The 445,206-nt window shown below is 37.5% G+C and overlaps 72 protein-coding genes, 2 long non-coding RNA genes, 3 other non-coding genes and 5 pseudogenes across 118 annotated transcripts in view; 32 read left to right on the forward strand and 50 right to left on the reverse strand.

Annotated features, from left to right (window-relative positions):
- Window positions 1–3,119: 3,119 nt before the first annotated feature.
- On the reverse strand, window positions 3,120–5,064 carry LOC120005091 (DELLA protein SLN1-like). The gene has a single exon (XM_038854546.1). The coding sequence runs from the start codon at window positions 4,710–4,712 to the stop codon at window positions 3,150–3,152; it is 1,563 nt and encodes a 520-aa protein (XP_038710474.1). The 5' UTR covers window positions 4,713–5,064; the 3' UTR covers window positions 3,120–3,149.
- A 5,036-nt stretch (window positions 5,065–10,100) lies between these two features.
- Window positions 10,101–11,813, reverse strand: LOC120005128 (annotated as a pseudogene).
- Window positions 11,814–19,306: 7,493 nt separating this feature from the next.
- Window positions 19,307–23,975, reverse strand: LOC120006637 (serine-threonine kinase receptor-associated protein-like). Of its 2 annotated transcripts, XM_038856756.1 has the most exons (7): window positions 23,451–23,974; window positions 23,214–23,349; window positions 21,870–21,951; window positions 21,225–21,400; window positions 20,368–20,505; window positions 20,135–20,274; window positions 19,307–19,874 (listed from the first exon to the last, which is right to left on the reverse strand). In XM_038856756.1, exons 1-7 carry the CDS (start codon window positions 23,566–23,568, stop codon window positions 19,615–19,617), a joined length of 1,050 nt encoding a protein of 349 aa, XP_038712684.1. In that variant the 5' UTR covers window positions 23,569–23,974; the 3' UTR covers window positions 19,307–19,614. The 2 variants fall into 2 exon arrangements, with proteins under 2 accessions (XP_038712684.1, XP_038712685.1); XM_038856757.1 differs by lacking the exon at window positions 20,368–20,505 and having other exon boundaries at window positions 23,451–23,975.
- Window positions 23,976–28,658: 4,683 nt separating this feature from the next.
- LOC120005387 lies at window positions 28,659–29,931 on the reverse strand. Its single transcript, XM_038854995.1, has 2 exons — window positions 29,231–29,931; window positions 28,659–29,139 (listed from the first exon to the last, which is right to left on the reverse strand). The coding sequence occupies exons 1-2, from the start codon at window positions 29,929–29,931 to the stop codon at window positions 28,659–28,661; spliced, it is 1,182 nt and encodes a 393-aa protein (XP_038710923.1).
- Window positions 29,932–31,814: 1,883 nt separating this feature from the next.
- On the forward strand, window positions 31,815–38,339 carry LOC120006526 (26S proteasome regulatory subunit 8 homolog A-like). The gene is made up of 9 exons (XM_038856588.1): window positions 31,815–32,123; window positions 32,823–32,920; window positions 34,348–34,572; window positions 34,716–34,778; window positions 34,870–35,033; window positions 35,491–35,647; window positions 35,758–35,856; window positions 36,784–36,894; window positions 37,904–38,339. Exons 1-9 carry the CDS (start codon window positions 31,922–31,924, stop codon window positions 38,042–38,044), a joined length of 1,260 nt encoding a protein of 419 aa, XP_038712516.1. The 5' UTR covers window positions 31,815–31,921; the 3' UTR covers window positions 38,045–38,339.
- A 4,145-nt stretch (window positions 38,340–42,484) lies between these two features.
- Window positions 42,485–45,891, forward strand: LOC120005824 (annotated as a pseudogene).
- Window positions 45,892–46,166: 275 nt separating this feature from the next.
- Window positions 46,167–49,542, forward strand: LOC120005825 (GTP-binding nuclear protein Ran-A1-like). The gene is made up of 8 exons (XM_038855671.1): window positions 46,167–46,317; window positions 46,479–46,548; window positions 47,274–47,330; window positions 47,408–47,525; window positions 48,224–48,313; window positions 48,447–48,626; window positions 48,720–48,797; window positions 49,075–49,542. Exons 1-8 carry the CDS (start codon window positions 46,315–46,317, stop codon window positions 49,142–49,144), a joined length of 666 nt encoding a protein of 221 aa, XP_038711599.1. The 5' UTR covers window positions 46,167–46,314; the 3' UTR covers window positions 49,145–49,542.
- Window positions 49,543–56,885: 7,343 nt separating this feature from the next.
- Window positions 56,886–60,070, forward strand: LOC120005372 (cytochrome P450 734A1-like). Its single transcript, XM_038854974.1, has 4 exons — window positions 56,886–57,303; window positions 58,102–58,325; window positions 58,422–59,057; window positions 59,176–60,070. The coding sequence occupies exons 1-4, from the start codon at window positions 57,009–57,011 to the stop codon at window positions 59,629–59,631; spliced, it is 1,611 nt and encodes a 536-aa protein (XP_038710902.1). The 5' UTR covers window positions 56,886–57,008; the 3' UTR covers window positions 59,632–60,070.
- An 8,308-nt stretch (window positions 60,071–68,378) lies between these two features.
- On the reverse strand, window positions 68,379–71,964 carry LOC120006641 (annotated as a pseudogene).
- Window positions 71,965–83,067: 11,103 nt separating this feature from the next.
- Window positions 83,068–84,642, forward strand: LOC120005314 (probable receptor-like protein kinase At5g20050). Its single transcript, XM_038854889.1, has one exon. The coding sequence runs from the start codon at window positions 83,216–83,218 to the stop codon at window positions 84,578–84,580; it is 1,365 nt and encodes a 454-aa protein (XP_038710817.1). The 5' UTR covers window positions 83,068–83,215; the 3' UTR covers window positions 84,581–84,642.
- A 182-nt stretch (window positions 84,643–84,824) lies between these two features.
- On the reverse strand, window positions 84,825–87,828 carry LOC120005315. The gene is made up of 2 exons (XM_038854890.1): window positions 87,666–87,828; window positions 84,825–86,220 (listed from the first exon to the last, which is right to left on the reverse strand). Exon 2 carries the CDS (start codon window positions 86,163–86,165, stop codon window positions 85,143–85,145), a length of 1,023 nt encoding a protein of 340 aa, XP_038710818.1. The 5' UTR covers window positions 86,166–86,220; window positions 87,666–87,828; the 3' UTR covers window positions 84,825–85,142.
- Window positions 87,829–89,401: 1,573 nt separating this feature from the next.
- Window positions 89,402–90,510, reverse strand: LOC120005613 (protein BUNDLE SHEATH DEFECTIVE 2, chloroplastic). The gene is made up of 3 exons (XM_038855358.1): window positions 90,248–90,510; window positions 90,006–90,154; window positions 89,402–89,645 (listed from the first exon to the last, which is right to left on the reverse strand). The coding sequence occupies exons 1-3, from the start codon at window positions 90,371–90,373 to the stop codon at window positions 89,603–89,605; spliced, it is 318 nt and encodes a 105-aa protein (XP_038711286.1). The 5' UTR covers window positions 90,374–90,510; the 3' UTR covers window positions 89,402–89,602.
- A 233-nt stretch (window positions 90,511–90,743) lies between these two features.
- On the forward strand, window positions 90,744–95,945 carry LOC120005611 (organic cation/carnitine transporter 7-like). Of its 3 annotated transcripts, none has more exons than XM_038855351.1 (7): window positions 90,744–90,976; window positions 91,357–91,517; window positions 92,533–92,801; window positions 93,693–93,930; window positions 94,353–94,866; window positions 94,992–95,194; window positions 95,461–95,945. In XM_038855351.1, exons 3-7 carry the CDS (start codon window positions 92,533–92,535, stop codon window positions 95,698–95,700), a joined length of 1,464 nt encoding a protein of 487 aa, XP_038711279.1. In that variant the 5' UTR covers window positions 90,744–90,976; window positions 91,357–91,517; the 3' UTR covers window positions 95,701–95,945. The 3 variants fall into 3 exon arrangements, with proteins under 3 accessions (XP_038711279.1, XP_038711280.1, XP_038711278.1); XM_038855352.1 differs by having other exon boundaries at window positions 91,464–91,517; XM_038855350.1 differs by lacking the exon at window positions 91,357–91,517 and having other exon boundaries at window positions 90,745–90,976.
- Window positions 95,946–96,152: 207 nt separating this feature from the next.
- LOC120005612 (zinc finger CCCH domain-containing protein 39-like) lies at window positions 96,153–99,719 on the reverse strand. 4 transcript variants are annotated; one of them, XM_038855356.1, is made up of 3 exons: window positions 98,542–99,719; window positions 96,883–97,160; window positions 96,153–96,747 (listed from the first exon to the last, which is right to left on the reverse strand). In XM_038855356.1, exons 1-2 carry the CDS (start codon window positions 99,299–99,301, stop codon window positions 96,904–96,906), a joined length of 1,017 nt encoding a protein of 338 aa, XP_038711284.1. In that variant the 5' UTR covers window positions 99,302–99,719; the 3' UTR covers window positions 96,153–96,747; window positions 96,883–96,903. The 4 variants fall into 4 exon arrangements, 3 of the variants coding, with proteins under 3 accessions (XP_038711284.1, XP_038711283.1, XP_038711282.1); XR_005469856.1 differs by having other exon boundaries at window positions 96,154–96,747; window positions 96,845–97,160; XM_038855355.1 differs by having other exon boundaries at window positions 96,713–97,160; window positions 98,542–99,369; window positions 99,508–99,719.
- A 1,245-nt stretch (window positions 99,720–100,964) lies between these two features.
- LOC120006635 (uncharacterized RNA-binding protein C17H9.04c-like) lies at window positions 100,965–102,189 on the reverse strand. Of its 2 annotated transcripts, XM_038856754.1 has the most exons (4): window positions 102,059–102,189; window positions 101,600–101,942; window positions 101,341–101,415; window positions 100,965–101,236 (listed from the first exon to the last, which is right to left on the reverse strand). In XM_038856754.1, the coding sequence occupies exons 2-3, from the start codon at window positions 101,926–101,928 to the stop codon at window positions 101,346–101,348; spliced, it is 399 nt and encodes a 132-aa protein (XP_038712682.1). In that variant the 5' UTR covers window positions 101,929–101,942; window positions 102,059–102,189; the 3' UTR covers window positions 100,965–101,236; window positions 101,341–101,345. The 2 variants fall into 2 exon arrangements, with proteins under 2 accessions (XP_038712682.1, XP_038712683.1); XM_038856755.1 differs by lacking the exon at window positions 102,059–102,189 and having other exon boundaries at window positions 101,600–102,052.
- Window positions 102,190–104,799: 2,610 nt separating this feature from the next.
- LOC120005288 (early nodulin-93-like) lies at window positions 104,800–105,674 on the reverse strand. Its single transcript, XM_038854848.1, has 4 exons — window positions 105,501–105,674; window positions 105,343–105,404; window positions 105,194–105,269; window positions 104,800–105,109 (listed from the first exon to the last, which is right to left on the reverse strand). Exons 1-4 carry the CDS (start codon window positions 105,589–105,591, stop codon window positions 105,027–105,029), a joined length of 312 nt encoding a protein of 103 aa, XP_038710776.1. The 5' UTR covers window positions 105,592–105,674; the 3' UTR covers window positions 104,800–105,026.
- Window positions 105,675–107,779: 2,105 nt separating this feature from the next.
- On the reverse strand, window positions 107,780–109,459 carry LOC120005383 (protein kinase PINOID 2-like). The gene is made up of 2 exons (XM_038854991.1): window positions 108,868–109,459; window positions 107,780–108,756 (listed from the first exon to the last, which is right to left on the reverse strand). The coding sequence occupies exons 1-2, from the start codon at window positions 109,404–109,406 to the stop codon at window positions 107,868–107,870; spliced, it is 1,428 nt and encodes a 475-aa protein (XP_038710919.1). The 5' UTR covers window positions 109,407–109,459; the 3' UTR covers window positions 107,780–107,867.
- A 3,404-nt stretch (window positions 109,460–112,863) lies between these two features.
- Window positions 112,864–118,076, forward strand: LOC120006628 (NADH-cytochrome b5 reductase-like protein). 8 transcript variants are annotated; one of them, XM_038856742.1, is made up of 14 exons: window positions 112,864–113,126; window positions 113,629–113,671; window positions 113,947–114,022; window positions 114,796–114,855; window positions 114,969–115,019; window positions 115,347–115,401; window positions 115,529–115,599; window positions 115,658–115,727; window positions 116,147–116,224; window positions 116,501–116,590; window positions 116,684–116,797; window positions 116,932–117,000; window positions 117,134–117,222; window positions 117,309–118,076. In XM_038856742.1, exons 1-13 carry the CDS (start codon window positions 112,881–112,883, stop codon window positions 117,188–117,190), a joined length of 1,080 nt encoding a protein of 359 aa, XP_038712670.1. In that variant the 5' UTR covers window positions 112,864–112,880; the 3' UTR covers window positions 117,191–117,222; window positions 117,309–118,076. The 8 variants fall into 8 exon arrangements, 6 of the variants coding, with proteins under 6 accessions (XP_038712670.1, XP_038712669.1, XP_038712671.1 ...); XM_038856741.1 differs by having other exon boundaries at window positions 117,134–117,204; XM_038856743.1 differs by having other exon boundaries at window positions 115,676–115,727; window positions 117,134–117,204.
- Window positions 118,077–118,808: 732 nt separating this feature from the next.
- Window positions 118,809–119,863, reverse strand: LOC120006630. Its single transcript, XM_038856745.1, has 3 exons — window positions 119,584–119,863; window positions 119,369–119,474; window positions 118,809–119,270 (listed from the first exon to the last, which is right to left on the reverse strand). The coding sequence occupies exons 1-3, from the start codon at window positions 119,736–119,738 to the stop codon at window positions 118,941–118,943; spliced, it is 591 nt and encodes a 196-aa protein (XP_038712673.1). The 5' UTR covers window positions 119,739–119,863; the 3' UTR covers window positions 118,809–118,940.
- Window positions 119,864–121,228: 1,365 nt separating this feature from the next.
- On the forward strand, window positions 121,229–126,583 carry LOC120005777 (mediator of RNA polymerase II transcription subunit 17). Of its 2 annotated transcripts, XR_005469885.1 has the most exons (11): window positions 121,229–121,459; window positions 121,574–121,787; window positions 122,463–122,576; window positions 122,772–122,857; window positions 123,113–123,494; window positions 123,587–124,051; window positions 124,147–124,467; window positions 125,375–125,687; window positions 125,793–125,882; window positions 126,019–126,064; window positions 126,166–126,583. XR_005469885.1 is itself a non-coding variant. In XM_038855592.1 (10 exons), the coding sequence occupies exons 1-9, from the start codon at window positions 121,371–121,373 to the stop codon at window positions 125,843–125,845; spliced, it is 2,037 nt and encodes a 678-aa protein (XP_038711520.1). In that variant the 5' UTR covers window positions 121,229–121,370; the 3' UTR covers window positions 125,846–125,882; window positions 126,019–126,583. The 2 variants fall into 2 exon arrangements, 1 of the variants encoding a protein (XP_038711520.1); XM_038855592.1 differs by having other exon boundaries at window positions 126,019–126,583.
- A 508-nt stretch (window positions 126,584–127,091) lies between these two features.
- LOC120005215 (transmembrane protein 128-like) lies at window positions 127,092–130,863 on the forward strand. 2 transcript variants are annotated; one of them, XM_038854726.1, is made up of 4 exons: window positions 127,092–128,219; window positions 130,137–130,310; window positions 130,412–130,463; window positions 130,555–130,863. In XM_038854726.1, the coding sequence occupies exons 1-4, from the start codon at window positions 127,960–127,962 to the stop codon at window positions 130,642–130,644; spliced, it is 576 nt and encodes a 191-aa protein (XP_038710654.1). In that variant the 5' UTR covers window positions 127,092–127,959; the 3' UTR covers window positions 130,645–130,863. The 2 variants fall into 2 exon arrangements, with proteins under 2 accessions (XP_038710654.1, XP_038710655.1); XM_038854727.1 differs by having other exon boundaries at window positions 127,098–128,219; window positions 130,146–130,310.
- A 699-nt stretch (window positions 130,864–131,562) lies between these two features.
- Window positions 131,563–133,703, forward strand: LOC120005217 (uncharacterized protein At2g34160-like). Its single transcript, XM_038854730.1, has 5 exons — window positions 131,563–131,787; window positions 132,029–132,077; window positions 132,806–132,868; window positions 132,978–133,042; window positions 133,391–133,703. The coding sequence occupies exons 1-5, from the start codon at window positions 131,668–131,670 to the stop codon at window positions 133,478–133,480; spliced, it is 387 nt and encodes a 128-aa protein (XP_038710658.1). The 5' UTR covers window positions 131,563–131,667; the 3' UTR covers window positions 133,481–133,703.
- A 271-nt stretch (window positions 133,704–133,974) lies between these two features.
- On the forward strand, window positions 133,975–136,640 carry LOC120005213 (chaperone protein dnaJ 49-like). The gene is made up of 2 exons (XM_038854725.1): window positions 133,975–135,326; window positions 136,388–136,640. The coding sequence occupies exon 1, from the start codon at window positions 134,233–134,235 to the stop codon at window positions 135,310–135,312; it is 1,080 nt and encodes a 359-aa protein (XP_038710653.1). The 5' UTR covers window positions 133,975–134,232; the 3' UTR covers window positions 135,313–135,326; window positions 136,388–136,640.
- Window positions 136,641–137,233: 593 nt separating this feature from the next.
- LOC120005216 (NHP2-like protein 1) lies at window positions 137,234–139,140 on the forward strand. Of its 2 annotated transcripts, none has more exons than XM_038854729.1 (5): window positions 137,234–137,384; window positions 137,482–137,599; window positions 137,719–137,822; window positions 138,613–138,744; window positions 138,847–139,140. In XM_038854729.1, the coding sequence occupies exons 1-5, from the start codon at window positions 137,382–137,384 to the stop codon at window positions 138,871–138,873; spliced, it is 384 nt and encodes a 127-aa protein (XP_038710657.1). In that variant the 5' UTR covers window positions 137,234–137,381; the 3' UTR covers window positions 138,874–139,140. The 2 variants fall into 2 exon arrangements, with proteins under 2 accessions (XP_038710657.1, XP_038710656.1); XM_038854728.1 differs by having other exon boundaries at window positions 137,261–137,384; window positions 137,479–137,599.
- Window positions 139,141–139,313: 173 nt separating this feature from the next.
- On the forward strand, window positions 139,314–141,587 carry LOC120005212 (pentatricopeptide repeat-containing protein At5g48910-like). 2 transcript variants are annotated; one of them, XM_038854724.1, is made up of 2 exons: window positions 139,314–141,098; window positions 141,374–141,587. In XM_038854724.1, exons 1-2 carry the CDS (start codon window positions 139,526–139,528, stop codon window positions 141,376–141,378), a joined length of 1,578 nt encoding a protein of 525 aa, XP_038710652.1. In that variant the 5' UTR covers window positions 139,314–139,525; the 3' UTR covers window positions 141,379–141,587. The 2 variants fall into 2 exon arrangements, with proteins under 2 accessions (XP_038710652.1, XP_038710651.1); XM_038854723.1 differs by having other exon boundaries at window positions 139,314–141,240; window positions 141,374–141,584.
- A 13-nt stretch (window positions 141,588–141,600) lies between these two features.
- LOC120005396 (polygalacturonase-like) lies at window positions 141,601–144,117 on the reverse strand. The gene is made up of 11 exons (XM_038855016.1): window positions 143,997–144,117; window positions 143,647–143,765; window positions 143,423–143,554; window positions 143,192–143,329; window positions 142,944–143,114; window positions 142,831–142,857; window positions 142,533–142,740; window positions 142,375–142,456; window positions 142,142–142,250; window positions 141,948–142,064; window positions 141,601–141,858 (listed from the first exon to the last, which is right to left on the reverse strand). Exons 1-11 carry the CDS (start codon window positions 144,115–144,117, stop codon window positions 141,631–141,633), a joined length of 1,452 nt encoding a protein of 483 aa, XP_038710944.1. The 3' UTR covers window positions 141,601–141,630.
- On the forward strand, window positions 143,947–146,676 carry LOC120005214 (annotated as a pseudogene).
- Window positions 146,677–146,978: 302 nt separating this feature from the next.
- Window positions 146,979–149,893, reverse strand: LOC120005218. Of its 2 annotated transcripts, none has more exons than XM_038854732.1 (9): window positions 149,736–149,893; window positions 149,481–149,608; window positions 149,214–149,286; window positions 148,581–148,663; window positions 148,257–148,295; window positions 147,849–147,919; window positions 147,667–147,781; window positions 147,387–147,496; window positions 146,979–147,236 (listed from the first exon to the last, which is right to left on the reverse strand). In XM_038854732.1, the coding sequence occupies exons 1-8, from the start codon at window positions 149,785–149,787 to the stop codon at window positions 147,422–147,424; spliced, it is 636 nt and encodes a 211-aa protein (XP_038710660.1). In that variant the 5' UTR covers window positions 149,788–149,893; the 3' UTR covers window positions 146,979–147,236; window positions 147,387–147,421. The 2 variants fall into 2 exon arrangements, with proteins under 2 accessions (XP_038710660.1, XP_038710659.1); XM_038854731.1 differs by having other exon boundaries at window positions 148,581–148,684.
- A 96-nt stretch (window positions 149,894–149,989) lies between these two features.
- Window positions 149,990–151,964, forward strand: LOC120005220 (protein BUNDLE SHEATH DEFECTIVE 2, chloroplastic). The gene is made up of 5 exons (XM_038854733.1): window positions 149,990–150,160; window positions 150,241–150,338; window positions 150,423–150,486; window positions 150,931–151,027; window positions 151,603–151,964. The coding sequence occupies exons 1-5, from the start codon at window positions 150,103–150,105 to the stop codon at window positions 151,679–151,681; spliced, it is 396 nt and encodes a 131-aa protein (XP_038710661.1). The 5' UTR covers window positions 149,990–150,102; the 3' UTR covers window positions 151,682–151,964.
- Window positions 151,965–153,078: 1,114 nt separating this feature from the next.
- TRNAS-GCU lies at window positions 153,079–153,160 on the forward strand. The gene has a single exon. It is a non-coding gene; the product is annotated as a tRNA-Ser (tRNA).
- A 224-nt stretch (window positions 153,161–153,384) lies between these two features.
- Window positions 153,385–154,750, reverse strand: LOC120006251 (peroxidase 25). Of its 2 annotated transcripts, none has more exons than XM_038856217.1 (4): window positions 154,450–154,750; window positions 154,190–154,369; window positions 153,943–154,105; window positions 153,385–153,829 (listed from the first exon to the last, which is right to left on the reverse strand). In XM_038856217.1, the coding sequence occupies exons 1-4, from the start codon at window positions 154,654–154,656 to the stop codon at window positions 153,423–153,425; spliced, it is 957 nt and encodes a 318-aa protein (XP_038712145.1). In that variant the 5' UTR covers window positions 154,657–154,750; the 3' UTR covers window positions 153,385–153,422. The 2 variants fall into 2 exon arrangements, with proteins under 2 accessions (XP_038712145.1, XP_038712144.1); XM_038856216.1 differs by having other exon boundaries at window positions 153,385–153,844; window positions 154,450–154,738.
- Window positions 154,751–160,580: 5,830 nt separating this feature from the next.
- Window positions 160,581–162,237, reverse strand: LOC120006569 (vinorine synthase-like). Its single transcript, XM_038856640.1, has one exon. The coding sequence runs from the start codon at window positions 162,159–162,161 to the stop codon at window positions 160,764–160,766; it is 1,398 nt and encodes a 465-aa protein (XP_038712568.1). The 5' UTR covers window positions 162,162–162,237; the 3' UTR covers window positions 160,581–160,763.
- A 2,103-nt stretch (window positions 162,238–164,340) lies between these two features.
- Window positions 164,341–165,163, forward strand: LOC120006211. The gene is made up of 2 exons (XM_038856163.1): window positions 164,341–164,573; window positions 164,666–165,163. Exons 1-2 carry the CDS (start codon window positions 164,393–164,395, stop codon window positions 164,899–164,901), a joined length of 417 nt encoding a protein of 138 aa, XP_038712091.1. The 5' UTR covers window positions 164,341–164,392; the 3' UTR covers window positions 164,902–165,163.
- Window positions 165,164–167,074: 1,911 nt separating this feature from the next.
- LOC120006210 (CBL-interacting serine/threonine-protein kinase 24-like) lies at window positions 167,075–173,349 on the reverse strand. The gene is made up of 16 exons (XM_038856162.1): window positions 173,192–173,349; window positions 172,990–173,092; window positions 172,676–172,905; window positions 172,151–172,213; window positions 171,956–172,027; window positions 171,606–171,713; window positions 171,433–171,507; window positions 171,249–171,302; window positions 170,627–170,752; window positions 170,159–170,248; window positions 169,743–169,865; window positions 169,530–169,649; window positions 168,961–169,077; window positions 168,313–168,366; window positions 168,121–168,195; window positions 167,075–167,453 (listed from the first exon to the last, which is right to left on the reverse strand). The coding sequence occupies exons 3-16, from the start codon at window positions 172,844–172,846 to the stop codon at window positions 167,358–167,360; spliced, it is 1,344 nt and encodes a 447-aa protein (XP_038712090.1). The 5' UTR covers window positions 172,847–172,905; window positions 172,990–173,092; window positions 173,192–173,349; the 3' UTR covers window positions 167,075–167,357.
- Window positions 173,350–176,792: 3,443 nt separating this feature from the next.
- On the forward strand, window positions 176,793–178,019 carry LOC120005180. The gene is made up of 3 exons (XM_038854674.1): window positions 176,793–177,372; window positions 177,452–177,624; window positions 177,717–178,019. The coding sequence occupies exons 1-3, from the start codon at window positions 176,875–176,877 to the stop codon at window positions 177,853–177,855; spliced, it is 810 nt and encodes a 269-aa protein (XP_038710602.1). The 5' UTR covers window positions 176,793–176,874; the 3' UTR covers window positions 177,856–178,019.
- Window positions 178,020–178,161: 142 nt separating this feature from the next.
- On the reverse strand, window positions 178,162–179,715 carry LOC120005179 (equilibrative nucleotide transporter 8-like). The gene is made up of 2 exons (XM_038854673.1): window positions 179,082–179,715; window positions 178,162–178,975 (listed from the first exon to the last, which is right to left on the reverse strand). Exons 1-2 carry the CDS (start codon window positions 179,560–179,562, stop codon window positions 178,281–178,283), a joined length of 1,176 nt encoding a protein of 391 aa, XP_038710601.1. The 5' UTR covers window positions 179,563–179,715; the 3' UTR covers window positions 178,162–178,280.
- A 1,056-nt stretch (window positions 179,716–180,771) lies between these two features.
- LOC120004834 lies at window positions 180,772–186,765 on the forward strand (annotated as a pseudogene).
- Window positions 186,766–188,828: 2,063 nt separating this feature from the next.
- LOC120005087 (axial regulator YABBY 5-like) lies at window positions 188,829–192,183 on the reverse strand. 2 transcript variants are annotated; one of them, XM_038854540.1, is made up of 8 exons: window positions 191,736–192,179; window positions 190,906–191,031; window positions 190,239–190,253; window positions 189,988–190,114; window positions 189,833–189,881; window positions 189,666–189,741; window positions 189,436–189,507; window positions 188,829–189,057 (listed from the first exon to the last, which is right to left on the reverse strand). In XM_038854540.1, exons 1-8 carry the CDS (start codon window positions 191,817–191,819, stop codon window positions 189,010–189,012), a joined length of 597 nt encoding a protein of 198 aa, XP_038710468.1. In that variant the 5' UTR covers window positions 191,820–192,179; the 3' UTR covers window positions 188,829–189,009. The 2 variants fall into 2 exon arrangements, with proteins under 2 accessions (XP_038710468.1, XP_038710469.1); XM_038854541.1 differs by lacking the exon at window positions 190,239–190,253 and having other exon boundaries at window positions 191,736–192,183.
- A 2,851-nt stretch (window positions 192,184–195,034) lies between these two features.
- LOC120005086 (thylakoid lumenal 16.5 kDa protein, chloroplastic-like) lies at window positions 195,035–197,393 on the reverse strand. Its single transcript, XM_038854539.1, has 4 exons — window positions 196,684–197,393; window positions 195,976–196,115; window positions 195,790–195,862; window positions 195,035–195,687 (listed from the first exon to the last, which is right to left on the reverse strand). The coding sequence occupies exons 1-4, from the start codon at window positions 197,054–197,056 to the stop codon at window positions 195,578–195,580; spliced, it is 696 nt and encodes a 231-aa protein (XP_038710467.1). The 5' UTR covers window positions 197,057–197,393; the 3' UTR covers window positions 195,035–195,577.
- Window positions 197,394–197,847: 454 nt separating this feature from the next.
- On the forward strand, window positions 197,848–199,004 carry LOC120005397 (umecyanin-like). The gene is made up of 3 exons (XM_038855017.1): window positions 197,848–197,877; window positions 197,927–198,020; window positions 198,081–199,004. The coding sequence occupies exons 1-3, from the start codon at window positions 197,848–197,850 to the stop codon at window positions 198,395–198,397; spliced, it is 441 nt and encodes a 146-aa protein (XP_038710945.1). The 3' UTR covers window positions 198,398–199,004.
- A 750-nt stretch (window positions 199,005–199,754) lies between these two features.
- Window positions 199,755–200,811, forward strand: LOC120005574 (cucumber peeling cupredoxin-like). The gene is made up of 2 exons (XM_038855281.1): window positions 199,755–200,034; window positions 200,135–200,811. Exons 1-2 carry the CDS (start codon window positions 199,851–199,853, stop codon window positions 200,680–200,682), a joined length of 732 nt encoding a protein of 243 aa, XP_038711209.1. The 5' UTR covers window positions 199,755–199,850; the 3' UTR covers window positions 200,683–200,811.
- A 658-nt stretch (window positions 200,812–201,469) lies between these two features.
- Window positions 201,470–211,067, reverse strand: LOC120005572 (topless-related protein 4-like). Of its 4 annotated transcripts, none has more exons than XM_038855278.1 (26): window positions 210,910–211,066; window positions 210,593–210,686; window positions 210,321–210,500; window positions 210,121–210,234; window positions 209,872–210,030; window positions 209,599–209,779; window positions 209,384–209,513; window positions 208,735–208,847; window positions 207,621–207,780; window positions 207,375–207,484; window positions 207,199–207,268; window positions 206,988–207,052; window positions 206,783–206,878; window positions 206,618–206,713; window positions 206,159–206,286; window positions 205,817–206,057; window positions 205,564–205,728; window positions 205,409–205,501; window positions 205,068–205,214; window positions 204,276–204,380; window positions 204,001–204,183; window positions 203,445–203,573; window positions 203,267–203,362; window positions 202,746–202,934; window positions 202,208–202,374; window positions 201,470–202,120 (listed from the first exon to the last, which is right to left on the reverse strand). In XM_038855278.1, the coding sequence occupies exons 2-26, from the start codon at window positions 210,670–210,672 to the stop codon at window positions 201,928–201,930; spliced, it is 3,390 nt and encodes a 1,129-aa protein (XP_038711206.1). In that variant the 5' UTR covers window positions 210,673–210,686; window positions 210,910–211,066; the 3' UTR covers window positions 201,470–201,927. The 4 variants fall into 4 exon arrangements, with proteins under 4 accessions (XP_038711206.1, XP_038711205.1, XP_038711207.1 ...); XM_038855277.1 differs by having other exon boundaries at window positions 209,384–209,525; XM_038855279.1 differs by lacking the exon at window positions 204,001–204,183 and having other exon boundaries at window positions 209,384–209,525.
- Window positions 211,068–213,047: 1,980 nt separating this feature from the next.
- On the reverse strand, window positions 213,048–214,870 carry LOC120006461 (auxin-responsive protein IAA29-like). Of its 2 annotated transcripts, none has more exons than XM_038856513.1 (4): window positions 214,264–214,870; window positions 213,908–214,185; window positions 213,722–213,809; window positions 213,048–213,273 (listed from the first exon to the last, which is right to left on the reverse strand). In XM_038856513.1, the coding sequence occupies exons 1-4, from the start codon at window positions 214,506–214,508 to the stop codon at window positions 213,225–213,227; spliced, it is 660 nt and encodes a 219-aa protein (XP_038712441.1). In that variant the 5' UTR covers window positions 214,509–214,870; the 3' UTR covers window positions 213,048–213,224. The 2 variants fall into 2 exon arrangements, with proteins under 2 accessions (XP_038712441.1, XP_038712440.1); XM_038856512.1 differs by having other exon boundaries at window positions 213,722–213,824; window positions 214,264–214,869.
- A 1,537-nt stretch (window positions 214,871–216,407) lies between these two features.
- Window positions 216,408–225,193, reverse strand: LOC120006233 (TBC1 domain family member 15-like). Of its 3 annotated transcripts, none has more exons than XM_038856191.1 (15): window positions 225,007–225,193; window positions 224,675–224,848; window positions 224,491–224,542; window positions 224,292–224,399; window positions 223,468–223,552; window positions 223,049–223,103; window positions 222,271–222,669; window positions 222,028–222,087; window positions 221,101–221,199; window positions 220,870–220,980; window positions 219,968–220,039; window positions 219,760–219,876; window positions 218,984–219,133; window positions 217,791–217,891; window positions 216,408–216,919 (listed from the first exon to the last, which is right to left on the reverse strand). In XM_038856191.1, exons 1-15 carry the CDS (start codon window positions 225,067–225,069, stop codon window positions 216,595–216,597), a joined length of 1,971 nt encoding a protein of 656 aa, XP_038712119.1. In that variant the 5' UTR covers window positions 225,070–225,193; the 3' UTR covers window positions 216,408–216,594. The 3 variants fall into 3 exon arrangements, 2 of the variants coding, with proteins under 2 accessions (XP_038712119.1, XP_038712120.1); XM_038856192.1 differs by having other exon boundaries at window positions 224,675–224,895; window positions 225,007–225,144; XR_005469953.1 differs by having other exon boundaries at window positions 216,879–216,919; window positions 218,949–219,133.
- Window positions 225,194–226,363: 1,170 nt separating this feature from the next.
- Window positions 226,364–228,526, reverse strand: LOC120005281 (DNA-directed RNA polymerase III subunit RPC9-like). The gene is made up of 5 exons (XM_038854832.1): window positions 228,438–228,526; window positions 228,260–228,309; window positions 228,045–228,162; window positions 227,807–227,959; window positions 226,364–226,778 (listed from the first exon to the last, which is right to left on the reverse strand). Exons 2-5 carry the CDS (start codon window positions 228,265–228,267, stop codon window positions 226,575–226,577), a joined length of 483 nt encoding a protein of 160 aa, XP_038710760.1. The 5' UTR covers window positions 228,268–228,309; window positions 228,438–228,526; the 3' UTR covers window positions 226,364–226,574.
- A 723-nt stretch (window positions 228,527–229,249) lies between these two features.
- LOC120006653 (UDP-N-acetylglucosamine transporter UGNT1-like) lies at window positions 229,250–234,726 on the forward strand. Of its 2 annotated transcripts, XM_038856778.1 has the most exons (10): window positions 229,257–229,447; window positions 230,071–230,147; window positions 231,292–231,453; window positions 231,556–231,689; window positions 232,754–232,884; window positions 232,981–233,025; window positions 233,130–233,227; window positions 233,737–233,844; window positions 234,061–234,117; window positions 234,220–234,726. In XM_038856778.1, the coding sequence occupies exons 1-10, from the start codon at window positions 229,321–229,323 to the stop codon at window positions 234,292–234,294; spliced, it is 1,014 nt and encodes a 337-aa protein (XP_038712706.1). In that variant the 5' UTR covers window positions 229,257–229,320; the 3' UTR covers window positions 234,295–234,726. The 2 variants fall into 2 exon arrangements, with proteins under 2 accessions (XP_038712705.1, XP_038712706.1); XM_038856777.1 differs by having other exon boundaries at window positions 229,250–229,447; window positions 234,061–234,726.
- A 4,542-nt stretch (window positions 234,727–239,268) lies between these two features.
- LOC120006654 lies at window positions 239,269–240,640 on the forward strand. Its single transcript, XR_005470059.1, has 3 exons — window positions 239,269–239,333; window positions 239,436–239,535; window positions 239,818–240,640. It is a non-coding gene; the product is annotated as an uncharacterized LOC120006654 (long non-coding RNA).
- Window positions 240,641–241,272: 632 nt separating this feature from the next.
- Window positions 241,273–245,175, reverse strand: LOC120006655 (probable serine/threonine-protein kinase PIX7). The gene is made up of 6 exons (XM_038856779.1): window positions 244,594–245,175; window positions 243,720–244,036; window positions 243,475–243,610; window positions 242,517–242,650; window positions 242,307–242,430; window positions 241,273–242,059 (listed from the first exon to the last, which is right to left on the reverse strand). The coding sequence occupies exons 1-6, from the start codon at window positions 244,703–244,705 to the stop codon at window positions 241,608–241,610; spliced, it is 1,275 nt and encodes a 424-aa protein (XP_038712707.1). The 5' UTR covers window positions 244,706–245,175; the 3' UTR covers window positions 241,273–241,607.
- Window positions 245,176–247,430: 2,255 nt separating this feature from the next.
- LOC120006656 lies at window positions 247,431–250,803 on the forward strand. The gene is made up of 5 exons (XM_038856781.1): window positions 247,431–247,974; window positions 248,300–248,456; window positions 249,520–249,740; window positions 249,901–250,074; window positions 250,437–250,803. Exons 1-5 carry the CDS (start codon window positions 247,789–247,791, stop codon window positions 250,521–250,523), a joined length of 825 nt encoding a protein of 274 aa, XP_038712709.1. The 5' UTR covers window positions 247,431–247,788; the 3' UTR covers window positions 250,524–250,803.
- Window positions 250,804–251,482: 679 nt separating this feature from the next.
- Window positions 251,483–252,754, reverse strand: LOC120006657 (calmodulin-like protein 2). The gene has a single exon (XM_038856782.1). It carries the CDS (start codon window positions 252,465–252,467, stop codon window positions 251,781–251,783), a length of 687 nt encoding a protein of 228 aa, XP_038712710.1. The 5' UTR covers window positions 252,468–252,754; the 3' UTR covers window positions 251,483–251,780.
- Window positions 252,755–268,003: 15,249 nt separating this feature from the next.
- Window positions 268,004–271,124, reverse strand: LOC120006195 (probable galactinol--sucrose galactosyltransferase 6). 3 transcript variants are annotated; one of them, XM_038856137.1, is made up of 6 exons: window positions 270,874–271,124; window positions 270,716–270,756; window positions 269,238–270,610; window positions 268,938–269,147; window positions 268,721–268,855; window positions 268,004–268,601 (listed from the first exon to the last, which is right to left on the reverse strand). In XM_038856137.1, the coding sequence occupies exons 3-6, from the start codon at window positions 270,551–270,553 to the stop codon at window positions 268,004–268,006; spliced, it is 2,259 nt and encodes a 752-aa protein (XP_038712065.1). In that variant the 5' UTR covers window positions 270,554–270,610; window positions 270,716–270,756; window positions 270,874–271,124. The 3 variants fall into 3 exon arrangements, with proteins under 3 accessions (XP_038712065.1, XP_038712066.1, XP_038712067.1); XM_038856138.1 differs by having other exon boundaries at window positions 270,716–270,778; XM_038856139.1 differs by lacking the exon at window positions 270,874–271,124 and having other exon boundaries at window positions 270,716–270,861.
- Window positions 271,125–274,758: 3,634 nt separating this feature from the next.
- Window positions 274,759–293,204, reverse strand: LOC120004959 (60S ribosomal protein L7-4-like). Of its 2 annotated transcripts, none has more exons than XM_038854349.1 (5): window positions 293,077–293,204; window positions 292,792–292,988; window positions 275,985–276,066; window positions 275,837–275,894; window positions 274,759–275,369 (listed from the first exon to the last, which is right to left on the reverse strand). In XM_038854349.1, exons 2-5 carry the CDS (start codon window positions 292,979–292,981, stop codon window positions 275,166–275,168), a joined length of 534 nt encoding a protein of 177 aa, XP_038710277.1. In that variant the 5' UTR covers window positions 292,982–292,988; window positions 293,077–293,204; the 3' UTR covers window positions 274,759–275,165. The 2 variants fall into 2 exon arrangements, with proteins under 2 accessions (XP_038710277.1, XP_038710276.1); XM_038854348.1 differs by having other exon boundaries at window positions 292,792–292,985; window positions 293,077–293,187.
- A 2,377-nt stretch (window positions 293,205–295,581) lies between these two features.
- LOC120005406 lies at window positions 295,582–297,710 on the reverse strand. The gene is made up of 2 exons (XM_038855031.1): window positions 295,725–297,710; window positions 295,582–295,644 (listed from the first exon to the last, which is right to left on the reverse strand). Exons 1-2 carry the CDS (start codon window positions 297,564–297,566, stop codon window positions 295,582–295,584), a joined length of 1,905 nt encoding a protein of 634 aa, XP_038710959.1. The 5' UTR covers window positions 297,567–297,710.
- A 319-nt stretch (window positions 297,711–298,029) lies between these two features.
- LOC120006594 lies at window positions 298,030–300,180 on the forward strand. Its single transcript, XR_005470049.1, has 5 exons — window positions 298,030–298,343; window positions 298,476–298,543; window positions 299,168–299,317; window positions 299,516–299,669; window positions 299,763–300,180. It is a non-coding gene; the product is annotated as an uncharacterized LOC120006594 (long non-coding RNA).
- Window positions 300,181–300,303: 123 nt separating this feature from the next.
- On the forward strand, window positions 300,304–305,530 carry LOC120004793 (CCR4-NOT transcription complex subunit 10-like). 5 transcript variants are annotated; one of them, XM_038854096.1, is made up of 7 exons: window positions 300,304–300,822; window positions 301,628–301,714; window positions 302,159–302,320; window positions 302,444–302,530; window positions 302,612–302,683; window positions 303,292–304,734; window positions 304,854–304,994. In XM_038854096.1, exons 1-7 carry the CDS (start codon window positions 300,622–300,624, stop codon window positions 304,857–304,859), a joined length of 2,058 nt encoding a protein of 685 aa, XP_038710024.1. In that variant the 5' UTR covers window positions 300,304–300,621; the 3' UTR covers window positions 304,860–304,994. The 5 variants fall into 5 exon arrangements, with proteins under 5 accessions (XP_038710024.1, XP_038710020.1, XP_038710021.1 ...); XM_038854092.1 differs by having other exon boundaries at window positions 303,292–305,530; XM_038854093.1 differs by having other exon boundaries at window positions 300,686–300,822; window positions 301,628–301,802; window positions 303,292–305,530.
- Window positions 305,531–305,712: 182 nt separating this feature from the next.
- Window positions 305,713–306,837, reverse strand: LOC120004797 (36.4 kDa proline-rich protein). The gene is made up of 2 exons (XM_038854100.1): window positions 306,082–306,837; window positions 305,713–305,981 (listed from the first exon to the last, which is right to left on the reverse strand). The coding sequence occupies exon 1, from the start codon at window positions 306,695–306,697 to the stop codon at window positions 306,092–306,094; it is 606 nt and encodes a 201-aa protein (XP_038710028.1). The 5' UTR covers window positions 306,698–306,837; the 3' UTR covers window positions 305,713–305,981; window positions 306,082–306,091.
- A 1,124-nt stretch (window positions 306,838–307,961) lies between these two features.
- Window positions 307,962–310,558, forward strand: LOC120004796 (vesicle-associated membrane protein 711-like). Its single transcript, XM_038854099.1, has 4 exons — window positions 307,962–308,275; window positions 309,230–309,420; window positions 309,846–310,009; window positions 310,295–310,558. Exons 1-4 carry the CDS (start codon window positions 308,053–308,055, stop codon window positions 310,383–310,385), a joined length of 669 nt encoding a protein of 222 aa, XP_038710027.1. The 5' UTR covers window positions 307,962–308,052; the 3' UTR covers window positions 310,386–310,558.
- Window positions 310,559–310,699: 141 nt separating this feature from the next.
- LOC120004795 lies at window positions 310,700–313,754 on the reverse strand. The gene is made up of 3 exons (XM_038854097.1): window positions 313,105–313,754; window positions 312,620–312,804; window positions 310,700–311,446 (listed from the first exon to the last, which is right to left on the reverse strand). The coding sequence occupies exons 1-3, from the start codon at window positions 313,613–313,615 to the stop codon at window positions 310,871–310,873; spliced, it is 1,272 nt and encodes a 423-aa protein (XP_038710025.1). The 5' UTR covers window positions 313,616–313,754; the 3' UTR covers window positions 310,700–310,870.
- Window positions 313,755–314,285: 531 nt separating this feature from the next.
- On the reverse strand, window positions 314,286–320,316 carry LOC120005446 (putative clathrin assembly protein At5g35200). 2 transcript variants are annotated; one of them, XM_038855072.1, is made up of 16 exons: window positions 320,162–320,187; window positions 319,686–319,775; window positions 319,457–319,579; window positions 319,298–319,367; window positions 319,086–319,183; window positions 318,133–318,274; window positions 317,880–317,980; window positions 317,029–317,112; window positions 316,799–316,849; window positions 316,604–316,669; window positions 316,456–316,521; window positions 316,272–316,352; window positions 316,079–316,156; window positions 315,369–315,530; window positions 315,104–315,292; window positions 314,286–315,007 (listed from the first exon to the last, which is right to left on the reverse strand). In XM_038855072.1, the coding sequence occupies exons 3-16, from the start codon at window positions 319,553–319,555 to the stop codon at window positions 314,642–314,644; spliced, it is 1,653 nt and encodes a 550-aa protein (XP_038711000.1). In that variant the 5' UTR covers window positions 319,556–319,579; window positions 319,686–319,775; window positions 320,162–320,187; the 3' UTR covers window positions 314,286–314,641. The 2 variants fall into 2 exon arrangements, with proteins under 2 accessions (XP_038711000.1, XP_038710999.1); XM_038855071.1 differs by lacking the exon at window positions 319,686–319,775 and having other exon boundaries at window positions 320,162–320,316.
- Window positions 320,317–321,128: 812 nt separating this feature from the next.
- LOC120005445 (N-alpha-acetyltransferase 35, NatC auxiliary subunit-like) lies at window positions 321,129–331,233 on the reverse strand. The gene is made up of 16 exons (XM_038855070.1): window positions 330,991–331,233; window positions 329,953–330,020; window positions 329,041–329,196; window positions 328,320–328,487; window positions 327,678–327,828; window positions 327,003–327,082; window positions 326,066–326,338; window positions 325,820–325,963; window positions 324,812–324,946; window positions 324,418–324,516; window positions 323,254–323,310; window positions 322,708–322,912; window positions 322,274–322,392; window positions 321,945–322,013; window positions 321,539–321,637; window positions 321,129–321,455 (listed from the first exon to the last, which is right to left on the reverse strand). Exons 1-16 carry the CDS (start codon window positions 331,106–331,108, stop codon window positions 321,216–321,218), a joined length of 2,181 nt encoding a protein of 726 aa, XP_038710998.1. The 5' UTR covers window positions 331,109–331,233; the 3' UTR covers window positions 321,129–321,215.
- A 455-nt stretch (window positions 331,234–331,688) lies between these two features.
- Window positions 331,689–334,280, reverse strand: LOC120006311 (probable glycosyltransferase At5g20260). Its single transcript, XM_038856321.1, is given in 4 exon segments — window positions 331,689–332,469; window positions 332,963–333,084; window positions 333,087–333,316; window positions 334,145–334,280. Coding segments are annotated over 3 exon segments (1,017 nt in total). The 5' UTR covers window positions 333,304–333,316; window positions 334,145–334,280; the 3' UTR covers window positions 331,689–331,791.
- Window positions 334,141–334,682, reverse strand: LOC120005407 (probable glycosyltransferase At5g20260). The gene is made up of 2 exons (XM_038855032.1): window positions 334,413–334,682; window positions 334,141–334,308 (listed from the first exon to the last, which is right to left on the reverse strand). Exons 1-2 carry the CDS (start codon window positions 334,680–334,682, stop codon window positions 334,141–334,143), a joined length of 438 nt encoding a protein of 145 aa, XP_038710960.1.
- Window positions 334,683–335,679: 997 nt separating this feature from the next.
- Window positions 335,680–337,490, reverse strand: LOC120006472 (heptahelical transmembrane protein 1). Its single transcript, XM_038856524.1, has 3 exons — window positions 337,181–337,490; window positions 337,006–337,098; window positions 335,680–336,640 (listed from the first exon to the last, which is right to left on the reverse strand). Exons 1-3 carry the CDS (start codon window positions 337,411–337,413, stop codon window positions 335,917–335,919), a joined length of 1,050 nt encoding a protein of 349 aa, XP_038712452.1. The 5' UTR covers window positions 337,414–337,490; the 3' UTR covers window positions 335,680–335,916.
- A 934-nt stretch (window positions 337,491–338,424) lies between these two features.
- On the reverse strand, window positions 338,425–345,993 carry LOC120005548 (probable sucrose-phosphate synthase 1). The gene is made up of 13 exons (XM_038855236.1): window positions 345,666–345,993; window positions 345,422–345,511; window positions 344,372–344,613; window positions 343,838–343,901; window positions 343,021–343,719; window positions 342,495–342,611; window positions 342,253–342,384; window positions 341,988–342,164; window positions 341,157–341,210; window positions 340,980–341,042; window positions 339,938–340,876; window positions 339,604–339,731; window positions 338,425–339,006 (listed from the first exon to the last, which is right to left on the reverse strand). The coding sequence occupies exons 1-13, from the start codon at window positions 345,846–345,848 to the stop codon at window positions 338,727–338,729; spliced, it is 3,168 nt and encodes a 1,055-aa protein (XP_038711164.1). The 5' UTR covers window positions 345,849–345,993; the 3' UTR covers window positions 338,425–338,726.
- A 4,291-nt stretch (window positions 345,994–350,284) lies between these two features.
- Window positions 350,285–355,578, forward strand: LOC120005731 (calmodulin-binding receptor-like cytoplasmic kinase 3). 3 transcript variants are annotated; one of them, XM_038855525.1, is made up of 8 exons: window positions 350,285–350,423; window positions 350,599–351,521; window positions 351,657–351,911; window positions 352,207–352,481; window positions 353,041–353,206; window positions 353,295–353,384; window positions 354,345–354,640; window positions 355,216–355,578. In XM_038855525.1, exons 2-8 carry the CDS (start codon window positions 351,263–351,265, stop codon window positions 355,423–355,425), a joined length of 1,551 nt encoding a protein of 516 aa, XP_038711453.1. In that variant the 5' UTR covers window positions 350,285–350,423; window positions 350,599–351,262; the 3' UTR covers window positions 355,426–355,578. The 3 variants fall into 3 exon arrangements, with proteins under 3 accessions (XP_038711453.1, XP_038711452.1, XP_038711454.1); XM_038855524.1 differs by having other exon boundaries at window positions 350,333–351,521; XM_038855526.1 differs by having other exon boundaries at window positions 350,341–351,521; window positions 351,660–351,911.
- A 976-nt stretch (window positions 355,579–356,554) lies between these two features.
- Window positions 356,555–358,068, forward strand: LOC120005294. Its single transcript, XM_038854854.1, has one exon. It carries the CDS (start codon window positions 356,659–356,661, stop codon window positions 357,823–357,825), a length of 1,167 nt encoding a protein of 388 aa, XP_038710782.1. The 5' UTR covers window positions 356,555–356,658; the 3' UTR covers window positions 357,826–358,068.
- Window positions 358,069–358,709: 641 nt separating this feature from the next.
- On the reverse strand, window positions 358,710–362,924 carry LOC120005293 (ubiquitin C-terminal hydrolase 22-like). Its single transcript, XM_038854853.1, has 3 exons — window positions 361,846–362,924; window positions 361,394–361,518; window positions 358,710–360,004 (listed from the first exon to the last, which is right to left on the reverse strand). The coding sequence occupies exons 1-3, from the start codon at window positions 362,757–362,759 to the stop codon at window positions 359,232–359,234; spliced, it is 1,812 nt and encodes a 603-aa protein (XP_038710781.1). The 5' UTR covers window positions 362,760–362,924; the 3' UTR covers window positions 358,710–359,231.
- Window positions 362,925–364,299: 1,375 nt separating this feature from the next.
- Window positions 364,300–364,373, reverse strand: TRNAR-UCG. Its single transcript has one exon. It is a non-coding gene; the product is annotated as a tRNA-Arg (tRNA).
- A 280-nt stretch (window positions 364,374–364,653) lies between these two features.
- LOC120006645 lies at window positions 364,654–368,092 on the reverse strand. Of its 2 annotated transcripts, none has more exons than XM_038856767.1 (4): window positions 367,578–368,092; window positions 366,203–366,246; window positions 365,772–366,054; window positions 364,654–365,326 (listed from the first exon to the last, which is right to left on the reverse strand). In XM_038856767.1, exons 2-4 carry the CDS (start codon window positions 366,239–366,241, stop codon window positions 364,998–365,000), a joined length of 651 nt encoding a protein of 216 aa, XP_038712695.1. In that variant the 5' UTR covers window positions 366,242–366,246; window positions 367,578–368,092; the 3' UTR covers window positions 364,654–364,997. The 2 variants fall into 2 exon arrangements, with proteins under 2 accessions (XP_038712695.1, XP_038712694.1); XM_038856766.1 differs by having other exon boundaries at window positions 367,805–368,091.
- A 4,000-nt stretch (window positions 368,093–372,092) lies between these two features.
- LOC120004774 (pyrophosphate-energized vacuolar membrane proton pump) lies at window positions 372,093–377,082 on the forward strand. Its single transcript, XM_038854064.1, has 8 exons — window positions 372,093–372,523; window positions 373,859–374,433; window positions 374,615–374,994; window positions 375,089–375,175; window positions 375,263–375,593; window positions 375,777–376,187; window positions 376,393–376,452; window positions 376,554–377,082. The coding sequence occupies exons 1-8, from the start codon at window positions 372,274–372,276 to the stop codon at window positions 376,758–376,760; spliced, it is 2,301 nt and encodes a 766-aa protein (XP_038709992.1). The 5' UTR covers window positions 372,093–372,273; the 3' UTR covers window positions 376,761–377,082.
- Window positions 377,083–377,334: 252 nt separating this feature from the next.
- On the reverse strand, window positions 377,335–379,022 carry LOC120004775 (protein SRG1-like). The gene is made up of 4 exons (XM_038854065.1): window positions 378,608–379,022; window positions 378,209–378,456; window positions 377,807–378,134; window positions 377,335–377,712 (listed from the first exon to the last, which is right to left on the reverse strand). Exons 1-4 carry the CDS (start codon window positions 378,842–378,844, stop codon window positions 377,473–377,475), a joined length of 1,053 nt encoding a protein of 350 aa, XP_038709993.1. The 5' UTR covers window positions 378,845–379,022; the 3' UTR covers window positions 377,335–377,472.
- A 1,473-nt stretch (window positions 379,023–380,495) lies between these two features.
- On the reverse strand, window positions 380,496–383,444 carry LOC120005199 (phosphopantothenoylcysteine decarboxylase subunit VHS3-like). Its single transcript, XM_038854701.1, has 4 exons — window positions 383,336–383,444; window positions 383,113–383,237; window positions 381,160–381,206; window positions 380,496–381,062 (listed from the first exon to the last, which is right to left on the reverse strand). The coding sequence occupies exons 2-4, from the start codon at window positions 383,221–383,223 to the stop codon at window positions 380,720–380,722; spliced, it is 501 nt and encodes a 166-aa protein (XP_038710629.1). The 5' UTR covers window positions 383,224–383,237; window positions 383,336–383,444; the 3' UTR covers window positions 380,496–380,719.
- Window positions 383,445–385,262: 1,818 nt separating this feature from the next.
- On the reverse strand, window positions 385,263–389,262 carry LOC120005232 (protein PHOX1-like). 2 transcript variants are annotated; one of them, XM_038854746.1, is made up of 4 exons: window positions 389,185–389,257; window positions 386,449–389,089; window positions 386,080–386,324; window positions 385,263–385,579 (listed from the first exon to the last, which is right to left on the reverse strand). In XM_038854746.1, the coding sequence occupies exons 2-3, from the start codon at window positions 388,451–388,453 to the stop codon at window positions 386,176–386,178; spliced, it is 2,154 nt and encodes a 717-aa protein (XP_038710674.1). In that variant the 5' UTR covers window positions 388,454–389,089; window positions 389,185–389,257; the 3' UTR covers window positions 385,263–385,579; window positions 386,080–386,175. The 2 variants fall into 2 exon arrangements, with proteins under 2 accessions (XP_038710674.1, XP_038710673.1); XM_038854745.1 differs by having other exon boundaries at window positions 386,449–389,262.
- Window positions 389,263–389,641: 379 nt separating this feature from the next.
- On the forward strand, window positions 389,642–393,558 carry LOC120004885 (protein OS-9 homolog). Of its 2 annotated transcripts, none has more exons than XM_038854221.1 (8): window positions 389,642–389,847; window positions 390,293–390,372; window positions 391,244–391,447; window positions 391,651–391,722; window positions 392,090–392,205; window positions 392,306–392,372; window positions 392,456–392,562; window positions 393,207–393,558. In XM_038854221.1, exons 1-8 carry the CDS (start codon window positions 389,766–389,768, stop codon window positions 393,364–393,366), a joined length of 888 nt encoding a protein of 295 aa, XP_038710149.1. In that variant the 5' UTR covers window positions 389,642–389,765; the 3' UTR covers window positions 393,367–393,558. The 2 variants fall into 2 exon arrangements, with proteins under 2 accessions (XP_038710149.1, XP_038710150.1); XM_038854222.1 differs by having other exon boundaries at window positions 390,296–390,372.
- Window positions 393,559–393,875: 317 nt separating this feature from the next.
- LOC120004884 (calcium uptake protein, mitochondrial-like) lies at window positions 393,876–396,990 on the reverse strand. Its single transcript, XM_038854220.1, has 7 exons — window positions 396,533–396,990; window positions 396,273–396,340; window positions 395,556–395,779; window positions 395,382–395,465; window positions 394,940–395,153; window positions 394,503–394,799; window positions 393,876–394,423 (listed from the first exon to the last, which is right to left on the reverse strand). Exons 1-7 carry the CDS (start codon window positions 396,873–396,875, stop codon window positions 394,208–394,210), a joined length of 1,446 nt encoding a protein of 481 aa, XP_038710148.1. The 5' UTR covers window positions 396,876–396,990; the 3' UTR covers window positions 393,876–394,207.
- Window positions 396,991–407,053: 10,063 nt separating this feature from the next.
- Window positions 407,054–408,137, reverse strand: LOC120004814. Its single transcript, XM_038854124.1, has one exon. The coding sequence runs from the start codon at window positions 408,014–408,016 to the stop codon at window positions 407,405–407,407; it is 612 nt and encodes a 203-aa protein (XP_038710052.1). The 5' UTR covers window positions 408,017–408,137; the 3' UTR covers window positions 407,054–407,404.
- A 15,278-nt stretch (window positions 408,138–423,415) lies between these two features.
- Window positions 423,416–423,548, reverse strand: LOC120006763. Its single transcript, XR_005470101.1, has one exon. It is a non-coding gene; the product is annotated as a small nucleolar RNA Z247 (small nucleolar RNA).
- Window positions 423,549–426,718: 3,170 nt separating this feature from the next.
- Window positions 426,719–427,036, reverse strand: LOC120005412. Its single transcript, XM_038855038.1, has one exon. The coding sequence runs from the start codon at window positions 427,034–427,036 to the stop codon at window positions 426,719–426,721; it is 318 nt and encodes a 105-aa protein (XP_038710966.1).
- Window positions 427,037–427,885: 849 nt separating this feature from the next.
- On the reverse strand, window positions 427,886–431,491 carry LOC120006659. Its single transcript, XM_038856784.1, has 9 exons — window positions 431,238–431,491; window positions 430,924–431,114; window positions 430,100–430,281; window positions 429,712–429,996; window positions 429,558–429,616; window positions 429,420–429,456; window positions 429,237–429,308; window positions 428,577–428,901; window positions 427,886–428,482 (listed from the first exon to the last, which is right to left on the reverse strand). The coding sequence occupies exons 1-9, from the start codon at window positions 431,359–431,361 to the stop codon at window positions 428,111–428,113; spliced, it is 1,647 nt and encodes a 548-aa protein (XP_038712712.1). The 5' UTR covers window positions 431,362–431,491; the 3' UTR covers window positions 427,886–428,110.
- Window positions 431,492–434,104: 2,613 nt separating this feature from the next.
- Window positions 434,105–436,062, reverse strand: LOC120005413 (probable flavin-containing monooxygenase 1). Its single transcript, XM_038855039.1, has 5 exons — window positions 435,625–436,062; window positions 435,315–435,552; window positions 435,033–435,208; window positions 434,571–434,929; window positions 434,105–434,456 (listed from the first exon to the last, which is right to left on the reverse strand). The coding sequence occupies exons 1-5, from the start codon at window positions 436,060–436,062 to the stop codon at window positions 434,105–434,107; spliced, it is 1,563 nt and encodes a 520-aa protein (XP_038710967.1).
- A 1,477-nt stretch (window positions 436,063–437,539) lies between these two features.
- On the reverse strand, window positions 437,540–439,492 carry LOC120005414 (probable flavin-containing monooxygenase 1). Its single transcript, XM_038855040.1, has 5 exons — window positions 439,055–439,492; window positions 438,744–438,981; window positions 438,461–438,636; window positions 438,006–438,364; window positions 437,540–437,891 (listed from the first exon to the last, which is right to left on the reverse strand). The coding sequence occupies exons 1-5, from the start codon at window positions 439,490–439,492 to the stop codon at window positions 437,540–437,542; spliced, it is 1,563 nt and encodes a 520-aa protein (XP_038710968.1).
- Window positions 439,493–441,650: 2,158 nt separating this feature from the next.
- LOC120005416 (ubiquitin-like domain-containing protein CIP73) overlaps window positions 441,651–445,206 on the forward strand; it is an 8,122-nt gene continuing 4,566 nt past the window's right edge. Inside the window, exons 1-10 of the mRNA XM_038855042.1 lie at window positions 441,651–441,865; window positions 442,393–442,534; window positions 442,678–442,758; window positions 442,967–443,084; window positions 443,457–443,537; window positions 443,813–443,931; window positions 444,027–444,098; window positions 444,349–444,498; window positions 444,842–444,911; window positions 444,987–445,165. Coding sequence (XP_038710970.1) covers window positions 441,651–441,865; window positions 442,393–442,534; window positions 442,678–442,758; window positions 442,967–443,084; window positions 443,457–443,537; window positions 443,813–443,931; window positions 444,027–444,098; window positions 444,349–444,498; window positions 444,842–444,911; window positions 444,987–445,165 — 1,227 coding nt within the window. The remainder of the gene's footprint in view (window positions 441,866–442,392; window positions 442,535–442,677; window positions 442,759–442,966; window positions 443,085–443,456; window positions 443,538–443,812; window positions 443,932–444,026; window positions 444,099–444,348; window positions 444,499–444,841; window positions 444,912–444,986; window positions 445,166–445,206) is intronic.

Consider the following 445,206-nt stretch of genomic DNA (forward strand, 5'->3'; position numbering starts at 1 on the left):
AATAAAATTTTAATTAAACTAAACATCATTTTTTTACATGTATAGATACACATATATATATCACACGTGGCATATTTTCAGTAATCCTCAAAGCTGAGTTGGCAGCCTCCACCACTAAGCAAAGACTTCGTTTTTATATATGTATGTATAGATAGATAGATAATTGTGGAATTGAAAAGGTGGAGAGAAGTAAACATGCCCTAAGGCCTAAGATTTAAAAAATGAAATGTGGCCATAAAAAGTAAAAATGCAGCCTCCATCGGATTCCATATATGTTAAAAAAAAAATGTATGATACAATCACAAGGACATGAGTCAGGAGAGGAGAGAAGCATCGAGGATTTCTGTTGGATCATGTAGATGTGGGACCCTTGAGGTAGACGGTGGATTTTTAAGCATCCACTAATTCAATCGGATCGTCCAGAGCATAAATGAGATATCGCTATCGACACGTCAAGGTACTTTATTTTAGGGGGATTGAGTTTTAGAGTGTTTTGGAATTGAGGGATTAGAAAGAAAATAAAGAGAAAGGAAATGAAGCTTCTCTTCAATTTCTTTGTTTGAAAAGTTTAGGAAAAATTAAGGAAAAAGATTTGAAAGAAATAGGATTGAAGATTTCTTTAATTTTTTTGTTAAAATTTTTCCGCCAAAAATAGAGTCATGTCATTTGGAGGGAATGAATGATTTATCAAGCTGTTTATATGTTAAATATCTATTTTACTTTTGTATATAACACTCTAACATAAAAAATTAGAATAAATTAGTAAATTAAACTAATTTTCTTTCATTCTTTTTTTTTTATCTATCCAAACATGAGAGAGAAGAAAAATTATTATTCATTTACTTCTCTTCCCTCCTCTCTCATTCTCTCCAAATCCCTCAATCCAAATATACTCTAAAACTCAATCCCATGTTTTTAGGGGATTGGGTTTAGGTTTTAAACAACAGTCACATTCTAAAACTGTATACATGTGGCCCAACGAAGTTGAATGAATTTTCGTTGAGAAGCCCATTAATTTCGTATATGTAAAATGTTTTCGGATGATCCACTCTAATGTAGTCAAAAGTATTTAAAATATAATGCATTAATGTTATTCATTTTAGTTTTTTACATTTGACTGGATCTGTAGATATTTGCTTTATAGTGTGTCTGGATTTAGGGAAAGGGAGGAGAAGAAAAAGGGAAAGGGAGAGAATGAAATGGAAATGAAGGTAGAATACACTCTCTCATGTTTAGAGAGATAAAAAAATTAAAAAATTAACTTAATTTATTAATTTATCATTATTTTTATGTTAAAAGTATTATGTAAAATAGTAAAATAAGTTTTTAAATTATAAAAAACTTAATTAGTCATCAATTACCTTCAAATGGCTCCATTGTACAGAAGAAGTATTTTGACAAAAAATGTAATGAAATCTTCCCCCAATTCTCCTGAAATCCCTCCCTTTCATTTTTTTAAAACCATCAAAAGAAAAAAAATTGGAAAGAAATTTTATTTCTCTTCCCTTTCCTTCTACACAAATCTCTTAATCTAAACACACTCGTAATATGTGTTTGTGATGAATCATGGTTGCTAGAGCATCCATGCAGTTAATCCATATCAATTTAAGCACCAATAAATATTTCACCAACGCCCATCTTCTCTTCTGAATTTATTTTTCTTTAAGATTTAGGTTTTATGATTTAAGATTTAGGATTTAGAAAAAAAAAATTTCAAAATCAATTATATTTTATCATTATAAATATCAAAATACTTAATAACACATTTTAATTTATGATTTAATATGATTTTTGATTGAGAATTAGAGCTAAACTTAGGGAAAAGAATTAGAACCCCCAATTTTCATAGGAGTTATGAAAACATAATCCTAATTATATATGAATCACGAAAATGAATAGACATAATAAATTTTCGTTAATTTTCTAATAAATTCATATGGTGTACCTAAACTTTTGAGATAAAAATGTCGTCACACACATGACACACCACGATGGCAAATGACTGACATTGTAAAGCTGATTCAAATATCGCACATGGCCCATCATGTCAGTGAAAGGAAATACAAGGTCAGGCCCACCCGTGACCACATTTTTCTCTCTATCTCCGCCCTCCTCGTTTGCTTCGTTGCGTGCGGACAACCACTTGCACGCAAAACATACCTCATAATAAGTAATAACAAGATACTTAACTATTCATATTTCATTCATACTGTTTTTAACTTGGATGAACTAACTAATCTACTATTACCCAACTTTTGCTAACTTCACATTTGTGAGAGAGCTCATTCTCTTGTCGCAGGTTGCACCTCCAACACCCTTGTTGTAAAATGAACTGTACATTGAAATCATATATTGGCCTAGTTTGGTAAAGCTTTTTGAAAGTAGCAGATATATTAGTAGAAATGGTGGTAGTAGAAATGCTGGACAATTTTAATAGCAGATATGCTGCCTGAATGCTGGGTAGGTGTTTGGTTGAACTTTTACTGTTAACATTTGGGCTTTGTAGCATGTTGTGACAAATTACATGCAGGGGTATTTTATATATTAGTTGTATATGATGTATCCAAACATACAAATTAATTTATAAAATTAATATAATGAATTTAATTAAATTCAAGATGATAATAGATTATAAATTAATTAATCAATTATCAATTTAAATAAATTGAATTTATTTATTTAATGAGAATGATTTTAATAACAATTTATTTATTTAGGGTATTCTTGGCATATCAATAATTGATTGGGGATAAAATAAGAAAAAACTGGTTAAAATTTGTAAAATTGTAAAAAGTTGGAGCATTTTGTAACTAGTAAAAATGCTATGAAAAAGACTCTTGGATTTGGTGCCATGAAATTACTGTTTGGATAACTTAGTTTGGATAACTTACAGTATTTACATGCAGGGCTTTGAAACACGCACAGCGTTTGAAGAGCATTTATATCAGTCATCATGAATCTTACGGTGTCTTTTAACTTCTTCTTTTTCTTTTTTGTATTGTATTGATTTACTTTTCAACTCACCCATCAAGGAGTTACCCCATCCCTAAAAAATTATGTATGGCTTAAATCAAATTAGAAAATTATAGAAAATGTTGCGATTTAAAAAAAAAAAACTCCCAACACAAATTTACATAGCATTATTGTTACTACGTATTATTGTTAATGTCATTATTGCTCGTATCAGGAGTGGCTTGCCAAGCCGAAGCCGAAATGAGAGGCCGACTATGCCAGCCGAGGGTTAAGCACCCCTCCATCTCCTCTACTGAGTATCCTTCAGCAGAGAACAAGGTCAGTAGCATACTGGCTTGCTTGAAAGCATTGGACCCTAAATGCAATGGTCTCAACCCGGCTCCTCCGAGCCGCGCCCTCCACTTAGCCAGGGGCTCGTGCCTCTCCACCCTAGAAGATCCCTCGCAGCACACCACATTGCATATCTCTCTCTGTATGTACATTTCCGCCAAGGCCTTCGCCGGCTGAATCCTACACGATTCCAGCGAGTCAAAAATTGAGGAGTAGTAATACAGAGCCTCTGTGAACCGCTCCATGAACCCGGGTTGGTTATGGTTCGCTTCTTGCTCCACGACAGTCACGATATTTGGATTCAGGTTCCGGATCCAGTCCAGAACCACATCCACAGGGGAATTTCGGCTCAGGTCGGACCCGAGCAATTTGTGAAGCTGCATTACTGAGTTCACCGCCACGGCTTCTTTAGGACTAATCTGGAGCATCCACGGCTTGACGTCCTCCAACCTTGAAGCAGCAACGCCACGGAAGGCAAATCGAACGTTGACCGAACGGGCCAATTCGGCCAGTTTTAACCCGATTTCACGGAGGGAGTCGCGCCCATCCGGTGAGGGTGGGCCAATGCCGGTTAGACGGAGCAAGGGAGGCCCACCGGGACGAAGAGCAAGGGCCTGTATCAATGCCGGCCATTGTAATCCATGCATCAAATTGAAATCGACTACGTGGACGCATTCGTGACCGTCAAAAGCCTCCAGAATAGCCTGATTTGCGGTGAAGTGCGCGAATTTCAGGTAAGGGCATACCTCGTAGAAATGATGGTACAGGATCTCGTTTTCATAAGGGGACTCCCCACCTACGGAACAGCTCACCTGAGCGAAAATTCGGCGTCTCAGAGCGTCGATGAAGTAGCCGGCGACCTTCCCGATGCCGCAGCCGGTGTTGACGCGCCTAAGCAAGCCCTGCATATCCTCGATTAAGGATCTTGCCAATGCTAGCTCACCACGCTGCACCGATTCCGCACAAGTCATCAACGTGTGGACCAGCCTAATGCCAGAGTCCTCCTCCACGGTGGTAATAACCGTCAATTGCTGGTGACTGGCGCTGTCATAGGCCCAGGGGGTACTTATAGGGGTTTGATTGTGAATGAGATCGGGAAGATCAGGGAGATCGGAGGGGAGGGAGAGCGGAGGCTGTTGTTGGTTGAACTCGGAGAGCAGCGAGTCAACCCAGGAGGCAAGGTCTGAAGGGTTGTAAAGGACGGCTTCAGACGCGAGAAGGGAAAGTTCCGCAGGGGAGTTAACCATAGCAGTTTCGAGGCGCTCCATGCGCTGAGCTACTTGTCGGAGCTCCATTGAGCGGACCTTGTACCCGGCGCCGGCAAGTAGTCCATCGATATCAGGCGGCTTGGTTGTGGAGGAGGATGAGCTGCTGCTCCCTGCTGACGTGGATGTTCCGTAGGGCAACATATTGGAATCAAGAAGTGTCGGTCTGGTTATATGTGCTCCTGAATCATTGATGAGATTCAGATTTGAAGCAAATCAAGTTTTGTGGCCTCACCCTCGCCAATGGATTCCATATTCCGAATTCAGAGAGAGTGCGCGTGGCCAGTCTGAGAGTTAGAGATAGTGAGTGAGGTACGGTTAATGACTTAATGTGAGGGAAAGACAAGAAAAGGTGGATATTGAAGTGAGAGCAGAGGATGGCATGAAAGTAAGAAGAAAGGGGGCGTTTGAAAAAAAACAAAATAAAGGGCAATGGTTTTGCTTTCGTGTATGCATAAAAATTATCAGACCGTGTGTATGCTGATCTGGTTTTTTTATTTCCCTTTGTTCTTTTTTCCTGTTCATTCTCTTGTTTTTGAAATATCTCTTTTAATTTACGGTTTTACCACTTGTTCGAACTCAATAATTTAATTGAGCATTTTTAACTTTCTTATGATCTTTTTTTACAAAAGTTTTAAAAAAAGAAGAGAGAGACACTAATTAGTAATTTCCCTGTTTCTCAGTGGCATTGAACTTTCGGACATTAAAAATTACCAGAATCGGTGAGGAAATCATAAGTGGCTGGCAAGGTATTATAATCATAATGAAAATGTCATTCTCATTACACTTGCACAAATTTGTGAATTATAGAGATTGATTTATCCAATGAAATGACAACTTGTTTAACAAACTGCAAATAGTATAGCTCCAATTAAAATTTGTATGCAACAGAAACTTGGCATTTGATACTTTTATATATATATATTCACCTAATTGTAAATGAAATGTAATCTACTTGTGCCTATAGACAAGTGGGTGTTTCGGGACAACTATCCATGGCTTCTTTTAATTACAATTTATGTGTTGTTTTGTCAAGAATACAACATCGGTTTGGTAATAATAAATTGTGTGATATATATGTATGCTCATATCCCTACCACAATAAGAGGTCTTTTAATTTATTGGGCCTAGGTCTTATTGAGTGAGACGATCCAAGAAAAACAAACTCATGTAGACACAATGTATCCACGAAAATATGTTTAAATCCCCACAATAGACCCAATTTATCGTAGTGATTCGTGGTGTGGGTACGTTGTCTCATGTGAATTTTATGTAAAAAAATTAAGAGAATTATCTAAGAGAGAAGGTTTTTTTTAGATCGTGTGTCAATGGAAAAAACAGTAACTCCTAAACTATAAATTATGCATTCTCAAAGAAAAACCTAATGTAGTTGGTAGATTAAGAGTGTGTTTGGATTGAGGGATTTGGAGGGGAGGGAAGAGAAGGGAAATGGAGTTTTCTTCCAATTCCCTTGTTTGGATAGTTTATAAAAAATTGAGGGAATGGATTTGAGGGGATTTGGGAGGAAGATTTCATTAAATTTTTGTCAAAATTATTTCCTCCTAAAATGGAGTCATTTGGAGGGAAGAGGTTACTAATTAAGCTACTTATAAGTTTAAAACCTATTTTACCCTTGGACATAATATTTAAACATAAAAATTAAGGATAAACTAGTAAATTAAACTATTTTTCTTTCCTTTCTTTTTTTTATCTATCCAAACATGAGAGGGAAATGTATTTTCCCTTCCATTCCCTCCCCTCCAAATCCCTCAATCCAAACACACTCTAAGATTATATGTGGTGAAAAGAATACTGGTTCACAAGACATGTCTCGGGAAGATATTCAATAGCTGTCTCTGTTGCCGAATCAAATGACTAATTAGTAATTATCAACCGCTTATATAAATATTCAGTCAACATCAATGTATTGATGTAATGCAACTAGAGAATATACATCATCGTCTTCTTCAAAAAATAGGACTAAGAAAATGCGGAGATGGAATCAGAGATGCATAACCAGAGAAATAAGGCTAATTGTTACCTTCCTAGAAATGGAGAAAACGAAACCCTATTTTTTCTCTTATACTCCCTTTTTCTGTCCTCCGATTTTCTCCTTCTCCCTCTCTCTGTTTTTTTCCTTCCTTTTCTTTGTTCTCCCCTTTTCTCTGTTTTTTCTTTCTTTTTCTTTTGTGTGTTGTGCGGGCTGCATGTTCCGTCTTTAAGGTTTTTATTTATTATTTATTTAATTCCCCTATTTTTTAGATATTTTTTAGCGTTTTGTTTTTTTACAATTGGGTCAAAACTTAGGAAGTGGGCCTTAAATTTTGCATTTACGAGCCCACGGGTTTTTAAGCAAAAACACAAGTTTGAACTTCATTTTCCTTCCTTTAATTTTTATTTTGGATTTCATATCTTTATTTTTCTGTTATTACTATTTTTGGTCGGACGAAAACCGGTTACTACAAAAGTGGTATTAAAGTCATTTTCCAAAAATTATAAAAGATTCAAACTTTAAAATATAATTACATGACATATAAGATGAGGTGGGTCTAGTCCAATAGTAGATGACATGGAATTTGGGACCGTTCAAAGACCCAATAAGCCCGATTTAATTAAGCCTTGGGTTGGGTGTTGAAGTGGAGAGATGTGATTGCGAAACGTGTTAAATAGTGAGTCAGTCCGTGTGGATGTTGAATGAGTTGGGAATTGGGACCGAGAGAGAGACAGAATTGTTGTGTTTGGAACAGACACCTTTCATTTGCGTTTTTTCAGCTGACAGTACCACGTTATGAGCACCCTGTAATAATTTCATGATCTGCTCAGTATCTCTTGCCAATATGAATATTAATATATGCAATTTCAACTACAAAGGAACAGAATACAAGCAGCGCGGGAAACGAATTGGGCGGCTTGTTAGAGCATCCACAGTAGGAAAATAAATATCCAGCACTTCAAAACTATTCTCTCTTCTCCTCTCTACTATGTGACACAATTTAATTGGGTGAACGGGTCCCATAATAAATACCATTTATCAACATTTCAATACTCTATATTCATTTTCTCTATTTTCTCTCTCTTCATTTCCATCACCTCTCTCTTTCTTTTCATCACCTTTCTCTTAATATTCTCTCTCTTCCTTTTCATCATCTCTCTTCACTATTCATCAACTATATATATACTCTAAGAGCATCCACAGTGATGCTTGAAATATCAAGCACTTCAAAATTATTCTCTCTCTCCTCCTTTATCCTACGTGGCACAATTTAATTGGATGATTAAATCTCACAATATACACTATTCATCAACACTTCATACATTCCAACACTCCATACTCACTTTCTCTATTTTCTCTCTCTTCCTTTTTATCATCTCTTTCTTCCTTCTCATATCTCTCTCTTCCTTTTCATCTTCTCTTTCTTCCTTTTCATCTTCTCTTTCTTCCTTTTTATCATCTCTCTCTTCCTTTTCATCACCTCTTTCTTCCTTTTTATCATCTCTCTCTTCACTATTCATCAACTATATACATACTTCAACTCTCAAGTATCATTTTTCCACAACTAAATTTTCAAACGTCATTTTTCACCCATTGTGTGCATGTAGCGTTATACTTATCAAAAAAGTAACATTTCAAGTACTTAAAATACACTCCATTATATCCATTGTGAACATCTAGCACTTAACTTATCAAGAAAGTATCATATCAAGTACTTCAAAATCATCCCATTGTGGATGCTCTAACTCTCAAGTATCTTTTTTCCACAACTAAATTTTCAAGTGTCATTTTTAACTCATTGTGTGCATATAGCGCTACACTTAACAAAAAAATAACATTTCAAGTACTTGAAATACACTTCATTATACTCATTGTGAACATCTAGCACTTAACTTATCAAGAAAGTATCATCTTAAGTACTCCAAAATCATCCCATTGTAGACGCTCTAATAGTTTCTCGTTAAAATGGGATTGTTGGGCTTTCTATTTCAAGAACATAAAAAAGTTTAGCATTGGGCTTTGACTGAAAGCATGCAAGTAAAGATGAGATGAGTCTCTTTTTAACTTAGTCACTCTCATTTTAAATCTCAATATGATCATATTTCAGGCATCATCGATCACACCTGACACCGGAATAACATTTGTGGCACTTGGAGTGATGTCGTGGCTTTTTTTTGCTCAAAACATTTTTTTGAAGGTGATGTGGCAATCAAACGCATAAAATAAATCATCGCACTACTTAGCTTATTTTTAACAGCATTACAGAGACCATTAATATCACAGACACGGAGACCGCTTTAAAGTCTACAAATTACGACCCTCTTTGTATTCCCCCTAACTCACTATCCCACAACTCATCTATATCTCCAGCTCTATGAATCGAGCGAGACTACAAGAACAAGAATTTGCATCAGGAGGTTCTTGTCTATAATTCTATCCATTTATATATGATAGTCGAAGGATTCGCCCCTCCTTTGTTGCTGACTGCCTAATTTTCCCTTTTAATCCGTCTATCATTTCCATTAAAACAACAACCTGATCACAAGACGTGAAGCATCCATGATCCAACGACAAAAATATCATTTTGATTAGAATAACGTTGCTCTTATGATATAATCTATTAACACAACTCGGTATGACAAGATATATTAAAGTTCATAAAATAACTGTTAGAAGTAGAATCACAGGCAATACTACAAACAGTTTAATCAGATAAATCAATATCAACAGAGTTTTGGGTCAAAGTCTCTCCTTCATTCATTAGCAACTTACCTCAACTACGGCTGCTGTACAGCCTTTACAACCAAACCCTAGAAATAGGAAATTACTGAATAACCCCAACTACCAACACATAAGGCAAAGGGCTAAACAAGTAATAGTACACAAAATATTAGGACAACATAAAGAGACTTAATTAAAGCAGCTAACAGAGGATTAGATAACATAAGTGGTCAACCATGCAAGTCAACAACAATAACAGATACTTACACATGTAAGAAAACCAAAGTCATCTACTATCACCGTTAGGTAAAAAACTTTCAATATTTCTAGCAGGGGTTTGAGTACCAAGCAAACCATGGTAAGATATTGGAAAATCCAAAAGCCAACCACTGATGCAGCCAACCAATCACTCTTAGAAGTTATGAACTGTCTACTGAAGGCATTTGACTTTAAGAACTCATTTACACTCAATACTATGGCACGTACATTAGATGAAATTCTGCTTATGCTCCAAAGGATCGAGAAATGTAAACCCACGAGCAAAAAAGTGAAATTTCATGTTCTGATAACAGAAAACAAGGAAATTTCCTGTTGTTTCAGAAGTACGGGAAAAAATTGAATTCCGTACCACTAATGCAACCTCTTGGCTTAGCCACCGCTTAGGGCAGCAAAGTAAACCCCCGCCCCTATCATAGGCAAGGACAGTTGGATTCTAAGGCCGTATTCTAAAGTTAATGCGGAGGCCATATAGTGCTTTCTCTTTCCTTCCTCCTGGAGAATGGGGCTTTAGCTATGCTTTTGAATTTCCAGAAGAAAACTTCAAAGAAATATTGGTATTATTAGTCAGATCAAAGCCAATTGCGCAAAACAAACTTTCAACCATATAAAAGGCCAAAGCACCATGATACAACAATTTGCAAATAAATAAAGAAGAGTGCTCTAACAACTCAAGTTATAAAGGTAGCATACGTGAAGATCTCACACTAAATTGCTCAAATTGAAACAAGTTTATCAGTTGTGCCTTTCCCTTCACCCTCTTCCAAATCATCAGCCTCAAATTCACTGTCAGTCTCCTTATGTGCAGTGGACTCGCGTTGTGGGGGAGCACTTCCTCCTCTAATAACTGACTGCTGATAAAGAACACCTCCTGCAAGCGTGAAGAGGAGGCAAACCAAACCAAATGGTGTTGCATGCTTATCCCAAATCATAGCATTGATCACAACTGTAAGGAACTTATTAACCACACCAGTAACAGTAAATGCAGTCGCGGATACTGCCTTCCTGGCTCCGAACCCAAAGAAACTGATGAGCAAACCAAACACGCAGGACAAAGACACAGCTAAGAGAGCACTCATTTGAAACCAATTCCCAGAATTAGACCCCAAAGCAGCAAACACTTCAGAATACTCTCCCGTTAGCAACCAAAACAAAGGAGCCATCATCAAAGACAACAAATTGTTTTAGAACACAAGACCCCATGTGTTCAAACTAACATTTGTCACAATATGTTTAATATAAACCATCTCTGTCGTAATTGTTATCAAATAAGCAAATGCCCATGAGTAGGCAGTCAAAGTAAAAGCTGAATCTGTAGCAACATACCCAACAGCACCACCCAGAATGATCACCAATGACGCGAAGGTGAGCTTTGACGGCAGTGGTTGTTTCCTGAACACGGTATCAGCTATTGCGACCAAAAGGGGCGTCAAGGATCTGAACACTATAAATATCCACATTCGCGTGGCGCAAGAGATTGGTGTTGGTGAAAATCGCGAGATAGAACACGATTGCAGCAGGCAGAAACTTCTTAGCAGTTTCCAATGTGAAGGGATCGTGATGCAAAAACCCAAATTTGCCCAAAACCCAGACACCCAATGCAGAGGTTAGGTACTGTAAGGCAGTTAAGAGACCAGGGTAGTTGAATTTGGTGATGGCGTACTTGTTGATCACAGCAAGCAAGCTCGAACAGAGTGCATATCCCACCACGAGACTGCTCGTGGCATAGTACTGCTTGGTAGAATCAAATCGAACGGAAGACATGTCAGCGTTCCAACTCCTTTTACAGTGATCACTAGTACAATTTACTAGACCTACCTAACAAGCAATTAAAGAGACATTATTGAATGGATTTGAGATGTAATGAAGAAAAATGAAGAACTAAAGAGCCTCAAGTCGGATGTGAGATTGACCCGATCTGCATCTGCTGATTCAAAATCACGCAGAATAATATCCAATTAGACATGAAAGAGTAACTCATAGAATAAACCAGATCAGGAATCAAAGTTAACCGAGAAAGAGAAAGCAGATCTTGAAGGGGAAAAGAGAGAGATTTAAGCATGGAAAAAGACCTTTTGCACTTTCAGAATCAAAGTAAACGTAAATGGCGTGAGATGGAGCAACAAGAGCAAGTGAAGCGAACGCAGTGAAGAATCGAAAACACGAAGATTTCGTGAACGATGCGTCCAAGCGCTGGCCAATGACAGTCAACGACGAAGGGGAGCCAATTTATTGGCAAAAACGGGGGAGCTTCGTTTTGTAGAACGTACGTGGTTTTTTTGGGAAAGACCATTTATTTTGTCTCATATTTACGTTTTTGTCCAAAATATTTTATTATTATTTGATATTTACGTTATTTTATCATAAAAATATATTTTTTGTCCCTTAATTATAAATGTGATTTCATTTTTGTCTCTAAATTTTTTTTATCCCAATTTTTGGAAAGTACAACGGTTGTCCCTAAATTGATCGACGACGGAGAAGTCTGATGTGGCTTGTGAGATGGCTAAATTTGTACATATTGGAATGATATGTTAGAGTTCACATAGGACAACTATCCACGTGGCTAATGAGTTGAATGAAAAAAATCCTAATCCCCTAATTACTTCATTTTCATTCCTTCCCAACGCCTTCTTCATCTTCTCTAAAGAGTATCTCGCAGAAGTTATCTTCCCGAAAGAGCATCGATTAGCTCCTTGCAGCACCCGTCTTTCCTAGGGAGCACCTTGAAGCTTCGCTCCTCCAACCATAACCTCACTTCTTTAGAGTGCAACCAGAAGATATGGTTCTAGGGTTATGAGATTCGTTTCCCTTCTTCCTGGAATTTCCCTTTTCGCATTCATTTTCCCTTTCAATTTCTATTCAATAATTTAGGGTGGATTGCAGATGTCACCCTAAATTATTTTGGGTAAAAAATTATTTCGGATTTTTTTTATATTTACTATGTCAACTTGATTTAGTTTTAGTTTGGGGGAAGATTCTCCATGCTGCGAGACGATTTATCTTAAGATGCTAATTTTATGGTATAGGCATGGTTGGATCCGGTCAATTTGCCCTCAGAAAGGTTCTCTGCTTGTGATATATGTGGTGAACCTTTGCAATTCGTACTTCAGGTATCTACTAGGTTTGATTACATTCTGGAGGATTTTGAAAGAATTTTGATATAGGTTTGACTATATTCCATGACTTTTAGATACTAATGCATCCCTTTTTAGTTTTGTTCATCATGGATTGTTTTATATTTTGATATAGAACCAATCACTTTGGTTGATTGACATTCAAGAGGAAGTGGCAGAACAAGATAAAAGCAGAAGATAAGCCTTTTGACAAGCCCAACATTGTCACAGGAGCCAATGATTAGGTATGCTAGGAGAAATTGCCAAGGTGCTTTGAAGTGGAGCTCACTAATGGATACTATGTCATGGACCCTGCCAAAACTCTTGAAATGGTGGACTATGTCATGGATCCTACCAAAACTCTTGAAATGGTTGATGAGAACACCATTTGTGAAGCTCACTATTGTTCTTGGACTAGTTATGGAGAACTGATTTTACCGGCACGCACTTTGTTGTAGACTAGTTGTTGGACTTCTTGTTATAGTGTATTGGTTCCCTAAGTTTTACTGGGGCTTATTTTGTGGTTTGACATGTTTGCTTTTTGCAATATTTTGATGTATATATGCCTTGATGTGACAGGGACAACGCAGATATCAATCATCAATTTATATATATAAAATGGAGGCCTCAAGGATGTCTCTTCTTGAATTGTGGATAATAGTTAAAAGAGGGGTAAAAAGTTTTCCCTTAATTATAAGAAAACGATCAATACTAATAATAAAGACCCACAAAAAATTAAATAAACATTGAATTGTGGAGAATAGCTAAAAGAGGGGTAAAAAGCTTTCCCTTAATTATAGGAAAACCATCAATACTAATAATAAAAACCCACAAAAAATTAAATAAACATAATATTAAAGATGTTAATTATTGGAAAATCAATGCAATTTATATATATAAAATGGAGGCCTCAAGGATGTCTCTCCTTGAATTGTGGAGAATAGTTAAAAGAGGGGTAAAAAGCTTTCCCTTAATTATAAGAAAACGATCAATACTAATAATAAAGACCCACAAAAAATTAAATAAACATTGAATTGTGGAGAATAGCTAAAAGAGGGGTAAAAAGCTTTCCCTTAATTATAGGAAAACCATCAATACTAATAATAAAAACCCACAAAAAATTAAATAAACATAATATTAAAGATGTTAATTATTGGAAAATCAATGCTATTTCAATGATAACCAATTAAATGTGCATAAATACTATTAGGAACAAAAAAAAATGGTAAAAGATGTAAAATAATGAAAAGTAATGGCCAAACACCAATTAAATGTGCATAAATACTAATAGGAACAACAAAAAGTGATTAAAAAAGATAAAATAATGAAAAGTTACGGCTAAACAATTGAACAATCATAATCATATTTTACTACAGTCCCTACTATAGGCGGGGTAAACTTAAACAATGTGCCTATGCTATTACATATTGTGAGGATAGGTAATTGGATTAATACGAGAAGATTTTATATGAGTTTGAGGAGAACTCCTATTCTGTACTTGTTTTTATGTAAGGTTAGGGACGAAAAGTCTCAAACGTAAGACTAGTTTGGTACAAATTTTTTAGTATAAATGATGGTATTTAACCAAACAACCATTTACTAGCACATAGTCCAAGAGACTTTTATGGAACATTTTCATCCAACTTTCCAATGCTACTCTTGAAAAGCTTTTCTAGAACATTTCAAAATCATTCTCATTATTGTCCCCAATAATGTGATGTTATTCCAATAACACCCCCATTCAAAATCATTCTCATTATTGTCCCCAATAATGTGATGTTATTCCAATAACACCCCCATTTATCGCATAGGAGAGATGCAAGAACAGAGAGTTAGGGATTTCACTCTAAAAGCACCATCGCCGCGACTGCAGCAACTCCACCGCCTGTGACCTTCGCCGTTCGCGTTTACCTCAACTGTCGTCTCCGTGATTGAAGTAGCTCCACCGCCGTTGCAACGCCCACCGCAACCTACAGTTTCTTCTCCCGTTCGACAAACCAAGGTATTATTGCATCTCTCATTCTCATTAAATAAATTAATTAAATTAAATTGATAATTGATTATTATATTTAATTTATTTAAATTCATTATATTAATTTTATAAATTAATTTATATGTTTGGATACAGCGTATACAACTAATATGCATAATACCCATGTACATAATTTATAACAATATGCTACACAACACAAATGTTAACAACAAAAGTTCAACCAAACACCTACCCAGCATTTAGGCAACATATCTATTACTAAAATTGTCTAACATTTATGCTATCACCATTTCTATTAGCATATATGCTACTTTATAAATATTTTACCAAACTGACTCATAAATATTTCAAGGACATATTGTTCAATTTATGAATAACATGTTGGTCCATAAAAATACACCACTGCAAAGTAGCAACTGCTTCCCCAAGAATTAATGCTTTTAGAGCTACAAGTTTTTGTTTTTTTAGGTCCACTGAAAGAACAAGATCCAAGATGCCAAAGTGCCAAACAAACTAGGTCCATTGCTTTTGAAACTGTAAGAGCATCCACAATGGGATGATTTTGAAGTACTTGAGATGATACTTTCTTGATAAGTTAAGTGCTAGATGTTCACAATGGGTATAATGGAGTGTATTTCAAGTACTTGAAATGTTATTTTTTTGATAAATATAGCGCTACATGTACACAATGGTGAAAAATGACACTTGAAAATTTAGTTGTGGAAAAAGGATACTTGAGAGTTGGAGTATGTATATAGTTGATGAATAGTGTTTAGGGTTTAGGAGTAGGGATGGCAAAAAAAACCGACCCTAGCATTATCCATAGGGTACCCGATCCATTTAAAATCCGAAAACCGATCCTATAGGGTTTGGAAACGGTTTTGGTTTTGATTTTCAAACCCGTTATGGTTTAGGGTCGGGTTTGGTTTCTGATGTCGGGTTTAGGGTACCCGAACCGTTTAATTAAAAAAGTATATTATAGTAATAACATTATAAATCATTTATATAAAGATATCTTACTAGGATGCTAAATTTTAGCATGATGAAACATATTAAATAAAATAATATAATATAATTATATAGATATTACATTCAAACTATAACAACATGATAAGTCATATTATTTTTTAAAAAAATTGAGTTATACATTTATAGAAAAATAAAAATATTAAAAATTAGACGGTAAACGGGTACCCGATGGTAAACAGTTATGGAACGGTTCCGGTTTTGGAAATTTAAATGGTTTTTTAAACGGTTTTGGAACGGTTTTGGTATTGAGTAACTTAAATGGAAACGGTTTTGGTATTCACTAATTGGAAGGGTACCCGACCCGTTGCCATCCCTATTTAGGAGAGAGAGATGATGGAAAGGAAGAGAGATGTGATGAAAAGGAAGAGAGAGAAAATAGAGAAAGTGAGTATAGAATGTTGGAATGTATGAAGTGTTGATGAATAGTGTATATTGTGAGATTCACTCATCCAATTAAATTGTGCCACGTAGAATAAAGGAGAAGAGAGAGAATGGTTTTGAATTGCTTGATATTACAAGCACCACTGTGGATGCTCTAAGTTGCTCTTCATTGACCCACGGCGCACGCCATTGACATTGACCCATCTTTGGATTAAAGCTCAACCCATATTGTTTTAGAAAATAAAGTAGGCCCACAAAAATCTTACAAGGCCTATACATCATTTGTCTTGCGAGTTGCGATGTTCGTGTTGCCGTTTAAGAGGTGTGTCATGGCATTTTTCGCGGACCCGTCTCATGGAAGCCTGCGCTAAGCAGACAGTGTTCGATTGCACTCAAGACCCGTATATGCTTATATATAATCCCATGATAAAAACATTTTCCAAGAAGGGTCGCTTCAGGAAGGCACTTTCCGTGTTTGCAAAATTTAGCGGAGATCGTTTGTCACCCGATAATTTCACGTACCCGTTTGTTTTCAAAGCGACTGCGTGCTTAGGAGAGGTTTTATAGGGTGCAAAGGTTCATGGGTTCGTCATAAAACCCGGGCTTGAGTTTGATACCTATGTATGTAACTCGATTTAAGGATAGCATTGAGAACTGGGCGATATTGAGTGTACGAGAAGGTGTTTGAAGAAATGCGAGAGAGATGTAGTTTCGTTGATTGTGATGATTTCTGGGTATGTTAGGTGCGGGAGATTTGACAATGTTAATTTTTTTAGGCGGATGCATCAACACGGTTATTTAATATTTTTAGACAGTGTCCCACTTTATGGCGCCTTGCGTAGTGCTTGCAGAATCTATGGAAATGTTGCCATTGGGGAGTGTGCGGCGAAACAGTTGGTGAATTTAGGAGTGAAAGATTCCAGTTCTTACCCTTCTTGCCAATATATATGCCTCACTTGACAGATGGGAAGATGTAAGAAAGGCTAGAAGGAAAATGAAAGAACTCGAGTCAGAAAGTTTCCTGGATGTAGTCCTATTGAGACTAATGGAATAGTCCACGAGTTGCTCGTTGGAGATCTATCTCATCCAGAAAGTAGAGAAATATGGTCCATATTAGACAGAATAGCTAAACCATCATCGGGCACTGAATAGAATGAAATGGAAGATGAGAACTTATTTGCTATTGGATTTTTATGAAGAAAGCTTTCTTTCTGATACAAACAAGTGTTGACGTCTGTGGCCATCATAAATTGTCCAATTGTTGAAAATGGATTTTTTTGGTTCGACAACGTTTTTTGCAGCCATATTTATGGGAAGAAAGCACTCCACTACTATACTTTTTGTTCTATTGAAATGAGTATTGCAGATGAATTTGCGGAACTCCTCATCAAAACATTCTCCACGTAACAGGTTGTACCAAGGGGACTGCGTTTTATTTCCCTATAGTTATTACATAATAATGCCCATTCATTCTCGTTGAAATAATACATACTTTGAAGCATGCCATCAATGGTTAGTGTAGACAGTGACTAAAGGCAAACCATTGCTAGGTGCTTCTAACTAGGACAGAGGGTTGCAGATCCATTAACACTGTTATTACCATCTCATAACCTACAAAACTAGGGAACGTTAATCCCGTGATGGTTAAATAATCATTATACTGAAATCAAGAGTCAATAATCTATTTAAGCAGCTGGCGCATAGTCATAGCCGTCATCGTCATCATCTCCTTCTAAGCATGTGGCTGGGGCATAGTCACCATCATCATCTCCATCCACTTGCTTCTTGCACCATGAGGTAATAACCACCTTGGTTAAGAGAGACATTTTGTACTGTCTAGTTTTAGAGTGAAAGAAGGATATATATAGGAGCAATAACAATTTAAGTACTGGTTGTGTTTTTTTTGCTTGGACTGTGTTGCGGTACTTGGAGTGAAGCGGGTAGTGCTTTATATAGAGGTAAGAAAAGTTGGTGCATCCATTTTTGGCACAAGTGAACCATGTGGGGAGTGTGTAGTCGTGCTTGAAGGGTGTGGTTGACCTGATGCTTGTAATAGGTGATGCCATGTAGTCCAGCCAACTAGGAATCCAGGTGACAATTCAGCAGACACGTAGGTAGTGATAAGTTTTGATTGGTGGTAAAGGCATCTTCAGGTGCAGAGTGTGATCACAAAAAATGTGGGATTTTTTTTGGAGGAATGTCAAGTATTGTGGACGCCTTTTTCGTGTGTTAAAAAGTTGGGTTGAGAGATGCGTTATTATATATACAAACTATAATAAGGATTGAAATTCTCTGTTCTTTTTTTTTTACTCTGTTACCTCTTGGAATGTAAATTCGCCGTCTCTTATCCTTGCTGGTTGGGTGAAGGTTGAAAAGAGAAGTCTGAATTCTTGGTGACATGACAGCTTACGAGAAATCAAGCCACAAGATGTAAAATTAATAACAGGGAATTTGATTCTATATGCAAGGTGCAATATGGTGATTAGCTTATTGTTTTGTATGCTTGACATCTTTTAGTTCAATTAAGGAGCATCAAAGATATTTTTTAAATGATAAGGATGGCAGAAAATCGAGGTTATCATATTAAATTATTAATATCTAGCATGACTTTTTATTACGTCACCTTATAGCGTCATCGCCAATTATCAACTGCATAGAGAATCCAACCTTGAACCGCGATGGTCTCTATTATTATTGTTACATTGAATATGGTGATTAGCTAACTTATTGTTGTTTCTTGTTCTTTGTTTTTGGCTAGCAATGTAAGACAGGGAGAACCAGTCCTCGTGGACATAACTGTACATCCCAGTGTGAGGCAATTGCATAAGATAAATGGATGCATGACTATACTTTAGTACAAGGAAGTTTGAAAAAAGAAATCATGAGCCACGGTGAAGAGAAGTTGTTCTGACTAGAGCATCCATAAAGAAGTGCTCATGCGGAGTTTTGGAGCTACTCAGATGTTTTATTAACAAGTGATTTGTGAACATGAGGGTGAGGGATGTAACCACCCGAGCAGTGGTTCCTTCTGAGTAGGGCATCAAACTCTTCGTCGCCACGGATTGCAAGCTGCAGATGTCATTCAGATCTCTGTTTTATATATATAAACACCCACCCACACACACCTAAGTGACTATGTGCGCACATGTGTGAGTCTCTGTTTTTAAATATATAAACACACACCCACACGCTTGTCCACACACCTTGCCAAACAGGCGGTTAATCCCTGTAACTGTAAATATACGACGCTTATAACAATTTAATCCTTGTAACTCTAAATATCGAGAAAAATCCTTATCCAGTACAGATTTTACAATAAACACTTCTATAAATTCAATATAGAGGGTGCATCAACAAAAATTAAAACCTATCTAGAACTTACAAAGAAACATCTGGTCTCGCCTGTCCTACACTATTTAATGCGATGTTAATTGGGTACAAGAATTGGCTTAGGTGACCGTCTTTATGACAAGGCAGGATCTAAGCACAATGCATGCTGAAAGAGTGGCTGAGGGAACTTGCAGCTTCAATCAATATTCAATCCCTTGCTGCTTCTTTCTCTGTTGTCTTCCCCTCACCAACAATGTGGAAGCCCTCAACCTTGTGAGAAACCTCCTCAGCCATTACCTTGACCTTTCCACTTGACCCATTTGCACTGAACCCCTCAGAGTCATCGTGTGTCAATGGCCCAGTCTGCCATATTCTTATGGTCCCGTCCTCAGATCCAGAGGCATATGATTCCCCTCCTGGTGAGAACCGGAGGCAGTGTACAGGACCATGGTGACCCTTGTTGCACGCTGCAACCATATCCTTATAAATAACTATAGTATCAACTTGCAATTTACCAAAACAATTTAAACTTATTTCCACGACCAAACAGATGTGCTATCAGCCTAAAAGACATCAAGATACATTAAAATATTATCTTATCAGATTGAAGGATTGTACCATGAGATAAAGCACAGGAAATGCAATTGTGTTCAAATTTGAGCACTAAATTCGGTGAAACTCTGCCATGCAAAGTCATTTTGACTGATAAAAATGTAAAAGCATGTACCTATCTCTTCACCAGTATGGAAATCAAATACATGAATCCACATATCCTCGCCTCCCGCAATGAACTTATCCCCATACTTTGGCTCCAAGGAAGCTGATTCTACTGTGCATGGCATATTGTAGCTCTTCACAAGCCCAAAACTGGGAAAGAGAAAGAAAGTTGATAAAAATAGAGTAATCCCACTAAACAAGAAATCCTGGGAGTAACAACAGACCAAACAGTCTTGCACTCACTGGTTTGCATCCCAGAACTTCACAGTAGACCCATCTGTGGTTGTAATATAACGACCATCTTGACTCACTTCAGCACTGGTAACAGATGACTTGGTCTCAAGTGTTTGCACTATCTCACCACTTCTTACATCCCATAGTCTATACAGTGGCCATAAGCTTAGTAAGGCTTCACGAAGCATTAGCTAAACTTCAATTGATTGGCATATCTATAGCACATTTGAACAGAAGTGAAAAGCTTAACATTGGAAACCTATAAGCCATGCCCAAACTAGGAGATCCATCTCTCTCTCTCTCTCTCATACGACATAAGAACGTCCACACTGAAAAAATGAAATCCCCAATCTTCCTAGCTCCTGAGTCAGGTGACAGAATTATCATCATGACCAGTCTTCTCCTGAAATAGGTGCCCTTAGATCACTTCTAATAATGTATTGAGATTGTCCTATCTTTCATCTGAGAAGCGGCCGCTACAACATTTTCTTATAAACTGTCCGTAAATGGGCCACCTTGGTAAGTCAGGGCTTCTAAACTTCAGTAAATTAGGTCTTTTACTCAGAATTAAGTACTTGTGCACCAATTCAGTAACTTTTCGATAAAACATAAGGAGAAGTTTCATAAACTTGAGCAAATGGTACGATACTATTTTGAACAAAACATTACCACAGAAATTCACCTCATCTAAAGGACAACTCATTTTTCTACGGTAAAATGCTACGCCTTAAATGTCAAAACTATCGCATACACTTGTTCAAAATAACAACAAAAACCATAAGAAATGCACAAAAGAGGGAAAAAAATCTTTTAAACATAACAAGTCTAATTGTGGTTTTAAACGCTATCAATATGGACACATGTACCTGATTCCGCCCGTATCAGTGCAAGAACTTAATATTGTCTGATCACTATGGAGCCAAGCCACAGTTCTGACTGAACCAGGAGATTTGTCCACTTCTCTTGGAGGTGCATCTGGGCGATTCAAATCATATATGCGAAGTACTTTCTCAACTCCACCAGTAAGTAAGAGGTGTGCATCCTGTGCACAAATTTAAAACCTTTGATGCATAAGCAAGATGCTGAAAAAATGATAAACAGATAATAAATGATGTCAACCAACACCTGCTAACTCATTTCTCACAATAGTTTCATACAAAATGACCAGAACTATAAGGTATTCAGAGCACTTAATAAAAAAAACAGAAACAAAGTAACGGAAAAGGGCAATTTTAACCCAGCATAATTTCACAGCTCATCCGAAAACCACTGAACACATGCAACATCTTACAGCCCTAAAACATGGTGCACTGAAAGATTCCTAATGGCGAAAGCAAAATCAAAGTGGGGCATTGTCACTGGCTCTTAGATGATAGTCCGATACTTATTCCTCCTTTGAAGTTCCAGACTTCCAGTACCATTATTCATGACTGTGCCTGCATCTTGGACAACACATTTTAACTGGATTCAATAATTTATTATCCAACAAGGAAAAAAATATAACTGCTTACTTCTGAAAAGGCACACGCTCGAACAATATGCTTGTGTTCAAATGAGTGCAATTCATCCCCTGTCAATGCATCCCATACTTTCCTGCATATCAATGAAGCATATTAAGCATACAAACAAAGTCAACTTCTTACCTCCACAACTAAAAGGGGGAAAGAATAGTAAGTATTTAGGCGAGATGGTTCAGCTACACTGAGTTTTCAGAAAATTTAATTCGGCATCCCAAACAGGTAAAATATTTCTAGTAGGGGGGGATTTAAAGAAAAATTACAAATTTTAGGAGTAATTTTTATCTGATAATCAATTTTATGAGTAACTACCCAAACTATAGTCCAACTTCCATTGCCAACAACTTTTAGGAATCTGTCTAGATGATATCAAGCAACTCCATTAATAACAAAGAAAACATTATCTTTCCTCTCTGTTCAATTTTTTTTCTTTTTCTTTTTCCCTCTCTTTTTTTTCCCTTCTATGTTCAAGGGGGATGGGGATTCAAACCCCTGCCCTTGGGAAATGTTTTGGCTGGTGCTCCTCATGAAAACAAAATTGTCTTCCTATACAAAAGAAGAAAATGATAGGGAAAAGGGAACATGAAAGTTATTACAGTCGTCAATTTCCCTATTGTAAAAAACTTAACAGGAAAGCTCCTGCAAAAGCTCGAAAGAGTCACCAAAAAATCAAAAATCAACAGATTCATGCAGTCTTCAATTCCCCCAAAATGCTTAGACTTAGCAATAAAGTCACTACAAAAACAACATACAGCACTTCAAAATTAACCAGGGCAATACAAGTTTCTTAAGGAAGAATTGAAGAAATGAAATTTAGTTCTCGATATACTCCATACAGAATACAAAGGAACAATGCAAATTCATTGCACCCATGTGCATACCAAAGGTGTACCAGATAGACTCAAGAAGAGCATCATCATATCACCTTCATAATAGTGGGATGTGCATTGCAATCTAGTAAACACAAATACTGTAAAGATTAAAAAGTCATAACCTGTATATTGACTTGAGCAAATCACCTGAACTACCAGTGTACAAGGTACGCTACCCCTTCCCTTTCGCGCTTTTATTTTTCGCTAATTTATTACTTATCTAACAGAACCAAAGCATCTATCTATCCCAGGTGCAAGTCTCCAACTCAAAAGAATGAGTGACTAAAATATGAGCCGACCATCTTGATGAAAGCAAGGCCCTATTGAGTGTGCAACAACATCATAGAAAACAAGAATGTGATAAAGCAATAAACAAGCACGCACAGGCTAGAAAGACATGGCTAAATTCAGAATCAGTACAATCAAAAACAGAAAGATTAGAATAGAGAAAGTCAGGTCTATATACGCAGTAAAATCAGCAGAACCGGACGCAGCCCGCAAAGCATTAGTATCCAAACAGCAACTCCACACTGCACCCTTATGCCCCTCAAATGTTCCAATCCAATCTCCGCTCTCCCCATTTCTAAGCATAGGACTGGAATCTGAACAGAACAAGTAGGATATCTAAATTCAGTGAATATTAATTTTACCAAGATCCTATGATCATTTGTTAACAAATATTACGTAGGAAACAAAAGTGTACCCTTGCTAGCACTGATGAGAAAGAACCCATCGGACGTAACCGGACTGTAAAAGAGATCAACAACAGGCCGGGAATGGCCGTGACACACAAGTGGAACTGCCACCTTCTTCTTATCCATAACGCACAAATTAATTTAAAAAAAGCAAAAAATAAAATGTGATCTCCAATTGAACAAATCAAACGAACCCAATAACCCGACAAATCTACACACGATTGAACCAACAAGTAACAACAGAGGAATTTGAGTGATTTGTATACAAAATATTGGCGAACAATAAGCGGCGGTCTTGGGCACAGGTGTGTGGTACAAATTCCGGGGATTTTGCTATAATCCACACCTCCTAACCCTAGCAGGCTGTGTAGATATTAATTAAATTGTTAATACAGAAGTGTTTGTTTTGGATAAAGAAGTTGGAGCAGAGCTGTTGAAAAAAAGGGCTGGGTGCAAAAACAAAAGTACAAAACTGAGTGATGGATCTCATGCTCAAGAGGAAGAGAGCCTAATAGCCTACCAGAATTTGCGACTTTTGCGATTGCGAATCATTTTTTTTTTTTAAATACATAGGGGAGGGAAGGGGAGGTCGAAACTTGATACCTAATATCACATACAGATACACATACACGAGTTTCATCTGAGTTACTCGTGCTTCTTTACAAATTTAATTTTTACCCAAACTTGTATATTGAATTTCACTAATCTAATTTTAAAAATTTATATGGTAATTTTGAGGTGGTTAATATTCTAAGTGTGGCTTAGATAAATTCTTGAATCGGGTCCAACAACTTATAAATTAGACACATCAATGAAACATGGGTTCATTTAATAGACAATTTTGAGGATAGAATGAACATGCCTTTAATCGTTTGTGATTTTCATCAAACAACAAGAATTTGATCTAAGTGACAAGGTAATATGGTCGGTTCAATAATCAAATGAGGATAAATTGAGAAAGAAATGCTTCGTGCAATAATGGAAAATATGTTCTTTTTTTTTTTGGGAAAAAGAAACTTCATTACCTAGAAACACGAGTATAATCAGCAGAAACAATGAGGTTTAAAAAAACAGGACAAGCACCAGTCCAGGAAATACAATTAGAACAAGATAGAGCCTTCTTGGCTAACACATCAGCTGCTTGGTTAGCAGATCTCCTCACATGACAGCAACGAACAGAACCGAACGAAAACAACTCTTTGACTCCACTGATACATAGGTCAGATTCAGACAGACCAATATCTTCACTATTCAAGGCCGCAATGACCAACACTGCATCTCCTTCCAAATAACATGATCATAATTGAGACACCTGGCAAACATAATAACTTCCTTGGCAGCAATACACTCTGCAAAGAAAGGGTTAGAAGGCCCATAGCGCCAAATAGACCGAGAGGCAATGTGAGCACCTGTCTGATCTTTGGCTATCATCCCTAATCCAATCTTATGGGCCTTCAAAGCTGCATCAAAATTGATTTTCAAAACATTTGATGGAGGGGGGCTCCATCTAGCAACACATAAGATGGGAGCAACTAGATTACCAGCCTCAGTAACCTGAGCCTCCTTGTATTCAGCTTGCATCACATCTACTATAATACCCACCTCCTCCGGTTTGCCCATTCTGTTTTTATGGATAACTTGATTCCTCATGTTCCACACCTGCCAAATACAGAGAGAGAAGGAGACGATTGAAGGCCTCTCTACCAAGGGAATGAGTTAACAAAGGAGCAGCTCAGATTGGGTTTAGGGATATGGGATAAACCAGCTTTGAGGAAAGCTTGATGAACCCATCTACAGTCAGCAAACAGGTGGACCGCGGTCTCCCAATCTTCACCACAAAATAAGCACCCATCTTGGAGATTTATGGAGCGGGCCGAGAGGTTAGAAAAAGTCGGAAGAAAGCCTTTGCATAATCTCCAAATAAAAGACTTCACTTTAGGGGAATCTCAGCACCCCATATATATTTCCATATCTCCACATCAGAATTAGAACTTACCCCAGGCGCTCCCTTAGAATGTCTATGTCATTCCTCTAAAGCATGATATCCCCATTGACAGTATACTGACCCTTGTAGTCAAAACACCAACGCCTAACATCTTGAGCTAACACATTACCCAAAGGAATTTCCAAGATGGCTGAAACATCAATGGGGAGAAACATCAATTAGTTGACTCACCCTCAGATGACCCCACCTTGGATTAACCAGGGTAATGAGATTAAAATTCCAGGGTTTAGGAACCCACTTATGAAACCAGACTGAAATATTTTGACCACTACCAACCCTCCAAGTAAGACCTCTCTCCAGAACCACACGACCTTCACATAAGCTTCTCCAAGTCCAAGAAGGGTTGTGCACCACCCCAACCCTCATGAAATCACAAGAAGGAAAATATTTGACCTTCAACACTTTAAAACACAAAGACTTCTCGTTCGTTAATAGCCGCCACCCCTGCTTGGCTAACAATGCCAAGTTGAAGGACACCAGACTTCGAAACCCCACACCCCCAACCCTTTTGGCTTGCATAGAGACTGCCACTTAGACCAGCAAATACCCTTTCCCTCTTTGCTTCGCCACCAATATTTGGTCATAGCTACCATAAGATTCTCAAGAAAAGCATTTGGAAGACGAAAGACACTCATGGCATAAGTAGGAATTGACTGAGCAATGGCTTTGATTAGGACTTCTTTCCTAACATGAGACAACAACTTTTCTTTCCAACCACAAATTTGGGATAAGACCCTTTCCTTAATGATTGAAGGATCTTTGTTTCTCCCTCCCTATTAAGGAAGGCAAGCCTAAATATCTTTCAGGATTAGCTATAAGCCGAACTTCTTCAAGACTAGCAGATATCCTTTGCCTATCCAAATCCCCTGTATTTGAACTAAAATAAGCACCAGATTTGTCAAAGTTGATCTTTTGACCAAAAGCCAACTCATACACTTGTAAGAGGGACTGGATCACACCACATTCATACATGTTTGATTTACAAAACAACATGCTATCATCTGCGAAAAACAAGTGAGTCACCCTCGGCCCGAGACGACTCACGAAAACCCCACTAATGAGATTTTTCTTTTCAGCTTCAACAAGAATGGAGGAAAGGCCTTCAGTGCAAATGAGAAATAAAAAAGGAGATAAAGGGTCCCCTAGTGAAGCCCTCTACCAGGCCTGAACAAACCAAAAGAATTGCCATTAATAACATAAAACTGAACAGATGTTATACAACGCATAATCAGAGAGACCCAAGTAGTATGGAAACCAAGTTTAATCATCATTGCTTCAACAAATCGCCATTCCACCCTATCATAGGCTTTGCTCATGTCAAGCTTTAACGCACAGAACCCAGTCTTACCTTTACGCCTATTTTTCATAGAATGGAGCAACTCATAAGCTACCAGGATATTATCTGAAATGAGCCGGTTAGGAACAAAGGCACTCTGGGCCTTCGAAATGATAGATGGCAAAATACGCTTCAACCGATTAGTAAGGCACTTGGAGATTATCTTGTAAATAACATTGCATAAACTGATTGGTCTGAACTTGGTCATATCTTCCGGATTCCTCACTTTTGGAATGAGCACTATGTTGGTAAAATTGATATCATCCACTCGGCGCCCATTATTTAACACCTCCAAACAAAAGCCAACCACATCATCTTTAACAATTTCCCAGTGACGCTGATAAAACAAGGCATTTAGGCCATCCGGACCAGGGGCTTTAGAATGATGCATTTCAAAAAGACTTCGTTCAACTTCTTCTGAAGAAAAGAGCTTCACCAACTCCTCGTTCAACGAATCAGTAACAACTGGAGCCACAATGTCAGTAACCCTACCCATGTTCAGATCTGCCATGGGGGAAAATAAATTTTGGAAGTAGTCAATGGTCACTGAACCAATATCATCTTCCTTATGAACCCACTCCCCTCTTCTGTTCTAAATTTGTCGAATAAAATTCCTCTTCCGGCGCTCACTGGCTGATTTATGGAAAAACGAAGTGTTTCGATCCCCTAACTTGAGCCAATCAATGCGAGACCGCTGCCTCCAAGCCATTTCTTCCCTTAATTCAATTTCACTAATTTCTCGCTTCAGCTCCCTTTCCTTAGCAGCCACCCCATCTTGAGTCAAATTAGTCTGAACTCTAAGGAGCTCAGCATGTAACTTTTTAACTTTCCAATGATCAACCCAAAAGATAGCTCTACTCCAGTCGTTCAGATGAGCACAAGTCCGTCGAACTTTGCCCAAAAAGGTAGAATTATTAATGCCCCAGGCATTTCTAATAACTTCTTTACAATCTAGGGATCTCACCCACGATTCCTCAAATCTGAATTTGTTTTTCCTCCTTCTATGATCACAAACCTCAGCCCCCACCAAATTAACAATCACTGGGTTATGATCTGGGTTATGATCAGACTTGGAATAAGGGATAACTTGGACTTTACTCTGAGGGAAAGTCTGTCTCCACTCCATAGTAGCTACCGCTCTATCCAACCTAACCCTAATGTTATGAGGATCACTTCTACCATTAGACCACGTGAAAAGAGGTCCCACCGAATCCAGCGAGTCTAGGTTACAGACCGCCAGGGAATCATGAAATTGTTGCATCAAGGAAACCCCCATCTTTTCTGAATCGAACAAAATCTCATTAAAGTCTCCAGCACACAGCCAAGGCAAAGAAGCACTAGACGCCAAAGCTTGGAATGTTCTCCAAAAATTAAATCTTAACTTCGCAACCGACTTGCCATAAACCCCTGTAAACCGCCACTTGAAAACACCTCCCAAATTCTCCACATGAGCATCAATGTGGTATCGGGAGAAACTTTGAATTGAAACAACAACATCTTTCTGCCACATAATCGCTAAACCTCCCTTTCTCCCTGAACAGCTGACAGGAAAAGCAAAGGAGAAATTACACCGAACTCTGATTCTATCAAACTTCGAACTCGACAACTTAGTTTCACACAAGAACACAATATCAGGCTTCACTCTCCCTAGGAGGTTTTTGAAAGACTGAATTGCCGAGGAACCTCCCAAACCTTGACAATTCAGGCATAAGATGCTCATTGAGTTCGGCGGGCCTGGTTCCTACCGGTAGCCACCGATAAAAATAAACGTCCCTCGACTATCTCCTTCTCTGAACTTTTGCATTGTACCTCTGCATCATCCACCCCATCTGCTGAAAAGCTCCCACTCTGTTGGATGTTCCTTTTATTCATGATCTAGCTCTCCGTCTCCATAGCTTTTGCACTATCATGTCCACCCTTCTTCACCACCCTATTCCAAGTTCCCTTACGCTTTCCCCGTGACTTCCCTAGAGAATCGACAGGTTCCGTCCACCTTATTAGATCCCCGGAGTTCACATCATCTTCTGTTGTATCCGCCAAATTCATTCCTTCCTCCATCGCTCCCTTCTCTTCATCACCCCCACCCGAAGCTCCTATGGTAACAATGGATGATTCATCAGGACACTCCGTCCTTTCCACCCTTCCCAAAACACCCACACTCCCTTCTTGATTGACTGGGTAATCCATACCACCAGGTCCCCCTCTTTGTAAAGGCGTTGTTTCCTCTAGTCGGTAATTTTCTGCATCTGAAGAAACTCCCGGATTGGATCTCTCTTCCCCCTCTTTATACTGACCAGTTGCACCTCTATCAGTATCCTTAGATACCTCAGTTTTGGAAGTTGAGGAATCACCCCCCCTGCCGTGATGAGTGAGATTGTGATTTCATGTCTGGAGATTTCACCAGCCTTCGTCCACGGGGGGGAGAAGCCCGGAGCCACTCCCCATACTGTTTTGATTGAGATGAATCTGAGGAAACGCTCTCACAGTCTCTCTCCACATGCCCAATCATACCACAATGGTAGCAGAAGTTAGGAAGCTGTTCAAACTGGATCCCAACTCTTATAGCTTCCTCCCCTTCTTCTCCAGAAACCATTACCACCCTCTTCAAGGGTTTAGAGACATGAACATTAATACGAACCCTTAGGAATTCCCCCCACCCATACCCATTTCGGTCCAGATCTACACGCACGACCTCACCCATAGCTGCCCCAATCTGTAGCATTACTATTTCGTTCATCATTTTGAAAGGAATATTGTAAAATCTTACCCAGATCTGTAGCGTATCAAAGGCCACATCACACATCCGTAGGTTCCCATCATACTTCGTGAGCAGGAGAGGGTTTTTATCAAACGTCCACGAGGAACCCTCAATAACCTTGTTTAGATCCCCTTTGGCAAAGAATCTAAATAGGAAAAGATTTTCGCCCACTATGGATATCTCAAGCCCCTTCACAGGTTTCCAGATGGTTCGCATAGTATTGAAGAGAGCCTCCTGATTAAACGATCTGGATGAAAGGAGACGTCCCAGCAAACTGAACCGCACTCTCGAGTGTTGATCTCCGATTTGGCTATTTGGAACCACCACTTCCCTACTTTCATCAGTTGTCAAAGACAACCGACTCCAACGCTTCTCTAGCTCTTCCTCCATGAACCCAACCCCGAACACTCAAACAATTTACAGGATGAAGCACCACCGTGAACGGGACGCTACCAAACCCTTGTCTCAAACAAGGACAAAACCTCACATCAGCCCAAGGGTTGAGAGAGATGACAACATCTTGTTGTTAAGGGGTGGAAAATATCATTTTAACGAGTCATATTTTGTGACTCAGTTGGAAATGTTGATATCATCTTTTGCCACTCACCAAACATAATTTGTTACTTTCAAAGTTTCAATTCATTCTCTTTTTGATAAATTCGAAGACATCCTATTCCTATCTCTCTCGTATTCTCTCTTTTAAGTTTAACCTTTGAATATCGATTACCTTGCACATTTATAGTGTGTTTGGATTAAGGGATTTGGAGGAAAGGGAAGATAATGGAAAGGGAAGGAAGAGAAGGTGAAAAAAATGAAAGGAATAATACATTTCCCTCTCTCATGTTTAGATAGATAAAAAGGGAAATGAAAGAAAAGTGGTTTAATTTACTAGTTTATATTTACAATTTATGTTGAAGTATTATGTATAAGGGCAAAATAGGTTGTTAACTTATAAATAATTTAATTAGTCATCCGTTCTCTCCAAATAATTCCATTTTCCATTTTGGGAGGAATAATTTTGACAAAAATTTAATAAAATATTCCTCCCAAATCTCCTCAAATCCCTCCCTTTATTTTTTTATAAATCATCCAAACAAATGAAATGAAATGAAACTATCTTTCCATTTTCTTTCATTCCCTCCAAATTCCTCAATGCAAACACATTCTTAACCTCATCTCTTGTACCATTGTTACTGTTTCTTTCCTTTTTGTAAGGATGGTCGTGAATCTAGTCCTATTTTACACATGAGTTCATGTGTTTTTTAAGAGGATAAGAATTGAGATTGTAATTTTTAGCAAGGGAGGGAAATTTGTTAAAAATATTAGATGCGTTTTAAATATTCAAAATCATTGGCGAGACAACAACAAAAGTTCAAGTTAAAGAGAACCATAAACATATATTTCAATTCGATCCAGTGCTATGGAATGGATGAGATGATCCGCCAAAAAGTCTAACAATATTTCGAGCCTCAACTCCTCTTTCTGAACCGATGTCAATACCTTCTCCATAAACTCAACCATCTCGTTGTAGCACTCAGCCTGTTCAACCTCGTTCTCGTGTCATCACCATTGTTGAAATGTAGAGTCAAAGATTAAGAGAGAGATTAGATCGGGAGGAAAGAGGGTTGGGTTTATTTTGGAGAAAATTAGGGATTTTAGAGACATTAAGGTATTTTTGATATGAGAATAGGAGATAGCCTGATTGGTCAGGTTGTCTGCCCAGGACCTTGAGGTCCCGGGTTCTATTCTCACTAGGGGGTTTGGGATTTGGGTAGTTTTTCATCCGCAGTAGTGGCCTTCATGCCCCTCGGGCATGACTTAGCGTGTGTGTTGATCATTTGACACATAGTCTGGCCTTCATGCCCCTCGGGTATGACTTAGCGTGTGTGTGGCATATGGGCCTTTCAAAAAAAAAATTGACTTAGCGTGTGTGTTGATCATTTGACACATAGCCTTCATACCCTTCGGGTATGACTTAACGTGTGTGTGGCATATGGGCCTTTCAAAAAAAAAAAAGTATTTTTGATATATTGATCATTTGACACATAAGCACCATAGCACCATTTGTCACTTAGGACATGCTATTTGCCACATCAACAACTTAGTGATTCAAATTGACAAAATCTGACCGATGATCAATTTGAAACAAATTAAATATTAGAAGATCAAATTGGCACAATTTGATTTTGACGCATCAAATTGAAACATTTACTATATTTTATATTTCAGGACTACTCGTTCTATTAACCCAAAGGTGACTATATATATCTCGGGCCGCTTATCTCCCACTCCGGGTAAACCAAACTATACTCCCAAACTAGCTTGATTCGAAAGAAACATCCAGCCCTTGGAAGAGAAGGAGAATAAGGGTTCGCTGGCTATGGCAACTGGCGGAGTGGAGACGAAGCAACCGGAATCGGCGGTGCCAGAAGAGATGTGCTCTGCGAAGGGGGCCGCGAAGCAGGGTGAGGGGCTGAGGCAGTATTATCATCAACACAACCACGAGTTACAGCTTCTCCTCCGACAGAAGACACATAATCTGAATCGCCTTGAAGCACAGCGCAACGACCTTAATTCCAAAGGCAACCCCTAAGCCCTAGTTTGTTCATTTTCGGTGGATCTATATTTTGAAATTTTTTTGTTTTCCAGTTTTGTCTAATCAGGTTAGGGTTTGGATTTCAATTTCTCTGTCTGTTGTCTTTACGATTGTAAATATTGCTTAATGTTTTTTTTTTTTTAAAGTTTGTGGGGCTACAAAGTTTATGGGAAATTACGATGAAAGAGATACCAAAGCTTAATTAACTGCCATGATGGAGAAGTTCATATCCTCGACTACTGTTTTTCAGCTTCAATAATTCTTATCTTAAATGTATCTTGTTGACTGGAAACATTCTTACCTCGTTTCAAGATAGCCCTAATTCCATGCAATGGGTTGGGGGAAAATGTAGCAGCATACAGCTACTCTTATGGTTACGATTTTGCATGAACATGGATAGTTCGTTCTATCCCAAAACTTACATGAGGTTTTGGAATTTTTCCGCTTAACATGGATGTTGTTGAAGCCTCAGAACAAGATGGCTTGCACTTCATGTGTATTGATTTACTCACTCGGATTTACACTATCCTTTTCTGTTTTTGTTTTTTTAGAACTTGATCTGATGGTTAGTTGGAGTTAGAGCTATTGGGTCTAAACAGTTTGTTTTTCCATTATCGATTCCTTTTCCTTACTCCCTCGTTTTTCAATGGGCCATTGACATTTTTTGAATTTGCAACTTGGGCAGTGAGGATGCTTAGGGAAGAACTGCAGCTGCTCCAAGAGCCTGGATCATATGTTGGTGAAGTTGTCAAAGTAATGGGGAAAAACAAGGTTTTGGTTAAGGTACACTATCTTCAACCCATGTGCTGATGTTGACAAGTGCTGTAATTTGCATACATGATATGGATGTGTGTTTCACATATGTTTGGAGAGAATCAATGGATGGCTATGTAAGAAAGAAAAAATGAGGGTCAAGTGTTGATACGTGGTGGTTAACCAGGGAAAGGTGCACAAAACTGCGCATTTCTTCCCCTTCCCATCCAGCAATTATACCCTATGTCTTGACCTCTGTATTTTCACTAAACAATACAATTAGCAAGAAACTGAATCTGAGAAAAATTCCTGCTCTATTATATTCGTTTCATATGAGTAGTAATCATGGGGTGCAACCTAGAGGTCACATGTTCAATTTCTGGAAACAACATTCCCAGGTGTCATGTGGGGGTAAAGTCTGCGTACATCTTGACTATCCTTGACCCCACCCATTGTGGGAGCCTTGTGCATGAGCGTTGTTTACCTTGAGTAGTAATCATGGACCTAATTTGGTTAGGTGCTGGGCCTCCCATCTCACGTATGGATTGGTCTTCCTTGGGGTGGTGCCCCTACATAGGTAGATCTCCTTAGCACAACTTCCTTCAATTTATCTTTCGAATCAAATCCTATCCTTTTTAGTCCATAAAGTTTCTAGTTGTTTCTCAGGAGCCCTTTTCCTTGCACCATAAATTTAACCAACCAGTGAATGTACTTTAACATTCAAAGAAATACCCCCCCCCCCCGGTGAACGTATGAAGCCATGAATGTCCCAAGCATATTCATAATTTCTGAATACAAGATTTTAAAACTTTTGACACATTTTACTTACCAGGTCTTCTCCATTTACTGGTGCATTTTCACTGCCTTCTTCCATCTGTTAAACCGTGCTACCTTATTTTGTAGAATGAGAAGTTTAAATCTGTAAAGTTCAATTATATGACCGTGGCATAAAAATGCAGCGTTTATGTCGTAGAAATCAAGAACATGACAGTTGTAGTTATCCATATAACCCCTGTTGTTGGTTGTGTTGTTTTTGCTCATCTTCGTATTTGAGTCGTGCTGTGTCTCTGGTTTGTGTGACTATTCTCCGATGATTGGAACCAGTGACGTTGCACCCAATTATGAAAAGTGAAATGCTGCTGATGGGAACAATCGTTGTGTGAGAGGAAAGTTTCATTCGATAAAAGATTCTTTTAGTATTTTATTTTTTTGGCTGGTATTTGTTTGCTCAATCTACGTATGCCAGGCTCTATCACTGTTATCCTGTTCTGCTTTTGACAAACAATGGACCCAACTTAAGCAGTATAGGATTTGTATTCTATGATGATTTTGCAACTCTATTTTTGAAGATGGTGTGAGCTTGGTTCCTTCATCTTTGGATGTTTTATAGTTTTTATGGAGCCTATCACTGGTGTATAATACCTAGCTTATCCATCAATGTCCTTTTTTGCTTTCAGGTTCATCCAGAGGGGAAATATGTTGTTGATATTGATAAAAATATTGATATAACAACAATCACTCCATCAACAAGAGTTGCCCTCCGTAATGACAGCTATGTCCTTCATTTGATCTTGCCAAGCAAAGTCGATCCCTTGGTCAACCTTATGAAGGTTGAAAAAGTTCCAGATTCTACATATGACATGATTGGTGGTCTTGACCAGCAAATTAAAGAGATTAAAGAGGTTATGTTCTTTCAAATTCTTGTTTTAAATATGTTCTTCTGCATTTTGTGCTGTGGGTTTTCTTAATGTGGTATGATCCCTTCATTATAATTGTCATTGTTGATTGGACGTGTTCCTTATGTCATTCGCTACTAATTTTTCAGGTCATTGAGCTTCCAATTAAGCATCCTGAATTGTTTGAGAGTCTTGGGATAGCCCAACCAAAGGTGAGTTCTATGAACAACTTCATCTGCTGATTCATCTTCTTCTTCTTTTTTTTAAATTGCTTTAACTAGCTGCAGCTGTCTTGTGTGTTAGGGTGTGCTTTTATATGGCCCACCTGGTACAGGGAAGACGCTCTTGGCCAGGGCGGTGGCCCATCATACTGATTGTACTTTCATCAGGGTTTCTGGTTCTGAATTAGTCCAGAAGTACATTGGAGAAGGTTCAAGAATGGTTAGAGAACTTTTTGTTATGGCAAGGTTTGCTTCTTACTTTCAGCTGGTTTGTTGATATGTCAGTTCTTTGCTGATTATTTACTTTCCTATTCCCTCTAATATATATTTTGGTTGGTTCATTATCGGCATTGAGGTTCTATTTTTGGTTGACAATTTGGAAATGGGATTTGTTCATTCCGATAGTATTTTTTATTGACTATATCATCGAAGCTTGTGGCATATTATGATATTATGCTTATGACTTGAATGGGATAATAAATTAACCAGTTTCTGTTAGGAAGATATATTACAGGTGAATCTTTTTTGCTTTCCCCCCTCCCAAAAAAACCACCACAGGTGAACCTCAAAACCGGTTTGTTTTTAGTGGAATTTGAAGTTATTGCATGCTTTTATAATCTGCTGGTGCATTTGAAAAATTATGTTCTTATTTTGCAACATTGGTTAGATATGTACTGTAATTTATTTTCTCATTTTAACACAGAGAGCATGCTCCGTCAATTATTTTCATGGATGAAATAGACAGCATTGGATCTGCTAGAATGGAATCTGGAAGTGGCAATGGTGACAGTGAGGTGCAGCGAACTATGTTGGAGCTTCTCAATCAGCTGGATGGGTTTGAAGCTTCTAACAAGATCAAGGTATGCTAAATAGGCTAAATGTGTGTGTAATCTGAACTTTTGAACAATAGATCAGCCAAGTATGATTCTTCAAATCACTTGTTACCTACCATAAAACTTCTTCGTAACAGGTTTTGATGGCCACTAATCGGATTGATATTCTCGATCAAGCTCTCCTCAGGCCAGGGAGGATTGACAGAAAGATTGAATTTCCAAATCCTAATGAAGAGGTACATGCCTACACTCACGATGGTATCAGATCTTCTAAATAGGCTTGTTCTGCTGTTTTCTTGTTCTTATTTTTTTATTAACTGTTTTCTTGGTGCTTCAATTAAATTGATTAACCATTCAAAAGAAATTTAATTATCATAATTTTTCCCATGTTAATGACTTAATGTCACAACACAGAAGTATATGACCCATCAATTATGTGTCATTCAAACAGAAGTGTCTTTTAAAATTATGCATTGAACATGCAGCTTCAAAAATATGTGTGTGTATATATATATATATATCATATGCTGTATTATGTAGCTTCTACATGCTTTAGAGTAGTGTTGTATGGGGTTGTCTGTGAAAGAGTTTTGCAAACTAAAATTTGGGTTGGAAATGTCAAATGCTTTCTTACATGACTAAAGGTAAAGCGCTTAAGTGAGAGTATAATAGATTTGCTAGATTTTTTATTTTGAAGTACACACTGCTTCTTTTCAGTCTGCCTTTTTTCAACGACATTTTGAGGCTCGTGTATTCTTAGCACATTGTAAATGGTTCCTATTGATCAATCAAGAAAGGGGGTTGCATTTGAATGAATTTGATTGAACACGCGCCAAGTTGGTTCCAGAAGCACAGTATAGATGTGTAAAGTCACAAACTACCTCCTTTAAATTACAGTGATAACCTATGGACCCTTTAAACCAGAAAAGCAAATTGTAACACCAAGTGCAGTCAGTTTTACCTAAAGATGCTTCCTTCCCTTGAAAAACTCTAATGTCACTGTTGTCTTCACTGTGGTGAACTTTTCTCGATAAGAATTACATTTTGATGTGATGCATGATTCTATGTGTGGGATTTTATGGTAGTTGCTTTTTGATATCTTTTCTCGATAAGAATAGCTTTTTTATGTGATGCATGATTCGTTGGGTGGAATTTTGTTGCAGTCACGTTTCGATATCTTGAAAATTCATTCAAGAAGGATGAATTTAATGCGTGGGATTGATTTGAAGAAAATTGCAGAGAAGATGAATGGTGCATCTGGTGCAGAGCTCAAGGTATGTGTGACGTTGAATGGCCATATTCTCTCCTTGCTGTTAATTCTCTCAACCTTCTCAATCTATATCAATAATTGCTTGTAGAGTATGAAATTAAATTTTTGTTCATTTAGATTATTCATCCCAGAAAGCTTTTGATCTCTGTTTTTCCATCATGTTTTCAATTATTGGCTCCACTTTTTTGATTTTTGAAATATATGATTTTCAATTTGGAGTCATCTAAAAACCTGTTTGCATCAATATAATGGCGTCATTTTTTGTGTTGATTGCTGAGAAGTTGAGCTTGAAGTTCCATTTTTAACGACCTAGGTTGAACTTGTTTTAAGCTATCTCACAATTTTCTGAGAACTGAGTGGAAACAACTTAATTTTAGAACTGAACAGTGAATTGTATGGCTGACAATGATTGGAATTGACCATGAAATTTATTGGATTAAATTAGCTTCTTCGAAAAAAGTTCTTGGATCTAATTTGTTGGTGATGTAGCTTAGACATAGCTGCCCATGCCCATGTCAGGTTCTTGGATCTAATTTGTTTGAGTCATGTTTGACCTTACACCCAAAGCACGCACCTGTTTTTTTTTTATATGCATCTCAAAGTTTTTTGATATGCATCTCCTTTGATATGGAGGACTTGGTGGTGTTTTTTCAGTTGCTGTTTTGCTAGATCTATTTCAGTTGAAACCTGAATGATTAAGTTATTAGGGTGTACATGAGAGATGGCTGATATTTGCCTAGAAACACTAGTTTATGTAGCTGTGGCCTTTGGCCAAATTTGACTTGTGAATTCCATTTAGATTAGGGAATGGATCAATGATTGTACCTTACATAACTGTTTTTGTTTTGGGGTGGGGGGGGGGGGGGTGTTTTTGTTGTGTTCCATATTATGTTTCACTGTCCCGGGGGAAAAAAATAATTATGTTTCACTTTAGATTGATACAAGTTCCAGGCATTTTCCTTTATCCTGACTTGATTGACATGAACACGGGTTGCCCTTTTTCTACCTTGCAGGCAGTGTGCACCGAGGCAGGGATGTTTGCTTTAAGAGAGAGGAGGGTCCACGTGACGCAAGAAGACTTTGAGATGGCTGTGGCCAAAGTGATGAAAAAGGAGACAGAGAAGAACATGTCATTGCGGAAGCTCTGGAAGTAATTCGATCTGTGTATTTATCTTTGAAGTAAAACAACATCTGTATGGAAACACAGCACAATGCCCTTTCCTGATGATTGTGCTTCATTGGCAAGATTGTGGGGCCCCTTAAAATGGCTAATCATTTCAAAAAACGTTGGGTATCAATCGTCCAATATTTTCAAGATCATGTAGTTCCTGGCTGAGATATTTTGAACTGTTCTTATCGTTTGGATTATGTGACGCAGATGGCTATATTTTTACTTGAGCGAATGATGACAAGACTGGTTCTACTTTGTTTTGACCTGATTTGCTGTGATTGGTGATACTGTGTAAAAGATTTTTCATGGAAGGCATGATTCTCACATTTCGTGAGCTTCCTTGAAAGACGCCAAACATGATATTTTCCATCAGCAAATGAGTTTTCAAATTGGAGTTCTCAACCAATCTCTGTGAACATTATACAGTCAACTTGGATGGCTCAATTTTCCTAGACGCTTAACCGGATTGAGAAGATCTTTTCAATGGAATTTGCAGGATCAAATGATCAATCATGGTGTCCCATTGGCATTTTATGGGATGTTTTCGGGGAAATACAACTTTTGATCATTGAAATATCTGATCAGGTTCAACTTAGTTACTTATTTTTCGGGTTAATACCATTTTCGGTCACTGAAAGATTTTGCATTTTCCAATTTGGTAACTAAATGTTCAAATGTTTCAATTTGGTAACTAAAAGTTGTTTTTTGTTTCATTATAGTAACTCGGTCAGATTTTTGATATTTTGGTCAGTCAAAGTGTCTATGTGGTGCCTATGTGACACTTTGACCATCATCTCCAATTGATTTCTTGTTAGTGTGTCCCGACATTTGTCCACGTGGGAAAAGATTTTGAAATACAAATTTATTAACAAATGTTTTAACCAAAATAAAAATTAGAAAATCACCTCCCTGATGTCCTTTGTGCCCATTGCAGATTTCAACTCTCCAATGATACAAATAGGATCTTGCAGTTAAGGAACCCAACTATGGGTTTGTCTATGGCTTGTTCAATTCAGATTAATTGATTTAAAATTAGGTACTACCACTTCTTCGTTGTCCCTATCTTGCTCCCCTCTTTACCCACATGCTTGAAGCTTCAACCCAAGCAGTACTCAGGCCATGGACAAAGCATACAAAGAAGACAAAGAAGATCTACGAGCACTTCTAGAAGCTGTCATCAAAGCCTCAAAAGAACTTCATCAAGGCCCCATTTTTTCAACAAAGGATCCCCACTCGACAGTCAGAGATCTTTTCTCGATCTGGATTTGAAAGCCATACCTCCATGATAAAAGCTCCTTTGAAACGGATCGGAGAAGATTTTGTGGAGTTCTCATTTGAAACGGGCCGACGACGGCAACAGTAGATATACAAAAAATTGTGAGAAAATCGTATGATTTTTATGAGATTTTAGGGTTTAGGAGTTTGTGGGAATATCTTTCAATGCCACATCACCAATTTTAACTCAGTCATCTTTCCATCTAGCAAAGTCGTCAAAATTTAACAGTATTGTGGCACTCTGACTGACCGAAATATCATAAATCTGACCGAGTGATTATAATGAAACAAAAAAATACTTCTAGTTACCAAATTGAAACATTTGAATATTGAGTGACCAAATTGAAAAATGTAAAATCTTTCAGTGATCAAAAGTGGTATTAACCCCTTATTTTATTTTTCAAATGTTTCAATTTAGATATTCAAATTTCTAAATGGTCTCAAACAAGTCATATGAGTAGTTTTTAGCTATTTCAGACAGTTAAATTATCTACATGGCATAAAAAATAATAAAAAGCAGCTTATCTAGCGTTAAAAATTAAAACAAACATAAAATGTATCAATAAAACATCTTTGCTCTCCCAGCTTCTCATATTCTCTCTGGTAAAATCCACGAACCCTAACCAAGTTTTGGTGTCTCAACTTAGCAATTGACATCACTTGATGCTCGAAATCATTGAGTCTCTCCAGCCCTTGCTCTCCAATGCGACATGAACAAGTGACGAAAATACAAATAGCAGTTTGGCTATGAGCCTGTGTCCGGCGGCTAGAGAACAATTTGGGTTTTTTGAATTTTATTTTTTTATGTTTATTTTCTTAATATCCAAGTTATCAATTTGTCAGCCCACATAAGTAAAAATCAATTGAATTTGACTTTTGTCTTCCATATCACAAGTTTGACTGACTGAAATAGCTAAAGACTGCCCATGTGATCTGTTTGAAACAATTTAAAAATTTGAATACCAAAATTGAAACATTTGAAAAATGAATGACTAAGTTAAACTAGATCATATATTTCAATGACCAAAGATTATCTTCCCCCGGATGTTTTCATTTGTATGGATTTGGGTTAACGTTCCACTATTGACACCACCAGCAATGGTCCACAAGAAGGAGCCAAGAGACCTTGATTTTGAACCCAATTCATTTGCAGTGACACATGCCTCTACAAAGTACAATCAATCAAGATCAAGATAGGAGACTGAGACGACTTCTTTCCACTTTGCCTGGGCCCTTTCTGGATTTTTAATGTCCATTCGAATGCCAATTTGCATGGGCTGAAAACGGACTTGACCCAAATAGAGTTGGGCCCTTTTAGTATTCAGTCCATCACATAACCTTCTTGAAGATTGTCACTGTCAGTGATACTGTGAGGCAAAATGATATGTGTCCATAATTTTCCATAATCTAAGTGGTATGAGTAGAAGTGTGTGGGAGTATTTTGTATTAAATGGTCCCCACACTTCTTCTCATACCACCTAGATTATGGACAATTATGAACACCAAAATTATGGATATGTATACTTCTCCTCATACCACATAGATTATGGACAATTATGGACATATAGTGTCTCCGTACTGTGAGATGTAGGGTTTACCCGTTTGAGGTGTTTAGGGGTGTTGAGAAGGGTTGGGTTCGTCCCGAACACCTCCCAACCCTTGACTATTTCAGGCGGTCAGAACTGTTGAGATAAAACCTCTCTATATCTCAGAACAAATATCTATTTATACAAGGCTTCTCCGTGAATCTCGGGAAAAAACAGAGAATAAGAGAGAGTTTCCCTGTGAATTATGGGTAAAAATTGCCACGTAATATTTGACTCTAAGAAAACAGTAATTTTAACCAAGCAACACCCCCCCTATCTACGACATTTCGTCTTCGTCACAGTAGTTCCAGGGAATGTACACGTTCGACAGATTTCTCCTTCCCATTTTTTCAATAAGCTTTAGACAACCTCTCTCTTCTTCCCCGTCTCTCCATCTTCACTACCCAACGCTACTCCGGTGACCTTCGAACAAGAAAACAGATCCGCGACTCTAAGATCTAGGAGGAATCAACCCATAAAATGGATCTAGAGAATCGATACAGCCGCAGTCCCTGCTGCAAGTGCTTTCTCTTCTACCTCACTTTTTCATTCTAAAAAAACCGCTATACGGTAATTATTGTTCTTTGTGGATCGGGTTCTCAAATTCTAAGGATCTTTTGGGTTGGTTCATTCTATTTTATGAATTATGGGGCGCTCCTCTATCTCCTTTCTGAACTTTTATGTGGATTAATTAATTTTGTTATACTCCAACTATTTAATCTACCCTATGTTTTGAGTTTTGCTGAATTTCATTTTTTTTCATTTGATTATGATCTGCCCATGAAATGTAATTTAACGTCTGTTATTTTAATTCAAAGAATGCAGAGTTGTTGTGGCTGAGGTTGAGGCAATCCGATGTGAGGGAAAGCTTCTCCCTTAATTATAAGAAAATCATCAATGCTAATAATAAAGACATATCAAAAATTAAATAAACATAATATTAAAGATGTTAATTATGAAAAAATCAATGCTAATAATTGTCAAAAATTATTACAAAATACTGAAATGTTTTAGAAGTTGTCACATCTATTTCTGTATGGCTCAAACTTTTACTATATATAATAAAATAAAATTGGAGTTGTGTTAAGAAACATTTGCGATCATCACGCATTTTCCGTCTCATGTGATCAATCATATGTTATAATTTAATAATGTCATGTTATATATAACAGTGCTATTATCTTGCTACTGAATGTACTCGCATTATAATTAAAATCTTTGTGAAGTGTATTACACTTCAAACTTGATCACTTTTAAGAACATTTTAGTTTTAACTTTTAGTCGCGTGAATAAATGGGGACACATATTTTTCGCTCTGTTGACGCTATTGAGTACTCAGGTTTATAATGAGATTCATGATTTGTCCATTTACTACTATGTATAGAATGTTGTCCACACACACGTTTTTGATGACCTTTATCACTTTGGAGAAAAAAACAACGCAAACAAGAATTGTTAGACTCTGAACATATTTAAAAATCTCAACCCCTCCCAACCCAATACTTCAACATCCTGAACACCTCAAACCACGAACGTGTAGGTGTGCTCCACGCCAAGTCGCCAACTGGATAAGTGGGCTTTGATTTTCATATTTTTTTTATTATTTTAATAAAATTGAAGGGCTTCGCCTACTCTCTCTCTCCCTCCGAATTGATTTTGACGGGGGCTTTTTCTGCGTCAACCACGGTTGTGATCGTTTGGTATTCGGTGATTGAGATTTAATTATTGTTTTGTTTGTTTCAGTTAAGGCTTTTTTTGGGAGAGGTATCTGATTTGGATTATCCATGAAAGGCGAATTGCAGCTTGAACCATTACCTGAACCATCATTACCGGTAGGTGGTGGTGGTGGCGGTGATGAACGAGATCGTAATGAATCTGATCCTCTGCTGGAGAACCATCCTGATTCGCCTCCAAGAAGTTCAAGAGGGATAACACATGAGGACGACGTTGAGGGTGGTTCTATTCCATGTTGCCGCATTTGCCTCGAGTGTGATGGCGAATCAGGTTACGCTAGTTCTTTCCTTTTCCTGCCTTTTGAATTTCAAGAAATTGTAATTGTGTTTCATTTAGGGATTTTTTTAAAATTTTCAACGATTTTGCATATTGAACTAAGTGATGGTGCACGTTTCAAATAATTTGATGGGAAAGCAAAAGGGTCACTCATGAATCCGATATCTTTTTTTCCCCGAAAAGGAATTTTGGATACGCTTGGAAGACCGCCCGTTTACTTTTAGTACAAAAGAATTTGGGAACAAATTAGAACTAGTGTAGAGTTAAAAGAACATGATTGTAATCCTAACGAATTACTGACTTAGCTCCATTTTCACAATATGGTTTCTTGAGTAACCTTTTACTGATCCAAGAACTGGGAAAGCTTAATGCTTTAATGCTCTATTGGAACTCTTTTGTACTTTTCTCTCTGCCATTTATTCAAAGCTTGGCATAAATCTCTAGTTTGACATGGATTGTTGACAATTTTTGCTCCTTCTATAAATGTAGTTGAAAATTCAGACAACATACCATTGTAAAATGGTCCTTACTAATTTCAAACTTAAGGCATTTGCTTTTTTGATCCATGCGTTTCTCTAAATATTGCTTCTTTTGCTCTTCTGTGTCTTTTTGGTGCATCACATAGATCCTTGGGAGGCATATTGTGTTCAAGTTTTACTTTTCTTCTACATATTCCTGTTAATTGTGTGTAAATCTATTCTCTTTGATCTAATTGTTGTTTAATTTCGTAGATGATCAACTAATATCCCCATGCCTCTGTAAAGGCACCCAACAATTTGTTCACCGATCATGCCTCGATCATTGGCGTTCAGTAAAGGTACCAGTAACATTATTTTGTTTCTTTCGCAAGAAGGATGGTTAAAAATTCTCCAATGGATCTGATACGAAGTCCAACCCTCACCTTTCCTTTTTTGGGATCGACAGGAAGGTTTTGCTTTCTCTCATTGCACAACTTGCAAAGCTCAGTATCATCTCCGAGTTGAATTTTTTGAGGACAATTCTTGGCATAAGATAAAGCTCAGACTTTTTGTGCCAAGGGATGTTTTTCTTGTATTTTTGGCTGTACAAACGGTCAGTGATCTTGCTTTCTTCTCTGTCAACGAAATAATTCATTTTGAGGCTGTATACTTGCCAATCAATCAGATGTTCCTTACACAGTTACTCGTGCCTTGTTTTTACTTGTATTCATGTTTTATTGGAACAGTTTCGGTGCTAATGCCTTTTGTTTCCCGAGTTATGAAGGTTTTATGATAATAGGTTGTTGTGTGCTTGTATTATAGAATGCATATTGATGATGTTTTGCTTTCTGGCTGGATATCATTTTTTACATGTTTATTTATTCATATGTTTGTCGTTCTTGGAGGAAGCATTGTCTTATCATGTGCGAATGTTTTACTTATTTGTTGAATGGACTAGTTCTCCACTTCTCCCTAAGTTTTTCCGGTGTTTTGAATTTTCAAGTATCTTTGAGCCTGAAATTATGTCTTCTTTCCTATTTGAAGTGTTTATTTTAAATTGGTGGTTTTCTTTGTTTTCCAGGCTATTTCTGCAATTGGTGGCTTTGCATATGTCATGGATAAAGATGGAACCTTTAGGAACTCATCCAGTGATGAATGGGATCACATACTGTCAAAACATCCTATCCCATTTTATTACTGTATAGGTAAGCTTTTATTGGTGTTTGTGTTTGTTGTCCTGCTGAAATTGAATTTCAAATGCTTACAACAACCGTCTGATTAACGAATGCTTTTCCCGAAAATTATTTGCAATCTGCATAGTTAAATAGAAGCAGGAATACATATGCAACATGTGTGGGGGACATTGTTCTACACTTCTGACTGTAACATTTGGGCTATAAGTGGCCATTTCAGGTGTTAGGTTCTTTGAATCTTTGGGAAAGTTGGCACTTGTGTCTGTTGTATTACCCTATTTTAATATGTTGAATTTTGTCTCCATTTTTTGAGTTCGAAAATGTTACTGGTGAAGTAATATGAGACCCCCATAGGTGTATATTTTCTATTCTCGTATCTTTCCCTGCAATGACTTGTGCTGATACTCCCATAGTTTTCTGAGAGCACCCCTTGCCCCCTTCCAATATGGTGTGTCTCTGAGTTTTTTTCTGGTGAGAATTTGTTTCAGCTACCTTGTTTTTTTGTTTCCCGTTGAAAAAATAAAATCCTACCTTTGTTTCGAGTAACTTTCCCATTGATTGTTTTCCCCGTCATTTTGGAAGGAGCGCCCTTTCTTCGTCCGATTGTATTGTAGAAATCACATTCTTTCTGTTTACATGAACTATCCCAGGGGTACTGGCCTTCTTTGTGCTGCTTGGTTTTTTCGGGCTTATGGTACATTGCTCTTCCCTCAATAATAATGATCCACGGATGGCTGGCTGCTAAAACTGCTGTTACGGATGGGGTATTTTGGATTGTTTCCCTGCATCTATGGAGGCATGCTTTGCCTTGGTTATTGCCATTCTGGGCATATGCTGCGACAATGGCAATCCAGAGGATTTGGCAGAGACACTATCACATCCTCACTAAAAGGGAGCTTACGAAGGTAAAGTTTATCAACAGTGTGTGTTAATTGTCTCTAAAACTTAGTCACATTGAATTATAGTGTAATGAGTAAGCCAATAGGGTTGAAGACTTGTGTGGAATGCTCATTCGGGTAATATGTTGCAGGAGTACATAGTGGAAGATCTTCATGTGTGTTATACTCCACCCAAATTGGATGCGGAGCATGAAGAACGTCTGAAACTGTTACAGCTGTTGTAGTAATGTTGGATGTATGACTGTAAGTGTGATAACAAGAGCATCTCCTTCCCACAGCCCGATGCCCCCACGGTCCCGAATTCCTGATGCTTGCAACGGAGTTGTACTAATTTACAAAAAATGCACACTGGGAACTCTTTAACCTCCTCCAACTGACTGTGACCTGAAATTTCAGGATTATTCTCAAACCAGATGCCGTTGTCATTTTCAACACAACACCTGAAACAAATATTTGTTAAACTAATGTAGGGAGTGATAACTAATAGTGTAATAGTAACAAATTTCTAGTTGTCTGCCAATTTGGAATTAACACTCACTAGGAATTTGTGGTCATTGTTCCATTTAAGTCAAAAACAGTACTCATAATTCAGTCACTTAAATCAAATTTATAACATTTTGGTAACTCAACAATTTACCAAATTTCGTTTGATGTGGCGGGTTGACTATAGTAAAATATGATCGACGGTCCAGCTTACTGCGTCATATCAAAGCCAGGTTCAAAAACCTGGAGTACTCCCATTTAAAACCCTTCGCCTTCCTTGCCGTCTCCTTCACCTTACTGCTCTCTTTCTTCACTCGCATTTTCTATCTCGAGCTTTATCGCAAAAGCCATGGTATATCTCCTTCTCTCTCTATTGTTGATCTTTTATCTTCATTTCGCTTTTGTACGCAGCGGCTAACTTTAGGGTTAGGGTTTGGGTTTATGGGTGGTGATCTCTAGACGTTGATGATTAATTGGAAATATATATTTTTTATTTTAATTTTATTTTCGCAGGCTTTACCTGGTCAACAAGCTGTCGATTACCCTAATTTCAAGCTCGTGATCGTTGGTGATGGAGGCACCGGTAATTCTAATTATTCTCCTCCTTTATTTTTTGCCTTCTGTTGTTTGATATTGTTTTCGTTTTTTTGCTTCTCTCTGATTGGTTATGTTATTCAGATTTTGATTTTTTTGCATGTCCTAGTAATAGAATGTGCGTATGCTCTGATTGTTTATATTACTGATTGGGAGATTTTTTAGTTATCCTTATTAGAGATCTTGTTGTCACTAGATGAATTGCTTTGAAATATGTTGTTGTGAATGATTTACTATAAGACATTGGGATAGGTTGGTGAAACCATTACCTCGAATTTACTTGAATTTTGTTTCACTTGACGAAGAAAGGAGAATGTTTATGCTAGAATCAACATATCCTCAGGGAGCTTTCCGAATTTACTTGAATTTCGCTTCACTTGACAAAAAAACGAGAACAGTTATGCTAGAATCAACATATCCTCTGGGAACTTTGTATCTCATATTTAATTCATTGGATGGCTTCTTTTTAGGATGTTACATGTTGCTAGTTATTCCTTAATTATAAGTTTTTCAGGTAGCTTGGTTATAATTGATTTATTATGTTGAACTGAGAATTTAAACTGTATTAGTATTATGTTATATATTGACACAAGAAATCCATTCAAGAGCCTATATTTTCTTGTTAAAGTGAGCAGGTTGTTAGGATATATTATTTTGTATTTTCATGCCAAATGATTTGATTTGAGTTGAGTTGTATGACCTGGGTTGGTGCAGGAAAGACAACTTTTGTGAAGAGGCATCTTACCGGGGAGTTTGAGAAGAAATATGAACGTGAGCGTCTGCCAAAATCTTGTCTGTTTGGTTTTCTGTCCACTGTACTTTTGTTGATTTTTATTTGCAACGTGCAGCAACTATTGGTGTGGAAGTTCATCCTCTGGACTTCTTCACCAACTGTGGGAAAATTCGATTTTACTGTTGGGATACTGCTGGGCAAGAAAAGTTTGGTGGTCTTAGAGATGGTTACTAGTAAGTAAATTTTAAGCAACTGTGCTTCTTGTTGATGCATGGATTTTTGAGGATATTTGGACTTGTTGCTTTGATTGAGTTCAGGGTTCTGTTTCCAACGAATCAGCAAATTGTTGGTGTACTTTTGATAATTGATAATTTGATTTTTTTTCATCCTTGTTCATGTCTTCGTTTGGTCGTCATTCATTGTTCTCATGAAGTGATTTTTTTTGAAACTGATGTGCATTGTATAGATGAAAATGTGTGGAAGTCATTGCGAAGACATTTAGTACTTATTAATTATTACAATAGTTGCAAATTTTGTTTTGGGCTTTTAGTGAATTATTTATTGTTGAAACAGTTTAATTGATGCTGCTTATGTTACTAGATCCTTCAAAGTCTAATAGTTTTGTACTGTTTTTTTTTTATTAAAATTTTGACCGTGTCTTTTTTTAGCTGTTTCATAGGACGTGTATATTTATGCGAGAATTTTGGACTGATTTTAAGCTATTTGGTTCAGTAGTTTGTAGCTTTGATTGATTCCAAGGTATTCAATTGTGCATGATTTTAACGTAGTATTTTCCTTTTTGTTTTCCCCCATTTGCTTCCCTTCTTTTCTATTGAAATATTTCAGCATGAATGTCTTTTTGTGAGGATTTCCTGTCACATCATACCCCCTGCGAGCTGTTTTCTTATTCGAAATTCTTAATTGGTTGCAGTATCCATGGACAATGTGCCATCATCATGTTTGATGTCACCGCTCGTTTGACATACAAGAATGTCCCTACATGGCACCGTGATCTATGTCGGTATGTGATTCAACATATTGTATGCTATGAACTCACTTTGGGGCTTTATAATGTTAGTATTTGCTTTTGGACTTCAAAATGTTCCGGCGGATTCTTCTTTTTTTGTTTTTGTAACAATTGATCACTGTCATAGGGTGTGTGAGAATATCCCAATTGTTCTATGCGGGAACAAGGTTGATGTGAAGAACAGGCAGGTCAAGGCAAAACAGGTGACATTCCACAGGAAGAAGAATCTGCAATACTATGAGATATCTGCCAAGAGCAACTACAATTTTGAGAAACCATTTTTGTACCTTGCTCGTAAGCTTGCAGGGTATGGAATGGTGCCTTATTTCTCTGATTTGTAGTCTGATTCATGGATTCTGTTAAAGTTATTTGAAATTTGCAATCGCTTTGGTGGTTTTAGGGACCCAAATCTTCATTTCGTGGAGTCTCCTGCTCTTGCTCCGCCAGAAGTTCTTATTGATATGGCAGCACAACAACAGTAAGTATTTTGTGAAGTGTGTTCATGGTAGATAGCCCAAATTGATATCAGTTGCTCATAGTTAATTGATTGTTAGCTTGTATAGTATAAGTCTTCTTTGACATTTTTTTTTACTGGAATTGATGGTTGTCAGGCTGTATCAATCTTATTTGACAGCATTCAATTCTTTTTCTCTTGACTAGCTGGCAAGAAGCTTGATATAATGTTTCTATCTGAACATTTATTGTGTTTTGAATTAATCAGCTCCCCAGTCTAAATGTGATTTTTCTTCCTGCAGGCATGAGGCTGAACTTATAGCTGCTGCTAGTCAACCTTTGCCAGATGACGATGATGATACAATTGAGTAGAGGTTTATAATTGTGGGGCGGCTTTTTTGTGTTGTTTAAGTTCCTCTCTAGTCTCTATTCTGTTTCCAGTATTTACTATTTGGTTATTGAGATGGGGACTAAGGATTGAGAACCATGTTAGGGTTCCTACCATTACTTTCTGAGTCAATATTGTGCTTTGTTTATGATGGAGCTTGTTATTCCTGGGCTCTACACGTTTTCTGTGCGTGAAATTTTGGTGTTTACAATTACTGGGATTTGAATGTTCGCCACCCTCTGTGTAGGCATACATGATGCATGTCGACTGTTACGGTGTTACCTCTCCCCATATGTAGATGTGATGGTTGGTTTGGACTATATGTATCCCCAGATTAAACATCAATATTTATGGTTTATATGAGTATCACTTTTAAGATTTATTCTCATTTTATGGTTGTGAGAACGTTAAAGATGGTGACTGAAATATTTGCCAGCTTGAGTGGAGCCGGACTTTGTTGTTTCTGGATCATTCAGGGAAGATAGGTTTTTTTTTTTGCCTTTTTTTGCTATTGGGCTTGGACGGTAATGTGTGGTGTATTGTTTGTGGGCTGTTTTTGTATAAGTTAATGGGTATCTTCTTTAGGGAGCTGGCTTAATATGAATACTTGATCGTTTTCAAGTTTCAACCACTAGGGGAGTGGGTAATTATTTATTAAGTGACCGTCTTTCTACACTTGTGAATCTAAACATATTTGAAACGATAGGTTTAGTTTTTATGCTGCTTGTCCTCGAGAGCTTGTGTTCCACTGGACGAATTTTGGTGTTCTGAGCCCATATCAAAGTGGTTTTTTGTAATCTAGATCTAAGGTGGTGTGAAGATTCTGCTGACTACAGGGGTTTGGTGATTAAATGTTTGCACCATTTTACAAACCCATAATCTACACAAGCGTTGAAATTCTCTCGCGCTAGCCATTGCTTCTGTTGTGCGCAAGTAGTAGGGTTTGTTATCGAATAGTAAAGCACTAGGGAAATATTCAATCGTAAACGTCCCAGTGAATCCCGTCCCAGCCGTCCGAGTAACATCGAATACCCAAAATTGCCTCATCATAACATGTGAAATTCACATGCCAACAAGGCTCCCTAAATTGCACACCCACTAGGCCCACCGTTCCCTGATCACATTAATTGGGCCCCCACCCAAAGTCCCCATTGGTATCGTTTCAAGCCTCGTCCACTAGGCCCATTTGGCATTTCTCACCGTGGACTGAATTCACTGTTGAATGCCCACTATGTTATCCACATCACTCCAACTCTATAGTGGGCCCATTTAAAGCCTGGTTCTTTTACGGAGACCAAGGTGGGGGGTGAGTGGGTGACAATTGTCCTGATTTTGAGGGACCAATGACAAGTTTTAGGCAGAAAGGAATTGGGTGGGTTTCAAATGTCGGTGGGTGGTCGGATATTGTGGTTGGGCAATATAGATTAGTGACCCAAAGGGCCTTACACCCATTTCCTTTTTGGAAAAAGTCACCTTGTGTCAATATGTTAAATTGCTAATACTAATACAATTTTATGAGCCTTGTTTCTCTGGCATGACCCTCCAGTCCTTCTATTTTTTTGGTTGAGTTGGCTATTCGATCTTAAGATCACTCTTTTAATTAGTACGATGGTACCCCGAATTACATATATATATATATATATATATATATATATATATATATATATATATATATATATATATAATTATATATGAGGAGACAAAAATCAGAGTAACATTTGTGAATGCACCAAAATGCTTTTTAGTAGTTAGTGGCTTAGTGCTGCTGTCTTGTTATCATTAACGATCGATCCCTATTTTCTACTTTTGTTCACAAATTATGAAGATGAAAGGTATTAATTATAAGTAGTAATAATTTGTGAATTGTGTAGCATGCATGACAGGAAAGCACATGACATGTAGCACAGTTTTAAATGTGGTCCATCCTCGTATTTATTTGTGACATGAATATGCATGGTTCTTAATCGATCGATGTATGTTGCAACCAAGGAAGATTATATATTAACTCATTTATTCATTCATTCGGAGGTAAAATGGACTGTATAACTAGTTGATCGATGCACATTTTATTTATTTATGATGTTGACATGCATGCAGATTGTGACCTCTCATATATCACATATATGGCCCATGCCATCATCATGCATCATCAATTGATTCATTGATTTTATAACTAAAAAAGCCCATGTAAGAAAACATGCATGTAGAAGGTAGCAATGGTAGGGCAGGGCATGGAAGCCCTGTAATGTAAGGGGTTTTCGAAGGAACATGACATGTTGTGGAATAGGAACATTTATAAATGGTGGGAGGTAGAGGAGAGGAAGCAACTGTCACTATCTTAATTTCCCATAATAAATATATATTATTATTTTTTTGGAATTAATACCCCAAACCCTGAATTTATTGCACAACCCCATTAATCATTAATGTTGTTGGAGCCTACACATTTCTCTCTCTGATCTCTCTGCTGGGATGATCTGGATCCCCTACACACACACACACACATATATATATATATATCAATTAATCTTATACCAGATATTTTGGGCTGCGGTAACTTTTCGCAGGTGATAATGTTTGCATATATTTTGCTTCTAGGTTTGAAGATTGTTGATACAGCTGGGGTACCACAATAATAACCATAGATCGATATCATGACATAACTTCAAAGATTCGTATGTCGAAATTCTTCCTTGTGGTCATGATTCCTCGCATTGACAATCTCTCTCTCTCTCTCTCTCTCCATATATATATATATATATATATATATATATATATATATATATTAATGTAGATTTCTATCTACAATGCCAGTTTCAATAACAGTTGAGAGAAATCTGAACATAAATTCAATGATGTCCAATGGGTTTACATAAAAGTGGAATGTGTTAATCATGACACAGTTCAATATTTTCAAAGAGCATCTCTCTCTCTCTCGGGTGATACCATTCAAGTTCCATTTGACTATATGGGCTTCTGGGCCTTGAACAGATGGATCATGTAAAATATAAGTACATTCTGCTTTGTTTTATTTATTTATTTATGGCCATTTAGAAGGTTGAGACACACTATCCCATGATTGTAAAACCAAAAGAAAAGGAGTAAATAAAAATGTCTAAAAGGAAAAAAGTGGCATAAAATCATGTTTTAAAACTTGGCGTTAACCTTTAAAAAGTGGGTATATACATACCATATTAATTGGGGAAGTGAAGAAAGGGAATTAGATTGGGCGTTGGGTTAGAGAGAGACATGGAAAGACAAGGATGGTTTTCAAGGAACCGGACAAAACATGTGCCATCAAATGGACCCTGTGTTTTAGTTCCTCCCTTGAACATTCAACATTATAAAACTAATTAAAAGAGAACATATCTATATAGGAAAATGTTTTTGTTTCCAAATTTTTACCCCCAATCATATTGGATAGGGAGAGCTACATTTGTGTAATAAATAAAACCAAAGTGAAAAAACCCTGCCAGAGTCTTGTTAATACTTGTATTCCTCCACAACTGACAACCCCAAGACCCCCTCCCCGTCTAAATGCTTTATTGATGCATGTGAATATCTGATTGCCAAGTATTGGGTTTTCCGATTATGACCTTTTGACAGCTTTTTCCCTCCCCCAATACCTATTTCTAGTATAATTAATCCAGTTAGTTGAAAGTGTTGCTTATTATTATTATAAATAAATACAATTAAATAGAAAAAGAGGAGAGGGTAATAAGGTAATTAAAGAGAAAAAGGAGACAGAGAAGTGAGACTGCAAAGTGCAATGGCTGGCAGGGGTCGCAGGCTTTGTTGAGTAGATGTAACAGGAAAGGAGAGTTCGAATGTGGACAAAACAGGAAAGAGGTGCCACGTGGCGATACTTGATTTGACTTGGCTATGAGGATAGACAGAAGACAGAAATGTCCCGTCACACCGTTAGATTGCGTGGACGAAAACTCGTTATTCTCTCTCATCACACGCACGACGATATTCGTTCCTTATATGATACCATATCTTATCTCTTCTTTTTTCTTCAACAAAAGTTTAGACAAAGTCGAAAATCAAATGTGGAATTTGAATTTGTAAAAAAAATGATTGGATTAGTTCAAAAAAAAGTTGGATTATTCGTAGCTAGCTAGGTCAAATGTAAAAAGAGGATCATCCACTTAAATAATTAAATATGTAAAAAAACAAAGAAATTGAGCCTTTTTGTGGATATGATATGGTATGCTCAAAAAACGCATTCATTCTTAATGAAAATGCATGTCATAATAAAAGGGAAAGATCCTCCACCTATATCTATATATACATATATAACAAACTGCTCTTTTGGATAAATAATCATGCGCAATCGATCACATGCACTAATTTTAAACTGTGAAAATTGATGTTTGCACCCAAATCTGCATTCGATCTTCCAAACCATAATTAATGTTTAACATTAAACAAATAATTAATGTGGAATTATTACATTGAAGACCATTAGAATGTCAACTCTCCTTCATATTAATCCTTCATATTAATGGATTTGTCACTTGAGTACTAGCCATGGATGATCCGTGCAGCTTTCACCATTAAGGTCAATAACTTTTTTTCATCTTCTGGTCAATTATGCCATAAATAGAAGCATACGTACTTGGGCACACACTCTATGAAGACAAGGGTTTGTGGTTAATTATGCCATAAATAGAAGGGTTAATTTTGAGGACACATACCCTGAAAATTAACTGGCAGATCCTTGTTTATGGGATGAATTTTGGGAGAATATGATGAAGGTATGGTGGATGTAGCTATGTAGGTTGTGTGCAGTGCATATCCCTAGTTTTGCTCTCTGAAGCTTGTCTTTACCTACTAAATATTCATTCATTCTAATGATCATCACTTTGAAAAGCTTCTCTTCTCTAATCTCTCTTACATATATTACATTACATGCTCGTGACTAGAAAAATAAAACAATTAGAAAATGTGTGGTCCAATTATTGTCAATTATTTCCATCTCATATGAGTCCAAGTTTTTTATCATTGGAACTCAATAATTCGATTCCAGAAAGTTGTCAGCATTTAATGGTTTAGGGAAATGAATAAATAAAAACTGCCTACATCATTGTTATTTAATCTACCTATATATTATATGTTTTCATGACATTAAAAAAAAAAAGACAACCTATTAATCCATATATATTTATCTATTCTCTATTTCTAGAAGAGTAGTGCACGTAAATGGGTTTACAGAATAATTACCACCATGGAATTTCATACCTACCAAGCAAAGGAACCAAAAAAATAGCATACAATAATAATACCTTGATACAACAAATTTATTATAAGTATATTTACATATGTAACTACAATGCAAGATATAGAAAAACCGCAAATGAGAGTGTAATCAATGCACATTGCAAAAACTGATAATCTATAAACCCATTTCTTTCAGTAACTGCAATTGGATTGGCAGCTTTTACGTCTCATCAAAAATCATTATAAAAACAGTCCCAAATTATATGTCAATATATATATATATATATACACACATAAATTCTCCTATGTGGGCCAAAAGTGTGGATTAAGTTTGTGAACTTGTATTTCAACCGTAGATGTGGTGGGTCCCATAACAAATGTGTGGCCCCCACTTATGTTGTGTTTTATTACAACCATTGGATTTTAGTCCATAAACTTGGTCCATACTTTTTGGTCCACATAGGAGAATTCCTATATATGTGTGTAAAAAGCTACAAAATTTTTGCTAATAAAGTTGGCGCATAAGATGCGGGCTTTTCTTGGGTGGGATTATTTTGGTAATTTTCGAAAAGTCCAGGGAGGCCTTGATCAATACAGATTTCATGTCTTTTTTTAAAAAAAAGAAAAGAAAAGAAGAAGATGAAGAAAAACAACGTTTTGAGAGAGAAAAAACATTGAAGGTTCGAATGGTGAAAGTGCAAGTCGTAGACTAGTGCTAGCCTCCTAGGCCTCACTGTCTTTATGTTTTTCTCCTCTCTAAAGTTTCTTTTGTTTATGAGTAAAAGCCCATAAAATCTAACTAAAGTTAAGACAAGTGAAGTGCACTCAAAGAACCATATGCACACTCAAGATCTTCCTTGAAATATTCAAATCCATGAAATTAAAGTCACCAAATCTCACAATTGCTTGTGGAGGTCTTTTCTTTTTTACTTTTCAACTATGGATTTCCAAGATCATGTACTCACTTTAAAAAGTTAATTGGGAGGGCGTTGATCATATGTTTCATTATCACTGTAAAATGGGATGTCACACTCATAAGATTGGGACAGAAAGACTAGTGCACCCTGATTCAATGACACATAACAGTAATACATATTTGTTCACATGAAGTGTGAAAATGGGATGTTTATTCTGGAAAATTGTCTTATATATATATACACGCACATATACATTGAGATTAAACACCAAATTTTATGTCGAAAATATGAAGGGGCCAGGGGACCCAAGAAGGGGGCACGTGGCCCCAACATGTCTTGGGTGTATTACGACAAGACTAGAGGAAGGTTGGGGTTTGGGTGGGTGCCCCCATTGTTGGGTCAACTAGAGCATATTTCCCTACCTAAACCCCACCTTCCCTCCCAAAACTAGCCCTTCAAGTAGACACCCTTGAGTCCCATGTGCACTAATTTAAGTGCAACATTCCAAAAAACACAACATATATCTTTTGTGCTCCCAAACCCATTAATATTTTCAATCTTTCAAATTACAAAAAAAAAAAAAAAAATCCATCCCCTTTCACATTCATGTCAAAAATATTTTAGTCGCTTATATATTTGAAACCAAGTGGGAAGCTCGCCCGATCAACAACCAAAGAAAATGACATAAAAAGGTTTCATAAGAAAGCACATCTTGTGTTGTCATTAAGTCATGAATTTGGGTTTGATTGTATACCAATATAATTGGTTTGTTATTCCATTTTGTTAGATTGGAATATATATTGAAAACACATGAAGGTGGTACCTAACTTTCAATTCCTTTTTTCATATTCTCTTTAAGAATGTGTTTAGATTCCAATGAGAATCATATTCTTAACCGTATTTAAAAAAAAAAGAAAAGAAGGAATAGTATTATACCTTCCATTCCTTTCTCTTATCTTCCCCAAATCTCTCAATCCAAACATACTCTAAAAGATTTTGGGAAACACATTACAACATAGCAACACGCATAATTGAATTAGAGAACAAAAAATCAATAGAGAAATAGATATCATCCACACCTCATGCTCCTCTCCATCACCCTCCAATCATGCCGTAATTTTGAAAAACTTAATTTAGAATGCTCAAATGAATGAATGAATTATGAATGCCGATTGCACTATACTCCTTTATTTTAAGGCTTGCACTTTCCCATATTAGAATCCGCATGTTCCTCTACTTTTAAATACATTCCTTAACACATGCTAATCTTTATCCACCTTAATTATCTATCTTCATGATTGGAAATCAAATTCTAATTTTCAATTTCCTATTGTCCAAGTAGAGCACACAAAAGACAAAAACAAGAGTAAAAAATAAATAAACAAATAAGATAAGGGTAAGTTAGTCTTTTCGTATAAAGAGCACACCTCATTCGTTGACCCTTAGAATTCCAATGGCGGCCCCTACGCCGTTGGTCTTGCTTACCTTTCTGTCTCTACAAAATTCAAGTATTAAAGAGCCAGCCAGCCAGGCCAAGCCAACAACATAAGCAAAGAAGATAAGAAGAGAAAAATAAAAATAGAAAAGGCTGCTCCCCACTATATATATATACACACACACACACATATATAAGGAGCAGCAGATACAGAGAGAGAGACAGAGACTCTGTTTTGTTGGAGTGTGAAAGGAAAATCTAGCTAGCTCTCTCATGGTGATGGAGGAGCCTGTTGGTTTGTTTTATGGGTGGTTTAAGATATTAGTCATCAGTTTTGTGGGCTTATTGCTAGTGTTAAAGTTGATAGAGTTGGTATGGTGGAGACCCAGAAAGATTGAAGAGCATTTCTCAAAGCAAGGAATCAGAGGGCCCTCATATCACTTATTCGTAGGCAATGTGAAGGAGCTTGTGGGGATGATGACAAATGCCTCCTCTCAACCCATGTCTTTCTCTCACAACATTCTTCCCAGAGTCCTTCCTTTCTACCCTCATTGGAAGAAAATCTATGGTACTCATCATTATTAATATTTGTCTCTCTAGTTACCTGTTTCTGGTTTAATCAATTTTGGCTGCATTAATTGATTGAGTGACTGAACGGCAATGTAGTTTAAATTTTTGGGGTTTTGACAACTTTTGATTAAAGTTGATCTGTTTGTTTCTTTTGCTTTTGTTGTTGTCATTGTTGTTTGTGATCATCCATATCCTCCAAGATTTATGACTTTAGAGGCCTTGTTTTTCTGAGTTTCAGGTACTTCTTTTCACAACTTTTTCAGACTTTTTTTTTTTTGGTGCTATGTTTTCTCTTTGATTCTACTAAAGTTAAGAGTTTGGACTGTTCCCTCTTCTGTCTTCTCTTCCTTTGTTATCAAAATTGAAACTTTGGCTAATTTTCATTAAACCCCGGTGCCCCAATCTACTTTTTATGATGTAAGTTAGTTGAGCTTGTTGTGTGTTTTTGCACTATCTTCTGATCAGTTACAGACTGAACAATCAGCTGTCATTTACTCTTTTTTTCTGCTATCTTTATTAAGAGCTTTTGTTTTCTCTTGATAATGAAGTTGGGTTGTGTTTGGTATAGAGTAACAACTAGCAACAGTTCTGAGTTGTCTTGTTCCTGTGTCTCTCTCTCTGTATTGTAGGGTCTACACCACATCCATGTTATTGTTCTCTCTGAATTAGTGGTTGTCATCTTCACTTTTCATAAACTTAGAATGCTTCCCTTCTCGATCGGTGTAAAACCCTCTACATTAGTATATGGTTTCTTAATTACTAGTTGATATAATTGTTTTTCCATGGTTGATTGAAGGTGCAACATTTCTGATATGGTTTGGTCCCAATGTCCGGCTGGCTGTTTCTGATCCGGATCTCATCAGAGAAGTCTTCACTTCCAAGTCGGAATTCTTTGAGAAAATTGAGGCACACCCACTTGTCAAACAGCTTGAAGGCGATGGACTCTTGAGCCTCAAAGGTGAAAAATGGGCTCACCACAAAAAAATCCTTGCTCCCACTTTTCACATGGAGAATCTCAAAGTAATTAATTATAGTCCTCACCATAAAAAACTCTTTTAAGCATTAATTGGAGCTAATTAATTAATTAGAGATTTTTTTTTATTGGTTGATATATAGTTGTTGGTGCCGGTGGTGGCGAAGAGTGTTATCAATTTGTTGGACAATTCTCTACCAATGTCGTCCTCGGCAGAAGTGGAGATTGAAGTGTCGGAGTGGTTCCAGACTTTAACGGAAGATGTAATTACTCGTACAACATTTGGGAACAGCCATGAAGATGGAAAAGCCATTTTCAAGCTCCAAGCTCAGCAAATGGAGCTCGCAGCCGATGCTTTCCAGAAAGTGTTGATTCCTTATTTCAGCAGGTTTTTCCCAACAAAGAGAAACATCAATTCATGGAGGCTGGACAAGGAGATAAAGAAATCATTGATAAAGCTGATAGATTGCAGGAAGCAGCGGCAGCGGCAGCGGCAGAAAACCCAAATAGACAAAGAGGGACCCATTCCCATCCCCATTCCCAAGGACTTGCTGGGACTGATGATTCAGGCCTCCAACATAACAGTGCACGACATCGTTGAAGAGTGTAAGGGGTTTTTCTTCGCAGGCAAACAGACGACATCCAATCTTCTGACGTGGACCACCGTCCTGCTAGCTATGCACCCACACTGGCAGGTGCTAGCACGTGACGAGGTTCTCAGTGTGTGCGGATCACGTGACTTACCACCCTCCAAAGATGATCTTGTCAAGCTCAAAACGGTAAACCACCCTCCCCACCTTTCATTTCCTTTCCTTTCTTTTCTTCAATATGGCAATCTTGTCCAACTTTTTTGTTTGTTTGTTTGATGTTGTGGTGAATTATCAACTATTGCTGCAGCTGTCCATGATTCTCAATGAATCCCTGAGGCTTTACCCTCCTATTATTGCCATGATCAGACGCGCCAAATCTGACGTGGAGTTGGGGACCCACAAGGTCCCACGTGGGACCGAGCTTTTGATGCCGATCTTGGCCCTTCATCATGATCAGAGCATATGGGGCAACGATGCGAAGGAATTCAATCCTGGGCGTTTCTCCAAGGGGGTGACCGGAGCAGTGAAGCATCAGGCGGGGTTCATACCGTTTGGGCTTGGTGGGCGGACTTGCATAGGACAAAGTCTAGCAATTTTGCAAGCCAAGTTAGCACTAGCCATCCTACTTCAACGCTCCTCCTTCCGATTAGCTCCAACATATCAACATGCCCCAGCAGTCCAAATGCTACTCCACCCACAATATGGTGCCCCCCTCATTTTTCGTCGTCTGCCCCACCCCAACCCCCCACACGATTCATCATAATATTGGTTAGCTAGCTCCTGATTCGATTCATGTACCATCTTGTGTGCCTACCTACCTTACTAAATTGATCGAGTGACCAAAAAAACAAAAAATAAATATTACCTTGTCATCTCGGTCGATCTTCATTATGCAGCTAGCCTAGTCAGCGAATTAAGCAAGACACCGTTCTTAATCCGGCCTGTAAGAATGGAGCCCTGAATTGGAGTGTTTCGGATGGATGATCAATATTAATTGGTTTTTGCACCAAGATTAACATTTAGGAATATTGGTATTTACCAAAGTTAATTTCTTATCTCTTTTTTTTTTTTTAATTTCTTTTCACTTGGCATGTAATTTTGAAGTTAGGGACTCTAGTGAATGGCTAACAACTAGGTAGAGCTTTAATTTCCTTGGCATGTAATGTAAATTAATATATGTATATTCGCATAATTTTCACCAACTTGAGGCCTTTTTTGGAAAAAAAAAAATCATGCATTTCTGCATTAATCTCTTTGTCCATGTCTCTCTCTTTCTCTCACATATTAATTAAAGACATACAGTTGCCTTGGCTTGAATGAACTGGAAATGGGGGTTGTGATCATTTTCGTGATATATACTCCTCTAAAGTCTAATCAATGCAAATTGTACAGTTGGGCCAATTATTTAAATTTGTAGATCAAATCACGCGAGAAGATGTTTCATATACATATATTCAAATGGTTGTGTTATTTCGCAGACAATTAAGATTGGGAAACCCCATGGAAGTTGCTACTCATATCATATCATAGATATATACATATCGCTGTCATACATAGTCTTATATTCTTATATATGTTAAAACCAAGCAATCTAAACAAGTCAATTTTAGCACATTTTGTTACGTCGGTTGTACTTCATGGGCTTTTAAAACAAGTAGAATGGGAAATAGATGGTGTTTCAGTCTAAGTTTTGAAATATTAACGTTAATTGCAATTGAATTCAACTTCTCATATCCAATAACAAAGCCTGTAAGTCTTACAACAATTTTCATTTTTAAAAAAAATTAAAAACAAATTTATATTTATATTTCCTTGCAACAATTTTCGTGTCACATATCCAAACATTCTTTAGATAATTAAACAATTCCTTAATTAAAGAAAGAGATAATTAAACAAATGATTTTCATGGGAAATTGCAATGGAAAGAGAAGTTTCGTTCCCCTTTTCTAAGGGGTACTGGGGGGGAAGGTGGTCCTAAAAGGAAGAGGGCACCCAAATCAGCGAGCATTGTGTTACTACAAACTACGTTTTTTTCTTTGTTACCCAAAATTAAAAGGACAATTGCAGTACCCAATACACATGAAAAATGATATTAATTATTAAACACTTATCCATCTTTTGAAGCAAACAAAGTTGTACCCTAATGTAATCCAGCATGCAAATGGAAACATTAACTCTTATATATATATATATATATATATATATCATGCTCTGATGCTCATGACTCTTAGGGCAAATGCAATGGTGAAGTGGTATTGGGCCAACAAAGATGTTGTCTTTTGTTGATGTGGCTGTATTGTAAAATGTGTTTTGCTTATGTGGCTGTATTGGGATAAGTGTTTTGTTGATGTGGATGTATTGATATTTGATGTTTTGGTGTAGTTTTGTTGTGGATAATATGGAGGAATGAAATGTTGTTGGGTTGGGTGGAAAGAGAAAGTGTGTGGGAAGAGAAAGTGTATAGAAATTTGTGTTTTGCTGATGTGGCTGTATTAGAATACGTGTTTGACTTGACTTTTTATGTAATAGAGGTGGGATCGAGCCAACAAAAATATTGGCCCATCAAATCAATTCCCATTACATTTGCCCTTACTAAGCGGAACCCCGCGCGTACCCTAATCAAGGAGGGGCACTTTAATGGTCCCGGAAGAAAGGCATGCATGTGAATGTGAGCTGATCTCTCTCTTTCCTAATCTCTTGTTCATTTTTAGCTTTTAATTAATTTGTCAAAGGAATCAAAAGGCAGAGCATGCCATGCCATGTGATTGTATCCTTAATTACTATCTTACCGGCCAACCCTGTTTTTATATATTCTTCCTTATCACGGCATCGGCATGCAAGTCCATTCATCTTGGATATCGTGTCATCATCATCTTCATTACATTAATTATATAATGTAGGAGTAGTAAGAAATAAGTACAGCCCAGCTTTGAGCCTTTGATGTACTACTCATGATCGATCCCTTCATGCACCAATATTAATTTCTCTTCCTTTAATAAGCTTCCTATTTATTTATTAATCAATTAATACAGTAATGTATGTCCTAATTAATCTTAGCCTTTACTACTATTATACTAATAACACCAAGGCATTCGTTGTCTCCCTTACCTTACTAGACGACAAAATAAAACATTCCAATACACAACTAGCTACGTGCGTGCATTTCAAAATTTGATTGTAATCCCACTACCACTTATATTCAATTATTATCTATTACAGTATTCATGTGATTAAAATCCTACCGTACGTTGATATATATTTAATCTTTTGGCTTTAAGGTAAATCCAAACAAATTAACTTATTAGTAATTTGCATATACGTACTCATATTTGTATGTATACATGCAGATGCAGGAGGAAAAAAAAGAGAGAATTAAATACAGAGATTAATCTTAAAACGGAGTTCTAGTGTTCATGATCAAAACAACAATCTACTTTTGGGCTTCAAATAATAGAAGAAACACATGTCAATTATTTGTGCACAAGTCAATGACTCAAATACTAGAGGAGCCACGAACTCCCAACTTGTTTTTAATTAATTTAGATAGATCGATATATATATATATATACACACATAGAATAGATGCCACATATTGAGACAAATAATAACATATGGTTGAGGATCACATGATGATGTGTCGCATGCAATTTTTTCTTTGAGTTTATATTTATGTGTGTGAACAAACAAAGAAATCCTGTTTTGAATTAGCGTATGTATACACTCACTGTCTTGCTTGATTTTCTTTGAGAAAAATCCCAAACTCATTTACATGGGATTATATATATGCGAGTAGGATCACAGACTAAATCTATGCATACACAATTTACATAGGAGTATTAATTAACTTGATTATATATTTTGAATTCAGAATTAGCATTATTAATGTCCAGCTAATTAACATATAGGAGTATAACAAAATAGTAGTGCCGACAAAGAATTCAAGTTGGACAACTAGCTCATATGATATACTATTAAAATAGGTTATATATAAGTGTGTATAGATGATTAATATATAGGGTAGTAGATGTATATTCAAGACCCTGGATTAATTAATTTCATTATGTCTCCTATTTATGCACTCATGCCAAAGCTATTGAGCTGGCCAATGTCTGCCCTTGATAAAATCAACACAGCTCTCTCTTTCGCTCTCTCTTAATACGATTTGCTAATTTATTTTTCATAACTTAATCAGCGCATGCCATGCATGGCAGCACTATACTTGATTGGCTGTATACTCATCTGCATGTGCATGTGTATCCTATATATGTGGGGATGTATATGATCAATATCGATCTCAGTTTGTGCAAGTGCAATCTTGATTACCTTACGATTACTCAGAGATATGATTCAAAAGGAATAATATAAGTTATTATAATATATATATATATATATACACATATAATTAGTTTTGAAGGCTAGGTAGGAAAGGGGATTTTATAAGTCTGAAATTGAATTGATTGAAAACAAACAATGTATAGGCAGATTAAAGTGAGTCAAAACATCTTGAAGCACATCATATGGTGACATGGGGCTCTTGTCTTACAAATCAGGACCAACTCATGATAAGACATGTCTAAGAGTTCTAAATGTCTCAAACACTTATATAAATCAATACAACGACATATTTGAGACTTTGATTTTGATATACATGCATGTAGGGTTTACTTCATTGCCCTGTCTTTTCTGTAAACACTACTCCTTCCTTCCTTCATACCACTATACATTAAAATTAAAACCCAAATGACAAGTTACTCAGTACTCCAATATTGTGATCTACTAATCCTCATCAGTTCACTTTAGCTGGGCATGACAAAGTTGAAGTTCTAATTAAGGGTACCCATTTCATGTATAACACAGATCGAGACTAGCAAATACTAATTTTTTGAACATAAATAGGAAAAATAAAGAAGTTTTAAAAGTAAATTATGAACAATTGATATGAGGGGGGTCCAAGACAAAAAACCTAAAGAAGGGTCGGTCTCCTCTCTCAAGAAGAGGCATCATCACATGGGAGTAGCAATCATGAAGAGATGCAAATGAGACAAATGGCAGAGGATTTGGTGGAGCCACTTAAATTCACAACTCATTCTGTATGGGGGCTTCCCTCTCCTCTCCTATCTATAATATATCACCCACCGGCATGTTCTTCTGCTTATTCTTATTAATTGGAAAGTGAAAACTCGATCGATGAAATCAAAATAAAAACAGGGGAACAACATTTATTTATTTGTGAGGAAACTGCAGTGCGGAAGCAGCAGCTGTAGGCTACTCTGAGCAGGGGAATGACATCTTGGAACAAGGGAATGACATCTTGGAAGTTTGTTCTAAACCCTAACCTTAGTGACAACAACCCCACCTGTCTCTCTTGCCTTTCTGTTTTTTATTAATGTTTTTCTTCTTCAAGATTTTATATTATGAAGGAAAAAACAAGAATCTTCCAATGTCATGTGCCATAGTTTTTCTTATATCTCAAAAAACAACCCATCATTTCCACATCGAGAGAAAGGTATGGACTTGGGCCCATCAAGGCATGAAATATTGGGCTTACTTTGAGGCCGCAGCTAAGCAAATGCCCAACTACAATAGGGCCAGTCTCCTCTCCTCTCCTGCTGCCTGCTGAGACTGAGCAGTGAGCACAACATAAAGAGCATAAAAATTGGGGAACGTACTACTATAAACAAAGCCTCTCATGACTCCGCATATAAAGTCATCCACAAGATTCTTGTCTTACGTTCTTCGGCACAAGAGGCTCACAAGGCCTGAAAGCGAAGAATGCAGCATCAATATAACACAGGAAATATTACTTGATCATCATCATCGAACCTCTAAAACAACCACATTATTGTCAACACCAAAAATTAGATGGACGGCAAACCACATTTGGAAGCAATGTGTTCGAGCTTCCAGCTTCAGCCCTGCATAACGCAGGGGTAGCATCAGCAATGTCCCCAAATGGATGATATGGAGAATATCACGTTAAACCAGTATAAGGTCCACGAGATAATCATATAAAGAAAAGAAAGCATCAAACAGCTCTCTCACTGCTCAGTGATTACGAAAAACTCTCTGAACAAAAAGAGAAAAATGCATAGAAGACAATCATCACGGTGTTATAAACTACAGTAACCTGATGCCTCCACGCCTCCAGAAACAAAAGCATTCAAGGTCTCGAGGGTTCAAATACCAATAGAAAGTCAGAAAGTAACGAATTGAACGATACCTTATTCTGCATCTTACAAATGGAATTTAGTTGTTAAAAAATGCTTACCAAACTGTTAAAACTCCTAGAATACCAGCTTTATCAGTAACATAAAACAGCAGATATTCCAGCATAAACCAAACACTTGCTAGACTAAAGACAAAGACCTGCTTTTTACTGTAAGAAGAACAAAGGGAGCAAAGCTTTTTTCTGTAAGAGAGTTTTTCATTAACTTGAATATTCGACAAAGACAAGGCTTAAAGCCAGGGAACAAAGCAGAGTCTAGAAGACTCTAAAACAAGCACAAAAAAACACCTGGCACAAGAAGAATCACTAAATACAACACATGCAAAAAACTATATAAAGTTGTAGTCAAACATAGACTTAGAAAATACAAAGTAGTCAACAATAACTTGCAACAGACAGAACATAAACTGCATTTATCCAAGCTCTGGATCAGCTCCAACAAACTCCTCCTTGATGCTGAGCTTGGAAATACCAAGTAAGCTTCTCAAATACTCAAATCTGCTCCTAGGAAGAGCTTTAGTGAAAATGTCTGCAAGTTGCATTTCAGACTTACAATGCTTCAGCTTAACAAAACCATTTTTCTGAGCTTCTCTTATAGAATGAAACTTCACATTAATATGCTTAGTTCTTCCATGATGGACTGGGTTTTCAGCTATGGCAATAGCAGACTTGCTATCACACTTTAACTCAATAGCATTCACCTGATCACACCCCAAATCAGCAAGTAATTTTCTCAACCATATGGCATGATTTGAAGTAGCAGCAGCAGCTATATACTCTGCTTCTATTGTGGATTGTGCAACAACCTCTTGCTTTTTAGAATTCCAGGAGAAAGCACCTGAACCAAATGAGAACATATAACCAGTAGTGCTCTTATAATCAGTAGTACCACCTGCCCAGTCACTATCAACATATCCACCAAGAACACCACCAACTCCTTTCCATTGTCAGACCTTATACTTCTAATCTTCATTCTACTCTGAGCTTCAACCAAGCTTCTGAATTTTTTAAACACTGAGAACACTTGAACTTTACTAGAGATGAAGTAAACCCAAGTCATTCTAGTGAAATCATCTATAAAGAGAATGAAATATTTATTCTGGCTCAAAGATGGAACACTCATGGGTCCACACACATCAGTGTGGATCAGCTGCAATTTTTCAGTAGCTCTCCAAGAAGAATTTGCTGGAAAAGAGTGCTTGTGCAACTTCCCAAGCATACATGCATCACAAACTTCATCTGTGACTTGAGATACTGTCAAATCTCTAATTAGATTGTGATCACAAGCAAACTTCAGAGACCTTAAATTGTAATGTCCATATCTGTTATGCCAAAGTCTAGAATCATCTGCCTTCATAGTGTATGCACCATCATAACTAACAGACTTTGCACAAAGTGGGAAATAATTTTCAACCATCTTTACTTTAGCAATTTCAGTACCAGTAGGAGAAATAATAATACAGCAGCAATCAGCAAAGTGCAAAGAATAACCCTTTTTCAGCATTTTTGAGACACTAAGCAGGTTATGATGTAATTGAGGAATTAATAACACTTCAGAAATTATTTTTGTACCTTGCTTCGTGCTAATAGCCACAGAACCCCTACCTTCAGCCTGAACAACATTTCCATTGCCCATAGTCACCTTAGTTCTGATAGATCTATCCAAGCTTGAAAACAAAGAAGTATCCTTGGCCATATGACTGGTACAACCACTGTCAATGAGCCAAATGCCATCATCAAGAATCTCTGAACTTCCAATTGCCATAAACAGGTGATCTTGAGCTGTTTGTTTATCATCAGAATAATTAGCTTCATGAGAGGCTGAACTTCCAGAGTTACCTTGATTTTGCTTAGCTTTACAATTCTTTTCAATATGTCCAAGTTTCTTACAAAACCTGCACTGAGGCTTCCCATATTTCTGCCAACAGTACCTTTCAGGATGATTGGTTCTGTTGCAGTGGGGACATGGTGGAAATTTTACTTGTCCCTTCTTGGACTGGTCTCCAGCACTTGAATTTTCTACCGATTTGCCCTTTCCACCACCTTTGTCTTGAAAATTTTTCTTCCCATCTTTAAAACCACCTGGCTGCTTCCCTTTTTGTTTCATTTGAAAGGCACCTTCAGTCACCTCTTCTGACTTCCTGGTAAATCTCAACTCTTGAGCTTGTAGCTTACTACAAAGCTCAGTGATAGAAAGCTCATTCAGATTGCAAGACTCTTCAATAGCTGAAATTTTGGCTTCAAATCTGTCAGGTAGACTGATGAGAATCTTCTCAACTACTTTATAATCAGTAACTTGCTCCCCATATAGCTTTATTTGATTAACAATCTTCATAAGTTTTGCTGAATACTCTTTCACTGTCTCAGAATCTTTCATCTTCAACAGTTCAAATTCTCTTTTAAGAGTCAACAATCTTTGTTGTCTAACCCTTTCACTTCCTTGAAATTCCTCCTGCAGCTTACTCCAAGCTGCCTTGACAGTTTTAATGCCCACAATCCTTGGGAAAATAGAATCATCAATTGCAGAATATAAAAAGGTTAAAGCTTTGAAGTTTTTCTGCTACCTTTCATTGAAATCCTTTATGGCTTGGACAGAAGGATTTTCAGAAAGTGAGGAGGGATCAAACCCATCTTCTATCATACTCCACAGTCCATGGGCCATGAAGAAGGCTTCCATTCTGACTGCCCAGAAATCGTAGTTCTCCCCTTTGAAAATGGGAGGAGCTGGTAGAGATGATTGAGACATGATAATTAGATAACAAGAACACTTACTTCAGCTTGAAATCACCACAGATCCCTCAAGAAAACTACCGCTTCGATACCAGTGTTAAAACTCCTAGAATACCAGCTTTATCAGTAACATAAAACAGCAGATATTCCAACATAAACCAAACGCTTGCTAGACTAAAGACAAAGACCTGCTTTTTACTGTAAGAAGAACAAAGGGAGCAAAGCTTTTTTCTGTAAGAGAGTTTTTCATTAACTTGAATATTCGACAAAGACAAGAATTAAAGCCAGGGAACAAAGCAGAGTCTAGAAGACTCTAAAACAAGCACAAAAAAACACCTGGCACAAGAAGAACCACTAAATACAACACATGCAAAAAACTATATAAAGTTGTAGTCAAACATAGACTTAGAAAATACAAACTAGTCAACAATAACTTGCAACAGACAGAACATAAACTGCATTTATCCAAGCTCTGGATCAGCTCCAACACAAACTCTACACTACAATTAAACAATGCAGTGAAAAGGGCAAAAATCCGGGGGTCCAGTGTCCTGTCATCTACTAGGAATGATTTTATCCCCAGAAACCAAATTTCTAAGCTCCATCATATGTTCATCATTTGATATGTGAAGTGAAAGACGAAGATCTATAACTAATTCTTCCTGTTCCCAACTTAAAGGTCCCTGTGCATGTAAAGAGCCTCTATAGTGCAACGTTAGGCATGCAACTCTAACCTATGGATTTCAGCTGCTACTTCCTCATTTCCTAACTGGCAAGAAGATTCAGCATCACTACTCAGAAAATCAACATCTTCAGTAAAACCTGCAAATTCACGATGAGGAAACTTATAGGAACTATTGCTAGTGATGCTACAACTACCAACAGAGCAAGTAATACTATATATCAGCGTCAATTGATTCTAGGTTAACAGCAAATGAACACCCAGTAGTGCCAGCTGGGTTTCCCCTCACAGGATCTACTTCAGAAATCCCAGTTGTTCTCTTGTCAAAGGAAGAAAGCATGCATTTCTCATCCAACATTTCTCTAGGGAAAGCAACTGTCTCTAGATTTGCATGTAATGCGGGTTGAGTTATGCAGGCCAATCGGTACAACCTGCATTCTTGCTCAATTGTCTAAATTTTTGAGCAGCTCCTCCAAGTGGTTCGGTTTGGGAATAGCGGGGAGGTGACCTTCTCTTCAGAGATTTGCATGACGCAATATTATTATCCTCAAAATTTACTTCGTTGTTGTTATGGAAATGATCATCTTTTGTATGTGCATTTGCTCTTGCCTGCGTCTTCTGAACTCGGGCACTCAAATTAGGATTTTTTGCAAGAGGTACAGTATCGTTATGTTTCCCATCTTCACAATTTCCATAACCCTGAAGGAACATACAAAATAAATGTAAGTGCTATGAACAAAACCAACATAAAGAACATTCAGTAGAACTATTGTCATGCATGCACGTTTGCATATGCACAAGAGCTTTGAAAAACTACAATGAGTTTCACACATACATGACTGGAAAGATAAGAAAAAGGCACTGTAAATGCAGTGAAGTTAGACAGAGAGCTACCTTTCCGATTAAAATCCATTTGTTATTTTGGCAAGATTGTCTCGTCTGGATTGCCAATTTGCCAACTTTTAATTCCAGAGGGGATCCAAGTAGCCTGACCAAATAATTAGTTTTCCCCAAAACCCTTGAAACTGTTGCCATTTTCCAGGAAAATTTGTCAAGCACTTCTACGACGTCGCCAGGAAGCAGACTTTGTGAAACCTTCAACAGAGGAGGGCAAGGCCTACTGACGTCCCTTGATAGCCTCTCCATAGTAATGTTGGACCTAGGTTACACAAGAGTGGGGTGAATTGTGTCCCCAAATTCTGAATAGGAATCCCCTTATATCAATTTCACAAATCAAACACCACACCAAGCACACAAAGTGAGTCTTACTAATATAATTTTCCTAATTTATTTCCAAGCAAACTTGTAACTTAAGTATATGATGCGTCTAGATGCAAAATCCTATCAATTTAATCAATGGTAAAGTATAGTTGCACACAAATGGACCTATATGAACAACATGAATAAATTGCACAATAGGAACCAATTAAAGCAAAACTTCTAACAAGATAAGCACTAGAAAGTACTTAACTTGCAATTTTACAGGACAATAGTAATATGAACATAATAAACAATAATATCAAGTAAATAAAATAAAGCAAGCTATGTTAGATTAGAAGAGTTAATGAAAGTTGTAAAAGTAAAGCAAATAAAGAGCACATAAGTAATTTATAGTAGTTCGGAGACCCTTCTCCTACGTCTACTACATAGGTTCACCACCTAGGATTTTCCAACCTCCACTAAGGTGTGGCTTTTCAAGAGCTCTACAAAAACTCTTACACAAGGGTTTCAAAATTAGCCCAACTCTTCCACAATCTCACAAAATATAGTACTCACTTTGGGTTTTACAAAGATAGACTCAATGATTCACTCACTCAGTGTTTGCACTCAATAAACTAGGAGGAACTCTCAAGATATTTTAAAGTGAGGCTCACGGATAGAAAATAGGATTTGAGTTTAGAAGAGCTCACAAGAAGAGAAGATTCTTCACACCTGGAATTGCAATAGCAATCGGTGAAGATGAACAATAAAGATTTAGTTCTTCACACCTGTGTTTGCACTAAGCAAACGGTGAAGCAAGATAGAAGAATATTATATGAGCTTGGGTGAGAAATTGAGAGCAAATAGCTTGGATAATTCTAACACTTTCTTGTATCTTTGATGGCGTACCAAGAGCTCCTTTTATAGTCCACAAGGACTCCTTGATTGCCTCTTGATCTTCGGTGATTTGATTCTTGAAATAATAGCTTTGATTTGCTCCTTCAATTACTTCCATTTGATTCAACAATTAACCCCACGTTTAGCTCTTTCAAATAGGAAATGATAATCTTCACTTTTACTTTGATTAGGTTCCATAGAGAATAGGAAACCTTTCTTGATTTACTTCCTTTAATAACCAAAGTCTGATTCACCTTCTTAACATAGAAACTTAGCTTCTTAAAGAGCATATGCTTCAAAGATCTTTCTTTTTGTCGAAGACTAATTCACCTCTATGTAGATTAGGAAACTTCTTGATTTGTTTCCTTCTTAGATCAGACTTGACATGCATCATATAAAACTTGATATCATTCTTCATAATTCTTGGCTTAGTGGCTTCAAATATGGTAAGTCTTTCTTCATTTAAAATCACATGCCGGCCAACTATCTTTCCATTTAGTCTCTGTAATTTGGCAGCACAAGCAGGAGATTTCCTTTATGAGATATTGACCTCCAGCTCTCCATGATTTCGGACAACAAATAAGGAAAGTAAACCTTTTGCTTTTAATCTTCAAAATATCACCAAGTCAAAAATTTCTCATGGAATTAAACTGAATCATCCTCTTTAATATAGATCACACGTCTTGTATATGTAACGAAACATTTTATAATGAACTCTCGATGAAGTCCCTCTCAACTTTCCTGAAAATTTGCTTGTAAACTCATTTGAGTTTCATGCTTGAACCATAGGTTAATTGAGATTAAATAATTAAAATCTAAGCATATAATATCATAACATATATAGAATAATGTGCATGTAAGTTTCCAGCTCAAATAAATATTATATAGTCATATAATAAGTCACATAAATCAATCGGATAATAATTTTGCGCAGCAATTTCGGACAGATATTTGGGCAACGATTTTGAGCAAGAAAAAGCCAAAATTTCTTAATCATGTCTTCATGAAAAATGTTTATTATAATGTAAATAATGTCTCTACCAAATTTCAGCTTAATCCGAATTTATTTGATATAAAAATGATCAGTGAGTTCACAATTAGGTTTAAACCAACGTCAAATTCAATCTTAAATTCATCACATAGTGCATGTAATCAAATAGCACAATAATATTAGATCATCAAAATTAAAATGTAGGACCTTTGATCCAACAAGTAATTGCATCAGCAGCCCCCGCATGGCCATCATACCTCGCTGTGTAATTTTTGCCATTACCATCAATTATTTCAGCTCATTTCCAGGAGCCTAGTGGCACATCCTTTTTGCTCTATACTTCCACTTTAGTTCATTTCTTAAATCTCATTGTTGGTATCTGATGTGCCAAATATATACATACATTTGTGCCTCATTTACACATAAGTTCATCCCATTTTGAGTTGATTAGGCGTTGATATTGCCTAAGAAAACTATATTTGCATATTGTAGGTGCCAAAGCAAGAAATGGAGGAAAAGAGTGCAAAATAAAGATTTGGAGTCCAAAACTGATTTCCGATCGATCGGAGCCATTCCCGATCGATCGGACCTGCTAAAACACCCAAGAATTCATGGAGACAGATCGCATTTCCGATCGATCGGGAATATGGTACTATTCACAGCACAGTAAATTTCACGAAAAAACTCCGAATTCAAATGGGTTGAAACCAAAACGACCCCAACTTGTATGAGAAATGACATAAGAGTTTAGGGAAGTATAAATAGATAGTTTTTAGGGTTTTAGGGGACTCTCACACATTCTTACACATTCTACCACCATGGGAGAGCTTGGAGCCACCATTGGAGCTTGAAGAAGAAGAGGGTCTACAATGAGGTTTTCTCTCTCCTTTTCTATCCTAGTTTCTATGGTTGATTTCCTTTGTTTAATGATGTATTTTGTTTCTATGGTTGATTTCCTTGATTTCATACTTGTGTTTGATTTGTCTTTAAATGAAATAATCAACATATGAAATAAATTGGAACAAGATGCCAATGTGTGGGTGTTTGACCGGAGCTTGAAATCACTAGTTGAGTTCATTTTTATCTCTTGAACCTCTGCTTGGTTGCTGAGAAAATGGAAGAAAAGGAAGGGAATTTTTCGGTTTCTGTGTTCTCTATATATTGGGTTTGCTTGTTTTGATTTTTGAAGGAGGATTAAAAGAGGGGAAAAGGATTGAGATGAAAGAGAAGAAATTGAACTAGGTAACGAAATTGCATTTAGATTATTAGATCTTGTTCTGTTAGAAACGTACAAAAAACAGCATGGCTTATTATCTGATTTGTGTCTTGTTCCTGCGTTTTCTTAGTAACAAAACATGCTTTTGTCGGATGATTATTGTATGGTTGCATCTGCAAATGATTTCTTGATTTGACGTCCTTTATGTCTTATTGACATCAACATTTTCAGGATTACCATGTAAATCAATAGCTTCACTTGACTGAATCCGGCTGTGCGACATAATTGATATGTTTTTCCTTTCCTATTTACTGGAATTCGGTCCAATCAATCATTCTCAAATTTTCTTTTCTACCAAATAAATGGCCTTGATAGGCCTTCTGATAATGTGATATGCAGATGCTTAATTAATTCCTATTTCATATTACATTTCTTCTGAATTAGTTTTTCCAATTTCCCGTAGATTACCTTTTGTTTACCGAACTTTTGTTTCCAACAAATGACAGAGAAATGTTGTTTCTTGCTTCATTTCTCACTCCCCCCCCCCCCTCCTTTCGCGTCATAAGAAGCTCTTCGATATAAAATTTCCGTCCAACAATATAATAAATTGAACCAAAACTTAACGCGTAATCACAAGAGTATTGCTCTTTGTATACACAACACACATACATACCCAACCCAACCATGGTAAATTCTTCATATTTTAACAAGACTCACTTCTTCTATTTCTTGATTAGTATTATTATTATTATAATTAAGAGTCGCTTCTTACTTCTTACGTACCTAGCGATAAATGTGATCAGCTCACATATAAAAGATGATAAAGTAATACTACAGATCTCTCAAATATGATCCATGTTTTATCCCTAAATATAAATAATCAACGATTATAAATACATATATAAGACTTATTTAACATGAAGGACTTTACATTGATTGGGACAAAATAAGAATCATTTATTTGTGTGGGAAGCATTATTCAAGATGATAACATTTGTGTATTCTCTTGAATTCAAAACGTTTAATCGGATAAAGACACACATCCTTTAAAAATAGGAATAAGAAAAAGTAAGTCGTTGATAATACCAACCACTCATCAATAGAGAGACCTTTCAACATGAAATGAAAGTGATCACGCATTTTATGTTATTTTTTCTTTAAAAAGAAGAAGTTCTCTTAGTTAATTGCCACCCCTAAAATCGATTGTGCTCAGCCATTGTTGTGAAATATTCGCAAGCGGACAAAATCGCACAAGTAATAAAGAGTGAATAGAGTATCGTCCCTGATGATGTCTAAAACAGGTCTACCCTATCAGACAAATCAGCCAAGTCAGACTGAGCTGGAATAACTAATTTCTCCTTTGCTGGTATGTGATCTCTTCTTTCCTTCCTGCACAAGAAGCGAAAGTAAGCTTCGGTAGGGCCCCGAGGGTGTACTCGGGGGGACCTCTCCGACGCTCAAGTCAGTACAGTACTAAACTTGGGAGGATGGCTCGTTGCTTCGAGCGTTGCCTCTTGCTCAGTAAGTATTTTAGAGTGCAGGAGTTAGATAGCTTACCTGAGAGTAGAGGTTCCCCTTTTATATGAGTTTGAAGTGTTTAAGTTGTAGTAGGAGTCAGACTCTCTCTCATTGGCTTTCCAGAGGGTTTCTCGGATGGTAAATTCCATCCGTATCCCTCTCCAAAGGGGAGTAGGACTCTACCTAGAATTGGCGTGCTATGAGGACTCTTCATTAGTTGAAGCTTCGTGCGTACATGCTTCTGTAGTACGGTTACCGAAGTGCGGTCTTCGGTCTGATAGTGCAGAGGTATACACTTCGGTCAAGAACCGAAGTGTACCCTTCGGTACGTCACCCACATTGTCCTCACTGGAACTTACTCTACCACGTGGCCTTCTCCCATTAGAGGGGGTATTTTGGGAATATCAGTCCCACAAGGATGTTTTGGCAATTTCAAATTAATGATAAAATAAGCAATTAGCACACTAAAATGGCTAGCGAAATTGTTGATTTGGTTTTTTACCTAATGCTAAACAAGTGAATTGAAAGAGAACTAAGTAAATGACACTTAAATGATTAACAAAGCAACCAATCAGAAATTTTGTTTCAAGCAAAGTAAACACTAAGGTTCCTAATTTCACCACTTCTTATCCAACTAAACTCCATTGGTTCATTAATTCTCACTTCTCAATTTAGTTGTTGACAATAGATTTCCCAAATTATCCAATGTTCTATTCCTAGATACACTGAAAGTAATTTCAATAGAATCCCTGTTATTCCTAACATTCGGTTTCATATCAAAATCCCTTAAGCATAATGGAAATCAATTAATGATTGCATAAGTTTTGAACCTATATTCCTATGGTTCATACAACCTATGTCTTCTATGGACTCTTGCAACCCTAGGTTTATCCTTCCGGTTTCAACCTAGACTAGACATCATTCAAATGGTGATCAAGTATTTGAAAGCAATAAGCATATCCACAGAAAATCAACAACATAAAAATAGATTCAAGAACAAGAACCAATTTCATTTAATATTCAAAGAAGGGTTCCATTAGGACCCTTAGTTAGAGGATTAGTTCCTCATAACTAAGGAATACAATACAAAATCAGAAATGGCAGTCATTAAAATACAAGAATAAAGATAAAAGAAGGAAAAACCCCTTAACCCCCTTGCGCTTGCAGCAATGGCTGCTGTAGAGAGGTCTCCCCCAAACCCTAGGTTTTTGCTCCAAAGGTAAAAGTCCCCTCAAACCCTAGAAATATAAGCTTATATACCCTCATAACTCTTCAGTCGTTCTATCTAATAAGTCTATGCCGTTTTGAGTGGGACCATTTGGATTTAGAGTGAGATTGTTATTTTACAAATCTTCAGAATCCTTGCGCGATTCTGGCCGATCGATCGGACTTTTCTTCTGTCTGATTCTGCTTTCTTGACGTCCGATCGATCGGACTGTAGTCCCGATCGAACGGATTTTCTCTCTGTCTTCACTTCTTGGCTCTTTTCTCTTCAACTTGCTCCTTTTCTTCCATATTCGCCCTTACACCTGAATTACACAATTAAACACTCTTTAGGCAGAAATAATCCAAAATAACTCTAGAACAATGCAAGATTTCATGTAAAATGATGCACAATTATATGAATATAATTGGCATATCAGCCATCTTTGTTGCTTCCACAGGCCACAACGTAAACCTTCCTTGCACCTGCTTGTGCCGACCAGATTGCCAGAATCCCACTTCCTGATCCTACATACAGTACAGTCTTCACCACAGGTTCACAGAATTAGTCCACAGTAACCAAAACAAAAGCTAATGTACAGACAAACTAAATCAAAGTAACAACCTAGAAACCATACAGACAAAAAAATAAATATCTGTCAAAGTTTTTAGCCCTCAGATGCAAAGATACTAGTTATTAAAGTAAGTTCCTGAACTTCTAAGAACCTAGATTCCTGATCCATCTACCATTGATTTCTTACTTTACGAGCATAGCCAATCGCAATAATACATTCAAAGTTCAAAACTTTACTACAAGAAAAAAAAACACTTTTAGTTGTCCATGCTCAGTGGCCTAAGCTTCCAGATAAATAAGTTGAATCGTGTTAGAATATTTGATTATGGTATTTATGGTATGTGTAATATTCCCTGTAATTATAGTATACATAGTTTAGGGAACAAATTTCTCTCTTTCTAAGTATAGCAGATTTGTGTATATTATATATATTTCCTCCAATAGTGAGAAGAATACAATTGAATTCATTCTCCAATTTGAGTTGGTATCGGAGCAATTTTCTTCTACCCTACTACACCAGCCGTACCTACTAACCTTTTGGAACCGACTGTTCCAACCAAACCGATCTCACAAGCCTTAAATCTACCTCTCCGGAACCGATTGTTCCAGCCAGACTCTAACCACCTACTGCAGCCTACTGCTCCAGTAAACCAGACCGGCCGTAACCTACGACTTCACTTGAAGACTCAAGTATCACACTAGTTTCCACTGCCCTTACAAATGCACCCGTGATGATGACAACCCAAGAACCGACCTCAATACCTTATGGGATCAAACTGGATGGTTCTAGTTTCACTCTTTGGTCCCAAGTGGTTACTATGTTTGTTGCAGGCCGAGGAAAGATGAAATATCTCAACGGTACGAAACCTAAACCTACTGTTGTTGACCCCACATATAACAAGTCGATGACCATTGTGAAGGGATGGCTTATTGGCTCCATGGATGCCAAAATAATGAATCTCTTTATCCAATTACCTACTGCGAATGATGTTTGGAATGATGTGTCTCAAACATATTATGAAGGGGCTGATAGGTCTATTTTGTATGATTTATCTCGAAGAGCTATGGTGACTAAAAAGGCAGGGCGACCCATGTTAGTTTATTATTCGGATCTTAAGGTTATTTGGTAGGAGCTTGATCACCGTCATCCAATAACCTTCACTCAAGCAGATGTGATTAAGACTTGTATGGCCAAAATTGATGAAGACCAAATATATCAGTTCTTAGCCGGACTAGATGATATATATGACTTTATTCGTGGAGATGTTCTTTGTACTAATCCTCTTCCCAGCCTTGATTTGGCCTTCTCAACTTTGAGACGTGAAGAACTTCGTCGGAATACTATGATGTCTACCGAAGCCCCTCAGATGGCGATGGTAATTAAGAAATTTGGAACTCATACTGCTCCATTGTCACCGGCTGTATGAACTGACAATGGTCCATGCACTCATTGTGGAAGCATCAAACATACTATGGATACTTGCTTTAAGAAACATGGATATCCTGATTGGTGGCAGACTGACTAAGAGAGACTGTAGGCTCGGAAAGGAGGTAAAATTGCCTTGTGTGTTTCTCAATCATCCCAGGCCGTGCAATCTGTAGACCCGATGGCACCTCCTTCTTCCTCACTGGACAACACTACTCCCACTGATGTCGCTCACTCGATGGTAGATCCTACTCTACTCCAACAATCAGGTAGTGTTGGTCTAGCCCTACTTGCAACTAATTATGAAAAAGACCATGGTTGGATTCTTGATTCGGGTGCAACAAACTATATGACCTTTGATGCATCATTACTACATGATATATGTTCGCCTAATTGTTCTACTGTCACCAATGCGAATGGTGTCTCCTATCCTGTTACTGGAGCTGGACGGGTTGACTTAACCTCTTTTTTACCCTTGGAGCACACGTTATTAATTCCTGCTCTCTCTAATAACCTTTTATCTGTACCACAAGTTACTACACAATTAAATTGTTTAGTATTAATATATTCGAATTTATGCCTTCTCCAGGATCTCTGCAGCGGGGAGATAATTGGGCTTGGTACTAAGAGAGAGGGATTGTATTATGTGGGCGACGTGTGCATGGGTCGATCATTATCAGCAAAAGGATCCTCTCGAGCATCAGAAGACCAAATTTGGTTATGGCATAACCTTTGGGTCATGTCTCTTTTGGTTATTTGAAGTATTTGTTTCCAGTTTTATTTTCTATATGTGAACCTTCAGATTTTCAGTGTGACACATGTGTTTTGGCGAAGAGTCATCGTACTACTTATTTGGATAGTTCTAATAAAAGAAATATGCCATTTTCCTTGGTGCATTTTGATGTTTGGGGACATGCCACTGTTACTAACTCTACTGGTTTTCGATGGTTTGTTCTATTTATTGATGATTGTACCCGTATGACTTGGCTTTATTTGATGGTCATAAGAGTGATGTCGCTTCGTGTTTCCGTACATTTCATACTATGATCAAGACCCAGTTCTCCGCTAATTTACAAGTTTTTCGATCTGATAATGGTGGCGAATTTGTTAATCAGGAATTGCAAGATTACTTTCGGGCTAATGGAATTGTGAATGAAACTACCTGTCCTTACACACCACAACAGAATGGTGTTGCTGAACGTCGAAACAGACAAATCTTGGAAATTACACGTGCTGCTTTAATTGGAGCCCACATGACACCACGTTTTTGGGAAGAAGCCGTTACCACCGCTGTGTATCTTTTGAACCGTGTGCCCACTAGTGTATTGGACTTTCAAACACCTCTTAGTGCCTTGGCTTCCCATATGTCCTTGACATCCCACCTCACACTCCCTCCTCGGGTGTTTGGTTGTGTTGCTTTTGTCCATGTACAAAAACATTTGCGCATGAAATTTGATCTATGTGCTCTCAAGTGTGTCTTTGTAGGCTATCATCCTTCACAAAAGGGCTACCGATGTTACCATCTCTCTACCAGTAAGTTTTTTGTTACTATGGATGTCACTTTTTCTGAACATGAGATGTGTTTTACTTCGACCAATTCCTCGCTTCTGGGGCCGAGTAATAATGTTTTGGAAGCATCGAATTGGATGGAATTATTCCCTGATCCCAATGAAGATGGCACCGATGTAGTTACTACTGTGGAACCAGTTGATGATATCACTACTCTTACTCCTGTTGCTGTGGAAACCTTAGATGATGCTCCCTCTCTCTCAGCATCACCAGTACCCACTCCCAGTGCTCCTTGTGCAGACACTCCTGAAGTAAGTACAAATTTTGATATTAATACTGACAATATTTGTGATGCTACTTGTGTGCCACATGAAAGTGACAGGTAATGCTTCCACCAAGGAAGAACCGTGGGCCACCACCAGAGAGGTTTTCACTAGAATCTGTGAAGAAGGTGAAATATCCAATTGCCCATTATGCTTCTACCCATCGATTATTAAAATAGTGTCAAAGCTTTGTTGGTAATATGAATGCTATAAATATTCCCAAGAAGGTGCAAGAGGCCTTATCTGATCCAAAATGGGCTAATGCAATGACTGAAGAGATGACAGCGCTTGAAAAAAATAAAACGTGGGAATTAGTGGCGTTGCCTGAAGGAAAGAAAACGGTTGGCTGCAGATGGGTATATACTGTCAAGTGTAAACGTGATGGCTCGATTGAAAGGTATAAAGCCAGGCTGGTGGCTAAGGGATTTACCCAGACATATGGGATTGATTATCAAGATACCTTTGCCCCGGTTGCAAAACTTAATACAATTCGAGTCTTGATATCGTTGGCTACAAATTTCGCTTGGCCTCTGTAGCAATATGATATGAAAAATGCCTTTCTGCATGGTGATTTGCAGGAAGAAGTCTATATGTCTCTGCCACCAGGATATGATGCACCAGGTGATCCGAATGTTGTGTGTAAATTGAAGAAGACGTTATATGGCTTGAAGCAGTCACCCCGAGCTTGGTTTGGTCGATTTCGACTTGCTATGAGGAAGTTTGGATATAGACAAAATAATGTTGATCATACGTTGTTCTTGAAAAGAGAAGGTAATAAATTAACAGCTTTAATCATTTATGTTGATGACATGGTAGTAATAAGAAATGATCCTGAAGAAACACGCAAGCTAAAGGACTATTTGTCAACTGAATTTGACATGAAAGACTTGGGTGGACTGAAATATTTTTTAGGTATTGAAGTGATTCGTTCTGAACAAGGCATATTTTTGTCTCAACAAAAATATGTGCTTGATCTATTGAATGAAACTGGCATGCTTGGGTGTCAACCGATTGGGTCACCTATGGAACAAAATCATGACTTAGAAGAATTCTCTAAGCAAACTCCAACAGACAGAGTACGATATCAAAGGTTAGTTGGACGTTTAATTTATTTGTCTCATACTAGGCCTGATATTGCATACGTTGTTAGTGTTGTTTGTATATTTATGCACAATCCTGGTAAGCAACATATGGATGCATTTGTAAGGATCCTAAGGTACTTGAAGTCTGCACCGGGTAAGGACTTGATGTTCTCTAGACATGGGCATGCAAATGTATGGGGATATACAGACTCTGATTGGGCTGGTAAGGGAGACCGAAGGAGATCCATATCCGGTGCTTTACTTTTGTTGGAGGGAACCTGGTTACTTGGCGAAGTAAAAGGCAAAAGGTTGTCTCATTATCTAGTACGGAAGCAGAATATCGAGCAATGGTGAAAGGTATTTGTGAGTTGTTATGGTTAAAGCGACTTATGGGGGAGTTGGGCCTGCCTATTGAACAACCTATGCAGCTGTATTGTGACAATCAATCGGCAATTAAAATTGCTGAGAACCAAGTTCAACATGATCGGACTAAGCATGTGGAGATTGACAGGAACTTTGTGTATGAAAAATTGGAGGGAAAAATTGTTGAAGCGCCATATATGAAGACTGCAGATCAGTTAGCCGATGTATTGACAAAAGTTGTGTCAAGTAAAGTATTCAACGATTCCTTTGTCAAGTTGGGCATGTGTGATGTCTATGCACCACCTTGAGGGGGAGAGTTGAATCGTGTTAGAATATTTGATTATGGTATTTATGGTATGTGTAATATTCCCTGTAATTATAGTATACATAGTTTAGGGAACAAATTTCTCTCTTTCTAAGTATAGCAGATTTGTGTATATTATACACATTTCCTCCAATAGTGAGAAGAATACAATTGAATTCATTCTCCAATTTGAGTAAATACTCCGAAGTTCTAGCCAGAGCACGCATGTATTGTGCATAAAGATGTGGACAGGTACCTTGCCCTGGAAGTGGTGTTTGTTCTTGAAGAGTGAAGACGGCATCGAAGTAAGCGTCCATGCGAACCCGATCAGAAAGCATCTCCTTCTGGTGGTAGAGGAAGGCGTAGGTGCAAAAAATATTGCGCGAAATCGACTTCCTTATCAACCGCAGCAGCCGAGCCGAGCCCCCATTGCTATTCCTAAATCCCAAGTGATTGCGACGCACCGTCTCGTCTCGATTAGGGCAGCATTGCCTTGACAAGTGGAATGGAGGGTGGGGTTCACCTCAGCTGTGCAACGAGTTTGCAAAAGCTTTTTATAGCTCTCACTCACCAATAAGTAATGCCAAACACCCCCGCTGCAACTAAGCAAAAGCCTACTGAAACCTGAAGATATGACAATCGACGTATTCTTATTCAAGTTGGTTATTAAGGTCTGGTCTCCATGTTAGAGCCCGTTTACCCGATCAACGTGCAAAGCCAGGAAACAGAAATGCCCAACTCGGTCCAGCTGGTTTGCACCCGTAGTCCGTAGAGAGACAGAGTAGTGAGAAATTACAACTTTACGTACTCCACTAATTATTTTTTTTTATTAAGCTGGGCTTAATGCTTATGCCTGGCCGGCTGGGATTATAATTTATAGAACTTTTATTCTCCAGGACTGATTACATTATATTTATATTCACAAATTGTTCTTACAAATTAGGCTTAGTCCAGGACCTTTGGCGCATTGGCTGTTCTTTTCCGTGACATCCCAATTCCCATGTGAGTTTTCTTGTGTTCCTTTGAATATTTGATGGCAAAACATGGGAGACTTGGTCTTCATTTTATGAAATCAACACCTTCCAATGAACACAGATGATTTGGAATCACTGGACTACATTATACAATAATAATAATAATAGTAGTAGTAGTAGTAGTAGGCCATTATATAAATGCGACATTAGATCAAAGTCGATTATATCAATGTAAGACATTTGCTTGTCTTTGACGTTTGAATAAATTATCATTAATAAGGTTTGAATGAGCAACATCTCCGTGGATCTCACAGTGGGAAGTTAGCCAAGTTTTTTTACATGACGAATTGCGACTGACTTATTTACCCAAATATTACGTCAATCAAACTTAAGTATTTATCTCCAATGCAATTCTTATAGATCCATACAGAAAAAATATTTAATCTTAACGAAAATGATATGTAACACATCAGTTTGGTAGCCAAACAGATTTATTCCACTCTTTTATCTCATAAGTCATTATACAAAATTTATTATTTTAATATAGATTTCATTATTTTTTAAAGCACAATATAGAATTCATTGTTTAAAAAAAAACCCAATGGAATTAGGATCCACCAGATAAAACTCATCGACAATGGATCTTATTAGAAAGAGTTTATGCGTTGATTCCGAATATGTAATTTTTTTTGTAAAATTTAATATGTATTTTGAGAGTTAAAACATTTTAAAATTTTGTTTAAAAGACTTAGGTTCCAGCTACAACTATATGGGCTAGCTAGTATTCTTAAATCCAATAATTTGTTCATCAAAATTTTAAAACTTCTATTTGCCACCTCTTATCAATATTAGTGGATTATCGATAATTACTTTTGTTTCCCTATCAATTTTTTGCAAACCGTTGACTTGAGAAAAAAAGAAAAAGGATATAATTTGGTGAGCTTCTCACTTACATTGTCTCTTCAATCTGGCGATAATATTTAATTCAATGAACCTTTTTAATTTATCTAACTTGATTGATCAAAACAGGGATTATACTCTCTTTTTTTTTTTTTTCTCTGTAAATTATCACCATTAACAAAGAACATAACAACTCTGCAGCCCAAGAGATCGCAATGAAGCTCCTCTAATGGAGGATAAACGCGTAAACCTCATCGCTGCTTCCACAATCATTTCTCTTATAATCATTGTAGTTGTTTCTCGAGTCATTTTGAAGCTCTCCAGAGCTTTCTTTCTCATTGCCGGAGCAGATGGCGCCGTCATCTTCGCCGTCTTCGCTTGGCTCCTGATAAGAAGACGATACAACGATAGAAGAAAAATCTTAGAGACCCAGTTGGTCTCCGAAGGCAGAGAGCTCCGTATCGAGTACAGTTTCCTCCGGAAAGTCGCTGGAGTGCCGACCAAGTTCCGTTACAAAGAAATCGAGGAAGCCACTGATAGTTTCCAGGCTTTAGTTGGAAGAGGCGCATCGGCTTCAGTCTTCCAAGGCATCCTAATTGATGGTACCTCCATTGCCGTGAAGAGAATAGAAGGAGAAGAACGCGGGGAGAAGGAGTTCCGATCTGAAGTAGCGGCCATTGCTAGTGTTCAACATGTCAATCTTGTTCGCCTAATCGGGTACTGTTGTGTTCAGGGAGGCCCTCGTTTTCTTGTCTATGAATTTATCCGAAATGGGTCATTGGATTCCTGGATTTTCCCGAGAAAAGAAAGCGAGAATCGTAATCAACAACGTCGTCCCGGCGGTTGTTTGTCTTGGGGTCAGAGATACAGAGTCGCCCTTGACGTGGCCAAAGCACTCTCTTATCTCCACCACGATTGCCGTTCAAGGATTCTACACCTCGACGTGAAGCCCGAAAACATTCTTCTGGACGAGAATTACAGAGCGATTGTTGCCGATTTCGGGCTATCAAAATTATTGGGAAAAGACGAGAGTAGATGTATAACAACAATCAGAGGAACCAGAGGTTACTTAGCTCCAGAGTGGCTCCTTGAACAGGGTGTTTCCGAGAAATGTGACATCTACAGCTATGGAATGGTGCTTCTAGAGATGATCGGCGGCCGGAGAAATGTGTGCTTGATGAAGGAAAAACCAAGCAAGAAATGGAATTACTTTCCGAAGATTGTGAAAGAGAAATTGAGAGAAGGTAAGATTTTGGAAGTGGTGGATCAGAGGGTGATTGTGGGTGGAGGCGTTGATGAAAGGGAAGTGAAGAGAATGGCTTGTGTTGGTTTATGGTGTATACAAGAGAGGGTTAGACTCAGACCAAGCATGACTCGAGTGTTGGAGATGCTTGAAGGTAGAGTGGCAGTGGAAGAGCCACCTGATACAGATATGATTGCGATAGATTTGTTGTCAATTGATGAAGAAGAAGCAGTAGATGGTCATCCTAACAGAGCAAGAGTTGCTCCCTTAATGGTGGAAGGAGTCAACAGAGAAACTGTTCGGACCACTTCCATAAATTCCTTTGCCATGTCTGATATCTCACCTCGGTAGCTTTCTTCTCTTGTGAACCAAAAAAATAATGTCACAGAAAGGCATGATTGCTAGCTTGAGTTGATTGTGGGTCTTTTTTTCTTCTTCCTCTGCTTCTTCAACAGTCAACACAACATTAACATACCAATGATCCATAAGAAGGTAGAGTTGTAATGTTTATTTCCCCCTAAATAATTATGTTCATTTCCATTTCATAGGTTGTTATCATCAGAATCTTGAAGTGTGCGTGACAACTGATAAGATAAAGAACCAAGCTGCCCCTTTTTAAAGGATGTATAGATTAATCACAAGTCTCTCTCAAGTTTACAATCTTTTTGTTGTTCACTTCTATGATCACATGCCATCAATTCCATGCATAATTGTTCAACTTCGGGTCGAACAGATTCCAATGCTCCAGCAACATAACTTCCACTCCTGTTCCAACTGAGATAAAAATCAGCACAAGTTGGGCTTTTTAGACAAGCCTTCCAACAATCACCACACCGATGGACAAATGGCTTGCAGGACTTGCAGTTGAAAAATTAAAACCACAATCAATCAAACAGAACCCATGTATCACACATCAAGGCTGGTCCGGCAATATCCTCCGTCGTCGGATACGCTCACTTCCCCTCCTAGGGCCTGAACTCCCATCTGACGACTCATTGTCCTCATCTCTGGAAGAAGATACGGTTTCCCCATCATAGCTCTCTCCCCATAGTTGGGTAGGTCTCCTTCTAATACTCAGTTGTGCTCTGGTTCTTGAGCTACCAGACCAGCTGCTGCTCCTCGGACTGGACCCAGGTCGAAAAACACGAATAAGCAAGTAGACAGTAAGCCAGCCCCCATCATCAATGGGCAAAATGCTGTCATCACTCCTCTCCTCACCAAATGAAGATTGTAGAGTGCTTAGCAAGTCCCCGAGGTCCCTCTGCCGCTCCAACCTCCTCCAACTACGTTGCCGTTCTGGGTCAGCCTCAGATGGTCGCACAAGGGGATGCTCAAGCCTCGCATGCTTCCTGAGATCAGTATAGCTACCAATAAAATCACACGTCTCACAGGCACAGCTTCTAGATTTGGCATTCATGAAACGTCGAGCAGGGTCCACAGCAATCCAGTCTTTGATCTCCCCACGGCAAAGGGGACATACTAGCTTTGTTTGCGTCTTGCTCTCAATAGTAGTAGGAGTGGTCAAAGACATTCCCTCACTTCTTTCTTCTTGTTGCAAATCAGTAGTTGTTGCCTCTAAAGGTATAATTTCAGATAAATTGACGGCTGGGAGCTGGGTTTCATCTGCTAACGGTGGTGTGGACGAGCCTTCTGCAAATGACTTGCGAAACTGGTCAAGACAGTTGGAGTGACGATAGCTGGTGTCGCACATGTAAGGGCGGCAGCCTTTCTCATGGGAAGAACATATAAGTAAAACTGCATTGTGAGGATGCTCCATGCAGACAGGGCACCTAGCTTCTTCCCATTCCTTGAAATTCTCTTCAGTTTCTGAAGGAATTTGGGCCGAAGATCGTATGGCATGACTTGAACCGCAAGGATAAGGAGATGTCTGGAATCTATCAAAAGACACAGAACGATCTCTTCTCTCCTTTGGCATGTTTAGTAATCAAAAACAAACACAAACACAGTACTTCAATGCTTCCACTAGGCAACTGAAGAACATTGCATCCAGGAGGAATCAAGGCAACATTAGAAATTATTCAGAAACGTACTTCAAAAACTTAAGTGTTGGATTTATATCAGCACAACTGGATTTAACTAAAACATTTCAAGGGTGTAATAATACAGAAAATTTTCACCCATTACAAGCACCAAGATATCAAGTAAAGTCAGTAACTATCAGATATGAACACACTCATTGAAAATTTGTTGACAGAAAACAGGATCTAAAGCAAAACCAATCTGCTGAAATATTCTACCAAGTACCAACTATATACAATACACTTCCCGATGCAACATGATAAGATTTTACCGCAAGCACAACGGAAAATGAGTTGTGAGAACAAACCAACTTCATAGCATCCACTTCAAAGAGCAGCACTCAATACAAATAAATGGGAATTTGTTGGGAGGGCAGAAATGACAGAATAAACAGTAAATTTTTGCGACAAATGGCTGCTGTCCGGAAAAAGCAGACGTGGCGCAGCATTACCGCAACATTTGAGGTGAGATTGTTTCATGGACTTGAACCATGACACCCACATTGCAGTGAAGCAACTGTTACAATAAGCCAACTCTCACCCTTGCTCGACCACTATCAAAATACTACACCATTAAGCATGTGATACAAGACCATCGTCTAATGTTCAACACTACAAAATCATCCTCTGGCATTAATATACGTATTAAGTCCTGAATAACAAGACTCGTCATCATTATGCACATGTAGTTGCTCATTCAAGACAAGAACAATTACCTACTCAACAGGAAAATACAAGTGAAAGAAACGAAATCCTATCTTATCCCACATTCCTCTTACGTTTCTGCAAATCATATAAAAAAAACTGATTATGGGATACATATGGCTATCTATACTTTACCAGGATGTGTTTAAGACTTTTGGGGTCACAGGATTTATAATTAGAAAAGAAAAATCCTTACTTCCTAGCAAAAGAAGCTCATTCCAGCTAATATCAAGGTGTTTAGGATACAGGTATACTCAGCTATTGGCACTAACTCCAAGGCTTATGCCAACTGATTCATACATGCAATCGGAGTATCTCTAACTCAACACAACACCAAAAGCTAGTAATACCTATTTTTAAAAGAGGAAACGCAAAAGCAAAACAAGAAGCCCCGTCCAGGTACTCATTTCCACGATTTGCACTTCCATTAAGCAAACAGAAAATAAAATAGGAAGAACCATGATAAAAAGAGAGAAGAACCAGCTCAACAGACCAAAGTTATTCCCAAAAAAAAAGTTCTTTATGTAACTATTTCACGCATCAACCTAAATATCAAGATAAAACAGAAACCCAAAATCAATCTGCCAGCACCGAAAAACACCAATCGGTGCAAGCAGGACAGCCCTACAGAAAGATCGGTCACAGATCCAGCTATAATCGGGTAAAAAACTAATTTCGATGGAAGATTTTACCGGAAGTATGTCGAAGAATCGAAATCTCTCCCTCAACACGAAAATTCGCTCGCCTGAATGTTTGGGTTCGGCAATTATCTTCGGAGAGTGGGGAGAGGGAGAGGGAGAGGGAGAGGGAGAGGGCAGCTCGTCTAGGGCTTTTTCAGTTCACGACAGAAAGAAGGAAGGAGGGGGGCGTCTCGTATATAGGCTTGAGCTGACGTGGAAGCTTCCCTCATGTTATTTTAATTAATTTTGGTATTTATTTTTGGTTTTTAAAATTTTAAATAATTGGAGTGTGAGTCGGCGCCGTTAAATAATTTTGGTCTGAGTGTCTGTCTTATTGGCGCGTACTTTATACATTCCATGTAAGACTGTCTTCGTGCGTTTCACACTCCTTCTTGGAGAGTATGAAGTTGTAATATGTAATAACCCATCTGGTGGATCCAATATCATGGGCCTAAACTCGTCGATACTCGAGAAGGCCAGGCCTGAAAAGAGGGTCAAATCCGGCCTAAATCAACAATACACGCTATTGGCTTTTAGATAGAAATAATTTTAATGAATAATGCTTGAGATCCTAAAAAAATGACCCCAAAAGACTCCCATTTAATTTGGAGTGTTGGATGTGAAATGGATCCCACATGTGTGTTTTTAATCAATGGTTATTTTAATGCCACATAAATTTGGGGGAGTTTTGGGATGATATTTTGAGGGTCTCAAGCATTGCCTTAATTTTAACTCTTTCCAAATTTGTATACCACTACAAGCATTTGATCCATACTTTCTACCCAGTTTATTGAAAAACATGTTATGAGAGAGACAGAGATTAGCATGAGAGTAGAAAAGTAAAAAAAAAAAAACTGCTCATTAGAAGAAAACTTGCCTCAAATAAGGCAAATCGATCTAACAGAACGGGAACACAAAAAAATAGATAGCTCAAGAGAGTACAGAATCCAAGGATGAAGTTAAGACCAATTCCAGAGCTTGCCAACCACAAAACTGTTCTCTTTCCCACACCTTTCAATTCTTTAGTTTACTCGCAAAACCTCCACAATCAGAGACTTGAAAGAATGTCAGTAATATTTTATTGGATATATTGCGATCCACAAATCAAATACCAAACACAGTGTATGAGAGACAGAGTAAGCTGAGTATTCTTCATGGAAATTTTTTTTTACCATTGTTGAAACAGCAGGGACATACCAAAGCGCTATGACCATGACAACTTCAAGTACTTGTATCAGATCCAAGGAGTAAGGTTACATGCCAAGATGGAACATCAATTCTACACAATGTTTTACCAACCATAACTTCTGAGAGTTCGAGTTCTTCGGTACTTCCATCAAGTGTCGTCAATCCAACCATAAAATGAGGGTATGAGAGATGTATGATGGGGAAATCAGGCCTTTAGTTACTGACGATGAACCATGAAATGTTTTTCTAATTGATAACTAAACCAAGAAAGGATGAAAGCCTACAGCCAATTAAGATTAACTGATGCAGAAATGTAACACAAGAAGGAAAGTAAAAATAATATAAGCAACATACTACCATAATGTTGAGCTCCGTGCTACCGCACCGCGTCTTGGAAATAAGTTGTTTGAAGCAATGGGCCATCGAGGCTAAACCAATTTATGCAAACACGGAACACTTAGCCAATTCGTGAATTAACAGACGAAGAAAATCAATGCACATCATAAGTTTGGGTTATGTTAAACTTGTACCCTCCCAAAATGGAATAAGATTAAGCGATATGAAGACAAATCAGAGCCAAGAGTTACCTAGATGAAGCATAAAACATTTATCCAATTGGTGACTATGGAACCAAAATGAACAAATCCCATATGTAATAATCAAAGATTCATAAGCATAAGCAGAGATGAAGCTGTGATTTACATAATTAGTTACAAGTTTAGACAAAGAAAGTAAGAGACTGGAGTTGTGCTTCTAACAAGTCAAGTGTAGCCCTTCCCAAGGCAATTTAAACAGCGTTGTACCCTGCATAATACAATGAAGAAGCATCAATAAGATGCACAATAGGTTAGTAAGTCAGAAAACATTCAAGGGAAAGCAACATTAAAGCTTTAACTGAATAGCTACAGACTAAGAAAACAGAACTTTTGATGCAGAAAAGTATGCCGGTTTTGGGTGCTCCATGATCTAGATGATAATTCAGTATTATTGTAATTGAAGTGCATTACTTCAAAAGGGGAAAAAAAATCAGTGAGGCCCACTTAAAACGTTTCCATATGCCTTGCAATTTTCGTTTCAAGCAGTCTTCTTGTCAATATTATCAAAAAAAAACCCGACGAAATTATAGCTACTAGCTAGTCTGTAAGGGATTGGCACTGAACTAACCTGTTACCGTCACAAGTAGGGCAGAGACAAGGATTCATTGCAACGGGATCATAGAGAGGCGACCACTCAATGGTTGCATTGCCTTTGCACAGCTTGCATAGATAAAAGCCTTTCCCTTTACAAAGCATACAAGGCAACGCAAGCTTTCGCTACAAAGACAGTTCCTAACAAGTCAATTTCGGGTAAATAGACGAAGAACCGCAGATTACCAGAGAAGGGGTTATTGTCGGGTTTTTTTTTACCCGTTTTGACTCGGTGGCGGCGCGAAGGGCGCTAACACAGACGGCTGAAGTGACATTGAGAACAACTAGGCCACCCAGGATAATCGCCGTTCCGGTAGCAAAGATTCTCAGCGGCCTCGGAATCATCTTGTCAGTAATTTGAGTCCTTCACTGGCATTTCTTCGAACAGCTGCAGTGCGTTACAAAAGCCAAACATCCAAGCCTCAGCTTCTGCGGATGATTTTAGACGGGCTGGATTAGCTGTACTGGGCTTTCCTTGGGCCGAAGACATACCTCCAACCCAAAACAGCTAAAAAAAATAGAAAACCTAATAAAAAAACCACATATGACATGTCTGTGTGACTGTGTCTGTGGAAAATTAAAAAAGAAAAAAAGAAAAAAGAAAGCACATTAATCCCGAAATGCACTCAATGTACTTTTCTGGTAACTGTATGAAGTTATAAACACGTCATAAAAAAAAAAAAAAAGAGTATAAACACGTGAATTGGGGGGGACCAGTGTCCTATTAGCAATCAGGAAGAAATCTCTACTAAAGAAAAGACTTCAATTCATAGCGTATAGAATAGAAAGAGCTCGAAGAGGTTCCAAGAAAATGGAAGTTGAGGGGTAGTGTTTATTGGTCTTCTATCCCCCAAATATTGACGCGTTGCTTGCCTTTTTTGTATTATCGCAGGAACAGCAGAAGCATTAATTTTGTGGAGGAAGGAAAGAGACTCGACTCGATAATTGGTTTGTAGTTCCTTCTCGTCTTCTCTCTTCCAACTTGTGTGTTTGACCAACTGTTGCATCTGTGTGCTCTTATCTTTTCCGTTTTCTCACCTTCAACAGCACCTTAAACTAGAGAAAGACATGGCCTTTTAATTCTCCTTTTTGGCCCACTTTTTTCTTTTCTTGTCACAAAACTTTTGCCTTGATTTAGCCAATCTTACTTTAGGAATCATGTCATATGTGTTTCTGTTGATAATCAGATACTGTATGAGTCCAGTTATTTCCTTTTAATGTGGTTATTACGATTGGACATATCAGGGGGGATGTGGATTTTCCCATTTCTCAATAATGATTTCATTTTTTCATTTGTGGTTTCATCGTATTCTATGTTTTCCTGTCAGTGCCCTTTGTTCGCAATGAACTGAAGGACTAATGTGCTGAGAAGTGTTTTTCTCTCATCGAATAAACACTAAAACACTACACTACAAATTCTTGGTGTTTCTTGTAGAGGCAACTTCAACTATATATAGCTGAATACATCCATATATATACCCAGTTCTAGGTGATTATCTCAACTCCGATGAAATTGTTCCACTTTGTGCTTTGTTTTGTTCTTAATTTAATATGAGTTTGATAACCATAGACTTTTGAAAAAGATAAAAAAAAGTTTTCTTACTGGGGAAATATATGAGGATCAATAATCCAATCAGTCGGTTTCAATTTATTGCTCAGTCAGTCATGAGGTGGAATTGTTGATATAGAATAGAACATGTCGCATAAAGGTTTTTTTTTTTTAATACCTTTTGGATCATCTGAAATCCAAAATTGTCTAGTAGAAATTAAAAGCTGAAACCTCGGGATTGCGTGAAACTTGGTGGGTTAAGGGTTAACTCAAAACGTCGATTTGCACCGGTCCAGTGTTTTGTCATTGGCCCCACCACTTTTTGGCCAAATTTAGTCTTTTAGGCCTTCAATTTGGTGCTTTTGCCATTTTTAGGAGAGTTTCTTTTCTTTTATATTTTTAATTAAAAGTCCAAATAACGTTTCATCATTCTGGCTTGTTTCGGATTATTATGAGTAGTCATTTGTGGGCGTAACTCGATTTTGCCATTTTTTACATATTCATGAAATAAAATAAGTGTGTTTTCAAAGTTTTCTGTGTTTATTCTTTCTTTGAGGTATTGATGCAATTCATACCTTTATTCTTTATCCGTTCTGTGTTAATTGTATCTAACTTATTCATCATTTCATTTTCATTCAATTTGCACTTGTAATATAAACATGTGAAAATGCAGAAATGCCATGCCTCTTAGGAGTTTGCATGTTTTTTTTACTGCACAAATGATGAAGGGTATGAATTTCTTATTGCCATTTCAAGTTATTACGGGGCCCATTTGACTGCACATGCTAGTAGTCATTGTATGCTTCTGGATCCTAAGAGGTGAAGCACATACTGGAAGAAGAATTATAGACTTTCTATATGTGAATGAAAGAGTATAATCTTGCTTCTTGGTTTGTGATCATTACATATTGTGCTTGATAAAAGATCGTAATATATCTTTTTTTGGGTTCCCTAGATGGAAGATCATAGCCTTGTTTACACGCTAGATGAAAAGCTTGGTGCTGTCAGATTTGGGACATTCCAATGCCTTGTGCTTGTCTATGCTGGACTTGGCTGGTTTGCAGAAGCAATGGAGATTATGATTCTCTCTTTTGTAGGACCTGTAGTAAAGTCAGAGTGGGGACTCTCCTTGAATGAAGAGAGCCTCATAACAACTGTCGTTTTTGCTGGTGTGATGATTGGATCATATTCATGGGGTCTTCTATCAGATAATTACGGAAGAAGGCAAGCCATTTTCCCAACTATGTCTTATACTGTTATACATCTCTTTGGCTTATCATTGATCTCCTGTACTTTAATATAAATTCTGAGCATGCTCGAGAATGTTTGTTTGCTAGAACAAGCGAGCTGTATCTTCTATCATCCTTTTGGTCCTTCTACTTGGGTTAAAATGGTTTACTATGAACTCTCATTATATTTTCCTGATTTCATTTTGGATCTACTGTTGTTTTGAATAACCTACATGTGTCTAATATTTTGCAATTAACCTGCTATGTAATGGGCACCTTGGGCCCATGGAATTGCGTATCTTGTGAACTCTAACTAGTTAATGACAGAGATTTTGAACCAAGTTATGCAGATGTTCTTTTATTAGTCTTGTTTATTTCGTGTGAAGCTCACATATATATTAAAGTTAAGCTCTAGTTTCGTAAATGAGTGAGCTTTGAGTCTTCAGGTATGCTGTTTCGATTAAGATGAGTCTGTATGAGAACAAATATATATATGTTCTTAATATTACGATAATCTTTTTGTCAAATGATCTTATTGCTACATCTCAATTCTCAGATGGAGAACTCGTTCTGTATGACTGTGAGATGACAAGCTGCTATTGTGTCTTACATATTCTGGTAGATTTTCTTGTTTGGGTTTCTCGTGGATTACGAGTTTTAAGTCATTTTCATTATTTCTAATCGCTATCCATTTCGTAAATAGCCTCATTATGGTCACATGAGTGCGCAAATGACAGAAACATAAATTTTATGCAAATGCTTTGTGACGTGGGATATGTTATTCATTTGTCTTTGTCGCTGAGATCACCTTATCTTTAGCTGGTAATTGTTTGTTAGACATAATCTGTTGCTAAACAAACAAATATTGTGTTTAAGTTCTTTCCAGGAAGGGTTTTCTATTCGCAAGCTTGATCACTAGTGTAGCTGGGCTATTAAGTGCTTTCTCCCCAAGTTATAGAACACTGGTGGCTCTTCGTTTTTTGGTTGGTATTGGCCTGGGAGGTGGATCTGTTTTCCTATCCTGGTTTCTAGAGTTTGTTCCTGCTCACAACCGAGGCATGTGGACGGTTGTCTTTACTACCTTTTGGACTTTTGGAACAATTTTTGAAGCTTCACTTGCATGGGTGTGTTTATTCTTATTCAATTATCTGAAGTAAGCCACAAACATGCATGCTCAGCCGCGTGCATGCATTAGTACGAGAATTATTCCCAATTTCCAACTCAAGGATTAGAGATAAACAATTAAACATTGATATGAATGAAGAGATTTATTGTACAGAACATTGCCTTTTCTTGTCGATAGCAGTTGTTTAACTGCTTTTGAGTGTTGAAAATGTCTACACTAAACTAGAGTTTGTTTGAACAAATTCTTCACTCGTACTGAAGTATTCTTGTGAAAACAATGTACATAAAACTTGTCAAATTTTAGAACTTCAAGTATGAAGTCTTAATTTGTATGGGAAGTACATTCTTGATAATTTTTACAAACTATTGGTGTGCTCTGTTATCATATAAAACTTCAATATAATGTCACTATTTTTGGCAGATTGTGATGCCCAGACTGAACTGGAGGTGGTTACTTGCATTGTCTTCTGTACCATCATTTGCACTGCTTCTCTTTTATGGTTTTGTGCCAGAATCTCCACGTTATTTATGTATGAAAGGTCAGATAGCTGATGCCAATCAAATTCTGGAGACGATAGCTGTGGTCAACAAAGTGGAGCTCCCTCCCGGCAAGCTTGTTTTTTATGGAAATGTCATAGAGGACGAAGAATCAGTGCCACTGGAGGGTAGCCCTTTATTGTCCTCAACTAGAAAACGGATCATGAAATGCAACTCATTCTTCTCATCATTCTTTATGCTTTTCTCCCGAAAACTAATTTGGACAACACTTCTTCTATGGATTTTGTTCTTTGGAAGTACTTTCACGTATTATGGTATCATTCTGCTAACCTCTGAGCTAAGTATTGAACAAAGCAAATGTCGCTCCATTATCTTACATGAAGGAAAATCTCAGGATAATAGCATCTATATAGATGCATTTATCACCAGTTTGGCAGGTACTCAAATTCTCTTGTCCCGTGTTCTTTTGCTTCATATTGAAAGTCTTTTGTTCACTATGACTTGATTATTTTTAATAGACAGAGATGATTGGGTAAAAATGTTCTCAAATTTGCATTTGCAGAGCTTCCTGGTCTACTTTTATCAGCTGTACTTGTGGACAGAGTTGGCCGCAAAATTTCCATGGCGATTATGTTTGTCTTAGCTTTTGTTTTCCTTCTTCCGCTGCTTTTACATCAGTCTTCTGTCGTCACGACAGGGTTATTGTTTGGAGCTCGCATGTGTGCTATAGGATCCTTCACAGTTGCCTGCATATATGCCCCAGAGGTAACCCTTGGAAATTTTTATTTACCTTGAAAGGCTATTTGACTTTGGCAGTAGGTTGCCTTTCGAGGCTATTAATCTTCAGGTTAAAGTACTCTTTTGAGCATCACCAAGATTTACAATTTCTGCTTAATAATGTGGTTGAATATCTTTTAATATTTCCCTTAATTTCCTGTAGGTGTTATTGGTAACCTTCTTTTCATGCCAACAAGGGCAGTTTGATTGGATTTCTCATGATTTCTAATTTTTTTTCTCCCCGTCCCTTTCAGATATATCCTACGTCTGTGAGGGCAACTGGTGCTGGGGTTGCCAGTTCGTTTGGTAGAATTGGTGGGATGGTATGCCCTCTTGTAGCAATTTCACTTATATCTGGTTGTGAGGAAATGACTGCTATCATTGTGTTTGAGATTGTCATTGCTATTACGGTGGTCTGCATCTTTTTCTTCCCATTTGACACCATGGGAAAAGAGTTGATAGATGATGTAGATATATCGAACTCGAGCAATTAGAGTTCGGTAGTAGTAGAGTAGCTGTAGCAGTTTGTCAAATATTATTCAATGTCTTAATTACTGTTCCATCTTCCTGAAATATTATTCAATGTCGTACCGTTACATCTCCCTGACTATTTCTGTACCATGCATCATTTGACAAATTGTGGGTATGTAAACGGTTTAAATGGCTTGGTAATTTGTTCATGTTGATTGTACAACTATATAAGGAAGAAAGCAATGCTTTTTCATCGCAAGTCTTCTGATGATTAGGGTTTTTGTTTTTTTGGAAGGATTTGATGATACAGATTGTACTGTAATTTTACTTTTGGAAGCGATGCTTCACTCTTTCATCATCTTTTTGTGCGATTCATTTTTGAAGAGTCCTGAGTTATGTCGAGTCTTCTTTAGTTCTTCAACTATACCTTAACAACCAAACAAACCATAGAGAGTGGTCCATTGTGCATGTAGAGACTTGTTTTGGTACAGAAAAATCATCTTTGGTTGAAGGGAATTTACCACCCATTTCACTATATTCTGCTTCATTTGTTGGATAAATAGTCGAGTAATTCAGAGTCATGAAATGACAAGTTTAATGGCCTATAAATTTGACAGCATTTCTTTTCTTTTCTTGTTGAAGAGCTGCTGTTACTGTTAGTGTTAGGGGAACATTTTCTATCTAGTACTGCCAAAGCTGTCATGGGTGCCAGCACTTCTTGTCATATTTGTCAGCAAATGATAATTAAAATGATTAGGGCCAAGGTATCAATCAAATGTTCGTCTTTATGTGCATAAATGGATTTAGGGTCTCATTAATTCCTGTTTTTACACATATCAGCTTTTTAAATAGGGGAGACTGGAGAGTAATGCAGTAACAGAACCAAGTTGGTCAGGATGACAATAATTTAGATTCCTTCCAAACTTTCATGACTGGTCATTCAATTCCCAAACCAAAGTTGGAGGATCATGTCCTATTATGCCTTGAGGATTCTACAAATTCAGTTGACGAATGGCAGTAAATGAAATAGACAAATTCAGGTAAGGTCTTTCTTTGTATGCATTGTGATCCTGCAGCGAACACAAACAGTATGTCAAACTCCCTACATCTTCTACATCAAGGATATAAAGCAAAAAATGAAACAAGAGATCAAGAAATCCTATTGACCGAAACTTTTGACATGTTGCAGCTGAAGTTCACTGCACCTCATGACTTCCTACACAAACTCAGCTCTCAATTCTGCTTGGCAAACTCTGCACTGACGGCAGATCATCCAGCCAGTCCGCATAAATCCGATTGATTTTCTTAGCTCCTTTCCACTTGAACAAGCACTTCTTCCCTTGCCCTTCTTCGGTAAAAGCAGGGGCACCAACCATCATACTACCAGATGCATCAATAACAGGAAGAATGGACTGAGGTTTAGTCCACATGGAGCTTGAATTCCCTTCCTCCACTTCAATTCCTCCACCCGGAAACTGTAACTCTGATTTTAATAAGCATTATAATGAGAGAAAAAGTCAGTCTCGGACCAGTCTTTCAATACATTCTGTCAAAGAAACATGTGTGCATATTAACAGCTGCAGCAACTCATGGGAGAAAATAGAAAATTACATAAACTCAAAGAAAGATAAGACTATAGACATATAGGGCATACAGGCTGTAAGAGAGCACCCTCTCAGACATGTAAGAATTTGACTGCGGAGAATTGGCACTAGCTTTAACCTACTCACTTCAGTTTTAACTTAATTTAGGTCATGAAAGCAAAATTAGTGTATATGATGGAAATTTCACTGATATATTATTCTTTCATGGGCATTTACTGATAAGAAGCAACAATATGGGTGCACAAGAAAATGCTACATCTTATTTAGCACAGTAATTTTGCCAATTATGTAGTCACAAAATCGACGCGATCTACCTCTCTTTTACAAATAACTTGAGAGAATCAATTATTGCCAAAATTAACTTAAAGAGATGAACGCAACTGCCAATAGGAAGGTGATTTTGTTCAACAACCCAAACAATCCAGGGAAGCTTGTAAGAAACTTGACATTTTATTAGTATACAAATGAAGTAGGGAGAAGGAATCTATGAAGCTGATACTTCATACAAATTGGAAGGATATTTGCTCTACATTGCAGAGTAAAGAAGATGTTGAGCTTAGACTAAAGAATATCCAGCCAAGAGGGACCATTCTGAAGTACAGAAATTCCCATGCCGTGACATAGATGATAGAACCCAGCTAGCAAAACTCTAAGTAGGGATTTTCCACAACCCAATAAAATTTAAAAGTGAAAGAAATCATGCTCCACTCCTGAATTTTTCTACTTTCTTATACTACAAAAAAAATTCGATAAAACCCAGTACTACTCGAATGGATCATCAGGATTATCATGATTCCAAGATGAAGATCATCATCATCATCATTGGAGCCTTCATCCCAAAAGTTTGAGGTCGGCTGCATGAGTCTATCGGAAAATCAACAGGATCTACCTCACATATTTGTTTCTGCCATTCATTCCTATCTAAAATCATACTTTCATCAACTCCTATTGAGTCCATATCCATTCGTACTATTTCAAGTCATATCTTTTTAGGTCTTCCTCTTCGCTTCCTACTATTTACTATACAAATACATTGCTCACCACCGCATTGCTATCTCTGTGTTGTACATGCCTATACAATCTTAAACGGTCTTCTCGATTCTCCTATTGACTTCCAAGATGAAGGTGAAGACTAGAAATATCATGAGGACAAAATCCAAGTATAGAGAAAACAATGGCAGAAATTTGCAAGGAACCATAGAAATCGGGCAACTTAATACAGAAATGCAACTTCTATAAAGAAAAAAAAATAAATTATACCTGCTTGCCCATGAGCGAAGTGACATTTCTCACCAAAACTGCACGTTCCTGTTGTCTCCCATTTTATACATAACCTTGTTTTCCAATACACAGGCTTAGTATTTACTTGAAAGGAATCTGGGCCAGCGCTGTCCATAGACCAAATACCATCACTATGACTAAAACCACCTCCATGCACCACCGGTTGGCCTGTAGTGCCAATGCTTATTGCAGAGCTTTCCCTAAATCTTCCTGAATCATCCCTGAACTTAGACGGCACTTCATGGAGAAAATTACACCTATCACCATAAGGACACTCCTCTCCATTATAGTATTTCTTGCACAATTTCATCTTATGAATTATCTTCATATCATCTTCCCAGTTGCACGGTGGCTGTGGTGGCCTATCCTCATCTCGTCCACCAACAAGATCTTGCCAATTGGTTGGAGGCTGCCTCAAATCATCCAAGCCATGAGCAAAGTTGCAGTTTTCACCATTGCGACAAGTCCCATTCCTAAATTTAGCACACATTCTGGTCTTGAAGAAAATGTTGGATATTCCTTTATTTACAGAAATGCTTTGTGGGGGCGTCCTAGAATTCATGGATTGGTTATCCTCAGAGTTTCTGAGTCTTTTGAAAGGAGGCTGCCGTTCAAACTGTGAATGTGGATCAAATTGTTCATTGTTCTGAAACGTGGGCCACACACCAATGGCAATGGCATCACTTGCTCCAGAAAATGGACGAAAAGGAGGGACAGGATCGGGGGCCGGAAAACTCATATTGGGAAAATGGAAGTCTCGAAATCGAACGCAATTCAATTATAATTGACGAACAAGTGCAATAAAACCTAACAAAAATTAAGTCAATATAAGCACCAACGGACTGTCAAAGAAAATCGAAAATTTTGTAACCTGATTGCGTAGAACTAAATCAACAGACAAAATTTTCAATTTAACCAGATGAGATGAGATTGAAGACTACTGACAAAAATATTGATAAGCTTCAAACTTGGCAAAAATCAAATAAGAATTTCTTCTTATAAGTTGTAGTAATGTTTAGCGCTAGAAAGAACCGACAAGAAACAAGTATATATCATATACAGAAAAAGGGGGGGGGGGGCCTCAACAGCAGTAGCTGCCAGAAGGCAAAATTTGTAAAAATCCTGTTCGCGGCGGGAGTTGAAAACCCTAAGCTCTAGTCCGCGGAACAAAGTTGGGAGACAATGACTTGAATTAATATTTTATTTATTTATTGATCTTCGGGCACTCGGCCCAGCCCAACCTGATGAAATGAGTGACAACAAAACAAACCATGGGTTTTTTGGGTCTCGGAGACTGAGAGCATGATCAAACTTTAGAAATACCTTGGGCTTGGGCACGTGATTCCATCAGCAGTTTTATCGATGAACACAGTCTGATGTCATGGCTTGCCTTGCCAATTGCCATTGCGAAAAGTTAGAAAGGCCCGCTTCCATTACTAACAACAGAGCAAGATGAAAGTAGTCCAACTTAAGACTTATTTATCGACTCTCTTGATTATGTGCAAGAGAATCTATTGGAATCTTTTTATATGCTATAATGCAAGAGGTAAAGGGACTATCTTTAGATCCTAGACTAAAGTGGAAACATATATAGCTTAAATTGTGATATGAAAAGCAACACAAAAGGATGAATGCTGCTAGTGATCATGGTAGCTGTATGGACCCCCCACATCAGATATGCTGTGGCCTGTGGGGAACAAGTTCACATGAAACTCTGTGTGTATATATATATATATATATATATATTCGATCTTTAAGAAGCTAAATAATGGAGTCTGAGTAAGACAGACCAAGGAGAACCTCAAACGAACCAGATACATATGCAAATCAACTCCTTCTAAGCTTACTTTGGAACAAGTAATATTCTTTCCCAATTTTAGTAATATTATTGCAGATTTAACCTGAGTGTGGTTACTTAATCATCAACTGAAAGCGATGAGAGGAAGCAAATTAAAAGGTTGCATGTTGACTCAACACTTTGGTGCTTCATTGGTATATATATAAGGTTAATTAGCATATATACTTTGAAAGCAATTGGAAGCAGGATCCGGTTCTTATCTGCATATAATATTTATATGTAGTTGGTGTATGGAGATTTGATGTCTAAAGTGTTCATAAATTATCTCTCTGAGAGAGAGGGCCGTCTTTTATGTAAACTTGTCATATTATTTATATATATATATATATATATATAGGGATTCCCTTGAATCTTATGCAGCAATAATTTGAATGGAAGCTCCATTTGGGTATGGTCCATTTTTAGTCTCACGAGCTAGCCCCTTCAAAACATTCCTCGGACCCCACTACCAGGTCCATGTTTCACTAAACCAGAGATGATGATTTTGCTCATAAGAAGTACTGAAGAAGAGTAGTGGTTTGATAAATTTAACTAATTCCATATCTGAACGTCCACATTCACCATTTGATCAGAAAAGCAGTAGAAAATTCCCAATGCAAATACAAGGCAAGATTTGATTTTGCAAGCAGGTCTTCGACCATGGTCAATTAACCTAAAGCTTATTTTATCTCCTATAAAAAGGAAAAACAAAAACGAAGAGTACTAGTCTATAATTAAACCAAAGTTGGGGTTTCTATTTCTGATATTGCAAGACAGAATCTTTCTGTAGCCAACCGATTATCTTCTCGAATTGCCACCTTCTTCTGACTGCACCACCTGAAGTAATATGAATGGGAAGAACTATTAAAACAATATTCAGAGAAAGATAAATTTTATATAACGCCAAAAATTATAAGAAAAATGCAGATTTTCTTTATTACCGGAGTTACTCCCTTGGTGTTTTGCATTTGTAGCATTCTGCCTTGCTCGCATAATTGTGCCCTCCACATCCAATTCTGTCCAAAACAAGTCCAGATCATCGCCATATTACGTTTCAAATTACTAATTTTTACTTAGCCAAACAATGCAGCCTATTTCCATAATTTTTGGGTATTAATTAATGAACACAGCTTTAATGCATGCAATTATAACCAAAAAAAAAAACAGAACATTTCTAATTAATTAGAATCTTAAGCTCACCTGTTGCAAATCCAGTCGCCGGACTTCCATCCAGGCGGGCCACTTCCATCGGATCCATATGCTCCGGTGTTCATCATGTTCCCCTCATACCCACAATTGTAACCAGTTTTCATTGCACCACATTGATAGCAATTCGAACGACTGGCGAAATTGTGAGCTCCACAAGTGCAGTACCAGTCTCCGGCCAAAACCGCGGTCCGATTATACAAATATGTGGAGACGTCAGGGCCGTCATATTTGGGGTATCCGCAACGTTGGCAAGCTTCCCTTTTCTTGAAGTTCTGGTACTGGCATGCGGCGCACATCCAGTCTCCTCCTGCCCAGCTCATATTTTTCTTGTATCCTATGTATATGATCGACAATTAATAAATTAATAATATAACCCCCACACGACACGACTTATAAAAAAACACAAAAGATTGAAGAATTGTAATGGGGGGAGGGATTGATGATGGAGACCTTGAAAAATATGAAGAGGCCTTAATTGACAAGTGTAGTGTCAAGTGTGTTTATCCTGCGATGGTTGAAGATTTAATGTTAACGAAGAGAAGTTGGTGATTATCGCAAATGGGGATTGAGAGGCTTTTATATACATGTTGAAGTGGGACCCTCACACACAAGTGCCTTTTTATATTCAGATGGTTTGTCAAGATGGGGATTCCAAAAGCACAATTCTTTCTTCTTCTTCTCTTCTTCTTCCTTTCGTTCTTGTTTTTTTTTTTTTTTTCTTTTCCTGAGAAAAATAGATAAACCTACCCGCTGTCTCCTCGTCTCTTCTATGTATGCTTAATTGCTTATGTTAGTCAGTAATCATGTACACACTCTGTTTTTTGCATACAAATGAAAAAGATTTTCTCAACTTACACTCCTTTACGCGATTCCTCTCTCATTATTGTACTAAAAAAAAACACTTTTCAAGTATTCATATTCTCTTCGATATATCCATTTTTCTGTCGTTGAAGGTGTTATGAGGGGAAGGCCGTTATTTGTTAAAGTGATCGCACGTGCAAGATCCGAGGTGGACGTGGAAGTGGATGCATGCAAACGTGTGAGTCATACAAATAAACCCTCCCCCTCCCCCTAGGCAATATGTAGATAGTCAAGGTCCACATCATCACGTGGAGTGGACGTAAAACACAGATAATTGAATTGGAGTATTTTATTATTATTTTTTTCACTCTCGATCTCTGATCTCTTTGGGAAATGAATTTATTCCATGAGAATTGACAATGAATGCAAAATTCTTTTCTTCCATTCCATTCCATGCTATGTTGTTTTGATTCCTCTTCTTTATATAATTTTGTTTCCAATATATACAATAATTCAAAAGCTCTATAGCTATAGGATTCATTTCCAACTGCCAATCTGCCATGCAGGAATAATTTCAACTTTTTTTATTTAAATATATATATATTGGATATGCATTTGAAAGTAGTCCTAAAAAATTCCAATATATTGTGTGACCTGATCACCAACTTGTCTGTGGTCACAACTTCAATCACATAACGCACAACATGATGTGCTCACGTCCATCGTGGAGGAGGAGAATTAATCAAAATTAAGCCAATTAAATATCTAAGAAAAACCCTTTTTAGTTTATTTAATAATATATAATATATATTTACTTTAAAAATAAGAATAAGAATTGCGGCGAACCGACGCTGACCATGATGAACATTAGGCTTATTTGGTGAAGGATTCATGAACTCTCTGATGCACCATGACTTAATTAATAATATGTTTTGCTGACATGGCATCAAAGATATTCAACGCCAGGTAAGCATGCATGCAGTGACTGGGAACATATGCTTAATTTGCATGCCATGCGTACGTGTGTGTTGAGGTGGAGTTTGATAAGGAGGAATCCTAATCATCATTTTGATCTTTTTTTCTTTTTTATTTTTTTATAATGAATGATCGATCAGCCAATGAGGAATCCCCATCCCCATCTTCATTCCTTACCCCGACTCTTTATTCTCAATATGTGACTGCCTTAAAAAGAAACTATATTATCCCAATTCCCATGCTATCTCTCTTCAATAATACTAGGAGAATCCACATCCTCTTCTTCTTCGATCAAAACAAAATATGGCTGGCATAGTGGCTTTGATTTCTTTGCATATTCCCTTCGTCCTGGCACTGGGTGCATGAATTGATATCTCTTTATGAGTTGGTAGCACATTTTAAACCTTTTCTATATATACGTGAGTTTTAGGTTCTAACTGAACTAGATGCTGCTCCCCCATTTGAATTAAAATCAACCTTGGAGTTGGATAGTAAAGCTAAGTTCAAGTTGTAATCATTTTGCTCACGTTACATGCATGCCTTAATTACTTTATGATACGTGTATCAGAGAATTAGTGTTGATTAACAGAGCATTTGGGATCTGCATGTCTCGATAAAACATACTGTAATGATTTAAAACATACATCAAAATATTGATTTAGTGCTTGTACAAATTCAGGACTAAATAACAGTGTGTTTTTTTACTCCAAATTAAATTTTTAATTAAGATTACCTCCTGCTTTTAACTACAAATATATTTTCAAAGCTTCAATAATTCGCAACTTTCATTTTCAAAGTGCAAAATTCTATGGGGTTTTCTTTAGTTTAGAATTTTTTGATTTGACCATTGATTTCCTTCTTCCACACAGAATATATTACGGAATTAATCCCAACGCCCATATATTTTTGGCTGGTGTGTCAAATATAAAAATAACAGCCAACAAAAATTGATCAAATCATGACCACTCCTTATCGATTTCTCAGCCTCCACGACAAAAAAAGCTCCTCGAGATGCTCCCATATCTGACCCTTCTCTCCCGGCCCGTTGCAAAAGCATCGAACATCTCAAGCAAATCCACTCCCAGATTATCAAAACTGGCCTCCACCATGACCAAGCCCATCCATTTTTGTGCTTAATTGCGCCATTTCTTCCTTGGGAAATATTTCTTATGCAATCTCCACTGTTTGCTTACTGTCCTTTCAGCTTGTGTTCATAGGGACTCCCTTGAACTGGGCAATTGGGTTCATTCCTGGTTAGATAACCATGGAGTCAGTTCAAGCCTTAGGCAGAGTACACCCCAAGTGCAAGATATCTACAAATTGTTGGATGAAATAGATGGGCTATTAGAGAAGGCTGGGTTTGTGCCTGATACATCAGTGGTGCTCTACGGTATGGATGAAGAGTGAAAAGAAGGTGCATTAAGTCATCACAGCGATATTTTTCATTCAAATAAGCTGATTTTGCAGGTACAAATTGCTCCAATGCTCTTAGAAATGAAAAAGTAACCATCTTTATTTATACAAACATAGATCATGGGTTTAGAAACTAAATTGCTTCTGAGGTAGGAATGGACTACAGCCGAATTAAGTTAAAATAAGTCCATATTGTAGTGCTTTATGCTTTCAGACTTCAGTTTCAGTGCTAACCGAGGTGCCTGAAGGAGTTCCTCCTTGCAGAGGCCAAAACTGTCTTGTCTGCCACAATGAAATATGTTGCTCCAGCCACTGCAATTAATTGTACATCATATTCTCAGTTTTTAACAAAGAAAAAGAAAGAAACTGTAAGGGTATATCATATATGGTAATCACCTGTGGAGATAATTAGAGCTTGAGCAGTATGATTAAGATGGGCTCTTGCCCATGGCAGCATCCTCACACTAGTCAACTGCATTTAAGGAAACGAAAATTTAATTAGTAACTCAATTGTAAAGAAAGGTTAAAATATAAAGAAGACTCACAGTAGGTACAGCAGCAGCAATGCTGGCAACAATGGCTGCCTTAGCTCCTGCAACAACGCCCTCTGTTGACCAATTTCAAAGGCAAACAATTAATTTGTGAGATTTATTAAATTAAAAAAAAAACCAGAAACCAAATTTGATAGAGAAATTAAGGGTACCATGAGAGCAGCGCTTTGCCATGGCTAGCTTCTGATCAAGAGAGGCTAAGCTAGTCCTCTCAAGTGGACACTCAACCATATTTTCTGTCATTCTAAATGTCTTAATAAACGGAGGAAGTAACAGTTAAGAATTGGGTTTTTGAAGATTTGCTTCGACCCTGAAGAGTAAAGTGAGATTGCAAGTGTTGAGTATTTATAAGGGTTTTCTTTGGATTAGATTATAAGAAGGAAAATGCCTCAGGTATTGGGGGAAGTGAAGTGGAGTTTGATGGTTTCATTTGAATACTAACGACACAGACACTTGTTTTGGCCTAGGTTTCTGTTAATGGTTGGTTGATTCTTCTGTTATGTCCCTGGTTTAACAGTAGCTATATCTGGTGGGTGAGAGAAAAAGACACACATTCAAGGTTGGATAAATTAGTTGGGACTTGGGAATGAATTCTTCTAGTTGAGACTTGAGAACACAAGGTCTGTGAAAATTGGCAATTACCTATGTTTCTATATAAAATAAAATTAAAAAAAAAAAACTAAATTACTATTGTATTTCTTGTTGTTGATTCACATTCATTTATATATGAATTGTTTTATGCATGATAGCAAAAATATAAATGTCAACAAGAAATAACTTCATAGAGAGATCGATCAAAGAAAGGTGTCGCTGTGATTTTGGAGAAAATAAAATGGCATTGGGATCTGCTCATTTTTACCACTCTTTTGTTTCAAACCTTTTTGACACATAAACCAACGGAATATTAATTGATCTAACGTTTTCTTCTGTAGTTACATAGATAGAGATATATATATATATATATACACACTGTAGATTGGTGAAGCCAACGGTTTGGTCCAGACCAGAGCTGCCTTAAAAGTTAAAACCATGGGTACCACCACCTCGGCTCAAAGTCACGTGCTTTTGAGTGAGTGGGAAACCTGCAACACTTTGAGAGAACTGTGACACGTGTTCCAAATGAAGGGCTGCGATTGATGGGCTGGCTAATAAGAAAGTAGATCGAGACAGTTCACGGTTTGTGCAGCTTTTAACTCATGGGCTTTGTGCGTCTTGAGGCTTTTGGCTGCTAGGGAGTCCTGGTTTGGTCACTTTCAACTGCGTCTTTTAACACCTTTTGCCTCTTCTGCCTAATCTTAATGGAAATTATTTATTAGCATAATATATATGACACCTACTTTTAACTTTTAAGTCCATGGTATAGCCTTAAGCCTTGTAGAAGAAGTAGTTAAAGGCTTAATTTGGTTATGGTGGGAGTAGTCTTGTTTTCATTCACTTTTTCTGTACTCTATTCTTGTGTATAAATAAAAGCATACAATGAATCGATAGGTACATATAAATAAATATAATCACTTTCTTGGTAAGTGGGGACGAGAGCATAAGAAAAGAAAAACTCGCGTGCCCTGACTTTCTCAGTCCAAGAAACCATCAATGGATCGGATCACCCAATTTGGCTTCTTTTACATATTTATTTATCATCACTATATCTATATATTTAATTTGTTTAAAAAGAAAGCTTACATTCAAATTCACTTACCTTTCCACGTCGTTGACCACGATCTATCAAATATAACATATCACATGACAACATGTTTTGTTTATATATATATATATATATAACGCATCATTAATTAGCAAGTTAATTAAATTTTATCCAAAAGAATTCGGTGCATTAATATTTGTGTGTATATATATATATATATATGAATGTGCGTAAAAATAAAAATGTTCTAAAATCTAGAAATACAAATTTTGTCCTTTATAGGAATGACAACCTAATTTCAATTGCATTGTTGTCCTAAATTTCTTTTGTTATGGTGCTTGGATATGTACTATTCATGATTATGTCAATTTCTTTTCCATACATGATCTCTGCCTTAGTCCCCTCATTGACATCATTTCTATACCCCACAATTCCAAGCTAAGTCCCATTTATCTATGCAATAATACCATTAGCAACTTCATTGATTATAGTTATGACTCTCAAGTGGATCATCCAATATCGGATTTGATATTCTTTCATTATTAATTATTTTTTTTAAGTATTATTCGATCTTACCATCATTTGATCTGCACAAGTGTCATTATTATCACCACATGAAGTTCATACATTTCCACGAGAATCACAATGGGGCAATTATGGGTCCTCCCACTTTTACACCCAAGCAAACACATTTAATATATTACATAACGGACCAAAAGGAGAGGAACCCAATAACACAAAACATTATAATAAATTGAAAATCATCTAAGTAATTAATATCTCATCAATTAGAATTTAGAATCATCGAAAACCCATAGAAAACACACAACTTTTGTTTGCATATAAACTATATTTACATGAAAAAATTAGTAATACATTAGAAGTAATCGAAATAGTAAGGGATTTGATAAGGCTCCTCTCTCTCTTTCTTGCTTAGCTTGGGAATGTAATTAGCTCTATTGATCTTGCAAAGACTACCATTTTTGGGTACCTCAGGAGGTCTAACTGACCTAATCAAAGCCCAATTCACTCCTCTGAAAAAGTCATGCCTCTTGATCTCAACTGAACCCTTTAAGCTTCCAATCCGCTTCTTTGGATTCTTCACCAAAAGCTTGCTTATAAGGTCTTGAACTTTGACCATCTCTTCAACTTCTCTGCTGCTGCTAAAACTTGATGATGGTATTCTTTGGAAGGTCAATGGTTTCTTGAGGATGTTAATTAGCGTTTTCTCATTGTTCTCACCTTTGAATGGTGTCCTTCCGTACAACATTTCATACAAGAACACACCAAAAGTCCACCAATCCACTGCGCTCCCATGGCCTTGTCCCGAAATCACCTCCGGTGCTAAGTACTCGTGGGTCCCAACGAATGACTTTGATTTTGCATTGATGGGTTCCGCCACTAATTCTGGATCATAATCATCATCATGATCAGCATGTTCCGTGATTGTTGTAGTGATTGTGGTTCTCTTTTTCTTGGCCGAGAAACAAGAGAGAACAGGCTGCATGGGAGTAGTATAGCCAGCACAAGAAGGAGTTGAACACTTGATCATGGTATGCTTAATGTCACTAATGATGGCTTCATCCATCCTGGTTCTCGACCTTAGTAGCTTCGGAACGACGTCGCATTTGAAAGAGAGATCAAAATCTGTAAGCATGATGTGCCCATCTTCTCTAACCAACACATTCTCTGGCTTAAGGTCTCTATAAACAATCCCCATCATGTGAAGATACTCTAATGCTAATAACGTCTCCGCAGCATAAAACCTGCAAGTACACACATACATATATACATGAGATACCAACTACCACTGAGATCTTTTATCATTTTCGTAAATTTTTAGGATAAACGGTTTTTCATAGCGAGTTTATACTTACTTAGCAGAAGGGATACTGAAACGCTTGCCAGGCTGGCGCTGACGAGCGGCGTACAAGTCACCACCAGGACAATACTCCATAACCAAGCAAGAGTAGTGAGAAGCATCAAACTCGGCATACAAAGTGGGAAGAAAAGGGTGGTCTAGCATACCAAGAATCTCCTTCTCCATCGCAGCTCTCTGAAGCTTCTTGCTCACAGCGAGAGCCTCTCTGTCCACAACTTTCATGGCGTAGAAGCACTGAGGCAACCCCACCATTTGGTTCCTTATCTGGCAAAGATAGACGTTTCCTATGTCTCCGCTTCCTAGACGGCGAATGAGCCGAAAATGGTCGAGGCCGAGATGGCCTCTGGCTAAGCGGAGTCGCTTGATGGCCTCCCACGCGGCTTGGTTTGCTTTGTGTGGCTTGTTGGTGGTTTCAGCCAGAGACAGTGAGCTGCTGAAGCTGAGGTTGCTCATCCAGCTCCGGCTGGAGTCTGGGACGGTTATGGAGGAGGAGCTGCTATCGTAGTCGGATTCATCTCTGGCCATGGATGTCATTGTTGTGCTTGGGGACACAGGTAATGCTGTTAGAGAAGAAGGAAGAGGGTTTGGCTTTTTAAGGCTTAAAAGCAAGGAAGGTTACAAAGTGATACTTTTGTCAACTTTAATATACACAAAAAGGACTCTCGTTTTATGTGGCCCGCAACCATGCCCCTACTTTCATATTTTATGACAAAATTGCCACTATCACTTTATTTATGCATCCAAAAGTATTTTATTAACAAATATTGGGTTTATTCAAAAATGAGGAGTAAATGATTTGAAACTATAGGCGTTATTATGTTCATGGTAATTTGCACTCTCGAATATGTCAAAAAAACATAGAATGTAGTAGCATTTATGTTATATATTGGGTGTGGCTGAAGCACTGAAATCAACAAAACTAAAAGGTGTATGATATTTTCATAGAGTATATATTTAGACTGACATGCTAACTCAAGCTGACACAACCATTACATTTTGTTCTTTCACAACTCAACTCAGTGACGGCCTCCACTCCAGTAAGGAATGTCTAACCATGTAAATGTAAGTAACACAATCTTGCATCAACGATTTTGAAAAAAAATAAATTACTAAAAAGTGTCATATATTGATTAGCATATGTTTTTTCTTTCATAGGAGGACATTTTTGTCGAAGCGATTGACTGAATTCAAAGCAGTTTTACGTCCAGGCGACAATACAAATTCAACTTCACTCCTTAAGTCTTCCTGGTCAAACTCAAGGGCGATTTTAGTCATTTTACAGCTGAAGTCTATGGGTCACCCATCCAAGCTAGGTGGAGGGTGCACGTATCGCCCGTGCCCCCATACTTATTGGCACCTACAAGGAATTTAATTAATTAGTTGCCCTCCAATAATATTTAATTATTTATGATTTTTTATTTATTTTTACCATTTGGTTGTGCCAGGTAAATTTGTTGGGCTTACGTACTGACCCATAAACTATGCATGTCAAGTAAATCTATAAAAAAATTATGTGTGAATGCATGCCACCAAAGAAAATCATTGAACCAACATGACTAATATGCATCTTACCACCATATCAATACGATGGTTGGCTATTTATGATATCCTTGTTATACATGTGAATATCTTTGTAGGGATCTAAGTACGTAGTCAAAGACAAACCGCTCCTCACTCACCTTGCCAACTTGATTAATTTAGCATTACCACGGAGACCCCATCACCATGTTATCTCTCTCTATATTTAGCATTATATTCATTTGTACGTGTACCCTCAAATCTTGTTCCCATGGTTGATGGGATATGGAGATATTGTATTTATATATATACACTAGATTACATTCAGTGTTCCACTTTTTTTCTGCAAGATGAGATGTTATCAAATTTCACTTTTGGTTGCAAATTCAGGCAGCAGACCCAGCAAAAGTTGCAGTAGTGCAGACTAGGCAAACATATAGGAAGACTCAAAGCTCCATCACTTGCCCCATACATTCTTCCCCCAACCACCCACGCCTTTCAATTCATTATTTGCCTATCAATTATTTTCCATCCTTTTCTTTTATTTTCCATCCTTTTCTTTTATTTTCTTTCTTTTCTCGTTTAATAACTTAGAGCATCTAAATGTAAAATGACCACCAGAAACAGGCAAACTAATATGGAGAAAAAGAATAAAGTGAGCATATATATATAAGATGGCCAAGCTGACAAGTCCACAAACACAACACAACCCATATGGTTACTGCATGCAGACACGTACATTATTCAAAGAATAAGTATAAACTTGAGTGAAATCAATTGACCAATATGTAGACAAAATTGGATTTGGATGCATATATATATATATATAAGATGGCTAAGCTGACAAGTCCACAAACACAACACAACCCATATGGTTACTGCATGCAGACACGTACATTATTCAAAGAATAAGTATAAACTTGAGTGAAATCAATTGACCAATATGTAGACAAAATTGGATTTGGATGCATATATATATATATATAAGATGGCCAAGCTGACAAGTCCACAAACACAACACAACCCATATGGTTACTGCATGCAGACACGTACATTATTCAAAGAATAAGTATAAACTTGAGTGAAATCAATTGACCAATATGTAGACAAAATTGGATTTGGATGCATATATATATATATAAGATGGCCAAGCTGACAAGTCCACAAACACAACACAACCCATATGGTTACTGCATGCAGACACGTACATTATTCAAAGAATAAGTATAAACTTGAGTGAAATCAATTGACCAATATGTAGACAAAATTGGATTTGGATGCATATGAATGTTTTTGAGAAACTTATTTTGAACCTTTTCTGTTCTCAATATGTTTGACTGTATTGGAACATATCGTCATGGGCATGCAGCTCCAAGACACCTTTTTATGTTATCTCACTCTCTTTTTTTTCTTCTTCTTTAATGCTATGTAAATAGGATAATGACGCTCTAGTCTTAACCAGCGTAAATGGGCCGGGCTGAGTGATTTGTTGGGGTCTGATATTTGGGTTTGGTTTCAATAAAAGGGCAACTTTAGTCACACTTTGTGACTCTCGTTTTTACTAAATACACCCTTTGTGTAATAATAACCCATGAAAACTCTAAATTTTTATAAATACACACGAACTACATAAATCTGAGACATTTTATAAACACAACCCATAATCAGATATGTCATTGCCGGTCATATTGTTGTAGGGTCATTCTCGAGTTGAAGCTTGTCGGAAACGTGAAATTCAGGCTCGTAGTTATCCCAGAGTCGGTATTCGAGACCAAAATCGTCCAAAAATGCCTTGTTTGGGATCAAACTCGGGTTGTCAATTTCCGACAGCGTCTTGATCGGAAAATGGGTGGAATGGAAGCGCCTTGTCACGAGGAGTCCAAAGGTGGTGTCAATTTCCTCCAACAGTAGTCAGATTGTTATGCTCTTATGGCTTTTCTCACGGTGGTCATGGACTTTGGAACGTGATTTCGACGATTAAGGTGGACGAAACTCATCGGGGTTGATCAGGTTTAGTTCGTGGTGGCTTTGAGCTTCAATTTGATGGTAGTGGTTATTGGATTGGTGCTCGAACGGCAAAGACACCATGATTGGTCGCGTGTGCTCGTGAGGAAGAAGAAAGAGATGGTGAGGGGGTGGGGTGTAAAGAGTTTATGTCTTAAAAAATACAAAATCAAAGCAAAGTCAACAAAGTCGGGTCCACTTGATAAAAATCAGGGTGTTATTAGAGCTCCCCCTTCAATAAATGAGTTTGGAAAAAAGACTCGAGCATTACTTATATGATCTATTGAGAAGGCCGAGCTCTAAACTCATGATCTGCATGGCCCATTTAGATTACTCTTAACATAACATTGTAGCCGGGTTTCACTTTCTGCGGGCAGCCATTCAAACCTTCAGTTATCGGCCCACGTTGTACACAAAGCAGCGACCACTCTAACTCCTCCACGTCAGAGGGTCTAGGCGCTTTATTTTAGTCTCGATCAGTCGATCATGCGAGCCGCGACGCAACATTTCTTGTTTTCTGGGGTGGAAGAGATTCTCTCTCAGTATCTGTTCTTTGCTTCTCCATTCAAAATGGCCACTACTTTCTTCAAGAGACTTGCTAAGGCAACGCCGATTGTTTTCAGCAATGCATTTGGATGCCAATCCAGTTCCACTTTCACCGTTCCCTTTGGAGCAATGGCAGCACTCTCTGGTGGGATCTCCTTTTTCTACTACTTTTCCTCTCCGACTGTGGTAAATTCTCTAATCTGACTTTATCTCGCTTTCGTTCTTCTTGATAGTTTGTGCAATGCGGACTAGCGGTTGTTATTTTCCTGGAAAGTGGAATACTCAACTTGGCTTATTAAATTTCTTGGCTTTTATTTGATGTTTTCGAGTATTTTGTGAGGTTTCCGATTCGTAGTATCGATTAAGTATTTTGTTTTAATATCGTTGGACATGTGATAAGATTGTTATTTAGCATACATGTTGATGATCAAATGCTGCATTTGAGTAGATCGATTTTTTAAGTTTGAATATGCTTGATCTGATTAGTTATTTCTACACGCAGTTTGGAATAAATTTTTTTTATTTGGGTTGGGCAGTAAATGGCCAAACAAATTTGTTAGAGCATGTTAATTCCTGAACAAAACATTTAAGAAAATAAATGTACAGTTTGATTTATCTGTCTATATGGCAGTTTGATTAAACATATAATAGCTCAAAACAAAAGTTTTTTTTTTGTTTTCTATCACAGGTTCATCTAGATCAAATCAATGAACATCCAGGCCCAAAAATTGGTGAGTCCCCCCTCTCTATCTCAAGAAAATAAAAGGTATCAAGGGAAATCATTAATAAATCTAATCATCAGACTACATGAACAGTTAAATTTTATTATTCATGGATACGATATTGGGAAAACAACAAATAAGATAGAAAGTTGTATATTATTTGGACATTTGCTATCTTAAATTACTTGCAACTTGAGAGCTTGCTTATTTTATTGTTCATCCATACTTTATATCACTTTAGATTCATAATAACATAATCTTATGGTATTTTCATGTATCTCCAGCTCTCAATTCAGATAAATGGATTGAATTTAAACTACAAGACACTGCAAGGGTTAGTCACAATACTCAGTTGTTCAGGTATACTCTCTGTGCCTCATTTGTTTTCTGTTGTGTATCAGTCTGTAAAACTTGCATGTCTGATGTCTCTCATAAACTTTCTAGGGTTGTAACAAACCAAGTTTCAAGAACTTAACATTCACTTCTCTGTGTTGCCTTTTAAAATTTCAGAACCTTACACTCATAAGGGAAATTTTCTGGAGAAAATGCTATCTAATATGCTATGCTCATTTATGAAAATTGGAAATGAACTCCACTTCTAGCATTTGTGTGGCTTTTGACTTGGAAGAATGACCAGTATGTATTTTCCTTTCAAGGGTATTCGTTTTTGCTCCTGAAATCACATTATTAAGTTATTAAGTAGATATACGAAATGATACAGAATATGTAGTGACAGATAGTTCTAGAAGAAAAAGGAAATGGATTTGGCAAAAAGTATTTATTGTTTCTCCTAAAAGGTTATGTATGCAAGAAAATAGTTGCTCGGACCTATTTTCCACCATTCTAAATCTACTGTATTTCTCATAGTATTACAACACTAATTTATCATGTGAATGGGGAAATTATCTTTGAACTACTGAAACCTTATAGATGAAATTATATTTAAATAGAGAGGAATTTCTTGTATTCCTTGTTGAGAATACCCCTTTAATTCTTTCAAATGCACAATGAAATAATTTCAATTTAGGATTGATTGAAGTACTTGTCAAGTGCTCGGTTAGAAATGCTAACTTTCCACATAAGTTTCAATAATGTTTTTCAGAGTGACTTACGTGCAATTTTGCTCCTTGCAGATTTTCATTTGATCCCACTGCCAAGTTGGGTTTAGACATTGCTTCGTGCATCCTTACACGGTATATTCTTCATGGAGAAGCTTGCTACTTTAGTGAAGATTTTGGTTTGTGGAATTATAATTGCTTGACAATTTTGCTGCTACACTGATTTTTTTTTGTGCTCTTGATTGCAGGGCTCCTATGGCACAAGATACTGAAGGAAAAACAAAATATATCATACGCCCGTGAGTGTTTTTGTTCATATTCTAAATGCTCAATCAATAACATTGGTCCTTTTTTTTTTTTTTCCCTCTATGCTACTTGATAATGCTGTTGAAGTTGTTTTGTTCTTTCGATTGTATTCTTATATGGTGAGGGATAGTTTCCTTGGATCTTGTCCACTTTCTACTTTACATACTTCCATACCCTGTATTTGGTTGCTAACTAGACATAATTTGTTTTTATAGTGCGTTCATTATTTTTTGTTTTCTGTTTTTTTTTTCAACTACGATGTCCTGCATTCTCCAAACCCTAAACCTGAAGTGATCACTCGATGCCTCCTTTACATGCAGATATACTCCTATATCTGATCCAGATGCTAAGGGATACTTTGACTTTCTAATTAAGGTATTGTTGTCATTAGAAACCCAACTTCTTGTTCTCTGTTATGTCTTTTACATAAAGACCTTCTTTCATTAGGTACTGCTCGTCACAGTTGAATTTCTTTTGTCCGTTCGGATCAAAACTATTTCAGGTGTATCCAGAAGGGAAAATGAGTCAACATTTTGCCAGCTTAAAGCCTGGCAACGTTGTTGAAGTGAAAGGGTATATTAACGCACAAGTATCAATGGTGATGGTATTCTATACTATCATAAGCATTTAGTTCATTTACTTCTTTCAGGCCCATCGAGAAGCTAAGATACTCTCCAAATATGAACAAACACATAGGCATGGTAAGAGCTTATGCTTATCGTTGAAATCAAACCTAATATGTAGGGGACAATGAAGTAAAACGAGACAGTGACGATTAGACATAGTATGCAGGTAGCTATATGCTTTTTTTAAAAATAAAAAATAAAAATGGAACTGCAATTTTATTAATACCCATCCTTTTTGCCATGTACCATCGTCGGTCAATGGCATCGCAAAGATGTGCTTTTAAGATTAGTGGTTTCTTTCACTTTCTATGGACATATCATCTTACTTATTTGCTTGGCACTCCTTGACTAGTATATTTGCTGTCTTCAATTTCTACCTTGAACATATTGTAATTTATTTGGAAGATTAGTTGTCATAGCACATTACCTTGTCCTATTTTAACCCATTCTATGTCAGCTTTATCTAAAGCATACTTGTGTATTCTATCACTCAGATTGCCGGAGGCTCAGGCATTACTCCAATGCTTAAGGTGGTTGAGGCCATATTGAAGAATCAGGATGACGACACTCAGGTAACTTTTATCTTAATGTATTCTCAAAAAAGAGGTTTGAGAATCAGCCTCTTATATTTGCACGATGAATTTTCCATTATTTGTCTACGACTAATGAGTGGCCCAAACTTAAATGTCATTTGCATTTGTGTCCTATTCTTTTAATTGACATATATGGACCTTTGTTGCAAATGCAAATAAAATGTCAATTTTTGTCGTCGAACTACGTGTGATAGTTGTTGATGATACTTTCTCAAAATAAAAGAGCGTAATTCTTTGAAACTTATCTTATAACAGGTGTCGTTGCTTTATGCCAATGTCTCTCCGGATGACATACTGCTTAAACAGAAACTCGACTCACTTGCTGTCAGCCATCCAAATTTTAAGGTACTATTTATCTCAGCATTTAAACACTGAGCTTTGTTGAAAGGACTTTTTGTTCAGATGGTAACGACATATTTTACCTGAGAAAAAAACCAGGTATTTTACACTGTGGACAATCCGTCAAAGAACTGGAGAGGAGGCGCAGGTTACATATCAAAGGATATGGTTGTGAAAGGCTTACCAAGTCCTAGTGATGATACCCTTATCCTAGTAAGTACTGACTTTATTTTTTGTTACATCTCAAATTTTGGCGCAAATGTTCAATATTTGCTGAAGAAATATGAGCGTTTGTCCTGATTTAACTCAATTTGATCCTTACTTTCTTTTCTATCCAACCTGCTCAGGTCTGTGGTCCTCCTGGGATGATGAAGCATGTATCCGGTGACAAGGCTGAAGACCGGTCCCAAGGGGAGGTGTTGAACAGCATCTACTGTGATCCCTTTGGTTTTAAAGGATTACATTTGAATTGGAACTGCATTACCTGTTATGTTCATTGATTTGACTATGAAAATGTCAATAAATTCTTAATGTTTTGTTTTGTTGCAGCTCACAGGCACGCTTAAAGAAGTCGGTTATACGGAGCAAATGGTTTACAAATTCTGATTGGCAGAAGCAATGTCAGTGGTTAAATTCAAGTAAAATTTTTGTGCAATGAAGGATTTTACTTGAAATCCAGAATATCGAGCACTTTCTTTCTGATATGTATTCATTTCCTCAGTAGGAGAAACATACCCATAAGTTTCGTGTTACAGCACCCGTGTTGGGGAGATTATTTTAGAAGAATCTTCCCCCTTAGTTGGCAGCTCCGTGGAAGATTGGGATCAGAGGTGGGACAGAATTGTGCTGTATCACTTGAAGTTTCCGGACCTCTTTCAAATGATGACAATCATCATGGCTTTCGCAGGCATTCAATGCAGAATAGGTTGAGGCAGCGTTATGAGGCAAAAATTAATGCCAAACTGCGGTATCCTGCATCTGAAATCTCAAGGAAAGAATTTACTAGTGAGAGGATATCAACTCAGGCATCTAGTGTGTTTTCAGGACCAAAAACCCTTTCACAGATCAGAGGAGAGGAGAAAAACTGAAGAAAACAGTGATTGCTGTAGACAACTGGAACATTCTAATACAAGTGCATCAGCAGATTTCGAGGGCCCAAAACTTCTGAGTGAGATCCTAAAGAATAAAAGGAGGCTATGTTCTGTTGTAGATGGTGAGATTAGCAGCGGCTAAGTGAAGATGTGTAGTGTACGTATAGGAATTAGGAGTATTCAGTTTCAAGTGCTATTTTTTACTGGGATGACGATGAAAACTGAGTGAAGGATTGAAGGAAAGAGCCTCTTGGGTGGTAGACTGATACTAGTGATATCCTTGAATGGAATGGGATCGTGTTCTTTCCTGATTCCTGCCTATTTGTCTAGTATTCTTGTACGGAGTGAGTTTATCATGAATATTACAATCCGAGCAATGCATCGGCATTGAAATTTCAATATGGTTGCGTTGTCTGTAGTTTGTAGAAGATTGGTTTTTCTTTGGGCTGGTTACACATCTACCCAGTGCTTGTCTGCATAATAACGTACTGCATCTGCTGAGCTTTCTAATTTTGGGATTTCCGAAAAATAAATATGGAGCAATATTGAGTCAAATATTCCTTTATCTAAAACAAGACGAAAGATTCATGACAAGCCTTAATTTCCAATGCATGAAATCAAGTTGAATTACTCATGTAGATTATGTATATTTAAATATTCAATCAATCTGGCATTTATGAAGTTGCTAATTTTGTATCAATTTTTTAGGAATCTAAATAAGTTGTTCCAATTTATGATGTTTGTCCTCTCACTCGCTCCAGTCTCTTCCCATACATATTTACAGAGGTATCACTGGACGACCAACCCAAAGTCGAGTATAGACAACTTGGGGCATCACATAGTGTTGGATCCATCACGACCTCGTGACCAGTGTCTCCAAGAACCTCCTACCTAGATCCTACTTTGTTTTGATTTTTGTTTCATCAATTATGAATACACATTCGATTATATTAATAAATCTTAGAAGCCGGTTGAGCTGTGGTAAGGCCTTTAATTTCTGAACCTGAAAAGGGCAAAACCCAAACTTGAATTTCTAGTTTGACCTACCTAGCTATATTCAGGGCAAACTTCTGTTCTCCAATGGCCAAAATCATATTTCCCAGCACAAATCCTATAGCTACTGAAGAAGTTAGTTTTATAAGATCCATCTTATGAAATATCAGTTGCCTAATTAATGCCTCTAGTACACATAGATTGCAAACTCAACATTACAAATGGGAATTTACAATTGAAACTTAAATCTGCTTGTGATCAGATGAAACTGATCACACACAAGGAAGATAATCTTCCTGTATGTGATTAAGAGAAGGAAGGGATGATTTCAGATTTTCGTTATCCGTGCTTCTTGTATATGTTTGTTGCTGTTGTTCTTGGAGATTGCAGGTGATGCTAGAGCATGATCGGACAGCAGCAGAGTCTCCGGCAGCCAATGGAATCACAGGTAGATTGTCACAGTTGCATATCTCGATCATGCATCCATCTGGGTCATGGAAGAAGAGTTGATCAACATAAACGCCACCTTCCTCCACTCTGCTCTTCGCATACTCTACCTTCATCTCGTTCAATTTTCTCTCCACTGTTGACATGCTCTCACACTGCCAACCCAAAATAACCATTTGGTCACATTCCGGATACCCAATATTTTCTCTGTTTGTATAGACAGAAAGAAAAAAGGATAGCAAGAGAAATAGACCTGGAAGGATATGTGATTGTCCTTGGGATTGATTTGGGTGATGTTGGGCATGCTCTCAGGGTCTTCTGATTGTAGGAGGTGTATGCCAATGCCATAATTGAATAGCCTGTTCATCACCAAAGCCAAAAATCAATATCAAAATTAAAGGTGGTGGTTTTTTTTTGTTTTTTTTTTATGCATTTCTTTGTGTATATCTATCTATATCATGTATATACCATGCACCATCAAATGCGAAGGAACCAGACCTCCTGATGGGAAAGAAGCCAAGAAGGTTTTGGTAGAAACCAAGAGATTTCTCAACTGATCTGCAGACAATGGAGATGTGATTCAAGGACTTAAAATTGAGAGGATTCTTGGCGTTTTCCTTCATTTTCAAATTTTCTTGTATGTATATTTGAAGATACCTTAATGGTTATATATCAGAAGAAGCACAAGGAATGTATGGGATTGAAGTGTGAGAGAGAGAGGGGAGTCTTACATTACTACAGCTGTGGTTTGGAGATTATATATATACACGACTAGAAATGGAAGAGAGTTGCATGCGTACGTAAAATTAATTAATAGTCGAGTGGTTTTTGCATGTGTTATTTGAATTTCAGTTTCAGGTGTCAGCTTAAGATTGACAAATAATGCATATGATCAGATACGGTACTACTATTAGAATTTAGATGGATGGATGGATGGATGGATAGGCTCTTTTTTAATTTTCTTGTGGATTGATTAGGTGTTTTCTTTTGCTTGGCTTTTACCATGAAAGCTCACGACTTGGTCCAACGCATGCAGATGAAGATAATGTAGACTTGTAACTGTATGCAAAAACACAAGTTTGAATGCTATTGATAGAGGAGTATTTGATTTGATTTGTAAGTTAGTATAAAATCTTACTACTTGGAAGTTGGAACATATATGATGATCAATTCTCATTTGATTTGCTCAAGCTAGCTGCATTGAAAATTATTAATGTTCACTGATTGCGAGGTTGCCCTAGCTATCACCCTCAAGCCTAGTTGTCCTGACTGTGACCTCGACATTGAATTGAAAATCAGCAACAAAAAAGTTTTACCATGCATGCCATAAGAATTCTCTCTCTAGGATTACATGACATGATTTAGAGAATTCAAACCCAAACACGTCAAAAGAAAATTGTCATTACACGATTTAAACAATTAGATTGACTTTGATGTTTGTAGTGATCCCATTTCATGTGGTCAGGAACACATGCCTGTAATAAGTAGGAATTACAATGAAGCAAAATAGAATTCCAATTCTATCTCTGGAGTGGAGGAACAGATATATCAAACTGACAAAAGTAAAAAATACGGTGAAGATGACAGACAAGTAAGGGCGTTTTGGCTTCTTTTAGTTTAGGGGAGGTCAATTCAATTGTGGTGGCCGGCTGCTGGTAATGCTATACATATATTCTATATACAAAATCTATAATGGTCTTCCTCTTCTCAATCTATCTATAATGGTCTTCCTCAAAAAGCTTTACTCTTTAATTTAGAAGAGTGATCATAGCCTGAGCCTCATAGGTAAGGTAAGGTCACAATTGCCAATTGGTGTTAATGTTTACCTGGGCTGGGATAGGAAGCCCATAACCAGCCACTGCATTCTGAGGAAGGATGTTAACCCAACTAACTAAACTACCCATTGCAAGGAAAAGAAATTTACAATTAATGCCCACTAACACGGCCCATTGGACCAATAGTGAAACGGACCTCGGCCCAGCTCAGCTTGGACTTCCTTAGCAAATCCACCATTTGAGGGCCTTGAGCCCTTGAGCATATACTACAAAGTGGGCTTGACACTTACAAAGTTGGCCCACTTCCTAGTTTAAATTTCAAGCCTCATCTTCCTGTCCACTCGAGAGACAAACAAGTCAACAACCCCCGAATTTTGCCTCGTGAAATTGCCGAGCTTCGTCCACTTGGATTCCCTTTCTCACTCTTCCTTTGTGCCTGCCCTTCCCTTCCCATCCCAATAAATTTTCCGGGAACTGAAAATGGAGGAAAATCTACTAATATCCCTTGACAAGCTTCCAGTTAAGCGCTTAGAAGCCATCGAGGAAAACGGCCTCGAACGCTTTCCTGCGTACGTATTTCTCGTTCCATTTTTTTGATCATCGAGATTTAAGCCCTAATTTGTTTCATTGATTTTCTTCTTTTTTTAATGAATTGATATTTTCATGAGTATTCATTCATGTAGTGATGTAGGGTACGACGAGAAGCGAGTGTCGCTGATTCGGCGAATAGACTTTGCTTGGGCGGTGGAGAAAGAAAGCGAGGAGGGGGAGGAGAAGAAAAAAAAGAAGAAGCAGAAGAAAGAGAGCGCGTCTACGCCATGGCCGTGGCAGAGCATGCTCGAGAATCTGCAGTTCGCTCAACAAGAGCTCTCTGTCATCATAGATCTCATAAACACTGTGAGGCTCTTACCGATTTTGAATTTGTTTCTTAAGTTCTCCGTCAAAATGGGTGTCACTTTTTGTTAGAAATTAGAATGACAATCAAATAATTCCATTGCTTGGTTACACACCAATTTAACTAGAAATTGGAAGTGTATTGAGACCCTGCATGAAGCATTTTGTATCAATTGAATGTATTTTTGGCTATATTGTTATCTCTAACTGTGGAAATGCAAATCACTTAGAATTATGATTGTTATGGTATTCATTTGTAGCTGTTGTTCCCTGACAAGCAATGGTTTACTCCACTGAGAGTCTTAGGCTAAGCAAGCTAACTGACTTGTGGATGGAGACAATATACTTGAGACCTAACTTTAATTTTCCGCTGTATTCCCTGTTGTCTCTGGAGTCAGCTATAGAAGCTTGAAATTTTGAGGAACTTGAGGGATTTTCTTGTTCTCTCCTGAATTTTGTCGTCACTATTGAGTTAATTGGTTTAACAAAATTTTGATTAGCATCTCCATTGTGCTTTTGTTTGGTTTCTTGCTTGATGTTATGATTATGAATTCATTAGCTTTATTTAAAACTCTTTCCAAAAGGGCTACTGCTGCTGTGACTGTGAGTTCAAAATTGTTGAATCTGAATTCTGAAATGGGTTTGTTTTGTGATTCTACTTTTGCTTTTTTTGGGTAGGTGGAAGCTAACGATGCTGTAACAGTGGCTAGTATGACTAGGCCAAAGCCTTTGCCTAACGAAGTTCTTTCTGACCTTGCTGTATCTGTAGCCACCAAGTTACAATGCTACCGGGTATCATTATTTCGTTCTTTGTTCATTTTATTGCTTCCTTTTCCTTTGGGTGAGTGCCGTAGCTTTGATGAGCTTATTTTCCCTCAAGTGAATATGAAATTTGTTGGACATTAGCTTATCTTGCTTACTGAAATTATGGGTGGACAACTGTTATTTTCTATCATTATTTTCTTATGTCATTTCATATCTTCACAGCATCTTGGTAAATACTTTAAGCAGTCTGCCAAAGCGTTGGAACAGCAGGTTGCTAGGGAAGCAAGATTTTATGGTGCTCTAATAAGGTGAGTCTCCCTTATTTACTTTTTTATTCACCAATTGATGCTTATCAATTCAAAGCAGTTAGTTTGTGTCAAAATATAATTGGTTATGAAATTGTGATAGTCAAGAGAGGTTTCTTCTATATGGGTACATATATTGTAAATTATTCTTGTACTGTAGATTTTCTTAATTAGTTGCGTCTGTAATTAGTTGATTCTTTAAGTGCTGATCTCTTCAGCAACATTCCCCATCTATTTATATCCTTGACAAACTGATAGGTTGCAGCAAAACTGGAAAGTCAAACGGCAACGATTGGCAGCTTCAGTTCCTAGCAACGAAGGATTTATCTTTGATCTCTTTGACAGTTCATTATATGATTCAGCAGCTGTACTTCGGCCTTCTAATCTATCTACTATTCGTGTTGACCATGACCCAGCCGGCATGTTGGCTATAAATGTACCCCCAAATTCATGTCACCGTCTTCATTTTGGTTTTCTTGGGATAGATTTGGGCAGTAGTCTGAAGGAATCCAGTAAGATTAGTTGGTTGCACGAGAAGCAACTTAGAGAAACTGAACGAGAATCTGCAAGTGAGGATGAATGTATCAAAGAAGCGCATTCACTCCTTCGAGAAGCTCATCAAGCAATTTTTTATGAGCAGGTGGATATTCTCTTGTTTTTTCTCAACAAATTTATATCCCCTGTTGTTTCATTGTAGCATTGTAGTTTAACCTTTTGTTATTGTGGTTATAGGTATTTGACATGGTGAACCGTGAGGCATTTAATCAATCATTAGGAGTTAATGTTACTGGAATACGGGAAAATCTTTTGCAATTAAGCATAGGAACAGTGGCCTCTGTGTTCATTTCACTTGTGCCATCCCGTCATGGCAATCAAGCAGTTGATAGTACACATACTCAGAGTTTGGAGTCAGGAGGTTTACCTGTAGATTCATCTGATGGAGTGAAGTCGGCAGATGCAAAACATGACACTATTATAAAGAAGCGTGGTTTCCCTAATCGCAGTAGTTATGAAATTTATCTGCAACAGATTTTCCACGAGCATGTATTAGTAAGACCACGGGAGAAACCCGTGTCCAGTGGTACTCGAATATCTAGTCAACTTGTAAAAGAAGCTTCCAGTCTGCTTGGCCATTTCTGCATGTCTCTAGCTCATAGGATATTTTCAACCAAAGTACTTATGGAGCTGGAAAATGTGGTATTGCCTGCTTGTCATTGGACATAGAATGATAGAATAATGACAATTCTGCATGATTGAACGTTTCCTCAGCAAATATTCTTTAACTTGTGTAGGTACTTGGAATCCCATATCTTCATTTGGTAACACATCCAACTTGGCATTCTCGGACATCTTCGTGGACTATCTGCATGAAGGTTCCTCAGTCCATTCTTCATGCAGACTCTCAACACCGAATCACAGATCCCCATAGCATCAAGAATGCCATTAAGGCAGAGTATCATACTAAGGTCATTGTCAGTGACGATTGCATCAGTGTCAAAGCAGAAGGAGCTCCCAATGTCGTTGGTCTGTTTAAGGGAAGTTCTGAAAACATGTGTTCTACAAACAAATATGATTGCGACTTGGCAGATCTTCCTGTGATAGTCCTACAGCAGGTAGGCCACTACATTAATAGATTCCTAGAATTTTTTTTTATATCCATATCTTGAAATTTTTTGATGGTTGGGTCTTGGGATTGGTGCAACTTGTGCGGTTATTTTAAGTAGTGAAGCCCTTAGGAGGTGAAACAACGTTGCTACGAGGCAAACAGCTTGCCCTTACTGCAGCACTGGTGAAGCATTAAGAAACTGCTTATATTTTTTAAATTTTTTTCTTGCCTTTGGGTAGCTGTAATGAAGCATAAACTGCTTATATGCTTGCATTAAGAAATTTCTGATTACTGTATCTGGGAGTCGCAAGATCAAGGTTGTTGGACAAAGATAATAAAATTGAGTCGCCTTTGTACTAAAGGAAATAAAAGAATGTTAGGAGATAGAATACAGAGTGGAAAACCATAACGGAAGAAATTATTTCCCAGTTAGGGTATTACGGAGTTCATAGATCTTGATGGACTATATGCCTAACGAAATTAGTCTAAACGAACTTGGAAGGCATTACTCTTGTAATTTGGATGCTGTGGAAGCCTTATGTGGCCTTTTACAATGCTTTGGGAATGAGATGCCTTGTGTTCTGTGGTGGTTCCTGTAGTAGTGCAGATTGCAGATGGCATTTACTCTTTAGGCCTGAGCCTAATTTTTGGAAGGCATGCTAAGGCCAATAACCGGGCTTGGCGGATTATATTGTTGTCTTTGTGAAGCGTCACACATGACTTTTAACTTGGCCAGAAGCCAGTGCACTTTAGTTACTATGTTGTATGGTATCAATCTATTGAACTGTTCAATTTGTTGCCTTTACTGAAAAACAAAGAAAGAATCATCCTGCATCCTCTCTATTGTTTATCGCAGTTCCTTTTGAGTTGCAATCAGGAAGTGCAATTAACATTGCTGTTGATTTTGGTCGTAGGTTGCAAGCCAAGTTGTACTTTGGCTTGGCGAGGAAGCGCTTAGGGTGGGAATAAAAGCAAATCGTGACTTCTTGTGCTTGTCCTTTGAACTAGAGCAAGGTGAGCTCCTCAGTTTAGTGGCACATGTGGACCCAGAAGATACTCAAGGGTGTATCTCCTGGTGGTTGGTGATGGAGGATGGTTTTGCCGAGGAACAGAAACTTCACATGGACACTGTAGATTGTCAGTCTGAATATAGAAGGTTCTTAGGGCATCTATCTCTTGAAGTTCTACATTCAACACTTATTGACTTGGTTAGTTTGTGTAATGGAGGTGGGAGCCATTGACCGTGTGCAATTTTGTAGTGTTTCAATTTTTGAAGCTAATTACCGTTTTGTTCTAACTCTTGGGCTTATTTTACTGATTTTCTTTCAACAGGTACTAATTGTATAGGTGCAGGAACATCGGATATTAGTTCAAGAAGTATATGATAGTGGATGATCGCTAAATTAACCAGTATATTATGTGGTAACCTAATAGACTAAAACAGTGTAACTGTGTCCTTTTTTTGTGTGGCTAAATCAACCTGAACTGTTGTATGATTAAATTTTTCTGGGCAAATTCTCTGATGATGTAATTGTTTTTTTGCTTTTAATTTTTGTAGTTATTCTCGGTTGGTTTCCCGGTGAAGTTTAAGGTGGCCAGAGAAGGTAATGATACCAAACTCTGAGAACAAACCTGTTCACTTCATTTCAAAGTTGAAACTAGTGTTGAGTAGAAAGAGAATGAGATTGTTTTCTAATGTGTTTAGTTATGTAGAAGGAAGGTAATTATACCAGGACTTGGAAGATGATGATGCCCGCCTGGGAATTATGTTAGTGGTGAGTTGTACTCTCAATTTTATGCCAAGTGAAGGAAATGCTAGTAGACGTAGGCTCTTAGCCATTTTTAGGCAGAAAGCATGTGAAATTATCAGAATATATAAGTTGGCTATCATTTTCATCAATCTCTGGTGACCATGAAAATTAGGCAAACTTCCTTGACATTCCAAGGTGAGGCGCATGCCAAGTAATTTGTATACAATTCTTGTATTGCCTGCTGAGCTTGAAAAGCAGTATAGCCTTTTTGTTGTATTTTTTGGGTGGAGAGCTTTGAGTTGGAAGATAATAAGCAATAGAGTGGTGACCAAGCATTCCCTCCAATCCATAAAGATCAAGCTTTCCTCTTTAGTCTTTACCATCCTAAATTCCAATCATATTTAATTTGACGCGTGCTTATTTCATTTGATTGTACACAGAAATTTAGAAACGGAAGTTTCCAATTCCATTCACACAAACATTCTATCCGAAAGCTACACGTGACGAGCCCCATCAATCAAAATCAAAGTCAAAGTGAATATCTTTTTTTATTTTTCATAAACGATCTGTTTAATTGGCGCAGCGGATCAGTTCCAAAAAATAAGCTTTTGTAGGACAATAATGCGTTCTTTTTTTTTTTTCTATAATGATGTGGGGTCCAGTTTTTATACATAGCCTTTTTATTAATTTTTTTTTAAAAAAAAACATGGACCCCAATTTTTAATACTTAACATTTTTATTAATTTTTTTAAGAAACTAAACATGGACTCCACATTTTATTTAATAAACTAATTATTTTGGGTAACAATTTTTATTAGTTTTACTTAAAAATATAATTTATACAATTATTCCCACTTGTAAAATATTATAATATTTAATTAATAAAAAATATACTTAAAATTAATTTAAATAAGAATTATATTTATTATAAATTTTTAATATAAAAATAAAAAATCTAATATCATAATATTTTATTTCTAACAGTTTTTCCAGACTATCAAACGGACGACTCCAGAGGATGACGCTGACGACGACGACGACAGGATGGTAAGCCAGGAGGGTTGGAATGTCTTAGAATTTCCCCATCCCTTTTGTAACAAGCAGCCTTGCCCAAGGAGGAAAAGAAAACACACACACGAGATCCCCCTCGTCACCCCCTCAGTTCCTCACAAGAATTACGGCCACTGTGCTTTCTCTTGCTCTCATGCGCAGTCAATCTGAAATACTAAACTACCCTTCTATTTCCTCACTTATTACTTGCCTTCCCTCCGTTGGTGACCGTGACTGGAATCGAGGGAACCGAAACCAACTGCTGCTTGGGTATCGAAGGAATTCAAATCTGAATGAGAGTTCGTTGTCATGTTCTCGTTTCTATCTATTCCTTAACATTTTTCTGAGCTGGCTCTTTTCTGAATTGTCGATTTTTCATATGTGGGGTTTTGGAGATTGGCAAGCAAACATTGGTGGCTTCTAGAATCACATTCGTACACGCAAATGATAATTATGTAGTTATTTGAATTCTTCTCTGGTTTACCTATTTTGCGGATTCAATTATTGGAGATTTATTTGAGCATGAGTTTTTAGGTGACCCTGACAATTAGTAGGGATTTTGAGTGGCGTACAATTCTTTTAGAGGACTAAATTTCACTTGCATGTTCTGAATTTGGAGAGTTTTTGTTGGTTCTGAGGCGATATTCTTCTGTTGTTGATTGGTTGTTTGGTAACATCAACTTTTTTGGTGTGGAATTATGTCTGGTGGGACACCGGTTGGAGGTGGATATATGAGGCAGAGACATAGCCAAGGCTATGCCACGAGTGGTGATGACCTCGAAGATGATGCTTGCTCTAGGCCACAGTCCTTTTCACCACCGAGTCCTCCGAGAGCTCGGTCTTGGCTTGAGATTGTTGAAAATGTGCTTTGGGTTGCCTCAGCAGTTTTTATTGTGTACTTTGGTGACAGGAAGTCCAATTTCTTTTATCTTTTGTGGCATGATGACCGAATCAGAAGGTAAATTACACTTCATTTCAAGTGCTTTCACTTTGTAATGTTCAATGATGTTTTTTTGGTATGAGGGATATTCATTTTGTTTGATATTTATGCCAAGAGAAAATAGAATAGACTGGGTGATATTGTTGTTAGTTGATGGAAAAGCCACGAAAAAATCGTGAGCCCTAAAATTTATATGAATGCGATTGAAGGATAACCTTGTTCTTGTATAGTTTTAGAGACTATGATCGGTTGTTCAGTTGTCCATCCTATGAGATTTTTTTCAATTGTATGATTGTTGTCTCGTTATGGTCCTCTAGAAGGTTAAAATTTCTTGTTTGTACTTTGTTTAGGAACATGTGTGAGCATAATTTCAGTGGCTAAAAACTTGGGAGTTGCTGGGAATCAAGAAAGATATATTGGCTACACATGTAGATGCTTAACTCAGCCTTATAGAAGGTTTCGTTCTGTAGAACCTGAAAGCGAGTTTGTTCCTTTTTGTTTCGTCCTTGACCCCATTCCTTTTCTCTGGCTTGTAGAACTGTGTATGTGTACGACATATACATGTATGCACAGGCTCCACCGCTCCAATGGTGATGCAAGCCAGATAAAACTTTGTTGCACATTATATAAAGTTTTGTGCAATACCTTTGAGAAGTATAAGATGTTGTTGCAATGGAAGTAACATTATTGCTTGCTGGTTTTACTGTTTTCTTGTATCCCTTGAAAGCGATTGTACTCCTTTTCCTTTTGTCTTCGACACCTTTCCTTTTCTTAAGCTTATTAAAGCATGCATGTGCATGGTATCTACATATAGATATGGGCTACAATAGTGGTTTTATGTGTGTTTGTGTGTGCGTTCTTGAAATTGTCTTACCATAATCACAGAAGGGCATTTATATGCAAATAATTCAATGTTGCTAATGCCCAAGATAAAGCATAAACGAATGAGGTTAAAGATTGTGAGACAGGTATAGTCAACTCGTGCAGGTGTTGTTAGAGCTTGACTATAATCATTTAGGGTAAATTAAAGTGGCAAAGATGAACATGTCTATAAATGGGTAATCGAGATGCTTAGTACGGAGCGAAAAGGGTTGCTAGCCTTCCTTAAGAAATTGATTAGAGTCTTTTGAAACCATGATTTTTCATGTGTGTGAGGTAGTTTACTGAGATTTGATGATGATACATATGACAAACTCGTTATTAACACCTTAGAGTACGGACTGATATTTTGTTATTCTGTTCATTACTTCAATTTGTTACTGGATATTTGTAATACCTTCACACCCAGGGCACATATGTGCCCACCGTTGATGGTGCATGAGTAGCATAACTAATAAGTGAAACTCCATGACCTTTCTTCAGAGATCTGCGCATGCTACAAAACAAGAGTACATTAGCTTGAAGAAATAGGTTTATAAGTTTCACTCTATTCTGTGTTTGGATTTATATGCCATCAGGTTTTTGGGGAAGACCAAGGAATAGCCTTAAGGTATTCAGATTAAGTTTTCAATCCGGGTTTTCTTCCTTGAATTAGACTTTTCAAGGTTGCAGTTATTGTAGCAACAAAATTGTTAACTGAGACCAATGATACATTTTAAATTTGAAAAATCTTCTATTTGTCTTGCATTATCCTATTCATGTGCTTATGGTTTTGCTAAATGAATATGTATATTAATTGGATGAACTTGTTTGCAAAATTTGCCATGGTGATATCTCGTGGTTGTGGTGGAATATCGATATCTAAAGAAATTTTCCAAATTTTTATTCTCAGAAATTGGAGGGTTCATGAGACAGATTTTGCACTTAGGCTATGAGAAGATTTGCCATGAGGAGGGAATGGTCGTCTACATATTTACTTTAGCTTAAGATTGACATATTTTGTGAAAATTGATGAGAATGCTTTGATTTATTGAATCTGATATTATTTTGAGAAAGCTTATGCAGAATGCCTCTGTATTTTGGAATGGCTTGTGTTGGTGTGAACGTTGTCATCTTCTTTTATACGAGCATGTTGTCTTGGAGTTTGAGGAGGTTTGATGAGAAATGGGAATTGTTAAGCACATCTGCTTTGCCATTTGTTACCCTACTGGGGCTTGTTTCCTTCTGCTTGTAAGAGAAACTGTTTTCTCGTATCTTCTTGAATTCATATTCACTGTCATTACCATCGTGTTTAGGCTGCTTCATAGTTTGGTAAATTTCTGTTTGTGTAGGTTATCCTTTGCTTTGTGGCCTATCTGGAGTTTCTTGACCCTTCCTCTTATGGTACATCTTACACACTTTCCTTTTCATTATTTCTCTGCTCCCTGTGATATTTTAATGCATAACTTCCTAGTTACTCCATGTGATGCTGCAGTTCACGCTGTTTATGGCTTGCATGGTTATCTTCCCGCATTTTGTGATGGAGAATTTCAGGTCACCCAGTGACTCGTTCCGCATAGATTAAGCTTCGTGGGTGACAAGCAAGAAACATACTATCTTAGATGAAAATAGTTTGTAGCCAAACATGGATGTTTGGTAAGATTAGCAGTAAATATAAGGTTTATGTTTCCCTGTGGCTGCCTTCTGCTTTGTTGTCTGGCGTATCAGTGCTAACCACAACTGCTCATGTTCTTTTAATCATTCGGATTTCATTCTTACATGTCCGTAACCTGATATCCCGGAACAGCACATCTTGGATTTCTATTGTTATGATCAGTTGCACAGGTTTGGTGGGACTGGAGGCAGAGGCAGAGGCAGAGGCTGAGGCTGACGCTGAGGAATCAATAAGTCATATAGAGATGTTCATTCTTTTGTATTGAGTGTGCTTTTATTGGTTCTGGAATTGGTGGTTTGGAATGAGAAGGGCCTTATGGGTGTTTGTTCCTGTCCACTGTGCTTGTACACTGTTATTTATACCGAGTGAAGGAAGCTGTTCCATGCAAAAAGGTTGTAAATTTGAAACAGCCACAGGAGTTTTAGGCCAAAACTTGGTCGGAGCACTGATTTGTTCTTAGGGATTGAACCGGGAGCAGGATACTGGTTTTTGCTCTCAAGTACTCCCTACTCCTAAGCCCAGCCTCATCCTTTCGCGTTTTGAAACAAATACAATTTGGTCAATACTATAACCAGGAGCGTGTGTGTGTTTGTGTGTGTCAATTAGATTAGATTGATCACTTGTCATTAAAAAAGTAAAGAGTGGTTCAATTAGCATTGATAAACCATTTACTGCTGTTGCTGTTCTGTACAGTGGACTGCTGCATGCGTTGTATTATAATTTATAAGAAAGTATTATTCTATTATATTTCTAATTCTATTCCGCTGTTTCCTATCAAATTACTGAAAAAGCCCTACGTATTATAAAAGGAAAAGCCTAAACTAAACTCAGATTAAGGTCTAGTTTTCCTTTCCCCTTATAAAAATCGAGGGCGAACGATAGAGGGAGAGAGAGTGACGCAGAGGGAGTTTAGGGTTTTATCATTCGCGTTCAATGGAAGAAATTACAGAGGGAGTGAACAACATCAACATAGGCGTAGAGCCTTACAAGAAGAACCGGATTCAGGTCTCCAACACCAAGAAGCCCTTGTTCTTCTATGTTAATCTCGCTAAGGTATATGTGTATCTTATTATTTGCTTTATGCAAAATTGATCCAATCCGGAATTTTATGGAATTTGTGTTTCGGGGACGACACCCTCTGCATATCTCTACATCAAAGTCTTTGTATTTTCTCTGTAACCGTTCGGTATCTCTGAATCTAAATACCTGTCAAGGTTTGGGATTTTTGTTGGTAGCTGTGCTATATGTTTTGACTCTTACAAACCCTAATCCCTATTCGTTCTGGTGATGTCAGAGGTATATGCAGCAGTACAATGAGGTGGAGCTTTCTGCCCTCGGAATGGGTACTACTACTGTTTTACTTCGCAATTTTTGTGTCATAAGCTCTCTTATGCTTCTGACATCATTGAAAATTTGATCTTTTTTTCAAAATTTATATTTTTTTTGTTGCCAATTGACTTTTGAGGGATGGGTTTGAACTTTTATACATGTGTACGAGAGAACTATTGATTTCTGAAAACAGCCAGTTATTCCTTTGTATGTTGAGGTTCCTTAAGTTTTTCCAACTTGCTACTTTCCTTTTCTTCTTCCTGCTTTTACTCTAGCGAATGAACAGGACCCTATAAGTATATGATGTCGGTTGCTTTGTAGAGGATACTCTTCCTTGATATTTTAGTGTGGATTGCAATCTCTTGGATGTACTGAAGGTGGACATACCTGAAAGTATTTACTGATGATAAATCTTGGTGACACAAGGGTTTATCATTAGCCTTTGGATTTGTTATTGTGACCAAGTGAATTGTTGTTCGGTTTGCAAAAGTTGTCTAGTCTAAATGTTTGTTCTTCTTGTTTTGGTTTACTGTCATGTAGTCTTTTGGGATGCTCAATCTCATTATTATCTAATCGTATCTTAGCATTTGTGGGCTTATTTAAGGTGCCGAAGTTCTTTCCTTGTGGATAACCTTATGCATGCATCATTTGTGGATGTGGCTTGTATTTTATTATGTGCTCTTGTGATTCTGATCAATCTTAAGGCCTTGTAATTAATGTGGTTGTTCCGCTGTATTTGCAGCTATTGCCACAGTTGTCACTGTTGCTGAAATTCTGAAAAACAACGGATTGGCTGTTGAAAAGAGTAAGATTTTCTAGCTTCTATTATTATTCATATGGAAAAAACGGAGAAAGGAAGTATAAGTGTATAACTATATCATATATTTGTGGCAATTAATGTTTGTTTTCTGCAGAGATCATGACCTCTACAGTTGATATAAAGGATGAATCAAGAATGCGGCCAGTTCAAAAAGCCAAGGTAACCTAATGCAACATGTGCTTATTCAGTCTGTTAGGTTATAGAGTGGGATTGTCATAATATCTCTCTTATACAATCATTTTTGCGGCAAAATAGCTGAATTGGGTGTTTTCATGTGTTGCCCTTTTTCAATCCTTCCCCCACCTCTGAATTTAGTGAGTCCTTGATAGGTAGTTTAGAAATTTTCCAACTTATGTTCTACCTTTATTGTATCATTGGATGAGGTGTTCTTACGTGTTCATTGACGAAACAGTGCGGTTTGTAATCATGGTAAATAACACTACAAGCGAAACTGGGCATAATGTTGGTATTTATTTTTTTTTTTAATTTTTTATTTCTCTCTCTCAGATTGAGATAGTGTTGGGGAAGACTGAAAACTTCGATGACTTGATGGCTGCTGCTGCAGAGGAGAAGGAATTTGGTGTTGCTGAAGAGTAGAGCTAAAAGAAAAAGTATGGGGATTTCTTGCAAATAGTGTTGAATGGACTTTGTATTAGTTAACTCTTGAGTTATTTTGTTGTTTATTGGGTTAGCTAGTCGTGAATTTTATTGTAGAATCGTATCAATCTCTTTCATTACCAGATTCTTTGGTTTCTAATATCCTCATTGTTGTTTAACATTATGAATTATTATTATTATTGTTATTGATTTGAGTCTTGTATTTCTTTCTAATGTAATCATGGAATCGAGTTTGCTTCTTTTTTTGTGGTCTGCGATTTGGCACTAGGAACGACAGCTGCACCATCTGCTTCAAGATCCTTGGGATTAATTGCCCTTCTTCGATGATGCTAATACTCGCTCTGACTGCACTGCCACTCAACAGGCAGAAACTAAAGAAAAGAGGCTGTGAAACCGTCTTCGACAAAAGCTAATACTGGCCCAAGATTTTCAGGCAGCCCAAGCCCATTCAGATATCTCGGTCTCTCTTGTCTTGTAACTCCTAATCGCTTGCTTATATTGGAGGGGGAATCAAAACCTAATCTCCAGATGAGGCAATACTAAATTGACTCGCAATCAAATTCTTCTTCTTTCCAATTCCCTTTCCTATTGGGGAATCAGTTCCGAGATTCAGACATATATGAATTCGATTTCATAAATCGATCACTCTTATCCTCCGCAGTTGCCTTGATTCCCTAGAATTTCTCTCTAGGGTTTTTGTTTTTCCTTAACATATTGGGAATTCTGCAGGCATGGAGGGAAATAAAGATGACGCTCTCAAGTGCTTGAAGATCGGTAAGGAAGCCATCGATTCCGGTGATCGAGCTCGAGCGGTGAAGTTTCTCAACAAAGCTCGCCGGCTCGATCCCAGTCTCCCCATCGACGATCTTCTATCAAAGGTCGAGAATCAGTCGTCTGATGCCGAATCCGCAAATTCTGCTGGACCCAAAGTCGATACTTCGACCAAACCTTCCGATCAGCCATCTGTTCGATATCGTGGAACTTCGAATGCCACATCAGCTTCCTCTTCTTCGTCCTCGGCAGTGTACACTGAGGAGCAGATCGCAATTGTGAGGCAGATTAAGAAAAAGAAGGATTACTACGAGATCTTAGGGCTCGAGAGGACTTGCTCTGTTGAGGATGTTCGAAAAGCCTATAGGAAACTATCCCTCAAGGTTCATCCCGATAAAAATCAAGCTCCCGGATCCGATGAGGCATTTAAGTTGGTGTCAAAGGCGTTTCAATGCCTCAGCAATGAGGAAAACAGAAGGAAATACGATGTAACTGGATCTGAAGAGCCTGTTTTTCAGAGACGCACAACTAGGCACGCCGGGCAGGGTTACAACGGATTTTACGACACTGACTTTGATGCTGATGAGATATTTAGGAACTTCTTCGGTGGAATGGCTCCTGCAACAGCTCAGTTCAGGACCTTCAACTTCGGGGGAGGTATGGGGCATAGGACTGGCGATCAGGGATCCGGTGGTTTCAATATGCGCGCTCTTATTCAGTTGCTGCCGGTGATACTGATTTTGTTGCTGAACTTTTTGCCATCCTCGGAACCTATCTACTCTCTCTCAAGGGTGTATCCATACGAGTACAAGGTCACCACGGAGCGGGCAGTTAATTTCTATGTTAAGTCGACTAAGTTCGAGCAGGATTACCCTCTTGGGACTGCAGAACGTGCGAAACTTGAGAGAAGAGTGGAGAGGGATTATGTTTCTGCTTTGGCACAGAACTGTAGGTACGAGATGCAGAGGCAGCAGTGGGGATTCATAAAGGAGACTCCTCATTGTAACATGTTGCAGCAATTTCAGTCAGCTGGTGCTTGAAGACTGCGGTTGAGGTGGAATTTACATTTATGATTTTTTATATTCGATGTTACTTTATATGTCTTACGAATATTGAAGATGAGATGTAAAATTTTGGTCTTCTCTTGATTGGGTCAGCCTAATAAGTCTAGTATACCATTTTGTTCTTAGACCTATGATAGGATATATATTTGCATTTGACATGGAAGAGCTATGTATTTTGGTTTTAGATACCCTAGACATTTTCTGCTTTGTTTTCAGTAAGTCATTTACAAAATACAATTGATACAATTGATATGCTGATGGGGTTTATGTCTATATTTGTTGCACACGTCCTTCTGAATGCTTAAGTTCATTTCATATTACATTCTGGATTCTGCATATGCATTATTTGTGTACCAGGGAAAGAGATTGCTGTGGTTTTTAAATTGCCTGTGTAGTCAGCAGGTAATTTTCTGTGTGTAATCACACTTCATCTTGTTGAATGCTTAGAAGCTTGTGTTCAGACTCTTTTTTTTTTTCAACTTTTGCATAGTGCGTGTGCGATATATGATCTTTTGGGAGAGCACGTGAAGGATATACAATTGCACCAAGGGATGAAGGATGATAGTTAATGGTTCCTTGATATATCATGGATTTTCTTTTTACCTTCATCCATTTAGCATTTAATTTTGTTCTAGAAACTTGGTGTGTTATAGGTGCACTGAGAATTTTTGCAGGATTATTTATATAACTGTGTTAAATATCTGATGCCATATGCATGAGTGGGAATGCATCTAACGGTAGCTACAGAATTTATACTTGTGTCAATTGTTGTTCATGTGAGTATGGCCATGACGTCCTCTGCTATTATGTATAAACTGATATTGTTTTCAGATTCAGTACGAATTTATACTTGTGTCAATTGTTGTTCATGTGAGTATGGCCATGACGTCTTCTGCTATTATGTATAAACTGATAGTGTTTTCAGATTCAGTAGTGCCTCGATCGAGGTATTTACATTTGTCTTTCGCTGGTGGTCTTGTCGCTGAGTGACATTGTTGCTAACTTTCTATGAGATGGTCTGTAGGATGAGTAAAGCTTTTGTCATGTACAGATAAATTGAGGCGTGTACAGGTGAATGAGAGGAAGGAGAGTTAATCGGAAAGGCTCTCCTGCACTTGTTTGAGGGTGTTTCTGAGATGGGATGGGCCAAATGGTATGATTGTTCCTTGTTGGATGTTAGAAATGGGAAATGGGAGGGGCTCTCCTCGCCCTCCCCCAACGCGCTTTCAATTGGAAGATGGATGGTATAATTGTTTTTCTTGCTGGTTGATTACTTGTTCTATCTAGGCAAATTTTGTTGGTCTTGATCATGTTACTTGAGGGATTATATGATTTATTTATGATATGTGGGTCGCGTGTGGTGTGATGGTCCCATGGAGAAGAGAAAATCACATTTGTCCTTGGATGCTCATGCTTACTAATATTTCAAGTTAAATCACAGCTTGAAAGGGACTTCCTAGCCGCCGGGGGGGGGGGGGGGGGGGGGGGGGAAGGACAAACGGCAGTAAACTTCACCTAGTCCTATTTTTGGACCAAGGAAAAACGCAAGGCACTTGAACCCAATTTTATACTAATTAACAGAGACTCTGCGTGTAATCAATCACCTAATATCAAATTATTCATTCCAATAATCGAAAAGATGTATGTATACTTTTGAATTTGATCTTGAAAAACTGTATGTTGTGATTGAGCTTGTCTAACTTATATCTTTCAAACACTTGAACCGCTAATTGAGTGATAAGGATGGTGTCTATATCATTTTGATGATCGGGGTTGGAATCTTCTCTCTCCCGATTTAAAAAAGAAAAAGAAAAGAGTTTGTATCTTTCAAGATTCGGATGAATTCAAGTGTATCTCGGTTCGTGTCGCTTCGAATGATATTGAGATACGTGTAACCCGGTGGGCCCTCGTAGTATGCCAAACGACGCAGTTTGAAAAAGTCGACCTGGTCTCTTGTTCCTCTTAAACCCTGAGATTGGTGGGTTAAAAACCCTAGCCTCCCCTTTCCCTCTTTCGTCTACTCTCTTCGTTTGAGATCAACAACAATGGTACCCAATTCTCTTATCCTCTCACACTCTCTGTTGAAATTTATTGTTATTGAATCCATTAATCGATTGTATTGATGTTTATGGTTCTGTTTAGCAGACAGAAGTAGTGAACCCTAAGGCGTATCCTCTTGCTGATGCGCAGCTCTCCATAACAATTTTGGATCTTGTTCAACAAGCCGCTAACTACAAGCAGCTCAAAAAGGGCGCTAATGAAGGTATGGATATTCAGCTGCATATACGTCTACTTGTGTAGTTAATTCCTCTGTTACGTTGGGGCGTTGTCAGTCTAATTTATGTGGCTTTTTTTTTTTTTTGTTGATGATTGGGTTTATAGCCACTAAAACCCTGAACAGGGGTATCTCTGAGTTTGTGGTAATGGCTGCCGATACTGAGCCACTTGAGATTCTTCTCCATCTTCCCTTACTCGCCGAGGATAAGGTAATTGATATTTTTCATGAAAAGTATTGGGATTATTTAAAGTTCAAAGCTTTGTATTGATGGAATATTGTGTTAGTTTCATATATTTTTTCAGTTTACTATAACTCGCCTTTTTCTTTCATAATGCACTTCATTTATTCTGTTAAACATTTGGTTTGTCGTTGTTCTTCATCTAGTTTTTGCTATCGTCAACAATTCTAGGTTGAATTTTCACAACCTATATATCTATCCACTGTCCTAACTTGATTTTCACAACCTTTATATATGAGTCACTGAATGCTGGATCCAAATCAATGTGAGTTAGATAGCAAGATAATGAGCCAATTGTTTTGAGATTACTCCTTGCAACCCTAATTATGCCTGTTGGATGTGAGTGACTTGTTTGGATCCCTTTTCCCTAGTCGAAACAAGCAACAATCAGTGGATTAGCCAAGTTGGGTCAGGCTTCCCCAAGCCCTTGCTTGGCTCATTCCTCAGGCCTTTTAGGGCTGCTCGTGATTTGTGAACCACTGAACCTCCATAGTAAATAAGTTCTATGCTACCCCCTAGCTTGGCTTGTTTATAAGCAAACGGAGCCCAAGCCGAGCCCATATAGAGGCCATTGCAAGCTGCTCATAAGCAGCTCTGCCTGTTTACATCCATATCCATGATTTTCTACTACCAAAATCCAAAATGATATTTTCTTATGGTTGAGTGTTGGGTTTTTCTCGCCTCTGCATATTTTTTTCAATTGTTTTCTAATGTACTAGTATCAGCTATAAAACTAGATTTTTTGTTTTGTATTTGGCAGAATGTACCCTATGTATTTGTTCCTTCAAAGCAAGCACTTGGCCGTGCATGCGGCGTCACAAGACCTGTTATTGCCTGTTCTGTGACCTCTAATGAGGGTAGCCAATTGAAACCCCAAATACAACAGCTCAAGGTAATTTATTATGGAAAGTTCCTTTATAGGCATTACTCATTAGATACCTTTATTATAGATTGCATGTCTAAGCTTTTTCCCCCATTCCTATGGCATTTGCAGGAAGCCATTGAGAGACTCTTGATCTAGACTTGTGTATTGGTGATCGGTGTGACGGGCCTCTTGGATTGTGATTGTTGCTCCTTTGGAGAGGCTTTGACTGACGAAGTTGTGCTCAAGAAGAGAACATGAATTGTTGACTGCTATTAATATTTTCCTCTTATGTACTATTGGAACAATACTTGACAAGCGTTGGACGAAGTATGCTATAATTTTCAAGTTAAAGCTTGTTTGAAACTTTGATACGATTCAGTACTTTTTTGGTTGGAGTGAATATAGGTTTTTTTCCCCTGAGCATATTACTCTAGTTATTGGCCTTGAGTTTTTTTTCGAGGTGTTGAGCTCCCATTTTGAAAGCAACGCATATTATGAAAGTTGTGTACAAAAGAATCAAAGTTCAAAGATTTTTTGTGATTGATCATGTGAATATGTATGAAGAGTTCCTTTCAAGAATATGTGAACTCCTCCACAGTTGTAAGATTCTGCCACTCGAAGACATTTCAGATGGGGTGGAGAACATATCCTCTTCTTTTGTCGGACTGTTTTTAGGTCATGGCATTGGAGAGAAGATTGATTATTAGAATTGCAGATCAACCCTTTGTCTATAGTACAAGTCATTCTCCACATTCTCAAATCTCAATGTAGGAATTTTGAGGTTTGGGCTTGTGATTCTGTAGCAGTAATGCTCGCTTTGGATCAAAGCTTAATGGGACCGTTAAAAAAGCCGCCATGTTTTCAAATGATCCAAAGAACCGTTGCGACCTCCAAAGAAATCACTCTCCTTTCAAAGAACTGCAAAACTGTACACCAACTCAAGCAGCTTCACGCCCATCTCCTTGAAACCAACCAACCCAGAAACCTGTTTGCGATTGCCCCGCTCCTTAATGCAGCTGCAACGTCTAACAATGCTTCTTTCTTCTCCTACGCTCGGTGGGTTTTCGGTCGACTTTGTCACCGCAATACATTCATATACAATTCCATGGTCAGAGGTTATATGCAAATGAATCTGCCGACAGATGCCGTGTTTTGTTATTTAGACATGTTGAATTGTGGATTTGAAGCTAATAATTATACGTTTCCACCATTGATTAAAGCTTGTAAGATTCTTGTTTCTAGTGCTTCGTGTGTAAAGAACAGTATCGGTCATGTAGTGCATGGCCATGCTGTTAAATTTGGATTTGGTTGCGACCCTTTTGTTCTTAGTGCGTTGATTGAGCTATACTCTTCCGTTCATGAGATTGAAACTGCACGGAAGCTGTTTGATAGTAGTTTCGAGAGGGATGTGGTGGTGTGGACAGCGATGGTTGATGGGTATGGAAAAGTGGGGAATGTTGAGAGTGCACGGAAATTGTTTGAGAAAATGCCTGAGAGGAACACAATATCCTGGAGTGCTATGATGGCTGCATATTCTCGGGATAGCAACTTCAATGAGGTGCTTTGTTTGTTTAGGCGAATGCAAGAAGTTGGCACAAGGCCTAATGAGTCTGCGCTTGTCAGTGTTCTCACTGCCTGCGCTCATCTCGGCACTGTCACACAAGGATGGTGGGTTCATTCCTATGCTAAGTGCTATAGACTCGTCTCAAACCCAATCTTGGCTACTGCACTGGTTGATATGTACTCAAAATGTGGTTATGTGGATTCAGCCTGCTCCGTTTTTGATGGTATTTATGACAAGGATGCTGGGGCCTGGAATGCCATGATATCTGGTGTTGCAATGAATGGTGATGCAAGAAAATCGCTTGAATTGTTCAATCAAATGATTGCAAGTGGTACTCAACCTACAGAAACCACATTTGTTGCTCTACTCACTGCATGCACACATGCAAGGATGGTCAAAGAGGGCGTCAAGTTATTTGAAGAAATGGGTTCGGTGTATGGAGTTGAACCTAAATTGGAGCACTATGCATGTGTTGTTGATCTTCTGGCTAGAGCAGGTTTGGTAGAGGAAGCTGAAAAGTTTATAGAGGAGAAGATAGGAGGATTTGAAGGAGGAGATGCAAACGTATGGGGAGCACTTCTGGGGGCATGTAGAATTTACGGGAATGTTGAGTTTGGAAACAGAGTTTGGAAAAAACTAGCTGATATGGGAATAGCTGATTATGGTACTCATCTGCTCTCTTACAATATATATAGAGAAGCAGGCTGGGATACAGAGGCAAAGAGAGTCAGAAAATTGATATCAGAGGTTGGAATGAAGAAGAAACCTGGCTGCAGTGTTATAGAAGTGAATGGTGCTGTAGAAGAGTTCCTCGCAGGTGATTTTTACCATCCACAAGCACCAGAAATATACAAGATGCTGGATTCCTTTTCCAAACTTGTTAATTTGGAGGAACTTTTGCAGTTCTATACAATATCTCTAGCCAAAATATCTTAAACATAAAATTCACCAATTTGGAAGGATGTATTTGTTACCCAGGAACTCATATGTGGTGCTGCTCTCTTTAGCTGTTTCTTTAAGTGATCAATTGTTCATGGTTTGCTCAGTTTTCAGTTATTTACTTGTTATGATTAATGTTGCTTGTCTTCTCAGGATAAGTATGCTACAATCTGAAGGTGTTCAAGAGACTTGTAATGTAACTTCACTTGAACAAACGACAATACTAAAGCTGGCCGTATGAGATGACTTCAGCAGTAAAAATTCATTATCCAGTGTGAAATTTAATTTGAGAAATTTTTGAGTTTTACTTATGGAAGAATAATGTAGGAATTTTCTAGTATGAATCTTTTGAAATACAATCTGGACTAACGTATGTTCTGGATTATATAAGTAACTACAGTTGAGTTAGATCAACTAAGACAGGATGGTGGCTCAACCATTCCAATAGCATTCCCGTGGGCATTTGTGCAAGAGGAAGTGACTCTCTTTCCAGTCATGGCAGATGTCAGCTTTATGGACTGTAAAATGATTCCAGTGCAACCTACAGCCCAGCTGCAATTGAGACTGATTGCCACATCCGTTGTCGATGTTCCAGAGAAATTATCAAAGGTAACATTGCTTATATGCACTCCAGTTTTCTTTTGCCAAGAAAGAAAAATCTTTGTTAGATTCATATATAGAGTATCCAACATAAGTCAAACTGAAGAAAAGAGGTATATAGTGTTACCATTTCCTTGCAAGCATCCCCTTTGAGACAGTAATTTTGATCAATTATTATCGGGTAATTCACTGAGTCGAATTTGCAGTTCTTATATGAGATGTCTCGAACGTAGCCCCTCCCAGCCTTGAAGCATAGCATCGCTGATATAATTCTCATACACAATGCATAATATATGAATAGATGTGGTTGTGATCACATACCTGCCAAGTTTTTATCCTAGCTCCATTGGTAGTGTTGGTGAAACTTACATTTGTCACATGAATGTTCTCTACCTGCACTACATTGCCATCCTTCCCCAAGCTTCCAATACTGTTATCAAATATAGCGGATAGAGAATCATGTTATCAATATTGAAACAAGTTTCTCAGATATTGTGTTTGTTGTTTCAGGTTTCATTGACCTAACAAAGTCTACTGAATGCCGCATTACTTGCCTTATTCCATGGCCAGGTCCGCATTCTACGTCTGAGATCCTAATGTTGGAAGTGTAGTCACCAATTGAAACACAGTCATCACCTGTTTTATGTTCAAGTCAAGTGATTTCTTGAATTAGAACTTAGGATATACATACATTGACAAGAGTAAATGTTACCGGAGCCTATAATGGAGTTTGTGATGGAAATGTTTTGAGCTGCTTGGATGTGGATGCCATCAGTGTTAGGGCTGTTTCCAGGAGAGTCGATCAAGATACTGTCAATGTCAATTCCGGATGAGCCGTATATTAGGACATGCACTTGTGGGCTGTTGATGAAGTGAACATTACTGAGAGTAATGTTATTGCATAGTTGGAAACTCAATGCCTGTGGTTCAATGTATGTATGAATCAGTTTCTCTTGGGAAGTTATGATCAATTAAAAAGTACACTATAAAGTGAATGAAGGAGTACTTACAGTTGGTGCCAATGAAGTGCAGCCTTTCTGGAAAATATGGAGAAACATGAGAACCAGAATCATGTTAAGTTTTTATGGACATGATGAGTAGCTTTTGCTAGATTTTATATTACCAGGCCTTGGTGATCTCTACATGATTGATCCCACCAACCCTCTCCCCGGCCATCAAATCCACCACAACCGGCTATGCTAAGGCCGGTCACCCCTCTAAATGTCAGCCATCTCCCTGGATCAAACCTGCTCCATGTTTTTGGTGAGCTCGGTGCTGCAATTACTCCTAGTATCTGTGGATCGACCAATCAAAACTAATGATGCTATGCAAATACTATAATTTTAGAAAACAGTGAATATATTTTCGCACTCGAAGTGTGAGGTGCTTAGGCTTGCATGGACCGTTAAAGACAACTGGATTTAACAAGAAGGTCTTGCCAGGTGGAACAGTCAATACAGGATCTTCGGTGGTGGTATTACAGAAATCATTCCATGCCCTTAGGAATGCCTGTCAAAGAGGCCAAACCAAATTGATGTGAGAAACAGTTCCAACTAGTGTTACTTTAACTAATTATAGAAGAAAGTAAAGAAAAACTACTACATGTGAACTATCTTCAGTGGTGCCAGGAAGAGCTCCATAGTCCAGGACATTGAACTGGCTTCGATTTGGTTTGGCAAATGAGAAGATTGTTGTAGAAACCAATACAAAAATACGTAGAAAAACAAACTTATCCTGCGATGAAGAATCAGTAGTGCATTAGTAGCAGTCAGTCTATGAAGTGTGAAAAGTTCAATTGAAGAGCATAATTGTGATTGAGTTCTTACCATGGCGATGGCGATGGCGATGGCGATGGCGATGGCGTTTTTTGTGTTTTGGGTCTTACCATCGCGTTTGATGAACTGAAGAATGTCTTTAGGAAACTGAAAAGTAGGACAATAAAGAGCTTATACAAACATGTAACCTGTTAAATGTAACGTTAAATCTATTGAAATGTATATTAATAAGCTAGAAAGTGATCATTATTCGCCTTCTCCCCAACAAATGTTCTACTGAACTGCCACATTGAAGACGTTGAGAGTTGAGACTTGTGCTTTTCCACTCTTTTTATATTTTATATTTAAAGAAAATCAACTTGAGCAAGGGCTACATGTGTCGCAAAGATATTGGGATGTACTGTTAGTCAAAGCAGCAGATGCCACCGCTTCATTCCTCACTGGATACCATCCCAGTATGCTTCTAAACTTCGGAAGTGAAGTGAAACTCTCCCTCTCTCTATTGAGATCCAAATCCTTCATTTTCCTGGAAAAATTGGTACTTTCCCGGGAAATCATATGCTTCTATTTCCATGGCAAAGGCCTGGAAAAGAATCAACAACTACAAACAATCAAACCTCTCGTGGTTCAAGGCCCTAACCATTGTCCTCTTCACCTCTCTCTCCCTCCTATTAACCTTCCTCTTCCTCACCTCCAAGACCACCACCCCAAACACAACCGCCCACCTCTCTCTGACTCCCAATGGCTTCCCAATACCTCCGTTCAACTGCCAAAACTGCCCTCAATCTCACCCCGTCATCGCCAATATCGTTGAGAACGTCCGGTACCCTTTCCTCTACTCCCTCGCCGACTTTGGAAATTTACCCGACCAGCCCCACAAGAACATCGTGCGCCTCCTCAAAGGAAAGCTCTTTCGAAAGTCAGACATTTCCATTACAATTCAGGAGGTTCTGGAGAAGATGCGGGGTCAGAAGGGTGGGAGTGTTGATGGTGGCTTTGTGGTTGACGTTGGAGCTAATGTGGGGATGGCGAGCTTTGCCGCAGCCGCAATGGGGTTCAGGGTTTTGGCATTCGATCCAGCTTTCGAGAATCTGCAGCGGATTTGTGATGGGATTTGGTTCAATAGGGTTGCCGAATAAGTTACTGTGTTTGAGGCCGCCGCTTCTGATCAGACCGGGAATATTACTTTTTATAAGGTAAAAATGATGTTGTCTGAACATTTTTTTTTCCAGCAATTTTGATTGTTGAGTAGTGATGGTTTTAGGTTCTTCATTTTGCATTGATAGATAATTACATGTGATAAAGGATGTGCTTTTGGGATTTAAGCAGGTAACCGACTATTCTGCAGTGATGAATAGACTGAATTTTTGGTTTCTGTATGGTGAGATAATTGATATCTATGCCAGTTTGAACTTAGGAAGTATGACCAATTGACAACCAATGATAACAGATGGTGCAGATTGGCTTAGATGTTGCTATTCTTTTTCTGCAATTAACTTAGTAGTGATAAAGTTTAATTAGGAGCTTTAAATTGTTAGTGTAAGATATACAAGAATTCATAATGGATCCAATTAACTTGTTTCTTTTGCTGGGTAAGTAGTCATTTGTTGGAAACATGGTGTTTTGTCTGGCGGAGGTAATGTTGAAGTTATTAGTGGTCCAAGAACAAAGCCGGCACGAGTCAGTAAAACCATTATGAAGTCCGAACAATCTGGCATTTAAGGGCCGATTTTTTTCTTTGAAGTTTACACTCAGTATCATTTAATATGCTGAACAGTGAATGCTTCAGGATCAAATTGTGCCTTGCTGTTCTCTGTGGTTTTCTTGATCTAGAAAAAAACTCATGTTTATTCTCAGTTTGAAGCTACGCAACTATATGATAACATGATAGGTGGCCTGTTTAAGTCTGCATTTTAGTTGCTCTGTGTTGAGGTTCTTGTGGATGCATGGAGTAACTTCTGTGTTGAGAGTTTCTTTTAGGTCAGCTCTGATTTTCACGTTCATCTATGTGCCATGTGAAATCTCCCTCTAGTTGCTTCTCCTTGGTTACGCCTCTGAATAAATTTCTTTTGCGTTCCAGAAAAGCTATATGGCATTTGAATTTTCCCCATATAACTATCATCTGCAACCTTCATAGTTAGAGTTAGAGTTAGATTATAGTTTTCCACCCTTAAAACCCATACTTGGAGATAATTCATGAACTTAAATGGCCTATTTTTTGTTCCTACTAACAAAGTTATGAAACATGTCTTCCTCCTCCTCATTTATCAAAAGGGTACCTAATCCTTTGTGAATTTCTGATTCATGATTTCTCTTCAACAGTTGGTGGGTCGACTTGACAATAGTGCTGGTTCAGCCACTGGTGCAAAATTGGCGTTCAAATCCAATGAAGAAGTAGCAGTTCAAGTAAGGACCATCCCTCTAGATGATGTAGTTCCTGAATCAGAGCCTGTGCTTCTGCTTAAAATAGATGTTCAAGGGTGGGAATACCATGTATTGAAGGGAGCCAAAAAGTTACTATCAAGGAAAAAAAGTGAAGCCCCATACATAATCTATGAGGAGGATGAGCGATTGTTGGGCGCCAGCAACAGCAGCACCAAAGAAATTCGGGAATTCCTCCGTAGCGTTGGCTACAACCATTGCACCCAACGTGGTACAGATGCCCATTGCACCAAGGACTGGTGAGGCATGCCAAATTCATCGTGGTAATCAGAAACTATCTGCAATGTGGAGCCTTCTTTTGGGCAATGAAATGCAAGCTGGTGGTTCTTACTGACATTGATTGCTTAACTTCTCATATAACAAAGAACGGTTCAAAAATTGTTAATAGAATGAAATGCCCTGCAATTCAGTTGCTTCCTGCTTACCAATAGAGTGCACTAGAGGTTGACATTCTTGTTTCGTAGCTGATGAATTTAATTGATTTAAGTGATCGTGTGGGATGGAGACTTGGGGTTCCATTTTGAGCCAGAACATTGTACTCTGCGCTCTGCGGTTGGTTTGCATGCTTTGTAGTCATTTATCTGTTTGATTATATTACCTTACTCGTGTCAAACTTTGTTCCCTGAGTTTGATATGTAAGAACATTTTTTCAAAAGCATTTTCAGTCGAACTTTCTTGCATCTTTTCATGCATGAAAGTGCAGTCCGTTGTATTCTTTTGATTGAAAGATTCAAATCCAATGCCCCTACAAATCCAGTTTGCATCTAGACTGGAAAAACAAGGAAAAAAAAAAGAATAAATGCTTGACACCCTTAAAAAATGATCCCAAAAGCCTTCCAGTTAATATGGAGTGTTAGATGTGAAGTGTGTCATATATGTGTATTTTTAATCAATGGCTATTTTAATGTCTAAATTTGAGGGACTTTTGGGGGTCTCTAGCATTGTCCAAAAAATAATCCACCTTTTGCACCATTATGTGCAAAGTAATTATACAGCCTCTCATGTTGACTGGAATGAACACAGTTTCTTAAACAAATAACCTGAACATGCGAGGAATAAGGGCTATACAGTAGTATAATATAACATCTGTATTTACAAACCATCATCTCATAGTTTGTCTGATTCATACACTAGCTACTCCAGAGGAAATATTCATGTACTCCATCTACCTTGTGTTGACATACACAATGTTCATTGGCCTGCAAGAGACATTAACACATGCAAGTCAGAGAGATAGCAAACCAAATTGGAAGATGTAATCCATCTGCCATTCAAAAACATTTGCAAACTTCAAATAGAAACATTTGAATAAACAAAATTGGTGGCCTAAGATTAGTAACCTTTCATACCTCATGGCACTAATATTTCCGTGAAGCTCAAGCCTTTAGGGCATCTTGGGTCCACTGGTCTTTGAAGGGCCGGCTCTCTCCACCATGACATCATAAAGTTGCTTCCCATTCTATAGAATAAATATATGGCATAGGTTACACAATTAAAAAAAAAAAAAACAGTGAACAATATCCATTTCTTAATTTCAAACCTTCAATGGAACAAACCAGAAAAAAAAAAAAAGATTTTTACTCAGTTCCCTAAAACAATCTAAATTGATTCTTTGAAAGCAATACTTACAAAAATTACTGGGAAGAAGTGTACTTGTCCTTCAGGCTTTGTTTGCATCTCCTTAAAATACACTAGAATGGGGAAATTAGGCCACCAGAGCTCCCAATTAACAAATGTTGAATACCTGTATTGAAATGTATTGATGAGTTGCCTTCCCATACTGAACTCAGAAGGGAGTATGGAGTACTTACTTCCAGCGGTTTTTCCCTCCTACAAAGACATTTTCACCCGATTCCTGGAGCTCGTTGCCAACTTTAACTTCCTAAGATCACAAATACTTTTATCATATGAAGTGCAAGCAACTCTGCAGACAATGCAAACACAGCATGACACCTTGGATGGCATGCTGACTCATGTATGTAAGCAAACATTTCCCTGAATCTTAAAACCAAAATTCCCTCTATCTAAAGCACCTAATTTATCAGCTAAAAGATTGTCTACTCTATATGTTGCAATTCAAAGTATAATGTCACTTTATGACCTGATGAAAACAGGATCTGTGGGGGGGTGGTGGGGGTGAGGAGAAGGGAGGGCAGTTATCTTTCTCTTTCAAATTTATTAGAAATAGTATAAATGTCAGCCAGAATAAGTGAACTAACCAGAGCCTCATCATCAAAGACAAATCTCACTCTCGTAGTCTGTAATTACGAAACAAATAGTTAGCTTGTTCCAGACTAACATATACAAGACAAGAACGAAATGATAGCCAGCTCAGTAAATCAGGTAAGATGTAAATCATAAAAGAAAAATAAAATCCTTGCCTACTTTATCATTATGAGATGATCTTACAGATGAGGCATCTAAAATCACTGCTTTACAGGCTAAAACTAAAGAGCCATTAAACTTAAAGGTTTATATTAGTTGTCTTCAAATAAATGAAAATGGGGAAATATTCTCAAAGCGTACTTTTAAGAAACCATTACCTGGAACAATAAGAGTAATCCAAGGAGACCAAGTGGGGCAGCTGGTAACAGATTATCAGTGTAAGCCAATCCACCAGTCATACCTGCTTTAACAGATTTGTATTCTAATGTAATTAACAAAGATAGATGGTGATCAGCTATGCCATGCAAGGCTGTGAACAAACAGCAAGATAGCATAAGTACTCAAACACAGCCCCAAATGTGCCCTGTGGATGTTAAGAGCTAGGCAAAAAAATTCGTTGGAATCAGTTGCTCAGCCTCTTAAATGCAAGTTAAGTATGCAAATATTTCTAACAAAGCTTCAAAAAAACTCAAGCACCATATTATCCACTTTTTGATACAAAAACACCGTGTTCACATTTTTCAAGGACCATATTATCACCACCATGCATCATATGCATGATGTTACAGATGATCCTTTCCACTAATATCATATAAACTTCCTTTTAATCCACAACTATAACCGGATGACGTAAAGATCAGAAAACATTCACCGCAATAACCCAAGAGCAACTCATGTCTTCACTCACTGTCACTTATTATATAGTTATCAACTTATCATAGTAAGCCGCGTTGCTTTCAAAATTCCAATCTGACCCAAATCCATGCAAAAGTTAAATACTGTTTACTCACCAAGTAAGACAATTGGTATTCGATAATCAGGGTCAGGAATCACAGTCTCCCTCTTCTGGATCTTCCGCCCCAACTGCCCAAATGTGAAGATAAACACATAAAGTCCAACTACATAGAAACTAAATACAACCATTGTCAATGTGCATCCATATTCTGTATCGCTATAAAATCAATGCAATCAAAGTTCTTGTGATTGCGCGACATTAATAACAGTCATTCAACATCTCAGGAAATCACAAAGAGCTGAAAAATGTTTGTATCGCTTACAACAGAGTTAGTCGCAAAGGGGCCTCCTCGGCTTCTATCTAGAAACCCTCGTACAGAACATTGGTTGAGTATCAGTTCTCCATAAAGTGAGCTTCTCAAATTCATTACACATCTACCCACTTGCTTATCTGCGTGTAAATAGGATTAATAAGAGTCTTCCCAATTTTCTTTATCCAGTATCAAATTCAGCACAGAAACGCATTCATATACGCATAAACAGATATCTAAATACATGTATAAGAAAAAGTTACTTACTTTGCAAAAAGAGAAGAGAAGGAGAGGCCGATAAGAGAGCAGCGCTGGCCATTCTCGATTTCTTCTTCTGATGCCTGCTATTTCTCTGTTTTTTGTGTTCTTCATAAGCTAGAAATGAGAGTATGAATTTACATTAAACCCCCGCATGGCCTATCCCATAACCCGCTGTAGCATTGGATAACGACGCCGTTTTCGATAAGACATTGGTAAATTCAGTCTACATTTTTTGGGGATAGAAGGCCTTATCTGGTTCTACTACCTCTTGTCTCTTTATCACCAACGATCAACACGAAGCGGGCACTCTCTCCAGACCCCATATCTACTTGCGAGTCTAATTGTCTTGAAAAAGTAGAAAAACTTGCTTCGAATGGCTAACTCGCTGTGTTTATCACCTATTTGTTCCTTTCAACCCCTAAACAAGCCAGGTACGTCATTCTCCATTCCCAATTTAGATTTTGTTTTACTGACAAAACTATTTTTGAACTGAAATTTGATGCTTAGCCAGGTACGGTTACTGGGTTTTCAATTGAGAGAAAGAGTCTTCAAGTAAATGAGTTGTCTAAGCACTCTAGAACTACAAAGTTTCAGACTTTGGAGGTTAAGGTATTTTTGTCATAATTATCGGTTGATGCTTAACTTAGTTCATTTTTGGATGAAACTAAACCTGCTTTGATCTGGCTTCGATAGGCTACAAATAGTAATCAAACTTCCAAGCCAAATAGCATAGTTTGCGCAGATTGTGATGGAAATGGTAAGTGAAAATTTGTATTGTTGTTCTTTTTCTTCTTCTCTTCGTCCATTTTTAGTCAGTTTTTTTCCTATCGACGAAACTGAAATAATTTTATATTGTAGAGTAAACTTAATTTGCTTTTTCCCTCAAGTTCTCTGATTCCAGAAAGTCGTTCCTTATTCTACTAGAAGTAGATTTTTCTTCAAACTAAACTTGGATGTTAAGTCATTGTTTGTGACTTGTGAGGCTATGCACGAGTCAGTGTCATTTTGTCCTTGCTTTTAGTATTTCTGTTTGTGATTGTATCCTATTAACTGTTTGTTAGGTTCATTAATATGTCTAGTGAAGTAATTCTTTTCAAAGTGAGCTGATGAAACTACTTGGTTGAAATTTTATTTTCTTTGTCAAATGCTACACATTATCGCTTGAGCTCATAGTTTCTTATCATGAAACCCGAAACACCAGGTGCTGTGCTATGTTCTCAGTGCAAAGGTAATGGAGTAAATTCAGTCGACCACTTCAATGGACAGTTTAAAGCTGGTGGACTGTGTTGGCTTTGCAGGTCTGCACATTAAACTGCCCTTCCCACATAACTGGGACTTTTTCTTTTATTTTCTCTTGGGTCCAACTTTGAGCTAGTGGAAGTGTGTAACATCATACCATTTAGGTTTGAATGTTATGCTGACGGTGATATTTTTCATCACCGTCTGCGTAACATTCAAACCTACATGCATGTATTAGCATTCATGTTGGATTTAAGGTTAGGATTTAGGAACATCACATAGGCCGAGTACGAAAACCATCAAAGCCAATTTCTCATTTCCTACCTTGTGCACAGGATTTGTAGAAGACTTTTTTGATAATTAGAAGGAAAATTTTAAAAAAATTCTCATACTGCATGCTACCACTTAAATAAGCATCATAAGAATATGCCATAACATCCATCTTCTCTCATCTTCAGTACCAATCATTTTGTCTGCTTAAAGAGAGAATGAAGAAGAAAAAAAAAAACCCAAACACCTTATGCCATAAATATAAAGTTTGAGAGGGTTTTAAACGCACAGTAGGAGTGGGGGAAGATCTACTGGTTTCTTTTTATACGGGTCATGATATCATGATATATGCTCTTCTGTGCAGAGGTAAGAAGGACATTCTGTGTGGAAATTGTAATGGAGCTGGCTTTGTTGGTGGATTCATGAGCACTCACGATGATTGACATTTTTAAGAACAGGATCTTCGAAGACATGTTTTACGTCATGTTTTGCATGCTCTCTCATCTAAATTGAGGTGCATCTCTTTGTTTTTGCAACAAATGATATTTGTTAAAAATTTTAGAAGAACTTTATGAAAAGCTACTATTGTGGTTATCCTTGTGTGTTTCTAGTTTCTACTTTCTAGGAGCAGCTAGGGGTATGCTTTCTGAAGTTGGCTTTTGAATATTGTCTAGTTTAACTTTCTATATTTTCTCACATTTCTTATCAAAAGAACAAATCTTTCTATATCTTGGTTGCAATGATTTCAAGTAGACTTTACTGAGAAAATATTGGCTAAGAAGGAATTGGAAGACAAGCCACATTGGTGAACACAGAGAGATTATTGTAGAAGAGTAAGGTACCACTTGTGGAATGTTCGTCTCTTGAGAAAGGATTTGCTCCCTATGGTTTAGAGCATAGTTTTTAAACCCGACCCGCGCATCGAACCTTCAAGGCTGAAGGGTTAAGGGTTTCGAGGTTCAACCATTACGATGGAGGTTGAACCTCGGATTTTAATAAATAATAAATATTTATACTTTAATAGTTCTATACTATATAACAAATTAGAGGAGCATATTTGTACAATTCAGCCTTAATTTTTATGCAAAATTTTACCAAATTCTATAGCAATAAACAATTCATAAACCAAACACAAAATCCAAATTCATTAACAAAAATAAAATGTTTTTACATATTTGGCCTCACAATTCATTAAAAAAAATAAAATATTCTTTCTTTTTAAGTCATTTTACAACACATGCGGGTTTTTGTTTAACCCGTCGGGTGACGGGTTGTCGGGTTTTCCGGGTTGACCCGCGGTTTGACACGGGTTAATGCACAAACGATCTTTTTCTAACAAAAAAATCATGGAGACCGTCGGTTCGTGGGTTTCATGGTCCGACCAGCGGGTCGGTCCGGGTTTAAAAACTATGGTTTAGAGGTATGTTGACCTATGATACTAAAATTGTAGTTGCTAAATGTGATTTGAGGTAAGCACCTAATAGATACAACAATTGTTGAGTCAAAACAGATATTTAGAATCCCAAACCAAATCAATGCTTATCACCAATATGCGAATAGATTAGCCATCCAAAAGTTGGCAGTCAATCCTTTTATCTGGATCCATATTTGCAAAGGACGGACTGACTGCAACTTTTGGATGACTAATCTATAGGAAGTTATTAATTTTGGTTGGTTTGTGTCCCCTTCTGCTACAATACACAAATAAAACTAGTTTATATTTTTATTATCATGTTTAAATTTTGTCTTTGCTCTTCAACGCTTATAGCAGGAGACGACGTCGTTTGAGTATATTAGTCAACAAATATTATAATACGTTATAGTAGCTCAACGTTAAAGTGACGCTTTGGCCGAGTGGTTAAGGCGTGTGCCTGCTAAGTACATGGGGTTTCCCCGCGAGAGTTCGAATCTCTCAGGCGTCGCTTCATTTTTCTAATTTTTTTATAAAATAATTTATTTTCTTTCTTATTGTAATTTTTTTATAAAATAATATTGCAATTTATAAATTTTTTATAAAATAATTTATTTTTTCTAATTTTTTTATAAAATAATTTATTTTCTTTCTTATTGTAATTTTTTTATAAAATAATTTTCTGACAAGTTAGAGAGTTCGAGTCGCTTGATTTTTTAAAATTTTTTATTGCAATTTTTTTATAAAATAATTTTCTGGCAAGTTGACTTTATTCAATTGAACTTTGAACATACTTTTCTAATCTCTCCTTGTGTACCAGTCTTAACTTCAATGCTACTCATCTGAACCATAGCTTTTGGAAACTCGAAATCGAACCTAAACCCAAGCAACCCTCTGAATGTTCCACCATATTTCTGCACAATATTACGTGTTGCTGCATCATCCCACAGTCTTTGATCAGACTCCAAAACTCCATTCCCATCTCTTACATTCTTGAAATAGCTCACATCAAACTTGTTCTGGCTGTCTCTGTCCAACGCTATCCGGTTCAATCCGTCCCCGTCTTTAGGACAAACCGCTTGAAGTTGTGCCAAGAATGACTGCTTTATTGTTGGGTCTGAATTGCCTGTTGCTGTGAAGTTGTATAGACGGTATTTGATGAATCTGCACTCTGTTTGGCCTATTGTGTGTGCCCCTGCCATGTATTGATTAATTATGTTAGGACTTACCATATATAATAATTATACATTAAGTTAGGAGAGATGAAGATATATGATGATTATGTATATATACCAACTAGAGTGACGAGATCATGATCATCAAGTCCTTTAGCTGCAAATTTCTGTCTTTGGGCAGTAATTGACTCCAGAGGGGAAGGTAAGCTTGTGGCTTGCGATGATAATGAAATCCTGCCATCTCTTCTACCTGTTGGTACTGACCAACTTGGACCGTCACTCTGAAACAAGTTGCCAAAAATATATACCCTTTGATTAGAATTTAGAATCACATCATTCCTAAGTAGACTCGAGGCATTTTTTACCAGGTCTACGGCATCTCGGGCAGCCAAGGCTAGAATATCAGCACAAGAGACAACACCAGGGCACAAGGACTCCAATTGTGATTTTGCATCATCAATCACTTCGAATCCTCTTAGTCCAAGGTTTTGTGGTGCATTCCTCTCTGCAGAAGGCCCAATAATCAACACTGACCCATCACAACCCTGTCAAACAGAAGACAAAATCATATGTTAGTTTCAGGTTTTGTAAATGAGAGAAAAGATTGAAGAATTAGTGGAGAGACCTGAACAAAGCAATCGTGGAAGTGAAGCCTGAGCAAGCCAGCTGCGATGGTTGGATCCATTTTGAAGTGTGATTCAACAGTGGCTCTGATTATGGCCTCTGCCTTTGGACATGAAGAAGAATAAAACCCAGTTTGCAATTGGCTCTCTACAGAAAAACCCATCACCAAAATCAGTAGTAAATGTAAAACCATTAGGGTGGCCTCCATTGTTAGCACCAATGACAAAGTATTGTTAATTTCTTCGCTCCCTCTTCTTACTGGTGGTGGACATTAATCGTGAGACTAACTTGGAATTTATATGACGCTTAAAGCTACTTTTTGGGTGAAGGCAAGTGGCACTGAGAAATATTGAATATTGCGATGGTTCTCTTTTGGATTTTGTTTGTTTGTTTGTACAAATACTAGTGGTATGTCCATAGGTCTCTCACCTTTAATTTTTCTATATATTCATTCCTCAACGCGTTTTCCTTCTTTTTTATTTTCTTCTCTTGGCTCTCGTCATTGCATTCACATTAGCTTTTTTTTGTCGAAAAGATGTATATGATTGTATTCATCATTTTCTTCTTCAAGTAGATATGATTGATCAAAAGCAACTTGGTTAATTTGAGGAAGAGTGGGGACTCTCTGATTCTGATTGCGAGTACAGTAAGTACATCATATATCCACAATCGGATTGTTTACGTCTGATATCTTTACAGAATAAAATATTTGGTATGTAAGTAAATATACTGAGTCTGAGGTGGGCAATGTTTGGCTGGCATGATTTAGAGGCCGGTAGTGATAGTGGGTTTGGACGGGATAATATTGAATACTTACGATTTATGAGCGCAAGTTTCACATGCTTTTAAATGGAATAAAATGCAATGCATGATTATGGATATGTCACTAACAAGTTGCTTGATGACTTGGCGTTCACTTATGTATGCTCTGGAGTCTGCTCTCCCAAAGAGAAGTTTGAGGGACTCCTCTCCTCTGTTCCCAATTGATTTGGAAAAAGAAAACATCATGAGACTACATGGGCCTCTCAATCAACCAACATTTGTATGAGTTGGGCTTACGCACCCTGACGATTGGGCCCTGGAGAAACTATAGTCAATTTACCATCCAACATAACGGTCCCCCTTGAGTCCAGAAAATGTAAAACCAAATTTGGTGTGAAGATGATCTAGTTTCAATTTCAATGAAGAGCAGAGCAGAGCAGAAACTCTTATCATACACACCATCATCTAATCTAATTTAATTTACATCCGTCTTAATACTATCTAAGACATGCATAACTTCACTGTACCCTAGTTGTCCCCATACCTATATGACTTATTTTGAATCGATATAACTCACTACACTATACATATTGACCTTATTGATATCCTCAAATTATGGAACCTTTGTTCCATAATTTGCTCCTCAAATTATGGAACAAATTATGGAACCTTTTTCCCATAATTTGCTCATCAAATTATGGAACAAATTATGGAACCTTTGTCCCACAATTTGCTCCTCAAATTATGGAACCTTTGTTCCATAAATTGCTCCTCAAATTATGGAACATTTGTCTTAGGGTGTAATGTTTGATCCCTATATATATGAGATTGTAATTGTAATGTTTCATCAATATACATACACATCAAATATTGCCTCTATTCTTCTCTACAATTGCTCCTATTTTTCTACATGGTATCGAAGCAGGTCATGCTGTAGAAACATTACAGGGAAATATGGTAAATTATACCTCAAATCCAATTTCCCTTATAAATGAGTTTGCAACTTATCTTCAGGAGAAGGGAAGAGTAAATTGCACCTCAAATTCAATACATGGAGCTTCTGGTATAGGAAACTCTAATTCCACAACCCTCCTTGGTAAGTTTGGTGGGTTCTTATCAAACTCGGGACATCAATCCAATGACAATTTTGAAGGTATTTTCAGTGCATTCTCTACTGCTATAGAATTTAATACCGTGCATGATTTTTGGATTGTTGATTCTGGTGCCACCGATCATATGACAAATAAATTAACCAATTTGTCTGACTTCAAAAAATTTTCTACTCCATCCCATGTGTCAATTGCCAATGGGAATGGTGTTCCTGTTCTTGGTGAAGGTAAACTTAAATTGTTGTCTAAAGATGTGACTTCAATGGCTTTATATGTTCCATCTTTTCCAGTCAAGTTACTTTCGGTTAGAAAACTCACTCAAGCTTTAAATTGTTGTGTTATATTTCTTCCTCATGAGGTACTTTTTCAAGATCTTGTCACTAAGAAGATCATTGGTAGAGGATTTTTTCTACAAGGTCTTTACTACATCTCAGGAAATTTTCAACCTAGCAAAAGTACTCAAGTCTCGTTTTTTCCTTCTTCCTCGGCAGATCATGTTCTCTGGCATCAGCGTTTAGCACATCCTTCAGATAATATTCTCACTAAATTGTTGCCAAATGTTGATACCAATTATTTTTCTTGTGAAATTTGCCATTTGTCAAAATCTACTAGATTACCTTTTGTGTCTTCTTCTTCTAGAACTACTAGAATGTTTGAACTTGTTCACTCCGATGTTTGGGGACCTACTCTTGAATCAATTGATGGTTTTAAATACTTTGTTACATTTATTGATGATTTCTCACGTGTTACTTGGGTGTACTTGTTGAGATCAAAAAGTGAAGTTATGAATATCTTCAAAGATTTTCATATGCTTGTTCAGACTCAATTTTCCTCTAAAATTCAAACACTTCGTTCTGATAATGACACAGAATTCATGTCTAAAAATATGACACAGTATTTATATTCTCATGGCATTGTGCATCAGACTAGTTGTGTTGGTACTCCTCAACAGAACGGAGTAGCAGAACGCAAAAATAGAGACTTGTTGGAAAAAACTCGTGCTTTGATGCTTCACATGCATGTTCCAAAAGTTTTTTGGTCTTATGGAGTATTAGCAGCAGTTTATATCATTAATCGGCTTCCGAGCCGAGTGCTGTCTTTTAAATCTCCCCTTGAAGTTTTGTAGGGGAAAACTATTGATGTGTCTCACTTGAAAGTATTTGGTTGCACTTGCTTTGTGCATATACAAGCAGCTCATCGTGATAAGCTTGATGCCCGAGCTGCTAAGTGTATTTTTCTGGGGTATTCTTCGACCCAGAAAGGGTATAAATGTTATCATCCTGATTCTCAAAGATTATTTGTCTCCAGAGATGTTATGTTTGAAGAAGCAACACCTTATTATACAAATTCTCAAGATGATTTAGAGGACGTGTTTCCCTTGCCTATATCCGAGATTATTTCTGAAGGGGTTCCTCACAAGCCTAATATTGCTGAGTTTGTTCCGCACCAGGCCACTGAAAATCCTCCAACTGGACAAGCTGAACTCCTTCCAAATGTGCTAGCTGAAAATTTGGTTGAAAATCCTCCAGTCGAACAGCCCGAGAATCTCCAAGATGTGCATGTGCTTGCTTCCACTAATAATCATGAGGTTTCACCGTCATTGGTTCGACGGAATCCTACTCGAAATCGCGTCCCTCCAACAAAACTTCAAGATTATGTCACTTTTTCTGCCTGCCATCCTCTCTCCAAGTATGTCACTTATCATCGTCTTTCCTCAGCTCATGTGGCATTTCTCACCGCTATTTCTACTGTTCATGAACCTAAGAATTTCAAGGAAGCAAATTCTCAGGAAATATGGCGACAAGCTATGGGTGAAGAGCTTCAAGCTCTTGCTGAAAATCAAACTTGGAGTGTTGTTAAACTTCCTCCTGGAAAACAACCAGTGGGGAGCCGCTGGGTATATAAAACTAAATTTCACTCGGATGGCACCATTGATAGACATAAAGCTCGCCTTGTGGCCCAGGGATTTACTCAAACCTTTGGTGTAGATTACAAAGAGACGTTTGCTCCTGTTGCTAAGATGAATACAGTGCGTACTCTCCTCTCAGTTGCCGTAAATTGTGGATGGTATATGAGTCAAATGGACGTCAAAAATGCTTTCCTTCATGGGGATCTTGAAGAAGAAGTCTATATGAAACTACCTCCAGGACATCCACAGAGTTCAGATTCTTCCTTGGTTTGCCACCTACACAAATCAATCTATGGGTTGAAACAATCTCCGCGTGCTTGGCACGCCAAGTTAGGTACCGTTCTTCAAGAGGTTGGTTTCTCTCGCAGTACAGCTGATTCTTCCTTGTTCATTCGTCATTCTTCCAATACTATAGTGGTAGTCCTAATTTATGTTGATGATCTTATTATTGCTGGGAATAGTATTGATGCTATTTCTCAACTCAAAACCACTCTTCGATCTCGATTTCCTATTAAGGATCTTGGTTCCTTAAATTACTTTCTTGGCATTGAAATGGCAGTTTCCAGCAAAGGTTTATTTCTAAATCAAAGGAAGTATATTCTTGATTTGCTAGAGGAAACCGAAATGATGAATTCAAAGCCAGCATCCACTCCACTGGATAGCAAATTAAATCTTGATACAGCCAGTGAACCTTTACAAGGAGTTAGTGATTACCAACGGTTGGTTGGTAAGCTCATTTATCTCACTATTACTCGACCTGACATTGCTTATGGTGTAAGTCTTGTTAGCCAGTTCATGCACGCTCCTACTCTTTTCCATTTGGGCATTGTCAAACGAATCTTACGTTATCTCAAGGGTTCTATTGGTCGTGGCATAGTTCTAGCTAAGCACGGTCACTTATGGATTACAGGATATAGTGATTCTGATTGGGCTGGAAATGCCCTTGATCGAAAGTCCACTTCCGGCTATTGTATGTTTGTTGGTGGAAATCTTGTTTCTTGGCGTAGCAAAAAACAACATGTGGTTGCTCGTTCTAGTGCTGAAGCTGAATATCGTGCAATGGCATCCAGTGCATGTGAGCTAATATGGCTTAAGAGTTTGCTCGCAGATTTGGGTTTTCCAAGTAGTCTTCCTATGACTCTCTTTTGTGATAATCAGGCTGCTATGCATATTGCTGCTAATCCCGTGTTTCATGAACGCACAAAACATATTGAAGTTGATTGTCATTTTATTCGTCATCAAGTTCAGAATCAAGTTATTCAAACAATTTACACTCGAAGTCATGATCAACTTGCTGATGTTTTTACAAAGGTTTTGTCTTCTGGTCATTTTCACCGATTATTGTCCAAGCTTGGCTCAATCAATCCCCTTGATTCAGCTTGAGGGGGAGTATTGACCTTATTGATATCCTCAAATTATGGAACCTTTGTTCCATAATTTGAGGAGCAAATTATGGAACAAATTATGGTACTTTTGTCCCATAATTTGCTCCTCAAATTATGGAACAAATTATGGAACCTTTGTCCCACAATTTGCTCCTCAAATTATGGAACCTTTGTTCCATAAATTGCTCCTCAAATTATGGAACATTTGTCTTAGGGTGTAATGTTTGATCCCTATATATATGAGATTGTAATTGTAATGTTTCATCAATATACATACACATCAAATATTGCCTCTATTCTTCTCTACAATTGCTCCTATTTTTCTACAATACACAACTTGCTATAGATGTATAGATAGATATATCTAATTTCCCTTTGTAATAATTAGTCTATGCATGAAATTATGATTTAACCTAACCTACTTATGACTCAATAATCTTTAGACAAGTGGAAGATACCTTGATTTAATGGAATCAACCGTGCGTGATTTCAAATTTGTTTGCATGTACACACTATATTATTGAGTCATTTGATGCCAGTCATATATAGTAACCGATGTACATATCTAACCCAATCAAGGATAGTACATGCAGTTGTATATACTACATAAACATGCATGAGAATGAGAATGAGAGAGTCAGAGACTCAATTGTCCGGGATTTACTACACAGGGTTAGATCTAAATTAAGTAGGTACACTGTCAGCGTGTGTGTTGTCTAATTAGTAAGTTAATGGTAGAGGCCTTTTACTGTGAGGGTTGTTTTGTAAATCATGTGGGCTTTCTAGTTGGGCCCAAACACAGGAGGCTTCAAAATCTGACGTGGCGTTAACGAACAGATCAGTCAATGTCAAAGTCAAACCTTCGTTTTGGTCAACAAAACCCACCAGTCCAAATCGTCCCATTTTGATTTTTGGATGAGAAGCGGTCTGACCTCGAGTGAGTACCTATGCGATTTTAGTTAAAATTTGTTTAGCTCGATCCACTAGTCGACTTCCCCATGTGAATCACAAGTTTCAAACAAATTAAAGGAAAATAAGTATTGTTGATAATGAATATTGAAGAAAGCAATATGAAATTCTTGCTTAGCAACTAATTCAAAGCAATCATGGAGATAACTTCTCGATCTTCTTCTTCCTAGGCAAGCTTTAATTAGAGTCTTGAATTCTTATTTCCAGCGCATATGTTGACATCAAGGATATTAGGGCTCAAAGTAGCAGAGGCAAGTAGTTCTTCATTACGTTCAAAAACAGCCATCTCCTCTTCACTCAAGCAAACCAAGGCTTCAATTCCATCACCATCTCTTGTATCCACTAAATAAGCAACATTTGGTTTCTTTATATTGCTAAGGCACATCCATATAGGCTTTCCCCACCCAAAATCAGCCTCATATACTTCCATTCCACATACAGAACTACAAAAAAAGAAATGAACATTCTCCTTTCTTATCAAATTTCCAATTTCCTTCTTGTTAGTTTCACTTTCACCTAACAACAAATCTTGACCTTCAAGATCATCTACCTTAAACTCTTGTCTACCTTTCCTTAGCTGACAAACTGATGACGTCAAATCAATCTCCATTTCCTCATCCATCATTTTCTTGGGAGTGACCAATAACCCCACGAGATTGCCAAATGTAAATTCTGACAAGGGCGGGGTAAACCTGCTTCGTAAATTTATGCGACGAAAACATAAAGATTTGCTTGAAAACCCCTGTACTAACCTTGATGTGGTCATTGCACATTTCCAAAGTAGTGCCGTCACTGCTTCCGCTCTTGTGGGTTGTTGCACGCTTGCACTAGCGGTTTTAGCCTTCAGCTTCGCGATACTAGTAGAATTGAAAACAAACCTCTTCCTTACACACTTGCCTCGACTAAAATCAAGCGGAGGCAATAAAGAATTTTGTGGAGGAAGAAAATCTGATCGGAAGAAAAATTCAGGATTATGCATTGCTGGAAATGACGACTCTCTAGCCGTGGAGAACCAACTCTTGACGAATGTGAAAAATGAGACTGCATCAGCTACCTTGTGGGAAAGGCATATGGAAATAGCTATGCTGCCACAAACAAAAAAGTTGGCTTGAACTTGAAGCAAACTACCTGTTGTAGCGCCCATTGATTCGGCCTCAACGGGTAGTAATTCTTCAGGTTGTTCGGCATCATGGTTTTGGAGTAGGTGAGATAAAACACAGTTGATTCGAGCTTCCACAAAGTCAACACCTTCATCGCTGCATTCAATGGAACTACGGTCTTTGAATCTTCCTGCGAATGGGTAGTAGAGAGTGAGAATATTCGTTAAAGATGCCTTGAGAAGCTGCAGTGTTTTGGCTTGGACACCAGAGGCATGGTGGTGAGGACTAACATTGGCATTTGCAGGATAGAAGTAAATTGCTCGAGAGTAGTTTGAGGGAGCAAGTTGATCAAGAAGAGAGAGCTTGAAAATCTTGAGTTGTTGGGGAGTTGGAGAGGATGGTTTGATGGTTTCTCTCGAAACAATCTCGACCTTCATCGTCAAAACAACTCTCTCAACATAATAATATTTGTTGAACATGCATCAACCAACCGAATTTAAAATGTATTTGCAATTGGTAAAATGTCATTTCTTTTTTTTCTTTTTTAAATCTGGAGGTAAAATGTCATTTCATGCTCAAGAAAAATCTACAACAACATGTGGTCATATTTGAACTAATCTCCCACATACTAGTACGTACGGTTGTGTGTGCCTATCATTAATTTTGTAAAAAAGAAAATAAGTTTTGCTCGACTTCAACTCAACATTATTACAGTAGCTGCAATTTAAATTATATCCACGTACCTTAGCAATTGATCACATATCAGTTGCAGTTGTTGTGTAATTGTCCACTGTTCTAGATAGACGTCTTGAAAGTTGAAATGAAATCATATCTTCTACCCAACTCCCTCACATGTAAAAGTTCCTACAAACCCAGCTATCATTATTTGGTGGTTTACTACACCCACCACCAAATGCTTGTATTATTTTTGAGAAGCATTGTATTGTATGACCTCAGTCAACCTAGATAGAAGGCATTTTTTGCAGTCAGAACCCAAATATGCTTCAACATAGCATAATAGCAGCTTTATTCTATTCCACCAATTAAGCCCTAGCCTTCTTCATGTGCAAACCCTTTAGTCACTAACCTAGCCTTAAACCTTGTACCACCTGACTTAGAAGAAGCTTCTTTTTTTCTTGTACACCCACTTACAACCTATAGCTTTCTTCTTCTTGGGGAATGAAACTACATCTCAACTATGGTTCTTCTGAAGTGATTCCATCTCTTCCTGCATAGCAATCATCCAACTCTAACTAATTTAATCACGGATAGCCTTTTTATAGCTAATCGATTCATCATCCTTCACCGAGAATGCATATGTAACCAAATTTGTCTGTCCATAATGTTTCAGAGGTTCGCCCTACCCAAATTTTTGAACTAGCTTGTATGTCCTTTTTGGCCTAGTGGAAGCCAAAGAACTCGTCTACACTTGTTGTTCGTGGCCCTGTATACTTTAATTATGATGAGCTTGAACACACCGAGAATGAGCAAGTGGTTGGCACAAAGTGACATATTGGATCCGTTTGATAGATAATTTTAATAGTAGCATATATATATTGTGGTAGCATATATTAATGAAGGAAAATCTACAATAATATGTGGTCATAGCTGAAGTAGTCTCCGACATACTAATGAATGTGAATGTGAATGTGTATGTGTAAGACGAAGCGTGTTTGTACAAGTAATTTTGTAATAAAGAAAATAAGTATTGTGTTATTGAATCTTCAAAGCACGCAATTTGAAAGTTTTGATCGATCCGATGGTTCAAATCAACAACACTTTGATTTAATCTCAGAAGAAGCGAAAAAAAAATTCATCTATTTGAATCATTCTAATCACATGAGTTGAAAGTTTTTCAGTTAGTTCCATTAAGATGGCTAAAAGATACCAATTATATATATATATATATATATGAGTTTTCTCTCCTGCGGACGCATTATGCGGACAGTCTTGTAGACCGTCTGATCCAGTAAAGGGCTCAGATCAAATTTTTGGAAAAAATCATGAAATGAATTAGTCAACAAGTTGAGAGTTATAGGACAATTCCTTCATTATAGGACAATTCCTTCATCTTGATGTGTGGTGATTAAAGTGGTGGCAATATCTAATCTATTATGTTAGTTTATGAGTGCATTGGTTGCATTAATTTTAGTCACTTCACTTCATTTCAATGATAATAATTAATACTTGAATGAATTAATAATTATTAATGTTCAAAGTTCAAACAGCCCTCTCACTTATCGGTTACCTCACTCCACGCGCCACCAATGAAAGTGGTTGGTGTCAAAAAATGACAATAGGATATTCCCTCTGTATCTTCCTCACCCAACAAGAAACTGACATCATCAAACCAGAAACCAAACTGTTTTCTTTTCTTTTTTTTAATCTCTTTCGTCACTGCCAAAGAAGAAGTCATGAGCTCTCACACCAACGGCTGGTCCCTCCCCTTCATTCCACCAATAATAAATATCTATAAACTCCCAAGAAAATACCTTTGGTAAGTTGTGCTTGTTCCCAGCTAGAACAAGGATCATTTTCAGCCAACTCATCCGATCATCATCTTCGCTTGAGTATATATATAATATATATATATATATATTTCCAATCGGGATAAAATATTAAAATATATTCTCATTCACGTTATTTTATGCTTTCCCACTCTGTTTTTGACTATCTTCCAACTTCATCTCTCTTCTTCACCTACCCAATTATGTCATCCTCCTCCTCCTCCTCCTCCTCCTCTTCTTCTTCAATGTTGACCTCACAAGGTATGGTCTTCGCCACTTCCATGGCGGTTTTCGGCACCGTAATTCTCCTCGCTCTCCGACTCCAGAAGTCTCTCCCCATCGACCAAATCCCTCAGCAATCTCTTCGATCCTGTCTCTCTCCAGGTATGCAAAATTAATTCTTCAACTAAACAACAACAAACACAGAGACACAGCTTTTTATAGATATGTGAAGTTTTTAGTGTGTCGAATTTCAGAGGGGGAGAAAAAGAAGAAGAAGAAAAAGAAAAAGAGGGTGCACTTTGCAGAGGATGTGATGGAGCCCAGAGGGAATATCGGAAGCAATTCGTCTTCATCGATCAAGTTTAAGAAGACGAGCTATGGTGGAGCTAAAGCTAAAGACAGAGGAGCAATGCCAGAGAACAGAGTGGCTCTGTACAATGGGATTCTCAGAGATCGAGTCGTTCACCGTTTCTCTTACTCCTGCTATTGATTTTCCTTTACTTTCATGTACAGTAGTAGTGCAGAATTTCAGTTAAAATCATTTAATTTCTCTGTAATTGAAGTAAGTCCATGTTTGTACAAAGTCTTCTCTTCTTTTTTTCTTTTATATTTTCTGGGAAAATTTGGTGAGAAAAAAAGAAGAGAAGTATAGGAAAAAAGAAAGATGTCTGGCTAAATTTGTGTATGTTTCCTTTATCTAACTAGATGAACAGAGTAATTCAAGAATTAATTGATTCCCCTGTTTTTTCTCTCTTTTTTTGTGCAAGTGAGATATAATTTCTTTGTTTTAATTTCAACATAATTCAAATTTTTTGAAGATGTATGTGATTGAGAGACAAGGAAATGATAAATTTCTTCGCGTGCAGGTTTAACAGTTCAAGTTTAGACCTATATCGAATATACAAAGAAAAAAGTGATATGATGTAGTTATCGTTTAAAATAGCCTTATATCATTGAGTCAATTGCAATGACATGATGCAAGAAATCATTATGTTAAGAACTAACTAAAAATTTCAAAAGATTTTGTGGAAGTAACACAGACGAATATAATTGTTATTTTGCTAAAAATGAGAAGACAATGAAATGGGGTTTCTAGAATTGTTGTAAGAGATTTTTATTTAAGGTAGAAAAACATGGACCTCTAAATAAACTAAATCAGTATGGGCAACTGTCCCCTGCATTGATTTTGGAACAGAATCTTTATACGGGTGTTGTTTTGTCTCATATTTCCTTTTTTCCATTTGTTTGTTATATACCCTTTTTATTTCCCAGTCACCCAAACCAATCACAATGAGGAAAGCTAGGTAGCAACAACATGATCTGGGTTTTGATTGGACATTCCATGTGAGTTTCTCTGTCTTTCATTTCTAGGACAGGAACATTAAAATTTTATTTTTAATTGAGAAAGATTCTTTCTTTCTTTTTTTTCTTTTTTTGCTTGAACAAATACTCACATTTTAGTCCTTTTACAGTATCAGCACTATATTAGTAGATAATAACAGTTCAAGAGAAAGCCCACATGTATGTATACCTACAAAAATGTGGATATGATTGATTGATATATATGGTGAAGGCTACTCTTCATCATGTTATGTGATTGGGACTCAAAAACTATTTCTGTGGTTTCAATTCAAAGAAAAAAAAATATTCCAAGTTTTGAGTAACCAGAAGACTCAATTGGTGGATTTGGGTAAAAATGGAACTCACAACTCTTGAAGAGGTCAGATCAGACTCCATCCTAATTTACATTAGAAAATTTTATTTATAAATTTTTATTGCAGTAGTCCACAGGGACAGGGTTTTCTGGTATATATATATATATATATGGGGAGGGTGATAATTGCGTTTTCCAAAAAAATAAAAATAAAAATAAAAATAAAATGAAGTTGGTCATAATTAGACTCCAAAAGGTAGAAGTGGAACATTACACATCCATGCACAAATGAGTTCAATATTGTCACCACCCACATGAAGAAAAAAAAAATTAAAAGGTAGATGACATGCATTTGCATATCTTATATTTAGATGCTTCTTAGATGCAATACCAATACATGACCTCACCCATATTACAATTTTTTATTCTTTAGACAAAGAGAGGAGAGAGTGGGGGAGGTGGTTTTTACACTTTTTAGTTAGAAAACATATATAGGGTTCTTCATAAGTGGTCCATCAATGTCATCATAAATCATCTCTCCATTTTGGTCAATAAAAGAGACTATGCTTTCGCTTAATTATCAATAATCAACAAAGTAAACCCACCCATGTTTAATTTGTTGATTGGCTAGCTTTGTGTCTCCATTATTGATGTTGAAAGAGGAAAAAAAAAGAGTTTGTAAAGCAAAACCAAGCATGACAGGGCAGTATCATGACTCATGATTAATTACTTTGAGAGTCGAATCTTTTTTATCTTTTACAAGTTATAAACGGTAAGACGCTACTACTTATTGAAATGGAGACAACGATTAGTGATGTAAACCTTTGATTTTATTAACACAAACCCATTGCACTTGCACACCACCAATCATTGGCTTCATGTTTGCATCATTGATGGAAACCCACCCATGAAAAAATATTCATTTTGCAATTTCCAACTCAAAACCAAGCAATGAATATGTACTTTCTTTCTCTCTCTAATGTCAACTATCAATCTTCTTGGTGTACAATTGGCATGAAATCCAGAATATTTCCTTTCTTATTTATTTATTTGGACTGAAATTGCAAGTTTTATATCATAGATTCAGAGTTTATGTGGCCTCCCAACTCCCCAGGGAAACAACATATACGGGGTTGGGGTACCTGGTAGTTGGTTTAATCTCAGCTTCTGCAATATTATTACTTCAAACCTAACATATGCAACATTCACTTGGTACCTATACTGCCACCAAGACGCTTTTTCACTGAGCCATTTGTCTGTTCACTGATTTGCCTCACACCCATGAAACTGGATCAGCAAGTCCTTGTTCTAAGCAGATTGGAGTCTCCAAGACCATCCGCTGGCTTCCAAATGATATTCTCCAATTTAGCACAGAAACCCTTGTAGAACTGCAAAAGGGTCCAGAACGAAGGTCTCAAGAATAGTTCAAAAAATACAAAGTGAAAGCATAACAGATGTTAAATGCTCATCAATTGCAATGGCAGACAACAAAAAATGGAAATAAATAATGAAAATGACCTACAGCAACACTAAGTTGTGCCATGCAATGCTTTCTCTTTCCTACACTCTTTTATTCTGGGGCAAGGTTGGTGGTTATGGGAGGTTGTCATGGAAAACCCCATTATGCAGAATTTCCTTTGCATGGTTACAAGGATAAATTTTCAGAGAGGCCATCAAGGCAGGTAAATTAGCTCAGAATTTCACTGATGGTAATTGTGCTTTGTCAAATGTTACTAGACATACTTTGACAAATATAACTCACCAAAACCCTCATGACTTGTGAGCAAATTTAGCAGAAAGTGACACTGATAACCAAACCCCATCTGAATCGAATGTACCATGTAATTTATATTATGAAGAAAAATGTATGTATGAGATATACAACTCTTCGAAGTAAGCAATGTTACAAGAGATGCAATATTCATGGCCCTATACAAATGTTAGGTTACTTCAAGGACTAGAAAATTTTACATCGTTGGTCCATCTAGTTAGATATATTTTTTCAAGAAAGTTTGTCAGCAAGCTTGCAACAAATTGCGCAAGCAAAGTACTAACCTTGTGATATTCAAGCGTTTCTCCAGAAGCCTTATGGACATCTACCATGAAAAGTGATGGTGCAACTTCGAAAACCTATACAAAAGTGAAGGGATGAAAAAACAAATTAAGAAAATATTATATCGCTAATGATAGAATGAGCAGGGCAGAAACAAATAGAGAGAGCGAGGCATAAACTACTATAGGAATCACCTCTAGCACTACCGCAAGTTTTCCATTATTTGTAGAGATCCCTTCGAGTCTTGTCTGCAAGAATACATGACAAGCATCAACTCAGCACAATCTAAAGATAAATGCATCTAATTTCACTAAGACGTGACTATTTAGCCAACACTGACAGTAAACTCTGGATTACCGAAATAGGAAAATATGAGAACATAAATTACCTATAAAAAAGAAAAGAAAAGAAAGAACACGTGCTTATGTTTTACAACACAGTCGTAGAGAATAATCATGAAATGTAAATGAAGACCAACAAGAAGGAAAGGAAAAACTGAAGCGATGAAAACAGCAACTTAAGACCAATCCTAAATCATTGCCAAATGGTAGAGAGGAATATTACATCAAGGATTTCCCCACACATGGAAGATTTCTGTGTGAATTTCACCACTATCAGCAAAATATGCCCTACCACCAGTTTCTTGCATATCAAAGCAAAATCATCAAACCTAATCTAAAATTTGAAGAAAAGGTATACATATCACTTTGTGTCTAATGTACGTTTTTTTCTTCATTTATTCTAACTTAGAAATTAAAGGTTGGAAGTGCTTCTCGTGTCAAGGAGCTACAACTCATTGAAGCAAGCGATCTCTCAAGTCAAGGCGCACTATTTTACCATACCTTATAATTGCGTGTCTGAACCTTGAGGCACATGGCCCCTGCAACAGCTTCAATAGTTGAAATTATAACTTTTGCTGGTTTTCGAGAAACAAAACGAGTATGCCTTTTTACGAAATCCTGCCCAGAAAACAACATGGCAACACAGTCACATTTGAGGCATGAAGATATCAATAACACACACCTAGGCAAGGAATACTTGGTCCAACAATATTGCTCCCAGGAATGATAGGGAAAACAGAGAGGAAACAGATGCATACACACAAAAGGGGCCCCAATTAATATTCCCATCCACATGATAGATATATTTAACAATCGCATCATAACCTTGCATGTCTTGGGGCAAGTGCAGAGAGGAAACTTTCCACAAAATTTAGAAACCAACATTCAGGGTAAAGAAAATTAAGTTACAGATAACTAAGCTACAGCCTACATACAGGTAAAATGTGCCGCCTCTCCAGGCAAACGGTCAAATATCAAATCGGACGATACCCTGTCACGACTTTTGATTGTAGAATTATCAGAGGCACAGAAAAGTTTGAAGTAATGATTCTGAACAATTATAATTGTACCTGCCGTCTGTCAAACAACGCTGATAGATTCAATCCTTGAGACAGGGTAATCATCTCAAATGCATTCATCATCAAAGGCCCCTTCTCGTTTTTTCCCGAATGCTCAGCTACAAAACGATCCTGAAAAATACATAAATCACCAAGTATTAAAAATTAGAAAATCATTTCGAGAAGACAAGCAGCGATAAAGAAAAGAAAGGATCAAGGGTCAACCTCGATGTCATCAAAAACTGCACAAACATCATCCAAATTCACATCATCTTCTACTTTATGTCTGACAGGCACATAATTTTTCCTGAACCATGACTGCTTTCTGATTCCTTCAATTTGGATACGCTGCAGCAATCCTAAAATGAATTAGACAAATTGAACAGAAAAAAAGATGACAATTCCAAGTAATTCTCTTTGCCATCTTTGGTCCCAGCTAAGTGAACTCAGCTGGCACTTAGTTTAGAACATAGAAATGGGACCAAATCCAAACTTTAATAGGAGCATGAAGGGGGGAATAACTAATAATCCAGATAAATCAAAAGAACTCCTTTTTTTTTTTCAAAACATAAAGCAGCAATTAGTGTCACTGTATCAAGTTTCAAAGACTAATCAACAGGATAAACTAAAGGAAGACTCACAGTTTTGGGATTGGGGTCAAGTATATTGTCTATCAACGACTTAGCCCCAGGAGAAAACCAATACGGACAAGAATATTCTGCAGCAATTATCTAGACATGACAAGAGGAACAATTAGAATCTAAACAATCTAAATTGCTCACATAGTATAACTTTAAGTCGAACAACAAAAGTTTGATGCAAATATACAAGATAACGAAACCATCATAAGTGTGTGCTGCTCAAATTTAAAGCCTCTTTTGGCAAAAATCTCCACGGTTATGAAGTTTAATGCAGCTTTGAGAACAAACAAAAATAACAACATTTAAAAAAACAGCCATTTAGAAAAGCAAAAATTAGTGCTTTATGAGTCCACGAACAACTTCATAGAAAGAGAAGACAGTGTGTGTTAATTTATTAGTCACTAGCATAGATGACTTTTTGAATCCACAAATTTTAATTTTCTTCAAAGCAAATTTATGGCAAATAACCTTTTGGTACAATGTTGGGAGGTCTGTCTCATAAAATGGGAGATACCCAGCCATCAGAACGAAGAGTATGACGCCACATGACCAGACATCAGCAGCTGCCCCATTGTAACCCTGGTTTCTCAGCACCTGATAGGCAACCACAGCCCATAAGAACCCAAGAATGCTTCCAATTTCATCAAAAAAGGAAATAAAAAAGAAGTTTCAACCAAGAAACAAGAGAGACGCAGCCCAACTATAAGTTGTCACTAACAGTCAGACGATCAAGAACTATTGATTTATAAATGAAATATTGTATCTATTCTTAGTAAGTCAATTATATCAAGGAGCAATATGCTGAATTACTAACGATGCTTCCAGAAGAGGCATTCAGCTTCAATGGCTGAATAGATTATCACCCATGCAAGAAGTCCTATGGTCCGATCCTAGAACAACAAATGACTCGGACAGCATTATTTGCTCATTGCTAAGCCTAAGCATGCACGGAAATAAAAAATAAAAAGAAAAAAGGTTTTTAACTGCATCAGCATAATCTTTCCGGCAGTTGAAATTCCAAATAGGAGGCATCCATTTGCACATTTAGGGCGGAAAAGGCAGAGACTTACATAAGATACTGATAGGTTACCTCAGGTGCAACGTAATTCGGTGTTCCACATACAGTGTGAAGAAGATCAACGCCCTGCTCATATATAAAAGATAACCAGGGAGGGAGGAGGGAGAGAGAGAGGGGGAGAGAGAGAAAGAGATAACCAATATTAAACAGCAAAAAAAGGTCACTGTCAGTTAACAGGAAATGAAATCATGCTTACTTGCTGGAGCAATGCACTAAGTCCAAAGTCGGACACCTTTAAATTAGCATTAGCATCAAGAAGAAGATTTTCAGGCTGCACCATACAAGAGATGAGAACTAATTATTAAGAAATATATCATGCAATCACAAATGCTAGAATAAGTAGAACATGATGAAATTATCTTTCTGAACCTTAAGGTCTCTGTGGTATACACCCCTACTATGACAATGAGCAACTGCATCTATTAGCTGTTGAAAATATCTCCTACATTCATTTTCAGGAAGCCTTCCTTGGTGGACCTTCACATAAATATCAAGCCCAAAATACTTCAGTTAAAAGAAATTATCCATCAATTTATTTGTCGTAAAGCTAAGAGTAGTATATGGAGAACTCTTGTTATTGTCAAACCAAAAAAAAAAAAGGAAGAGAAAAAGAGAGAGAGACTTGTCAATGAGCAAATGGCAATACAAAACGTTCTTCATGCAAGTTAAAGAAAGAGACTTCAACAATCTCTACACATTAAAGGAGAAAGTAAGCTTACAATTTTATCAAATAGCTCTCCTCCAGTTACAAACTCGAGAATAATATAGATCTTCGTTTGGCTAGCCAAAACCTACAAACATTTAGAAAAATAAACTTCAATATTCATAGCAAAAGGGAAGTAGAATATCACTGAACTCCAACTACGTAAAGAAAATTGCTGTCATGGGGTGCTCCGTGAAGTGTGAGAACATACCTCATGCAACCTAACTATGTTTGGATGCCTTACAATCTTCATGATCGATATCTCTCTTTTAATCTGGGGAGCCAACTCAAACAAGTAATTCGGTTAATGCGCACAAACAGGAAATAAAATAAAACCAAGCCTATGCAGATCATGTTTGTGCAAAGGATTTCATAACTATTTATGCAGGTTTCAGTATATACTGAAAAGTTATTATTTTTTCCTTCATTGGATAACTTTCACTAATCAGGGAATCCATATGGTGATGGTGCATGTCAAAATTACTGGAATTGCTCGTCAAGAATCAAGATAGCCATTGCAGCACTTCCATTCAAAGAATTCGTTAAGATAGTCTCACAAAATTAATAACTCACTAGATTCGCAAGAAAGTTACATTCTTTTCATTGTGTAACTTGCAGTATAGCTTGAGCCGCAGTTAACAGTTTTAAGCCTTCATAATTTTCTTTTTAACTTCCATGCATCTCAAGCAATCGCAAAAGCTTAAAAAATATCAGAAAATAATATAAATTTAGTCACCTGATCAACCATTCTGTGCTTAAGAATGGTGCTTTTGGCCATAATTTTCATGGCCACGCTCTGGCCCGTCTCCGTATGCTGCGCAAACTTGACTTTGGCGAAGGTTCCTTGGCCGATGGTTCTGCCCACCTCATACTTACCCAACCTTCTTGTAACCGTTACCCTTTTCATGGCTCCTTCAAGCTCATTTCCGACACAACACACCTTAAATTTACGGAAACTCGGAGCTTCTAAATCATCCAAAAATAACGAAATTAAGCTCCAATTTAGCAGAAATCTTAAAATAAAATAAAATTAATGATCTGTTTGTCTACCAATAAATTGAAGGAAAACGACAACAAAGATCACAATCTCGCAACCAGCATTCCAGTCCCCAACACGTTACCCGATCCCTCAAGTTATCGTTTTTCCTCCCACCTTTAATCAGGAACCAAACAGTGACTTAAAATTGGCATTCGAGAATGAAAGAGAAAAGGCACAATTATGATGCAACGCTAAATCCAACGCAATGCTAACCCGAATGATCGCAAAATCTAGCCGATAGTTGGTCGGAGAGTTACGAATACGAAATCCCGACCACCGGGCTGTGCGTGGAGCGCGACAGCTATATTCAGCTCCAGCGACGGAGTAAACGGAAGAGCGGAGAGAGAAGTTATTAAATGACGACGTTAATGCCTTTGGTTTGGACTAAAAATTTAAAATATATTTATTTTATTCTGTAATTTTTTTCGTTAAGAAACAAATAATAAGACATTATTATTGAAACTACTATTACATAATAAAGGATCTTATTCCTAGTTTGATAATTATTTGTCAGAAATTAGGCAGTTGAGTAAAAATTGTATCAGTCTAATATTAAATCATTAACTAGGACACATGATGGCTTGTCAGTTTGGTTTACACGGGGGAAGAACCTTTTTTAAAAAAAAAAAAGAAAAGAGAGAGATGATCGTGTGTTTATGGAGGAAAAAAAAGAATTGATAAATTTTAGTAAATAAAAAAAATATAAGATGGAGATAATTTTTTTAAAACGATAACATCACAGAACTTTGACTTTGTGTAGTGGATACATGTATCACAACATAGTCATGTGTTGGTTTGAGTGTGAAAATAAAAACGGAAACACTAAATATCCATAAACTTAAATAAATATGCGAAAGGTTTATTATGTGATTTCTTTAATAAAATTTTTTTCTTTTCTTTTTAATCCATGTGACATGCCTATCTGGTTTGTCATCTAAATTATGTAGTAAGTTTATGGATGGAAAAATTATAGACATATATATCATTTTGAAAATAAGAATAAGTATTTCCTTTAGTTATGCTAAACCAACACCTGGAAGCCCGGCCCGAGTGGCCAGGGCAGGGCAGAGTTTGGGCTGACGGTAAGCAAGTGTAAGTAGTGATCTAGATGGTTGGGCTAATATCTGTTATGCAACAAGGAATGAATCAATGAGATTAGTATGTCCCTCAGTCACTTTCTGGCCAAATTCAAGTTTTTGTGTTCACTATTATGTTGATAGATATATATATGACAGGAGGTTTTGTATTTGTTGATAATGAGATTGACTGAATGAATCTGATTGGAGGAACTAAAGAGAGGTCTTGAATTTGATATGCACTTCACAATTGGTGATCATTTGTCTCTTTATTATCCATGGAAAAAAAATGCATACCTCAAATCTCATTCATATCCCATTTCTACTTTCTTTCATTTTTTAAACTAAAATAAATATGTGTATTGCATGATAGATACCTTCTCTCCACTCTTGATAGGTCCATTACTATTACTAGTCTCATCATATGCCTCTTCCTTTCTTCTTTTTCTACATAAACCATTGTTTCTGCAAATTTAATTCGACTTCCTCTTCTCTTCCCTTCCCTTCCATATTGTAACTCAACTAATTAAATAGCCTTGCACACTCAAAACCTTTCCTGGAATGGGATTGGGACCCCTAAATATCTTTGGTCTTTGCCTCTCCCTCTTTGGATTTTATCAAAACCCAAAGCTATGGCACCCGCCTAACCCTTGAATCAACCCATGGGCTCCACACTATGGGACGGACCCAAACTCAGTCACCCATACTATTACTCCATGGCAAAATCGTTAAATCATGGGTTGGGCTTTTCTGTACACGTAAAGTCTTAGAAAAAAAAAAAAACCAGCCCCTATCGCTCTCACAGCGGTCTCAATGCCTAATCGGACTGTCTTGATGGGTCCCTACTCACGTGATGGTGTTCAGTGGGACCTACTGTGGTGGACGTCCACCGTGTACTTTGCATGTGGGAAGAAGATGAAAAGCCCAATCCAATTTGGAGTTTTACTAAGAGGCGTGTTTGGATGTGATTTGTAAGTTAAAAAGGCAGTATTATGCTATTATTATCAAGAGTATTATGAAGATTCATTACTAAACAAGATTGTGTTCCTGAACAATGATGAGATCATTGAAAGAACTTCTTAGCCGGAGTTGATGGCTTCCCTAATTGACTTAGATATTATGATTAATGTAGTCGGTGTATATTCAGGTTACATTTGGTTGGTGTACGGAATGAGAATTACTATTATAATGATACGTTTGGTTGCATCAATGAATTATGATAGTAATGATGAATTACAATGTTTGGTATGCTATGTCGAGCTATGTTATGTTATGCCAAGCTTTGCTATGGGGGGTTCGAGGTTGTGCTCGAGGGACCTCTCTGACGCTCAAGTCAGTACTTAGACAAAAAGGAAGAGTGCTCGGTTTTTGGAGCTCTCTTCTCTCAAATTGATATTAAGTGTGCAAGGGTGGGGAAATAACAAGTATGTTTACCTGTGATCGAAGCTAGAAGGTCCCATTTTATACTGGTTAGGAAGTGACGATTATGAGCGATTATGGAAGATCGTGGGTATCCTATTAACTCCGTATGAGAACATGGATGAGGACGTGGATCCATCATTTACTCCTCTTATAACCGTTTCTCTTATGAAGTATAGTACCAGGGTATGTCATCCTATGGAATCGAGCATGTATGCTCGGTGGGATACCGAGGGTGATCCTATGGTCATGCCAGAAACTTTTCTCCTCACCTTCTTAAATATTCACAAATCTATGTCAGGTGTTAGGACATGTGACATGTTTTTAGTGGAGGTTATTTTTGGTATTATAACCATTATAATGAAAATAATAAGAGTGCGTTTGGTTTGACTGTTTTCCATGTATTTTCTATTTTCCTTTTTCAGAAAACAGAAAATGGTCTGAAATTATGTTTGGTTAACAAATTTAGAAAAAAATAGAAATGGAAAATGACTGGAAATTAGAAAACATAAAAAAAGTCGTTTTCTAATTTTAGAAAACACGGGATTCATAATTGTCGTTGCTATTCCGTCTTCGTATTCACGGAGATCACAGAAAGAAGCACATTGTGCTCGGTTTTTTGTGCACAATTTATTTTTTGTTGGTGGTTGCATTTACAATTAAAGAACTTGTAGGACCTACTTATACGTGTGTGTATTTATATATGGGACCTACTTCTGGATTTATTCCTTTTTAATTGACTTCTCTTTTGCTAGTGTGTGTGGGTGTATATATATATATATATTAATGTACTTTATTTTTAAGCAAGCATTTTAGAAAATGTTTTGTATGTGAACATTGTACAATGATTCATATTATTAATAACAAATGGTATTTATGTTAGAGAGAAAATTCCTTCTATAAATTATATTTAGTGAAAAATTATATGATTAATAGAAGGTGAAAACAGAAAATAGAAAATAGTTTTCAGTATTTTAAACCAAACATATTTTCCATTGTTAGAAAATAAAAACGGAAAATAAAAAATAGAAAACAGAAAATGAAAATTAAAAATAAAAAATAGAAACCAAACCAAACCAAACCAAACGTACTCTAAATTTCCAAGCTTTGTCTCGTTGGTTGAAGTGTATATGAAAAAAAAAAAAAAACACCCTTAGGAATCTAATCTTTCACATTAAAAAAATCTAAGCTCCAAAAAAAAAAAAACAAAAATCTAAGCTGCAAACAGGCACTAAAGATCCCGATTCCGTATAAACCAAGTGCGACTCACACTAGTATATTTTGATCAACGGTCCACATTGCATCTTACTTGTCCTTCAATCCTACCTATAAAAAAACCCCCTCGTCCTCTGCGTCATCTGCACTGAAAATCTGGTTCTCTGATTCACTCTATACGAAGCAATGCTTCTTCGAAGTGCATCGACGCCAATTCTCAATTCATGCTTCCCTCACTCTACTAAAGACTCCTCGCCCGAACCCGATATTCTGCCCCAGATCCCTAGAACCTGTTCGATCTCATTATCGGTCTCTTCTTCGAGCCCGTTCTCGTCTTCTTCTCACGAAGATTCAATCAAGAAAATGATAAGAGCATTGTCCGAGTCCGATCTCAGGGAGTTGGCGGTACAGCAGAAGAGACCGTTCGGGAGGACTTTGAATGGGATTTTATTGGAGGAGGAGATCGAAGAGGAGACCTCAACGGCGTCGTTGTGGAATGAGAAGGAGTGCGAGGTTGGGGGTGGGATTGGCGGTGCTGGTGGAAAGATCTGTGGCGGCGGATCCGACTGCGGAGATTCAAGCAATAATGGGAATGATAGTATGGATGCTTTCTATCAGAGAATGATCGAGGCCAATCCGAGGAATGGGTTGCTGCTTGGGAACTACGTGAGGTTCTTGAAAGAGGTATTTCCTCAAACACAACGCGTGCACGAGTTTGATGTGGTTAAAGTTCGGATTTTCATGTTGTTTTTGACTTGAATAGATCCGAGGAGATTTTGAGAAAGCTGAAGAGTACTGTGCCAGAGCAATCTTGGCGAACCCGAACGACGGGGAGGTTCTGTCGATGTACGGTGACTTGGTGTGGCAGAAGCACAAGGACCCTGTTCGTGCAGAGACCTATTACGATCGAGCAGCCAAAGCTTCACCTGATGATTGGTAAGAATCAATGAAAAAGTACAAAAGTTCCTTTTATCTGTGAAATTTAAACGATGTATCTGATTATTTGATTTTGGAATTGGTGGGTGCAGTCATGTAATGGCTTCTTATGCTCGGTTTCTCTGGGATGCTGAAGAAGAAGAAGAAGAAGGAGAGGCAATGAAGGAAGCTTCACGGCCATGTTACTTCAATGGAGCTCACTGTTCTCCTCCTTTGGCTGCTGCTTCTTAGACTCTTTCTTCTGCTCACTTTTTGTATGATATTCTAGATATGATATTAACTTTCTAACCTTTTATGTTATCTTCATGTTTATAGCTATTTTAAATGTGTTAGCTTTTTTCGGAGATGAGTTGTAAAAATGAAAATAATAGATGGAATGATTTTTTTTAGTGTCTTGTCTTCATGCTTTGTCCTGTTCTTAATGACGGATGATCATTTTTGATGGATGTCAAAATCTTTGATATGGTTTTATTACCCTGCTCCTTTTCGTCATACTCATGTTTTTGTTTAGTATAAGAGAAACATAGAAGGAAAAAAAGAGGGAAGGAAGACTAGTTTCATTTATACTCGAGTGACTGATAGGAATATGCTTATACTTTATACTAACTTTTTTTAAAAATAAATCTGCAGATAACATATTTGCATAGTTTTATGGTTTATATGACCCAAATCCAGCCAAGAACTGAGCCTAAAACCAACCCTACTCCCAAAAACACAACCATAACAATTGCACACAACTCTGCTTCCGAAGCAGGCACTGTTTTTGGTGTGAGAATCATGAGAACGCTTGTCAGATATCCATTTGTCAGTCCAAGCATAAATGTCAGAACAACAACTGGTACTTCTGTTCCCAACCACTTGGGTCCATGGAGACATGCTGCAAAGAATGGATAAAACATAAGTCTAGCAATGCAACCCCATGCAGCTTTGTTAATACTCTTCACAACATACAGTGCTGTCAAAGCCTTCCCAATGAAATCTGCAACATTGTAGGTTGTTATCAGCAGAACAGGGTACCAATCTTGGAGTAGCTTTGATGAGAGATTTTCAGCTAGGAATCCAGGGAAAATCGACAGGGTCACAACATAAATTATCATAATCCCAAATGCTGGCCATTTGATTTTCCTCGCCAGGATGAAAAACGTCGGCTTTTTATAGGGGGAATCATCTTCAAGATCTTTGTAATGCAGCTGCATAACAGGTAACTTGTACAACAAGTTGCAACAAAGGGTGCAACACAGCAAGATTATCGTGCTGATTAATAAGTAGAAGTGAGCACTTGTTCGAAGCCCTTGTTGTGTCCGTGGAAGTGATGCCTTTGTTATGATTCTCAGCAGAGAAACCAGAACTCCTGTTAGTGAATATAAGTAGTAGTCAGGACTCAGGACACTTGAGAGTATGAGAAATCAAAAGAAGAAGAAGAGATCTGTGAATGGGCAACTTAATTAATATCTTACCTGAAGAGGCAGTTCCAGCAAAAACAGCCTGCATATACTGTTTCGGTAGTTTTCCAGCTGATCCAATCAAACTTCCTCCTATCAAGCCGTCAGCCAAACCACAGAAGACAACTGATGCCACTGTCACAGCATAGGCTCCGTTCCATCTCTCCTTTGAAACCCAGTCAATAAACGGAGCTACCATCATAGAGAGAACAAACAGGCTGAATCCCAGGTTCATTCTCAATCTGTAACTCAGCCTCTTGCTCCATCCACCAGAACTCATTACCACAACAAGAACAAATACTGAAGAACTCATGTAGGCAACAGAGAAGACCTTTTCGATGTTCTTATTTGGATACAGATTGCCAAAGTAATCGATAGCAGTGATGAAAGCATTCCAGGGAAGCAAGTTGCCAGCTCCAAGCAAGAAATGGATGATATAAGCAATTCTGTATGTGTCTCTCGGCTCAGCCGGATGATCTCCAAGAATAGCCTTCATGGTTCCCCTGCAGTTTCTGCATTATTGCTGCAGTCGTTGCACGAATTTAAGCAATTCGAGTAAGTGGCAGTTGGACATTGTGAAGTGTCTTGTTGATTAGAAAGGCATAAAAAAAAGAGTGAGCTAATAGAGTGCGTAATTGACAGCTCTGGTTGATCAAGAGATGTGATTGATTGGAAATCAATGGAGCTGAAGCAAGTAGAAAACTTTGTGGTGGTGTGGGGACTAAAATGGATGGGTTATGTTGAAGTACCTTTTTGTTGTACTGCTACAAATGGCTTAAGCTAAGCCTATTCTACATATTCTGACATTCTCAAGTAACCAGAATCTTCTTTACTATTCTAACTCATCAAGACAAGTACATCTAATGAATGGCCACATAGTTTCCATTGCTGTAAAGTCTTCATTCTGCAGAAGTGACCAGAATCTTTGTCTTATATTTCAGAAAATTAAATATTATTATGTGAGGGTTTTTGAGAAACTACATGGTATAATTAGGACGTGTGCAGTATTTTGAAGACCCAACCCAACCCAACCCAAACTGGTCCAGCCAATGAGTGGAACTGCAAAATGATAGGAAAGCCTAAAGTTGAGTTGATCAACAATGCGCATGCAGAGCTTGATTCCCTTCTTTCATGTCCAAGGGGGAAAAAGAATCTCAACAGAGAGAGAGATTGTTTATGATTTACGACTGAGATCTTTCCTGTCAACTTTCTTTTTTTTTTTTACTTTATATCGTTAATTTGACAGTTTAGTTATTAGCAACCCACCATTGTGCCTGTAATTTTCTGCCACTGCTCAAATACTGCAAAGTAGCAAAAGCAAACCTTTTTTTTCTTCTTCTTCTGAAACACTCTTTAATTTGTAGAAAGATATGTGCTCTACATTATATTCATCATTAGGACTCCATCTTGTCAAAGAATATTATTGCAATTGGTTTTGTCAATATATACTTGAAGAAGGCAGTACTAATTTTCAATGACAAAATGGAACAATCCACAGAAGAAAATGAAAAAGGAAGAAAAGTCTTGTCACAATTGGCCCAGAAGTCATTATGGGCTATTCATCTGGATAAGCTCCACCAAATCATTGGACATTTGGACTCCTCAATAGTTGTTGCGCTAAGAGGCCCAATAGGAGCCCAAGTTCATGCATATGATATGAAGCCAATTAAATAATTAACGAACGACCAAACGACGAAAACGACTGGACTCAAAAAGCGCGCTTCCGAGAGAGTGCGACACTTCAGTCAGTAAATGGGATAGGAGTTAGGAAAAGATGGGGAGGGACGCCGCGACTACGTCGTCAGGACCTGACGTGATAGAGGAAGCTAGAGGAGCCGGCGGAAAGCTAAAGCGGCCACTGGCAAGGAGACAGTCGTCCACACCGTACGCCAGGCCACGGGATAATGGCGGACAGCGTGGTCAGTGGCTCTCTAAGCTGGTGGATCCGGCTCGGCGGATCATCGCCGGTGGCGCCACCTTTATCTTTCCTTCGCTTTTCTCCAATTCGGAATCTCTGGCTACTCTCCCCGTCTCCAGTAGCCAACACCATCATGGTCAGTTATCTCTTGGGCTTGTTACTATGACGACGTCGTCTTTTTGCTCGAATGTGATGGATTGGGGTTTTGATTTGGGAATGCAAATTGTGCCTTTTATGTTGTCGCTCAATTGCTTGTATCAGAGTGGTAGATTACGCATCGTGGTGTGCCTAAGATGCTTGTTTGGGGTAGAAAATTATAGTCTTGTGGGGGGAAGTAAGGAACAGCTAAATATCGAGAGTACTAATCGAAATTTAATGGAGTTGATGATTTTTTCGTTATTATCCTTAACTTAATGATTCTTTTTCTTTCCTTCTTTTTGGGTGAACATTCGTGTTTAATGTCTATACTCTATAGCAATGTCTGTTCAATTTTTATGATTTCCTGTTCATATATTCAAGTCATGAGTTCTTTTTTGTGACAGATGACACGGACATGGACATGGAACAAAATGCTAACGAGGACAATCACTATTCAAATAGAGCAGCAGAAAGATCAAAGAGTAGCTCTCACTTTGAAAGGCTTGAACAAGGCAGAAAGAGTAACCTGTCTGATGATAACGGGCTTTCTGAAATTGAACAGCTGATGGAGGATAAAAACTTTTCTAGGTAAGTTATGGGAATTGTGGCTTTGACTACATTTTTACTTGTACTGTTAGTTTATAATCTCCCGAAATACATAGATATTTTCCCCCACAGTAGAAGATTGACAAGCATGATCAGGATTTTGCAGTCACTTGTTGATAGGAAAAGTTGAAAGGAGCAAGAGGTTAAATGAATGGCAAACTACGAAAATTTGAAACACAAACATCGAAATTCTCTTTTGAGAGGGAGTGAGAGACAAAAGGCTGGTGAAACTAAAAGAAAGAGTAGATGTTTGCCTAGTCAAGATGTTTGTTAGACCTATAAATTATATTGCTAATGACTATATCCTAGTCAAGATGTTTGCCTACGACCTGAAGGTGAGTGTCCATGGAAGTTACCTTACCTGGGAGTAAAGCCCTGTATGAGTGCTTTGCAACATCTCAATGCTGAGCGCTTGGCTTGCGTTTACAGCACAAATTTGGTCATATCTCTACATATAAATAATTTATTATACACCCAAATTAGTGTTACTTGAGTTTTTACCTATCACTTTATGGAGTATCATCATTATTATTGCTTTTTGGAAGTAGCTATCGCTTATTTTTTGTATGATACTGTGCAGAGATGAGATTAATCGCTTGATCGAAATAATAAACTCAAGGGCTGTTGATCTCCCTCTTGCTAAGCAAGAAATAAAATCTTCAAGCATGGCTGCAGAACAAGAAGCTGAGGGGACTCCAGTTGACCTCGAAAATGCTGGAACTTCCAGTGAAGAGAATCTGGAAAATTTGAATAAAGCTCCCTGGATTACATCGACTCCTCGTCCCCAGTCTACTGTGAGTACAAATTGCAATAATATATGTTTGGGAAAACTTATCCCATTGAATGGCAAAAATTCATATGAATTCTTTCATTCCCCAATCATCCTGCTAAAGTATAGTATACAAGAGCTGGGAAGTTCAATTCAGAAGCGTCTAGTCGTGTGGAATGGTATAAATTATAGTATAGAATTTTCAATGAAGTTCATGCACATGTACTCTAGAATATTAAACATTGAAAGTGAAGAATAATTTTAATAAATTAAGGACCTAGACTGAAATAGAAGGAATTGTGCCCTAACACAGTTGACATCAGTGGGGAATGTTTTCAACTTTAACATTGCAATGAGAATTTCTGATATCTTTCTTTTTCTTTTTTCTCAATTATCCTTTTTTCCCCAGGTTGAGTAGCCCACAAGTATACATCATTAGTATATTGAAAGTTTTCTTCAATTTTTTAAAAAAGTTTTCTTTAATTTCAACTTGTGCCTTTCCATCTGTATTTACTTATGTTCAGTCTGATTATTGTGTAAAATTTTGTAGTTGAAAGATGAAGTTGGTGCTTCTCCAATTGATATTGCTAGAGCATATATGGAAAAACGAACTTCAGGAAACAACTTATTTAAAAAAGACGGAAATGCACAACCACATAGTGATGAATTTGCATTGAGACCATACAGTCCTCATTTCCCAAATCCATCACCTTACTGGCCAGGTGCTAGAGTACAGGATCAGCGTGATTATGCGACACCAAGAAGTCAACAAGGCAGATTTGGGCTTCAAAGTTTTCCCCGAACCCCCTATCCAAGAACTATCTATTCCAAATCCAGGTCCAAGGTAGTTAAAAGATTTTTATTTTGTGCTCAGAGGCTTTTAGACTGAGTCATATGGTGTAATACCTTGCTCCTCGCATCTCATCAGCTGATGCAGTTACCAGGTGATTGCAATAGGCAGATAAACATGCCATCAACGCCCTTGCAGCAATCACAGACTCCTATTTATGGGCAGGTATCTACTTTTTTTCTTTTTCATTCTTTTCTTTTGTTTTTTCATGCCTTATTACCGGTCCTCCAAGTATTTGGTTCCTTGATATCCTTGTTCTTCATTTTCTCCATCGTGCTCCTTTAATTCTTGTCTTTCTTGTTTGAATTTCTTGAAATATATTCAAGCTTTCCTTGGTGTTTTCTCTTCCAGAGTGGCTAATTTAAGTCGTTATAAAGTAGTCATTTTCCATTCCTTTATGAAGTGGCTTTCCAAACCCTCAACGTAAGTGGCTCTATGCCTCTACCGAGCCACTAAGCTGTAAAGGCAATGAGTTTGGCAGTGAGTTGAAGCTGTTTGTGGTAAATGGATGAAATAATGAGGTTCCGGAGGCTCTGGCCCTGTCATTTATCTTAATAGAAGCCATGACACTTCGAAGAGTCATCTCGAGTGAAGTGAGGTTCTACGAAGTTGTGAACAAGTCATCTTTCCACATTGAAAAGACAATGAGAAGTCAAATTTCTTGAAGTTGTAAACGTGTCATCCATTGGGATTGAGAATTTGAGATGCAATAGGAATAAGATGACACAATGCCTCTAATTATCTCCCTCTTTTTTTGTCTTTTCTACAAATCTGTGGGGAAGGCAGTTCTTTCTCTTTTTCTGCTTGCTCATCAGAAATCTCATCCTTTAACACAATCAAACTTGATCTCTTCTGGCCAGTTATTTAAGCAGGCTGGGTTAGCTTGTCTTTTTTTTTCGTTCTTTTTTTTTTCCCCCTTTGTCTATATATTAATGTGTATATATGACCTTTTCATTATGAACAATTTTGGCCAAAAGCTATTTTAACTTGTAAAATGTGTACATTTGGGGCCTTGAGATCACGTTGCACGTATGTATTTGCATTTACAGGGCTGATAATGTTAACATCGAGCATAATACTACTAATAATGTAAACCCTTTTAAGGTACTGCACATGCCTACTTGACTCAAACAAAACACGAACAATGATGTGAGCCTTTTTCAAGGCTGAGTATTATGTTGAATCATGAGTGTGTCATGCTACTGACTTTGAGATTTAATATATTATTAAGAGTTCTGGTACACTTCCTGATTGCTTTTTCATCCAAATCCCTAGTTGCAGTCCAGGAACAATGACTTGGTTGATGGGCATGAACCAGTGGGACCCATTTGCAGGACTCTGGGTAAATTTGCTACAGCTGCTTGTCCTAAATCTTCTATTGGTGGTCCTTTACAGGTTGAGAACTACCATTTTTCTGACGCCATCTTCCCTACTGTCAAACGTACTATGGAAACAGAAGAGAAAATTGGCGCTTCAAAATTTCAATTGACAGACAGGAAGGCCTCAATGCTCTGAAGTGGATGCTGCAGTTGTTCATCCACATTCCAGTCAGATGGCTAAGAAAATATTGGAGCACCTTGACAGAAACCCGGCCACTCCTAAAGATAAGTCTGCTGAGATACAGCGAGTTACTACTTGGAAGAAACAACAGTCCTCTGATGTAACAGCTGTCATCCCAAATGAGCGTAGTGGCTCAATGCGCTTGGGTGGTTTTGATTTTTCTGGAGACACACAACAAGTTTTCAAAGAGAACTCTGCTCATTGGAGTGAAAATATAGGGGGCTCTCTTTTTAAGGTTCCTCCTCGAGACGCTTATAATGAAGTTACTTGTGCTGTTAAACTAAAAACTTCAGCTTCAGAAATGAAAGATGGTACTGCTGTTACAAATCACAGTGGTGATGCACAGCCATCACAAGAATTCTGGAGAACTCAGGATTCTCAAGTAAGAAGTGCAGCTGAGGTAACTCATTATCCCATCTTTGACTATTGGTATGCACATGAATGTTAATTAGTTGTGTAATTTGGAGATATAATTGATATGAACATGTCTTCTAGGCCTCAATATTGAGGCCTTCAGATAGGTGATGTCTTCAGGCATTGGTGAAATGGCAGGCATCATACACTTTTAGGCAAACATGTAGGTGTGGTAGGTCATTACTGGTTTGTCTCTGGTGGGGCAAAGGGAAGGGTTGAGCTGGAGTTGGTTATTTGTGAGTTTGTGGTTAGGGAGCATTATATTAGGTGATTGCTTCCAAGCCTAGCAGAGCACTTTGCAGATTGTGTCTTCGGTTTGGTTTCGGTGCCGAACCAAGTGGCCCAAATTTTTTTGCTCCAAAAGTAAAATAATTGAACCAGACTGAAATGTAAAATGGAACCAACTTTCAGTTCTTCAAGTCAATGTGCCAATTGCCAAGTAATTGGCTAGAGATTTAGATTAGATGACTAATTAGTAATTAGTTTGATATTTTGTCAAAACTAGCCAAGGCGGGAATTAGCATTCATGATGATTTTCTCTTCGTGTGGTGTTTAGATTTTTTGGATGTACTTGAAATGAATACTTTTGCTATCATGTTTATGGGCAGGATATTTCAAGGATTGCTTCAAATGCTGCTAGCTCTGAGGTCCTAAATGTAGGGAACTCTATTTCCCAGCCTTCAAGAGCAGGTTCTAAATCAGTTCTACCTTCAATTTCTGTCACAAAACCTGGACAGCAATGGATGCTTTCTTCAGATAATTGTTCAGGGTTTACATTCCCCGTATCTTCTTCGCATGGGACAATCTCCGAACCACCAACCCCATCTGTGATGCCATCGTCCACAGCCAGTGGCCAGCTTCTGCCAAAGGAGGGATCCTCAGTTCCTTCATATATTTTTGGCACAAAGAAATCTGGTCCTGCCCTTGTATTTTCTTTCCCATCTACAAGCAATGCCTCTGCAGTACATGATGTTTCTCCAAATCTTCAGTTCAACTTTGGATCCGAAAGGTCAGCAAGGATATCGTTGAGTTCATTTGGTAAAGATGCTCTCTGCCATTAACTACACTGGTTAGTTCCCAGACACTGGCCACCTATTGGAGTGGCGCACATGTTGATTTTTTTTTTTTTAACATTCTTCGCAAGTTGGTTCTTGTCCTCCTGACATGGTATTTGTTGGGGCAAAGTGAGCTTGAAATTGTTATCTTGAAGCATAAGTTAGCTGAAGAGCTCTTTGAACAGCCTCAGAAAGTTAAAAGTTTCCATGGCTTGTAAAATGTGTGTACTTTATTTCGAATCCTCTACAATAATTTTCACATAGCAAGTTGTAATGGATCATTGCAGGAATACATCCGACCCTTCTAATTTAGTTAAGCTAGAGATGTTGATTTTGGAAGACAACCTGGAGAATATTGCAATAAGAACTTTTGTGTAATTGTTCTCTTAGTCTTATCTTTATCAAAGCTTCTCCTTCAAATTTGCTTTCTTGATACCAAACATTATAAATACTAAATACCCTTGGTCTGCCTCTGGTGATTCTATTAGAGTAAAGACGTAGCTTGGTTGCTCTTCACATACTGAAGAGAAGAACCTGCAAGGAAGGAACATGATGCCATGGGAATCACATGTATGCTCGTCCATAGTAGGACCCCATCACCAATTTTATTTTATTTTTTTTGAGGAAGGACCCCATCACCAATTTAGAGAGAGCATCAAATTGTAATGGGTGGAACCCACTTGGTCCTGGTGGAAGAACACCTTCAGGATTCAGATGACACCCAACATTCATTCATTCCTTGATCCTTCCGAGAGAGAGAGAGAGAGAGAGAGTGAGAGTGAGTGAGTCTAGACTCCAAACTCCAATGTGGGTGTGAATGGTTAATGAAATGACATCTGATGAAATGGGTAATGAATGCATTGAGCAGACATGAAATTGACGTTTCAGATTCTAAGTGTCAGAAAATGAAATGGGTTGGTGTCAGACTTTGTTGCCAGAACAGAATAGCTTAGCTTAGCTTAGCTTTTTATTTTCTTCTTTCCAATAGGCAAGTGGGGGAATCCATACCCATAGACATAGTAAACACACACGAGAGGAGCCGTACGTAGTTTCAAGGTCGCGTGAGAGGAGTTTAGCAGGTGCAGCAGCAGCCGACTAAAGCCGCATTCAGCATCACTTACTTACATAAAGCTAACTTCTTTCACTTTAATTATGAATATTTAAATCGAGTCAAAAAAAAAAAAAAAGAAGCAAAAATCCAAAAAGAAATCCCAGCTTGTTATCTACTAACTATCCACTTTCATTCCATCCTCAACTTTTTTGTCCTCATCTTTTCTCTCATGTTGTTGGATGAGTGTGTGTGAGAGTGAGATATATTGTATCTGTCTTCAATCCCGTCTACTATGTACTACAAGAGTGAATTATTTACCTTTAGCTCTATATCTTACACCTACTTTTACTTTTATTTATGAAGAATTCTCTCTCAACTATGTTGTTGCTAAGGAAAATAAAGAGAGGGAGACCCTAAAAATTAAATGGTGGTCCACAAGTTTCCTTTTGTCACACATTTGGTCTGTGTATATATGGATTAATTAACATTTATGCCCTTTTGACAGATAAAAGTCTTTTCTCAGATATATCTACTTTTGATAAGAAAAAGTGATTAAGCTGCTTTTCTCACAAAATATATCCCATTTTATTGTGTATCGATCCCACTAAATTGTAAATTCTCTCAATTGGCCTGAACCAACGCCCTCCAAACCAAACCAAACCAAAGGACAAGGAGAAGTTGATATTTCTCCCCTCACAAGCTCGTATGGAAACTTTACCTAAATTATGCAAATCTTGAGGAAATTACATGGGTGACACCTAATAGTACTCATCAACGAAAGTTTCAATTAATGTGCATATAAATATACAGACATATATATGGTGTTCATATATGTTGTGCTCATCATTTTATTTTGTTTGATTTTGATTGCATGCACATCTGGAAATTAGTGGAATAAAAATCATTTCCTTTATGCTTATTTCTAATTAAGGTCTACTTAAATGTCAATCGAAGAAATTAATGCAAAAAATTAATTTCTTTGGACAAGATCTTATGTTTTTTTAAAGAAAAAAACAATTAAGAGATTTTGACAACCGAGAAGTGAAGGATCATTATCATCTATTTTAATTAGTTTGAATATGTATATATATGTGGGAATATTTTTTGGCCATGAACACATATATAGAATGTCTCACACAAAGAAAAAGCAATACACTAGAAGATCCCACTAATGATATATATAATCAACTCAAAGATATTGAATTTCTTTGCAAGATATTTCTCAATACATGCTCGACTTATATGTATAAATACCTAATGGTACATCAAGTGCCATATTTATTTAAGACTTAGCCAAATTCATTAAAAAAAAAACATTAGGTATTGTGTATCATTGCGGGTTGGCATTTCTAAAAGAAGAAATATAAATGCTTTATACATAATTAAGAACAACATCAGAAATACAGAATTAGGAAATTTATTTAGATGATGTATTGATCATTAAGTCCGAAAGCATGCAATAAAGCTTTACTTCAAGCGAAGTAAATTATAAATAAATATTCTTGGTACATATAGAAGTAGGAATATATATATATAGGTAGATAGATTCATGTCAAATCTTGTATTTGAAAATTAAGAAGCATCACTTCTTTTGTTGTGCTGCCCTATTCACAAGAAGATTCCCGGATGCCTACATAAAATCAAAACAAAAAAATTATCACATTGAAATGGATTGATTAGGCATTAATTATTAGCTTCATCTTTAGTAATTACAAACTGAGTACATCACATCACTAAAACTAACTCTGTGTGTTAGGGTTAATTATATATGAATATTTGTATTATTTAAACACACTATATATATATATATATCTTATGCAAATGCATGAGCTTCTAGGTGGAAAAAAAATATCAGATCCACAACTAATTAATGAATCAAACCTAGCTAGCTATGGATTGAGTGCAAACAAAGTGTCATTGAGAAAACGAATTAATACTTGAACAAACAGAAGGAATATAAACCAAAACGAGAGGAAGATGAAGTAATTGCTGATTTTGAATTACTTACATTGTCCAGCTTAGGTTGGTTATTGTTGGTCTCCAGCATCAATCCAAAGTGAATATGAGGGAAATGTGCCCACTGCCGCAATTGTTCAACCAAAATTTCATACTCAATACACATATATAGTAAATCAACTAATAATATATATATATATATATATATATATATATATATATATATATATATATATATATATATATATATAAGTAGTACGTAGAGTCATTGCACATATATACATTTTTGGCTGCAGTACTGAATGCTTCTCTATGGCTGATATCTGGATTATTGGCTTTGATCCTCTGAATCTCCTCCCTGCACATCTCATTGCATACACAATATACTCATAAGTGATGGTAATTTTTTTTAGACAAGTAGAATAAAAGAAGATGAATTGATACTTTACTTTATGAATTGATTATATGCAGAAGGTACTCGCTGCCTCTTCTCTGGAGCTGAAATATGAAATGTAGCAAGCACATGAATTATGCACATTAAATTGGGGAACAAAAGGGGAGGGAAGAGAACAATTTTATTTTATTTTTTTTTAAATTAACTCACGGCGATTCACAGTCCTCTCCTCAGAGGAGACATTGGTGGGTGGTGCTTGTCTCATTGAGTGCTTGTTGGGTTTAGAAGAGGAACCCAAATGATCAATTCTGTAATCTGGTGCCATATAATTGGGTACCTATGAAATAACTTTCATGAATTTAATTAGAAATAGAGATTCAATAATAAAATTAATTTTGGATTTGCTTCTTCAAGAGTGAAAGTGCATGAATAAAGAATTATTTCTTCCTCCATTATTTCACCTTAGTATTAGCCACCTGAGAAAATAAGATCAGTTACAAATTAGTTCATTTAGTTTTCTACTTAAGGCATTGACGATCAATAATAATTGGAGAGAGAGAAGTGGCCATGGAAGAGTAGTGGAGTAATTGAAATGTTGTTTGTTTTTTCCCTTTTAAGTAATGAAGAGAAAAAAAAAAAAAAAAAAAGGCACATTGAAGTGACTGAATTGATAGCAGAGAAAACCCAGATCGCCCATGTGTTGAATGAAACAACAATGGCCTTAACCAAAACAAAACAAGAAAAAAAAAATCCATTTTCTTGAGAATGGTTCAGTAAATGACAGACATCATAGAAGAAAAGGAAAATCAATAAATATTGAAATCTAGGAACCCTAACATCAATCAAATCAACAAAGGTGGGAACTTTAATTTGTACAGGAAAAAAGTGAATGCCCTATATAAAACCTTTAGCCGCAAAATCCAGCTATATAAAAAAAAAAAGGACTAGGGTTAGGGTTAGGGTTGACAGTAGAGTGAACTCCGAACAGATTCATTGGAAGACTCGAAATTTCCTCAAAAGAAGCTAAACCCAGAAAGAAACCCTAATAAAAAAAGCTGATCCAAGAAGAATTGATGATAGTGTAGGTCGGAGAATTGAATGCTATAAAAAAAAACTTAAATGAAAGACCTGAACAACATCTTGATGCCATGAGAGTGACTGAAAGGCGGCAGCCATGTTGACAGACCACAGATTGGTGCAGTGCCCGCATCGGACCGTCACTATGTCCATCAAGCTGCTGCATGGTACACTTACCTGCACAGCACACACCAATATATATATATATATATATATATATATATATATATAAGCATTAATTCTTCAAATTCAAAGAATGTTAGATCTAGCGCGCACACACATAAAAGAGAGGTTATTTTGCAATAGATGAAGGATAATTAAATCAGAAGCATATATATGTAAATATAGTGGGTTTTATTCATCAAGATCTTGATATATATGCAAGTCATGATAGCAGAGAAAGAGAACTGATGAAACAGATAAAGAAGGTGTGTTGTCCTCATCATGCATATATATATATATATATATATATATATATATATATATATATGTATTACTTAAATAAATCTCTTGAGGGGTTTTAGAGATATAAAAATAAACACAACACCATTATCTGGATCGATCTCTCATCATCATCAGCTGCTCTCTCTGATATATGACTTGTCTTTGAGTGCAAAAAGAAAAGAGGTAGAGTAAAAAAAGTCCAAACGATGGAGACTTGACTGTGTGTGAAGTGAAACAATAAAACAAATTCAAAACCAAACAAATCCAACCAATCCCCTGCAGCAGCCCGATGATGATGATGAGAGATATATAGAGATACCCACACACAACGCTAGCCTTTTTTCATCAGGATCTATAAAAACAGCAAGCTAAGATTGAAATAACTAAAAGAAATTAAGCAAAACAGACAAAAGAAAAGGCAGATCCTGAGATTATACCGCGAGGACTATATTGCAGAAGTTGCAAGGGATGTAGCACAGTTGCTCTGATGATGATGATGACACATCTATGCAGCTTGACATCTTCTTCCTCTTCCTCTTTTTCTTCTTCTTAATTTCTTAGTTTTTCTTAGCTCAACAAGCTCAAATGATCAGAAAGAAAGCAAAACTAATTATCTTATATAGGAAGAGAAAAGGGGATTTTCAATTATTCCAACCCCAAAAATCCTTAGCTTCCAGACAGGGCTAGCAATGTGTTGTATCACACCATTACATATACAAATATAAATAGAATCCCAAGAAATAATTACTAGTGAGAGAAAAGTAAAGAAAAAGAAAGAGTGGTATATTGAGGAGTTGATGATGCTTATTAATTGGGTCGACCGTCATGAAAGGTTATATTTGGGTTTCAATGGGTTCACTTATTTAGGTTAAATCAGGCTAGCTAGTGTTAGAGAGAGAGAGAGAGAGAGAGAGAGAGAGAAGCATTTGGAAGGATCTGCCACAACATGAATAATAATAGCTAGAGAGATAAATATCATTATGATCAGATGAATTGGACCACTACCGTACTACCGCCACTATCCACAGCGGACGAGGGGGGCTATAATTTTTCATTCTATCTTTTTCTTTTTTTAAAAATATTTTAATTCACTATTATATGTTTATATATGTGTGTGGATATGGTTCAACGAATGGATGCTTCAACGTATAGCAATTTTTGCACACAACTGAAAATTAAGTAAAACTTTGAATTTAAACAGTGAAATGTGAATGTCATATTATAACAAAATCTACAACCCTGGACCTCAAGGTCCTAGGCAGACAACCTGACCAACCAGGCTATCTCCTATTATGTACTTAGCAAAGATGAAAATGCCATATTATTGATATTTTCACTAATTAAAATAGAAATTAATACCAAATACTGAATTAGCTCATTAAATGTTTATTTATATACTCAGATTTATAAAAAAAAATAAAAAAATATAGGAGAATAGATAACATTTTGGGAAACATATAAAATTTCAACATATCCAAAATAGATAACATATAAACATATGCATCATAATCAAAACTAGAAAGGAAAAAAATACAGAAAAGGAAGAAATGTGATACACCTTTTCATATATAATATCAGTATATCCAAAACATATAACATTCCGAAAGACCCAAACACATATGTAATATCAACATATTCAATTTCATATTTTCTCTCTCTTCATGTAGATCTTATTAAAGAATAAATATCTAGAGGAAAGAGATCGGCAGAGGAAAAAGAAGAAGAAGTATTGATCTCTTTCGCAACCAAAGGAAGAAGAAGGAGAAGCATGCGAAGAAAGAGATTGACAAAGGAACTGTTAAGTTGACGTTTGCAAAAGCGTCATGAGTGTAGAAGGAGAGGTGTAATGGGTTCTGAAATCTAGCATTGCAGAAGCTATTCCTTTTGCGCGTATGAGATAACGAAGGAGAAGGTAAGTTTAGGGGTATTTTAGTAAGTTAATAACATTTGTCATTTTTTTGAAAGTTTTTACCAGGTTGTCCTTCTTAGGATATAAATGTTCCATTTTGTCTAATTTTCCCATTTATATATTTGACTATCTATAAATATATTTTTATTGTAGAATTTAGGTTCTACGTAGACACATCTTATCTTACTGTCAAACAAAATGAAATAAATAGCATTTTGAAGAGGTCCAAATTTCTATGTAAAACATATATGCATTGTCACTTTCCCTTAGCTTTCATGTCTTGTTTGTTTCAAATTTTGTAGTGAAATAAAAGGGTACGTAACAAAGATAGACAATTCCAAACTTTTTACAAACAATGACATTTCACATGTAACATCTAACAATGCAAAGAATAAAATGTAAATGTTTCTGTATGTGCGAGTGAGTAGTATGTGTGTTTAATATTAAGTATGATTAGTCTAAGGTTCGAGAAAAAGCAGGATCATTATTGGGATGTTTTGTGTGTTGTGATAACGGACCCTTGTATATGCTTCAGTCCCTCTCCATGTCTCTTGTGTAATTATTATATCAGACATCCGAGACCATGCATGGCTCCTATATTATTTGTTCACATCCACTACTTTAATTTGGTCCACTCAAAATACATATATGTACTCGTATACACACACACACACACATATATATATAGTTTTCATTATCAAGAGTTTACTCTCCCACGGTCGGCTGTAAATATCATATATATGTGTACACACACACACATATAAAGAGAGAAAGAGAGGGGTACTGTGGAGAAAACTTCATGTATGTGTGGACTAGTACTGTTCATTTTGAAGGTCAAATGTACGTTTGATATAGATAGATCCTCAAAAGAGAGAGGCTTTCACTAGCCAACGAATAGAGAAAAGTTTGAAAAAGAAAGAATGATACACATGATATGTTTGATGTTTCTTGTCCATTTGATTAATTACTTAAATATCAAAAGCTTTCAATAATTATATAATGATCCAATTCAATGTCATCACCTCGATCTAGCTAGCTTATTCAATACTTCATTGTAAGGAAACCCCATTAGGAAACTGTTTTGATCATAACAGTACTGTCTGTCGCTAATTAGGAGGTTTGTTTAATTATATATGGCCAAATTAAAAAAAAAAAAAAAAACTTTAACACAAATTTTACTTGGAATCCACCTAATTAATCTAAGGAAATTAATTAGGACTAATATTTATTAGCTTTGTCACTTGAAAATCGATCCACATAGCATTATGAAGAAACTTAATCAAGGTTGCCACTTAAAATTTCTTAATTAGTATAGTTTAGGTACATGTTATGTAGACAGTGACATACCAACATGTGCTTTTTGTTTCTTGTGAGATACATAATAACATCAAAATTTGCTGATGTGCTTGGTTTGATCAATTAAAGGCAAATGCCTTGGCATGTTTATTTATATTAACTCTCTGGGCCTTTTCAAGGCCCAATAAGGAGGGGGGAAATCATAAATTCCGCTTTTCATGCTTTACTACACATTAGCCCACCCACAAGAGCTAGAGTCTGTTGTACAACTTTCTATGCATATATGGGCCTTTGAAAATAGCCCACTTGGGGGCGTTTGCCGATTACCATACCAGTCTATGTAAGCTGGGGGGCCCAATTGAAGTGGTGTGAGGGGCGGCCCATGTAAAGACCTCTTTAATTAAAGTCCCTTGTATTAAAAAGAAAGAAATGATGGAGGAAACACAAAAGGAAGTTATTACTTATTACCGGATATGCGCTTACCGACATAGAGTTTTCGACAGCAAGATCATAACCGTCCCTAATAAGGAAAAAGAGACACGCCAATTCTACAGGCAACCGTCACGGTGTTAAGATACTCGACACTACTATCGAAGGAGAAAATCGCCAATGTTTTCAGGGATAGAAAATTGAGCCCACACAATTGTGTGATAACTCCAGTACAAGAAGAGCAAATTCACAGATAAAGACTACATCTTTCGACATACCCAGTTAACATTATAGGTATATGAGTGTATGTATATGTGTATAGAAAGGGAGGGGAAATGCTAATTAGGCTTTGTTGTTTGTACTGTCTGAAACCCAGAAGTTGGCGACAGAAATGTATCTGTATGGTTAATTACAGTAGCAAGAGCCAAGAGGTCTTTCTGTTAACAACCCGCTCTATGGACCACAACAAAATTTTATGGTCACAGCAAATTGTGCACTACAAGAATGTTGAGGCAAATTTAGCCTGTTGATCTCTGACTGTAGAGACCACTCATAAACTACAAGGAAAGACTAAGCAATGGAACTCCAAATTTTGATATGAACAAGTTCAGTACAATTAAACACAATGGACTCCCTGCGACTCTATTAGAGCCCCTTAAGTTGTTCAACAAACCCAGACAAGACACTCCATTTCTCAAGTGCAGTGGCTGATAACACAAAAGCAGTTTTGGAGGAATCTATGTCTTTCCTTGTAACTGCAAACCAACGGCAAGTCGTGATATTAACTACACATTCGATCTAATAAAGTGTGATGTGTCTACATTCATCATGACTATTTGCAGACAGGACTAACAAACCTGATGATATTAGCGAAGCAAGCGAGGAATTGAAGGCTTCAACCTGAGTTTTCTCCTCAGGACTGGAGCTTAGCTGTTGAGAAGGATTACAAAAACTCTCAGTTGATATGAATAAGCAAATGTAGACTAATCTGATGTGCACTGATTCTTTCATGGAGTCATTAAGAAAACCCTTCTTCCAGATACCTTGGTGAAGGCTATATTAGCCTTTTGGACCCAATCTGTAGCAGTACTGCTCCCAAGAACCGAACTGGCTGCAGACAGATCGTTATTGTCGATGGCTTGGCCTACTTTGCTCAACTGGAACACAGCTTCCTGCAAGTAATCTGCAACAGATTGTTTTCTCAAGTAAGGTCAAGGCCTTTGATAGCAGCAACAAATTAAGCAAAAGATTGAAAGCCTGAATAGATGACTCCACATAAGCAAACAATTGACTGTTTCGTTGCACGGTTGCAGAAGGTAAAAGGGCCAGATAGAACAAATAACCTGGACTCCAGAGCACTGAATTCAACAAAATAAAAAAACGACCAAGAATGTCTAACAAAAGCAGACTAACAAGAATGAATGTCCTAGGGTTTGAACTTCGAAATTGTTACTGCATAAGAACGATTATCAGGTAGCAGAACAAACCATATTCTGAAATCTTCCAATATTGAACAAAGAAATTAATCAACTTCCCCTTGACAATCCTCCTGGCTGAGCAGATATACAAGCAAATCTTGCAGTGGTTTAAGTGGAATCAAATGTAGCATATACACACCACTTCAAATGGGTTTCCCCGACATATACCTAGCTCAATGTCAATTGAACCCTAAAGAAAACATGAATTTTCTGCCAAATCAAACAAATTTGTGAAGTCAGCCTCCCTCTCTCTATATAAACAAGAAATTTGACCTTTTTCTTTGTTAGATGAATTGATGACTCCTTGCCTTTCAAGCCTCTTCTTCCTGTCCTTCTTCACTTTCTCCATGAGCTCTTCATCGTCATCAGCTTCTAAAATTGCTGCCTTGGCACTACCCAATGAGAAGAATAAGCTGCTGATGAAGCAAGTGGAGAACCCTCTTTTTGTTAAAATCACTGGAGAAGACGAAGGTTCTGAGTCACACATTAATGCCTTGCAAAGTCTGAATTTTCTCTTCCCATCTGGACAACCTAATGCGGTAGTTGTGTAAGGAGAAGAAGAGGAGGAGGGGGAGGAACATGTTGAAGAAGATGATAAAGTGGAGTGGAGGAATGTGTTTGCAGTTGAGAGAAATGTTGATGCCATTCCTGAATTCCTTGATTTCTTTTTCCTGGTAATTTTGGTGGGAAAATCTAGCAAGGTTTGCTGCAGGTTTTTGTATCAGAAGAGGATAAGGTTGCTGGAATCTGTAAGCTGATCCAGTCATTTTTCAAATACTCAGGGGGCTTATAGGCATTTCATTCTATATACCTCTCACTCACTTCAACCCATTCCACCAAAGAATGAAGAAATCTACTCAAGCGCATGGATATATGACTCTAGTTATTCTGAATTTTGAAATGCTTCTTCAATACTCCTTGTTGCTTCATGACATTGATGGAAAGAGCAGCCATCTTCGAATGTTATTACTGTTAATTCATTTGTTGACGTGTTTTGATTTCCAATTATAGGGTTTAAATTGAATAGATCGAGTACTTTTTCCCTGTTTCCACGTGGGTTCCCTCCTATTAAATCAATTTCCCAGAGTAATTGGTCCACATGTAAAAGGGGCCAATGCAGAATTGTAATCTTTTACAAATCTTCCAATTCTGGCTTTCACAAACCAAGATGGACGGACAGAGTATAAAAGAGTAGTTGTTGTACAAGTCATTTTCATTGTTTGCCGTGAACTTGAAAAGTAAAAGTCAATTTGGCCCCCACAAATGCCTATTCAACAACCACTCCACTCCATTGGCCTCCATTTCTTGACCTTCAAATACTCTTCATAAACTAAACATAGACTGATAAACAAACCCCACAAACCGTTCCTACCAACAAAATTAGAGCTAGTTAGCAGGGGCGACCTGAGACACAAGAACACAAGAAACAGAGCAGATATGGCAGCACTACTTGCTTTGTTCTTGTTGGTGGCAGGGTCCATTGTAGGAAGTTCACAAGCAGTAGAGTATGTTGTAGGAGATTCGACTGGCTGGAGGGTTCCTTCCTTCTTCCAACACTTGCTACTCCACCTGGGCTTCTGGCAAAAACTTCACCGTTGGTGATGTTCTAGGTGAGTGATTCGCTTACTTAATCATCCTTGATGAATTATAATGTTTCACTTTGTTTGTAGTCTTCAACTTTGCTACCGGAGCACATGATGTGGCTATAGTGACAGAGGATGCTTGTGAGAACTGCAACACAGCAAACCCCATCAACCAAACAAACACCGGACCGGCAAGAATCACCCTCACCAATGACACTGACAACTACTTCATTTGCACCACTGCGCCGGCGGACAGAAATTGGAGGTTGATGTCGATGCAACAACCAACCCTGCCCCACCCTCACCCTCACCCAGCTCACCACCCGGCACTGCACCCCCACCATCGCCTTCCAGTGCGGCCTCCTCTCTTGTTGCTGCACTCTTCGTCTCCTTGTCGTCCATAGCCATCAGTTTCTTGTATTGATTAGTTTATTTACAAATTACGACTCCTTAAACAGAGTAATGAAGAAAAATTCCACACCAAAAATAATACATCATTTCAGCTGCAGCAAACTGTAAACGGATTCAATACTTGTATTCAATTACAATATGAATATGATTGCGAACCAATAAAGAAACAAGTTTGAATACAACGGTCACCAATCAATAAATAAATAATATAAGAATAGATTTGTATGATTGGAGTTTAAAAACCTTGACTGAGCTGGGCAGAGATGCTGTTTGAAGAACCAGAACCAGAACCAGACATTCATTCTAACATCCCCTGAAGCTGATCATGATAATTACTCAACATGCATCTTCAGCTTGCTAATCAGATACTTTAGACGTTGAAGTGAGTGGGGTTTATATACTGTCTTTTGTTCATCCAGGAAACGTTCTTCTAATAATAATTTTAATGTGTCCCATAGCATGATCTTGCAATATCAGTGACGCGCAATGAGTGCGTGGTGCTAAATTAGCGCAGCAGGGATATATATGAAGGGACTCGACATCTATCATTCTTTCAAAAAGTTAAACAGCTTGAATTGTTTTGAATTCCCAATCCTAATAAGATTGTATTGAGTAGTTGTCTCGTGTAAATATATTCCTGATCTGTCAATTTCAACCATCAATTGCTATCACTTGTTGTTTCTACTGTAGATTATGCTGTCATTTTTGTATGATCAAGCAGAACCAATGAAACGTATAACACGCTTTAGACTTTAGAGTCTTACATTGTTCTTTGTCTTAAACCAATTCCACAAAAAAAATAAAAAATAAAAAATCATTATTTTTTATGAAATTTAAACACAAAGTTGAAAAACAAGAGTTTGACCAATTCCTTTTGTTCACACCTCTCATTCCCTACTATTTCCCATTAGACTTGTTTGGTCATGGTCCCCTTCATCAGTCACTTTTATGTATTTATTCTTTAACGTGTAGAAAGGGTCAATGCATAGGGATTCCAGACTGTTAACTAATAACAAAAATCTGTGCATCTCTCTACATACATTACGACATGTATGCATAAATCAGTGAAAGCATCAAGTGTTGTACAAATCAACTCAGTCAAAATTTTGATTAAATGAAATGAATTAAAGCAAAAGCCTTTTGTCATTAATTTGAAGAAATTATTAACAAACAGGGCATTGACTCAGTAAACGCATGTAGTCAATAAGTTTGGTCTCAGCTTCTCACACGTTAAAGTTACTAGAAGTCCCATTTCTCGGCTGGGGCGGCCAACTAAAAAAAACATCGAACGGTCCACATTTGATCAAAATTATCAGTGGGTACGTAGTCTCACTATATATATTGAGAAAGAGAGGCAGAGAAAAACATAGCTACACTTTGAACACAAAAACACAGAATAAAACAGGGGAAAACAGGGGCGACCTGACCTTAGAGAACGCAAAAGCAATGGCAAGAATATCTAACATGTTTTTTCTTGTAGCAATATTAGTTGCAGCTCTTCTTAAGAGCTCGGCAGCTCAGACAACCCATGTCGTCGGAGACACGTTGGGCTGGACCGTGCCTGCATCCGGTGCCTCAGCTTACACAACATGGGCAGCAAACAAGACTTTCAACATTGGAGACATTCTTGGTAAGCAAGTAGTCTAGTTTCATATATTTGAGATCCAATTTCAGTTTTTGACAAATTTTTAAGCTAACTATTTATTGGTTTTGGTTTTGGTTTTGGGTAGTGTTTAATTTCGCAATTGGGGCGCACGATGCGGCGGAGGTGAGAAAGGCTGAATTCGATGCTTGCAACCCTGCAAATCCAATTTCTCTGCTAACAACGAGTCCAGCAAATGTTACAATTAATAGCAGTGGAGAACACTATTTCATTTGCACATTCACAGGCCATTGTAGTGGTGGTCAAAAATTAGCTATCAATGTTAGTTCTTCTTCTGGTCCTTCCCCTGCGCCACAACCTGCAGTTCCTTCTCCAGCACCACAAACAAGCCCTCCTACAACAACACCAACCCCTGCTCCTGCACCTCAATCTACCAGTCCTACACCAACCACTGCTCCCGCACCTCAATCTAGCAGTCCTACACCAACCTCTGCTCCCGCACCTCAACCTAGCAGTCCCACACCAACTTCTGCCCCATCACCGTCTCCTCCGTCCCCCTCTGCCCCTTCAGCCCCATCTCCAGCGACACCTCCTAGCCCACCTGGAAACTCCGGAACTTCTCTTGGTGTCACATGCCTTACCTTAGTGTCCATTGTCCTGGCTATTTTGTACTAGACGTATGATTTGAGCTTTATATAGATTGAAGAGTGTGATTCATTTTTGTACTGAATAAATCTGTGTTTATTTTTCTTGTATTAAATTGGGCTTGCATTAGTTTATCAAATTGTCAAGATTTCACTATCAGTTTTGTGTTGGTCTGGACCAACGGATTGTGGATACGAAACTTGTGTTATTTTAAGTTGACACGTACGTTACCAATAATTCTTATCTTATCATCTGCAGTCAACCATGGATGAATTATTATGAGCCTAATCAATTGGACTATATGAAATAAGCAGGTGACCCAGCTCAAGTCTCAAGATTTAAGTTAAATTCATAATTTGTCTTCCACATTTAATGGTGGTTGAAAACGGGGCCTAGCAGTTCACTTGCACGTGCTTCTCGAGCCAACTAGTGGATGGCCTTTTTTTCTAGTTAATTTTAAAGATTGATTACGTAGCTATTATGATCTAATTAGGTCACCGGCATAGCTATTAAGAAAATATTGTTTGGTTGGAAGAAGATATATATAATTTATTGGCCTTGACCTTTTAGATTGCGTTAGGTAAGGTAAGCTTACATTTTTCATTTGTCTAGCTAACAATTAATTTTGGTGGGGGGTACGTGTCCCTCTTCTTCTTGCCCTTCTAGGCTTTTTTTATGTTTTATGGGCAACTCAAGATGGGATGAATGTCATTACTCAGTGAATTTGAAAGTTAGCTCGTTAAAAGTTCGATAAATCCAGGTCAAATATTCAACACCACGTCAACATCGTTTTCGTAGAATGGACTGGTTTAATCCAAAACGCAAAGTAGAGAGATTTGTTTAATCTGAAAATTTTTACAAAGTACAAATACTTTATATATATATATATACATTTTGTCTGGCATACTTTTTCTATTCTTATCGCTAAAGTCATAATTATTCTCCCCTAGTGGAAAAGAAAAGAAAAAAAAAGAAAAGGAAAGAATATACTACCAGGCAGCACGCCAAATCAATTCTACCATCTCCTCCCAAGTTGCTTTCCATACTCCTACTTTAGTTTATACCTTATTCTTCTGATGCATCAGCTTCCGTAACTCGCAATCTAACTTCTTTCAACTCCAATTACCAGGGAGGAGGAAAGGCCAATTCCAGACATGTCTCTGCCCAAAAATGGTTGCACCTCAAGAATTCTAAAACTAGAGTATTATTTACTATTTACATTTCGCAGCTTCTCCTAAAAAATTACATAATTATGGCTGGACCATAGCAGAATCGTCACCTCTGGGCTTGTTCTGGACCACCTGTGCCAGGAGTGGCGTTTGGCCCGAAACTGTTTTCGATCGGGCCGGCGGTTCCCCATTTTCCTTCTGCTTCCGATGGCTCAAGTACATGTACTCCGCCATCCGATAGTCCTAGTGCAAACTGATTGGGATCAGAAGGATGTGCCGCAATGACGACAGGATATGTCCTGTAATGGTAAGAATCACACCATCAGATTTGCTGAAGTTTGAGAAACAAAGAAAATTTTGCTAACATGTAATTAAGAAAAACCAACTTTGGAGTAGAAGTCATATAGGCAGCAGCACTTATACGGCATCTTAATCTGAGTGTTGAGGCAGTGAGAGCACCAATACTTCCATCCTTGAAGCACACATATATGGATTGACTATCACAAGAATATGAAGCATGTGAGATTGGACCACTTGCCTCCCGAGGGAACCACTGTTTGAGGACATAATTTCTATTGTCAGAATGCAAGCAGCCATTAAAATAAAGCTAAATCAAAGTTCTAATAGGAGGCAAGGGGAAAGACTGCTAAATTCAAATGATTACTGCTGGTTCAGTTTTGCATCTGTAATTGGCTAATTGCTCTAGGCATGCAAGAGATTAATGCTATAATCATATGATATGTTGTCTATTGATCATATTGCGATGCTTTTTCTCTTCTAAGAAAATGTCCCTTAATGATAACTCATACAAAGAACACGAGTAAAAACCTGATGTAAACTTAATTTTTGAGCCGTAGAAAATATAGCTCTCTCTCTAACGTATCCATGCACACGTGTATATATATATTATGCAAGAGGGCAAACCTGCTTAAGGCATCCCAATTTTGGAGCTTCATATAAGGCTATCTGAGTTTCATGAACTGCAAGCAGATGGATCTGATCATTGTGAAATTGAACACGGGTGTCTGCATGAGGATTTGTGGGTCGCCCAGTTGGAAGTTGCAAGAACCCGCTGGTATGCTTCTCCCACACATCTGTGCTCCAAACACAAAGCTACATAAACATAAATGTGAAAGTTATTTCCATACTGCATCAATTTGGCAATGCATAAAGGCTCTTCTACACAAAGCACAAACAAAAAAGATAAGATGAACATGAGCCTTATTATATGGGATAAAGCCTCGTTCTAATAGGCATTGGGAAAACCCTCAACTGAACAGAGATTTTTTCTAGTTAAAGAAATTTTAGAAAATCGATCACCTGAGATACGAAGCTTATAATGCCAAAATGTTGCTGTTAAGCATTTGAAATATTTCTTAATTGTCATCAAATAACAAGAATGCCTTTGATGCATAAGCACAGCAGTACAATTAAAAACTACTTACCTGGTTGTCAGCTCCTGAAGAAACGAGTACATTTAAAAAGTTAGAGAATGCAAGGCCAGTAATCCTTCTCTGATGACCATTTAATTTGGTCTTGACCTGTTAAATGGAACATAAAAAATGTCAATAATTAGAACTCCTTTTTTGAAATGTTCCAGATTCAGATGGATAGGAGTAAGACCTCATCAACCCGAACGTTGTAGATTTGGATAGAAGAATCCTCCATGCCTATAGCAATGATATTATTATCTTGAGGATGAAAAGCCAGAAATGTTGCTGCTGGTGGAGGGGACATGAATGTTGTCATTGTCTGCAGTCAAGTGAGTATCAGGAATTGTAGTGGTACAGGAAAAAAAAGTACCACAAATATGGATGGAGATGTACTGATAACCCCAAAGGCCGACAAAAATTCTTTCTTAGCTTGTGCCCAAGAAATTTGTTTCAACAATTTCATATCTTAAAATATTTAAACTGAATCATGCATTTGAGATATAATATATATTTCGGATACCAGCATGCAGAGAATCACAATAAAAATGCATGCAATTAAAGCAACATTCAAGCATCTAAAGTCCAGATGGAAAATGAATTCTGTAATTTTCTGGAAAACAACCCTGAAGTGTCAAAAATCCTCAAGACAATTCATTTACATTATTCCTCACAAAACAAATCAACCACGGTCCACAGACATTGAATAAGTCCAAATCGACAAAGGAAAGAAGGGAAGAGCCCCTTACCTTAAATGTCAGCATATTAAAAAGAGAGATCTTCCCCCCTGATGCGGACATAACATAAGAGTCATTTTTCGAAAGTGCAAAGCATGAAACGTCTTCGGCGAGGAGGTTTGGGGAGGGCAAATCATTAGTCATCAATATTCCGCTAGAATGTTGCCATAACTGTGGTACAATACTAGCAGTGGCCTATACAGACAGAACTTTTGGACGCTGTAAGTTCATAGATACCAATGTAACAAGAAAAATCAAATAATAACAATCAAAAGAGGGTTTAATACCTTTATCATTCGATCATTTTTCTGCCATTTCCAGAGCTTGTGCATTCCATTAGAAGCTAATGCCAGTATGCAAAGTCCTGAATTTGTATAAATCAATCGGCAAACCTGAACCATTCAAGAAAACTTAAGGGAAAACTAAGAATACAAACTTAAGCGAAAACTTTCAATGAGTAAGAAGAAAACAAATACGCATCATAACTATTCAACTTAAAAGTATCTCATGCTTCAAAAGTAAAGTCCACTTATTAATTTTTTAAGCATGCCGGAAGCCTTTTTTTTTTTTTCCAATTTTTGTGGAGAATGTGGAATCTATCCGAGGTTGAGTCACATTGGAACCACCCATGCAAAGAAAACCCTGCATACTAGCGATCACCTATCAACCAAGCATTGAAGAACAACCTGTCCCCTATCCATGGATTGTTCCTTTGAATGCTAAAACATGATAATCTGTGCCTTTCACTTGTGATCAGCTTCACTGACCAATTGTGAAAATCTGTTAAGTCATCGGTAAACTGGAATATTCAAACTACAATTTCCTGTTCATTAAAGTACACATCCTTTTTCGCAACAAAAGATGATGCGCAAGTAATGTCAATGTAAGAAAAGAGGGACGACTAAATAGATGATACGGCACAGAAGGAAACAGATATACAAAGCAGAAGCTACTTATGTATGGTATTAGTATATCATCAATATTATCCAGAAGCGTATCAGTTTTTTTCAGAAGTCGATGAAATTGAACAATGGTTCAAAAATTAACTCTCAGGTGAACTTGAATACGAAGGACCATACCTTTGCAGGTTGCAAATTATCAGGGAGCCTTAGGGAGCGGCACTGTGATGGTTCATTGACTTCTGTCAGTTTCCAGAACCTTGATTTTTCTACTGACTCATCAGCAATTCTTGGCTTCACATTGTTGAAACTTCTATCATCATTGTTCTGCAGAAAATCAGATGGGAAAATATAAATAATAGGATGTTAGATGTATAACTAATTCATTAAATACAACAAAAAAAAATACGTAATACAACATAATTGAGACTCAAACAAGCCAAAATGCACCAACAATACTGATAATTATGGATAAATTCTATAATATCTTGATTATACCCACCAATGATAAAAACACTCACCATACCAACCACAGCTGCCCCTGAACCAGCTTTATCCCCAATGGTTGGTCCAGCAGTTGAGTTGGCAGAACCAAATGTGCCTGTAGCCGAAGCCTGCATACAATTTTGTCAGACAAACTAACCTCTAAAATCTAAAGCATTTTCAACACCTTTACCTTCACAACAGCTGCAGAAGCAGCTCTAGAAGCATCAAAAGTGCGATTTTCCACTATTCGTAGGAGCCTTATCCCATCTGCATTAGCTAAAATTTTAACACCATTATCGTTTGTTGACACTGCAAGCAGTATTCCATCCTTGTTGAATCTAATACAAGGAGAAGCCTGCAATTTCATACAAACAGAACTATTAGGCAGGTAATGATTGCATTGGAATTAGAAATAAGAAGAGTGATACACATCTTATGATTACCGGTAGACCACCATCTGCATCAGTGCTCGTCAGTTGGTTATCATTGTCCATATCCCAGAATTTGATCGTGAACTCATCACCAGCAGCCAGGAACCGATTCTTGGTTGTATCAAATTGCACAACTTCCGCAGATCTCTTCCCAAGACCGATGTAAGTACGCTTAACTTCACCTTTACTTTCATTCCATTCCACCAAGTACGACTCACCTTCCTTATTTGTGCCACATGAGAATAACCTAAATCTTTCCATATATCATATATTTCAGTCCTGTTAACAGAAAATAGCAAAGTTCCCAAACTAAAATAGTACATTATCAAGATGCTAGTGGAAGAGTAGACAAACCTTTTTCCATCACCACTGTACGCCATTTTAGTAGATGAATGGCCCGGAGCATCATAGTCAACTCTCGAACCCGGAGTATCATACAACCATGCTTTTATTTTTCCATCTACATCCGTTGAAAAAATAAACTGGGTGGGAAAAAATGGAGATAGATATTAGAAAAGGCGTAAGAAATCTTATTGTAATTATTACGGGGAAACAAAATATAAAAATGGCAGGAGTAATACAGAACTAATAGGAGCAAAATACTTTAAAGGGTGATAGAAGATGGCACGACATTATTCTTTTTCTTGATTACTCAATGGGACGGAGATTCCATTTGACCTAGTGGTGCTCCTCAATGGGCACACACTGCTCTTTTCCAGTGCATTAGAAAAATGAGTTTCTTACCAACCTAGCCAGCCACATGCTGGAATTGCAATACTATCCGAAAACTCCACAAATTTGATGGTCAATCACCTGAATATTTTTCTGGTAATGTGGACATACAGAATAAACAATCGCTTCATGACCTTCGAACGTATATTGGTTAACACCTGTATCTGCATCCCACACCTGCATGATTTAAAATCTTTTAAATGTTATCCAATTCATACAACCCCATAAACAAAATGCCATTGTTACCTTGATGGCCCTATCATCGCCACAAGTGACGATGCACAGTTGCTTGTTTGGATATGAGAAAGCAAGATCATTAACGCTCCCGACATGAGCCTCAATCTAAAAAACAGAAAATCATTTGAATATGCACCACATAATTAAAACCCTGCATTGGATAAATATGGAGAGAGAGTAAACTAACTCAAACAAAATTTACAGTGGCACAAACCTCCAGGTGATTCTGTAGATCATCACCATGGTACGTGTGAACAATGTGCTTAGAATATGCAATTCCTGAAACAAGAACAAGAGAATTTCATGTCTATCAACAAGCTCAATTTTGTCCCCGTGTGCAAAGCACCAAAATGTATAGACTGGTTCTTGGAGTGTTATTACATCAAAAAGAAGAAAAAAAAGAAGAGGAAATCATTCAAACAAACCAACATAAGCTCCATCAGGACTCCAGATCACTCGGTTAACTGATGCAGTATAATCATTGGCCAAGGATTCCTATCAAAAAAACAAAATTGAAGATTAACTAAATGTAATAACACTCTGAGAACCATCAGATAATTATATTGTGTTAAAGAATTATGTTTTCAACTGAAAGCCAAACCTGAAGAACCATTGAGCATGCTCCAAGATCCCGCACCTTAAAGTTTTTCAGAGCAATCTTTTCCTGGCTAACCAATTCCCATACCATGACATCACCCTTGTTCGTTCCAACTGAAATCATAACTCATAAATAAGCATAGAAGGAAAAAATAATAGTAGACGTTTGGCATCCTCAATCTATTATAGTTAAACTCTAAAATTAAATCCACAAGCACACTTTTTGTTCTTTCTGGAGGGTAGAACTCACCAATAAGTAAATTTGGTTTCAGTGGATGAAAATCCATACTCTTGACAGGCGAACCCTGATTTAATGACATAACAACAGTTTTGGGCAGGCCATCAGAAGAGGAACCCTGACCGCGGCTGGCATAATCATTGGGCAAAATGTTGACAGGCAGATTGTTGACCTGATAATCAAACCGTAAATTCACATCCACTAGAAAAATTCATGATTTAAAATTTAGCCTGAGGCTAGAGATGAACAATGGCCTGACAACAGACGTTATCTGGCGGAATTTCTCCATGGTGAGAAAGAAACATGTGCATGGGTGGAGATGGGGGTAAGAGAGGGAGCAACTGCCCCCAACCCACCCAAAAATAAGGAAAAACCTAAAAGACTTGTGATTATTTCCAAGTTTTTCCCCCACATGTACTGGTTTGTAACGACCATATAATGTACTAGAAAACCGAGAAAAAAAAAAGCGGGATTTAGTTGATCGGAACTGGAGATAGAGAGAAACAAGGAATTTGAGAAAGGAAACAAGTATGATATTATGTAATATTTTGAACCATTCAAGGAAGTTCATCTTCCAAAATAAACTAAAAAAAGAACTAGCAAAATAACTATTTGTATGCCTAAACTCCTATTTATTTAATTACTAAGTGATTAAAGTTCCCTTTTTAGCATAAACCAACGAAAAGATAACTAGCAGACACTGAGTAATATCATTATACTAGCAAAAATGCATTGTCAGTGTTGAGTAGATCGTAACTATTCATAATGTTTATACCTAAGATTATTAATGAACCACGTTCAAAACTTGACTACAGTAGCTTTTCAATAAAAACTTTGCCCCCACTTAGCAAAATTCCTAACTCCGACATTTTTACATGCACACAATATAGACATGGACACACACAGAAGAAAAAACAGAGACAGATGGGGGGTGAGAGAGACCTGTTCCTTTGCATTCCCCCCCCCCCCCCCCCCCCCCCTCATTTGTTAGAGGGAACAGCTAATGACAGTGGAAATCAATAGACATAATTAAAATCAGATTAGCAAAAGCTTCAAAGTTTATACATAGTACTTGATCTCGTAATCTTTCCCTTAGTAAATTATTTACAAGTTCAAAAGTGTCTACCTCATCAGATATTCCAAAAGGTCTTGATCTCTTCAACATGTGACTAGTGTCTTCCGTTTGGTAGTCCATAGCAGGTTTGTTAGTAGGAGGAGTCCTAGGACGCTTCAATATAGCTGCCATCAAGATAAAGGTATCCACAAAAGGCAAAAGAATAACATTAAAACGGATTATTTAAAAGTTTATAAATCAAGCCAGAGAATCTGAGGGACTTAAAAGGGACTTTCACACTAGAAAAATAAGTGGGAAATAAAAATGAAATGCTGACCAATGACGACCTATTGATCAAATCTTCATACTTCTCTAAGTTTGCAAATCTTATGCAAATACAAAAATGCGAACAAAATTTTAATTTAATAAAACTGAAAATATAGAAAATTCCAGATTCCCTATTCTGCATCACAAATCCTAGTAACATATCATGAAAACATTTTCCTTACTTGTTTATTTCTCCAACCCCTCCCCTTTTTTCTTTTCTGTTAGCTTTTCAAGTAAGATCGCCAACGCTCTACTAACCCATGGTATGAGGCTAGTGACGCTTCAATGCCCTCAGTGATATTTTTGTTTTTCATTAACATTAGAAATTCCAGGCTGTGCAAAACTTTGTTAGGCATACTCAGAAAATATGTTTAAATGATTTGTTCAAATCTACCTGCATCTGCATTATTTGTCACTGTCAGACCTATGGGTCCAGAAGAGGCTGTAGGGTGAGACACTGGAGATGGATTAGCCATCCATCCAACAAGAGATGTTGGAAGAGCAGCAGGTGCAGGCTGAAATGGCTGCAAACATGCCTACCAAAATTGTCAAAAGCTTTATCATTTCATAACTAGCTATAAACAGGGTAACTTTATGCTTATCACTCACATTATGAGTACTGAGTGATGGAAAACCCCCGGCTGCCTTAGGGACAACACCCATTAAGGTATTCGTAACTGGAGACGGGGCCCGTGCACCATTTAGCTGTCCACAAATGTGGTCCACAAATAGCGTCTTTATGTCGGGATTTGGCCTGGGGTTCTTACAAAGCTGATGCTGCCAATTTAAACTGCATTTCAACATTAAATAAAACTTAATGCGCTAAGCAGGAAAACCAAGCACAAGTAAAAAACGCAACAAAGGAAATAATTTCTAGAGAACCTTTGGTTGATCAGCATTCGCAATCTTGAACTCTTCAACTCTGGAAACTGAAGTTTATCACGGAAAATAGGGTTTGCTTCGATCAACTTCTTGAGTTCAACAACCATTATAGCGCGAGCCGACTTAGTATCTTCATACTTAGATAACTGTTCATTATTTCTATAAACCAACAAACACCCAAATATTCTGATTAGTTAATAAATCTTAGATAGAAATAAATCAACCAACACAGATGATAATAATCCATACCTAAAGTTTTCCAACGTCATTAGCTGCGTGATTTCTTTGAAAAGCTCTTCATTAAAAGCAGAAAACACTTTTAAGTCCTTGACTAAAATATCCACAGCTTTAGCCCGATCCCGTCTAAATATTTGAAAATTTCCAAGCAAATTCGTAAGTTTGTCAAACATACCGCAAATAATTAGTATCAATGAAATACGTGCACACACCTGTCCAAAGCTTCAAGGTACTTCTGCTTTCTGATCTCAAAAAATATCTTCATGGAATATCTGTTATCATCAACTTTTGTGAACCCAGATAGATACTTCTCCAGCTGCTCCCATTCCCCAATTTTCACCAAATCCTCAAAATACCCAATATTGAAGAAAAAACCCGAGTCTTGCTCCAACCTAACCACCCCAGAATTATGAATAAACCAAAAAAGAGAGTCTAATACAAACTGAATGAAATGAGAATTAGAAAAAGATAAGTAAAAGCCTACACGTGAACAGTCTCTTTGAACTTCTCTTCATCCAGAAACTGAAGTATGAGAAACACGAGTTCTCTGCTGAGCGATGCCATGATTAAAGCTCTATCTGCAAAATATTCCAACAAAAGCAGCGCATCAAGACCTGACCAGACCTCTCACACAACAAAACCCACTAAATAATTTTGCCATAAACACGCCAATATGTAATAAAACTTTAACTCGGTTTCAGAGAAATGGAAATAAAGAAGAACACCAAAATCATGTCAATAATAAGCGAATAACAAACAAAATTACAGAAGCAAGTGAGTTCAGCACGTGATTACTTCTACCTTTGTATTGCTTTCAGAGATCTGTAACTCCTTTCTCTTGCTTTCTCTCTCCTTTTTTTTTTTTATATATTTATATTTATATTTTCTCTCTTGAGAGTCTGCTTGCTAGGGATTTGAAGAGAGAGGGGAATCAGACAGATTTATCTGGCGAGACGACAGGATACGAGATGGACGGTTGTGAAGTCAGTGATAATAGAGTGATAAGTACGCGCACATATGATTGATGAACAGTTATTACTTGTCGTTATTTGATAAGTTCTCGCGCGCTTTTCAGAGTATTGTTAATTATTATTTATTATCATATAATTAGTGGAATATCTATTTATTTATGTGGAGGAGAGAGTAAACTGAATATTAGGCCTTAATTAATATCACTAAAAACATAGAATAAGTCAATATGATTTGAATCCAAAAACAAAATGTAACAATTTTTAACATTTCAAGGAAGTAGAATTTTATGTTGGATAATTGTCACCAATTGAAACTAAACCATTTCGTGATAATGTTTTATAAAAAAATAAAAAGCGATAATATATCGTATGACGCCTAAAGAAGAACCTTATTGTATGTGTTTGGCAATGTGTTTGCACTGCGTTCAGGTGCATCTTACCTCACAGTACCACAGTTTTTTGTGACACGCCAAACGCTTTTACAATAGAACTCATCTCACAGCACTATAGCACCTCACCGCACCTCACCGCACTCCCAAACGCTTACAATATATATTGAAGTATTCCACGTAATGAAATTAGGTAAATTATTTTATTTTAGATTAAAGTACAATGTAAACGTTAAGTGATTTTATATTAATATTATTAGTCATCTAATATAATCGTAATTTAGATACGCCAAACACATCTCACAGTACCGCACCACAGTTTTAAAACTCACATCACCGCACAACACTTCACAGTAGTTGACAATACTCTCAAACAGGCCCATTAGTAGTTATTTTTAAAAAAATTTATTCACGTCTGTCTTTGCATTAAATATATAAAGTGAAGGGCAAGTAAGCCATTAATTGAACGAAAATCACTTTGCATATTATAAGGGATCACTCATCTATTAGGTTGTGAATTCGAATCGTATCCCCTACCTAATATCGTATGGCGCCTATCGACCAACCATCACACTAATACATGGTGGCGATTGACGCTCGACAATTTAAACGGTTACGAACTTTTTTAACTTCCTTTTTTCTATATATATATATATATATCTAGAAAGAAATATAAGTTATTATCAGGTGCCGACTCTTCATGTGTTATTATGGTGTGTGGACCAATAAGATCTCAAGAACTTCAAAAAAAATATCTATTATTATGGATTCTATGTTTACGGCAATAGAACATTCCATTTATCATAAAAGCAACAAGCATTTAATTAGAATATTAAATATGGGAGGAAAATAATTTTTAAAAATATATCATTTTTATTGGATATTTTCCCTATTGTTTATAACTTTCTAAAAATGAAGTAAACTAAGGATTAGGTAAGTGAATACTTTTAGTTCAGCATGAATTTCTAGGTAATTATTTAAAAGCAAACCTGGAAACTGATTGCAAGCCTGAAGCATATATATATATATATATATATATATATATAGAATTAAAATACATACAAACATAAGAAAAAATGAGCTTGAAATTACCGAATGCGACACAACTTTCTTGTCCCTGCAAGTTTCCAGGAAACTTTCCAATTTTCCTCCAGCTTCACTTTCATGTATTTCATTTTTCTATGTGCATAACAGTCAACGAACAGCAATAATATAGATATATATATATATATTGGTCAAGTTATTCCCAGCTCAGCTAACTCAAAACCTTCATTTTGGTTGGGCCTACTAACAAAGGAGAATGGATTGAATAATTGACCAGAAACAGCTAAAAGTCCACCAAATAGCCCAATTGCTACTGCTCAATAGTTGTTGGGCCTAGTTCATGTGAGCCCACTACAGAAGGCAGTGGCCAAAGGCCCCAACAATTTTGAAAGTAGTATTAATATGTCATTTTCCATTAGATTTTCCAGCTTACACAATATCATCGATGTTCTTCGTCCACAGCATTATCATCCACAAACGACATTGAAATATATATCAAAACTGATTATATATATATATATATATATGCAACAAATACAACAATGAACATAAACAAGCCACCATATATAGAAAAACGTAACCAAATCTGATCATACACTAGTTAACTTAATTAATTAGCTCCGGTCATGAGACACGATCGAACTACATATTTAATTATAATCATCTTAAGTTGATCATGAAAGCATATAACAGAAACCCCACATAATATTGTCTATTCTCTCCTCACCAATTTGAGACGTTGCACTGACCCAACAAAAGTCCTGCGATATTGAAACAAATTCATAAGCTCTCTTAGATTGTGCACAATTCATATCCACCCACGTTTAGTTTAGGGTATGATCGACAGGGCCGTTCATGGGCGTTGGGCGTTGGGGAGGAGAGGGTTTGGAAACGTTCCAATAAAAAAATAGACGTTTCCTGTATTGAAATGCTAAAGAACCCTCCGTCCCTAATATAATTCACAACTTTTGGTCACTAAAAGATTTTTCATTTTTCACTGGAAGTTTAAATGTTTGAACTTAGTTACGCGAAGTTGAGATTTGTTTCATTATAGTAACTCGGTCATATTTCCATGTTTTCGATCATCTCCACTCAACTAGTGACCAAAAGTTGCATTAATCCATCTGCAAACACCCTTGCTAAGCATAAGTAACCCGTGAACGCCCCTGCCAAGCATAGCCTTAGTTAGTTATATTAGTATCAACGTACCTCCAAGGAACATGTTCATCATCAACAAGCAACCAGTCACCTTCCTTGTCCTGATAAGCAAGCATATAATTTCTTGAATTCTCATCACCTGCAATTCCAAACACTACCAATAAACAAATTAATACGGGCAATCACTAGTTTTAACTTGTTAGTATCTTAAATGAGAAGTTGCTAGCGAACACTTACATATATCAAACATGCTAAGCAGAGCGTCTGTAAGTGTTTGATAAGAACGGTGAAGGCTTAGATCAATTTTTCTAGCTATGCCCACTCCCTCCAGCTTCACCTTCACGTACATAGAGTTCGAGTGTAATCTACCATTGAAACTGTCACTGCCATTGGTCTCCTGTGTTATTGGATTAATCTCCTCAACTTCTATGCCATGATTGTTGCGGGTAAGCTTTTTCTTCTTCCAACACTTGATGGGTGGCCACCCCACTAGGCTTCCTCCATCTCCATCATCACTAAACAATCAAATTATCCAATTCATTAGCTTTTTTAATATATATATATATATATAGAGAGAGAGAGAGAGAGAGTACTTGTTGTTGGTTACACAAGAGGTCTCCTCGGTGTCTTTGGGAGCATCATCATCGTCATCCTTATTCGAGCTGTCATTCCAGTCCAGAAGCTGCAGAGTTCGAGGCATTTCCTTATGAAAAGCACCATCAAAAGTGCGTTTCCTGTAGTTAGAATCACTAACAATACGATTACTGGAGAAAGATGGATCCAATTCAAGCATATTAGTGGGATTTCCCGGAAGAGCAAGACCCAATTGAAGCTCCATTGCGCAATCCAACAGGAAGAGAGTATGCAGGAAAAAAAAAAGAGAGAAGAAAGTTCGGGGAGAATATGCAGACAAGGTGTTCGCGAAATTGAGTGTGAGAGAGAAAAAAGGAGAGAGTTGTGGTATTTAAGCAATGTGGGTGTCTTGGTATTTAATAGTTAGAGAGGAAAGAGGGAAGTAGTAGTGCGTGGAGGTAAAAGAGACAATGTGTAGGCAACGAAGGTTGAGGTGTCGATGTCCATACCAATACCGACCCAGTTGTCGCTGGATGTTCCCCTTTCGCTGTCTTTTCCATGCACTATTTCAACGCGCGTCCACGTTGTGATTATTTGACTCGTGGGGTGGGAAGCCTACCTATCCTACAGGCCCCCCGTGCAGCGCTGAAAAGGTCATTTTGTGAATGAGTAATATTACTTCTCAAAATTAATGTGACTCAAAACTATGAGTCATTCAAATAGTCATTAATTATCAACATATATTATAAAATCATCTAACATTCAATACTCCATAATAATTTGGGGTTTTTGGGATTTCAAGTATTTTCCTTTGTTAATTTCTCTATGTGCGCGTGTCCTACAAGGACATCCTTTTTCTTATTATTATTTTGCATTTGAAGAGGCAGAAACAGTCTTATTATGAAGTTGAACTGTAAAAAAAATTAAATTTAAATATAACATACTATTAACTTTTTATGATTTCGAAATGAATTATTCAAAATTTTGCAACTATAATAAATATATGTCAATAAGGAAACACCAAAGCAACAGATTTGGCCCTCCCGGTCCCTGATCAGCTCCATATGGCTAGAAGACAAAGCATACTTAAAATTGGACCATAATTCTATATTATATAGTGTAGTGTCACACAGAGATGCATATATATATATATGTGTGGTTCTTGAACATAATTGCCTACAACTACAAGGGGGACATATACTGTACAAAATTATTTATATGAATTAATTAGAATTAGTAGGTCTTTTTGTCCAGTGTAGTCAGGAGAGGGAGAGAGATGAGCCTGGACAATGCAACTGACAACACAGATTTCCCAAATACTACTAATATTAAATAATAATATTTTGTAAATATTAGCGGTTATATATAATACAGAATCAACAAAATACATGTTCCCTAGCTGCTATATGTCCCCATGCCTTGTGGTGTGCCTCCTCAATTAGGTATAGTGTAGTCCCAATAAATTAATTGGGGTGGGGGATGAATCTTCCATATGTATACCTGTTATGTAGGTTTGATTCTAGGCCACCTGTGTGCATGGGAACTTGGGAATTTTCGACAGATTTTGAGAATAATCAATTTCCAAAATAAAAACGAGAGTTGATTCTCGTTTTGGATTTACCTTCATGAGAGTTGGAGGATAATCAATTTCCCAAACACAAGAAAGACTTGGACCCTTGGTTGCTAGTTGTGACCTTCAAGTCTCATTGTCGTACTAGGGTTTGGGTTTGCCCACAATTGTCGAGAAATACAAAAGCATCTTCTGACGGACGAGACCACCTCTCACCCCATCTAAACTCTCACACGGGAGGGAGGGAGGGATGAAGGTGTCTCATTTTTGTCTTTTTCTTAGCTCTACTTTTTGGATTCTTGTATTACCATGACCATCTTGTCCTCTCTCCCAGCTTGTAAGAATCCGATTTAATGTTGATTCTTTCATTAATGGAGTGTTTGCACGGTGAGAAGCAATAAAAACTGGGCCAAGACCAAGAGGACCTTCGAACTCAAGTCTTGCCAAGATTTGGTCCCCATGCTTGCTGCGGGCTGTCGCCTGTGTGGTTTGGCCGTGTTGGTCCAGGGTAGGGTGGACTAGGCTTGACCCATCATCGGTCCATTGCCAGATTAGACTTTAAAAATTGGCTTCTAAACTAAACTTACAACTTGCTTGACTAGCTAGAAATAATAACGTTGAGCTGACTAGAAGGAAAGAAAGAAAACAGAAAATGCCGTTGCTCATGTTGTTACCTGGATACAGTATTCAATGGCAAGGACAGTAAATGATAATTTGACCACTAAACTTGCTTGTGTTACCGATAGTGCCTGGTGACAATAATACAAGGCAAATAAACCATTCACAGCACTTCATCATCTTGTTGATATAGAAAACCGTCATCAGCAGGCAATGAAGGTGGAGTTCCAGGTGGTATGCAAGCCACACCATTCTCACCAGCGCTTAGGCACAGAGCTTCTGCGTCCTTGAGAATTGCATCAACGTCAATCTGACAACTCAGCTCGTTGATGAACTTCAAGAGTGTATCGAAGTCCATCTGCTCCCCCATTATCTTGTTGCGGTAGCGCTTCAAGATTGCTACACATACGTACAAGTGCATATGCTCAGACAAATAATGCGTCCATAACACTTCCCATAAACGCATTGTTTTCTCGTACTCAAATTCCCTGAGAAATGTAATAAAATTACATCAAGAAAAATAAACAGAGCAATAAAAATAGGCACAGTTTTCTTGGTTCACATCATCAAAGAATAAATTTACTGAAACTGAAACTGAAAATGAAAATGATAAAAAAAAAAAAAAAAGAAGAAGAAGAAGAAAGAAGAGGTTAAATCTCAAATGAATGAATGCATAACAAGACGCTTTCAGATTTCAGGGACTGTAACAAGCAGAGGGTTCATTTATGAAACAATCACATTAATTGACCAGGTGAGCCAGATTTATGTCTGCAACAATGTATTTGTGCAAGATCCATTTTGGTTGGTGATTCAAAGTTTCAGGGAGAAAGAAAAGTCGTATGGTTCCAGATTTAATTCTATCCCATATCCTATTTCTTCGAGAAATCAGATGGTTAAGAAATACATTTAAATACACACACATTAACAAGCTAACATGAAAATGTTTGTTGCACGTGCAAGCATGTCCCTCTCGGTCACTAATGTAAATTGTCTACATAATTGTAATAGACTTCTGGAAATTTCACATTTATAGTCAAGAATCAAATATCAAGTTCTAAAGAAAGAAAGAAACGAAGTAAACCTCATGTTCATTTTACCATGTAGAACTTTTGTAACGTTTAGTTTCATTCCAGCCTCTCCAAATTAGAGAGGCTGTTTGGGAGGTTCGACAAATATCAAGTATTGTGGCAGAAAATTATACATTTTCCCATGCAGGATAAACTAAAAGGGAATTGAAAATTGAAGGCATATCAGAATAGCATGCGCAGCATTCTCGAAGAAATAATCACCTAATGAGGAATCAAAACAATCAAAACATCGACCACGAAACAAAGTAACAAAGAAATATGTTAATCTAACCTCTTAAATTGAATTAGAACCCAGCGGAAGCAAAAGAAGTAATTTAAGCAATCATTCTGCTTGAAATAGTTATGCAACGGGACGTCTAGAAACTCCACTAGCTGCAACGCAAAAAAGGAGAACTAGAAGAGTAAGGACTTGTTATTTCCAATTAGCAGAACAGCTTGTATAAAAACAAAGCAGAAAACCAAACCTTTGTTCCACATAAAAGAGAGTCAAGAGACATCAAGACATTCAAAAGTAGTACAATAGTTATGAATATGAAAATTCAGAATGGAATATAATGAACCTACGAAGCAAATAGGGAGCTCGTTTCCTGTCTTTGGCTGGTAGTCCACCAACAAGAACATAGAACATCGGTCATAAAGACATAGAAGAATGCTTGAGTGCACTTACAAATTATAGTTGAACCAAAACGGCTTGTGCTACAATGTTAGAATCAAACCAGTTTTAATGGTCACTAAGATAAATATAAGGACTATGCAATGGACTGATCTAAATAGCCATCCTTAGTACAACCGGGAAGTGGTCCTTTCTCTTTTGATTGTATGACTAGAAGAGTTATGAGCTGAAGGGGCATATATACTTGTAAAAAGATGACAATGTGATGGATCCTATATCTCTCTACCATTCTCGACTAGCATGGAGGAAAGAAAAAGAGTGGTAAGTTTCCTATCTTGACCAGAAGAAAAGTACAGCTTCTTCTGTTTTAATGACTGCAATATTAAGCAGAATAGTAATTTTCATGATTTTGTGGATTTTTTTTGTCTTATATATGAGTTTTTCAGATTGGTTACCAACCCATTATGCCCTTTAAAAATTTATTTGAAAAGCCATCCAAAAATGGGACGCCTTCGATCTTCACTGAATGACAAAAGATTTATTTGAAGTCATGGAATGAAGAAGAAGTATCCTCCTTTTTATAAGTATCCAAAATTAACTATCATCAACACATTATTGCCACAACCCAAAAAACATGTGTAAGAATGCATCCCTCGTGTTAGAAAAACTAATTTGCCCCCTTTAAAAGTTCTATCATCTTTAAACTTTTGATATTCGTAAGGAGAAAAGCACAATGAAATCAAGCATCTAATTGGAAATATATTAAAAAATCCTGAAATTGTATATCTAGCATTTCTTAAAGGGAAGCAAACTTACTAAATTGCATGTGAAAGAGAGAGAGAGAGAGAGACCTTGGATAATGCAAAAAGTTGAGTATGCATGCCATTTTGGTCACGATTAAAATTGGGTCCAAGACGCTCCATTAATGCCACAAAACACCAAAATGCTTCTGGTTCATCCTCCATCACAAACAGAATTGGGGATAATAGATCGCTCATACCCTATAAGACATAGGACAAAGGTTTAAAAGAAAAAATATAAGATATTATATCCAACTGCACACACTTGTTTTTGTAAAATAATTGGTGGGGTATTTTAACATCAAACCTACCCAGGTTCATTTTTGAAAAATCTGATTTTTGGTTTAACTATATGCCTCAACAGATATGCCATGTTCAACGCAAAGCAGTGCAATTGAGCCTAACAGGGTCTTTTTTCCCCCATTCAGAAAACAAGGAGTTACAATTCCCAATGATACTCTCTCCATGTCCACAAACTCGCGAGTTTGTTTGTGCACATGCCTAAGCATGCACAAATGGCCATAGATACATACATATATACGAATGTTCCACCGATGGACAGGTTGGTGAGGGCGTTGACCACTTGAACTAGTGGTCTCCTCTCAATCAGTTGTATAGGTAGCATATGTTGGCATCTGAATAGGGAAGTTCCATATATACGAATGTTTCTGTATGTTTCCAAGGTAGCAATCCCTTTCTTGGGTATATTATGTATAAGAATAATATAGTCATTTAACTTCACTAACCAACACTAGGTAGATCTTTTTGGGGGTTGCAGGTAATCAATTTAAACACTTCAGTAAAACCAGTGCATGAGAAGCAATTACCTGACAGTACCCCAGGTTGAAGTTGTAAAAGGAGTATGTCAAAAGAATATCACGTAAAATATCCACATTTCGATTATCATCACCTTCGTAGAATGGGACTGATCTATCAGTCCTAACCTGCATGAAATATATAGAAACTAAACTCAAATTCTCATCTTAGATTTAATTATTTACACTAAACAGTGGTGAAACTTCACATCACATGTACCACATCTTTCTCTATAAGTCCTTTCCTTTCCCTAAATTTCGTAAATTTTCTTGCCTGTTCATTCGAGATACTCTGCACAACAAAGCCAGACAAATATATCAAACCTTGCATAGAAAATCTTACAGATATAAATCTAACCGCAGATGAGCACAGAATCATCAAGCAGTGTCACATATTTTATAAGTCTAACCGCAGAAGACCATTGGCAAATGGTAAATTTTCCTGATCTGGGCAATCCTGGCACTTACATTTTTATATCCAGCATACAATTTGCTGGGATCTTTAGTAAGGCATCGACATGTCTTTGATAAGGCCTTGAAAAGTTATAAAAGGAAATGACATTTCAATTGGTTAACAAACAAAAAGGACACTACTAATATGACTTACCAAATACCTAAATACCCTTATTTTCAGTAGCAAAAATAAGATCTTCACCGGAAAGACCAACGAACAAAGTACTGCTAAAATTTTATTATTTTCCCTCATACTCTCACAGTCAAATCTACACACTGTTCTAAAGTTCAATTTTGTCTCCAAACATCGCTGAAGAGTTTTACATGCTTTTAACTTTTAAGCTAAACTAATCACGTCCCATGTCACACCAAGAACATTAATGCAAGGAACTTGTCATGCTGCCAAGTTACCATCTCGTTACAAATCATGTTCAGGTGGTTGTTTTATCGATCAAGTTTATTTTTGCTCTAAGAACATCGATTTAACAGGCCCTACAAGGCCACACCTCCCAATTAGCAGAGACCAGTTGGGAGTGCTAGCCAATGGTTTTCATGCAATGAGAAAGAAGATAGAAAAATGGTTGCATAGAAAATTTTCAAAGCAATTGGACTCCACCTAACTGAATCCCAGTAGAAATTCAATGAAATTCACTGAGATTCATCACAAACCTGCCACTGGTGTTTTATGGTCTCGTACTCCGACTTTTTAACTGATCGAAGATATTCCCTTTCTGCATATGTCGAATCATACGAGTGGTATCCCAACAAAAATGCCCAAATCTGCAATCAAAATTTTCAAAGGTTCTCTGACTAGTGAATAATAATCATAAACTTTTCAGTAGCAAAAAACGAATCCCTAATTTTTTAAAGCATCTTTTTTACTTGAAATTACATATGCACCTCTTGTCGTAGATTGTGTTCAACTCCCCCATAGAATATTCTTTTTCTCAAGGCTTTTGAATCCATCACTCGCCCTTCAGAATCCAAGAAAGTAGCCCACTGCAAAGACAGTCAAAATATGTTGAAAATAACATAACGACACTCATGAAGACTCAAGCATCGAGATGAAAATAACATAACACTCTTCAAGAAGACTCAAGCGTCAAGACATATACACTAAGGAAAAACTTCCTCATAATAACAGAGTTACATCCACAGCTACTCAAAAGACCTCTGTGATGGCTGAAGATGTGTTTCAGGCGGGATCTATGACCCATGAACTCAAAGATGATAGCCTTTGTATTCGAGAGACCAATTGGCAGGCATAACTTATGCTGCGTAAAGGAAGAATATCACGTACAAGTACACAGGCCGGGATATACATCATACTTAGCCCCTAAACTTGATGGTGAACTAGTGGGTAAAATCAGGGCTGGAGACTTCAATTCCTGAGAAGTAAGAATTGTAATACAGGACTACCAAATTCAGCAAGGGAACATGTTCTTCAAGATGTTATGCAACATGGTTCATTCACTTTTATTTTTTCTTTCTTTTTCCTGTACCTGAATTGATAAGCTAATATCATGTAATGAGTATTAACTATTAAGGAATAGAATATGCACATTAATCTCTATGTTGAACTAACTTAATAACTGACATTGACAGCAAGATATCACCACCTGAATAAACCCATCCGTAAAATTACTCCAATAAATGGAAGGTTAGAACTCCAGAAAATGAATAGAACATTAATAAATAACTTTTGCAGTGACAAAACAGAAGTGATAGAATATTCTTTTCAAAAGGCTAATTCATTGTATGTTTTGCAACACACACTTCATAATTGATAAAAGAATCATTTGCACTTATCCGCAAAAAACACAATACCTCTTCTGATCCCAGTGGTGGCTGTCGCGGTTTCCCCCATGCTAGTGAGAGTTTATCAAACTGCATACAAATGATTACAAATCACAACAATTACACATAGAATCTATCAGCAATTGTTGGCAGGATAAACAAGAAATAATGATAAATATAAATTCGAAAACAGATTGGAACTACTTCTGCCTCAAACCCCCTCCCGCAAACAACAACCCAAAAAGAGAGAGAGACAGAGAAGAGGAAGATTACATCAAAAGGATCAGGAGTAACAAGGATTTCATTCAGAACTTCATCTACAGTGATGGATGCCTTGTGCGGGAGATCAATTGGTGTACTGTTGTGAGTTCTCCTTTCAACATCACTAAAGCCATTGCTAGAACTGTCACTAAATAGTTGTGAAGTTGTTTCGCGGGCAAATTTGGTCACAAAAGAGAATTTCTCCAACACATTGATTGAGATATCCCAGGCAGGATCATGATTTCTTTGCCTCTGCCTTCCATTGTATCGGGAAAAACTAGCACTTTCATCACGAGCATCCCCACCACTGTCCTGGTTCTCATGTGAAGGAGATTCACCCACTGGAGTGACTGCTGATTGTCCAGTTGTGACAGAAACTGCTCTAGGCAGCTCTAAAGAAGACAAAGTTCTCTGCCGAAAGCAACTTAGGTATGAGAAGGAAAAGCAGTTTCAGAACAATTTTTAATCACAGATACAAAAGTAGATCAGTAAAAGACAAATGAAAAAAACAACATTGACCAAATAATATATCTAAGATAATTCAAGGAATAAGCCACGAAACTTAGCTTCTGAGTTAGTAGTTTTCTTTCTCTCAAAACCATGGGAAAAAAAGAACATAAATGAGGTTGTGCATGTGGAAGTCTGCATAACACTTTATTTGATAGAAAATATTCTTTTGACATCAAATATTGAATTAAAAATGCTAAAGAATAAGATGGTGTAACAATTACTGAAAGTGATTATGACTAACTAGGGAACAAACAAATGAATACGAGATTACAGCACACACCTGCAGAGGATTTTGAAAATCGTTCACAAGAAATATGTTTGCATCTTCTGCCGACCTGGAAGAAAGCATAGCAAAATAAGAACATTACAAGGACTGGACAAACTAAGAAGAACATTAATCAATAACCTAAACTTTACATTGATTACCTGTTCCTGCTTATTTCTAGCACAAAATCAGTGTTACTAAAATTAAAAACACACATGGATGCAGTCAAGGAAAGAAAAATATAAATGAATTGATGCATTTGGGTACAGAAAGATAGAGCTCAATCACCATCTCTTATGCAATTAGGAACATTCTTCATATTTGAATTGTTGCAACTCGCAAGGAAGGAAAACGCGTTGCAAGAAAGTGGAGAGAAGGGAATGCTTGTATGCATAAATAAATGTGCAACTTGGGGAAGGAAAAAGGCAACCAACCTCACAAGAAAAACATGTTGCTTTATTGCTGCAAGGAATTCTTTTACTCCTCCATTGTAGAAATACAGAGGAGGAAATGCAAGTCCTGCAAAACACCAACATTCTGACTATACATATAACCACAAACATATGCACCCAGTTTCAATCCCAAAATACTCAATCCATGAAGTCAGTCATACCAAGCTTATACGGCCACCTAGTGATAGAAGTAATCACTTAACTACCAGAAATATCATCACAATTTAAATGTTTTACAAGGACTAAAATGGATATCACAATACAATTATTAGTAACTAAAAGGTAAGTCAACAAACAAAGAAAGTACATAGACACGCAACAACAAAATAATACTCTGATAGGCAAGACCATAGGGGAGAGACAAAAAGGAAAGGGTGAAATGGGATCAACAGATCTAGAAGGGTATGGAAGCTCTCTATCCATTTCTGTCACTTGGCAGGAAGGAAAAGGAAAAGGAAAAAATGATATAGGTTTCAATATGTAAACCATCTGGAGAGATTTTCAAACGCTTTGGAAGCAACTTTCAAAATCCAACTTCCTTGCTAACAAACAGCAGAAGGGAATCCCTCACTTCCTTTTTCCCTATCCCCTTTACATTACCTCTTACCAACCAACTTTCTCTTACCAAATGAAGTGTTTGATGAACAAAAAGTGGATGTTAGAAAGAGAATCAAAAGATTAATAGCTGTATATTTACGTTTATTACTACCAAAGCATGAATGAAGAGTCAACTACACTGCCGAGTAAGAACATTAAATGGCCAGAAATTTGTGTACTGTCACAAACAAAAAGATTTAGAAATCTACCTGCTGACAATACGACTATTATATACTGCCATCCAAAAGCTGGAGTGTGTCGACGAATAGAACGCACATCCGTGAACGGCAATGCCCTAATAGTATATAGATTTCTATCTGCAGAGACGGTGCAACAGAATAATAATGAAAAAACGTGTTTATTCTACATATGCAAATAATTTTATAAATTTAGTCCGAGGCTAACAACCTTTCTCAGACAGCTTCATATTTGAGTTCTGCCCTTTGTAAGGAATCCAAGTCTACCATGGAAAAAAAATAAACACTTAATAATCACAGCCTCAGCCAAGCAACACGCATAGACATCTCCAAGCAATATCGAAAAATAAGTGGAAGAAATTCGAGCAAAAAAACAAAGAAGAAGTAATTGTTACCATAAACAGAGAGGAGCCTTGCTTAATCAACTTCAATCTTCCACTAATCCTCCCAGACGCGAATTGAGTAGGGTGAATTGTAACATTATCCTTTGTGTACAGAGCTTCCGCGCCATCAGGTTCGCTAGACGAGCTTTGCTTGCCGCTATCGCACCTCATCATGCTCGCCGAACCCTAACACAGTTGAAATCGCACAAAGCAAAACAATCAACGAAGATTTCCTACAAAGCCGGTTAAATCCAAATTCAAGAAAACATTGACATGAAATTCGTTTATTTATAAAAATAAAAGAAAATTCGAAGCAATCGTTGAATGTGATGTTGAGTGATTACTTGCAGTTGAGACGCGGCGTAATCTGCGTCGTCAGATAAATCGTGGAGCTCCGTTTCTAGCATGACTAGGGGTGGTTTGTTGTAGAGGGAATCAAGAAGGAGGTATATAAAAATTTTCCTTCGAGACGAAGTAAGTGACGGAAGAGGGAAGAAGAGGACTAATTTCCAGAATTAGGAAAAGGAGAGACCCGAATGGGCAGTTTCGGGCCAAATCAATTTTATAAGTAAGGGCAACTGCAATGGTTTGGTATTTACTGGGCCAACAAAAATATTGACCCGGTATCACTTCTATTAGTTAAGTCAAACACATATTCTAATATAACCACATCAACAAAACAAATCTTCCAATACAATCACATCAGTAAAACACAAATTTCTACACAATTTCTCTTCCCACCCTATATGGAGGCTAACAACATTCCATTCCTCCATATTATCCATAACAAAATTATATCAAAACATCAAATACCAATACATCCGCATCAGTAAAACACATATCACAATATAACAATATAAGCAAAACACATTTTACAATACGGCCACATCAGCAAAAGATAACATCTTTGTTGTTGCAAGTGTCAAAGGTCATAACCCTTGGGCCTTGGCCTTTCCTTTATTTCCAGATTTTAGCTAGTAATTTTAAAAAAAAAAATTCTCCCAAACCCAGTCATCCTTAAGGGCGGTGTTTGGTTCGTTAGGTTTATATGTCTGTCTCTACTCAAATGAGTATTCAAAAACTAAATTCGTTTGGTCCCGGTGTGTTTGAAAGAGTCTTGCATTATTCGCTTTAGTTTACTTGAGGAGGAAATTCCCTCACATCAGTTGTTTCTTGTGTGTGTAGTATATAAGTCTAGTAAACCAAACATCTTTTTGCCCTAAAGGAAAGTGTTTGGTTCACTAGGTTTATATGTTTGTCTCTACTCAAATGAGTAATCAAAAAAACTAAATTCGTTTGGTCCCTGAGTGTTTGGAAGAGTCTTTCATTGTTCGCTTTAGTTTACTAGAGGAGGAAATTCCTCCACATTGGTTGTTTCTTTTGCGTGTAGTATACAAATCTAATTAACCAAACATCTTTTTGCCCTTAAAGGCGGTGTTTGGTACGCTAGGTTTATATGTTTGTCTCTACTCAAATGAGTATTCAAAAAAAAAATTGTCTTATCCTTCGGGTGGATAGTGATAAATCCATAGGACCACTTGGAATAAGAATTTGGGCGACAACCTCTACATCTACATTCATAGGAGAACCATTGGGAAGTCAGAACCTCCACAAGTGGAAATTGTGCATTGGTCCATATTGGTCCTGCAAGAAAGCGGAGTAACTAGACTTCTCAGCCATTGGATATGAGGACAAAAAATGAACTTGGAAATATTGGTTTTCTTTCAACCAAAAGTCCATAACTACCTCATAAGTTGCCAAAAGTTTATTTTTGCTGTTTAAAACCAAATGGTAAATAAATTCACTTACTGATTCACTAATCAGAAACGTTATCATCTGGACATCTTTTGTTCCTAAGGAAAAATTGTATCCCCTCTTAACTTTTTATTTAAGATCTGACCATCGACAGTCTTTAACTTAATTCCATTTGATTCCTCTGAGCAGTTTCGTCTTTATCTTCCCCATTGTTTTGGTCATTCGCAGTGTCTTCGCCCTCCTTAGTCCCTTCTTCTTCAGGTGGTGTGGGCGGCACTGGAGGAGGAGGCAACACCTCTAAGATCGTCTGTTTTAACTCTTCAATCCTATCTCCCAATCGATCATCGCATAGTTCTACAATCTGTTAAACACCAGAGAAACTATCTATGAATATATCAGCTTAAAGCCTCCTACTTCGTGTGAAAATAGAGGGAAACAAAAAAAGAAGAACAATATTTTACAGTATCTTTCAAATGCAAAGCATCCAATATAGTTAGATGTATACCTATACATTTGTACATAAAGACGAGAAACATCAGGCTTAGCAAACAAATGCAGATCACTAGATCCCAAACGAAACATAACAAACATTCTTCTAGTAGTGATTGAAAACGTTTAGTGAGTCCAATATATATCATTGGCCCGACAAAATCATGATGTAAATAGAGGTGATCAAGAAAAATCCCCATAATTTAGAGGACATAAACAAGCAGGGGTTTCCCAGCCTACACTCTGCTATCGTTTGATAAACGGGTTTCAAAGTAGTGCCTGGGCTCAGATTGTTCGAAAACGAGTCAGGTCCCTTGCAGGATCTTATAGGACCACCCTCAGGCTTTCTATCTAAATTCTAAACAAACTCTGTCTTACAGTCCAGGCTCATGCTCTCCTACTAAGAAGCTAGGCGCTTCTCTGCCTTGGTCATAGGCACCCCTATCCACTTCAGCTTGGTTGAGCAGGACTTTTTCCATAGCGACAGACAATTGTCCCTGTCGTTGAATACCCTGGTGAGAAATCGAAGTAAAAGGCCTGAAATTATCTACTGTTGCCGAGTCTATGCATGTTGTGTTAAGCTGTAAATTTGTATTATTCAAAAGTTGTAAGTTTATAATTGAAGAACCAAAAAAGGGGAAATTACTTCTCACATGCTTTACAAGTTTAAGATATGTTAAGTTTGGTTGGTTATTTGTTTGTTTTTAATGAGTAAAAAACAGCAAGATAACCTTTCAATTCAGTAATATGCATCCAATTTAGCTCAAGCGTACTAATCTCAACAAGCAGATCAATAAACAAGAAAGTGAATCAATTGCACAAGTAACAGATAATATCCACAAGACAATATCGCTTCCGAGTGGTGCATAAGTTAAAGATAGGATTTCTCATAAAAATTACCGGATAGATATAAACCAAATCAGAGGGCCTTGTGTTCATGATATTAAGCACCTCAGCTTTCGCAAGGTTAAACGGTCTACATTTTTCCAAGAAATCATTGATGACTTCTCTAGTCTGATTGCAAGCAGGACTTTCAACCAAATAATCGTAGACCTACAGCAGGCACAAAGCAAAACCTTAACCCAGTAAAGAAAAACTATTAGTTAAAATTATGTTAGAAACAGAACACAAATCAAACCTTCAACTCCGATGGTGCTGTATTAGGGACAAGACGCGTAGAATCCCCTACAGCACCCCTTGATCTTAGAAAGTCCAGTACTTCGAAATTGGTAAGTGCACCAGCATTGGCATTTAAGCTGCAATGACAAATTTTTGAAAAAAAAATATAACGAACTACACACAAACATTCATGCAAATTCGCATTGCAATAAGGTGATGAGAAAAGGAACATACATCTTCATAGAGGAATTTCCACAAGCAGGTTGCGGGCAGATTTTGTTTTGCTATTTAAGATACAAGAGAGGCTGAGAATCACTGAGAAATCATATTGAAATAACTGAAAATGTAGATATCAATCAACCAATCATGTCTATGGAAGTTGCAGTGAGTGATCTTAGTCGCTGTTATGAACCTGTTTTGCGAAAGAGAGGGAGGTCCGTCAATCGTCAAGAGGCCTTGGGGTTTGAAAGAAAAATTTTCGGGCTTGCCCGTTTGAAGAGGGAAACCGTCCAATAGGCAAATAGCATATGTAAGTCGACAGCGGTCAGCGGGTATAAACTAATTAACTGTACAAGGCTTTTGAGGGCCCAAGTTGATGGGCCAAGCCTAGTTCTTAGATCATTTATGGGAAGCCCAAATGAAATCACGGTATTATTTTAGCATTATCGAACAAAATATAGAAAGATTTACACTTTACATGAACACATTCGGGGTAAGATTTAATCAAAACATATTATATTTTGATTGATAATACAATATTTATAATATTCTTATGTTGAAAGCCACGAGTAACTTAGATGACACTAACGCATGTGATATCTTATAGAGTCTCGAGTTGAAGAGAATGAATATGCTACTAATAGTCTTAGTATTAGCGTAATACACATAACAAAAAAAATATGAGGTTTTATCCAAATGTATTGACTTTTTTATTCATTAAATGACTATGTTGCCACTGAAATGAATGGCTATATTATTGCACATTTATTCTATTTAAATTTTTATAGCATATTCATTCTCTTAAATACGTTATATGGTCCAAAACAGTACAATAAAACTTTTATAAAGAAAATGTTAATTTAAAAAATAAAAACAAAAGTAAAGGAGTGTGAATAATCTACATAGTGTACGTGTCAAAGCACGATCGGGCGCAACCCCACTCAAAAGCAACATTCTTTTCCCTCTCTGTCTACATCCACTGTTCGCTCAAGTGCTCAACCGCTTTGCCTCTGTAGGACTATAGCTCTCCACACCATCAACGACGGAGAGCGAGAGAGAGAGAGAGATTTTACGATATGGACTCCGTCAAGAATGTAGCGCTGCCGGTGAGCGATCCTTCAAAGGTCAGAGAGAACTGGAAAGGTCGGTCGGGAATGACCAGAAGAGGAGCCTATGCCGCCGCCTCGTACATGGCCAGTGCAGGTTCTTTCTCAAATCTCAACGCTTCGTTTTTCCTTTTCCTTGCTTATATATTATTTTCATTTTTTGGCAAATTTTGTTGTGCGAGTTATCGTTGCTTCCACCTGCAACTACCGCGTTGCTTTTTGCATGTCTTTTTGTGTGTGTTCGCTTGCATGCGTCTGTGTGTAGTTTCGGTTTTGAGTGGATCTTATTTGGATTTTATATTCGCCAAAACTTACATATTAGAATTTTGATTCATAGGACCATAGCGGAAGAAAGTTACCACGCGAATTGCATAATGGAATTTTGGGGTTTAGTAGGGAGAGAATGAATTGTTTCTCGCGATTAACTGCTAAATGTTAACTGAATTTCCAATGAAAAGCATGAATTTCTGAAAATTTTGAACTCAAATAGCGTGATAAATAATCTCTGTAAGAAGTATGTCTTACTCTAATACTTTTTTTTCATGTGAAGAAGACCACAAAGAAAGTTGGCCTCTGTAATCAATGTTGCTAATGCTAATCTATAGTTTAAGCTGATAGATTAGTATCATAAAGTAATGTAAATGTGAACTAATTACATGTATGAAACCGATAGCTATGTTTTCTTCACTACTCTGATGTTTTTTTCCCTCAATCCTGCAGTCCTATTGGTAATGTTCAATAAAGCTGCCCTTTCTTCCTACAGTTTCCCCTACGCAAATGTCATTACACTTTTTCAGGTAGCTCATTTTCTAAGTTGAAATGCATGGATTAGCTTATATCTTTGTTTTGTGTTTATTAGATGCTTGTGGGAGCAATAACTTCCTGATAAGTTTTCAAAATCTAGATTTACGACATAAGGAAGAGCCTGTTATTGTGGCAACCTTTAGGCCCTAAAGTGATTGTTAAAGAATACACCATATCCACAAGAGAAATGTAGCCTAATTAAAAGGAGAAAGTTCTACAAAATTTGTCTTCTGCAGTTTCAATGCTCATTCCTCAAAAGAAAATACCTCATTGGAATCAATGGCAGGCTTGAATGTTCTAAAATTCAATATGGAGCCCTTGAAAATTTTCATTTGGAGAAGATCAATTGATATTTATTAATTGTAAATATTGTTACCAATAAAATCGTTACTTTTTGGAAGTATATGTTTACAACACTTCAGAACCATCTTTATCTCTCTATCCTTCCTTGTTATTGCCGTTTTTCTTTTGACATGCTTCTTGATTTATTATGAATAACTCTGTGTTTCTTTGGCATATAGCTAGTACTTCCTGTCTTGATCTTCATTTCTCTATATTTTTTCTAAGATTTAAAGAATTTATGTCAATGTTAAGTTAAAGAGAAAAAATTTCTCATGGCCGACCCCAAACTTTTGGGATAAAGGCTATGATGATGATGATAGATGGACAATGTAATAAAAGTATCAGTGGCTTTTAAAGTTGAAACAGTCGGAAACTTCAATTCTTCTGATTCATTTGCTGTTTTAACAAAAAGATATAAACCACCTATGGAATTATAGGTTGATTGAAGAATTGAAAAGAGTATTTTATAGTTAAGCTTTGGTGCATAGGGTGTGCAATCTATTTAACAATATCATAGGTACGGGGGCAGGAAAATTGATTCTTTCTTTTCAAGTCCCTCTATCTTTTCTATCGAGCTGGCCTGCTATGCAATACATCTGCAATATTACATCATATTAGGATCTCATTTGTAAATGTATCGAGAATGACATGCCACGTACCACTTGCTTGTTGAATACAGCGCGTTTTCTTAGTCAAACTAGGAGATTTTTTATGTCGATTCAAGTACTGTTTTGTAAACTGGTTCTCGTTCTTCTTCATACTAAATTATGGCATTTTATCTCTTGTGTTTTTTAGATGATATTTTCGTGTTCACTTCTCTATGTGCTGAAACACTACAAGATCATATCTTTCACAGCTGAGGAACCACATGGTACGGATGATAAACCAACAACATTGGTATCATATAAGGCATTGGTTCACACCCTTCCTCTGGCAGTATCATATCTGCTTTACATGGTTTGTGATTGATAATATATGTTTATTCACTTTTTTCCTCCTTATGGAAGCTTAAAGTTTCTTCTTAGTATTCCCTCTAATTTTCTTCTTCTCTTGCAAAAGCTGGTCACAATGGAATCAGTGCGTGGCATAAATATTCCCATGTACACTGCCCTTAGGAGGACTACTGTGGCTGTTACGATGATTGTGGAGTATCTTTTGACTGGAAAGAAACATTCATTACCTGTTGTTGGGAGGTACGCAAAGTCGCAAACCACTGATTCATTTTCTTCCCATTCTTTGTATTTCGTCACAATCAGGATAACCTTTTCCTTTCTATTTTCTGGCCTGTTAATATGCTTGCATGCTTGGTTGGCTATGTATCAATATGACAACAGGTCTGGTTTTCAGTGAAGTGTTGACGAAGAATTTCATGATATCATCGAAAAGAAAGATTTTCAGTGGCCTAATAGTCTAATACTGTAACCGCTAACTCAAATTCCTGCATGGTAATGTTTAAATGAAAAAAGAAAAAAAGTGAGCATGGACAAAGCTTATGAAATCGTAGATCTTGTTACTTCAAACACACCACTATTTTCATACATAACGTCTAATGGTATGTTAAAATAACGTTTAACTTCTTGATAAAAGTGAGAAATTTAAGAACCGAGTATAATTAGATGAATATGTTTTTCCAGGTGTATGAAGACAAGAGGAAGGCCCAAAAGAATGTGTTTTTTAATCAACAAGTACATGATACAGATTGATTTAATGGGTTTCAGCTGAACTTAGTAGTTGGGTGCTCACATGGAATCATATTTTGTATGGGAAGTGTTGCTATGGTTGGCCTTTTGCTATGGAATCCTTCCTCAACTTTATTTTCTTTTTTTTTCCAATTATATCTTTTGACACGCTTTTGTGTTTGTGCCTATCAGATAAATGTGGTAGGGAATGATTATATGGGCTTTGTAAACCTTCAGAATCCTTTGTATGTCTTGAAATGCACATTAGCACTTAATGCTAGATCTCACCCTGTCGCTGTGCTTATTATGAATTCCAAAATTACAAGTGTGACAGATATGCAGAAACTGATATTGTCGATTGTGGTATGCAAATCTGTTCCAGGTGTAGATGAACATAATACCATGTTGGACATATGTTTAAAAGCGAGAATAGACTGTAAAATGAAGAAGCATGACAAATGAGTCATTTAGTTAATATATCCGAGTAATATCCGAGTAATACCAAGATATGACATTGTTATTGTTTTTGTTGTCCTTGTTGCTAATACCCTTCTAATGGAATAAATCAAGGATTGCAGTGTTGGGATAATATTACTTGGTGCATTTATTGCTGGAGCTCGGGACCTGTCATTTGACGCTTATGGCTATGCTGTTGTGTTCATGGCAAACCTCTGTACAGCAATATATCTTGCTTTAATTGCTCGTATCGGTACTACTTTACTCTTACCTCTTCTTTCTCTAGTTCACTATCGGATTGTTTGAAACTTGGTTTAATTTACATAAAATTATTTCTAAATCCTTTCAGGTAAATCCAGTGGCCTCAATAGCTTTGGGCTTATGTGGTGTAATGGTAAGATAAGTGGACTAATGAAATAGTAATCATTGACCTTCATGTTATGTTTCTTGAAAGAAAGATACGTTAGGCTCGTCCTATCTTAGCTCAGCCATTTACAGGAATAATATGTGGACCTATGTTGCTGTTTTGGACATCAGTCAGAGGTGACCTGGGAGCGATAATGAAATTTCCATATCTATTCTTACCAGGATTTCAGGTGCTTTCTTTCACAATGTCACTCTTCAGTTAAAGCTGCTAAGTGCATGCATGATAGCTTTGTTGCAATGTGTTGTGGTTCTCTTAATTGGTTAGCAGAATTGTTCCCCACCCTCGATTGACATGCTTAAGACTGTACCTTCATGTTGCATGGGGAAATCAAGTTGGTCCATTTGTGTGGCACTCACCTTTAGTTACTGAATGCATTAGTAGTTGCATTTGTGAGTCACAATGTATTTTTCACCGAGATTGAGGTTGACCATTATGCTTTTGGTGGCAGTCTCTGAAAAAAAAATACAGAATCGATGACAAATGCAGTATTCAATTCAGTTTACAGGATTTTCTTGAACTAAAAGTAATTATATGACATAAGCTAGAAAATCAAAAGTAATATAGCACATCCAATCATCTCCCATAGTCAAATATTCACTTATTATTTGTGGTATATCTGACAGGCTGTCAGCATTTGACATATATAATCTAAATGTTCACCATTGGATTGTTTTGCAGGCTGTCATGTTACTTTCTTGTATCATGGCGTTCGCTATAAATTATTTTGTATTTTTAAATACAACCCTTAATTCAGCTCTCACACAGACGATCTGCGGCAACTTGAAGGTACGTAATCCTATTTTAAACATTTTGTTATACGTAAATCCTATTTTAAACCTTTTGTTATATTATTCCAAAAACATGCAGACATTAGCCTGATTACCAGATTTATCATCCTTTCAAATAGTGCGCATACATTCACAGTTAAATGTCTGCATGTTATCACAATTTTTATGGCCCATCCATTTACTTATTTCTGTGACAACTAAAATTGTGTAATAGGATCTTTTTACGATCTCACTTGGTTGGCTACTGTTTGGCGGGCTTCCATTTGATTTGGTGAGCCTAAAGTACTCCTACCAGTCATGTCTTGTCACTTTGCTGTATTTTAGTCACACTTCAGGTCATATTCTGATTATAATAGTTATCTTTTTCCCCCAGCTGAATACCGTCGGCCAATTTCTCGCCTTTCTTGGGTCCTGTTTGTATGCCTACTATAAACTCCTAGGGAAATAAGTACCAAGCTGCTGCACGAGGACATTATACCAAAGTTAAATTAATCGAGTGACTGACTGTTGCCACCATGATCAGCTTATAGAGCTTTGACAAATTGATGACCGACTTCAAAGAACTAAGACATAAACCTCGGTAAGAAAATATTGGCGTGTAGGTAAGCTTCTATGATATTTTGAGAAGATGACGGGCTCTGTATCTGCTCAACTGTTCTATTTACTTGGAATTGTTAGATTGAACATGAAACCTATATGCATGGCTTTTCTTTTTCAGGGTAATTTAGAAAAATGCTAGATTGCCGCTACACACTTAATGATATGGGTGGCTGAAAAAGTTTGTCCACCATTTTTGTTCAAAATCTGCCTTTCATTTCTTGGGCTTGTTGTCTTAAAACTTTTTACATAATTTTATTTCAAGTAAGATATTGGACACTTATTCCTTTCTGTCTGTGAAATCAGTTGAATTACAACCCCTCATCATGCGTCTTGTATTCACTTAATTGGTTGCCCGCTGACATGTGACAACACATTTGGTGGGAGACAATTCCATTAGTTGATGTTGTGATACTGGATTAGTGGTTTATACTGTGCCATCCTAATGGTATATATCTTTTTATCGCATGCATGATATTTAGATGAATATTGTGGGTATTTGATCTCATTCTCCTTCACGAGTACTGTTTTTAACACTGATTTTCTGGTGACTTGAAGTTGATGGGCCATGAGAATTGTTTGTGCTCATTGCCTGCACTGCATGTGTCTAATATTGGTAAAGTTGTTGTAATAGATCACTCTGATGTGTTTGGTGCCCTTCGGAAAGAAAGCTTCAAGTGGAATTATGTCCCCCTAAACCTTACACCCCCCACAAAAGAGGGTCAAAAAAAGAAAAAGACGAAGTTATAGTACTTATACAGTACCCCCCATTTGTGAGTCAAATCTTTTGAAAAAGTGAAAAAGGCTTCTTCTTCTGCGGAGAAAACTTTTGGGCGGTTCTAGGAGTTGAGAGAGAGAGAGAGAGAACAACTGGAGTTCGTGGAGAGGAAGGTGCCTTTCTTGTCTCCACAAGAGGACAAGTGACTTTAGCCTAATTGAGAATGCTTCAACTTCACTTGTACACGTTCTCTCTTTCGATTTCGTGATCCATATTTCGCGCTAAATAAATCAGAGAAGATCTAAGACCCAGCAATCTGGTATCATTTGTAGTTTTGACTCCTATCTACCACTCCTGAGACAATATCAAAGAAAAAGACCCACAGGAAGTTATCTGATAATGCACAGATGGTGTACTAATTGGAAAAATTAGAAAAGAAAAACAGAATGCTTTGCTGCATTACTTCACTGCTGCGAAGAATTGAAGATCAAGAACACACTGTAAAGAACTAATAAAATAAACATAAAAAAAAAAAAAAAAAGTAGGAAAGTCTTTCACACGCATATTCTAGTCAAACAGAGATATTGAGCAAAGTATGTTTGCTTTCCTGATTAAGAAAAGCCCCACCAGAAATAAAAAGAAAAAAAAGGTTAGGAATTGAACATGGATGTCTCCTTGTCCTCCCCTCCAATCAATAAATAGTTTCGGAGGGAGACCATATAATTTCACCCTAAAAATCTTTGTTTTACTATTCACTCAACTGTTTCTCAATACCCATACATCCTTGTACATAAATATTGACTTTGCAGACACTAAATTGCATTCCCATTAATTTTCAATTGTGACATAGTAAATGTGTAAGTTCATAGTCTTTCTTTTAGAGAAAAACAAAATGGGAGAGGGGAAAAAAAAAAGTGTCAAAGTCCTAGGATCTGGTGAGAAAAGAAGGGAGAATGGGGTTTAAGGCGTGGGGAATCTGTTTGGTTAGTGGCACGCCAACTTATTATCCCCCAAAATCATGAGAGTGTGCAAAAAGAACCCCCTTTGTTATCATAAAAGGGTCTTTTACACTTCCCAAAGATTTTCAATTAAAATAAATTTTTTTTAAAAAGTGGGGGGTTAAATAAGCAAAGCCCAAGAAGAGTGTCTCCTAATGCAGGCCCAAGGCAGGCCTCCTTTACCGCCGGTGTCTCCGCTATGTGGCTTTGGGTTATTTTTTCCATTTTTTTTTTTTCATGTGTTTTGTGAAATCTTTTGTACGTACACGAAGCTTCTTTAGTTTCTAGACAATCACTTCGCTGACATTCTGCATTGCTGTTCCCAAAGACTCCTCTCTCTCTCTCTTCAATTTGACCACAATTGATGGTTTTACCAAAGGCCATCGATAATGTCTCTAACAAATAACATAGTGCAATGCATGTATATAATTGTTAAGGATAATAACCAAAACTAGCTTCAATAACATGATTCATGTGTAATTTGTAATATTAGATTTTGATACTACTTAGTTTTCTTTATTAATGTACCAAAAATATTCCAATTCCTAAATGGGTTTTCAACAATATGAATTAAGGATTAATTTAAATTTATGTAATAATGGCGGGGATGCAAATAAAGCCAACCATGTTATTCTCTTTTTGGTATAATGGCTTAAATAAAAACGGAAGCATGATATGAAAAAGGTTGGGGGAGAGGGGGGTATTAAAACAATAGTAATAACTAATAAAGATAATTAATAGACAGGAGGGAGAGAGAGCTAGGCACATAATAATTAATATGAAAAGGAGGAGATGTTGTGTTTTTGGTGGAGCAAGCTAGGAATATTTACAGGGTGCATGCGCAAGAGAAGAAGAGAAAGGCAAGAGAAGAGAGAGTCCAAGCTAATTGAGTAGAAACTAAGCATGACAAAACCCTAAAAAGTATGTTCTTTGTGCTCCCTCCTTGACATCATTCCCCTCACCAGCTTCTCTTCACTCTTCTCATATATCCCGAGGCATCTCCCCCTCCCCCCAACCTGTATATTACGCACCACTTGTTCTCTCTTCCTCTTACCTCTTCAATCCAATCCAATATCCCTTCATCCCCCCCCCCCCCTCCTCCTCCTCCTCCTTCTTCTTATACTTGTTGAAGATTAGTTCTTGCTAGTGTGTTTTTATTTTCATTTGATAATTGAACACTTCATCTTTGAACCCTAGCCCTCTATTGCACAGCTCTTCTATTCTTGAATTGAATCAAAACTGAGCAACATATATACACCCTTTTGGTAGTCTTGTTTCTATATGCTTTAATTTGTTTAACATATATATGAAAGTTTGTGGTCTCTTCTTTATTCTTGAAACCCATTTTTGTAGTATCTTTTCTTCATTTTTCTGTGTTATGCATTCAGTTAATTGGTTGTGATTGAATTATATGATTTTTGTTGGGGTGACATGAAGTGTGTTAATTTTGTTCTTTACTTTTCTAAAAGTATACATAATTGCACCCAAAAGTAGGGATGTTAATTGACTGCATTAATAGAATATAAATCATGATTTGGGACATACATATGTATATATATATATCCGCACTTCAACCACTATCATTTATCCGGCCAGAAATGTATATCATGCATATCTTCTTTTTGATCATATTATTGTTCATTTGGTGTCAAAATGGGACCAATGTGTCGTCCATGGTTCTTTATTTAAATACCTTTTGGTGCATGTTGACCCTCCAAGTTTTTGATGGTGATATTGAAAATCCAGTGTTGTTGAAGAAGAGAATTTGCAGGAAGCAAAAAAACTAAGGAAAGCGATATTGGTGAGGTTCAATCCGAAGACGGATTTACGAAGGGAAAATGTATTGCGTAACATACGATCTCAGATTGAGCCGCGCCAATATCACTTTCCATAACTCTCTCAATTCATTCATTGTTTTCCTTATCCATTCTCTGTATACAGACTAATATATGTGTGTGTGTTTTCTTTTGTCGAAGTTATAGCTGTATTGTTTTTCTAGGTTAATTAATCAAAAAGTAGCTAGCTCTATCTGCAGCAAAAGGTATTGGACGCACTCTCTCTTTGACTCTCTAGCTAAGGTAGCTCTGACTTTGTTACTTTCACATAGATGGAATGCATATCCCTCTAATATGGATTATATATGCCACTTGAAATTGGTTATGCTGTTCAATTTCTAGCTACTATATATTGTGATAAGAATATATGTATATGTGTGTGTGTATAGTACATCACTTTCAAATATGCATATATGGAACAAAATAAACATCTCCATTCACTCTTGATTTCGATATATGTTGATCAAAATGAAGTAATGAACTAAGTTCTAACGAATTATATTGTTTGTATGGGGTGCTTATATATATGTGTGTCTATATATATATATATAAATAATCACCGACATCTTAATTTGGGAGGGCTAATCAACTAGTGGCTCGGGTATACTTAACTTTTGAATATTAATATCAAACGTATATAGGTCATTAAAAGATGTGAACTTTTTTCTAAACATAACGTATATCAACTAATAAAAATGTTGTATCGTTAGTGTCGCTGTATGGTTGAATTTTGTTTTAGTTTGAAGAGAAATAAATGGCAGAATGTAGCCGTTAAGTGGCGCCAGAACAAGTGCAAAAGAGTAACAACTTTTTAAAATATAAAAAACGGTAAGTACTTGCGCGCGTTGACCGTACGGATCGTCGCCTTAAAAGCCGAGCCAACCAACAAAAACAGAAACCCCCACCTGCTCTGTCTGAATCTCCTCCTAAAAGACGTTCATGTTTTCCAGAGATCAATCTGCTTCATCAATTGACTTTGAAGGGGCAATTAGGGTTTTTAAGAACAAGAAGAATAAAACAATAATGCAGGAGTTGGAGCCGGATTTTCCAGACTCCTGCACTTGCTGTGCAACACCCCTCTCTCCTTACAAAAGGCTCCCTCAACAGCTCCTCCGCCTATCTGTTCTCAAACTCGACGGCTCTCGATTTGGTAATTGATTAAATATTCCTTCAAAAAAGTTTAAATTTTCTTTCAATATTGAATTATATGATGGAATGTTTTAAAAAAGTTGGAATTAATGAATATGCAGAGGTGAAAGTATCGAAGATGGCCAATGTGGCTGAACTGAAAGGAGGTCTTCAGCCGGGCACCACTTGATCGGCATATCAAGATTTCATGGTATGCATAACTTGGGACCCTAAAAAATTCAAAACTTTTCTTCTTCAATATTAGAAGTTTGAGTTCATGAATTTGTTTCTTCTTGTTGAATTGATGGTGCAGGTCCCATGTATGGGGTCATTTTTATTTATGCCACAAAGGTCAGAAACTAGTCAATAACAAGGCGCCTCTACGATTATACGCCATCAAGGATGAAGATCAGGTATATCTGTTTTTTCCGATATTGTTCTGTTGAACTTAATTAGTTTTTGAACCAATTTTGTCTTTTTTGATTTCTAATTGTTAAGGAAGAATCTGTCGAAAACTTTGCATTTCTGAATGGAAATTTCAGAAACGACAATCGATATGTTGCTGATCTTCAATGCATAAATGGATGTAATACCAAACTGTCTAGGGTGAATTTTTTTTATTTTTTTTTGTTGTTGTTGTTTAAGCCTGTTTTGTACAGTATGCTAATAATAACCCTTCTCATGATACACACCAGCTTCAGTTTGTCCAGAATCAATCATCAACAAACCAGCCGGACAAACGAAGGGATGGCATGCTTCTTATCGACAGCTTGTGACATAAGGTTATTTGTCCTTGAACAGATGATGATGGAGGAGAGTCACTGGAAACTGCGCTGAAAGAGAGAAACTCGAGATGTTTTAAACCCTCAGGTTCACAATTTTATGGTAGGTTGTAAAGGAAAATCCGAACCTTCAAAGTGCTCAGGGGATTTTGTGTAGGCCAAAGATGAGTTTAGCCGTGTAAAGTTTCATGAACTGAAAACCATTTTTTATGAATTCAATTTTCTGTTTTGAATCAGAGCGGCAGAATACAAGTTTCTACTGCATCTAGGACGGCAAATATATTCCGTCTCATGTTCTCGTTACGCCAAAGATTCAATTAACCTTACATAGCAGATAGAACATGAGGTGCAGGGGAAGCTCATTCTCTCTGGCAAAAAATGCTCAATTTCACAATTTGTCAAGGCAAAATAAGTAGTAAAGAAATCTGCTTGTCTTGAGCATATACAACAAAGAAATTCCCTGGCTGAGACCTGTGAAGGAAGAAAATTTGTATCGCTCAGATTTTGATTCGAGTAAAGAATCAACAGCTTCACAGCCGCAACAGAACTTTCATGTGTGATGGCAAACATATTCTGGAGGAGTTACTGGTATCACTACGCCGATGCTTTCCACATACATGAACCAGTAAAACTACTTCACTGTACCCTTTCATGGGAATTATTTGCAGAATAAGTATATCAGGTAAGATTTTATTCGCGTTTAAAGGCAGTGAAAATATGGAATATATGACGATATGTAAATGAAACCAGAGATGTTTTACGACAGAATATGCTAAAGCTAGATTAGATTCTGGGTTGAATGCTAAGGATGACGGTAATTTTTTTTCAAGCAGCCCCCACTGTAATTCCATAAGGGAACTTAAAATTTTTAAAAAAAATCTGAAAAATTATATTGATATTATGATCGGTGTTATGAATCCAACGGTATATTTTTTATTTGAAACAAAAATCAAATTCAACATGAAAGGTGCATGACAATCTTGAACCGTTGGATATAAATCGAAAACATTATATACATTTTTCATGTTGAATTTGATTTTTGTTTCAAACAAAAAATATGTCATTAGATTCGTAAAGCCAATCAAAATACAAATATAATTTAAAAAAAAAAAATGTTTAGACACTCATATTGATTGGCACCCGAATGGTAACTGCAGACTTCAGCACTTTATGCTCCAAAAGATGAGAATATATGTCTGCTTTGAATCTCTGTCAGAAGCATATGTGCTGTTTTCACTGAAAACACACTGTTTGGTAAAAGATCACCTAGAGCTATGTCATGTCTTTTTAGGCCAAACAGGTATCAGCCAATGTGCCTGATATATACACTTTACTTCTGAAAGATTCACAGAAAGTTCCAAATCACAATGAGATCAAAGAGAGTTTGGTTCATAATACCCAAAACCCAAAAGAGAACAGAATTCAGGCAACAAAAACTAACAATATTGGGATGGAAGTTTTAATCTAATTACAAGACATATCTCAGTTACAATAACTTCAAATCGCAACGAGTGGTTCAGGTTGATGCTTAGCTCTCGAGTGTAAGACTGGAAAACGAGGAAACAGATTTCCTCTTCCATTTTCCTTATGGCTCAAACAAAGTTTAATACTCGATATTATGCCACAAGATTGACATATTATCTTCAAACACGCCAATCATTTTGATAGTTGAGCCAATCGAGAGGACCTGGTTGATACATGCATCATTTGCAATGCTGCTTGCCAGTATTCAAAGGAGAATCTCTGATGCTTCTGGAATGATTTGCAATCTGATGAGTTCCATCTGCCTTCTTCTTACGTCTGCCTTGTTGTGATAGACGCGAGTGATGAGATAAGATGGCAAAGTCATTGAGATCTTGCAGGGCAGTGAGAACCTTCACAACTTCATCCATTGTAGACCTGGATTTTGGGTCCCTGCTGAGGCAGTTGCAAGCTAATTGAGAAACTTTCTGCACCCCTTTAATGGAGTAATTCAGCTCCAAGCGAGGATCCACCAACTGGTAAAGCTTTCTCTTGTCAGCTAAGTAAGGTCGTGCCCATGTAACGAGATTCTGTTCTCCACTGGGACGCTTCTTGTCCATTGATCTTCTGCCCGTCAGTATCTCGAGTAGCACGACACCAAAGCTGTAAACATCACTCTTTGATGTTAAATGTCCTGGGTAGACAAGGAGCCACAATTTTAGAATTCATTGTCTCAAAATTTTCAAGCTAGAAAAGAGAATTGCATACGAAATTTCTGAATACAATAATCTTAAACTGTTCATCTTATGGCTTATAGCTTCAAAGTGGATGAACCATAAGTTTTCATTGTGTAAAGGGCAAAAAAAAAGTACCAGTTTTAAGTTGGAAATTATCGAAATGTTTAAAGCAGTTCAAACCATCTACTCCATCTTTCTTCTTACCTGTCATCACATACTCTGGAGCAGCATAGCCGTATGTGCCAACAACCCTGGTAGAAACATGTGTTTTGTCTCCTTGAGGCCCAGCTTTTGCTAGACCAAAATCTGAAAGCTTTGCATTATAGTCCTATAAAAAGGATTTTCACGTTAAGGATTGAGTTGAGAGAGAAATGTAGCTGATATAATGATTTATGAGTATCAGTTATTGCATACCGAATCAAGCAATATATTAGAGGTCTTAAAATCCCTGTAAATAACTGGCTTTCGACTTCCATGGAGAAAGGCCAATCCTTTGGCAGCTCCTAGAGCAATCTTAATCCTATTGGACCATGGAAGAGGTATGGTCCCTTCACAATTTTGACAATATCAGTATTTGTTTTGCAAACAAAAATATGAATTCATAAACTCATAAGAGCAAAAGCAAAGTCATCAAAAAGAGCTAAAAGAAAACATATACCATTAGACTACAGAGCATCATGCACAAAATTTAGTTTCTATTAAAACTTAATGTACAAGATAGACTGGGGAAAACAGGTTGGTGTGTTCCAGAAGCATATCAAGAACGTGCTTGTGAACTTTTGATAACATGTACAAAATGATCCACCTGAGGCCTGTTTACAGTTTCTGAAACTTGAAGGCAATCTTTTTTTCATAAAATTCTATTGGTTTTAAGACGGTTCCTTTCATTGTTATGCATTCAGTAGTTTGGAAGAAAATCTGACATGACCTGGAATAATCTTGTCGCTCATTTAAATTCAGTCTCTACTGCCCATTAACTAGTTTTGTCTCTCATGAAATCAGCAACATTGTATTTATAAATTCCAGAATCTCATGTGCTGGCTAAAAAACAGTAAGTATAACTGTATTATGTATGCATAAATGGCATGCCTTCACTGAACATCAAGTGATAAATAGTTACAACCCAAGATGGTCCGAACCGCTATGCAAAACAGTGAAGAAACCTTTTCTTGGGTTGGTAACAAGAATCATATGTATAAGGACAGATATAGACTAATTCCACTTAGATAAAGCGGAGAAGCAGAGGAGATGTCATCAGTTATTTCTACAGGAAAACATATTTAATCAGAAGTGAGTACATGCTAAGTGATTTTGCAATATGGCGAGGAAATAAAGTAACTGCATCTTTTTCCTTTAAAGTTACAGGACTTACTTCTGAAAAGATGATTTTCAAGACTTCCGCGTGTCATAAATTCGTATACGAGAAGCCTCTGATCATCCTCAATACAGTATCCAATAAGCTTCACAAGATTAGGATGGTGCAGCTGGCCAAGAAAATCCACTTCAGCCTGCAATTAGAACTCTCATATGTTAATACTCCAATTTCTAGCATCTCAGGGATCAATGCGACATTGACAATGATATTACTAACCCAAAGCACACATATATTCTACTAACCACCCATTCTCTATGGCCCTGAAGACCATCTGGCTTCAAGCTTTTGACGGCAACTGTAACCCCTGATCCGGGTTTTGCTGGTGCCGTCCCATTTTCTTCTATCCATCCTTTGAATACATATCCAAATCCTCCCTCCCCCAGAATGCTATCAGGCCTAAAGTTCCCAGTCGCAGATTTTAGCTCCTGAAATGTGAACTCGAGCAACTGACGTTGTGGCTTGTTATCTGACGGTGATAGATCAGGATTATCGGAGGATAATTGAGCCTCATTAGCACACAACTCCCGGTTGCTAGCGTTTAGGTATCTTGTCTCAGTAGCTGCATAAACAGCATGAACCTTAAAACAAATTTCAACTCTTCAAACTAGAAGAAGGAACAAGAGAACTCAAATCTTGTATACACCAGGAGTGTAAAGAATTAGCTACAGGAGAATTCACCCCCATTTTGGATTTCTAATCAAGTGAATCAAAAACAAAAAGGAACAGCATTTCCTTGTGGTAAAAATCAACGAAAAATTATGGCCTGTTGTCAGCCAAAAAAAAAACCCAATTTGACTATTTGAGATCTGTTGTCTCAATACCTATGAAGTATCTTACAAGAGCCGTATTCACCCTCTCGTACTGAATCGTACAAACTGTATTGAAAATTGTTCCAAAAATCAGAAAGAACTCGTGTACTCATAAGAATATATCAGATTCACATAGAAGCATAGAGAGAGAACCAAATTCACAAGCTTGAATTATCTATAACCTGATTCAAGATCAGAAATTTGAAACCCAGAAAAAAAATAAATCAAAAACCCAAATTTAAATTTTGAAAAATAGTCAATGAGTGAAGTAATAAACTAATCGGAACCTATTAATCTCCATCTATACCTGCATCATAAACAAGACTAGTACGAGGGATAATGTTAGCAGAGTCTCTGGAGGCAGAGGACTTGCAAACCCCACGTTTGAGAAGAGCCCAACAACCGCACTTCTTCTCCATACTTGGTTGTTTTTAATTCAGTGGCAAGAACTCTGATATTTCATGAAGCGCCATTAAAACAGCATGAGATTCGGTGATTGAGAGGCAATAAGAGATTGGTCATGGTGGTAATTGTGAAAAAGAAAAAGCAATAGACAACAATAACAGAGGAGAAGACATAATATAGAGAGAGAGAGAGAGAGAGGTCCTGTTGGAGAATGCAGGCATCATCATCGCCATCATTCCCAGTGTGTACAAAAAGAGCTTTTTTCACACCACCTTTTATGTGGGGATGGGTGAATGGGCATGTGGGGCTTTTTTTCTCTAAAATTGTTGATAAATTATTTTTAAAAATCTAAAAAAATCATTTACGAAAGGTTTGTAAAGATTTTAACAGTTAGATGTGTCGTTGGATATTTTGCAGAGTTTGTAAAAAAATCATTTAAGGCTTGGAGGAAGACAAAGCATGAGGTTAAAGAAACCATGAACCAATCACCCAATCACTCCAAGGATTTCCTAAATCCTAATAAGTGTCAAATTAAGGTTTCTATATTATTGGGTGGTCAAAGCTATTATTAGAAAGATAGTGAGATAATCAAGAGCATATTTGACTGCGATCCTATCGAACACAATATCTCATTCTCTCTCGTCTCTAGGCAAGACAACCAGGGTTGTAGATATATATATATATATATATTCCTGTATGTATTCACATATACACACACATATGTGAAGTTCATAATAAGTGGGGTTATCTCTTTTTTAAATTATTTTTTTTTTTAAGGGGTGCTTGGTGAGGAGTCATTTCATGAACAATCAAATAAACAAAATGGTATTCTATCTATGATGCTTTGAGGTAGAAAAAGCAAAATATAAGATCCCTATTCTTTCTTTTTTTCCTTATACACTGTACTTGCAAGTTGCAACTTGAGAAGGTGATACCCACTATCCCCATTTAGTATAAAAACATATATATATATACACACATACTCACACAGGGGCGTAGCTAGTCAAGGACCAGGGTGGGCACGTGCCCCACCTCAAAATTTTTTTAAAATATATATATATTTTGATAGAGGGATACAATCGTCGAAATGTAAAATGTCCCCTCATAGAGATTATTTGCGCAACTGCATGGAAGATCAATTTTTGAATGATTGTTTACTTATCTACATTGTAAGGAATGTGTCTACATTGAAAAGAATGTGTTTAATGATATTAGCAATGCGACTATTATTTAATGTTTTCAAAAATTGAGGAATCGTTGTGACCGATTGCGATATAGGTATAGTATTAATTTGATGCATTGACTGTAATACATTTATTGTATTATTTTGGTGAATATGAAAACTTGTACAAAACAATTATGATAATTAAAGATGTATTGTTTATTGCTTGTAACTATTACGGGTGATTATATCCGTGCCATATAAATAATCTCAAAAAGATTTCCGAGAATTACTTGACTACGCCACTGTATATATATAATAGTTTTCGAGAGAATGACTTGACTAGCGTAGCCCCCTCCCTCAGCGTCGTCATATGCAGCAAAACAAAACATCATATTCTGTTGTTCAAATAAAATCTATTTATTTTGTTGGAAAATATTATAAGATCTTGTATTATTGCCTCCCAAAAAGCAAAGTTAGCAAAATGAATTAAGCATAATTATGAGTTATGAGTGAAGATTAACAACATTTACAGGGACAAGACGAAGGATTTGACATTACATGGGCTCCTCCTCCTCCTCCTCCTCCTCTCATGATTTGTTGATTATTTGCAAAGCAAAGTAGGGCAATACATTATGATGTTTGCTAATCTAAACATGTTCTTAACTTTTGGAATAATGGTTGAACATGGAGAGTGGTTCAGGGTGAGTTTAGTGATGTGAATGATGTTGCAAATCTCAACTCATTTATGTTAAGGATATTGTCCCCTTTAAATTTATCGGTTCTCGTGAATACAGACATCGCTTTGTCATTGGGCCTGTTTGGGAGTGTTGTCAACTGCTATGAGGTGTGGTAAGGTGCTGTAAGGTTAAAAACTGTGATGCTGTGAGATGAGTTGGAACGCAAAAAGCTGTTTGGCGTATCATTTTTAAAACTGTGGTGCGGTGCTGTGAGGTGCGTTTGACGTATCTAAATTACGATTATATTAGATGATTAATAATATTAATATAAAATCACTTAACGTTTACCTTGTACATTAATCTAAAATAAAATAATTGACCTAATTTGATTACCTAGGACAATTCAACATATATTGTAAGCGTTTGGGAGTGCTGTGAGGTGTGGTGAGGTGCTGTGAGGTAAAAAACTGTGGTGCTGTGAGGTGAGTTGGAACGCAAAAACTGTTTGGCGTGTCACAAAAAACTGTGGTGCTATGAGGTGCGGTGCAACTGCACGCAGTTGAAACACACTACCAAACATATACCTTATCAATCCTTTTTCTTCTTCAGGTTTACCTCAGATATCTATTACACTCCTATGTTTGGCTTAATAATAAGTCTACAGTCTACATTGATGTCTGATGATGATTCCTTCTTCGTATTTCTTCCATCAGTTGTAGAAGGAGGATTGATACGACACCGTCTCAAGTTCTTTGCGGACAAGTTATCCCAGTCGCATATTCTTTCAAAGCTCCAATCCTACGGCTCTCGCGCATAGCCTTGCCACGTGTCAAAGAAGATTAAAAAAAGTGCAGAGAGAAAACCAATCATAACCAACCACGTTTCGGTCACCCGTGTCATGTTATACCGCCTCCTCACCCAACCGTCACCTTTGTTCTTCCTCCACCAGTACATCCGCTCATGGTCGCCGAGGTGGAAGATGAATATATCGTAATAAAAGGAAAGATATCATTGAGAAACACAGAGAAAGCGATAAAATCTTGTTGATTCTCGATTTCTTTGAATCGGAAGGAAACGGAGTAACTTTGTTTCGATAGGATTCAGAGGTCATCGATCGGTCGATCGATAATCGAAATCGTTGCATGATTGAGACAGAGAGGGATCGAGTAGTAGTTTACGGCTTATAGAGGATAGAGGTTAGAGGGTTGAGAGAGGAGGAGAAAGAGAGGGCCAAAGGAGGCTACTTTGAGAAACTATGTCTGCCATAGTGTGCGGGAAGAGATCTCTGTTCGAGGACTATCCTGCTACTTCGCCTCCCGTCTCCAAGAGAATCCGTTGTTCTTCTTCCTCTCCTGTTCGTTTCTCTCCGCCTAGATCCATCTCCAATCGCTCTGCGCTTATTGACCATCTCCTGGCAAATTTTCCTGAAATGGACAAACAGGTTTTCAACTTTACTTTATTAAATTCGGAATCAATTGTTACATGTCTTGTACTTATCAAATTTCGATGTTTGTAACTCTATGTGGTTGTTTCTGGAGCAATCGTTATTTGTTTGATTGAGAATACGATATCAATGTATTTGTAATTCTGTTTGATTTTCTGGTGTTAATATATAGATTTATTTGGATTGTGTTAGGAGTTCCTTGGTGAAGGTCAATTATTGTTTGCTGAGAGATGTATGCGTTACCAGATTTTGATTGTGTTCAATTGATAATATATTGTAAATTACTGACCTTTTGTGAAAAAAAAAAAAAAAATCGTTATAGCTCATTGAGAAAGCTCTTGAAGAATGCGGAGATGACTTGGATTCGGCTATCAGAAGTTTAACTGAACTTCGTTTGGGATCTGCTGATAGAAGTTTGGGTACTTTGGCTAGCAAACCTGAAATATCTCAAGAGGCGAATGCTCAACTTCAAGCACAAGGTATGCCATTTGCATGAGGAATTGGTTGGATTTACGGGCTACATAAAATTATTGTATGACTTGGTGTATTTTTTTACATGTTGGAATTCTATCATGCTGATTCTCTGGAATTGACATAGTTTCTTCTTCTTTTTCCTCTCTTGCGTCACTTCCCTAGCGTTTAATCAATCTTGTATAATTGTGATGATTGAACATTACGAGTTTCTAATGTCGCTGTGGTACAAGTACTTGTTTTGGGGAAAACGATTCATATGGGCTATCAACCTTTGCATTACTAAGTGTAATGTCTATCATTTCTTCCTCGCATTACACAATATAAATGTTGGTGAATAAGGCAATAAGCACAATAATACTTTGGGGTTGACATTGTACCTTTTGAACAACTTATTGCTGAATAATAATTTTTTCATCACTTCATTCATTGTTTCAATCTGTTTTACAATGTTGTCTTCTCCTGTGAATGAATGATTCTTTAATGTGCAACAATGTCTGCCATCTCGAAGAGGATCTGCTATTATCTGAATGAGTGTTGATATTTTCTCTCCTTTTACATGGGTATCTTTGTTATCGTCTTTCGTTCTAGCTTCCTACATGTTTCTCATGAATTTTATGAATGTCTCTTGTCACCTGCATTCTTGGGTTTTTGTTTATGGGTTATACTCAAGGGTCCATTACAGAGTATGTCAGTAAGTGATTTCAGGGAGTGTGTGTGTGAGACCTTATTCTTTTGCGTTATTCAATAATAACAACAATATTTCATGCCCTGTAAATTTGGTACTTGGTGGCTTCAGAGGGTGCTACACTCATTCGATATTCTTTTTGGTATACCTTCTAATATTGAGCATTTACTTCACGGATTTATGTCCTTTTTCCTTTTGGATATGTTTTGAGGTGCTTATCTTGATTATATTTATTTTAAAAGCTTGTGTGCTCTTCCTTTTAAACCATTTTCCCCCTTCTTCCACGGGATGATAGTCAAATAAATATATAATTGGTATTGCTATTACAATTATTATTTCTGGAAAGTGGGGATGCTTCATAATGTTAAGGGTTTTTCTTGCAGGTGTTGTAAATGCTAATGGAGAGGTTCCTGTGGCTGAGGATCCATCAGCTCCATTAAACTTACAAATGGAAGGTGCAGAATGGGTGGAACTTTTTGTTAGAGAAATGATGAGTGCCTCTAATATTGATGATGCTAGAGCTCGTGCGTCTAGAGCACTGGAAGTACTGGAGAAATCAATCCAATCATGCGCAGAAGCAGAGGCTGCCCGAAACTTTCACCAGGTTTCTTAGTTACTGCTCTAGAGTTTGCTTTTATCTTCCTTTCCTTTTGGCGGATGAGGTTAATAGGAAAAACTTGTAATGGTATAAAGTTAACTTGTAATATTTATAATGGTTGCTCACTTTGTCGTTTGGCGTTGTGCTTATGTTTGTACTGTTGTAGGAAAATATGGTGTTGAAGGAGCAAGTGGAAGCACTGATCCATGAGAACACAATTCTCAAGCGAGCTGTGGCCATACAGCATGAGCGTCAGAAAGAGATTGAAGATAGGAGTCAGGAGTTGCAGCAACTGAAGCAACTGTTATCCCAGTATCAAGAGCAGTTGAGGACCTTGGAGGTTTAGCTCATGACCCCTAACTGCTAATTTTTTTCTGTGATGTACCTTTTCCATGGTACTTTATACAATTCAAATGTCTTTTGTGAAGCAGGTTGAGAAGTATGCTCTTTGATACTCCCAAACAACCTAATCCTCCTTCAAGAAAATGTTTTCTTTATATTTTAGATTAGTTTGTGAACTATGCCTGTGGGTCTTCCCTGTTCTCTGATTCTCAGCCCCCTCCATCCCACTTTCATTCCTAGGAACCTATATAGGTAGTGCTGATATATCCACTTCTTTCTTCTGATGACAAGAGTGGATCATCAATTTTAGCTGTTCCTTACAATGACAACTAAGGAGTGTTTTTTGTGATATCTTATCAGGTTAACAATTATGCATTGACAATGCACCTGAAGCAAGCTCAGCAAAGCAACTCTATCCCTGGGCATTTTCACCCTGATGTTTTCTAGTGGTCGTGAATGTGTTAATACCGCTTGGAGAATGGATCATATGTATGTGTAATCTCGTAATCAGAGCAAACCTGAAAAGCCGGCCACATTTTGTAGGCACTTACATATATGTTTGTTGCCCAACCTGGCAGGGTTTTCTTTCTATGTCCAAATGGTTGACTGTTAGTTATTGACATATTGACTGCATTCAAAATTTCAAATACTGATACAGTATTATCTTCTAAATATTCAAGCTTAATCGTCAATGGTTTGCAAGCCGTGCCTTCTTTTCCTTTCTCCATTCCTTGATTGTGTGATGTTATTGACTCTTGATTATATGTACCCTATTTGATTGCTCGCAAAGCTGGAACTCTTTAGCTTTCTGTAGCCCAGTAAGAATCAGAAGATGGTAGTTGGTCTTCCTTTATTGTGGATCTACGTATCTTGCCTTTTCAATTTTCATGCTTGAGCAGTTGAGTCTCAAAATACCCTCCAGCACAAGATAGTTACATCATTAGGTGTGCGGGGCAGACAGGGAATGAACAAGTCAACGTAATGTAGAACACTAACATTACTATCTAATTTCGTAGATGAACATTATTTGAACCCTATTTTTTATTAAATATATCCCATTAATCTTTTAAAAACACACTAGAGTGTGTTGTATTTAATAAAAAATAAGGTGTAAATAATGTTTATCAATCTCGTTTTCTTTTAGTCATATAATTTAACAACGTAATATAGAACACTAACATTAATAGCTAATATCGTTGATGAACATTATTTGCACCCCATTTTTTATCAAGTACATCCCATTAACTTTTTAAAAACACACTAAAATGGGGTATACTTAATAAAAAATGGGGTGCAAATAATGTTCATTAATCTCGTTTTCTTTTAGTCATATAATTTAATAGTGATGCTCAAAAGGCTTACCCAAACTTATGTATGAGTAATGAATTGTCAACAAAGCTCGTAGGTTGACAAGAAAGAAAACTCATCCATCTGCTGCAAATATGTATGTATTCATACATGAAAACATGATATCTAGTTCCTCTACTATAAAGATCTTCCTAATGTGCACCATCAGAGATCTGAGAAGAAACATGAGCTGGGGTCTGGAGTGCAATTTCTACTGAAAACATACATGTGTATGTGTGTGTCCTAGTGATGTATATACAATTTTTAATTGTGAAATGAAGATATGAAAATCTTATTATGCATTGCATCCATGGAGATAATTGTCTTCTGGGTGTGGTCTTGAAAGACTGAATGGCCTTAGAAGACTGAAACAAGCCTGCTGCCTCCACTTCTCATCATCATCATCTTGAACTCATCAAAGTTGACCATTCCATCACCATCCATATCTACTTTCCTTATCATCTCCTGACAGTCCTCGATCTTCCTTCCTTCCTTCAACCCAAGAGAATCCAAAACAGAACCCAACTCTTCCACTGAAATCAACCCATCTTTGTCCTTATCAAACACATCAAATGCCTCCTTCAAATCTCCTTCTCCTCCTCCTTTTTGATCTCCACTTTCTTTCCCCAGAAAAGAAGACTCATCACACAAAATACAGAACTCATCAAAATCAATCAATCCATCTCCATTAGAATCCACTTTTGTGACCAATTCTTCAACCTCATGTTCTGACACCATGATCCTCAAATTCTTCAGTGATTCTTTGAGCTCCTTCTTTGTTATAAACCCATCTCCATCCTTGTCAAAAGTTGCGAAAACCCTCTTCAGCTCACTAGTACTACTGCTCCTTTCTTTGTCTGAGATTACTTGACTAGTAGTATTGGTGATTGAAACAGGGGATGTTGATGCTGTTGATGAAGATGAAGAACATTTGGGGACTAAAAAATGAAGCCAATCATTGAATTTCTTGGTGGGTTTGCAGAAGTATATTTTAAGAAGGCCACCAATGAAGAGAAGTGCCAATAACAATAACGTTATTTCCATTTTTCTTTGTTATCAGAAGAAGGGGAAAAAAAAAGCAGGGGATGAGGACAACAACAGAGGGCAGATGTTGTTGTATGTATTAAGTGATTTGAAAAGGTCGTTGCTTTGAAGTAGTGGAAGAAGAAGAAGAAGAAGAAAACGCGGTTCTTGGTGTAACTTCGATCCCACAAAACGCGTGAAGTGTAATAACTTCAAAATTAAAGAAAAGCGAGAGGTTCTAATGGAGTATGGTTGGTCGCAGAGAAAGCTATTCTGCTTGGTTTTCTGTGGAACATTTGTTGAGATTGGATTGGATGAATCCTAAGTTTTTATTGGAGTAGACTGAATCCTATGTTGGAATGCCTTTTTTTTGGGCAAGATTTCATTAAATTAATAACTTTTTACATAGTCAATTACAAGTAAGAAAGAACATTATCAGTCAAAAATACGTCTTTCTTTTCAGTGGACAATAGCATTTCACACCACTAGCACTAATTTATTCCTTTGAAAAGGGGGGAAAAATGGATGCTTTCCTCTCAAGGTGGGAACCTACATGCTTGGAACACAACATAGAGGCATGAATCACCTGATGTAACATTACTATGCTCACACACATACACCAACACAAAAACAAACTTCTTCTTCTTCTTCTTTTAATTATTTCAAAACAAATTAGATTGATGTGAAGGATTGGAAACAACATTGGTGACAGACAGGCTAACTACTTGTTAATTAAACCTAAATTCTTGTCCTCAAAAAGGAGAGAGAGCCAATTATTGAGTATTTTTGGACATTTTCTATGAAGCTAAACGACACCCAAAGTTCAACAGCATAGGATACTTCGGCTTTTGTTGTTTATTTTATTAGCCCACTTCAAAGAAATGTCCTTTATTAAGATAATCTCCTTCTTTACTCTCTCTTTCTTGGGCAAGAAAAGCAAAAGGTGAAGATGCTTTAGTTGCCCTTTCCGTCTCGTGTGAGTTTTGCGTGTACGGGCTTTAAATCTACTAACACTATTTCGGAAATCATGCAGGTAGGCCCATATAAGTCCAATAGGTTGCTATAGCCCACCTGAGGTCCGCTTTCATAGGAAATGGGCTCTTGCAACCTTAACATGCTTAAAGCCTCATTGTAACGGCCCTTTCCTATACACACTATGAAGATTGAAGCATAAAGCCCTTTGGGCATGGTTTTGTGGTAACCCTCATACGAATACAAATTAAAACACCCCATTCAAGGCAGCCCAAGTTAGTGAATCAATCAAGAATGTGGTCATTTTTGTTTTTGTTTTTATTTTTGGTAATCAAGAATGACATTATACGATTTTGCCCTTTGAACATTTGATATAGACATAACCTCGAATCATCATGTCTGCGAGCACAAAATTTTTCCACATGATAAGTTTGATCAAAGTTTAGTGCGTGGTCACACAAATACTGCTCCCATTAAAATCTATACGGTTTAGTCCGAGATAGATTCACCAATGACGGTCATTTCCACGAACATGGATGAACCAATAGATAAATTCATAAATAAATCTACCATTGTTATAATTAGGGAGGCTTAAAAAAGTGGTGCATCCATGATCCCTGTGATGGAATAGATGATAATAGAGAGGATTGGGCCCATCTCTAAGAGAGGTGCTGTTTGTTGGGGGCCCATCGATCGAAGGGGCATTACCGGCCCATCCCCCACCACGTCCCTCTCTTTCATTGTGGACAAAACAACTGCACAGTGCTTCATATGAATGAAAAGTAAACAGGATGTTAAATGGGCCCACACGCACTATTCGTTGTCCCGTCCCGTCCCGTTTTACCCAATCTTCTTGTTTATACATGATGTGGTAAAGAGAGTGATCCGTACATGGTACTAACAGCATATCACCAGTTCAGATGCTCTCGTGTGCACTTGACTAGTCATGAATCCAAAATAATATGAACATTCAATCAGATCTGACGGACAGATTTGGATTTTTTTGATGGTGGGTCCCTACCAATAATCAGAATGATTGCTGCCACACGCTTGCGTTTGGAGTTGTGAACTGTGGATCCATCAATGCATCCAGTCTCGCTTAGCTGCAGCCTCTGCAGTTTTTTCCTGATGATTCAGTCTTCACGGAAACAGCTTTATTCATTACACTACGACTTAATAAGGACAATGAATCCACTGTTCTGTACTTTTAATCATTTTCATTTTCAGTTCCCCATATATATATATATATATACTATTGCCTTTACCATTTAAAAGTTTTAGAATTACGCTTATGTGATTAGTGTTGAGATTTTCAACATAATATTAGTCTCTACCTATCCATTTATTAAGTTTGGCATACAGACATAATTCAATCTACAAATACGGGAGTATGTTAAATATTTCACATTTCTTGAATAACCCAAGTTTATACCACTCAATGATACTTTTTCGGATCTAAATACCATTAAGTGAAACAACTCATGAAGAATAAAGCCGTGCATATCCGATGTATTCATTAAAACTGATAAATTCAAAAGCGGACAAATGCAAATTTTAAATTTCTATAATATGTCAACATTCTGTATCATTTCTTGAGCACATGATGAAGAAGAAAAGATGGATAAGAAGTACTTCAAAACTGAAAGCCAGACGACGTGAACTTTAATAGTAAGCAACAGAGACGTCACATAAAAGCTAACCTGCTTCAATGAATCATCTTTACGGCACCGTTTCCTCAGCGCCTGAGAGAGAGGTGGGCCGGTGAGGCTTAAAAGCCTTAAAGTGCGCCGGCCCGAGGAATCAATGACCACGTGATCATATACGACGTCGTACTCCCGCATGACTCCGGACTGCAGTCGAACGTCTGTATGAAGAACAGTGTCAGCTAATTTTTGTTTGATAATTATGTGGCACTTGACAATCCCTTTGCGTTCCGTTACTATCACTTCCAGTTGTACCGTACTTCAAAACTTCTAATCTTCTATGCTTCACGTCAGCCTCTCTCTAAGTGTGTTATCTCATAAAAATCTTGAGTTCGAGTCTCCCAATCCCGGTCGTCTTTATTCAAAACAAATCAGTCTCACTTTATGTTAAGAATTTTTTTTTTGTTGATTTGAACAAAATCCAAACCTAATTATTTCGATATATAATAATGCATCATAATTATTTTTATGGTAGCCTTTTCATATTGTCGGAGAATGACACCGTTATCTGTCAATGGGCCATGATCTAAAACTTAGGCCCAATATAGGTAGGGTCCAGGTTGCCCAGGCCTCCAATAAAGCTTGTCACTCACTTTGTATTATCCGACCCATGGACATAGACACTCGCCCAATCAGTATAAATAGTCGGCTCCCAGTTCTCGACGTGACGCAGACAATTGTCCCGCAATACTACTTACTCTTCATGATAAAATACCTTTTCTTTTAAGGGGAAGAAAAACCCAAAAAGGAATCAATTGTTAGCATAACTAGTTAGGAGTAATCCCTCAATCTTTAGAAGTTGTAGGTTGGATTCCTACAGAATCCGTATATGGAATTATTATCTACTTAACTAACATATGTGGCTTGACGAATTAATACGCTTATACGTAGGTTCACAGGTTTGCCCAATACACACCCGAAAGATAGTGGTTGTTAATTCTCATATCACCGATATATGTATTTGTAGTATCTATTTAACTAACATAAGTGGTTTACGGACTAGTCCACCTGCATAAGAATATAAGATAAGCTCTCTTTGATTCATTGATTAAATTCATAAAACACCTGTGAATTATATAAGAATATTTCAATATTCATAATTTTTAAAGTCCACTTGCGCCGTACATTATGGTACCAAACAAAACAAACTAATAATTACACCGATAATTACAGGTTTTTTTTACAGAGGTGGACCTGATTGTAACGGGTCTTGTGACTGTGAGTCTCACTATTCCCTTATTGTTTTCAAGGGGCCCATGGGCCTGTTGGGATGATGGGGCCGACAACCCCGTACTTATGAACATATAATATAATATAAATATATATAATTCTGTGATACATATAGTATCTTATGTTATCCCAATATGTATCTACATAAATATTTGTTACCAACTGCGTGATACGCCATAACCGAAAAACACGTATATGGCCCAGTTTGTTAAGGCTCTTTTCACGGCTGGTCACTGTTTCAAGTCTCGTGTGATGCGTCCTATAGTTGTGGTTCAAAACTCAACGTTACCTAAAGAATGGGTACTCTCGTAATCATGCTTAGGGGATTACTACACTAGTTACGCCACCCACCTTTTTAAAAAATATATGTGTGCGCTCCAACAAATATATAATAAAAGTAATTATTGTAATAAAAAGTCATGTGCAAATATGTCCCATTAGGTCCCTCATCCCATCATCATCACAAAACATAAAAATGAAATGATTGCATATATCATTATCGATCTCTTTTAATTTTCCCCAAAATATATATGTTTTTCGCCCTCTTTTTGTGAGTTGATTTGATGGTCTCTTCATATGTATTTATGCATCACAAGTACTCATAAGATAGAAACAAATTAAAGTAGTAAATACAATATATGTGTCCAATATTCGATTCCAATGAAAAATATATTTCTTAGTGGTATTTCAAAAAAATAAATAAATACAAGACAAGACAAAATTATAACATATTGAAAATACATTAGAGTTATATATAATTACAGAAAATTTTCATGAAATAAATAAAACTACATGCAATAATCGGTATCATTTTAGTGATCACATATTTTATGGAAGAATTAATTTTAATGAATTCAATTAAAAAAAATAGGAGAAAGAATATAAAGATTGGGGACCATAAGCAACCCATACCATTTTTTAATTTGAAAAAAAATAAAGATATTGTGATAATATGACATGGCACATGTGAGGGTGAGGGGGGATGATCACTAGCCTAGTTCTTTTCCTAATTTTCTTCAAAGTTATTTATAATTATATATTTTACTTATGCTAAAATCTGATTGGGTACGTACTGATCCGACGGTTTTGTAAAGTACCCCCCACAACGCACTCACATAAGTAAAGTTAAAGTATTTTTTTATGCGCAAAGGTTCTCTCCCTTCTCCCTTCTCCCTTCTCCTTTCTCTCTATAAAGCTGATACCCGAAGAAGATTATATATGCTAGAGTGGTCCACGATAACCTTCGTATGGACCTGCCCTATCTCTCAATGTTCTGTCTCTCTCTCTCTCTCTTTCTCTGTGTGTCTGTGAACATTATCATGGAAGAAGAAGCTGTGAGTGTGAGAGATCTGAAGAGGTAGAGATGTGAAATTAATTCTATGGAGGGGAAGTCCTGGTCATGCTTTTCCACAGCTTTCTTGAACTTCGATGGCCATTATTTGATTTTTAACATTGCAAGCTCAAGAAAGCTGTGGGAGAACATGACAAGTTCAGGACTTTAATTGTATGGATTCCACGGTCGAGATCTATCGAATTCCGGGCAATTCAAAATCAACGGCTGGAGCCGCTATCATAACGGGTAATTCTTCACAATTTCTGTTGGAATTTTTATTTTTTTGGAGTAATGATAGGAATCCATTGATATCTCAGTTATCCTATCTATGTACGCACAGGATTTGATATTTATCATTTTTTGTTTTTTTTTTTTTTAAAGATTATCACCTTGAATTATGGGAATTATGTTTAAATTCTTACTTTTTTTACTGCAACACGTTTGGCCCATGCATGGAAGTACACCTAGAATGTGTTACATTAAATTAATATTTTATTGGTGTCAGTACATTTATTTGAATTTTCAATTAATATACAGAATTTTTAGAAATTGTTATTGAAGCAAATTTGGGGAGAAATTACATGCATGCATTTCCATTTCATTTTTCCAAAAAAGACTGGTAGTAGGACCGCAGACAAGATTCTCTCTGTATCATCACAGTTCTTCCGATGGGGTTTTTTTGCATTCTCCAACATTTATGTGAAAAAGCTATTTACCATTTGTCACTTTCTGACGTCATTTTTAACACCTCTTTCTCAATGTTATTACATCACTATTTTCTTATTCTCATTTTTCTTTGGCATTTTCACCCTTCTCACTCCTCTCTCCCCCTCTCTCTCTAATGGTAATTGTCCCTTTTTTTTTTGGCGGGCTGCACCTCCATTCTTAATTGACAACGTTGACATAACTAAATGACATATAATTCTCATAATTAGTCCTTCATAATTTTCATAACTGTGAATTTGACACTCTATATTCTTAATTATCTTCAGATTTTGGTGGAAAATTAAAATTATTTTTGATGGGTTTGATGAAATAATTTGTGGCTTTCACTGGAGCAATAGTGCCAATTTTGTCTGTGCCATATATGGTGTTTGGATTTTTATGACCAGATGGGTGTGCAAATAGCAGAGCAGGGGCAAGCAATTGGACAATAACATCCAAATATAAGAATTAAAGGTTAATTGGGCTCACTCACTATAAGCAAGCAAGCAATCAATCCCCCAGTTAATTGTTTCAACTACTTTTAATTTCTCTCTTTGTTTTCTTCTTACTAGGTTTTCCATGGAGTGTCCAATGATGTCCTCAGAAGTGGAATATTATGCATTATTGAAGTGTAAATTAGGAGGTCTTTACCCAATAAAAAGGGAACAAGTGAAAGCAAAAGAACTTTAAATGTTTATAAGCCAAGTGAATGCAACAGTAGTAATGAAATGTAGGGCAGACAGAGGGGCATGGCAAATCTGTCCACTTTTATATAAATAATGGCAATTATTGCTAATATAAGAAGCTAAATTATTCATCTAGTCTCTTCAGTTTATTGACCAAAACTTATACATGCCTTTCTTGGATGCCAATCAAGTCTATCAATTCAAAATGTATCTCAATAATGTTTAGTTTCAATATCTATGAGAATCATGTCTATTGATTTTACTGAAATGCATGGTGTATCCATTATATGACAGACAGGTATGCATATATATAGTTTCCTTATATATATATATTATCATTCCTTAATTTGTTCAATCAGTCTAATGTATATGGAAGGTGAAAGATATGATGTAAAATGCCATTTTCAAAATAGTAGGACACAAAGAATTCAACTGTGGACCTTCATTGAGGAGCAAGCATGAAGGTCCACAGTAGTAGTTAATTTAATATATGGGCTTGAAGATCTATAACTCAATTTCTATCAGGTCTTATTAACTGGAACTTGGACCTTCTTCACACAAGAACAGCATATGTAATTACCGGATTGAAATATATTTATATACACAAGGCTAAGTGAGGTGCGTACCTTTACACAGAACATGGACAATTGCAAAGCAAACACCCCATATATGTGCGTGCGCGCGTTCGTGTGTGTGTGTATATATTGTATGATAAACCATACAAATATACAACAACAGCAAACAACATTAACGTCTTAATATACAATTTTGGGGTCTACTTTACAGTGAAGACACACACACACACATATACAAAAGCCTCATGAAAGTGAAGTAGCAAGAGAACCCCCATGTGTGTTTGGGAGAAGTGGGACAGTCAAGTCGCTACCTGATACAAACCACACTATTTGGCTATTTGCACAACCATATTGCATTGCACCCCCCCCCCCCCCTCCCCCCCTTAAATTTCCTGATTGATCTGAGGGTGCATGCAAACAAACGATAAATGGCAACTTTGTTGACCTTTTCATGGCTAGCAATCACGAATATGCAAAAGAAGCACTAGTAGTGTATGAATTAATATAAACACTATCAATTTTTTTCATGAATGTATGTAGAAAAAAAAGAGAGAAGTCACAGAAAAGCTGAAAAGCTTGGTTTTGCAAATAAGAGGAAAGGAAAGTGCATTGAAAAGTTAATATGTCTTTGCTTTATGTTCCTCTATATGATATGTAGACTTCCCTCTATTTCATAACATACACCCATTTGTAGGAACTATCGTCTATGCTGCCCAGAAAAATTACCCAAACAACAAAGACTAATAAAATAATGTAGAGAGAATTTTTGAAGTGAAACTTTCAAAGCATTGAGGCTCTAAATTAGCATTCAAAAAAGTAAATTAGTGCTTCACATAGATATAGAAGTACAGTAGATGTCGATTGAAGATTTGACAATAATATATTTCATAAGTTTAAAGCAACAAGACAAAGCAAGAGTACTAATATTGCAATACGAGACTGGAATGTGAATCAGCTTTTATTGATAATAAACAATTGTTACCCATCTCACTTTTCAGTTTTTAACACATACATATATATACAGTATACATATATTCACATACACAAAGCACAAGAAAATCTCAACTTTTTAACCCTAATCTCTCCCCCCAAAAGGTTAACCTATTCAAAAAACTAAACAGAGAAACAAATGCTACCCTTTTTGACTTTTGTATGAGTGGAAAACCATTTCTGATAATAAAATGTATAATTAATCCCATTTGTTTAACTTTTAGTTAACACTAGTAGTGGAGATAAAAGGCTAGCCTTTAAAGCAATCCAGCATAATGTATGTAGAAATTAACACTAAAAGAATCCCAGATCATGAAAGAAGCTTCACAAAACCCAGTTGGATAAAAAAAATAAAGTATATATACTTTTGATCCTTTCATTAGTTGGCATCATTAAGAAACTCATCCACATAGTAAAAACAGCTGTTAAAGAACAAAAAAGATGGGTGTTATTAATTTCATAGATTCCAGTCCTCGAGATTGCGTTCTGAATCCAGCTAAGTTTGTCACAAAAACAAAAGGCCAACTCTTTCATAAGAGTTATGAACTTGAATGTCAGCCAATATAGAGCTTTGTAGGACACATTACGCTCACAAAGTTGTTAACTTTGGCGTTCAAGATTTAGTCTTGTAGATTCAAAGAAGGAAGCTTTATTGTTTTTACTATCAAAGAAGAAGGGGCATAGGAGCACTACAATCTTATAAAAAAACTCTAATTTTCTTCTACAAGATTGTGGTTTCTTATGCCTGTTATCTCCATCGATCATCGATCGCCACTTCACCTAACCAATTCAATTTTGAGAACCCAGTTCTATAATTCAGTGTAGCTAGGCTATGCTCGTGGTCCATGTCCACAGTCATAGTTAAAGCTTGAGATCGATCTATATAAAGTGTGAAATAATTGTTTCAATGTAAAACAAAAAACACAGCGAAACAGAACATGACATATAGACAAAGTGGTACCAGAAATTGAATATGGAATGGTGAATCAGAATAAAGTTTCCATGGAATCTATTGGCTGGGAGTATGTATATAAAATGATAGAATTAACTATCCCTGTGGACCGACACAGTATAAATACAGACCAAAATGGACCCATTAGCTTATGGTTTTTACAAAATATCAAAGCTATCGACATAGTTTGATCCACAGAAGCATTTATATATATGTAGTTTTCAGAAGACAAGACAACCAAACAGACAATAAATGTCATCTAATTATCAAAAGAATTCCCACCAAAAAACTAGTGTTGATTAATGTTTGGTAGTTTCACTGACTTATTCTTCACGAAAAAAAGTACAAATCAAAGGACACACAACAGAAGCTCAACTCCAGGAGAAAACAGGAGCATATATCTTTATAAATTTGTAAACAAGTAGAGCACATCAACATGAATTGCACACTACACATCCGGACTCAGTAGGGTTAGGTATACAAAAATAAAATAAAATCAATTAAAATTGTGCAATTATAGTCTAAACATGAACTACAAGAATGGATCCAAAAGCCAAGAGCAATTCAACCCCAGAAGAGAATTCGAAAAACCCAAAAAGAATATACCTTTTGAACATTTATATCGATCGGATCCGGATCTCGAATTATATATATACACTGACCATGTCTGTATCTTCCCACAGCTTTATTGAACCGCAAAGCAATGAATTTTGTGTGACAACAATCAACAATCGATTCTAACAGATGCAGTTCAAGAAAGCTGTGGAAGAATACAAAGAGAGTCAAACTTGGTGAAATGCACAGCATATGATACTATATGCCGTAGAACGGTAGAAGCTTCAACTTCCATTAGAAACCCTAAAAAAAGGGAAAGCACTAGAAGAGAGACAGTGAGAGTGAGAGTGAGAGTGAGAGTGAGAGTGGGGCTGCTGTGTATAAAGAGGGAGTTTTAAAGGGTATTTATAGGAGAATTGAAGGTCTTCTCACCACCAATCCCAAGAAGAATATTGAGGGTTATGAAGAATTGAATATTAGTGAACAAACCACTAGTCTTTTTCTTCTTTTCGTACCCTCCAACTACGTATATATATTATACGAATGCATGTCAAAATCCAACGTGTAACCACAAAGATATTATTCTTAATAGATATCCAACTCAAAATTTTATGAATTCATACAGCTTGACTCTTCATCATTAGACTATCACCAAAATAGTTTTAACATTTTATATGAATATTTCTGGCTTTCCACATTAACACTTTATGACTTAGAAAGGGTGGCCCATACACATAACTTATACGATGAATTTAAAGGCCCATGACTGATCGTGTCGTTAAAAAAAAAAAAACTAGTTGTAAATTGTTGTTGAAAAGTCATAAGTATACGTGGCGTTATGATGCAATCTTCCGGATCTGACGGTGGCAGTTACCCTAGTGGGATGCAAAACATGGGACCCACTTGTTAGATCTGTCCACTTAGAAGTTAGAAGAAGAAAAAAAGTCTGAAGCTTACGCGCTGTGTAGGAAGTGGACTCTAATGTTTCCACGATGACTATTAATTGGTGTTTTATATATTTGAAATCATGGAATAAATAATTGAAGACAACTATGCGTTTCATTTTACTAGAAAATTTGCGAATAATTGTGACTTTCAATTCTTATCATTAACTAGTTGCATGCTCGAGCTTCGCGCGACACATAATTAATTTAAAAAATAAAGATTTTTGATAATTTTTAGATACTTTGTTACTATGATGAACAACAGAGCTTGGATTATAGAAAATGAAGATAATTGTGAGATGAATAAATAACTACAATACATTTTTCTTAATATGTTAAGAAATAATTTTCTAAGAGAGAGCGAAAAATTTGATGAATAAGGAAAAAATATGCTCAGAGTTTAACAATTATTGTTCGCGTTGGTTTTTTGAACAAAGTTATAAAATAACTAAAAAACATCTCATAAATTCTAAATTCTAAATTTTATAGAAAATATAGCGCACCTCTTTTGTCTCATAGTTTTTACATCTCATTTATTATTGCTTTTTATGTCAACAAGCCACAATTTTTTCATACTATGTCAATAAGCATATATAATATATAATTTGTTGTACTCTGTGTTTCACATTTGATTAAATTCCTCATTTGTACGATCATCCACTAAGGGATTATCTTATACGGGATTATCGGGATCATCCTCTATGAAATCTCCTAAGAATGCATCCTAAATTGGATCTTTTTCATCATCAAGGTTTATTGAATTGTATAATTTGGTTGTTGTTTGACAACTAATTCCATGATTTGTAGGGTCATATCGTTAGGAATTTTGTTGAAATTGTTCATTTTTTCCATGAAGTTTTTGTAGTATCTTTTAGAACTTTATTGTGATCTTGTATGTTTTTGTATATTATTTTATATCTATATTGTGAATATGTTTCATTTAAGCTTTTATCTTTTTGTTTTTCTATGCAATTAATAGGTGATAATTGATATGACTATTTATTGTATTATTAAATATGATTTTAAAATTATTTGTATATTATTAACTGTATGTGCTTGTGGGTCTTATACCTATATTGTGAATATGTTTCATTTAAGCTTTTATCTTTTTGTTTTTCTATGCAATTAATATGTGATAATTGATATGACTATTTATTGTATTATTAAATATGATTTTAAAATTATTTGTATATTATTTATCTTTTTATTTTTTGTGTAGGTTTTTTTTAGAAGCATCCACGTGGCACCAAGGAGAAGCCTTTTGGATCCTCCGTTATATATATATAGATTGATGATGATATGGGATATGGAATTTTATGACAATTTTAATGTTTTGTGATTGCTAGGAAAAATTAGAGTTTTTTTTTTAAAAATATCATTGAGAAATATGACTCTCATTGAAATCGAATTTTTTACATACATATGCCTAACTATCTAACCCAGTCGATTACCAACCGAGTCATCTTTTGTTGGTGAAAAAATTTGAGTTATTGTGAATTGTTGACCTCTATTAGTATAGTAGTATTAATATGATTAAAATTTTTATCTTGATATGTAAATTCAGGATGAAATTCTACTATGCTATTCTTTTAACAAACCAAACGATGAGATATTAATTAGGTTGTATTCAATATTCTAATATACATATATCATAATATAGTCACAAAATCCCTGATTTTATCTTAGCTAGATATTCAAATAACTTAATTACAACATAATTATCGTAACCCCTTGGGTGATAGTCTAATCATGAATCTTTATGGGGTCAAAATCCTATGCACTCATAAGGTCTTGATTCTCTTGTCCCACATCCCCTGGACAATGTGATTAAGACAAATCGTATGAATTCACAACGTTCTAGTCTCTTGGTCACATTGTCACTCGTTAGTTCATCTAGCATCACCAACCTTGATATTGCAAAAGCTTGTTGCCCTTGTGACTCTAGCTAGGTGATATAGAAATAATATATGGAATGTGAGATACAAACAGTAAGAATTGCAATTGGGGCTTCAACCCATCCACCATCAAATATAAAAAATGTAAATACAAAAATGAAATTAATCAAAGTCCAAATGAAGGATTTGGAGCATTTTGAAAGACATATCCCGTTCCCGTTCACATGGCAGCATGTGGGGGGAGACCCCACCGTTAGGAAGGGTGTGACCAGTGACATTACACCCCCTTTTTCCCGGGACGGAGGTCTTTTTGTCGGGGCACCTGTGTTTGTTATCAAAATATTACCTCGTTACAGCGAGGGGGTGCGCACGTTAATGGCAAGAGAAGCCCACGATGGGTGCTCACGTTAAGGCAAGAAGAAACATGGATACGAAACACAGATCTTTCACCTTTCCCCCACATCATCGAGATCAAGGGTTTGAGGCACGGAGGCGTTAATGCCAGGCGAACAAAAACCTGCATCAACAGCACTCACTAATCAAACTTATTTTGCCCACATCTTTCCACTAACTAAACCTTTAATCATTTTGATTTGAACTAGTAATTCATTACTTTTCATATTCTCCTCTCTCTCTCTCTTATAATGAAGCCGACAGTGTTTCTGTGCATAAAGTTTTTTGCTTAACCATGCATGCATGGTCTCCCTTCATAAATTCTAAATTCAATTTATTGCAAACAACAAAGAATCCCACTAAACTATGCTATGCCGCGTTTAACTATGGTGGTCAATACTCATATAGTACTACTCCGAGAACGTCTAAAATATCATTTTTTATACGTAATCAGGAGTAGGGAAAAGGAAAACATGTAAGATCTTTATGTGGAGTTTCTCGTTACTCCACATTAATTGATTTTGAAAGTAATGATGTGTCCTGTCCCTAAACCTCTTTCATGTAATTTTGAAATGATGTGCGTCTCTTGTATGATTACCCTTCCTCTACTTCCTGCGTATATAAATTTTTATTTTTCTAAAATAAAAACCCTAAGTTGGCAGGCTGATTTTGAGCCCATAATATTGGGCCTCTGACCCAAATGGACCCAATCTAGTATTTTATATGAATTATTCAACAAAGTGGGCATAGAAGTTGTCCTCCCTATAGATTCAAGGTAATTTTGGCACATAGAAAGAAAGAAAGAAATAAAGAGAGGGAGAGGTAATATATTAATTTTGAGAAAGAACATTCGAAAAGCAGTATTTTAACTTCTGCAAGAACCCATTCGCAGGTTGATTAACACAATCACATTGACCTTAGTTAATAAGAGAATGATAAACATGCATAATATTTCCATAGCTCGACAAATGCATGGAAATGCATACACACTCTTTTGTCAGCATATCACTGACACCACACCTCTGTACCCACCACACACACACACACACACATGCTGACATGATCCGACAGGATTGAAAGAAGAATTTTTATTTTACCCACGACTTTGTCTCTCCTTCCTCCTTTCCCAATTTGTAGCCTCTCTCTATGTGTTCCATCAATTTTAAAACTTAATTAATCATTTATTTAATTACAATTCACTGTCATGGCCAGCGAAGTGGAGTTGGACTTGTTTTTTAGGACAACTAATGCTAGTGCACAAACCATGTATGTGGCCCATGAATGTGCTGTTACTCCGATTAGTTTCAATCATTTTCATGTGCTGTGGCCAGGTTGGTTTACTAAGTTACTCGGAGATTCTAGTTGTGGGTGAGGTTATCTGTGATAACTTTTTGGAAATGCAAATGGTTGCAAGTTAATAAGTCAAGAGGCTGGCTAATAAGTAAAAAGAGGGTGTTGGGTTGCATATACAGTTAATGACAAACATACAGGGCCCAGTGGCCCAACACAGACTAGACCAGCCCGGTGGTCTAGTTAGTATGATGAGGACCATCTTGGACTTGGAAAAAGAATGTTTATAGCCCAGTAACGGGCCCACGTTGATCATGGTCAACATGTACACTTCTCCAAAAAATGGGCTAAAATGGGTCAAAAGAGAGAAACCAGATCTAGGGTAATCGTACTTGGGCTTGATTCATGGAGAAAGACACCTAAAATAAGCCCATATGACCACAAACAAAATTATCACAAAACCCACTAAACAAATATATTAACTTTTCTTGTTAACTGGAACTGCTGCCATTGTTTTGATGGTTATATAACTTTTATTCTATGAAAAGATAGATTAACTTAGTGTGCTCTTTTTTAAATTGGTCGTCAGTGGAGAGTCGAATGAATTCTTAATATTATCATCCCTTTTTGCTTGGTGGTTTAGCAAATTTCCACGATTTTTTTTTTATTGTGTGGTGCTAATTAAGTTGCTACTTTAGGAGTGGAAGATGAATGATCATAATGAAATGCTGGTTTTCCAAGCTCTGTTTCTTTAAGTATTTGATTCTTAAAAAACTCAGATTCTCTTCTTTTTTGCCTACTTAGCCTCCATTATTATCCATTAACTGTTTTTTAAATCACTTACCCTCAATTTTTAGTACTTGGATGAGTGGACGGGATTAACTCTTGCAAAAACTTTTTGCAAGAGATTCTAGGTTCAACTTTCAAATCTTGTAAATTTCTGTGGAGCAACCCCATGGACTGAATATCTTGTAATTGTCTGGTGTGTATGGGACGGGGGTCCAATGTGACCGTGTCTTAAATGAGTTGTTTGTCAAAAAAAAACAAGAATATATATAAACTGTAGCAGGGATTTTATAACTGAAATTGTTACATTAAAAGGATGAAAGTTTTTATTACACCAGGAGAAATAACAGGATAGGCTTGGACTAGAGTTCTTTCTGCGTGTATAAAAGCAGAAGGATTAGACATTGTTTAAAATTTCCCCTACCAACTACATAGCAGTACTCTAGATGACAACAGCTAATTTAAAGAGAGAATTATTGTGGAATCTCCTTACATAAAATGCCCTAGGAGACCTGCATTCTAAAGTCTTAACATTCATCATATATATGCTACTCTACTACAACTACATGTTTCTTGCCCTCCTCGGGCATACTGTCCAAGTTGAATTTCACCAACCCGGACGATGAATCATACTCAAATTCCACATCAATGGAATCCACAATGACCCGTTTCGGCTGAGCTGATGAGTAAGCACCAAACTTTCCACACCCTTTAGCCTCCATTGAAACTTTGAAAGTTCCATCTTTGAGTTGGTATTCAAGCCCATCAATGGCACCACCAGCATTGAGCATATTGATCAGTCCCAAAGGTGCAAAGCTGAAGCCAGGAGCTACCACTTTGATCGGTGTCACAGTGAAAATTTCATGCTCAAGGACCTTAAGTGACACTGGCAATGATGCATTGTAAGGCAAGATCACAACTTCGCCTGTCCGATAACAGTAAACAACACAATCACCGTTCCAGTCAGGGTCGGTGGCAGCTTCAGCAATGAGATGGACATCTCGAGCCCGGATGGCACCGGTTAAGGCCTCACTTCCAGTTTGGTGGAAGGTGTTCTTCCTTTCAACACTGTTCCATGCTGCTCCTTGGCAGTTGTAGACTCCCAGCACCCCACTGTACTTGTTCATGTTCCATATTTTCAACAGGCTGAAATCAAACACAATTTTCAATTTGGTAAGAAAATGTCTATGACATAATAACATATATAAAACCTTAAACCTTAAGAGGACACTTCTTGTTGAGAACCCTAGGAGGAAAATCTTTACCTAACACCATCACGGGCTGGGTCAGTGAATAAACAATCTTTAGTGGGCCGGCCAGGTAAACGGGCCCTAAGAATTGACCCATCAGGCAGGACCAGCTTCTTTAGCAGCTCAAAGTTGTGCTTTCCAGGCGCATCACTGCAGAGACAGATCACCACATCAGCACGTCACAACCTATTTATCTACGATGAGTAGGAAATTGACGGCAGTGGTTCATTACCTAACGTAGACGGGCCCACCGCTGATGGCTCTGGCAGATGCGTGGTATTCACCCGCTGGATGGAGAGAGTGAAACATGTCCCAGTCAGGTTGCATGAACTCTCCTAGGAACACACTGTTGTATGCAACGGCAGCTATGTGAATGGTGTGAGAAGTAGGATCACGAGGATAGAAATCATCCGATCCTCTCACCACCGCCGTCTGTTTGGAGCTGCACCATAAAACCCAATGAACCACGCCCCATCAGAAGAAAAATTATTGAAAGAAACAAAACAAAATGACAATGAGACGTGTAACGTACCAATAGAGTGCATCAGTATTGTGGCTCATGCAAGCGATGCAACCATTGTCAGAGAAATTCCTTGCAACCGACGCATCAAGGGCTTGATGGTATTGCCTGGTCAACTCGACCCGGCCACCAAACCCAGCTCCGAGAGTCTCCAATAGGCACTGCACGTCCACTTTAACACCATCTATGCCTGCAGACGCCAGATAACTGTGAAGCTCGTTGTAGAATTTGTAAACCTTTCTGGGGTTCACTACCCCGACTCCCTGAACCGCTATTGCGTCGTTCTTCCACGTCGGCTCGTTCTCGACAACACCTTTGGTCAGCATCGGGTACTTCAACGACGAATCATATTCCTCCATCTCCTTCACTCCGGGTCGGACTCCGCCCCAGTATCCAGTAATCGCGTGCCACACGTACACGTACAGCAAACCGTGCTTCTCCTTTGCTATGTTCACGATGTTCTTGATCCCGACTGTTGGATCGTCCTTCTTTTGAAACTTGGAGTTTTCCTTGATCCCGGTCAACCTCAGCAACGGAGAAGGTTTGTTCTCCTGATTACTGGTATCTTCTTCTCGTGGATCGCCGCTGACTGATTGCCATCCGTCGTCTATGATCACGAACTTCGGCGGAATACCACCTGCGGAGAGGCTGTCGAGGCCGGATTCGACGCCTTCCTGTGTCACATCTTGGTAAAAGGCGTCCCAGGTGCACCAACCGAAGTAATCAACGATTGCAGGCAATTTTTTCTCATGACGCTGCCTGAAAGTCTTCAAGTGGAGCTTGACGGCTTTGACTGCCTCCTGAATTGTGAGGAAAGGGTCGGTCCCGGCGTATATGAAGAGAGGGTGCTGAAAGGACGACGCTTTGGTGTCGTTGTCGCCACTCTCGAGGCAAAGCTCGAGCTCGTCGTTGACATTGCCCTGAAGGCAAGCCCGGAAAGATCCTTCGATCAGAGGGAGGAAAACAGTGTAGACGATCTGATTCTCCTCGTTTCCGTCGTCGGATTCAAGGTGGGTCCCATCTTTAGTTTCCACGAGAAGGAATTGAGTCTCGAGAGGAATTTCTCTCCCTTGGTCGCCCATTTTTTGGGCCATCCACCATAGCTTGAACCGGAAGCAAGCCATGAACCGCACTTCACGCAAAGTGCCTAACCGGATCACTTGCTTGTAGTTCTCCTCCTCAAACGCTGCGCCGAGGAACATTCCCTCCACAGGTCCGGAGGCTGAACCAGACGTGGCGATCACATTGTCTGGTACTCCCGTCAGAATCGTCCTGTCTTTGACGATTAGCTTCCGTTCGGAGATTTTTACAACCGGTTTGATCGTCATCTCTTCTTTCTTTTCTTCCTCCTGGTCCCTCTTTAACGGTGCAGTAAGTTCGCCTTTCTGCAAATCCAAATTTCAACATATCGTTCATCTAGCACATTCAAACATATTCAACGTACGTATAAAATACAGATAAACATGGGTAAACATCAATCACTTACGTACCTTAGAAAGGAAAACACGAAAATTCTTGCTTCGAAGATTCCCTGCATGAACCCAGAAAGCAGACTGAAGCAAAGACCAAAAAAAGAAAAGGAAAAGAAATCGATCGTTTTCTAAAAAGGCAAACAGAAAATCTGAAAAGGGCAGGAAAATAAAATTACCAGAAGCAACACTAGAGCGCTTTGAAATGTAATGACGATACGCAGATCGCAAAGCCAATGGTGCTCGTAGATGAAAGCGAGAGACTATATTTATAGTGGGGGATCGATCGGATACTGTGATGCCAAGTACACCATCGTCAGTTCTTTAGTCTATACACCTCCTCCTCCGGTAAAGGAGGATCAATCGTGTCGTGTACTCATCCAACGACGCCAAAAATCTCCCTTGGTTAGGCCATTAATCCTAACGGCAGATCACGTTGCCACGTCAGATCCACGCTGCACCAATCAACTAATTCCTGTCATATTTCTCCCCGTCAGATACCAAACTTCGTTTACATCATACTGAGGCTTCCAAATGGATACGTGTACGGCGATAAGTGACCGTGGATTCTTCACCTATCACTGATTCGTGCTAAAACTGCTATGATCTTCACACGTGGCTCATGGAAAACACGTGGTTCCCACCATAAAAGAGACTGGTTTGGGTGTATAATTATTAACTAGTGCTAATGATTCCCACCATAAAAAGTGAATCAATGATTGTTGTCTACAAGTGGCGAAAGTAAAGTATCTTTGCCATGGGATTGGACCAAGCAAATAACAACAGCTACCGAACCACATGGGGGAACCTGGCAAAGTGGCATCTTTTTGCATAAATGTTCTTTGAAGTTTTGTTTTTGTATTATTTATCGTTTCAATTATTGACATTAATTATTGTTTGCTTCATACCTTTTCGATATGATGTGCATGAATTCTTCTAGCCTGTTTTTTTTTTTTTTTAATAAGAACATGAGTAACATCAATGAATAGTAAATTTGATTGGAAATCTAATGTTCTATGATTTAATAACTTATTTATGCCAATGATTTAGGTTTCGAGTTGTAAAAGTACATAGACAAGTGTTTATTTTTCTAGTTTTATTGAACTCATCACAATCAACGTTCCATACCAAAATAAAAAAAATATATTTCAAAATCCAAGTTATTCAAGTTTTTGTACACAATCACGTGGTTGATAGTCAAATGATGATTTTTTTTATTTTATTGTGGAGCAATGAGACAACGTAGCCTCGCAGCCTGATCATAGTACATTAATAATCAAGAAACAAACAATGGTCAAAACCAATCTTCTCCCGTCCTCTCTTCTCTTGCCAAATGCTTTGGACATTCAAGTCGAGACAAAACTTCTGAAACATCGTTTTCCATTCCTAATAGATGTTTAGTGGCACCACGTAATTTGTCTTATCTCCATCGGATTTTCCTAATTAGCCCCCAACAACTTTACTTATCTACCACATACGTGTGAAGATATCATAGGCCAATAAAAAGACCATGGCACGTGCAAAAAAGTTGAGACATTTTTGCAGCACAAGAATATCTTAATTCAGTGTTTCAGACACGACTCTCAATACGACAATGAGTGTTCAAATACGACGTCCCGCATGAGGACAGCCTCCTAAGCCGTTCGATAAGACAAAAGCCAATATAACCGTACACGTCATTTAGCGAGTAGATAAAAAAGAATGATGAGCATGTATCCTATTTTTAATTAAGTATACCTCATTAATCCTTTAAAAATATATTAATATTAGAATAGAGTGTTTTTAGTTAAAAATGTGATGCATATATGTAGTGCCCATCAAAAGAATACTCGTTGATCTTCAAGTAAAAATTGAACACCCAGTGACGGACTTGTCCGCCACATGGAATCTTTAGATAGCGAGTATTTAATTTCGAATACCCGAGAAGAGTGATTGAGTGGGTCCCTCACAATTAGGGGTGACAAAACTCTATCAATTACGAATGATCGAATTTGTCTTATTTGGATTAAACCAAGTTTGAACATACGTTATATGTCCGAAATTCTGGTCTAAACACAAATTTTATATCCGATTTAAAACCAAATCTGGGTCCAAACATATAAATATTGTCCGAACCCTAACCTGAATTAGATAATTGTTCAGATTTAAACCAATTAGAATTTCGTCAATTAAGTATGTCCGAAATCCAATCCAATTTAGGGTCCAGACATATAAATATTTCTTAAACATGGGTTATTATCCGACGCATAATTGACTTGAAATCGAATTTTTGCCACCTAGACTCGCAATGCTTGAAGGTCAATGATGTTGCATTGATGAAGGGCGTGGATTGGTTTGGAAAGTGAGAAGTAGGTTGTATTAAGGACAATGTTAGAGACCCCTAAAATTTAATCTGTAAAAGTTTCCCAAATCTATGTGGCATTAAAATAGTCATTGATTAAAAACACATATATAGGGTCCACTTCACATTCAACCCTCCACATTAAATGAGGTTTTTTGGGATTATTTTTTGGGGTTTCAAGCAATATTCAATTCTTTCAGGTCTCGAGAATATGCTTTTGTTTGTGGGGATTTTGCTTTTCTTTGACTACCCACTTCGGAGACATGCCTATCTGGAAAGTATGGAAGTATGCAATTTTCGACGGCCGGATTGTGAATGGTAGGGTAAATATGAATTGCAAACTTTGATAATTCAAAGAAAGAGTGGGGATAAAGTTATCCATAATTGTAGATCACATCATTACTGTTAAGATGAAATGTCCACGTCCGAAAGTTGAAGAAATCAAACTCCCTTATAATTTAATCGTAGAAAGCTCTTTAAAGATGAAACTGTGAGTGCCTAAATGACTAAAGCAGATAACACATTTATAAATTATTTTATGTTGAATGTTTTTACAATTACATGTTCTTAGTTTTTTCTCTTTTTTCCCTAATTGGGAGTGGTTGGTATAGAATTTTGTTTTTGTTTTTGTTTTTTTACATAAAACAATTACTCAGGGTTTTACCATGAGAGTACTCACTCACCGTGAAATATTCGGTTTAAGTCATAACTAATGTTGAAAGAGCGAGTCCATCACCGCAATCTCACCAAAATGCAAAGTAAGGGAAGCATCTTCCTCCGGACATGTGCTTGGTGTAAAATTTTGATTCATCTATAGACTATAAGAAGTAATGTGATATAATGTCATATTGACTGTAAATAAACTGATTATATATCAAGACAGTACTTGATGAAATATGAGACTTCGTGGCCCGTTACATAATGGGTTACTCTTTTTCTTAAGAGATTTGAATTCATGCATGGTCTTGATTATGGGCTTTGGTATAGAATGTTTAAGGAGCATCATTCCCATTCCTATTCTTATGTCCTATTTCTACAAACAACCAAACGAGCTGTTACTTGGATACCTTTTACTTACTTCAAAAAAAGTGTAGGTCTACATTAATTAAGACAGATGTTTGTTCAAGAATGACCTTAAAAAGGCTTAACTCAATTTCAGTTTATTCATAAAAATTAATTAAGATAAAGTTTAATATAATTGCTGATGAAAGACCAATTCTAAAATGGTTCATTACCAGACAAGTCAAATTATAACTCAGAACTGGGGTCTAGACCTTGACAAAATACTGATGCAAAACGTTAACATTGAGGAAGATTTATAAATTTCAACGAAAGCAATGCTAACTCATCTCTATCAGTTATTTAATGTTTTGATACACGCAACAAGGGTTTAAATGCATGGGAACTAGCTACTCGGGTTCTTGGTTTAAATGAGAATTACTCAGGGGTCATCTCTCCACGTAATCAGTACAAAAAGGCTGCTTTGTTCTTTCCAAAATTTGGATTAATGCGAGTCTTATTTTGATTTCAGTGCGGCACTGGTCTTCAAGTGCTTGGGATTCATGATTTACCATCCGTCAATTGTTGCTGCCATTTCAGGTATATGAAGCTGCGAATTAGTTATTAAAAGAAAATGATTTTTGTTGCTTAATTCCCTATGCCATGTTGTGGCTCGATTTGGATTATAATACGTGATACGGGCAATTCAATAAGTAGACAACAGTTGATCAAATTCAGCCAATAAAAGAAACGGAGATAGGGACACTACAAACTACCCCTCAACAGAGGTGGTTAAGGCATATAATCAATTCGGTGGTACTCAAGTTTGAATCCCACATCCCGCTTATTTTACAAAAAAAAAAAGAAAGAAAAAAAAAAGAGACAGGGACACTCATTTCTATATTACTTCAATAAAAGAAGCAGCACAATCATTCATGAAGAAAGCAGAATCCAACTCTTTAAAGAACACAGACTTTGCACATTGGATTGTGACTGTTGTTAGCTCGTTGCTGTTCATATTATGTGCATGTTTCCTATAGGAGGAGGAGGTATTCTATTGTTAATGGATTGTGCAATGGAAGCTTAGACCATCAAAACACAAAACTTCAAACAAGGAGATGCTGCAGAAGCCTAGTTCATCCTTCTGATGAGCTCGTTGATGTAATCTTCACGGTTTCCTGCATCACCACCTTCAACATATTGGCTTCTCTTCTTCTTCAAGCCACCCAATGGTGCCTTGAGCTTGAAGGGCCATAGGAAGTTGTTTGCCTCCTTGAAGTGAGGACCAACAGTCATAATCTCGTGGATGAGATCTTCCATGCAGATAATTCCATGCTGAAAAATAAACTCCATTGTAATGGCTCCAAATCATAAATGTCAAATTCTTTCGAATAGCAGTATAACCAGGAGAAGGTAGTTACCAAAGGCAGTTCTAAAACAGTCAACCTTCAGATTATTTATAGCCTTTGCATTGCAAGAAATACAAATGTAGTGGTAAGCACAGCACTATTGGAACAGAAATAAAACTAATATGAACACCTCGGGCGCAACAAAATAATTAAATCTGAATTCAACCAAACCAAACTGCTATGAAATTTCGCTTCAAAAAAAGCATTTGAAGCTCTCATTATCATCAATGCTGTCTCTTCCCTTAATTTCAAAAGCACAGTAGCTCAACCCCAAATTTGTCAACACTATCAAATTACACCACTAATTATCTGATTCACAAGGAAAGTCTCAGACTTTTAATGTCTATTTTTCATAACAAATTAAATGGCAATAATACATCAAGAAGTCGTTACCTGTCTCAACCGGAGAAGCTGCGAAATTTTCCTTGTCTTTGGATCAATGGCATCGATACTGAAATACATAAAAACAAATAAAATAAACGATAATTAAGATTCAAGTTTCAAGGAACAACAGCGGCAATTACGAATAAAATTAATATACCCACGAATCCTGACGAGGAACAGGAGCTTAGCTTCTGGTTTGACGTACAATCCACACATAAGCATAGCCTCAAGCTTCAAATTATAGAAACCAATGGTCAAAGCAAACCTAACTCAGACAATGACAAGTCCAAGCTCTCATGACACGTATCTCTATCTACTTAGTCTATCTCTGATGTACAACCATTGCTCTATAATTATTACAATGTTACCGTTAGTTCAACGGTCAAAGCAAACATTTCTCTATAATTGTTACAATGTTACCGTTAGTTCAACGGTCATATAGCTTGTGTATATATATATAAATGTCTCTGTAAAGTTTCTGCAATGAAATACAAAAAGACAAAATACAAACAATCTCAACAAGTCTTTTATGATATCGAAGCAGGTTCGAGAACTACTCCAAACAACTGAATCATCTTCTACCTCCATGGCTACAGTCACATCTGGACTTAATGGGGATGGTGCATCTACAGCGCAGGTAGCTACAGAGAAACCAGTCATCGCCATTAATGCGAGCTCACAACTAACGGTGAAGCTCAAGACTACTAACTTCACAGCCTGGCGATTGCAGCTTGTAAGTGTTCTGAGAGGATACAAGCTCTTGGGATATGTGGATGGAAGTCTTACCTGTCCACCCGACACTGAAGATGAACAAAAGGAACACTGGAAATGCCAAGACAGCATGTTGGTGAATGCAATAGTTGCTTCATTACATGAAACTACTCTTCCACTATTGGGGGATGTTACGTCCAGTCATCAAGCATGGACAAAACTTCATAGTCTTTTTGCTAACAAGTCAAGATCTAGAATCATTCAACTCAAACAAAATCTGGTCAATATGCACAGAGGTAGCAAGAAGATTGAAGAATACTTAAGTGAGGTAAAACATATATCTGATGAGCTTGCCTTAACTGGAAATCCAATCGAGGAGGAAGATCTCGTCATTTTCATACTCAATGGCCTAGGAGCTGAATACAAAGGAACAATTGAATCTGTAAATGGGAGAGAAAATCCCATTTCCTATGAGGCCCTCAGATCGTTGCTCCTAAGTCAAGAAGCTTATCAGCAGCGACTTGAACAACAACAATCACAACTGCTAGCCACTGCTAACCTTGCTCAAAACCAAACTCCTCAACAGTATAGGAACTATGGAAACAATCAAAGAGGGCCCAACTCCAGGTCTCAAGGTCACTATAGATACAGTAATAGAGGAAATCGTCCACCTTCTTCCTCATATCAGAACAACCATTACTCAACCAATGGACCATCTGGATACTCCAACTATGCTGGCAACTGTCCAAGGCCAAGGATTTTCTGTCAAATCTGTGAAAAACCAGGACACTCAGCTCGTACATGCAGGAAGCTCAAGGCTTATGCATCCGAAAATCCACCCCAAGCCAACTATGCTTCCAGTCACCACGGATCCAACAACACTGATAGGTGTGATAATACCTATGGTTTTTGGTAGGAATCTCCCCCTCTTAAGCTTCCTTTAAATAAATAATGAGTGTATTTATGTTTTGATTTGTATTTTGATAGGTTGATTGCGGTTCGGATGAAAAGTGATGAAAAAAAGGGCTGAACTGAAGAAAATGTCCACCGACCTTCGTGTGTTCAAATACTTATAACTTTTTGTCACGTTATCGGAATCAAGCGAAATAAAAGGCATTGGAAACTAGACATCTCAAGCTTTCCGTAGACGCTAAAATCGTGCAAATCGGACGTCGTATGGAGATTTTGGAATCATTCCACGCCTAGGCGCAATATTTGTGCACGCCCAGGATCACTCCTGCACGCCTAGTCCAGTGAAGTTGGGGCTTGAATTTGAAGTTGTGCACGCCTAGGCGTGGATACAACGCGCCTAGGCGCACAAGACAGTTTTTTTGAGATGTTTTAATTCGCGAACTGGCCGAGCCGCAACACACTTTTTAACCTAGAACTGATTTTCTGGGGAGAAAACCAGAGGGGGAAGGCGATTCTTGGAGCTAGGAGGAGAGATTCTTCAGCTCAACTTGGATCTACTCAACTAATTGGGTTTATTCATGATTTTCTCATCTCTCCTTTTGTGTTTTTCTCTCATTATGTGTAACTAAATCTCTTGTGCCAAGGCTAGATTGAAGCCTTGGGTTTGATGACTTTGTTTATGACTTGATTTACATACATATGAGTTGATTTGGGTATAAATCTTGTGTTTCTATGTTTGATTGCAATTTATTCATGCTTGTGGTGTTTGGCCAACACTTTAGGTTTTTGGATGAAATTGTTTGGAGAATTTGCTTAGACAATAATATGTCAAGTAGATTATGCTCCTTGAAACACTTGATTATGAATGTGTCTCCCTTTAATTAGGTGACAATTTGTATGAATCCTAATCTCCATAGAACTCCATGAATTCCTATGCATGTTTAGACCAATAAGATGGCTAGAATGTATTTAGGAATATCCGACCTAGACCAATAAGATGGCTAGTAATCGATTTTAGGGAGATTTGGCTTAGGTGCGCTAAAACCGACTTAGGTACGGATTCGTTATGCCCGAATTAGCAAATATGTGTGTAAATTTATGTCATTCCAAGTCATTTCCCAAGGGGGATTCCGAAGCCTTGGTGTTCATCTCATATTTGTTAAATCATCTCATTTGCATTAGTTGCATCCTAATTCTAAGAAAATACCAAAAACACTTTGCTCTTTGCTTGTTTTAGTTGAATTACCAAACCAAACAATCTTGAGTTGAATTTTACTTTTGATTGCATTGTCCATATATACATGCAAATATACATTTGGATTAAACATAACACCGTCCCTGTGGATTCGACCCTTGCTTATCATTGTGCTGTAGTCGCCGACTAGTACACTTGCTAGTAAGGTTAATTTAGACCCAACAAGTTTATGGCGCCGTTGCCGGGGACGGTTGCTTATATTTGATCCATTCTTGTTTATATACATAGATACTTACATACTTAGTTTAGCTCTTTCTTACTGGATAATTAGTGATCCTTATACTTGTCTTTCTTGTTTGTAGTTCATGCAAGGAAGACGTTCTCAAGATACAGAAATTCTTCCTGTCGATCTAGACTTGGAACGTGCACGAAGGAACAAGAGAGACAAGGATTTTCTTGAGGAGAAATCTTCCAGCTCTAGTTCATCTAGTGACAACATTTTGGGAGAACATTCTGAACAGGAGAGCATGGCTGAAAATCGTGAGGAAGTTGGCAATAATGCCAACAATGCAAATGCTCCGGTCACCATCATGGACTACTCTATGCCACAATTCTCTACTAGACAATCTTGCATCATATTACCAACCATTCCGCCAAATCTATCTTATGAGCTTAAATGTCATGTGATTAACATGCTCCCATCATTCTCAGGAGCTGAAAATCAAGATGCTAGTGATCACATTGATAATTTTCTGGAAATTTGTGGCACTCAAAAAATTCAAGGTATATCTGAAGAATTCATACGGTTGAAGCTTTTTCCTTTTTCTCTTAAGGAAAGTGCTAAGATCTGGTTCAAGACTTTGCCACCAAATTCTATCACTTCTTGGGATCAACTTTCTGCTAAGTTTATTCAGAAGTTCTATACTCAGTCAAGGACACAGAGGCTTCGGGATCAGATTTTCCATTTCAGGCAGAACAAGGGAGAACCACTTTTTAAGGCTTGGGAGCGATATAAAACTTTATTGATTGGTTGCCCACATCATCAATTCTTGCCATGGCAGATTATATCATACTTTTACCAACATCTGGCTGATGAATGCCGCCATAGGTTAGATGCAGCTGCTGGAGGAAATATTATGGCTAAGGAACCGACTGAAGCCAATGAAATTATTGAGACTGTGGTAGCAAATTCCTCACAATGGGATAATCGTGATCTTGATGCGCCTAGACACATGGTTTATGAGGCAAGTGCTTCAAATTCAGAGATGGCGTCTGTGGCTAGGAAATTGGATGCGGTAGTAACTTTGCTGAGCAGAAATTTGGAGCCTTGTGGAATTTGTGGAGGCACAGATCATCCTACTCATGTATGTTCTAGAAGTGGGACATTTCCTGAAGCTGAAGTTAATGCAGTTCAACCCTTTCATAGGCAGCAGAATGATCCATTTTCTCACACATATAACCCAGGATGGAAGAATCACCCAAATTTCTCCTATGCTTCATCCCAGAATTTCAATCAAGGGCCCAGACCTTGGCAAGCTCCACGACAAGGACCACCCTCTCAAGACGCAAAGAAGTCTGCTATGGAGGACCTTATCACCCAACTTGCTCAATCACAAGTCACAATGCAGCATTCCCAAGCAGAGATGAGCAATTCAATGACTCAGTTGCAACAAACTGTTTCCAGTAATACTCAGTCCATCGCAAAGCTTGAAATGCAAGTAGGACAACTTGCTCAGGCTTTAAGTGAAAGACAACCGGGAAAGCTTCCAAGTCAACCTGAGGTAAATCCTAAACAGCATGAAGATGCTAATGCTATTACTGTCTTGCGAAGTGGGAAAAGGGTGGATAAAAAGATTGAATATAAAGGGCTTGATGGTGAGAGTCATGATGAACCTACAGTGATGGAACCGAGTACCACCACCACACCTCATGTTGAGAAGGAAAAACCGGAAGAAGTGGTTGTTCCAACAGTGCCTTTTCCATCTCGTCTTGCACCGGCTAAGAAAAACAAGTATAATCGGGACATTTTTGAAGTTTTGAAGAAAGTAGAGATTAATATTCCACTTATTGAGGCAATTAAGTCTATTCCTGCATATGCAAAATTTTTGAAGGAGTTGTGCACTAACAAAAGAAAGATTGGTGATCATGAAGAAGTATATCTCTCCGAAGAGACAAGTGCTATTTTACAAAAGAAGCTCCCACCCAAATTAAAAGATCCGGGTAGCTTTACCATTCCTTGTATAATTGGAGAGAAAGAAATTGAAAAAGCCTTGATGGATCTTGGTGCGAGTGTGAATATCATGCCTTATTCTGTTTACACTACATTGAAGATCGGTGAGTTGAAACCAACATCAGTCACTCTCCAATTAGCGGATCGCTCTTTAGTGCATCCTTTTGGGCTAGTTGAAGATGTTCTAGTGAAGGTGGGAGAGTTCGTTATTCCGGTGGATTTTCTAGTGCTTGATATGGAGGGTGAACCTAATCCGGGAAAAGATGTACCAATCATTCTAGGCCGCGGTTTTATGGCAACCACCAACACCATCATTGATGTCAAGATGGGAGTTCTCACTATGACAGTTTTTGATAAAACTATTCAGTTTCGGCTGTTTGAGGCCATGAGACATTCTAATGATTCAAAGACTTGTTTTTGGGTGGATGTGGTGGATAGAAGAGTCGACATGGAGCTGCATAGAAATGATAAAACCATTGCTTTGGAAGCTTTTCTAGTGGGAGATATTGAGAGGACTCTGGACAATGATACTCAAGAAGTTGTAAACATGTTTGAGGCTTCTCCTAGTTATCAACACAAGTGGCGTCCGACCTTTGAAAATTTGAGGGACTCCCCAAATCTTGAGAAGCTAGTACCATCTATAGTGAGTCCGCCAGAGCTAGAGTTGAAGCTTTTGCCCGCACACTTGCGATATGCATTCTTAGGTAACTCTAAAACTCTTCCTGTTATTATTTCTTCTAATCTTTCTCTCTTGGAAGAAGAGAAATTGCTCCATGTTCTCAGGGAATACAAGAGTGCAATTGGGTGGACCATTGCGGATATTCGTGGCATTAGCCCCTCTGTTTGCATGCATCGCATTTTGATGGAGGACGGAACTAAAGCCACTAGAGAGGGACAAAGAAGATTAAATCCAAATATGAAAGAAGTTGTCCGGAGTGAGATTTTGAAGCTCTTGGATGTTGGCGTTATTTATCCTATTTCTGATTCCAAATGGGTGAGTCCAGTCCATCTTGTGCCGAAGAAATCTGGGATTACTGTCGAAGCCAATGAGAACAATGTGCTTATTCCTACTCGGAAGGTCACGGGATGGCGAGTTTGTATTGATTATCGGAAACTGAATTTAGCTACCCGAAAAGATCACTTCCCATTACCTTTTGTTGATCAGATGCTTGAGAGACTGGCAGGGCATGAGTATTATTGCTTCCTGGATGGTTATTCTGGTTATAACCAAATTGCCATTGATCCCGAAGATCAAGACAAGACTACTTTCACTTGTCCATTTGGAACATTTGCTTACCGTCGGATGCCTTTTGGCTTATGCAATGCTCCTGCAACATTTCAGCGTTGCATGATAAGCATCTTCTCTGACATGGTGGAGCGTGTTATTGAGATATTTATGGATGATTTTTCTGTCTTTGGGTCAAGTTTTGACAATTGCCTTCAAAATCTATCTATTGTGTTGAGGAGATGTGAAGAAACCAATTTGGTGCTAAATTGGGAAAAATGCCACTTTATGGTGCAACGAGGAAATGTGTTGGGGCATATTATCTCCAAAAATGGGATTGAAGTTGATCCGGCAAAGATTGAGCTTATATCGAAGCTTCCTCCTCCGATTAATGTGAAAGGAATTCGTTCTTTTCTTGGACATGCAGGGTTCTATAGGAGGTTCATTCAAGATTTTTCTAAAATTGCTAGGCCTTTATGCAACCTTTTGGCCAAAGATGCAGTTTTTCTATTCGATGAAGCTTGTATGAGGGCGTTCGATTTGTTGAAAGAGAAACTTACTACCGCTCCGATTATGATGCCTCCGGATTTTTCTTTGCCATTTGAAATTATGTGCGATGCTTCTGACTTTGCCATTGGAGCGGTGCTTTGTCAACGAGTTGACAAGAAGTCTCATGTTATATATTATTCAAGCCAAACACTAAATGATGCTCAAGTTAATTATACCACTACCGAGAAAGAGTTGTTGGCCATTGTCTTTGCCTTGGACAAGTTTCGTCAATATTTAGCATGCTCTAAAGTGATTGTCTACTCTGACCATGCAGCATTGCGGTATTTATTGTCAAAGAAAGACTCCAAGCCACGGCTCATTCGTTGGGTACTGCTTCTCCAAGAGTTTGATTTGGAGATTCGGGATAAAAAGGGGTGTGAGAATGTAGTTGCTGATCATCTCTCTCGGCTCGCTATCAAGGAAAACGGTGAAAGAGATATGGATTTCAATGAGACCTTTCCAGATGAGCATTTATTTGAGGTCGAGGAAGTTCCTTGGTATGCAGATATCGTTAATTATCTGGTAAGCCGGAAATTACCTCCGGGTATGACCACACATGAGAAAAACAAGTTTCTATCCTCCATCAAATATTACTATTGGGATGATCCTTATTTATTCAGATGTTGTCCTGATCAGATTATCAGACGATGTATTCCGGTTAATGAGCAAGAAAGTGTTCTTCACTTTTGCCACTCTCATGTGTGTGGAGGGCATTTTGGGGGGAAGAAAACTTCTGCCAAGGTACTTCAATGTGGATTTTATTGGCCCTCTTTGTTCAAAGATGCTCATTCTTTCTGTTTGACGTGTGATCGATGCCAACGAACCGGGAATATTTCAGCAAAAGATCAAATGCCATTGAACAACATATTGACTATTGAGTTATTTGATGTGTGGGGGATTGACTTCATGGGTCCATTCCCCAATTCCCATGGAAATCTATATATTTTGGTGGCGGTTGATTATGTGAGTAAATGGGTTGAAGCTCTACCGTGCAAAACCAACGATCATGGTGTGGTTTTGCATTTCTTGAAAAATATGATCTTTGCAAGGTTTGGAACTCCAAGAGCTATTATTAGTGACGGTGGATCACATTTTTGCAACAAGTACTTTGAGAAGTTGATGAAAAAATGTGGGGTAACTCATAAGGTTTCTACACCTTACCACCCGCAAACGAGTGGTCAGGTGGAGATATCGAACCGGGAGATCAAACATATTCTTGAGAAAACGGTTTCTTCTAGTAGAAAGGACTGGAGTATTAAGCTTAATGATGCTCTTTGGGCTTATCAGACCGCTTTTAAAACTCCTATTGGCATGTCTCCATACCGGTTAGTCTTTGGGAAGCCTTGTCATTTACCGGTAGAGCTGCAACATCGAGCATACTGGGCAATCAAGGTTTTGAACTTTGATCTCCAGGAAGCTGGCAATATGAGGAAGCTCCAACTTAATGAGCTTGATGAGCTGCGGAATGACTCCTATGAGAATGCTAAAATCTACAAGGAAAAGACCAAACTCTTTCATGATCAACATATCTCAAGGAAGGTATTTGAACCAGGTCAAAAAGTCTTGCTGTATAATGCTCGCCTTCGATTTTTTCCGGGGAAGCTTCGATCAAGGTGGAGTGGTCCGTATGAGGTGATTAAAGTTCTTCCTTATGGCTCTGTATTTATCAAGGACCCTCGCACAAGTTTTGAGCAGCAAGTAAATGGTCACCGCCTCAAGCCCTATTTTGAGACCTCTTTTGATATGGAAAAGTACAAGTTACGCTTGGAAGATCCTCCATCCCTTTGAAGATCTTAGCACCGCCACGTCTGGCTGAAGACATTAAACTTAGCGCTATTTGGGAGGCAACCCAATGCAGTATATCCTTTTGTGTATCCTTTTCTTCTTTATCATTCTATTTTTTTTATTGGCAAAAAAAAAAAAAAAAAAAAATTTTGTGTGGATGTTAGTTTGGATGTGCTGAAATCTGGCTGTAGGAAAATTGAAATTTCTGGGCAATATGTTACAGCCAGACCACGCCTAGGCGTGCATATCCACGCCTAGGCGCAACTTATCACCACGCCTAGGCGTGGCCAATCCACGCCTGGGCGTGTCTATTTAAAAAAAAAAAAAAAAAAAAAAAAAAAAAAAAAAACTTATCACCACGCCTAGGCGTGGCCAATCCACGCCTGGGTGTGTCTATATACCACACAACCTGTACACTCACTCACATACCCACGCCGAGCTCTCTCTTTACCGCGTGCCTAGGCGCACCTCTCCCATCCTCGCCTAAGCGACAGTCTAAGCGCGTCAGGTACGTAATAGTTTCTTCCACATCTGGTCGTTTGTGATCTTTGAGTTCTAAGCTTGCTCTCTTCCAAGCATGATTTGAAGGGAGAGAATTGCCCAGCTTGGCAATGGCATATCCTAATTCTTGGAGTTTAGGGCTAAAGTAAGGGATATCTTGGTTGATTCTATCATTCTGAGTCATGTAGGACATATAGGTTGCCTGATCTGCTGTTTTTGTCTACAAGTTGTGGGATTTGGAGCTTGAAGCTCGGGTTGCCATGGCAACCCGTGCGTGTTGGGGAAGAAGGGACCACGCCTAGGCGCGGTTCTCTCACGCCTAGGCGTGACATCGCCTAGGCGCGGTTTCCTCACGCCTAGGCGTGAATTCACCTTTCATTATTCCATCATTTTCATCCTTCTGTGCAGTAATGCGTTTATGATTATACCTGCTATTCTTAATTGTTGTACATTGCTTTTGCAGGAATTATGCCGCGGCAAAAGATATTGGCAACCATGCGCAAGAAGCGCACTTCTCAGTTCACAACACCTCAGCCACCTCCTGCAACAGAGGGGTCTACTTCCGGAGCTGCCACTGATTACTTTGACATTGCTACTCTTGTGCCGGAGGTATATTTATCTGCTGATCTGTTGAACAAGGTTGGGGTAAGAAGTGAGCCTTTCGGCCGGCTCCGCCACTTTTGTTCTTTCATTGCTACCCCGGATGTTTCTTCTGCTGCTGATGTTCCGGTCTATCCCAGCCTGGTGCGTGCATTCTATCGCACCGTGGAAGCAACAGGGCCTGGCCTCTACCAAGCTATATTGCCTTCCGGGATGATTACTTTTTCTGCTGCTGATGTTAGTGCCAGTATTGGACATCCTACTTCCCAGCCTCCTGATAGTGGTTTCCAGCCACCTATTCCTTCTGCCCAGCTGGAGGATCATGAGTGGATGGTCCAACATTTTACTGGTCGACGGGGAAAATTTGTTCGGAAATCTGCTCTTCCGCAGGTTATGTATCTTGTGGACCGGCTAGTGCATGGTAACTTATGGCCAACTGGGCACCAGAGTGAGAGGAGGGAGGAGGCATTGGAGATTCTTTATTGTATCTGGACTGGTACTTGGTTTGATCTTGGCCACTATTATATTCAGTCCTTTTTGGCTATCCGTAGGAGCGTGGAGAACACCAAAGTCAAGGTGAAGAGGCTCTTTCTGCCGCGGATCATCACTCGCTTGCTGACATATCTCCAGGTGCTACCTCTGACTCTGCAGTCTGTCTCTCTTCCCATGGAGGCGTATGATTTGAGCAACTGGCGTATTAGTATATCTCGTATTCGCTCTGCCCCTGCTGGGAGAGCTCGATATGCTCCGGGTGTGCAGCAGTTTGCGGAGGAGGACGAGGATGACGAGGAGGAGGATATCGCTCCGAGTGATGCCGATGCTGCTGATCATGATACTCGGATCAAGGAGATGAGTGACCAGCTGACTCGTCTTGAGCACACTTTCCAGTATCATGCTGAGTATGTCTAGCAGCAGTTCCAGACTCAGGGTCAGCAGATTACTGATGTCCTATCCATGCTCCAGGAGATGCGGCGCGACAAAAATCTCACCTATGTTCGCCGCAAGACCTCTGGTGGACCCACTCAGTAGTTTCCCCTGCAGGTTGTATTGTTCTACGCTTGTCCTCCATTATATTTTGTCCCGATTCTTCGTATCTTATGCTTTGAGGACAAAGCTTGTTCTAACAGTGGGGTGGTTGGGTAGTCTTATTTTATGCTACTGTTATTAAGGTCAAGTACTATGGATGATGCCCTCTTATTTTCTGTAAATCTGTACGTGGATGGACTCCTTTATGTTTCATATTTAAGTTGCGAACCCATCTTATCCCCTTATATGCTTGAGGAATCATTGATGCCTACTTGATTATTTATGAAATTGATTCACTTGCATTGAAATGTAGTGGGGTATGACTTGGTTGGATATATGTGTTGAATGTGGATTTTCTCTTAGATGAGCTAGAACATCATTTCAGTAATATCATTGGCACTAGTTATTTGTATACAATTAAAAAAAAAAAAAAAAAAAAAAAAAGAGAGAAAAAAAAAAAGAAGAAGAAGAAAGCTTGAAAATGATGAAAATCATGTTCCGCTCATGTGTTTTTGCTGAGTAACCGGGGCTCTTGTCTAACCAACTTGAGTTTCGCGTAAAAAGGTGAGGCAGTCATGATGAACATACTAGGCCTGCTTAACTTCGAAACCTTGTCAACTCGAGAAATTGATCCGAGGGGTGCTTTGACACCTAATGCCCTAAACCAGCTGGTTGGGAGTCATTGGTTGAGAACTCGCTACATGGGTTGACTAGAAAGTTTAATGGAGTGAGCATTGCACGGTCCTAGTTAAAAAAAAGAGAAGACATTTAGATAGAGTAGTATGTATATAAATAATGTGCCTTGATATTATTGCTTGGTTGTTCTTGGGAGTCTTGGAATGTGACTATGTTAGCATGTATAAACTCTTGAAAGCCACATTTTTTATGCATTTCCTCTTAGCACTGCATGCCATCTAAAAAAAAATATTTAATTGAGTAGGCTGAAAATTTTCCATGAGTATATCGTGCGGATGAAGTGTGGGGTGCTTGATATCTTGAGACTGAAACGTTTGTGGGTGTCGTTCTTGTAAGCCCTCAGGAGACACAACTCCTCCACTAGGGACACCTAGGGGTTTAAAGGCTTGTTGCATATGCTAAATGCAACCGCGATTCCTGCGTTAGTGAGTTAAGATGTTAGTGGTACATGTACTTAATCTAGCTTTACTTGAGGACAAGTAAGGTTTAAGTGTGGGGTGTTTGATAGGTGTGATAATACCTATGGTTTTTGGTAGGAATCTCCCCCTCTTAAGCTTCCTTTAAATAAATAATGAGTGTATTTATGTTTTGATTTGTATTTTGATAGGTTGATTGCGGTTCGGATGAAAAGTGATGAAAAAAAGGGCTGAACTGAAGAAAATGTCCACCGACCTTCGTGTGTTCAAATACTTATAACTTTTTGTCACGTTATCGGAATCAAGCGAAATAAAAGGCATTGGAAACTAGACATCTCAAGCTTTCCGTAGACGCTAAAATCGTGCAAATCGGACGTCGTATGGAGATTTTGGAATCATTCCACGCCTAGGCGCAATATTTGTGCACGCCCAGGATCACTCCTGCACGCCTAGTCCAGTGAAGTTGGGGCTTGAATTTGAAGTTGTGCACGCCTAGGCGTGGATACAACGCGCCTAGGCGCATAAGACAGTTTTTTTGAGATGTTTTAATTCGCGAACTGGCCGAGCCGCAACACACTTTTTAACCTAGAACTGATTTTCTGGGGAGAAAACCAGAGGGGGAAGGCGATTCTTGGAGCTAGGAGGAGAGATTCTTCAGCTCAACTTGGATCTACTCAACTAATTGGGTTTATTCATGATTTTCTCATCTCTCCTTTTGTGTTTTTCTCTCATTATGTGTAACTAAATCTCTTGTGCCAAGGCTAGGTTGAAGCCTTGGGTTTGATGACTTTGTTTATGACTTGATTTACATACATATGAGTTGATTTGGGTATAAATCTTGTGTTTCTATGTTTGATTGCAATTTATTCATGCTTGTGGTGTTTGGCCAACACTTTAGGTTTTTGGATGAAATTGTTTGGAGAATTTGCTTAGACAATAATATGTCAAGTAGATTATGCTCCTTGAAACACTTGATTATGAATGTGTCTCCCTTTAATTAGGTGACAATTTGTATGAATCCTAATCTCCATAGAACTCCATGAATTCCTATGCATGTTTAGACCAATAAGATGGCTAGAATGTATTTAGGAATATCCGACCTAGACCAATAAGATGGCTAGTAATCGATTTTAGGGAGATTTGGCTTAGGTGCGCTAAAACCGACTTAGGTACGGATTCGTTATGCCCGAATTAGCAAATATGTGTGTAAATTTATGTCATTCCAAGTCATTTCCCAAGGGGGATTCCGAAGCCTTGGTGTTCATCTCATATTTGTTAAATCATCTCATTTGCATTAGTTGCATCCTAATTCTAAGAAAATACCAAAAACACTTTGCTCTTTGCTTGTTTTAGTTGAATTACCAAACCAAACAATCTTGAGTTGAATTTTACTTTTGATTGCATTGTCCATATATACATGCAAATATACATTTGGATTAAACATAACACCGTCCCTGTGGATTCGACCCTTGCTTATCATTGTGCTGTAGTCGCCGACTAGTACACTTGCTAGTAAGGTTAATTTAGACCCAACAAACACCAATGTTCAACCTTGGCTTGTTGACTCAGGAGCCAGTCATCATATGACCTCAGATCTTGGCAATCTCTCCCTCAACTCTGAATATGGAGGCACAGATGAAGTCAAGATAGAAGATGGCTCAGGTTTGCAAGTCACACATCACGGCACTTGTCACTTACACACACCCACTAAGACATTCACTCTTGAAAATACATTATGTGTTCCTCATATTCAACGTAATCTGCTCTCTGTTCATCAGTTTACTAAAACTAACAATGTGTTAATTGAATTTCATCCTAACTGTTTTGTCATTAAGGATTTGAAGTCGGGAAATGTTCTGGCTCGGGGTCCATGCGTTGAAGGCACCTATCAGTTTGGTTCAGTGCAGCACAAGTCAGCCATGGTGGCTCACAAGTCCAGTCTTGATACTTGGCATCAACGATTGGGCCATCCCAACTCAGTACTACTATCTTATTTGTTAAAATCTGCAAACTTATGCCCTCTTGTTTCTACTTCTACTCCTGTTTTATGCAACTCTTGTGACATTAATAAAGTTCACAAATTTCCATTTGGCATGTCTTCAGTTCACACCACTCGTCCACTACAAGTTATATATTCAGATGTATGGGGGCCTAGTTCTCCAGCATCCATATTAGGACACAAATATTATGTGATATTTATAGACCACTTTACACGTTACACCTGGTTCTATCCTTTGTTCCATAAGTATGATGTTCTGAATATATTTTTACAGTTCCAAAGACTAGTTGAAAGACAATTTGATGCAAAGATCAAAACATTATATACAGACAATGGAGGAGAATATGTCAAACTTCAAACAACTTTGAACCAGCTAGGCATCTCCTGGAAACAATCACCACCCTATACTCCGCAACATGTAGGCCTGGCAGAGAGGAAGCACCGACATATTGTGGAGACTGGGAAGACCTTACTTGCACATGCCCACCTTCCTCCCCAATTTTGGTCTTTTGCCTTTGAGACAGCTGTGTATCTCTTAAACCGTCTTCCTTTAACTACTATCAAACCATACTCTCCTTTTCAGTTACTTTTTCAAACTCCACCTAACTATTTAAAACTTAGGCCTTTTGGTTGCCTATGCTATCCTTGGTTAAAACCCTATACCAATAGTAAACTTGATCCCAAATCCTCCCCTTGCATCTTTCTCGGATACACAACCTCCCAAAGCTCCTTTAAATGTTATGACCCTAGTACTGGCAAACTTTATCTTTCTAGACATGTGCTTTTTAGAGAACATCTTTTTCCTGGATTGTCTTATCCTACTTTTGAGCAGCCCATCCCTACAGCCACCAATTATGACCCAGTGCAAGGTCCTTTACCTACTCCTCCCAATGTTTCTTTTTCTACTCCTAACGTCTCTATTTCACCTACCCTTGACTTACCTACAGCCACCAATTCTGACCCAGTGCAAGGCCCTTTACCTATTCCTCCCAATGTCTCCTTTTCTACTCCTAACGTCTCTATTTCACCTACCATTGACTTACCTGTTGCGTCTCACCCATCTCATTCCACCAATCCTTCACCTCAACATGACATGTGTCCAGCTCTCATGTCTCCCAATTCCAACATATCAGATTCCTCACAACTCCCTTCACTTACACCCTCTCTTTCCTCGAACACTCCTCCTCGCACACACAAAATGGTCACAAGGTCTATGAACAATATTTACAAGCCTAAAACCCTTAATCACACTACTTTACATCCGCTGCTTGCTTCCCCTGCACCTCACACAGTTTATGAAGCCCTTAAGTCTCCTCATTGGCATCAAGCCATGGTCGAAGAACTCAATGCTCTTCACCATCACTCCACCTGGACACTCGTACCACCCTCTCCATCTCACAAACCCATTGGTTCTAAATGGATCTTTCGAATCAAACGCAATCCCGACGGCACTATCCACCGCTACAAAGCCCGTCTTGTCGCTCAAGGTTATCTTCAAAAGCCTGGCTTAGACTACCAACAAACATTTAGTCCGGTAGTAAAACCTACCACCATTAGGCTTGTTCTCTCCTTGGCTGTCATGCATCACTGGCCGCTGAAGCAACTCGACGTTAACAATGCTTTTCTACATGGTTCTCTCACTGAAACAGTTCTCATGAAACAGCCCCCTGGCTTCATTGATCAACAACATCCTAAACACTTGTGTCTGCTTCACAAATCTATATATGGGCTCAAGCAAGCCCCTCGGGCATGGTTCACCGCCCTTCGCGCTGCTCTTCTTCACCTTGGGTTTATTAACTCTAGAGCTGACACTTCTTTGTTTATTTACAAATCCCCTACTGTAATTGCTTATGTTCTTGTATATGTTGATGATCTTATATTAACTGGCTCTGATCTCTCCTTTATACACAGAATCACCGCTGCCTTGGGGTCCAAGTTTTCACTTAAAGACTTAGGTGATCTCTCATATTTCCTTGGTATAGAGGCTATCCGCACCAAAGACACCTTATTTCTCTGTCAACATAAGTATATTCGGGAACTTCTAGAACGTGCGACTATGGCTGCCTCTAAACCTGTTGATACACCTCTTCCATCCTCGTTCAATCTGTCTCAGCACAGTGGCTCTAAGCTCTCTGACGTCACTCTCTACCGTCAACTTGTGGGCAGTCTCCAGTATCTGTCTCTTACACGTCCAGACCTCAGTTTCGCTGTCAATCATTTAGCTCAGTATCTTCAGCATCCCACAACAAGCCATTGGCACACTCTCAAACGTCTACTTCGCTATCTCAAAGGAACCATTCATCACGACATTCTTTTTCGTGCCAATACTTCCCACAGTCTACGTGGCTACTCCGACTCTGATTGGGCTGGGAACCCCGACGATCGATCATCTATCACTTCATACATTATCTTTCTAGGTTGCAATCCCATTTCTTGGAGATCTCGAAAACAAAAAGCCATAGCCCGGTCTTCCACTGAGGCTGAATATCGCTCACTTGCCGCCACTGCTTCTGAGGTTGTATGGATCACTCATCTTCTGCGTGAATTGCATATCTCTCTTATTCACAGACCGCTGCTGCTTTGTGATAATTTGGGTGCAACTCATTTAAGTCACAATCCTGTTCTTCACTCCAAAATGAAACATATCGCCATTGATATACACTTTATTAGAGACCTTGTTCAAAAAGGTATCCTTGCAGTTCGTCACCTCTCCACTGTGCATCAACTTGTTGATATTCTCACCAAATCATTACCTCGTCAACGCTTTCTTGATTTACGTGCCAAGATCAATCTCCACGATGGGACCCTGATCTTGCGGGGGCGTATAGAAACCAATGGTCAAAGCAAACCTAACTCAGACAATGACAAGTCCAAGCTCTCATGACACGTATCTCTATCTACTTAGTCTATCTCTGATGTACAACCATTGCTCTATAATTATTACAATGTTACCGTTAGTTCAACGGTCAAAGCAAACCTTTCTCTATAATTGTTACAATGTTACCGTTAGTTCAACGGTCATATAGCTTGTGTATATATATATAAATGTCTCTGTAAAGTTTCTGCAATGAAATACAAAAAGACAAAATACAAACAATCTCAACAAGTCTTTTACAAATAAATGTGTTCCTTTTGCTCTTCCTCGTACTCTTTAGCGTACTGTTTGGCTCTGTTGTAAATAAGCTTCCGGGTCTCAGCCTTCTTCTTCTTCGCTGCTTCCACCTCTTGCTTCTTCGTCAATGCCCATTCCTCCTCTCGCTTATTCTTCTTCAACACCGACTCGGGAACAAAAACGGCTGTTTCACACATCTCTCTGCTTCAAATTAAAAAAAAAAAAAAACAAATTAAAGCCAATTTGAAGCGACGCTAGTGAGTGGAGAAAATTGAAGCAGAAAGAGAGTTACTTGTTGTTCAAGGTCTTTCAGTTCTATCTTCACGGAGGAGTTCTGGCTTCGCTGCTCGTTTCTGAGAAATAAAAGTGACTCCAAGTTTTTCGTTGCTTACGAAAATGAACATCAGCCCTTGATGTGGACTAAATGTCTAAATTCTCCTTGCGGCTTTATGAACTCTTATAACTAGGGAAATAAGTCAATAACAGTACCAGAGCCACAATGTTTTTAATTTCCATTCCATTGTTTCATAAATTATAAACTGTTTAAACGATGAACACTAAATTCCTATTTTGATGAAGAAAAAGATACTAAAGTATTATTTTCTCCAAGATCAAAGACGACTTTCTTACAAGGCATTTGATTGACATCTTGAGGAGGGAATGAGACGAGCCGAGGGTGAGAATCACTTACTCTCTAGTTTTGTTGAGTTTGGGACACCCTCATTCCCTCCTTATGGAGATTAACCAAGCTCACTAAAATGGTGAGATTAGAAAAGACTATTATACCCCTTATTAAGAAGTAAACAAAACCATTAAATTAATATATTTTTATGTACAAATTGGGTGATATGAAAATTGTATAATTAAAATTCTAACAACTCTTCATTTTATACAAAATATGGTAATGTTCTTCTCACACTCATTCGCATAGGCAAGCCAGTTTCCTCAGACGGCATGCCACTGCCTCAAGGCTTGTTTTCATCTTTATTATCAGTGTATAAGTCCATGAGAAGTGGTCTTTGTACAAATAGTAAAAGTGTAAGTCAAATTGTTTCAGTTCAATTTTTCCCCTTTCTGTTCTTTTGATAAAATTACAAGTTGTTCATTAGAGATTTTGTATGAATCTAAGAGCTGGATTTGGAATACATGGCCCCACTTGTCTTGTCATTTCACTTATCTAAAGGAAGGAAATAACATATATAGAGACCCGAACTGTTCACCTCATGTTTGGAAGACTCCCTGTATGGAGAGACAAAACGTTTTCCTCGAAAAGTCATTTTACCATCAAGCCAAAGGCCCGCGCGGGTAGCAGTAGCCGCATTGTTATCGAGACACATTGAGCAAATAAATCTTCCCAACAAGAAACCGATACACATATGACAAGAATAAGCAACGTGTGCATTGCATGCTTACTTACTATTAGAAGATGCCAATATTGCAAGAGGTTATCCAAATTCACCAAGATGACGACTATCATAAAATTCAGCATGCAGTTGCTAACATCAAACTCATTATCATATATTTTTTAACTCCAATATTCCTAAAGAAAAAAAAAAGTAAAGTTGCTATCGAGTCAAGATTTTTTTAACGGCCTATATATATCTGTAATATTCTCAAAGGCCAAAGCTATCTTCATCCTTACATCACGGATCCGTCCTCTAATTATCATTGCCATGTTGGCAACATGAGATAAGCAGCTTGTTGTATGGGAACTGAAGCAAAAGTACATCGCAGTTAGCACATAAATTTTGAAGTCTTTAACTAAAATGAGTGACAATCTCTACTCTTATCAGAAAAAAAGCTTAAATAATACCGTAACATTATAACTAAGACCATTCTATTTATTCAATCAGCTTTTCATAACATTGTGCTTTAACGATTCAAATGGCAAAAGATCTCTAAGAGATTAACTGCATTCATTTAACAAACTAATTGCAAATACTGAGAAAATATAGAGTTAAAATTTTTTCCCCTGAATTCAATGGAGTAAGTATTTTCAAGACAAGAATGGTAAATCTGAGACACATAAAGAGAAATTGAATTTATATGCCAGCGTGGTAAAATGATTTTCACTGCATACGCAACAAATATGTTTCTTAAAACATATAAAAGGCTAGCATTGTGGGTTATAACAAGTAAGAGGAACTCAATACATTTCTTCCAAAACTGCAGTTATTGAGTACAATCAATTTGTCAATATAATTCAGTCATCAAAAAGTTAAAAAGGATTTTGAAATCAATTAAAACCCAATCAGGAAAAACAATGGTGAATTCATAATAGGAACAACATGTGGATTTTTGTTTGCTAATTACTCGAACTCACTAATAACTTTAGAAGAATTGATCTTAACTGGTTACCAAAACTGGATCACATTCAGTTAAGATTCAATGATTTAATGACCACCTGTTCGAGATCAAAACTGCTAAGCAAGTAGATCACATTGAGTTTAATAGGTTAAGCAACTCTAGAATTTTAAACCCTTGACACAAAGTTATTCTCAAATACTCAATCTAAGGTTACCCAGAAATGAGAATCGCAGCATAAACTTCAAAAGATTGGATACAAAACTAGTGAACAAGAAAAGTATTGAAAATAATCAGAGATAAAATACCTTCATTACTATTTGTGGGACTTGGTCTTCTTCTTGTTATTTCCCTTACCATCAGAACTTTTACTTTTCTCATCTTCAACTGTAAGCTCCTTTGAAATCACATCCACCTTGTGCTTCTCCAACAGAGGTTCAAAGCGTTGCTACAAATAGTAAATATTAGTAGAAACGTCAAAGCATTGAAAATTTTAGAAAAGGGAACATAGTATGTAACCTGCACTCTGCAAGATTATTGCATTCTTAATAACCATCTGCAAAGGGAACATAGTCAGACCAGAAATAAGAATATGTGGAATTCAAATAGAACAAGTTGTAGTAATTCTTGGATCACCTGTTGACGCACAATCTCTAATGCTAATCTTATGTTATTGTACATTTGAATCGGGAACCCCTCCTGCGATTTCACTTCATAATCTATACTGCATTCTCCAAATCCAGACTGATTCGAACTTGGACCTGCTTGAGCGAGAGCTGATTGTTCTTTCAAAACATCAGATATAACTTCTGACTCGATTAAACTATCAATATCTTCTTTTCCTTGTAGGTCTTCATGCCTCTTCCTCAAAAAAGTGACACAATCTTCTTCTTCCTGTTTTGGACTTTTTCCCCCATTTTCATTCTCTTCAACATATCTGTCAACAACCTGAATTGCTTTAATTTTGCGCTGCATTTTGGATATTTCATCATCTCTACATGTTTTTTTCAAATGTAAACACTCCTTTTCAAGTATTTGATAGACTTCTTTTGCTTTTTTTCTTTGAGAGTCTCTTAGACATTCCCATGACTTGAAATCCTCCCCAATCACACTCCCATATAACCATGATATGAAATCATCACTTTCAGGAGATATAACCTTTTGACCAATATTGAGCGAAAATGGTGTGGCAGAAGCATTATCTGCAGTGGCATCAATGTCAGTAGCAACATTAAACTCTCTTCCCCATGAACGTAGATCCACAAGGAGACCTGAAAAGTGTGTATTAAAAACAACTCTCTCTTTGATTTTTAAGTCCAGATCATCACTTAAATAGCAATCCAAGTAGCTTCCCTTTTCAACTAAATCATCCGAATCAGCCAGCTCATTGTTACAAACAATTTCAGAGGCTGATTTCCATTGACTGAATATACATGGTGTTGCCATATCAGAATCCAGAGGTCTCCACTCACCTTTCAAATATTCCGTAATCCATTTGTTACAAACATATATTTCCTCCTTCAAAAACATAAGAATCGGTCCATGTGTTTTCCTGAAATGGTCCTTGTACAAATTACAGTCCTCGAACTTCTTACCACAAAAACACTCCCAATATTTCCAAATCTTGTATTCCTTAGCCCAGCTTATGGCTTCTAAAAGCTCTCGGGCCACATCACCATCTAACGAATTAAAGTACATTTCAAGATCTTTTAGGTTCACCGATCTAATTTCCTTTTTCTTCTTCTCAGTCAATGAATGGCTCCATAAATCCTTACACTTATTTTCTTCTTCATCATCTTTTCCCTTCTCTTTCAATACACTAAATTGACTCGCTCTCTGTTTCTTGAGAATCCAGTCCCCAACAATGGCTTTCATACGTTCCATCCTCACCTCCATTTTTGCCGCATCAGCCTTAATTAGATGCTGGCAAGCATGTAAATACAATCTAATTTGTCTCTCAGTATTCTCAATTCTTGCTTCCTTACTTGAATTCTGCATTTCATCCTCTCCAAGAAACCTATCAACTCCTGGATCAGTGGAATTTTCGATAAGTAGGGCACACTTGCATTGTCTAATCACAGTATCCCATCCTTCTTGTGTCACCTCTGCCGTCTGATACAGTGCATCAATAGACAGCAAAGCAAAATAAAGAGAGTTCGGCAACATATCCATGGCAAATTTGGCCGATTGAACCGCCCTATTTAATTGCTTGAGTTTCATATTAAAATCATCTACTAGTTTTTCAGCAGCAAGCTTGCGGTTGAGTGCATCAATAGCGTGAAGATGTGGTGAATCTTTATAATTAGACATAGACTGTCGGATTCTAAGCAATGCATGGAGGTACTGACCTTTTTTAATTTCCCGGAAAGCAACCAAGCCTTCACGCAAGATCTCCGGAGATAGCGATTCAACTGCTGGGGTTGGTGGATCGACGGGGGTGGTGAGTGGCAGCGATGGTGGTTGTGTTCCAGAGGACATCTCTTCTTTTGTTGAAATTGTTTTTTACGAGATTAGAAATTATGATAGTTGTTAGTAAGATAAGAGGAAAGGAATGAAAGTATATTGCAATGTTTGTTTGGTTTAGGGTTTTAGGGTATGAGACATGATAGAACAAATATGGGATTACATTGCCTATAAACATCATCTACACTACACGCCTATGCATTATGCCCCTTAAGAATCCTTTTGAGACCGGATTCTCTGTTCCGTTGTTAATTTCTTCGGATACACCAGCACCTGTAGCATGTAAGAGTGACGGACAGAAGGGTAAGATGGTAATTTTATTTGAACTTATGCATTGGCGGGAAAGGAGGGGCGATTATAGATATTTTTAACCAGAAAAACAAAAATTAAACTATTTGATTGTAGATTTAAACCAATTGAGCGTAATTTCAATTTGTTTAGCACACCTGTAAGTGTGTAACATAGGCATTTCTAACAAGCCACACAGAGCCTTCGTACCCGCCACACAAGCACAAGGTTTTGCGCCAAAAAAACCCCTCAAATTAGGGTTTCGTCTCGTAAGATTTTTCACCTCATCCTCTAAATCCGTGCAACAATGCCCAAATTCTCTGATCAGCTCTAATTCGTTCACAATCGAGTTCGGACAAGACTTTTGCTTGATAGACTCTGCAGCTACGCCTCCAATAACATTCAAGTAACGATCAGTCTTCAATCGTAGTACACTAGCCGATGGAGCTCACACGCTCTTATCTCGTTGATAGTTGTGGATATAGCAGATGATGATGAGGAAATGTGAGTTGTGCATCAATTTTATGTTGATTTAATTGTTTGTGTCAATTGGGGTTTCTTCTCTGCATGTAATCAATACAAAAAGGTTTTGTTCTTTCCACAATTGAATTAATGTGAGTCTTAGTTTGATTTCAGTGCTGCACTGGCCTTGAACTGCTTGGGATTCATGATGTATCATCCGTCCATTGTTGCTGCCCTTTCAGGTATATGAAGCTGCGAATTAGTTATTAAAAGAAAATGATTTTTGTTCGTTAATTCCCTATGCCATGTTGTGGCTTGATTTGGATAATGATACCTGATATGGGCAATTCGTGGAGGTCTGTTGTATAAGCTGCAGTTTCTTTCTAGGCCAGAATACTTGCTAGTCGTGCATCCTAATCTGATATTTGCTGCTGTTGAGAGTTTTTTTTTTTTTATCAACAAGATAAGTAGACAACAGTTAATCAAATTCAGCCAAGAAAAGAGAAGGAGAAAGGGACACTCAATTCTACATTAGTTCGATAAAAGAAGCAGCACAATCATTCATGAAGAAAAAGAGTTGCACTGTTTAAAGAACATAGACTTTGCACATTGGATTACGACTGTTGTTGGCTCGTTGTTGTTCATATGATGTGCATGTTTGCTATAGGAGGTGTTCTATTGTTAATGAATTCAATTTTTTTTTATCGTGCTGTAGTGGATGATGTAAATTTAGTTCTCCAATCATTGGCTAAACTCACCACATACACGAAAATGAAGGCGCATGTCTATTAACTTAGCAGTGCTTTTCAATATTTTTTGACGTTCTCTTTTACCATTGGCTGTGTATGTTTGTTGTTTCACTGCAGATCATTTAGAATTTGGGCATTTGGTGTATATCTGTCCAGCAAATCAATGCATCATTTCTGTCAGCTCATTTTCATTTGCTCTTGCGGGCATTTGTTCATGCCCTTGACAATCCTATTGGCTCCTTATCTATAACATTTTAGGCCACTCAGGTATAGCCTACAATTTAAAGTTTTTATATAACCATTAGATTTGTTTCCGTCCTGATACTCATTCGCGCAAATTAATTGTTTGCTTATCATTGCTAGATCTTTTTAAGCTGATGTATTGTGTAATTGATTATGGTGACGTGGGAAGTTGAGAGGCTGCTTTTTTGCATTTGTGCCTAATCTTATGATACTATTTTATAGGCTGTAACGAAGTTGGCATCTCAAGTAAGTGAGAATATGAGAGAATCATCACATTTATGGGCTCCTCCAATATACAGAAGGCTTCTCAGTGCTGACAAGAGAGGGCGGGAAGATAAGATTTATGATATTTCCTCCTCCACCATATCTCTCCAAGGTACTGAAGCTTTCAACTTCCGCTATAATGTGCAAATGCAGTCATATTAAAACCACTACTTAATACGGTATTCAAATGTATTTTTATTGTCAGGCACTTGCAGAAGATATCGAGAGAAAATTGCTGGATGGGATGAAAGAACTGCTAGATCAAGGTAGGAAACTTCAGATTATGCAAGCCTGGGGATGGTTTATTCGCCTATTAGGACAACGTGCTTTGAAGAACATGCATTTAATTAACGATATGCTAAAGATACCAGAGCAGACATTTTTGGATCAAAATCCGCAAGTCGAGTTTGTCTACAGCGAGTCCATGCTTTTTTTAAGAGCATACTATTTTTATATGATTCTCTGGAAATTCTTTCTGCAGCTGTTGGTCTATTTTATAAATACTGGGATTTGGCTATATGTGTGGATCTGAAGCACTTAAAGATTGCCTAGATGTTGCGGAGAATCTCTCTGTTGAAAGTGCAGTGTGATATGTAGCTCTGTTTATCTTACTTTGTGCCATGTCTTATCGTATCCATTTGTTAGACGTCAGTTCTTTTGGGCTTTACCTAACCTAGATGGGCCCAGAGAGGACTTCAAGGGTCCACTAACATAACATTGCTAGCTCGACTCATTTCAGGCTTTCAGCTGCTCCATGTTAACTGACCTTGGACTCGGTAACCCAGCAACCCGAACTCAAATTCTCTCTTTATCCGTCTCTCTCCCCCCAAATTGGTCTCGCTATCTCTCGCTCTGCAAGTCAGACACATCTGAATTCTGTAGGAGAAACGACGTTCATGCTCTCTCCAAAACCCAAGGGCTTTAACTTCGATTTTGAATGAAGTTCAAATTGCGCGCTTCATTCCTATCGAGATTTCGGTGAAAGAGAGAGCTAGGGTTTTTTCCATATCTGCATTCGGATATACAACTAGGGGTTCGATACGAGTACTATTCTCGAGCTGATCATGGATTCGCGAGATTCTTCTTTTCAATTTCCGGCGGTGAATAGAGACGGGCCCTCCTCTGGCGCCGCTGATGATGATACCGTCTTTTCCGCTGCTGCTGCTTTTGCCAAGGAAGCTTACCTCCACTTCCAGGCTCGTCGGTATGTGGAGTGCCTTGAGGTCTTGAATCAATTATTGCAGAAGAGGCCCGACGATCCCAAGGTAGTTAAAAACATACATAACTCGTCCTGTGCTGATGTTTGTCCAAGCTCCGAATTATACATTTGAGAATTTGACCTGAGTCCTTTATTTTTTTTAGGTAGGTTCAAGCTTTCTTTTTAAGGATGTTCTCTGTGAGCTATCAAACATGCAAATAGCATTACAACATTTGATATATATTTAGCCATTCAAAATTTTTGATATTTTCTTCATCAAAGTTTATATTTGTGGGCAGCAAAAGAGTGGCTTTATTTACAATACTGAGATTTTCTGCCACTAAAGTGCCTGTAGTCTGTAGGGTCAGTAAGCACTGCCATGAACAGATCAGGAGATTTGATCGACTCCAGCTGTGATATTGATTCTTTTCATTGAATGATTTGGCATAAGTCTTGATCTTTGAGACTCACATTAGCCGCTGCATCTTTGATGATAATTTTGTTTTGAACAGCAAATGGGGGTTCATTTAACTTGATGTTTGTGACTCAATTGAAGTTAAATGGCGTCCAAATTATGCTGTAGTCCGTGTCTTCATGTTATGTTTCTGAATGATTTCTGAATGAACGTTGATGCTCTAGTCTCTTCTTGACATAGCAGTTGTTGAGTTCAAATTATATTATAGTCCGTGTTTTCATGTTATGTTTCTGGTTGATTTCTGAATGAATATAGATGTTCTAGGCTCTACTTGACATTGCAGTTGTTGAGTTCTCATTTCTTAAGCTGCAGTAAATTAATTTTCTGATATTTTCCCTTTTTAATCTTTTTGATATTCTTCTAAGTTATATCATTTTTTTGCTGGTGAATGTTCCAGGTTATTCATAACATTGCAATTGCAGAATTCTGTCGCGATGGTTGTTCTGATCCAAAGAAGTTGCTTGAAGCACTTGATGATGTCAAGGTATAAGAAAAATTTTCACCCTCCCCAAGTCTATTGTGATGCAAGCTACATCATCATTCATCAACACAGTGAAACATGTTGTGCCATGGTACACCTATTATTTATATACTGCATTGAGATATTACATGGATTTTTCTTTGGAAAACTAATGGTTTGTAACATTGTAATTTCTAATACAATCGGAATGGTTGTTCTTTCTGAATAAGTTTCTTGAAACATGGATGTCAAGGCGTGAGAAAATGTTTGACCTAAGGATGCATGTGAGCACATCATCCCGCAACCCAAGGAAAACGCTTTGTTATGCTATACCTAGTTCATATACTCAATCAAAACATTTTGGGTTATTCTGCTTTACAAAATTTTGATGGTTCTAGTATCTTGCTGTGAAATCTTTTCGTTTTTGTTAAAAATTCTTCTCATCTCCTTTTGTTGGTGTTGACTCAGAAGAGAAGCAAAAAGCTTGCTCAAGATTCTGAAGAGCAGTTGGATCTTGGAAATAAAGTTAACTCCATGGCTAAAGGAAGTGGTGATCAATATGGTGCTGGAAGTAGTGCAAGTGTTGGTTATGTGGATGAATTTGATACTTCCGTGGCTTCGCTAAACATGGTATATTCCCTTTGTCCCTTTCTAGTTAGTATGTTAATGATACTGTTTAAGTTATTCAATTATTGATTTTTTTTTTAATTTTCTGGTTTGATTGATGCATCTGTTCTATATTGGATCTTTTAGGCAGTTGTTTTGTTCCATCTTCATGAATATCCAAAGGCATTAGCACTTCTGGAACCTTTGTTTCAAAATATTGAGCCCATAGATGAGGTCTGTAATCTTGAGCTGGAATACTTTTAGTTTGGTGATTACAGTGTCCTGCTAACTTCTTCTCCATTTGTTTATCTACAGACAACAGCTTTTCATGTTTGCTTCCTGTTTCTGGATGTGTTGCTTGCTTGCAATGATGCACTGAAATCTACTGTAAGTTGGCATATTGTAATTAAGTGTCTGTCTCCCCTGCTGGAAAGCGGGATTAACCTATTAGCATTTCTGCTTTATTGTCAGTGTTGTGGTTGTGAGTGATGGGGTTGGCCTCCTCATTCCATTTGTACCTATTAAAGTGGGCTTTATGTCGTGTTTATTGCTTTTACCTTTCTCGTAATTTTTGCAAGACCATATGGTGAGAGGGAGTTAAGACCATAGAAAAGATGTGTACAATACAGAGCTGTACTTTTTGTGTGCATAAAGCATATTTCTTTGGGATCATGGGTATTGTTACTGTCCAGCTATTGTTCTTTGGTGATAAGAACCTAGATGGAACCTGACAAATCCTGTTGGTTTTTCTTTTTTTTCCTCTTCTTGAAATAAATATTGTATTATTCATTATTAACCTCTTTTTTTTTTTTACTTTTTGTGCAACTTTTTTGAGATGTGTTCCTTATGTTAGGTATACTTGTTATGAAGTTTATGGCACCATGAGTTTAATGCTTGGTGGTTTGACTTACTGTGTTTTTTTTTTTTGGAAACTGTGTTTATCGGCTTAATGCTAAATGGTTCTAGTTTTGATTTTATTTTATCTTTTTCTTTAGAATGTGCTGCTATATCTCGAAAAAACATATGGGGTTGGTTGTCTGAGCCAAAGTGACAACGGAAGCGTGGGACTGCAGCAAGCTGCAAACCTTGTCACAAAATCATCTTCTGTCCCAACCAGTGCATCTGTGACGGATGCTGCTAGTTCAGATTTGGCTTCTGGTGTAAATACCACAGAGAATCCTTTATTGAGAACTTTGTCAGAGGAGACACTAGAGTATGATTCCATGTTTTCGCTTGATATTGGTGGACAGAACTTGCAAAGGCCAGCTGGTGTTTCACCTTCAAATGATTTCTCAAGGATTCAAGCTGATAGGTCTATCATGAATGTAGATATCAAGCTCAAGTTGCAACTTTACAAGGTTAGGTTTCTGCTTTTCACTGGGAACCTAAAGCAAGCAAAGCGTGAAGTTAAGCATGCTATGAACATTGCACGTGGAAGGGATTCTTCCATGGCTCTATCCTTGAAGGCTCAGCTTGAATATGCTCGTGGAAACCACCGTAAAGCCATCAAGTTGTTGATGGCATCAGGCAACCGCACAGAAACAGGGAGTATGAGCATGTTTCACAATAATCTTGGATGCATTTATTATCAGCTTGGGAAATGCCACATGTCATCCATATTCTTTTCCAAGGCTTTGAGTAATAGCTCGTCTCTTGGGAAAGAGAAGCCTCTGAAGCTGTTGACTTTCTCACAGGATAAATCACTCCTTATAACTTATAACTGCGGTGTGCGGTATTTGGTTTGTGGAAAACCCTTACTTGCCGCTCGCTGTTTCCAGAAGGCAAGTGTAATGTTCTATAATCGACCTCTCCTGTGGCTTCGATTCGCTGAATGCTGTTTGATTGCATTTGTTAAGGGATTGCTAAAGGTTAATCAGGCTGGGCTAGACATTAAAATTCATGTTATTGGCAAGGGTAGGTGGAGACAGCTTGCAGTGGAAAATGGAAGCAGTAACACAAGAAATGGACATGTAGATTCTATTGGAAAGAACAATTTGGTTTTGGGAAGTGACGGGCAGCCCAAACTCTCTCTGCCACTTGCACGGCAGTGTCTTTTTAATGCTTTGCACATACTAAACTCTTCTGAGCCAACTTATTTGGAGTCCAGTTTGCCCTCTAGTATCTCCTTGGAGGAAAACGAATTGAGTGAAACATCTTTCAAAAACTCTAATCACAAGAAGTTACCTAGTGCCAATTTGAAGGCGTCCGGTATATCGACAAGCTTGGGTCAGATTGATGCGAACGGGGATTCAAAAGAGCAAAAGACATTAACAAGTCGGGATATTATTCAGAATTCCATTTCCTATTATGAAGATGTTGAAAGAAGGGAAAATCAGATGATTAAGCAAGCTCTTCTTGCCAATTTGGCTTATATTGAGTTGGAACTAAAAAACCCTTTGAAAGCCTTGTCGACGGCAGGATCCCTTCTGGAACTTGCGGTATGTTCAAAGATTTATATTTTTCTAGGTCATGTGTATGCAGCAGAGGCTCTCTGCATGTTGAACAAGCCAAAGGAAGCGGCTGACCATTTGTTGGTTTATTTGTCTGGAGGAAACAGCTTTGAAATGCCGTTCAGCAAAGAGGACTACGAGCAACTGCGAGTTGAGAGAACAGTGGATTGTGAAGAGTTGAATGGAGTATTTGGGTCTGGCAAGAGTGCCCCTCAAGAGGAAACGGGAGGTTCTCCCTTCCTCAAGCCAGACAAGGCCCGCAGAACACTTTCTGCAAATTTTGCTGCATTGTCTGCAATGCAAGGAGAATTTGATCAAGCCCGCCATTTTGTGACTGAAGCATTGTCCCTGATGCCGAATAATCCGCAAGCGACTTTAACTGCAGTTTACCTGGATCTTATGCTTGGTAAGTCTGGAGAAGCTCTTGCCAAGTTAAAAGAATGTAGTCAGGTCAGGTTTCTTCCCAGCACTATACGAGTGAATAAATCTTGTTGATGGCCATCCTCAATTCTCAATTTTAGTTTAGTTAGTGGTTAGCTCACCAGTCCTTGTAGAGGATTTGTAACATAAGTACAGTCCAATTTTTGTTTTATCATTTTTTTTTTCCTGTTCTCACCCATAACTTAGGGTTGGTTAATCGGTGGTGCGGCTGAGTGTATTTGTTTAGAGCAAAATACCCATTTCCCAAAGTTGAGATGTAATTCTCGTTTCCATGTTTCGTTGGCTAAATCATTTGCCATTCAAGAATGGATATATATATCATTTACTTTTCTTGGTTTTGTAATTCTATGATTGAGAGCCCATTCCCATTGGAAGTCCAAAACCAATTTCTTTTACCTCTCTTTCACTGTTTCTAAATTGGAATGAATCATTGGTTTCTATAATTCAAGGTCCTCAATTTAGCATTAATTCAAGCCTCAACCTTTGAATCAATTTATAATCAAGAAGAGAGAGAGAGAGGAGAAGTGAACATGAAAACTGAATTCAACAAAGTCATCCTGGACTGTTTCCCTAATCAAGGACAAAAACAAAGCAAGCGCTAAACATTAAACATTCCCAATAAAAACAAATGATTGTGCAATTAAAACATAATTAACACACCAGCAATAATAATAATTCCAATCGTCAATTGAAAACCCATAGAAGGGAAGAGAAGAGAGGGAGATAAAAGCAGGCTCGATCGATCGACATCCTCTCATGTCGATATCAACTTTTCATCCATGAAATCTAACAACCTGCAAAAGCAAAACCCATGAATCATGACATCTTATTAGCCAAACCACACACACACACACTCTGTATATATACAATTACGTGAAGCAATTGAGTAACTAACTTTGATCATCTAGAGAGAGCAAGTGTAGCCAGGAGGAGGAGTCTTCCCACAAGTGATAAGAAGCTGAAGAGCAATTGGAACATAGATAGCAAGGTTGAGTGCCTTGACTTTAAGAGTTGTGCACAAGCACACTGCAGCTTCTACCTCAGCAAGTCCTTGAAGAACTGGACAGCATTGGTTCACAGCAGGGTCTCCAACCCCAATATGCACTAAACCTCCAAGAAGATCCACACAAGCACCCAATTTCAATGTGTCAATTGGACAAGTATCCTTTTTTGCTGGTGGTGGTGGGCATGATTTTCCCTTTGATGGTGGATTAGTCACTGGAGGAATTGGGATTTTAGGAACCGGCGGAATGGTCACCGGGGGAGTAATCACTGGAGGAATTGGGATTTTTGGAACCGGCGGAACAGTCACCGGAGGAGTAGTCACTGGAGGAATTGGCACTGGCAGTGGAGGCAAGTGGACTGGAGGGAGTATAATAGGACCCTTTTTAGGTGAGTGTTTGTGTTTTGGTGGTGCCTTTCCACATGAACCACAACCAAGAATTGGAGTGGTAGAGGAAATGAAAAGCATGAAAATGAGGAGAAGTGCTGACACTTTGGAGGACTCCATTAATTCTTTTTTCTTGGGTTTGTTGAATGAATAACAGTGAGAGGGGTTTTATAGGGAGAGTGAGGATTGAGGAAGGAAAGAAATAAAACCCTAGAGAGCATGTCACGTGAAGATTGGTTTGCAAGTAAGGCAAATGCCAAATTATGCTAGTTGGCAACATGCCCTAAAAGTGATTGAATACATTTTACTTTCATCAAAGATGCTCTAATGTCCTTATTGTTTTGTACATGTACTATCAATTACTTTTCTTTGATTAGCTTGCTTTACAAGAAGAGCTTTGACATGATGGGTTTAATTTGATCAAAAGTACAAGACGTATATGTAAAAACTAGCTGGAATATTGATCGTCTTGTGCATGCAAATACAGAATTACAGATACCGAATTGTACTTTTTTTTGTCCTCATTTCTGCCTCCTTTTAATTTGCTTCTTAGCATAGTTACAATATCAATGTGTCTAGAGGTAAATACATATATTAGGCTACATGGGTAACTTTAGGAATACAAGAAAGATGGTTAACTAGTGAAATATAATCTGATTACATAAACGGATCTATATGGAATTCCATGGTTAATTATGTTTTGAAAGTATTAATTGTCCCACATGGAAGGAGACCAATCAATCAACCAATCGAAATGGGCAAACATATACGATCATGTGTACATGGAGTGGGCATTCATGTATATATAATGACTAGACATTCTTCTGTGCATATCCATCTTCAATTGGATCAATACCTATTATGCTCAAATAATGTTGTTTGGGATACCATTGTGTGGGCTATCCCTGCACATGCATTCAGCCATTCACATTAATAATTGAATGGATGCAATATATATATATATATATATATATATATCGATTATATATAATGGAATGTTGAATGATTTTTTACTTGTGTTTATAGAGTGAAATTAATTTATAGGTAACTAAGAGCGAGCATGAATAATTGTAAATTCCACACTAGTGTTTCGTATTATGGATTGAGTCCAAAGCGAAGGATTGAAGCTTTATATATCAGTTTCCGGCTCACTGCAAAATCACCTTCTCCTCCACTAACTGGCTTCTTGGGCTATGGCTAAGACCCATCCTCCCATGGGTTTGGGTTGTTATAGGGCTTTTTTTTTTTGTCTATGTCAGTCCAGTTTGTTTTCCCATCAACACTAATGGATTTATGGATTTGTTTCCTTACAACTTTAACAACCATTTGTTGCTATTCGTCCACGTGTTCCCCTACACTTCTTTCCCGCTGAATTCGCGTGAATCAAGAGACAGACTTATCGTTTTCCTTTCCCTAAAACGGAGAGGAGAAAAACAGAGGGAATGGAGAGCGGAGAGAATCGTAAGTAGCGATCGATGGGGATATTGTACGGGATGGTGGCGAGGGGCCAGGTGGTGCTGGCGGAGTTCAGCGCCACCACGTACACCACAGCCGGCGCTGTCGCCAGGCAGATACTTGACAAGTCTTTGCCTGGGAATAGCGACAGCAATTCCTCTTTTTCCCAAGATCGCTACATCTTTCACGTTAAGAGAACCGATGGTCTCACCGTTCTCTGTATGACCGATGACGCCTCTGAAAGTACGTAAACATTCTCTCTCTCCGTCTCTTTGAGTATATGATTTGCCTCGTAACCTTATATTTACAAAAAGTGCGTTGGTGTTGATAGTGCGGTGGCTATGGATTGAATTGATTCCGGGAAGTTTAATGTAATTTTTTGCCCTAAATATGGGAATTGCCTCACCAAGATACCTGGAATGGCGTATATAATGTTATTTTCTCTATTTCTCAAAGCCCCTAGCTCATTGAATCGCTATTTCGTTCCCTTAATTTAGGCTTTAAGTACTGTGTTGCAGGTGACATTTTGATTTGATTCATGAACCCTAGCTTTTTAGGACGTTAAGCACATTTTTTGCAGAATTTAGACTATCAAGATTCAGGATTAATCATCTCAAGTAATGGGATTAGATTAGCAGTTGTTTCACCTTTTGTTTCCGATAACGTATTTGTCAAACAACAGTGTTCTGCTTGAATGGAAAATAAAAGCCACACTAGATGGATGATTCCAGGCTTAGAAGCACGAATTTTACGAATTTTCATGCATGGTTAAGAAAGACTTCAGGAAGTATGTTATCTATTCTATAGACTACATCGCATATGCTCGAAATGAAGGGTGCGAGGGTTTGATTTGTTACAAATAAAAGTTCAACAGCTCTCGTGCATAAGGCTCACACAGTGAACGGGGTCAGAGATTTGCTGGATGTACGTAGAACGTATCTCCACATAATATGTGGAGATGCTATTTCTAGGAATTGAACTTGTAACTTCTAGTTTGCATCCTTGTAACTCTTATCACTGAACGACATGCTCGCATGTAGGCATTCAAAGGTAAACAACTCTTGCGCACAACCTTCCGCAATGGGTGGGGTTGGGACAGGTAGAATGCACGTGGGCCTTACCCTACATAATATGTGTAGAGACTTGTTATAAATATGATGAAAAAAAATGATCACGTCCTCTTGGAATTGTGTGCAGGGAGAACACCTTTTGCATTTCTTGAAGATATTCATCAGAAGTTTGTGAGAACTTACGGTCGTGCCATTCATTCGGCTCCTGCATATGCTATGAATGATGAATTCTCAAGGGTGCTAAGCCAAGAGATGGACCATTATTCAAACGACCCAAATGCCGATAGATTAAACAGATTGAAGGGCGAAATGAGTCAGGTACTTCTGTTTCCTCGCTTCCAATACCATGAAGTTCAATGTTCTTAAATTCTTATAGACTTGCAACTGCGGTTATACAATCAAGTTCTTTCATTTGATCAACCATTTAGTAATAGCCGATTCTATGGCAGACCTCAAGGTAACTGGATGGCTGCTCAACAGTAATTATGAAATTGGATTTAAAAAGTATAAATAATCGACGTGCAATGCATGCCAACACTACATACATACATATGTAGATATACACACATTTTCCAAACCTTGCAATAGGAGAGCTTTGTGTGCAACTTGGCTTGTTCTGTTTCACTAAATCCACTACTCTTAGGTGCATAAACAGTCTCTGTACAGCATAGAGTAAGTGTGCATAAATCTGACAATATTTTTTCATAAATCTTACAATGGCATGTCATGAATCACGATGATAGGTGAGGAGTGTGATGATAGACAACATTGAGAAAGTGTTGGAAAGGGGTGAACGCTTGGCGCTGCTAGTAGAGAAAACTTCCACTCTGCAAGGGAATACTCTTCGTTTCAAAAGGCAGGCTCGTCGTTATAAAAATACTGTATGGTGGAGGAATTTCAAGCTCACGTAAGTAAATCAACAGAGCGTCAACACTTTACTGCTAGATCTGATGTTTAAATCTCGCCTGCTGAATGATTCACATTTGAGAATGATTGTTGACAGCCATTGGAGTCCTTATAGCCTATGATTTCATATAACACCACCTTTTAAGCTCATTTCTTCCTTCTTCTAACCAAGTTTATATTTTTGTTCATTTGGATTCGTATGATTTAGTTTCTTCTGTTTAAAAGTGTTTAAAAGTGTTATTGTCTATTTACTTGGACTAACTAATGCTAACATTTAAATTTGCAGGTTTGCGTTGATGCTATTCATCTTGGTCGCCATTTATGTTCTGCTCACTTTCACTTGTCATGGTCTCTCACTGCCTAGCTGCTTGAAGTGATATTTATGTACTCTCAAATATCAATCCATTGATCTCTTTTTGGCCCCTGGTAAGAATTTTGAAATTCTTATAGCCCATTACACATCTTTGAGCTGATAATTCGAGCATTTATACATATACATACAAGGCAAGATAGATTTTTATACATCATGGTGGGTTACAGCCTTCGAAAATCCAGCTATTTTGCATCAGTAAATTGATGGGAATACTAGACCGTGGACCCCCTGCAGCCCATTACAACATGGGCTTAAATTGGCCTGCCAATGTTCACAGCCTTGTCAAAAACATCAAAACCAGTAAAATACAAGTAGGGCTACAGAAAAATTTTCGACTTGGAATAATATTGACTTAGTATATACAAAGATTAAATATAGCAGTATAAATTTTTTGTCGGCCGGAATCCAAGGAATTATTGATTTAAAATAAGATAGATAACAAACGGCAACTCTACAGCAAAAATAGTAAGCAACCAAACAGCCATGAAGCTAATCAAAATCATCCACTGTAAGCCAGTCATTTGCCGCATCCTCCGAGTCTTTATCTTCAGAAGTTGAACAGCTCCCTTTCTGCACTTCACGCAAAGCTCCAGACCTTTCATTTAGCTGGACCCAGTCACTTGATCTTGTTGGTGAAGAGCTAGTGCCCTGTACTGGCCTCAGAGCTGATGATCTGGTGGGAAGGTCATTTTCATCGTCTTCCAAATCACTGAACGAGACATCCTCATCATACTCAAGCTTTTTCACAACGTTGATGCCAGTGCCTGAATAAGTAGCTGCTTCTTCTAACCTCTCCCCACTCTTCCCTTGATTATCAATTTCTACCCTTTCAGTCCCACTCACAATTTCTACAAGCTCCTTTTCCTCAGAGTCGATACGTTGCTGACTCTCACCCTCCTCGACAATTTCTACAAGCTCCCTTTCCTCAGAGCCAATATGTTGCTGAGTCTCACCCTCCTTGGTATCCTCTAGAGACGTAAGATTTCTAGAGTCGCCTGAGCTCACAGCTTCTGCATTCCTCTTGTTCTTGATATTCTGGAGAAGTATGTTTCTTGTTTCAACTATCTGCAAAGACAGAAGACTTCAGTAATGCAATCCCCAAAAGAGAGGATAAATATTCTCCTAGAGTGTTGGAATGCGTTTTAAAATTTTCCTGGGAGCCCAAAATAATTCTCAATGTCTAATTATTCCAAGCAGTTATTGAACGGAAAACCTTCAGGGCAAACAACAAAATGGTTTCTAAATGCAAATCCCCTTAACCTTCCCCCAAAACAAAACAATAATTAAAAAAAGGGAAACCAGTAGAAAAACTCCGGCTGTTGATGCAGCCAATCATAAGTTTGGATAAAGGATGAAGGTTGTGCTGGGTCCCCACTCCCCATCCAATGTAAAATTTGCCAAACTTCATGAACATGAATCCAAATGAGAAGTTTGTTAGGGTATCCCCCACTTGTCATGTGGGTGAAGGAGTATTCATATCTCTAATTTCTCATATAGATTCATGTAGATGATGATGAATGGTGGAAGACAGAAGCATTAGAAACTTCGAAATCAGCAAAAAGGAGAGAGGCATTCTATCAGTACACAGACAGAACAAAGCAGCTCATTTAGAAGCTGACAGTTGGTCCATTCATCCTCTCCACAAATTTAGTCACGTTATTAGCTGTTTCATACAAACCACAACAAATCTCATTGCGAACAGAGAAGTGGGATCTAAAGCCTCCAGAACGGAATTACCCAAAAATAAAGAAGCTGTACTTGGAAAACTCTACTGAAGAAATGTAAACAATAAATAAGGCCATATATATACCAATCCAATAATATACCTATACATGCTTCATGTACTTCAAATCAAAACAGCTAAAGATGACCCCCTTTCTATCTTTTTAATCCCAAGCCACACATATGAGGCTACCGACTTCCTCTTCCTAGAACAAATAATAGTAATCTGATACTCAGTATAACATTGTGACCAAATTAGTGAAGTATAAAAAAAATTAGTGACCGTCTGCTAGACATATAATAAAGAAAAAATTTCACAGAAAGCCACAAGTGAAAAACCCAACCACCAATCTCAGTATCCTTTCTCTGTTTGAATCCTTATTTAAGAAAAAAACACAAGAACCAGAAGAGAAGTTTGTCCATTTATTTTGGAAAGCAGAGTGTAAAGTTTCGGGCATTACCACAAAAACAAAACAAATAGAGAGAGAGTATTGAGAATTGACAAAAAGATCTTGCCTCGGGGGATGACAGTAGCTCGAAATCATGTTCATTCAGTCTTGGAAGCAGCAGTATAAAATATATAATCCAAAATTGTTCCTCTCCCATAAAACGTTGAAGATTAATTCTAAGAGCTGTGAAACTTGGAACCAAACTTTCAACAGCAGAGACATGCTCCCTTTGAGCATCAGACATTCTAAAACCTGCAAAATAACATGCCATGAATCAAGACCCAAAGGCACAGTAATGTAAGCCATACACCGCCATCTTCCTACAGGTATCAAGAAAGGTAAAAGAGGTAAAATGGAATAATGGATGATAAAATGCCAAAAGGTTCGTATGCAAGTTGTAATGTAGTAGTATTAAATGGAAAAGCAACCTACTTTTGCTTCCTCAATACAACAAAAACAACAAAAGGGACGTTGAAAGACGATGTTAAATTCGCACTTGTATTGGGTATTAACAATTATACATCCTTAAGTTAACTTAAGAGTTGCAATTACCATTATCATCCAGTGGTAAAGGAAAATCGGTCCAACACTCAGGCCGCACAGATATCTCCTTCACAAACTCAATAACTTCATCTGTGACCCCCGGAACATAATCATCATCTCCATCTTCTTCTTCTTCTTCTTGGATCTGGAACTGCAATAAATCAGAGGCAAACTTAGAGATCCCAGTAACCGCTTTGTTGCTCGAGAGAAGCGACAACCCGCTCTTGAAGCTGCCGCCGATCTCAGCGAGATCGTCACGGATCCCAAGCAGAGCCTGCCGCGATGATTCTTGCGGTTGTTCTCCCTCTTGTTCGGAAGGCAATAACGACGGTGGAGGAGCAAGGAAGGCGGCCACTCCCCGCAACTGGCGACCGATCGTCTCGCTGATGACCGACAGGTCCTCTTTCATACCCCCGCGATTCGAGGGACTACCTTCTCCGTCGTCTTGTTGTTGCTCCGGCTGTGCGGAGGAATCCGACTCCTCAGATTGAAATTGAAGAGATTTGAAGAGCCAAGACATTGTTTTTGGAGATTTTAGGGTATTGGCTTATTGAATTGGGGATTTTGGAGATTGGAACGGAGACATGACGAAGTAGTGGAAGCCTCTCTGCGCTTCGTTGGCCTTGGCTTCGGCTTCTTTCACTCGCTCTCTATCTACTTTGAGATGAACACTTCAGTTAAGTAATGATTATTTGCGGCAGGTGGTGTGTGTATGTTCACGCCACGTCAGCCAGTCTTTTACTTAAATTTTATAATAATGCTACCTAATCGTCCAATTTGGCACTGAACCCAAAATTAATTAGACCCCAAATTGTTATTTTGAATTCCTAAAAACTGTGGATGCGATTTTTTGCATTCAAGATTGTCCCTCGGACTTTTACGGACATTCCCTCACAATACTTGGATAATTTCCTAGAATAAAACCGATGATAGGGTAAGGATGCATGCAAGTACAAGTATCGGAGTGGATAATCCTGATGCAAAAAATGGCATCGCAATAACTTTGAAAAAAAAGTGACCACATTCGATTCTCCAGTCTCATCTGCTGGTAAAATTGTACTTGGCACCACTCCTGCCACATAACTGATTAGTACATGAGAATAATTAAAAAAACAAAACAAAAAACCCCTCAAACCTGAAACTCATTTAGACAACCAGAGACAAGATCACAAGAGAGAGAGAGAGCGCTCTGTTGATTCCATAAATGAGAAAAATGCAATAACAGAAGATTAAAACAACTTTATATTATCTGAATACATGAGTGGCAACGTATGAAGTTCCTGCTTAACCATCATCAACAAACGAGCAGGTTCGAAAAAATAACATAAATATCCACAACCTCAACAAAATCAACAATCCCTGCCTTCTTTGCTAATTATTTGATAAAGAATCTCCTTCTCTAGCTGTATCCTGCACATACACAAAGATATGATACACAATTGTCTGTCTGGTCTTCAAATCCGCAAAGCCGAGTCCAACTGATGGTTCTCCCATTTCTTTTCTTTTTTTGTCGGAAAAAAGAAGCGGTCATGGCAAAAAAAATCATCTACATGAGCCCAGTATAGGGATTGTAGGCTTGAACGGGCATACCTGCACCGTGAGGGTACATACCGGGTCCATATGGATTACCAAACGGATTTACGGGCAGCTGTTGTTGCGGACCCATCATCATCATCTGGGACTGTTGTTGCATCATGAAACCCTGTTGCTGGTTAGACATCATTGCCATCTGAACAGATGGTGGCGCGGCTACTGTGTTGGAGGCATAGAAAGGATCGTGTGCAGTTTGTTGCATCGGTAGACCGGCCATTGGCGCTGGCTCCCAGGGACTGTAGCTCGTGGTATGTTGGTTTGTTCTTCTGATTGCATCGTCGTAGAGGCTATCCAGCGTAAGCTTGTCTAAGCCTCCAGCCTTTTTTAATTCAACACCAGTTGACATCAATAAAACAGGATAAAAAGTAAGTTGTGTGTGAGAACTATGAGATGCCTAGGGAAATAGAACTTGTACCAATTTGCTGGCTGCAGCGGCACCATCATTGGAGCTTGGAGCAGTAACCAGTGCCAATTCCCAGCCTGTAGTTCCATTTGCTTGGACCAAAGGAGCATTGGTTGGTTGATCAGCTGGAACAATAGCCAGAGCCCAGGCATTTTTCTCATCTAATTCTGATGCAGCAACAGGAGCTGGATCATCCAAGCTCTGCAAAATAGTGAAGTTAAAATAGGAAATAATCTACGAGTTCAAGGAAGAAACAAAGACTGATCATAAGCATTACCAACAAATCAGTTGGTTCAGCAACAGGAGCAGGAGCAGGAGCTTCTACTTTCACCGGCTCAGGAGGTGGTGGTGATGGTGGATGTTCCTCCTGCACCTCTGGGACCTTTTTGTACTCTATAGCCAAGACTTCCTTGGGTGAAGAAATTTTATTGTCGACAACCTGCTTAGTTGAAATTGATCAGGTAATAATTGTTGCAGGGTACTCTCCATGACAATCAAGTAGATATAAAATGGACACTGAAGTTAAAAAAAGGAAGCCGCAAAGATCATTGCAGAGAATCACAAAGAATGGCAGAATATCGCTGCAAAGAGTTGCATACTTCAAAACGATATGAAAAGAGAAATTCAACAAAGAAGTCAATACGGAGAGCCATGCAGGATTTGACTCCAAAACATAACATGCTGGTGATGCAACTCTAACGGATGTACATTAGCAACCTTGACTGGAAAAAAAGAGATTTAGATGTGTATACTCTTGCTTAATCATCTCAAAGTTGATTCATAATAGTTTTACAATGCATGAGAACTTCAGAATATTCTGCCCGGGCTCATTCACAATTAACTAATTCAAAAAAGTGTTCTTGTTGTGCCGATAAACCACATTCCTTAAGTCCATTAAAGCTGTTGACATTCAATGGTATCCGAAGTTCTTGATTTTCCATTATGCACCACTCAAGAAGCAATTTTAATAGAGCGAATCAGCATTACCTGACCCTTACGAGCAGTTGACATCCGTGGAGCTTCTCTTACATACTCTTCCATGGCTTGTAAGAATGATGCAGGGGGCTACATTATAGACAAAAAAAAAAATCAGCCAAGGAGAACATTAAAGAGAATGATAATAAAAACTAGAAAGAAAGTAAAATTAGTTCCAAATGACAACATATGCGGTAACTCGGACCTGCTCAATCTTAATAAATCTTTCCCCACGTCCAACATCAAAATTCTTACATATTTCATAAAATTCCGACAGTCTCTCAGCCTGAAAGTGAAAAATATCGTAAGAGTTTTCCATTATATACAAATTTTCAGCATTAAATGGAACATAAACAGTCACCAAAACAATTAGGCCAAAATGGAATTACCTGCTGTCCAGCCCTCCTGTATATATCCAGTGCCCTCATAGCATCATTGCGTTGCATCTCAAAGAACTGTCATCATCAATAGTTATCATATGTATTGATCAGTAGAATAGTGAAGCTTCTAATTATATAAATAAAGAGAGGTCGTTACCTTGTCAACCAAATTAATTGTGCCATCACTTATGGCTTGATAGATTTTGATGCTTTCAGAAGCAACCTATATGAATTAATAATTGACCAACACACAAAATAAAACAATCAGCAAGAAGTGATCAAATAACACTATCTCCACATGCATTCAGCTGATATCATGGAAAAACATGATGTATTATAAAGCTTCAATTACCATTGACAACGCTAACTGAATAACAATGTTATTTACTGCTGCCCCTTGCGGCTGCACACATATCATGAATGTTTCCCACATAAGGAAAAAAAATCCACAAAAAGAAAAAAGTTCATTAAAAATTTGCTATTAGTTGATAAGTAACAGGATTATTGTGAACTACAACAATCAGGAACCATTAGTGGGACAAAAGGCCTCTCCACCAAAATGTGACAAATAAAACAAACTACCTGACAACCAAGAACACGGAAAAGGAGCTGTTGCAAAGCTGGTAAATGCTCCAGAAGTTCAGCAGTATCCAGATCTTTGGTTCTCTGCATCAAGCTTTCACCAATCACTTGTCTGTACTATTAGACTTTTTAAACTATAATGGTACTGTGATCACTTGTCTGTACTATTATAATGGTACTATAATGGTACTTATGCTAGTGAAAGTGGAAAAAGACCAATGAAGGCTTAACATCAAAACTTCGCCGAAACAATTGGGAATTGTGACTTTGAGAGAGTAAGATAAACAACTCTCATGCACAAGGCTCTTGCAGTGGGAGGGGTCGGGGACATATATGATGTATGCAGACCTTACCCCTGCAACTCTACCATTAGGTCACATGTTTACTTGTGGGAATTGTGAGAGTGCTTAATCAAATTAACAATTAAGGAGATAGGGGGCAGTCTTAGAATCCACAACTCTAGCAAAGGAAAGGTTCTGATAGGGATACAAAGTTATCAGAACAACTTCGAAAGAGTATCATACTAAGACGTTAACTACATCCATAGCAAGCCAAGAGTAAGTTGCCTTTTTGACAGAGAAGAAATTGATATAGAAGACACCTATCCATATAAGTGGCTAGCCAAAGAAAATTTGACGCGGCATCACTCCTTCCAAGATGTAACTTGTTTCTCTTAGCCTTCTACTTTCTTGGACGCATTGGAACTCAACCAACACGATTGGAATCCAACACATATTTGATGCCAATACTCCAAAAAATTTCCACCATAAGATTGAAAGTAGATATCAACATTTCAAATTCAAAAGCCAAAAGCCAAAAGAAGCATGAAAGTAAAAGAGTAAAGTTCTTACTGGCCGGTCCATCTCAACATCATACTTCAACACACGAAAGCATTCCAGCCTTTCCTCCAAAAATAGGGCATATGTACGAACCCAGGCAGAATAATCCCATGCTGAGCAGCATATGACAAGAAATGTCGTTAAAAAAAACTCCTCATTCTGACAAAAAACTTTGTTTGGCCAAAGAGAATATAAGATGTCATTATAGCTTCACCAATATTCATCCCCACATAAAAGGTGTTCCTCCTAAAAGAAATTTAAGTACCATTAGGGCCAGAATCATCCTTGAAATGAGCCATATTAAGTATGTGACTTCTGCTTCTTCCGTAGTTAATGATCTCTTCATGGAATGTGGGGTCCACTTCCCTCAGAGCACGATGAATTACAATCATTGTTTTCAATGCAACCTAAAAACAAATGAACAATCAATCAAAGTCTCAAACAACTCCTAGAAAAGCAACACACGCACATCACCACCCACATAAACACACACCAATGCACAAATCTTATATGCATATGAAACCTCTCAAAGCATCAATTTCTTAAACTACTGACTGGCCGACAATTCATCATGAATCCCGCCCAGGGCCACCAAGTCAACTGTGCTATTTATTCAGAAAGGAAATGGAACCAGGTCATCACTGTTGTGAATTCCTAATATCATGTGGGAGGGTATAAAACAGCTTATATTCAAAAGAAAAACCACCCTAATGAACTGTACGGTAAATACTAACAGAACAGTGGATGAGAATAATTCTATTATGTAAATTCGTATTTGACCAGAAGCGCAAAATTATTATCCTGGACCCCTCCTTTCCCATGTTGTTCTCATGAATAGTCAAAAATGGATAGAAAATTAAAGGAAACAAACACACATAACATGCCAAAGGTGAGCATGAACTGCTACAATGAGAAATTTCTTAAAATCTCTAATGAGAATACCATTAGCCACAAAAACTACTGGCTAATATCTTGTTTTTTAACTAACCAATGCATTGATGATGCAGAAGGTAGGGAATATTTTACATCCAGAATCTCCTTTCCTGTCTATGTAGCTCAATAGTTGTTATTACTTATTAGTACATAGGATCTTAATGAAGTAAAGTAAAGTGCAGTCTCTCATTGATTTTAGTTAAGTTAACAAAGCTTATTTCTATAAATGCAAGGGAGACACTAATAATTATTCTGTTAAATACATTTTTTGTTCCAAACACATACCGCCCAATTATGTGTCTTTGATAACCGTCTGGCAAGTGCATGGATGCAATAGGCCACATCAGCACGAGGTCTAGTAGCTGAAATAGCAGCAAAAATAGCTGAAAAGAGAAATAGATACAATGTCATAAGTTGTCCCTTATTCATTGTCAACTTCGACGGGAATACCGCATTAATTACAATAATAGAATTGAATACTGTCATAGACCACCCACCTCTAATGTGTTTTTCTCTTGCAGGGCGCTCATAGTGATTTGTAGCCTTCACTATAGCAATATCCAATTCCTGCAAAGTTAAATACCACGGCAATAAAGATCCAAACATATAGATGGTCGAAGTAACCATCAAAAGAATTACATTTAAGCTGCTTATACCTTGTAATCACTATTAACTTTAGCCAATGAAACAGTCGTTGTGTCTTTGAGGGCACCAAGTGCCTTCCGTATACTATTCTGAGTACCACCTCCAGACATTCTCTCTCCCTCAGCCACAACAGTCTAGAATTACTCATCAAGAAAATGATGTTATTTCCAAGTTCATAAACTAAGCACATTACACAACAAAATCCCATAAAGAATACAATCTAAACCCATTTAAGTTGACCTGGAGTAGCAATATAAGTATATATCAATTAAGATCCAGGAGTTTGGGCATCCAATTACTGCACGCTGAGCATCGTCAATACTCAATACTCTGAAGCAGCAATCAAAGTAAACAGAAATAACTGAAGATTCAAAAGTCAATCAATACAGAGCCTTGATTTCTATCAATCTCGGCAAAGATACAAAACAAAAGGCATGAAATAATTCAAGCAAATCAGCTCAAAGTCGGATGTAAATAACACACGGTGATCAAAACCAAAAAAAAAAAAAAAGAACATACCCTTCTGACTTATATGAATAAAAGATCTATCCCTAATGAAAACAGAGCACAATCACCCTTAATCAAAATAGCACATTTACCGTCAAAATAGGAAATTTCGAAAACAACCCAACAACATACACATAGGTACATACATGTATGTGAAGAATATGTGTCTGTATGTATAGATAAAAACTAGATCAGAGAGTTGGGTATACCCGAAGCAGAGAATCCCAGAGAGAGAGAGAAGGGAACGGTCGGTGGAGTCTGGTCACGTCTCTGCGAGCAAAAGGAAAAAGAAAAGTCGAACCAGAAAATTTGAGCTGTGAATGAGTTCGGTTTGGTTGGGTCGTCGGCGTCGTAGACAATTACTTGTTTAATTAATTAATTTAATAATTAAATATGGTTGTAATTACTCTCTGTCTCTCCTGTGTCCCTGTCCGTGGCATCAGAATACGGCATTGTAAGAACATATACATACATGCACTACTGCACTCCTCCAATGAATTCTTGACACGTCATCATTTTTGTCAGTTTTCTATACCAGAGAGATCAAGTAAAATTACTGCTCTTATAATGACAGGGAATTCACTTGAATCCATGTTCGTTCAACTCTGAGTTACTAATTATTGGATCTTTTATCATATTCGTCAAAGGAATGGTATCGACCTTCATTAAGGGTGATTTGCATTGGTTAATGCAACACACCATCAATGGATGGCCAGCTGAAATTGAATATTAACGGCACTTTGTTCCATGAGTGTAATGCTCTAGGGGTAGGGGCGTGCTAGAGCAACTGCAATGAATGTTTTTTGCTGGAGCAACAAAAATATATGGGATGATAGCAGAGCAGGCTCTCAAGTCATTACTAGGGCGCCCCATGCATGTCACAATGGATAAGAGCGTATCAAATTTGTACTGGAGGTGGACTCCAACTACTACAGTTATAGCACTAACAAGCAAGAAGTATGACGAGTCCCTTATGAGTCACTTTATTCAACAAGCCAAACCGTTTTGTCCACGTTGGGGGTTAGGAAAAGGGCAAAAATGAAGGCAAACTAGAGGGGGGGGGGGGAATGCAACACAAACCTACCTGCTTTATTGTTTTTATTTTTCTTAGAACAGTTTATTATACGAGTATTAAGTTTAAATCATTAAACGAAATTAATATGTTACAGTTGCTATAACCCCCCCCCCCCCCCCCCCCCCCAATCAATCGCATCCGAAGCCTATAATGCTTTCAAAATTGGGGAGGATCACGAAGATAAACTTTCAAGATCTCTTGATAACGGCAGTAGCGAGATACGGATGGTGGATGAACTCAAAGGAAAGCTTTAGTGATGGGTCAAGAGTTCCTTCCCTGCAAATGATGTTCAAGGCGATGCCATTGTGCTCTGCCACTTGCTCTAGTCTCTTGAGTTCTGCTAATTTTTCTGGGTCATTTGAAAAACTGCTTCTGACCTCTTTTGCTATCCTATGAGCATCTTTAAAGTAGTTGTACCTGACGAGGGTCTGGAGATTTGACAGACAAGCCGACTCAGTGTCAGAAGGTCACCGAATAAGAAAACATTAGCAATGTGACATGGGATACTCACGGACAAGCGCACGTATGATGTGGATTCTTGGAATGATGAGTATGAGATGTGATCAGGAACGCAAGATTTCAGTAGAAGCTCGAAATGTTGAATGAATCTCTGAACAACACAAAAGGCATGAGTCTGAGCAGGCTGAAATAATTTAATCAAACTGTAAACTTAAAACTAAAATTTGTAGACAACTGAATGGCTTTCGGGTTTAAGAATCCACCATAAAAGATATTATTTTAGGCTATACACTATTACACTATTCTCCTAGGTCGCTCGGCCGGCATCAATTCATCCACATACCAGGGACTAGGAGCTTAAAGGAAAATTGCATCTCTGCTTAAAAATATAACCACCAAAGTTTACACCATTGCAAATAGACCTTAAAAATACTAAAGTTACAACAGATGTAATGTACCTCTTGCTCAGAATTAAAAGGGCTTCGACTCTGTAAAAGCATTCGTTCATTCCTCAAAGCAGCAAACATCTAGAATGACAGACAAATAAAATGAGAGTGAGTTGAACAATACTGAAGCAGAACCTTTAAAATGAGATCGTGGGATATATTTTACATAACAAAATGTTCATTTAAACATTAGGAACAAAAAAAAAAAGGCTGTTTCAAAATCTCGAACTATGCCCGACTTACAAATGCACAAGTATATCAACAGGCAGGAACATAAAACCTATGTGTGCCACATCATAATGGTATTACTGAACAACATAATCATCGTTTAAAAAACTTACCATGGAGAGCCCTTCGGCAAGCAATATATGGCACTGTAGAAACAAGACAGCTGGTGGGATATGAGCTTCCCTTGCCACAACCTTTGGTGAATCCTTTTTTTTCTTTCCTTTTCGTTTAGCTGATGAAATGAAGTACACGAAGATATCAATGCGCTCTCACAAGCCTTATATCTGGTGTCTCCAATGGAGAAACAACCAAATGTAGGTCTAAGGAAAAGTTTCAATTCTAATAAACAGCTTCTGGGTGTCCATGCATGGAGCCCAATCAGGAAAAGTTATTTGTAGCCTACTTAGAGGCTGCATGAATCAAACAGTCAGAAAAATCTATTGCTGTTGTTATTCATTTTTTCAGTGTTTTGGATGCTACTCGAGTGTGAATTTGAAAATGATCATTATCAGCCTCGAAAAATGACCAGCAAATTGGATGTACTTACTGGTGCAATAACTCGCCGTCATCTTAAGATGTGTTTTCTCGGCAAGCTTGATCAAGACAACATATAGATACCAGTATACCATGCAGTATTCACTAGGGGAATAGAGTTCTAACTCGAAACCCAGAATGATAAAACGACAAGCAATCCAGTATGTTTGTTCTTCTACCCAAACGAGGATGTGTTTCAATATTTTCACACATGCATTCTGCAAAACCAATAAAATTTTAGTAACCCAAGTACTACACCAATAAAAGAAAGGACATGAAATATTCAGAAAGCAGAATAACGAGGGAAAAAAATGAAACTAAAGGGAAAAGCAACACTAACATGTATATAATAGATAACTTCCAACTCTCCACATTACCATATTATGAATTAATATTGCAATATTAATTCAATATTGGATTATTGGAATTATAACAATATTGGAATTCTAAAAGTCGACGGATCCATACTTATCAAGGACAGTGCTAGCAAGATCATGTCTGCTTTATGTTTCATTAAGTTGTCTGTTGTGCGTACTATAATAACTGGCAAGTAACATACCTCATCACTTGAAATTTTTGAGCCTTCCTCCAGCTCCTTTCTGAGAGCAAGCTCTACCTGGTAGACAATGAAAACGGGGGCATAAATACATGAAAATAAGTCCTGGTGTCTGTGCCTATAAAGTCCAAACAGAACTTCAATCCATTTGACACATTATGCCACCCGTATGGGACAATTACATTGATTAATAAAGGATTAGTTAGCTCCTTGAGATCAATGTCGTAAGGATTGACAGGCTAACTCAAATGAAAACCAAGTAATCTATTTCATAATTTTACAGGAAAACTGAATCTCCATGGGAAAAATTAGAGTTCCAAATAGATACAGGATGGGGATGGGGTTTGAATTATGTGAATTAAATATAATCACATAAACACTCAAAATATGGTAATTTCAGTATTACAAAAAAAAAATGAAACCAGAATTAATTTCACAAATTGATTGCAAACTAGAAGGGTTGAGGCATCCAAAAATATTTTCACAGAAGACAGAAAGAGGTAAATTCAGTATTTCAATCTCACTGACGGCACATCAAAGAATTAATTTCCAATGAAAACTAATGACAAAAGTGAACTCCATATATCAAGGAAGGGTGATCAATGATTTCACAGACTAGTCTTCTCCGTAAAGAATCTTTCCAATGCATAAGCACTAGAAGATACCCACTTGGAATATTATGAAAGTAGTATTTAAAAGGAGCCACTGAGGAAAAAAGTTCCAAAAATTGCAATAGTTTCTTCTAGCAGCTTAGAGGGGCTTACCAATCAATAAATTAAACAGTGTCACATTGTGGACTAGCAGCATTTTATGGGCTTACCAATCAATAAACTAAACAGTGTCACATTGTGGACTAGGCGACTAGCAGCTTTTATGGTTTACCAATCAATAAACTAAACAGCTTCTTTTTCAAAATAAAGACATTTATCGTGAAATTTACCTTTGACAAAATGGAAAATGTCCAACAGTAAAACAAAGAATGTAGAGAAACGGTTCAAACACACACACAAACAACTCTCGTGCACAAGACTCCCGCAGTGGGTGGGGTCGGGGATAGGCAGGATGTAAGCAGACCTTACCCTATGTAATATGTCGAAAAGGGTTCAAAACTAAAGAAAAAAAAATTCATGACATTCAGATTGTAAATATCAGACAAACGTTACAAACCTGCATATATATAACACGCCAATCCTGCAAAATTTTTCCAAGCTTACGCCTTTGCCAGGCGGCATTTGTACAAAGAATCTTGAGCATATTGATCACTAACTGCATCACAAAATGGTATTACAGACATATTAGATGACGTGCTATCTGTGAGATGCCACAAGAATACTAAAAGCTATTATCCGTGCTGTAAATTGTAAAAGCACCATGTCAAACATAAGTTAGATTACAACAGGATGTATCCCTGTTGGGATGGACTTTTATTGCGTTGCGCATTCCAACTAAAACCAACTAGCAGAAACAACAAAAAGAGATGAAATAAAATAAGAATGTTATCATACAAGTACACTAGAAACAGAAAATTAAAGATAGCATTATGACAAAGGGTAATTGATACCTGTCCAAGTTGTACAATGCATTCATTTTTTTGAACATGATGATTCTTCATTACTTCAGGCAATGCTGAAGATTTAGTAATTACAGCAAAGATAGGATCACGGCCATAGAGTTTTCCATCTTGAACCAGGAGCACCTGTTTGTAAGTCACCAACAATTAGGATGCTGAAAACATGGTTGCATAAACCAATTTCATGCCAATGGGAACAAAATGAACAACACGATGAACCAAAGAATTTTATTATGCAATCACTAAGCACAACAAAGAGGTATTTACTTCAAATAAAGAAAACTTCAGGTGCTATAGCAGCTCTAGCACTGTGTTCTTTCTACTGCAAAGAAATCCAATTTCAACGGGATGCATCACACTATAGTGAACTAATTTATTGATTCTCTAGTTATAGGTCTTAGTTTTCCTCTTTTCATACAAAATTTCCTACCATGAGGCATATGTTGACAAAGAACAATCATCAGTCTAGGGACAGTGACACCTCCATGCACAAAAGTCTGTAGTTTTTCTCCTTCACAGGCATTGCCATTCACCTCCTCCCACATTTAATTACCATCTAAGTGCTACAATATTCACATCCACATGACAAGTGACTAGCTAAAGCTCTCCCGAAAAACGAAAGACCAAGGGGGAAAATTACCATTTCAACCAATGAGCTCAAGCAGTAAATCATGGTACAAACTATAAAATTACCTGTAAGTTCGTATCAAAGCATATAGGGACTTGGAGTGAAATTATTTCAAAAGTCCTTTCCTTCAGTACTTTTTTATAAGTTATGCTATCAAGCTTTCGCAGTTGACAGCACATAACAATTTGTTTAACAGTTATTTTATTTCAAAATTTTGAAACAATGACATCAAAATGAATGCTCCATTAACAGGAACCAACTAGAAGCATCTACCATATAGACATAACAAACATTAAAAATGGGTGAACAAGTGTAAAGAAGGGAGAATATTGATCAATTCATGAAAACAAGGGAAAGAAGAAGAAGTAAACCTGGAGATGAGCTCTTGCAACCAAATCTGGTTGTGATTTTTGGAACTGAACCACAAAACGCAAAACATCTTCTAAAACCGGGTCCAATGCATATGAACATATAACATTAAGATCATGGAGAAGTTTCTCAAAATATTCAGTAGCCTGGCAAATGGTAACGAAAAAATGTTATAACCTCTTCTTTTTTTTGCAGGACCTATAAAAAGAATTCAAATAGCTGGATGTATCAAATTTAAAAATTCTCACCTTTTTCCAAGTAAGAATTTTAATAGCACGAGGAGGTGTTGGGGCAGATAACCTGCTGTTTAAACTAGCATCAAATCCAATTGGTTTAAGACCAGAGGCAGTCGTATTATTTTCTATCCTGTCTTCACAAGTCCCATGAGCACTAGCCCTAAGGTATTCAGCCGATTTACGCATGCATTCTAATTCTGACATGCAGAAGGCTATATGTTTTCTTGCCAACTCCAAGCCTCTTCCTTGAGGTCGTCTCATACATGTAAGAAGATGGAAAAAATGCTGAAAGGAAAGGAAAAAAACAGTTATAATACTATCTAAACAAACAAAAATTATTTTTACTACGCCTAATGGGAAATTTTCTGTTTTAAATAATACAGAATGCCACAAACAAGAAATAAACATATTTGGTAACTGGCGCATAAAGTACAAGATTACTAGAACAATACAGAAATTAAAATGGAAGGAAATAAAAAGCAAGTGCAGAAAATGGAACTAAACCCTCGCCTGATAATTAGAAGTATTGACTAAGTAACAACAAAGAAAAAGTAATTTCGAAGTTGAAGAACAGATACCCCTTAATTATTTTTAATTATAGCAATAGATGCATGTTGACAAAGTTATGGCTATCATATATATGTTTGGAATGCAATATTATGAAATACATGTTTGTTGTACCATAGGCTTTAAAATCTTATTGACACAATAATCTTATGCGACTGAAGATAGGCTCCATGGATGACCAAAAAAAAAAAGTTGAGGAGTGCATATGCCTGCTTCAGTTGTAAGAGTCACATGCAAGCAAGATCTAGTCCGACCTTTTTATCAAGACCATGATCACCATGTAAAGAGATAAAACATTCATGGAGTTTTCTGAAAGTGGATAAAACAAATAATTATGAACAGGCGACACAGACCACATAATGGAGTAAACATAGGCTAAGACCTTACGAAAGCGTAAGCGGCATAACAAAGCTTTGCAATAGCCTTCTTCCAAATCAAGATTATTCTGTAATGGCTCTATATCTGCATCAAAGTAGCCACACAATAGGCAAGAAAAATGTTATAATACATCTTTCATGTTGTCTTAAAATGGTACTGGCAGCAATGTGAAGGAAAAAATGTCCAACAAAAGTGCCATAAATGAACATAAAATAAATCATTCAAGAAAACATACACCAGCAACTATACAGAAATTAGTTTATTTCATCTCTTACCAGTAACTAGTGGAAACAAGAATGGCATGATTATCTTTTTTAAGTGGCAAAAGGAAATCATGCATAGTTAGTAAAGCAACTAGTAACTTCACTTAAAATTTTTGCCAGCATCAATTAATAAGCCTTTTGAAGCCAGATATATTCTTTGAAATTACTCATGGTACCATGAATGGAAACAAAACACCACTAAATTTCATGATACACAGTTTACTGATAATATAATATAAGGTTTTATTCTTTACGTAATTTAAATTGCAATGCTTCCAATACGTAAATCGTAAACACTTATGCGAATATGATTTGGTAATATTGAATTTCATCTAAATCCAAATATGACCCTTGGCACATTTGAAACAAAACAAATTAGGAAGAAAACAATATGGTTCAAAATGACAGAAAAATACTCTCAATGTCTCTCTTTTTCGATGATGAGGCTTTAGAGGCACGCAATTGGCGCGAAGTTGTTTCTTCAACAGCATTTAACATTGACAAACACTTCTCATCTCCATCCCCATTCAAAGGAAGACCATATGACATTGTAAAGATATCCTCTTCCTACCAACAAAAGTTAGAAAATCAGAAAATGGTTTCATCCCTTAATTTTCATTGCAGTACTGATGAAACTCAATGAAATTCATAACAATTTTCTCTTAACTATTCTGGGTAAGAGAAAGAAAATTGCCGACATAACAAGCCATTTTGCCAACAAGCAAAAAGGAAATTACATGAAAAACAAATTTGTATAAATTTCTGACTTTTTTGTTTGTTTTTTCCTTTATCGTTCAGACCAAGAAAATGTTGTGATTGAGGAGAAAATTGGTGTTCTTAGGCAGGAACGTTCTTCTCTTAATATCAGAGTTGATAACAGCTTGCTTAATTTAATCCGTAACTAGTCTCTTTTTTTTTACTGCAGATCCACAAATAGCCAAAAAAAAAAACGAACACTGCTCGAAGCTAATAAGTTTCAGGCTTTCAGTAAAAGTAAACAGGCATTAAGTCATTACTAAAAACAAAATTGAGTTGATAGAGCTGTTTGAATACTTTACTTCATGTGTTCGTGCATCTGAAACAACTGAAACAACTGCCTTGCATGTTGCTCGTATGACTTTGCAATAAGAATGTAACAAGGCATGTGAAGCTGTCCTGTCAGGTCGCAGAAGATAGATGCAAGCAAAGACAGTTTGTGCCAATGAGTGACCCTTGTGCCATGTGGCCTACCATAAAAGATGGTTATTCAGACAGATACAAAAGAATCAGTAAGATCTATCAGTCACAACAAAGACACAGAACACAAATTAACAGGACACACTGACAATAAACCAACAAAACAAATGAAGATATATATATATATATATATATATATATATATATATATATATGTGCAAGGTTACACACACATATATCTATGCTAGTTTACATATACAATCAATTATCCAAACAGCATACAATATTTTCTTCACCAAAACCTTACACTTAAATATATTCATGGAAATTTTTACAGAAAAAAATTCTAACAAAAGATATAAGTGAAAGGCTGAAAGCATTATCCTAGTAAACTGCATAGAGAAATTCAAACTAGAATTAAGGGAAATGGATTCCTAAGGGTGAGATTGAGTGCGAAAAACAAAAAAGAGAATGAAACTACTTTGTTAATTGATTATCATCCTTATTCTTTACAACTTCTAATTACAAATATGAATAAATTAAAGTAACTTGTACACTGCCGAAAAATAGTGAATTTACATTGTAATTCAGTACTGAAAATACCTCACATGCTAGAAGATGGTCCATGATGTCAATTGTGCACTGCACATCAACAGTCTTGTCATTGCTTATAGGAATTGGAGCAGCACCATTTTGAATGGCTTCATCTACAGAGTAGTATTTGAAAACAATACCCGAATCCATCTTTGGGTCCATTATCTAATAATATTGCAAGCACAAACTAGAAAGAATCAATTAAAAAGATCAAATCTTACCAGGCAAGTACAGAACGAACAGATAGCATAGATGAAGTACAGAACTACTGCTACTGACTATGCTAGAAGAAATATGTACTCTTTGCATCCAAATCCAATATATGGAAAATCACCCAGTGGTAACCATAAAGTATGAAACAGAAATATGAGATCTATGTAATTTGAAAAAAACGAATGAAACCTATAAAACCACAAGCCGATAAAGTCTACAGACAAGGTTTACTCACTGTGCTGGAACTCTCAATTATCACTTGTGCATACCATGAAAAATGCTGTTGGAGAGTTTGAGCAATGCACTATGCATTGCGAAAACTCTCTTCAAGCAAGGTAGAACTTCCCAACAATGCCTATATGAAGGAAAATACTCCAGAAAGATATATGCAGCAGAAAGATATATGCAGCAGATATATCAGTCCTAAATCACTTAGACTGGATGCAGCATCAGTGTTACAGAGTCAAACTTCAGAATTTACTTTAATCGATAAATCCAGGTTGAGAATATGGAACCTCTCCCAGGTTGGGCCGCATTGGACCCACCCCTTTAGAGTAAACCCCAGATAATCATTATTTATACACTGCAGACTCTGCCTACACTTAGAGGCACTTAAACTGGGTGTTCTTCCCTTTATTACCTTCTTTTTCTTAGACTGAAATGTAATAGGAAAGCCAGCACACGTAATCAAGATACAGGATCAAATACCTCTAAAGCAGACATTGCAGCAAAAAGATTGAAGTTTTCTCCACGAACAAGCTCACCATCTTGAAGATCTGTAACCAATCAGTCAAAAGTTGTGTGAGTTGAACCTGAATCTAACTAAGTAATTACTCATATATCAGAGTGGCAAGCCAGCGAACAAGATACCAGACTCAATACCAAGAATCAAGCAGCATCAAGTATGCTTTAAAATCCATGTTTGCATCACAAATTTCATATGAATAAGAAACTCAGAGCTGGAAACAAAAGTATATGAATAAAAACCAACAAATTGAAAGCATAACCCTCTAATTTAATAGTACAGATATGTAAACAAAGAAATTTATTCCCCTCCCTCCCACGTTGAAAACTCCATAGCAAGGTGGAGGTCAAAAAATTTCCCCGCCCCCTCGAATTTATAAAAACTACAAAACTTTCCGTTTCAAACTCCAAGTACGGCCTTAAGGACCATTGTTATCATCCCGCAATCCCAATTCCCACACCCATCATAGAGGTACATTGATGTGGCCATGGCCTACCTCATTCTAGGCAACTAGCTTTTGGGGATAGTTTTTCTTGTGTGTTGTACCAATGGTATTAGAACATTCTCCAAGTTCCAAGTTTCACTACTAGATTAGGACAACTAACAGAGGACTTGGAGAGAAATGAGAACTGACAGACAAAGAGATGGGCTTCCTGGCGTCCAGTGGGCAACCACTGATAATGGAATTTTGTGATCCCATAGGCCCACATCAACTATGTGAGTTCTCCGAATCTTTCTACCAATCGTATAGCCAACATTTCCCAGTGTTAGGTTTACAAATTACCATCCTTCTTTCCTCCAATGATATCATGCAAATCATCATTGAGAAAATAATCCAATTACACATTCAAGCTTCTCTAATCAGATTTCGAACTGAAGCTAATCAAAAAAAACTAGTACGCTAGCTCAGAAATCTCATTATCCATCACTTGCTTCCTTTTCTCAAAACTAACAATAATAAAAAGAAGAAGAAGAAGAAGAGCGAGTTAGGGAGGATCGACCTTTACAAGCTGCATCGAGAAGAGGAGAACAGTCGACCCACACGGTATTCTCGCTGGCGGGGATGGAGGAGTTCTGGAGAACGTCAGGCTCCACGGATGCCTCCTCCCCTGTAACCATTGTTAAACTGTATGGAGTCTCCGTCTTCACTTTTCAGAGACTCGTAAACTTATTGGTCTTTTGGTGGATGCTCTGCTTCCTAGTCGGAACCCCATTATATGGGCCCGAGGGGTTTACGGTACCTTATGGATCTGACGAGGAACCATGTGTCTGGTATATGTAACGGAATTAAAGTTTACATATTATAATTTATTGGTAAGTGTACATTGTAATTTAGTGGTAATGTCAGCTGAGTTGAAACCGGTTTCTGAATGACTTGGATGATAGTTTAGTGAGTGAATTCTCTAGAGTCAAACCGTATAGACTTGAGAAAGTCGAGCTTAGAACACTACCCTTATAGCCACATAGTCAGTAAGACTAAGACAGAAGGGAGATACAAATCCAGGTCAAATTCAAGCATATTTAACACTACTAGATATCAAGTGGCAGATGGGAGATACAAATCCAGGTCAAATTCAAGCGTATTTAACACTACAAGATATCACACTTGATACGAATCTGCAAAAAAAAATCACAAAATTTGTATGTAAATTGTTACATATTGGACTTCCCAAAAAAACCCCAGCTTAATCCTCTTTATATTTAAATATATTTCAATATAGAAAACAACTGAAATTACATGTAGTGGGTGGGTTTCAATCCCAATCTGTCTAAAGTGTCATTATATATCATACATAAGTGTGTCATGAAGCCATTAAAGATGGGAGTCTAAAGTTTAGCCTCCTCAGCCAAACAGAGTGAAGCATCATATGAATAACATCAAAAGGCTGGGCTGGTCTATTCACCACAAAATGCCTACTCACTTGTCTCACCCTCTTTTGCATCTTCAGATAGTCCTGATGAGGAATCCCTTCCAAAATTGTCCTAATTTCTGGTATTTTCGCGGACGGAATGTGTATTGAGAACTTACTCCAATCAAGAACATCACTGAATGGCAATGCATAATTATCAGAGATTATCACAGGAACACAACCCACTTTCATTGCTGTGACCACTCTAGGACTAGCTACTTCATACCCACTTGGGGACAAACAATACTTGCTTTGTGCCATTGACTTGAAATAGTCCTTTTTGTTCTTAAGGTACTCATGGACCTGAATTTCACTGTCATTTTCCTTCCAGTGATCTAATAAAACCTTCCTTATATACCCATGGGCCCCTCCAGCGAAGAACGCCAAGATCGTACGATTGTTGGGGCTCAGACCTTTCTCACCGGCAGGGGTTAGCTTTCCGCGAGGGAGGTTGATTTCTGGTATTGAGACATCTCTCTGGGGCTCAAAACCTTCTGTTGTGTTGGCATTGCACAGAGCTCTAATGAAATGCTTGTACTTCTCAGGATTAGCCTTTGAAATATCTGGTGCCTGAATCATAAAAGAAAGACGTTAGTGGGTCATGTGCAGATTGAATGCTAAATATTAACACTAAACTCTTCGCATACTAGCAGTATGAAATCTTACTATGACGACTCGTCGACTTCTGCCACGAACGTTAAGAGTGGGCTAGTTTCAAGGAAAATAACCATTCAAACACCTAAAAATCTACGCGAAACTAAAGACATACGATTATCTAACTAAAAACAACTTCTTTCCAAACCATAAACTTCTGGGATAGAGTGTGGTGATTGCAGCCCACTACGATCCTATTCAAATGGCCGGATGGTAAGATGGCTTAGTAGATTTTCATGGGTAAGGCCGACAATGGGACGGGGAGGGGCGGTAAATTCGAACTCTTGAGGAGAGGGGAGTGGACCAAGTGATTATCCCTTACCTTCACTTTGACATTTAATCAAACACTTTGTCTTCACACGAGAACATCACATTAACTAACAGTAAAAGAAGAATATTGTGTACATACCCAATCATGACAAGAAAGAAGGAAATGATCAGCACCACTGCTTCTGTTCCAATAAGGATACTTCGCAGCAACAACATCAACATAATCAGAAACCACGCGCTGCAGCTGGTCTCGTTTGTAGTGACAAGAGGCTTGTAAAGGTAGCTAATGATATTGACGACACTAATTGGGATCAAGAAAGCATGCGCCTCGTCAGGATTACGAGCAATGAAGCGGCTGTTCTCACTCTCCATCTCGCTCATGAACTGCCCTTCAATACTGTAGATGTCGTTCGTCGGACCACCGTGGGCCAACGGCAGCTCTCCTTCCCTGTACACCCACACCTTGAATCTCTTCTCCATCTCTATATGACTCCTTTAATTATCATGTCAAAAAAATCACTTGAATTAGTATTTTGTAAATGCATGCGTAATTATCTTACTTATAATGATGGACTAAGCAAACCTTCTCTTTAGCTCGGAATTCTCTATAGTTTTCAATTCATATATAATGGCATAAGTAAAGTACAAAAATTTTTAAAATGAAAAAAAAAATCGTAAACTTTCTACATTTTAAACGAAATACAAATCACTCCAAGAAATTTCTTGGATGTAGATTATCATACTCTATCAAAACATCTTGGTAGGTCGTAGGGTGTTAAATCGTAGAGTATTAATGTGCATAATTAAATTTTGAGATGATTAAGCGGATTCATCTCCAGCCAATTCTACGAGGATTAGAATCGATCCTCTCCAAATGCCCCCACATATCATAAAGTGTGAATATAACATGTTGAACTATATACAAATAGAAAAGTCAATGAATTAATTCTCATTAAGTGGAAAATTGGTGCATTATTTGGAATAATAAATGGAAGTAAATAAGTAATTAAGAGTTCATTGCCTGTTGAATACTCAACCAGGATTTAGAGGTCCTAATGGCTTTCCAGCAGAATCTACACTAGCTAGTGAGTATTAGGATTTAAGACCATAGACATTAATTAACAAAACCCAATTAATTTGCACAACTTAGAGGTATTGATTTCTATTACATTTAACTTATCAAAGCAAATTAATATAATTAACGTCTCTCATTTATGCATTAATTAAAAGAGACATAAAACAAACAACACAATACAACAGTAACCAATTTAAAAAAGAGAAAAAAAATATATATATATATATTAAAAAATTCAAAACTTACTGATGAAAAGCATATGGATTCCTGTAAATTGATCCTCTAGGAAAATAAACATGTTGTTTCTCCCATGTATAGTTATAGTTCTTCTTTATCAAAGAAGCTTCGACTATCGCTGCACGAGCTCTGGCTAATCCTTCTTCAATCCTCTCCACACTATTCTTCTCCTTCTAATCAATCAAAACCCACGAAAAATAAATAAAATGTACACAAATATATATATATATATATATATATAATCAAAAATTATCTAAAAACAAATTTCCACACTCACTTTCTTAGACTCATCGAGGTTTTTGAAACTGGTGCCATTAGTGATGCTATTACTAATAGAAGTTGGCGGCATGGGAAGAGGAGATGACGATGATGGAGAGGATGATGATATGAAGAAGTTGGTGACAAGAGTATTGTATATGTTTTGGTTCAAAGAAGGTAAGTAGAAGAGAAGAAATAGAGCAAGAAGGAATGTTAAAATTATGGAAGCAAACCCTACAAAACTCATTGATGATGATGATGATGATCGAGAAGCAGAAGTTGCTGCCATGGAATATTTTGATTAGTTTTTGGCATTCAAGGTTTGGTATGTTAAAGAGACGCACGTTAAGAGAGAGTTATAAATGGATTCAATATTTGTGACCAACTTAAATTCTATGTTTACTAGTATACCCTATCCTTACCCATATAGGACCTATACATAATATCGGATTAATTCACTGAAAATAATAAAATCTTTGGGATTATTTTATAGATAATATTCGTCACTTGGGTTTAATTGCTTTTCTTTTTGGAGGATTTAATTATGATAATTTAATAAGTAATTAAGGTGCAATGCTGTAATTTTACTAGTTTTTATATGAAAAGGAGACGATTTTAATTAATTAATTCCTTTAATTTGAGCCGGATTAATGTGATTTAATGGCATATTGACTTGGGACTAATTGACTAAATTTATTAATAGTGCATCGACTCTAGCCTTATATCTTAATCCTCCTCCCCCTAATAAATATAATTATTGGATTAAATTTAATTTTATGTGGATTGCTGATTCTAAAAGAATTTAAACAAGCATATGTGGTGTTTTCTTTCAAGAGTATATGACATGTTCTCTTATTAATTTATTAATGATAAAATAGAAAGATTAGTACGTATGCAACCTAATGTGATGTGTTCTCCCTAAGGATTTCTATTGCAAACTTTAGCATTCTAAGGCTACTTAATTGCCATTAATGTGAGATCATAAATAGTATGTACATACACATTCACTATATTGCATGTCTTGAGACTTTTAGTCCTTCCATTTCCACAGCTGTGCCCAGCTGATGATATATATAGTTAAGTTATCAACATTTCGTGTCTTAGTTCATGTGAGATGCATCATATATTCTGTATAGTGTACAGTTCAACTTCTCATGTCGTTGGATGAGAAATTTATGTGCGCGTAGGCTGGACAGTCCAAGTTTAGACTAATGTTAACTATTCAAATGGCAAATTTATCTTGTGTTGTTCTAAGTTATCAAAAAAAAAAAAAAGTATAATCGTCATATATAATTTGTTCATGGCATTGAAAGATTTGATGTAAATACAATCAAAAGAGCCTTATAAATTATTGAAATCACATCTCTATATTTGTAAGTGATTTGGTTTTTAGTGATACAAAATATAACCATGCATTCACTTATTATATAAAAAAAATATTTGGAAAAAAAAAATCCAAACTCCGGCTTCTCATACACTAAAAACATGGGCCTGGTCCAACATAGAGGCCCAACCCACCGGGCCTAGCTTTGACAGCCCATACGGTCTCTCCACTCCAAGAACACAAGCGTGGCCCCATAATGCGCCAAAGCACCAAACACAACGAACACATGAAAAATCTGATGACTATGTCCAGCAAGATCAAACCATCCCGGCTTCAACCTTTCCGGAATCCGACTGACGTAAAACCCAGTTCCACCCAAGTAAAACAGAGCCATGGCGGATTCATACGCCAGCGTAGTATTTCTCTTAGGATTATCCCAATTAACCACCGTAGCATGAACAGCAGGAAAAACCCCAAACAATCCCATTGAACAAAACAACGCCGCCCGAAAAGCTCTGAACTTTCCGGACGATAGAGAAGGCGAAAGCAGAGTGATTATTGTGAAAATCCCCATCAACGTGATCCCGCCGAGATAGATGAAATGCCAATGTGGGTGATCACATTGGAAGATATAGTAGATTGGAGGGAAAAACGAGGTGATGATCATGACTGTGATTCCTACGTAGTCGATTCGGAGTAATCGGAGGTTTAGTTGGTGAGAATGGCAACAGAAAAGGTGGCAAATGCTGCTTGAGAGGAGGCAGAACATTGAGCCGGATAAGAAGACGTAGAATGGCCATCTCGTGGTGGGTGTGATTGGGGAGGTTGAAGGATCAATTGATGATGGTGGTGGAATGTGGTTTGAACTGTAGAGATTTAGCACAGATGTGTTTGTTGCGTCTCTGTTTTTATGACTAATTGGCCTGCAAATGAACAAGCATTTAGAATTAGCCCTGTTTGATTGCTATTCAGAAACAGTTATGATAAGAATAGCAGCTGTTATTCAAGTTGAGTTATAGGGGTTAGGGGGGCTGGAATTAGTCCAGCTAATTCCATCAAATCACCACCATTCAATGTATGAATGCATTGGGTTTGACAACACAATATCTCACCATTCAATGGTACAGATTTGATGGAATTGATGGAATAATTCCAGCCAATCTATTTCCGAGTTATAGACTCAGGATTTCATGTATCATGTATGTGAAACATGTAGACTTGACAACTGTGCTCTGATTTTTATCATTTTCGTTTCAGAAAAACTAAATTGAGGAAATGTTCAAGAAACCTGGGAAATAAGCCAAGCAGATCCACTAACTGAGGAACTTCCACAACATTCGCCAGAGTCAATCCCAGAAACAGCAAAAATCCAATTAAATGCCTACACAATCAACACAAAATTAACCCAAAACCCACATAAAAAAATTAAATAATCAAAATTTACTACAAAAATATTCACTTACGTCCAAACATTAAGCGTCTCGTTGTGCCACCGGAACACACTGAACAGAGCTTCCTTGAGAGACCACTCGGCTCTGTAATACGTCAATATGAACTCATTGTCCTTCATATACTCCGGCAGCTCCCAAAACGACACCAAATTCCGTCTTTTCACTGACTTCTTCTGCTGATCTTTAATCTGGGTGTGTTCCATTTTCCTCTGTTTTCTTCTATGCCAAACAGGTTTAGAGCTCATGATCTATCTGTCTTTACGGTTTCAATCCTGACGGGTTGGGGTTAGAGACGTGTTTGGTTGGTTAATATATAGGGAATTGTGATATTTGTCTTGCGTCTCTGTTTGTGAGCCTTATTAAATGCAGGATATTGGGCAACTGCAACAACCAACTGTACCTATTTAATTGAAGAGAGACTGCTGCTGTCTCCGTCCATTCATTGCTTGCAAAGAATTCCAGTTGTCATTTAGCTGTTAGGTTATCAATAAATTTTGAGTGTGGGCACATACCAAGTAATACATGAATTATTTCAAAAGGTGAATTTGTTAAGAAATCCATACAGATATTGTGCCAAGATCCACATTTCTTTGTTTTTCTTGACCGTCACCCTTATTACTTAAGCCCAGAAAACGCCTTAATGGATATTTGTAATATTATCCTCTCACACGATAATATTATCTGCTCTAGGGTTCCAATCATTGTAGATACATCGCGCCACTTTGACTACCCTGCAGACTCTTTTTGATGGGTCTAAGTACCATGTACGATGATCCATGAAGAACAAATTCATGCGAGCCTGTGACTCAGAACGGATAATATCTTGAATGTGTTCGGGTTGTGAATTTCAACATAATTAAATATATTTTAGTTTATGATGTTTCATAAAAAAAAATGTGCAATTTAGATGGTTGAATATGAGTGATGTTTTCCCATCTTGTGGGATGAGTAGACAACCTTATACATGCATTTGGGTGCATTTGGGTTTTCCTTTTGATTTCGTCAGTTTGGGAAAAGCGAGAGTAGGTAACCATACTTGGTGGAGCACCGGCCAACCACCAGAGGAATGCACTTGTAATTGTTTACACACTTTGTCCATGCTTTTGTATGTATGATGAGAAGCTTTGAGAAGCAAAGAATTTATGGGAAATCAATGAGAGCCTCCCAACAAACACACGGTGGGTGTCATTGGTGACTCAGATAACTCATCTCTGAAAGATTGTCTTAATCTGCAAGGTCCTGATACTGTCTCACAAAAGAAGTTTCAGGAGAAAATACTCTCTTCAACTGGCTTTTGTATAGAGGACCATATGCCAAAACCACATAAAAGATGTACAGAAGCCATGTAAAATAGTCTATATATGATGGTTTTCATTGAGAAAGGCCAAAAGGAGCCATTTCTGCAGGGGAAAACAATCCAAAAGAAGGTTTTAAAATGGGAAATGCTTTCTGGGTTTTTCTTTATCCAGACGATCAGGATGATTATTAACGATAGCGAAATAGACGAAAAGATCCTGAATGGATTCAAACATAGGGGTAGGGTCATGGTTGTGACATTTCAGCCCTTGAGGAGTCCCAATGACTCCACAGCATCACGAATATCAGAACTGCTCCAATCTTCAGGTGTCTGAACAACATTGGGGCTATCGAGTGAGATCACATCTGACAAAGGGTAGCTTCTGTTAGCATGCAATTCCTTACTAGCATTGTTACAAACTCCCTTCAATATAATGCTTTTGTGCATCCCGCCAAGTAACCCTTCGTAATCTGTGTCCCCACATTCTCCGACAAAAACCACCATCTTTGCCAACTCCACGCCCCATCTCACATATAGGTACCTGAAAAATCATCAAATTTCATCACCTGGCATAGACAATCGATTCATTGGTCTTAAAAGGTTCAAATATACATGAGTAATAGTTCGTACTTTTTAGGACCAAGAGATAAAAATGGTTACTCTTGGGAGTTCTCTGGAAGAGGAAGATATTAGAAGTAATTTTTGATTCAAAACAACAAAGTACTATGAGATGCCAATTATGTTGTGCTCAAATAGATCCATAACACTATATGGCATATTTTCATTTTTTTTAGAAAGAGAATGAAAATGGGGAGTTTACAGGGAGGAAAGCATGTCGAATCTCAAACCTTCTGAATTTTCATGTTCCACTGCTTATCAACAGTATCATGCCAGCCCAAACATATTAACAAACATGTTGAATTACACAAGAAGGGGAAGTTTTACAGTTGCTATAGAATAATATTCGACCATGAAATTTTAATTACAGATTACCTGGCTGGCTCTTCCGTTGGATAAACTAGTTCTAAGTAATGATGCTTGAATATATAAAGATAGATAGTTATTGTGAGAATTGAGCACAACATTTAAGCTAATAAATTAAATAAATAAGGAAACATTGAGAAAAAGAACAATATACCTGAGGGCTTGAGAGCGAGATGATAATACAGGAATCACATTCATCCTTGTCCCATTCTGGCAATATATTACATGGCAACGCAAAGCTTGAATTCTCAGCAACTTGCGGAGTTCTTTAACAGTAGGAACCTGAAAAGAAAAGAGACCTGGCTCCATTACACCTTCCTGGGGAAGTTAGTACATATTGCTAAATACTATATATCTGCCTCAAAAGCTAGTACATATTGCTAAATACTGTATATCTGCTTCAAAAGCTTCCCCTCTATATGCAAGCCAACTATATGCCAATTCAAGAGGAAGCATACAGTTCTAAACCGAAGTAAAAGAAATTTTACCAGTCCCGGTTTATGCACATTGAAAGCATAACAGTAATTAGCTGAAAGTTGTTCAGCAGCAGTAATAACCCTCTCGTTATTGACAGCCTTTTTATCATTCACCGAAGCTGCCCACCGAACCAAAGTCTTCCTCAACCCTTCTCCACCCCATCGGTATTCAATGTGTGAGTGGTAATAGAAATCAATAACACTACGACCATCCTCTAGATTAGTTGGATAGTAGAGATCGCTACCACTATTGCAAATAAAAGCATCGAAATCACAAGGGGTGAACCCCCCAGAGACAAGAAATGACTGTATCTCAGAAATGGTCAAGGACGTTGACAATATGAACCCTATGGAGCCTTCAGTCCTTTCCTTTTCCACCGACCCAAAAATCTTTTTAGTGGCTTCAATAAGGCCTTCAATGGTGTCACAATCTGCAGCAATGACAAATAGATTTTTCCTCCTCCTCAAGGCCGGAAACTTACCACTGTTGGTATTTGAATCAGCTTTATCTGGGGACCCAGCCTTCCGGTTATCCTTTTGAATGCCCTTTGACCATGCCAAAACAGCATTCTCCAATTTAGTCTTTTTATCGGTAGAATTTCCTTCAGATTCAGAATTATCATTTCCACTAGCTCCACTTTTGTCTCCATCCAATGAAAAGTTCAAGTTCAAAGACATATCCTGTATGTCTCTCAAAGAATCACCAGGTGAATCTGATTCTGAATTTTCTTCTCCATCGTCACTTCTTTGCCATTGTGGATACCTAGGTTTACAACTGGCGATTCGAGATAAGTAAGTTTTGCAGTGCTCTGGCCATGAAAATAGGTGAATATTCTTCAAACCGTTCTGCCTACATCTTGCCCAAAGCTGCTTATCAGCAACAAGCTTTAGGAGAGCATCAGCTATGGATTGCTGATCATGAGGATCAATCAGAAGCCCATTGTCAAGTACCTGAAAGAATATCTCCAATAAACTAAGAAAATTGTAGTAGAAGTTACTCCAATCAATAATAGATTGTACTTCCTAATCAATATGCTACACCAACAAAGCATACCCGATGTATATCAACAGGACCTCCATTTTTTGTGGCAACAATAGGCAAACCATAAGCAGCTGCCTATTCAATCAAAAAAAAAATGGTTTAGATCAAGTTTTGGAATTTAATAATAATACAAAATAAACAATATAAAGTAAGCTGGACAAGGAGAGTTCATTAGTATAGAAGGTGTACCTCGATTAAGGTGAGCCCAAATGGCTCGATGAAAGCTGGGTTAATGAAAACACCCTGTAGAAAGGTAGGTTAAGAGTGAGAACTAACAAGAAAACCTGAATCTATGTATATATATATATAGAGAGAGAGAGAGGGAGGGAGGGAGAGATTCAAACGGTTAGCACACCACAATACCTGTTAAGTGTTAAGTGAAGTGAATTAAATCAAAATTAGAACTAAACTAGTGGACATATGACCACCGAGACTGAACAAATATAATATAACTACACATCAAAAGAAATTGTAAGAAAGCATTGGTCATCCTCTGCCCTAGGTCACATATCAGTTAAAATAAAACCGAATGTCAAGAATATGTCAATATGGTTTAACAATTATGGAGGAACAATATAATAAATTGTTTACTAGAATAACTGGATGTGCCAGCCGAATGTTGAATTCTCAACAGATCACCAAGATTAAGGGGGAAAAAGATCACTGTTATAAAATCTTATCATGCAAGTAACAAGTGACTCAACATTTATCATTAGCGGACACCCATTATATCAAACTTCTGCTTTCACGAGCTGGATCATCGTACCAATAATAAACAGTATGGACAATTTATTACAAAAAGGTGTTACAAGAGTAGAGCAATTGACATTAGAAGCTGGCACTGAGACGATAAAGAGGAAATGAAATTAAAAGAAGAAAATGAAGGCAGCTAAATCCAAATTACAGAAGGGAATGAACATTGAACAGTTATGATTCTTTAATATTTTACCATTTTTTCCTATGTGAATCTCAATCAAGGAAATCATCAATGTTCAACCTGACACGAACAATGTAACATACCTTTGTCTTTGCTGCTAGGCGGTAGATGTCTGGAACATCAGATTGTTTGTGATGTTTAGGGTACGCCACATGCCCATACAGATCATATTTGTCAATAAGCTTTAGTACTGAAAGAAGCACAGAAGAATTTGTGCTAGACATTTCATCAATTCCATCTCGATTACCCATAATGAGTGTCTGCAACAAAATATATAACCAACAGTCTATGTCAACAACACTGATTATATGCAGGTGCTTCAAGTGAATATTAGAAGATTAAACATACAAGGTTGGCAAGATCTCTCAAAGGGCGGCATTCTCCAAATGCCTTGACCAAAGTCATTATGTTCTTTTTGGGATCTGGCCTAGCAAGGGCAAGTATCATTGGCTTGCGAGGATTGGTAAAGAATCGCATTATCTGCAGAACAAAAAAATTGAAAATTGGCATCAGTATAGCACCTCAAAAGATGTGGTTTTTAAACAGAAAACTAAGAGCAGCAGGCTTGATGCATTAGGGAAAACTAAAACCTCAGCCCAGATGAGGGGATCTGGAGAAGTAGGGTGGTCTTCATTCCATTCTGTTTCACCGTCCATATCACCTTCTTGTGGAACAATATGATGAAACTCCATTCCAGGGGGAATAACCTGAAATGAACTAATTAGTAAAATAGGGTCTCAGAAGTACTAAGGAATTTTCTTAGTATGTCGTCTTCAAACTGACAGGCACAAAGTTCGACAAAGTATAAAAGGTGACTTGAACACTGTTACAAATCCTAAGAACGATGTTGCAGGTCATTTTATTACAATGGCAGGATGTCAAATTTTTCCACCACAGCAACCAGTTTTAGACAGGCACTATCAATAAACCAAGATCAATGCAAACCCCAATCCATCCTGATTGGTTCAACCATAAAAACACGTAAAGACACAAGAGGTCCTCTGATCAATGGAAGTTGAGGACAGGGCAGATTTACTCAAGACCTTTCCACCCCATTTCAAACACCAATAAGTGCAACAAAAGCATCAAACAGGAAAAAAAAAAAAAACTACTTACAGCCATACGAGGCATGAACCTTCCATAAGAGCTCACATTGCGCCTGATTCTTGCTCGTATTTTACGCTCCAGTATTGGATCAAAACCATCGTACAGTCTCCATTGCTCATCTATCTCCTGTCTGGTGCTAGTTATGACAATTTCAGAGGAGTCAAGGGATAACTCTTCAGCCTCTATTCTGCGCATTATTTTGTATGTTGTGTTTATTTCATCCCTAGATAATCGACCTTGTTTCAGAAGTTGTTCCAATTTATCTCGGCCAAGAGAGTGGCCGGTGAAAAGCATAGGCACATTCAAGGCACCAGAAAGAAGAGCAACAGAGTCGCCTGCATCTGCATAATGCCCATGGATGGCAACAGGCCACACTGCTTTCCCACCACCAATTTGCTCCCCCAGGACTTTGGACATCTGTATGATGTGGTTAAGTGCACCATCTACGAACTCAGGGATGTGAGGCCAGAGGAATTCCTTAGCAATATACTTATCTCTAGGCCCAAATGGTATACGAACAATATAAGCACCACTACTCTCCCCCATCTCCTCATCGAAATCTTCCGAGTTTCTTAAGGTCAGCATCTCTGTTGGTTCACCATAGCTCCAATCCACTTCTGGCGATGATACTTGCCTGGTTAGCAAATCAACTCGATACACTCCTGGCATTAACGCCAATGCCCTTGCAAGTTCAACAACATATTTCACCTAAGAATTACAAAACGCTTAGGATATTTAGTTATGAATAACCAAAACAAATTGCATAATACAAATTGACAGGGAGAATATATAAACATTAAATAAATGAGCTACTACTAAATATTACCTGACCTCCCGTATCAGAATCACGACCAAGCTCCATATTTTCACCCCGAATCAGGCCATGGATGCTGCATGGATACTAAATGTCAAAAATAAATAAAGAAAATCGTGCAAGACAGAGAAGTTTATTCTGTACAGCCTAACACTGAGGTATACATACACACATCAGTAATTATCTGAACATGTTTTATTTGCAAATATTTCCATACAAACTGTGCATAGTCATTGCAATATGTCAACAGGTAAAAGGTAAACAATTCTCGTGCACAGACTCCTGCAGTGGGTGGGGTCGGAGTCAAGCAAGATGTGCGCACCCATATACTATGTGGAGAGATTCTTTCCAGGAATTGAACCTATGACCTCTAGGTTGCATCCCTACAACTCTACCACGGTGCCACATGCAATATGTCAAAACGATATAAAAAAGCATGGATTTTTGAAAATTTTAGAATAAAATGTAATAACACAACACCAATTAATCACCTTAAAGTTTTCATGATCATAGTTAAAAGCTAGAGCACTAAAGTTCAATTCATGCCTTATTAGTACAATGTACAGTTTTTTCCCCTTCTGCTGACTAGCCCACATCTCCATTGCTTCGACAGAATTATGACGGGGCAATCTGCCTCTATTGCTCTCACCATGAGCCGATACATCACTTACTAGATCGCCTTTCTCTCCTTCTGATAAGTCTTCAGACATATCCGCAGTCGCTTCTCTACGGCCTCTTTCGCGTTCAATACAACGTTTAGCATTCCTTTGGGCTAGCTCTCCCTCAAGCTATACAAGAAACTCAAATTCTGTTAATAAAAATTCATATAAAGTAGGCAAACATTATGGAATTTAAGTAGGAAAACAACATTAAGAGGCTTGGTTGATTAGAAAGTAAAGACGCAGTGCAGCAGACACCATGTGATGGTAAAGACGGAGTTAAGATCGGTGACAAAATCAATAAATGCGAAAAATACACAATTAGATCATTTAAATTTTCAATAACTCACGTGCCTAAGGGTCTCACAGTAGGAGCTCCTATGTTGCAGTGAAGCTAGTTTACCACTAAGCCACGTGTTCACACTTGCAAACTTTAATCAGTAGGGTAGTAATATAGGAACATCAATCATGACGAAACATACTCCTAAGATTTCTATCCTTGTAAAAAACAAAACATGCCAATTGTTAAAATACACTAAATTTAGCGCCCCCCCACCCCCCCGCCTTCAAGACTGCATTTTTTTGAAATCTTAGAGGACGATGCCCTGCACTCGAATGATAATGTGCAATCACATGAAGATCCATTTCATGCATAACCAAATGCAGATTAAGCCCTTTTATAAATATACATCAATGAGAAAATAACTCATAAATCATCTTTTACACCAAACATGCTTCGATAGCTGACTATTCATATCATCAGGAAAAAGAGAAATTAAATCAATAACATATCAGCTTGCAAACAGCACCACACCTGATTAGTTTAGCAATACGAGACAACTCAAATATAGAACCAAACAAAAGATACAATTAAAAACATGACACAAATCAAATCTTTCAAGAATGAAAAGGGAACAAAAATAAAGAGAGAAAGAACCTGCTTCTTTTGACGAGCGAGGTTCCAAATCCTCCAACACAAGTTCTCCAACCTTGTATTCCTCTCCAGGGGACTCCTCGTTGCCTGGGCCTGCCAATACAAACAAGCCAACAAAAACATATATAGAGACAGATGTATATACAGAAAGATATACAGATAGACAGATGGATAGAGAAAGAGTGATAAACATAGACGAAGATCGTATACAGAAATGTGAATAAAAATAGCAGAACAAGAATCCCACCCGAACCCAGGAGCGGTGGAGATCGGTCTCATCGAATCCGGTGATGACTTCCTCGACGAAGTAACGGGTGGGGCTGAACCTGCCTCTCTCTCTGAGCAAAAGAGACGATTTTGCTTCATCAAGCGGAGGACCCACATCAAGAATTGCTTCCAAGTAGCTACTTATCCAATCATTCCCGGCCATTCACCTCCTCCTCCTTCCTCTTCTTCTGGTTCTGGTGTTTTCTCGACAATTGAGGTGTGTTGTAATAAAAGGAGTAAACTCTGGACTGAATTTGAACAGAGAAGAGAGAGGACTTGAAATGATGCGGAGAATAAGAATAATCAGCCAGTGAAGCTCAGTGCGTGGGTTTAGCAAAATTGAAAAATTAACCCCATAATTTTGTTTTATTTATTTATCATTTAGTTTTACTAATTAGAATAAAAGTGTGGTTATAGTCATTTTTCATGTTCTATTTAATTAGCTAATTAGAACATAATTAGATCATGGTACCTATAGTTGTTTGTGATTATTATTTTATTAAGTATATTATATTATATTATTTATGATTTTGGTTGTCATTTAATGATTAAAGTATTGAGGGGCATGGGTTTCTAATATTACAGATTATAATGAAATAGGTACATGTGCATGCCTTCAATTTACGATTGATTCTAGTAAAAAAAAAAACTAACCTATAATGATACCATATAAATTTGACTTAAGAACATTTAATATAAGCGTAAACACGAATATTAGTTTGCACATTGATTCTTGTAACTCAAATCTTAGAGAAACATTTTTTTCAAGAACAAACACCAAAATCATTAATCCACCTTTATTTATGTAATTATTGAAAAGTTGGGGCCATTAGTTTAAGGTTAGGAATAAAATCTCTTGTCTACTTCTTCTGTTAGATGCTTACAACAACCCTATAAAATGAAAAGGAACCAATTCCCCCATTTTTTCAAATAATTAAATGTGTGCAAAAGTGTCAAGGAAAGTTAATAATTGAATTTTAAATTATTTCAAGCAATTAATTGTCTCTTGTTTTTCTTTTGTGAGCAAGTAATTAAATTGGATTTAATGATTAAAGGAAAAAAATGTTGGAATCGCTTATTAAAAAAAGAAGATTTAGAATCATTCTTGTAATATGCTTTGATAAGGCTCTATGTGCATTTGATTTATGATAATCACTTTCAAATTTTCAAAGGGTAATTTTAATATTCGAATGTACGACGAGTAAACTTGTAAGTGTAGTTCCTGTTAAAAAATGTTAATATTATATATATATATATATACACAATATCAAAACTGTCAAATCAATAGAAAAATATTTCTTTCCTCTTACGACCCAATAAACAAAGTCTAATGTTTAGGGGGAAAATAGTTTGATACACGTGTGACGTTTTTTTTTTTATTATTTACAGATCAAGACAACATACTTCGTACATTAGAGTACACGTGTGCGGTGATTAAAGAAGCTAAACATTTCAACTTAGTTTAATAGTGCAAACAAACAAAAGACAAAATCCTACTCTAGTAACTCTACCATGACCACATAAAATACACAATCAACACACACAATGAAAACAAAATAAAGAAAATAAATTTCTATTGTGTGTGGTCGAGGGATATTTCATCGTTACTATCTTGTTTTTGGACTGTCCATACTAATCATACCTTGCAAGAATGAAACTCTTATCTTAAATTAATGTCTTGCGAAGTAGGGGTTCACTACGGTGATTCACTAACTGTTTGAGCTTTTCCTTCTAATAACATCAAGTCGTATTTGTTTCCTGATATGATAGGTGTTTGTCATGTGAAATCTTAGTCTCCATTTCTATTCTCCGATGTACCAAAAAAAAAAAAGGTAGGGACACAAAAAATTTCATTTCAATTTTAGAAGATGTAAAGTTTTTGTTCAAACTGTTCTGTTCTCATTAAATGATGTGATAAGTAAGTAGTACATTTTATATATATATATATAGCAAATGCATGGGAAAATATGTTGGGATTATATATGAATGTGTGATTGCCATTGTATAGCCTAATTGCTGGTAGTATGTGTACGATTATTATTCTAAAATTGGGTTACGTACAAAAAGTTATGAACATGCATGGAATTTATTTGTTGGTTTCTTCTTCCAAAATTGATGGACAAAAAGACTACTAATTGCATGTGCTGATGTGCCTTTCGATCTTGAAACCTTTGATACCAATAATTAGGTGATTAGTCCTACCTACCTTCTACTTCATGGACTCTCCACAGTCCACAAAATATATGTCAATTTTCATTGTAGTCGCCATTTGAGATCATATCCGTTGATTGTGAATCAAGGCACGAATGTATTCTCTAGTGATTGTGATTTGAAATGTTGATTTCCCAATGAATTTATCCTCAATCTCCCTCCATATTTTTATTGGTAACCGATAACGACATCATATAAACATATTCGTTGGACATTCAATATGAACTTAAACTTGAATCATATGATCTGTCAATGTAGAAATTTTTATATTGTTCTATTAACCCACAAATGTATTGTTGTGGGTAGATGACTACTCCGATTCACATATTACAATTCATGAGATTAAATCAAAATTTAATACAATATAAAATTTTTAGGGAGTGTTTGACTTGATTAGGGATGACTCCTTGAAATATGTGGACAGAATGGGGCGATCCAACTCCATAGAAACAAAGAGTCATAACCCAATATGGACAGTATAACTTATAGTTGATTTTTAAGCTATATTGTTGCCTTATAATTTTTTAAAATCCATTCAAATACGTGGCACTATAGTATACCTTAAAAGTTACTGTCTTAGGAAAAAGTTACTATTCCAAAGGATGAATAAGATTCACATATTTCTTCTTCTTCTTCTTCTTTTTTTTTTTTAAATTTAGCTTTGGGTATCCATTATTAGGTGTGAGATATTGGTTTAAATTTGTTTACGTTACACATGTAAAGTAAGACACCACGTATCCGGCCAGCAATGCATGCATCTTGAAGAGAATATTCTTCGAAGATCCACTAACATTTTTTTTCCCCTTGCATTTCCTGCTGTCTTTCATTATTTGAAGACATTATCATTAGAACTTAGAATTAGCCCTTTTAATATTCAAAAAATCACCTCAATATTTAAAAGACTCGCGGGAGTGATAGCTCAGTTTGTTATGATATCTCTAAGCTTAGGATAAATGGTTACTTCGGCATGTTGTTAAGGTTAGGAGTTCGGACCATTTATGAAAATTTTCTTAGAGTTTTTATAGTATCGTGGGTTTTAGGGCTTACTTTTAGGGAGGGGTTAGGAGTATGTTTCATCCGAATGGGCTTTGACCCAATATTACATGTCGCAGTATGATGTAAGCTATTATGACAACTCGAGATTTATGTCCATTGAGTTATCCGAAAGGAATACTGGGCTAGTGGATTGGGTCGACCTCGCTTGCCAAATAAAAAATTGTAGTCTGGCTCCACAGATCTCTGGGCCACATAATTAGGCCTGAGCGGGTCTGGGCTAGGCCTAGTTTCTTTAGATCATATACAAGTGATTCTTCTTGGTTCACTTTTGTCATCCCATTCTCTGATGGGCTCATGTAACGTCTTAAGCCTCCAAGTTAATGGGTTCAATACTGAAATCAGGCCCAACTACAACAATCAACAGTTGTCCTCCACAATCTGTCCGGTAACCTGTAATAAGAGTATTTTTTTTTTTGTGTTCATGACCACACGAAATCAAAATTTCTCTTGTGAGAGTGATTTTTGACTATTATTTTGTTAAAAGGCAAAAAGTAACAAAATCATTAAGGTGAATTGACATTACATGGCTAACGTTTGAACATTATATTTTTCTCGTATGAGAATTGTCAAACCATGCTTAGTAGTTGTTGATTTTTAATTGTGTATTGCATATAAACAATACATATATGATTAATTTGGTCCAAATCGTTGTCTGGAAGAAAGGGGAAAAAAAAAAAAAAAAAACACTTGTGTTGATGTAACTATAATAAATAGAAAGTGGTAAGTATCCTGTTGTTTTTTATCACAACTATCTCAAATAATAATATAAACGCGCATGATTCACGTGAAATCATGAGTTTCATATGAAATCGTGTGCGTCTCAACATTGAAGGTCGGGGTATCTATAGTCTCCACGATAGATAATGTTCCATTACACCATCCAATCCGTTCTTTAAATTTAAAAAACAGCATGAGTCTCACACTCTAGAACATATCAGACGGTAGTGATGGAAACTACAAATACCTCGATTACTCAACATTTGAAATAATTGAGATTAAAAAAAAAATCATAATCTCAAGAATATTGATAATCAAATCATTTTTCAGGTAATCAAAATCAATCGATGCTTGGCACAAGTGGAATTGAGTCCTGGAGAAGTGTATGAAAAGGACAGAGGGAGGCAGGCAGACACGAAACGAAACCTTTCAGTAATTTCTCTTTAATTATATTTGGTAAACAAGGCGTTCAATTTTCCACAACACGTGAAATGAAATCATCTGGTTTCACACATAACATGATTCTGACATATGGGAAATTCGACAATGACCAAAATGCACCCCCGGAAGGTATCTTGGCAACGACAAGTTACCAACGGTCAACATTGTCCAAACCACTTGGCTTTTGCGGACTTTCTATAATTTCGCAGAGACGGCCACCCGTGACATCAGAGCCGACCTTTTTCTCTGCCGAACTTTCCTCCGCTTTGATTCTTCTCAAGAATTCAACGACTATTCTTATCTCCTCACTCAGGTCTGGATTCTTTCATTGTTCACTCCTATGAACTTGTGTCGTAGCTGTCCATGTATATTTTGCGGCTTATTGGTCAAATTTTTTTTAATCAAACCTTGATGAAAGTTGGCTGATTGGATTGGATTATTGAATCTTTTGCTGTTCTTCCGATTGGATTTGTATCTGTTTATGTCAGGTTAACTGGGTTTTGGAGAATTTGGAGAATTTTGGAAGTTTTTGGATTTTGGGTTCTAGTTTTTATATTCTATCGAGTGGGATTTTGAATCTATTTTATACCTGATATTGTATGGTGAAGTGGCTTTTAAAGAATTTGCGTTGATTTTCCTGCAATTGCTTGGAAGAATCTCTATTCAAGGAACCAAGTTAGTTTCAGTTGGTACTTGGGCTCTGAGGATTGGAGTTGGATATTTAGCGAACTTTGAAATCTTGTAGCTCGATTATTGATGGGAGGGCTTTGAAATTTCAGCTGCTCAGTTTCTTGTGTTGGATTCCCTCCCTAGCCAATTTGGTGAACCGCTGCTTCAAATATTTGGTGGGGCGATTGCAGAAATTTGAATTTTCTTTCACATCTGAACTCACTGGCTTCTGGGCTTTGAGCTTTCTGATCTTCATCACCCGGGTTTCCGCTTTTGAGATTGGTTTATTGAGAAATATTCCTTCACATCTGAAACTCACTGGCTTCTGGATTTTAAGCTTTCTGATCTTCATCACCTGGGTTTCCGCTTTTGAGTTTGGTTTATCGAGGAATATTGATGGACTTCTGGCAAGGCTTACTCCTGTTTCAGTAAAAAAAAATCTTGGCCGCTTATAGAATTTAGCATCACATTACTATACTGACCATGGCATCTACTGTATTCAGTTTATTCCTTTTAGTGCAATTGCCAAGAATTTATGCCTCTGGACTTCAGTTACAAACAACAGTTTGCAATGGTGATCATATAGCATATTCAGATTCTTATGGTCGTGAATGTTTTTACCTTAACGGAAATCATGTAGACCAAGATTCATTTTGTAAGGCCCTTCACTTCTACCATGCAAATGGTTGCATCTTTGATGGCTTCCACATGAATGACTACTGCAAATTGGATGCTTCTATGGGTACGTACAAGCACTAGTTTATTTCCTTTGGTTTCTATTCTCCTTATTATAAGTAAATTGACATGTAGCTTTTTCTAGTGTAGCCAATGCTCAACTTAAGTTTCTTAACACCTTGATTAAGTATTATTGTTGTAGCAGCTGAGCTACCATCCAGGGAAGGAAGAAAGCTTATGCAAAAGAATGTCAGAGAAGAATTAACAACCCATGATATTGGTCGGACTGCCCAACCAGACAAAGAAAAGAATGATAGCAGATTTTTATCAACCCCACAGAATGTTGGCATAATAGCAAGTGGAGCATTCGTTGTGTGTTGTGCTTTTCTTTGTCCCTGTTTTTACAGAAAAAGGAAAGCAACTGCCCATGCCGTTCTTGCAAATGATCCAAGTTCAAGTGAGTCTAATGTTCCTTTTTAACATGCATTTCTGAAACTATAATACGTTTTCAACGACCATCAACATTGCATAGCCTTCACCAATAATGTACAATGGCAAGACTTAATTTAGCTGAACCGAAAGTCCATAACTTGGATTCGCTGAAAACAAAAGAAAACCAGATGTGGGTTAGATACACCATCTTGCTGTTACTTTTTCCTGCAAGTAGCTTTGATGGCTTATTTGTGTTCATTTAGTCTGACACAATTTTGGTCTCGTGTTCTAAATGATAATATGAGTTTTGACTTTTCCAGCGGATTCAATTTCCCCTTTTGAAGTAAATCTTGCTCCTGAGAAGATCCCTGAGAAGATCCCAGGTAGTCCCCTGAGGGTGCCTCCAAGTCCCTCTAGGTTCTCAATGTCTCCAAAACTCAGTCGATTAGGATCTGTGCATCTAAATTTGAGTCAGGTTGCAAGAGCTACACGCAATTTTTCACCATCACAGCGGATCGGTGAAGGCGGCTTTGGGACTGTATATAAGGCGCGGCTAGACGATGGAAACATCGTTGCCGTAAAACGAGCAAAGAAGGTGAGTTGTAAATTTATTCATACATATTGAATTCATTACTTCCTCAATACTTGCCATAAAAGCTCTCATTCAAACGGTATACTTTGAGTAGATTAAACCTCAAGAAAATTGGCCTGGAAATTGCATATCACATGCTTAAAAAACGCTACTATTTGGAACATTGGAGTTCTCATCTTCTGGTATTTGTGCATCACAAAACATGACAAGCTGAAACGCTATTGAGATTTGGTGTTTCCAGTTAGCATAGCTGGGAACACCCAATTGTTGGTGAAAATAAGTGATGACTGATGACTAAAATTTGATGGAATGGAGATGCTATGTCAAAACTAAGAGCAAAAATTGATCTCAAGCGGCTTATTTTATTTTATTTTATGTTGTGGCAAGTATGTTTACCATGTTTTGTAACAAGCCACTGCCCATTGGTTCAAATCTATTTTCACATGGATGAGTACCATTGAACATCTGAGGAGTTTTGGAAAATTTTAGTTTTTAAGATTTTAATACTATTTGAGTTAGTCATTCTATGTAACTCTGTTGCTTGGCATGAAACTTTATTTAGGAACACTTCGAGAGTTTGCAGACTGAATTCAGTAGTGAAGTTGAAGTTCTGGCCAAAATTGACCATCGCAATCTTGTGAAGTTACTTGGCTACATAAATAAAGGAAATGAACGGCTTATTATCACAGAATATGTGCCAAATGGCACCCTTAGAGAGCATTTGGATGGTAAGATTATATTTTCCATAAATTCAGCTAAAAATAATTATTTACACATTGTCTGCAATGATAATGCTTGGGAAACTATTCATTGCAGGTCAACATGGGAAAATCCTTGATTTTAATCAACGGCTTGAGATTTCCATTGATGTTGCTCATGCTCTTACTTATCTACATTTGTACACTGGTAAGGAAGCTTTTCCTAGGCATATTTTGTCTCTTTAGCCATTGGTTGAACTTGATTAAAAATCCAACAGAGGGTGAACATATGCTTCTGAAATTGGAATGTTATAACAGTTTTGGTGCTGAAACTTTTGTAGCAACTTCTCAATATTTGTTCTTTTCCCTTCTTTTCAGGAAATGAGCTGAATTTGAGAATTAAATGGCTCGCAGTGAAACAATAAATTGATGTGATATTCATGTAATTTGAAGTGCGATAGAATCTACTAATTTGATCAACATTTACTTGTGGCAAACAAAACTTTAACCATAAATGTGCTCATTTCTAATAGTAGTCTTCCTGTCCTCTGAATTAGTGATCTTTACATTTCTGTTGCAGTTAAAGACATAAGATGACAGCTTGTTATTCTTTCTAGTTTTAGCGTACTGAACTGTTCTTACTTCAATTGAAAAAATAGGGCTAGAAAAAGGGCACTAGAAATTTAATCTCCATGTCTCATGGTCAGTTGCCTCCAATTTCCCAAACCCATCACTACGTTTACTGGAATATTGGTAGTGTATAAGCAACTGCTTCTTTGTTACGATCATTCTTACTTTTCAGGCAGGAATTTGAGCAAAAGAATATCATCCATTATAGATCTTCGTGATCACAATGTCAGCCAAATTAGCACTTATCTGAAATAGCATATAGCAAGGAAAGATCAATAGTAGAACAACTAATTTAGCCACATCAATTTAAGTTGACGCAAGTAATGTAGGCCAACTGGAACCCTACTAGTTATGAGCTAAAACACATTCATTCATCATTTTTCTGACATGCCTATTGGAAGCTTGTTCATCAAATATGTGATAGTCGTGCAACCGATATGTTAGCTAAGCTGTTTCACAGATTTGATACATTCATTCTACTTGTTAACTTATTGCATACTTATTCATGTAAGCTCAATCCTTTTTTACGTCTCAACAGAGAAGCAAATCATCCACCGAGATGTGAAGTCCTCCAACATTCTTCTGACAGAGAGCATGAGACCCAAGGTTGCCGATTTTGGGTTTGCAAGGCTTGGTGTGGACTCTGATCGTACTCATATTTCAACTAAAGTGAAAGGGACAGTGGGGTACCTTGATCCTGAATATCTGAAGACCTACCAACTAACCCCGAAGAGTGATGTGTACTCATTTGGGATTTTGCTTCTAGAAATCCTGACAGGCCGCCGTCCTGTAGAGCCAAAGAGACCTCCAGATGAGCGAGTATCGATAAGATGGGTAAGCTTATTTTCTATGAATTTTTCCAAGTTTCTATATTTGCAGCCACCAGTAAGACCTCAGTATATTTCTAGTGCATCAAATATGGGATAGGGATTGCAGCACACATTTAATGCCTCGGCTTTTTGATGAATTTGATTCATAGCTAATAGAAACTTCCTGACTTATACTGAAGAATCATTAGAGCAGAAATTACTTTTAGTAAGTCAGCAAGCAGAAATTAGTTTTGGGTCCAACCGAAGCTACATTTTTAGGCTGTTACGTATCATCAACAGTGAACCCTTCACCATGTAAGTTGCAGTTTTCGTGTCACCCACCAAGCTTAAGGTTGGAAGATTTATCACTTGACAGATGACATTTCTATTTCAATGCAACATGATTGCTTCATGCAAAAATGACTTGTGTTGTATTTATGTGAATTACTAGTATCTTCTTTCAGCCTTTTGGATTCTATATCAGTTTACAGGTAAAAAAAATTATGACGTGAATGCCTGCTACCATTGATTCCCTCTACAATTAACTTCTGGACAACTAGTTTTTAACCTCTTCAGTTTTGTGGGGTTAATATACTGCAGGCCTTCAGAAAGTATAATGAAGGAAGTGTAGGGGAGTTGGTGGATCCTTTGATGCAAGAAGTTGTGGATGCGGAAGTGCTGATGAGAATGTTTACTTTGGCATTCCAGTCAGCGGCACCTGTACGAACTGATCGGCCAGACATGAAACAAGTGGGAGAGCAGTTGTGGTCCATCAGGTCAGATTACCACAGGAGTTTGAGGAAAGAGTAGGTAGTGTGATATTCCCATATTAGCTGTCTGTCTTTACATTTTTGTTTTTCTTTACCCTGCAAACGATTTCAAGTGTTGACTGTAAAAAGAAGGCATACTTTGATTTTGGTTGTTCTATCTGGTTTCATAATGAAGTTTCTGTTGAGTGTAGAAGCAGGTTTAGCTCTTTAACAATGCGTGTGAGCCCCGTGTGTCCATGCCCACCCATGTGTGCATACGGGCTAACATACATGCTTGGAACTCATATGAATTCAAAAGCTTGAGCCAGGTTATGGGTCTATCCAAGTATGTTACCAATTAATTTTCCTATACTTATCCGATGCGAGACTCGATCACTTATGAATTCTCAACAGTCACATGGCCTGTTTGGGAGTGTTGTCAAGTACGGTGAGGTGATGTGCGGTGCTGTGAGTTATAAAACTATGGTGCTGTGAGGTGAGTTGGAACGTAAAAAGCTGTTTGGCGCATCACTTTTAAAATTGTGGTGCGGTGCTGTGAGGTGCGTTTAGCGTATCTAAATTACGGTTACATTAGATGACTAATAATATTAATATAAAATCTCTTAATGTTTACATTGTACATTAATCTAAAATAAAATAATTGACCTAATTTGATTACGTAGGACAATTCAACATATATTGTAAGCGTTTGGGAGTGCTGTGAGGTGTGGTGAGGTAAAAAGCTGTGGTGTTGGGAGGTGTGGTGCAATTGAATTTAATAGCCTTCCAGGCTTCCATGTACCAAAATTCTTAGGCAAATTCCTACATAATTTAGAATGATTTTGGCCACCGACACATAACCACCCCATATTCATTATCTTTTAAATCCATCCAACATCAAGCCAAATATAGACATCACCTATAAAATCAATTGCTCCACACCATTCTAAATCAGCAATCCCACACATGGAAATTTACTTGTGGTAGATATATACAAATATACAATAGATCCAATCCAAAACCAACTCATAATTTCCAATCCATTTCTTAATTGAAAATAAATAAATAAAACAAGTTATATTGCATGGTCATGATTCATAAGCTAGGATTTTTTCATTATGGTAATAATTTTGTATGATTAAAATAGAGAAAAAAAAATGTACAAAACAGAGTATAAATACAAGTGGCAGTTGCTCCCGCATTGAATGGTTGGTACACGTTTCGCAAAACCATTGCTGGTCGTTGAGCGTAATTTCTCAAAACTCTCTGATTGAAACCAAAAACCAGAGCAATCATGGAAGAACAATCGTCAAAAGAAGAAAACCCACAAGTCTTGAAGGTCCTAGAAGCACTGAAACAAGCTTCACAAGAACTCCAAGCACACCCGGATCCAAACTCGGCAGATTCCTACTCACCCGCCATTAAAGCTTTGCTTGAGCTCGAGAACGAATCAGACGCCATCCTCTCTAAAGACCCACATCTCTCTACCCTCTCCCAACGCCTCGCCGACCTCAAATCACTCCTCGAGACTCTCCAGAACTCGCGTGGATACAGCATCAGGAACTTCCTCACTCGCCGAGTCTCGACACACTCTATCTCCAAGGTCGCCGGCTCGATTGAATCAGAAATTCAGTCATGGATTGATCGGGAAAGCATGGAGAAGTTAGTGAAATCCCTGAAAGAGAATCCAGAGGAGGAAAACGAGGATGAGTTGGTGGGTTTGTTAACTCAGTTCGAGGAACGAGTCTCGCAAGGGTTTAATCGCGAGTTGCAGGATTTAGTACTGAAGTCAAAGGTGTTCTTATTGCTTGAACGAATCCTCAGCGACCCGAATCGGTCGAAGCGAATCCACGAACAATCCGCGAACTCCATAGCCGCCTTAATCGGATTCAACAAAGATGTCTTTGTGGGTCAAGTTTTAATGGGTCCGACAATCCACGCATTGGTAACAATGGCTTCAGTGCAGTCAATCAGAGTACTCTGTTCTTTAATCAAATCAATCAAATCACCACTTGTGGATGAAATTGAGTCAAATGGAGAGATACCCAAAATCATAAGCTTCTTGGACTACAAAGATCTGCAAATGAAGCTTGTGTCAATGGATTGTGTTCTCGAAATTGGGTATTTTGGCCGCAAAGAAGCCGTTGATGCTATGCTCAATGAAGGGCTTGTAAAGAAGCTTGTGGAGCTACAAAGATCAGAACTTGGTGGGGATTTGATTGAGTTAAGTAGGTTTCAAGGAGAGAGTAGAGAGAGCAGAGAAAAGAAGTTTTTGCAGGGACATCCATTTGCGAGCTGTGTAGCAAGATTTGCAGTGCAATTGGAGGTAGGAGAAGGGCTGAGACAGAGAGAGAAGAGGGCCTTCAAGCAGGAGATATTGAAGAGACTTAGAGAAGCATCTGCTTCTGATGCTGAAGCTGCCACCATTATTGCTGAGGTCTTATGGGGTTCTTCACCTTGAATTTGTACCAACCCCCCCTCCCCTCCAGTTAATTCTTTTTTTTTCTTTTGTGATTATTGATTAATCATGTAATGAGTTACATATAGATTTTTGGTTGTTACAATATAATTGAATTCTGGTTTGTGTTTGGTGACATGAACCAAAAAAAAAAAAGAAAAAGAAGAAGTTCAGATTGCATATTCTGCATAACTTGAACCAAATTATCTCTTATGGAAGTGAAAATCTTGTATTTTTTGTGAAACACAACCCATGATTGTATTGCAGATGGTGGGTGTGAACAGAAATGGACAGATCACCTTTTTGGGACTCTGGTATTTGATGCCTTTTAAGGGTATCATAGGTTGGCATATACCATTGGCCTATTGGGTTTGGAGAATCATGTGTATCATATGCTCTACAAACAAATAATTATAAAAAGAAAACAAATAATTATTGAAAAAAAAAAGGTATTGACTAACAAATAAAATATTCACCTTCCTTGGAATCCAAAATAATTATTTCTTGAAGGCACAATGGATGAGGGAGATAGAGAGCTTTTTTTGGCAAATTCACACATGAGCACAAAGTGCTCTATTGTCTATTTTGATAAACTAGGCTAATTTCGGGTCTGAACAATCGTAACTTGGGCCAGAATCCAGCTGTGTAGACATTAGAATTCTTCACAAATTCCGTGTGGACGATCTGTGGAGAACATCCGTGCTTATTGTTTACGTATGGAATGGCGCAGATGGTCCCCGTTACATGGCATGATTAGCGCAGGAAACTCCTTTACAGATCTAAATATAAGTGGACCACAATACTCCATCATTGTTTGCCAATTACTCATCGTGATTTTGACTTCCATGTGATTCACATTGTATGATAGAATGCTCCAGAAACCCAGGTTCAAGAAATCAACAAGACTGACAATAGCATTTCAAATATCATATTTTGCATTAGATGAAACCTGCAATGGCTGGTATGCCAACAACTACAACCACCCCCAGTAGTCACAACTACTAAACATGAGAACCCCACAACACTTCAAATTAGCAGAATCAGGAAACATTTTAAATCAACCTTTTCTTTTCTTTCTAAGGAATCATAGCTTTATCGAAGTAATGTTCTTGAATGTTGGAGTGCCTCAAAAAAACTCAGGCTTTACTTTACGGTCCAACCATGTATTTCCAATTACGACTTAGAGAACAAGCGGAGTACTCACTCTTTGTCGATTGCAAGAGAGACTTCTTTTCAAGGTATACAAAACTAGCCATGGCATTGCATCTATGGCTATGCGCAATCCAATCTAACCATGACTTCCAGTATTTGGTCCACCTTCTTACCTGGACGATAGATGTAACTGTCAATTCTTCATCTCCGGTCCACATGTTTGATTTAACCAACAGTTCATCCTTTCACCCCACATATCATGGAACATCCTGTTTCTCACTCACCTTGTAATAAAACATCTTCTGCACATAAAACATCATGTATCCTTGTGCAGCCCTGACAGTGTTTTCGTTGACTTGAGTAATCCAGGCATCATCACACTTGTACCACAGATTACTTAATCGCAGATAAGTCACATAATGACCAGCATCTAGTTTTCCTGTGTGCGTGACAACAGCAAACAACTCGAACTCTGCCGATATTTCATTGGCCATATCGGGTTCATCCCCATCGAAAGGGAAAATTCTGTTACCAAATCGACTTCTCAATATTGAAGAAGAAAGATAAGGTGCCATGTCCAGTGAAAATGGAAACTGTAGATATTGGTCCACCTTCCTTGACATCTTTCTTATGGAAGAATGCTCAAATCTTTTGATGTGGAAGCAAGAAACCAATGGAAGCTTTCTTATTGACATCTGTTTGAGAGACTCCTGCCTTATTTGACACTTCTGGCAAAAGAATTTCTGGTCAGAGCCCAATTTTTCAGGTCTCGTAAATCGGTCCAGACACCCTGTCAGAGTAGATACTCCATAGCTCTGGCTGGAATTCATGCAATCAGCCTCACCATTGCAAGAATTAAAGGCCTTCATAGACGCTAGCTTCGCGGAACCCCCTTGGCTGGGCTCCAAGCCAAGTGAGATGTCCACGCAAGGGTCATATGTTGTGGATGTGAAACCACAAACCATACACATGACATCAGATCGCAAGATCCCAGAAAATACTCTGTGCGCAATACAACAGTCTCCATTGCCTGCGGTAACAAAGGAATTGACTCTTAATATTCAATATGATAAGGCAAATAGCTAAAGCCTATCCCAAAAACTCTTCTACCATGATAATTAGTCAGATGGTAAAGAAAGAAAGAAGAGGCAGCCTATCACCTAATGTCCTATTAAAATCAGATCAAACAGATGCAGAGATGAAAGATAAACAATACCAATCTTGCAATCCATGTGTATGGACAGGCAAAAGAACACATAAAAAATTCAGCGCAATTCCACTTCCAAACACAATAAACTTGCTTGAGATGAACTAAAAATTCATAATGAACTTTCTGCATCCAATAAAATTAATTATTGGAATTGTATGTATGCCACCTGACTGGTAGCTGTAATTGAGATTCACCAATTTCAAATCCAGTTTTAGTAAGAAAATCATCATAGTCCAGAAACATAGAACCATCAACCAAAAAAAAAAGATTTCAGATTGCAATGCTCTTTGACTTTCCAAAAAAGCCAACTGGCAGAACCTTTATTGAGTCCAAATAATATTTAACTATCATAGAAAATAAGGCTACCAAAGGAAACTTCAGTGGAGAAGCAGGATGAGGATCAATGGTTTCAAATGACTGAAAGAATTTTGGCTGGCTGTGAGCCTAAGGCAGCCATCCTCTTCTTCTCTGGGACTGGGATGAGTTTGTGACAAGATAAGACCCTAGGATCGGCAAAGGTAGAAAATTAAGATGATGACAGGTGACAAAACCCTATGGAGAAACCAAAGTAGGCTAAGGGAAAGCTGACTTACTGGAACGAAGCAGACGACACAATCAAGCCCGCAGGTTGAGGTTGAGTATTAGCGCTAAATTTGAGAGAGCTGTCAACTCCTAAGGCCACAAAAATGATACCTAAACTGAGACCCTGCAGTTCAAAATTAAGACTACCTTTAAACTCTTAATATGATATCGGATCATTTTATTCAATGACAAAGTCTATGACAAGGTGTTCTGTAAGAGACCTCTAAGTATCATCTTGCAGTTTTGGCACTGATAGCCAGTTTACTCATGTCTCTGGTAACTTAGTTTTACTCTAATTATAGGATACTATCGGTACCCATATAAGAGCTCATTCTTGGTTAATGAAGTAGTGCTGTGACTATCATTGATCACATTCCTGGATTACCAACACATCAAATAATGTTCAAACAATTGACAGCGATCTGACAATTAGCTATTAGCTACATACAGTTGCATATGCTGACAGCTATCGTTAAATGAATATCATGAATCAAATATGTCAGACAACTATAGTGGTCTATTATAATATTAGATAGTCAGACAAGATTCAAGTGGCAAAATCATAAAACTGGAGTGGAATAGGCATTAAAATCACACAACAATTATTTGTGATGAGAGAATTTTTACATTGATTGTGGGGCTTGCGCCGATTCTTGTCTACTTTTTCATGGATCCCATCAAGAATGGAAATGAAAAATTCATGTGCATCCTGCTGTTCATAGCTTGCCAAGTTAGCTGCATGTTGCCACCAACTGCAACAAAACCACAACAATCACTAAGTTCAAGAAACTGTACAAAACTATATCTACTCAAAGTCAGAAGACCACGGAACGCCCATTACTCATATTCTCAACAGACTCCCTAATAAATAAATAAATAAATAATATTTCAATATCACATTCACTGCCATGAAAACATATATTTGCCCTATATTGTACAAAAAAACTCATCTCCTATCAGTAATATGTATTATAGGTTTCTAAATCTTAATGCTCTCCAAATGCACAACCGCTTTTCGCTAAATCAATCTATATAACCTAAAACTATAAATTATATACAGTCTTGACATCGAACCAAACCTGTACAAGAACTTTGCAGGACTATAAGGAGTCCGATCCCCCAAATACACATCAGAGAACATCGCATCCATATCACAAGCCAAACAGATCCTAGCTCCCATATTGCCATTACTTTCCCCCACATTTCTCTTACCACCACAGTTAGTATTATGATTGCTAGAGCCGTTCTTCTGCTGGCAATGAAACCTATTGTGCCGATCGCTCAAGAAATAGTTTCTGAGTGGAGGCGTGTGCAGCAATGCCTGCAACACCGAGTTCATAAAACATGTGTTCCCCAAATTGTTCAATCCCCGCAATCCCCACGGCAAGTCCATATCCAAACTCTTGCCACTATTGTTGTTACAAGCCGATAACGGAATGGAGCCGTTCCCGATCAAAAATCGCTCGCGCATGTCCGGTGACCAGGGGCGGTAGTCCACACGACGACGCTTGCGTAAATTTTCGGGCTTCAAATCGGATACTGCAGTTGACAAATCGGAGGCGAGAGTTGTAAAGGACGATGTCTGCGCCAGTACCACGGCAGCGTCGAAATCACGATCATAGACCTGGTCGCAGCACGCGCAGCAAAAGAGCTCAGCGCGATCCACGTCGACGGCGATCTCATGACCGGGCGGCATGGATGAGGCATGGGAGGCCGCGTGAGAGGATCCGGACTCCGCGTGGCAGGACACGACGGCGCACGCCAAGCACGCATAGTGGCGGGGCGCGGAGCAATCGCCACATGTAGCGCACCGTGGGACCTCGGCGGGGTCCCTGCGGATGGAGGCGCGGCCTCCTGGAGGCTTGATGCGGAGGCAATCCTGGAGGGCGCGAAAAGGCTTGGATCCATGGCGGGAGCGGTAATCGATCAAGTGGGGACACTGCGACGGTGCAATCTGGCCGTTGATTCGATTATTGGTCTCCGCTGATGACATGGATGGGGAAGTGAATGGCGGTGGTGGTGGCTGATGGTAGAACTAGAAACCCTGGATCTGAATAACATAAGGATCATACGATCAACGGCTGAGATTGACAGAATTGGAGTGAGTGACCATGGAGACTATTATAAGGATAATCTGGTATGATTGTTCGTATATATATATCTAGTTATCTACAACCATCACGAACATCACTTCTGCTTATGTCCTTATGATTCGATTATTAAAATTACCAAAATGGGTTATACACTTATATTATACGGGTATGGGTGGGTTGATTTTCACAAACCCGTCCCTGTATCTCATGCCCATTTCTTAGTCCATAAGAATATCTGTCTCTATCGGGTACGAGTATTATTGACATTTTCTGAAGAAGTGTGCTAACACACACCCATTATAGCTTTTTTTACTTTTAGAAACAAGAAAAACTTGTCTTCGTGTAGTACCTTACAGAGGGACATCATGATTACGCATCAACTCAACAAATGGGATGAATCAACTGGACAGCATGATGTAGTCACATGATAAATTGGTAAATTGTGCTACTTCTATTTTGGTTGGTGAAGAACAACATGGTGTCCAACATCCCCAGAAATAATTCCTCAAACCAGTTCAATATGATTTGGTGTGTGCTGTGGGGTGCCGGGGCTCTGCTGTAAAAAAATTACAGCAGGCTTCGCTGTAATAACAATTTGATACGAAAATTTTTTTATTTTATTTTGAAAAAATTATAGATGTGTAGTTTATGATCTAACGAATCCAACGATATATTTTTTGTTCAAAACAAAAATCATATGCTATATGAAAAATGCTTAACAATTTTATACCGTCGGATATAAACTCAAAACATTCGATGTCTGGATCAAGATGAATTTGATTTTTGTTTCGAACAAAAAATATATCGTTGGATTTGTTAGATCATAAACTACACATTTATAATTTTTTCAAAATAAAATAAAAAATTTTTGGGACCCAAATTACCTATAGCAGGATCTGCTGTAGTTTTTACTACAGCAGACCCCTGCCACCCGTGTACTGTGATACTACAGTGACTATGCGTTGGAAGTTGTGAGTTTGGTAAAGAAATCAGACCCACAACAGCCCGCGGACTCCCAATTTATAACAAAACCAAGCTCTTTCTTCTTTTGGTAAAGCAAGTATGAATAATTAATGAGGCATCTGGTATTCACTTGAATCCCCACCTGCTACAGGAATCAAGGGTCACAATTTGGCAGAGACTACAAACAGTCTCATCATGACTGGGACCCTATTATATTAGAACACAAGCAACTGTGAATGCTTAAGTCCACTGTACAGAGTTTCCACAAGAGAGCAGAGCAGATGAGCTTAGTCCGTGTTTTGAGTTTAAACATAGGAATAAGAAGAATTTATTAACTTAATGCAAAACTCTCCCAATTCAACTTTCGAATGAGATATTCTACAAGACAACTTATTTGGGCCAGTGACCAAAGAGGAGGGCTACTATACCCAAACCCAGTCCATTTATTGGGGGCATAAAACAAAAAACAAAAAATCTCGACCACAGTGGGAGTCGAACCCACGACCTTTTGATCCGAAGTCAAACGCGCTAATCCACTGCGCTATGCGGTCTCGATGGTGAGTCGACTCTTCTAAGGCATTATCAATATAAATAGTTGTCAGTGAAAATAGTAAAATACACACAATTCTTCTTCTACATTTCCTAATCTGGCCCGTCCTCGATATTTTATTTTCTAACACATCCTTTTTTCTGTTCCGTTTAGCAATCAGAACCCATTATACTTGTAGGAGGCCCAAACCATTATTGGCCTGTGAACCCAAAAACTGACTGACATTTTAGGCAGCAGTTTCCCTCCCCACTCAATTTGCTTCTGCAAGAATCAAAAAGGCGAAGAGTAATAGAGCATACTTCAGAAACCAATATCAAATCCCCAGTAAAAGTGTTCTGAAACACATCTCAAACTCTCATCTGTAGTCTGTACAATGCTCTCTACAATATGGGTAGGAAGAACATGTATAAGCAGAATACATCAAGTCTCCGACTCCCGCACTCTAAACAGCAGAACAGCCGGAGTATTAGTAGGATGCTGAATCAAATTTCTAAGCTGCATCAACATCTGCTCCAGCCTAAACAAACTTAGATATCCATCTAAGTATGTCCTTATCTGTTCTATATTTTATTAGCATCATATATGTAAAACCACTATCTATACATGACTTTCTGGGCTGTTGGGGCTACTTCCATACGTGTAGTTCCTCACCTCTTGGGGCATCAACCTCCGTGAATGCTAAGCCCAAGCACAATGGGCAGGAGGGGTCGCGTCTGTCTTCAGGGCCTGTTCTTGCCTCCAAACAGTTGGCATGATAAACATGGCCACATACTAAAACTGCCACAACAGAGTATTCACCAGAAGACATTCCATCTCTGAGAAAATAGGGTTTTCTTCTCAGCAGCTTCTGACAGATCCCACATACCATCTTCACCATATCTGATGAGATGGAATCCATTGCCAAGGAGCTGGGCCTAATTCTCTCTTGCCTGCTAAATGCTTTATTCCTGTTCTCTGGAATATAGAGATGACAAAACAATATGAGAGAATATGAGATAAATGCAATCATCCAAAAAATAAGAAAAATAGAACGAATATGAAAATGTCAAGTCCGTCTTTATATCTTAATTTGCTTTCACAAGGATCGATTTCTGGGAAATTATCGCACATATGTGCCCTACCTCTAGTCAACTTGTTATGCATCATGCAGAACTAGATATGTCCATATTATGCATTTACGATTTCACTGAGCATTCAAATTGCCATTGCATGTAATACATCATTGGTGAAAGAGAATCCACATGACCACACAGTCAATTCAAATTGGTTTCTTCCCAAAATGATTGGGAAAAAGGCTTTGATTGATTGACGTCACACGTCATACAGCACAATTCATTATCTGACCATCCATATAAGAGACTTTGACGAGGCCACTAATATGAAAAGAATCAATAAATACCTGCATGGCAGCTTGACTCAGGGTTGCATTGATTAATGATCTTGAAGGAAAGCTTCTCATCCCGACAAGGGGAAACCTTGCCATGTGAAGTTGATGTGTTACGCCTAGAGTATTGATGGCCATAGTGGTGACGTGAACGTTTCAGGAATATTGAACGGCCAAGATTGTAATGATGATTAGACACAGAAGAATGAACGTTCAGTGGCTTTGCAGAGGTATCTGCAGTATCAGTGCCATGTGAGGGCAGCTTCAGTCCACTAGAATGGACTAAATGTGCAGGTTTCTGCAGCGTGAAAGATATACATGAACAATTATAGCGTAAATCTTGTCTATGATGTAGCCTCCTCATCAACCAGAGGGTTGTTTGGCTTGTTATACAAAAGTCGAATAAAACGATGATGAACTACTTCAGAAGGAAAAGAATAGCTAACCCCGTTGTATAAAAAATGACTTCCAGAAGAGCAAGGCATGTTGTCTGCAAAATGTTAAAACAAATCATAACAATTGTTCACACTTCAATGACTTAAATCAGCAATGGACACACTGCACGCACACACACACACACAGATGGTTATGAAAGCCTTTCCTTTTTAACTGGATATACTAAACACAAAGAAGCTCAGCCCAAAGACCATTATTGAGCCTTATGCACTGCCTAAAACCTCATTATTGACACTCATGTACAGCCAAAATATCATTATTCTCAACCTCACTTGCATTTTTACAAGCATGTTCAGATAGAAAAAGGCCAGCTCCGGCACCCAAAACCGCCTTAACCAACCAACATCCATGCATAGGGAGTAAATGAAAATTATAACAGAGGAAGTAAAATTTCAAGAACTTAGAACATGTGAGCCCTAAATACTCTTAATATATTTAAGACAGGTGGAGACTGGAGCCAGCTCCTCTGCCCCCACCACAGAATCCAAAATAAGAACAATTGAGAAGTGGTAAAAGTTTAGACTACCAGACAAGTAAAACTAAATTTACATATTAAATTTAGGAGGTCAAACCACTAAATTTTATCAAAACATATCCATTGGACCATTGGGGAGTCAAAACTGAATCAGGGGTTTAAATCTAAACGATATAAAGCCCAATGATAAATTAACTCTTCTTTGCCAGTTTCTCATGTTTTTTCTCCTCTCCATTTCCCATCTTGTCTTTTATTACTTAATTAAAACAATATCTATGCTCCTCATGCAGTTTCAATCTACAAAAACAGATGCTACAAACACAAACTCTCCACACTCTAGAGTATATGTCTCAGTGCTAAAAGCTCCAACAACAGTCCACAGGAGAGGATCAGATGTAGAAAATTTACTAGTATAAAAATATTTTCCATGGTAAACGCCAAGTTTCAATGGAGCAACCATGGTTTCCCCCAAATGCCAGCTCCATACTTCTTATGTGAGAAGACGAATTACTTCCTATAAACGCAGTTATGTTGATCACATAACATGACCACTCCAATCAGTTTTAAAGAAAAATGGGATCACGTACACATCCCGCCCACTTCAAAAATTAACAGAACCATTTCATTTGATAATAAAAGTTTCCCTTCTAAGGGATATGAAGCTGTTAGGCATCCATTATCGAAGAACGGTATCCATCTCGATCCAAGTTCAATCAAGAAATAGGTATTACACATAGAGAGACATAAACGAAGGCCAATAAGCAGAGACATCCCGGATGAAGAAACAGAGAGTTGCAATTGCAATCAAAGGCTATGAAACCCTAAAAAAGTCCATAAATCAGAGGAAAGAAACATTAAATGATTAAAATTTCAAAAGACGAGAGACAAACCTCAATAAACCAAAAACAGAAGCAAACAAAAGAAACGGATCAATCCAACCATCCAATTCAACTTTTTCCACAGTCATTCACCCCCAAAACTAGTAATCCAACAACACCCAAATCCCTCTTCATCCATTTCAAACAATGATCTTTCAATTTCTCATCTTTTCACAGAAATCCGAACAGAATCGAAAATGGAAGCTCAAAACCATTGAAAAAAATTTAAAAATGTGCACCGGAGACAGAAGGAGGATCGCGGAGGGTCAGGTTGTGCTTGGTCCGATCATTACTTCGCTTTCTCTTCCCCATAATTAAGTACAAGCAAAAATATCTTTGGGGAACGCTTTTTCTGGCTTTCCAACGGCTAAGAATCCAAGAAGTGGCCGATTCCAATTCTAGGGTTTTAGTTTTGGGGCTTAGCGAGCGAGAGATAGAGAGTCCATCTGTGGCTTTGAGAGAGTAGAGAGAGAGAGAGCGCGTTTTGGGCGTCTTTGATGAAGGAGAAGAAAAAACGTGCGAAGGAGAAGGCAGGACACGCGCCTTTTTTTGTTAATTCCCGTTACGAAAATTTATTTGCTATTTATTTCTTTATTTTAATTCTCTCTGAATATTTTAGTTGTACAATTCAATTATTCCAAATATTTCATTGATTGGTTTGATATTATTAGTTTAACCTTTTTATAGATAAAACTTGTTTTTGGTCTCTTTTTTTTATTTGTAGGCAAAATTATTCCAAATGACATGGGCTATGTTTCCATCTTGGAAATTATACGTGTTTGTTAAACTATGGTGTGCGTCTTTTTTATTGAAAAATAAGGTTCTTAAAATATCGTGACTCAATTTTCTAAGATGAATAAGATATTAGCGAACGACATAGTTAGTATGATTAAAAACGGGAATATAAAATGGAAGAACGCATCTGGGATTATATACGAGCCGCAATGATATGATCGATGTAACCCTCCACCAACACATTCCCTGATTGGTGTCTACCGATGTCACAAATCACAGCTGCTAGTTGACGGTGTTCACTCTATATGTATCGTTGAGTTGTTTTGTCAGTGGGAGTGTGAGACGAGGCGATGGAGAAGGCTCTTGAGTTGATCGCAATCAACTAGAAAACTACTTGCCCATGCACTGTGCAAGTGTTTTGTTGTTTTCATGTGAGTCATAAACTCATAAGCTATATATATATATATATATAGCCGTGAATGTATCATTCATAGATGATCCCTTTTGGGAGAAGATATTCACTTTTGGAAGTTGAGAATTCGCTGTCATTAAAATTTGTTATGGTTAACAATATTAGAGAGGTCCTTCATAATAAAGGGCCATATCCATGAATTATTGCTTTATTAGAGGTTTTTTTTTTTTATGATCTTATTAACTGATACACACTATAAGTCGAATATTTTGTTTCCTTTTTTTTTTTATTTTACTCTCGGTTAATTATTATCAATATATATTTAGATCACCGTACATCTGAGTGTGACCCTTTCATTTATAAATTTTAAATTGGAGACTCCGAGAGCAACAATTCTTAATTTCATGTTCGATTATTTCGATTGGAGTAATATCTTTATGGCCACACGATTTCATTTATAAATTTTAAATTGGAGACTCCGAGAGCAACAATTCTTAATTTCATGTTCGATTCTTTCGGTTTGAGTAATATCTTTATGGTCACACGATAGGCTTGATCCAATATGAAATTTTTATGTGCATGGGTATAATGGCCTGAGTTTAAGCCTTCATCGTATGTTTAAAATATAAACTTGTCTAATGTCATTGATTAAAAAATATATTCTTACATATGTTCCAAAAGAAAAGGTGGGTTACCCACAAAAAAATTGATTTCCACTTAAACAACTATATAAAAGAGTTGAGAGGTGACTTGAAACATGAGATATGGGTAGGAAGGTGTGAGATTTAGGGAGCTCTTGTCCCACCATAACCACTAACCAGACATGACAATAGCTTTCCATTTTCGTCTTTTTTTTTATTATCTATTTCTAGAATAATTTAATGTTTTATTATTAGTGAATCGTACCCCAAAACTTAAAGAAAATTTTCAGCAATACAATAAAAACAGGAACAAAATTTTAAATTAATTTGCATAAATTCACAGAGCAAAAACAGTGAAGCCCACATCAGGATTCAGAATTAAAATAATAAATAAAATAATGCCATTTTATCTCTTTGGAAAACATGCACACTTGTGTCACACTCTTCAATATTGAACACATAAAACAATAAAAACAATTTTATGTAAGGTAAAACTTAAAAGGAGAGTATCCAATGTTAAAATTGAAAGCAATATAAAGGTGCTGGATACTTAAGCTCTATCACTACAGATAAGATTCTATATTTTTTATTTTATTTTGTAGCGATTTATATATTCCCTGTTATTTTATTGCATTTTTTTACTGTTAAACTATAAAGTACGATATTACCTAGTGTATGTAAGACGGAGAACTCACGTATCCGTATTCAAAATTTACCATGCAGAACATAATCCAATATGATTGTACCTTGTATGTTGTCCTCGTTACCAACAAAAAATACATAGTATATATGACAAGTATAACCATATATTATGTTAATGACCATATATAATTATGTATATAGTTCCCAAAAAAAAAAATAGAAATAAAATACAACACTAGCTACCTCAATTGATTTCTCATTATAATTTGGAGTAAATAATTAATAGACAAATTATTGGATTGAATTCACTAATTAGAGCTAGCATTCTCAAAATGCAAATAAGTTTATGGCTCTAAAAACATATAGTTTAGGATGCCTAATCTAACCCATTGACACACTAAAGATTAAAAGAGTAGTAGATTATACCAACGACAGATGGTTCGGTTGAAAATTGATTAGATTAGACATATGTGTTAAATGTTTGATTTCAATGTGAAGCATATTTCTCAATAGTATTTTTTTAAAAAAAAAAGAGTATTAGATTCAACTTGTGGGTCCAATTGTTGTGCTGTCGGATGATGGGCTATTTTAGAAGGTTGGTGGACGGTCCTGATCTTCCAATCAAAGATATTTTTCATGCATCCAATTGAAAGTGATATTCCATCAATCAAAAAATCATCTAGAGAAAAGTTCGGAAAAAAAGAATAAAAGCTGAAAAAAAAAATATTCCTAAAGAGAAATGGCGTCTAATTTACGCTGTCTCTCTCTTTCTTTGTGTGGAAGTGTTATCCGAATAAATGCCACGCCAGCCTCATAAATCAAAATAAATAATTTTAAAAAAGGAAAAAAAATAAAATAGTTTGGAAATTCTCATGTTTGGGAAAAAAAGAGAGAGCCTAACGTTGTGTTTGTTTGTTGATAAGGTTGTTAGTGACAACGACGTCGTTTTCCTTGTTTTTGTCTGAAATTTCCCTTGGCTGAGAAAAAATTGTCTTTACTTATAATTATCTGTTTTCCTGTTTTGGATTTGTCGTACTCATTAATATAATTTATCTTCTTTTTTTTGTGTGAGTAGTTATGCTATTACTATATTAAGAAAATTACATCTAGAAATTTACCTTGATTAACCATTTTTCCCCCCATTTTATATTGACAAAGATCCATCTCTATCCAAATTTACAGTCAACAAAGTAACTATCTATGCTTATCTTCATTGTTAAGTGTCATCACCACATAAGCACAAAGAAGAAAAAGTCATCTCCCCTATGTAAAGTAATGGGTCCATAGTCAATGGCCAATTTATCTATATTATATGTCATTTATTTGTTGTACCTAAACTATGCAACTTTGATTTTGGTACCCACATCATTCCATTACAATCTACTACAAATTTGTATACTATTAGCAAGTTCTTTTAAAGTAGTTGAATCTAGTTATTATTGTGCAATACTAATTAATGACTTTGTTTAATCACCAAACCTTTTCTATGCTTATAATATTACTCATTTTGACGTGTTAAAGTGAAAATGTAAATGAGTTTTTGGCATAGGTGATCATATGTGCTCCTAATCCAGTAATCCTAACCCCTACCCATTTTTTAAAACCAAAAAAATAATATACAAGTTTTTATTTGGATATTCGATATGAGTCTAAATCGGGTCATTAGACCTGTGCACAAAGAAGCTTCCCACATGACAGCAGATAAGTTGCGTCAAATCTCAACCCGTGACCTCAAGAATATTACTCTCAATGAGAATCGAACTCATAACATTATGAGTTTATAAGATTTGACCCCCATAGAGTACTCCTAACCTTACTAATTTATGAACTAAGTACCATTTGGTTAATTTCAAAAATTAAAAAACTTATTAGTGAAAAAAAAATGTTTATCCACGCTAATCACGACTGTCTTAAAAATCATCCAAATTAAAGAACAAATTGATATGTCACCAATTAGCAAAAAATAAGAAGAGAAAATATATACATACATACATACATATACATATATATATGTATATATTTAAAATCAATCCTCATATATTGTGAAAGAATAAAAGAGCATCATTGGACATATTCCAAGTAACCACACCAAAATAGATCTGGCACCAACAACACACAAACGCACACTCCCCTCTTATCATCTCCATACCACACACGCACCTCCTCGCTTGTATATAAACGGCTCCACCTCTACGACTTCCTTCGCCTCCTTAACCATCTCTCTTTCATTCTCTCTCTTTCACACACTTTCGTTGATTTGGTTTTTGTATTTCAAGTCATGGGTTCGGCGATTATGCCAGATCTCGCTACCGAGATCTTGATTCCGGTGTGTGCCGTTATAGGCATAGCCTTCGCGTTGGTTCAGTGGGTTATAGTCTCTCGCGTTAAGCTCACACCGGGAGGAGACTCTCCGGCGAACAGTGGAGGGAAGAATGGGTACTCTGATTACCTCATCGAGGAGGAGGAAGGACTCAATGACCACAACGTCGTCCTCAAATGCGCTGAAATTCAGACTGCAATTTCTGAAGGTAAGAAGGCGGTATGGGTTTGGTGGAGATTGGATCTCTTCTTATGCGTGTGTTTTTGGGATTGACTATGTTTTGCTTCGATTGATAAAGTCGCAGTCTTTATGGATATTAAGGCGCATATGTGAGTGTGTTTTTCTGTGAATTGCAATGGATAGTTGATGAGGGTTGTTATATTCTGAGCAAGTAAATCTGATTTGGGGTTTTGCAAGTGAGAACTGGAGGTTGTTTTTTCAATTTGAAATTCTCAATTGTTTTTACTTTTCTTTGATGTTTTATGTGTACTTTGAACCTACAACTTATTTGAGCGTGTGTGCAGCTGGTTTTTCATTATTTTGCTTCTTATGGAAGATTGTGGAATCGGGCCCACAAATATCATATCATAATATCTTGTCGTCGTCATTGATTTCTATTGTTATCCTGATATGCTTACTTACATGTTGGGATTATTATTGAGATCTATGCTATAGTTCTGTTTCTTGTTGAATAATTTAAAGTTTGTATTTTTTTTTGGGCGGCCTTAGAAAAATTGAAACTTTGGACGATTTGTTCTATTATTCGTTGTGATTTCTAGAATCTTTAGTGTTTAGGTCCGAGGATAAATAGATTTCTCCTCAGGCAATATATACAACTTTCAGGTTTTGTGAAATTGATCACTTGATATTGGCTTGGGTTGCACAAGTTTTCACTGTACAGTAACAGAAATATGCCTACTCTCAAATTATTTATTCTAGAAGTATTGTTGGCTGGAAAAAATATAAGATGCTTTAGAATTACATTATTTAACGAATATTCTATGTAGTTGATATTTTAAAATCATACAAATCTTGCATAGATATGTAGGACTTGCTTGATGTTGGTCTGAATTTCAAGTTCCAATTGTTTTAAGTCATTAAACATGAGAGGGAAGGTAATTCTGTCCAGATCTGTTATAGCAATCCTTATCCATATAGTTTTTGACAATAAAATGTTAGATGGAATAGTGATTTTATTGTGTAGTGTTAGAGCTCTTTGAAAATGTTTCTGTGTTTTGTTTTGCAAGAAATTCTATCTAGCAATATTATAAAATGAGTAGAATTAGTTTAGGATGCGGTCAAATATGGGCCATATTTTATGTTTTTATAGTTTTTATATGATGTAAGGTTGTAGAACAGACATGCATTGGGTTGTGGTTCGTTCATTGTTGTCCTGTTGTCTTGTTAATAGTAGTATAATTGTTGCAACTTATCATTGGTCTTTTGTCTTTTTTCTGAACCCTTTCATCACTTTCTTCTGTGGCAATATCGTTTTGTATGCTTTGTTGCTGGTTTTATTAGTTTGGGTGTGTCAATTTTACAGGGGCAACCTCATTCCTTTTTACGGAATATCAGTATGTCGGGATTTTTATGGTTGCTTTTGCAATCTTGATTTTCCTTTTCCTTGGCTCTGTTAATGGGTTCAGCACAAAGAGCCAGACTTGCACGTACGACCCACAATCAATGTGCAAGCCAGCTCTTGCCACTGCTGCCTTCAGTACGGTATCCTTCCTGCTTGGTGCTGTCACTTCAGTGGTTTCTGGCTTCCTGGGTATGAAAATTGCCACTTATGCAAATGCCAGAACCACCTTGGAGGCAAGAAAAGGAGTTGGGAAGGCCTTTATCACTGCATTTAGGGCTGGCGCTGTCATGGGTTTTCTTCTTGCAGCAAGTGGACTTTTGGTACTCTACATTACCATCAACCTCTTCAAGCTGTACTATGGTGATGACTGGGAAGGCCTTTTTGAGGCTATAACTGGCTATGGTCTTGGGGGTTCCTCCATGGCTCTCTTCGGCAGGGTTGGTGGAGGTATCTACACCAAAGCCGCTGATGTTGGCGCTGATCTTGTAGGCAAGGTTGAAAGAAACATTCCTGAGGATGACCCAAGAAATCCAGCTGTAAGGAAATATCTTACTCTCTTGAGGCTCAAGAGATAAAACCTGTGTCTTATTGATTACTGTTTTAATTATTTGAAGCTTTGTTGCTCTGCCATTGGTTTAGACTCTTTGTAGTTTTCCATTCCAAGAAAATAAAAAAAATCTCTTACTGGTAATAATGTTTTCTGTTCCTTGTTTACAGGTGATTGCAGACAATGTTGGTGATAATGTTGGGGATATAGCTGGGATGGGTTCTGATCTCTTTGGCTCATATGCTGAGTCATCTTGCGCTGCCCTAGTCGTTGCTTCAATCTCCTCATTCGGGATTAATCATGATTTGACTGCAATGTTGTATCCTCTAATCGTTAGCTCAGTTGGTATTGTTGTTTGTTTGTTCACAACCTTGTTTGCAACGGATTTCTTCGAGGTCAAAGCTGTTAATGAGATTGAGCCGGCATTGAAAAAGCAGCTCATCATCTCAACAGTTCTGATGACTGTTGCAGTTGGAATTGTTACTTGGATATCCGTTCCATCTTCATTCACCATCTTCAACTTTGGAACCCAAAAAGTAGTAAAGAACTGGTAAACTTTATGTTGCTTCTTATGTTGAAGAACACAGTGTAATTAAACTTGTTTCAGACATTTTTGAGTCGGTGATGTTGAAATTTGTTGGCAGGCAACTCTTCTTATGTGTTGCTGTTGGTCTTTGGGCTGGACTCATTATTGGATTTGTTACTGAGTATTATACCAGCAATGCATACAGGTAACTGGTTCTCATAGTAATCCCTTTTATTCCTTTTTTTCCCCCCTCTAATCATTGTTGTTTTAACTGGTAATAATGATTTCGCAGTCCTGTACAAGATGTTGCTGATTCCTGCCGAACTGGAGCAGCAACTAACGTCATATTTGGGCTCGCATTGGGATACAAATCGGTTATTATTCCCATATTTGCTATTGCAGTTAGCATGTTTGTTAGTTTTAGCTTTGCTGCCATGTATGGTGTTGCGGTAGCTGCCCTTGGAATGCTTAGCACCATTGCCACTGGGTTGGCTATTGATGCTTATGGTCCCATCAGTGATAATGCTGGAGGCATTGCTGAGATGGCTGGCATGAGCCACAGAATCCGAGAGAGAACTGATGCCCTTGATGCCGCTGGAAACACAACTGCTGCTATTGGAAAGGTTGGTTCGTTTTACTTGTTTGGTTTCTCATATTTTTGCCTCAGCCTAAGATACATCATGTTTATTTAACTATTTAAGTACTTGACAAAATATATTAAATAATTTACCAGAAATTGTCATGCCAACATGTGACCTTTACTGACCTTAGCATATCTAATAATTTGTTTTTGGCATCTTTTCTAGGGTTTTGCCATTGGTTCTGCTGCTCTGGTGTCCTTGGCTCTGTTTGGTGCCTTTGCGAGCCGTGCATCTATCACGACAGTTGATGTGCTCTCTCCAAAGGTTTTTATTGGTTTGATTGTGGGTGCTATGCTTCCTTACTGGTTCTCCGCCATGACAATGAAGAGCGTGGGTAGTGCAGCTTTGAAGATGGTTGAGGAGGTCCGTAGGCAATTCAACACCATCCCTGGTCTTATGGAGGGCACTACAAAGCCTGACTATGCTACGTGTGTTAAGATATCCACTGACGCTTCTATCAAGGAGATGATCCCACCTGGTGCCCTTGTTATGCTTACCCCAATCATTGTTGGGATCCTTTTCGGTGTAGAAACTCTGGCTGGTGTTCTTACCGGAGCTCTCGTGTCTGGTGTACAGGTAATGATGACACTGTTAATCAAGTCGCCCCCCTTTTCCTTCTTAGTTTTATCGATATGGTTTAATAACATACCGTAATGTCATATGACTTTGGAGTAGTGGGCACTTCGTGCTGCTATGGTGAAGTCAAAGAGGTTGTAATATATATGTATGTATGTTCTCTGATAGTTTCTGTACTCATGTTTTTTGTTGGACTTCATTGTAGATTGCCATCTCTGCTTCCAACACTGGTGGTGCTTGGGACAATGCCAAGAAGTACATTGAGGTATGCATTCTAGTGGACTATCGACATTTTATTCATAATTTGCAACTTAAAAAATTGTTGTTTAGACCGTGGCTTACGTCTGGATTCATTATGTGATCTAGGCGGGTGCTTCTGAGCATGCGCGAACCCTTGGTCCCAAAGGATCAGATGCACACAAGGCAGCTGTTATTGGTGACACCGTTGGAGACCCTCTGAAAGACACATCTGGACCTTCACTCAACATCCTCATCAAGCTAATGGCTGTTGAATCACTCGTGTTTGCCCCGTTTTTCGCTACACATGGTGGCATCCTCTTTAAGATATTATAGATCATTGGATCAAATGTGGATGGTCTACTGGTTACCGTCTGCCGGATCTTTGTTCCTCCCTCCACATGTTAAAAACTATTATGTACTTTGTAGTTCATGGTTGACTCTTTAATTGGCTGCAAATTTCCCTCCCAAGGGGTTGATGACAAGGACGAGGACGATGACGATGACCACGAGGAGTCGGTGCTAGGAAGAGTTGGTAACTCGATTTCTTTTTGGGTCTTGGTAGATCAATTCATTTCTGAATCCCTTACGTTCCTTCTCTCCTTTTGTTCTGTAATAGATTTTGAGTCCTGGTAATGTAATCTGGGTTCTTACCTAATTTGTCTAGATGCTACATATTGTTCTCTTTTTACTAAATATCAGATCGAAGAACCTGAAAAACTTCAAAACTCGTCTAATATCTTCAATCAAACTCAGTTATGGTCTACTTGTCATTTTGCATCCAAGGGGGGGAATCATCATTTCCTGTTACCCAATTCGATGTTGGAAGCCTGATTTTATGATTTGGGGAGCAAAATGACCATTTTGTCCTTTAGTAAGGATGCAGGACCAAGTGGAATCGACAATCAGAGAAAGAAAACATAATTTTTTTTTTTGTTGACGTTCATCAGAGAACTGATACAAACCCAGATGTTAATAGTACCACACAGATGATCGGTAATTCTAAAGAACGGTATCAGTTCTTATTCTAGTCACAATTCTTTGAACATCAACCAATCTTTATAGTCTCAAGTGCTACGATGCCTTTCTGAAAGCACTCATAGTTGATGACTGCATAATTTTTCACATTTCTGTATAATCTTGGCTTGTTATCATCCATCAGTTGTTCCACAGGTCCAATCTCTTTCTCCGGATCTGGCTCGTTGAACATCGCCACGGACATTCTCAGTTTTTCTGTGTTGGTCACAACCCTATGAACTGGACTCTTGAGTACTCCATTACTCATTATCTGCAAAAAACCACTTGTGCTGATTAATCAGTTGCTTGTGCTGCAAAGAGTAATTGTGATACTGTCACTGCAACTCAAACATGTATATGTATACCTGCATTTGGTCGCCAAGATTGACAACAAGAGCATCAGGAAGAACTGGAACTGTGATCCATTTTCCATCTTTGATGATTTGAAGACCTTCAACTTCTTTGTCTTGCAACAGAACTGTAATTCCTGATCTATCCGTATGAGGTTTGACTCCGAGAACCATGTCCGGCCTCGAACAAGGTGGATAGAAGTTGAATCTAACTTGCATCACTGGTTGCTCTCCAAACTGGTCTGAAAAACTTTTTTCTTCCAGATTCAATGACCTCGCCATCGCCTCGAATAGAACATTCATCAAATGCTTTATCTTCATTGAGTATTCATGTAAAATGTCTCTGCAAGAAATCGACCTTCAAATAGGCTGCCTTGACGAAGAGCAAAAAAGCTAACAAACAAAGCTATATATAACCTGAAATCATGTGGAATTTGGGGCCAAAGGTTGTCCCTTCTTTGATTTTCAGGAAAAACGCGAAGGAAAAGGCGGCTGCACCAGTCAAGAACTTGTTTGTCTGAAACAATCAAGTCATGTCCGTATCCTTGCACATCATGAGCTGCACGAGAACACTTCTGCTTTTCTTCCTGTGGAAGTTGAAAGAAATCTGTTCCAACTTTGCGCACTTTGTCAAGAAACTCACTTGAAATCCCATGCCCTACAGCCTGTTATAACACTCATCATCAAAAACCCAATAACATTTCACAGTATATAAATACTAGATTTCCCAAAAAGTTTCATTCTTGACTAGTTCAAATCAAGCCCACATCAGATTTTATTAAAAAAAAAAAGGCCTCGATTGGAACTTTATTTAACCTGGAAGCACCCAGATGAGCTGAGAGCTAATCTCAGTTTCTCAAGTTCATCATCTGATGAAGAAAGGATGCTGATATCAATGAGAGGGACTGAATCAGACGTTGGAGAAGAATCTAAGGCCCCAAAAGGATTCTCTTTGGCAAGAAACTGTGGAGGTGGTTCCTCCCCATTGATTGACATTTCTTGCACAGTTTTGGGCAGTGGTACACCCTCTGCAGGCACAACAACTCCAGCCATTGATGTTTGCTTTACAGAGTCAGAGATTATCAGAGATTCAGGAGGAGCCTCACACAAAATTAGAGAGGGGTTTTAACATATATAGGAAAAGCTTGTTTGCTTGGACAATTGTTGAAAGTCCTAGTCTAAACACATTGAATTGAAGATATTAGGTCCGCACTGATTTATTCTTTAATGGTCGTTATCATTGATTCTTTGGTTTAGAAAACGCATCTCCTTGCTGGCATGGATTTACACACTGAGTTTTTGGAAGTATATGGCCTTTTTGTTCTGAATCCCAACAAAAAGTATTTAATTATACAGAGGAGCAAATCAATTGAATGATTAATAGTGGAAACATATAATAGTGGAAAAAACAATTCTGCTTTGAATTCTCTACTTCTTCATCTGTCCTAAAGATTGCGACTTTTGAGGGTTTGGTCTGCTCATTCAAGGCATTATTAGTTCATCCAAATATTAAATATCAATTAAAATATAATATAGCATGCTTTATTGCCAATTTAGCAAAGACAAACTATTATTCATGTATTATCAAAGACAAGGAACACTGAAAACAAAAGGAAGGGAACTTCCATAACAAACAACCTAAATCACTATGAAAAGCATAACAAAATGCTTAATTAGTGACCCAAATAAACAAAATCAAACACTAGAAATCAAAGAGAAACAAGAACCCAAAGTAGCCCTCCTCCCAATCATGGACTAGTCAAGTAAGCCTTCTTAGCACAATATTGCTTCAATACTGCACCAAAGTATGGATTGTTAAAAGCATTGGCACAATCATCACTAACTTGTTGAACAATCTTGCAACAATCATCACCAACACTGGTTTTCTTGTTCCAATATGATGCCTTGATTTCACCAACACATTTTGCCTCTTCAAACATATCCATGAAACATTTTTGGATTGCTGGGTTGGGCGTAGGCGTGTCAGGACTGGGCTTGGGCCAACGGCGGGCTGGCAATGGGGGCATTGGGAACGGGAAGAATGGCCTGCGTGGGCGCCAGGGCCTGCGAAGCCATGGGAAAGATGGCATAGGTGGCCCAGCCTTATCATCAGCATCAACATTGGCAGCACCCAGAGCTTGTTGTATGAGACATGCTAGGAGGAGCAAGAGAACAGCAATCTTCATCATCTTTGAAGTGAATTAACTTTTTGTTGTTTACCAAATGCACTCAAAAGACACTCAATACAAGAACTGCAGGTGATTGATTCAATGGTTTTGTGGCCTTTTTATAGTGCTTAAAGGGTATAGGGAAGTTGTATTTGAAAAATCTCAATAACAGAATTTAGATTAAATTTGATATATCATCTCTAGATTATTCAATCTGATAGACTAGGTTTATAACCACTAGATTATGTAGTTATTTCAAACTTTCAATTAATTTATTTTTTCTTGAGATAATTTTAGTGGTTATGAACTCAAGGAAGTGCATTTATCTAAATAATACTGGACAACAATCAGATTGAATGCTAGTGATGGCAGTACAGCAGGAAGGGCCAATAACACCAATTCTACTACTTGTCAATGAAGTAATACTAGGTGACAGCCTGCGCGTTGCAGATGGTTGTCCATGTGAATGAGAATGATTCATTGAAGAGGGGAGCTTTGCTGTTCCAGACTCCAGAACCATACAACAAATCCCCCTGTTACAACCCAACCCAACTAAAATGTTTCATAAATCGCATATAATGAAATACTTTGCAACACCAACAATCTCGTGAAAATAACTAGCTTCATTCGGACAACAATGGCAAATTTCTACTCTATGCAGACTGACAAGCTATAAATAACCACTCCCTCCTAAGGTGGTAAAAAGGAAAGAAACCAAAAAAAAAAAAAAAAGCATGGGAGGGAACCCCTAAAGCTACTTTCACTTCCTCTTCTTTGCAGGTGGTTGCGGAACTTCTTCATCTTCATCCTCATCCTCGTCTTCCTCACCATCCTCTTCAGCATCATCCTCATCCCCATCATCGTCATCATCGTCCTCATCATCGTCATCACTTGATCCTCCACCGTCATTTGCCTCCGGGTCATCCTCAGGATCACCTTCCGCACCCCCTTCCTCACCATCGAAATCTTCATCTCCAGCATCATCCTCATCCTGATCATCGACATTGTCATCATCTTCATCATCTTCGTCATCGTCTGTATCACTAGAATCTTTATTTTCAGGATCAGGACGTTTCACTTTGCGAAGCTCGTCAACAGGAAACCTGCAAAATGTAGTCACATCAACCAACTTGACAGAATTTTCCCAACCAAACCAATAACAGATCCTTAAGATGAGGCCCAAACAGGATAATCAGTTACCTTTCATCTGTTGCAGTTAATCTAACATCATCCAACAGCGATCCTGCCTGGAACAGAAAAAGAGCATCATTGATAAGGGGTTTAAAGGATGCATATGTCACTGATACAAAAGAATGGCTTATTTTGTTATTATTTCCATCATTAAACAGCAAAAAATTATCAGCTTTCAAATGTAGCAACAAGATATTTGAAGAGAGAAATGCAATGCTCCACTGAACCACATATACATCACATGTACAGAAGATTATTGATCTGAAATAACTATAAAATGCATTACCAGAGAGTATATCCCTGCAGGCAGAGAGCAGCCGCACAACAAAAGTTACATCAGACATAGTCAAGCCAATCTTTTCAAATTTTCTGTTTAGTTTTTCCTTTCCATTCGAAGAGTCATCTGATTCTCTCCTTCCAGATGAGCCAGAAAATGGCCAAGGGTATTAAATTTATCAATTCTTTTCAATGTCTTTGTTTAGGCAGGAATCCCCATTCACAAAGCTCCTCCACAGTGTCAGATTTCACCCAAGATATTTAAATAAAAACTTAACTTTTATCTATATTAAGAACAAAATAAGTATTATTCATACTTACTGTGATAAAATCAAAATTAGCATGTGAAAGTAGTTAATGCAAGCTCGAGGGCCAAACTAAGGGGCGGCTTAACATGAAGCACGGGAAGGCCATGTATCAGTGCCCAGTCCCTCCTTATTCTCCTTTAATGTATAGGACATCATGCTAACGTTAGAAACTTAATGATCTTGACACGTTTGTAATTCATTTAAATTGATTCTGACAAAATGTTTAAAATTCAAGTTTCAGATTAGCTTGTGTTTGTGGTCAAGCAATTTCGATGGCTTAGTCTCAAACTCGGCTATTTCTGAACATATTAAGCTTGACCTTAATTTTTAAGAACACGAAGATACTCAGCTTGAGCTTAAGTTTGTTCCACCAGGAAACAAGTCGTTCCTTGCCCTTAAAAAATGTAACGCAGCTTGGTTTATTTACATCCCTATCTATTAGCATTCCCCTTTTGTAGCCTTATCACTAATTACCAATAACAATGTTCTTTCCATAACAAACATACATGAACGATAGTATAAAAAAACAAAGGAAAGAATATAACTAGACACCAAAATGCATAGGAACTTTTCCTCTAGCTTTTAAATAACATAAAGGAACAAACTAAGTCTGAATTCATATGGTAACCTGCTAAAAACAAACAAAGCAGGGCCTCTCAAGCACCAGAATCCAGAATAAAGAATCTCAAACCATCAGCACATATTTTAAAAACAGGACAACATTGTTTAATTGCCAGAAACAAAAGTGATATTATCTTCTATTTGCCAGAAAACACATGTCAAAAACAACAGCATACGTCTGCACATACTAAAATGCATCATTGAAATAATCACCCACCAATTTCAGGCAAGCGCAGAATAAAGGTCACAATATTAAAAAGCAAAAGCAAATATGCCTTGAAACTTGAAAGTACTTCAAAAGTGTATCCATGTATCAAGTATCCTATGCAAAACCAAAGTCTAAAACCTTACTAAGGAGTAAGGACAAAAGCGAAAAGAGGATGAAGAGTCTTGCCTTCACAGGGACTCCAAACTACTGCACCAACCAAACTCTCCAAAGCATTACCAATCAAAATCGTCCAGAAAGCACCCAGTTCAAAAAGGTGGGATATGTGTTTGTGCAGTAGAGAGGAACAGCTAAAACACCCAATAAAAAAGTTCCAAAAAAAAGCCAAAAAGGGAGAAACTTGTACAATCTAGAGAGACCCCAAACTCCCATGGAACCAGTAGAACATCAACCCACAATAGTCCCGTCTAAATAGCATTAGAAAAGCATGATACAGAGGCTTGTGTCGACACAGAAACAAAAAGCCAGACACTTGAAAGCAATTTTCACATGGAATTTTGTAGGCTACGAGTAAATGGTAGCGGAAAATACCATCATGAGAACGAAAGCAAGAGACTTCCCAACAGTCTCCAAAGCCATAGCTTCCATAGCAGAGCACACCCACATCGCCCTCTCCACAGAGCAGTAACCACCGACCTCCATTGCTACAATAAACTCTGCCAAACAAAGTGCAATAGCAGAAAAAATTCAGCACCAAAAAACCTAGAGAGAGATATAGAGACAGGAGAGAGCTGAGAGAGAGAGAGTTAAGGACCTGACTAGCTTCTGGTACAAGGGTTTGGGTACAGTTAGGGTTAGAACGAACTGGTCGGTTTTCGGGAACAAAATTAATTTTGCCACTCTCAATTTTACTGATTCCACGAAATATTAAGGCTCACATGGTGTGGAAGCCTAAAAAAGATATTGGCAATAGTATAATTGACTTTTTAGTTCTTGCTGACTTGATTAACGCTTTGGATCTAGGTGTTAAGAAAGCTCACATTCTAAAGAAAGCTGAACTCCACTGCACCCGAAAGCATAGTAATACCTGAACTCACCAGCTCAAGCTCAATGGGCTTGATCCAACATTGTGAACCCTCTTCACTTTACGGCGGCCGGAACGGCCATATTCTCCATGATATCAGTCCTGCTTCTTGTAATGCAATCACTCACATTAGAGATGATTTTTTGTTGGTCTAATTTGATTCCATAAGCCAAAAAATCCTAAAAACCCTTTTGTTCTGCAATTAAAAAGAAGAGAAATATTAACTATATATTAATGTTGAATCAATGCCTCCACAGTAAACAGACTAGATTTAACGTTTCAGAGATAACTGTTTCATAATCTTAATTGCAGCAGAACTTTGAGTTTATTATCTATGAATTACTATAAATCTCCTTCCCCATCCAACACAAATCAACAAAAAAACCTTCCAAGCAAAACTAACAGAAAAATGGCAGGAACAGTACCCACTAAGAAGACACTAAATATGGTATTATTAACCATATCATGCATAGCAATATTGGTTTCAGCAGGGCTAGCCTATGAAACACCACCATTCATTCTTCCGGGTGTGCCGGAAATCGTCGAATGCTGGTTATCTCTAACAAGCATAGAAGGTTGTGTTGCAGAGATTTATAAGTTACTTGTGGGTGGAAAAATTGGTGTTGTTGGTCCAGATTGTTGCAATGCTGTTACTGAGATTAAGGACAAGTGCTGGCCTAAGATGTTCCCTTTCAGCCCAGTCTTCCCTCCTTTGCTTCACAATTCATGTGCAAAATCTGCATAGATTGGCTAGTGTCTTTACAGTAATAGCTTGGTTAGAATAATCAAGAAAAAATGCTGGTGACTAATCTGGTTCATTACAATTTTCTTTCATAATTTTCATTTTCTCTTCAAGATTCACCTTTTCTTTTAAATAAGTTTTGTCAGATGGTCTAGTACTCATGCTGCTAACTTAGTCACCATGAAAAATAGAAATTTTCCCTCTCTGGGACTCTTTGACTCCTTTTGGTTTTGATTTGGTCTATAATTGGATGAAACCATGCAAACATGTTGCCATGAAAACCAGTACTGTTTCTATATTTATGTTAGTATATAAAAAAAAACAAGCTTCCCCCAAACCTAACTCCACAAACATGAAGTTTAGCAACTGCATCTTGAAAGTTCATTGTTCCACAAAATGAAAAAAGCATGACCTTAACTTTTTAGTCGAGTAAGCGTAAATCTTGGGCCGTCAGGATAGTCCGCACTACGTTGGTGGCAGCCTGACGGGTAAGACTAGCCGAAGCTCATGCGGGTAGGGATCTTGAAGTAGGACAAGCTTACACAACTAGGAGTCTACAATGAAATATCTCAGCTGGTTGATTCAAACTCCCGACCTCGGACACCGTAGGCCATAATTTCGGAGAGATAACCAACTAGACTATCGCCCTTTTTGTTTCCCAATCCTGCATTTCGAATTCTTCTCAAGATAATATGTAGCTTTGTGAAAGACCCTCCTGCACCTGCACCTGCACCTGCACCAACACAAACCCCTGCTTCCCCATCACAACCATCATCACCATCAACACCAACGGCATCACAACCATCACCGTCAACACGGGGAGCATCAGCAGCACCAGCTCCATCCGGTTGAATTTGCAAGTGCAATGGCTATGGTTACAATAGCAGTGGATTCTAAAGGGTCATCCAACAAAAGTACATAAAAATGGAATGTTGGTTTTATAAATATTGTTGAGAGTATAAATAAAGTTCTCACTACTCAAGACAAGTACCTACAAACAATAGAAAACAACTCCTCCATGAATTAACAATGAAATGAATACAACTCTCTGCTTAATGTTAGACAGAAAAACCTGAAAACGGAAATTTCTGGAACTTCATTTTTCCAAACCGTGTAAAGGAATTTGAAGTACCTATTTTCTGACAACAAATATACAAATCTTTACAATCGTGTTCTTTTCCTGCTAAAAATACAGCACTGAATCTGAACCTTAAAGCTAGAGACAAAGAAACCTGCAGAAAATACAAATCAAGGTCATGATAAGCTTCAGTTTCAAATTATCGTAGAGAAGTAATATGTGAAAAATATGCGCTATAATGCATGTGTTTGATGTTAAGAACACAACTTGGTTGTTTTGAAATACTGATGAATTCTCAAGTATTATGCATCTATACGAATCACTAGAAAGTTAATGGGCTGAAATTCAAGCCATGAAAAAACTATTGTGTTCTTATTTACTCTTCAATGATTCAATTAATAACTGTCTATCTCAGCAACTTTTTTTTCTTTTCCTTCTCCAGTAACATTTAAGGGAGACCCCTCCATTGTTTAGGTTCATCCTATATATATGCCATTATTTGCCAAACAACTTCAGACAAATAAAGAATCACAAAACTGTCAAAAACAAGCCAAAAAGAATCCTATTGGTTAAAAATCCTATCAGTTCAGCTTCTTCCAATAAAAGTAAAACTTAAAACGTGCAGAGAATAAATAGTAATTGGTGTAAGCATACCTATCTCATCTGCAGACTACAGATTCACGTTGATGGGAACACTACATGTTAATTCACCGCCGTTGTTTTTTTCAGCTTTCCTTTACAACACACCACTCATACATGCTCCAAGGCGTGATAGATTTTTGAAACTCGCCGTTGCAGTAATGGTCCCAATCGCAATGACCACACACGATTTTGAAACTTCTTAGCTTCATCCATCTCATTCCATGCCTGTATCATCTCATCAATTTTAAGTCCTAAACCTGCAAATAGGGAAGCAAATGAAATACTTAAAAGAAGTAAAAAAGAGGGCGCATAAATCTTTATAATTTTCTTCTTTATGAATGATTTTGGACTAAAAAAAATCAGTACGTAATTATAAGCTACCTTCCAAAGCATTATTGTTTGAACAGTGGTTCTTTATCATTATGGCTATGTCTTTTGCAGAAGCTCCAGCAAGCTCAAACTTCTCAACTGCAACTTCCAAACATTCTTGCCAGACTGGAATCCCTAACATGAATTCCATAAGAGATCGCTCATAGCGTATGGTGCCCCATAAGAGGTTAATCTGGGACCTCATGTTTGAGGCTTGCTCTGTAGCTTCTTCTGCCGATATGTCCTTAAATAGATCATCCAGCCCCATTGTCTTGGACTGGCTTTTAAGTTTCACATTCTTGAGTTCTGAAAGTTCACTCAGACGTAGCCCTTCCAGGTCTTCCCACATCTGCATTCCCCTTTCCATGTTTTCCTCAGCACTGTTATATAGCTGTAAGACCTCTAAGGAAGCCCAGGTTTCCAAATTTGTATTGTTGGTAATAGCATAGTACCAAGAAAGTTTTCCCCGCTCAAACTGCTGCTGCCCAAGAGCCAAAAAACCTTCATAAAGATCTGGTTTTATTCTCAAAGCTTCTTCGTATCTCTGTCCTGCTTTTGTATATTCATTTTGGGCCCAACCATATCCAGTCTTGATTTGTTCAATTTTAGACTCCCTTGAAGCATCTTTGGTGAAGGACACCCTCTTTCTTGCCCTTGACATATGAACATTTCCCCAGTTGAATAGTGCTAAAGCTGCCATCTCCTGGAACTTATCTGCTGCTGTATCAAAAAGGCTTTGGGCTTCTTCACTTGTGACTGTATCCTCCACAGCCTCAGAGTATACCTTCATACCAAGTTCATGAAGATTTGGGTATGCATCAGAATCAAGCCCAACGTTCATCTTAAACAGCTGAGCAAACTCAATTATCCAGTCATCAATGTAACATGACCCATTTTTTGTTCCTTCGCCTTTACCGACATTCCCATTCTCAGCTCCATTACTTTGTTTGATATCAAGGTTGTGCACCTCAGGCATAAATCTCTCAAAGAACATATCCTGCATGGGATTAACCTCCACTATGTAGAGCCTGACTGAACCCTGTGATTCTCCCATTGCTTCAGCCCATCTTAGTTCTTCATCTGTGGTAATTGTGACCAAATCACCTTCCTGGTCCCTGTACTTAATAAGAACTGCCCTTGAACTTGGAAACCGATCACGTATAACTTCCCTTACTTGTAGGAGGCTACAATTAAGCGGCAACTGAGCCCACCTTATATCCTCCCCAAACACCAACTTTACAGTCTTCTTTGGCTCTTCATCTTTTGTAATGCTGATTCTCTCCTCCACAACCACCTTATCCTCAGCATTATTCTCCTCAATTTTCTCATCAACCTGCTTCTCCTCAATTTTCTCATCAACCTGCCTCTCTTCAATTATCTCTGAGGCTTGCTTCTCCTCAATTTTTTTGCTTTTCTTTTTCTTCATCGTCTTCTCTTTTGTAGCTTTTGGCATAGGTGAAGCAGATGGAGGTTCAACGTATTCTGGAGGCAATTCAATTACCGCATCATTCACTCTCAACCCTTTATTCTCAAGTGTCTTTTTAACCCTCTCTCCAATTTCCAATGCCATGACATTGTTTGGTTCCATGTTCACAACTGTAGTAACATCTCTCAAAGCCAAATCTAGTCTATTCAAAGCCTCATAACACCTTGCCCTCTTTAACAGTGCTTTACTGTACTTGGGTGTAACTTCTAGTGCCAAATTGCACTCATGAATTGCCCTGGGGTACTCACTCAGACCCATCTGCATATAGCAAGTAGCCAAGTTACTCCTGAGATAGGACACATCAATGTGATTTTTTGGGAGCAATTTGATGGCTTTCTCATATTTCAACATGGCTCCTTCAAGGTCCCTCTTTTGGAACAGCTTGTTTCCCTCCTCCTTCAATTCATGCGACATGGAAATGAAAACTGCCATGTCCTTAGGGCTATTATCTCCAACTGTGGTTTGCTTCGCATTATTATGACTTGATTGTCCTCCTTCCTGTTTCTTTTTCTTCCCACTTTGCTTCCCCATAGCAAACCTAATGGTTCACTCCAGTAACTTCTACGTCAAGATCTAATCCAATAATACAAATCAAAAACTAGAAGACGGAGTATTGAAACTACGTTTTCGTAAAGCTTCTCAATCCAAACCTAACCAACCAATATCACACAACTTTCAAATGGCTACCAATAAAGTATAAAGAGCTCTAAAACATTAGTTCCCTTTTACTCGAAATACACTTCCTTACACCCAAGAATACAAATATCAGTCAAACAAACCAGGACAGTACTCTTGCACAGGCTAAGTCTATTAACCCCAGAAGCAAATCTTTCACAACACCCCCAAATGGTTTCAATTTGTACAAAATAACTTCAATAATCTCAACTTTCTCCCTTCAAGCTCAAATGGGTTCCTCTCTTAGCCTCATAGAATGAATTTTAATCATCAAAACTCAAGAAAAGAAAAGTAATACCTAATATTAATAAATATCTCTCTCCGAATGAGGATAAGTTACTGCTTTTCCGAGAATAAACAAATCCCAGTTCAGAGAGAGGCAAACGGACAAGCCCCTAAATCAGCTGCAAAACAAATATTATATATTCTTGCTCGTACAACAAGAATGAAAAAGAGACTTATCTGGGAAATGAATTCCTCGAGGTGGAGCTTCTGAGAAATTTTTCCGGCAAAATTCAAGCGAGAAAATTTATCAAAGAAATATAACAAACAAGAATATATTCCAGAGAAATGGAAGGGAAACCGACCAAGGATTCGTCCGAGATTTTGTAATGTCTAAGATTCTCCACTTGACGTGAACGCCACAAGAACATCTCTCGAGAGATATACAATTAGTCTGCCTCGGACGGCATCTCTCACGTTTCCAGACCATAAGCATGTGAGTAGAAAAGGCCGTTGTGGGGCCCAAGTAACTGCCAATCACCAACAAAAGCGAAGCTTCCCGCTGTCACAAGGCAACGGAAAACGGCAATGCCCAACTCCCACGGACCGGCTTGCTATGTGTTAATGGGCTGGCCTTATTCCTATGGTTTGGATGGCCTTATTCTTGTGGTTTGGCCCGTATGGAGGTCCAGCTCCAGGGGAATTTATGTGCCAGCCCAGCCCACTTCTTCCAAAAGGCATCACGCGCATATCTCGTGACTTTTTCTTATGAAGATTCTTCTCCTTGACGTGGCGCATCTCAATTGGAGAATGTGCGTGGAGCCGCGTTATCATCGACTACACCAGATCCTCAGAACTCGTGAAGGATACTCTGCTGCTTCGCGTCGAGTTCGAGAACGCTCCAGCGGATACGAAATCTGCAACTCAATAAACGAAATTGCTAAATATGAGATTGTTGTGGCTGATTTTGGTTTCGTACACGCTGTGTAGACTCGTGAGAGCGGATCAGATCTTCTCAGCTCATGTAGGTAAATTATCCATTTGTGTCTTCCCCATTCAATTCCGTCTTCAATTTTCCGTTTCTTATTTTTCTGTTCATCGAGCTCAGTCAGTATATTTTTATGTGGGTTGGTTATAAATTCCTGAATTGGAATCGATTTTCATGAAGTTGTGCAATTTTTCCTGAAAGAAATTCAGGTGACCGTTTTAGGACTGGGTTTGTGAAGCTATATGCAGTTCAATATGTAATTGATTGTCTATACTGAGTTAGTCGTTCTATGTAATCAATGGACTCTTTCCAAGTTTTCATATTTGATTGTAAGCGAGTCAGGTTTGTTGTGGAAATTATGCAAGACAACCATTATACGAAATGGGTGTCATTAACTATTTCAACAGTGTTTTTTCAAAAAAATTGATTCTTTTGCTTCGAGTCTACTGTTAATGCTGTTATCTCATTAATATTTCACTGAGCAGCAGGTGGTACATTTGGACGCAGCTCGCATGAACCAAAATATAAGATTGAATTCCATCCAGAAGATTCACCATTTCATCCGGTAAGTAAGTGTAGGGTTATTTACAACTCTTCATCCTGTAAGGAGGCCTATGGTTATTTACAAATACCCGCTCTTTCCACCTCACTTCATGAGGAGTCTATTTTGATCTTTTGAACTTTTAGCCTTTTCTGTACATTGCAATTTCTCTCTGTTTTATACACTATAAAGCTAGATGTGGGTTAAAAACTTATAATGCAAACTTGAATTGTTGTTATCACGTTTTTCTAGTGATGACCCCTACCCTACTTTGTGGCTTAGGATGTCGCAATTGTTTCTTGAGACTGTAATGGGATGATGGAAATTGAGTACAGTGTTATCCATATAATGATGGCTTGATGAAGCTCTGACATACTTTTATTGAGGAATTATGTGAAGAAATTTGTGTATTGAAAGCGAGGGTTCTGTGTAAGGGTCTAGGGCTTAGGCTGCCATGTTCTCTCTAACAACATTGACGGTTTGATTGGTCATACCAAGGTTCACATTGTCAAGCACTTCTCCTTTTCCTAAGTAGCTTGGTTCTTTTGTGTGGTGATCAGTGATCACTGGCCTGGTACTTGAGTACTTGGAATTATTTTTACCTAAACCTCCCCTTGTGCCTGTGGTCTTTTTGGGTGCTCTTGCAGTAACTAGCAGAAAGGTCTCAGAAGGGTCGGTGATCAAACTGATTTCATGAACTCCTAAGACTCGTTAACTCTCTTTAGGGCTGGTGGCATACTTTTGTGAGATCTGTCTTACCTCGACCCGGGTTCACTTTCCCATTCTGTGATGCAGAATTCGTATATCATACTTGCTAGCTCTTGTTTGTGAACTTTATTTGTGTTTGGATTTACTGTCTCACTAATTCATATCTATGTTTGCAATTATTTTGCAGGATGATGACCAGGAATATATGATTATGCCCAATAAAGATGGACAAAAGTATATATGTTTCTTGCCTAGGGATGAGAAAGTCAAGAGCATAAAGCCCATTAGTCAGCTGAACACAAGCAGCATGATTGTGGAAACTGAGAAGCGGATTAAATTGAAAACACCAGATGAGCTACTTGAAATACTGAAGGATCGCTGCTTTATTAGAGTAAGTATCTGTCAACCAAAACCATTTTGCACTTCACGTCTCAGGTTGCAAATTACTTCCAAAAAGAGCTTTTTTGGCTCGGAAATACTTATGGATATTGGTCTTATCGTCTTACTATTTTTCTTGATGTGTAATGCGTTCTTTTAATAAATCAGAAGCTATATTAAATTAGTAAACTTACAGCTTCTAGCACTTTTATCCAGCAAGAAGGTTGGTGGTCGTATGAATTTTGCTATCAGAAGAAACTTCGGCAACTTCACATTGAAGATGATAAAGTAAGTTCATGAAGGTGTGGTTTGTATTTCATTTGGTCATCTTCTTTGTATGAACTATTATATGCAATGCAAAGGAGGTGTTTAATATGATGTATACTATGCATTTAATAATTGTATGAAGTCCAATTGGACTGCATGCTTTTAGGTGTCCAACAACTATTAAGTCTAGTTGGGGCGGTCACAGACGTACAGTAGCAGTAGGAGTAGCATCATCTTTGAGATTAATTATTAATGACATAATAGTGAAGACATGTGTCATATAATTTGACGTATTTTAATCTCTTTGTAGTACTTTGAACTTTGAAGGAGTACTAGGATTTTCTTACATGTACGTGTAGTAAGTGGGTTTGTTATTCTGTTGTTACAGGCAGTTCAGGAGTTTGTCTTGGGTGTTTTTGATGAAGAAGCCACGGCTGCTTTCAACCAGAATCTCTCCGACATTTCCACACTGAAAGATCCTCGCTCGAAAGATGCATCACAGAGGTATGACTTGAAGTAGCAGTGTGTTTTACAAATCTAAGGAAATAGGGTAAGGTGGAGAAAGAAGTATCAGTTAGTTTCTGTATTCCCATAATTTGTGCAGGTATCATGCTCATCAGTACACAAATGGCACCATCTGTGATCTTACAAATCAGCCCAGAGAAACTGAGGTAAAAGATGGCTATGTTATAAAAGTATTTGTAGCATCTAGATATGGTTTCGATCCCTTATGGATTTTTATTTTAATTTGTAGGTGAGGTTTGTTTGCTCAGAGCCCAGAGCAATGATCAGTTCTATCACCGAGCTATCAACTTGCAAGTATGCTCTTACTGTTCAAAGTCCAATGCTTTGCAAACACCCGTAAGGCTCTTTTCCCTATTCTCTCTCTCTCTCTCTGTGTACAGTGCTGATACACATTCGTGCTAGATCTGGTTTTCAGTTTTGACTTGAAAAGGTTAACTATTCAAGTGCTTGCATAAAATGATATAGTTTTCAACCTTCCTGTGTGCCCATCAATTCTAATATCTGGTCATTCAAGGAATGTAGCTGACTGTATTACCCTACTTGGACAACATACCAAGATAATTCTTAATTTATTTTTTGAATTGTTAAATGGATTAGATTTAGATGTGTTGTGTTTGGACAAGCTCAGCAAGACTCTCCTGGTCTCCCCATTTTGTTTATTTCTTTCACTGAACCAGAAAGGTTAATACTGGTAGAAGTAATCATAAAGATGCCTCTCATCTAGTAAGTGGTTCCTTGGAGTGGATCATGGCACAATTCTATGATACTGAACGACAATGATATTGTATATTTGTATTATCAATTATCATTCATTTCTACAAAGCTACACTCTCTTTGTGCATAGTGAACTCGCAGAAGTTATATATTTTCTTTGACAGGATCCTAATCTATCACTATAGGATTGTGTGATAGTCATGTTATGCATGCTTCTCTTTCTCTTATGCTTTGCGTTAGTTTGTTTGATGGACTTTGGTTTACAGATTGTTCCAAGAAGAGAGGCCAGTGTCGCACACCATTGACTGTAATGTCCTTCCCAAGGATTACAAGGATAGGAAGGTGGAGAAGGGAGAATCTGAAGATAATGGGATCGTCATGGTCACGGAAGTTGAACACCCATCAAATGCTGATTCAGAGGAATAATTGACGTACAGATACAACCAGTATACGCTTCAAATATGGTATTGTTATTAATATCAGATGCTTTGGCTAAGAACTTGTTTTCTTGACGAAATAGATGGTAGATTTAATCTCACTTTATTTGCTGAATGTTTCTGACCCCAATTTACAAGCAACTCTAAGCTGAATCCAGAGTGTTTTTTTTTTCCCATGGAACTACAAGATTGCGTTTAGCCCAAGTCTTCCAACTGTGGGAAACAGTTTGAGACAGGAATGCCACTAAACCCACTTGTGTTGCTTCCATCATAGCTGGGAAGTTATTTTCTTCTTTATTCACGGAAATCATAAACGTAAGACAAGCATTGGCAAATTATTACTCTTCTAATTCCCCAGAAAAGTGATTGTTTCAGAGGTCCTTGAAATGAATTCTTAAATACTTGGATCGTCGCACTTTCCCCGACTACCTGATAAGACATTGATCATTGGATTGGGTGTTGATGTGAAGAGTTGAACTTGAGTCACCCAACTGGAAAGATTCATCCATAATGAGCTTGGTGTGATTATATTCATAAATACAATTACAAGGTATGGAAAATATTTAAATTATGAGTTCGCATCACGCCCAAAATACTGTACAAAACTTTCACGCGTGGCTTGTGAAATATAGTTAGTTTCATGAACCATAACTTCAAACAGTCCCCTACATATCTTGACAGCCATTCCATCCTCAAATGGCTAGTCTTGCTTGCTACGTAGTTCTTTCATCTGCTATTCATCTAAAGAGACCAAAATTCCCTGCTGTAGTAGTTTGTCATCGACTAGTGTATTGAGCGGCATATATTCAGGTCCATCAAGCATCAGTTGATCAAAGAAAAAGCTTGTTAGATGAGCAATTTGATGCACAGCTTAACCAGCATGCTACCAGTCCCTTGAAGCCTGCCTCTCTAGTTGGCAAGGCGTCGATTTCCCGTCTTTGTAAAACCCTTACGAATTCATCTGAACTTAAACTACCATCACGATTTGTATCAAAGACATGGAATATAATGTCAACCACATTATTTGTAATTGGGATTCCACAGACCTAGTAAAATTAAAAAATATCATCAGGATGAGAACAAACTAATAGATATTGAAAATAATGTAGAGCTTGGTGTATTTACCTGAGATGCAGCTCTCTGGAAATCTTTTTTGGTTAACACCCCATTCGCCTTTCCATAACTGAAAATGGCGAGAGAAAAAGACTGCAACTTCTTGCGGAGTTCTGCAAAATTTTTGAACTCCTCATATGTTATTTGTATGTCTTTGAGATGTGGTCCATCGTTTATTTCGTCAACCCGCTGAAGCAGCTTGTTTATATGGCTGATATCAGCAGATGCAACCAATGTCAAGGCAAAATCCTTGGCCGGAATTGTGCCTCGCATTTTGTAGTCATAATGGGAAAATTCCAACTGCAGTATCTGCAATATTCAACATTGTTCAGTTGTGCAAATAAGTGTAACACATCAACATGATCACTGCAATGAATTATGCTGTGATCATGTAAATCTTAAAGGTGAGAGAGAGAGAGAGAGGGAGAGAGGACGAGAACACCACGTACTTCATCGTGTAAATCTCTCAAAAATTGAACAAATCTTTCATGTTTCAGACACGATTTGCCATCTTTACCAAAGAAATACTCTACAACACCTCCATTCTCTACGGACTCTGAAGTTTTGAAACCAGCTCGCCGTCTATCTTTGCGTCGAGCCCCTTGCGTATATTGATCTCGCATCAGTGCCATAACTTTTCTGAATTCCTCCCTGTCTATCTCTCTGATAATGGACAGAATGTTAATTACTTAACCATGAGGAGGGATGTCCGCAATCTATGATTGAAAAAACATTATTTGGAAGATGCTCATGCTGATAAGAGACAACTGTTGATAATGCTCATAAGGATATCAATGGAAATAAGTTGGAAATGTCAATGAATGATACAAACTAACAGACTGAACTTCGTTAGAGACCAATGACAGAGTGATGGAAAGACAAGTGACCTACCCATTGCTGTCAAGATCAAACATTTTAAATGCTATTGAAAAACTTGATTCTGGAATGCTCAGAAGGGTAAGAAAAAAGACGTACCTGGTAAAAAAAAAACTTCATGATTAAATCTCCATTGAACAATAGAAATTTCAATATGCTGCAGGTAAAACTAAAACAACTGTCCCTTACTCTTGAAAAGATACGAGTCCATCACTATTAGTATCAAATAACATGAAAAATTTTGAAGGGGCACAATGTAACTCGCCAGGAACCCGCTCCCCTCTCAGAAAACCCTCCCTAACTCTATTTGATTCAGATGGTGGAAACACAGGAACAACTGCTCGCATCAAGTCTGCTGGTGTCATAAGAACCTCTCCGGAAGGGGATCGAAAAGATGCAAAGTATTCAAAAACCTGACAAGCAATAAGTGAACCTTAATATTAAAAGACTTAGCCTCTGATTCTTTCAATGTGTATCCTTCGACCCCTCTGTACCGAAAAGATTACACAATGTGAATAAACAAGAATGTATTGGAAAATGCCCAAAAATTGATTTTGAAATAATCCATAACTATGAGAGGGTTTTGATAACAGTGCCAGCTTTGAATATCTTAGTCCTGATGGTGTTCTCCAAGACACAAATTCTACTTCTGGACAGTTGGCGATCTAAAACCAGTTCAAAAACTTCAAATATTTTAAGCCAGAATTTCTCACGTCACAAACAGACGGATGCATCAAATCTAAATATATGAACTGACAGGAGCAATAGTAAGTTTCACAAAATACATATCAAGCTGATGTAGATCAAACACTTCTCTATCTCCCACTTGTTTGAGAACCATAAATGGTACTCGCATCTAACTTCCGTAATCCTATTTTCATATCAAAGAAGAGAAAAGCTGCATACCTTTTGAGGGGGACTTTGCAACCTTATCCGTTTCTCATAATTGAAAAAGACTCTTCTCCTGTATGAATCTGAAACAAGGAACAAAACCTGAGAATATGATTCTTATCCTGATATAAATACTGCACCTAGATAACATGACAGCCAGGAAGTCATCAACCACTGCGCCATTTCATCAAACACCTTGATGTCACCAACAAAGTATCTTGTACTCTTGACAAAACCATTATCAGAGAAATTAAAAATCATAGAGCAGTATCTACCTCCAAATAGGAATCTGGGTTTCTTTTCATGTCCAAACTGATCATCATTTGTCGACCAAATTGCGTCATTAGGACAATCAGCGAAGGACACAAATGAATTCAAATAACAAAATCCCAAGCTGGATCCGACAACCAAAGCCCCTGAAGACAACAACACGTTGAACGCAGAGTATCCACGCTTATCGTTCCCATAACTGGGCCACCCACTAGTGGACTTCAATGTAGAAGATGATGAAATGGAGCCTTGAGATCGGGTGAACAAAAGGTGCGCGCACAGCCGATCATTGACAAGGACTCGACGGATTGACGGCGACGAGTTCTTAAGATATGCACAAGAAAACATAGTCCGATGTGGTGTTCCAGTTATTACAACAGAGAAGCTTGAAAAGGATTCCTGGGTTGAGACACCATTGCATATATAAGAGAGATAGAGGGCGGGCCTGGAACGACATTGTTTACCGAGAAAATTGCGCCGTTTTTTGGGTTTGACTGGGATTTTATCTATATGACTTAACGGTTTTTTCATACAGTTGGTTAGCGGTTGTTTCGATCAGACAGTTAAGCGCGCCCACATATTTTGGATGCCATTGACGCACAGAAGACAGTATACAAGGGGACAGAGTACAGAAACTAAACTCCCCCACGGCCCCACCACCAGGGTGGGCCGGGTCCATATAGAAGGCCCATCCAAAGAGGAATTTAAACAAATAGGATATATATTCCATAATTGGGCCACAAAGAAGGACCCATTATTCTGTAGATTCGGACTCACCGACTCAGGCCTGCTTTAATGGCCTTAAATTGACTCTGGACTGAGCTTCTATTTGTGTGTGGCTGACTGGCTGTTCTGATTGCCCATTTAAAATGAGCGTCCCCTTGTGTACGCTGGTCAGGTCCAAAATGCAAACTGCGCTGAAATGGGCCAAATCTGGTTCTATATGGGCTTTGGTGAACCTTTGACGGTGTCGTTTCAATTCAAGTAACCTGGCTTGCGTTAACAATCTTTTTCTTAATAGTACTTTACGATTGTGTTTTAAGGTTTATATATATATATATTATATATTATTATATTATACTTTATACTTTATACAAAGAAGACTTTCTTCACAAACTTACAAAAAAAACAAGACATTGCACATCAACGTCATCTGAATCGGTAGCCAACTCGAACAAAATCAACATATTGGAGTCACTCGAAATGTTATCCCAAACTCCATCCTTATCCAATCAAGACACCAAAAGAGAGAAACAAACAAACATAATCACCATGAATCCAACATCCCACGTGGCATGTTCATGCACATGACCATGTCCATGATCTCCTATCAAAGATTAAAATTTTGATATTGGTATGATATAACCCACCTGATCGATTTAGAAGTAAGACTCAACGCCTCTCACATTGAAGACGTGTCTTTTGGCTCTAAGAATCATTGGATAAACAATAGCACCGGACAATATTTTCAATGTATTTGTGCTGAGAATTTCAACATCCTTTAAATAATGACCAAAACAATAGTATTGGATAAACAAAACCAGCATCCACACCCAACGGGCCCGCTAATAACCATCATGGGGCCACCCTGACCTGTATCCAACACAATTTTACACTATGGGCTTCATTTTCTTTTCATCCAACCAAACACCAAGTTGTGTGTCAGCAATGTAGATGTCTGATTCAAAACTCCTTTTTGGGTTCTCTCAACAGAGAAACTAATACCCTTTGTGTGTCTTCGTCCGTGTATTAACAACTGGATGAGTGTATTAAGCCTGGATTATTATATATATGTTATATATATATATATATAGCATTGAAATGGTGATTTATTACTCTTTATCTACATATGGATGCAAGTTGTAATAAAATTCTGTATGATATTAGGGTCCCATATATAAGAATAAGTAGTAGGTGTCACACTCGCAACTTGCTTTTGTGTGGACTTTATTTGGATTTCTTTCCTTTTTTTTAAAGCTAAATATTCGTCTCAAGAGCCACTGAATAAAAAGGAAATATTTTTATATTTTTATGGTGATACCAAATCACTTAGATTAATATAAATGTAAAAGGAAGTTTGATAGCTAACAGTATATAAGTATACATCTGGTCCCATATATATTTCATCATCCATGAAAGCTATATGTATTTAAAATTTAGAGCCAGAGGGACCCACACATACATACATATATAGATAATGCGTGACTTTTTCTTTATGTTTGTTATTTCAATTTCAACACTTGATTTCGCCTCCTTCATTTTGTTCAGCATGGGAATGTCATGTACAATTTCTCGTTATAAAATGAAATAACTTCAATTGCCTATGAAGGGTCCGTGAGAAGAGGAGGTTCAGTGTTGGATTATTTCAAACCCCAATGTCTTCTTGTTGTTAAGTCTGGCACCAGTTGAAACATGAATGTAGGAAAGTAACTACCAAAAGGTAGTTTTCCTTGAATGGTTAGGAAAATAACTACCAAAAGGTAGTTCTTTTCATGAATGGTTACAACTGGTTATGAAGAGATACCAGTTTTAGACACAACTCGTCATCTTTTATCTCTATAAATATGAGACAAACAACAAGAAAGATTTAATGATCATCATTCTAGCCTATCTTTTGCTCTTTTTCTGATGAGAGTTTGGTTGCAATACACACTTTCATATCCAAGACAGTTTGTATCCCAAAACAATTTGCCTGTCGTTTACTCAATTGCATAAAAGAGTGGCAATAATTGTTTATGAGATAGAGTGAAAATCGCCTACTGTTTTTGAAGCAAGCGTTCCCATCATCTCATAAACTTTTTATTTGTGTTGTGAGTTTTCATACCAGTCATATTTATTATTATTATTATATATATATTTTTTTTAACAATTCATAAACAATTAACGATGGCTTCTTCATCTTCAACAAATCCATTGATCACTGGTATTACATCTCTGAATGTGATGCCACAAGATTTATCCAAACTTGATCACTTTGATGGAAATAATTACAAACGTTGGCAAGAGAAGATTGGTTTTCTCCTTACCACATTGAAGGTCCGATATGTGTTGGAAACAACTAGTCCCACAGTCCCTGCAGATAACGCCACACAAGATCAGATCGATGCAAAGAAAAAATGGGAGGAGGATAACTATACTTGTCGAGGAACTATTCTCAACAGTCTGACAGATTCTTTGTTCGATATGTATTCAACGCTGAAATCAGCAAAGGAAATCTGGGAGGCATTGGACGAACAATACAAGACTGAAGATTCTGGCAACAAGAGTTATCTTGTAAGTAACTATTTCGATTTTAAGATGACTGATAATAAGGCTATTTTGGATCAGGTTCATGACTTGCAATTAATTGTGCATCAATTAATTGCCGAGGGCATTCCTGTTGATGAAAAACTTCAAGTTGGTGCAATTATTGCCAAGTTACCACCTAAATGGAATGATTACCGTAAAACTCTCAAAAGGAAGGGTGATAATATCACTCTTGATGCCCTAAAAAGGCAAATTCGAGTTGAAGAAGAGTCAAGGCGGCGTGACAAGCAAGAAGATCCTGTAGAAAATAACAAGGCTGTCCACGTTGTTGAAACAGACAACAAAAAGAGAAAGAGATCTCATGATGATTCTTCTAACAAGGAGCAAGGTCCATCGAAAAAGAAGAAGGGAGCATGTCATTTTTGCAAGAAGAAGGGGCATTACATTCGTGAATGTCGCCTTAAGAAGAAGCAAGACAAAGAAAAGAACAACCAAGCAAACTTGGTTGAGGAAAATCTTGTTGCTGTCATAACCGAGGCATATGTGGTGGGAGAAACCGCAGCTTGGTGGGTTGATACCGGTGCTACTAGACATATTTGTGGTGATAGAAAATTGTTCAAGGAGTATGCACCGGTTGGAGGAGAAATAACACTATTTATGGGTAATTCCTCTACCACCCAAGTTGTTGGAAAGGGCACTGTTGAATTGTACCTCACTTCTGGGAAGAAGATCACTCTTCAGGAGGTTCTGCACGCACCCGAAATCACTAAGAACTTGGTTTCTGGTGGGTTACTAAACAAGCATGGCTATAAGCTTGTTTTTGAAGCTGATAAATTTATTTTATCAAAGAAGGGGATGTTTGTAGGCAAAGGATATGCCGAGAATGGAATGTTTAAATTGAACCTATCTAATGAAATTACTTCTGCTTACATTGTTGATTCTTTTACATTATGGCATGCTAGATTAGGTCATGTGAATTATAATGCACTTGATCGTATGATTAAATTAGGCATGCTTCCAACAAGTTTAAAAGATAATCAAATTAAATGTGAGATATGTGCAAGAAATAAACTCACCAGAAAACCATTCCCAAGTGTTAATCGGTTTTCTAATGATTTATTAAGCTTGGTACATTCAGACATATGTGATTTGAACACTAAACTAACTAGGGGTGGTAAGAGATACTTTATAACATTTATAGATGATTTATCAAAATATACATATGTCTATCTACTTAAAACCAAAGATGAGGCATTAGGAAAATTCAAGGTATATAAAACTGAAGTTGAAAACCTCCTTGGATTGAAAATTAAAATGATTCGAAGTGATAGAGGAGGGGAGTACTTTAGTGCCGAGTTTGATGATTATTGCGAGAGTAATGGAATCATACACCAATGTACTGCTCCCTACACACCACAACAGAATGGCGTTGCCGAAAGGAAGAATCGAACTTTAATGGATATGGTTAATGCAATGATTGATCATTCTGGTTTGCCTTATAATCTTTGGGGTGAAGCACTCCATTGTGCTACATATATTTTAAATAGAATACCTTCTAAGAAAAATAGGATGTCCTCATATGAATTATGGTTTAAAAGAAAACCGAATTTGACATATTTTAAATTGTGGGGGTGTTTAGCTTATGTAAGGTTACCTGATTTAAAACGGGCTAAGTTGGGCCCAAGGACAACTAAATGTGCTTTTGTTGGGTATGCAATAAATAGTAAAGCATATCGGTTTTTAGACTTGGAAAATAACATTATTATCGAATCTAGGGATGCTGAATTTTTTGAAGATATTTTCTTTAAGGATTCAAGATCTCTAGAATCAAGTTCTTCTAAGGAACAAGTTCCTAGAGAAAACGGTAATCCTTTAAATAAAGAAGAAATTGAGATTCGAAAGTCTAAAAGAATTAGAAAGGAGAAAAGTTTTGGTCCAGATTTTATGACTTATTTAGTAGAGGGTAGTTCTAAACTTATTTTGCATGAATATGATGTTTGTTTTACCATGGAAAATGAGCCATCAACTTATGAAGAAGCATTGAAATCAAGAGATTCTGTTTTTTGGAAGGAAGCTATTGATGAAGAAATGTTATCAATAATGTCTAATGATACTTGGAGATTAGTAGATTTACCACCTGGATCTAAACCTATTGGTTGTAAATGGATTTTCCGAAGGAAATTAAAGCCCGATGGATCCATTGACAAATATAAGGCAAGACTTGTTGCCAAAGGGTTTAGACAATCCAAAGGAATTGATTATTTTGATACTTATGCTCCAGTAGCAAGGATTTCATCAATAAGGATGCTAATATCCTTGGCTTCTATTTTTGACCTAAAAATTCATCAAATGGATGTGAAAACAGCGTTCTTAAATGGATTTTTGGATGAAGAGGTATACATGGAACAACCCGAAGGTTTCATTATACCCGGTCAAGAGAAGAAGGTGTGCAAGTTGATAAAATCATTATATGGCTTAAAACAAGCACCAAAACAATGGCATGAACGTTTTGATAGTGTATTATTATCAAATGGTTTTAAATTAAATGAGGCCGATAAATGCATTTACTCTAAAGAAATTGGTAATGAGAATATTATTATTTGCTTATATGTTGATGATATGCTTATTTTTGGCAAAAATGAGGAATTAATTAAATCAACAAAGACATTCTTAGCATCACATTTTGACATGAAGGATTTGGGTATTGTAAATTTTATTCTCGGTATTAAGATACATAGATTAGATAATGCATATGTGATGTCTCAAAGTCATTATATTGAGAAATTATTGGTTAAGTTTAGTCATTTGTGTGACAAGATTTCGAGAATTCCGTTTAATCCTAGTCTAAAACTCGGATATGACAAAGGAAGATGTGTATCACAACTTGAGTATTCCCGAGTTATTGGGAGCTTAATGTATGCCATGCATTGTACAAGGCCCGATATAGCTTTTGCTGTGGGCAAATTAAGTCGATACACAAGTTGTCCAGGTTTAGAACATTGGAAAGCAATTTCCAATGTGTTGGGTTATTTAAAGTTAACCAAGGACTATGGATTACATTATATTGGAAATCCTTCAGTGATTGACGGGTATAGTGATGCAAATTGGAATAGCATGGATGAAGGTTCAAAATCCACAAGTGGTTGGTTATTCACTCTTGGTGGAGCAGCTATTTCTTGGGCATCAAGAAAGCAAACATGTATCACTCACTCAACAATGGAGTCTGAGTTAGTGGCACTTGGTGCTGCATGTAAGGAGGCCGAATGGTTGAGAAATTTGATGATTGACTTGCCAATGTGGCAAAGTCCCTTACCTCCTATTTCTATACACTGTGATAGCCAAGCAACGTTATCAAGAGTGTATAGCAAGTCCTATAATGGAAAATCAAGACATATTAGTCTTAGACATCAAACCGTGAGACAGTTATTGGAAGAAAATACTGTTACGGTTACCTATGTACGATCTTGCATGAACTTGGCAGATCCGTTTACTAAAGGCCTTAATAAGGATCTGATTCGTAAGACATGTGTTGAGATGGGATTGAAACCATTACAATGAATCATTAAAGGATGGCAACCCTACTTAAATTCACATATTGTGTTGTTTTAGGTTCAAAGGGAAAAACAAATTCTAAGGGTGATTGTTATAGCACTATCCCAATTAAAAAAAAAAAAATGAAAAGAATAGTGCTAGACCTGTAATGAATATGGAAAGATTGAGCTAAAGCTCTTAATGAATTCGTATGAAAGGTGTACTAAATCTACAGGAGCATCTAGAAGAATTCATCTATATAAGTGTAAAGTGAGGCCGCTTTTGTCGGGGTTCCATGAACTACCTAGAACACTTATGAATTTGGGGTAACACGCATGGCCTTTAACGCGTGGCTGACAAAGAAAACTGAGCATAATATGTTAGTATGTGTACATTCTCCGGTTATGTCACAAAGTCTGATAGTTCAAAGATTTTACATCTACTATTCAAATTGATATAACTTTGAGTTTGGATCACTATGTGGAAGTTCAAATTCAAAAGATACTTTCACTTAAGTATTGATTTATGTTAATTGATAGCATGTGTGTTGAAATAAGTGGGGGATTGTTGGATTATTTCAAACCCCAATGTCTTCTTGTTGTTAAGTCTGGCACCAGTTGAAACATGAATGTAGGAAAGTAACTACCAAAAGGTAGTTTTCCTTGAATGGTTAGGAAAATAACTACCAAAAGGTAGTTCTTTTCATGAATGGTTACAACTGGTTATGAAGAGATACCAGTTTTAGACACAACTCGTCATCTTTTATCTCTATAAATATGAGACAAACAACAAGAAAGATTTAATGATCATCATTCTAGCCTATCTTTTGCTCTTTTTCTGATGAGAGTTTGGTTGCAATACACACTTTCATATCCAAGACAGTTTGTATCCCAAAACAATTTGCCTGTCGTTTACTCAATTGCATAAAAGAGTGGCAATAATTGTTTATGAGATAGAGTGAAAATCGCCTACTGTTTTTGAAGCAAGCGTTCCCATCATCTCATAAACTTTTTATTTGTGTTGTGAGTTTTCATACCAGTCATATTTATTATTATTATTATATATATATTTTTTTTAACATTCAGGACAGGACCCGTCACACACTCAAAACCATGACAATTTTGGAAACGCATTGTCTATATATATAAACCACATCTCAATTGACTGTATCCGTGTTTGTTTCTATTCCCCTACTCTTTTTTCTTCTTTTTTTTATAACTGAAAATGAAACTAGAAATATTTACCCTTTAAACATTCGAATATGGGGATAAACTTGAACACTCAAGCCCATGCCACAGAAGTTTCTCACTTGACGATCGAGTAAGTTGGGCAAAACCTAATGTGTAGCGCGTAGTTACAAAGATATTGTTTCCAATGAGAATTAAACTCAAAAATACTTAAGAGTCCATATATATGATTTAACCTCATAAAGATTCATCATTAAACTATCATCAAAGTGATTTTTCCTTCCCCTACCCCCGCCTAACTAAAAAAATAACTTAAATTGACTATTAGTTGTTATGTGTATGAACATTAATCTACATTTCTTCAGTTCTAATTGTTTGTTTCGATATATATCTGGAGTGAGTTGCGTACAAATATGCAGCTGCAATCCAATCCAATAATGTTTTTGTTTGACCGCCATACAGATCAAGTCTGCTGGGAGTGTAGTGACAATGACAAATAGCAACAGGACCTAATTAAGCCCATAATGATCCCAACCACATCTTTCATTTTCACAAACCTTATCTTCCCATGAATTTAAATTTTCAAGAAAATAAGATAAAGTACTGTTACTAGTAAGTTCTTTTCTTTTTTCCCTTTGTTAAAGATAATTGTAGGTAGAGAGTACCAATCACAAAGAGAATGTCTTTATACCAAGATAAGAGATGTCATCTTCCTTTAAAGAATGAAATAGTTTTTTCTTTTAATTTTACATGAAATAAAGGAGAAACAGTTTGCCCTGGATCTTGGTATTTGTCTAAAATGCTGATGCCAGCTGAAATATAACTTATATAATACGAAAATGATAAATATATTAACAGTAGATAACTCAGTTATTCCAGCTGCTGTTGAGTTTGATATACAAGATTCAAGTGAATTTGTGGACTCCACATCATGCACATCAAATTTTGTGTGTACAACTCAACAGTTGTGATAACTCAAATAACAACTACTGAGATCCTATCATAACTAAATTGGATAGATTCACTCATAATCTTTTGTAAAGTTGGCGTGCAAGTTGATATTACTAGCTCTAATGTATCAATAGAGGGTTCATGCCATCTAGTAATAAATAGGAGACATGGCTTGATAGGGTTGTATTATGATTAATGACAGATTCGTGTATGATATCATTCTATAATTAATTGGTGTCTCCTAATCCTAACAAAAACCAGACAAATTTTGGCTCGGCCGAATTGTATATATGGTGTGGTGCGATTAAAACAAACAGGTATGGGTCGACATTGGCTTTAGGTGAGTGGTTGCCAGGTGGATGTCTCTAATGGAGCCCTATTTTTTTTGTTGAAAGACCAAGCGTTACCAAAAGAGCCAACACTTATTTTCATTTGACACTAACAAACGGGATATTCTAGTGGATTGGGGGTTATCCCAAGCGCGTGGAATTCGCAGCCCACGATTTGAGAGGTGTATCACGTCACTATATAAGATTTTGTTTACACTATATCACTCAGTTAGATTATGTACACTTAAACGGATTTGATTGTCTGTCAATTGTAGAGTTTATCCATTATATTCTAAATTAATTAGAATATAATTAATTAGAGTTTATCCATTATCACTCGGTTAGATTATTTATACACTTAAAACGGATTTAATTGTCTGTCAATTGTAGAGTGAAAATCTCAATTCAGAACAAATATTAGGAAAAAAAAAATGGAAAACACTTCTAGACTCTTACAATTGATTGACAGTTGAAAGCTACAATAGACAGAAATAGCGACACCCACTATAAGGTATGGTGACATAGTGTGGGAGTTGTTGAAATTTCAAATCCAATTAATTATCTTCCCTAATATAAATCCCAAATGGAAATCCATACCTTCCAAAAGACACCTTCTCCATTAAGTAATAATGAACAGTGCCATATATATCATTTTCATTTAACACATTACTATTCCCAATTACGTTATATTAGTCAAGGCCTTCAATCATAAGCAGTAACCAGTTTTATTTTTTTCAATGGTTTAGGTGACTGAGTCTGGAAAATTACCTGGACAGCACCACACCCATGTCACGTTTTCTGTTTTACCTTAAATTTGTAAGGTTTAGATCCAATTTAATTATCTTATTCCACTAAATCATAATTAATTTTATAGTCCAAGAGTCCATGTTCTCTTCCATTTGAAGCTCCCATGCCGTTCAGGTGCAGCTTTTTCCTTTAATTTTTGAAGAGCAGATGAACCTGTAAAAAAACAAAAAGAAAGGTTAAATCATAAATAATAAAACATAACAGCACAGGAAAAAATAAATAAAAAAATACTTGAACCTTCAAGGACAACCAAAGCCAGGCATACGAATCGGAGGAAGGTATACGGATCCTCAGTTCCTCACATCACAGACGTAACACACGAATACCTCCTACAAACAACAATACACGAAATACGTCAAAAACAAATTAAACGGTATTCACGACACGACGGAGAATACACAGAACGCAAAAGGGGGAAAGAAGAAATGGAATGATCTCTGAATGAATGAAAAATTGATGAAAAACACAACGTATGGAACAAATTTAAACAAATTATTTTCAATTTTTTCAATTATGTTCAATTTTGAATTTAGTTTGTTTTAGGAGAGTTAGATTAGTGTCCTGAGAGTCTCAAATCCGCCATTAATGGCCGCAAAGGTTCATATATAAGCTGTATACACATAAAAACTAAAAAGAGGTATAATAGCAGTTTTCCATTCGGATTCTGTGTTTCAGTGGACGGAATACTCTAAAACAAGTCCGCGACCGAATCTCACGCTCTGCCAGCCAGATCACCTCTGCTTCGCCGGGATCTGTGCCCTCCGTCGCCGGATCAGTTGAATAAGGATCGACAAAAATAATGGAAGCTTCGTACCGTTGGAGAATTTCAGGAATCTTCGGCTTTCGACATTACTGACAACCTGCTCGGCCTCGGTTGGAATGCGGAGCGGCGGCGCTGTTGGTGCGAGGACGGACGAATCAGCGCAGCAAGGGCTCTCTTGACCAGATCTCCTTCCACTCCACCAATCCTCACCAGAGAGTTCGTCATCGCCGATCTGCGCGCGTTAAGCCGATTACTCGCCGAAACACTCCCTCCCTGTGAGTTACCACCGAAATTCTTGTGGAGGCTGCACCGGAAAGAGCCAGGGTGCGTCGTAGGAGAACACAAACAGGTCCGTTTGGGAGTACTCTGCCTCTTCACAACCTGATGCGGAGGTTTGGCACCGACTGTGGAGATGGACCGGTTAGGTGACACCGACCGGTCAAGGGAGAACCGTACGGAGGGAGACATGGCGGAATGACCGCACACGTTGACACGTGTCGGAGAAGCAGACCGGTGAAAGAAAGTTGAGGCGCTAGAGGAGAAGCTGGAACTGGAGTAAGCAAAGGCGGAAGACGAAGAGCTTGGAGAGGAGTAGGATGGGAATCTACCGGATGGGGAGTGAGAACGGAAGGTCGGTCCGGTAGATCTCCTAGAAGAGGTGGATGTTGCCGCCATTGGCGATTCAACTATTGTTGTTACAGTGCAAAGTAGAGCGAGAAAGATGAGAGAGAAACAAAAAGGAGGAGAAGAGAATATTTTATTGTATTCCTAATAGCCGGTGTTTGGCTGGTGATTTCGGCAAACCTTGCACCACTCGAGCCATGTATTTATAGGAGTTTCGTGAGAAGGGAGGGCAGCGGAAACGAGCGAGAGATTGCGAGTTTTCGCGATATTTTGTTATTTAGGATATATATTTCCATCTGTTTCATACGGATCCCCAGATTTATTCCTTTTCCGTTTACAGCCCTGTTTTGTTTCTACACTTAACTTCTTTCCCCTTTTTCCAAATATTTAGCAAGAAAATACCTGTTTTGTTTCTACGCTTACCTTATTTCCCTTTTTCCCATATATTTAGAAAGAAAATATAAAATAATTTATAAAATAAAAAATACACAAAAACTAAAAAATGACTTAGGTTTTTTTTTCTAATACAAAAAACTTTGGTTAGAATGATAAGCTTGATTATGATAACTCTTTACAAATGTGAGAGGTCTCAAGTTAAACTCTCACGTCCATCTGTTTCCAAGTTATTTCCTTACATGAGCCAAGGTTATCCCTATACTGACTTTGACATTCTATATTGTCGCCCAAGGTGAAACGAAAACTATGAGTGAATATAACCATATAATGATTTGTTTGCAATGAATTAATTATTTTGTTACGAATTATAACCCTACTAATGAGGTTACTTAAAACAGATATATATTGCTAGATATATTTGTATATCCAGTAAGGGAGGAAAATAAAAATAATCACACCCCATTTTTACCAAAAAAAAGAGAAAAACACAAGTAAAGGGACTTGGATGCAAAAAGGTGAATTCTTGACCTTGAAATGCTAACCTAGACTAGTGAGTGGACCTCACTAGTTGGGTAAGATTTGCACATCAGTTTTGTAGATCCAACGGTTTTGAAGGAAAAGCTATGGGCAAATAGCAGACAAAGAATTTTTGATATGTTCATCTGACAGCTTTATGGGAATGCTCAAAAGATGGCCTGCCACGTATACTATTATTGATGATGACTCACGCTCTTTACATTCCACGTACACACATCTCTTCATTTTTTGTAATTTATAAATCTACCCCTATTTTATGTTTTGCCACCCCAAGAAAAAAATGTGAAGACATGGTGTTTGGGTATCGGATTCCGTGAATAAATTATAATTTCATTATTAAGGGGGGGATGCACATGGGGATGGGGTAGGGTCATGGATCCTGCTCGTTGGTCTTTAAGATGTACCAAATTGAATAAATTACAAATAATTGTCAATAATGTTTTGCTGTCTCAATTAATTTTTCGTAAGTTGGTTTGGTATGCCAGGATATGACTATGTTTTAAAAAAAAAATTTTGGTCCTTAGCATTGTCTGTGTCTTAACCAGACTTTTGTTTTTTGTGACAGAGAACCAACGCAAGAGTCGATTCACCTTGCATGATAAATTATGTGGAGATAATTATATGTCTCAATTCAATTGTAAATATAATCTTAAACATGTAATCAAACTCGAGTACATTCATCTAATCCATACATATAAAGATCTATCCTATCATCTAGGTTAATCCACGGGAATGTGTCTTAGCTAGATGTTTTTAAGTGAAACCTAATCGAGACTAATGATATTAAAAAATGTATTAACAAAGTCTCCTTGTTGCCACACAGCCACAGTTTGGTAAGGCGGTATGATGTGCGTATTAGTTCACTAAACAAGCGAACAAAAAATGTATTAAAATAACAAAAACAACGGCTCCATTGTTGATTAGCCGCCTTGGTTACTTCACCTTTCTTCTTTTTCTTCCTCCTTCAAGTTTTGAAATTGTTGACTTCTTCTCCAATGTAGTAGCCAAGCTTGGTCAACTACTACTTTCGTTTGTTTTTGCAAATAATTCATTAAATTAAAAAGCATATTTTCTAAATAACCTCAAAGAGTAACTGGGTTTTTCATCATCTCTTTTTTTTTTTAAAAAAAATTATTTTGCAATGAGATAAAGTTGAATTTTTTACTTTTGGGTTTCTAGTGATGAGAGGGACAAGTTACTTGCAATAACTTGTGTATTGGAGTAGTGGGTGGCTTATGATTAGATTAGAAGATGAGGATTCAGTCGTTTTCATGCCATTTCTTGCAGTATTTGTTGAATTTTCATTAACTATCCCAACACAAACCCAAAATTATTTATTATTGGTGAGAATCGAAGGTTTATCCTAATTAGTTTGTCAATATTATCTTGTTTGGACTATAATTTCCTCCAAAAAGGTCTTAATTAATTAATGACTCTAGGATAAACACTAGAGGTAACTCTAGTTTGATTGGACTGAACATAAGAGTGTAAACAAGAAGAGTCGAGTTTTAGTTTAATTCTCCAAACCCTAATTCAAATTGTTTAGTTAATTAGGTTTGAAATGGAACTCTAACTCTTCTGGTTTAACCAATGAGCTTGGTTATTTTATTTAATTTTTATAATGAGCTTGGTCACGCCTACTATATCAAATGAGCTCTAAATTAAACTCTATATTAGTTTTTCTGTATATAAACCAAGCAAGAACAAAACTAGTTTACATGTGTACACGTATTAGAAGTGTGTTTAATTTATACATATTGGAGTATTGGCATGTTTTATTATTATATTACGTAAAAATTATGTCATTTATCTTAATCTAAAAAAAAAAGTGAGAATATAAAGTTAATTTCAAAAAGTCTGTATGCCATAATTGGGGAGCCTACTTTCCCTAGCTAACATGATCATTTCACGAATTTGGCGCTTGATTGTTTAATTCGTCAAAACATGTACACGTATGTGTCACAAAATCATTTGATAGTTGGAGATCGCATGGTGGGTGTTTTTTTTATTACATGCGAGGCAGTTGCTAACCTAATTTACGAGTCCGCATAATAACTCGTAAACCACACGTGTTATGCATTCTATATATTACTAGTAAGAATCGAACTCACACATTCCAAAAAAAAAAAAAAAAAACTCTCTCTTAAACAACTAGGTTAATTGTTAATTCCTGACACATGCATGGTAAGTCTTTGAAACGCTTGCATATCTTAGTTGTTAACACGAAAATCCCCTCGACAAAAATTTGTTAGAAAGGACAAACATGTTGGACAAAGATTTTATTCTAGGGTATAAAGAACACTGTCTATTCCATCTGCAACAGATCCAAGTTGTACTGTGATCTCAGTGATTGCTTCGTGCAATTTATCTGGGTCATGAGTACTTGCTTGTCTGCCCCATGACATATATCGAACACCTTGTATGGCATACCTTGAAACCATAAGTTGCCTTTTGTAGTCTTGAACTTTGTCGGTTGCTTTTTTAAGTCTCCTTTTGGTTTCCCTCAAAGCTTCTTGTAGAGATTCGATAGTTTTCTGGGGATCGTCCTCGTATACGTCTTCCCTTATAGGGGAGAGGTTGAATCTGGGATCACCTCCACCTTCTTCTTCTTTAGAAGTAGAACCTTCATCAGTTCTAGACCTTTTTACAGGTGGAGAGTTAGGAGTATCCATCCTTGAAGATTTCTTGAGAAAGATATTGGTTTATGATGATTCTTACTTTTGAATATTTATACGAATGGAATATGAAGAGATTGTTGGACCAAGACTTAGTGTCTAGTCAACATTGTGTTTTTGATGATTGTGTATGATTGTATACTAAAATGTGTGTGAGCATGCTTTACTTGAACATATCCTAAAATGCTAGAAAACATGCTTAAATGGTTATTTGGTTAATTGTTTAATATCTTAATTGTGCATATACAAATGAAAGCTTATGCATATCTCTATGTGAATTTGGTATCTATATATTTTTGAGATAGTGCTGGAAATTAAGTTTTGAAAATAAATATACATGGACTAAGTTAGGGTATTAATCTTCTAATGATCATAATTTATCTTACTTAGGTCCAAATTACTTGAAACTTGAACCACATGCACATGAAGGTTTAATATATGTTCTAGGACTATAATCATGAGAAATTAAGTGCATCACATATATATTTGGTCATATGCTTAAATTCCGCCAAAACTAGGTTTTACCTAATTTTGTGCATATGTGTTCTTTGTGAACGTGGTGAACCAAATGAACTCCGATTTAAATGAAATTTCGTGTGCATCTTAGTTTCATCACTATGAACATATTTGATTTAGTAAAGTTCAAGAGAAAAGGTCATTTACACTGAGTTTGCAAAATAACATTGAATTTACACTTAGAATTTATCGGTTTCACTATTAGTGACTTATTTGCTTGGTTGAGTGACCAAACGATTTCCGATTGTTATGAAATTTTATGTGGACATTCTAATATATATAAAATGATTTATCATGCAGTAATACGAATTTTCTGGGTTGTTTTTCTAATGTAATTAACCTATGCGCTCTATATGAAGCTCTTTGAGCTTACATGCAATTGGGGAGTTCTACCTCCTATTTCTTTGTAGGTTAATCATCATGAGGATGTTATATCACTCAGAATTCAGTTTGCTCAAGTGAATTGAAGTCCAGTTTTCAAGTATGAGCTTGGATCTCTAGAAAACCAAGAAAAACCTATGTTCATCAACCTTCCACTAAGGCATTTTGATTGATGTTTGGAATTAGCCTTGGAGCTGTATAATATGGATATATTGGTGCTGCCAAATTCAGAGTTTGAAGTCAAGATTGGAGGGACATGTTTGGTCATGTGAAGGATCTCTTATCTTCATCAAACAAGATCTTGCACATGCTTCCTTTATTGAGGTCAATGATAAGATTTTTGTGAGAAGAAAATTGATGAAGCTAAAGGACAAATGCAATGGTTGAAATTTGTAAGAGATGAGAAAGTATATTTTACAACTAGACAAGACTTAGATTATGAAGATATTCTTGAAGACTACAAGCTCCAACGGTACACTAATCTATGGCTGAGATTGAATTGTTTTGAATTATGAATGGATCAGATTACAACAAGACTTGAAGGGTTAAGATGACCATTTAAAAGGTGAATCCAATGGTTGTGCATAAGACCATATTCTTGCTTGCAATTTTTGACTTAAAAGAAGATCTTACTTGATTTTTGGAGTCAAAGATTGTTGCAAGTTGCTACACATTTTGTAGGAAATCATTGGAGATACCAAGGCCAAGATTTGGTGTAAGTTTGATCAAATGGTCAAAGATGACAAAATTGTTGGAGATACCAAGGTCAAGATTTGGTGCAAGTTTGATCAAATTGTCAAAGATGGCTGCAAGTGCACATGACAACTCAAATCTTGGAAAGCTAGACTTGGAAAATAATGCAAGTGCAACGGCTACATATTGTAAGGTCAAGATTTAATGATCTATTCATTCAATGGCCAAGATTTGCACATGTAATTGAAGGTCGAGATTTGAAGATAGAAAAAGATCCAATGGTGGAAATCACAAGAGCTTGGTAAATTATAAAGAGGGGTTCTTCCTCATTCCAACTTGGAGAAGCCAAAATTACATTGAAGAAATTCTTGCTCTCAAAACTTTCAAGCTAGTTTGTGCCATTGAATCCAAGCTTCTACCCAAGCCACTCTAAAGGCTTCCTCACTATTTTGCTTTTGCAAAGAGGGAGTGCTTCTCATTTGGCTTCTTATTTTCCGATTCGAAAATCCTCATTATTCTTTATTTTCTATCCAACCCGTGAGGTGATATTGTGATTCTTGAGTGTTCCTCAACCCTATTTGCTTAGTGCAAACCTTGAGTGAACCATTTATACCGAACACTTGTAAAAGTCCCTTCATTGGGCAAAAACCTTGTTGAGGTTGAGTTTAAGGGAGTGCTTGAAACCCTTGGTTGTAAAGTTTGAAGATTGTCTTGAAATCTTCAGTTTTAAGGGTGACCTAAAAACCCTTGTGAGTTTTGTGGAGCTCTTGAGAAAACCACATCCTTAGTGGAGGTTGGAAAATCCTAGGTTGGTGAACCTAGGTAGTAGATGTAGGAGAAGAGTCTCCGAACTACTATAAATTGTTGTGTGGACTTTCTTGATTGCATTGCTTGCTTGTTGATTGATTAAGTGTTTTGATTGCAGAATTTTCTGAACCACTAGTCTGTCCGTGCACTGTTCACATAGCTAAACTTTGAATTTTAATCTGCATTTTTGATATAGTATTCATTAGGGTGTTGTGATACTGCATACCAAATTTCATTGAATTCTGACTTGATTTGCTAGGTGAAATTTGAGTTGTAAAATCTGTGCGCAGTGTGTTGTTTGAAAAAAATCTGTTTTTGCAATTCCTTGATTATTTGATAATTGATCATTCACCATATTGTATCACATCTTGCATTGAAATGAATGTTGATTAGGATAATCATTAGAGTTCAAATTTGTGTGCTAATTGTTAATTGACATTGATTTCCTTTTAAATTATAAAAAGAGATTCCTATCGGAATTTGGGGACACAATTCACCCCCCCTCTTGTGTTAAGTACGATCCATCAAAACACACCGAAAGCACTTAGTCCTCTTATGTATGGACCAAATTAATCAATATCAATTAATATTATTAATCACCATTTTAATTAATTAATTAAGAAAAGGTTGTGCACCAAGACTACCAACATACGCACATGACACGTAGTTCCCATGTCGTTTATTGATAATAAAAAGTCTTTATGTCTAACGTTTGATTGATTAATTACAAATGTCTTTATATGCAAAGATTCAAACACATTAACAGTATCGAGCAAATTCATGAATCGGTAAACGTGTCGGGCAAATTGATTCGACGATTAATTGTACATATTATATACGTATCCGTCTAAGATTTTGTTTAATTTTACTTTTAATTGTGGTCTCTATCCGCTGAAATTAAAGGTAGATTCCCTATCTCTTTCCTTTCCTTTTCCTAGTCTTAACTGATGAAATTGATATACCAAAACATCAATTTAATTACAATACGCAAAAAAAAAAAAAAAAAAAATCTTCTATATGCCTCTATTTTTTGTTGATCGTGTTCATATTTTCATATTAAATGATCCTGGTCGTTTGTTGAATGTTCATATAATGCATACGGCTCTTGTTGCTGGCTGAGATTTTAGATTAGTAGTTGATTGAGTTAGTTGGTGATCGAGTTAAAAAGGTTGAATTGACATTTTTACGACTTGTCCAATATAATTTGTGAAGATTTAAACGATTTAAATATCCAAAAAAAAATTCCTTATTAAGGGGATCAAGCAAGTTATTTTTGGATCGTGTAATTCTCCCCCAAAAACATTAATGGTAAATCGTAGGATATTTAACGTATAAAATAAAACTTGAATTTGGGGTGTCTAAAAAACAATAGCTAATTAGAGAAGCAGCTAAGGATGCGTGCAAATGAAGCTTCGTATCATATCTGAATATATATTCTAAATAATCTCATCATTAGTGGGTTTTGAAAGAAATCAAAAGATGCCACGGTGACAAACCAACTCATCGATGAAGTGGAAATAAAGTTTGATCATGTTAGGGCGCGCAATCATTAGTTCTAGAATCATTGTATATGCTTAATGCTTCCACTAAGTAAATTGGCGAGGGTGCCCTGAGTCTTTTATTAAGGAACGATTGGATCGATCTTTGGCTACTGTGGATTGGTTAGTGAAGTGGGGTAGCTACCAAGTTGAGTACATTAATACTATATCATCTGATCACAGCTGTCAATATGTATGTTGGGATGATCGAGTATTACGAAGAGGTGCCCATACTAAGCGATTCCGTTACGAGCCGAACTTAGGAGCCAAGGAAATGTGCAAGCAATTGGTGAGACAACAATGGGTACGTAGTCCTGGTAGGGAGGGTGGTCATATGGCTTTGAAAAGTCTGCAGAATAACCTTCAACAATGTGGCCCAAAAATTCAGCAATGGATGGTTAAGGAGAGACAAAAAAATAGCAACACAGAAAAAGTCTTGAAGAGAAGATTGGATTCACTAGTTGCTAATGAGGATGCTGGTAAACAAGAGGAGATATCGGTAGTAAGACAGCAGTTAAATGAATTGCGTGAGCAAGAAGAAGAGGTGCTCAAAAATCAGAGTAAGCAACATTGGTTGCAAGCTGGCGATCAAAATACCAGTTTTTTCCATACTAGTATGAAAATAAGACAGAATTTGAAGCGAATTGATCAGATAGTTGATGAGGATGGGGGTTTGAGGAGTACAGAGGTGGGTGTCGCTGAAGCATTTCATGAATATTTTTCCAATTTGTTCTCGGCAGGTAATGAAGTGCAGGATTACTCTTTTCTGGATCCAGTAACAAAGGTGGTTGATACGGAGATGAATGAAGATTTATGTAGAATGGTTACTAGAGAGGATGTGTGGAATGCTATACGTAGTATAAGTAATCAAAAAGCTCCAGGCCCGGATGGTTTTTCTGCTGGATTTTATCATAGCCATTGGGATACAGTGGGTGAATGTGTGATAGAAGCTGTGCTTGAATTTTTTGCTTCTGGAGTTATGGAGTCTGATGTCAACCTTACTCATATTGCTTTGATTCCCAAAACAAAAGAAGCACTCAAGGTAACTGAATTTCGCCCCATCAGTTTATGTAATGTATCATACAAAATTATCTCAAAAATCTTGGCTAACAGATTGGGACTTATATTACATAAATGTGTACGAGGTAATCAGTCTGCTTTTATCAGAGACAGGCTAATTACAGATAACGTCATTGTGGCCTATGAGGCGTTGCATTCCATGAGTTTATTAGCCCGGAGTAGAACAAGTTACATGGCGGTGAAACTCGATATGAGTAAAGCTTATGACAGGGTGGAATGGCAGTTTGTACAAGAGATTATGGTTCGTTTAGGCTTTTCTGATGAATGGCAGAAGTGGATTATGCAATGTATCAGTTCGGTGACATACAGAGTCCTTGTCAATGGTTCTACTACGGACTTGATTATCCCAACAAGAGGTATTAGGCAGGGTGACCCACTCTCTCCCCTTCTTTTTGTCTTATGCACGGAAGCCTTGAGTAGTAATTTAAATGCTGCGCATGCTGCTCATACTTTTCGTGGATTCCCATTTGGTAGAGGCAGGCTACGTGTTTCTCACCTGCTTTTTGCCGATGATAGCCTTATTTTTTGTCGTGTCAAAGACGAGGATTGGGAGTGTATTTTCAGTATTCTAACTGAGTATGGAAGAGTCTCGGGTCAAATGATCAACTACAGCAAGACCAGTATTTTTTTCAGCCGATTTGCTTCTCCTTTACAGAAAGCACGGATGATTTCTATGATTGGGGCTGTGGAGGCAAAAAATTATGATAGATATTTGGGGTTGCCGGCAATCGTTGGAAGATCACGGAAGTCGGCATTTCTTTATATCTTAGATAAAATGAGGAAGAAGGTCATGAGTTGGTCACATAGAAACTTATCCAAGGCAGGTAAAGAAGTTTTTATTAAATCTGTGTTACAAGCTATACCCACGTATGCAATGCAATTATTTCAATTTCCTAAGAGTCTTTGTACTGAGGTGGATCAAATCCTACGTAGAGTGTGGTGGGGTGATAATTCTAAAAGTACTTATAAAGCTTGGCTTTCTTGGCCTAAACTCTGTGAATCGAAGAAAAATGGAGGGATGGGTTTTAGAAATATTGAGGCGTTCAATGAAGCATTACTTGCGAAACAGTGTTGGAGAATCATTATAAACCCAACCTCGTTATCCAGTCGTGTATTGAAAGCCAAATATTTTCCGAACACTGATTTCCTCAAGGTGGAGAAGAAGAGAAATGCTTCTTACTTGTGGACAAGCTTCTTGAATGTACGATATCTGATAGAAGATGGATTGAGGTGGAGGATAGGGAATGGAGCAACAGTACATATTTGGGAGAATAATTGGTTGCCGGAACCAATTATATATAATGTTAATATAGAAGAGCTAGGCATTCCCAGGACAACTATGGTGGATACTCTTATAGATTGGTCAATTGGGTGGTGGAATGTTAGACTATTAGAGGAATTGTTTGAGGTGGAAACAGCAAGCATGATATTGAAACAACCAATTGGGTCTCCTTATGTTAGTGATTCAGTATATTGGAATGGGACATCCAATGGTTCATACACAGTGAAAAGTGGATATTACCGTGCGATTGAAATAAGAGAAAGACCATCTGCTTCTTGTTCGGAGCCAATAGCTAATCCTAGTACTACGGTTTGGACTCATATATGGTCCTTGAATGTCCCTCCTTCCACGAGGGTTTTTCTTTGGAGTGCAGTCCATGAAATATTGCCTACTAATTCTTTGTTACATCATAGGCATATTCTTGATAACCCGGTTTGTCCATTGTGTAAGCAGAATAATGAAACAACACTCCATGCACTTTGGGAATGCCCTTCGGCACGAGATGTATTTTGTGTTAGTCTCCGAAAATTACAAAAGCTGAATTCGTACTTCAATGGGTCATTTGGGCAGTTTTGGAATGATATAAGGTGTGTTCTTTCTACTCAAGAAGTAGCTACTTTGGCAATCACAATGCGGATGATCTGGTTAAGGAGAAATAAGTTTGTACATGAAGGGAATTTTATGCATCCTACACAGATAGCCTTGAGAGGCATTCATACAGCTGATGATTTTATTAAAGCTAAACAAAGCTTGGAAGTCCCTCAACCTGGCGGAATTTCGGAGAATAATCAACGGATACTAGAGTTCTGGCGAGGTCCTCCTAGGAATGTCGTTAAATCTAATTGGGATGCTGCTATACATACTCAAACTAATCGTACAGGTCTGGGTATTGTATTTAGAGATGAATATGGAGACGTTTTGGCCAGTTGTGCATTGGTGAGATCTACTATACTAGACTCGACCTTGGCTGAAGCTTTGGCTTGTTTACAAGCAGTGAAATTGTCTTCGGAGTTGGGCTTTACTGAGTTGATAGTTGAAGGTGATTCTGTTGTCATTGTTAATGCAATTAATGGGAGTGTTCCAAACCGTGCGGTATGGAGTAAAGTGATAGAGGAAATCAAGAGATTGCTAGGCTATTTCAGGAGTTGGAAGGTTGTCTTTGTGCGACGTACCGCAAATTCGGCTGCTCATTCCATGGCCAAACATGCGCTCCTTGTCCAAGACATGCAGGTCTGGATTGAGGAAGTTCCTAGCTCGGTTGTGAATATTGTTTATGCAGAGAAGCTAGCTTGGGAAAGAGATATGCAAGGCCTAGGAGGAGAATTAGTATAAGGTGTCTTATAAGCTGATTTATGTCTTATTATTATATGTCTTGTCCAACTTTCTTATTTTGGTTGTATTCCATCATTATGGTGGCCCGAGTACCTTTGATGGTCTCCATTTCTTTTACTCACGTGGTGAGTTCTGAAATATATATTGGGTCTTTTGACCTTTTCAAAAAAAAAAAAAAGTAAATTGATTATATATATATATATGTGATCAATTATATCATTGTAGTGATGTAACCTAGTGATACCACATGTTCAATTTCAAAAAATACTCTCTTCACATATGGGAAAGTATGTCTACATCCCGTGATCCTGCATTTTCTCAACCCATGAGCCTACTATAACAATGAATAAGATTATAAATCTTTTCACACTCTTTATTGACAGAGTAATCGTGTATATATATAAGTACATGGAGATAATCAATCCCATAAGTTAAGGAGATAATGCTAATTACACTTTATATCTTTATGTAGTGATGAATATAATAACTTACCTTTAAGTTAAGTAAATAATCATGACCCTTGAGTTAAAGAGATAATCATAATTACACTTTATGTGGTGATCAATATAATAACTTAAGATTTATAGGATATATATCTATCATGCCCCCGCAATATGGAGCTCCGTGAGGAGAGGCCAATCTTGTTCCTGAGGAATTGAAACCGTGTGCGGGACAATGGCTTGGTAAGTGCATCCGCCAATTGATCTGCAGAAGAAACATGGCTGACACGAAGCATTCCACTTTGTACCTGTTCTCTAATGAAGTGATAATCCAGAGCAACATGTTTCATACGAGAATGAAAAATTGGATTGGAACACAGGTGCATGGCACCGATATTATCACAATATATGACCGGTTGTTGAGAAATGGTGATGCCGAGTTCAGTCAAAAGGGAGCATATCCAACGGATTTCAGCTGATGTGTTGGCAACAGAACGATATTCTGCTTCAGGAGAAGAACGTGCGATGGTGCGATTCTTTTTAGAACTCCAAGAAATTGGTGTGCGTCCGAGATACACAATATAAGCACCAGTGGAAGTAAAGTCATCCTTGTTCCCTCCCCAGTCGGCATCAAAGAATGCATGAAGAGTCATAGGAGATTTGTGGTAGAGGACTACACCGTGGTCCATGGTTCCACATAGGTAACGTAATAAGCGCTTGACTGCAATCCAATGAGCACTGGTAGGACAGTGCATAAATTGTGAAAGTCGATTCACAGTGTATGCGATATCTGGACGTGTAATAGATAAATATTGGAGACTTCCAACAATTGCTCGGTATTCTGTAGGATCCGAGAGTGTTGTTCCTGAGTGCAAGATGAGAGGAGGATCGGTAGCAATCGGCGTTGCCACTGGTTTCGATGTTGCCATGTGATGCCGGGCTAGTAAGTTTGATAGATACCGACGTTGAGAAAGAAGTAACCCGTTGAGATGAGAAACAACTTCCACCCCAAGAAAATATGTCAACGTACCAAGGTCCCTAAGGGAAAAACGTTGAGCAAGAAGTTGTATAAACCTTTGGACTGTAGTAGGGTTGGCACCTGTGACAATGATGTCATCTACATATACGAGTAGATACAACATAGTTTTTCCGTTGTTGAAGACAAATAAAGATGGATCTGCATAAGAGTTGGTGAATCCCGAGTGTATGAGAAACTGGCGCAGTTCATGGTACCAAGCGCGTGGGGCTTGCTTGAGACCGTATATTGCTTTGTTGAGCTTGCACACGTGAGTGGGATGATCAGAATCAATGAAACCTTGGGGTTGGGCCATAAAAACATCTTCGGATAAAGTGCCTTGAAGGAAGGCATTGTTAATATCAAGTTGTCGAAGTACCCAACCACGAATGACAGCAATACTAAGGACAAGTCGAATTATGGTAGGTTTGACGACTGGGCTGAAGGTGTCATGATAGTCAATGCCCGGTCTTTGGTGGAAGCCTTTGGCGACTAAACGTGCTTTGTACCTGTCAACAGAACCATCAAGTAAGTATTTTATGCGAAAGATCCATTTGCAGCCTACCAAATTTTGTGAGGGACTTGCGGGAACAAGGGTCCATGTTCCATTTCGAACGAGTGCATCATATTCATTAGACATTGCTTGACGCCATTGAGGATCTTTGATGGCCTGAGTGACATTTGTTGGTTCAGGAGTGGTGGATGGGGTGAGTTGGGCAGAAAGGTTAAGTTTATGGATAGGTTTATGTATGTTGTTTTTGGATCGGGTAACTATGATGCAAGGGGAAACAGAGGTGTTTGGTTGAGCGGTCGAGGTAGAAGTAATTTGTGTTTGGGTGGTGGGGTTAAGATGAGTATGTGGTTCGGTGAGGGGGGGTTCTGGTACAGCTAAGGTAGGTGGTGATGTTGGAGGTGGGTTAATTGGTAGGATATTTGTGATAGTGGTGTTGGCAGGTTGGGTCAAGGGAAGGATGGTCACACGAGGTACAGGTGGCAAACTTGTAGATGGTGTGATCGTGGCCGGAAGAATAGACATGGAGGTACACCAATGGGAAGTAGACTCAGATGATGGACGTTCAAGAGAAGACTGAATAGAAATAAAGGGAAAAATGGACTCGACAAATTTGACATGCTGCGACTTATATATACGAGAAGAGTGAGGATCAAGACAAAGATATGCATTTTGAGAGGTGGAGTACCCAATGAATACACAAGGTGAAGATCGTTGGGTAAGTTTGTGAGAGGAGTACGGCCGTAGCCAGGGATAACAAAGACACTCAAAGCTTCGTAGTTTGGAGTAGTGGGGAGGAGTGCCAAATAATTTAGCATAGGGAGAACGCATATGAAGTGTGGGTGTGGGAAGCCGATTAATAAGATAAACGGCGGTGGAGAAGGCGTGAGACCAGTAAGTTAAAGGCATGGAAGCATGAGACAGGAGAGATAATCCGGTTTCAACAATATGACGATGTCTACGTTCAGAATAGCCATTGTGTTCAGGGGTGTGTGGGGGAGACGTAAGGTGAGAAATTCCATTGCTGGCGAGGAAGGATATGAGTGCTTGAAATTCTCCTCCATTCTCGGAGTAAAATGTTTTGATTTTTCGGTCAAAGAAATTTTCAACAATTGATCGGAAACGAATGAAGACATCATGAACATGAGATTTTTGTTTGAGTGGATAAAACCATATATATTTGGTGAAATGATCTACAAATATTACATAATATTTGAAAGCATCCACGGAATAAATAGGAGATGTCCATACGTCAGACTATATAATCTCAAGGGGATTTGTAGAAACAAGAGAGGAAACAGAAAATGGTAATTTGTGACTTTTGTTGCATTGACAGGAATTGCAATTTGAATTGAAATTGGATGAACGTAAAACTTCTAAATTAAAATTGGAAACAAGATGCTTGAGAATTTGAGATGATGGATGACCAAGACGATGATGCCACTCGGACGAAGTGGTTTTGACACTTGAAAAGGCCACTAATGGTGAAGATTGGATGGATTGCGTCGGCCACTTATACACACCGTCCTTAGTTTTACCCCGCAAAAGTATGTTCCCCGTTCGAAGATCCTTCACAAAAAATGAACTAGATAAAAATTCAATGGATGTATTGTTGGATTTACAAAATTGCGATATGGAAATAAGATTCTTTTGCATGGTAGGAACATGAAGAACATTATGTAAAGAAAAGGTGTGTGAGGGGTGAAGAGAGTGAAGTTGAACCAGTGTGAGTTATGGGGAGACCTGTGCCATCTCCAATCACAATATCGTCAGAGCCATCATAAGATGTATGAAGTGAGAGGTTACTCAGATCTGAAGTGACATGATGCGAGGCGCCACTATCAAGGAGCCAAGAAGCATTATGGTTGGTATTGACAGTGGCTAGATGAGCCCGTGGTTGCCATGGAACTTGTGGATAGGACTGCCATGGGGATGCACTCCGTGGAGGATTTGGTGATTGGATGTTAGATTGCATCTGGCGAAAAACAGGACACTGAGGAACTGTATGACCTTGGACACGACACCATTGACAACGTCCTAGATAAGGCCGAGGTGGTGGACGACCTCCCTGAGGAGCACCAGGATAGCGACTCAAGTTAGGACCCGAGGAAGCCGAAGAGTGAGGGTTCCAGGAGGAGCGTTGGCCACGGTTATTGATGTGTCCTGCTTTGGGTCGAGAGTTTGTTGGTTTCGCTGTTGCAGGCAATGGTGAAGTGGTGGATTGACGAACACCGAGTGAGAGCTCCTTATTGATGAGTTTTTCATGCAGCTCATCAAAGGAAATCGGTGTGTCACGACCATTGATGATGTCAATGATTGGCTTATAATCATCTTCTAAACCATCAAGAATTTTCTCGGTGAGATCCTCTCCATCCATAGGCTTGCCAAGTGCGGCAAGTTCATCTGCTCGATTTTTTAGGAATTGCATATACTCAGTGATGGACTGAGAGCCCTTAGTGGCATACTTGATTTGATCTTTAATTTGTTTGATGTGGTCTCGAGTGGGACGGGCATATGTGTCGGCAAAAACTGTCCAGATGTCTCTCGAAGTCTTGGACTGGTGGATGAGAGGTTGAAGAGATTGAGAGAAAGTGCCTACAAGCGTACCAAAAATGAGTTTGTCCTGACGAAGCCATGTAAGATATTCCGGGTTTGATTTGGTGACATTGTTGGATGTGATGGTGGTAGGAGGTGCTGGATGGGAACCATCAATAAAATGGTAAAGACCATAACCAATGAGAATAGCTTCAATATGAAGTTTCCAGGAGAGATAGTTTGTAGATGTGAGTTTGACAGAATTATGGATGTTCACAACAGTGAATGGCTTGGTAGGATCGTGGGCATTAGGTATAGTGACTGGAGTTTCATCAGTGGTCATGGTTGGTGCTGGAGAGAAGATTGAACTAAGAAAAGATGATGGGGTTGCCCAGGAAACCGCTCCGATACCATATAACAATGAATAAGATTATAAATCTTTTCACACTCTTTATTGACAGAGTAATCGTGTATATATATAAGTACATGGAGATAATCAATCCCATAAGTTAAGGAGATAATGCTAATTACACTTTATATCTTTATGTAGTGATGAATATAATAACTTACCTTTAAGTTAAGTAAATAATCATGACCCTTGAGTTAAAGAGATAATCATAATTACACTTTATGTGATGATCAATATAATAACTTAAGATTTATAGGATATATATCTATCACCTACTGCCAGCCGCAGAAAAGAATTGCATGAGGTAGTTGCATTGCATGTGAATCTTTTTTGGTAAATAATTTAGGTCCTAAAGTCAGCGTTTTGTTCTTCTGACCCGTTCGAAACTTTGGAAGATCAACTGTAGCCACCCATATTGAACTTCTTCTCCCTCAAACAATAACTTCCCTAGACAATCATATATGTCAACCTCTCTTTCTCTTTATTTGTGCATGCAGTGTGTATAATTGAAAAATGGTTCATCGTGGGAGAATATTCTTCAATTACATAGAGTTAATAAATACAAGATGCAATGTACAGAATCTTAACACATTTTGCATGTCTATATGTTCTGTACTTTCTGTTGGATGTTAATTAGAAAAATAAAAAAGCAGCATGGCTGCTAATCAAAGTATTCATATTTATTTAACGTTTTGAATCCCCCTAATTAACTATTGACAACTCGTATTAAGAAACTAATTACTCCAATAACTACTCTATTAAAAAAATATATAATTTCAACATAATTCATTCACTTTCAAATGTTCTAGATTAGGCGTCAATTTATGATAAAGTCATTATCAAAATATTTATATACAAAAAAAAAACATACTATATTTTTTTACTCAGTTCGTGTAATGACTTAGTCAATTTATAAAATTATATATATATATATATATATATATATATGCAACCATTTAAACGAATTAATGGGTATTTAATTGTCCGATTGAAACCTTCAACTCCAACCAATGGGCAAGAGGGGGCCCCAATTTTCTTAATTGTAAAATTAATTACATCGATTTCAAATTTTAATTTTCAAAATTCGAGTTCAATTATTTCCCAAAAAAGACCACAATCTTGTTTGTTTCTTAAGAAAATCAAAGGCTGTATGGCTGGCTGGCACACTGCCCCTCACTTGCCCCTCTCTCTAGTCTCTCTCGTGGTGCTTAACATTTTGGGACTTTTGAAAAAGTAGTAATAATAGATTCCATACTTAAATAATATTAAAGGCAGTGGTATTATTCATCCACGTGGTTTAGAACCCCACAACTTTGGACACTTCTACCGATGATTTTTCAAGGTCAAAGGTCAAAGTCAAGCAACTTCGATTAACCTAATCTTACGACCCTTCTTCAGCCGTGTCTACGGGCTAAGTCCAATTCTTCGCATTTAGATCGGATCAGGATCAGGATCAGGACCAGGACCAGGACCAGTGAGTCGTGACCAGTCTCGAATGAATGCTGGGCCGGTTGTATAGGCAAAGATAGATTTTTGTCATGAGGCCAAGCCCACATTCTCATCCAACATGTTTTGGTCAGCCCAATAAGACTAGCCAAGGTTGATTAAAGAGTGGCCCAAACAACCTTTCCAAACTTAAGCCCACGAAGTACATTAGGACCCGGAACAGTGTAACTAGAAAGAAAAGGCTCCGAGTCCGATTACTTATAATTTTATTCTAGAATAATGAAACGCTATATACCTCTCTGTCATGTATGTGTGTACTGTATAGTATATGACATAAACAATTGTAATTGGAACATAAATGTTGTCAATGTTTATAATATAAAGAATTACATCAAATACACGAAAACCTTTATTTTTTTGGGTAATCGATAATCACATCATACAAGTTTATCAGTTAAACATCTGTAATGAGCCTAAACTCTAGTCATCGGGCCTGCACGCACAAAAACTGTTCATCTGATGACTGTGTAAGTTGGGTTGAAGCTCAGTGTGTATCCATGAAAATATTACTCAGTGTCAATCAAACTCATGATCTATGGGATTCATACGTTGTAGCCAAGAGAAATAACTCAAAGCCTTACTTAACAAAACAGGAAAAAAAAAAAAAATACTCAAAAACGTTATTGGACGTTGCTACCCCATATTAAATAACATAACTTATTACATTCACTAACGTCTGATGATCACCTATTAAAGAAAAATTTTTTTTTTTTTAAAATTTTTGTTGCTTTTTTTTTTTTTTTTTCCTTCTAGTAAAACAGTTTATTCTTCTTCTTGTTCTGTTCATTGATAAGAAATCAGGTTCATAAAACTGTTAATAATAGAAGAAGAAAAAAATGACTAAAAATCTCCAGTCTCGTGGAGAAGAACCAATTTTATTAATGGAGGAGAAATCCAAAAACAATGAGAGAAATTGAACATTCAATTCAACAAAAAGTATCAAAGGTACCCCCAATAACCCATACAAGGCAAAAAAAACAATTAAAAAAAGGGTACACAATGAATTATAACCCTAATTTCCCCTCTTTCTATATATGTGTGTGTGTGTGTGTGTATATATATATATATATGCATATCACTGCAAAATATGTAACGTTTGATCAAGAGACTGTAATAGCCCCAGCTCCATTATTGCCATTCATCAAGCAAAACCTGCTGGGCTGGGGCTGGAAATCCCTCCTCCTCTTCCTCCTCTTCTGTTTATCATGATTTGATGGTTTGACAATTTGAAGCAAAACCTTCTTGATCATGCTCATTTCCCATTCATTTGGCGAGACACGAGCCGGGGTTCGATTGGGGTTCCTGTGGATGCTGCACCTGAAGGAGCCTGGGTGTCTTGAGGGTGAACACAGGCATGTCCTGGCATGTGTTTGGGGCCTTGAAATGCTGTTATTAGTAAAAGAAACTCCAGAGGCCATAAAGGAAGAATCTGCTTGTTTTGAGACACTGTCATTGTGTGTGTTTTATTTATAGCTTGATTTGGCTTTGTAGGTACATAAAAGCCCTTCCTTTTGTAAAGTATTTACGACTTAACTTGGTGGGTATATAGGGTATAACCGTATAAGATGATCTATAATTGGAAATACATATATGTTACATTACCATTTTACTCGTCATTATTGTGCCTGGTAATAAATTTTGAGGGGCTAAACTGTCTTTGTATCTTTGGTCATTATCCTTCCACTTGCTGGAAAGGACAGTTTTTTTTTTGCCCTTTTTAATAAGAGGGAAGGCTCCCAAGATTTTCCTTTGCGCGTTAATTCAGTACAAGTATATCAATTAGGCAACTCCAAAAGGGATTGGAGTGTCTGGTTTTTGGTATTTCATGTAAAGTGAGGGGTCTTAAATTCGAAATCTCTCGCCAACACTCTAAGGCCACACCTCCTATAAAATAGCAATAATTTATCATGCTCTCGTATAGAAAACAGCAAAATAATTTTGGTATTCCATGTAAACCTGTGGGTCTTAGAATCGAACGTTTTGCCAATATCTTGAAGTCACACTTCCTAGTAAATACTAATGGCTTATCCTGATCTCGTACAGGAACCTACAATTTATCTTGATCCCATATAGGAAACTCCTTAGGGTGATCTTTCATTTTACATTCACTAAAAGATTTAAAAGTGGGTTTAGTTTTTCTCTGCTATGATCAAACCAGCTTCCTCTAATGTTGATTGATGAGAAAGATTAGTTTTACCGGCTACACCATCTGATTCTGTTCCTTTCAGCAATGCTTGTTGCTAGTAAATTAGCCCAAGAAGCCTGAACATTTAACATCCTGCAGATGAATCTTAAAAAGTCCCAATGACTGCAAACCGCATTCCACTTCAATATCCATAATCGTAAAAGTAGGCATATAAAGAAGCTACTGTACGTACTGTCATTGATTATCATACAATCTACGACGACAGCACTGGCTAAGCTAATAACGAACAATCTAAGAATACAGTATACAAGGAAATGAATAGCCTAGCGATTTCCCCAAGAGATCGTTACGCGCCCTTGTCTTCCTCTTCCATGGCTCTTGCATTTAACCGTTTAGTATACACGCGATGCCTTCGCTCTCGAGCATAGATTACCCAGAAGATCAATGACAGCATCACAGAAGCAGCTACTAGTACTAAACCAACGTATACCCATTCCGTGTATCGTCGCATTCCAGGACAGTAATCTCTGCTGATGTCTGTGAATGCCTGCCGCACAAATGTGCAGTCTTCCAGGTCGACCAAGAATGGACCATAACGATACAGACCATAGCTCACATTTACTGCAGCTGTCATCTGGCTGTAGAAGGAGGGGGTCAATCGGCCAGGTGTGCTACAAATCCCCGATCCTGAAACCTGGCAAACATAACCCTTCCAGGCCTGTATAACACAGAAAATTAGAACATAGAAGTAGAACTACTTGTGCAGAAGTTAAGCTACTCCATGCAAATGCATTGGCTTCATGCATATTTACCTCGGTTGCATTGTCTAGTCCCACTTCACCAGGTGCACAATGTCGATTGGTAAGATCAGAATTGAACGGATTGCAGAGAGTAGGCATCCGAGGACCAGATTGATTGAAATACACTGGTCCAGCCTGGGGTGGGAAATTCACATTGGTGACATTGGTTATGATGGTGTCAACCACATTGACAAGGTTGTATGTTACATCCTTGGTTCGGATTAAGGTTTCTTGGGCAGTAGCGTTATCCACACATGGAAGGATATCATCTAAAGCTGTGTGCAAAGTGGGGTTTTGGAGCCACTCATCCATTGCAAGACAAGTATCAGCAACCACACTGCATATTCATGAAGATACCGAAAACGGCATTGGTTAACACAAATTAAACATACATACCATAGAAATGTAAATATATCCCTCTGGGCGAAGATAGAGAGGAAGAGAGAAACAAAAGACATCTACATGCTTAGTTGAAAGACGGCGAAGTTAAAAGCTTTGCATAATTTTCTTTCGATGTTATAAATCAGATCCAATAAAAATGCGGAAAATATCTTCACTATATGCTCCAATACACAGTCTCATCACAAGTCCACTAGCTAAAAGAGGAAAATAAGAAAAATGGATGCATATCACAGATCTCCAAAATCAAGATCTGATCTCCAAAAAACTTACTTGTGGAGAAGCAGAAATACACCACATAGTATAAATGTGCCTGCAACTAGGATCCACCCGACTATCACCAGACTGTTTCATCAATCAAGCAAGAGTAGAGCAAAGGTCAGAGAAAAGCTTAAAATCTAAACAAGATTGTGAATTAACAAACATGATTATGACCTAAAAATTCATGCCACTTACATATACACCAGAGTCTGCAATCCAAGAATGGAGAATACTGCAGCCATGAATGAAAAGGGTAACATTAAAATTCCTGCATTTTTATACAAAATATATCCAACATCCACCACCTAAAGCTCAAGATGGCAAGGCACTTACAAAATCCAACAAATGCCAAAACAAGCATTATACCAGCAAGAATAATAAGGGAGAGTCTTCTGCAGATGCAAAACAATAGATATTAATATAAAGTACAAGTAATTATAGCAAAGCAACATAAGCACGGAAAAAAGTTGTAAGAGCTTCTAATTACATGTAGTCCAAGACATCTTGAATTCTTTTAGAGTTCTTCTGGGCTTTATCATCTAGAGTCGAAGCAGAAGATTTTATCTTTGTTTGCACAGTGTCAATTTCATTCTGGATATTGGCTGGCAAAAACATTGCATCCACACCAATCTTCTTAGCCATGGCAAGATAATCTGACACATTCCTGAGTTTGTAGACAGTATCATCCGCCTGATTCACGACATAGTCTAGTGTCTTTGAAGTATTATGGTGAAACTTTGCTTGACCAGTGTAGAGAACGACACATCCAGCACTAAAGTTGTGAAAAAAAAAAATATTGAGTCTCAGCAAACCATTACTATAGACAAACACAACTACACAATTAATCAAAGAAGAGAGAAGAGAAAAAAACTTACATTGCAGCAACGGTGAACACTATGAGGAAAATAAGGGAGAGAGCGTAGCATGTTCGAGAATAGCCATAAGGCTCCCTTGGACAACAGCAATGGTGTAGACAAACAATGAACAAGACCAGCCCAAAGAGCACAAACCAGATTCCAGCAATAACAAAGAAGGGTGCAGCAGTAAAACCCACAGACTGCAATGTAAAAGGTAATGATCAGACAAAGGGAAAAGTCATCAATTGATCCAAACAAGATGCCATACACGTCTCACAACAACAAATATATTCTAAATATAACAAATTGAGAAACGGAGAAGGCTCTAAATACAATACAATAGCCAATTCTCAAGAGAGTTAATGATTTAATGCAACAACTTCACAAGCCATTTTCAAGCAAGATAATGATTGAAGGCAACAACTTCACATAGATCGCCACACATAGCCAAGGTAAGATAATCAAGTCAAGCTGCAGTTAAAGAAATCAGAGCCCATAGTACTATTGTCTATTTATTTAAGAACTAAAATGAGAGAATGTGCCATTATTAAGTTTAAAGCAACTAACTTTGACATTACATAATATGCGTAACAATCACAAAGAATTTACAAACAAACCCCAGAATCTCAACCAATTTCAGAACAATCAAAACCCAAGACAAACTTTCGTGGACAAATAACTATAAAAACTAGCATTTATTAATTCTAAAATCTAAAACCACGTCATCAATAAAAAACAAAGGCCATTAATGACAGCCAAAAATAGGAGAAAAGAAAGAGGAAAAGAAGAAGAAGAAAACCCAGATCAGAGAATTCCTCCGAATAGGCTACAGAGATACTCACCGCCCAATAATGTTCATTGCTGATGTTCCAGCCACCAGTGTAGTGCTTAAAGTCATTTAATGGATCTTTCCGGTCTGTTCTCTTCTCTGCCAGTATCAGAGAGGAGTTATCAGCATTTCCATCAGCAAGAAGATGCCTCCTTGTCTCCCATGGAACCACTATTCGATACCCGCTCCGGTAACCAAAAAGCACTAGACCCACAAGTATTATACAACCCAGAAACAACAAAGATTTAAGTTATACAAACAACATTAAAAGCGAACCAAAACAATAAACAATAACTCGTCCTTCAAAAAGTTACCAACTTGAAATACCTGGATGCCGAGTATGAAGATCAGTAAAGGCAGTGGTGGGTATTGAAGAAGCTAAGAGAAACAGAGTGGGTACCAGAAGGACAATGAAGAATGGTGGGTTTGATTTCTTACATAGCCATGACATGATTGCTTATCTCTGTTTTTCTCTCTCTTAATTCTGGTTTTTCAAGGGAGACAGGAAACTAAATTTAGAGCACTAAGAGAGAGAGAGATTAGGTGAAGCGAACATGACGGTTTTGGGAAGGAAGAAAAGGACTCTGCTTTTCTTTTTGTTTGTGTTTTATTTTTACTTCGTCGGCAATTCATTTATTGACGTAATTGCCCCTTACTCACTTTTGTCACAAAATTCACAATGAAGCCTTCTTTGCTTTTCTTTTTCCTTTTTGTTAAAACTTCTTATTATACAAATAAATATTGACATTGCAAAAAGAAAACTTTCCATTTGTATAAGAAGTTTATTGAATGAGGATTTGGGTTTCTTAACTTTTTCTAAGCATGGTTTGAACCTTCAAGAAAGATAGGAAATAAATGATAAAACTTGACCATTATTCATAGCATCATTGTCATTAAATTAACAAACACATATTCTAGCACTTAAGCGAGGGTGGTTTATGGTGGCTTCATCTTTATTTTGTGAAATAATTAATATCTTCTAGTTGACAACTCGACTCTCCAAATATTTATCATGAAATAAATGAATTGGCTGACAATAAATCATTCTAGTTACACAACTTGACTCTCCAAATTATCATTTTATGATTTCTCTCAAGATATTTTTTGGTAATTGAGAATGACATAATACAAATTTGTCTTTTGAATATTCGATATGAGATTAACCTCAAGTCATCAACCCCGTGCAATGCACAACTACTTTGATTGAAAGAATAATAGCATTTAACAAGAATGCAATTCAATGGGAAATTATATTTCGAAAAGGTGATAGAGAATAATATTGTAATTGTGATGAATGTTTCTCAAAATATTGATAGTACACATATTCGGCAAATTGATCATTGTAATAACTAAGAATGACATTATATAAATTTATATTTTGAACATTTGATATGAATCTAAATTCAGGTCATCAAACTCTCGCGACTCGACCCACTATAACTATGACTGAAAGAATAATATTTAGTTAGGATGCAATTTGAAGGGAAAATAAATATTTCGGAAAGGCATTCAAGGACAATATTGTAATTGTGTTTGATATTCCTAAAAAATAGTAGTACACATGTCGGAAAGTACCGTTGTGATGAGGAGATTTTTGTAAATTCAAGCTTGAATGAATAGAAGTAGACAAACGACAGACGGACAGATGTAGCCGCGTCTACAAAAGATCTTGATGGTTAGTGAAGAACGTGTCAGGCTATGATGTTCAATTTTATCTTTTTTAAATATGTTTTTCCATTAAATTTATTTTTTTTTGTTTGTTTTGGTCCCAGTCTGTCAAATCAAAATTATAAAGATAATCCCACCACTTATTGCTGTATTTGAGTCAGTAAGTATTATTATTATTCTTTGGAATTTGAAATTGGAATGCAATTCTGGACCCAATGATGCCAAGTGTGACATTTGTGCTGAGTGGTGACATTAACAATTGTCTCTGTGTCTTGGTTGCACTTGAAACTAATAATTTCGGTGCTTAGGAGTTGCCGGTTGGTGAATTTATTTATCATTCAATTTGTATGAATTCGGTAAATTTTGAGTAATATTTTTAACAACACATATTGAGTTTTGACTCAATTTACCTTGTCATCAAATGAAAAATCTATATGCACTTAGATCTGACGACAAAGTTGAGACTCAGTTTGACGTTTTTTGTTTAGCATTTGATTTGGTTTTTGTTTGATGCATAATATAAATAAATTCATACACTCATTATATAACTAATTTATTTTTTTTAAAAAAAAATTACAATTGCCAACCAACATCTAGACTAGCTGGAATGTTGGAGAGGCACCGGGAGGGAGTTGAACTTTCAAGGGAAATATTAAATAAATATTTGAAGTATTATATTATGTATAATAACAAATGTAATAATGAATATAAAACTAATGAAGCGAGAGAGAACAAATGGACCCAGAGAACCCAAGCCCATTTGTATTTTGTTCAAAGCCTGCCATGTGTGTGAACTCAACTCTGAAGCCCATATGCGAAGCCAAAGATGTGATTTAAAGAAAAAAAAAAAGAAAAGAAAAAAAAAAGAAGAAAGAGTAGAAAAATAGTACTAGTATTTTTAGTCACATATCGTCCTCTATGTAGATGTAGAGCTCTCCTTCTCGTGAATCTCGTACCAGCAATCATACCTTGTCTTTCTCAGTCTCGGGTAACTTGGCGTTCTGTTCTTGTGTTTATTGTTGCCTGTTCTCTTCCTTATTCATACCGCAACCAGTGTTTTTCCCTTTGAAATTCTTGTTGTTTGCGTGTTTTGCTTTTTAGATTGGAAGGTGACAGGTGTTGATTTATGTGTGCGATTGAGACGTTGTGGTAAATTTTTTTAACTTTGGAATGGGAATCTATTATGAACCTTGAGATTAGGGTTTTAGCTTCTGCTAATTAAAGGATGTACGTAAATGTTTGTCCAGGTTTATGAAGAAAAACTCTAATTAATTAACAAAATTATTTTAGAAATGATGTGATTGTCTCATATAATCTGGACTACTATTCCATTGGTCCAACACACTAATATTGGGCCCAGTCATGTAAACAAAATCTAAATCTAATTTCAACAGGCCCTTCATCAAGAGCCCATTGAGAAAATTGAATCCAATGCCAAATGGGCGGACACAACATACACACACACAATTTATTGACTTTCAAAGCTTCCATATTCAATTATTCATATGTTGTTGTAGCTTAGACATCTAAGGAGCAGCGAGTCCCGCATAATCTGTTGGTGCATATGGTACAAACAAGTCTGTGAAAAATCCTTTTTTTCTTCTGGGTTCACATCCCATGTCCTTGCACAGTTGATCATTATACCATATGTAGGTGTTGCTGATACATGATCTCTTGAAATACTTTCCTGCAACTCTTTTGATGTGAGTTTCCCATATTTTCACATCTTTCTCCATGTCTTTTATGGAAGGCAATTCAAACTTGCTGTCAAGGAGTTGTGCTAGCCATTGGCATCTGATTTCAAACATTCCCAAATTTGACATACTCTCTGAATATCCTATTACAGCCAGTCGTGGAATCCGCGGATGAATCACTTGTCTGCAATGATGTTTGTTACATTTGATACATATTGCCATTCCTTGAAAGAAATTCATTTCAATGGAGATGAGTGGGAAAGAAAGTAAGTATAGTTAATAGTTTAGTGTATAATACCTGTAGAGGGGAAATGTAGAAGTGGATGAAGGGTCCAACAGATTTTTCAAGAACGCAGATTCAAAGATGTTCTTGAGCTTTTCATCACCTTTGTATCCTGTCGCGAAAATCACGACATCAGTTTCTAATGGCCGAGCTTCTCCATTGACAACCAAACCTTCTTGACAGAAACTAAAGCTTTGAGCTCTCTTCAGAATGATGCCTCCTTCTTCCACTTTCTCGTAGAATTTCTTTGGCAGCATTCCAACTTGACATGAATAGATAGTGTCCAGAAAACTGTTTTTAGGTATCATTCCATACTTCTTGAGTGGAAACTTCCATTGAAGATAGCTCTCGATAAGCTTTGAAATTCCCCACCTCTGATTATCGATTCATTGGTACCAGAAAAAAGTCAATATTTGTTCATTGCCACAAAAGATATGCAAATACATGGATTAAGATGAGTTTTTTTTTTTTTTTTACCAATGGTGAAAGCAAGGTTGCCAAAAAGCTGAGCAAAAATGTCTCCCCGGGCTTATGAACCATCAACTCAGCAAAGCGATTGAAGAATAAGAAACCAATAGCAAGTGCACTCAGAGGGTTATCAGGAAGAAACCAATGAGCAGTCCTTTGAATCATGGTGCAAGGGTATTCGACACCTGAATTTCGATGGCACGTCAGTCAGGCATATTAGAAATCTGCTTCAAATGACTTTTGAGCTCATTTTATGAATGCCTAACAGAATGTGAGTTAAAATTATCTAACCATTTGCATTTGCGCATTCTGTCCCTATATCAACTGCGGATTTATGGGAACCAATGATAGCAACTCTTTTTTTCTTGATCAAATTTTCAGCACTTATTCTGTCCATCTTAGCGTAATCCATGGAATGCAGTACCTTGCCATTAAAGACTTCCGGCCCTTGATTCGGAGGAAACTCCGGTACGTTTGGAAGACCGCTGAATTGTCCAATGCATAGGATTACAAATTCAGCTTGGTACACCTACCCAAAATATGATCATTAGCTTATACTTAATATTTATGGAAAAAAAACAAACCAAACGATTGAAAATACCTCAATAGTGCAAGTTTTGGTGTTTTGAACACTAATATGCCACCTTCCTTTGGAGCCAAAAGGCTTTCCTGCTCCACCCCATAGTCCCCATGATTCAATCTCTTCACAAGACTCGCCAACATAGTCTATACCATTGACTCTGGAGTTGAATCTTATGCGAGGCAAGACATCAAAATGTTTTGCATAAGATTCAAGATACTCCATCACTTGTGAGTGCTTCGGAAAGGTTTCCGTTACTGATGAAGGCCATGGGAAATCAGAGAATTGGTAAGTTTCTTTGTTGTTCTGTAGTTTTGTGGACTCTATAGTATGAAGCCAAACTCCTCCAATTCTTTCTTCAGCTTCGAATACGATAGGATTGAAACCTTTTTTAATAGCGTATTTACAGGCCAGAAGACCACTTATCCCTGCTCCAATGATCACCACTTGCTTCTCCATTGATTCACACCACAAGTATGGAGCTCAGGCTATGTTAAATCAATTCTACAAGGAGGTCTACAAAAATCCATACAAGTTTGCCACCACTACAACAGAATTTGCTTATATATAGACACATAAAAATCGTAGGTAAAGATTTTACCCACGGTTGGCCTTCCGCTGCTAAAGCAAGCATCAGAAGATCTTTACTCGTGGTTTTCACGACCGCGGGTAATTATTCAACGCTAGCAGGTGTACACAGAACAATACCTATGCTTACATAACCGCAAGTAAATATCACCCAAGTTTTTGAAACCATGGCTAAAGATAATAAGTGACCCTCTCGCGTTTTTGAAATCGCGGCTAAAGATAATAAAAGATCGCATAAACTGTCTTCTATTGCCTCGGTTTTTAAACTATACATGCGCTTTTTGAGCACAAGACCGCGGTAATTATTCAACACCCGTAGATGTACGCAGAACAATACCTACGCTTAGATAATTGCAAGTAAATATCAGTTGCATTTTTGAAAACACGGCTAAAGATAATAAGTGATCGCATAAACTGTCTTCTATTGTCGTGGTTTTTAAATTATACATGCGCTTTTTGAGAGCATGACATTAGTAAAATCAAGGTTTTGAAAAATCGGACCTGACCTAGTCCGGTCTGTGTCCTAGAACCGGCCATGAGAGAACCGATGTCACTTGCATTAAATCGACTGATTCAACCCTCCAGTCTATTTATGTCTACAATTTTTGAATATTGATCTTGGTATGACTAGAATCCACAACCTCCCAGTAAAACACTCCAACCACTAAGCACCAAGACTTTTTTTGTTAATCTAAAACATTAATTTGTATATGGTATTTTAGTCTTGTCTGCTTAAACTAAAACATTAATTGAATATATGGTATTTTATTTTCTAATTAGAGGTTGCTGGGTCTGGTTAATTGTAGGGAACGGTTTATGGCATTTGTAAGTACATATGTAAACCTGTTTTGATGACAATGGGAGGAGAAGTGATAGCAATGCCCGTAGTGGTGATGTGTGAACTCAATTCTCAAGCCCATGCGCGAAGTCGAAGATGTGATTGACCAAAATGGGCAGTTTTTGTCCGAATGATTAAATTTGTACTAATTAAAGTTTCGATGATCAAATTGACATAATTTGATGGTCAAGGACCAAATTAGAACACATGCCATCTTTCCGTCACAAGTTCTATTAACTCATATTTTCAAATAATCGTATAGCGGAATTACAATAATAAGTTTTGCAAACAAAACATAATTGGGTCTATTCAATTGGTCCAGCACACTAATATTGGGCCGAATCATGTAAACAAAATTGTAAGCTAATTTCAATAGGCCCTTCATTGAGAGCCCATTGAGAAAATTGAATCCAATGCCAAATGGGCCTGACCCAACATACACACAATTTATTGACTTTCAAAGGTTCCATATTCAATTATTCATATGTTGGTTGTAGCTTAGACATCTAACTAAGGAGCAGTGAGTCCTGCATAATCTGCTGGTGCATATGGTACAAACAAGTCTCTGAAAAATCCTTTTTTTCTTCTGGGTTCACATCCCATGTCCTTGCACAGCTGATCATTATACCATATACGGGTGTTGCTGATACATGATCTCTTGAAATACTTACCTGCAACTCTTTTGATGTGAGTTTCCCATATTTTCACATCTTTCTCCATGTCTCTTATGGAAGGCAATTCAAACTTGCTGTCAAGGAGTTGTGCTAGCCATTGACATCTGATTTCAAAGATTCCCAAATTTGACAAACTCTCTGAATATCCTATTACAGCCAGTCGTGGAATCCGTGGATGAATCACTTGTCTGCAATGATGTTTGTTACATTTGATACATATTGTCATTCCTTAAAAGAAATTCATTTCAACGGAGATGAGTAGGAAAGAAAGTAACTATAGTTAATAGTTTGGTGTATAATACCTGTAGAGGGGAAATGTAGAAGTGGATGAAGGGTCCAACAGATTTTTCAAGAATGCAGATTCAAAGATGTTCTTGAGCTTTTCGTCACCTTTGTATCCTGTCGCGAAAATCACAACATCAGTTTCTAATGGCCGAGCTTCTCCATCGACAACCAAACCTTCTTGACAGAAACTAAAGCTTTGAGCTCTCTTCAGAATGATGCCTCCTTCTTCCACTTTCTCGTAGAATTTCTTCGGCAGCATTCCAACTTGACATGAATAGATAGTGTCCAGAAAACTGTGTTTAGGTATCATTCCATACTTCTTGAGTGGAAACTTCCATCGAAGATAGCTCTCAATAAGCTTTGAAATTCCCCACCTCTGATTATCAATTCATTGGCATCAGAAAAAAGTCAATATTTGCTCATTGCAACAAAAGATATGCAAATACATGGGTTAAGATGACTTTTTTTTTACCAGTGGTGAAAGCAAGGTTGCCAAAAAGTTGAGCAAAAATGTCTCCCCGGGCTTATGAACCATCAGCTCAGCAAAGCGATTAAAGAATAAGAAACCAAGAGCCAGTGCACTCAAAGGGCTATCAGGAAGGAACCAATGAGCAGTCCTTTGAATCATGGTGCAAGGGTATTCGACACCTGAATTTCGATGGCACGTCAGTCAGGCAGATTAGAAATCTGCTTCAAATGACTTTTGAGCTCATTTTATGAATGCCTAACAGAATGTGAGTTAAAAATTATCTAACCATTTGCATTTGCGCATTCTGTCCCTATATCAACTGCAGATTTATGGGAACCAATGATAGCAACTCTTTTTTTCTTGATCAAATTTTCAGCACTTATGTTGTCCATCGCAGCGTAATCCATGGAATGCAGTACCTTGCCATTAAAGACTTCCGGCCCTTGATTCGGAGGAAACTCCGGTACATTTGGAAGACCGCTGAATTGTCCGATGCATAGGATTACAAATTCAGCTTGGTACACCTACCCAAAAATATGATCATTAGCTTATACTTAATATTTATGGAAAAAAAACAAACCAGACGATTGAAAATACCTCAGTAGCGCAAGTTTTGGTGTTTTGAACACTAATATGCCACCTTCCTTTGGAGCCAAAAGGCTTTCCTGCTCCACCCCATAGTCCCCATGATTCAATCTCTTCACAAGACTCTCCAACATAGTCTATACCATTGACTCTGGAGTTGAATCTTATGCGAGGCAAGACATCAAAATGTTTTGCATAAGATTCAAGATACTCCATCACTTGTGAGTGCTTCGGAAAAGTTTCGGTTACTGATGAAGGCCATGGGAAATCAGAGAATTGGTAAGTTTCTTTGCTGTTCTGAAGTTTTGTGGACTCTATAGTATGAAGCCAAACTCCTCCAATTCTTTCTTCAGCTTCGAATACAATAGGATTGAAACCTTTTTCAATAGCGTATTTACAGGCCAGAAGACCACTTATTCCTGCTCCAATGATCACCACTTGCTTCTCCATTGATTCACACCACAAGTGCCTCTGGAGCTCAGGCTATATTAAATCAATTCTACAATGTCTACAAAAATCCATACAAGTTTGCCACCACTACAATAGAATTTGCTTATATATGGATACATAAAAATCGTAGGTAAAGATTTTACCCGCGGTTGGAAGATCTTTACTCGTGGTTTTCTCGACCGCGGGTAATTATTCAACGCCCGCGGGTGTACGTAGAACAATACCTGTGCTTACATAACCGCAAGTAAATATCACCCATATTTTTTAAACCACGGCTAAAGATAATAAGTGACCCTCCCATGTTTTTGAAACTATGGCTAAAGATAATAAGAGATCTTATAAACTATCTTCTATTGTCACGGTTTTTAAACTATACATACGCTTTTTGAGCACAGGACCGCGGTAATCATTCAACGGCCGCAGGTGTATGCAGAATAATACTTACGCTTACAAAATCACAAGTAAATATCAGTCGCATTTTTGAAACCGCGGCTAAAGATAATAAGTGACCGCATAAACTATCTTCTGTTGTCGTGGTTTTTAAATTATACATGCGCTTTTTGAGAGCATGACATTAATAAAATCAAGGTTTTCAAAAATCAGATCTGTGTCCTAGAACCGACCATGAGAGAATTGGTGTCATTTGCATTGAATCGGCCGGTTCAACCCTCCAATCTATTTATGTCTGCAATTTTTGAATATTGATCTTGGGTATGACTATAATCCACAACCTCCCAGTAAAACACTCCAACCACTAAGCACCGAGACTTTTTTTGTTAATCTAAAACATTAATTTGTATACGGTATTTGAGTCCTGTCTGTTTAAACTAAAACATTAATTGAATATATGGTATTTTATTTTCTAAAAGTGTATATATATATATATTAGTATTCTCATTGATGTAGGACAAGATTAGTAGTTTTCTTTATTAATTAGTAGTTAGTTTAATTATTTTCTTTCCTTATTGTAGATCTATTTCTAATATAATTATTAGGAGTTTTAGTAGTTAATAAGAATTTTAGTTAAATTAATCTTTTAATTTTATTAGGTTTCCTTATTTTTAGTATTTATAGGGTTATAGCGCAAAAGTATATATGAATTAATAATATTTTGAGATATATCTCAATTTTATTGATGGATTTCAAGTTATGTTGGTTTAGTCGTGACTGAGTGCGTCACTCATTTTCCATGTAAGTGTATTTATAAAGTATGAAAAGTTTTAAATTATTATATGTATTTAATATAAATCGCATGTTGCTCTATAAACCGCAGGTATAGACTAGTTGACTGCAGGTAAAGATTACACTATTTCAATGTTCTATTTTTTTGTTCATTCCCTTTTGCGTATACCAAACATTTGTTTTGTTCATTTCCTTCCTGCGTATAACAAACCACATATACCATTATCCTTTACATAAAAACATATACCAAAATCAAATATCTCATATCAAACCTCCAAAATTAAATGCCGTATTATAATTCATATCCAAAACATCCACAATAATCTACTAGAAACATCCAAATTAAATTGGTGAACTTCAAACATCATTTGAGATGCGAATGCTTGAAGGCTTTGCATCTGAAAATGATGGAGAATATACGTATCATTTCTCCAAATCATAACTCAAAAAAGAACAACATTCAGACTATCACTATTTTAGCCAACTAAAGAAGCGAGAACAAATGGACAAACAGAACCCAAGCCCATTTGAATCTTTTTTGTTCAAACCCATATTCCCAAGCCCAAGCCCATGTGTGAAGTGAAAGGAAGGGAAGAAGATCAAACTGTATGACTATTTTAGCCAACTAAGGAAGCGAGAGAGAACAAATGGACCTACAAAACCCAAGCCCATTTGAATTTTGTTCAAACCCATATTCTCAAGCCCAAGCCCATGTGTGAAGTCCAAGATGTGATTTTAAAGAAGAAAAGGAGTAGAATAATAGTATTTTAGTCACCTATCGTCCTCTCTCTGGAGCTCTCCTTCTCGTGAATCTCGTACGAGCTTACCTTCTGTTTCTCGGTCTCAGGTAGCTTCGCGTTCTGTTCTTGTTTATTGCCTTTACTCTTCCCTATCCATACCCCAATTAGGGCTTTCCCCGTTGAATTTTTTCGCGGTTTGAGGTTGATTATTATTATTTTTTTAATTTACTATTTCGATGACTCAAGGACTGTTAAAGGCGGTTGTATGTATGCGAATATGCACGGGACTTTTTCATGCTGTGTTCAACCGGTTGAATGATTTCATGCTATCAGAGAGTAAGAAAGATCGGAAATTTTCTTGCGATTTGTGGTTTTTGGTTTTAGGAATCACTTTGTTATTTGAATTTGATATTGGGGCACTCGAGGCTCTGTGTGTTTCTTTGATTGGAAGGTGACACAGGTGTTGAATTATGGGGGCTTTTATCTTGGATTGAAAAACTGTGTTAAAATTTTTATACTTTGGAATGGGAAGCTATTAAGAACCTTGAGGTTAGGGTTTCAGCTTCTGCTAATTCGAGGTTACTGGGCCTGGTTAATTGTAGGGAACGGTTTATGGCATTTGTAAGTTTGTAAACCTGTTTTGATGAAAATGGGAGGAGAAGTGATGGCAATGCCAGTAGTGGTGATGTTTGAAACGATCTTTTTGATAATTTATGTTTTTTTACATCTACTGATACAATTGGTTTGCTGGTAATTGCTAGTATCTGGGGTTTGCCAGCAAAGCTGCCCTCACCTTTGGGGGTTCCACAGTATCAATGCATTTAGTTAGAGGATGAGCTTTGTTTGGAAAGATGTCTATGTGATATGCTAAGCAGTTGTTGTTGCTAGAGAATATTTGATGCCATAAGTGTACGATATGGAGTTGATGTGGTGATTTGTTATTGATCTCGAGATACCTATCTTTATCTCTTTTTGCAGTTATCCGATTGGTCTGACAATGGGAAGTACTGCCGGCAACAAAACTGCTCTGGTCGATGGGACCGGAGGTTTGGAAACAACAATTGAAATAAAAATAAAAACATTGGACTCTCAAACCTATTCGTTGAGAGTGGATAAACAGGTCATTTTTCTACTCTCTCTTTTTTTTTTTTTTTCCTTTCTTGATTTTCACTATATCAGTATCTGTAGTTTTCTTGAGATTCTGTCTGCACTATTTGACTCGAAATAAATTTTATGCTCTCAAATTCATTCAAAGTAACTCAGAGATTTCCTCTCTGTGTTTATGGTTATGAGCTTTTGAATTATCCTTTAAGAATCAAAATTGATACACCATATACATCAAAGGTTTCCTAAAACTTCTATTCATTTAGCAACGTGAAAACCGACAATGTTATATGTACATGTGCAACACTTTGACAAGACGTCTTTTTTTAATCTTTCTTTTTGGTTGAGAGTCGTACTGTTTGGCAAGGTCATTTTTAAAGCAGAGTGTTAAGTCTTTTTTGCAGAATTGATTGGGTTTCATGATATTTTTCTCTTAATATCCCTGTAGATGCCGGTTCCTGCTTTGAAGGAGAGGATAGCTTCTGTTACTGGTGTTTTATCAGAACAACAACGTTTGATTTGCCGTGGAAGGGTTTTAAAGGATGATCAGCTCCTCTCAGCCTATCGTATCCTTTGAAAGCTAATATTAATCTTTCCACCTCATCGTCATCTAACTCTGCTTCATTATATTGAAACATCTACTTAGGATCCTAGAAAAAGAAGAAGAAGAGAAACATATAGTTAGTCTACCCAAAATGCTACAGAAGCCTACTTTCATATTACAATTAATGGGGTTCTACTAGTAGTTTCAGTTTTTATCAAAACCTAGGATTTGTATGAATGTAGGGATTCTATCAATTATATTTCACTCATATAGGAAATGCCTTCTTAGTCTTTCTGGCTGAGCACAAATATTGTTTTGCTTTCCACTGTTCTTGTTGTCTGTTCCATTCATATTTTAGCATTTTATTTTGAGTAATTGACTTAACATGAATTAGATGTTGAAGATGGTCACACCTTGCATATGGTGGTCAGGCAACCCATCCCACCACCATCTGATGGATTTCCTAGTAATCCTGGTTTTATTTAGCATCATCACTTCTTATGAGTATTTTATTCTAAACATGTTCAGCACCTTTTTTTTTTTGTGAAAAGTGAGAACATTTGAACGACCTTATAGATATTGCTCTAGTGCACCAGCACACGCAAAGAACACTTCTTTATTGTATTCTGTCTGTATTGATCTGTCTTCTGACTACTTGCTAAAAGCTGCTTCTGTTTATTGTATTGATGTGGATAACCTGTACACTTGGCTTAGTTGTGACATTTTACCGCTTGATTTTAATGTTTGCAGCAAGTGATACTGCCGCAGATTCAGCTTATGGTCATGGGACTCGCATTGGCCCAAGTGTCGTAATCGAAACTTTCAGTGTCCCTGATCATGGGGATGGAGTTCCTCCAGAAATTAGTCGGGTAATGCTATGAAGTTATTTTGAGCATTTTCTCTGTGTAGACAAGATTTTATTTTCTTTTGGTGACAATCTTTTATCTTCTTTATGGCCGATCAGATTGTATCTGCTGTTCTTGGTTCTTTTGGATTTTCAAATGCTAGGAGTCGCAGTGAAGGGGTTGACTCCAGGGTAACTCTTAATTTCACATTTTTTTAATGAAATGACTGTTTCTGTATGATCATATTCTGGAACATGTTGCTGGGCTTCTTCCCTCCTCTATTGATGTGCAATTTATGCACAAGACAGAACACTTTACATGCTTGCAGATGGGCAAGGATTAAAATAAATTAAAATAACTTGAATTACCATTGGGTATATATTCGTAAAGCCATTACATGTTCTAATAATTGATCGCACTTTGGGTGGGATGCTGTGGAAGGATCGTGATCCACGACCAGGAGGTGCGAGTGTCGTGGCAGATGCATCTCAGTCACAACCTGAACAAGCTAGCGTGAGGGGTCAGTCTGGCAGATTACATACAGCTTTTGGACTTCCAACTGCAGTTTCATTGGGGCCTCTACCACCTCCTGTGAGTTTTGGTTTTTTGATTACTATTTCTTTTTATTCTATTTTATGTACTATATCATCCGCATCATCATCAACCCTTTTATCCCAAACGATGTCTGGGTCGGCTACATGAATCCATCACATGAATTTTATTTTTCTGTTTATTCTTGTATTGCTCTCTCACCTAATCCTTTTCAGTCCTTGTCGTTTCTCGTCCTTTCCATCCATGTCTTTTCAGTCTTTCTCCTCTTTTTAGCACCTCCTACTTGAATTCTTTTATAATATATATGACCTAAAACTAACATAAGTATGGAATGTTATCCTGTATCTTCTTATTATAATACTAAGTTCTTGGTCACTTGCAGGTGATCACTGATTCTTTGACAACTTTGTCCCAATATTCAAGCAATTTGAGGCGTGAATTTGATGCAATTGGTCAGTTTTTTAATAATAATTTTTTTGCTTATTTTAGTTGTTCCTACTTCCTACAATAATTCTTGGTGCAAACAGGCAGGGGTGTGGGCAACAATGCTGAAGCAGCTTCCTTGCATAGGACTGAGGAAAGAGATTCTAGTTCCACAGCACATCCTGGGAGAGTACAAGAAGGGCTTCCAACACCTGCATCCTTGGCAGAAGTTATGCTGTCAACAAGACAGTTGCTCAGAGAGCAAGTTGGAGAGTGCTTCTTGGTGTGTTTAGCTAATTTTCCACATTCAATTACTAAATTTTA

Source organism: Tripterygium wilfordii, chromosome 9 (genome assembly GCF_013401445.1).
Source record: "Tripterygium wilfordii isolate XIE 37 chromosome 9, ASM1340144v1, whole genome shotgun sequence".
In the NCBI taxonomy this organism is placed as follows: domain Eukaryota; kingdom Viridiplantae; phylum Streptophyta; class Magnoliopsida; order Celastrales; family Celastraceae; genus Tripterygium; species Tripterygium wilfordii.

Coding starts and splice junctions, on each gene's coding strand:
- LOC120005091 (XM_038854546.1), bottom strand. CDS start 4,712: ATGTTGCCCTACGGAACATCCACGTCAGCAGGGAGCAGCAGCTCATCC.
- LOC120006637 (XM_038856756.1), bottom strand. CDS start 23,568: ATGGATAAGAAGAAGGTGGCAGTTCCACTTGTGTGTCACGGCCATTCC. Junction 21,952..23,213: donor GGTTCTGCTGATTTTACTGC/GTATATAGACCT, acceptor ATTGATATGCAG/GAAAGTATGGGATGCATTGA. Junction 21,401..21,869: donor GAGCGTGTGCCTTTTCAGAA/GTAAGCAGTTAT, acceptor ATTTGTGCACAG/GATGCACACCTCTTACTTAC.
- LOC120005387 (XM_038854995.1), bottom strand. CDS start 29,931: ATGGAGGAAGAGCTAGAGAAGCGTTGGAGTCGGTTGTCTTTGACAACT. Junction 29,140..29,230: donor GATTCATCTCAATCAAAACA/GTATGGGGAGTG, acceptor TCATCACGGCAG/GGGGGGTGATTCCTCAACTT.
- LOC120006526 (XM_038856588.1), top strand. CDS start 31,922: ATGGCAACTGGCGGAGTGGAGACGAAGCAACCGGAATCGGCGGTGCCA. Junction 34,573..34,715: donor AAATTAAAGAGATTAAAGAG/GTTATGTTCTTT, acceptor CTAATTTTTCAG/GTCATTGAGCTTCCAATTAA. Junction 35,857..36,783: donor TTCCAAATCCTAATGAAGAG/GTACATGCCTAC, acceptor ATTTTGTTGCAG/TCACGTTTCGATATCTTGAA.
- LOC120005825 (XM_038855671.1), top strand. Junction 46,549..47,273: donor CGTTGGTGATGGAGGCACCG/GTAATTCTAATT, acceptor GGGTTGGTGCAG/GAAAGACAACTTTTGTGAAG. Junction 47,331..47,407: donor GTTTGAGAAGAAATATGAAC/GTGAGCGTCTGC, acceptor TGCAACGTGCAG/CAACTATTGGTGTGGAAGTT.
- LOC120005372 (XM_038854974.1), top strand. CDS start 57,009: ATGGTGATGGAGGAGCCTGTTGGTTTGTTTTATGGGTGGTTTAAGATA. Junction 58,326..58,421: donor TTCACATGGAGAATCTCAAA/GTAATTAATTAT, acceptor GTTGATATATAG/TTGTTGGTGCCGGTGGTGGC. Junction 59,058..59,175: donor ATCTTGTCAAGCTCAAAACG/GTAAACCACCCT, acceptor CTATTGCTGCAG/CTGTCCATGATTCTCAATGA.
- LOC120005314 (XM_038854889.1), top strand. CDS start 83,216: ATGGAGGATAAACGCGTAAACCTCATCGCTGCTTCCACAATCATTTCT.
- LOC120005315 (XM_038854890.1), bottom strand. CDS start 86,165: ATGCCAAAGGAGAGAAGAGATCGTTCTGTGTCTTTTGATAGATTCCAG.
- LOC120005613 (XM_038855358.1), bottom strand. CDS start 90,373: ATGATTCCGAGGCCGCTGAGAATCTTTGCTACCGGAACGGCGATTATC. Junction 90,155..90,247: donor CCGCCACCGAGTCAAAACGG/GTAAAAAAAAAC, acceptor CTGTCTTTGTAG/CGAAAGCTTGCGTTGCCTTG. Junction 89,646..90,005: donor CCTACTTGTGACGGTAACAG/GTTAGTTCAGTG, acceptor TGTATTATGCAG/GGTACAACGCTGTTTAAATT.
- LOC120005611 (XM_038855351.1), top strand. CDS start 92,533: ATGGAAGATCATAGCCTTGTTTACACGCTAGATGAAAAGCTTGGTGCT. Junction 92,802..93,692: donor TCAGATAATTACGGAAGAAG/GCAAGCCATTTT, acceptor AGTTCTTTCCAG/GAAGGGTTTTCTATTCGCAA. Junction 93,931..94,352: donor TTGAAGCTTCACTTGCATGG/GTGTGTTTATTC, acceptor TATTTTTGGCAG/ATTGTGATGCCCAGACTGAA.
- LOC120005612 (XM_038855356.1), bottom strand. CDS start 99,301: ATGAGTTTTCCGGCCCCCGATCCTGTCCCTCCTTTTCGTCCATTTTCT. Junction 97,161..98,541: donor CTTCGCTCATGGGCAAGCAG/GTATAATTTATT, acceptor TATTAAAATCAG/AGTTACAGTTTCCGGGTGGA.
- LOC120006635 (XM_038856754.1), bottom strand. CDS start 101,928: ATGAGCTGGGCAGGAGGAGACTGGATGTGCGCCGCATGCCAGTACCAG. Junction 101,416..101,599: donor GGCGACTGGATTTGCAACAG/GTGAGCTTAAGA, acceptor TGTTTTGGACAG/AATTGGATGTGGAGGGCACA.
- LOC120005288 (XM_038854848.1), bottom strand. CDS start 105,591: ATGACAGAAAATATGGTTGAGTGTCCACTTGAGAGGACTAGCTTAGCC. Junction 105,405..105,500: donor GGCAAAGCGCTGCTCTCATG/GTACCCTTAATT, acceptor ATTGGTCAACAG/AGGGCGTTGTTGCAGGAGCT. Junction 105,270..105,342: donor TTGCTGCTGCTGTACCTACT/GTGAGTCTTCTT, acceptor CCTTAAATGCAG/TTGACTAGTGTGAGGATGCT.
- LOC120005383 (XM_038854991.1), bottom strand. CDS start 109,406: ATGACATCCATGGCCAGAGATGAATCCGACTACGATAGCAGCTCCTCC. Junction 108,757..108,867: donor TTCAGTATCCCTTCTGCTAA/GTAAGTATAAAC, acceptor GTGTACTTGCAG/GTTTTATGCTGCGGAGACGT.
- LOC120006628 (XM_038856739.1), top strand. CDS start 112,881: ATGCGAGCCGCGACGCAACATTTCTTGTTTTCTGGGGTGGAAGAGATT. Junction 115,402..115,528: donor ACTTTGACTTTCTAATTAAG/GTATTGTTGTCA, acceptor AAACTATTTCAG/GTGTATCCAGAAGGGAAAAT. Junction 115,728..116,146: donor TGAACAAACACATAGGCATG/GTAAGAGCTTAT, acceptor TCTATCACTCAG/ATTGCCGGAGGCTCAGGCAT.
- LOC120006630 (XM_038856745.1), bottom strand. CDS start 119,738: ATGAAGGAAAACGCCAAGAATCCTCTCAATTTTAAGTCCTTGAATCAC. Junction 119,475..119,583: donor TTCGCATTTGATGGTGCATG/GTATATACATGA, acceptor GGTGATGAACAG/GCTATTCAATTATGGCATTG. Junction 119,271..119,368: donor ACAATCACATATCCTTCCAG/GTCTATTTCTCT, acceptor TTGGGTTGGCAG/TGTGAGAGCATGTCAACAGT.
- LOC120005777 (XM_038855592.1), top strand. CDS start 121,371: ATGGAGGAAAATCTACTAATATCCCTTGACAAGCTTCCAGTTAAGCGC. Junction 123,495..123,586: donor AAGCAATTTTTTATGAGCAG/GTGGATATTCTC, acceptor TTGTGGTTATAG/GTATTTGACATGGTGAACCG. Junction 125,688..125,792: donor GGTTAGTTTGTGTAATGGAG/GTGGGAGCCATT, acceptor TTCTTTCAACAG/GTACTAATTGTATAGGTGCA.
- LOC120005215 (XM_038854726.1), top strand. CDS start 127,960: ATGTCTGGTGGGACACCGGTTGGAGGTGGATATATGAGGCAGAGACAT. Junction 128,220..130,136: donor CATGATGACCGAATCAGAAG/GTAAATTACACT, acceptor ATTTTGAGAAAG/CTTATGCAGAATGCCTCTGT. Junction 130,311..130,411: donor GGGCTTGTTTCCTTCTGCTT/GTAAGAGAAACT, acceptor CTGTTTGTGTAG/GTTATCCTTTGCTTTGTGGC.
- LOC120005217 (XM_038854730.1), top strand. CDS start 131,668: ATGGAAGAAATTACAGAGGGAGTGAACAACATCAACATAGGCGTAGAG. Junction 132,869..132,977: donor CGGATTGGCTGTTGAAAAGA/GTAAGATTTTCT, acceptor TGTTTTCTGCAG/AGATCATGACCTCTACAGTT. Junction 133,043..133,390: donor GGCCAGTTCAAAAAGCCAAG/GTAACCTAATGC, acceptor TCTCTCTCTCAG/ATTGAGATAGTGTTGGGGAA.
- LOC120005213 (XM_038854725.1), top strand. CDS start 134,233: ATGGAGGGAAATAAAGATGACGCTCTCAAGTGCTTGAAGATCGGTAAG.
- LOC120005216 (XM_038854728.1), top strand. Junction 137,823..138,612: donor CCTTACTCGCCGAGGATAAG/GTAATTGATATT, acceptor TGTATTTGGCAG/AATGTACCCTATGTATTTGT. Junction 138,745..138,846: donor CCCAAATACAACAGCTCAAG/GTAATTTATTAT, acceptor TGGCATTTGCAG/GAAGCCATTGAGAGACTCTT.
- LOC120005212 (XM_038854723.1), top strand. CDS start 139,526: ATGCTCGCTTTGGATCAAAGCTTAATGGGACCGTTAAAAAAGCCGCCA.
- LOC120005396 (XM_038855016.1), bottom strand. CDS start 144,117: ATGAAGGATTTGGATCTCAATAGAGAGAGGGAGAGTTTCACTTCACTT. Junction 143,555..143,646: donor TCGCCATCGCCATCGCCATG/GTAAGAACTCAA, acceptor TCTTCATCGCAG/GATAAGTTTGTTTTTCTACG. Junction 142,858..142,943: donor GTAGAGATCACCAAGGCCTG/GTAATATAAAAT, acceptor CATATTTTCCAG/AAAGGCTGCACTTCATTGGC.
- LOC120005218 (XM_038854731.1), bottom strand. CDS start 149,787: ATGGCCAGCGCTGCTCTCTTATCGGCCTCTCCTTCTCTTCTCTTTTTG. Junction 149,609..149,735: donor TTCTCTTCTCTTTTTGCAAA/GTAAGTAACTTT, acceptor ATTTACACGCAG/ATAAGCAAGTGGGTAGATGT. Junction 147,497..147,666: donor ACTTCTTCCCAGTAATTTTT/GTAAGTATTGCT, acceptor TTTATTCTATAG/AATGGGAAGCAACTTTATGA.
- LOC120005220 (XM_038854733.1), top strand. CDS start 150,103: ATGGCTAACTCGCTGTGTTTATCACCTATTTGTTCCTTTCAACCCCTA. Junction 150,161..150,240: donor TCAACCCCTAAACAAGCCAG/GTACGTCATTCT, acceptor ATGCTTAGCCAG/GTACGGTTACTGGGTTTTCA. Junction 150,339..150,422: donor TTCAGACTTTGGAGGTTAAG/GTATTTTTGTCA, acceptor TGGCTTCGATAG/GCTACAAATAGTAATCAAAC.
- LOC120006251 (XM_038856216.1), bottom strand. CDS start 154,656: ATGGAGGCCACCCTAATGGTTTTACATTTACTACTGATTTTGGTGATG. Junction 154,370..154,449: donor TCCACGATTGCTTTGTTCAG/GTCTCTCCACTA, acceptor TCTGTTTGACAG/GGTTGTGATGGGTCAGTGTT. Junction 154,106..154,189: donor CCCGAGATGCCGTAGACCTG/GTAAAAAATGCC, acceptor AACTTGTTTCAG/AGTGACGGTCCAAGTTGGTC.
- LOC120006569 (XM_038856640.1), bottom strand. CDS start 162,161: ATGTTCAACAAATATTATTATGTTGAGAGAGTTGTTTTGACGATGAAG.
- LOC120006211 (XM_038856163.1), top strand. CDS start 164,393: ATGTCATCCTCCTCCTCCTCCTCCTCCTCCTCTTCTTCTTCAATGTTG. Junction 164,574..164,665: donor TCGATCCTGTCTCTCTCCAG/GTATGCAAAATT, acceptor GTCGAATTTCAG/AGGGGGAGAAAAAGAAGAAG.
- LOC120006210 (XM_038856162.1), bottom strand. CDS start 172,846: ATGAAAAGGGTAACGGTTACAAGAAGGTTGGGTAAGTATGAGGTGGGC. Junction 171,508..171,605: donor TATACCACAGAGACCTTAAG/GTTCAGAAAGAT, acceptor TGTATGGTGCAG/CCTGAAAATCTTCTTCTTGA. Junction 171,303..171,432: donor TTAGTGCATTGCTCCAGCAA/GTAAGCATGATT, acceptor ATATATGAGCAG/GGCGTTGATCTTCTTCACAC.
- LOC120005180 (XM_038854674.1), top strand. CDS start 176,875: ATGCTTCTTCGAAGTGCATCGACGCCAATTCTCAATTCATGCTTCCCT. Junction 177,373..177,451: donor ACGTGAGGTTCTTGAAAGAG/GTATTTCCTCAA, acceptor TGACTTGAATAG/ATCCGAGGAGATTTTGAGAA. Junction 177,625..177,716: donor AAAGCTTCACCTGATGATTG/GTAAGAATCAAT, acceptor TGGTGGGTGCAG/TCATGTAATGGCTTCTTATG.
- LOC120005179 (XM_038854673.1), bottom strand. CDS start 179,562: ATGAAGGCTATTCTTGGAGATCATCCGGCTGAGCCGAGAGACACATAC. Junction 178,976..179,081: donor TGCTGGAACTGCCTCTTCAG/GTAAGATATTAA, acceptor ATTCACTAACAG/GAGTTCTGGTTTCTCTGCTG.
- LOC120005087 (XM_038854540.1), bottom strand. CDS start 191,819: ATGTCAAGCTGCATAGATGTGTCATCATCATCATCAGAGCAACTGTGC. Junction 191,032..191,735: donor TCTGCAATATAGTCCTCGCG/GTATAATCTCAG, acceptor TGTGCTGTGCAG/GTAAGTGTACCATGCAGCAG. Junction 189,508..189,665: donor TCAGTACTGCAGCCAAAAAT/GTATATATGTGC, acceptor CAATTGCGGCAG/TGGGCACATTTCCCTCATAT.
- LOC120005086 (XM_038854539.1), bottom strand. CDS start 197,056: ATGGCATCAACATTTCTCTCAACTGCAAACACATTCCTCCACTCCACT. Junction 196,116..196,683: donor TTCATCTAACAAAGAAAAAG/GTCAAATTTCTT, acceptor AATCTGTTGCAG/ATTACTTGCAGGAAGCTGTG. Junction 195,688..195,789: donor TGCTTCGCTAATATCATCAG/GTTTGTTAGTCC, acceptor GTTGGTTTGCAG/TTACAAGGAAAGACATAGAT.
- LOC120005397 (XM_038855017.1), top strand. CDS start 197,848: ATGGCAGCACTACTTGCTTTGTTCTTGTTG. Junction 197,878..197,926: donor TACTTGCTTTGTTCTTGTTG/GTGGCAGGGTCC, acceptor AGTATGTTGTAG/GAGATTCGACTGGCTGGAGG. Junction 198,021..198,080: donor CACCGTTGGTGATGTTCTAG/GTGAGTGATTCG, acceptor CTTTGTTTGTAG/TCTTCAACTTTGCTACCGGA.
- LOC120005574 (XM_038855281.1), top strand. CDS start 199,851: ATGGCAAGAATATCTAACATGTTTTTTCTTGTAGCAATATTAGTTGCA. Junction 200,035..200,134: donor CAACATTGGAGACATTCTTG/GTAAGCAAGTAG, acceptor GGTTTTGGGTAG/TGTTTAATTTCGCAATTGGG.
- LOC120005572 (XM_038855277.1), bottom strand. CDS start 210,672: ATGGCATCGCTCAGCAGAGAACTCGTGTTTCTCATACTTCAGTTTCTG. Junction 204,184..204,275: donor AAAATGATCGAATGATAAAG/GTATTAAACCCT, acceptor CTGTCTGTATAG/GCCACTGCTAGTATTGTACC. Junction 202,935..203,266: donor CTTCAGGAGCTGACAACCAG/GTAAGTAGTTTT, acceptor ATGTTTATGTAG/CTTTGTGTTTGGAGCACAGA.
- LOC120006461 (XM_038856512.1), bottom strand. CDS start 214,508: ATGGAGCTTCAATTGGGTCTTGCTCTTCCGGGAAATCCCACTAATATG. Junction 213,825..213,907: donor GCTTAGCATGTTTGATATAT/GTAAGTGTTCGC, acceptor GTTTATTGGTAG/TGTTTGGAATTGCAGGTGAT. Junction 213,274..213,721: donor GATGAACATGTTCCTTGGAG/GTACGTTGATAC, acceptor TCAATATCGCAG/GACTTTTGTTGGGTCAGTGC.
- LOC120006233 (XM_038856191.1), bottom strand. CDS start 225,069: ATGCTAGAAACGGAGCTCCACGATTTATCTGACGACGCAGATTACGCC. Junction 222,670..223,048: donor ATTTTCAAAATCCTCTGCAG/GTGTGTGCTGTA, acceptor TGCTTTCGGCAG/AGAACTTTGTCTTCTTTAGA. Junction 217,892..218,983: donor AACTTTTTGCATTATCCAAG/GTCTCTCTCTCT, acceptor TTTGCGTTGCAG/CTAGTGGAGTTTCTAGACGT.
- LOC120005281 (XM_038854832.1), bottom strand. Junction 227,960..228,044: donor CAGCACCATCGGAGTTGAAG/GTTTGATTTGTG, acceptor TGCCTGCTGTAG/GTCTACGATTATTTGGTTGA. Junction 226,779..227,806: donor ATTTGGTTTATATCTATCCG/GTAATTTTTATG, acceptor GGTGTTTAACAG/ATTGTAGAACTATGCGATGA.
- LOC120006653 (XM_038856777.1), top strand. CDS start 229,321: ATGGACTCCGTCAAGAATGTAGCGCTGCCGGTGAGCGATCCTTCAAAG. Junction 231,454..231,555: donor TATCATATCTGCTTTACATG/GTTTGTGATTGA, acceptor CTCTTGCAAAAG/CTGGTCACAATGGAATCAGT. Junction 233,026..233,129: donor TGGGCTTATGTGGTGTAATG/GTAAGATAAGTG, acceptor AGCCATTTACAG/GAATAATATGTGGACCTATG.
- LOC120006655 (XM_038856779.1), bottom strand. CDS start 244,705: ATGGAGAAGAAGTGCGGTTGTTGGGCTCTTCTCAAACGTGGGGTTTGC. Junction 242,651..243,474: donor TGAAAATCATCTTTTCAGAA/GTAAGTCCTGTA, acceptor AAAATTGTGAAG/GGACCATACCTCTTCCATGG. Junction 242,431..242,516: donor CTAATATATTGCTTGATTCG/GTATGCAATAAC, acceptor TCCTTTTTATAG/GACTATAATGCAAAGCTTTC.
- LOC120006656 (XM_038856781.1), top strand. CDS start 247,789: ATGTCTGCCATAGTGTGCGGGAAGAGATCTCTGTTCGAGGACTATCCT. Junction 247,975..248,299: donor TTCCTGAAATGGACAAACAG/GTTTTCAACTTT, acceptor AAATCGTTATAG/CTCATTGAGAAAGCTCTTGA. Junction 249,741..249,900: donor CTGCCCGAAACTTTCACCAG/GTTTCTTAGTTA, acceptor GTACTGTTGTAG/GAAAATATGGTGTTGAAGGA.
- LOC120006657 (XM_038856782.1), bottom strand. CDS start 252,467: ATGGAAATAACGTTATTGTTATTGGCACTTCTCTTCATTGGTGGCCTT.
- LOC120006195 (XM_038856137.1), bottom strand. CDS start 270,553: ATGACGATCAAACCGGTTGTAAAAATCTCCGAACGGAAGCTAATCGTC. Junction 269,148..269,237: donor AATACTGATGCACTCTATTG/GTACGTTACACG, acceptor TTTATGGTGCAG/CTCCAAACAGACGGCGGTGG. Junction 268,602..268,720: donor CCAGCCCGTGATGGTGTTAG/GTAAAGATTTTC, acceptor GTTTGATTTCAG/CCTGTTGAAAATATGGAACA.
- LOC120004959 (XM_038854349.1), bottom strand. CDS start 292,981: ATGTGTGAAACAGCCGTTTTTGTTCCCGAGTCGGTGTTGAAGAAGAAT. Junction 276,067..292,791: donor AGAGCAAAAGGAACACATTT/ATTTGTAAAAGA, acceptor TTGGTTTCTATA/ATTTGAAGCTTGAGGCTATG. Junction 275,370..275,836: donor AGCTTCTCCGGTTGAGACAG/GTAACGACTTCT, acceptor TTTATTTTTCAG/CATGGAATTATCTGCATGGA.
- LOC120005406 (XM_038855031.1), bottom strand. CDS start 297,566: ATGTCCTCTGGAACACAACCACCATCGCTGCCACTCACCACCCCCGTC. Junction 295,645..295,724: donor TAGAGATTGTGCGTCAACAG/GTGATCCAAGAA, acceptor TTCCCTTTGCAG/ATGGTTATTAAGAATGCAAT.
- LOC120004793 (XM_038854092.1), top strand. CDS start 300,622: ATGGATTCGCGAGATTCTTCTTTTCAATTTCCGGCGGTGAATAGAGAC. Junction 300,823..301,627: donor AGAGGCCCGACGATCCCAAG/GTAGTTAAAAAC, acceptor TGAATGTTCCAG/GTTATTCATAACATTGCAAT. Junction 302,531..302,611: donor ATATTGAGCCCATAGATGAG/GTCTGTAATCTT, acceptor GTTTATCTACAG/ACAACAGCTTTTCATGTTTG.
- LOC120004797 (XM_038854100.1), bottom strand. CDS start 306,697: ATGGAGTCCTCCAAAGTGTCAGCACTTCTCCTCATTTTCATGCTTTTC.
- LOC120004796 (XM_038854099.1), top strand. CDS start 308,053: ATGGGGATATTGTACGGGATGGTGGCGAGGGGCCAGGTGGTGCTGGCG. Junction 308,276..309,229: donor GACCGATGACGCCTCTGAAA/GTACGTAAACAT, acceptor AATTGTGTGCAG/GGAGAACACCTTTTGCATTT. Junction 310,010..310,294: donor TGGAGGAATTTCAAGCTCAC/GTAAGTAAATCA, acceptor TTAAATTTGCAG/GTTTGCGTTGATGCTATTCA.
- LOC120004795 (XM_038854097.1), bottom strand. CDS start 313,615: ATGTCTTGGCTCTTCAAATCTCTTCAATTTCAATCTGAGGAGTCGGAT. Junction 312,805..313,104: donor TTTACCACTGGATGATAATG/GTAATTGCAACT, acceptor GTTATTTTGCAG/GTTTTAGAATGTCTGATGCT. Junction 311,447..312,619: donor AGCTACTGTCATCCCCCGAG/GCAAGATCTTTT, acceptor CTGTCTTTGCAG/ATAGTTGAAACAAGAAACAT.
- LOC120005446 (XM_038855071.1), bottom strand. CDS start 319,555: ATGTCTGGAGGTGGTACTCAGAATAGTATACGGAAGGCACTTGGTGCC. Junction 316,157..316,271: donor GATTTATTAAGATTGAGCAG/GTCCGAGTTACC, acceptor TCTATAATGTAG/CCCCCTGCATCATTCTTACA. Junction 315,008..315,103: donor CCGCTGCAGCCAGCAAATTG/GTACAAGTTCTA, acceptor GAATTAAAAAAG/GCTGGAGGCTTAGACAAGCT.
- LOC120005445 (XM_038855070.1), bottom strand. CDS start 331,108: ATGGTTACAGGGGAGGAGGCATCCGTGGAGCCTGACGTTCTCCAGAAC. Junction 324,947..325,819: donor TTGCAAGAGCTCATCTCCAG/GTTTACTTCTTC, acceptor ACTTACAAACAG/GTGCTCCTGGTTCAAGATGG. Junction 321,456..321,538: donor CATCATACGTGCGCTTGTCC/GTGAGTATCCCA, acceptor TCAAATCTCCAG/ACCCTCGTCAGGTACAACTA.
- LOC120005407 (XM_038855032.1), bottom strand. CDS start 334,682: ATGGCAGCAACTTCTGCTTCTCGATCATCATCATCATCATCAATGAGT. Junction 334,309..334,412: donor ACCTCGATGAGTCTAAGAAA/GTGAGTGTGGAA, acceptor TTGATTGATTAG/AAGGAGAAGAATAGTGTGGA.
- LOC120006472 (XM_038856524.1), bottom strand. CDS start 337,413: ATGAGCTCTAAACCTGTTTGGCATAGAAGAAAACAGAGGAAAATGGAA. Junction 337,099..337,180: donor GAGACGCTTAATGTTTGGAC/GTAAGTGAATAT, acceptor TTGATTGTGTAG/GCATTTAATTGGATTTTTGC. Junction 336,641..337,005: donor CTGCTTGGCTTATTTCCCAG/GTTTCTTGAACA, acceptor GTTCATTTGCAG/GCCAATTAGTCATAAAAACA.
- LOC120005548 (XM_038855236.1), bottom strand. CDS start 345,848: ATGGCCGGGAATGATTGGATAAGTAGCTACTTGGAAGCAATTCTTGAT. Junction 343,902..344,371: donor CTGTACATTGTACTAATAAG/GCATGAATTGAA, acceptor GTATCCATGCAG/CATCCATGGCCTGATTCGGG. Junction 341,211..341,987: donor GCCTAGCAGCAAAGACAAAG/GTATGTTACATT, acceptor ACCTTTCTACAG/GGTGTTTTCATTAACCCAGC.
- LOC120005731 (XM_038855525.1), top strand. CDS start 351,263: ATGGCATCTACTGTATTCAGTTTATTCCTTTTAGTGCAATTGCCAAGA. Junction 351,522..351,656: donor CAAATTGGATGCTTCTATGG/GTACGTACAAGC, acceptor TTATTGTTGTAG/CAGCTGAGCTACCATCCAGG. Junction 351,912..352,206: donor TGCAAATGATCCAAGTTCAA/GTGAGTCTAATG, acceptor TGACTTTTCCAG/CGGATTCAATTTCCCCTTTT.
- LOC120005294 (XM_038854854.1), top strand. CDS start 356,659: ATGGAAGAACAATCGTCAAAAGAAGAAAACCCACAAGTCTTGAAGGTC.
- LOC120005293 (XM_038854853.1), bottom strand. CDS start 362,759: ATGTCATCAGCGGAGACCAATAATCGAATCAACGGCCAGATTGCACCG. Junction 361,519..361,845: donor CCTGCAAAGTTCTTGTACAG/GTTTGGTTCGAT, acceptor GTTTTGTTGCAG/TTGGTGGCAACATGCAGCTA. Junction 360,005..361,393: donor GCGCAAGCCCCACAATCAAT/GTAAAAATTCTC, acceptor TTGTTACCGCAG/GCAATGGAGACTGTTGTATT.
- LOC120006645 (XM_038856766.1), bottom strand. CDS start 367,877: ATGGGGAAGAGAAAGCGAAGTAATGATCGGACCAAGCACAACCTGACC. Junction 366,247..367,804: donor CGATCCTCCTTCTGTCTCCG/GTGCACATTTTT, acceptor AACATTTTGCAG/ACAACATGCCTTGCTCTTCT. Junction 365,327..365,771: donor TGAGTCAAGCTGCCATGCAG/GTATTTATTGAT, acceptor TCTATATTCCAG/AGAACAGGAATAAAGCATTT.
- LOC120004774 (XM_038854064.1), top strand. CDS start 372,274: ATGGGTTCGGCGATTATGCCAGATCTCGCTACCGAGATCTTGATTCCG. Junction 374,434..374,614: donor ATGACCCAAGAAATCCAGCT/GTAAGGAAATAT, acceptor CCTTGTTTACAG/GTGATTGCAGACAATGTTGG. Junction 374,995..375,088: donor CAAAAAGTAGTAAAGAACTG/GTAAACTTTATG, acceptor ATTTGTTGGCAG/GCAACTCTTCTTATGTGTTG.
- LOC120004775 (XM_038854065.1), bottom strand. CDS start 378,844: ATGGCTGGAGTTGTTGTGCCTGCAGAGGGTGTACCACTGCCCAAAACT. Junction 378,457..378,607: donor GCTCATCTGGGTGCTTCCAG/GTTAAATAAAGT, acceptor GTGTTATAACAG/GCTGTAGGGCATGGGATTTC. Junction 377,713..377,806: donor ATCTTGGCGACCAAATGCAG/GTATACATATAC, acceptor GGTTTTTTGCAG/ATAATGAGTAATGGAGTACT.
- LOC120005199 (XM_038854701.1), bottom strand. CDS start 383,223: ATGGAGGTCGGTGGTTACTGCTCTGTGGAGAGGGCGATGTGGGTGTGC. Junction 381,207..383,112: donor TTGCTTTCGTTCTCATGATG/GTATTTTCCGCT, acceptor TTTCTGTTCCAG/GCAGGATCGCTGTTGGATGA. Junction 381,063..381,159: donor TTAACTGCAACAGATGAAAG/GTAACTGATTAT, acceptor TACATTTTGCAG/GTTTCCTGTTGACGAGCTTC.
- LOC120005232 (XM_038854745.1), bottom strand. CDS start 388,453: ATGGGGAAGCAAAGTGGGAAGAAAAAGAAACAGGAAGGAGGACAATCA. Junction 386,325..386,448: donor AAACAATAATGCTTTGGAAG/GTAGCTTATAAT, acceptor CCCTATTTGCAG/GTTTAGGACTTAAAATTGAT.
- LOC120004885 (XM_038854221.1), top strand. CDS start 389,766: ATGAGATTGTTGTGGCTGATTTTGGTTTCGTACACGCTGTGTAGACTC. Junction 391,723..392,089: donor TTCACATTGAAGATGATAAA/GTAAGTTCATGA, acceptor CTGTTGTTACAG/GCAGTTCAGGAGTTTGTCTT. Junction 392,373..392,455: donor ATCAGCCCAGAGAAACTGAG/GTAAAAGATGGC, acceptor TTTAATTTGTAG/GTGAGGTTTGTTTGCTCAGA.
- LOC120004884 (XM_038854220.1), bottom strand. CDS start 396,875: ATGTTTTCTTGTGCATATCTTAAGAACTCGTCGCCGTCAATCCGTCGA. Junction 396,341..396,532: donor ACCCAGATTCCTATTTGGAG/GTAGATACTGCT, acceptor TCCTTGTTTCAG/ATTCATACAGGAGAAGAGTC. Junction 394,424..394,502: donor TCCAGAGAGCTGCATCTCAG/GTAAATACACCA, acceptor TAATTTTACTAG/GTCTGTGGAATCCCAATTAC.
- LOC120004814 (XM_038854124.1), bottom strand. CDS start 408,016: ATGGCGGCAACATCCACCTCTTCTAGGAGATCTACCGGACCGACCTTC.
- LOC120005412 (XM_038855038.1), bottom strand. CDS start 427,036: ATGGCCTCTGGAGTTTCTTTTACTAATAACAGCATTTCAAGGCCCCAA.
- LOC120006659 (XM_038856784.1), bottom strand. CDS start 431,361: ATGTCATGGCTATGTAAGAAATCAAACCCACCATTCTTCATTGTCCTT. Junction 431,115..431,237: donor TCTTCATACTCGGCATCCAG/GTATTTCAAGTT, acceptor TTGTGGGTCTAG/TGCTTTTTGGTTACCGGAGC. Junction 429,457..429,557: donor TTTGGCATTTGTTGGATTTT/GTAAGTGCCTTG, acceptor TCATGGCTGCAG/TATTCTCCATTCTTGGATTG.
- LOC120005413 (XM_038855039.1), bottom strand. CDS start 436,062: ATGGAGAAGCAAGTGGTGATCATTGGAGCAGGGATAAGTGGTCTTCTG. Junction 435,209..435,314: donor AGAATGCGCAAATGCAAATG/GTTAGATAATTT, acceptor ATCGAAATTCAG/GTGTCGAATACCCTTGCACC. Junction 434,457..434,570: donor TCTACATTTCCCCTCTACAG/GTATTATACACT, acceptor ACATCATTGCAG/ACAAGTGATTCATCCGCGGA.
- LOC120005414 (XM_038855040.1), bottom strand. CDS start 439,492: ATGGAGAAGCAAGTGGTGATCATTGGAGCAGGAATAAGTGGTCTTCTG. Junction 438,365..438,460: donor CAACCTTGCTTTCACCACTG/GTAAAAAAAAAG, acceptor ATTGATAATCAG/AGGTGGGGAATTTCAAAGCT. Junction 437,892..438,005: donor TCTACATTTCCCCTCTACAG/GTATTATACACC, acceptor ACATCATTGCAG/ACAAGTGATTCATCCACGGA.